Source organism: Phascolarctos cinereus, unplaced genomic scaffold (genome assembly GCF_003287225.1).
Source record: "Phascolarctos cinereus isolate Bilbo 61053 unplaced genomic scaffold, phaCin_HiC Scaffold_4;HRSCAF=312, whole genome shotgun sequence".
In the NCBI taxonomy this organism is placed as follows: domain Eukaryota; kingdom Metazoa; phylum Chordata; class Mammalia; order Diprotodontia; family Phascolarctidae; genus Phascolarctos; species Phascolarctos cinereus.
Window position 1 is genome coordinate 512,406,711 of NW_027555847.1, and position 465,424 is coordinate 512,872,134.

The 465,424-nt window shown below is 38.1% G+C and overlaps 2 protein-coding genes across 5 annotated transcripts; one reads left to right on the top strand and one right to left on the bottom strand.

Annotated features, from left to right (window-relative positions):
- Positions 1-14,081: 14,081 nt before the first annotated feature.
- On the top strand, positions 14,082-206,033 carry ARHGAP28 (Rho GTPase activating protein 28). 4 transcript variants are annotated; one of them, XM_020974995.2, is made up of 16 exons: positions 14,082-14,700; positions 133,808-134,010; positions 141,583-141,800; positions 159,322-159,409; positions 161,862-162,019; positions 164,850-165,015; positions 165,128-165,219; positions 170,100-170,177; positions 177,852-178,014; positions 183,329-183,411; positions 187,025-187,222; positions 189,690-189,713; positions 190,934-190,990; positions 195,307-195,431; positions 199,148-199,212; positions 202,365-206,033. In XM_020974995.2, the coding sequence occupies exons 1-16, from the start codon at positions 14,561-14,563 to the stop codon at positions 202,454-202,456; spliced, it is 1,950 nt and encodes a 649-aa protein (XP_020830654.1). In that variant the 5' UTR covers positions 14,082-14,560; the 3' UTR covers positions 202,457-206,033. The 4 variants fall into 4 exon arrangements, with proteins under 4 accessions (XP_020830654.1, XP_020830653.1, XP_078009636.1 ...); XM_020974994.2 differs by having other exon boundaries at positions 14,086-14,700; positions 189,690-189,833; XM_078153510.1 differs by lacking the exon at positions 14,082-14,700 and adding an exon at positions 89,722-89,822 and having other exon boundaries at positions 189,690-189,833.
- A 3,330-nt stretch (positions 206,034-209,363) lies between these two features.
- On the bottom strand, positions 209,364-407,606 carry LAMA1 (laminin subunit alpha 1). The gene is given in 65 exon segments (XM_020975006.2): positions 209,364-209,884; positions 216,496-216,718; positions 221,562-221,695; positions 224,646-224,799; positions 225,284-225,442; positions 227,854-228,043; positions 228,933-229,045; positions 230,744-230,882; positions 232,033-232,218; positions 233,230-233,381; positions 236,178-236,348; positions 237,671-237,785; positions 240,804-240,945; positions 241,695-241,839; positions 243,910-244,060; positions 253,351-253,475; positions 255,356-255,506; positions 256,360-256,493; positions 257,280-257,423; positions 259,972-260,090; positions 260,093-260,125; positions 260,411-260,593; positions 263,959-264,078; positions 266,882-266,975; positions 268,438-268,573; positions 274,947-275,110; positions 275,194-275,310; positions 275,737-275,947; positions 279,751-279,913; positions 280,387-280,498; positions 285,124-285,219; positions 289,609-289,751; positions 290,915-291,108; positions 291,974-292,060; positions 293,068-293,186; positions 296,213-296,350; positions 296,471-296,591; positions 298,069-298,196; positions 298,688-298,873; positions 300,255-300,434; positions 302,843-302,986; positions 305,040-305,276; positions 306,644-306,780; positions 308,968-309,148; positions 309,434-309,540; positions 310,393-310,604; positions 311,122-311,208; positions 312,884-313,011; positions 317,667-317,777; positions 324,158-324,175; positions 324,177-324,270; positions 325,035-325,246; positions 327,454-327,555; positions 328,910-329,083; positions 330,494-330,634; positions 331,692-331,852; positions 332,481-332,586; positions 334,923-335,101; positions 335,490-335,607; positions 336,925-337,014; positions 338,493-338,672; positions 339,843-340,085; positions 369,182-369,294; positions 369,486-369,656; positions 407,444-407,606. Coding segments are annotated over 65 exon segments (9,255 nt in total). The 5' UTR covers positions 407,520-407,606; the 3' UTR covers positions 209,364-209,723.
- Between the last annotated feature and the right edge of the window lie 57,818 nt (positions 407,607-465,424).

Genomic DNA, 465,424 nt, shown 5'->3' on the forward strand with positions numbered 1-465,424 from the left:
TTGATTTTATGAAGTTTAGTCAAAACCATAACTAGCACAAGGCTGATTGCTGAGAAGAAGTAGCATGTTCCCTTGGATATTAGCACCCTGGGACAAAGCCCTGTTAGCCTTGTACTAATTATGGTTTTGACTAAACATTATAAAGTCAAAATTCCAGATGGTTTTCAAACAGTTGTGCATAGCCCATAATCTTAAATGCTTAAACACCAGTGTAGCATTTATTCTACACTGAGGAAGAATAGGTCATTGCCTACACACTATCACTAGAGGGGTGTCAAAAAGTCTTATCTTCTGAAAAGTATCTCCTCTCTAGCTAACTATGGTGCCAACTCTCTGAATGAATCAACTACTGTATCAACAAAAAATGAAGTGTTGGGAAATGTTCTTGAATGCTCTCTCTTGACAGCTCTGGAGCTGTATATATCCTTTTGTAGTCCCCCATGGCACGCTGGTCCATTAGCAGTACTCTATCTACAATCAATGACAATTCAATTTGTTTACAGGAAGTCATTTAGGGGCTGCAGCAATGTCTGCTACATAAATAAAGCAAGTTCTCTTCCTTTGCAGGGGAGGAAGGGGCACCCACACACAGCCTAAAAGGATTTACTAAACTGAGCCAAGTAAAGAAGGGATGCTAAGGAAAAGTAGCTCCCACTTTCTCTTTAAAAAAAAATAAGAAAGTAGAAGGGAAAACCAGAACTGTCTGAAACTGCTATCTCATGATTACAGCACTCCAAAAACAAGGTTGGGTAATTTCAATTAGTGCCAACAAGTTTCAAGAAATGCTTCATTGCTGCCTTCAGGATTTATCATCTGATGTGATGATACAGCGTTTCAATGTGAGCAGCTGAAAAGCTCTTTCACTTATACATTTCTTCCCAAAATCCCCAATCTCCTCCATGGCTTTTAACACACACTGCCGCAGCTTGTTCATTCATCCCTGTAAATGTGCCTTCTATCAGAGTGTATTCCTTAACTTCTTTCAATTTAGTGAAAACTGGAGATGAGTAAATGAGAAGTAGCCAGGATGGATAGAAAGCTGGCCCCAAAGCCAGAAAAACTGAGGGTCAAGACCTGCCCCTGTCACATACTGACTATTTGACCCTGGGCATGTGACTGAAGGTCTCCTCAACCAGGCAACTCTCTGAGACTATAAATTGCAAGAGGATATGCCAACTTGCATTGATAGAGGGAGTGTCCTCACCTGGAAATTCCCTATACAAAGACATAACCTGTCCAGACTGAATTCTATAGATGTGTATACAGTTCATCTGGGCAAATTATAAGAAACTGCATTTCCTTGGGGCAGTTTGGTGGTGAAGTGGATTAAGCATTAGCCGTAGAGTCAGGAGGACCTGAGTTCAAATCTGGCCTCAGACACTTATTAGCTGTGTGACCCTGGGCAAGTCATTTAACCCTATTTGCCAAAAAAAAAAATTGCATTTCCATAGCATTTTTAATAATATTACTTTACAAAGTCCTTTAAGTACATAATTTGATTTGAGCTTTTCAACAAATACAACACAACAGTTATTGATATTCCAGCTCTTAGCACAGTGCCTGGCACACAATAGGAAAATACCTGTTTATTTTCAATACTCATTTTATTTTGTTTCATTTTCTCTACATTTTTTTAGCATTTTAAAAATAATTTTTGTGTTTCAAATTCTATCGTTCCCTTCTTCCCTCTTTCCCTCTCCCCCCTCTGAGACATAAGCAATCTGATATAGGTTATGCATGTGAAATCATATAAAACATTTCCATTCAATACTCATTTTAAAGATGCAAAAACTTGGTCTCTGAAAGTTTAAGTGACTTTAAATTTATTAATTTTTATTCCTCCCCACAACAATCCTGTAAGTTAGACAGTTCAAGTGTTATTATCTCATTTTAAAAATAAGGAAATGGGTTCAGACAGGTTGTGATTTACTAATGGTCACAGAGCTAATTAGCAGGAGAGCAGGAATTTGAATCCAAGCCACCTGACTACAATAAGCCTAGCATATTTTCCATTATAGTAGATGGTTGCAGTTAAGTGACACATTATAGTTTATAAAGTACATTGCCTACATTGCCTCATTTGATCCTCATTAATGATGCTGTGAGGTTGATAATGCAAGCATGATTACCCACCTCTCACAGATGAGGAAACTGGGGTCAAGTGACTTGCCTAAGGTCACATAGTCAGTAGGTCCCAGAAATCCAGATATCCTGACCCCAGATTCCATGCTCTCTTTATGACCTCACATCTGCACCTGCAGATAAGAATTGGCCTCTATTTCCTGCACTGAAGTGAGTAGAGTGACCTTATTTCAAGACTTCTTGCTAAGAAATAAAGAACCAGCAACTGCCAAGCTCCATGCAGCTGGGGTTGTTTTCCTGGACTGTGTTTAAGTGATCAAACCTAGCAACATTTCTGCTGGCTAAGCAACTGCAGGGATGAGAGGCCCTTTTCTCTTATCCATGTTTTCATTTTGTGCAATATGGCTTTGCTTTCCTGGTGGGTGGATTGCCGGTGTGTTAAGAAAAGTTCTATACAATACAGCTGCTGTCACTCTAGGCCCAGGTGTCTGCTCGATTCTGTTAGGTAAACTAAGGTCATCTCGCTGTCATCTCTATGTATCACATTGTCTCTACAGCGTTACCTGGGGCTGGGAAGTCCTAGATGGTTGGTCTCTGGTTGTTCAAAACTGAGTATGTGGGCTTCATCAAAACACTACTTTTGTGAACAACTCCGAAAGACTTAGGAGCTCTGATCAGTCAGGACTCCAGAAGACATGATAAAACATGCTACTCGTCTCCTGATAGAGAGAAAATGATTCAGTGCAGAATGAGTCATATATGTGTGAATAATATATATTATACATAATAATATATACTATACGCAGAGTATATATAATATTACACATATATGTCTAGATGGTCTATAATATTGCACAGTACAAAACATATGCACATATAAAAGAATATAGAATTATCATACATATATACATACACCGCTAGAATATATGCGATATTACAGACCTATCACACTGAACGTATACATATAGAATATATATTCGTTTAAAGATTACATACGTATCTATTACATATGTATAAGTAGCTATAACACATTACACACATAGATTGTATATAACATGGTATGCACACACTTGATCATTTTGTGCTTTGAGTCTTTTACCTTTTTACCAGGAGGTGGGTAGCATGTTTCACTATAAGTGTTTTGAAATCCTAGTCAGTCATTATGCTAATTAGATTTCTAAACCTTTCAAAGTGGTTTGAAAAGCAGTTTTTCCATATACCTAGTTTTTATATAATAGAATTTGATATTGTTGTCGTTGTTGTAAGGTCATTTCAATCATGTCCAAATCTTCATGATCCCTTTTGGGATTTTCTTGGGAAAAATATTGGAGTGGTTTGTATATTATATATAATTTTGTTGCCTGGTCATTTTCAGGTATGTCTGACTTTTTAAATCCTTTTTTTGGGAGGGTTTCTTGGCATGGTAGAGTGGTTTTCTTGGTCCATTTCTTGGAATGGTTTGCCATTTCCTTCTCCAGCTCATAGACAGATAGATAGACAGATAGATAGATCTTTTAGATATATCTAGTATTTTGCTTGTCTATACATGTATATAGCAAGGGTTTTATTTTTCTTTTGTTCTCAAGTGCAAAGGGAGGGTGAAAGGGTGGATTTTTTGCAGATTGAAAAAAAAATTAATTGAAAAAAGAAACACTAACTTTCCTCCTTCTGAGTTTCAGTTTATTTGGAAAATACAGTATTCTTTTTTCATCCATGACCACACCTTACTACATTTAAATATTATGTGTATATGCAGTTGTCCTTTGAGCTGAAGTGGTCTTCTGAGGACAGCTGATTGGTACAGAGGAAGGAATAAGCACCTCTTTTTGGAGTCAGAGCGCATGGGTTCACATCCCACCCCTGATGCTTAGTGACCAGTACCCTCTTGGGCAAATAATTTAGCCTCTCTCTTCCTCGGTTAACTCATTTGTAAAGTGACCTCAGACGTTCCTTCTACCTCTAGGTCTCTGAGTCTATAAAAACTTCCTCTCCATTCGTGCAAGTGCAAAAAATAATATTAACCCATATCACAGAAACAATAGATAATGAAGCTATTGACTATTCTGTAAGGTCTTTGTGTGATAGTTATTATCTTTATGGCCCTGATAACATGGCTGTTTCTCAATATATAGAATAGGCATTACTGAAACATCGGCCATAAACAGGGCCAGATGAAAACATGATAAGGCTGTAAGTTTGGACAACTGTCAGGTAGGCAGTGCTGAGAAGTGGAAAGAGTTCTGCACTTGGGTTTCAATCCTGGTTCTGTCAAGTCTAGGTTTCCTCAGCTATAACAGATAGTTAATAAAATAATATTGCACAGTTGGGTGGCCTGGAGTCAAGAAGATTCATCTTCCCGAGTTCAAATCCATGCTCAGACACTTACTAGCTGTGTGACCCTGGGCAAGTCACTTAACCCTCTTTTCCTCGGTTTCCTTATCTATATAATGAGCTGGAGAAGGAAATGGCAAAGCACTGCAGTATCTTTGCCAATAACACCCCAAATGGGGTCATGGAGAGTCAGACACAACTTCAGTTGTTCAGGTGCTTCCAGCTGAACAACACTTCACAGGATAGTGGTGAGAAAACTGATTTGTAAGTGGCAAAGTATTCTAGAATTGAAATCTGCATGCTGTCATTCTGAGCCAAAAACATACTGAATGTTAATTGAGGAAATGAATGAAGTTTAAGAAGCTTCACAGAAAACAGTGCTGATGAGTCCAGTGTGGTAGATTTTGGACCTAACAAGAACCAGACCTCACCAGGCACTGGTGCTGTTCCTGCCCCCCCAAGTGCTTTATTTTATTTTTCAACATTCCTTTTTATAAGATTCTGAGTTCCAATTTTTTCTCCATCTTTCCCTCCCCTCCCCAAGACAGCAAACAATCTGGTATAGGTAATGTATGTACCATCATGTTAAACATTTCCACATTAATCATGTTGTGAAGAAATTGGAACAAAAGGGAAAAACTACAAGAAAGAAACAACAAAAAAACAAAAAAGAGAGAAAATGGTGTGCTTCAATTTGCATTCAGATTCCATGGTTCTTTTTCTGGATGTGGATAGCATTTTCCAACATGAGTATTTTGGAATTGTCTTGCATGACTGTACTGCTGAGAAGAGCTAAATCTATCAAAGTTAGCCATCACACAATGTTGCTGTTACTGTGTACAATGTTCTCCTGGTTCTGCTCACTTCACTCAATATCAGTTCAAACTCATCATTTTTTATAGCAACATGGTATTTCATTACATTCATGTACTACAACTTATTCAGCTATTCCCCAATTGATGGGCATTCTCTCAATTTCCAATTCTTTGCCACTACAAAAAGAGCTACTATAAATATTTTTGAACGTGTGGGCCCTTTTCCCATTTTTATGATGTCTTTGGGATACAGATCTAGTAGTGGTATTGCTGGATCAAAGGGTGTGTGCACAGCTTGGGCATAGTTCCAAATTGCTCTCCAGAATGGTTAGGTCAGTTCACAACTCCACCAACAATGCATTAGTGTTCCAATTTTCCCTCATCTTCTCTAACATTTATCATTTTCCTTTTCTGTCACATTAGCCAGTCTGACAGGTGTGAGGTGGTACCTCAGAATTGTTTTAATTTGCATTTCTCTAATCAACAGTGATTTAGAGCATTTTTTCATATGATTATATAGACAGCTTTAATTTCTTCATCTGAAAATTGCCTATTCATATCCTTTGACCATTTATCAGGTAAACCGTGCCTTTCTCTCCTAATTTGCTTATGGTATCACCTTTTACATCTAAATAACATATCCATTTTGACCTTATCTTGGTGTACAGTGTGAGATGCTGGTCTATGCCTAGTTTCTGTAATACTGTTTTCCAGTTTTCCTAGCAGTTTTTGTCAAATAGTGAGTTCTCCCTGGTGGTCTTTGATTGGCTATGGATACCCGGTCTATTGAAATGTTTATGCTAAATGATTGTTTCTACCTAGATTTATAAAATAATGATAAAAACCATAACTGCAGAACTGTAAAATGCATTTTTTGTCATTTCAGAATGATAATATTTGTGTTATATTTACTTATCTAGATGTATCCTCTAGTTGAATGTAAGCTCTTTGAGGATAGGGATTATTTTGTTTATGTCTTAGTGTCCCCAATATCTTGTAAATAGCTTAGCATAAAATAGACACAATATGTATTTTTTAAAAAATGGACTGAGTTGAGAATTTCTCTTTTCCTATTGCCTTTCTTTTAATCAATGATATATACCTTGCAATTTAATCTCTTTTTTTTTGTATTTAGAAGCCCCTAATAATCAGAACTTCTAAATATTTTGTAGTTCAGTCATTTTTTCAGTCATGTCTGACTCTTCATGACCTTATTTGGGGTTTCTTGGTAAAGATACTGGAGTGGTTTGTCATTTCCTTTTCTGGTTCATTTTCCAGATGAAGAAACTGAGGCAGACAGGGTTAAGTGACTTGCTCAGGGTCACACAGTAGGAAGTGTCTGAGGCCAGATTTCAACTCAGGAAGCTGCGTCTTCCTGACTCCAGGCTAGACGCTACATCCACTCTTCCTAAATCCTAGCTTATTTATAACTTTTGTATAAATCTAGTACTGCCTATAAAGAGAATCATTGTAAATCTGTGTAGTATAATGGAAGGAGCACTGAATTTGGGGGCAGAGAAAGGAAACAAGCATTTATAAAGTACCTACTATGTTCCAGGAACTGTGCTAAGTGTTTTACAAATATTACCTCATTTGATCCTCACCACAACCTTGGGAGGCAGCTGCTACTATTAGGCCCCTGCTACAGTTGAGGAGACACAAGCGTCTGAGTCTGAGGCCAAACTTCATCTCAGGTGACTGGCCACTGTGCCACCTAGCTGCCTAGGTTTGGTTCCTTGCTTTTTCTGCTCACCTCTGTGTGACCATGGATAAACCATCTCTCTGGACCTCAGGGTCATTTGTGAAATGAGGAAGGTGGGCTGGCTGGTTGCTAAGGTCCCACCTGGTTCTAAAAACACAAAATGTTTTCTCATTAGTTTCTGTTAAAGAAAAACAGAGACATCCTAAGATTATCCACAAACTGTGAATCTTACCCATACTGATAAAAGGCTGTCATGAGAGTGCTTGTACATTTTTACAGACTCGAAGATACTCAGACTTGGAAGGGATGATATGGTACAACTCCATTTTACAGAGGAGGAGACTGAGGCCCAGGGAAGGTAAGCCACTTGCTGGTTACATAGACAAGCATTACTTGTCCTGGGAAGGGCCACTGGGTGGTCAAAGATATGAATGGGACCTAGGTATTCTTTCCACTATAGCAGCACATGGCCCTTGATCTCTAAACATCTCCATAACATACTATTTTGAGTACTGATACTTTTCTGTGTTCTTGTATTCTTTGGAAAATTACTGTATGACAAAAGCCTTGCCACTGCCCCAGTGGTGTGCAACCTGCAAAAATCTTCTGAGGGGAGCTGCACATGCCTGCTTCTACCCAGGTGACCATTTTTTAGCTTGGCATGGCCTTTACGGACTTGGGACAACAGAATGCTTATTATGATACCAGTGGAAATATAAAAATCCATAAGTGCAAAACTTCATTCAATTATAGATTGTTGTTGTTTAGGTGTTTTTCAGTCATGTCTGACCCTTCATGACCCCATTTAGGGTTTTCTTGGCAAAGATACTGAAGTGGTTTGCCCTTTCCTTCTCTAGCTCATTTTACAGATGAGGAAACTGAGGCAAGCAGGGATAAGTGACTTGCTCAGGGTCACACAGCTAGGAAGTGTCTGAGGCCAGATTTTAAGTCAGGAAGATGAGTCTTCTTGACTTGCCCAGAGTCACACAGCTATTAAGTATCTAAAACTGGATTTGAACTCACAAAGTTGCGTTGCTGATTTTTGGTCCACACTCTATCTACTGTGCCACTCACATGCCCCAGTTTGTAGAAGGCATGTTTATTTGCTAAGCATGTCACTTAGGATCACAGGGCCAGAAGGGACCTCAGAAGTCATCTAGACTTCTAAATCCCCTCAGGCTGCAGATAGGGGAATTGATTCCAGGCACTGACTGCTCCAAGGTCACACAAATAATAAAACATCACAGGAAGGATCTGAACCCAGGCCCTGTGACTACCAAGTCAGTGATTTTTTTCCCATTGTTCCATGCTGGTCATTGTTCTTTTCATAATCAAGAGAGAGACACTATAACAATAACTTAGCTTTACATATACTTTTCCTCAAGTCAAAATTACATAGTTAATATGACCTTTAAATTAGGGAGGAGAAAGAATTATTAAGTTCATTTTACAGTTAGGGAAACTTTGCTAGGACATAGCTGGTCATGAACAGAACCAGGTTTCCTGGCTATCTGCTGTAATTATGGAACCCCACTATTGCTCACTACCTGGAAGAAATGCTGTTACTCAGAAATTAATTATCTTTGTAGGAGAAGCCCCTTTGTTCAGATACGCTTGGATTCATTACAGCACAAGGTAAATGACAGAAACACCTTTCTTATCCATTAATGTGTTGGGTAAAAAGGAGTTTCCCAGATAAATAAATCTGACCCCTTTAAACTCTAAAACTTTTTATAATTTAAACATTTTGGATGAAAATCTTTGTAAAAAAACAAACAAACAACTAGATGGCACACTCCTTTACTTTCTAAGCCAGAATAATGCCGAATATGATTTAAGCTTTTCTTGACAGCTTAGGGTCATGATTATGAAAGTCTGATTTTTCTTCAAGGCTTTTTAAAAAAAATCCTTTATTTTTGGGCTGCTCTTAGAGTACCTGTTTTTATCAGTGTCATCTTCATTTTAATTCACGGCTTTGATTTTCTGTAGTCATAAAAATAATCATATCTGTTAGAGTCATATATAAAATAGGATTCAGCTCAATCTTTTTCAGTTGTTTCTGACTCTTGGTGAGTGCATTCAGGGTTTTTTTGGGAGAGATACTGAAGTGGTATCAATCCAGCTCATTTTACAGATGAGGAAACTGAGACAAACAGGGTTAAGTTACTTACCCAGGTCAAACAACTATTAAGTGTCTCAGGCAGGATTTGAACTCAGGAAGATGAGTCTTTCTGATTCCAGGGCCAGCCCTCTATCCACTGGGCCACAAGAATAACAAAATATAGCCTCTAAGTAAAAGATTTGGCTTCAATACCTCCCTTAACTCCTCAGTAGTCTGCTTCGTTTGCTTATTGACACTTGATTATGTTCAGGATAATCTAGATTTCAAGAAGAATGGCTCAGGGAGATTATTAAAAAAGTGTTACAGAAAACCAAATACAGGCAGTGAGTCCTACAAAACATTTTAATTTTCCTATGATTTAATTCTCCAGATGGAAAAATTAGTTACACATAATAATATCAAAGGGGCAGCTAGATAGGTCAGTGGATAGAGCGCTGGGCTTGGAATCAGGAAGACTCCTCTTCCCGAATTCAAATCTGGCCTCAGACACTTAATAGCTGTGTGACCCTAGGTAAGTCCCTGAACCTTGTTTGCCTCATTCCTCATCTGTAAAATGAGCTGGAGAAGAAAATGGCAAACCACTCCAGTATCTTTGCCAAGAAAACCCCTAAAAAGGGGTCATGAAGCATCCAAAATGACTCAATGACAACAAAAATAATGTTTAAAATGTGCAAGAAACTAGCAGGGAAGAAAAATACATATATATATTAAGGAGTCCTAAAGGAAGAAAAAAGGAAATCCTTTCTTTAAAATAACCCTTTTCTCATCAATCCCTCTTCCCTTAATCCTCCCCGCCACCCCCACATACATTCTCTAGTACATACAGGTAACTAGTTGGTGCAGTGGAAAGAGTGTTGGACCTAGAGTCAGAAAGTTGTTATTCAGTCATTTCAGTTATATCTGATTCTTTGTGGGGTTTTCTTGGCAAAGATACTGGTTTGCCATTTCCTTGTCCAGGTCATTTTAAAGATGGGAGAACTTGGGGCAGGCAAGATAGAGCATGGGTCCTGGAATCAGGAGGACCTGATTTCCAATCCAGCCTCAGACAATTGACACATACTAGCTGCATGACCCTGGGCAAGTCACTTAACCCCATTGCCTAGCAAAAAAAAAATCAAACCAAAAAAAGGGGGGTACTGAAGCAAACAGGGCGAAGTGACTTGCCCAGGGTCACATAGCTAGGAAGTGACTGAGGCCAGATTTAAATTCAGGAAGTTGAATCTTCTTGACTCCAGGCCAGGTACTCTATCCACTCCTCTACTTAGGTGCCCCACAAGCCTTGTCCTTATCCCAAATAGAACATGGATGGGACCTGATAGTCTTTATTCCTTCTAGAGTCCCAAAACTGAGGCTCAGAAAGGAATTCAAGCCCACTTTCTTCTCTTTCTACAATCTCAGTCCCTTTTTTAAAAAATACTACACTGCTTCAGTTATTAGAGATGAAGAAAAAAGATTCTTGTACAAGTTAGCCCCACCCAGCACAAACTGATCATCAGAAATCTTATCATGCAGATTGACTCAGTTTTTGGTAATCAACTTCTTCTCAGCTGCACAGTGGCCTCTTCCCTCAGATTAAAGGGCTGGAGGGCAGCATTCTAAACTCCTCCCCAAGCCTTCCTCTACAGAGGGCTCTGAACTTTCAGAATTTTCCAGGTAACTCTCCACCATCCATCGGCAAGCTCTATTTGTTTTGGACTCCATAGAACATCCTGATCTGTGGTGCCCCCTTCACCTTTCCAGCTTCCGTTTGTGCGTTTTCTTTCAATTATAAGCTCTGTAAGGGAAAGCACTGTTTTTAATAATAATCATTACTATAGCTAACATTTATATAGTACTTACTGTGTGCTAGGCACTGTGCTAAAATCACTTAATCATTTGATCCTCTCAACAACTCTGGGTAGAAGGTGTTATTAATCCCCATTTTATAGCCAAGGAAACTGAGGCAAACAGGTTAAGTGACTTGCCCTGGGTCACACAGCTAGCATCTGAGGTAGGATTTGAACTCAGATCTTCTGACCTCAGGCCTAGCACTATCTGCTGTTGTTCATCCTTCATTTTTGAAGAGGACATCATATCTTGATTTGTGGGTGAATTGGATTTAAATGAGGCAGAGTTGCACAAAGTCTTCAGCCTCACTGTCTCTTCCAGAACCACCAAAGTCCAGTGGCAGGACAAAAGTCAAGATGACTGGTAATGGCCCATGAGGCAGTGGATGACCTTGGTGTCTTCACTGTCTGATGACAAAGCTCTAAGCATTCCATAGTGTCTGCTTCACCTGCCTTCATGGCCGTTGGAACAAACTGTTCTCATTTGCCCATTCTGTCCAGAGCAACCTTCACGTGCTAGGGGTGGCTGAATTCACTAAAGTGTTTGAGGCCCACTGGTTACCCTCAACTTGGTCAGTTGTCTGCTGAGAAGGTTTTACCAGGGTCTGGCTGTTGCACATGCTTCAGCTTCTTGGTAAAGAAGGTAAGAGCTGAATGACAAGTGGGCACCAAAGGTGAATGAGGGAGCCCTGAAAAGGGCTTGGCAAGCCCTCACACCAGAGGTACTGGCTCCTTGAACACCCCCCCACATACCATCTATCCACTGTACCACCTAGCTGTAGCATATCATTTGTATCCCAGAACTTAGCACAATGCCTGAGTAGAGCAAGCACTCAATAAATTGAACTGAATTACCGGATAATGTTTTTTGGAGACTTGGTCCTTTAAATACAAATGAAAAACAAAATTTCAGCCCTCAAATACTAAGGTTAATGTGATTGGTGGTGTTTGAAGGCATCCAAAACTACAGTATGTTGGAAGGACACATAGTCATGATTCAGGTAACCTGGATATGAATCTTATCTCTACCACTTATTAGCCATGTGACTTTGGGCATCTCACATAACCTCTCTAAGTCTCAGTTTCTATAACTGTAAAATGAGGTTACTAATACCTGTCTTGCCAAACTCACAGGGTTGTTGTGAAAATCAAATATGATCATATCACATCAGGACACCTGAGTCCTAACTCTGTCACTTACAAGTTGTGTGAGCTTGGGAAAGTCACTTAATTTTTCTAGACCTCAGTGGCATCATTTGTCAAATGAGGCAGCTGGGCTGAAAGTTCTGTTTCAGCTCTAAGATTATATAATTCTCTGATTCTGCTCAAAAATGATTTTAAAAACTGCAAAACACTACAAATGCAATGTATTATCAATAACATCATCTTGAATTTATATGTTTTTGATTCTGAAGACTTAAAAGCATAAAGAAACCAGTCACAATAACAACACTGATAACAATGAAAATATGTCTCATTTAGCATTAATGGTAAATGCTTGATAAAAATATATTCTGTAATAACTTTTCTAAATAATTTCCCTTTCAGATAATAGCGATATAATATAACAATTACTTTTGTTTTTATAGTGCTTGAAGATTTAAATGTAAAGTGCTTTATAAGTATTATCTCATTTTTTCCCCTTCACAACAACCATGGGAGGCAGATGTTATCATAACCTTTTTGTCTGAGCAAAGGTTAGATTTTGCTCAGTGTCACACAGCTAGTAAGCATCTGAAGCAAGATTTGAACACATCTTCCTGATTTTGAGGCAGTTAGGTGGTGCAGTGGATTGAGTGCCAGGCCTGGAGTCAGGAAGACTCATCTTCCCGAGTTAAAATCTAGCCTCAGGCACTTACTAGCTACATGACCCTGGACAAATTCACTTAACCCTATTTGCCTCAGTTTCCTCATTTGGAAAATGAGCTGGAGAAGCAAATGGCAAACCACTCCAAGATCTTTGCCAACAAAACCCCAAATGGTGTCACCAAGAGTCGGACATGACTGAAAAACAACTGAATAACACAAGGCTTGTGATTTCACTGGTATTGCTGAGGAAATGCTCTCTGCTAAGGCAATCTACAACTTAAGTATTAAATTCTCCAGGTTTGCACAACCAATATGTTATTGGGACAAGACTTGAATCCAGATATTCATGGTTCCAAGGTTATCAACCTTTACATGATAACCATGCTGGGTTTTTTGCTTGGTATGAGGAGAGAAATACATTTTAAACTCACAGATTCCAATTCCTCCTCCCCAAATGTCCTCTTTCCGAACGTGATGATCAAACACGTGCTAGTTAAACATTGTTTATTGACTTCACTCTTAATTGACACTGAGAGGTAGTTGAGTGTATTGGATGGAGGACCAATCTTGAAGTCAGCAAAATTTGGTTTCTGCCTCTGACATTAATTAGCTGGGTGCTCATGATCAACTCAGGAAGGCCTGGGTTCCAGGGCTTCTACACTGACTAGTTGAGTGACAATGTCCCCAGGCAACTCTGTAAGACTAGGAAATTATAAATAACTTGCCAACCTAAGTCCAGTAAAGGAAGTTTCTATGGAGGGAGTTCCACCCCTCCCCCTTCCCACTTAAATCACAGATCTAAACTGATTTTTTTTTAAAAAAAATTAAACATTAGGATAATATGAGTTGAAACTCAGTTGTAAGCTTTGTACGTAGAACGAGGAGAGTAAACTAGAATCTCTCTTGGGTTCCCTTTAGCTCTAAAGCTATGGTATTATTTTATGACCTTAGTCCTAGGTCGGCTAATAACTTGCCTCGTGACCTTGGGGAAGTTCCCTAGGTCCATAGTAAGTGCTTCCCCGCCCCCGCACCAGACATTCATTCATTCATTCATTCATTCATTCATTCATTCATTCACTTGTAAAATAAGAAAGTTGCGCTCTTGCTGTCCTGAGATTCCCAGTACTACTACAGTGCTTCTTAAATCAGTATGGGTGAAGGGGTAAGTGTTTTTACCTGTGGGGAGAGGGAATTACCCGATCCTCAGGAAAATCAAGTTTACTGTAACTTGACTAAATAAACAGCGACATAATCTAGTTCTTCCATTTTTCACGGGGGGTGGGTGGGAGTAGGAGGGAGGGAAGGTAGAGAGGTAGAGATGGGGTCCCCTTTTTCTCGCTCTCTTCCCTAGACCACACATTGTCTTCCATTCTTGGGCAGGCCCCTCTTTTCTCCTCTGGGGCAAGAACTAAAGAATGATTTCATTGCTCTCCCTCCGGGCTGCCAGGCAGGAAACGCTCTCAGCGCTCGGATAAGCCTGCATTTGGAAAGGGGAAAAAAAAAAAGGAAAAGGAAAAGAGAAAAAAAAAAAGGAACAAAGCCAGAAAAACTTGACCAGAGGCGCTCGCTCTGAGCCCAGCAGGATTACTACAGGTTTCCAGTTTCCTAGAAACATGGATCCGACCCCCACATAGCTGGGCTTGTGGGCGGTGTTTTTAAATATATGCTAATACAGCTGACAGGAGGTGCAGCCCGGGCTCGCTCTTCCCTAGTCGTCCCTGACGGCGAACCGGGAGGTAGGCAAAGCTCGCGGAGACGGCGGCTCCGACGTGCATGGCCTTGGGCCGCCCCGGGCTCGGCCGAGCCGCTGAGTTCGTCCATGCCGGCCACTGCCTTTGTCGTCCGGCACTAAGGGAGACATGCGCCTCTGAGAATGGAGATCAAGGACTCCGGCAGCGTGGTGCTGACAGCCTACCACTCTTACGCACCGTCTAGGCTGCCCAGAGTCGAGCAGAGCTTCGTGCCAGAGCTCGCGGCCGCCTCGCCGCCGTCGGGCCACGCCGTCAGCAGCAGGTAAAGCGCCCGCGAGGCTGGGTTTGGGAGCCAGGGCGGGCGCGCTTTGGTTTCGGTTTGGAGCCGGCGCTCCGTAGCCCCGGCATGCTAATGATCCATTGGCAGCTGATTAGGTTGGCTGCACAGTCTCCTTATCATGCCTGGATTGTTGTTGCACATTCTTCCGCCCGCCTGCGTGATGGAAATTTGGTTAGACAGCTCTGCCTGAGAGTGTGTGTGTGTGGGGGGTGCGTGTGTGTGCGTGTGTGTGCCTGTGCGCGCGCGCGCTCGCGTCTTGGTGAGAAATGAATATTGGAACTGGAAATTGATTAGCAGCTGGTTACCCCCACATCTGGCTTGCGGAGAGCCAAACTCATTCATCAGAAGAACGAAGGGCATTTATTTTAAGACACAACCTTTCCGGAAAACAACAAAAAAAGTTCAAATACTAGTTTATTACAAATTTTTGGGGAAAAACCCCCCATTATTGAACATTTTCAGAAAACTTGGGAGAACTCTCTTTGGTAACTTAACAGTACATATAAAAAAAAGTGTAAAAAGTCTTTAAAAATTAAATCCCAATAGAAATGTTGGCCCTCTTCCCTCCGCCTTCCCCTCCTTTCCGTAGATCCCCCCCCCAACGATTCCATGTAGTAAATTCATTTGGTCTTATAACGCGTGTGAGGGCTAGGGCGCTAGTATATTGCCCTTAGATTCACTTTTTGCAGGGAGATTTCCCCCTGATTCCACGCAGTGAATTCGGTTGGTCTTTATAACGCGTGAGGATTTGGGCGCTGTTATGTTGCTTCTATACTCACGTTTTGCACGGCAAATGGAAATGTTCTTAATGCCTTTTGTTTTGAAAGGGGACGACAACAGAGAACATATCTCTAAGGGTCCTTTGGATGGAGTAAAGCTGGGATCTGTCTTAAACGATTGTATCATGTTTCAACTTTTTCTTCCTTTAAGAGGGCAGTGCCACCTCCATTTACCAAATTAAAGGAGGGACACTTAGGAAGGTGCAGCTAACTGGTAAAAGTTTGACATTGATGAGGAAGGGGGAAAGTGTTTATGGAAGATGACACTTGCATAAATGGGGAGGATTCACTAGTGAATGCTTTTGCTTAGGTGTAGGCAAGTAATTTAGGCTGTGTTTTCCTGAAGAAAGATAACAATCTTTAATTGTCTTCTTCCTATCCCTTGAACTTCTCTTGAGTTATGTGACTATGATTACCTCTGCTTCCTAATTTAATTGACTCTTGAGGGTTTCAGGCGATTATATCCTTTTATTTGAAGGAGTTAACTTTTGGCCTACACTCATAAGAATGCCTACACGAGAACCCTAGTGACTTATGGTGAACAAAGAAAATATTATTTCTTCCCCAAGAGCTAGCCCAGTGAAATATTTTTTTTTTATCTATGGAAATGAGAAAGTGACATTTTGCTTTCATTTCCCCCCTTCAGCAAATTATTTTAAAGTCAACTTGATGATGCAAGTTGATAGACTGCATTTCATGAGTCTTCAGAGCCCGCTCCATGTTCCACAAGGCTAGTGATAATTACCCAGATTATGAAGCACCCAAGTAGAAAGGATGTTAGTGATGTGAGAAGGCACAGCATACTTTGGAAGTCTGACCCCTTAGTCAAGACTTGTGCAATGTGAAAATGGCTCAGAGGTTGCTATCTTGTCTGTAAGGTCCAGCAGCTGTCTGGTTGTAATAGCCAGATTCTGCCATATGGGCTGTCAGAAACAACATCCATGTTTCCAAAGCAAGCTCTGGGGAGAGGGCTTATTAACACAGCATGTGGCTTTGTGGAATGCATAATAGATGGAGGCAAAAGAATTGGATATTTTCCTAGCATACAGTACAGTTGTCAATTTATTCTTGATTGTTTCCAAGCCTGTGGTATGACTCTCCACTCCCCACAAGAGTCTTTTGTTGCTATCTGCTTTCTGAGACATGGATTTGGGCCTCTATATGCCCTTCTGAATTATATTCCAGGACGGGTAATTCATTGGTTCCCAGCAGCTCCAACCAAAGAGAGAAGGCCCTGTATTTACTTAGCCAGAGGCCATCATTAATCCTATGTCTGATAACAGAAAATAACCGGGCCTAAGTTATTAACCTTTGACTTACTAACTGCTGATCAATATACTCCTTCAGGGCAAGCATTAGGATCTTTGTGTGCTAGTTGTAAAGAGAGCTCTCTCTGCTCTTTTCATTGCTTGCCTTTTCATAGGGCCACACTGTCAACGTGAGCCTCCTGAGCATCAAGTGGGATTCCCTGACTTTGCAAGAATCATCCTTCTCTAGCTCTGCCTAACTTAGATCCATTTCAAAGAAATCTATTCCTCTTCAGGTCTTCCATTTACCCGCTGCTATCTGCCAAATTTATGGAGGGCCCAAGAGAAAAAGTTGGGTTAAAACAACAACAGAAAACCCCATTAAAAATCCAATGAACATATCACAACATATCTTGGCATCTGTTAAAATGAAGTATAGGATATTCATAGAACTCAATGAATGAAACTTTTAGAGAAACCTTCATACAGTTACACAATTTCAGCTGCCCTTAGTAAGAGATAGGGGTACCCCCAAAATGCTAGATTAGGGTTGACAATAAATCACTCCAAGGTTAAATGGACTTTATGGGACTCTCATCAAACTGTGGGTTTGGTTTAAATGACTTCTGACATCCTTTCTAGCTCTAGAACTGGATTCCTATTCAGTCACCTAATACTGACATCCTTGGTCCATATGAACAACTTCTGTTGGGACAAAGAAGAATTTCAATCTGAGATATGTTCCGTTTGAGTTAACTAACTTCAGATAACAACAATGAAGAAGCATTGTTTTACTATGCAAAATTCTAGGTTATTGGGTAGCTTAACTTTGTTCCCAATTATTCTCATGGGCATCCTTGGTCCATATGAACGACTTCTGTTGAGTCAAATGGAAGTTCTACATGTTCTTTGGATTGTGGGGTCACAGTGTTGGAACAGGGGGCAGGAAACAAATGTTTATCAGGCATCTACTATGTGTCAGGTACTGTGCTAAGTGCTTTGCAAATATCATTTCATTCAATTCCCACAACCACCACAGGATGTAGGTGTTATTATTATCCCAACTTTACTGTCGAGGAAACTGAGGTTAAGTGACTTGGTCAGGGTCACACACAGCTTAAAAATGTCTTAGGCTGGGTTTGAGCTCAGGTCTTCTTGACTCCAGGCCTAGTTACCATCTAGGAACCTCTGAGGCCATCTAATCCACTACCCTCATTTCACAGATGAGGGCACTAAAACCCAGGAAGATTAAGTACTTTACTCAAGGTATTGGAAGAAGCCACTTGGTAGAGTAACAGCACTTAACTAGGAGTCAGAAGACTTGGCCTCTAGTTTGGTGACACAGTGGAGTCAGGAAGACCTGGGTTCAAATCTAGCCTCAGATACTTACCAGCTTTGTCACTTTGGGCAAACCACTTAACCTCTGATTACCTCATTTTCCTGCAAAAATGGGTATAATAACGGCATCTCTCTCACTGGTTGTTGTGAGGATTAAATGAGATAATATTTGTAAAGCATCTCACACACAGGAGACACTACATGAATTTTTATTTCCTTCCCCTCCCCTCCCCCTTCCAATTTTAGTGATTTCTCCACCCCTATGCCTTGACCCTGAGTAGAGAACTTTAATTCATTTAATGTTTCCTCATCTATAAGAGGGGATAATGTAAACAAGATTCTCTAGAAAGTCATCTCCTTGAAGGCAGGACCTACTTTTGCCTTTGTCTTTGTAGTCTCATTACCAAGCTGAGCTCCTGGCTGCTTGTATTTCTTTGTGTTGCTTTGTGCAGATGAGCTCAGTAAATGTTTTTCTGCTTTTTTACTTTTTCCTATTATGTATGAGGTCATCTACTGTGGGCCTTTATAAGACAGATTTACTTCCCTTTGGTTCCATGGGGTATCTTCTCCCTGTATTCAAGAATTATTTTTATTTGCAATACTCTATAGCATATAGTTTCATATATTTTTTAGAGAAAGACACAGACTTTCTTCCTCATCACAATCTAATCTAATTCATTCTGGAAAGGAATTTATTCTATAATCATCTTCTCCATAAATGCGAGTTTTCTTCCTTATTCTCTTTTCATTTCATTCATCCTCATTCTCTGTGACTTCAGATAGTGGCTAAAATGATTTCACTTTGACCTGCCAACCTAAACTCAGTTAATGAGAACCAACATACTTATTGATCCGCTTCATTAATTGAAGTAGGCTGTTAAGATAATTTTCATTGATCTTTTTTTTTTTTTCTGGAGCCAGAGGAAAACCTTTAAAATCAGGAAGTTGATTTCATACAAATTCAGTCATTTAAAGTGAGAGTATTAAATAACTGGGCAAGTTTTCCCTTGGAAAAGGAGAACTGCTTTTGTAAGTAAATAAGATTTGACCCAAACCAATTTCAAAGAAGAATTTCAATCTGAGATATTTTCCATTTGAGTTAACTAACTTCAGATAACGACATTGAAGATGCATTGTTTTGCTATGCAAAATTCTAGGTTATTGGGTAGCTTAACTTTGTTCTCCATTAGCAAAAATGGTCTTTTATTCTGAGCATTGCCCATTCATTTAGCTAATTTGACTCAAATAAAAGCAGTGGGTGTCCCATGTGTTCAATCCGTTGAGAAGATAGGGTGGGATAACTGATTGTTACTAAGCAAACAGCATTTGGTAGGTGAAGGAAATGTCATTTCCAGTTTTACAGACACTTTGTTATAGAAAAGGGACACGAGAGAATGAAAAAGGATGAATTTAGCTCCACTTAAAACACAAAAAAAGTTAAGAAGAGACTTAAGTATTGTTTCAGAGAAAGCTTCACACTAAATGGTCTCCCTGGTCTGGTTCTAACTTTCAGGGGAAGTACCATCACACACACACACACACACACACACACACACACACACACACTCTAAATAAACAAAATAAAAGTTCACCCCACCCACAAAATGAAAATTATCTGAAGATAACAAGCTAGCTGAAGGCTTCAAGAATTTTCCAAGTTATATACAAATGGTAGAAAGCATTTCTTCTGTGAAGGTGTAGTATAAACAGCTTGAAGTATTTCTGATGTTTATCTCATTATACCATAAACTTCCTGAGAAGGCAAAAATAGTAGAGGAAAAGAACCCACTCTTCCTTAAAAACAAGTATAAAAGCTGCCCAAGGTGATCATGGGAATTCAAAGGCTTCTCCATTATCATTTGACTTTCCTATGAAGCACTGCATTCTAACTCATCTCAAAATCATTTTAAAACAGGTCTGGAGAGAGTTAGTTGAAACAGCCAGTTAGAAAATGCATTTTTGATTTTAAAGAGAATATTACACATTTAGCAACTTCAGTTTGTCAACTGGCACTCATCTAGGATGGAGTTTCATTATTTAGTTAAGACATTTATTTTTAACTATAAATTCTTGCAAAGTCAGGCATTTGCACAAGAGTGTGCATGTGTGCAGGCGGCTGTATGTACACACATGTACACGTTCCAGGCAATAGTAGACACGTTTCTTCCTGTAGGCTTTAGAAATGCCCATGGAATGTCCTCTGGGATACTTACAAGGGAATATAATGTATTTATAGACCATTCTTCATGTTATGCTTGAAACTAGAGTTAGCTTCTCTGGTTTCCTTTTACTGTGGTACTCCTGCTGATCTCCTTGGTACCTCCACATGTAGAGCTGATGGAAAACATCTGGCGCTGTCCCTTAGAGATCCTTCTATTTGGCTAGCTGCCTGATCCACTTTCAACTAGGTCATTTCTCTCTGATTACAGGATGGTTGGACTTTTCCACAAAAATGTAGGAAGCTAAGGATACTATAGAGTCGCCATAACAGGGATCCTTACTTCATGCCTCATAGCAGCCATTTATGGCATTCTTGCAGAAAAGGGTTTTTCCACCTCCAAATTCTCCCTTTTAAAAAAGTCATCTTAATACTCCCAGGTTTCAGTTTTCATTTAGCACACTGCTTTCCTCCCAACAAGTTTTGTTTTCTCTATCCAAGTAAGTATTAGTTTTGCCACAGTGTACCAGAAAAGTCCTGGTATTCCTAATGATGAGAACACCAGTGCATAAATGGCAATATCTGAGTTCATGAAAAGTCTAAGGACTGTATTTCCTGAGTTTTGAAGGAGCTATTTGTTATTAAAGGTGGTGTTTTATTATAGTCTGAAAATGAAGATTGGTAGGGCAGTATGGCATACCTCATCAAAATCTGGCCTTGTCACTAGGAAGATCTTGGTTGAAGCCCCATGTCTGAGTCATATTGGTTATATGAAGCCAGGCAAGTCACTTAACCTCTGAGTTTGTTAGACCAGAGGTCAGGGACTCCTGGGGGTTGCTGAGACCTTTTTAGTGGGTCCTCAAAGTCAAAATTTTTTTATTATAATACTAAGATGATTTAATTTCTAATATATATATATATATATATATATATTTATGATATCTTTTTTAGATATAACCCACATTAACAAAAGGTCTTTGAAGGGCCCTCAATAATTTTTAAGAGTGTAGAGATCCCTGAGACCAAAAACTGTTTGAGAACATTCCTCTACTCACTCTCTAAAACCATGAATCCCAGGCAAAGTGCTTACCTGCTTTGGCAGATGGTGTCTTCACTTGAGAATACCCTATATCAGTGAAGTTATAGACCCAGCCCCTAAAAACAAAGCTCAGAAATGTTTACACACCTGTCACAGAGCATTCAGGTTATGTCTTTTTAATTCACTTTTATCTGTCAGATTGCTCTTTCTTCATCTCCTTTGCTCGTTCTTCTTCCATGTAACATTCATTAACTGTGGGATTTCCCCCAAGGATGGGTCCTTTGACTTTTATCTTCATTCTCATCCATCTTACTTGGGTGATCTCAGCTCCTATTGTTGTTTTAATTCAGTAGTTTTCCCTCGTGTCTGACTCTAAGGGACCCCATTTGGGGTTTTCTTGGCAGAGATCCTGGGGTGGTTTGCCATTTCCTTCTCTAGCTCATTTGACAGATGAGGAAACTGAGGCAAACAGGGTGAAATGACTTGCCCAGGGTCACACAGATAGATTTGAATTCAGGAAGATGGGTCTCCTGACTCCAGGCCTGGCAGTCTATCTACTGCACCATCTAGCTTGCCTTATGTGATTGCCCTATGTTTCTGTGGGTTTGATTATTATCTCAGTACAGATGGTAGCATATCCAGCCCTAGACTCTCTCCTGAGCTCCAGTCAGCGCATCACTCAATTGCCTTTTGGACATCTCAAGCTGATGCCTCGTAGGCATCTCAAACTGAACATATCCAAAACAGGCCTCGTTCATTATCTTTTCCCACCAAGCCCCCCACCTTTTTTTTTTTTCTAAATTTCCCTAAGAGAACACTACCATCCTCCCATTCACCCATGTTTGAAACCTTGGTGTCAGTCTTGACTCTTCATTAACCCCATCTACCTAATTGGTCCCTAAATCACATTGTTTCTAAATCTAACAATATCTCTAGCATATGTCTCCCCTTTTCTATCAACACAGCCATCATCCTGTAAAAGATCCTTGTCACCTCTCACTAGGACTATTGCAATAGCCTCCCAATTGATCTTCCTGTTTCAAGTGTTTTCCCACTGGAATCCATCCTCCACTCAGGTGCCAAAGTGGTTTTCCCAAAGACCAGTTTTGACCACGTCACCTCCCCCCACCAATAAACCCCATCGACTCTCAATTACATCCAGGATCGTTGATATAACTCCTCTATTTGAGGCTCACCACAACCTGTCCCTTCCTGCCTTTCCAGTCTTCTTACACTTCCCTTCCCTTCTTGCAAGCTGTAACACACCTACACTGGCATCATTGCTGTGTTCCTCACATGCGACACCCTATCTGCCATCCATGCCTTTGCGATACTTGTCTCCATTCCCATCCCTCCTCATCCAACCTTTTGGAATCCCTTGTTTACTTCAATCAGTACTCAGGTGGAATTTTACTTGTGCGAGGAGGCTTTTCCCAGTCCTTCCCTAATTGTTTAGATGTCATCTTCTTCACTAAAATATGAGCTACTTGAGGGCAGAGATTGTTTTTGCCTATTCCTAGCACTTAGCATTGTATCCAGACATTCATTTTTTTTCTGAAAATGCAAGAATGAGTTTCTAATTTCAAATGATTATGGTGATTAAATTGCATCCTCTCTGATCAGTACTCTGGTTGGCATTAATCTTCTTCACAACTTGCTCTCATTCGACTTTCTTGGCTTTATTGCCCATTCATTCCTTTAATTGCACCGTAGTGTCCCAGGAAACTGGACTTTCTTTCTGATCTTTACACAAAATACTCCCTCTCCCGTTTCCAGGCCTTTGCACTGGTTGTCTTCCATGGCTAGACTACATTTCCTGCTCCTCACTTCTGCCTTTTGGAATCACTGGTTTTCTTCAGTACTTAGTCCAAGCACCAACATTTGCATGAAGCCTTTTTCTTGGTCTGTTAGTGGTGACTTCCCTCCACTTCCTCTCCTCCCTTCCCCTCCCTTGTGTCTGCTTTGTGTTTTGTAGATGTGTCTCTTTGCCTATTCCCTCCTATTAGAATGTAAGGTCCTAGACCATTTCTCTTTTGCCTTTGTACACCCTCCCTCCTCTCCATTCCTATCTCAACATAATGCACTTAATAAATACTTGCTGATCATTCAACTCACTGATCAGTGAAAAGCAGTATTTTTTTTTCTTACCAGTTTTCCTGAAATGCTTTTTGGAATACTCCCATTTTTCCTCCCTGAACTTTGAGATAAACCATCTACTTTGTATGCAGTAAAAATTTCTATCGTTTCCCTTTCCTTTGTGAGGCCCCACATCTGGCACAATTCTTTTATACTAATTTTCTAATCCTGCCTTCTCCAGGAGTTTTGGAACCTAGGGAAATTTTTTTTTTTTGGTGGTAGTGTTGGGGGCAATGAAGGCAAGAGGAAAGGTCAAAGGAATTGGAAAGCCTGTTTACCTTAATCACATTCTATTTATGTCCATTAGAGTGTAAGCTTCATGAAGGCAAGTGCTGAAGGCATGAAAGCAAGATTGATAGTATGCAATGGTGATCTCAGATACTAATAAGAAGTGGGGCTATTTGTACACTTAATGGAACAGATCACAATTGTTTTTGAGTACTTACCTCTGCTTTTTGTAGTTTTCCTATCTTTTTTTTTTTTACTTCTTGCAGAGTTTAATTGGGTAGCAACCTGCTTTTCTGAATTTGTTCAAAAGATTATCGATTTAGATTTGGAAAGTCCAACCTCCTCATTCTTCAGATAAGAAGACCCAGAGAGACAAAGTCATTTGCCCAAGGTCAAACAGTAGCAAAATCAGGATTTGAATTCAGATTCTTGGACTCCACATTCAAGATTGTTTTCACCCATTTTGATGAAATTACAGGTTTTGTGTTGAAATTTTGTTTTGTTTTACTAAGTTGCAATGAAAAAGTAAGGATAATACTTTATTATTCTTACAACCAATCCTTAATTATTTAGGACCTAATTATCTTTTTATGAATAAATGTGACTTATTAGTAGTTTTCTTTTAGTCCCCTTTGTTTGCCTTTTCTGCATTTTGCTATTATTGAATGCACCTACCATTAGCTAATCAGGGTAAAGTTTATATGTCTTATGACATAAAAGTGGATTGTTTTGAAGCCTGAAGTCATCTGCAGGGGGAGGGGGGAGATAGAAAGTCATATAACTGAATTTAAGCTATGGGTAAAAGAATACTAAATTGACTGAATAAAGACTGGAGGAACCCTTCTATAAGTAATTAATAATAATAACAATAATAGCATTTATGTAGCACCTTAAGGGTTTGCAAAGTGCTTTACAAATATCTCATTTTGTCGTCATAACAACAACAACAAGAGGTAGGTACTATCGTTATGCCCATTTTACAGATGAGGAAACTAAGCTGGACACAGCTTAAGTGACTTGTACAGGATTACACAGCCAGGAAGTGACTGAGGCCAGATTTTGAATTTGGGTCTTCCTGATTCAAGGTCCAGCACTTTTTACTGTGCCACCTAGCTGCCATTTTTCACAGACCTAATTTGCCCATCTTTTGCTAGAATATGGTTCTTTCTTTCTTTCTTTCTTTCTTTCTTTCTTTCTTTCTTTCTTTCTTTCTTTCTTTCTTTCTTCTTCTTTCTTTCTTTCTTTCTTTCTTTCTTTCTTTCTTTCTTTCTTTCTTTCAAGGCAGTTGGGGTTAAGTGACTTGCCCAGGGTCACACAACTAGTAAGTGTCAAGTGTTTGGTCTGAGGTTGCATTTGAACTCAGGTCCTCCTGACTCCAGGGCCAGTGCTCTATCTGCTGCACCACCTAGCTGCCCCCACATGATTCTTTCTTATTTGTTTTCTGCTTTTTTTATTGAGTTCGGGATAGCTGAAGTTAGTGACTCCTCTATACAGGTATTGTTGCTATAATAGCTTTTTGTAAATATATAATATAAATATGTACACATTTCATTTTTCCCAATCTTTGAAAGATGTACAAAAATATGATTAATGATTTCTTTATATTTGAGGTAAATGAAAATTGATTGGTGGGATTAGAAGCAAAAAAAATGTAGGTTCAAGCCTTGGCTCTACCATATACTACTTTTGTGACTTTGGGTGAGTTAATAATTCTTTTTTCTCAGTTTCTTTGTAAAAGGAAGATGTTCCTCTGGTTGACAGTTCTGATCTCTAGAGTGGAAGGGAAGGGAAGAAAAGGAAAGTGAAGAGAGCAGTAGTCTTTTATTGCCAACTCATTCTCTTGTATATTTGGAAGTTATGACATACATACTTAAAATTTCAGATAGTGTATATATCTCTCTTCTCTTCCCAAATCAACAAAAGAAATAATTTATTTGAAAAGCTTCTTTTCTAATTACTAGGGTTACGAGAAGTGATATGGCATCCCTTAGAGAACCAGCTGGAGGATCTCATGATGTCCATCAGTAACATGTAAGCTAATTAGGGTCTCTACAGGATATTCTATCCAAGGCCTCTTGTCTAGACAGATTATGACTGCACACATGGAGGATGAAATCTAACAGTGAGAGTTAATCAACAATTCCCAAGGGGCGTTGAGCTAGGTACTCAGGAAGTACAAAATTTAGATTAGGTCCAGTTGTCTCCCTCATGGAATTGACAGTAGAATGCAAGAGAGGTGGTATATGCAACCTTTAAGATAGTCCAAGTGTAAGGCACTGTGCTAAGCAGTGGGGATACAGAGAAGGGCAAAAAACAGTCCGTGTTCTCAAGGAGTTCACAGTCTAATGGGGGGAAGACAAAATTCAAACAGCTATGTACAAAGAAGCCATATGTAAAATAAATTGGAAATACCAAATCTAAACAAAGCAATTCAACAAACATTTATGAAGAGCCTGCTATGCACTGAACACTGTGCTCTAGTATGAGGGGACGTAAAAAGTTTAGGTAAGACATGATCCCTGCCCACATGGAACTTCCTCTTAAAAGAGGGAAAATAACAAATAACTCCAGCATGAAACGAAAGTGCAAACATTAAAAAGCAAATGATCATGTGAAGATGGAATGGGAAAAGGGAACAGACTCATTAGGAATCAGAGAAGGCTTCATGGAGGAAGTAGTGCCCTAGCTGGGTTTTAAAAGACAGGTAAGAATTCAACAGGTAAGAGGTGGTGTGGGGGTAGGGAAAAGAAGGGTGTTCTAGACTAGAGAGCAGGAGATGGTAAAGTCCAGAAGAAGGGATAGCAAGTAGTTCAGTTTGACTAGAGTGTGGAGTATGCGGAAACGAAAAGTTTGAGATGAGACTAGAAAGACAGAGCAGCATAGACCTTAGAGGGTTTTTAATGACCTTTTAACTAGGTGAGCATTAGGGACCTTCTGCAGTGTCTGGAATGGCCTAAGGCAGATATATCTGTATGAACAATAAACTGGAGGGAGACTGAAGGCAGGAATTATGATAAAGAGACTGTTTGCTGGTAAGCTGTGCCAGAGATAAACAAATTCTGCAATTAAGTAATAATTACATAGAATTGTACCAATAACTGAATTTTGGTACTGATCACTTTTCATGCATGCAAGGGAGCTAGCACCATCTGCACACCTCTTGAAAATCCTGTGACTGATCTATAATCTTCTGTAAAATATTTGGGGAGAAGAGTCACAGAGTTCAAAGGGTCCTCAGAGGCCATCTCTTCCTACTTGTACCAAAGCAGGAACTGTGTCCTCCTTCCCCCCACCCAAGGTATGCAACAAATAGTCATTCAACATTCATTTGAATATCTCTATTACTTCAGAAAGCATTCCATTCCATTTTTGCACAGCTCTAAGATGTTTTTCTTTACCTTGAGCATAAATTTGCTTCTCTGCACATTCCATACATTGCTACTGATTCTGACCTCTGTAGCCAAACAGAACAGAGTGAATCCCTCTTGCACATACCAGACTTTCAAATACTTGAAGCACTACTAAATACAGAAGGCAACCAGGTGGGCAATGAATAGAGAGCTGGACCTGGAGTCAAGAAGACATGAGTTCAAATCCTGCCTCCAAAGACTCGCTGCTCATGTGACCCCTGGGCAAGTCACTTAATTTAAGTCTGCCTCAGTTTCCTCATCTACAAAATGGAGATAATAATGGCGTCTATTGCCTGGGATTGTTGGTGAAGATAAAATGAGATGATACTGGTAAAGTGCTTTGCAAATCTTAAAAACTGAAAAAACTCATGCCATATTCTGATTTTGCTTCTACCAAATCTTTTCCAGGCTAGGTTTCCCAAGTTCTTTCAATTTGAAAAACATTTACACAGCAAATTATGTATAAGGCACTGAGCTAGTTTCAAGGGATACAAAAATGATGCGACCATTCCTTTCCTCAAAAAGTTTGCATTACTGAGAGATAAAACAGATAGGAAAATGTAGAAGAAGGAGAGTACATTAACAACTGGGTGTATCCAGAAAACCTAGTCTTAGGAGGTAGCTGAGTATTAAAAGGTAAAGGTGAGAAGGGAAGGTGTTCCAGGCTTGCGGAACAGTCTGTACAAAGGAGATGGAATGTGTGGTTTGAGAAAAGGTTGGTAGACCAGTTTTGGTTGGAACAGGTAGTGTATGAAATATCTGGAAAGGTAGGAGGAGCCAGATTATGGAGGGCTTTAAATGACAGGCTGAGGAGATTGTATTTTATCCAAGACACGATAGGGAACCCCTGAAGATTTCTGAACCAAGGAGTGACATGGTCAGACTTGTGTTTTAGGAACATTCGTTTGCCAGCTGCATGGAGGATGGATGGATTGAGGATGAGAGAAACGGTAAACAGGGAGAACAGTTAAGAGGTGATGAGATCCTGTTCTACAGTTAATGGATGTGTGAGTGGGGAAAAAATGATCAGTTCTTTTGTAAGACATGTCCCTAATCCTTGAGCCAGCTTCCTGCCTATCTTCCTTACAAAGCATAATTCATTTATGAGAAGCCCAAAACTCATCATCATTCCATATAATTACATTTTAATGAAAACCATACCGGGGGAATGAGTGGGTGGGAGTATAGGGAAGACTAGTCAGAAGTGAAAAATTTTTGCATGAATTCTGAATCTTTCTTTTCCTTCCTTCCTTCCTTCCTTCCTTCCTTCCTTCCTTCCTTCCTTCCTTCCTTCCTTCCTTCCTTCCTTCCTTCCTTCCTTCCTTCCTTTCTTATTGGGGTTAAGTGACTTGCCCATGGTCCCACAACTAGTAAGAGTCTGAGGCTGGATTTGAACTCAGATCCTCCTAATTCCAGGTCTGATGCTCTATCCACTGTGTTACCTAGCTGCCCCCTGAGGCTATATTTCAATTTATATTAAAGCCTTTAAATTCTACCCTCCCTTCTCCAAAAAAATTTTATTTATTTATTTATTTTTAGTTTTCAAGATTCACTTTTGTAATATTTTGAATTTTAAATGCCCTCCCCTCTTTAAACCCATCCCTGATTTTCTCACCTCTCAACCTGTCTCCCCTCCAAAAAAAGAATTACACTGGATGCTGGCCATGGTTATCAAATCTACATTTCTAGGATGAAAAGAAGAAGATGCCCTAGTGAAAGAGACAGAAAAAGAGTGGTCAGAGAGGTAAGATCAAGTCTATTCCATATAACCTTCTGAAGCTTGCCTGAAAACTACTATATAATGGTCTGCATAATTCTCACAGCCTTGTGAGGTGTTTTCAGTTGTCTTGAACTGTTGCTTAAATAAGTTCTCAAGAATTTAACTTAATTAATGTGTTTATGTATTATCTCCCCACCTAGATCCTAAGTTCTTCGTGGGTAAGGATTCTATCTTATACTCAAATGAGATAGTATTTATAAAAACATAATAATAATTAAAGCACAATAAAGTAATATTTGTAAAAAGCACAGTGCCTGGCATATAGTAGGCACTAACTAAATGCTTATTCCTTTTCCCTCTTAGGTGGTGTATCCCCTGCTACACCCATCATAGGATCTTGAGCTTAATAGCCTCTGAATTACTGTTTGTTGGTTTGAGTTTGTGCTGTTTATTAATGGCCATTTCTCTGTCCTGTGATAAAGGGACAGATATTCAGGGATTCTTGGGATCACTTGGAGGATAAAAAAAAATGTCCCATTAGGACATTTTTAAGATTCAAGAGCCAATTAGTTAATTCCATTTCTTATTTACCCAAGTGGTAGTAGTATGTGAAAATAGAAATGTGCGAAAAGAGACATTCAAATTAGCCACATAATAGATTCAGGGAACTGGTAACAAGGACATCTTCCCCTCAGTTGGAGAAAATGTTTTTAGTCCCCTGGCACAGACTCTTCATAATTTGTTCTTGGATTTGGTTATCTTATGTTAATTGCTTGTTCTCTGGAACTATGAAGCAAAATAATGCCATATTACAAATTATCGTTCATGGGTTTAACAATGTTATTCAACGACTCCTTTTAATGTGATTTATAGTTGGAACTTTTTTGGGCGGGAGATGTGGATGCATGAAATCTTACTTTGAAGTAAATTCATGGTGCCATCTCCCCTCCCTTTTTTAAGTATAGTCCTGATTGGAAGATTCAGCCAGAATCATCTCTAGTTTGGAGGATTCCCCAAAGGGAAGATGAGGCCCAAGTCTTTTCCAAGAATTTGGGTCTGGTCTGTGGCACTTGGGGATTTGATGAGGTCAGAGTCTTCTGCTATAATTTGATATCCATGAATTTCATTAATGGGAGTACTTCTCCCCTCCTAATGTCAATCATGGCTTTAGCAGACTATCCTTGTAAGGTACTATGGAGAAAAACAAATCATCACTTTGTGGCTAACCTGGTAATGTCTTTTTTGATTTATGTAGAATAGCCTTTGGACAAAAGATATAGTCACATCCTAGACTCATACTCAGTACAGTTTTGTAGGATCTCCTTAAACTTATGCTCCATTGATACAGTGTCCAAAGAGCAAAGGGTTCCCTCCTTAACTAGAATTTTATTTCTATCTAGGATAGACTTCACAAAATGCTTCTGGAGGAAGTTTCACAAAGGCATACAACTTAACAAGCACCTTACTCCCCCAAACCTCTTTTTGAAAACAAATTCAGTTGGTGGAGGAGGGAGACAGGGCAGAGATCCCAGACAGGATGAGGCCCAGAGTGCTATGGGGAAGGTGCTCACTTAGAGCACAGGTCAAGGAAGGAAAAAAGGAAAGAAGGAAGGAATAAAAAGTATTTATTGAATGCTTATTACACGTCAGGCACTGGGGATATCAATAGAAAAAGCAAGTCAGTCCCAGCCCTCACAGGCTCACCCTCTAATGGAGGGAGACAGCACGTAAAAGAAAGTTCAGCCTCAAGGAAGATGGAAAGTCTTGGAAGTTCTAAGGGAACAGCTGCTGGGAGGCAAGGCCCAAGGGTCCTTAGGTTACATAAGTAAGTCATCTGAGAGTGCTGGGGGACTGTACAGCTTGGAGACAGGGCAGATGGTAAAGCCTGGAGGACACTGGGAAACAGTGGCAGGACAGATGGTAAGGCCTGGTGGTTCTCCTCCAGGGACAGAATAGATGTTGACCTCCATCTATGAAACAAACAACTCTGAAGGGAGAAGGCAAGGGGGAGGTGGGGCTGGGTAGGATGTGGTAGTGAATGAGAGTGAGTCTTTCTATTCCTCCCTCTAATCCATCCATCCCAGGTAGTTTCTGGGACTTCCTGAGGCTGAAGGAGGAGTGGGAGGAACAAGGGGGAGGAGGGAAAGGATCCTTCATGTGGCAGACCTGGATTGCTCCTGAGACCATCAGGGTTTGGGAAGGAAAAGAGGAAGACAAAGGCAGAAGGGCCACTGGGCTATTGAGTGGTCTTCCTTTGCTACCCCAATGTTCCCAGTAGGTTCTGGAAAGGAAATAAGCTAACTAGTAGCTTCCTATTGTAACTGTTTTTGCTACCTAGATGCTATACTGGTTCTGTGCTACTGAAGGAATTTTAGAATCAGAATTTTCACAAAATTTTAGAATTGGAAAAGACCTCAGTGGCCCTCTAGTTCAACCTCTACCCAAAAGGAATTCCTATTAAAACATAGCCATCAAGTGGTTATCCAGCTTTGTTCTTGAAATAACCTCCATTGAAGGGGACCTTACCGCTTCCTGAGGCTGCTCCTTCCCCTTTTGGAAGCTGTAAGCATTAGGAAGTTTTTCTTCACTTCAAGCCTAAACTTGCCTCTTTGCAACTTCTACCCTGGAGTACAAAGTGCTCAGCACCCTCCAGCAAAGTCCTGGTCATCCTGTCATAGCTGTAGCTTTAGGTGTCACTTCCATACCATTTGAGGTAGGCCCTCATCTGTTATATATTCTTGGACTCATCCTAATCTCTCGGAGGATCTCACCCACACTCACAGGTGACCCTGGGTTAGCTTGGCCCTTGAGGGGTCCAAACTGAAGCAAGGCTCCTCCTCAGTCAGCATCAGACTAGCCTCGAGGGGACACAGTGCTAAAATTGTATTTGTTTTCAAAGGAATTGATCCTGCACTCTTTGGTGCTGTTTGAGACACTAGAACCACACCAAGTTCTCAGAATCCGGGCAGAAACCCAACCCCTTTCCTACCATATATTTTACACTAGCTATCCTTCCCTCTCAGCTAATTGCTTTATCCTTAGCTCTTGTTCCATTCTCCATAAGCATCTGGGAATTCCAAAGCAAATTACAAACAGGAAAGGCCCTTTCATAACAACTTAGTAAGAAAGAACAGCATAATGTCATAATGAGGGGAAAGCAAGGTGAGAGTAAGTATCTTAGCTGAACTCCCCACAGCCAGTAACTGGTTGAGCAAGAATTAGAATTCACAACTGCCGACACCCGGGTACCTGGTGTAACCACTGTGGCACTGGCTTCCTCTGCCACAGAGTGGTGTAATATATGCAGAGAACAAGAAAGTAAAACACAGGAAAATTAGGAAGGGGGAAGAGAGGAATGATAGCAGATGTTTTCATATGTATGGTGTGTATATGTGTATTTATATACACATGTATACACACACACATATATCTCTTTAAGGTTTGAACTGCACTTTATAATTATCTCATTTGATCCCTGTAACCCTTTGAAGTCAGTGTTATTATTATCCTCATTTTACAAATGAGGAAACTGAGACTGAAATGTTAAGTAGCTTGCTCCTATAGCTATAAAGTACCTGATGTAGGATTTGAACTCATTTTCCTGAGTGCAGCATTCTATTAACTACATCGCCTTGTTGTTCAGTCATTTCAGTCACATCTGATTGTTTGCGACCCCATTTGGGGTTTTCTTGGCAAAGATACTAGAGTGCCATTTGAATTGCCCTTCCCTCTCCAGCTCATTTTACAGATGAGGAAACTGAGGCAAGCAGAGTTAAGTGACTTGCCCAGGGTCACATAGCTAACTCCAGGCCTGGTATTCTATCTACTGAGCCACCTAGTATTCTATCTACTGAGCCACCTAATATTGCCTTAACTGCTCAGAAAACACATTCCCTAACTGAGAAATAACCTACTGTATTTAACTGGAGGGAAAAAACCTTCAGATATTACAACTGCCTAATTTGTGTTAACCTTAATATCAGTAACTTGGAGAGCTTTGAAACAGTGACAGGGATTTTTCATAAGCAACTTGAGGAATAATATTTTATGACCTCAAAAGAGTAAGCAATTTTAAAAAAAGAAGCTGACTATAAGTTTCTTGAGGCTGCTTGGGCCTTGGTATTTCAAAATAACCACAAGTCAAAGTCTTTCTCCCTGTTTTTTTATAAAGTTCAGTGATTACAAGGTCAGCTTCCTAGATGGGCATGATGCTTCACTGTGGAAAGTTTTACCATAATGGACTCCCGACTCCCTCTAGTTGCTACAGCTCTATAATTTAGAAAAGAGGGCTCTGCCAGGCATGTCTGAAGTTAACCGTGTCATCTCTTAGGAGGCACTGAGTCAATACTGGCTAACCCACCATGATGATCCATTGTCTATGGGAAGCCTAAGTAACGCTTGAGTTCATTATGTCATCGCTCCTGAAGCAGACAGTACAATTCTACATAAATATAATCTTTCTCTAAACCAGACTCTGAAAAAACTCTAATAAGGGAGTTTTTCAGAAGACAGTTCCGCGATAATTTTCCTTACTGTCACCAGAAATGGATTGCTGCCCAATGAAACTGTTTCTAATCCCCCAAGGGGAAATACTTTCCAATCATTCACACCCCTCAGTCCTTCCTACCTCCAAATCTTTTCATACACACACGCGTGCGCGCACGCGCACACACACACACATACACACACACAATTTGGTAGCAAATTACTTTTTTTTAAAATTTGTTTTTAACTTATGGAATAAAACAAACATTTCCCTAACATAGTATAATAAAAAAGACGTTTGTACATGAAACTGCAAATCTGTTATGTACAACTTACTATTCCTTTTAAATATATAATAAAGTTATCATGTAAATTTCTTTTTTTTTTCTTTCCACCCTCTACTTTTTTTTTTTTCAATTTGATGCTGATTCTAGTGAGGATTGAGAGGTCTTACCACCATATTATCTAAAGGGGTCCCTATGGAGAGCATTGTTTGCTTGACCTTTACATGCCATAAAGTCCCTCTCATGTAATTTTCCATCCCCGTTCAGGGTATGATTACTTTTGCAAAGGAGATAAGGCAGATTCCCATGAGTTTAGAGCAGTGGTCTTCAAAAATGGGGGATGAGCCCAGGGGTCTATGGGCTGGCCTCAAGGAGTACATGATTAACCAATATGAAGTTGGGGAGATGTGTCCCTCCCCATGAGCTTGTTTCCAACACAACCCCATCTGTCCTTATCTCCCAGCATTTTATTATTCTGCCTCTTCCCATATTCTACAAGCTACCAATTTTCTACACCTGAGCTGGGCATTGGTCCCTCAGGAAAGTTATACTCTAAGGAGATGGCACCCACAGTAAAAACACCACTGGGAAACCTCTCCCCCACCCCATCTACCCTCCATATACATTCCTTGCCCCTCATATCCCCTTGGTTCTATGCTTTGGGTCAGTGACTCATGAGTTAGGGCCCTGCTGCCCTGTTTTCATTTTGGGTGGATTTGAGGTGGTTGTACAGAGTAACAAGTATAGATCAGTTGTAGTGGATTGTGGATCTTTGCATTATCTTTTTCTCCAAACGTACTCCTCTTCGAAACTTCCTTACTATTAAGGACACCAACATCTTTCTGATCACTCAGGTCTGAAAACTCAGTGTCATCTTTAACTCTTGTCTCTTATTTACCCCACATATCTAATCAGTAGCCTTTTTTTTAATCTCTGCATCTCTCTCATCTGTCTCCTTCTTTGTTCTTGTTGTTTGTCCTTTGTTCTCAAAGAGGACCAGTGACATCAGGAGAATTATGTTTTGACTCGCAAGTGAGTTGGATTTAAGTGAGGCAGGGCTGTGCAGAGTCATTGGCCTCATTCTCTCCTCCAGGGTCATTGGAGTCCAGTGACAAGACATAGGTTACGATGAGTGGCAATGGCCCCAGATGGGAACCTTGGCCTTTTTAAGCTAAGGTCTTTCTCGGGTCTCAGATTGTCTGAGGCAGCACCCATTCAGTGATTTAAGGCTAGGTAAGGATTGAGGCAGAAGATGGTCTAGTTTGTCTTCACAAAAGAATCAGTCTGGAAGGGGAAGACCCTCAGAGATTCTGGCCAGAGCAGAAACAATTGCTATTTACATGCACTCTGAGCCATCAAAACCCAAACATGATCTTTCCTCTTGATTATTTCCATAGTCTCCTAAAATTGGTCCCCTTGCCTCAGGTGTCTTTTCCCTCTCCACTCTATCCTCCACAGAGCTGCCAAAATGGTTTTCCTCTCATATCTTCCTCTTTCCTCTTTCTCTCTTAGCTGAGGACCTTTGTTTATTGTTTTACTGAGAAAACTGAGGTCATTCTAAGTGAGCTCTGGTGAGCTCCCTCTCCTCCTATTCTCTCCATCTGAAAACCCCCTAATATCATCTCCCACTCCTCTTTTCCCCTAAGATCTGGTACCTCAGGGACCCCCAGACCACTTCTTTATGATGTCCAACCTTTCTACATGTACACTTGATGCTATCCCCTCCCTTCTTCTCTAGTGGATCATATTCACAATAATCCTCTTTGTCTTTTGAATCTTCAACCTCTCCCTATCAACCGATTCTTTCCTTAGTGCCTTCAACATGTCCAATTTTTCTTCATTCCTAAAAAACCCCCAAACAACAACCCCCCCACCTTCCATTAGACCCTACCATCCCTTCAAGATATTGTTCTATCTTTCCTCAATTTCACATCCTAATTCCTTGAAAGAGTTGTCAACATTCCCCTCCTTCTAGAACTTCCACTCTTCTCACTACTCCTCAACCCCTTCTAATCTGGCTTCCCAGCTCATCACTTAACTGCTCTCTCCAAAGTAGCCAATGATCTCTTAATTGCCAAATTTGATGGTCTTTTGTCGATCCTAATTCTTCTGGACTTATCTTCTTCACTTGACATTGTTACTCATCCCCTCCTCCTGGAATCTCTCTCCTCCCTGAATTTTCATGGCACCACTCCTTTCTGGTTCATCCCCTACCTTTCCATTTTCTCTTTTTCAGCCTTCTTTGCTATTCAGCATCCATATCATGACCTCCAATTACTGGTGTACTTCAAGGTCCTGTAGTAGGTTCTCTTCTCTCTTTGCACTGTCTTAGTAACCTCAACAGTTCCCATGGGCTTAATGACTGAGGTCTATCCAGGCTCAGCACTAGCTTCTCCTTTGAGCTTTTGTCCTGCAGCACCAGTTTTTCCATTAGATAATTCAAACTAGATATCCCAGAGATATCTTAAATTCAGCATGTCTAGGACTAAACTCATTATCTTTTTCCTTAAACCCTCCTTTCTTCCAATCTTCTCTTTTTCTTTTCAAGGCTCCTTCTAGTCTATCAAATTCATAATCTTGGCATTGCTCTTGACTCCCCAGTCCCCTGAACCCAGTATATCTGATCAGTTGCCAGATCTTTCCCTTTCTCCCCCCATAACAAGCTCTCTTGCATTCGGTCCTTGAACAGCAGCCACCTTTATTGAGGCTCTTACCATTTTTCATTCTAGCCTACTGCAACAACCTCATAAATGGTCTTCCTTCCTCCAGTCTCTACCCACTCCAGTCCATCTTGCATACTGATGCCAAAATAACTTTCCTTAAACAGAGATCTGACCATGTGATTCTCCTATTCAATCAACTCTGGTGAATTCCTTTTGCCTTGAAGATAAAATATAAATTCCTCTGTTTAGCTTTCAAAGTTCTGTAGAATCTGGCCCCATGCTATATTTCAATGTTATTATATATGACTCCTCCTCCATTTTTGAATCCAGCCGAACTGGCTTTCTCTCTGTTCCTCATTCAAAATACTCCATATGTCTTTGTTTTTTGGCATGGTCTGGAATAGCTTTGTCTCTTTACCTCAACCTCAGAGACCTTCCTTCCTTTAAGATGCGGCTGCAGCACCTTCTTCTGTATGAAGACTGCTGATCTCCTAACTGTTAATACTCTCCCTACCTTGTATCTAACAACTTTGCATATATTTATATTTATTGACTTTATGCTGTATATATTTTTATATATACTTGTCTCCTCCAATCAGCATTTAAGCTCTTTGTGTGTAGGTATTGTTTCTTTCTTTCTTTTTTTTTTCTTGTGTCCCTAACACCTAACACAGTGCTTGGGCACATAGTAGGTTTTTAATAAATGCTCATTGATGGATTCCAAAACTCAGGTCTAATCATATCACTCTACTACTTAAACTCCAATGGCTCCCTGTTGACTCTAGGACCAAATATTATTCTATCTGTAATTTATTCTTAATTTCAGCTTTTGTCTAAGTTTCATAATATATATACTTATTAGCATAGTAATAACATATTATATATAATTTATAAATAGGTATTATTTGCTAATTGGTGTGCACAGCCAAAAAAGTTTTCAGACTGTTAGTTTAGAGCATTTTGTGAAACTTCCAGGGACAGTTTTTCCTTCCAGACTCATCTAAAAAAAGTTCAAGTTACCCATTCCTTCCTCTCACCCCAGTGGGCAACCAAACAGATCTCCATTTAGATAAAGCTCAACCCTGGTCCCACTGCTCATTAGTGATGCTGGGAAAAAGCAAAGGGAATAAAAGCAGGGAGCCGTAGGATATGAAAAAAGAGAAAAACATTTATCATGGCTTTGGCATTTTTCTAAGGCTATGAGAGAGTTCAGAAAATGAGTTGAAAATCTGTACTGCCAGCCATAATTCTTTGTGTGAATAACTCCAGGTGGCTGGTTTTCCTTTCAGCATGGGATTTCATATTAAAATTAGTATTAATAGAGTTTATTTATAAAGTGAGTTTCAGATCCTTTAGGACAGTAGCATTTTCAACATATGGTCCACTGTCTGAATAGGAGTCACAAAGTGCAGTCATTTGGCCCATGAGTACATATTTATCACGTTAAGAATGCAATACAAAATTACATCATTATTTAGTCCAATCACTTCTTTACCTTATGGGACTTGGAATCTTAAGCCAACAGTTTGAGGAGTAGTATTTGCAAGGACAGAAGCTCCCCAAGGTGAGGTGAAGGAGAAAACACACCCATCAGGTGAAGAGTTGAAGGTCTTTTTCCTCCTGAGAAACAAGGGAATGGTGGTGGAGCTATGAAGCTTGGGGCAAGTGTTTCCAAACTTCCCTGTGATGTTTGGCTCTCAAATGTCTGTTTTTTCTCTCTCTCCATATTGTCCACACATTTGAGAGAGTATTAGAGATAAGTTTGGGCAATACTGAATTGGCAGCCAAACAGGAGTGACTCATAGACAGCCAATCAGGGAATTATGTACAGAAAGCTTCTGTCAATAAAGCAGAGACAAACATTGAGAAAAGATTTTAATGGAACATTTTTTCCTGAGTTAAAAAAACGTGCCTGTGGTAAAAGACCAGAGAATACAACTGTATACACAGGCTAAATTCCTTCCTGAAATATTTTCCTTGCAAGTCTGTCAGCTCCAAATCCTTGATATTGACTCTATTCTTTTATCTCACATAATAACAGCTCATCTTTATGTAGGGTTTTATGCAGCATCTTTCTCACAGCAACCCAATGGAGGAAGAGAGTGCAAACTATGTAGCACAGAAGTGGGGAATCTGAGGCCTTGACGCCTCATATGACCTCTAGGTCCTGGGGCGCAGCCTTTTGGCTGAGTCCAAATTTTACAGAATAAGTCCTTTGATTAAGGGGACTTATTCTGTGAAGTTTGGATTCAGTCAAAGGACTGCGCTTGAGGGCCTAGAGGGCCTCATGTGGCCTTGTGGCCGCAGATTCCCCATCCCTGATAGCAGATGAGAAAACTAAGGTTCAGGGACAGCTGGGTGGCGCAGTAGGTAGAGCACCGGCCTTGGAGTCAGGAATATCTGAGTTCAAATCTGGCCTCAGACACATAATACTCACTAGCTGTGTGACTCTGGGCAAGTCACTTAACCCCAATCGCCTCACCAAAAATAAATAAATAATAATACAAAAAAATTAAGGTTCAGAGGATTTAAGTGTGATCACTTGCCAATAATCAGTGGCATCTGGAGGATTTAAATCCAGGTCCTTCAGATCCTAAGTCCAGTGTTCTTTTCACTCCGTCTTTACATATAGAAGAAGAGAAAAGGTAGCAAAGGACCCATCTGGTTAGGCATGCCTCTAGCCAATGCTTCAGTGACTGAAGAGGAGAAGGAGCAAGATTAGTAAACAAAAGTCATGGGAAATTCTGGAATTAAAATAACCCCAAACTATGCATTCCATAGGGTAGTAGATCATTTCCCCCCCAGAATTAAATTTCACATACACTTCTATAACCAGCTGGGGCATATCCAGGAAAGTTCCCTTGATGGGCCCTCGTGAAAAGAATTAAATGGTGGACATTATGAAGTGGTCCACATAAAGACAGCCTTAATTCAAAACCAATTACAGTGGAAGCTGTGATATTTTGTAAGAAACAAATCACCGAAAAGCTGAAAAGAAAGAATGGTGGTGAGCATGATCCAGGAATCGTAGGTCCTAAGCCACAGATGGAGTGCTTCTAACAAGGGCTAGAAAGCATATATCTGCCTGGAAAGATGCCTGTATGAGAAGGAAGGCTTTAAATTGAAAATGGAGAAAGACAACTACTTGTATTGTTGTATACGGTCACTAAGCCAGATACCACAGAGAGGAGCAGTTACAATGTAGGACCAGTAATACTGATGACAACCAATGATTCACAAGCCACAATATCCATGAAGAAGGTCGGTGGTAATAAATCCTCTTGGCCTCAGCTACCTGTAATTATATTCAGAGTATTGATATTCAACAAAGTGAAATGGAAATCTTTTTGCAAAGAGTTAAATATATATATATGTATATATATATATACACATATATATATACATATATATATTTCTTTAATATATTTGTATTATATTATATATATTATATATAATCTAAAAGTATGACAAGGCATGGTAGGATGTCATTCTTAATGGTAATGTAGTAATGGAAATCAATTAACAAGCATTTTTAAGGTACCTACTATGTGGCAGGCATTGTGCTAGGTAGGGGTAGGAGGGGGGACCAGAAAAAACAAAAAATATAGTCCCTACTCTTGAGGAGTTTATTCTGTTGGGGTTTATCTAATAAACATTCTATTTACACTATTGCATTCTAACACGTGCATATATAAATATAGACAGAGGAGGAAGAGTAATAGCAGTTGGAGGGGTGTGTGTGGGTGTGTGTGTAAAGCCACTTGTTAGAAGGTATAGTCCTTGAGCTGAGACTTGAAGGAAGTGAAGGATTCTGTGAAGTGGAGATGAATGGGAAGTACATTGTGAGAATGGGAGACAGCCCACAGACTTGGGAGATAGAGTAGCACGTGTGAAAAACAAAGAAAATGATGCCAGTTTGGTTGGACAAAGTGCCGTAAAGAGGGTAATTAGGCTAGAAAATGGTTCGAAGTCAGATTGTGAAGGGCTTTGAAGATCAAAGAGGAGACATGGTCAGATATGAACTTAAGTAAAAATCACTTTGTTAACTGTGGAGAATGGACTGGAGTAGGGAGAGCCTTGAGACAGGGAGAAAAAGCAGAAGACTATTGCAATAGTTCAAGTAAGACATAATCAGGGCTTGTTGTAAGATGGTTGTTGTGAGAGTAGACAGAAGGGGTTGGATGTATCAGATATAGAGGTAGAAGTGGTAAAATATGGCAACAGATTGGATATCTGAGGTGAGGGAGAATGGGACAATGATAATTAATGCTGAGGATACTGGAAGAATGGTGTGCTCTTGAGAGAAAGAGAAATATTTGGTTGAGAGGTATGTGTGTGTGTGATTTGGTGAGGGGAGGAGAAGATAAATTCAGTTTGGGATATATTGAGTTTCAGCTATCTCGGGGACAGCAGAAGCGTTCAGTAGGCGATTGGTGATGTGCGGCTGTAGCTCTGGAGAATCATAAAGAGGTGACAATTAATCCCACAGGAATTGATGGGATCACTAAGAGAGAGTATGAAGAAAGAAGAGAGTATACCTCATTAAAAAAAAAAAAGCAAATGAGAGAAGATATACTTTCATGTGAAGATGCATGAACTACTGGGGGAAAAGAAACAGTAATGTGGTGGGCACACCAGCTAGTCAGAAGGAGGAAATGGCTGATGGGTTTTAAAGCAGATCACGAAGCTGGTGCAAAATAAAGATGTAATTAGTTATGAGTGCATCAACTATCCAGGTATGTTCTAGAGGTCATTCTCTGCTAAAAGCAGAGGAGCTGAGACTCTGACTTGACTTTACCTTGTTGACAATTTAATCTTTTAGGAAGTAGAAGGTACTAAAAGAATGGTTACTCCAGAACTTATTTTTGATCAATAAAGAGAAATGCTGAAGTACAAATAATGGGGAGCTTTAAAAGGGAAGAATGAGCAAGAGCATCTTAAGAGTCTGTGCTAGATCACTGGCTGGGCATTGTCTAACCTGCAACCGAGATTTTGGGAGCATGGATTTTGAGGAGTTCACAGTAAGGATAGATATGATCTCATGACCTAAAAATATGTGATGGGAATGAGTTCAAGAGAGATAGGAAGCTCTCAAAAATAGCATTTTGATGACATAAACACAAATGATTCTTATGAGGAAGAAATTGGGGAGCTATGGAAAGAGTCAAAAAGGCCTGTACTGGAAACTGAACACCCCGATAAGATTGTAAAATAAATCAGCTATTCATCAACAAACATTTATTGAGGACTTACTATTGGACACTGTGCTAAGCACTGGGCCTACAAATACTAATAATGCAATAATCCTATTCACAAAAAAAGTCAGGAATCTAAAAAAGGGTAGGAATCTAAGGGTTAATGGTTTAAAAAAAGGGCATTCTTGTAAGAATGTCAGGAATGACAAGTTTAGAACACTATGAGATTTCTGATTGAATGCTAAGAATGACAAAATGACTTTTAAAAAATAGCTAGGGGGCAATAGGATTATTGCTTGGAGGTGATGGAACAATGATAATGGATGCCTGAGAGAAGGCAGAAATACTCAACTCCTATTTTCTGATTTCTCTGCCATGGAAATAATTTTCAGACTAGAAAAGATAGAATAAAAGTGGTTTACAGGACTTTGAAATCCAAAGCAAAGAGTTGTTAAGAGAGCACCTCGCTGTCTTTAACCAATCAATACGCATTTATTATGCACCGCTGATTTAAGCATTATGATAGGTCCCTGAAACAAACCTGAAACAAAGACAAAAATGAAATATTAGAAACATGAGAACATCCCTGTTCTCAAGGTGCTTACATTCAATAAATTGAGTCACTAGACTCAGGCAAGTGATATTGCAGGGTACAGAAGGAGAAATATAAACTGGTTGATGTGACTTCTTCAAAAAATCCTAGAAAATAGCAGATATGCTGTAGGATTAGGGGTGGGCAAATGTGATCCCAATTTTTTTCATTTTTTTTCTTTAAAGATTTTTATTCATCTCTTTTGTATTTCTATACCTTTATTCTCCAATACCCTCCCCTCTCCACCTCTTCTAGCTATAGAGTCAATCCTCATAACAAAGAATATTCAAAGAGGAAAAAGGTGGATTTTTTTTTTCAATGATAGGCCGGCAAACTTGACTTTAATTCTTAACAAAATTCTAGAATATATTATTAAAAAGATGATTTGTGGGCACTTAGAAAATAAGTCAGAATGGGTTCATCAAGAACAAATCATATCAATTTAACTTAATTTCCTTTTTTGATCAGTGTTTAAATGGGAAGATAAGGGAAATGGCATAGACATAGTACATTTAGATTTCATCAAGGCATTTAACAGAGTCATTCATAATATTCTTATGGACCAGATGAAGAGGTGTGGTCTCAATAATAATACAGTTAGGTAGATTTGAAATTGGTTGAATTGTTGGGCCCAGTGACTCCATAAATGATGATTAATGGCTCTTTGTCAGTCTGGATGAAGGTCACTGTTGGATCACCATATGGCTTAGTCCTTGGCTTGTTTTTGTTAATTTTATATATGTATACACACATACACATATATAATTAATAATAAATAAAAACATAATTTATATAATAAATATATAAATTACATAATTTATATTGTGAATATATTAATTATCTAATTTATATTATATATTGTATTTAAATATATATGTGTGAAAGACAGGCAGCTAGGAATGTAAGCTTTTTAAGAGCATGCATTTTGTTTCGGTCCTTGTGTTCTCAGTATTGAGCATGATGCTTTGCACATAGGTGTTTAATAAATGTTTGTTGAATGGAACTAATAGAATTTGGATCCGAAAAGAGGCTAGATGGTCACTTGTCCAGGTTTAGGAAGGGATTAGATTAGATTACCTCTCAAAACCCAAGTCTCACTCTGTGATTCTATGCTTTCATCACTCCTAGGAAGAGTTTTAGTTATAAAGAAAAATATATTGCTCTTTCTTCATCTGTTTGCATTCAGAGAACATTCTCTGTATTCTACTTTAGACCCACTGAAATGAGCTGAGATCTCAATGGAACTTATTTATTTAACCTTGTAAATAGAGTCAATGGTGATAATATCACATGAAATTCTTGGATGATATTATTTCATAGCACACTGAGGTCCCCTTGACCCCAGACATAGCTGAAATCTTGTGTTTGCTACTCTGTAAAGTAAGCAGTTTCTTATTCTCACACAGTACTTGATTTCTCAGGAGCCCCCTTGGAATTCATGCATACGAACAATGACTTGAACTATTGGCAATGTGACCCTGTGGAAATATGGCTGGAGTAGGAATTCAAAACCCATGTTTGAGGCCTGGATCTTGTATTTTCTAGCTTTGGCACCTTGGACAACTCATTTTATCTCTCTGAGACACAGTTTTCTTACCTGTAGAACTAGGATGATGATCTCTGGTTATACTATGGACCTCATAGGATTATATTGAGGAAAGTGCTTTGTTAAGCCTTAAAATGCTTTAGAAATGAGAAGTACTACTGCTTAAATTAAGAATAACAAGAAATGGGGCACCTAGGTGGTGCAGTGGATAGAGCACTGGCCTCAGATCAAACACTTGACACTTACTAGCTGTGTGACCCTGGGCAAGTCACTTAACCCCAATTGTGTTAAAAAAAAAAACGAAAAGCAATCAAACCCAGCTACAAATATAAAGAATGTGCTGGAGGCAACTTAGAACTGATATTTAGAAGATCAAAAAAAGATCACCCATAATGCACTGCTGATAAAAATTCACTTGAAAGGCATTGCGTAAAAATAGGCTAACAAGCTGTAACTGTAGAATTGAATCTCATGATTACAGTAAAATAATATTTTATGATTTTTGCCAGCTCTATACTAAGTAAAGTAGGAAACTGAGGCAATTAGAGAGTGCAGGGTTTTCAGGCAAAGCAGATATTTTTGGCTTAAGTAATACTGAGTTTCAGCGAAGCAACCACATCACAGCGCTTCAGCTAATTGCAGTGCAATGAGCAGTGGTCCAAGAATTGCAGACCAGGCTTAATGCACTTTATTACTTTAAGGATTTGTGATTCCTTTGGTGTGGATGGTGTGAGTATTCCCTCCGCTGCCATAGATTGCAACTCGGTCTCCTCTCTGTGATTTCGATGATCTTTGAGAGTTGCTGGGATTGAAAAGTTCCTCATCCCTTAGCTAGTCCTGAGACAAGAGGCACACATGAGCTATCGCCGGGCCCACACTTGAAAAGTCGCCAGCTCCTGAAGACCTTGCCCGAGCTTGCAGCCCACTGGAGAGCCTTGGAGATTGCAGGGCCTCCTCCCCGCCACAATGAGGTTGGGGGGAGGGGAGGGGAGGCTGCAAATGGATTCACTGATCAAGGCTCTTAATCAGGATGTTACAGGGTGAAATGTTCTCCGACCTGTCTGTGAACCCTGCAGGGTGTTCCGTAAGTAGACCTGCTTTCTTTTTCAGCCTTCTGCTAACTGGGTGTCCAATAGTTATGGAAGGGTCAGGGGCTGACTCTGAAATCACTTCCCTGTTTCTGCACCAGATAAGAAGAGGCTGCTTAGAGGCAGAGCAGGTCAGGAGGAGCTGGTCCGGCTTTTCATCTGTTGCACCTGGAGACGGATAGGGGTCATCAGAGTCACAAAAACTGTATTCTAAGTGGAGGGAGGAAAGGAGGGAGAGAGACAGAGACAGAGGCAGAGAGAGAAAAACAGAGAGAGACAGAGAAGGGGGAAGAGGGAAAGGGATAGAGAGATGGAGAGAGAAAAAGACAGAGATGGGGGAGAGAGGCAGAGTGAGGAGAGATAGAGAAAGAAGGGGGGAAGGAGAAAGAGGGGAGGAGAGAGTGAAACAGGCAGGAAGAGAGAGAGAGAAGGAGGAAAAAGAGACTGAGGGAGAGAGGAGGAGAGAAGGGTAAGAGAGAAAGGGGGGAAGGGAAGTGAGAGGGAAAGGGGAGAGAGACAGAGAAGGGGGAAGGAAGAGAAAGGGAGAGAGTGGGGGAGAGAGGAAGAAGAGAGAAAGGCAGAAAGAGAAGAGAAAAAAGGAGACAAAGAGAGGAGGGAAGAAGGAGAGAAAGTGGGGAGAAGAGAGGAGAGAGGGATGATAGAAATAGAGATAGATTAGAGAGACAGAAATAAATCAGATAATGTGCATTAGTATTTTCATGACTTATTGTTGTTGTTATTAGTTATTATTATTTGTAAGCAGGGATCAATAGTGATCTCAAAAGACTTCTCTCTCTTGGTAGAGAGATGATGGACCAGAGGTGTATAACTGGACATGCATTCTCAGATATAGTCAGTTTGTTGATTTGTTTTGCTTGACTTTGCATATTTGTTATAATTATTATATAATTACAATTATATAATAATAATTATAAAATTATTATATAATTTTTTACATGGAGAAGGAGGTTGAGGAGGAAGGTGAGTTGGTGTATAGTAATAGACATGGGAAAAAAAGCAAAAAATAAATTAAGATATCTTATTCATTGACATTAATTAACTATAAATGGTTTAGTTGGTTTTATTGGCATTCAATATTGAACTTTTAATAGAATATTTAATAAAAATTAGCATTTAGTAGCACTGTATAAGTATTGTCCAGAATAAAAATGTAAGTAAAATTTTTTGCATCACCTAATGGGAATATAATTAAATCATCCTAATCAAGAGAACAATGCCATTTTACACAGGTCATTTGTGGTTTCCTTTATTTCATCATCTGCCCTTCAGATGTCAGCCAGCTGTTTCAGGGGCCGTGTGTTGTTACCTACAAGCGGGACTGATGGGCAAGAATGTTGGTAGATTAAAACAAACTCATCGCTAGTCCTAGAAAGCTTAAGAGCTCATGCAAAGTAGTTTGTGTGATCTTTCTGAACAAAGAACAGTACTTGGGTAGCCGTGGGCAAAATGGTGAAGCAGGTCAGGATGTTCTCAGGTGGCTTTCTTCTACCCAGTTACCCAGTTGGCTCACAGCTAGCTGTCAATTAACAATTAAGGTGTTCACCGATAACTAATTGCTTATATAGTTGCCTCCCCCAGGAGTGCATCCATCCCTGGCTTTGTAAATAGCAGGATTATCCTTCCCAAATGTGCCTGTGGATTATAGATGCCCAACCTATGGAGCTCATATTAGTTTGATCAGCCACAGTCAGACACAATGCACACTGACCCCAACATTGTGATGTCATTTTGGTCCTTTTTGATTACAAAGGACAAACAGTAATGAGCAGAATTATGAATTCTCTCTCAAATTTTTAATTATCTTTTCGATGGCTGAAGACCATTTTCACTTGATGCAGAGATAACTGAGTGTACTAAATGCAAATGCATTGTGGAGCAATATATGACCTATAGTCCTGCAGGGGGAAATCTATGTCCCTTTCTTTTTTATTTTGTGCCCTTCCCACCCCCACCTCTAGTACCACAGTGCTTAGGGCAGGATTTTACCAGTCTCAGTCCCTACTTTACTCACTGCTCAGCTCACTCTCCAGATTGCTCCACCTACCCACAAGCTGCCTTGCCCACCTTGGGATGACCTTCTCTTTCAATTGGTGAGTCCAAAGTTGTTTGCCATTTTTTGAGGGGCCCTAGTTATGCTACTCATTTCACTCCCAGGCTAACTAACTCTCAGACCTGCTCCAAAGTAACTGCCCCATCAACTACCTTGTACCCATGGATGCTCTTCCCTCTTTCCTCCTCCCTCCAGTTAGGTTTTGTCTGATATTAGAATGCAAGTTCTTTGAGAGTAGGGATCATCTTGTTTTCTTGTATTTGTACCTCTAGTGCTTAGCACAGTTCTGGGCATATAGTAAATGCTTAATAATTACTCTGTCTCTGTTTTCTGTCTCTATCCCAGATATATCTATCTTTCAAAACATGGTATTTATAATCAGAATAACCTAACCCTTATTTAGAAGGATCCCTGTTAGAAACAGGTGAACGAAAACTTCTTCCCCCTGCTCCCCCATGCCTGTTCCTCAATTTTTCCACTGCTTTTTATGATATGAAGACCCTATGGAAATTTCCTTTGCATAATCTCTTCTGTAACCCAATTTCCAAAGGCCTCCCAGACAATTACCACCACTATGTTGTTCCAGACAGATAGAGTCTGGGACTTGGAGTGAGGAAGACTTGAGTTCAAATCTTGTTTCAGATACTTACCAGCCGTGTGGTCCTGGGCAGGTCAGCCTCAGTTTCCCCATCTGTAAAATGGCAATAGTAATAGCATTTACCTTACAGGGTTTTTGTAAGGATTAAATGGGATAATGTTTGTATAGCACTTTGCAAACCTTAAAGTGATATATAAATGCAAGCTATTGTTAGATAACTGGGAAGGCACAGGGAGGGGAGAGAAGGTCTAATTGCCATTATAGCTGCTGGTAATTCTTTATTAAAAACTTCTTTTATATCTCCTAAAGAAGTATTTCCTTTGCTGAATGTATTACTGCTTTTGTATTTAAAAATAAGAAATGGTTTATTATTTTGACATTTTCAGGCAGTCAGTAGTAAATGCTTGAGATTAATGGTATTTTAAGCTTTGACTGACAAATTTTCACCTAGCAAACTGTTTTCAATGCACTAAATGATCTTGTAATTTGAGTGATGGAATTTTAATTTATTTTAATGTGATCTTTAGAATGGACAAGCTCCCAAGTCCCAAAGGAATGAATATCTAATGGTGAAATTGCATTCATCAAAGGGTAGTGTGAAGGGAGATATTCTGGAGTCAGGAGAATTGTTTAAGGTTCCTCAATTCCTATCGCATCCATAACTTACTACTTTGCCTACTCATAAGAGCATCCCAGTTTAGCAAATTTGTCATAGACTAATTGGGATTCTTTCTTAACAAAATTCATATGTTATAGAAATAATTCTATTTAGAATTTTAGAGATGGAAGGAGACTTAGAAATCATCTAGTCCAATCTCTTTATTTTACTTACAGAAAAATTAAGTCCAGAGAAGTTAAATGTCCTGGCTGAAGTCACACAGTTAATAGCAGAGCTGGAGCTAGGTTGAAGGGCTACCATCTCCATCTATATTTTTATATGAATCAAAATAAGATTAAAAAGTAGGGACCTGGGTGGTAGCATCGAAGAATTAGGTCAGCTGATAACACATGATAATTACAAATTTGGCAGAATGATAAGACAGGATTTTCATATTAAGTGAGAAGAGGAGGGAGGAATAGGGAAACATCCAGACCAATGATTTTAGAGATGTAAGGAGCTGCTGGTGTGCTGTGGAAATTCCCTCCACCAGAATAGAAAGGCAACTCTCCTCTAACTTATACTTTTAAACAGTTTCCTGGGATATTGAGAGGTTAAGAAGTTTGTCTATGGTCATGCTGTTAGTATGGGTCAGAGGAGGTATTTGAAATAAGGCTTCCTGACTTCAAGGCCAGCCCTCTCTCTACTATGTCAAACCACCTCTATAATTATATTGAATTACCAGAAATTGTGTTACAGATATACTATGTACAAGGAATGAATTGATATAAGATTTTTTTTTCTAATTTGGGAAATAGAGGGACAGAGTCTTGTGTTTTTTAAAATAATATTTTTTCCCAATTACATGTAAAGATAATTTTTAACATTAATTTTAAAAAATGTTGAGTTCTAAATTTTTTCTCTCCCTCCTTAATCACTCCCCTCTCTGAGACAGTAAGCAATATGTTATAGGTTATACACATTCAATCATGCAAAACATATTACCATATGAGTCATGTTGTAAAAGAAGACACAGATCCAAAGGGGGAAAAAAATGTGCAAAAATGCAGAAAGTGAAAAATAGTATGTTTCAATCTGCATTCAGACTCCATTAGTCCTTTCTCTGGATGCAGATAGCATTTTTCATCATGAGTAAACTTTGTAATTATTTTGGATCATTGTATTGCTGAGAAGAACTAAGTCAGTCATAGTTGATCATTGCACAATGTTGCTGTTTACTGTGCGCAGTATTCTCCTGGTGCTGCTCACTTCACTTGCATCAGTTCGTATAATTCTTTCCAGGTTTTTCTGAAATTCACCTGCTTGTCATCTCTTATAGCACAGTTATATTCCATTATAATCATATACCACACCTTGTTCAGCTGTGGATGGGCCTCCCCTCACTTTCCAATTTTTTGCCATCACAGAAAGAGCTGCTATAAATACTTTTATACATATAGGGGAGTCTTCTCATTCATTCATTTTCATTCATTCATTCATTCATCAACATACATTTCTTATAGCAGAAAATCTATGTCTGTAAGAATAGAAATTAAAGAAAAGTTGCCAACCTGCACTAGTAGAGGGAGTTTTATCACTTAGAAGTTCCCTATTCTGGGGAAATCTATTTCTAGCTATCTCTAGCCCTGTCTCTCCCTTGTTAGACTGTGAGCTTCCTGAGAACAAAGACTGTCTTTTACCTTTCTTTGTATCCCCTGTGCATAGCACACATAGTAGGTGCTTAATAAGTGCTTATTGACTGACATAAGAAAAATTCTGTATAAGATTTGAAGGGGAAAAGGTTGTTGCTGACAGGGAGTACAAGAAGGTGAAGGATACATAAAGGAGGTGCATGGTAGCTGTATTCTAAAGAATGAATAGGATTTCAACAGGTAGAGAAGGGGGGAAAAGGAATTCTACCCAGAAGGAACCGCATGAGCAAAGTCACAGAGGCAGGAAATGATGGAACATATAAGAAAGGGAAGGGAACACACATTTATTAAGCACCTTCTTTGTGCCAGGCACTGTGCGAAGTGCTATACAATTATAGGTGTTATTATTATCCCCATTTTATAGATGAGGAAACTGAGGCAAACATAGATTAAGGTACTTGCATAGAGCTACACATAGCTACTGAGTGTCTAAGACAGAATTTGAACTCTGATCATCCAGACTGCAAGCCCAGCACGTTATCTGTTATACTATGGGACACCATCTCTCATGCCTATAACATATGTGATTTTATGTTATAGTTTTTATATATGTGTCATTTACCCTAACTACCCTGTATGATCTCTTAAGGGGGACAGTGAGTATTTCCTTTTAACTGGGAAATAAAGTATGTGGAGAACCATAGTATCATATCCAGATTTATATGAGGAAGATTGTTTTAGCAGCAGTTTGAAGAACAGATGAAAGGGAGAATGAATGAATGAAAAAAAGAATAAATGAAAGGGAGAGCCAGAAGTGACTAAAAATGGCTTAGTTGTGGAGAGGTTGTTAAATATATGATATATATTAAATATGTAAATATATTTATTATATATTGTATAACATTAAATTATTAATTAATAGAATTAATTAAAATTTATTTTATTATAGAATAATATTATATAATAAATATCATGTATTTATTATTAAATATATAATCAATCACAGTACTGCTTCAGTTCTGAAAGAGTTAATGTAAAAATTAAAACACTTTATGTTTCTGCCAGTGAAGAGCATACTCACTGGGAGTAGCCAGGTCACCCAATAATGATGTGTTGGAATACCATTCACTCAGCCTTAAGCCTCAATATTCAATTTAGAAATTTTGTAGCCTTGTAGTTTTTATTCCCGGTGAGTTAAGTCTTCTTTGGGTTTCACATGGTTGTGGCCAGATGCTGCTTATAGCTGAGCATCTTGGGGGTCCTCATGCAGCCTCTTAGAAGGACATAAGTTGCAAAGAGATGGAAAATCCACCCTCAGCAGAACAAAGTTTTGGCCTGTGCAGACGTTTTGGTAATTCTATGTAGTCAGGGACGTTACTAAGAACAGAACACATTTTGGAGACCATCTCAGACTCAGTCAGCTGTAGTTAAAAGCCTATGTTGGTACATGAAATGCTTCCCTATTTGTATGAGGAAAATAGTGAGAGAGATTGAATTACAGCTTTTCTGCCTTTCTGGAGTGGCCCCATCCCCAGTTTCCCGAAAAGGTTTCGGACTTCCAATTCAGGCAGATGTTATATGAAGAAGCTCAGTGCCTGGGAGGAGGGCTCTAAGCATTCATGTCACCTACGGCATGCCAGCCCTTTACAATTAGTATCTCATTTGATCCTCACAACCTGTGAGGTAGGTGCTGTTAATATCCCCCTTTTATAGTTGAGGAAACTGAGGCAAACCAAGGTTAAGGTACTTGTCCAGGGTCACACAGCTTGAAAGTGTCTGAGACCACATTTGAACTCAGGTCTTCCAGACTCCAGGCTCAGTGCTCAATCCACTGTGATACCAGCTGCTTGCCAAATTGAATTGCATTGTATACCAACATAGTTTGGGAAGCTAACTCAGCTCTGATCTTCACATTTTTTCATTTTAGTTTTAGCAACCATGACCACATTATGTATTTGGGAAAAGATGTTAAAATATTTAAAAAAAGGAAGCAGGCAAATAAATAAATAAAAGTGCCTTGAGACTAAGTTGACAAGAATTAGCCTGGAGCCCTTCATATAGAAAATAGTGTAATTAAATATGACAGTTTACTACAGAGTTTATTAACCTTTTTTTGTGTTATCGACCCTTTCTTTCTTTAAAAAAAAAATTTTTTTTAAGGCAATTGGGGTTAAATGACTTGCCCAGAGTCACACAGCTAGCAAGTGCCAAGTGTTTGATCTGAGGCCGGATTTGAACTCAGGTACTCCTGACTTCAGGGCTGGTACTCCATCCGCTGCGCCACCTAACTGCCCCTATCGACCCTTTCTTAAAATAATACTTTCAATTCATAAGATAAACTATATAGGAAATGCAAAGGAAAATACTTATATTGAAATACAATTGCCAATTTAAAAAAAAAACTTTATGCACCTCAGATTAATAACCCTAGTGTGAATGGGGCTCCATAGGTCTCCATTTGAAGTCAAGCATTCCAATCATCCAGTCTTCACCGGAAGGTTTCTCACCAGGTGGAGCTACTGTGATTGAGACATTTCTGGCTTAAGTGAAAAACTCTGACAGCAGAGCCTGGGCTGGGAGAGACCTGCGAAAGGATGGAGGGGGTGGATCTCACTACCCAGGGGGGAAGTATATTTTTAGACTCACCAGTGAAAAGTTGGCAAAAAAAAAAAAGGCAGTTGGAAGATCACCTTTTTTTTTTAAAAAATTTTTGTGTATTTCCTTGGGAAAATATAGAGAACAGTGTAAATCCTTGACAGTTTCTCATATGAGGTATTGAAAATATACATCAATTCTCTATCTTCAATTGTAGTTCATGTTTATATAGTTGTTGCTCCATCATTTCAGTTGTGCTCGACTCCTCCTGACCCCATTTTGGGGTTTTCTTAGCAAAGATACTGGAATGGTTTGTCATTTCCTTCTCCAGCTCATTTTACAGATGAGGAAACTGAGGCAAACAGGGTTAAGTGACTTGCCCAGGGTCACACACCTAGTGTCTGAGGCGAAATTTGAACCCAGGGCTTCTTGACTCTAGAACCAGCACTCTATCATCTCTGTGCCACCTACCTGCCCATACAGTAGATATTTAATAAATGTTTATTTTATAAAATGAAAGCCTACTATGTGCAGAGGTTTTAGGTGCCAGAAAAGATGTACTGATTATGTAAGACTCTATATTTGTTCTCAAGGACCTTACAGTATAATAGAATTCAAAATGCAATTAAACACAGTTAGAATCAAAATATATTTACAATAAAAATAAAAGTAAGTTGCATTTATATGGTGCTTTAAGGTTTGCAAAGTGCTTTACATCTCATTTGATCTTTGTAAAGGTAGATGCTATTATCATCCCCATTTTACATTTGGGGAAACCAAGGCTAAGAGAACACAGGTGACTTGCCCAGGATCAGACAGCTACATAAAGAGTTTGAAGCAAAGATTCAAACTTTGGATCTTTTTGACTCTGGGTCCAACTATCTCCTGTGCCACCTAGCTCCCTGTTCATTGTACTACAAAGACTATTGAGATTTCTTTTGCCAGTTTTTTTAATAAAAGGCAGCATTGTCTTTTTGTGCATGTCTCTTTGCTGTGTCACTTCATAGCTACACAGATAAAATATTTATTAAGTGCTTCCTCTATTCTAGGCATTGTGCAATTTCATAATTTCACTTTCCATTGCCTTTCCTATGTGGCATCACAATGTACCATGGCCACACCACAAATGGTAAGGTAGCCTGCACATCCTCCAAATCCGGTCATGCAGAAGCTCAATGCTGCACTCCTTTCCCTGACTTAGGGCATTTGTGGCATTCATTATGATGAAGCTATCCTTCCAAAAAACAGTGTTTTTATACTGGAAAAAAATGACTGTTTTGTGTTAAAAGATAATCTTCAAACCACTTCCTTTCAGAAACATTCTTAATAGGGTAGTGGAATTACAACATACCCACAGTATACCCTGATACAAAGTCATGTTGTTGCTGAGGCCCACAGGATAAACTTATTTCCTCAATGTCTCATCTTTGTTTTTCCTTTCCTTTTGATTTTCTCATTTTGCTTTCATCCATCTCACAAGAGTCCCATAATTCTCTTTTTCCAATGTGGACCTCATTTTGAAAGTCATTGGAGATATTATGACACTCTGTCAAGGACAGCATCATTCTTCTAGTCCCCCAGGTTCAAAACCTCAGTTCCGTCCTCAGCTCTCCTCTTCCATCCCCAGACCCATTGTGGGTGGCTAGGTGGTGTGGTGGATAGCATGTTGTGCCTGGAATCAGGAAGACCTGAACACAAATTCGGCTTCAGACAGTTAACTAATTTTGTGACCCTGGGCAAGTCACTTTAACCCTATTTGCCTCAGTTTCCTCATCTGGAAAATGAGCTGGTGAAGGAAATGGCAGACCATTCCAGTATCTTTGCCAAGAAAACTCCAAGTGGGGACCCCCAAAGAGTCAGACATGACTGAGTGATGATTGAGCAACAATAGACCCATTGCCAAGTTTTGTTGATGCTACCTCCTCCACATTTCTCATCCATTATCTTCTTTCAACTCATACCACAACTGACCATGTCTAGACCACTCATCCCTGACCATGTCACCCTATTTTATGGAGGCTGGAGACAAAGTGTCATGCCCTGAGAATATCTAGCAGGCCAATTTGAAGCATAGAATGAGTGAGGGAGAATGATTTCTAATTATTCTGTGAATGTAAGCCAAATCCAGAGTATGAAGGGATTTAAAGGCAAAACAGAGTAGTGTATGTTTTAACCTAAACGCAATCAGAAGATACTGAAGCTGGTTGAGAAGACAAAGAACATGTCAGACTTAGGAATATTAATTTCACTTCTGTAAGGATGGTGGATTTGAGAGAGGAGAGACTGGATTCAGGGAAACTAATTAGGAAGTAATTGCAAAAGTCCAGGCAAGAGTCAATCAATAAGAATTTATTAAGTGCTTACAGTGTGCCAAGCACTGTGCTAAGTAATGGGGGTGCAAAGAAAGGCAAAAGACAGTCCTTGCCCTCAAATGCATGATGAAGTCCTATATCTGAGTGGGAAATTATGAGGCTGCCCTGAGCCCTTTCTTTCAATAGAGGATCTGGGAGGAACTCCCTCATTCCCATCCTTCACCTTCTCCAGTCAGACGGAGGAGAGATGTAACGGTAGACTTAGGTATTTGTGGTATGAGTAAACAGAAGGGATTGTATGTGAGCGGTGTTGAGGAGGTAGAATCTGTAAGAAGTAGCCACTGATTAGATTAGAAAAATGGTGTCTCCCTCAACAGAAATGAGGAAACGAGGAGGAGGTTAGAGTTTGGGGGGGGAGTTGTTTTGGACATGTTAAATTTAAGCTGTCTATGGAATATCGATATATATGGGGCATAGGATATAGAATATATGGGGCTGCTAGGTGGTACAATGGATAGAGCAGTGAGCCTGGAGTTAGGAAGACTTATCTTCCTGAGTTCAAACCCAGCCTCAGACACTCACTGTGTGACCCTGGACGAGTCACTTACCTCTGTTTGCCTCAGTTCCTTATCTATAAAATGAGCTGGAGAAGGAAATGGCAAACCACTGCAGTATCTTTGCCAAGAAAACTCCAAATGAGGTCATGAAAAGTTGAACACAAGTGAAAAACAACTGAACAACAACAAAGACATGGAATATCCAGATGAAGGTGCCAAGCATGTGATTGCAAATGTAGGACGAGAGCTCAGAAGAGAGATGAGGGCTGGATATGAAGATCTGGGAGCTTTTTGATTATTGAACCCATGAGAACTGATGAGATCAACAAAAGAGAATGGAGAGAAAATAAATAGGGGAGAGCCCAGGACAGAACCCTGGGGCACGCCTGTGCATTGGAGACAGTGTATGGGCTTCCAGCTTGCAGAGAAGACCTGGATGGGTGAGAGCTTATGATCAAATAGAGAAATTTTGGTGTTGAGATTGTTGAAATGCATGTTTGTGTGAGTGATGACATGGTGAAAGGCAAAGCCATTCTTGTTTATGGCTTGAAAGTTGGAGTGAAGAGTACAGACTATAGGAGTTGAAGACTTGGATAAACTGCACAATAGGGTTATTAGAAGTGACATCCATCTGTAAGTTGAAGTCCCAAGTAAAATGGAAGACACTGGGGAGGAGAGACTGTTAATTAAGCTCTGAACTCTTTGATCTGGGGGCCATCGAGAACCTCTACTGGAATGGGAATGGGGTGATCTATCTGAATGGATTGAGTATCAAAGGAGGAGAGGTTACTGAGTAAAGATGGTAGAAGAAGGACCAGGAAGAAGTGTGGGTGCTGACAAGATATGACCTTGGGCATGAGAGAAAATATAGTCAGGTCTGGAAAGGTTGGCCAGGGATGGAGTGTCATCAGGAGAGAGCTGGGTTTATCTGATTGCAAGGAGACAGAATGTGGGACAGGAAGAGGTCTAGACTGGAGGGTGGGGGGTTGGGTGCATTTGTTAAAAATTGAATGAGAGTTCCACAGAGCACAAAGGAAGGGGAGGGTAGAGTTTAATAGGGGCTTAGGATAGATAGGGCTCATGTGGAAGGTTTAAGGGAAAGACACTGTTCATGGGCATTGTATGTGTAAATCATCTGGGTTCCATGTGCCTTTCTAAATGTCATTTCTGCTTTTTCACTTGAACATTTGGTGATCCTGATAGCTAGCTCATGGGTCAAGCTCTTACTAATGAGTAATGGTTAAGAAAAGCAGCTTTCTTTTGCCTCAGAAAAGCAGTAGTTCAATCTCCCCCCCTCCCCCATTCTGAAGTGATATGTAGGATACTTTAAAAGAAAGCTAAGGTAATGTTTTCTTCAGAAGATAGCTGGGAAACCTTTTTGTACCTACTGCCATGGAAATGGAAGAAAAGAGGTGCTGTATTTGTAGAGCAGACGATTTTATTGTGTATTAGCTATTACACTGATGAACAGTGAGTTTGGTTATTCTGTACCTTATGCATTTAATTGATATTAAGTCATATTAATCATTTAATTTAAGTTCCATTAGCAGATTTGCTAATGCCTAGTCATCCTTGTTAATGTCTCATAATATTTCTACTTTACTACACTCATTATTAATCCAGACTACTACTGTCGGGGTGAAAATTTGGTGGAGCCAGATGGAATTCTTTCCCTATTTGGTTCAACGTTCATGATTTCTGGAGCTGTTTCAAAGAAACGTGGACATTATCACAAGCTACCACAAGGCCCCCAAACCCAAATGAAAACAATGAAGTAACACAGACCTTCCTTCCTCTCCTGATTACATCACTGGAGTCACTAGTTAATAAAGGGATACTGTATTTGATTTTAAAACTTCCTTATAGGCTCTCTGTCTCCCTTTTTTTCCCCCTCCCAATTCACCTCCGATGCCTGCTTCCTCTCTCACCCACACACCTCTCATGTTTCCCGTCTTCATTCCTGGCCATTTGCCCAAGTGATTGATTAAGCCTCGAATACAAAGGAGGGACAATCCAGGCAGCGGCAAACATTGGAATGAATGGTCCCCTCCAAAGCCATCCAGAGCTGTCACTTCAGAAGCTTGCACGAGAATGTGGGCAGGCCAAGCCAAAGGTGTGCAGTGAAATGTGCTCTGGATACCTCTGCTGCCTTAGATCATTCCGTGAGTGCTCATCTCTGAACCTGGGACCGAGACGCCAAGTTTTGCTCCTTCCTTTTACTTAAAAAGGTACAAATAGGTAACAGTAGGGTGGCTGTTTTCAATTTCTCTTGGTCTCTGCCTCACTGCCCTCCCTAGTCACAACTGAAGGGATGAGTGATTAGATTTCTATGGAATTATGTGAGTATCATTTTGCTAAGTTATGGGTCTTTTTGCTGCCAGCTCCTACCCCCAACTCTCTTTGGTGGTTCTATTGGCTTTTGCCTTCCACTCACTGACTTGACTCTGAATGCTTTTCTCCCCCTTCAGTTGTTGTTATAAACCCTATACTTAGGCCTTCTAGATGAAGTAAAAATAGAGTTTTAGACCTTTCAGACTAAATCAATTGCTATTGTGTCTTACAGAGATGCTGCCATTCGAGTGGGTCTGATTGCAGGCAATAACTGAGGAGAGAACAGAGAAAAGGAGGGCTTGGTAATAGCTGGGTGCCTGATTTGAAATGGTATACTATGGATTTATTTTGGGAGCAGATTGTGGCAGGAGATGGCAAAGAGTGGCCCTGAAATTAGATCTTTCAGTCTTGTCTTGTTTACATCAAGTAAAATAATTAAGTTTTAGAAGGAATAAGTGACGTAAGGGAAACGAAGTTGAAATGAGAACCTTTGCTCTTGTTTAATTAAAAATGAATTCCTTCTAGCTCAGCTTTTAAAAACACTATCTTAGATGTGCTTACATTGACTGCTAATGGGGGTAGAGTTTGTACATTGTCTTCTCACTGAGACCAAATAAAGAGAAATCACATTTTTCTCTCTGCATAATCTCAGTTCCCTATTTTTAGGGACTCTTAGAGACAATTCAGTCATACACTAATGGAGGGCAGTAAAATTTCAATTGACCAAATTATGCAACCTGATGTTAATAAAATATAATATTAAAAAACTAGCTAGGAGTAAGGTTTGTTTCGCTTAACTTTTTAACATTTCCATTGGATTGTAATGGCCCTTTTCTTAAAACAAATGAACAAATGAGTTTCAAAGATCTGAAATTGGAATGTATGCGCATCTTGTTTGTGGCTAGAAATTCAAATAATCTTTTTTCAGGTTGACTTCTGGACATCCATGTAGAAAACAATGTGAAGTAGTTGGAGTCTTTTCAGATGGTTGCTTAATATAAACACAGAAAGGCAAAGTTTACGTGGTTCTATTCCAGCTTTTTATTGAAGAGTTTGGTGAGATCCCATTTCTTTCTTAGTAGTCTCACAGTTATTTTAGGTTTCTCTAAAAATGATAATGTTGCAATAGATTCTCTCTTTACCATGAATTCGCCATAATTCCTTATGTTTACTTAAATGAAATGAGAGCATTTGCATGAAGGAACAAGGCAGCAGGTAATTACTTGGGAAGAAATGACATGAGTGATTCAAACATTGTTATATGATTGAACATATAATTTATTCTTCCTTGATCTTTGATCATGTGATTCTGAAGTTATAATTAAATTCCTTAAAATTTTCTGCATAAACTGTTCCAGGTAATATAATCATCATTCTCTCTTTGTTTCTTCAAATAGGTGATCCACAAATTTATCTTTTACAGATTCAGTACACCACCCATTAAAAGTCAGTAAAGTTGTTGTTTAATGAGGCTGTAATATAATAGAAAGAGGTTAAAAAAAGAAAAAAAGAAAGAAAATAAGATAAATAAAGACAGGTAGCCTCTAACTTGACAGTGTTCCAAAAGTTTGGAACAGAAACTTCGTCAATTTGTAATTCCAAATGTATTTTCCTCATAGAAGCCATTTTGTCAATGATATTACATTTTTACCCCCAAATTACCTTTTTGACTCATGATGCAATTCAATTTCAATACTAATAATACTAATCTGGGCCCAGTAATGTATCCTAAGGACAAGGGGTACTCAGGTACAAGATGGGGACAAAGGAAGAAATGTGTTTTCTCCTCCTTTTCTTGGACATGGTATGATCCAGGTCTAGGTACCCTTCTACCTATCTTTTCTGTACCCTTCTAACATCTACTAATATTCCTCTCAAGTCATTTAATTCAAAACACATTAAGAGCCTAGATCCTCATTTTACAGTTGAGGAAACTGAAGTAGATAGAGCTTAAGTGACTTGCTCAGGGTCACCTAATCTCATTGGGTTGTCATGAGGAACAAATGAGATGTTTGTAAAGTGTGTTTGCTTCGCACAGTGACTGGCACACATTAGGTACTTAATAAATGTTTATTCCCTTTCCCCTCTGAAGTGCTTTGCAAACCTTGAAATGTCACATAAATGTTATTGTTACTCCATTCTACTTTGAGGGTCTAAAAATTTACGAAGAAAAGTGTAACCCAAAACAAGATGTAATAAGGATAAATAAGGAGATAAATAGGAAAATTTGTGGAAGGAGTGACCACTTTGTCTGTTGGTAATCAGGGAAGATCCATGGAGCAGTGGCCATTGAGTTGAACCTCAAAAGAAAGGATTCTTGAAAACTGAGGATGAGGAATGAATTTCAGGCATAGGGGACAGGTTGCTGAAATATAAAAAGGCAAGAGATTTCCCCCTACCCCACTCAGGTCCATCCTATTACCCCAACATAGTCCATGCTGCAAAATGACCCACTTTTCATCTCAGTCAAAACTCCCATTCCCTTAGTGAAGGGAATTTCAATGAACCGTTTACTACTAATGTGTGTATGAATAATTTCTCCTTTATTCCAAACGTATTTGTATTTTTAGAAGAAGATCCTTGTTAAGCCAAAGGAATCAATGCTAGTCACACTTTAGGTAGTATAATAAAGAGAAAAAAATAATTAGGTAGCAATAGCACCATAACCCAAATGGAATTTTAAAGTGTTGGATGCTATGAAAATGACTGAACACTAAGACCCATGACTGTATAACACCTAAAAGAAACCTAATGGTATTTGATTTTGGAGACTAAGAGTCGTCACATCTGACCTCTCCAGTATAGGGATGGGAGATTGCCTGAGAATACTGGGTGTAACGATGGGAAGCCATGATCACACTTCACCAAGATTGGGTCATAGCCGGCTAACCTCATTTCCTTTTCTGTCAGCGTTACTAGACTGCTAAATCTGGAGAATGCTGTAGATGTCATTTACTTAGGTTTTAGCAAAGCAGTGGATAGTTTCTGGTGCTATTCTTGTAGACAAGATGGAGAGATAGATATAAACCAGACCATGGGATAATTAGGCCAATTCAGAACTGGTTAAGTGTCAGAATCCCCAAATAGTCGTTAGTGGTTGACTGTCAGCAAGCAAGAAGTTTTCTGGGGGAGTACCCCAGGGATCTGTATGGTATGATTTATTATTTTTATCAATGACTTACAGATATAGATGACATACTTATCAAATTTGTCATTTGATCCAAACCTGACCTTCATGTATGCTTCAGAAATAAGCAAATCCTTTCAAATCAAGGTTCAATTTTTTGATTGGTTAATTGTCTAAATATAAGTGTTAACAATGCATATTCAGCTTAAAATTGTGTGTGCATACATTTCTCTTCCCCTCCCCCCACCCCCGTAAGCCTGGTTGTTGAACATTTACCAGCATACCCCTGTATTGCTCTATAAACATTGTTCACACTCAGCAGGAATTTAGATGGCTCAGGGAATGAAGTTATCACCAGACTGTAGAATAATAATAATATTTTTATTATTATTATGGAGAAGGAGGAGGAGGAGGAGGAGAAGCCATTTATATAGTGCTTTCAGGTTTGCAAAGTGCTTTGCATTTGAGGGTCACAAATAGCTAACCCATTGGATGACTGAATCAGGAGACCAAGAGAACTCATTAGGCAGGAATAGAAAACTAACCAGATGAATTTGATGGACATAAGTGTAAAGTCTTGCACTTGGGCTCAAGAAATCAATTTTGCAAGCACAAGATGGCAAAAAATAAAGCTGCAGAGCAGTTTGGCTGAAAGTGAAATGGGAGTTTTAGGGGACTGTTAGCCCAGTATCAATCAACAATGTGATATGACAGGAAAAAAAAGAAAAGAAAAAAACATGTGTGCTTAAGAAAAGCATAGCGTCCTGGACTACAGAAGTAATTGTCCCACTATGCTCTGCTTGGTCAGATCACCCCAGGAATAATTATGTTCAGTTTTGCAGACTGCGTTTTAGGAAGGATAATGATAAAGCTGTTTTGTATTCCAGAGGTTGGCAACCAGAATAGTAAAGGGCCTGGAGATCATGCCTATTGGGATCACTTAAAGAAACTGGAAAGGAGAGAAAACCTCAGTGCTCCAGTGAGGGAATGATTCGCCATGCTTGGCCCCAAAGGGCAGATCTGGGAGCAATGTCTGGGGGGTACAGAGATGTAGGCTTATTATAAACAACAAATTAGAGCCATCCAAGAATGTAATGGGCTGCCTTGGAATGCTAACAATTGTGGATTTCATAAGTATTCTCCATAGATATTGTCAATCTCCAAAGACAAAGATTTTATAAATTAGGACATGGAGGAAACTTTATTTACAAGAAGTATTTAAGCCTCAGTGGGTTCACCCTTCACTGGAAGACTTCAAGAAAAGGCAAGATGACCATTTGTCAGGGATTTTGTGTGTGTGTGTGTGTGTGTGTGTGTGTGTGTGTGTGTGTGTGTGTGTGTGATAGAAATCCCTGTTCAGATATGCTTGGAATACATGGCTTTCTAAAATGTCTTCCAACTCTGAGAATCTGTGATTATCTGGGGGAATTTTATTTTTGACTAGAGTGGTCACTTGATAAGGCTAGCATGGTGTACAGATGCCTCAGGACCATCTCCTTTAAGGGCTTCGGAGCTTTCTTCTCTTCTTAATTTTTCTTCAGCCAGAAGTTCTCTAAAAGCTACCCCCCCCCACTTTCTTAGTGATGACTCCAGAGGAAGCATTGTGTCTGGGTTGATGCTGCTCGCCCATTTATTCTGAGTGGGTTCTGCTCACCCATTCATATGGACGGTAAGAGTCATTTGTAAGTCCAGCTTTTGCAAGTTGGAGACTGCATAGATGTATAGTGTCTTCTTTCCAATTATGTTTAATAGTAAGTTTGGTGAGAGTCCATGATAGACAATTATGAATCAGCAAATATGGCATTATACAATTTCCTCCTTGTGATAGTCTCCTTTCACTGATATAGGGCTGTTTTCCAAAACTAGTACAATAGTGTTTTAACATCTGTAGCTGCATGAACCAAATCTGGGTAAAGGTAATTAAACCTCCTGCTTCAGTCTATACATGTAAGCTGATCTTCCACAGACTGTAAGAAAGGAATTTCCTTCCTTCAGATTGCACTGAATAATCTTCTAAGGTTCCTTGTAATCAATGAAGAAAAATTAAGCAGAATAGTAGTAGCTGGGGTCCTAATTTGCTTATTTTTCAGGAATGAGCTTCTTGTCTATGTCTCCTTTTGCCACCACTTTAGCACAGGCTCTCATCTCCTCTCCTGGACTATTTCAGTAGCCCTCTACTTAATCTCCCTTCTGTAAATCTCTGCCCACTCCAATCCATCCTCCACTTGGCTGCCAAAGTGATTTTTAAAAATTGTAGGTCTGACCATGTTACCTCCCTACTCAGTAAAATCCAATGGCTTCCTTCTACTTTCAGCATCAAATATAAATTGCCTGTCATTTAAAACCCTTCATAATCAGGCCTTTTCCTACCTTTCCAATCTCCTTACCCTTTATTCCTATCTTCATACTCTATGATTTAGCTACACTGGCATATTTGCTCTTTCTCATAGGCACTCCTTCTTTACCTCCCCCTCTTAGCTTCCCCAGCTTCCTTCAGGACTCCACTCAAATCCCACTTTGTACAGGAGGCCTTTGCCAATCCCCTTCTCTTCCCAACTGCCAGTTCAGTGCTTTCCATTGGAGATGATATTCCTTTTACTCTGTATATCCCTTCTATAGAATGTGAGCTCCTTGAGAGCAAGGTGGTTTTGCTTTTCTTTATTTTACGACATGTACATAGTGTCCAGCACAGTTACTGCTTAATGCTTGTTGACTGACTGATATGACATTATAGTAGAGGATAAAGCTGATTTGTGTTCAAGGACAAGCTCATCGCAGAGCTCTTGGAAAGAAATTGGTAATCTTTCCCAAAGCATCGTAAAAGAATAGAGGAATGATAATATACTTACTAAAGAGATTTTTTTGAGTCAGAGACACTAGGGAAAACTGTCTGGGACAAGGTAGAATGGGCTAGCAGATGGGAGCCAGACGATGAGCACACAACCCTCAAGGGTATGGCTATTAGAAAAGAAGGTGATTATAGGCCAGAGAGAGGCAAAAAAAGGAAAAGCGAGCAATTTGGCAAAAGGACTAGAGGGAATTGTGCTGTTTGAGATCAGGCAAGGAGGTGGAAAGACAGCTGAGTAATTAAAAACTCCCCACACTCCCAGAGGTCAGTGTGGAAAAGGGGACTGACTTTAGGTGAGGAAGCGACATTAAGAAGAAAAGTCTGTCACGTTCCTAGCACTTGTTCCATCCTAGGCTTGTTCATACCCTTCAAATGCCTTTCAATTTTTATAGGGACATTGATTGAATGATTTTCTTTTATTGGTCTGTTTATAACCTTTTCACATGTATGTTTTGCCAAACCCTGCAGAGGAACCTGCAAAAAGAGAACACGAAGTCCATTCTTATTAGTTTACAAGCTAGACAAAAGACAAGGCAAACTCAGTAAAATTTAGAGAGAGGTTGTTTTTATAGAAATGCACTATGAGAAATTTTCTTTTAAAGTTTGGCATTCTTTTTTTTTTTTTAAGACTTAATTATGCTATTAAACTGTCCCATTGAATTCTTGCGGGCTGGAGTGTCAGCATAATATTCTTGCTGAGGAATTTGTAGGAATTTTGCTGGGGAGGAGGTAGGAATCTCAGGGGGGAGTGAGTAGAAAGGGAGGAGGAAAGACAACACAACAGGAAACAGGTCTCCTGATAAGGGAAAGGAACACATTCTGGGTAGTAAGCAGACATCAGTCAGCTTGTCAGCTTTCTATTAGGCATGTGCCAGTGGCCTTGGGAGTTGCACAAGTCTTGGAAACCAGTATGACAAAGAGATCCTATCTGAAACCTTCGGTGAATTGACTGGAGCCGGTTCTATTGGATTGGCATAAAGTAGAGCACCATTGTATTCAGCCCATATCTTGTGGCCTGGCTATCAGGTCACTCCTCTACGTTCCAGTCACAGGAGCACTTTCATAAGCATTCATTGTTAGGAAGCAGCCCAAAGGCCATGGATTTTGGCAAACATACCAGAGACTAGGATTAATGTAGTAATCATGAAAGAATTTGAAAACGTACTTGAGAGTCCCAGAGAAGTTTCACTGTTACCTTCTTGAATGTTGAAATAATCAGGAGAGCTCACTCAGAGACTTGATTATGTGATCAAACTAATGGCCGATTCTCAAATGTTTAGCTTTTAACATAACTTGAATTCAAGAGGCTAGAAATTTTGTAATAGTAATATTAGAACTAATACTTTGCTGTGATTATATTGGGGAGAAATAGTCTCTGTAATCCCTCACCAAAACCCTGCTGAGGTCATGATCTGTACTGGTTACAGAAAAAAGGAATTCTTCCTAGAAACTTATGAGTCCATTAAAGGAAGCCTTTAACATGAAGAAGATTCTGGGATACTGTAGTTAGGAAGATCCCTTGCAGCAGGACTGGTATAATGCAGAGGTTCTTAACCTTTGGAGGGGGGGGCATGGATAGATTTCAAGGGGTCTGTGCATCGTAGCACAAATTTTTAAAAAAAATATTAAAAAATATTTTGTTAACTGAATTTCAGTGTAATTGATTTTCCTTATATTCCTGTGTATTTGATTTTACGCATTTAAAAACATTCTGAGAAGAGGTCCATAGGCCTCACTAGATTGCCAAAGGGTTCTGTAACACACACACACACACACACACACACACACACTCTCTCTCTCTCTCTCTCTCTCTCTCTCTCTCTCTCTCTCTCTCTCTCTCATTCCCCCTGGTATAGTAGATAGAAGCCTTGGAGTCAGGAATACCCAGGTTCAAGTATTGCCTCTGACATAGATTAGATGTATGGCCGTAGGCAAATCACTTAATTTTCAGTGTCTCAGGCAATTCTTGAAGATGAATTGCCAATCTCCATTAGTGAAGAAAGCTTCCTTCCTTTTTTTACCTTCCTTTTCTTTTTTCCTTCCTTCCTTCCTATTTTCCTTCCTAGTTCCTTCCTTTTTTCCTTCCTCCCTTGTTCCTTCCTTTTTCCTTCCTTTTTCCTTCCTTTCTTTTTTCCTTCCTTCCTTTCTTCCCTTCCTCTCTTCCTTCCTGTTTCTTTCACTCTTTCTTTTCTTTCTTCCTTCTTTCTCTTATTCATTTCACAGATAAGGAAACTGAGGCCCAGACAGTTTAAGTGATTTGCCCAAGCTCACACAGGTAATAAATAAACATCAGAGGGTGATTTTGAACCTAATTCCCGACTCCAGCATGCTTTGCTTGCTGCTACAATTGTGTTAATAAAGTTTTAACACTAAGTTTTAGAGTTATTCTTCCAGTATCAACTTCATAGCTCACGTGCATGCCCCCAAAACCATTCAACATGTACAGTTAAAGAAAGAGATCATTTAAATGGAGAATGCTATTTCTACTGTACTCATCTTATTTAGTCAAACATTCTTTGGCATATTCTTTCTAAAATGTCACTACCCTATCTCCCATACCCTGTTTTCTCATTTCCTTCTTTTCCTCTTTCCATCTTCATATTATAAACTGGGCCATTCATGAGAGTAGGCACCAGAAAAGGGTAAGTGTCCAATATTTTTAGCCACTTGCTTTAGTGTCCTTTAAAACTGCTAAAAAGGATTTTTCAAAACAAAGCACTGACCACTACTACTAAGAGTCAATCAATCAGCTGTAGCCCAGCTTGAAATAGGACTAGCTCCTTTACCAGGCTCTTGAAAACTAGCTCTTTGGAAGAAAATAAATAACCTGTATGTATTGACCTGACCCCTCAGTGAAAGCTTAGCTCAATGCTTTCTTGATGACTTTCCTCTGACCAGGCCTTGGCTTTTTATAGGCCATAGTTTTCAACTTTTGACTTTGGTTCTTCATTTTCCAAACATTATGACATTAACGTCCTGTTAGAAAAAGATTTTTTCCCCTTAAGTTTATCCACAACTGAGAAAGACGTGGTTCTTGTGAGAGGGGGCAACATATTAAACAGAGCTGGTCTCTTTCCTTATATTTCTCATTGCGGCTGCGTGTAATTTTCTTAGAAATATTTACCTGTGGAATCATGGTTGAGGATGAAGCAAGATATCCCTGTGGCAGATGTGATGAGATTAAAGCATAAGCTGAAAAAAGGTGTGAAAAATCAGCATTCTCAACAAAAAATAAGAGCAATTATTTCAGGCAGCTAGGTGGTACAGTAGATAAAGTGCTAGACCTGGAGTCAGGAAAACTGATCTTCCTGAATTCAAATCTGGCCTCAGACACTGCTGTATGACTCTGGGCAAGTCAATTCACCCTTTCTGCCTCAATTTCCTCATCTGTAAAATGAGCTGAAGGGTATAGCAAACCACTCTGGTATCTTGGCCAAGAAAACCCCAAATGGGGTCATAAAGAATCGGACATGAATGAAATGACTCAGCAACAATTTATTTTGTAATTGTTTGAAACCTGCTCAGTCTCATTGGTAATTAGTACTGGAAAAGACCTTAGAATCTCTTCCTCCCTCTTGACTGTCTTAATCCATCATTAAGCACTTATTAAGTGCCAGTTATAGTATTTGGTGCTGGGTATTCAGACAACCACTTTGTTCTACAGGAAGGAAACTGAGGCCTAGAAAGATGAAGTGCCCAAGGTCACATAACTGCTCAGTGGTGCAGCCAGCTCTAGAACCCAGGTCAGGGCCTAACCCAATGTTCTTTCCACAGTTTATGCAGACCATTTACTTGGAATTACAGAACCATAGAACTTCTGAGTTGGAAAGGGCTTCAGTGACCATTTATTTAATTCAGCTCTTGCCTGGAAAAAGATTCCTTCTGCATCATGGGTTCTAACCTTTTTGAGGTGGTAGACCTCTTTGACAGTCTGGTGAAACCTATGGACCCCTTAGAATAATGTTTTTAATTATATAAAATAAAGTGCATTGGATTACAAAGGAAACCAAATATAATGAAATGCAGCCATCAAAAAAATTTTTTTTTTCAAAACAAGTTCACAGACCCCAGGTTAAGAACTCCTATTCTACAACATAGTCAATGTGTGCTTAACCAGATTTTTCCTGAAGACTCCAAATGAGGCAACCCATCCCACTTTTGGATTACTCTAATCCTAAGGAAGTATTTCCTAATATTAAACCTAAAAAGTGCCCTCTCTTTCTCCCTTTGTGTTCTAGCCGGTACCTAGTTTTCAAAAGTAAAATAAGAGAGGAAGGGAAAGATGAATCACAAATAATTAAGTTGTCTTAGTAGTTAAAAGTTGCTGTAAATATTAGAACTAAAAGTTTGGGTTACTTGTGAATTTCATTAATTGGTGCTACCCAGGTTCCCCTCCTTCAACTCAGATAATCAAGAAATCATTGTATTTGGTAATGGCGATGACTCAATACCACTACTACTGCTGCTACTACTACTGCTGCAACTACTACTGCTACTGCTGATACTACTACTACAAACAGGCCACCTTGGTCATTTCACTGTGACTTACAACCTAGTGAGACACAAACATTGAATCTGTCTTCAAAGTGGTAAAAAATGCACTTTACCATTTTTTGCCTTACCAAATACTAAGATTTCCAATGCTTGGATGTCACTATACTCAGTTTCTTTTATGTGATCGTAAATTGTAAAGTAGAACAATCCTTCGGTTAAAACAAATTTGCATTTAAAATATTAATGAACAAGCTTGGATGGTTAAGAGTGTGTTGCTTCCAGGACCCCCTTTCCCCCAAAAAATAATTTGCATTTACTTTACTTTTAATTAATTCTTTAGCTCATCAGATCCCCACCACTGCCCTTTGAAAGTTATCTGGTAGGCTTCTCCTCCAGCCATTATCTCAGATTCTTTGTTATCATTTTCTCTTCTGGAGGCTGAGAAGGTTTTGAAGAAAAGAGTATGGACCTACTTTAGCTTAGTATCCTACCTAGTGACTCACCTAGTGACTTAATAAATGTTTGTTTAGCTTAGTATCCTACCTAGTGACTCACCTAGTGACTTAATAAATGTTTGTTAATGAATGAAAGAACATTTTAAAAAAAGATTTAGGTTTGAATCCCACCTCCCCCCTTTCTTGGCTCCATTGCCTTGCTTTGCTCATTCTGTAAAATGGGGATGAAAACCAGGGGTCTAGTCTTGGTTCTGCTGCTTATTTACCTGTGTGACTTTGGATGAGTCATTTATCCTTTGGGCCTTCAGCTATAAATCTATGATCCTGTGAACTTGGCTTTATGCTACCTGCCTTATAGAAGATCAAATTAGATCACCCATGTTCATGTAATACTTTATGGATCCAGTACCCTTATGTGCCTTTATTAAGGAGAATAATAAAGATACATACATATAAATATGCATACGTACATATATACATTAGATTGTAAGTTTCTTGAGGGCAGGGATTGTCTTTTGCCTCTTCTTGTATCCCTAGAACTTAGCACGGTGCCTGGCACATTGTAGGCACTTAATAAGTGTTGGTTGGTTGATACATGCACATACATACATGCATACGTGTTGTTGTTTAGTTGTGCTTAATTCTTCATGACCACATTTGGGGTTTTCTTGGCAAAAAATACTGGAGTGGTTTGCTATTTCCTTCTCCAGCTCGTTTTGTAGATGAGGAAAATGAGGCAAACAGGGTTATGTGACTTGTCAGGGTCTGTCTGAGGCCAGATTTGAACTCAGGTCGTCCTAACTCTGGGCCCAGCGTTTTGTCACTGCACCACCTAGATGCCTACTACTACTACTATGAATAAGATTACTACTACTATGATGATTACTACAACTACCACTACTGCCACCACCACCACCATTACCACCACTGCCACGGCCACTACCACGACTGCTACTGCTGCTGCTGCTGCTGCTACTACTACTACTACTACTACTACTACTACTACTACTACTACTACTACTACTGCTGCTACTACTACTACTACTACTACTACTACTACTACTGCTACTACTACTACTACTGCTACTACTACAGCAGTTAGGTGGTAAAGTACATAGGACATACAAGCCTGGAGTCATAAAGACCAGAGTTCAAATGTGACTTAGACACTTAGTAGACATGTGACCTCAGGCAAGTTGCTTAACCCCTGCCTAAAAGAAGAAAGTAACAAAACACTCCAGTATCTTTGCCAAGAAAACCCCGTGCACAGTTGATCCACAGAGTCATGAAGAGTCAGATATGACTGAATACTTACTGACTACTACATCTACTACACTAAAATTAAGAATGCTGGGACAAATTGGGAAATTAACAGTTGAGGTTTTTCAGAAGATCAGAACCCCCTTACTTTAAAATTTACGCAGAAATGCCCAGCTCTTCTGCCACAAATGGATCCAGGTTTCAAAAAATAGTTAAAATACAAGTGCTTGGTCTTCAGGACAGTCTGGCCATGACCAAGAGTGGCCTTTGTTTTATGGTCTGGTTTTTAGCAGCTTCCTGCCTGCCACATATATTGATGATGACGTGAATTTTCCTAATGTTGTTTCTGCAGCTTCAACAACAAAAAATACAACGATTTGCTCTTAGTAGGTATGTGGCTCTCAAATCTATTTTTAAATGAGATCTATTATTCATTTCCTACCTGGAGTTGTCTAGCCTTAGTCATGGTTAAATAAAAAAAAAATAGGCCTTGAACCCTTAACAGCTTCTCTATTTTTAAAATGTCAGTAATTCACAGAGGCTTGTGGAATATATTTTTTTTACATTTGTATTGGAACCAACCCCCCAACTTGTACATGACAGGGAATAAATCATGTCATGGAAAGGAAAGGAACCAAACCAGCTAGCAATGGCATAGTTCTAAAAAATGTGAACACGGTCACAGATTCCGGTCTTGGACTCAACATGTAGGAATGATAGCAAATTAGCTCTGTAGCTCATCAAGGCCAGCTGCAGCATCTTCTCCTTCCAAAATGACCTAACCTGACTAATGAGGCCCCAGGAGCTGGCAGGCATTGCCGTCGGTAAAGGCCAAGTGAGTATTAGCCCAAATTCTAGGTATAGGTAGGGATTCTCTTTCCAAAATGAGATTCATTAAAATGCCTCACTAGCTGCATCGAAGCTGCACCTTCTTACCCCAAAATGGGTAGAGATGGAATTGGTAATGAGTGATTTCATTAGTTTATACAGAGAAATTTAGGGTAAAAGGAGTGAGATTCTGTAGAATGCATTTGTGTTCAAATGATCTGACTTTCAATGAATTGGTCCCCCAAATGAGGGGAGGAGGCATATTGCTATATTCAAGCATAACCATGCCCTTTGACTGACCTATATTCTAAATACAGTTAAATAATACAATACAACTTCAGAGAAAAGATGATTTTTCTGTCTTTCTTTTAATTTAATAGTTTAACAATACCTCCCTTAAAGTCCAGTTGTGATGCCTAAGGTGAGGACGTGACCTGTTCTCTCTAAGTGTCATGTGAAGGGCAAACTCTGGCAAGTTTTACCAAGATGGGAAGAATTCTAAAATGGGCCTGTATCTGTTAGGATTAACCTAGGTAAATTTGGAGATCTTTGAAATATTTAAGCATTAAAGAATAATGGATCCTCAATATTTATTTAATATTTACAATCTCTGCTACTAAGGAGAGAGGAGGCACTGCTGCTTTCAACTCCAAGAGACCTCTGCCCCATTTCCAGCCTCAATCCTTTACAGAGATTTCCATCTATAACTGTCTCAGCCACCATTGCCATCTGCCTTGAGCTCTTTTTATCTTGTCTGTTCTTCACCCTAAAATCCATCTACTTCTTTTCTTGTCCTCTTTCTTCTTTGCTCCAGTCTTAGAGGATGAGGTGATGCCATCATTCCCTCCATCATTCTCCCAGCTGGTTAGATGGAGGCCATTGCTGCTGAGGAAAGAGGAGTCTCTTCCAGGGAGGACAGAGGAGGCACAGCTGCTGTTCTCAGCCTAAGATTCTAGCCCTCACTGATTGTGAGAGTGCTAGGTGTCACCATCTGGATGTCCTGCCAGCATCATGAACTCAAGCCATGTCATACTCTTTGTTACCCCATTTTGGCGTTTTCTTGGCAAAGATACTGGAGTGGTTTGCCATTTCCTTCTTTAGCTCATTTTACAGATAAGGAAACTGAGGCAGACAGGGTGAAGTGACTTGCCCATGGTTACACAGCTAATAAGTGTCTGAGGCTACATTTGAACTCAGGTTCTCCTGACTCCACGGCGGGTACTGTATCCACTGTGCTACGTAGCTGCCCTTCAGTATGTCTAAAGCCAAAATGTTCATATTATCTCCCTAAGTCTGCTCTTCTTCCAAATTTGCTTTTTCTTTTGGAGGGCCTGCCTTCCTCCCAGTCATCCAGAAATAACCTCGGGGTTATCGTTGACGCCTGGCACACAGTAGGTGCTTAATAAATGTTGATTGCTTGATTCTCTCTTCCTCTCCCTTGCGTATCTAATTAGTTGCCAAGTTTTGTCAGTTCCCCATCACTTCTCTGAAATCCGTCCCCTTCCCTCCTCTCCTAGGGCTGCTCTCTGAGTTCAGGCTCTTAGAACCTCTGGATTAGACTATTAGAATAGCCTCCTAATTGACCTCCTTGCTTCCTGTCTCTCTCTTCTATAATACTTTCTTCATATGGCTTCCAAAATAAATATAAATGAATGACATCAAGACCTTCTGTAATCTGACCCCATCCTGCCTTTCCAGCGTGATTTCATTGTACCCCTCTTCCCATACTCCACCATCCAGCCACAGGGGGCTGTTAAGTGTTCTCTGACCTCTACATTTCATCTGGCCTTCACCTATTTGAACACTTTTACCCTCATGCTTGGCATGGCCCGCTCCTCATCATCACCTTTCAGAATTCTTATCTTCCAGTCATAACTCAGGTCAGGTACCATCTCTGCAGTGAAGCCCTTCCCTGATTGCTACCCAGGAGTACTCTCTCCTTCCTCGGATTTCCCCAGAGCACTTTGATCTCTCACTTGCTTCCCACCCTCTCTGTCTTGTATACGCTTCTCTGTACATTTTATATCTTTGTGTAGAATGTAAGCTTCCTGAGGGCAGGGACTACTTCCTTCTCCTCTTCATGCTCCTATTGCCTAGAACAGTGTCTTATAGATAGTAAGCACTTACTACATAATATTATTAATAATAGCGGACATTGATACAGCACTTCAAACAAAGTGTTTTTCATATATCATTCCATTTGATACAACAATACTGGGAAGTGGGTGCAAAACCTTTGTTCAAGGAGTGGAATAATTAAACATCAAAGTAAGAAGTGCTTTTTTTTTTTTTACTTTCAAAGAAAATGCATTTTCCCCCCCTCTGGCTTCTAAACAGGTCTTGATAAGAAAAGAAACATAACCCACAGATGAAATGTAAAGGTCAAGTTTTACTGAAAAATTCCACCAGGAAACTGTGAGGCATGTTTAAGAAAAAAATCCATAGAAAACAGGAAGTCAATTTAAATGTATACAGTGTGCAGCTGTGTAATGTTGAAGTGGAGGGCATGGCTTCTTTAAGACACATTTGCTCCATCAAACTAGATAAAATCTACTGAAGTTTCCTATTTTTCAATGAAACTGATGGTTATTTTTACAACATGGTAAGAAGCTTTTGAAAAAAGTTAATTCAACTTCCAGCTTCTTTGCAAAGGGAGGCAGCTAGGTGGCACAATGGATGGAATGACTTAGGTTCAAGTCCAGTTACGAGTTGTGAAGCCTCTTAACTCTTTGTGCCTCAGTTTTCTCATATGCAAAATGGGGGTAGTAATATCATCTACCTCACAGAAGTGTAGGGATAAAATGAGATAAACATACTTTGCAAAACGTAAAGCTTCTTATAAATGCTAGCTATTATTATTGTTATTAATAAATAGGCATACAACTAGATTTGAGGTAAAACATGAAGGATTGATGAAGCAAAATGATGATCCCCTTTTTTATACCAAGCTAAAAATAGTACTAATTTTGAAGTTGTTTAAAATCAAAATTCATTCTTGTCTGTCTCTTTAACTGTCTACCCACCTGTCCGTCAGCCTGTCCATCCACCCATCTATCTATCAACATCCATCCATCCATAGAAAACATTTGTTGATTACTTGGAACATATAGTAAGTTGCATGCTGTTCAAATCTCATTTTTTAAGCTAATGATAATATTTTTCCTTTAGAACCTTTTTCACTAGTATTTTACTTTCTAAACTGTAATTCATATGAAGGGATTTGTGATAGCCTGGGTTAGAGATTCCATCATTTCAAAAGAAGATAGTTTCAAAAAAGGAAGATTTCAGAAGAATCCTGAAATAAGCCTCTTTTCCACCAAGCCCCAAGGGGATTAATTTAAGATAATTATTGTACCTGTATTTCAGGACATCAGATCTTCTGTACATGTTCACAAATATGACGTTTCTTCTTTTGTGACATGCCTTGGAAGTCAAGAGAAAAATAATTATAAGAATTATTCCAGAAAGTTAACTAGAGAAAAGCCCATGCTTTAGGTACAATTTTTAAAATCAAATATTGTATAAGCTTCTTGAGGGCAGTGCTAGACTGTGCTTGGTTTTGTCTTTGTATACCCAGAGAAGGCATGTAATGAATATTTATTAAATTGTACCCTGACGAACAGCATGATGCTTGCTCCATGTTTTCTGATCAAGCAGGGAAGCCCTTCTTGTGTCAGAATGGAGAAATATATAATTTCTGCCACATGGGTGGTGGAGAGCGATGGCCATTACCATGCTAGACTGGTGCTCTTTGGTCCTTACATTTTAAGCATTTCTGTCAGCGTGGAATTAGGGGGAGGAGAACAGATGTCAGAAAAAGCGAATGGTAGTTGAATAATGTGCTTTTAAAACTGCCTACCCTTGTCCCCTGCTCCGATATTGTCCTTATACTTGAGCTACAATTGGACTGAAGGTGGCAAAAATCCTTGAAAATAGAATATATGTACAATCCGCCCCCCCATGCAATTTAGTTTGCTTATGGAAGGATTTTAGGACACTTATGATTAATGAATGAGGCACCCTAATTTCCAAGAAGTGGATAGACATTTCCAATATTTGAAAATATTTTGAAATATGTTATTGAAAGTACATCTGTGTTCTAGAATATCCTAAGTTTAAAAACTTTCCTATGGATTCAGCATACGCTGAATTACAATGGCAGCTGTGCCCTCAGGGGCTCACAATTTAACTGAGAACAGGACCAGAACATGCCAGGGGTACAACTTAAAGGTACAATATGATTATGACCATGAAAAATGTGGGAGTTTGTACATAGTTATAGAAAATTGTGAAGGAATAATTATTTACAGTATAAGAAGCAGCAGGGCTGGTCTTGGAGTGAATAAGATCTGGATTTAATTCCTGCCTTTGACATAAACTACCTGGGTGGCCTTGAGCAAGTCACTTACCCTCTCAATGTCTGAGACAACTTTCATTAGCCTCCAACTTCTGGATGAGTTACCTCTCTGCCTTAGTGTAGTGAATATGGCATGAAATCACAAGCCCAGAGCAGCCCTGTCTTCCCTGTCCTCCCCTCTAAGGGGGAGGGGGGGGAGAGAACACAACAAACCAATAAAATATTTCTAATAATAACTTTTAAAAATTATGACACTCTGTAAAATTTATTTATTTATTTATTTATTTATTTGTATTTTCAGTTCTAAGTTCTCTCCTTCCCTCTATTCCCTTTCCCACCCATTGAGAAGGCAAGAAATATGATACCCATTATACATATGAAGTCATGCAAAACATATTTCCACATCAGTTATGTTGCCAGAAAAAAAAAAGGCAAGAAAAACAAAGAAAGTGAAAAAAAAATATGCTTCAATCTGCACTCAAAGTCCGTCAGTTCTCTCTTTAGAGGTAGATAGCATTTTTCATTTTCAATTCTCTGGAATTGTCTGGGATCCTTATGGTGGTTAGAGTAGTTGTCTTTCACAGTTAATCATCATTACAATATTGCTGTTACTGTGTACAATGTTCTCCTAGTTCTGCTTACTTCACTTTGCATCAGCTCATGTAAATCTTCCCAGGTTTTTCCGAAACTATCCTGCTTGTCATTTTTTACAGCACAATGGTATTCAATCATAGTCATATACCACAACTTTTTCAGCCATTCCACAGTTGATGGGCATCCCCTGAATTTCCAATTCTTTGCCACCACAAAAAGAGTTGCTATAAATATTTTTATATATATGGTTCCTTTTCCTTTACCTTTGATCTCTTTGGGATATGGACCTAATAGTAGTATTGCTGGGTCAAAGGGTATGCACAGTTTTACAGCCCTTTGGGCATAGTTTCAAATTGTTCTCCAGAGTAGTTGGATCAGTGCAGAACTCCACCAGCAGTGCGTTAGTGTCCTTATTTTTCCACATCCCCTCCAGCATTTGCCATTTTCCTTATCTGTCATGTTAGACAATCTGATAGGTGTGAGGCAATATCTCAGAGTTGTGTTTAATTGGATTTCTCTAATCAATAATGATTTAGAGCATTTTTTCATGTGACTATAGAGAGCTTTGATTTCTTCTGAAAACTGCCTGCTCATATCCTTTGAGCGTTTATCAATTAGGGAATCTGTAAATTTCAGAGACTTTGTCTAAGTATTACATTTATGAAATTTACGTTGATACTTTAAATTTTGCTTGTATATTTCTGCTTTAGATTATATTTACTAATTCTGCATTTATTTTGAATCAAATTTATAATATATTAACCCCTGGGTGCAAGTAAGTAGTGTTTCATTATTTTTACAATGTCTAGGACAGAGCCCAGCACATGGTAGGTAGTTAACAAATACATGCTTAATTAAATGGCATTTTTCATATTAGCCAGTACTTGCCACACAAGTGAGAAGGAGGAATAATCACCTACTTCCCTGGCATTACTACATGCTGGTGGAAAAAGAAGGTTTCTTATCCCTGCTCTGTACAAAATATAAAACAGAATTAATATATGTATGGACAGATACACAGTAATCATGTATCTCCATTATAACAAAGGAAAGGGAAGAAGTTTTTGCATAAATGATAGAACATCACTGATCATCCTTGATTATTCATGCACATGTGGGTGTATACATGTAATATTAGCACATAGGTTGATGTCATTTTGGTGAAGTAAAAATAAAGCCATCTTTGGATTTTATACTATGGCATATACTCAATACCAAGGGATTTTTTGGGAGGAAAAGCTCGAGTCAGTGTCATTTCTGTTTTTTCCATGAGCAGAAATTGTGCTCTTTTCCTTGTAAACTTTTAGGTGTGTTGACAGAATCCAGACTTCAATTTCAAATCCAACTTATGATGACTTTTAATAAATTGATGAATAATATTTTCGTATTGCCTATAGACACCAATCAATAAGAAAGAATGTGAGAAGCAGTACAGTAGAAAAACAACACTGGTCAGCTAAGTAGCATTTATTAAGTGCCTCCTGTGTGCCAAGAACTATGTTAAGCACTGAGCATTCTGCTAAGCACTGATCTGAAATGAGGAAAGTCTTGTGTTAGAATCCCATCTCCAATACCTATTAGTTATACTACCAAGAACAAGTCACATAACCATCCTGAGACTCAGTTTTTACTGTAAAATGGGTATTATAATAATACTTGTAATATTACTATAGCTTGTAGTATTGTTAGTAGTTCACTGGGTAGTTGCCAGAATCAAATGGAATAATGTATGAAAGCCATCATTATTCTTAACATGCTCATGAAATTACCCCAAAACAGGTCCTACTGTATCTGAGTTTTGTCTATTAGGACTTCTATTTATATACTTGAGCAAGTCTGAGCCTCGTTATCTTGGGAAACTTAATAATCATACTGGCCAACGTGCTATAAATAGACATGGCATCCTTTTCTTTTTCCAAGACTTAGAATCAGTTAACAGTTTGCTGTTGAGAGCCAAATGGATTCCTTTTCCTTTTTCCTCTTGTGCTTACAAGAACTGTGAACTCTGCACTAGACAGGTCCGTCCTTCTGTTTCAATATAACACTTTTTAATGTTTTGTTTCTCTCTCATTTGCAAATGCCATTTATAGAACTTGGGAGGACACTGCCATGACAGATTTTTCCTTTGACGAGTTGGTGTGCTTCTGAGAAGCTTACAAATTAATTCTTTTGTTAATTGCTTAGACTGTATTCTCGTTCTTTCCTGTGATAAATGTATCAGGAGATGAAACTAGATATAAAAATATCTGCTGAACTCATCTGTAGCTAGGTGGTTCAGTAGATTAAAAAAAAATCTTGGTGCAGCAGAAAAGTCGTTAAGGTAATTAAAGCAGATGACTAGTGCTCTAAAAAGCATCTCATCTACTTTATCATTCTGAAAACCAGAGGAGATGAAAAGCACTGGTACAATGTCCATCACTGATCATATCTTCTCAGTCCTAAATTTCTCTGTCCCAACCACTTTCATAGGCACAGTTGGTAAAGCCATGAACCTGGAATCTGAAAGGCTTCAGTTTAAATTCTGCCTCTGGCTCTTCCTAGCTGAATGACCTTGGTCAAGTCACTGGACCTCTGTCTGCCTCAGGTTCCTCATCTGTAAAATGAGAAGATCATGGCACCTATTGCACAGCCTTGTTGTGAGGATTCCACATTTGACAACATGTAAAGAGCTTTGCATAACCTCAAAGTGCTATGGAAATGATAGGTATTATTATTCCTGGGGCAGCTAGGTGGCACAGTGACTAGAGTGCTGGGCCCGGAGTTAGGAAGATTTATCTTGCTGAGTTGAAATCTGGCCTCAGACACTTACTAGATGTGTGACCCTGGGCAAGTCACTTAACCCCATTTGCCTCAGTTTCCTCATCTGTAAAATGAGCTGGAGAAGGACATGGCAAATCAGTCCAGTATCTTTGCCAAGAAAACCCCAAATGGGGTCACAAAGGGTAAGACACAACTGAACAACATTTATATTATTATCCGGTTGTGAAATCCTGGGAGTTTGTAGCAGAGAAGAATAATTAGCAAATGAATCCACCATCTTTCTGTTTATAGACTCCAAAACCAGAGGCTGTTTGTTTAATTCTGTTCCCTGTCATACCAGTTTTTCCATGTCAAAGTGTTGACTTGACTCCCTGGTGTGAAATGCTAGTACATGTGAAATATAAACATGACTTCATCCATTAGGGATCACTAGTGATTAGAAGGCATTAGTGATCCCTACTGAATGATTGGGATCAAGGCACAACTTATTAAGTAAAATGGAACAACTAGAAACATAAATTCACGATCATTAATGAATTTGCTTATTGTTTGAAGACACTAGTGATCAGATTCCATTAATGATCCCTAATGAATGAGTAAGATAAAAAACACAAGCAACTAGAAATCGTAAATTCATGATAATTAACAAATTTGCTTATTGTCTGAAGACACTAGCTGTCACTCTGCATATAGAACCACACAGGAGCCACAAAATACAGCAGTTTCTTTCTTGGGTCTGTTGAGTACTACCTATGGAATTAGTAAAGGCTGTTATGTACTGTCAAAATCCAATAGCTTTGAAGACAGGTACTGCAAGGTAGCGTTAGTACAATCACAGGGTAAATAGCAACAAATTATGATGTGCTTACTCACTTACATGTTATTCACTCGTAATCATTGGCCCTAAGTGCTCGGTGCTCAAAGCTAAGTGTTCACAGCTTCCCTAAATAAGAATTGGTTGCTAACCTAGCTTTAGATCACATTTCCCTTGTGACAGTGAAATTAATTCCTGGTATGCCCAGCAGTCTCTCTGGGCCGTTTCTTGGTGTCAAGGAAGCTACGGCCTCATTTCCAGGTTTTGTTACCCCAAAGCACAGACTGGCTAAGATGTTGACAATTACATTACAGTGTCTAAGAAAGAAAGAGAAAAAAAATGCTACCTATAATTATGGAGATTAGCTAATGATGCCTTTGTCCTAATTACACAAGTACTACTGGTGAGGCATATTCCTCCTTCTTTTTCCCTGCATCCCTCATTTTCCTCCTCTTCCGCTCTAAAGTGTTACTTTATCATGTCTTTGAGATTTTTTCATCCTTTGTTCCCATAAAACCTTTTGAAAATCGCAATCTTGTCATCCACATTTTTTCCCCTCACAGAGGCCAAGCTGTGCCAGGTATGGAGCCAGTTTTCTTCCATCCGCTGATAAAAGCTTGCCGGACGGAAATTTATCGTGCAGTTATCAATATTTAAAACGTGCTTGCTAATAGAAGAGGCATTTTAGGAAGAAAATCAAGTGGTGAGGCATAGACAGCTCCTACATCTTTCAGTTTTTTTGTGCCAGACATATTATAATACACTAGTACCAAGTCCACAAGTAGTTATTATGTGTTAGCTATGTGCCAGACTGTTATTTTATTTATATTTCAAGTGTTCTTGGTGATGCTGCTGCCAAAGCTTTTTATCTCAAAAAAAAAGGTCATGTTTGTATAGATAAAATCAAATTTTCCAACTAGATTAATAAATTAGTGTTTATTAAATACTCACTGGAAAAAAAATGGCATCTAATTTGAGAGTTGTGATTCCAGCCATATAGGGAACTTCTAATATGGAAAGTCACTCTACCAACACAGATCAGCCAGTTGAAGTTTGGAAGAGTTCCTTGAGGAGCCAAGAGGTGTATAAAAGGATTAATATCATATTAATGAGTTAACAATCAGATTGAGGCCATTGGGCCTAATGAATAGATACCTGGCCTTGGAGTCAGGAAGACCTGGGTTCAGGTGCTGCCTCAGATATGTGCTGGCCTTGTGGCCTAGACAAGTCATTTAACTTCTCAGTATTCTGGGCAACTTTCTAAGATTATACATTAGAAGAGAAAGTGCTGGGGCAGCTGGGTGGCACAGTGGATAGAGCATCCATCCTGGAGTCAGGAGCACCTGAGTGCAAATGTGATCTCAAACATCAGCTATGTGACCCTGGGCAAGTCACTTAACCCCAATTGCCTCCAAAAAAAGGAAGAGAAGGTGCCAATCTGCAAGCATTTAGCGTGTTGGTAGGAGTAGTTTCCTTGTTTGGGGAGTTTCGTGTATTGATGGAATCACAGGTGCAGAGCCTAAAATCAGATTACTTTAAGTTCTACAAATGAAGCCGGGTGATTGGGGTTGGAGGGCGCCATCTCCAGTCATCCTGATCTGTATCTTGCCACTGGACCCAGATAGCTCTGGAGGAGAAAGTGAGGCTGGTGACTTTGCACAGACCCCCCTCACTTAAATCCAATTCGCTTCGGAGTTGTGGCATCACCTTCCTGATGCCATGGTCATTTTCAAGAACCAAGGACAAACAGCAAACAGCCTGTTTGTACATGTTTATTTGCCTATTGTCTCCCCCAACAAATTGTGAGCTCCCTGAGGGCAGGGATTATTTTCTGCATCTTTTTGTATCCCCCACATTTAGCACAGTGCCTGGGACATAGTAGGCTCTTAATAAATGTTTACTGACTGATTATTCAGGGCCTACCTATGTTTTCAAACAGTGTTTGGGGTTCTTTATTCCATAAACTGAAAACATCATCTCTACATGGAACAATTTTCAGGCTTCACCAAACAGCGCTGTGAGGATTGTTGACCCCAGGACGACAGCTGTGTGTCCTTTGGTCTGGTTTTAAGCATTCCTGAAACAGTGATGAAGAGTGACTGGAAGTGGCTGCTCCCCAAAACAAGGCAGCCTCTGCAGATGTTGGGGACTGCAGCCACTAGCTCACCATGTTCTCTGTGGTGTCACAGAGTTCTAGGAGGTCCATGTGACCACCCGCCCAGGGAATTTCATGCACATAGCCAGCAAATTTTGCAGAAGAATGCATTTCCTTGGAGTTACAACACATTTTCTCCTCTTTGCAACTTCATGGAAAGAATTTAATTTCTTGCCAGTTTTAAAAAACTGTGATTATGTCAGCAAGCTGACAGTCAAAAAACCCCCAAAAAACAAAGATAAAGGTTCACAACAAACCCCATGTCATCAGGCTGTTATTCTCAAACCCTTTGAAGAAACTGATAATGTAGTTGCAAAATTCTGGAGTATGTTTTCTAAATCTCTCTCTTAGAAAAGAGCTTTCTCTTTTCTGAATGCTTACCATGTACTGACCTCTGTTTTTGATATTTGTGTACTTGTCTCTTCTCTGCTAGACTGTGAACTCCTCAGGGATAGACCATATCATATATTCTTATAGTGAAAAAAAAATTGTATGGAATCAATTTTAATCCAGTGGGTCCAGTGGCAAGATTTTGCAGTTTTAAAAATTACTTCTGTGTTTAGCTTAGTGTGTTATAAGCTGTTCAGTTAAAAAAAATTAAAAAAAAAGACTGGCTGAATTTGTCTAGCTAGCTAATCATTATAACTACATTCTATATGTAGCAGATGATAGATTACTTGACTGAAGTGTCTATGCCTTTAAATCTGTAATGGGGACATCCTCTCTCTCTCTCTCTCTCTCTCTCTCTCTCTCTCTCTCTCTCTCTCTCTCTCTCTCTCTCTCTCCTCTCCTTCCCTTCCCCTCATAGGCCGGGTCAGCTCTTCTGACCCCTTTGGGACAGACAACCTTTCTAAGTTTTCTATTTAGGGACCGACCTCTAGTCTTCAGTCCCCTAGGAGTCAGTTACGATGCCACGTGTCCCCAGTTAGGCAGATCTCTAGAAGGCTAACTGCTTTTCAGACAACCCTAGCTATCAGTCTACCGAAGACTGACTGTTCACACACTCTCTTGTTTTCCATCTATTAAGAAACAGATTCCTGGTTGACTCTTCACGTCTAGGCCATCTCCTGCCCTCCTGTCCACCGAGGAATAGCTTCCTAGCCGTCTTATCAATGATCTCTTTCAATTAGGGAAGCTGTCTCTGGATATTCCAGCTGGATTAATGACTGGGAGTTTGTGGAGCACCCGGGGGATAAAGCCTACTTATCTACCCAAGACTATTCATATTCTGGAGACCATCTCAATTTTTTTCTTTTGGGAAACAGATTCCTGGCTGCCTGTCTATGGTCAGGGGATGTACCTCCAACTCTGCTAGTCACTACACTCACAATTCTCCATGGGTCAGTCTTCTTCACGGCACCCCCTGATATTCTTCAGTTAGCTCGTTTGAATTTTCTGGTCCATTTTTATCACGTCTGTTAGGTGACACAATGATAGAGTGGGCCTGGAGTCAGAAAGACATGAGTTCAAATTTAGCCTCCTACACTCAAGCTGTATTGCTCTAGGCAACCATTTAGCCTGTTTATCTCGTTTTCTCAAGTGTCAATAAAGTCAAGATCAAAATAGCACTTACCTCAGTGGGCTTTGGTAAGGATCAAATGAGATTTTTGTAAAGTGCTTAGCACCATGACTGGCATATAGTTGGTGCTTAATAAATGCTTATTCTTTCCCTCCCCATTTTTGGTGACTTTCTTCTTGGACACAGACAGTATAATGAGTTTATGAACTGAGGCATATTATCAAAGATAAGAGAAAGGGATATCGCTTCCATGTTGTATCTCAGCTAGCACTACAAAGAGAAAGGCCTAGGAAAGATGGCGAAAGGGGAGAGAGATTGAGAGCAAGTGAGGGAGAAGGAGGAGAAGCAGAAAACAAGATGAAGACATATAGACATAGACAGAGCTGAGGGTTACAAAGCAGAAGAAAGAAAAAAGAAAGACAAAAGGGCAAAAGGCTTAACTATGTGTATTTATTACAATTGTTTTTTTTCCCCCAGTAGAATTGGGAGGAAAAAAATACTTGTTAATTGAAAAAATAGTAAAATAAAATAAAGCTTACATTAAAAAAATTTTTAAGGGACAAAGAATGGATTGCTGAGGGTTGTTTCCATATGTACTATCAATTTACTCCCAGCAACAGTCTCTTATTTGGCACCAGGCCGCCATATGATGCTATTTTCCAATGTTCTGGCTCACTGTCTGTCCCTGAAAGAAACATCTAGGCGAGAGGTTCAATTTAATTCCCCCTTCTACCAAACAACTTTCCGACTATTCCCACTAGGTTTCACCCAAACCAACAAGCCCGCATAATTCCCAGTGAGCCCTCTCCTTGTCTCCTAGACCCTGTATAGCCCATATAACTTCTCCCTGTCTTCCAAAGGCCCTAAATCAGTCCAGTCCCTCTATAATGGTTGTCTCTTTTGTCCTTGGAAAATGAGAAGCCCTGAACGCTTATAATTAATTTACTCCTCCCAAATGTTTTCTGAGCAAATTAATTTTTAATGGTCGCTTTCTATGTGAACATGTTATTCCTAATAAAGCCAGATGTAGTATTAACTAATAAGGAAACAGCATTCCCTTCTATAAAACTTAATGGATACCAGAAAGAAAAAAAAATCATTGCTATTATCTTGTGGAAATGTATGCTTTACTATCTAGCAGTCTGGATACTTTGGAATGACATGTTCTATAATATTTCCTCCCCTTGGTCATGCTCTGTAAATCTTCCCTTCCTACATGACTGGTTTTATGTTTTCAGTCGTATTAAGGTTAAAGGTTTATTAAAAGAAAACATGTTTTTGCTGCACTGTATAGTAGAAATAGCACAACATGCCACATGCCTCTTGAATCAGTAATGTGATGTCAGCTATCTATTTGCTAATCAGAGACAGTGCTCTCTGTAAAAGGTTAGGAGCCTAGTTCTCGGCAGTCTGTGGGATCAAACTAACCTATGGGAAAATGCCATTGACCATGACACCAGAGTGACATTAAGTGCATTTCACTGCAACCAGGCATTGTAGAAGAATTTGTTCATTTTTCACTGGGGGAAGAATATATCGGTCAAATGTTCACTAAGGGACAAGATTATATTCTTTACATGAGTCCAATCTGATATCTCAAGGAATAGTAAGAAATAGCTTCATACCACTTAAAACATATACATGTGTGTATGTGTATATATGTATGTATATGTGTTTACATGTATACACACATATGCAATGATATACACCCCATATAGGACCACCTATATTTTGTGTGTGTATATACATACATATATAAATGCAAATATTTGTGTGTATATATGTATATATACAAACCCATTTGTGTATATATGCATGTATTTATATGTGCAAATGTGTGTGTATATATACACAAACCTGTATTCAAATATGTATATATGTTTGCATATGTATGTGTTATCATTTAGTTGATTAAGTCATATCTCACTCTTTGTGACTCTATATGACCCCATTTGGGGTTTTCTTGGTAGACACTGGAGTGGTTTGCCATTTCCTTCTCCAGCTCATTTTACAGATGAGGAAACTGAGGCAAAGAGGTTTAAGTGACTTGCCCAGGGTCACATGGCTAGTAAGTATCTGAAGCCAGATTTGAACTTAGGAAGATGAGTCTTCCTGACTCCAGGGCTAGCGCTCTATCTACTGTGTCACCTAGTTGCTTGTATATAGTTATACGAATGTATATATACACAAACATAAACCATTGATGGTATAGTAAGGATTGCCAACCAGCTCCACTTTAACAATTTTCAGCTCTTTCTTGAGGTGACACAGAATAGAGCACTGAGACTAGAGTCAGGAAGACCTGAGTTCAAATGTAGCCTCAGACATTTACTAGTTATATGACCCTAAGCATACTATTTAACCTCTCTGAGTCACAATTCCTGCAGTGGATAGAGCACTGGTCCAGAAGTGAGGAAGACCCGAGTTCCAAATGTGACTTCAGACACTTACTAGCTGTGGGACCCTGGGCAAGTCACTTAATCCTGTTTGCCTCAGTTTCCTCTTCTGTAAAATGAGCTAGAGAAGGAAATGGCAAACCACTCTAGTATCTTTGCCAAGAAAACCCCAAATGGGTCACAAAGAGTCAGACACAATGGGATAACAATGGAACAACAAGACCAATGAAAATGGGGATAATAATATCGCCTACTTCCCAGGGTTGTTGTGAGGATTAAATGACCACAGTGCTTGGTACACAGCCGGTACTATATATAAATGGTAGGTGATGATGATGATGATGATAAATGTGGTGGTGGCGGCAGTGGTTATCTGAGCATGGCAAAACAATACATGCTATATACAAATCCAGGCAATTCTAACTTGGTTCAGAATATAGTCTGGGGCCACACAGCCCAGAGCTTTAGGGCAGCGCTATTATACACTGGACAAGCAGCTGGATTCTTTTTCAGATGCTCCAGCAGATAGGAGGGACTGTTGGAACATATAAACCATGAATACGTTAGATAAAGATATACAGGACTTGTTGGCAGAGTTTTTTATAGGATATGGTAGAGTGAGGGGAAGTGGAGGGGATGGATGGCTAGGTTTTGCCTGAGCTTATAGATCACCCATTCTAGTTACTTCAGTCTACTTGTCCCTCTCTTCCCTGTGGGTGAATGGACACCATCCAGCCAGAATGCTTCAGCTAGGTTCTTTTTCAGATGCCGCAATAGGCATCAGGGAGTTTTGGATTTTATAAATCTTGAATGTTAAATAAAGGTACACAAGACTTGTTGGCAGAGTTTTTAATGTATTTATTTGTGGGGGGGTGATGACAGTGGAGGTGCTGGATGGGTTAGGGTCTGTCTACACTCATGGATTATCCATTTTGGACATTTCTATTTGTCCCCCTCTTCCCATTGGGCAAGTGGCATCTGGCCAGTGGGTTTCACTCTTTCACCCTTTCACCGAAGTGCCCACGCCTCATCTTTTATGGCAGTGGCCTTGGAGGATGAAGGCTCTGCAACAAAGAACCAACCTCAGGGAGTGGTACCAAGCTTGAAAGACTTCAGCAGCAGGCTGGGTTTACCATCAGAATACTAACCTTTGCTGAGTTTGGCAAACTGGTGGTAAATTTTGGGGCCACAGAACTGAAGAAACTGTCTGTCAGGGAATGGAGGGGGTGTAACCAGCTGTCAGTGAAAAGAGAACTTGTAGGGTTTGTGAATTATTGAATGGTTTATTCATTCCAGGCCCAAATAGAGGCAAAGTATAAATCAATCATAAGGGCCCAAGCTACTCGAAGCAACCTATGACAGCTTTCTAGCATTTGAAAGCTGCAAGTGGAACATAATTCAATTAATTTCTGTTCAGAAAACATATATTAAGTAGCTGTTGTGCACAGGAACACCAAGCTAGGCATTAGGAAAAATACAAGTTTTGGATAAGATATGGTCCTAGCTATCATGAAACTTATAGTTTAATAGGGAGGTTTGGTGGTGCGGCGGATAGAGCTTTCAACCTGGAGACAGAAAGACCCAAGTTCAGATTCTGCCTCAGATCCTTGCTAGCTATTTGACTCCTGGGCAAATCACTTAACTTCAGTTTGCTTCGGTTTCCTCATCTGAAAAATGGGCATGATCACAGGGCCTACCTCACAAGGTTACTGTGAGAATCAAGTGGGATAAAATATGTAAAGTGCTTTGTAAATATGAAAATAGTAAATAATGTTGGAAGCTTTCAGAATGCTTAGGAAGAATTCTTCAAAGGCAGAAGAAAATAGCTCTGTTTTCATCTCGGAGTAGTATTGATTTTCCAATAATTTAAGCAAATATCATTTTAGCTTTCCATTGAAATTTGGTTAAAATGGATTCCATACAGTATTTTTTCACTATAGGAGAATAGATAATGAATTAATTTTCATATTTTTCTTTAATAATTCTTTTCTATAAGTGGTCAGCTTAAAATTATTTCTTGCTGGTGAATTATTTCTTTCTTAGTGAAACACAGTATTGTAATAATTAAAATAGCTAGCATTTATACAGCTGTTGTTGTTGTTTGTCCAACATTCTTGAAGAGGACCAATGACATCAGAGAGTGATATCTTGACTTGTGCATAAATTAGATTTAACTGAGGCATTTCTGCACAAAGTCATCAGCCTCATTCTGTCCTCCGGAGTCATCAAAGTCCTTTGGCAAGATAAAAGTCAAGATGACTGGTGATGGCCAGGACACACTTGAAGGGTCTTTAGATATCTCCCTTTATCCCTACAATAACACTGGTGGATAGGTGCTATTATTATCCTCATTTTTCAGATGGGGAAACTGAGGCAGACAGGTTAAGTGACTTGCCCAGAGTCACACAGCTAATAAGTATTTAAAGCATGATTTGAACTTGTCTTGCTGTCTTCCTGTTGAGAGTTCAGTCTACTGTGCCACCTTGCCCCTTCATTAGACTATAAATTTCGTGAGGCCTAAGACCACATCCCATCCAAACTTTGCATTTTTTCCAACGTGTAGCCTGGTTTCTATGCACAATAGCTATCTGATAAGTGTTTTCTGAACTGAAACTAATTGAATTATATCTCATTTTCAGCTTTGAAATTCTAGAAAGTTCTTATAGGTTGGTTCAGGTAGCTTGGGCCCTTGTGATTGATTTATAGCTTGTCTCTCTTGGAACTGGAATGAGTAAATACAAATTCTACAAATTCATCTGTTATCATTGAAACCTGAGGCTTCTAGGTCCTGGGTTCTCTTCAATGTGCCACATAGCTGCCTATATAAGTGGTGGGGGTAGGGAGGTCTGGACTGTAAGATCGGAACTTGACAAGTTCGGAAAAGGTATGGCCAACGACGGACATTGTCATGATGTTTTTCTGCTTATTAGGTTTTCAGAATGGTAAATTAGATGAGATACTTCTTAGAGCTCTAGTCATCTGCTTTAATGAGCAACTTTTCTGTTGTACTAAGATTTTCTCATGGGGCCCATAGCTAATTCAGTAATTAAATAGGAAATCTTTCCCTGTCTTATTGAACTTTCAGGGCTTCATTCATAACTTCACCTTTTAGATTTTTGAGTATACAGACTCTTAATCAAGATTTTTATCCGGAAAATTAGAAAAAAATGTTTTGAGGAATTAGCTCAAATCCAAGGTCAAGACAGAGGTGGTTCAAATTAATTCCTTCCTCCCTTCCTCTTGTTTTGACCTGATCATTTGAGCTTCAAGACACTCAAAGCATGGCATCCAGGGAGGTAGGTAGATTTTCAGTAGAGGTTTATGGGTGAAATATGGCCAGGGTATGAAGATGACAAGAAATGGGGAGAGTTAGATCTTCTTCAGGGGGATGAGCACCCACCTGTCCACCCTCATCTAATTATGGATCTTTCAAAGTCTCTGACAACTGGTACTCCCCATCCCTTTCCTCTCTGAGCAATTTTCTAATATGGACAATTGTCCACATGGCTCGCCTTCTCCCTTTATGTATAGTAGAATAATGAACAATCATGAGAAAATATGGATGTTTATAGCCTCTGGTGACCTAAGCTGAATTCAAGTTAGAATGAAGAGGTGAAGGTCCAGTTTGGATGCTGTTATGTCAAATACAAGTGGTTGGATCACATATACAGCCAGGAACCTGTGGTCATCCATATTTCATGTCTTCACAGTGCTTTTAACAAAATCAATATGTGTATTTTAAAATCAGATTTCATTGCCACCTATCTGGGACTCTAAAGAGAGTCTGCATTTCTAACAGAAAAAAAGCCAGAAGGACAGGCTGCAGTACTTTGGTGACTCAAGCTAATTTTTTTCTCCCAGCAAATCAATTCATATTAAATCTTGCTTATAAAACCCATGTGGCAGAAAGGACTTGTCTGTATTTAACCATCTGATTAGTCTATTTGAACAGGGTAATCTAACAAAACATAAAGTTGTTTATAGGCTTTGTTATTTTTGGGTACATTCTGTCATGTATTTCCAAAAACTCGATATCATGCCATGATATTTCTTTGCATCTTACCTTAGAAATTTCTCTTGCTGAAATAAAAACCCCAGTTCATTTACTCATTCATTCATTCCAGCAGGTATGTCTTCATTCATTTCATTTATTCATTCATTCAGTGCATTCATTCAACCTATGTTTACAGACAGCCCACTTAATGCTGTGCATATACTGTGCCGGGCCTATGGGCTTAAATTATTTGTAATTCTTTTCTTTGCACATTTCAGGTTCAAGTTCTGGACTTTTCAAGACCATAACAAATTAAGAGTTTGGTTGGGGGGTTTTTTGTTGTTGGTGTTTGGTTGTTTTTTTAAACATGGATTTTTTCATTTCATAGCTCCTCAGGCCTCCTTTGTGGGAAGAAATTTTTTTTTTTAAAAAATCACTGTATTTTTTTCTCCTTTCCGTTACACTGCATGAGTTTTCATAAATCTCAGGCCAGAAGAAACTGATTAGACATTTCATTCTCTTCTTAGGAAATGGATGAAAGGTTTAAGTCCTGACACAAACAGGAAAGTACTGTAGCAAGTCGCTTGTCCCGCAGGCACTGCCTCTTTAAATAGCTGCTCAGCTGTGTGAATGAGTTTTCCATTTAGACCAGAAACCCCATGGCTCTTTGTTCCTCTGGCCCCGTCTGGCTGGAGGCACCAAGTGTTATCCTATCAAGGAGTGTTTAGATAGCCTTCAGAATGTGCAGGTTGGGGAATGTGGGCTGGAGGATGACCTCTTGCCACCAGGGCCATGGGGAAACTTGGTTGTAAAGATGTTTTTGCCCTTCTCCCTTAAGGAAAGGATATCATCGGTGGGGCTTTTAAGCTTCTTGCTACAAGGTAAGACGCAGATCTTCCTAAACCAGGAAATTTTGAGCACTGATTTCATTTTGAGGCCTCATTCTCCCTCTTTCCCTTCAAAGACACATGGAAGAGAGCAAGTACTGGAGGATATTGGTTTTGGAATTTATTCGTTTAAGAATGGGAAGGTGACACTGTTTTGTAGGTGGTTAAAAAGCACAAAGCAGTAAAATAATATTCAACTTTCTTTTGGGTCTTTACAAGGAAGGATTTAATCTTACCAAAGGAGAAACAGGTAACTTCTGAAAGTGTCTAAAAGTTGTAGGTTGGTCAGATATATTTTCTGTTGCTTTAATACAACAGAAGAACCTAACACAAAAGTTAAGCATAGATGCCTGCTTCCCTCTTTTTAACTAGCAATAGTCACTGAAGTTAATACTTTTTCTAAATATTAAAAAAAATCCTTACCCAATTAGATTATGCCTTTGAGCCACTGAGTGTTGTTGGGAGAGTGTGAGGGGGTTGAGGGGAGCAGATACTAGATTTAATCTGGTAATAATCAAAAGAGACCAGTTAAACAGTATGTTAATGGAAGGCTAAAGAGGTGGGGGTGGGGGGGTGTTTGGAGGTGGAATCTACTTCCTGTCATAGTGTAGAAGCATTCCAGCTATCTAAACCAATCCTTCCAGGTAATCATTTACCTGTTTTTGTAAACCTCCACTGAGAGCCATTCTGCTGCCTGAGTTATCTGTTCTGAGCTCAGAGGGACTGGGCCAGCAGCTCAGTTTGGTGTCCAAGCCCCCCTCTCTGCTTTCTAGCAGAAGGTAATGGGGTGGAGGACACCAGGCAGGATTAGGTTGCAGTCGACTTTGCCCAGAAGAAATAGGTAGGTGAATAAGGAAAGTGTTCTTCCTCCTCATTCTTGTAGCTCCCATAGAAAATTTTCTCACTTCTGCACTTAAATGGAATGTTTTAGACCTCTGTTTATGTCTTAATTCTTTGCCCTCTCTTAAAATATGGGTGTCTAGATCGGAGTTTGGTACAAGAATATATTACTCTAATTCAGGTCTTTTCAGCAGGAAAATATAATTTGCAAGCATACTCTAGCAACTTGATTGTCGATTTCTTCTTTGTATGCTTATTTTGGGGTGCACTTTGATGCGATAGAATGCAGTTGTGGTGATTTGGAAAGAGCATTGCATAGAGCCCCTAAGATCTGAGTTTCACTCCCTGCCTTGCTTTACCTCTTAGATCCTTAGTTTCCACATCTATAAAATGGGGGTAATGATACCTGAACTCCTCCACTCAAGCCTTTGTGGGTAGGAGGTGGTGATCTTGGCTTCTCAAAATCTAAGAAAGTGGAAGAGCTCAAAGTATTATTTATTAAGCACTTACTATGGGCCAAGACACTGTGTTAAGCTCTGGGGATAAAAAGAAAGGCAACCACATGGTACTTTGCCTTCAAGGATCTCACATTGTAATGGAGAAAACAACAGGCAAACAACCATGCACATATATAAGATTTATAATGTAAATAGAAAGTAATCTCCTAGAGAAAGGGGAGGGGATTGGACTGGGGAAAGGTCTTAAGAAGAAGGTGGAATTTGAGCTGTCTCTTGTTGAAAAGTTGGGAAGTGGGAGTCTCATGTCATGTTCAAGAAATAGCAAGAACACCTGGATCCTGGAGTACCCTGAGCAGCGGAGTAAGGTGGGAGAAGACCTGAAAGGGAGGGAGGGGCCAGGGGTTAAATGCCAAGGGGAAGATTTTTCTATTTGATCCTGGAGGAAATAGAGACTATATAAAGATGGAATACTTAGAGTGAGGGAGCAATATGGTCCAGACCGCCTTTGGGAAGGAGAGCTCTTGGAGAAGCTTTGGGAAGAGCAGTTTGAAACCAAGTAGAAGATAGACTGGTCCAACCAAACCAGGAAGACTTTGAGTACAGCCCAGCCGTGGAACCAAGCCCTATCATGATAGGTCTGGCCAGCCAGTGATTTATGTATCTATGTATTTGCCACATTCCCTCACAGAGACAGTAAAGTGCGGAGGGAGTAGCAGTATTAAAGTAATGCCTGCCTGTTGTAAGGATTCATTGGAATCATGTATATGAAGTGCTTTGTTTAACCCCGAACATGTAAATACCAGCTATTGTTATTGTCTGTGCCATATATTACTTACTAATAATATTTTGCTTCCAGTTTCCTTGTTTTGCAGGGTGTAAGGGAGGGGGAGTGGAGGAAGGTTTTTGTTTTGTTTTGAGTGGGGCTGGGGAGGGAAGAAGAGGAGAAAGGTCTGGAATCTGACTTATTTGAATTTCCCTCTCTTTTATTTGGAGAGGTGGAGATCCTGTGAAGTTGTAATCTTGTTCCTCAGTCCTTGGTGTGCCTTTCCCTTTAAGTAGAATTGGGAGCGGACTTGTGATTTCATTGATATAAGTGAAATCCCAGGTGAGAAAACTCCACCAATGCAGGTCCACATCTTCTCTGCAATTTATAATCTTAGATACTTAACCTAGGTTAATTCAATTAAGGTCAGTAAGCATTTAGTTAGGACTTACTGTGTGCCAGGCATGTGCCAGGCCCGGGGGACAGACAGTTAGTGAAAACTCTCAGAGGGGCAGCTAGGTAGTTCGGTGAATAGAGCTCTGGCCTTTGAGTTAGGTGGACCTGAGTTCAACTCCAGCTTCAGACACTTGACATTTACTAGCTGTGTGACCCTGGGCAAGTCACTTAACCCTGATTGCCTCAGCAAAGAAGAAAGAAAGAAAGAAAAAAAGAAAGAAAAAGAAAGAAAGAAGAAGAAAGAAAGAAAGAAAGAAAGAAAGAAAAAGAAAGAAAGAAGAAAGAAAGAAAGAAAGAAGAAAGAAAGAAAGAAGGAAAGAAAGAAAGAAGGAAAGAAAGAAAGAAAGAAAGAAAGAAAGAAGAAAGAAAGAAAGAAAGAAAGAAAGAAAGAAAGAAAGAAAGAAAAGAAAAAAGAAAGAAAAAGAAAGAAACCCCTCAGAATTGGGAGACGGAGTGTCCCAGGCAAAGGACAGTGGGAACACTGTGTCACTGGATCACAGAGTACAAGGAAAGGGAGTAAAATAAAGAAGACTGGAAAGGTAGGAAGGAGTTTCGAAAAGCCAAACAGGATTTTACGTTTAATTAAAGTGATAGACCCCTGGAGTTCATTGAATTTTGGGGGTGGGAATGAGAAGGGTGGTGATCTGGTCAAACCTGAGCATTAGCAGGGTCAGTTTGATGGCTGAATGGAGGATGGAGTGGAGTAGGGAGAGACAAGACAGGGAGACCAACCAGCAGACTGTGACAGTCCAGGTATGAGGTGATGAGGACTTTTGCCAGGGTGATGGGGGTATCGGAGGAAAGAAGGCTACACATAGCAGAGGTATCTCCTGTACAAGAGTGAAAAAAGAAAAGCTTTCTTAGGCCCCATCACGTCTTCCTCGTGACTTTTTCCAGGTTAGTTTAGAGGGTGTTAAACAGACCTGGGTGAAGTACTTTATTTCTTGGAGTTTTAAAACAGAGATGTTAGTTTTTAAGTAATTAAGTTGTCCCAGCAAAGACAAGGTTCAGACTGGGAGAAATTTCCAGAGCTTCATAGTACATCCCTACCTTGACCTACTCATTTGTTTGTGAAAAGAATACTTTAATTTTTATGTGCCTTAATAGTTATTTCTTGTTAGGAAGCCTTTCTTTAACCTTAAGTAAACTTGTAAGGAGTCTAATTTCCCTGTGGCTGTTAGGAGGTTGTCTCTGATTCCTTCCACACCTTAATTTTCATGCTGCCTGTAGATGTGAATAAGATCATCATCCCCAGGTGGGTGTCTTGTCTTTTTAAGGCACATTTTACAAAGCCCTGGTTACAATCCTCTGTTCAGAGATCAAGTTAATAACAGCTATGCTAATCGAAAGTAAGTTTAATAAGATAAGATTTTATGTTTAGATTTGAAAAAGTCAACAAAGGGCTTTACTTTACTATTCTAAAGCAGAAAAAAAAATCCATGGAACATGGAGCCATTGCAAGTTTGGGGCCTCCCCAAGCCAGCGGAATTTCCACAGATAAGGAATTCCAAAGACAATGGGCACAGTGATCTAAGACTCTGTTAGCCAATGTCTTGGCAGAAATGCCAGGAATAGATAACAAAATAGCAGCAGCAACCCTCTCCGACCTCCTTCCCCCACTCCAAAGCATGTGAGAGAGAAAAAAAACCATAGATATTAAATGAACTAAAAAAGAACACACCATCTTAATGCAAACAGCAGAATTACGCATTGAAGCCTTGGAAGACAGCCTCTTGATCCACCTTCTGCAGAATACAGGAGTATGTTTTAATGTCTCTTAAAAGTCCCAGTGGTGGGTTTTTGAATCATTGGTGATTGAGGTAAGCACAGGGCCTGCCTGGAAATTTTCCAGAGGTAGAGAGTTGAAACAGTTCAGCCAAGATGCGCAGTATTATTATAACAAAGATATGGAGAAGCAATTCACTCCCCTCTGGAGAGAGATAGCATAACAACCTTGTAAGGGCTGTCTGTGGATATAGTTCTTACTTGTTGACTGGGCCTTGTGCTAGTGAAAAGACAGATGATCATACCAAGAGCCATCATCCCCAGGATATATACATACACATATATCCAAGCTCGGATCAGAAGAGAAAGATTGAGAGTTGTTTCTCAGCGATACTGAAGACCAAGTAAGACTAAATCTATGATTTAAAAAAAAAAGCAATTCAATTTAAGAGTGAATGTGTCGATAATACAAATTTTGATTCAGTGGACATTCATTCCTAAACAACTTGTTTTTAGTCATTTTTTTCAGTCGCATCTGACTTTTTGTGACCCCATTTGGGGTTTTCTTGATAAAGATACTAGAATAGTTTGCTATTTCCTTTTCCGCTCCTTTTATAGATAAGGAAACGGAGGCAAACAGGGTGAAGTGAGTTGCCCAGGGTCACACAGCTATTAAATATCTGAAGCCAGATTTGAACTCAGGGAGATGAGTCTTCCTGACTTCAGTCTTGGTGTCATCTAGCCACCCAGAGGGAGAATAAATAATAGATAAGAATGCCAGTCAGATTTAGGTATCACAAAGGCCTAAAAATAGTTATTAGGAATAAGTTGACTTTTGGTCATTCAGTCAGTATGCATTTATTAGGTGTCTACTATGTGCCAGGCATTGTGCTAAGTGCTAGGGATACAATTTGGGGGGGGGAGGGGTGAAGACAGCCCCTGCCCTCATGAAGCTTACAGTCTAATGGAGGAAGAGCTTACACAAAAAGAAATCAGAAAGCTAATAATCTCTTTGTATTGGAGTTATGGGTAGGTAGCATATATCATCACCTCCCCCATTTACTAATTGAATAGATATGAAGATTTGAACATTTGGTTTTTGTCGTGGCAGGTCTTATGACTGGAAATATTTTCTGTTGTTGGTACTAATGGGGGATTCAGGAAAAAAATGATGAAATAGTGCTGAAAGAAAGAACCCCTTTAATTTGGGCTGTTCAAGGTAAGGCCAGGTAGATTCACCAGAGACAACCTGAGAGTTTCCATTCTAATGGAGGAGACATATACATAAATACAAAAAGAGTAGATACACGGTAGCTTTCAAGAGGATAGCACTAGCCACTTGGAAGACTAGGAAAGGACTCTTGCTGAAGTTGACATTTGAGCTGAGTCCTGAAGGAAGCCAGGAATTCTAAGCAGTGGAGGTGAGGAGGAAGAGCATTCCAGGCATGAGCGACAGTCGGTGCTAAAGCATCTAACTTTATGCAGTATAAAATAAACAAAGATTAAGTAAAACTCACGATGCTTCATTTAATAAACACCCAACATCCTCACTTTTAAAGACTTAAACCCATTATATTTCAGGGATTTGTACTTTGGAGAAGCACTTGGCTGTAAAGAAACTAAACATGGGATGCCAGAGTTGTTTGAGCTGGTTCCAAATTTGTGCTTCCCTTGATTTCAAAGAAAGCTACAAGCAAAGATAGGCCCATGGGGATGAGCTGCAGGGCGGGCCCCTTGAAAATGCCAAGGATTCTGGGAAACCTGAAGTCGCCGTTGACCAAATGCCTATGCCATTTGGGTAGGATGCCCAAATAGCCTTGTGAGTATTCAATTCGGCATGCTTTGTTATGAACAAAACTAAAATGGAGGATAACAGATGAAGTCACTTCAAAAGAACCCTTTCAAATAACAGCACATCCTGTTAGGTTATTCATTGCCTTTCATTACATGCCTTGTCAACTTAGTATTATCAGATACCCTCACAGGGCATTTTAATTAATTTGTTATGGGATGCATGGTGGGACTCTTCCCCCCTTTGCAGACTTTTCACTAACAAATTGAGGCACAGTCTCCTCATGAAGCAGGTGACAGGGTGGGGATAGAATTTGGTAATAACAAAACATTCAAATGATTTGGAACTTATATAGCATGAAAGAGAAGAATGTGGTACTTACTGAAATTTTAGAAGAGCATAAGATTGTGATAATGTGTAGAGGATTCTGCAGATTAAAGGCCTGGACACAGGTGTGCTTAGCAGATGATTTCCCACTACCACGATGTCCTCTTGGCATGGATTCAAAGAGTATCAGTAAAACTGAGGTTTGGAATGATCCCAAACACTTCCCCATCCCTCACTAGAAAACTACTGATCCTATTAATGGTGGGAATGAATGGTGGGAAAAATCATTAGGTTAAGGTTTTTTTTTTTAATTTAAATTTTTATTGACTTTGTTTTTTATATCAGTTTTATCCCCAGGTAATCTCTCTCTCCTCTTCCTTTCCCATTATAATAAAAAAGAAAAAAAATGAAAAAAATTTTGATAAAATTAACTAACGCGTCAAATGAGTCTGATAGTAAGTGTGATTTTTCTTATCCATGTCCTGTCACCTCTGAGAAGAAGGGAATAGAAGGCAGATTTTTCAACACTTTCCCATTTCAACAACTTCTAATTTCATTGCTTCAGTCAATGACAACACTAGTCATCAGTCTCTCATGTATATAATCTGGGGGTTATCTTTGACTCTTCCTTCTCCTATACCTCTTTCTCTTTCTCCTCCCTTGTATAAATTTGTCTTTAAGTCCTTCATCTTTTATCTTCATATCTCCCATGGCCAGTATCCTAGTAGGTTTGTCCAATTCTTTGTTGACCCCTTTTGGGGTTGTCTTGGCAAAGATACTGGCATGGTTTGCCATTTTCTTCTGAGGCAAGTCACTTAACAGGTTTAAGTGACTGTCCCAAGGTTACACAGCTAGTAAGTGTCTGAGGCTAGATTTGAATTCACCAAGAGGAGTCTTCCTGACTCTAGACCCTGTGCCCTGTGCACTATGATGCCACCTAGCTGCCCCTCTAGTACAGGTAAGTCCTCATTATCATTCCACTGGACTATTTCAATAGGTTCCTGGTATTCCTTCCTCTTTAGGTTCTCTCTTCAGGTTACTGACCAAATAATCTTCCATATACATAGAGTCATTCGTATCACTCCTCTACTCAAGTTGTTTTTTGTTTGTTTTTTTGGTTAGGTGATGGGGTTAAGTGACTTGTCCAGAGTCACACAGCTAGTAAGTGTTATGTGTCTGAGGCAGCATTTGAACTCAGGTCCTCCTGAGTGCTCTGTGCACTATGATGCCACCTAGCTGCCCCTCTAATCAGGTTTTTACTGATTCACTTTCAACACCTGAGTAAAACTCAAACTCTTTCACCTGGCATTCAGGGCCCTCCACAGTCTGGTCCCACCCTTTGCAGCCTTCTGTCATATAATTCTACTGTAAGAACATAATAATACTAGCAAACTAGTGACTTTCTGTGTTCTGAACATGCCCCTCTCCCTGCTTTTTTCTCTCTTGTGCTTTTGTTCACACTGTACCCTCTCTCTGGAATACTTTCCTTCCTCCTTTTGCCTTTTGAGTCCCTAACCATCCTGAAATTTCAACTCATGTTATCTCTGCTACACAAAACCCTTTCTGATTCCCCTACCCAGTCAGGAACTTAGTTTCCTTCTTAGACTTCACATAGTATATTATTTTGCATTTTTCTAATGAACTTGACATTGTGTAGTCTGGTTTTATATTATATCCAAACGTGCATTAGACTGTAAGTTCCATGAGAGCAAGGGTCCTGTCTTAAATAAACTTTGTATTTCCCCCAGCACCTAAAACACTTGTAGAATACTAGCATTGAAATATGGACTTTTGTTTCTGTATGCGTGTGTGTGTGTGTGTGTGTTGTGTGTGTGTGTGTGTGTGTGTGTGTTTCCATTCTGATTCCTCTCTGATGCTGGAGGTTTTAAGAACCAATGAAGTTAGAAATCTTTTTCTTTATCTCTCTCTCTCTCTCTCTCTCTCTCTGTCTCTCTCTTTGTCTCTCTGTCTCTCTCCCTCTTAGATTGTAACCTCCTTGAGGGCAGGGACTGTCTTTATCTCCTTTTGTTATCTGTAGCACTTAGCTCACTGTCTGGCACATAGTAGGTGCTTAATAAATGCTGGTCAGTTGATTTATCTGCTAATTCACTGACCACTGCAACCAATCTGTTAGTTGATTATTACTGAGTATCTACTGTAGGACTAAGTGTTATGTTATGTGTGTATATCAGTGGTGGGGGTAATATGCAAAGAAATGTAAAATGAAATTTCTGTCCTTAATATTACTAGTTAATAATCCAGTTGGGGAGATAACACATGGACGTTTAAGTGACAATATGAGGGATGTTGTTGATGAGATCAGAGGAATTTCATGAGATTTCTGTGAGCTAGAGTGACACAGGAAGGCTTCATGGAAGGAGATTGGTTCAGAGCTGACCCTTTAAGTTGTAAGTTGATACATGGAGTCAGAATAGACTGGCCCAGATCCATGAACTATGAAGACTAACTGACTAGTAGCCATGTTAGGAATGGACTAAGTTTGCATCTGGACTTTATGTTTGAGCCCAGAACTGAAAACTGAGCCTTAGGGCAGATCTCAGGCAAGAAGAGTTACCGCTGGTCCTTCCAACTATGGGTTTCAAGAAACATGGGGTCATGCCTCATTCCAGCGCAGAGTTCAGGGAGATTAGATACAAAGCATTTGACTGTCAGTACATCATCTGGTTCTTCCTCCCCTCCATCTCCAGCTTTTGGACAGAATGTGGTCCTTTTGTTATATTTGCATGTGCAATCTAAGCTTCACAAAAAAAATGAATAAATATTTATCAAATACTGACTATATTTTTAATACTCTACTAGAAGCTATCAGGGAAGAAAAAAAGAGAAAGAAATGCTGGGCAGGGTAAATGTCCTTCTAGCAGATATATGACCTCTGCTCCTAGACAGTATATATTCTAGCTGAAAAACAGTATGAAAATAGATTAAATAGCAAACAGTACAGGAGGACATATAGTTAGGTATTAAACTTACTACAGCTAATGCTGTAGGAGTTGAGAAGAGGAAGCTTAAAACAGGCTGGGATCATTAGGCCAAGCAGGCTTAATGAAGAAGGTGGGACTCAAAGGATGGGCAGGATTTGGATCAGTGGAGAGGAGAAAGAAGGGCAGTCGTGGCAGGGGAACAGTGGTGTATTAGACAAAGCACTGCGCTTGGAATCAAAGGAGCTGGGTTCAGATTCTTGCTCTAGTACTGAATACCTGGGTAACCTTGGTCAAATCACTTCCTCTCCCTGTTACTGTGTCTATACAGTGGACTAGATGGGCTCTGAGACTCCTTCCAGCTCTAATTGTATAAACTATGAGAGGCAGTGTGGTCTGGTGAACAGAAAGATGGCCCTGGAGTCAGAAAGACCCAGGTCCAAGTGCCACTTCTGACACATACGTGGCTGTGTGACTCAGGTAAGTCACTTAACCTCTAAATGCTCTGGGCGTCTTACAGTGCTTCAGAAAGGAAGCTGGTTTAGAGCTGGCCCCGGCAACGTAGGTAGGAATTTGTACATGGAGTCAGGAGGATATGCTGGCCCAGATCCATGAACTATGATGACCAACCGACTAATAGCCTAATAGAAGGGAATGAGTTTGGGCAGCTAGGGGGTGCAGTGGATAAAGCACAGGCCCTGGAGTCAGGAGGACCTGAGTTCAAATCTCGCCTCAGACACATAACACTTACTAGCTGTGTGACCCTGGGCGAGTCACTTAACCCCATTGTCTAGCCCCCCCCCCAAAAAAAAAAGAGAGAGAGAGAGAGAACAAAAGAATGGAATGAGTTTGCATCTGGACTTTATGTTTAAATCCAGAACTGAGACAGACTGGTGTAACATAGGTAGATAGGTAAGTTTCCTTAGAGATAAGGAGACTGAGACTCACAAAGAGTCCAAAACCTTAAGGGGATCTTTGAAAACCAGGTAGAGGAATTTGGTTTTGATGTGGCTGGAAGTAGGGATGCATTGCAAGGGTTTCTTAAAATTGTTTTTGTTGTTGTTATTGAACAAGGGAGTAAGATGATGAAAAAGGATAAAAAAAATTCATAAGGATTTCATTTCTCAAGAATTTCTTCTAATTTAACAATCTTGAGGACTAATCTCTCTGATCATAAGCTTTTCCTCTAGCCAGATTCTAAGTGACAAGCTTAGGTAAATAACAGCATCTCCCCTAGGAACTTCAAACAATCTGGGAAATCAGAATTGTTTATGTTGGAGCAGCTGTTGAGAAGCAAATGGCTTTAAGCTATATGGGGCCCTAAAGAATTTCATGAACTGATTTGTAGCCCATCAAACAAACAAACAACAATGTGAAAAATAATAGCTTTATTGATATTTTTTTGAAGACTCATTCCAGTGCTCCTCATATAACCCAAATTACTATTGTAACTGGCATATTTATCAAATTTGCAGATGATAGAAACCCAGGAAGGATAGTTAACATGTTAGGTAATCCAAAAAGATCTTGAGAAGCTAGAGCATTGATTGGGCTGAACCTAATGAGATGAAATTGAATATGACTAAATGTATATTTTTCAAAAATCAACTTTAGAAATACAAAATGGGGACATATGGCTAGACAGTAGTTCAATTTGAAAAAGATTTGAGGTTCTTAGTAGACTGCAAGCTCAATATGATAGCCAAAAGAGCTATTGCAATTATAGGCAGCCTGAAAAAAGACAGAAAAAAAAGATAGATCTAGCAAAAGAATACACTTGAAAAACTCTGCTTTAGTCAGACCCTATCTAGGCTGTTGTGCAGTTCTGCACCCCACATTTTAGGAATGACATTAAGCTTGAAAGCTTTCAAGGAAAGGCCACCAGAATTATGAAAGGCCTTTAAATCATGATGTAAGTAGATCAGTTAAATGACCTGGGAATGTTTAGCCTGGAGAAGAATAGACTTAGAGGTTATGCAGATGGAGGATATAATACCTGTGGTTGAGTATTTTACAGACTGTTATATGAAGTAGGGTTAGATTTGTCTTGTTTGGGTTTGTATGACAGAAATAGGATAGAAATGATAGGAAAGCAATCTTAGTCTTGATGTCAGGAAAAACTTCCTTACAGAGTAATCCAAAAGTGAAATTGACTGCCTTAGAAAGTGGACCTCATTGGAAGTCTTTGACCCCTTGAGTTTGTTATAGTTGGGTTTCGTTTTGGGGGAAGGATACAAGCTAGGGTCCCTTCCAGCTCTGCGATTCTGGTAGTAGAGCTAATCCAGGGCATATTAAAATTAAAGTCTCTGTACTGTTGGACTGAATGGATAACTCATTGGAATGCTGTTGAATTGCTAACTGTTTTTGTCAAAACAAGTTATGCACATTTTAATACCATAGTAGAAAGATGTAGGGAGGGGGAAAAGAGGCAAAGAATGTATTTGGTCTGGTGAGTGTACTGTAATTAGATTCAGTGAATGAGAACATAAAGACCTGTTATGTAAAATTAGAATTTACCCCTGCCCCCCCCAAAAAAAAAGAAATCTCATTGGTTTTACCTATTTGTGACCTTCCTGGTCTTCCTTGGTCCCCTTGGTATCCCCTCATTTACCCAATTCCCATCTCTTTCTTTCTATAGAATCATTCTGAAGTATGCATAATTCATAGATGGATAAGCTTTTTGAGATAGACTTTTAATTATGCCATATTTAATTTGATAAGATTGAACCTGTATTCCTTAGCTGGGAACATCTTTCATTCATTTGTAATAAAGATTCAGTTGGGATAAAGTCTGAAAAAGCAGATTTCTTTTGTGGATGTTAAATCTTTTGTTGACCTGTCCATTCCTTTTCCAACTTTGTGAGGTCACCCTGGTATAGTAGCATAGGAGTAAGGAGACTTTGGCTTTGTTACTGATTTCCTCTGTGATCTTGGTCAAGCTGCTTTCCCTGCCTGATCTGAAATTTTCATGTAAAAGGAAAGGACTGCACTCAATAATCTCTATGGTATCTTATAGCTATAATTCTCAGTGAGGATCTGATTTGCTCTATAAAATATACTCAGCATTCCAACGTGGATTACTTTATATGATTTTGATGTTGTCCCTGGGCACAGGATTTGGAATGAGAAGATTTGGGTTAGAGTTCTGATTTTGCAACTTACTAACTTTATGACTTTGAACCACTCTAAACCTCAGTGTTTTCATCTATAAAATAGGTATGAGTATGTGTTCTTCCTTCTTAGTGTTATTGTAAGGAAAGCACTTTGGGTACTGTAAAGTGCCATATGCAAATGATCTATTATTATTATTATTATTATCTGAAAACTAATTTTGAGAAAAGGAAAAATCTACCCAAGCATACAAATAGTAATTTTCATCACTTTTTAAATGTAAATTTTTAACATAAATCCAACAACTTAAGGAAATATTAGGATTAGCCTAACGAAGGTTGTGCTAAGCGCAGGGATGCAAAAAGAGTTCTATCCTCAAGAAACTTATGATCTAATTGGGGAGACAACATAAAACAAATACAAAGCAAGCCAGAAATCATGATAAATAAGAGATAATTAATAGAGGGAAGACATTGGAATTAAGAAGGCTTGGGGAAGATTTCCTGTAGAAGGTAGAAAGGCCAAGGTCTCCCACTGCATCTAGGGCCGTCTCCAGGTGTCCTGATCTACATCTGGTCACTGGACCCAGATGGATTCGGAGGAGAAAATGAGGCCGGTGACTTTGCACAGCCTCCCTCACTTAAATCCAATTTACTCGCAAGCCCTGGCATCACCTTCCTGATGTCACCATCCTTGTTGAGAATGATGGACAAACAACAAAGGAAGCTAAGTAGGTCAGTAGGGAGAGTGTTCTGGGTATAGAGGTCAGCTAGAAAAAACGCCCAGAGCTGAGAGATGTTTGTGGGAACAGCCAGGAGGCCAGTGACACCAGATGAAAGTGTATGTTAAGGGAAGTGAGATGTAAGAAGACTGAAAACATAAAAAGAGGCAATTATGAAGGGTTTTAAATGCCAAACAGCATTTTGTATTTGCTCCTAGAAGCTATAGAAAGCCATTGGACATTGTGCTTTAGGAAGACCACTTGAGTGATTTAGTGACTTAGTAAAACGAAACAAAACAAAAATATACATACACACATGTGCACACACAGATACATATATACATCCATGCACCCATACACACACATACATTCTTATGTGCCAAACATTGTGCACGCCGTGCCTTCAAGGAGCTCACAGTCTAATTGCAGGAAACAGCATGCAAATAATTATGTACAAACAAGCTAGAGACAGGATAATTTAGAATTTATTTAAAGATTTTAAAAAAAAAGCAAACTCCTATGCAGTTAGGTATTTCTTTCTAACTAATTCTTAACCAAGCTAACCCACGTGTTCCCCAAAGCAAGGTCTGAAAAGAATGCATGTTTCAATTCATTCTGAATCTTCATACGTGTTTTCTAGTTCTACTTCTCAAGCCTTCAGGACAGCTAAGCATCAACAATGTTTAGCCATTTTTCAGTTTTGTCCAACTCTTTGTGACACCCCCCCCTTTTTTCTTTTGGCAAAATTTGAACTCAAGAAGAAGATAAGTCTTCCTGACTTTAGCCCTGGCACTCTATCCACTGTGCCACCCCGCTGAATAGACCCTATTTTTTCCTTCTAAGTTTCCTGCCCTCAGTGCCCTATACTTCTCTCTACTTATGGGCAGACAGAAAGAGAAAAGAAAAAAAATAGGATTAATAACAACGTGGTGCTTCTAGTCTGTAAAATGTTTGAAGTGTTATTTGCCCAGTCAGGAAGGACTAACTTTCCCCTCCCTACCTAACTTTTTTCACATTCCCCGTCTCCCTTCCCTCCCCTTTCTAAGATAAAGGAATGGCCCACCTTTGGAGGTAGCAGTCTGTTTCTCTCCTCTCCCTTCCCCACCCCTTACCCCATTATAAGTCTTCAATCAAATGCTGGATGACTCATTGGGGGTCATGGAGAGTAGATCTCACTTTAGGTATAGTTTGGGCTCTTTGACTCCAATATTGAGAATCTGTGATTCTTTGATTTCTGTATTTGTACAAATAGTTTCAGAAAGCCTCTCCTGCTTTTCTTTTTTTTTATTTCCCCCATTCCTTGCACTTTCCCCCTCTTCTTTTTCCCATCTTCTCTTTCCAAAAGCCCAAAGTGGACAGATTTCAAGAAGGAGAGAAGTTACCAGTGTACTGGTAAATGTTTAACAACCAGCTCTCTGAAGCCAACACACTTTTAAGTTTAATCTTAATGTTTTCTCCCTCACTTTCTGTAGTCCAGGGGGAAAGGATGTAGTAGATGCATTTCTGGTTGAAATTTCCTTTGTTTACTCCCTTCCTCCTGCACTCAATCCATTGAACACACCTGGCCAATCCTAGAACATGACTTGGCAGGGACATTTAGTGCGTCGTAGTATATGTTCTCATTAATTTGTTTACCTCAGCAATAAATAAATATTACCTTTCATTCTGCCGAGAATTTGATTCAGGCACATCGACGTGCCAGAGAAATTCTGTGAAGGATAATGGCAATTGATTAGAACTTTAGGAAATATAATTCAGTTTTAACATGGAGGTTTACACTGACAATCTCTGGGTGTGTACATAGATTAATTGCTGAATTCAGCATTAGATCATTTATCTAATTTGTATAAACGAGAGGGGAAAATTTATCCTTTGTACAATTTGTCACAGAGCATCTAAGTGGCCCAGTGGATAAAGCATTGGGCCTGGAGTCAGAAAGACTCATCTTTATAAGTTCAAATCTGGCCTCAGACGCTTACTAGCTGTGTGACCCTGTTTGCCTCAGTTTCATCATCTGTAAAATGAGCTGGAGAAGGAAATGGCAAACCACTCCAGTAGAAAAACTTAAATGGGGTCATGGAGAGTCAGACATGACTGAAAATGACTGAACAACTACTACTTGTCAGTTTGTCACTAGGTGGAGATAATCAGATTAATTATATAACTCAGTATTCATAATATATAGCAACTTAGATATAGAAAAATTTTTTTAAGACCTGCATTGTTATTTTCTTCCTTCCAAAGAAAACATGATTTATTTCAGAAACTATTTACCTCTCAGATATCATGGATTTTGTACTACTGCTTATTATGAGGTTGTTCATAAGTTAGCTAAATGTGCTTAAAAGTATTTGAAAAAAAAAAGCTGTCAGGTGATGTGTTCCAGAAGGTAACTCACTAAAATGACATCAGCTCTCCTATCACAATCATTCTCCTCACCCTACAACCCACACACTTAGCACTCTCAAAGAAATGTCATTAGGCCAGCATGCTCTCAAACTAGGATTTTCTTGTTCTTCATCAATTAATAGCATTTCTTAAGCACTTGCTATGTGCTAGAATTGTGCTAAAGATTGAGCATACTTACCTAAAGCAGAAAGAGCCAAAACAGAGAAAGAAAATTGTAGACCAATTTCCCTAATGAATATTGCTGCAAAAATTTTAAATAAAATATTAGCAAAGAGATTACAGCAATTTATCATGAGGATAGTATACTATGACCAGGTGGGATTTATACCAGGAATGCAGGTCTGGTTCAATATTAGGAAAACTTTCAGCATAATTGACCATATCAATAACAAAATGAACAGAAATCATATGATTATCTCAATAGATGCAGAAAAAGCTTTTTGACAAAATTACAGCACCCATTCCTACTAAAAACACTAGGAATAAATGAAGCTTTCCTTAAAATGATAAGTAGTACCTATCTAAAACTATCTGCAAGCATTATATGTAATGGGGTTAAGCTAGAAGCTTTCCCAATAAAATCAAGAATGAAACAAGGATGACCATTATCACCACTATTATTCAGTATTGTACTAGAAATGTTAACTTTAGCAATCAGAGAAGAAAAAAGAAATTGAAGGAATTAGAATAGGCAATGAGGAAACAAAACTATCCCTCTTTGAAGACAATATGATGGTATACTAGAGAATCAACTAAAAAATTACTTGAAATTGTTAACAACTTTAGCAAAGTTGTAAAATATAAAACAAACCTACATTAATCATAAGTATTTCTATATATTACCAACAAAGCCCAGCAGTAAGACACAGAGAAAGAAATTCCACTTAAAATAACTGTAGACAACATAAAATATTTGAGAGTCTACCCGTCAGGACAAACCTAAGAACTATATGAACATAATTACAAAATGCTTTTCACACAAATAAAGTCAGATCTAAATAATTGGAAAAAATATCAATTGTTCATGGGTAAGCTGAGCTAATATAGTAAAAATGACAATTTTACCTACATTAATTTACTTATTCAGTGTCATACCAATCAAACTACCAAAAATTATTTTATAGAGCTAGAAAAAATAAGAACAAAATCCTTCTGAAGAAAAAAAGGTCAAGAATATCAAGGAATTAATGAAAAAATTTGCAAAGGAAGGTGGCCTAGCCATACCAGACCTGAAACTATATTATAAAGTGACAATCATTAAAACTATTTGGTACTGGCTAAGAAATAGAGTAGTGGATTAATGGAATAGGTTAGGTACCCAAGACACAGTAATCAATGACTATAGTGATCTATGTTTGATAAACTCAGAGACTCTAGCTTCTGAGATAAGAACTCACTATTTGACAAAAACTGCAGGGAAAAGTGGAAGATGGTATGGCAGAACCTTGGCATAGACCAGCAGCTCACCAAGATAAGGTCAAAATGGATACATGATTTAGACGTAAAGGGTGGTACCATAAGCAAATTAGGAGAGCAAGGAATAGTTTACCTGTCAGATCTATGGAGAAGGAAAAAATTTATGACCAAACAAGAGATAGAGAACATTATGAAATGTAAAATGGATAATTTTGATTACATTAAATTAAAAAGGTTTTGCACAAGCAAGACCAGTGCAACCAAGATTAGAAGAAAAGCAGAAAGCTGGGAAGCAATTTTTATAGCCAGTGTTTGATAATGGCCTGATTTCTCAAATATGTAGAGAACTGAGTCAGGTTTATAAAAACACAAGCCATTCCACAACTGATAAATGGTCAAAGGATAAGAATGGGCAGTATTCAGATGAAGAAATTAAAGTTATCTATAGTCATATAAAAATGCTCTAAATCACTGTTGATTACAGAAATATGAATTAAAACAGTTTCTGAGATACCACCTCACACCCATCAGATTGGCTAATATGACAGAAAAAGAAAATGATAAATGTTGGAGAAGATGTGGGAAAATTGGATCAGTAATATGTTGTTGGTGGAGTTGTGAATTGATTCAACCACTCTGGAGAGCAATTTGGAACTATGCCCAAAGGGCTATAAAATTATGCACACTCTTTGCTCCAGCAATACCACTACTAGATCTGTATCCCAAAGAGACCATTAAAAATGGAAAAGGACCCACATGTATAAAAATATGTGTAGCAGCTCTTTTTGTGGTGGCAAAGAATTGGAAACAGAGGATGCTCATTAATTGGGGAATGGGTGAACAAGTTGTAGTATATGAATGTAATGGAATACTATTGTTGTATAAGAAATGATGAGAGGGTGGACTTCAGAAAAACCTAGAAAGACATACATGAACCGATGTTGAGTGAAGTGAGCAGAGCCAGCAGAACATTGTACACAGTAATAGCCACACTGTGCGATGACCACTGTGATAGACTTAGCTCTTCTCAGCAATGCGAAGATCTAAGATAACTCCAAAAGACTCTGATGGAAAATGCTAACCACATCCAGAGAAAGAACTATAGGGTCTGAATACAGATCGAAACGTACTATTTTCACTTTTTTTTTGGTTTTTGTTTTTTCTTTCTTGTGGTTTTTCTCTTTTGTTCTGATTCTTCTTTCACAACCTGATTAAAGTGGAAATGTTTAACATGACTGTACATGTGTAACCTAAAAAAAAAAAAGATTGGGCATACTAAGACCAAGAAAGAAACCATCCCAACCCTCAAGGAACTTACAAAGGAGATAAGACATACACACACACACACACACACACACACACACACGCACACACATACATACATGCATATATACACATGTGTGTTTATATTTATATGAGTGTGAATATATGCATAATATGCATACATACATATATACACATATATACATATATACACATACATGCATATGTACACATGTGTGTTTATATTTATATGAGTGTGGATATATGCATAATATGCATACATACATATATGCACACACACATATATATATACATATATATATATATGTATATATGTATATATGTATATATGCATGTACAGAATAAGTAGAAAGAAAATAAACGCAGGGTCCTTTGGAAGCAAAGGCCCTAGCAGTTGAGAGGGAGATCAGAAAAGGTGTCGTGTAAAAGGTTATTCTTGAATAGTGTTTTGAAGGAAAAGGATTTTATAAAACCAAGGGGAGGTGGGAGTGAATTCCAGCTCTGTAGAAAGGCACAGAAATAGGAGAAGGAATGTTGTACGAAGAACAGCGGGAAGGCCAGTTTGGCAGGATTACAGAAGGGGAGTAATTCATAATGAGGCAGGGAAGATAGATTGGGGATAGGTTATGAAGGGCTTTAACAGCTAAAGAGAAAAGTTTATATTTTCCCATGTAGACGATAGGGAGTCACTAGTTCATTAGCTGGGGAGGGATGTGGTCAGACCTGAGTTTACAGAAAACTGCTTTGGTAGCATTTATAATGGATCACTGAATCCCAGAATTCTGAGATCATTTATTCCAGCCCCTTCATTTTAAAGAAGAGGGGACTGAGATCAATAGATGTTAAATGACTTGACGCAGGCCACGTTTCTAGTAAAAGCTGGAATTGGGACTAGAATTCTGGTCACATGAGTGTGTTGTTCCAAGTCCAGTGCTCTGTCCATTTTACCACATATTGCTCCATTTTTCTGCCCAACTTCCTAAGCATGGTTGCCTGCCCATTAATGGGAGATGTTGTAAAAACTACTGGGAACTGCCTTTCCATCCCCCTACATCCCAGCTCTGTTGAACACATCTGGCCAATCACAGAACATGGCTTGTCAGTGAAATTTAGAACTCGGTAGTGTACATTGCTCCTACCTGGAGGTTGAGCATTCGTTTATGAGTTATTACAAATAATCAAAAGTCATCTTAATGTAGGGGCAGCTAGGTGGCTCTGTGGATAGAGTGCTGGGCCTAGAGTCAGGAAGACTAATCTTCTTGACTTCATATCCAGCCTCAGAAGCTTTCTAGCTGTGCGACCCTGGGCAAGTCACTTCACCCTGTTTGTCTCAGTTTCCTTATCTGTAAAGTGAGCTGGAGAAGGAAATGGCAAACCACTTCAGTGTCTTCGCCAAGAAAAACCCAAGTGGGATCAGGAAGAGTCGGACATGACTGAGCAAACATCTTAAAATTGCTGCCCTGATAGGTTCTTGGCCTTCCTCCTCCCCTGTTTGCAAACATGAATGTCGAAACTGTTGGGCCAAGTATCTTCACTGATTCTCAAGTGATGCATAAAGACTCTTGTCTTCCAAAACACAAAGCATAAATGAATGTAACTTAAAATAATAATAACAGCTAGCATTTACATAGCATTTTAAAGTCTATAAAGCACATCGCTTTCAGTTGATCCTTACACTAATTCTGAAAGATAGGTGCTCTTATTTTCTCCATTTTACAGATGAGCAACTGAGTTCAAAAGAAGTTAAATGAATTGTCCAGAGTCACACAGCCAGTAAATATCTGAGACAAGATTGGAATGCAGGTCTTTCATGACTTGGTCTAGAGCCCTGTCCACTATGCTACCTAAGGCAGTTCTATAATCGATCCTGTTTAGTTAGAGTAGAAAGATCAAAGAACCTGGAACCAAGTGATGAGCTGGAACGCTTCCTCTGCTACTTATTAGCGGTGATAATCACATTTCAGTTAGTTACCCACTCTAAGCCTCAGTTTCCTCATCTGTAAAAAAGGAATAAGAACACTTGATCTACCTCACAGGGTAGGTGGGAGTAAAGCATCCAGCAAACGTGAAAGTGTCACATAAATGTGCATTCATTTCATTGTAACCTAAAGAGCATCATTATGTCCATTCTAATGATAATTCAGAACCCAGTGTTTCCCCTTAATGTGGTAGGTGCTTAATAAATGTTTATTGAATTGAATTGAAGTGCTTTGTGGAGAAAAAAAATGAGGGTAATATAACTAAGTAGGTTTCTTCTTGGTAAGTTTTAATTAATCAGAAGATTAACCTTTTAAAAATTTTAGTTTTGCTTGTAAATATAACAGCTTAAGTTTAGACAACTTTAGAGTTTACAAAAACTCTCTTTGCTTCTTTCTTAAGAATTTGGTAGTACAGATAGTCTAGATATAAACATAGGTATGGAAATGAATAGATAAAAAGCTAAGGCTAAGCATGTTACCCAGGGTAAGTTAGTTTTCTAATGGGCATTAGAGTTAGATCTCACATTCAGATCTGCTGTCTCCAAGGCCAATTCTTTCCGTTCTACTACACTATGAGATTTTTATTTTTAGAATAAATCTATAAATTTATTTAGGGTGAATTCATTTATGGTATTGTTTTGATGGTTGGCCAGCAGTCACCCCATTTTGGCATCTAACAATAGGCTGATGATACTTAAACTCTCAGATTCCACATTTAAGAGGTTAGGAAGTCAAAAAGTCTTGAGGTTCATTTTTCCATTCACTCAAAATGCTTTTGGCCCAGTCTTTACATAGGGCATAGATCTGGAGCTATGCCCCTATGCAATTGGATGAGATGATCTGGAAAGTCCCTTCCAATGTTAAAATTCTCTGCTTCCATGAATCTCTTTGTCATTTGTTGGCAAATTAACCTACAGAGAATTGCTTGAAGTCAATTGAATTAACAGAGAAGAGGTTGCCGGATAGCCCTTCAATGTCTGAAGCTTTCCATTTAGTGCCTTTATGAATAAGGATGAATACCTTGAAGTACTGAGTAGAGGAGGAATGGCAATAAGTAATAGATTTCTTTGCCCGTGTTGGTCAAAGATCCCACCTATAGCCATACCCTTAGGAGAACATCTTTTTGGAGAATGGGGTAAATGTTTAATTCATGTGCCTATTATTACATTGAAACATTTTCTGGTGCATATTTTTGTAGTTCTAATACAGAGATTGTCATATATAAAAAATCAGCAATAGCCAATAATTTTGACTTGTTTTAAGCAGGTTTTTTTTTCCTTCTTCTTTGGAATGATTTAAAACATTTGAGATCTAGGCTTCCTAACTTGTCTGTGGTTGTAACAATATCCCATGTGCCTTGTAAATAACAAGAAGCAGCTTTTTGCCCAAGGTCCGTTAAGCCCCTGATGAATGGGAAAAAAACCAAACCAAACCAAACCAAAAAACAGTATGAAGACAAAGTTCTGGATCAGCCTAAAACTTATTACTGATTTTCCTTGTCCTGATTGGAAATATTCGGAAACAGCTTTATGGTTTCATAGTTAAAACAGAAAATAATTTAGGGAAATTGCTTGAATTTTGAAATAAAAAATATAGGGGAAGAAAACCTTGCAGTAGTTTGAATAGGTGATAAGTGCAATCATAGCACAAAGCTACACTCAAAATTAATGGCAGATTGTTATCTTCCATTAAAATACCAACCTTTGGGCACAGAAAGGTGTTTTATGTTTTGTTTTGTTTTTTAGATCTAGATTATGAATTTTAAAAGGAAACATGGTTAGAGGGAAAAATAACTGCATTAGAATTAAGAGGACTAAAGTTCACATCTTGGCTCAGCTACTTTATCTCTACCCCATAACTTCCTTTTTAAATGTCAGATACCTACCATCTTCAAGGAGCTTTTGTGAATCCCCCTTTGTACCGTTGCCTTCTCTCTGAAAGTACTTGCAATTTGCCTTCTGTATAACTGATTCGTATATAATTCTTTGCATGTATCCTCCAGTAGACTGGGAGCTCTTTGAGCTCAGAGACTTTTGGTTTTTTGGGGGTTTGGGGGTTTTTTGCCTGTTTTGTATCTTCAGAACTTAGCATGGTGCCTGGCACATAGTAGATGTATAATAAGTGTTTGTTCAATGAGGGAATGAATGAATAAGAACAACTCACTTCATTGCTTAGTATTCAGTTTCTCCATCTATAAAATTAGGAAGTTAGACTACACTATTTCTAACACGTGTTCATGCTTTGAATCTTATGATCCATATTGCAAAAAGAGATGGTATGTCACAGGACACACGATTCACCTGGAGCAGCAGTTCAAGAAGTATAATTTATTTTAAAACACTTCTTGGCAGTTGTGAAATTAGGTTCAAGGCTGTCTCTTAGTAGCAGGGTGATATTTTGGGAATTCCTCTGGTTTAGGATTGAGAGGATTGGAGCTGTAATGGTAGCATCCACACCAAGCCTTATTTTCTTTATTTGCAATGTGGGAATACCAATACTTGCACTCACCTACCTGAAAGGATCATTATGAAAAAAACCTTTGTAAAAGGGCAAAGCATTATATGAATATGAATGATTGTCTGGAATCATTTCACCCAAAACTCCTGTGATGTCTAGAAAAAGCAGGTCATGGAAAAGCCTGTTGGAGCTTTCAGTCTGTGCCATCTTCAGACTGGACAGCAAAAGATGGTAGGAGCTGTTGCAAAGGCCTGACTTGTTTTCCAAGTGTCTTTGTTGCTTAATCAGCCTTAGTTTTTCTTCAGGACATTATCTGGCCTCAGAGTCCTTCCCACAGTCACTTCTTGTGCAAAACAAGCAACTTAAGGACTCCCAGAGTTCTAAACAAATTTCTATGGTATTCCTTCCCCCACCTCCAAAAAAAAAAAGTGTAATTCCTTTTCTCTCCCACAATAACATAGTTTCCTTATCTCTTTGGAGTTGGCACTGCCTTGAACAGATTTCTACAGTTTAGAAGCGTTAATTCGATGAGAAACTAGAGAACAGTCCTCAAATACAGATAACATTTTTTTACAAAATCAAGTTTTCACAAAACCTAGTATTAACAAAGTTTTCAAAAGATCATAAACAATCATATTCCTTGTAAAGGGGGAAGAAAAAGAAACATTTATATTATTCTTGTTTCTTACCCACTGAAACCTGAATTGTGCTAGAACAGAGAACTAAAAAAGAGATGCTAACAATAAATAATGAAATTTAAAACAGCTGTTTTAAGTAACTTCTGGAATAAAAAGGAAAGTGATTTGTGAATTTAAAAAATTAAATTGATTATTTTTTTCAATTTAACAAGCATTTATTTTTTCTCCTTCCTATTTTCCGTCTCTTTGAAACCTCCCCCCTCCAAATTCTTTTTAACAAATATGCATTGTCAACCAAAGTATATTCTAATTGGCCTTGTCCAAAAAAACAAAAACAAAAACAAAAAACTGTGTCTCATCCTGCCTTTTTTTAGTCACCTAAATATTATGCGCCCTGTCAGGACATGGATAGCATTCTTCATCATCTGGAATCATAACTGATTATTGTATTGATCAGAGCTCTTAACCCTTTCAAAGTTGTTTGTTTTTTCTATGTTGTTATAGTATATATTGTTCTTCTGATTTTGTTCACTTCATTCTACATTAGCGCATACAAGTCTTCCTAAGTTTCTCTCTGCTTGCATTTATTAAGTGCCTACTATATGCCAGGCACTATGTTAAATGCTGGAGATACAAAGAAAGGCAAAAGACAGTCCCTTTTCTCAAGGAGTTCACAGTCAAATGGTGGAGACAGCATGCAAATAACTATGTACAAACTAGACATGGATAGGTAGATGGATAGATACACATACATATTTATATATACATGCACATATATAGTGTGTGTACTGTATGTAAATATTAATATATATATATAAGTAAAATAGAGATAATATGAGAAGGAAGACATTAAGATTAAGAAAGACTGAGAAAGTCTATAGGAAGCTTTTTCTAGCCTTCCTTAATCTTAGTGCCTTCCCTTTGACATACAAGATGGGACCTTACCAGAGACCTGAATTAAGCCAGGGAAGCTGCAAAGCGGAGATGAGAAGACAGGAATAGAATGGAAGACAGCCAGTGAAAAATGTTCAGAAGATGAGAATATTGTGTTCAAGGAATAAAAAGGAGGCTAGTGTTACTGAATCGCAGAGTACAGGGGAGTGACTCAGAAGACCAGAGAGATAGGAAGTGCCCATGAAGGACTTTAAAGGATTTTATATTTGATCCTTGAGGCAATGGAGGGCAGTTGGAGTTGATTGAATGGATGGGGTGGGGAAGGGTGACATGGTCAAGCATGTGCTTTAAAAAGATCAAATTGATTGCTAAACATTTTTCCATGTATGTAAATATAATTTACATCCATAGTTTAATAAATATTTATTAATTACCCATTATGTTCCAGGCGCTGTGCAATGTATTAGAGATGTAGAGATTAAAAGCCTTTGCCTTCCTAAGGAGTATAAGATATTTACTCAGATAGATTTGGTACAAAGTAGCATATAATGAAACCAAAGGGGAAATCTAGACAAAACATTTTAGGACAAAGGTTCTTAACCTGGAGTCTGGGAACTTTTTTTTTTTAGTATATTGATGAATGGGGAAAGATGCACAAAAATTTACTGAAGAAAGCAATTCCTTAGAAAGTAGAATTGGCCAAATGAAAAAGGAGGCAAAAAAGCTAGCTGAAGAAAATAACTCCTTCAAAAGTAGAATTGGACAAGTGAAAGCTAATGACTCCGGGAGACATCAAGAATCATCAGACAAAATCAAAATAATTAAATATATTGATAACTGTGTTTCAACATAATTTAGTTCCCTTTGTAATCCTATGATCTTTTTTTAATGCATTTAAAAACATTATTCTGAGTAAGGGTCCATAGGCTTTATCAGGCTGCCCAAGGGGTCCATGGAACAAAATAAAAGTTAAGAAAGGGTATAAGAACACATTTAATATTTCATGACATCTCAGCAAATTTGTATTACCTTGTATGTGTAGCAGGAGAACAGTGGAAGATTTGAAGTAGTATTGTCTCATTAAATAGTGAAAAACAGTGGGGGCAAAAGCAAGTCTGCAGAAAGCTTTGCATGAGACCCAACTAAGTCACATCACCATCCTCAGAGCACTCAGAGGGAACGTTGGCAGTTGGACAACAGACAGAACATGGAGCATATTTGTCGATGTTCTTACAATAAACAAACTCCCACGTTTGGTCTCTGATCCCTCAGTCACTCTGGTGTGCTCCCACAAGGAAGGAGAAATGGACCTGAAGAAAAGAAAGCTGAGAAAAAACAGGACTGGACTTGGGCCAGTACACACCTGTGCATGGCTGGACACAATGTCCAAAGCAATGAGGGATCATTTCACGACAGCTCAGGAAGGGAGGACACAAGCAGAATGAAAAAGAATCGTAGATGATATGACTGCCCAGAAAAGGCAATTAAAAGTATGATCATTCAAAGCTAATTACGGATATAGAGGCCACAGGCCTGCTAGCTGATTGTGATATGAAAAAGGAACTTTTGCAGATGACATTCTACCTTATCTCCAACATGTTACCAAAAAGAAGCAGAGAATAAATTTAAAAAATAAGCAGGGATCATATGGTGTTTGGTTAGCGTTGGTTGGATTACAATTTTTTTTTTACTTGGTAGTGATGTCACCACTTCCTCTTTGGATTCTGTGCCTCCTGTTCTGTACTGGTTTTTCTTCATAAGTTTCCAACTCATTCAGAATAGTCTCCATTCTGATTTTCCCTAAGTATAGGCATGGAAAGCTATCTCAGGCAGTGTCGTCTTTTCTAACTTCTCTCCTTTGGCGATTACATGAACTTCATCAGTTTCAATTATCTCCTCTATGTCTCCTCAACTAGGGAAATACTGTCTTAAGACCTTAGTATCTGACTTGTATTTCTCATGAAAATTCTTTAGTTCACGTCCTTGGGACGACTAGTATCTGGCTTCTTTTGTAGTCCCCAAAGGAACTCTCAGTTGGAGATATCATTTTGGGAGTCATCGATGTAGAGATGATAGTTGAACCCAGGGGAACTGATGACATCACTAAGAGAGGGAGAAGAAGATCCAGAACAGAATCTTGAGGTACACCAACAGTTATGGGATTGGAATTGGATGATGAATTAACAAAAGAGATGGAGAAAGAAAGACCAGATAAATTAAGAGGAGAATCAAAATTGAAGTGTCAGGAAAACCCGGGGAAGAGGGACTCTCCACGTGGAGGGGATGGTCAACTGTTCCAAATAGTGCAGGGGGGTCAAGAAGAATCAAAACCAAGAAAAGGCCAGAGGATTTGGCAACTAAGAGATCATTGGTAACCTTGGAGAGAGCAATTTCAATTGAATGGTTCAATTGAAAGCCAGATTGCAAAGGGCTGATAAGGGAGTGAGAGGAGAGGAAGTTGGGGCAGTGTTGTGGACAGCTTCTTCTAGGAGTTTGGCTATGAAAGGAAGATGATATAGAATGATAGCTCTTAGAAGATACAGATCCCTCAAGATATAGTGTTGATGGGAGATTTATAGTATCCTGAATGTCACCAGGGATCAGATAATGAATTAGTAAAACACATTTTCTCTAATAAAGTGATCATTACTGAGTAGTCAGATCACTCATAATAAAAATAGATCCCACATGATATATGTAATATAATATTTTATAATAGAATACAATAATATGTTAAATAATATACTTTGTAATATTAGCAATAATACTTTATAATACAAATGAAGTGTCAATGTGGAAGTCTTTTCTTGATACTTTATCTGTCTTTGGAAATTGAGTATTCATTTAGAGCACTTTTTCATGTGACTATAAATTGTTTTATTACATACTATGTTTTAGAAATACGTGTTTTATTCCATAAATTAAAAATGAAACAATTGAGTCTTGGTCTATGGTACTATTCCCAACACAAAATAGCTAGCATTTACATGACACTTATATGTTGTAACCAAACTGGCTTACTTGCCATTATCTATCATAAATATTTTTATTTATGTAAATTATCAATATTATTTACATTCCATCTTTCATCTCTAGAACTTTGTACAGGCTGATACCTACAATGGTGTCCCTCCTTCCTTGAACTTTAGAATCCCTTCAAGGCCCAGCTTAGGTGCTACCTCCTAACAGAAGTCTTTCCCACTCCCTGAGTGTCAGTGATTTCTTCTTTCTCAAATTAGCCCATATTTACTTTTCTGTTTTACATATTATATTTCCCAATAGCAAGTAAGGTCTTTGACAGAAGTGACTGCTTTTTGTCTCTTCTCTTTGTATATCCTAATGCCTTGCCTTTCATATAGAGAAGGCTGAAGAAGTATCTATTAAATTACATTAGACTGAACTAATTTTGTTTTAAGAATGATAATTTACATTCCTTATTCTTTCTCAGTTTTGTTGCCCATAAGGGTTCCATTTTCCCCCTTGCTGCCCAATCAACACCAAAATTTCTATTTCTGACATTGCTGTTACTCTTCAGTCTTTGCCCAAGTTCTAAACACTTGGGCAGTCATTGCACTGCCCCATGCCTGTCTCAGCTTTCCTATGTGTGTGATAGCAGTTTTGAAAAACCTTTGTAGTAACAGTTCTTCTATCAGACTCATATGAACTGATGCATTGTAAAGAACCACGGGAACAATTTGTTCTGTGAGCACAATAAGATAAAGGAAAACAGCCTTGAAAGACTTTAGAACTCTGATCAATATTGTGACCAGTCCTCACTTCAAAATGGTGAAGCAACCACCCTACCTCAGGAAAGACTATATAGTTGTGGAATGTGGCATGCATTTGTCTCTGCTTCTGAAATAAAATGTTTAAAGGCATGCTTAATTGCAAATTTGCTTTTAGGGGTTCCTCATATAATCATCCTGCATGATATATTTATGCTCATTTTATAGGACTTGGGACATAATGTTAGCCCTTGGACCATAATTTTACTCGTGGAATGTAACATCCTTGAGATCAGGAACTTTTTTTTTCTCCTGTCTTTGTATGGCTAGAGCCTGGTATGATGCTTGTACATTATAGATGCTTAATAAATGTTAGTTGATTTGATTGAATTTTAAATAATTCTAGAAATGTTTGGTCTTTCTGTTTTTGTTTTTATGATATAGTGTTGGTAACCTCAAGGAATTGATGCTAAGTCTTTGGACAAGAATTCAATTCCAGTTGCTCCTATCAGAAAACCTGTTCTTCCCTAAAATTTTACGATGCTGTTTTCAAGAATCTGGTGTTTTTGTGGTTTGACCAGTTAGTTTTTTGCGGGGTTGAGACAGGGGAGAAAGTACAAATCCAAAGCATAGATCAGAGTCACTATTCTGGGATAGTCCAGAGTACTAGATTAGAGTTAGGAGCCCATTGTAATTAGCTATGTGACTTAGGACATACACATAACCTCTCTGTATCCATTTCCTCATCTTTAAAATGAGAGGATTCCCTAAGATTATAGTCAGTGATTTTTAAGGTGTCTTCCAGCTTTGAACTTCTAAGATTCTATGACTCAGAGGAGCTCTGGGTCATGGTTTGCCAATAAATTATTTATAGGAAGGGCTGCCAACTGCCACCTTAAAGATCTGTAATGAATGGCTTAAGGAGGGAATAACATACACACTCAATTGGGTATGTAAATCTATCTTACCATACAGGAAAATGGGCCGGGGGGGGAAGGGGACGAGAGAGCAGGGGGGTGATAGAGGGGAGGGCAGAGAGGGGGAGGAGGTAATCAGAAGCAAACACTTCTAAGGAGGCACACGGTCAAAAAAGTGAATAGAATAAATGGGGGGTGGGATAGGAATAAGGGAAATATAGTTAGTTTTTCACAACATGACTACTGTGGAAGTGTTTTGCATGACTACACATGTATAACCTGTATCGAATTGCTTGCCTGATGTGGGTGGGTGGGGAGGGAGAAAGGGAGAAGATTTGGAACCCAAAGTTTTAAAAACAAATGTTAAAAAATTGTTTTCACATGTAACTGGGAAATAAGATATACAGACAATGGGGTATAGAAATCTATCCTGCCCTACAGGAAAATTGAAGGGGACCAGGATGAGAGAAGGGGTGGTGGTAGAGAGATAGAAGGGAGGGCAGATTAAGGGAAGGGGTATTCAGAATGCATGCCATCTTGGGGTGGGGGGAGGGTTGAGATGGGGAGAAAATTTGGAACTCAATCTTGTGGAAGTGAATGTTGAAAACTAAAAATAAATAAATTAATAAAAAAGATTTCTAATGGAAATGAATAGCATATAAGAATACATTATTCATACATCATTCATGAAGACATCCTGGTACATGGTATTCAGGTAAAAATCATTCTGGGGAGAGGACACCTGGAAGACTAGATAGAATTAGAATTGAAAGGAACTTTAGAAATCATCTAATCTAACCACCTCATTTTAAAGATGGGGAAACTGAGGTACAGAGCAGTAAAGTTGCACAGCTGGTGTAGTGGATAGAGTGCTAGGTCTGAAGTCAGGAAGACTCATCTTCATGAGTTCAAATCCAGCCTCAGACACTTACTAACTCTGTGATCCTGGACAAGTCACTTAACCCTGTTTGCCTCAGTTTCTTCATGTGTAAAATGAGCTGGAGAAGGAAATGGCAAACCACTCCAATATCTTTGCCAAGAAAACCCCAAATGGGGTCAGGAAGAATCAAATATGACTGAAATGATTGAACAACAACAACAATAAAAGTTAATTGACCAAGGTCCCTTATCTTCCAATTAAGTGGCAGACCTGGCATTGGAACCCAATAACCCAGACTTATACTCTTAAATTATTGATTGTTCCCTCCAGTTTCCCACAGTTTTCCCTTTATTTTAGCTTACTCTACCAGATCTAGCATTTTGTGCTAAAATTCCACTTCCTTCACATACAGCTGTTTAAATAAACCTAATCTGGTGTCTGAGTTGCAGGGATCAGATGTACTAGTCACGTTCGAAGAAGCCAATCAAACTTGGCTTTGAAGAAGGATGTCTCACGGTCAACACAGTCACATGAAGCACCAGTCCAGAAAAACTGTATGATGTCCCTTTTGGACTTGCACTTGGATGAAGCCTTCCTCTCCCTTGTCTGGTGTGCTAAAATGGGGCAAAGGGAATGTGAGGAGACACTTGAAAGGGTACTGTTGGCATAACCACTCACTCAGGACTAGGATGCAGCATCCCGACCACAGTGATACCTTACAGTAAAGATAGGCTCTCCCATGAGGGAGAGACAAAGTAATATAAATGAGCATAAACCTTAAGAGACTTGGGTCTGTTAAGGAGGAAAGAGACTCCATGTAGGGTACGTAGTAGAACACCAAACTTGGAGTCATAAATACTTAGCGTCAAACCCTACTTCAGACCCTTACTAGCTGTATGACCCTGGGACAGTCACTAAACCTCTGTAAACCTCAGTTTCCTCATTTGTAAAACGAGGGCATTTGGTCTCAGTCCCTTTCTGCTGGGTCACATCCAATCCACTGGTAGCAATGCCAAGTTTATGAACATCTTCACAGACACAAATGACAATACCGAGTGTGCTACTCAACACAAAATAACCCAGCCCTTTAGAAAATTGCAGAGAGCTAAGCTCCAGCCTTCAATCAACTTCTGAAATCTAGAAGCCATCTACTTTTACAGCATTTATCTGGATTAATTGGGGTGAAACAGTTTTCCAGGCACAAAAAAATTAAAATGACTAAGACCCCCTGGAGCAATGTACCTGCTCCCCCTCCTCATGGATGAAGCGAAGGATGCTGCTAAGGAAGCTTGTTGCTTCATTGCCCACACTTTGTCTTATAGATTCTACACTGGGTATCACTTAATTAGATTGAAAATAGGAGCGTTGAGCTATCATTACTCCAACACCCTCTCAGCAATGATTAGGTGTCTCGGAGCTCCCTTCTCTACTCATTTTAATCTGTCTTCTCAGGCGTTGTGATAAGAGTCACTTACAGGACTGACTGAGCTTGACTGAAATCAATATCTACACAAGGTTTCTAAATTAGCCAGGGGTTTGACATGGTCAGGAGAGAAAGCTCACAGATCCCTTATCTATTTGCTGCCCTTCTCTAAATCATGAATTTTACATATGTCATCATCAGTCTAGATGATTAGTAGATAAATAACAAAAACAAAAACCCCCATTTACTAAAGGACTCCAGGCATCAGCCTGATGTAGGAGGAAGAGGGCTGGGCCCCAGGTCCTGGGTTTGAATCCTGGCTTTGACTTAAAGGACAACTGAAAGGAAAGAAGGGAGGGAGGAAGGAAGGGAAGGAGGAAAGAAAAGGAAAAAAGGAAGGAATAAAGAAAGGAGTAAAGGAAGGGAGGGATACTTAAGGACTATTTCAACTACATCCCACTAGTGGTACCCTTTTCCTTTGGGATTCAAGATGCAGAATGAGACATATGGAGATGGATGATGTGGGAATTTGTTTTGACTATGCATATTTGTTAAAAGACTTTGACTTCTTTTTTTTTCCCAATTGGTAATGGAAAAGTGGGAGGGAGAGAAAAAATTCTTTTTAATTAAAAATAAAAAAGAAAAAAATACCGTGCCAAGTAACTGCAGAACATGTGTAATGTTTTAGCATCACTTTTCTCTACCAGAACATTTTTCTGAAGCCTTTAGTGCCAGACAGGAGGTTTGGAGCAGACATGTTTAACTTTTGGGAGAACTTTTCAATCAGTTAGTTTACTTTCTTCCTCCCCACCTCCTCCCCTTCCCATAGGAGAGGGTCCAGGAGGGCCAGGGGAGTGAGACACAGTGGAATAAGAATGGGAATGAGTATGTCAGGATGACAGATAAGAGTCAAGGAGCTGGGGAGAAACAGATTGGAAAGTGTCTAGCACGGAATGGGCACTAGATCTGGAGTTGAGAGGCCCCCAGAGGCCATCTAGCTCCTTCCCCTCATTTTACAGATCAGGAAACTGAGGGATAATGAGGGTAAAGTGACTTGCCCAAGCTTCAAAGGTAGGGTTTGAATCCACATTCTCTGATTCCAGAGCAAGTGTTTTTTCCTCACCATAGCAAGCTTATTAAATGCTTTTATTGACTTTTTTTTTTGAAGAAGATGGAGAAAGAAAAAAAGGGAGCTGAGGCAAGTTCTCAGTGGCATTATGTCCATTATTCTGAAACTACTTTTTATCATCAGAGCATTTCAAGTGCTTTCCTGCAAAACAACTAAATCAAGCTTACTTGTAAACATTTAAGAATGTATAGATGATTGAGAAGCCAAAAAGGAAAAAAAAAAAAAAAAAAACTCAAAATGCCAGGATTCTTTTTCTGTAGCCAGACAGCCAGGAAGGTGGGTTGGGCCTGTTGCCAAATGCCTTATCCCAGGAAGAGCTGTTTCTTGGGTAGCGTAATTTTTACTAAAGCTCAATATAGACAGTACTTGGGACCTTTTTTCCGTGATCCCAATCACATCAATGTGAGTGCCATTCTAGAGGGAATGAAAAATGCTGAGAGATTCATCGTGACTAGGGCTATTCATTTGTTAGGCCTCCTAAGCATGTTCAGGCAGAGAGGGAGGTGGCTGTATTCTCAGGATACTTTCCAGGTTCACCTATTTAGCATTTGAAGGGAGTGCAGAGTCCCTCTGAACCAACTTCCTCATTTTACAGGTGAGGAATTGGAGGCTCAGAAAGACCCCATGAGTTGTCCAAGGTCACACACGTGCTATTAAGTACCGGAGGTGGTATTTGTGCCCTTGTCCTTTGTGAAAAAAGGTGAGATTTGAACCCCCTCATCCTTCTCTGCCTGAGGTAGGATGTGACTCCTCGTTCTTAGACTCTAGAGAAGGATGTTCATTTCAACTCACCATGTTGTCTCTCTTTTCAGGTCCAAATACTCTCTACCTAGATGAAAAAAAACCAAAATCTCAGCAACTTCAACTAGCTCAGAATTAGCCAGGGACATACCAACAATAAAGGGCTAACTGCAGGGTTATCAGGAAGCATACCAAATAGGATGTTAAAATTACAATGATCTATATAAGAAAACTGTTATTCCAAAAAGGCCACAAGCAATGTGGCTGTTTCCCAGCCAAAAGCAAATCGCTTTTTAATATTCACCACCGCATGAACCTCACAAAGCCCAACAGAACCTGTGTTTAGCCAGTGTGTTTCCTGCCCATAAAACTGCTTCGATCTGACATGTTGAAAATGTCCTCTGTTTTCAGTGACTACATGATAATTAAGTCTCAGCATAATGGTAAATGCTGGGCAGTTTTTTTTTCCATGACAAAAGTTGCTGTGCCTCCTAATCACATTCTATTTTTTGTTTAGTTTCTGCCTGCTAGTGTTTCATAATAAAGAAACAAACAGGCAATGAAATCTCTGTTTTCTCCGTATATGGTGAGGTCTAAAGCTGTAGATTAAGGCTCTCAATGCAGATGGAAGGGCTAGAGATCATAATTATATGATGTTTAAGGAGGGAAAGGTCATGGTCAGTTCTCCACCCAACAGAAAATACTTGGATGTGACTTTAAAAAAGAAAAGTCATTCTCATGTTGCTGTCATAATGGAGCAAAAATGGTTCTTTTACTTGGGGCTTCTTTTGCTATAAAGGGCCTGTGGCCACCCCATAGAGATGATTTCACCTATGGGCACTTTTTCAGTTGAAGCTGACTGCTCGTTAGTCAGCTGTTAAAGGGCAATGTTCTGTGTACTTGGTTTTTAGAAAATCTTTAATAAAGCTGCTTTTCTTTGAAGTACTTTGAAAAAACCCTTTTGTGTAAACAGATAGACTGTTAATAGGACATTCTCATTTTAATTACAGAAACAAGGCCTGAATATCCCTGTGCCTCAATTAGCTTATACCATGAACAGAATCCTTTAGCAAAAGACTCCCGTTAACATTTTTACATTCCTGGGGATAGTGTATCATATCTACCTCTTTGCTAAAGTAGTTTGGCCATGATAGAAATACATTCTTTGTATGACTTGTGGTCTTGTTAGTACATAATATACATGCATAGCAAAGATGGCTATTCCTGCTAATCAGATGTCTTTCAGAGCCTGGGTTCTTGACTTGGGGTCCAGGGACTTGATAAACAACAACACACATTTAAAATTTTTTAAAAGATATTTTAAATATGCATACATATGTATTTCATTATAATTGGTTTCCATTGTATTTTATTTAATGTACTTAAAAACATTATTCTGAGAAGGAACCCATAGGATTACCTAAATTGCCAAAGGGGCCTGTGATCCAAAAAATTAAAAACTTCCCCCTGCTCTAGAGTTTGTGAACTGTTTGAAGAGCCACCAGATACCCTAAATAATTTCCTACATACAAATGAGGGAGGAGGTACAAATTTTACTAGATTTAGATATTCAAAGATTAGTAAGGTATAAACTCCTTGTGTGGCTCTTGGGGAGTGCACGGGGGAAGACATGAACTTTTGAAAAGAATAAAGAAAACAGTTTCTCCCTTGGAATCTGTAATGGTGTCTTTGAAGTCTCAGCCATCCAGAACATGGTAAAATAAAAAACAAAAAGGGCTTATCTGACGGAGCTAAAAGCAATGCTGTGATTAGCTCTAATCATGCTGCTGTTATAAATTTCATGTCTTACTGAAATTCTTTAATTTTGGAAAATTGAATAAAAATAAAAGTCACCATAAATGTCTGAAAGACAGAAATATGCATAATATCAGAGAAAAGATGAACAAAGGGGGAAATTTAAGACCTTTTTTTCCCTGTACAGTTGGAAACTTTCTGGGAACATATCTCTTCCTTATCCTCCCATTCCTTTTTTTCTTTTATACAGAATTCAGTGTGTCTTTCTAATCATCCATGTTGTGGCAAATGGGTAATTCTGTCAATAAACCACATATATTTTCATCTCTAAATGAAACCAAAGCACAGCTTTTTGTGAGCTGTATTTTATGAAGCAGCAAATGCCCACATCTGGCTTTCCTTCATTGTCCTTGTTACCACACTCCACCTGGGAGTCCAAACCGTTGGCTGAAACATAAAGGCGCTCAGACCACCCACTGGGTAAAGAAGAACTCTCAGCTGTTAGCCAAGCCATCACCTTAACCTTAGGTCTAGAAAACAAGTGTGAAGGATGATATTAAAAAACAGTTACGTTGACAGATTCTTAGATATTTTTTTCAAAGGAAAAAAGGGATGAAGGATGGAAGGGAAAATATTGCGAAAAGTATCCTCTCTTTTATCTAGGATGGTTGAGGAATGGAGTGTTCTGGTTAATAAAGTCATCTATTCAGCAGATAATTAGCCTCACAGAGCATCAACTTTGGCTATGCTTCCAATCCAGAAAGGCTCCAAGTGCAAACTAGAAAATAGGTTTTTTCCAATAATCAGCCTTAATAGGTTCTAGGAAGCTCATTCATCTTAAGACTGAATGATAGGATCACAATTTTAGAACTAGAATGCAGCTACAGATTATCTTTTCATTTTAGAGATGTGGGAACTAAAGCTCAGATAACTTAAAGTGACATACCTAAGCTCATATGTCATAAATGGTAGAGTCTGAATTCAGACCCAGTTTGTCTAGCTGCAAATCTGATACTCTTTCTACTGTATGCCTCTGCTTAGCTGTAAGTTGATTGAATTTTTTTTTGACCATAACAGCTCCAAAGACCATCTACAAAGTCACTGAGGGAGTGTCCCCCTCGAATGAAATGATAGTCCTATGAGGAAAAAAATTATAGCATATATCATATATTCACTGCCAATGAAGAACTGAAATAACTATTATAATAAAATATGCTTAATATTACATTTCTACTCAACATAATTCAGTCCTTTGGTTGAATTGACAGTAGGTACATTTGGTTTATTTCATACCTCAAGGTCATCATCATGGATATGTGGACATTCTACTTAACAGAGATTCCTCATTAATAGGATGCTAAATCACTGAGAGAATTAATAAGCACTGATAACTGTCATTAAGAGAAACTGTGTAACTCATTGTAGAAGGGCTTGGAAATTTAAAATAAAATAGGAGCCACAGATAGCTTATGAGATAACTAACAGTGAGTATCCCCCAAAGATCTGTACTAGCTCTATTTCTCTTTTCTTTCTATATTATCTGGCTTAGTGATCTCATCAATTCCCATGGCTTTGATGATCATCTCTATTCAGGTGACTCTCAGACCTAACCCCAACTCATGATATTTCTCCTCCCAATCTTCCCCTGCTCCATTTTGCTTTTCCTGTCAAGGGGGCACCCCCATATTCATAGTCACCAAAGCTCTCATTCTTGGGGTGATTCTTGATTCGTCCTTTTCACTCATCCCTACATGTCTGATATTGTAAATCTTATCATTTCTACCTCCCCACATTTCTCTTATACGCTCCCTCCTCTCCTCTTATACTGCCTCTGCCCCGTCTAAGCCTTCATCATGGAATGCTTGGACTACTGCAACAGTCTTCTACTTGGTATCCCTATTTCAAGTTTTTCCCCAAATCTAATCCATCCTGCACTCAACTGTCAAAAGCGTTTCTTCTAAAGGACTGGTCTCGCCATCTCATTACCCAAATACTCAGTTTGTTCCCTATTACCTCCAGGATCAAATATAAAATCCTGTTTCTCGGTTAAAGCCCTTTACAAGGGCCCCGTCCTACCTTTCCAGTTGTCCTACGCTTCAGTCTTTTCGTACTACAGTCAAGCAATACTGGCCTTCTTGCCGGTAGTCACACAGTACACACCATCTCTTTACTCCTTGCCTTTCCACTGGCTTTCCCCCTTCCTGGGAATTCTCTCCCTCTTTACCTCCCTCTACCTCTTATCTTCCCTGACTTCGTTTAACACTCAGATCAAATCCTACCTTCTGAAAGAGGCATTTTCTAATTTACCTCCCACTCCCAATCCCCAACACTGGTGCCTTTCCTCTGATATTACCTCTCATTTACCTTGAGTCTATCCTATGTGTACATAATTGTTTGCATATTGTCTCCCCGATAGAATATGAGCTCCTGAAGGGCAGGTTCTGCCTTTTTTGTATCCCCAGCATTTAGCACAGTGCCTGGCACATAATATGCACTTAATCAAAAACATCTAATTTGGGGCAGGTAGGTGGCACAGTGGATAGAGCTCCGGCCTTGGAGACAGGAGGACCTGAGTTCAAATGTGGCCTTAGATACTTGATACTTGGTAGCTGTGTGACCCTGGCAAGTCACTTAACCCTGATTGCCTCACCAAAAAGCAAAAACAAACAAACAAAAACAAACAACAAACATGTAATTCACTGATGAACAGCTATAGATTCATAACAAGTACAAATCCAAACATGTCTTGATAGGAATCAAACATCATTGATAAGCGCTGATCATTATTGACAAATGCAGCAAATACTCTTCAATGTTTGCCACGGCCCCTCTTGGGCTCAGCAGCAAGGCTAAGAAGAATCTTGGCAAGAGAACAGATTTAACCAACCTCTAATTCTTTGAATTAGAATTCCTTCTGAAACCACTTAAGGACAGGTAACATGAAAATTTAATTTGCAAAGGGTGGGTCTGTGCTTGTGAAATTGTTGAGGGCCGATCTTAAGAGTCTGATAAGGGTTTAAGATCCAAGTCAGAGTTTGACCTCTGCTCAGGCTTTCACCCCAAAGGGCTCAAGGATTAAGTGGTACGGCTCCCCAAATTCCTTCCTGATAAAGAGGTCTCTGAGATATCCCTTCTCTCTCTTTGAACCTTAGATTTACGTATTTACTCCTCTATGCAGGTGGCGCCTAGGCGCCTGGGAAAATCTTGGAATCTACAGCCCAATCTAGGAACCCTGATAAGGAGGAAATTCATGATTGTTACATCCTCAGCAGATGTTCTGGGGAGTATCTCACGGGGAGGACTCTTTGAAGTTAGGCTAGATCTTCCCTATATATTCTGTGCCCTCAGATGAATAAACTGAGTCAGTAATTCTACTCCGCCTGGCTCATGTCATAAGTTATTTCACGCCTCTCCGTTTGGTGTACAATCTGGTTGCGGGCAACATGAAATGACATCTCTGTAGAATGAGTATCTCATAGACAAATTTACCCTCAGCTACTCCTCCCCCACATAATCCCACTACTTCTTACTTGGCTGAGATATACCACACAATGTGTCTGTTGTAGTCATGGGCTCTCAAGACATGTTTAAAATGATGACTCCATTGTGGAAGAGTGTAATACATTTGTCAAGTTTCAACACTCAGTTGAGTATATTAATGCATGTGATTGAGTAAGTTAATTGTCTAGTAACTTTTCTCATCTCCTTCCTTTTGAATTGGAGAGTGGTAGAGACAGAAGACAGGAAGACCAGGTATGATGCTATTACAATAAATTGGGTTCAAGAGTTTCAGGGACTTTATTATGGTGTTAGCTGTGTGAATGAATAGAAGGATGCAAGAGCCAATATGAGGTCAAAATGGTAGAACTTGGCCACTGTTTGGTTGTGGTTGGTGAGGGAGAGAGAAAAGTCAGAGATGATGAGATTCTGAGTTTGAGAAATTCAGAAGTTGGTGGGATGTTGGGGATATTTGGTGAGGCAAGATGAGTTCGATTTAAATTTGCCGAGTTTGACATCTTGGTAGAGATGTCTAACATGCAACTGAAGATGTGGAACTAAAATCCATGTGAAGGTTGGAAGAGAGAATGTAGATTTAAGAGTCATTTGCCCAGAGTTTAAACTATGGTAGCAGAGAGATCTTCAAAAGTGATAGTGGAGAAAGGGAGAGAAAAGACCTGAAGGTAAAGCCTGGGGCAATTCAGGGACCGAAGGAAGAATAAATACCCAAAAGGAATATTCTAAACTAATTGAGAGGAGAAGCCATGGAAGGGGAAAGTATCCCAAAGAAGGGATTAACAGTGTCAGTATATAGCAAAGTCAAGTAAAATGAGGACAGAGAAAGGCCATTGAATCTGGTCATGGAAGAGTCTTGAACTTGGAAAGAATGGTTTTGGTCACGTTTTGCAGCCCTAAAAACTGTGTCACCCTGCTGCGTAGCAAGGAGATTATTTTTATTGGCGAAGTAAACTTCTGGGCTCTTTCATCCTCCTTATGGCAGGGCAGCTATTTTGAATTGGTTAAACTCTAGGAAATAGTAGAATCAATGTGCTCAGTTGTATCAATTTCCCTTTTCTTTTCTTTTCTTTTCTTTTCTTTTCTTTTCTTTTCTTTTCTTTTCTTTTCTTTTCTTTTTTTTTTTTTTAAAGAGTTGACAGCTTCTTTAAACAGACTGGATTGGAGTTGCAGCAATTTTTCACATTACCGTCTCATCTTTACCTTTTCTGATTTCATGTTTACTTTGACCTCACCAGCTGATGATGTGACAGCAGGCAGACAGCCGGCTCTCAAATGATTGCTGTCTTTGGAACCAGTTGCTGTTATGTTGGGTGTAGTCAACATCAGTTAAAAAATATTCTGTTTGACATTGATCGTAGCCAGAATCTGAGGCATTTTGGTATCACTGAACATAGGAGTTGGAGTGAAAAGGCCAAGGTTCAAATCTGAACTTTGCTAGATAATGTCTAAGGCCATAATGTCAAACTCAGATAGAAGGGGGGAACCACTAATTAATAATAAGGATCCATGCAGCTTCTATAATGACTTAGTTTTAAAATGTTATTCCTGTATCAAATTGTTTACCATCTTAGGGAGGGGGGAGGTGAGGAAGGGAGAGAGAAAATTTGGAACTCAACATTAAAAAAAATTTATGTTAAAATTTCTCTTTATATGTAATTGGAAAAAATAAAATAGTATTACAATATATATATAACAGTTTCTATATATTTATATATAATATGTACATTCATATAGAATATAACTTAAAATATATAATTGTATTATATATAATGTATATTTGTGATACATAAATATTTTGTTATATATAACTATGTTTATATATATGTGTGTGTATGTATGTGTGTGTATATGTGTGTGTATCCATACACACACATTTTTAAAATTATGTTAAAATTTGACTTTACATGTAATTGGAAAAAATAAAATACTACTAAAATATATAACAATATCTATATATTTATATATAATATATACATTCTTATATATAGCTTAAAATATATTATTTTATTATATATAATATATTCATAATATATAAATATATTTATGTTATATATATACACAGAAATATAGTTATATATAACATAAGTATATAAATATATAGCTATATTTCTGTGTATATATATATATCATATGTGTGTATGTGTTATGTGTGTATACACACACACACACACATACACATATATATATATATATGTTTTATTGTGTTTGAGGCAGCTAGGTGGGACAGTGGATAGAGTGCCAGGCCTGGAGTCAGGAAGATGAATCTTCCTGAGTTCCAACCTGGCTTCAGACATTTATTAGCTATGTGACCCTGGGCAAGTAACTTATTCCTATTCACCTCAGTTTCCTCTTCTGTAAAATGAGCTGGGGAAGGAAATGGCAAACCATTCCAGTATATCTGCCAAGAAAACCCCAAATGGGGTCACAGAGAGTCAGATACAACTGAAAAATGAGTGAACGCATGTTTTATTGTATTTTTATTTATTTTGTTAAATTTTTCCCAATTATGTCTTAATCTGGTTCCTAGAACAGAGGAATATTGTGAGCCTGAGACCCAGGCTATGTGTTTAGCATAAGATATCATCTAACGTATGACTCTTCTTAAAAAAATTATTCATAATGTAAAGGCATTAAGCTTGAGAAGTCTGCAAACTTTTAGCCTTAGCCATTCCTTGATCCTCCAAACTGTATGTTCCAACATAGTTTTCACCATCCTCTCTTATGCCTGCATTGAAGTTGATAGGGGTAGAAACTAATACTGTGATTTCATTAGTATAGAGAACTCTCTGGTGAGGAAATTCCTTTTCGAAAGTAAATTAGCATTTTCTCTTAATTTGTGGTCTCAGAGGGTTGTCTACCCTAGACAACTTGCCCAGAACCAAATAGCCATTATGTCATAGGCAGGACTGAAACCCTGGTTTTGAGGCTAGCTCTCTCCTAGAAGGAAGCTTCCCTAACACCTCTTAATTCCACTGCTTTCTCTCTTTTAATTATTTCCTATTTATTTTGTATATAACTTGCTTTGTCTGTGTTTGTTTGCATATTGCCTCCCCCATTAGATTGTAAGCTCCTTGAGGGCAGGGACTGTCTTTTGTCTTTTTTGTATCCCTAGTGCTTAGCATAGTGCCTGGCACATTAATAAATGTTATTATATATATATATATATATATATGTATGTATGTATATGCACATATGTATAATATATATATAAATAATATATATAATATATACACACATATATAATATATATGTTATTACAAATAAAAGCACTTAATAAATGTTTATTGATTGATAGTTCACATTGCTTCTCAGAGGATCTGAGAGCCAAAGTATAATATGACCTATGTTGTTCAGTTGTTTCAGTTGTATCCAACTCTTTGAACCCCATTTGGGGTTTTATTGGCAAAGAAACTGGAGTGGTTTGCCATTTCCTTCTCCAGTTCATTTTATAGATGAGGAAACTGAGGCAAGCAGAGTTAAGTGGCTTGCTGCAGTCCCACAGCTAGTGTGTTTGAGGTCAGATTTGAACTCAGAAAGATGAATCTTCCTGACTTCGGGCCTGGTACTCTGTCCACTCTGCCACCTAGCTACCCCTCTTATTTGATCCAGAATCATTTAAAATATGATCAGTTAAAGTATGAGAGTAGGCTCAAAGAATCATAGATTTAGATCTAGATGGGACCTTGTTAGTCACTGAGGCCAATCCATTTTATAGGTGAAGAAACTGAGGCACAGAGAGATTAAATGGATTGCACTGGGTCACTGAGTTAGTGCATGCGTGAGATGAAATGTGAATAGTTCAGTTTAGCTAGAGCATAGCTAAAGTACGTGGAGGAGAGTAGCATTGTATGAAATTCGTCCTAGATTGTGAAAGTCCCTGAATGTCAGGCATGAGAAGCTGAACTTTATATGGGAGACAACAAAGAGTACCTGAAGATTCTCAAAAAGAAGAGGGACATGACCAGATCTTTGCAGTAAAAACAACAAAAATAGTTTATTCTGGCAGCTGTATGAGATCACATTGGAGGGGTTACAGAGTGAGTGGGGAAAGACCTGTTAGGAGAGTGTGACTAGTGCAGGTAAGAGAGCCTATACCAGGATAGTGGCAATAGAATCCCAGAGGAGGGCAAGATGACTGCTGATGTTGGAGAAGTGGCATTACCAAGACATAGTGATGGATTGAATATGAGAGACCAGAGATGTAGAAGAGGCAAAGATAATCCCAGGGTTACAAGCACATGGGAGACAGGGTGAATGGTGATGCCGCAGACAAAAAGAGGAAGAGCAGGTTTAGAGAAAAGGTTTTAGATGTGTTCAGTTTGAGGGCTGATAGAATAGGTAGATGTCCTGTAGGCATTTTGAGATATGGCTGTGGAATTTGTGAGAGAGGTCAGGACTAGATTTATAGATTTGAGGATCCTCTCTATAAAGAAGTTGTTGAAGTTGATGGGTAAAAGAAAAGAGAAAGCCATGAACAGAACCTTGGATTTAGAGAGAAGAAACTCATCCATGGCCTTGGAGAGAATAGTTTCAGTAAAATGGAGATGTATGCCCAATTACAAGGGGTTAAGAAGAGAATGGGTATTAAGTAGAAGAATTTAGAATAAATAGAAGTACTTAGTACAGATAATCCTTGAAGCCTTTTCCAATCCCTCTTAATTCTAGTGCCTTCTCTCTGTTAATTATTTCCTGTTAATCCTAGGTATAGCTGTTTATTTATCCTGTATTTAGCTTATATCTACAGGGGCATATGTGTGTGTGTGTGTGTGTGTGTGTGTGTGTGTGTGGTGTGTATCTATCTATCCATCTATCAGTCTATCTATCTATCTATTGTATATATTTGCTTACTGTGTCTCCCATTAGAGGTGCCTTAGTGTCCCTAGCACTTAGCACAGACTCTGGCACACACTTGGTGCTTAATAAATGCTTATTGAATGACTGACAGACATAACTTTTTCAAAACATTTAGCAGTCAGAGGAGAGATGGAACAGTAGCTGGATGGGGTAAAAGTGTCAAGGGAAGACTTTTCTCAAACTGGGGTGACTTAAGTATGTCTGTAGGCAGAGGGGAGGGAGTTGTTAGAGGGAAAGAAATTGAAGATGTTTGAGGCAGAAGGTGACCTTGGAAGCCAGGTTCTGGAGGAGAAGGAAACATGGGATCAAGGACCTGAGTGAGGAGTAGGGGATGCTATACCTTCTTTTTGACAAGAGGGAAGGAGAAGAAAGTGAAACCGTCTAAAACATAAATGGCAATGTCTTTTATTTTTAAGCTGCTGAAAATTCTGATTTTCCCTACCAGGACAGGCACATGAAAGTTCTACCTGGAACTTTGTCTTCCAGTTGGATTCAGTTTCCTGTTAGAAATAATGCCATATACTATATTTAATAAATATGATAGAGCTTATACATGTTGGCTTAGGGTGACCCAAAGATCAGCACTTCATTGTTGCCCAGCTGCAGTGTGATACAGAGGGCACCCAATGAAATTGAAGATATACGTATGTACATTCAAATACAGAAACCTTCGCAGATTGATGGAAACGGTCACATTAATACTGCAGCTCCATTTCTATTTAAAACACAATGGCCTAAAGCATTGATTTTTTTTTAGCTCCATATTAATTTTGTGATTTCCCAAAATGCTTTAGACTTATTTTTAATTGAGTTTCTTTCTTTTCCCCCAGAAAATCTATCCCTCGCTGCCGAAGAATTAACAGAATGCTCTCCAATGAATCCCTCCATCCTCCCACATTTAGCCGGTCCAACTCCCAAGCCTCCGTAGACAGTACTTCGATGGAGGATTTCTGGTGTGAAGTTGAAAGTATTAAAGAAAACAGTGAGGGTGGACAGGAAGAACAGACAGTCACTGAGGTCAAGCCTGCTGATGGTGAGTAACATCCTATTTTGTTTCCCAGGTTATGAATTCTGTAGATATTTTTTATTGCCTCCCCTATTCCTTTGTTTCTCCCAAACAGAGATCGAAGTAAACATAGTGAGCCAAGAGACTTCCCTGTATTAATGACCTCAGGTTCATGTAAGTTCTTGCCAACTTCAGGGTAACTTGAACTGGATGAAGGTCACATTTTTCCCCACCCACAGAGCACCAGCTGAGCCCTGGTATGAGGATATTTAGGGAAGGAGGTCAGACTCATTCATTTGCGTTGACATGGGATGAGTTACTTTTCTTAGGTTAGAGGTCTTACTTAGGATTAAGAACCCTGGAGAAAAGGCTGACATCCTTGAAGGGAAGCCGCAGCCCTTACACAGCTAACCAGACTGAACCCCTGGGCTATAAAGAACTTAATGGAAATGGGCTGGAGAACCTCCAGTGAGTGAGTGTGACAGAAAGTGCATTGCCCATGGAGCATTTATTAAAGGCTTTCAATACAATGGAGTGAGTGTAAGGGAAGTAGGGCATCCTAGGGACAACCTTCAGAGACATTCTGAGTTAGGTTTGCCTTGGGTGCATGAGGAGAGCAAATCAGACTTCCCTCATTTCACTAGCTGATCCTGATGGAGAGACCCTAGCATTTGGGGCCAGTGGGGATGAGTGGTGTCAGATGCTGAGTTATCCAAATGTCACTTTTCCTGAATGTCTAGTGACCTCAGCAAGAGAAAAAAGAGTGCTTGGGGAGAAGGGAGGGGGCCTGTGAGTGTAATTAGTGGCAAGTGGCCAAGGGCTTGTTGAGCAGGTGTGAACAGGTTTGTGACAAGAGGCAGGTGAAGAGAGTGTTTTCCCTCCATGATTCCCCTCCCCCTCTCCTCCAGTTTCCATCTTGACCTTCTTAAGTCAGGAGTAACTTAGAGGAAACCTGGATTTATCCAGTAGTTTCTTGAATTCACATAGGTATGGGAGAGCAAGTTCATTACTCTCTTATAACTCAAATACAACTCTTTCCTTCTGGATATAGGTACAAATAAGGTACATCATGTTTGCCCCCAGTCTCATGTCTCCAGTCTCCATGAGGCTTCCAAGCATTCCTCTGCCCCACCCCCCAGCAAAGTTACTCAAACACCAGTCTTGTGTTGTCTTGTATCCTCATTATAATATAATTAGCATACATCAGCAGAGCCCTGCACTTACTCCATCTATAAAATCTCCAATGGTTTAGCATTTCTGTGGGCTGATTTTGACTATCTTAATGCTGTTAGCATCATTGTCTCAAAACTCCCATTCTTTCTGTGTCTTGTTTCTCCATAAATCCTTGAGATAACATGTTTAATATTTATCTATGTATAAGTATCTATGTATACATATGTGTGTATACATATATTGTGTGTGCATACATATATGTGTATCTACATTGTATATGGATGCACATATCCTTTATAATATATAGATATGTTCTCTATAGTTTATATACAAACTCTATATGTACATATTACATGTACATAATATATGACCTATATACACATGTGTATCTTAATATATTACCAGACCTATGATTTCATTGGTTTACAGAATTCTACCTTACTAAGGTAGATTGGCATCTGTTCCCGCTATTACAATCTTTGAGAGCTGTCTGGGGTCCTGAATTCTTAAATGATTTGCCAAAAGTCACACATTGAGTATGTGGCAGAACCAATACTTGTACCCAGGTATTCCTGACTCTGAGATTGTAAGCTCCTCGAGGACAGGGACTATCTTTTGCCTCTTTTTGTACACTTAGCACAGTGCCTGGCACATAGCGGTTGTTTAATAAATGATTGCCGATTTTTTTTGTGTGTCATGACAGAGTAAGCTAGCAAGCTAGCAAGATTATTGTGCATGCTATGGAGTTATATTTTTGGGGGAGCTTGAATAATAATAGCAGATAAATTTATGTGAGACTTTAGGGTTTGCAAAGTGCTTTCTCAGTTATATCATTTTCTCCTCACAATAGCCATGTGAAGTAGGTACTATCTTAACGCTGACTTAACAGAGGCAGAATCTGAGCCTCAGAGAGATTAAGTGATTTGCCTGTAGTCTCCAAGCTAATGAGTCTCAGAGCTAGGATTTGAACTGAACTGAAAGGGCTGAGTGAGAACTCAATGCTTTATTATACCTCATGGCATCTCACACTGAGCCAGCCTCTTCTCAGGCCTCTTTGACCCCAGCCTCAATATAGTTTAAGCCCTAAGTTAACCGGGAACTTATTTAGAAAGCATTTATTCCAGGCTATTATTTTGCAAATTAGATGTATTGACCTCTTTTGACGAACTACAGCCCGAGGGTAGGACCAGGGAAAGGAAAGGGTGGGGTGGGGTAAGGTGATTTGTCCAAGGTCACACAGATGTGAAGCTAAAAATCTGGTTCTAGTGTCATATTCTGCTTTACATTATTACAGTCATACACTCATGTCAGCCCAGAGAAGACTACAGAAAGGCAAAATGTTGGTTTGGACTCGTGTCCTATCTCAACAGTTTCACTGTATACTGCAAGGGAGAAGGAAAAGAAGGAGTGAAGAGAAGCCTGGAACAGGGAAATGAGCGTAATTGGCCTTAGTTCTCAGATGGAAAAATGACAGCTTTTGAGATGAATTATTAAGGGTCATGGTACTCAGTTTTAATGAATCACCCCTGCTTCCAAACAAAAAAGGAAAGCATACCAAAGCATTGGCCCTGGGTTCAAATCCTACCCTTGTTACTTACCACTTGTGTGACTGTGGTTGTCCGCCCACCTGTCTAGGTTTCAATTTCCTCCATTGGTTCAGAGCACCTATGTTTTAGGTTGGCTCTGACATTTGCTAGCTGTGTGACCTTGGGCATTTAACAGTATCTCTAAGCCTCAACTATCCTAGAGGTAAAATGGGAAAATAATAAGCAGCCATCTTATTTGCTTTCCTAGGTTGAGGTGCAGAAAATGCTTTGTGGGGGCAGCTAGGTGGCAGTGGATAGAACTCTGGCCTTGGAGTCAGGAGGACCTGAGTTCATATCTGGCCTCAGATACTTGACACTTTATTAGCTGTGTGACCCTGGGCAAGTCACTTAACCCCAATAGCCTCATCAAAAAAAAATGCTTTGTAAAGAACTAAATAAACATAAGGTTATTATTGTGAGGCTGCAACATATGTGACAGCACTTTAAAACAAAAAAAATTATCCTTTTAAAGCACAATGCCTCCGCATTTGTGTAGCTTCAGTATTCTATTGTCTCTTGTGTAGAATGGAATCTCTACAGGTTCAGTCGTATCTGATTCTCCATTACCCCATTTGGAGTTTTCTTGGCAAAGATACTGGACTGGTTTGCCATTTCTTCCTCCAGCTCATTTTAGAGGTGAGGAAACTGAGGCACACAGGGTTAAGTGACTTGCCCAGGGTCACATAGCTAGTAAGTGTCTGAGGCCAGATTTGAAGTTAGGTCTTCCTGACTCCAGGCCCAGCGCTCTATCCACTGTACTACGTAACTGCCCAAACAAGACATAGACAGGAAAAATTGCAGATAATCAATAAAGAAAGTGATTAATTAGCATGGAAGGCCAGCTGACTGGCACCAAGATGAATTCAAGAAAAACATGATACATTGGGAAGAATAACGTCTCTGAATTTGGATTCTATTCCTACCCTTGCCATTTACTATGTATGTGATTTTGGTCGTCACTTTCACCTTCAGGTTTCAGTTTCCTTATCTAATAAAATGGGGGGATGGAGGTGGTAAGTGGACTAGATGACTTTAACGTACCTTCCAGCACTAAATATATGATCCTTGGAATTCTTATGTAGCTCCTTCTTTCCTTGTGGGGACCCCCGATTTACCAGAGGTCATTTCAACAACCAATCAGATGATTTTAGAGTCTTCCTGGCTTCATTTTCCCCTTAGCTCAAGGAGGGTACGGACAATGGAATAAATGCCTTTCTCTTTTATTTCTTTCAAATGTTTCTTCCCTGAAATATACTTGTCTCTGATAGGAAGAGAAGCTAGAGGATCATACTTTTAAGCTATAGACAATTCTTCTCTTCATACCCTGTGCCCCTCACCTCTTCTGGTGAGCATCTGTGTCTAAGACAGGGCTTAATTGATCTTCCATCTTTAGACAGTCTTAAATATCCTTGTAACTGCATCTCAAAGACTGATTTGGCTAAGTCATCTACCTAAATTACTGCATGTGGAGAATAAAGTAATATGGCCATAAAATAATGTGATTCTTGAATATCTGCTTCCTTTACTGAAGGCCACAAAGAGAATGTATAACTAAGTGTGTATTTGGCTGGCCAATAGGAGACAGGGTATTTTTTTTTTTTTAGCAAGTCAGAGATGTGGCATAGTGGATAGAGAATTGGCCTTAGGGCCAGGAAGGTCTGAATTCAAATTCCACCTCTGACACATCCTGGCTGTGTAACCTTGGACAAATCTCTTAACCTCTCAGTAGTCTAGGAAACTTTAAGAGAGAGAAGGTTGTAGAGAAGATGGCCAGCCTGCTTTGGTAGAGTGAATTTCCTTACCTGGGAGTTCCCTAAACCACTGAAATCACAGGTGCAGTTTCTGTGCCTATTCTAATCAAGTCTTATACATAAAACCACATTTTGCAAAACCTTAAATTGAAATAAACAACCTGGAGTCTTCTTGGATGAAAACATTTCCCCAGTAGAGGAAGACACAAACACTTGCTTAAACTTTGTCTCCAGGGGTAAAATGCTGGATTGTCTTTAAAAAAAGTCATCAATTAAGGCTGACTTAGTTCAGATGTTTGTTAAGGTTTATCTTTGAATTATCTATGAGTTTATGAGAACTCCCAAAGCAGGTAGATATCACAAACCAAATTTCAAGTGAAATATTTACCTACTCAAGAAAATGCACTTTACCTGCCCTGGAGTCAGGAGAACTTGAGTTTAAATCCTACCTCAGACACATGATACTCACTAGCTGTATGACCCTGGGCAAGTTACTTAACCCCAATTGCCTTACCAAAAAAAAAAAATGCACTTTAGAAGTCTTTGCAATTACTGTGCAAGCAGAGGTCAGTGCTTCTAGGCTGATGCTAATTCCAAACCATTTTAAAATGTTCTTTATCTTTATGATGAATTTGATAAACATCAACAAATAGGAACATGTTCATATGCAATGGAAAGAAGAAGAGGATTGTATGTGACAGTGGGATCTCTGTTATATCCTGTTTTGTTTAAATATATGTGGTAAAAGTAACATGGTACTCCTACCACTGCTTTGTTTGTCTGGGTCCCCTTCTGAACTGCCTTCTGCTCTCTCCCATGCATATTAAAAAATATTCTGTTGTTTTTCTTTTTTCTGTTCTCTTTAAAATATTACCTTTATAAATAAAATATTAAGTTTATTAATAAATAAAATATTATATTTATAAAACATAATACTATCATTATACCTCACTTTCCCCCAATAAACCTCCTTTTATAGTATATAAGAGTTTAGTAAGCAAAATAAATCTTTACTTTCAGATGCTTTACTTCAGATGCCCACATCTGAAAAATATCTCTTGTTCTGCAGCCACCTCTGCCCAGAGGTGAGAAGTATGAATTATGGGCAGTTTTCTAGAGTAGCTAGCTGATGGTCATAGACACACACATATATACATACTTACATGTATGTGTATCTATCTATCTATCTATCTATCTATCATCTATTTGTGTATATATATATGTATATATATATATACATATATATATACATATATATATATACATATATATATATATATGTATATATATATATATATATCATAATTCTTAAGTCTATCGCCATCTTTTCCTTTGTAGTGCTGCAAAGGAATTGTGATACAGGAATGGTGGTATAAGTTGTTCTCTGGGTTCTATTCACTTCACTCTGGATCAGTTTATATAATTCTTCTCAGGTATCTCTGAATCCATCACTTCTGTTATTTCTTCTGGCACCATAATATCCCATTGCATTCACTTACCATAGTTCCTTCAGCCATTCTTCAGTTGATGGGCATCCACTCAATTTCCAGTTCTTTGATATAACAAAAAGTACTACATAGCATTTTTTTGCACATATATGGATCTTTTTCCCCTTTCTAAAATCTCTTTGGGATATGATATAAGCCTAGTAGGATTTCTAATCACTCTTACCTGTTCATGAAGCAGGATCTTTTTTAGGGAACACTCAGGACAGTTTCAGTTCTTGGATATATGGTACAATTTATATCATTTGACATTTAATTAATCAGAACTCTCCGTTACTGCCTGCTTATATCTACAGTACAGTGAATGAAAACTGATGTTCATTATGATGACCTTGAGGCACTGAATAATTTGGAACTGCCTCTTCATCATCAAATCATTAATCATCTAATCATCAAAGATTAACTAATGTTTAGTTAAATTTTAATTATAGTATGATGTCTATTTTGTTCTAATTCTTTGTAAAAAGTGTTCCCACCCCAAGAAGTGAGAGAGTGCCCCTCCCCCATTCTTGGCAGAGGTGGGAGATTGTAGGAATAGAACATTGAATATAGTGTCAGATTCAATTGATGTATTGCTTAATTTTGCTAATTTGCTTTTTTCCCCACTCTCTCTTTAAAAAAAAAATCTTGATTTCAACAGATTGCTTACTGGTTAGGAGAGGGAAATTGATATATTTGGAAGTAAAGAGAATGAAAAAAGATCAAAAAATTTTAAAGAGAAAAAATATCCTATGCAGTGTATTTAGAGAATAATATATACACATAGATAGATACATACCATCTCTGTCTGTCTACCTATGCATCCATCTTTCTAGAGAATATATTCCTGGGTTTAAGAGATAGCATAACATAGTGGATAACAGTGCTGGTTGATTTTGGGGTCAGGAAGACTTGGGTTCAAATCCTTTTCTTACCAAATACTGGCTTTGTGACCCTGGACAAGCCATTTTACCTCTGAGCCCTTCCAGGAAAATCTCTAAGATCACAAATAGCAGAATAGATCCCTGTCTGCATTGATAAAGGAACACTCCACACATATGGAATCACAAGTCTGGTACTTAAAAAAACAAACAAACATACAAAAGCCAATACCAAATCTCAGTTCAAATCCTACCTGCTACATATCCTAGTTATATGACCACAGGCAGGCTACTTCAATGCTTTGTGCCTCAGTTTCTTCATTAGTAAATGGTGACTGGATTATTGTGAGGCTCAAATGGAATAACGGAGGCAAAGTTCCCCCTAATATCTAACGTCCAACCTCATAACTTGTTCTTATGGTAACTCTAATTTAATCAGAATATTTGATAGGCCAGACTATGTACTAAATAACAGAGAACCTACTTAGAAGTATGGGTCCTTTAGTAAACATTTTGCAGCATAAATTTTAATAAATGAATTCTAACAAGTTCTTGAAACAGTTCATCAGAAATGGTAAGATTTCATGGTAAGATTTTTCATTTCGTTTTGTTCTTTGCCTTAGGTATTTTCTATTTAATCTCCCCCATCCCTGATACACGCAGAAACATGGCATCTCTTGGTCCAGAGAATGTTTGTAACCCCTCTCCGGTAATCCTTTTGCAGAAGGAGAGCTTGAAGCTGAGTGGTTGCAAGATGTGGGTTTATCAACACTAATCTCAGGAGCCGAAGAGGAAGATGGACAGGCCTTACTCTCCACCTTGACTCGAACCCAGGCAGCTGCAGTCCAAAAGAGATACAACACCTATACTCAGACCATGAGGAAGAAGAACAAACACTCTGTCAGAGATGTCCGAGACATCTTTGGAGTTGCCGAGTCTCCTGTGAGTAATGAATATGCTCTAAAAATGTTGTATTGTTTGTTTTAAATTGAAAGCAAAGGCTGGGTAAGGCTAAATCAATTCATTTTAATTGGAAAGAAAATGACAGGAGCACAGTACAAAGTTTTACAGACCATGACCTAAAAATGATAAAACTCTATCCTTCATCTGCAATGTCTCATCCAAACTCAAATTCACTCCCTCTGTTTCTGGAAGTTGGAGAGTTATTTTGGCAATGACGCAAGTTTTGGTTGGCGTGAAGCACTGAGGTATTTACTTATTAATCTAAGCACTGGGGTGAAACCCTGTGATCAAGCAGATCAATGGGGGTGTGCATGTGGCATTCTAAACCTGCAGGAATATTGGTTTAAAATGGTAGGTGTGCATTAATGGCTTTTATATTGCTGTTGAAAGCAAATCATGTCAAAGAAAGAGACTCAGGATTTTTAATCAAATATTATACAGGTACATGAATGTTCTGAAAAGATACTTATCAAAATTTAGTGAAAGACATGTGTCATATTTAGTGAAAAAACATAAGATTTAATTCCATTTTATTTATAGCTATTTTGTGGCCCCAATTTTCCAATGAGTTTGCCATTTTGTATGGCAACTTGCTTCTGTTTCTGTTTACGATTTTTCATTCATTCATCCCTTTAACAGTGTTCACATTTGTGTAGACTTTACATGTAATATCTTGTCCAGTCCTTAAAATATTCTCTTGAAATAGATAGTGCCAGTATTATTACTTCTGTTTTAAAAATGAGGAAGCTGAAGGTCAGAAGCTCAGTTAAATGACCTATCCAAGGTCACACATTTGGCAAGTAGGTCTCAGACACGGATCCTATCACTCCTCCTGTGTTCTTGCTTCCTAGCTCATGAATTGAGCTACTACTCTGTGTAAAGCACTGTATTGCGTATTGTCCCAGTTGAAAATCAAAGAGTAAAAGGCAGGGTGGAGGGAATGGGGAGGTGTTATAAAGAGCTCAGTAGGAAACAAAGCCTGGTGTAATGGATTCAGAAGATTTGGGTTCAGATCATATGCTTTAGTGGAAATGATCTGGGTCCAAAATCCTGGTGTGCTGCATTTCTAACCTTGGGGAAGTTACCTTGGATGTTGAATCTTTGGGAGGTTTCCAAATGGAATTAGACTAGACCAGGTGTTCTCACCCTTTTTGTGCCAGGGACCCCTTTGGCTTTAGGCCTGTTGGATCTCAGAACTCCTTTTCAGTGAGACAGAATGAGTTATGCTATCAAGGGAGTTTGAGATGTAGAGTAGAGAAGAAGAGGGAGGTCATGGTGAATAAAGTGTCTCCATTCTGTAATTTTGTCATAAATAAAGCAGGTCTTCCCTCCTCAAGAATGACAACAAAAGGATGTTTGTCATTTGGTGTCTATCGGAATTATTAGCATAGTTGCCTCAACCCTTTAATTCATTTTGTCCATATTAGTCTCACTTTCACAGAATTCTTTCAGTGGTAGAATTTTTGTTTATTTGACCTGAATATTATCTGGTATATTCAGGACAAAAACTCGTTAGGTACCACAGAAATATATGTTAAACACAAATATGCTTCTAGTTCTTCAGTGGAAGTAGTAGTAGTAGTAATAGCAGGAGCCATAGTAGTAGTAATCATGGTAGCTTTGTTGTTATTGTTGTTTAGTTGTTTTATTCACGGCCAACTCTCGGTGACCCCATTTGGAGTTTTCTTGGCAAAGATACTAGAGCGGTTGGCCATTTCCTTCTCCAGCTCATTTTACAGATGATCAACTGAGATAAATAGGGTTAAGTGACTTGCCCAAGGTCACACAATTAGTAAGTGTCTGAGGCCAGATTTGAACCTAACAAGGTGAATCTTCCTGACTTCAGGCCCCAGGTTCTGTCTACTGTGCCACATAGCTGCCCTACTCATGATAGCTCCCGTAGATAATAGCTGTTTTAAGGTTTGTGAAGCACTTTACATATATTATGTCATCTGATCTTCGCAATAAACTTTAAATAAAAGATAGATCTGTTGTTATCTCTATTTTACAAATGAGTAAGCTGAGGCTATGAAAGTTTATGTGACTTACCCAAGATCATTCAGGTAGTAAATGTATGAAGCAGGATTCAAATTCAAATCTTCCTGAACCCAAAGCTAACACTTTGTCTGCTTCTTAGGAAAACAATATATCTATCCACCCTTTTATTTTTGACATAAGATTCTTACAAGAAAGAGTATCTTAGTTATGATTTATTTCATTTGAGCCTTTTTGATCCATGTTACAAATATTACAGAATCTCTGGCATTAATTAAGCAATGAAGGACCAGTCCATAACAATAATGACACCAAATGACAAATATAGGTAAGAATCAGGTCTTGCCCCAAAATTTAGCTAGCAAGAATTTATGAGCTACTGAATGTCCTATTCTCTAACAGGGCAAAAAAAAAATCCACCTGATTTATTTTGAAAATTTAAAACGTTTTTTATAAATAATTAAGGTCTTGGATTCTTTCAGTTTGAACTAAGTTATAAACACTTGGCGAAAGGATAAATAATCACAATTTTGGCAAAACCAATTTTCAATCAATGCACAGATGGCCATTGCCATATGTTTATTTTTATGCATAACACACATCCAGTCCAGGTTGGGTGTAATGAAGGTCAATATTTTGGTGGCACCAATGGGAGAAGGGATGAGGGGATAGATTCCCAGAATGCTACAAAGAAGAATGGGTAGGATGATCTAGTAAGTGATTGCATAATAAGTCTTGAGGGAGAAAACAAAAAGAGTCCAAGATAACCCCAAGGTTGGAACACAGAAGATCCAAGTCTCTGTTTGTACCACAAATAGAAATAATGAAGTTGGAAGAATGATCTAATTTGGATGGTAAATTATGAACTTGGCTTTGGACATGTTAACAGATGGAACATCCAGGTAGAGATGTCTTAATGACAGCAATAGTAGTATCTGTTTTTGTTTGGAATAATAATATAGCCAATATCTATACTGTGTTTTAAGGTTTGAAAAATACTTTACATAGTGTCCATTTGAGATGCATAGAGTAAACCCTTCACTGAACCCTACCCACCCAGTACTTCTCTTCCTCCTTTCTTTTTCTCTTACTTTTTCTCTTTGTCTTACTCTCCTAATAAAAGATGGATGCTCCTGAGTTTTCTCCTTTTTTCCTTCAGTAGAGAGTATTCTATATCCCCTTCTCAATCCCTCCCCACTCCTCTCTCCCATGTAGAATCAGTAGATGCTAGTGGTGAACAATTGAGGCCACAGAACTTCAGGTGAGGTTAAATTTACATCTTATGGGAAACTCCAGATTAAACATCTTATTAAGTCAATTAGTTCATTTCCTCATAGTCGCTTTATTTAGACATTTATTTATTTGTTTATTCATTTCTTCATTTATTTATTCATTTATTCATTCATTTATTTATTCTTTCACTTATTTATTCATTCATTTATTCATTTATTTGTTCATTTACTTATTCATTCATTCATTCATTTACTCATTCATTTATTCATTCATTTATTCATTTGTTTGCTTATTTAGTTATTTATTTTTGTGAGGCAATGCCCAGGGTGCATTTGCAAGTGACTTTCCCAGGGTCACACAGCTAGTTAAGTGTCAAGTATCTGAGGCCAAATTTGAGCTCACGTCTTCCTGAATGCAGGACCGGTGCTCTGTCCACTGCGCCATCTGGCTGCCCCCCTTTATTTAGACTTAAAAAACCCTCAAACCTAAATAAAACAAGTATTTCCATATGCATATTAAAGAAGAAAAAGGGTTGGACTTGAAACTGGAATCTCTATTGTGTACAGCTTGCTTTAATTTTTACAGATATAATCAGTTCAACATACTGATAATCTTTAAGCATAATGACATAATATAATTAGTTGAATAAATAGAAATTATGCCACTTTACCCCTTTGGTAAAGGAAGTGAAAGTGTAAGAATTAAATGAATGAAAAAATATTATTAAAAGCTTATTATGTGCCAGTCTCTGTGCCAAGAATTACAAATTCTAAAAATGAGACAGTCCTTACTCTCAAGATGCTCTGCAATGCAGATGGAAAGTCCTGGAGGTCCTAAGGGTGCAACAGTGGTGTGATTGGCAAGGCTAAGGGGCCTTAAGTTGCATCAGTAGGTCAGATAACAGTGGTGGATCTGTAAGACATAGAGACAGGGAAAGTTGGTAAGGTCTGAAGAATGTTAGGAGGTAGTTAGTAACAAGAACATTTAGTGAATAGGGCTCATGGTTCTTCATCTCACAAGAGGGAATACAGTTGGTGAGTCCTATCCCCACCAAGCCTTGTGAGCAGTCCTTCAGCCCAGATGGGCAATGGAATGGCCCAGTGCTGAGGGAGGACCACAAGGGTGCCCCTCTTGGTCCTAGGTCTTCCTGCCTCCCAGCCATGAGAGGAAGGGGAGACTTTTGGGGAAAGAACATCAATTTTGGCCTAATCACATCATTTGGGACCTTAGGAAAAGTCCAGCTTGTTGAGTAGCACCTAGAACCCTTGGCTGATAATTTAAGCCTATCATAAATTCTATGGAATCTGTGACCATTGTTGATCAATGAAAATCAAAAAATGTTTGATGGAATTGATATTGTGTAGAGGTCTTGAATTGACTGCGTACTCCTGAGTCAATAGTATGATATGGAAGCTGAAAAAGTTAACGTGATGTTACGTGATGTGGTGAATGGCATAGCGGACAAAACTCGGTAGCTGATAGTTCTTCAGACTAAATCTGCCATATTGTGCTTATTTTTTGGTGCTATATTTTTGGGAAGACATTGACAAATTGCAGAATGTTCAGTGGCGGGTGACCAGGGTGGTAAAGGGGTGACAAGCTTTGAGAACATGTCATATGAGGACTTTTTTGAAGGAACTAGGGTGCTTAGCCCATTTAGAAGGCATATGACAGCTGTCTTCACGTATCTGAGGCCTTGTCGTATGGAAATGGGATTAGACTTGTTCTGTGTGGCCTCAGAGGGAAAAACAAGGAATTGAGTAAAAGTTGGAAAGCCAGATTTTGACTTATAATGGAAACCTTCTTGATAAGTAGAGCTCTTCAATTTTGAACTAAGCCCAAAGGGCTATAAAATTGTGCATATCCTTTGACCCAGCTGTATCATTTCTAGGTCTGCATCCCAAAGAGATCATGAAAATGGGAACAGGACCCACATGTACAGAATATTTATAGCAGCTCTTTCTGTGGTGGCCAAGGGTTGGAAATTGAGGGAATATCCATCAGTTGGGGAATGGCTGAACAAGTTGTGGTATATGAATGTAACAGAATACTGTTGTTCTATGAGAAATGATGAGCAGGCAGACTTCAGAAAAACCTGGAAAGACTTCGATGAACTGACGTTTAGTGAAGTGAGCAGAACCAGGAGAACATTGTACACAGTAACAGCAACATCACGCAATGACCCACTGTGATAAACTTAGTTCTTCTCAGCAATGCAGTGATAATTCCAAAAGACTCATGATGAAAAATGCTATCCTCATCCAGAGAAAGGACTATGGAGTCTGGATGGAGATCAAAGCATACTATTTTCTCTCTCTCTCTCTCTCTCTCTTTTTTGTTTGTTTTTGTTCTTGTTTGTTCTTTCTCTTGGTTTTTACCTTTGATTCTAGTTCTTCTTTACATCACTAATGTGGAAATATGTTTAATATGAATGTATATGTATAGCCTATATCAGATTGCACACCATCTTGGGGAGGGGAGAAGGGAAGAAGAGAGAGAAAATTTAGAACTCAAAATCTTATAGAAGTAAATGTTGAAAACTAAAACAATAATAAATTAATTTAAAAAATAATTAGAGCTCACTGAAAGTGAAATGAACTACCACAGGAGGGAATGGGTTTGTCCTCAATGAAGATTTTCAAGTCAAGGCAAATGGCTGCTTGTTGGGAATGCTGTGGAATGTATTGATTTGGAGTAGATGGCTTCTACAGTCAAGTCTTCTAACTCTGATATTCTTTGATACTTTGAGTCAGAATAGTATGAGATGAGGCTGGAAAGGTAGGATGATGACAGATTGTAAACTACCTTAAATGACCACACTAAGGAGTTTGAGCTTAACTCAGTAGACGAGATAAAGATATTTAAGAATTTTGAGTAGAAAAATAACATGACCAGATCTTTATATAAGGAAGATAAATATAGCAGTGGTGTATAGGATGGACCGAAAGAGAAATGGAATAGAAGTAGGAAAATGTATTAGGGGGAAAACTGGGGCAGCTAGGTGACACAGTGGGTAAAGCGCTGGGCTTGGAATCAGGAAGACTTATCCTTATAAGTTCAAATCCAGCCCCAGACACTTCCTAGCTATATCACCCTGGCCAAGTCACTTAACCCTGTTTGCCCCAATTCCTCATCTGTAAAATGAGCTGGAGAAGGAATTGGCTAACCATTCCAGTATCTTTGCCAAGAAAACCTCAAAATGGGATCACAGAATCAGACAGGACTGAAAAACTACTGAATAACAGTGGTAATCTAAGTAAGTGGTCATGAGGGCCTATTCTAAGGTAATGGCTATGGGAATAGAAAGACATTATCAGGTTAAATCAAGACCTGAATCCATTTATCAGCATTCTTTGAGTCTAGTCATTCTAGTTACAAATTTTCCAGACTGTACCATCATTCATCCCAGATCTCTCTATTTTGTACACAAACGTTGTAAAAGTCCTCCTTGAATGCCTTGCTGAATTCCTGATAAACTATGTCTACAGCATACCTGGGACCTGTCAGTCTAGTAAACTCATCAACAAGGTAAATGATGTCATATGCCTCAAACATTTACTATTGCAGTAATCTCTTAGCCAGTTTTCCTGCTAACAGTCTTTCCCTCCACAGTCTCTCCCATGCATTTTACTGCAGGGAAGAGCACTGTCTTTGAATTTACTGTGAATTGTTTGACTAAACCCTGCCCCCTCCCTAGGCTCAAATTCCTTCCTGGTTCTTTTAATCTTGACTTAATCTAGCATCTTGCAAAGATGCTGCCTGGAAATCTAACCAGAAAATAGCATTCTTAGCTGCAGGTATGGTTATTACAAAGAGCACAAATTGCCTTCTCTTCATAGATATGCAGCATTTCCCCCCTTTTATGTTTCTTTATTTCATTTCGTTGTGTTGTAACCCTTAAAGAAAACATACCAGAGGGGGGAAAAAAACCACAACACTTGATTAAAAAAGAAATTGGTACTCTCCACACAAAGAGACATCTTTTGAGTGCCTTGTCTAAAAGGAAAACCTGTTTTCTAAATACATTTGAGTCCTGCTGGCTCAGTCTCTCTTATAATAACTCCCAGCTGTTTACAGCAGTTTTATCTTCCAGGAACAATAGCAGGAACACATTCTGCTTAACCACCCTCAAACCTAATTTCTGCTGCCTGCAATTCATCCAGAGCATGTGTGTTGCTGGTGGGCGGGGGGGGGGGGACAGTGGGAAGAGAAGGGAGCTCTGAGAGCCTGGACATGTCTACACATTCCAACAACAGCTGAACCCTAGTCTCTTTTTCCTCGGGATTCTGTGGTGACTATTAAGATGTTGATGAACTGGTTCTCTCCACTGGCCCTGTGGTCCCTTGCTTGTCTTGTATGACTTGTCTAAATGGAGACATGACTGTCTCCTCTGCATCATCTTTCTGCTATTCATATTTCCTCTTCTAATGGGAATTCCTCAGTTTTGTGTGTCACCGAACACTACTGCTATTTTCATCTCTAACAGTGCTTAACTTGGACAGCAGAATCCCAGATGCAAATACATTTTCCAGGCACCCTGGTAAACATTTCTTAGCCATATTGTGAAAGATTTTGTCTTCTTCAAGGTAAAGGAAAAAAAGTTAATGTGAAAACAAAGCACCTTGTTGTGGTAGCAACCATGGGCTGTTTCGGTTCAACCAGAATCATTCTTTCCATGCTGCATAAAAAATGAAGCGTTAAATTGTCCACTCATAGATTTTCATAGCAGCATTATATTTAATTGGTGGAAAAACAGGAAATAAACTGAATTTCCAATAATAAGGAATCGGTTAAATAAATTGTGGTATATAATACTACACAAAAGGTAGCAGTGTGGTATAAACAGACTCAGTTGAGACCCTGGGCAAGTCACTCTAAGGTTCTAAGTTGCAAAGACATGTCAGTCTGTGTGTAAAGGGAGCTCTTTCACCAGGAGTTCCCTACCGAGGTTTAGCTAAAAGAAAATATATCAATTAATAATTAAGTATGTATTAAGGGACTAATATGTGCTAGGTGCTGGGGATACAGAGACAAAAGCAAAATAACCCTAGCCCCAAAAAGTGCCTATATTTTTGGGGAGTGAGACATCTATAAAACATAAATAAAGCAGATACAAGGTGATCCAGGTGGAGCAGGTGGAGGAGGCAGGAATGAGCCCGGAAAGGTAGAATGGGACTAGGTTGTGAAGAGCTTTAAATGCCAAATCCAAGAACTTCCATGTAATCCTCAAAGTAATAGGCAGCCATGGGAGTTTATTGAATAAGGGAGTGAACAAGATTGGACCTGCCTAAGGCAAACCACTTTGGTAGGTAACTGGAGGATGCATTGGAACAGGGAGAGTATGAAGACAGAGAAAGCAATTAGGAAGTAATGAGGCCCTGAAATAGGGTGTGTGAGAGGGGAGAAGCCAAGAGGGGCGTGTATGGCAAGAGATGATGTGGAAGTAGAAACAAGATTTGTCAATTGCCAAGCTATATGACATAATGGAATACTAATAATATAATTAAGATGGACCTAGTATGAGGAATGCTGTGTAAAGAAGTCTCAAAAGACCCTTGTAAAATAATTTTTAAAATCATAAAAGAAAAGCTCTTATAAGATAATAAGAAATAGAACCAAAAAATGGAGTATACACTGCTTTCATGTACGGATGAAGAATCTTGATGAGTACTTAGAGTGATAGAAAAATAATTATGATTCTTTAGGCATTGAATGAACTAATTTAAATGTAAATAGTTACATTACTTACAATAGTAAGTTTAGTTGATAATGATAAGCTTTAAGTAAAACATTTATAATTACAATTACTTCTTTTTTTTTACATATTTTAAATTAGTTCCTGACCTTTATGTCAAAGAAATCTTGAGAAGTTAATTCTCTTGGCTGCCTATTTTAGGGTTTGGCAACTGGATGTGGGCAGCTAAGTGAGGATAGAGTGCCAGGGTCTGGAGTCAGGAAGACTCATCTTCCTGAGTTCAAATCCAACCTCAGACACTTACTAGCTGTGTGGCCCTGGGTAAGTCACTTAACCCTGTTTGCCTCAGTTCCTCATCTGTAAAATGAGCTGGAGAAGGAAATGTCAAACCACTCTACTATCTTTGCCAAGAAAACTCCAAATGAGGTCACAGAGAGTCAGACATGCCTGAAATGACCAAAAAACAACAAACTGGATTAAATATATTTCAAATGCAGCCTCCTATACAGGGTCTTTCCTGATCTCTCCAGCTGTTAACACTTTTCTCCTGAAATTATTACATAATAAATATTTTACATATATTTTATAGATATTTATATGTGTACATATTATTTCCCCCATAGAATTTAAACTCCTTATGGGGAGGGATTTTTTTTTGTCTTTCCAGAGACTGGCACACTACCTGCTTAATAAATTTTTGTTGATTGCTTTGATTCTACCAGGAAATTAGACTTCATTTAAATATACATACACATTATATTATATTTTATATATATGTGAGTTTATATACATATATACTATATCTTCCATGTTGTATGGTATTTCAGTAGTGATGAGAATGATTGCTAACCCTAAAAAAACTTATGTACAGAGCATTTGGTTATTGGAAATAAACAAGTTCATCAACAGATCCAGTTGATTAAAAACAGAGTTGTTGTACTAGATAGTAAATTAAACTAATTGGTCATTGTCTAAGTCACTAAAACTCTCTAAACTTCGGTTTCTTTATCTTTGAAAGGAGGGGATTGAACTAGATGTATTTAAAGTAAAAATCTTTGTGATTCTGTATACTCATAAAAATTATGGTATCACAAAATTTCAGAGTTGGAAGTTCAGACTTTTTACTACAAATCCATCACTTTTTCCACTATACTAATGATTCTCAAAAATGTTGTGCCTCAAGTTTCAAATGTTGGATGTGACTACAGATTAAAAAAAAAGTGTGTGTGTATAAAATTTTGTTCAATGTTAATTCGATTTACCCAGCATGCATAGTATAATAAGAATAGTATTCACAAAAATAGATAGGAGTCATCTATTACACATATGCACTAACTTCACAATATCAGACCTTCAGCTCCCAAAGAACACACAAAAAAATTGTTGCTTATTGTACATCTGTGGATGTACCAGTCTCCAGACTGCCCTGGAGTATTGCCAAAGTGCTACAATCCTTCATGGAAATGTTGTATACTGTGCCATGAGGAAAAAAAGTTGAAGAACCACTGCCTCCATCATGCTGCCCTTGACTTCCTTTTCATGGCATACACTTGACCATATTCATCCTTCTCAGCTGGAAAAGCCATGATGCTGATGGGGCTTTGAAGAGAAAATATGGTGTCTGGCATGTGGTAGGCATTTAGTAAATATCATTTGTTCATTCATCGAATTCAAATCCAACAAGAAGAAGGAAGATCGTTTCAGATTCCCAAAAAAACATCCCATTCTCTAAGTAAAACCAATCACTTTCAGTAGGCTGCCTGTTTTCATCCCCTTGCATTTCAGCTGTTGCAGTGTTCCTTTTTTTTTTTTTTTTAAAGTGGTACCTAAAGGAGTGATTTGTCTCCACCCTTATGTCAAGTCTGTCTGAATGGTCTGTGCTCTCAGGCTCACACTCCTACTCACCCTTAGGCCCTAGTCAACATACCAAGGTGATCATAGTCAAATGCAATTTATGTTATTCCCTTTAGTCCTAACCTTTCTCTGTTAGATACAAATTGGAATTTTTTCCTCAGTGTGAAGCAATTTCAAGGTCACTGGAACTAAAGCAAACGGAGAGAAAATTAATTTCCATTTTCCTTTGCCTATTAACAACTGCAACATTTATAAGTCTATATTATCCCTTTGTTCAAAATGTGTCACAGGCATTATTAACTCATTACTTTTCAGAGCCTTACAGTTTTCTGTCACACAGTCCCAAGCCTCCCATCTTTGATTCCCCTCCTTTATCTCAGACACCAAGTCAGTTATCAAATGCTATCAAATTTTTGATGTTTCTCTCTTATCCCTCTTTCCTTTTCCATTCCCATTGCTGACACACTAGTTCAAGCCCTCATCACTCTGTGCCTATAATAATTTATACATGTGAATTACGATTACAGCTTCCCTGACTGTAGTCTCTTCCCTTTCCCTACTACTTACTTCCATTTCTTTGCCAGAGAATATTCTTTTAAAATTACTTCCACCCCTCTTCAGAAATCTACAATACTTCCTATTGCTGATTCTAGCTAATTTATTCTGCTTGGCTTTCAAAGCTCTCCATAATTGCTCCAACTCTATCTATCCAATTTAGTTTTCTACTATTTCCCCATGTACTACCTTCACTCCAATAGTCCATAACCTCCAAGGTCTCTTCCAATTCTTCTGTTTTTGTGTCTATGCCATTGTCCATGTTCTTACTTTTGACTGGAAGGCCCTCCTCCTGGTTATCCAAATTCTACTCCTGGCTTTAGGCCTAGCTCGAGTCCCATTTCATTTAGGAAGCCATGATTCCTTACTTTGTTTCTTATCAATCATCCTGTCCTCTGAATTTATCAAGCCGAATACTTATCAAGCTATAGTGCCTGTTAGTGCCTAATTACATAGTACCTTATACTCTTCTTCCACGAATGGTTGTTTTGTCTTCACAGTGAAATTTTAAGCCTCTTTCTATAATACACACAATGTTTACAACTGTAAAATAGAAGAAGACTGAACTCTCTATAATTATGATGACCAAAGTTGGCTACTTCTTTTCTTTTCAGAAGTGGGGGTCAAACAATATAAGGCTAAGTTGGTATGTTAGTGTCTCTCTCTCTCTCTCTCTCTCTCTCTCTCTCTCTCTCTCTCTCTCTCCTCTCTCTCTCTCTCTTTCTTTTCTGCACTTCCTTCCTTTCCTTTCCCCTCCTTCATATCTTGAGTGCTTGGTGCAAAGGATAACTGGCTAGGTAGAAGAGAATGGAGGGATGTATTCAGAAGTGATTGTGATATAAATAAGTGAATGAAATAAAAAGTGCTTTTATTAAGTGCTTACTCTATATCAAGTATTGTGTTAATTGCTGCATGTTTAAAAAAAAGAGAGAGAGACAAAAACAGGACCTCAGATTTCACTAGTACTCCCAAAGAGGGAACTCCCTCTACCTATGCAGATAAGCACATTTTCTGAATCAAAAGCTATACCTGCCCACAAGAGGCTTACATTCTGAGGGATGTAAAATGTGCACAGATAAGTAATAACAAAATAATGTAAAATAATTTCAAGAACCATATTGTACTAACATCTGGAGAAATCAGAAAAATCTTACAGGGGAAGTTGCACTTCAGCTATGCTTTGAAGGAAAACAGGGATTTTTGAAAAATTCAAAAGAAAAGGCAGAATGGGGGAGATTATATTCTAGACATTGGAGGAAAGCCTGTGCAAAACCTCAGAGGAAGTTGAAATGTCATATATGCAAAACAGCTAGTCAATTTGCCTAGAATGGGGAGTATGAGGAGGGCAGTAATATGAAATTAAAGAAGAAAAGTATTTCTGGGAACCAGATGTTGGAGGCTTTAAATTCCAGGCTGAAGAGTTTTAAAAATTTTATCTTCATAGCAACAGGGAATTACTGAAAATTTTTAAATTAGGGGAGTATCATCTGTCTTTAGGAATATAACTTTGGCAGTGATATGGAAGATAAGATTGGAAGACACCAGTGGGAGGCTGCTGGAGGCTACCAGCCAGGAGGTGATGGGAGACGTTTTATAGAGGTAGAGCTAACAAGACTTTTCAGTTGATTAGTTAGGGGCTGATGAGTGAGAAGAAAGACTCAAGAATGTCTCTGTGGTTTTGAGCCTTGTTAACTGGGAGAATGGTGGTATTCTTAACAGAAATAGAGAAGCTTGAGAGCAGGACAGGTTGGAGGGAGAATGTTATCCATTGTTTTTAGAAAGTAGGGTCTAATTTTCTTGTAAAAATCTCTCTTTATATCTAGGTCATGTATCCATTTTGACCTTATCTTGGTAAATGGTGTAAGATACTGGTCTGTGCCCAGTTTCTTCCATACTGCTTTCCTGTTTTCTCAACAATTTTTATGGATAAGTGAACAATATATAAATAAACAAGAGAGTAAAGTTAGGTGTAAAATGGATAATTTTGATTACATTAAATTTAAAAAGTTTTGCACAAATAAAACAAATGTAGCCAAGATCAGAAGGAAAGCGGAAAATTGGGGAAAAATTGTATAGACAATTTATCAGATAAAGGTCTCATATCTAAAATATATAAAGAACTTTGTCAAATCTGTAAGAATATGAGTCATTCCCCAATTAATAAGTGGACAAAGGATATGAACCGGCAGTTTTCCAAAGGAGAAATAAAAACAATGTATAGTTATGTGAAAAGATGTTCTAAATCATTATTGATTAGGGAAATGCAAATGAGAACAACCTTGAGATATCATTTTACACCTATCAGTTTGGCTCATGTGCAATCATCTTTTTTATTGTACTGTGTTATGGAAATGATTGTTTTAGTCTATAAATTAAAAATAAAATTTAAAAAAAAAACAAAGTAGGATCTACTTGGGGAATATATTCTGGGATCTTACCCCCTCTAGTAACTGAACTTGTGTGTAAAAGTTGAAGGTATGTATTTGTACAAAAAATACTTACAGCAGTTCTCTTTGTAGTGGCAAAGAATTTGGAATTGAAGAGATAGCCATCAATTGGGGAGTGGCTGAACGAATTGTGGTGTGTAATTGTGATGGAATACTATTGTTCCATAAGAAATAATGAACAGAGTAGTTTCAGAAAAACCTAAAACTACTTATAGTTTCTTACTTATAACAACTGATGCAAGAGAAATGAGCAGAACCAGGAGACCATTATACATAGTAACAGCAGTATTGTAAGGACAGTCAACGGTGGAAGACTTAGCTACTCTGATCAGTGCAATGATCCAAGACAGTTTCAAAGAAACCATGATGGAAAATGCTATCTACCTCCAGAGAAAGATCTGATGAACTCTGAGCACAGACTGAGGCATACTTTTGGACTTTATTTCTTTTTCTTGTGTGTGTGTGGCGGGGGGGAGGTGCTCATGTGTGTTTTCTTTTGCAACATAGCTAATATGGAAATGTTTTGTAAGACTTCACATGCATAATCAATATCATATTGCTTGCCTTCTCAAGGGGTGGAGGAGGGAGAGAATTTGGAACTCAAAATTTAAAACAATGAATGTTAAAAAAAATTTTACATGTAATTGGGAAATAAAAGTACCTTCAATTTGCTTTTGTGAAGCTTGCTTCAAGGGTTATAACTCTGCATATGATCAGTGCTACTTCAAAGTGTGGCACAATATCGATTTGTTGGAAAACTTAAAGAAGTCTTTGAATGGCAGTTGCCACGTGCTCCATATTGAGATGCAGGTGGCACTACCAGGACTTTATTTTTTAGTGCAACATGGACATTATTGGTTTAATAAAGGGATACATAGCCATGGATCAGATCATTTTTGCCTTTTCCACTCAATTGCCGAGCACACATTTCTTCACTGAAGTGCTTAGCTTAATAAAAGTTTCTGTAAGTTGCAACTTTTTTGCAATTGTTTGGGGGTATTTTTTTCTCTCCAAGTTTTGAACAAATGGTAAATAACATTGAATAAACAGCTGCATTGCACTAGCCAGAGATAAGGCTTAAAAAAAAAATTAAAACCATGGATAAGAGCTATCTTTGAGTACAATGAAGAAGAAAATGAGCTTCAGAGCCAGATATATAGGCAGAAAAAGCATCAGGCTCTAGTGGGAAATCAAAGAGTTGTAGCCTCACACTTTTGTTCTGTGTATAATGTGGGAAGGGCTGCTGGCTAAATAGATGTCTTCTCAGTCATATTTGTGTATGTCAATCATGAGCTCTTCCAGGAGGGTCATTTTAAAATATGAAGAACAATTTGTATTTGTGCTCTTATAGACTATATTTGTATGTGTACACTGTTTATTGGTATCTAACACAACCCAAAGATTAGGATACTGTGCCAAGATTGATCACACACACTTAACTTCCATATGTTATTTCAGTCTTATTTAGCTCCCCCTGAGATCTTAAAGACTAAAGCAATTCTGAAAATACAAGTGCTTAGCTCCTTCAGAGGCATCACCTTACTATAGTTTGCATGGAGTTCGGTGTTGAAATTGTAATTTAATATAATGTAATAATATATAATGTAACTAGTTGTCAATTCCAGTGGAAAAACTGGATCCCCATTTTGGCGGGAGTTTGTAGAGCAAGACGAAGTATCCAAGGGTCCAGAAAAAAAGATAACAAAAGTAGCTGTACCTGGAGTCAGGTAGATCTGGGTTGGAATCCTATCTCTGACATTTATAGCTGAGTGGCCCTAAACAATTCACTTAAACTTTCTGGGACTTGGTTTCCTCATCTGCAGAATGGGTGGGGTTGGGCTTAATGACCTCTGATGTCCCTTCCACCTTTAAATTTGTTAAGCTGTGTTTGGTGTGAAAGTGAGAAAGTGTAGAACCATCACTTAATAAATTATTAAATTGATTACTTTATGTGAAGGAGGCAAATGTATAAAAGTACATGTAAACACTCATTAATAGTTGAGACTGTCAGTGATTTTGATCAACACATGGTCCTCTTCTGGAAGCCATATGTGAACTGAACCAATGAAGGAAGTATTCATTAGAATTAACCATGTGCAAAGAGCACTCATTTGCTACATTAAAATAAGCAGGCAGAAATGGTGGATAGACCTTTAGTCTGTTTATATTTATAGAAATGTATTTGTGGTTGGGGGCGAGGGAAGCACTAGGATCTAAGGAGATGACTTAGATTGTCTCTTAAGACGACTGGGAGGAAGCCTAACAAATTGTGACATGTGCACGTGATAGAATGTTATTACACTATAAGGAATGATGAAGGAAGTGATTTCAGAGGATTCTGGGTAGTATAAAAGATGCAGAGTGGGGAACAGAGCCAGGAAAACAGTTTGTACAAGGACAGTGACATCATAAAGACAAACAGCTTTGAAACACAAGAACATTGATCAATGCAGTGACCAGCCATGATTCCAGAGGGCTTGTGAGGAAGCACATTACTCACCTTGTGACAGAGAGGGGAGGGACATAGGGTAGAAAAAGACGAGTTTTGGCATGCCTTTTGTGTGGATCCATTTTTATTGATTGTGTTAATTATTACACATCTTTTTTTCCTCTTTATTTTTCTCATTTTTAATTGAGGGGTACTGGGAGAGAGGAGGAAAGTTAAGCAATAAAAGTGCCCCCCAAAAGAGGGTCATTATAACATTTTTTAAATGAAGAGAAAGAAATTCAGGAGGAAGCACAGACTGGCAGCATAATTTTTAAAGTAACATGGATTATGATATATATTATTTATTATATATATGTGTGTGTATACATATGTCTGTATACAAACTGAAACAATATGAATGTGTATATGTATATATGTATATGTATATATATACATATATACACGCATATACATATTCATATTATTTCAGTCATACCTGACTCTTTGTGACCCCATTTGGGGTTTTCTTTGCAAAGATACTGGAGTGGCTTATCATTTCCTTCTCCGGTTCATTTTTACTGGTGAGGAAACTGAAATAAAAAGGGTTAAGTGACTTGCCCAGGGTCACATAGCTAATAAGTATCTAAGACCAGATTTGAACTCAGGTTCTCCTGACTCCAGAGCCTGTGTTCTCTCTAACCACTACACCACCTAGCTACTATACATACACACACACACACACACACACACACACGCACACACACACACACACGTGCACGTGCACACACACACACGTATTTATATGTATGTATGTATATGTGAATAGGTGCATCTGTGTGTATGTATATGTATACATAAGTATATGTGTGAATATGTGTATATCCATACATATATATTTTGTAAAGCAATCATTATTTAGATAATAATAATAATAATAATAACTAATATTTATGTAGAATTCTAAAATGTGCCAAGTGCTTTTAATTATTATCTCACCTGCCCTGGGAGGCAGGTGCTATGATTATCCTCCTTTTACAGAAGAGAAAACTGAGGCAGATACAGGTTAACTGACTTGCCCAGAGTCACATAGCTAGTAAGCATCTAAGGTGGGATACAGGTCTTCGTGATTCCAGGTGTATGATAGCACGCTATTAATTGCATCATGTGGAGAACATGATTTCATATAGAATCTTCTTGTTATGTTCTATTACATGCATGAAAATGCTCCTTTGTGTTTAAATTCAAAAATTTTAAAATTAAACAAAAAATATGTGTTTCCCCCATCTTTTATAGACTCCATTTGAGCCTGTTCCAGTATCTCTTGTTCCTGCAAATGGGGTACAGGTGCCAGGGAAGAAGCCAGTTTGGAAAGCAGTTAATTGTGAGTAAGCTACCATATAATCAAACTTCACTTTACCTGTCTCTTCATCTTTTTGGGGGGAGGGGGAAGGGTGAGAGGGTTACACTATGTGTATACAAAACCAGTAATGATTGCAGTAGTTCCTAAAAAAATCCACATATGAGTGTATTAAAAACACACTCTCTTTTTCTTTATTATTTGCCACATACTTGAGAAATAAAATAAATTGGGTCCAAAAGGCTTTGTTTCTTATCAAACGTATGACTAATTTCTTTGATTTAGGGACTGGTGTTCTGAATCTGCTTAAAAGTCAAAAGTAATCTGGGAAATAGGCATGAAATCCATTCATGGATTACTGATTCAATTATATGTCAAGTACTAAAGTTGACACAAGGATAGAATTTTGTTGTAGGTTTCCTCTGCAAGTAAGGTGGCCTCGTTGTTGAGGAGACGACTCCCATAAGGAATATGGTCCTTCTGGTCCTTGTTAGCAGCCCTAAACAAATTGCTATAGATAACCAACAGGGGCTCCCATTTTATGGGTAAGTTCTAGAAAATGGCAGAAAGGGGACCTTCCAGCAGTTATCATACTTTGCCCCTTTGTTACCACACTGTTATTAAATTTAGACTATGCTGCAAGAAAGGAGATGATCATGTGGCCACTAATGTGGGGCACCCATTTTATATGGGGCACCCTCTTCTAGTCAGTCCGCCTGATTCTTAGAAAGTTCACAGATTTCAGAGTTGGAAGAGACTTTGAAGTTCATGCCAATCCTTACCTTCACAAGAATCTATTCTGTCATGTGTTTGACAAATAGTCATCTAGCCACCAATGGAAGACCTTCTAGTAAGGAGGAGTCCCACTTTGGAATAACACCAACTCTTAAGGAGTTTCTTTTTATATGCCGCTTAAATCTAAATCTGTCTGTCTGCAGTTTCCACCCATTCACTGTTACTAGTTCTGCCCTCCGGTATCAAACAGAAGAAATATTAAACTATTTAATTTTAGTTAGCATATATAAAGCACTGCAAATCTTTAGATGCCTTGTAAATGCTAGCCATTATTATTACTAATAATAATAATAATAATAAATTTTTAAAAAATTAAAATCAACACTACACAACAAACTCAGCTTGCTTATTCCCTATTTATTTAGATGAATAAATTTTATGCATAGAGTATTGACCATTTTCAGTCACTTCCTCTGCATTTTCCTAAGTTTTCTTTGATCTTTCATTCTCATTCATATTTCCTCTTATGACCAAAGGTATTGTGTGCTCATAGACATGTATAGAACTCTGTAGGTGTGTTGCTTCATCTTGTAGTAACCATTATTATTGATCTTTCTTCCTCTACCCAGGAGAAAGACCAATGCTAATGTTTCCTACAGGGTTTGCCATATATTCTGTTCTTCGTATTCAAGTAGAACAGGACTAATAGATGGCCATAACCAGCCTACATCCAGGAATTCACTGACCCCTGCTTTGACCATCAGTGCAAGATCAGGGAAAGGACATCCATCTTGCCCCAGAGGGTATCTCTTTTCCTTTACTGAGATCCTGATAATCAGATAAATACTGCCTTTGCTATTCTTTGGTAGCAATCTGCTGACCTTTGGTGCCAGAAAGAATCCTTATGATTCTTAGCCAAGGTTTCCTCCTCTGACCACTACTCCATTCTCCTTCATAACCAACCATGTCATATCCATCCTTATGGTGTCTGTATCCCACTGTTCCCTACCCTAACTTTGTGCCCTCTGGACCTACCATTCTATTAACAAACTCCCCTTCCTTTTAGACCTGTGGCCTACCCCTACAAATTACTTGCATATATTTCATATTTGTTTCTATGTATGCATGTTGTTTTTCCCCAGTAGAATGAAGGATCCTTGAGGGCAGGGGCTGTACATACCCCTGGCACCTTGAATACTGCCTGGTACTTGGTAGTTATTTAATACATGAACATTGAATTGAATTCACTTCTTCCCCTAAGCCTTCCCTGATCCACTGCCTTCCTAAAATGTAGCTCTTGGAACTCAATACAGTCCTATAGATGTAGTCTTCCAGTGGCGTTATCAGCTTCATCTCTCAGTGCATGCAGCCCAAGATTCTGATGCTTGAGAGACACTGAGCCTAGCTATTAGATGTGACTGATTTTAACACTATTTTGGTGGCAAGTTGGAATATGTCCAAGAACACACAGCAAAATGTAAAAACTGAGAGGTGCAAGTGGAATGGAAATGGTCTGTTTGAGCAGTAGCAACAGGATTGACTTCATGCTCCATGTTGGGCAACACTGAATTATTGTTCAACTTAAATTCATTGGTTTGAGTCTGTCTGATGGCCCTTGCGTTCATATGAACTCTCTGACCACCTAGCCAGGTGGGTAGGTGGAATGCTTTTTATAGTGTTGGGGGCACCATTTGACAAATGGCTCATGATACGTCCTCATGTCCTTTGCTCACATTTTCAGCCAACAGTTGTCTTGACTGTGGATTAGATAAAGACACTCCATCAGTAGCAGAAGAGTTGTCCTTTGAAGTTTCTTTCTCAGAATCCATCACAGAGATTCCCAAAGAAAAAGAAGGTCTTAAATCACAAAGGTTTAAAAAAGAAGATTCTTCCTTAACTGTAAGTAGTACCCTTCATGTTTCTGCTATTATCTTTTCTCTATACAACTAACTGACTGTGACCTCTGACAAATCACCTCATCCCTCTTTGCCTCATTTTCCTCATCTGTAAAATGATGGGGTTAGTCTAGATGACTTTTCAAGTCCCTTCTTTCTATGATTCTAATTTCCTGCTGGATTCCCTGTAGGGCAAAGAGCAGGATATTTGATGTATGTGTGTGTTGGTGTGTGGGTGTTTAAGAATTTCTCATTCTGAAAAGGGCCATCCTGCTTAGCTTTTCCATTTTCTAGCCTTTTCCTGTAATATATGAACCATATTCTTCTTTGTAATGTAAACAGGAATAATGCTCTGAGTAGGTCAGTAAACAGTTCAGTGCTTCCATAGAAAAACAAGCTTGGCCTCCTTTGGGGACAGTTAAAACAAGAGGAAATAGAAATGGTGTATTACTGTAATACGGTTACTCTTACCCAGAATTCATCTATACTGTAACTTCACCTATATAGAACACTGTCAAGGTCCAGGAAGCAAACTAAATATAGGTATCTGAGCAACCAAAATAGATTTCCCAAAATCCATGTTCTAAAGCTTATGGATATCATATGTGAGAGAACCTCTCAAAACCCTCACTCAGAACTTAGTTACTTATATTTTACATGCAGTATTTTTTTCTCTTTTTCCAATTACATGCAAACTTCCTCTCCTCCCCACTACCTGAGATGGCAAGCAGTTTGACATAGGTCATACGTTATGTGTAGCTCTAATAAGCTTGTTTGATATGTCCTGGATAAAACAGATGACATCATTTATTCTTTCTAGGGTGGATGACTCAGGCTCTGCATGAGGGCATTGGAATTTAGAGGGCAGAAATTTTAAATAATCATTTTAAATGATTGTGCGACTTGAAAAACAGAACTTTCACTCTAGCAACAACAACAACAACAAAACCCTAGTCATCAAGAATGCTTAATTAAATTAGGAAAAGACCATTTAGGAAAGTTCTTCTCCTTAGCAACCACAAACCAAATGAGTTCATCCCTTGGCCAATCCCATCCTGTTCTTCCTTGGTTATCATTTCCCCCAGCAGTGGAATCACAGTATTAATTCCATTCCCACTTTCCTGCCAAAGGGCCAATGTCCTAGTGTCTCTCCCACTCTCTCCTATGAACCTGTTACTCATTATCTCATTGAAATAAGTGTACCCTTCCAGCTACGTATCACAACTTCTTCATATCTCATTCTGTACAATTTGTGTCCTGTCATTCCACAATTTCCAATAAAGGATATAGTGAACATATTGGAAGTCTCCATTGGTTCCATTCACATTTTATGTTTATCGGTGTCCATCCATTACCCCCTCATTCTTTCCCTATGACTAGTCTACCTCCATTTTCAATTATATGTGTGTTACCATTACTCACATTCAAGTCATTCCTGTTGATATGCTGTAGCTTACTTGCACCTATGGAGGCAGCCAGGTGTTGCAGGGAATGGAGTACAGGACTTGGAACCTAGAAGACCCGAGTTCAGATCCTACCTCAGATGCTTACTAGTTGTGACCTTGAGCAAGTTAACTTAACCTATGTCGGCCTGTTTCCTCATCCATAAAATGGTGTTAATGATAGCACTTATTTCCCTAGGTGGTTGTGAGAATCAAAGAGATAATATTTGAAAAGCAGTTTGCAAACCTCAAAGTGCTATATACATGCCAATTATTATTATTATTACCTGTTTGTTGTTGTTGAGTCATTTTTCAGTCATGTCTGGTTCTTTGTGACTCTATTTGAGGTTTTCTTGGCAAAGGTATTTAAGTGGTTTCTCATTTCCTTCTCCAGCTCATTTTGCAGGGGAGGAAACTGAGGCAGACAGGCTTAAGTGATTTGCCCAGGATCATACAGCTAGAAAGTGCCTGAGGCCAGATTTGAATTTGTGAAGATGAATCTTCTAACTCTAGGCCTGGCACTCTATCCAAAGTGCCACCTAGCTGCCCCTTTATTAACTATAGTGCAATGTAGAATGTTGCAATTAAATCCAAAAAACTTAATACTTCTAAATAAGCATAAAGATTATCTCCCAGAGGTCTTTAGAGCATGCCTGTTTATTATCTGTCTGTGGAATGATATGCCATCCAGAATTTTTATGAGCAAAATCCTCTTTGCTATTTAAATATCATTTCAGGAGATTGAGGGTCCGTGAAGTGGGAGACAGAGAAAAATCCAAATTTTTTATTTACAGTATGGAGAGAATGTGCCTTCTGTACCTCCTGTACTGTAGTTGTTATGCTAGCATTTCTGCCAGGGTATTCAGGGGGGTCAGGAGTCAGGGCTGCTGCTGGAGTATCAATATTTTGATGGATGTAGAAACTGGTTGTCATCTAGTGGGGCCTGGGTAGAGTGGGGAGACTCCTGTTCATCATGTGCTGATCAAAGTGGATGAGTTAGAAAAGTACTTTAAGGGAAGAGATGGATGAGATGTTGGAGTTATAAGCGAGTAACATATGGGGTGCTTGGTTTTGGAGCTTCATCCCTGGCCTCAGCTCATGAATGTGCTTAGGTGCCTCTATCAGTTCAAGCGGATGTGCTGCCGCCGCCGTACTATCATTCAGCACCCCTACAGGAATAAGGAACCAAATGAAGGTATCAAGTCAGATTCAGCCTGACCTTGTCTGTCAGAATTGTGGGAGCTGAATTAGCTTCTGGTGTTCTGCCCCTCGAAAAGCACTTTCAGGGGCCCTGGGCAAAATCAGGTCAGCCAGAGGGACACTTTGACAAAATCCCCACAATCTCGCCTTTCCTTTAAAGAAGCTTTCCATTTTTTCAACATGCATTGGCAGAAATTCATTGTTCGAAAAAGCAGATTTGGATTAACTGAAGTAGGAGACCTGTCGGTTGAAGACATGAAGAAGATTCGCTATCTCTCTCTCATCGAATTGACAGCCTTTTACGATGCTCTGGGGATTGAACTGAAGAGGAACCGAACAGACAAAGTAAAAGGACGAGGTAATCTGAGTGGTGGGTACCACTGATTCCAACACTGGGGAGCACTGCAATGAGGTATTGCTTAACTGGTTCCCTTTTCTTTCTTTCCTTCATTTTTTCTTTAACTTTGAAGAAAATGGACTTTTCGGTGTTCCACTTACTGTCCTGTTGGAAAACGATCAAAAGAAGTTACCTGGAATTAAAGTTCCTCTTATCTTCCAGAAAGTGAGTAGAATGCAAATCCATATCATTGGTGGGACTGAGACACTATACGTTTGGTGCTTTTTAAGCCCGTGATTGAATGATTACTTGGGTTTTTAGATAGTATATGTTTGATACTTATTAAATTCATTATTGAATTTTTACTTAGGTTTTTTGATATCGTATGTTCGGTACTTATTAAATCTATCATTAAATTATATTTAGGTTTTTAAATAGTATATGTTTGGTATTTATTAAACCCATTATTAAGTTATTACTCAGATTTTTAGAGAGCAGTTAGGTAGTACAATGGAGATAGAGCCCTGGGCTTGGAGTCAGGAAGACCTGAGTTTAAATCCAGCCTCCAACACTTACTAGCTGTGTGACCCTTTGCAAGTCCCTCTCTGTTTGTCTCTTGATCTGTAAAATAGGAATAATAATAATAGCACCTACCTCCCTGGGTTGTTGTGAGGATCAAATAAGCTGATAAATGTAAAGTGCTTAGCAGAGTGCCAGGCTCATAGAATAGAAATAGCCATATAAATATTAATTATTGTTATTTTTAGATATTTTAGAAGTTATTAGAACTGTTGTTAAATTATTACAAAGGGTTAAAAATGCAAACACTTCATTTACACATAGAGCCAAAATTGATATTTCTTAATCTTGTAGAACACCCTTCCTAAATTCCCACAAGAGCTCTCTTTGGCACCATTTAAATTATCTAATTTGGTTCAATAGTTCAATAAACGTTTGTTAAATGCTGGTGATGTTCAAGACACAGTGAGCCAGGTTGCTGGGGATATGAAGCTGCCATGAGTCTCTGCTTTCGAATGGCTTATCATTGAATGAGGGGAAGCATAGTACACAAATAACTGTGATACAAGAAGAATAAGATATGGATGAGAGAAAAAGAACCCCAGACAAAGTGTTATAGGAAATTTCAGAGGGGAGGGACAGTGGAGGGATGGTAAGGTGAATACATGGGGTATGGTATAAGCAAAGCGTGGAGGCCAGAGAAGGGCAGGACACGAATAAAGGCTAGAGAGTAAGTCTACTTTGTTTTTGGCTGGAATATAGAACACCTGAAAGGGGGTAAGATGTGGTAAGGCTGGGTTCAGATTGTAGAGGACTTTGAATGCCAGGTTTATAAACTTTGCCTTTGTTTAGTAGGCAGTGAGGAGACATAGAAAGTTGTTGAGAATAGGGGTGGCAGGAACTTTGCAGTATATTATGAAGATAACTTGAATAGTAGGGTGGAGGATGAATTAAGAAACACATGGAGTAGAAACAAGATGAACAGTTTGAAGCCTATGACTATGGTCTGGTTGAAAAGAGATAATGCCTTCAGATATAAGGCAGCTTGTTGCAATGGAAAGAGTGCTGGATTTGTAGTTAAAGGATATGGGTTTGAATCTCAGCTCTGGCACTTACTGCCTTTTCTGCCTCTTTGGGCCTCAGTTTTTCTCACCTGTCGAATGAAGGGATTGCATTGTTGTTGAGTCTTTTTTCAGTTGTGTCCCACTCTTTGTGACCGTATTTGGGGTTTTCTTGGCAAAGATACTGAAGTGGCTTGCCATTTCCTTCTCCGTCTTATTTTACAGATGAGGAACTGAGGCAAACAGGGGTAAGTGACTTGCCCAGGGTAACACAACTAGTAAGTATCTGAGGCTTGGATTTGAACTCATGAAGATGAGTCTTCCTATTCCAATCCTAGTGCTCTGTCTACTATGTCACCTATGTGTATCAAAGGTCCTTTCCAACTCGAAGTCTATGATCCCATGAAATATGGTGATGGTAGTGGGAGTAGAGAGTATGGCTGCAAGACACTTTATAGAAGTGGGAACAATAGGCTTAGAAAGTGAATGGATGTGTGGAGTGAGGTGTCACATGAGATGACGCCAATTCTACAAGCTTGGGGAGACTGGACAAATTATGTTGCAAACAGAGAGAGAAGAGGCTGAGGGAGGGCTAGATTTGGGTGGAGAAATTTGAGAGGTTGTAAAGACATCCAGGGGAATATCTAACAGGCAATTGGAGATATGGGTGTGGATCCCTGGCCGAAGCTGTGAGGGAAGATGTAGATTTGGGAATCACCTGCATCGAGGCTGCAATTGAAGCTGTGAGAGTGGATGAAGTCATTAAGGTAGAGAGTGTAGGAAGAGAAGATAAGAGGGTCTTAGACCAAATGTTAGGAAACCCTCACGTTGAAGTGGTAGGATGATGGAGAGCAGCCAGCCAAAAAGTCAGAGAAGAAATCATCAGAAAGGTAGGAGAATCTTGAAACTAGAGGGAGAGGGGATGGGCCAGTGTCATGTGACATAAAGAAGTTAAGGATGATAAAACCAAATTTTTTTAAAAATCATATCTGATAATAAGGAGATCAGTAGTGACACTGCAGAGAATTATTTCAGTAAGGTAGTAAAGATGGAAGTCAGATTGCAATGGGTCAAGGGAGGCAAGAATGTGGAGGGGGAGAAAGAAAGAGTTTGACTGTGAAGAGTTGGGAACCACGTGAGATGATGACTTGATGGCAGTGGCAAAATCATGGGAAGGGATTCATTTAGGGGAAAAAAAAGATACAGTAAAGATCTAGGCATATTTGCTGGTTGAGGGTAGGAAGCTATTAGTGAGAGAGAGAATTAAAATATATAAAGAGTGATAATTGATTGAAGAGGTGAGGTGAAGGGTATTGGTAGAAGGATTCAGTTTAGCAAGGAAGGGGACTGCCTCTTTCTTTTAGATTAGGGAGTAGAGAATGGGTGAGGATATGGAGAAGAGGAAAGAAGTACAGGAGGGAAGCTGAGGAGTTGAGGGAATTCATTTAGAGGCAGAATATTGTTGTGGAAAGAGAATTGGAACTGGAGTCTAAAGATCTGAGTTCAAATCCCATTTCTTACCTTAACTATGTTACCTTGACTAAGTGACTCCACCTGTCTTTCTTCATCTATAACATGAGGACCTCGGTTTCCTCATCTGTACGGTCAGATGATCTCTGAAGTTCCTCCCAGCTCCAAATCTATGCACTTGGTTCCAGTGACCATATGTTGACTGTTACAACTCAGTGATACCAGATTTTCTCTACACTTTGTTTTGCATGAAAGGAGATAGCAGGTATTTTCACAAGTTGCTTACTTTATTTTTCCCCCAATAGTTTCTCCAAATTTAATATATTTGTTGTACAGTTTGGAATGGAAGACGACATGTTTTTGTAAGCAAAGGCATTTAGCAAGTCGGTTGTTTCCATATACAATTGCATGTTAGATTAGCCATTAAAAATAGTTTTACATTTTGAGAGCTTATTTTCCAAACACTGATGAGCAAAACTAAACAATTGGTTACCTGGGACTCTTTTTTCTTAGTGTGACCCTAATAAAGAAATATTTTTAGGGAAGCATTTTGCAAAACATTTTTATGTTATATAAATTGTAGTTGCAGGTATCCTTATTGCTTTTTAAACAAGATTTTTTTTTTTATCACCCAAGAGATCTTCATTGATTTGCGTAACTGTGAATCTGTAGTGACATCCAGTGGCATAGTTAAAATGTCAAAGCAGAAATATATCCATAAATTCAAACCCTTCTAAATTTAAAATAGTACCTTTAAAATGCTGGATGAACTATTGTCATATACTAGTTAAGAACTAAAATCTTTGCAAGTTTCTTCTCCTTTGCATACTGGCTCACCAAATTGTGCCCCTCCACTGCTGATATCTAGCAACAGCTTGAGCTTTTCCTCCTGAGCCACTTTTCATGGTACCAAATACTGAATACTTCTATTCATACACTATATAAAAGACAGAGTTCAAAGAAACTTTATATAATTCAAGTCTAAGAAACCACAGTATAATACTTTCAGTTGATAACACATTCTTCCAGCTTTCAGTACTATTTTTTGTTGCCAGATCTAGAGATGATTGTATCTTTTATCTTCCTTCCTGCTGTGGACCTGTCTCCAGAAGGACTCTAGTTACTTAACCAAGGTTTACAAGACTGGCGATAGAATTCATGCCATGACGGATGTAGCATAGGACCCCTGAAGCTTTCTTGTTAGTTTATGCTCTCATTTGGAACAACTGAATTATACAGTTTTTTTTAAGACATCACCATGAAAGAATTTTAATGGATCAATGAGCACCATGAAGTTTGATGCAACAAAGAAAAATAACAGCAACAACAAAAAAAAGCACAGACTTTTAAATATCTGATAAAAGTTTAGTACATTAACTATTAGCTGGGCAGCTGGGTGGTACAGTGGATAGAGGTGGCCCGACAGTCAGGAAGACCTGAGTTCAAATTTGGCTTCAGAACTGTAACCCTGAGCAAGTCACTTCATGCTGTTTCCCTCAGTTTCCTCATCTGTAAAATGAGCTGCAGAAGGAAATGGCAAACCATTTCAGTATCTCTGCCAAGAAAACCCCAAATGAGGTCACAGAGAATCAGACATGACTGACTCAAAAACAACAACACATTAACTATTGAGTAGGCATGAGGAAGGAAACAAGCATGAATTATCACCTACTATGTTCCAGGCCCTGTACTAAGTACTTTACAGATTTTTTTCTCATTTGATGCTCACAAAAAACTGCTAGTGATAATGATAATAGGTGCTATCATTGTCCCACTGAGGAAATTGAGAAAGACTGAGGTTAAGCAACTTGCCTAGGTTCACCCAACTGTTAAGTGTCGATGAGGATGGATTTGAACTCAGGTTTTCTTGACTCCAAGCCCAGTACTCTATTGACTGTGTCCACCTAGTGGCTTGATTTCTCATGTATGAGAAATGTCTTAATGATTTTATTTGTATGTAATTTTTTAAAAATAATGTTAAATGACTGTTATTTGGGCAATTTTTTTTTCAAATCAGATGGAAGACATGTTTTTAAATGTACTATTGTGTTTTAGCTTTTGCAGAAACTTGAAGAAACAGGTTTGGAAACAGAAGGAATTCTTCGAGTCCCCGGATCTGCATCCAGAGTCAAGGTACCATGCATTTCCTCTGTCCCAGTTAGAGATTTAAGTTCAATTCATACTTGGGTCATTTCTAGAGTTACCTGTTTTATTTGAATTTGATGGGACATGGATAAAAACAATAATGCTAAGACTTGACATGACATTTAACCCTTATAGTTTATAAATCTATAATTGTATTACTTGAATTATCTCATCTTATTTGTCAAAACCACATCCAATCCAATCCAATTCAGCTATTGTTCAGTCGTTTCAATTGTTTCTCACTTCATGGCCCCGTTTTGGGTTTTTTTGGAGAGGGTATTGGAGTGGGTTACCGTTTCCTTCTCCAGCTCGTTTTACGGATGAGGAAACTGAGGCCAACAGGCTTAAGTGACTTGCCAAAGGTCACACAGCTAGTAAATGTCAAGCCAGATTTAAACTCAAGAAGATGAGTCTTTCTGACTTCATGCTGGGCGCTCTATCTGCTACAACACTTAGCTGCCCAATTTAACTATGAAATACCTTTTATATTATATGCAAGATATTATGGTAGGTTGTGTGTATGCAAATGCAAAACAATCTTTGCTTTCAAGAAGCCTATATCCAACTGGCAGGATGGGATGTACTCATGTAAGTGAATATAAAATCATTTCTATAAGCAAGAGAGAATTAAACTTAGAATCCATAGTATTAGATATTTGTTCTGCAGACATGGGGACCAGACTGTTGCCTTGGGTCCCTTATGTGCATTCAAAAACACATCCTACAACAAGCTCACTTGAGGATGAGTCTTAATTTTATAATCAGGGACCATAAGAATTATTTTATTCTTATAAGAACTGGAGTTTTCAGTTGTTGCTTTGTGTATAATATACTATCAAGTTAGATACATTTTTCTTTTCTATGAAGTTAGTAAATATTTTATAATGCCACTCTTTTTCTATCATTTGCTTTAATTTGGTTTCTTCATTATAAGATTTTGAGTTATAAATTTTTCTCCTTTCCTCCCCCACCCTCTCCCCAGGACAGCAAACAGTCTGATATAGGTTATACATGTGCAGTTGTGTTAAACACATTCCACATTAGTCATGTTGTGAACGAAGAAATAGAACAAAAGAGAAAAACCATGAAGAAAAAAAAGTGAAATTGCATGCTTCAGTCTGCATTCAGACTCCATAATTTTTTCTCCAGATGTGGATAGCATTTTCCATCATGAATCCTTTATAAATGTCTTAGATCATTGTGTTGCTGAGAAGAGCTAAGTCTATCATAGTTGATCATCACTCAATGTTGCTGTTACTATGTACAATGTTCTCTCCTGGTTCTCATGCAAGAGTTTTAAAACCCCTGTTCTCCATAGGAAAAATTTGGACCCTCTAGGGCATAGTTACTACTTTATTTTCCTTCGGTGCTGGTGAAGCTCTAATTAAAGGAAGATGTACCTATGAAGGAAAAGCCCCTCTCATTAAGTCTAGCTTTATGAAGATTCCCCTTTTATACATAGGATTCAAGATCCTGAGAAAGAAGGAGTGACTAGCAGCTGATAGAAGGTCACAGAAGACCAGTGGGAGGTGGGGAGTATATACTTATTTTGGTTCTCAAGCTAAGTACAGAGAATTTGTAGAACCGAAGGGATATCCCTTCATTAATTCTGCTATTATATACTTAGAAGAATTTCTATTTGTAGGGGAATTAATAGGGCAACTAGGTGGCATAGTGGATAGAGTGCCAGACCTGGAGTCAGGAAGCCTTGAGTTCAAATCTGGCTTCAGACACTCTGTGACCCTGGGCAAGTCACTTAACCCTGTTTGCCTCAGTTTCCTCATCTGTCAAATAAGCTGGAGAAGGAAATGGCAAACCACCTTAGTACTTTTGCCAAGAAAACCCCAAACAGGGTCATGAAGAGTCGAACAGGACAGAAATGATTCAAACAAAAACAAAGGGTTGAATTAATAGAATAATAAAGGATACCACATGGCACTTGAAGATTTGTAAAGCACTTTATGTAGATTATCTCATATGCACCTCACAACAATCTTGTGAGGTGCATATGAGATAATCTACATAAAGTGCTTTACAAAAACCTTGTGAGGTGGGTGCTATTATTATCCCCATTTTACAGATGAGGAAACTAAGTCTGAAATAGGTTAAATCAAGGGTTCTTCACTTTTTTGTGTTGTAGATCCCTTCTGTAGCCTGGTGAAGTGAAGCCTATGGAGAAGTCCTCCTCAGTATTTTGTTTCTTAATGCACAAAATAAAATACATAAGATTACTGAAGAAAATAATTATTTTGAAATAGTTTTCAAAGAATTTTTTAAGAGACCATAGATCCAAGGTTAAGAACCTTTGGCTTATATGATTTCCAAGAAAAGCAATTATATTGAAATAAACATAATCAATTTTTTAAAAGTTCATGGATCCCAGGTTAAGAACCCTTGGGTTGAATGATTTGTTTCAGGGTCTTACAGCTAGTAAGTACAAGAGGCAGGTTTTGAACTCAGGTCACTTTGACTCCAAATCCAGCTTTCCGTCCTCTATGTCATCTACCTGCCCCTAAAGAGTGACTAGATATTATTCTTCTTTGGGGCTTTTAAACCCAGGGGTACAAATTATAAGGCAAGATAAAGGAAGAAATGTTCCTGAAAGAAAAGCGCCCATAAATGTCAGCTTTGTGAGGCCTCCATTCTGAAGATATGCATACATGAAAAGTTTGCTGTTAGGCACAAGGTACTCTTGAAGATAGGAAAATGGACTAGCTTATGTCCTAAAGTCAAGTCAAGAAGTCTAGGTCTGTAGTCTCTGTAAAGCATATGCGTGAATCATGAATCTTGGCCCCATATGTTTTTTTATAAAAGTCTGAAGGAGAGCACTGGAAAAGGAGGAAGAAAGAGAGAGGGAGTCAGTCTGTAATAGGCACGTTCTAAATTTACAGATGAAAGATAACGCTTTTGAGTTCAGTCTTGGTTTGTTTAAGTCTGTCTAATCAGGCAACCAATCAGAAGTCAAGGAAACAAGTTTCCTAAGCAGAACCAGATCCTATCTTTCCAAGCCTTCATATATTATTGTGACATTTGGATTTGCAGACATTCCAGCTGGTTCAGGCTGTGTGTGTGTGTGTGTGTGTGTGTGTGTGTGTGTGTTAAAAAAAAACACAACATGTGGATGTGATTAAAAATCTCTTTCCTTTTTATAACTAAGTGCAGAAGACATAATACAAGACATCTTGTATATGTGCGTTATGGCACATTATAAACATTTCATGGACAATCACAACTTACTCCTAAGCTTTTGTTTGAAAATGCTTACAAACCTTACTTTTAAGTGGGGTTAATGATTCTCCAATGCCAGATTTCTTTGTGACTACTTTTACACAAGTATATTCCTGAGCTATGGTCAACATGAAAATGACCGTGTTTTAAAAGCAACCCTTCTCTACTGATGTATTTAATAATGTTCAAGTTCTTTATTTCACCCATCTTGTTTGAAAGAAGAATGTAATCCAGCTATTCTAATCATTTGGGCTCCAAGAAAGCAAATAGGAAGATGTTTGAGAGAACAATGTAGAGGAGCAAAAGGGAAAAAATGTTATTAGAAAGGAATTGTAACCTTATATCCTAAATATTGAATAACTCTGGATTGCTTTTCCTTAGCCAGACTTTTTATTCAATTATGTGTAACTGCATTTCTTAGGCAGTCTTCTAGGCATGAGTGGAGAACATAAGCAGTGTATTTTTAAATAAAATACATAAGATTTTAAGTCTCCATTTTTCTTGGTAGGTTCAAATTCAGCCAGCAAAAACACGGTTTCTAAAATGTACCACTGTAAGATTCTTGCCCAGTTTTTTATATATTAAAAACTTCATTAAAAAATTACTGGAAGGCTGGGGCAGAGGGGAAATCACTGGTTTCAGCCAGACAGGACATACAGATGCCAAGCTAGTCCTGATCTGTGAGGCCAGCACTAGTTGGAAGCAGTTAAAAGCTTTTTCTTTTTCAGTGACTTTCTTCTTAATAAAGGAAGGACACTTGAACCAAGCACTGGGGAAATATATTTTATGGAAGAGGGTCGAATGTATGATCTGTGAGATTTTCTTCATTCCAGGTTTCAGTATTTCTCAGGATGGACTGTTGTCTAATCATTTTAGCTGCTATATATATTGGTTCCCTTGTGATTGAATCTAAAGATGCAGGCTCTTGCAACATTTATTTAAAAAAAACAACAAACCAACAAACAACCTTTCTCACAAATGAAAGCGACATTTTTTTTTCTCTTAGGGGTGATTTAAGTTCATGAATTTCATGTTCTTCTATTCTCATTAACCTTGAACAGATAACATGATGTCCTTTACAGTTCCCCTCTGCGTTTTTTTTTTCTTCATTCTAATATGGCAAAATACAGTTTTTGCACCTGGATCAGCTGTCTCCAGACTTTAAGCTGGGCCAACATTCTACTATGGCAGAAACAAAAGAGGGTTGGTTTTCTTTCTGTTAATTAAAAAAAAAACCAGCCCCGTGGTATCATTGGTGATTCTGTTGTTGTTTGAATTCCCCAGACATCCATAGTTTATGTGCTATTTTTTTTAAAACTGCTTCCGCCCATTATTGCCCCATTTTACAGATTAGGAAACAGAGGCAGAGGTTTTGATTTGCCTATGGTCGCCTTGTTGGACCTTGAACCTAGGTCTTCTGATTCCAAATCAGGAGATGTTGCTACTGCACCACATTTCTCCTTTGTTCCATTCCCTTAGAACAGATGTACTAGATAATGGATGGCAGGAATGGAGCTCTTTTTAAAGCAATCTTTCTGCCTGTCATTCTTTTCAGTAGCTATGTAGTGGAGTTATAAAGACCCAGGCTGAGCTCCCACCTGAGAACATACTAGCTTCATGACCACAGACAACTCTCAGTGCCTCAAGCAACTAAGACTATAAGTTATAGATGATTTTTAAAAAATTATTTTTAACATTCATTTAAAAAAATGAGTTCCAAATTTTCTCTCTCCACTGAGAATAAAAGCAATATGATATCAATTATACACGTGAAGTCATGCAAAGCATATTTCCTATTAGCCATGTTGCAAAAAATCCCCAAAACAATCAAAGCAAGAAACATAAATAAAGTGGGAAAAAAAGTTTGCTTCAGTCTGCAGTCAGAGTTCATCATATCTCTCTCTGGAGGTGGATAGCATTTTTCATATTAATCATCTTGGGTCATTACAGATGATTTATTTATCCTGCATTGGTAGAATGAGTTTCTACTTAGAAGTTCCCTAAACCTATAAAATCACAGGTTTTGGCCCCATTTTGCCCTCCCCACAAGGATATCTGCTTTATAAAATATATTGATTGTTGTTTGAATACATAGTGATCTATCTTATCTCTGTTGGCTTGAAAGTTTGTCAGGGGCATAAATCAAATCTTCACAATTCTAAAGAGTCCAAGTAGTAAGCCATTTTTTTCTGCTGTACTTCAAACATTTCCTATTTTTGCTGATTTAAATTAGGATGTATGGCAAAAGATAGGGAGCTGTAGAGCAAATTGGTCACCATTTGGCCAATTGCCTAGCACATAGTAGGTGCTTAATAACTTAAAAAAAAATTTTTTTTCGTTAAAAGCAGATCAGATGTGGCCTAAAATTAAATACACCCCTGACTGAAACCTGGTTTAAATTGTCCATAAGCTAATTATTCTCGGCCTCTCTATTCTAATGCCCTTCTCATGGAGATCAGGATCTTCAGAGGGACCCTTCTTATGTTTGCTTCAGGCAAAGCCATGTACTCTATTAATCTCATGCTAACATAAGCAGTAAGGCACGAGATTGGCTTTGGGGGGGGAAAGTGTTGGAAAAAAGGTGACAAGTAAAAGTGGGTATCCTGAATGTAAACCAGCCAGGCTTGTTAGACTTTTTTGGAGGCCAAATAATCTTTGAAAACCATTTTTAAGATTTAAAAAGCCAGCAGAGGCTTTTTAAGTTATGAAAGCTCAGACACTCAAGAAAAAAAAAAAACCAGCACATGTGGAAGAGGCCTGTATGTCTTGGCTGAAAAAGCTGCCAGCACCACTCCTGGAATATGTCATTATTCTACGTGTGCAGAAAGAAGTAATATCATCTTTATTGGGCATGTTCCCATTCTGTATGTGAACCATCTGAGGGACATACTTTCTTGCTCAAGGCTAGAAAAGGAAGAGGGGAAAGGGAAAGGGAAGCTTTGTCAAAGCCCAGAGCGTTTGCTTTGTGGGAAGAGAAGGTATTTTGCCAAGACCACAGAAATGAAATTATGGTCAGAGTGAAAAAAGTATGTATTTATATAGAATTAGTCATGCTTTCAAGATTGTTTTTTTTCTCTAAGAAACTATTAGAACACCCATAAAAGACATTCATTTAGAAATTATTATTCAGATATTGTCATTTTCAAATACCAGTACACTAACCTGTAATATAGATGGGTTCATATTGCAGATGACAAGCCACTGGGGAGGCATCTGAGAGCGTAGAATAGGTACTGATAAACTGGAGGAAAACATGAGCCAGCTGTTGGAGCAGAGGATGCCAGGACCAGGGATACCATAATTCCTATGTATAGGAGCTATGCCTGTATTTAGGGATAGATATGATCTGTTTGAACTGAACAGTTAAGCACAGGATTGGAATCCAGAAGGACACAGGTAAATGAACCATAGAGGATACCAAAGTGGGGCTGGGGTGGCTGGGAATGAACATAACTAGGGAAGAGAAAAGTAGCTAAGAAGGAGACAGTTCAGGTTAGTTGGGAATGTTCACAAACGTAAGACAGAAAGTCTGAGCCTGGGAATCAATGTGCTTTGGGGGGAACTGGGGAGGGAAGAGAGGAGGCAAAGTCAGAATCAAGGAGGGGGTCAAGAATCTAAGTCTAAAGTCTGAATACTAGTGTCTTAGTGTCAGAGTTAGAGCTCAAGGATAGAAGGGAACTAGAAAGTTGTCAAGTTGCGTCAACAAAACAAGTCTGACTATTCCCTTTTTAAAGGAGCAGTGGTCTGACCATGGGCAATCAGGATTTTAAAAGCTCTTTACTCTAGGGGAGCCATGTGGGGCCTGACCCTAACCCCTATTGAAAATAGCAGTTCAGCATCCTTGTAGTCATTGGAAAGGGAAGGGGATAAGCATTTATATAGGACCTACTATGTGCAGTGGATAGAGCACTGGGCTTGGAATAAGAAAGGTTCATCTTCCTGAGTTCAAATTTGGCCTCAGACACTTACTATATGTGTGACCTTGGGCAAGTCACTTCACCCTGTTTGGCTCAGTTTCCTCATCTAGATAATGAGCTGGAGAAGGAAATGGCAAACCACTCCTGTGTCTTTGCCAAGAAAACCCCAAATGAGGTCAAGGTGAGTCTGAAACAACTGAACAATAACAGCATGTGCCAGGCACTGTGCTGAGCAGTTTACAAATGTTAACTCATGTGATCCTCACCACTAATCTGGGAGATTAGTGCTATTATTATCAACTTTACAGTTGAGGAAACCGAGGCAGACAAAAGTTGACTTGCCCAGGTTCACCCAACAAAGATCCAGTTTGAACTCAGGTCTTCCTAACCCCAGCCAGGCCCAGTGCTTGATCCAAAAAAAAAAATGACCTTTGTTAATGACATAGCACAGAGGGAGGGGGAAGGGGGAATGTCAAGGGGCAGTCACTGAACTTTTGAGTGTTTCCTTTGGCTGCAGAATCTCCGCCAAGAACTTGAAAGCAAATTTTATGATGATACATTTGATTGGGACCAAGTCCGCAACAACGATGCAGCAGGACTGCTAAAGATGTTTATCAGAGACCTGCCCAGCCCTCTCTTTACCGTGGAGTATCTGCCTGCCTTCATTGCTTTAGTGGAAAGTAAGTGAAAACAGCATCTCAGCATAAATAAACCACATGACACAGCGTGAAGCAGAAAGCAAGAGAAAGTTGACTGATGAGACATGACCTATGAAATTACATGGTGAAAAAATAACATTTGTGGGAAAACATCCCTTCCCCTCCCCTCCCCCCCCTTTTTTAATAAATTTCTAGTTACTTGGGGGTATTTGTTGTAATCATAATAATAACAACAACAGCTAGCATTTATGTAGCACTTTAAGGTTTGCAAAGTATTTTATCTGATTTGTTCCTTACAACAACCTTGTGATTTTTACAGATAAGGAAACTGAGTCAGACAGAGGTTGAGTGACTTGTCCAGAGTCACACAGCTAGTAAGTATGTGAGACAGGATTCAAACTCAGGTCAGACTCTAGATTCAGAATTGAAATGAAGTTGGTTTTCCCTCCAAAGTTGTCTTGTTTGCCCTCAATGTTTTACCACAAGAAACTGTTGAATCTGCCTAGTCGAGTTCCAAGAACCTCTATCATACAGCTCAGGTCTTGACAGTAACTTCATTTTGCCCAGATTTGCCCTTTATCTGCTGTTGAGCGCCATAGCCCAGAAATCAAGGTGTCTGTCTAAGAATGGGTATTTTACTTCTTCCCTGCTGCCATTATATTGCATTTTCCAGGTAATCTGGGTCAAGAGGTAGTGATAATAGCTGTTATGAGGAAAGGAATGAACAGAGGCTTTTCTTGACACTAAATTTGCTCAACAAATATCCCTTGAGTTAGCTAAAAATACAGCCTTCCTCCAGTGAACTCAGGATTTCCTGACTCCAGGTCCAGTGCTTTTTCTCCACTGTAATACCTAGCTACCCCTAATACAGGAAGGTACATGACTGGAAATTTCCCAACTTTCTATCTCCTTTGGTGGAGTCCTCAAACAGAAGCCATTCAGAAGGAAAACTGGACTTACCTCATGCCTCAGTTTTCTCATCCATAAAATAATAGATTGGACCGGATGTCTGAGGTTTCTTCTAGCTCTAAAATTTGCTGCAAAGTCCAATTTGCAGTACAGAGAACTGAAGTATTGTACATTGTTTTGACCAAGGTCACAGAATTGGTCAGTATTAGAGCAGGGAAGATTTTTCTGCTTCATTAATCTCTTGTAAGAATTCCAATTGGATTTTAATCATCAAAAGGCATGTTCATTTATAGACTATGATCTGTAAAGGCACTGATTGTTCAGGAGTTGCAAAATCATTAAAATTATTATAGGAGATGGTAATTAGTGAGCTCTTAAATTGATGGGAAAAAGCATTGTCCTGAAATTAGTATGTTTCCAGATCATTTCAGTTTTTAGCTATCAGTGGCAGGAGGAGAGATTTAAATTTGGGTTGCATTTATCAAAGTCCAGTATCATTTGTTCTGTGTAAGAGCTAGTGAGTGGCAGTATGGAATAGTGGATAGAGAGCTGACCCCAGAGCTAAAAAGACCTGGGGTCAAGTCTTGTTTTTGTCATATATGGGCTGTTTAACCCTGGGCAGCGAGTTCTCAGCATTTTCAGCATTCAGTGATAACGATAATAATAGCTAGCATGTGTCTAGCGCTTTAAGGTTTGCTAAGTACTTTACCAATTATTATCTCATTTTTATCCTCATAACAACCCTTGGAAGTAGGTGATGTTATTATGCCCGTTTTACTGTTGAGAAAACTGAGCTAGATGGAGAGTAAGTGATTTGCCCAGGGTTACACAACCAGGAAGTGTCTGAGGCTGGATTTGAACTCAGTTCTTTCTCACTCCAGGTCCAAAGCTCTTACCTTTTTTTGTGTCCTGGACCTCTTTGCCAATTGATTTGGCCCATGGACTCCTCTCAGAATCATGTCTTTAACATTCACAAAATAGGGGCAGCTAGGTGGCACAGAGAATAGAGCTCTGGCCTTGGAGTCAAGGGGACCTGAGTTCAAATCCAGCCTCAGACACTTGACACTTACTTAGCCAAGTGATCCTGGGCAAGTCACTTAACCCTGATTGCCTCACCAAAAAGCAAAAAAATATAAAATAAAATAAAATGCACAAAATAAAAGTGCTTAGTATTACAGTAGAAACCAATTATAATGAAACAAAGATAAAAAAATGTTTTTTTCCCATTCAAGTTTGCAAACTCCCTGAAATCTGTCCATAGGTTACAAAGCCCTCCTCTAAGCAGTCAAAATGCCTACCTGCCTTGGTAGAGGGATATTACTCATGCAGGAATTCCTTATCCCATTGAAATCACAAGTGCAGTGTCTGTCTGTATGCTAAGATAGGATACTTTCTGTGAGTAGAACTAGTGTAGAAAGGAGATCTGACCCCTTTTATTTTTAAATCATAAAGCATAGGGCTTTTCTACCAAGTCTGCTGTCCTAGAAAAGACGCGGCAGGCTTGTGTACCTCCCTGGGAGTCCGGCTCGGTGATTCAGCTGACAAATGGCTACCCTTCAATTCTGCAGGTGTTAAAGCATAACTCAAGGTCAATTTCAGTCGCTGAGGCCAGGCCTGTTCAGAGATGCACCTTTAAAGCAAAGCATAAAAATAAATTTGTTTTTTAGCCTCACAGTTCACTGCCTGATTGCTGTCCCTACAAATCATTGAATACAATGATCCTGGAAAAATATCTTAGAAAGAAATAGCTGTGTGACTTGTAAAAGTTTCCACATTTCTTTGTGTCACCTTGAAACTGAAAAATGCCACATTCCAGATGACTGATTTGCTATCAGGCAAGCCCACTATGACATCAAAGAGCTGGCTTGCCACCCAGGGTGAAGAATGGCCTTTTGGGTCCCACAGCGTACACCCTGAAGGAAACACGTTTTCCCAAAGGGTAGAGTCAGACTGTAGCACTGGGTTCTGTACACTCTTAAAGCTGTAGTTCTCAAGGATCCCAGAGTGGGTTGGGAGAGAAGGATCTTATCCATTACTATAATTACTTTTCTTTATCCAAAGTTTGCCACCAAAAAGTCTCATAAAATTAAAGGACTCATAGCCCATCAATCATAGCTTTAGACACATTTAGGAAAGTCTAATATCTTTCCCAGGAAATAAATGACCAACCAGAAAGAGAAGAATTACAGCTACTTTGCAACCAGTGCAATCAGGGATTCTATTAACTACAAAAGCAGTCATATGCCTAGGCTTCATCTGTAAAATGAAAGCTAGTCATTTCCCAATTTAGTCTTTAAACCTTAAAGGCTCTTTTGTAATTAACATATTATTGATTGAGATAAAGGCAAAGGTGACTTAGGACAGAGATGTCAAGCTCACAGCCCCTAAAACTCCCAAGTGTGTCATGAACCAGATTAAAGCGTAAGTGAGATATGTCTAACAAAGTAATAAAAATATAGTACAATGTAAATAATGTTAATTTGTGGTTTTCTAGGTCAGTATGCAGCCTGCAGGGACCTGTTTCTATTTGACTATAACATTACTAACTTAGCATATTAGAGAGGCATCATGGCATATTACTCAGTGGACTGGACGTAGGATTTTGAAACTTACTTCTGACATTTACTAGCTGTGTGACCTTAGGCAAATCATTTCACTTTGGCAAGCCTCAGTTTGCTCATCCACGAAATGGATATAATAATACTTGTACTCCTTACCTAACAGAGGTTTTGTGACATTTTGTAAATGTTAGATACTGCTATTAAGAAATAGAACTTAATTTTTGCAGACAAAGAAACTGAGGTCTCCAATGTAGATCGGCAACTGTTTTCTTCTAGAAGACTTTTCAAATTCACTTTGCTCAAGGTTATACAGAGGCAGGTCTCAGCCTGTGCCTTAGGTATTAAGATAAAAATCTTATTTGTTACTTTGCAGAGCCTGTCACAGACATTACCTTTCAAAGATGCCTGCCTAAACAAAGTGTAGTCAAATCCTTTATAGTATGACACTCTGTTTCATCTGCCTCTGATCAGGTTTGATTTACAAACTCTGAGCTTATCTGTAAAAATTCACATACAGATTTTCTTCAGACATGATGTCCCAATTCTAAATGATAACACCCCCCCTCCCCTGCACTGCCAAATTCTTATTTAGGGCCACACCATTCCTCTGTTCACACTATTCCCTCGCCCTCTCCAGTCTACACACGTGCATGAAAGGGTCAATTTAATCTCCTTGATGAGGTGGCATCATGTCATATAATCTAATACCTTGTCAGGAGAAAAAGTGTTGGGGCAGCTAGGTGGTTCAGTGGATAGAGCACCGGTCCTGAAGTCAGGAGGACCTGAGTTCAAATCTGGCCTCAGACCAAACACTTGACCCGTACTAGCTGTGTGACCCTGGGCAAGTCACTTAATCCCGATTGCCTCATCAAAAAAAAAAGAGAGAGAAAAAGTGTTGGCATTTCACTGAAACATGTAGGTCATGTTTGCATTTCTCTGACTTTCACCGATTACATAGAAGCAAATTTAGATGTTCCTTTTACTTCAGAGCTCTCCATTGATTCCTCAGCCATGATATGGTCTAGTTTTCCTCTCTAAGAAGAATATGGGGTGGCACAAGAAAGTCTGGGTTTTCTGGTGTGCTCTGAGTTTTGGCCATAACCCAGAAGATCTTCAATCTTGGAGCAGAATCGATAAAATTCCAGGGAAAGAGACAGACTTCTGTCCAACTGAGGCAGATGCCAAATCTCAGACATAAAAATTATAGAATCTGAGTTGGTTTTGTGCTTCTATTAGGAACACAGTGTTATTGAGTCCCCAGAGATTATCACTTTTATTTCTATATATCTGCAAGTTAAGCATTGGAATTAGGGGTCATCCAGTACATGAAAGCAAGCTTGTTATATTCTTTGTAAATCTGTTTACAGTATCACAGTCTCATAATATATGACAAAGCACTCTGAAAAAAATTTGCTCATTTAGAACTGGAAGAGAAATTAGAGACCAGTAAGTGCAACCTCCTCACTTTATAGTGAGGCTGAGGGTGGTAAAGTGACTCACCCATGGTCATGCAGTTAGTGAATAGCTAAGGCAGGATTTGAACTCAGCTCATTCTGGCTCCAAGCTCAACACTTTATCCACCACATCACTTAGATGCCTCATTTCAAAGTATATAATATATCCCTTCAAAATCATAGGGATTTTTAATTTGCTAATCTGTCCATCATATGTCATAAAAGTGATATATTATGGTGTCTAAACAGCCAGAAGCCCTACCCAGTTTGGGCAAACCTTGTGTCATTGTGCTGAAGACACTTTAAAAGCTGTCAGTAGACCTCTGGCACCTCGAAATACTAGCAAGAAGTGTTTTCAGGATGCATCCAAGGAGTTCACAGTGTGTGATGATGCTTCTGTTAAATTTTTAGGAATCTCCAAGATTAAATTGCAATTACAAGCTTTGCACCTTTTGATCATGCTTCTGCCTGATGCCAATAGAGATACTGCCAAGGTAGGTCATATCACTCCTACTGCCAGTCATTGATTCTCTCTGTTAGTCTGAATTTCTTACAGTGAAAGTCACAAAATCCAACGTCAACTATGAGTTACCCAAAGCTGCTGTTTTGTGAGCTCTCAGATGTGCAGGGGTCCCCAAACAGTCCTAGGATAGTTATAAGCCATGATAAACTTAAAACTGTTCTACAGCTTCTGGGAGCCCCTGTATAATTCTGGCTACTTAATTGTCTATTTCTAGTAATTCAGTAGATGCTACAGTACTGCTTAGATTTTACCATATTCTTGCAAAAAACAAAAACAAAACCTGAATTAATTAATAAATCCAGTCTCCTTAAGGAAATCCTTTCTGTAATTTCTTGTAGCAATGACCTAATCTTGTATGATTATCACAAACTCATTGATTTTTGTAAACAAGTCCTCATGACTCTTCTTTGTCAGCATTTCTAGCTGGGTACGTGTGGCTATATATTGCCCATGGAGGGCCATTAGGTTCCATGTTTGGATCTTACAAGTTTCATAGACTTCATTCAAAGGTGAATTTATTTAGAGAGATGAACCTATTTTCAGCCCGCTACTACTGCTCTGGGAAGTAGTTTCGGTGTCATGATTTTGATTATTACTACTACTACTACTACTCCTCCTCCTCCTCCTCCTCCTCCACCTCCTCCTCTTGTTCAGTCTTTAGTTGTATCCTATTCTTTGTGACCCCTTTTTGATATTTTCTTGGCAAAGATACTGGAGTGGCTTGTCATGTCCTTCTCCAGCTCATTTTACAGATGAGGACTGAGGCAAACAGGGTTAAGTGACATGTCCAGGATCACACAGCTAATATGTGTCTGAAGCTAGATTTGAACTCAGGTCTTTTTGACTCTAGGCCTGGCAGTCTATCCTAGTGGCTGCTGCTGCTGTTACTGCTACTATAATGCCTTGGCATATTTTTTCTTATTACGCTTTTATATTTATTGGGTCTGAATGACATTTTTTTTTCCTGAATGACATTTTTATATCATTCTGTGGGAAAAGATTCCATGAGACAAAGGATACAGTTTATGAATTTTCAAATAGCACAGGGGATAGAGAGCCAACCTTTAAGAGAAGAAGATTTGAATTCAAGTCTCTGAGATATCCTGGCTATTTGACCCCGGGCAAGTCATTCAGCCTCTTACTGTGTTAGGCAGGTCTGTAAAAGTCTGAGTTGCAGAGAAGGTACTGACTTGCATTGGTAAAAGGAATTTCTCCAATGGGGGAATTGAATAAAATCCTTCTCTCTTCAATGGAGTCACATAGCTTAAAGTCATCTGTGTGTCTCGAGTCAATTACCAATAATTATAGCTGTCAAAAAGTGGAAAGGGCCATCTTAATAGGTGGTGGGTTCCCTATTGCCAGAGGTGCTCAAACAAAATCTGAATGTTTATAGAAATGTTATAGGAAGGATTTCTGTTTAGGGACAGATGGACAGCTGAGGTCTCTTACAGATCTGGATTTCTATGATAAGAGTCATTGTCCATAGGCTTTTATCAAACACATTCCTTTCCTTCATATCCCCTTTCAATATCTGAAAGTTAATAAAAATTATGTCATTTATTTTGATGTCTTAATCCATAAGTCACTTGAAGGAATCCATAAGTCACTTGAGTACTTTAAGTTTCAGAACTGAGGTGAAAATATTAGTGACTGAGGGAAGAAAAAAATTCACTCCAACCTTTAGTATTTTAAACTAACATAATTGAATCTGGGACAGCTAGGTGAAACAGTGGGTAGGACGCCAGGCCTGGAATCAGGAAGACTCATCTTTCTGGCCTCAGGCACTTTCTAGCTATGGGACCCTGGGCAAGTCATTTAACCCTGTTTGTCTCAGTTTCCTCATCTGTAAAATGAACTGGAGAAGGAAATGACAAACCATTCCAGTATCTTTGCCAAGAAAACCCTAAATGGGGTCACAAAGAGTCAGACACAACTAAAAAACAACTGAACAGCAAAACAACAAAATACAAAGCTGGTGTAAAGGGATTTTTATCACTACTCAGTTATATATGACTGAGAATCAAAAATTTGCCAAACTAATTTAAGCTAAATAATAATCTCTCCTTCTACCTAGAACCCCAGAAGATCTTAGTCATGCTTTTGGGTTTCCTGAAACAGTTGATTATATTTTTTTTTCCACATTTCAATTGTGACTAAGATTGAGATGGAAAAGTACAGCAAGAGCCTCCATTTACCCACAATATCCCTTGTAACTAGAAAACAAAACCAAGAGTGCCCAAGTTTCCTGTTCTTGTGGGATTTCATCTCTCCTTTGAGGACTCCATGAGCTTGGGAAGGCTCAGCTGAATCGCAAGGCCCCTTGAACCTTTTCAAAGGTTTTTTTCCCCCCCAACAGAAGTTTGCCAAGGATTGCTTCTCAATGATCTCTCCAGTTTTTCTCTTTGCAGGGCTAAAGAAGGAGAAACTGAAAAAAAAAAACAACAGAGGAAATTTTATCAAAAAATAAAATCTTAAAAAACTCATTCAGTCTTTTAAAATTTTTCGATGAAAGATCGGGCTTTGGTGCCATCTGAACAAGTTGTCCCTCCTTAGTTTAGCTAAAGGAGACACTGCCTTGGGTAAATAATTTTCAAGTGTGAAGTCATAAAACAGCAGTAGGCATCTGGGGATCCCTGTTAGAATGACTTTTCCCCCACTGTGCTCCCCCTACCCTTGAGGGAAAAAAAAAAGACTTTCTACAGGAAGCCTTTCCCAATCCTTCTTAATTCTAATGCCTTCCCTCTGTCCAATATATCTGATTTATCCTTTATATAATTTGTTTGTGCATATTTGTTTACATGTTGTCTCCCTTAATAGGTAGTGAGCTCCTTGAGGGCAGGGACTGTCTTTTGCCTTTTTTTATATTCCCAGTGCCTGACACATAGTAGGTGCTTAATCTGTGCTTCGTGATTGACCACTGACTGATGTCTGTCTCGGATATCAGTATTTAGACATCCTTAAAAAACAATTTTTTTTAATCCTAACATCTGCCAGATTTTCAGGGGCTGAATATATTCAGACTTTGAGATCTTCAAAACACTGAGACAAAAGGTCACAGGGTCTCCAGTATCATAACTTCAACTATAAAATGGAGTTACTGTTGTGAAGCAGTCTATAGAAAAACTACTAACATTATTTATATTAACACCTTTAAACAAACAGTGGGACGACATGAAAAATTGAACAGCTTAGTTCTACTGGCAATGCCTGGAGGTGCTGGGGGTGAAGTAGAGAAGATGAGGGATAGAAATATACAGTCTTCATAAGGTCACTGGTGCACTTTAGTTACCCATTATATTAAATGTTATATGTTAAATTATTACAACATTTTATATATAAATAATATGAAATGATATAATTATGTTGTATATTATACTTTGTTATATTATATCATGTCATATATATCATATATAGTTATATCATGTTATATATTAAATATCATATATTTTGATATATTCTATCATGTCAGATTATATCATATCATACATTTTGTTAAGTTCTATTATGTCATATATCATATATATTTTGTTATGTCACGTCATGTTATATTATAATAGCATAATAGGAATAATGTTTCCTATTAGGCCTTCTTGATATTCCTCAAGAAAGTGGTTGCTAACGAAGGGAAAAACAAAATGAGTTTGTGGAATGTTTCCATGATCGTTGCACCAAATCTCTTCATCTACAAAGGCAAACGCTCCAATCAGGAAGAGATGCAGGCAGCTGCTACCACTGCACACATCGTCCGCCTCTTGATTAGGTACCAGGACATTCTGTGGACGGTGAGTGATGGTTCTCCTTGTCAGGGTTCCGTTTATAAAATGTTTAAAGTTTTTTGCTCTTCCTGGAGTATGAGTCCTGTGCACAAGGTGCAACCAAGAAAAGAAAAACAATGATCCCTGTTTTTCCCAGAGTCGGCAACCTCTCAGTCCCCATGGGCAGCGTGGGATTGGGCTCTTGGTGGCATTTTTATGTATAAGTTTCAGTGGCTGTTCTTCACCACTCCTCTTATTTCCTGCTTTTGGTACCGTAACTCTTCTCTGTTTCCACTTACGAGACACTGAGATGAGGTTTCTTCAGGATTTTATTGTGCCTGTTTGTTCTAGGATATTCTTCAGGCTGGGCCTGCCTGTGAGAAAAGAGTAAATAACTCCAAATATCGGACCACTACTGTCCCTATAGGAGGTTACTGATTTCAGGGCCCAGAAGAGCAGCCTGGGAATCTTTAAATTCCTTGTTTCTTTCAAAACTGAAGTTCAGGATTCTCCTTTTCTATGAAACCTGTCCTAATTTTCTCCCTCACCCCAACTGCTACTGTCCCCTCAAAGTTAACTTTGTATTTATATTTTAGATAGCATGCATATTGTCTCCCCTGATAGATTTTAAGGCCCTTGAGACAACATGATTCAGAAGTTAGAACCCAGAACCTAGAGTCAGGAAGACTTGAAATCGAATTCCACATGGGACATTTATTAGGCGTGACACCTGACAAGTCACTTCTCTCTGTGCCTTAGTTTCCTCATCTGTAAAATGAGAAGATTGGGCTTGAATTGGAAAAGGACAGTTTATGTCCCAATCCTAGAGAAGGGCAATGCCAAAGAACGTTTGAACTATTGAACAAATGCACTTACATCACATGTCAGCAAGGTTATACTTAAGATTCTACAGACTGGGCTTCAGGATTACATGAACCAAGAATTACCAGGCTGGCTTTCGAAGAAACAGTGGAGCTAGGGACCAAGTTGCCAACATTTGCTGGATTAAGTGACAGAGTTCCACAAAAACATCTACTTTTGCTTCATTGACTACACTAAAGCCTTTGACTGTGTGGATCTCAACAAATTGTGGCAAATCCTCAAAGAGATGGGAGTACCAGATCATCTTACTTACCTCCAGAGGTCAAGAAGCAACAGTTAGAACAGTGGAACAACTGATTGGTTCCAGATTGGAAAAGGAGTACAACAAGGCTGTATATTGTCACGTTATTTATTTAACTTATATGCAGAGTATATCAGGTGAAATGCCAGGCTGAGTGAATCAAACACTGTAATGAAGGTTGCCAGGAGAAATAGTAACAATCTCAAATATGCAGATGATACCACTCTGATGGCAGAAAGCGAAGAAGAATTAAGAAGCCTCTTGATGAAGGTGAAAGAGGAGAATGAAAAAGCTGCCTAGAAGCTTAACATTAAAAAAAAAAATCTAAGATCATGGCATCTGCTCTCATTACTTCCTGGCAAATAGAAGGAGAAGAAACGGAAGCAGTGTCAGATTTTATTTCTTGGGCTGAAAGATCACTGCAGATGATGACTGTAGCCATGAAATTAAAAGATACTTTTTCTTGGAAGGAAAGATATGGCAAATCTGGACAGAATACTAAAAAGCAGAGCTATCACCTTGCCCACAAAGGTCTGTCTAGTCAAAGCTATGGTTTTTCCACTGTGGTTTTTACTGTGCGAGTTGGACTACAAGGAAAACTGCCTCTATAGAACTGACACTTTCAAATTGTGGTGCTTAGGAAGACTTGAGAATTCCTTGGACAGCAAGGAGATGAAATCAATCAATACTTAAAGAAATTAATTCTAACTATTAATTGGAAGGCCAAATACTGAAGCTGAAGCTTAAATACTTTGGCCACACAATGAGAAGATGGGACTCATTGGAAAAGACTCTGAATCTGGGAAAGATTGAAGACAACAGAATAAAGGATTGGTAGAGGATGAAATGGATAGAAAATGCCATGGAAGCAACAAACATGAACTTGGACAGACTTCAGGGAATAGTGGAGAACAGAAGGGCCTGACCCGATATGGTCACAAAGAGTCGGTCATGGCTGAACAACAACATCAATACAAGGGCCCCCTTCCAGTTCTAAATCTATGATCTTTTATTGATCTTATGAATGTTTCATTTTTATCTTTGGATTTCCAGCACTTTGCCAAGTGCCAGATATACGGTGGCTAGTTAATAAGTGCTGATTGATTGATTGGGAGAATTACTGAACCATAAAAAAGTGAGCAGTCCACTGGTAGAGTCTGGCTTACCAATTTGACTTCTTGCCATTTCTTACGAGTATTTCATTTTTGTCTTTGTAGTCCCAATACGCAGCAGAGTGCCAGGCATATAGTAGGCAGTTAATGAGTGCTGATTGATGATTGGGAGAATTACTGAACCATTAAAAAGTGGGCAGTCCACTGGTAAAATTTAGTTCGACTCTGACTTCTTACCATTTCTGCCTCCTTACTCCAGGTCCCATCTTTCCTGATCACCCAGGTGAGGAAAATGAATGAGGCAGCGATTAACAATACGAAGAAGCAACCAATATTTGACAAAAGCATGAGAAAACTTCTCAGAAGGAAAACTTTGGAACGAGAAAGACCTGAAAAGATAGAGGTAGCTGGTGCATATAATTCAACAGCATGTTCTTTACTAGTCACGATCCCATTTCTCAGGAGAGACATAATGTGACTTGTGCTTTTGTAGCAAAAGACATTAAATTCCCAGAAGATATTTGCAGAGAAGCGTCAGCAATAAAATGTAGCCACAGAGCGGCAGGCTATGCAAGTTAGAGGGTATAGAGCAAGGGTGATGTTATGCCCTAATTTGGGTGGATATAGGGCTCCAATTCTGAAGAGGTTTTTATCCCTTTTATTAAAATGCTTGGACCATATACTGATTATTAGTATTTTTATTTAATACTAAGCACTTATAAACAAGGCTAAAATGACCTTGGCAAGCGTTGAAAGCTGATATTTTAATCCCTGTGAAATAGTGAAGAGGAATGTCAACACTAAGTCTGCCCAATAGCCAGGGGAACAGATGTCCTTGAATGAAAGAATTCTAAAATAATCAATCAAAATGATGCTTTCTGAGATGCAGCTTATCTTAGAATTCTGCTCAAATCCAGTGGTTAACACCAAGATTCAGTAAGGAAACCAAGTCTAGGAAGACGACAGTGGTTGCCTCCTTGAAGGGTCCTGGTAAAGCAAACTTTTCTCTTTGATTTATTCTTTCATTAGTCAGAGATGCTTGGGTAAATTTCCATATAGATCATCCAGGTGAGGTCACTTCAGACTAAGCTGAGTTGAACCAGAGATAGTCTACATGATGTGATGGAAACAGCGGTGAACTTTTGATCAGGAGATCAGGATTTGAATCTGCTTCCTCACATTTGCCAGCTGTGTGACCATCAACAAGGGATGCAACCTCTTTGAGCCTCAGTTTCCTCCTCTGTAAAATGGGCATGATGATATTTGCATTACGTCCCTCACCGAATTGTCATGAGGGAAGTGCTTGGTAAGACTCAGAGATCTATATAAATCTCAACAATTATTATGGCTATAAAGCATGAACCTATTTAGAGAGCTCGAGCTGGGAGAAAATGTAGAATTCTCAAACATTATAAAGCAAGACATTGAAAAAGGAAGACAGAGTCCCCATTTGCATTCGCTATGATACAAGATCATTCTTAAGGATCTGTGTTTGTTCTTTAGGCCACCAGCCCCAGGACTTCGAAGACTCTACCTACGTCACCATCTTCAAGAAGGAAGGTGAGATAACTCTCTCTGTTTTCTTTAACCAACATCTTCCTTGCCATTCCTCTAGCTGTACAAATCTGTCAAAAATGTACTCCTAGAGTTAGAAGGTGACTTTGAAAAGTGATGCATGCCATCATGGAACTTGGAAGTGTGACTGATGAGTGAGCAGTACAGGGAGTATCAACTTACCCATTGATCTAATAAAAATCATTCGACAGCATTGGCCAGGCGATTTCTAGAGCGAATACTGTGGGACAAGAGATACTGAGGCCATGCTGTCACTGATGATAGGGAGTTCTCATGATAAGCTAGGTTATGGTTGAGGGGATGATGTGAGACCCATTCCACCTTAGGAGGAAAGCAAGGTTATGTAAATAAGGTACATTTTATTTAATCTAGTAATGTGCTTGTGAGACCTAAACAAATGAACCTTAGAAACTGTCATTAGAATATTTTTTTCAATTGTTCTTAAAAATTTCAGTGGGCTGCCCAATTCCAACATCTAGGGGCGAGTTATACTGAATAGTTGTATATTGTATCTCATTTCTGAAAGTGCATTCAGGAAGGAATAGGAGAGGTCTTAGAAAATTTTGCCAGAATCTGGTGAGACTTAGACTGGATGGTGAACCTTGAGGATTAACCATCAAGGCCCCACACCAGCCTGCCGCAATGCAGATTCTACAGATGACTGCTTAGATCCTCTGCAGACTTTAAATGGAAGTGTATTCCCAGTATAATGCTCAATGAAGCCCCATCTTTTTTTTTTACAAAGAGTGAAGAGCACTGATTTCCCAGATAGCTCTTATGTTTATAGAGATATGCTGGTGTGGCCCATTTAGGGCCAGCAGAAGGAAAAGTATAAATATAAAATTTAAGAATGCCAAGCACTGAACCACAAATAGTAACTGCCTAAAACAGTAGACAGCCCACCCTCCTGCAGTCCAAGAGGGGTCAGCTAATTTTGAGCCAGAGGTATTTATTACACCACCTGTGGCTAAAAAGACACAGCTGTGAATAGTGAGAAAAGAGCTGACCATCACATAGAGTGCACATAAACAGTGCTAAGGATTGTGGGACATGACTTGTATTTCCTAGTCATAAAAAGAAATGTCATCAGTAGGAAAATCTTCTCCTGTTAAATGAAGTGACCACAATAGGCATATACATAGCTACTGTTGGCTAGAAAACAGTTCAACAAGACATCCCTACATTCCTATGGAAGCCCAGCAGTCTCCCATTTGTATCAACCAGCCAATGTTCTTGAAAACCTACTGTGCACAAGGTGCCATCCAAGGTAGCCATGGTCCTGACTCTCACATAGTTTACAACCTAGTTGAAGAAATAAAATATGAACATGTCAAAAATTGAATAATGGATTGCTAGCGGTAAACAGAATCACAAAAGCTGTCCCAAGACAGTACAGGATAAATCACCAGATTTATAGGAGAGTCAGTAAATGCTGTAGACATTGAGAGGAGGGCTGGAGGGGTCTTCAAAGTTTTCACAGAAGAAGAGAAATTTAATCTGGGTTTTGAAGGATGAATAAGAGTACAGTAAGAGAAAAAAGTAGAGGAATTTAAGACAGATGAATAATAGCAAGTAGAGCAATATGAAAATATAAATAGGATGTATTCATGAGACAGTGAGTAGACCTATTTGGCCAGACCGAAAGATAGGGATGGAAAAGTAGTTTGGGACCAGATTATGGAAGGTTTGGACTCTATCCTGTAGGCAGTAGGGCATCATCAATGGTTTCTGATCAGGATAGTGACATGGTCAAAATAGTGTTGTAGGAAGTTTAGCTTGTCAAGACTGGGTTGTATAGGACTTGGGGCAAGGCCGACCAAGAGGCTAGTGAAGCAGTCTAGAAGTGATAAGATGTGAACCGTATCCCTTTTCCCTCCTACTTTCCTGTATACCCAGCTGAGTGTGTACATTGTTCCGTCTTTGAGCTAATTCCAATTGATGGAAGGTTCACGTACTCTACCACCCCTACCCCTACCCCTCGCCACCTTACTCCCTTCCCCTTTAATGTAAAAGCTCTTTTATGCCTCTTTTATGTGAGATATTTTACCCCATTCTACCTCTCCCTTTTCCCTTCTTTCAGTGCATTCCTCTCTCTCACTGCTTAGTTTTATTTTTTTAGATAGTCATCCCAGATAAGATATGACTCTAAACCAGAAGAGTGGAAATTACAATGGAAAGGAAGGGCACTTCACTTAAAGAATTAATAGGATTTGGTGATAGATTGTATGTGATCAATTAGGGATAAGGAGATCTCAAGGATGATTTCAGTGTTTGTTTTTTTATTATTTTTCCTTTATTATTTTATTGATATATTTTGTTTTGATACAATATGTACCTTGTAACAAACACTTCAGTGGATAGAGTGGATAGGATGGGTAGTGCAGTGGATAGAGTGCTGGACTTGGAGTCAGGAAGACCTTAATCACATCTGGCCTCAGATACTAGCTGTGTGATCTTGGGCAAGTCACTTAACCTCTGTTCACCTCAGTTTCTTCAACTGTAAAATGGAAATAATCACAGCATGTACCTTACAGAGTTGTTATAAGGATAAAATGAGATAATATTTGTAAATGTCTTAGCATGTAGTAGATGCTATATAAATGCTTATTCCTTTTCCCTCCACCTTCCACCCCCTAAAAATGAATTTCCTTAAAACAGTTAGTCTAGATTGCTAAATAGAATGATTACAATCAGTGGTATTTTTGTGTATTTTTTTCTGCTCTTATCATTTTGAATTGTTAGCAGAAAGGAGGAATATATGACTGCCAGATTTTTAGCTGAAATGACTACCACTAACAGAAATAAGGCAACTAGAAGGTAAACTTGTTTTCCTCAGAAGAGAAATTAAGTAATAGAGAGACAAGCTGAGTTTGAGGTGATAATGGAACATCCAAGTGAAAGTATCAGATAAGCATTTAGACACATGGTATAGTTTTGGAAGTCATCAACATGGAGTAGCGGAAGCCATGGAAAGAAAGAGATGAAAGAGAAGAATGTAGTGAATGAAGGGCCTAATAATTGAAACTTGAGAAATACCACCATTAAAGGGACAGGAGAAGAGTATCTTTGATACCTGGCAGATGGAGAGCCTATAAAATGGAAATCATGGCCAAAGTAAAGAGAGCTGGAAGAATTCCATTAGCAGAGGCCTAAAAACCTGAAGGCATTTTTCAAATGATATCAGTGGTACAATAAAGCTTTGATTAATAAGAATCTCCAATTAATTATTTTTTCTTCAATCTGCTTTTAGGAGAGAAAGGGAAATAACAACAAAAAAAGTCTGAAATTAAGTATTTATTTAACAAAATTATCCAGGGTATAGGTATATTTTGGGGACAAGCTTCATTTAATTCAGTGTCCTCTGAGGAGAAGAAATGACGTTGGTCCTGCAAGATCCACATTACTTAAGGAAAGAATTAGTCTTGCCCACCATATTCACTAAGATGGGAAAGGAAGAAGATAGATAGATAGATAGATAGATAGATAGATAGATAGATAGATAGATAGATGATAGATATAGATAGATACCTATCTATCTATGTCCATGCATATATATTTAACATTTTTATCAAGAAAAATTGAAACAAAAAGTTGATTTCTAAGTTTAGCTGAAGTTAACTAGAAAATTCATTTTAACCACAATAGTCTAGTTCTCTTGGTATTTTGATAGTTCTGGATGTCCCGGATAAGTTACTGTTATAAGAGAAGAAAGGTGTGAACCTCCTGGACATCCACCCCACCCTCAGCTTTGCACATCTTATTCAGGAGCCATTCTCTGCAGCCATTTCTGTGTTATCATCTGTCTGGTTGCAGCTCAATCAATCAATTAATATTCATTAAGTATCTACTATGTGTCAGGTATTGTGCTAAGAGCTAAGGATACAAAAAGAGGAAAAAACCATCACAGTAGTGGTAGAATTTAAAGATTCAAGATCCCGGTGGATGGTCTGATGTTACAGGCTTTTTTTTCTGGTAAGATAGAAAATTTAGGAGATGTTCTTTGGAAGCCCTACCCTAACCCAACCAGTTATAGCCCTGAATTCTGCTTCAGGGAGGCCCATCTTGAATGCCATCCAAAGAGATTTTTATTGCAGGGTCCAGGCAAATTTGTCATAACATCATTTTGTCAATAACCCCATTGTATACAAGAGTGCCCAGGATGATGGTGTCGTAGTAAGAACTGAATGCGTGTTTAAAAAAAAAATCAAGATGAAAGTAAAAAGAATCAAAGAACTGATTCTAGCCCTAGCTAGAGTACAAGTAACTCTTATACAGAATTTCTTTTCTTCCCCTCTTTGTAGTCTGATATACCCGAAGGAGTCATTAGAGTACATGCACCTCTTCATTCCAAGGTGTCCATGGCCATTCAGCTTAATGGTCAGACCAAAGCCAAAGATATCCTGGCTCGATTTCACTGTGAGAACAGGTAGGTGATGGAGTGTGTGTGTGTGTGTGTGTGTGTGTGTGTGTGTGTGTGTGTGTAGGGGATGAGGGGTGGGAATGTCTTAATTAAAGGGAATTGTGGCCAAGTGTATTGTTTGCTTGAACCTTGATCTTTACTTTTCTCAATAAAGCTTTAGAGCCTCTTAGTTTGGGTGCTTTTGCCTGTACTCCTGTAATTTGGAGTAGAGAACTAAACTTATATCCTTTGAATCCTCTATTGTTTGCTTAAAAGCTATAATTAAAATAATGATGATAATAATAATACCTTGCAAAAAAAATGGCCTGTTTAATGTTTCATCTAAAGGAAAATCTAGACAGATATTTTTGATCAAGGTGGCTTTAGAAGTTTTTTAGGTTTTTGTTTTAATTCAATAATTCAATTCAACAAGTAGCATACAAGATCCCTTTCTTTTACATGCAGCCTTTCCTGATCTCTGCTTCTAGTTTACTTCCTCCCCAAACTTCCCTGAATTTATTTGATGTATGTTATGTGTATGCTAATACCTGTGCCTGTTGTCTTCCTCTTTAGAATGCAGTCATCCCTTCCACATCACCAAGGTTAGGGGGCACAGGGCTACCACGATCTGGAAAATCCACAAGAGAAGTCCGAACTTTTTCTTTTTCTTTCTTTTTTTTTTTAATGGGGTATTTACAGTACCTTATTGTAAAGTTTGAGTTAAGTATCTGATCATAGGCTCTGTGTCATCTGGTAGCCTTTGTGTGTTGTTTGTGGCTTCTGCAAAACTCCCCCAAAATTCTCCATTTAATTTCTTATACCTACCTACAATATGTCAAAACCATGATTGGGAAAGTCAGGATGTGGAAGGGATAACTGTGTAATTCCTTAAGAGCAGGAACAGTTTCACTTGTCTTTGTAACTCAATGTTTAGCACAGTCCCTAGCACATAGTAAGCACTTAATAAGTATATGTTAATTGGTTAATTGATTGATCACCCATTTATCATCAGCTTTGCTAGGCACAGGAAATATAAAGTCAAAATTAAAATGTGCCCTCTCCTTAGGTAACATACATTCTCATGGAATGTATGCATATGATATGTTAATGGTAAACAGCCAAGATAAAGGGGTCATTTATTGTATCTTTGGCACTACAGTTCCTTTCAAATACACCACAGGCAGTAATCATGGGGGTCAACCTGATGTCAGTGACTGTCTGCTTTGCTCTCTTACCGGATACTGGCTAATCACAGAGCAAGAACATTAAAAGAGAAGAATGAAAATCATTTTGTAACCAGGCACACTTACTCTGAGACGTGATTTTGTCCTGGGGTTTTATGAGAAGAGAAAAGAAGTCTAATGCCAAACCCTGCTATCTGAAGGCAGACATGATTTAATGGTCTCTTGTATACCTTTGACATGTATCCTAAAGAAGCCTTCCAATCATATTAAAAAGTAATAGCCTGAGGCCAACAGAAACACTCTGGACATTTAGTCATCTGTTGCTGCCTATCGTGGAAACCTAAATCACTATAATTGTTTCAACTTGACAGTCATATGGGGGCTTGGAGAGGCTTTTGAGGGATTTAGCAGACAAATGCCTGGCTACATGGATTGCATAACTGACTTGATGCTCATTATATTTAGACCTGTGTAAAAAAAAAATGTTCCTAATAAAAGAAATGTTGGATCAAAGAGCCTAGGTTGAATCAGCCCCCTTAGACCAACTTCTTCAGAAAGCTTTTTCCTGCTCATCTTCCTAATGAGACAGTGCCTGTGACATCTATTGCTTTAATTGCTGGAAACATGCCATATGTAATCCCTTTACACTGAAGAACTGGCTTTCTGAAAACTACAATTCTTCTGTCTGCTAAACCTGCCTCCAAACAGGCCTTTATCCCTACTTCCTCCCCACCAAAAACTGGGGCTTGGCCCTGGAGCACCCTGGGTTCTAAGGAATGGACTTTTGCTTTATCTTGTCAAGATTGAGGCCTTGATCTTACTCCCTGGCCATGCCATTGAGTGCTTTTGGACCCCCTCCAACTTTCTAGTGCTCCTTTACGTGTGGGTTTTCTCCTAGTAGATCACAAGCTCTTTGACTGCAATGACTTTCTTGCTTGTGTGGCCTTGTGTCCCCAACGTTTGTACGAAATAAGTGCTTAATAAATGCTGCTCTTTTTTTTTTTGGTGAGGCGATTGGGGTTAAGTGACTTACCCAGAGTCATGCAGCTAGTGAGTGTCACGTTCCTGAGGTCAGATTTGAACTGAGGTCCTCCAGACTCCAAGGCCAGTGCTCTATCCACTGCGCCACCTAGCTGCCCTATTAAATGCTCTATCAAATATCTATCTAGCTATCCATCCATCTATCTGTCTATCCATCTTTCTATATCTATGTATCCATCCATCTTTCTATCTATCCATCTTTCTATTTATCCTTCTATCCTGTGTGTCTTCTATCTATCCATCTATCTTTCTACCCTGTCTGTCTATCTATTTATCCATCTATCTATTTATCTTATCTAATCCAAATAAGAAAAAAAAATCTATTTCTCACCATGAAAAGAGGAGAATTTAGAGGTTAGGGGTCCAGAGGTGACCATCTGTTTTCTCCCATTACCAAAGAAAGGCTTTCCTTTGCTTCTTTCCTGTGGCATCTGAGCTGAAAGTTCATCCTGGCATTTTAATATGAGATGGACCATTCATTAAGTAATCCCTTTTGGTATATAGCCCCTATCCCAGCGCTATAGTTTGATCATAGAATCATAGATTTAGAGCCTACAAGGCACTGAAGAGTCATATAGCAATATTGAACAGATAAGGAAATTGAGGTTGAGAACAGTTAAGTGACTTGCCCAAAGTCACACAGATAGTAAATGGTGGAGTAAGAATCCCAAACCTGTATATCCTTTGACTCCAAATCCATTACATCCATTATTCTTTTCACTATACCAAAGGCCTCAACCTTTCAGGGTCTCACCTTCTGAACATGAACTGTTTCTCACAACCTTGTTTGTCCACTCCTTTACTAATGTGAGGAGTTAGGTCATTTTTAAAAATAAAGTCCTCATCAGAAAAGAAGAATGACTTTAGGAATGGGGGCCATGTCAATGTCTCTCTTTTCCACTTTACTAGGTACCATGATGCGGTGAGGTAAAATAACTCAACGCAGGCACAATGCTGCTATAGATGTAGCTCACAGTCTAGTTTAGGTAAACCAGAAGGAAGAACCGATGAGATGTTATATCTTCAGCAGTGGGCATGCAGAGGGCAGTGGAGCAGTTGAATTAATTTCGTTGGGTCAGTGACATTTTTAAAAAATGTTTTCTGAAGTAAACCTTCAGCTAGATTTTGAGGGGCATGGATAGCTCAGCAGGTATGAAATTTGTTGTGGTTCAGTCATTTTCCAGTCATTTCCAATTCTTCTGTGACCTCATTTGGGCTTTTCCTAGCACAGATACTTGAATGGCTTCCCATTTCTTTCTCCAGCTCATTTTGTAGATGAGGAAACTGAGGCAAACAGAGTTAAGTGACTTGCCCAGGGTCTCTCAGCCAGTAGTGTCTGAGGCCAGATTTGAACTCAGGAAGATGAGTCTTCCTGACCCCTGGCCCAGCACTCTGTGCACTATGGCGCCACCTAGCTGCCCATAGAATTTGTAGGGGCTTGTTACTCTGGGTGTCAAAAGAAATATTTTCATAGTAAGATCATAAGAACTAAAAATCAAAATGTTTTCTTTCTCTTAGCCATGATTCACCAGGTAGCCTTAAGATTCAGAACCAAAGCTTATATGAAATTGGAGGCAATATAGGTAAGTGTTATTTTAAAATTTTAATCCTAAATTTCCTGATTCCTTGAGAGTACTTGTTTTATTTTTTGTAAATACCTATTGCAAATATTATTTTATTCACTATAAAAGTACATTAGCATGAACTACTTTCCAAGTGAAAACAGCCTATACAAGTTGCTAATATTTTTAGCTCATGTCAAAATAGTTGCATGACTTTTCTGGAGTGCTGTTTAAATACATGTTATAATATTTAAATGTCATTATTTGGCATTTATTGAGTATATAATGTAATAGTCACATATTGGTAATTTCTTCTTACTAGTTGAGGAATGTGATGTTTATTTATGTCAATATTTACATAAATACAGAGTAGTTTGGTGCTAGAACTTTCTAAAGAGAAATTAAGCTCCTTAATACAACACAGTGCAATGTGATACAATACAATATACAGCACAACATAATTCAGTATTATGTAACACAATGCAATACTATATAATACAATGCAATGTACTACTCAGTACTACTGTGTATAGTACAGTACAACTCAATAATAATAATGATAAAATAATATATTATACAATACAGTACAGTACAATGTAACACAACATAGTTCAGTACAATGCAATACATAAAACATTTCCCAAGTGTCTCCTCTACACAGAGCCCTGTGTTTGGTGCCAGAGAGCTCCAAATAGAGATAAGATATAATACCCAACCTCAACATAAGATAGCAATAAAGATTGTTTCATAACTCTCTAATGAACTTATCAAGTAATAGTGTGCATCGTAGCAAAATGCTACGGGACATCTCAAGGGGAAGGCTGTTATGGAACTGGAAGATCAGGGCAAGTTCCTGGAAGAACTTGGCCTTTAAAAGAGATGGGTGGGAATTTAGCAACTGAAGAAGTAAAAAGAGCATTCCAGGTAGCGAGAAGGAATTTAGCAAAAGCACTTTACATCTCACCTGCTCATGTATTTAGAGAAATGTCAAAGCCTATGTAAATGGTATGAGCATAGTTTGCGTAAGGTTATCACATTGGAGCTGACAAGGGACCTTAGAGGTCATCTAGTCCAGCTCTTCTTAAACTGTGGGTTGTGACCCAGAAGTGCTGAAGGGGTCATGAGTGGAAAAAGTTTAAGAAGCCCCGATCCTAGTCTAGCCTCTTTCTATTATAAAAAGAAACCTGAAAGCCAGAGTGACTTGCCCCAGGTCACACATGGAGGATTAGAACCAAGGTCTCCTTCCCTTAATCCGATATTCTTTTTTACTACACCACGCTGTTGCTAGATAAAAGTATATTCTAAAAGTTTTCTTGAGTAAAATAAATCATGATCCCACCATGGATTTCTGAGTTTGACAAAAGGTCTTTTAATTAAGAAGAAAATTGGGTTTTGTGGCTCACAATTGATATCTGGAAAAATAATACCACATCCACCTCCTCAAACAAACAAAAAGATGTGAATTTCAGAATAGGGGACAACAGCAGAATGGAGAAGTTGAAGGGGACTGTCATAAATTTTGTTAATTTATGTAGGCAAGATAAAGAAAAATTTGAACAAATAATAATTCACTTCAGAGTAACTAACTCTAGGATAATTCAGCTTTCCATTGGCCTTTCAACCATAGCCACATCCAGGTAATTCTTTGTTAAGTGGCTATTTTCCACATACGTTAGTAGTCTCGAAGGAAATTAAGTATGTTCGGTAAAGTAAAGCCTGTACTTTAATGACATTTGCTTCTTTTCTTATTATGAAATAGTTTAAGGCTAAATCCAAGAGCTTTTGAAGTCTAACAATAATGTGCTCATTTGCATGGCATGGAAGTGTGCATCATTCTGGCAGCTGTCAGTCAGATTTGAAGATTGATGTTTAACTGATTCATGTCTTCCTGCCAGCCTATCATTTCTCCTGGCTGCAGAGGAGCAACCATTTAAGAAGAATAAGCTAAAGTTTTTAAGCATGGATGGAGAGTACAGTATACTCTCCATTTGTCCTTAGTGAAAGAGGTATTTGATGAGGTCAAGTGAAAACCAGTGACCTGAAGGTAGCCACCTCAAAAGGCATTCTTTCTCATTAAATAAATAGAAGGGAAGTTCATGTTGGCCCAAATGGACATCCTGACTCTTCATGATGTCAAAACTTTCTGGAAACATAAAAATTATTTCCTTTCAGCTACAGGATGAATTGCTTTCCCAGCACCATTTTCAATGAATAATTTTTGTGTAGCATTTAGATGATAGATCTGCTTGAGGAACTTTCTTTTGTATATTCTTTCTGGTAATTTTCATGACAAAGTGAGGAAAACAGGAAATCCTAACAAATTCAGAAATATGACATGGCAGATATAATTCAAGTAAAATCAGCAACACTGTCAGAAAGCTACTTTCTAACTATATATCTGGCATAAGTTTAAGTGCTAAATGTTATTAATCAACAATGCACATAAATCCTAAATGTAAAAAAAAATGTATTTCCTGGAGATCAGCGACTTTCTTTTTTTGTCTTTCATCTCCAGCACCTTAGCATAATCATAGGAGGTCCTTTTAATAAACACTTATTGATTGATTGGTAAGGATTTACTATCATTACTAATAATACTAGTTTATAATAGCTGACATCCATTTTACTATTATGATTATTATGATTGTAATTATTATTCTGCCTGCTGTGGGCATTTCTCAGAAAATCAAAGAAATCAAAGCAACATACCTTGAAATTTACTTAATGCTAATCTTTTGTAGTCTTAGATTACTGTCTTCAAGGTGTATTCTCAGATAAGAAGTGAAATTGTACGTTTTAAAAAAAGTTCTTGCCTTGTGTAATAAGACTTTGAGAACTGAGTGGCCAACTGGGATTTGTAGTTTAGAGGGGTAAGCACTCTTGCTCTTCTCAAGGCTGAATGAGAAGGCTTACCTGATGTGGTCAAGCTAGAAAATAATTCTATTGTAGATAATATATTTGTATAATCCTCAATCCAACTAAAAAATATCCTTAGGGATATTTTACCAGGCAATCAGAAAAGATGACTTTTGCGAAGAAGCCCAAGAATTGATCCACTTAGCCTCCAAATGAATGAGACAGTTAAAGAGCCCTGCTGAAGTCAGCTGGCCTTTTTTTTTAACCAGTACCATGTGAGCAAAGTAAACATGCTTCTCCCTTTCTTTTTGTCATAGGGCAGCACTGTTTAGATCCTGATGCCTACATGTTGGATTTGTATCATGCGAATCCTCATGCAGAGTGGGTGATAAAACCAAAGACAAGTTGAACCTTCAGGAAATGCCCTACTTCTGAGGGAAAGGACTCCACTTGTATTTTCTAGGCCAAGAAACTCCAGAATATGATGGAAAACCAAGTGGCTGCTTTTGACTCTCTCTGTCCTTCCCAGCCCTCTTAATCTTGAGATGCTTCTTCAAGCCAGAAGGTATTGATGTGTTCACTGGTTACCAACCTGCAAACCCTGAGATAACCCCCCTGTCGTAACCATGGAAGCAGGAGTTTTCTTATGCCAGTTACTTGACTACAAAGGAAGGATGATGGTACTTTCAAAGAGAGGCCAATCTGGACAATGGAAAGTTTCATCCTCTCCAGGATTTTGACTTAATAATTAAAGAAAACTGTGTCCTCTACTTGGACGCCTGTCCTACTCAGTCTTACAGCCTACCAAATGTAGCAAACACTACCGAATGCAAGACATGATGGAGGGTGCAGAGGAGCTGGCAGGGCAGTTTTGCTAGCATTCCAAAGCAAAATTCTCCTTCACCTTTATATATACACCTATATAGTAACAACACAGGGCTGCTTTTCAGAAAAAGAATGGAAATGCCCAGGGTAGTTGTGCTGCATAAATGCAATTCTTCTATTCAAACAAAACTTGTTCTGAAAGTAAAATATACACTATTTATGCTTCTGACTCACTCCTCATTATTTGGTTATTTTGAGGAGAAAGAACTACTGTTTAAAGCAACCTATACTGTTTATCTATGTTGTACTGTATTGTCATTCTCATCATTCTGATACCAGTATGTACTTCTGTGTGTCTGAACAAGTTGAATTTTTTTTAAGCTTTTCATCTTACATTATGGACATAGTCTCTGAGCAAAGTGCTGTCAGACTAAGGATGTGCCTGTTCTTTCATTTCTCTTTTCTTTGTAAACAGCGGTGGATTCTGTTCCCTAATCATTATCATATTATTTGGTGAATGTCTTTCCATGTGCCAGTCACTGAGTTTCTCTCTTCTCCCAAACATTTCCTTATCTATATTTTATGACCATGCTTAATTCTATAGCCACAGTTTTGAAGAGACAGTACAGCTTTTATCCAGGCCTGAAAAATACAGCTGCCTCTGGTTCTTACATGGTATTGAGACCATTTTTCACCTTTGATCATCATTCACAGGCACGGTTAAGCACAACTGTTGGACAATTAGACCGTACATATCTATGTATGTTGGGTATGTTTATTGTCATATATTTTCCAGATCTGGAATCTGTCAGATCAGTTATTCACCAATCATCCTCATTTAGGAAAGAGAGCCAGTACAATGTGTTAAGGAATGCTATGGTATTGGTTCCTCTTTAGATAATAAGGATAAAGCCCCTTCTAGGATCAGTGAAGGATGGCTATAGTTTCAAAATTGTGACAAGATATCTTGGGGTGCATTCTGGTTTTATATTGTCCCATCCATCCCTTCTCACATAAACAAATTCTATGTCATCTTTCAACCTTTGGCTTAGGAACGGCAGATAATGGATTTGGGGGATTATTTTGGAGCTATATGAACTATATCCTAGACCTAAATGCCTCTTTCAGTTGCAGCAAAGCATTGGTTAAAGCATCTGGTTAAAGTTTTACATTTTTTATGTAGTTTCTCCTATTAAGTCTCAGGTTCTAAAGCATTCATAATATCTGCCAGCATTTGTAATAAAACTTTAAAATACACCTCTGTCTTCCAAAAAAAAAAAAAGAATATCTTGTTTTCTCTATGTAAATACCTGTATTTCCTGACTGAAAAAAGTTAACTTTTTTTTTTATTTTCACAAAAAGGGATGACATTTTGAAGTAAAATGTCCCCAAATCAAATTCCAGACATTTTAGACACCAGAACAAGAAAGCTTCCTAAGGTTGTCATACATTTCTCTATTCTAATTTGTCATTAATCTATAGTTAAATATAGAGGATGGGGAGAAAAAAAATGATTTTTCTGTACTCATCTACTTCTGTGAAATTTTCCAACCCAAAGGCCTATCTGAATCAATTCTTTCATTCACTTCACTTCGTTCAAGGACAATATCTATTTGTTACCAAAGATTTCTAGCATCTGAGGGAGAAGGGGAAAGCCTTCCTTCTAAATTAGTCTCATTAGCCTTATTGCATCTGACTTGAATGTTTACTTAGAAGGCTCTTAACCTAATGTCAAGAGAGGATTTTTGTAGTGCATATGAGAGGTAGCAAGACAGTGGGGAGAGAGCTACAATCTAATCTGGACCATTAGACCTGGCTTCAAATACCACCTGCTTCTCAGACTGATTATGTGACCTTGGGTAGGTCATGAGTGCTAGTCATAAGTGATCTTAGTGCTAGTCTTAGCTACTGAAACTAAATTTCAGAGAGGATGCTGTCTTGCAATTAGTCGTTTCATCAGCTAGGAATTCTTTATGCCAATGAAATTGCAGGTCCAGTGCCCCTCTCCCTATATTTATATTTATTAGTTAGTCCTCTGAAAGAGGTAATTTACTCATTGGATTCTTGGTGACTAAATCCATCCTTAGAAACAGAAGTGGATCTTTTCACAGCTCAATTCTGGAACAGCAGGTGGATTGAAGATCCTTACTTTTGACTCTAAAGAGCCTGTCACCTATATTTTGGGAGCGCTGTCTTGTCAACATTTTACATTTGCCATACTTTGACAACCAAGCTGCAAAGCTGAAAGTTTACCTGCTAACAGAAGATGATGTTAGCTGAGGGGGAAACATGACGTTTCTATAATTCTGCCTGAATTTGCAATCTCCATTCCCCAGCCATCCCTAACACCCCCATTATCTGGGCTCTTGGGGGACTGCTAGATAGCCATGCAGTGAAATGTTAGAGGAAGGGAAAGGATTTTAAAGGAACTTGACCCAGAGACTCCATAGCTGCCTTAAGTGTTTTTCCTTTCTCATTCTGCAAAAAAATAAAAATTAAAACATGAAGGCTTATTTTGCACGCCGGCACACTTTGTTTGGCGTAATGGTTCTAGGAATCGATGACCTTTGAAGCATACTGGAACCGCTCATTGTCATTACAATGTACATACAAAATAAACTACCTCACTTGCCTTACTCAGACAAAAAGCATAGTGGATTATAATAGCTTTTGTTATGAAGTGTCCCTGAGTCTTATTATTTAATGTCAACCTTGTTTTGCTTTTGATATTCCTAGTTTAATGATGCACAAGAAATAAGCAAATGCTCTGAATAACAAAATAAAATATTCTGTGAATGTCGTGCTCTGAAAGAGTCGGTGCCGAAAACATATTCTCTCTGTCATTAATCATTTGTTTCTTTCTAGCCATGTTCAGACAACTGGGAGTGAATCCCAGGAGTTCAAATGAGGGATTAAAGGGGAAAAAAAGTTTATCTTTTCTTCCAGGCATTTTTCAACTATTTTCCACAATGTCTTACTGGATTGGAAAATAACATCATGCCTCTCGATAAAGCCAATCGTTTGTATATTTCTGACCCACACAAAAGGGAAACATGGATTGTTTGTTACAATAACTTCCATTGTAGTTATAATAGCATATTTGTAAAGTAGAATGTGTACGTTGTATTTTAACCATGAAAATAAAAAAACAAAACCCCAAATCTTTGTCACTGAGACTTCTTTCTTAGATGAATTTTTCTTACAATTACAACACAGTGTTGGTTACATTTTGTTAGTCCATAATATGTTCCTTATATAAAATTGTTTTTAAAATCCTGATTTGCTGTATACTTGAATAATACTTGAATAACTGGCTTGTCATATACTTTCTTATATACCAAAATAAACTAAAAATAGCAAAAGGAAGGCAGCATTGTGTAGTGGAAAGAACTAGATTTCTCCCCTTGCCCCTACCACTCACATTACATAGCTGATCTAGACCTTTTCTAATTATGTATTTCCTGTACAATATTTTTTTAAGGCATATCTTATATGCAAGTCATTGGTACCGTGCTGCAACGTATGCATACCTACCAGATCTATCTTTTAATTGCCATTTGGGTCACCGGCAATAATTCTTTGGACTTGTGTTGGCCTATGATTTGTTGCCATATAGCATCACCAGAAAGTATTAGCGTTTAAAAAAAAAAAAGATGACTTTTTATTTAAGATCAGTTTTGGATTATTAAACAAGGTACAATTTCCCAAATCCTAATCCAGAATGCTCTCTTACTGAAGTCAACCTAACTTCATCTGAAGTGTCTATCTAAAAGATATGCCTCGATGGAGCAACTCAGTGGATTTGCCATTCAACTTTATGTCAGTCTGGACACTCTTAATTCATTAATTATTTCTGTGTGGATTGTCAGGCTGAGCTCTTGGCCAATCCTGACCTTTCTCTGTCTGCTCCTTTTCATGCGTTCATCTTTTGGAAATGAGTCATTCCAAGACCCACTGGAACCTCTCCTTGATTTCATTGCTAATTTAACCCTCCCACTCTCATCCCTAGAAGCTCTGACTGTTTGACATGCCACTATGCATTTAGGTTGTCTTTTGTTGTTCCCTTGGGTCTGACCCTTCATGACCCCATTTGTAGTTTTCTTGGCAAAGATACTAGAGTGGTTTATCATTTCCTTTACCACTTCCTTCTCCAGCTCATTTTACAGATGAGGAACTTGGGCAAAGAGGATTAAGTGACTTGCCCAAGGTCACACAGCTTGTGTCGGAGGCCAGATTTGAAGTCATAAAAATGAGTCTTCTTGACTCTGCCTAGCACACTATCCACTCTGCCATCTTGCAGCACATGAGACTGCTACCAGGATTATAACTATAGAGGCAATTAAGTGGTATGTGGAAAGAGTGCTGGACCTAGAGTCAGGAAGACAGGAATTCAAATCCAGTCTCAGATGCTTTGTTACCTGTGTGACCCTGGGCAAATTTTTTAACCTCTGTCAGCATCAGTTTCTTCAACTGTAAAATGGGGATAATAACAGTGCCTACTTCCCAGTGATGTTTTGAGATTCAAATAAGATATTTGTAAAGTGTTTAGTATAGTGCCTGGCATATACTAGGTGCTTAATAAATACATACTTCCTACAGGGAAATTAGAAGACAAACTTGACATTGTTTCTAGGCAATGTGAATGGAGATCCAAGATAAGCTGCAGTTCAAATAGTGTTGTCCACAAGGTGTGGTTATAGAATCATGTTTCATATGCAGCTGTTTAGTCAGGCGGCATAGAAATACTGGAGAAATCTCTCACACTTTATTGTCAAAGGGCGTATGAAGACTCAGGACCCAACTCATTCTCTATCTTTTTGTGTACATGCAGAAAAAAAAACCACATATCTGTGCTATTAACTAGAGATATAATCAGCAAACATTGGTGGGAGGAGGAAGGGAATTCCAAGACGAAATTTTCAAAATAATGAAATGATTTAGATCCATGAATTGAAAGTAGAAGGAATAAAAGAAACAATGGAAGAAATGTAGAGCTAAGTCAGAATCCTTTTATGTATTTATGTGTGCCCTGTGTTTATAGCAATTCACTAATATAAACCCAAGATGAACTTTTCTGTTGGAGTAAACTGAAGGAAGAAGTGTTACCTTCAGCCCTCCAAGGCATAAGCAGTCTGTTCCTCCCCTGTGTTTAAAATGGCAAACTGGAAACTTGCCAAGCTATCAACAAGCTACAAAGAAAGAAATGGATTTTGACTTTCAGGGATGTGTTTTAAAGGAAACCATGTGAGCAGCTCCATTCCCGCATCAGCTTGACTAATAACAGAGTAATAAGTGAGACTCCATTCTCTTCTACAGGAAAAAACAATGGCCCCCTCAGCCCAGTATTAGTTCATCACCTGTGCTTTCTGTCACAGTTAGGATCTCTTTTTTGCCCAATATAGCAGACCGAGGGCCAGAATTTCCAGACCTCAATCTCCCCTCACTGCATGTTTCCATAGAAACATGAATAGAAAGGCCACCAACAGTGCAGAGTGAGAATTCACTTGTGTATTTCTGTTGAGGGTCCATCAGCTGAGAACTGCAAATGTCAGTTTCCTGGTTTAGTTGCTGAGGTTAGTCTCCTTTGGGTCACTCCAGGTGCCATGCCTCAAATGCAGGGCGCATCTCTCTAACCATAACTGGCCCTTACCATGACACTCTGACATGCAGGTTGAATAGAGTCTCAGTTACAAATTTCACCTTTGTCAACCAAGAGACTGACAGAGTAGGACAGTGTAGGCACCACCAGAGATTTCAGAAAACATGAAAGGGGGAACCAGAAGAGCCTTGTAGTACAATGACTTCTTTTACCATGTAATGGGATTAGTAGTGTCCAAATGAAATTGAAATTTAATCTAAAACCCTTCCCTCTTGAAAAGTGATTGATTACAAAGAGAGGTAGTACTTTCCTTCAACTAGGTAGTTGAAAAAAATTATTTTTCCCAGACTTGCAGTATATAAGGTTTTCAGCTAAGCTACAGCAGCACAGCTAGAGTTAACAGGTAACTACATGAGAAGGAACCAAATGAGGCTTTGGAAACTAAAATTTAAAGCTGCTTAGTTGGTTTAAAGGAATGTATTTATGTGGCTTTTTTTTTTCATTTTCCAGCTTTTCAAATTATACTTGCTTTCTATGAGAAAATGAGCTGATTAAGGAAAACAGCCCTATTTTGGGGGAGGGGGGGAGGAGGAAGTTGACAATTAAGGAACTTCTAATTTGTTGCTATTGCCAACTTTGTTGTCATGCAGTATATTCTGATTTTGCTGGCCAAAGAGAAAATTAGGTCAGGACTTGGAAGAATGATGCTGAACAAAAAGATACATAAAGAAAGATTTCAGCCCCTTTGTTCCCCTTGTAAGTAGCTTTGCTTGCAGGGGGGACTCTATTCAAGATTATGTTGCAACCATCTTCTGCCCTCTGCTGGAATTTCAATGATGCTGGTAATTTTTCCTTGACAGTTAAAACTTGGGATTTATGAAAAATGAAAGCATTCACATTTCACTTTGCCTTTATTATACATTGTGGTGTTCTATTTATTGTTTTTGAAACCCAATATACAAGAAAATGGAATACTGTCAAGTAATCAGTAGGAAAAAAAAAAACACCTTACTGTAAACAGTGATTAAGCAACATTGGTTTAGAGACCCAATTAATTCTATAAACATTTGAGACAGCTTAGTAGAGGTATTTGTTGTACAAGTGGTTTTAGTTTTAAACACCAATATGAAACTTCTCCCTAGAAACATCTGACCTGAGTTGGAAAGTACAAGTGAACCAAGAGTTCACAGTTACGTTTCCCTTCAATTGAAATATAATAAGATGCTCCCTGACCAGCTACTTCTCTTGGAATTTAGAGCTCAGTCCCGGGGCAGGAATGTGGGAAGACTCCACGGAGGTCAAAAGCTTTGCTGAAGTCAATGGATTCCACTTGCTGACCTTTAATCAACGTGAGCTTTCTCATACAGCCCCGGAAGGAGGTGCGACTGCTCAAGCAGTTTTGCTTTGTATCAGCTGTTTAGAAAAGGAGATTAAAAGCTTGTCAAATTTTACTGGAATGACGAATGCATAAAAGTGAAAATGATACAAAATAAAAATGATCACAAGACGAGTGATTTGCACATCCAGATCTTGACACCTTTCCCCCCTACCTCCCGCCATGTTCTTTGGCTCCTTTAGCAATAACATAAGGCTTTTGGAGTTCTGCAGATGAATGTTATGAAAACTTAAGCATGGTTGGATGCTATTATCTAAATCATATCTCTTCTTACCTTTAGATGTGTGTGTTAAATGAAATCATTTATGTAAAGCGCTTTGTAAATTTTAAGGCGTTACCTAATAAACATTAGTTATTATTATTGTTAATAATCTATACAGAAATGTATTCTTATTTAAAGAGCATGGCATAGGGGAGAAAGAGCTTCTCTTAGAACTCAAGATATAACCTGATGGAATCAGATTTGGCCAAGTTAACAAAGCCCCTAACGTGAAACACATAAGGAACATAAGAATGTTTTTGGTCTAACAACTAATTCATTTTATTCAATGAAGATTTATTTCCTTTGTGAAAGATACTGTGTTAGTGACAGAGGATAAAAAGACCAAAAAAAAAAAAAAGATTCCTCCCTCACCTTAAAAGGGCTTATTTCTACTGGGGAGAATCATAGGATTGAGGAGGACCTTCAAAGTCACCTAGTTCAACTCCCTCATTTAACACAAGAGGCACCTAAAGACCAGAGACTTATCCAAGGTCCTACAGGCAGTAGTGACAGGGCCAGAATTCCAACTCAGGTCCTGTGATTCTACTTGCAACATGCTGCCTTGAGAAACCACACATACACAGACAAGTAAATGCTATCAGAATCAAAATAATGGCGTCGTGTGTCAAAGTGATAGCAGAAGAGAGGATTTGTGTAGGAGCTGAGCTTTTATTCTAGACCTGGGGGAACCGTCTGTGTAATATTATGTCGAGGTGACAGCCAGCAGGCCAATTTGACCAGGTCAGAGACTATGTGAAGGGAATAATATGAAATAACTGAACCCAGGGGCGATGATGAAATCACGAGGGAGGACAAGTAGATAGAATGAGAGAACAAGGTCCAGGACAGAGTCCAGTAGTGAGTAATGATACTGTTTTATGTCTATCAGATGGCCATCTTTTGACAGGCATGACGCAAAATATACAGGTTGCCCAATCTCAGTGCTCAAGGAGTTAAATTCCAAGAGGAAAAGACATCTAGAATGCCACACGTAAACATTCGACATAAACACACACCTAATGCTTTATAATCATAGCTGCTGATTTAGTGCTTTAGCAATTTCTTTTTATCTTTCATGTTATGATTTGAATTTGGTAGAATTCAAGTTATTTCACTTCCCCCAAATGCCCAGTTTATACCTAGAATTATGTTTATTCACCCAAGAGAACCAGCTTGCTACTGTGCAAATGACACATGAGGTTTCAAAACACCTATCAACACAGCAGTTTATAGCATCAATTTTAACAGTTGCTTGGAACATTTTTAATGCAGTACAAATCAGCATGGGCAAAAATAGGCTACCTTGCTGTTGAGTTTCGAAATAGGTCTGGTAAAGGTGGTGGACTTGGGAGTTAACTCATATATGCTTCCTGTTCATTCTCAGAGGAGATCTGTGGAAACTGGCAGTGCTTATGTTGCCCAAGAAAAGTCCTGTCAAGGGGCAGATAGGTGGCATGGTGGATAGAGCACTGGCCCTAGAGTCAGGAGGACCTGAGTTCAAATCCGGCCTCAGACACTTAACATTTACTAGCTGTGTGACTTTGGGCAAGTGACTTAACCCCAATTGCCTCACCAAAATAAAAAAAAAAAAGTCCTGTCTATGCTTAGGAACAAAATTCCCAAAGGCCTAAGCCCATTACTAGGGTATACTTAGGAACATAATTACTAAGTTATCCCTGCCAACGACGTGTGTGTGCTGATAAATGTTTAACGACCGGCTCTGGACAAAATGTAGTCACAACATACTTTTAAGTATAATCTACATCATTAACATTTTCTCCATCACTTTAGATAATCTAAATTTGTGACATTCGCCAATTTCCAAGGAGTACATGCTCACACTAGAAATTTAACAATCAGGTCTTGAAAGCCTATACAAGCTGGCTCCAGCACATCCCACTTCCTCCTCAAGGGAAAAGATTTCCCAGATTCCCTCTGGGGAAATGCCCCCTTAGGAAATTGTAGACTGAGTGTGAGCAGTTATTCAGTCTCAAGGAATTCTCCAGGAGAGCTCTTTCAATGAGTGGGTACCTGATGTAGTAGTTATTTCTCTGGAACCAAAGGTTCCAGCCTCCCTTCCCTCCACTATCCTATCATGTCTCTCCCCAACTTAAAAAACCATTGCAACTAATAATGGAGGCAGAAGCATGCCTCTAGTGCAGGCATGCTCAACATATAGCCTGTGGGCCACTTATGTCCTGCCAAGGGATTTCAGGTAGCCAGTGAAAAATGTAGAGGATGTAAAACAGGCCTGCGCAACATACCATCTGCAGGCTGCATGTTGTGCAGGCCTGCTGTAGTGTGTGTGTCATAGTGCTCTAAAGTCTCTTATTGAGAGATTAATACACGCTCAGGACCAGGGCCATCTCCCTTAGGGAATCTCCATTCTTGGGGGTTGGAAGATGGGATGGGAGATAAGGGAGGAGAGAATATAGCCACCAAAGCTACACTTTTCCAAAGAGTGTGTGGTCCTGTGGGAACCGTTCTCTGAGCAACAGCAGGAAGGCCCTGCTAGGAAACATGAGCCCTACACATTTATCTACTTCCTCACTTTGGAAGTGGGGGGATTAGGTTGGAGGAGTATTTGCTTTGGTCCCCTAACTCTTACCACCTGAACTCCCAAAGTCCAACTTTGGTCACTTAAGAAAATTATAGTCACTGACTGAGGCAATTAACTTAAAATGACTAAGAATCTTAGAATTTTAAAGCTTTAAGGTTCCATAGAAGTCACATTCCTCAATTTACAGATGGAAAAATTGAGCCCCAAATTCAATTCAATTCAAACAGACATTAGGCACCTACTACATGGAAGATGTTGGGCATAGAAAGCCAGTATTCAAATGGTCTTTGCCTTCAAGCAGCCTTTTTTTAGAAAGAATGTTCTACCTTGATAACCATCCCCCCACCATATTTTTTTTCCTCAATTACATGTAAAAACAATTTTTAACTTTTGTTTTAAAAGTTTGAGTTCCAAATTCTTTTCCCTTCTTTTCTTTCCTCCCCCCACTGCCAACATTGAGAAGACAAAAAATTTGATATAGGTTATACATGAAGCAGCTTATTTTCTGCTGGTAGCTAGGTGGTGAAGTGGCTAGCATGCTGGACCCATAGTCAGGAAGACCAGAGTTCAAATCTCACCTCACATGTTTACTAACTGTGTGTTTGCCTCAGTTTCTTCATCTGTAAAACTGGGATAATAGTAAAACTTACATCCCAGGGTAATTGTGAGGGTCAAATGAGATCATAAAAATTATGAAGCACAGCACCTGACATTTAATAAATTTTAGCTATTTTTATTTTCTGTAAAATTGGGATAATAATAACACCTTCCTCCCAGAGTTGTGAGGATCAAATGGAATATTTGTAAAGCACTTTACAAACCTGAAAGGGCTACATAAAGGCTAGTTATTATTATCATCATCATTATTATTGAGGAGATAGAATGCATCCACTTATAAGCAAACTCGCGCTAATTTGAGGAAGAAGGAAGAGAGGGAAAGAAAAGGAGACAGAAAACAGCCAATAACTGGATCAGAAAAGGCTTAAGGAAGGAAGTACCTGACCTAAGCCCTAAAGGAAGAACAAAAGTAGCTTAATTACACAGCACTCTGAGGTTGGAAAAAAAAATAAAACAAACACTTTACATAGATTTTCTCATTTAAGCACCACCCCCCAACAACCCTATAAAGTATTGTATTATTATCCCCACTTTACAGAAAAAGGAAACTGAGGCTCAGAAAGGACTTCCCCTTGGTCTTATAACTATCGGGAGGTGGGATTGAACCAAGATCTCAGTGACTTCACGGGTAGCAGCCCATCCCTTGCACCAAGCTGCCTTAAAAAAAGATAGGGTTTTCAAACTATAAGGGGTGACATGGCTTGCCCAAGTCATACATCAAGCAAGTGTTATTGATAATTAATTGAAGACAAGAGATGACACGCTCATTAAATTTTTGAAATAATGGGAAGCTGGAAGAGCTAACACTGTGTAGGAATGAATGGGATCCAAAAAAGATCTCAACAGGCTAGAATGATGGGCCCAATCTAATAAGAAAAAAATCATAGCTGTCTTCAAGTGTTTGAAGAGCTGTCATGTGGAAGAGGAATTAGGAACTTGTTCTGCTTGGCCCCAGAAGACAGAATTAGGAGCAAAAAGTATAAGGTACAAAGGGGCAAATTTAGGCTTATTAGCAATAAAAACTTAACAATCAGAACCATCCAGGAGTGGAGTGGGCTAACTCAGGTGGTAATGGGTTCCCCACTCACTTGAAGTCCATAAACAAAAGCTGAATGACCACTTTATTGGTGACATTGTTAAGGAGATACCTTTAAAAAATTTTATGTATGTATGTATGAATTAATTCCTTTATTGGGAATGATTTGTGGCATTTTATTTTTTAATAGTTAAGTGATTTTTAAAATAATGTTTTCCCCAATATTTTCAGGGGAAGATTGGACTAGAACACCACCCTATGTAGGGTTGTGACCCACAGTTTAAGAAGTGCTGAAGAGGTCATGAGTGGGAAAAGTTTAAGAAGCCCTGGACTAGATGGTCTCTGAGTCCCCTTCATGCTTAGATTTTGTGATTCTGTGAAATGTATAGTCCTATATTTAGGAAAAAAAAATTCAACTGTGCAAGAAGAAAACGGGGGAGGCCTGGTTAGACAATAGTTTATACAAACGAGAAAGACCTGAGGATTTTGTGAACTACAAAATGAATGTGAAACTATAGTGTGAAGAACGACCAAAAAATTCTAATGTGATCTCTTAGAATCATGAATAGAAACATAGTGTCCAGTAAGAAAGAAGTCATAGTTCTACTGTATTCATCTATAGTTAGACTGTATTACAGCTTTGTAGCCAGCTGGGACTTCCATCTTTTAGGGAAAACATTGAAAAGCAAGATGGTGATTAAAGGAAGATAACTAAGATGGCAAAGGAGCTTGAAACTATGTCCTGTGAGAATGGGCTTGAGCAGACTTGGGCTAACAGTAGGGTGGCATGATAGTTGTCTTCAAATAACTGATGGAATAAAAAGGATCAGTGCTGTTCTTCTTGACCCTACAGTGTAGAACTAGGATTATTAGGCAGATATAGTTTAGATGTAATGAAGTACATCCTAATTGTCCAAAAATAGAATAGCCTATTTTAGAAAATAGTTTCTCATCCCTGGAAATCTTCAAGAAGATACCTTAATTGGAAAATTTGAGCAGATTCCTGTTCAAATATAGGTTGGACTAGAAAATCTCTCAGGTCCTTCCAACTCTGAGATTCAGTAATTTCCAGTGGCAGAGTTGGGACATGACTCCTATCTAATACCTTCTTTGACTGTCATGCCATGTAAGCTGAATTAACTGGTTCACTTAATGTCAAATAATACTTTCATAGCTACCTAATGGTTTATTTATTACCGCATACTATTTGAAATTCTTCCTAGAACACCTGTGTACTTTAAATAGTAATTTTTCAGAAATGAATCATAGAAAGAGTCAGGACTCTGTTGTGTAAGTAGAATTTATATTTGAATCTCCCAATTATACATTTTCAGGGGCAACCTCTTTGTATAGTTTAGCCTTGGAATTTAAAAAAAAAAGTTTTCAGCCTGGTAACATTAGTTAGTAGCACCTGGGTCAATTCAAAAGGCTTTTTCCATACAAAAAACTGGACAGAGCATTCTTTAAAAGGCAGTGAGCCAGAGTTGAAATATGGCTAAATAAATGGGCCATCAACAAGTTATCAACACTGTAGAGAGGCTGCTGGACCCCAGCAGGCTCAGTCTAGATGACTGAATTTATGTGAAAATTAGAAATAATTGAGAATTTCCAGGAAGATTACATACTTATGATCAGCATTTAAAGATGACTTTTGGAGATGTATGGAAAAGGCTGTTCCCTCTACAGAAATTGATGAAGACACTTAGGAAAAGATATCTAAATCACCATGTGAAATATTTCAGTGCTATCTGTCTCAGATGATGTTGTGCCATTAATAATCCCTCTGTTGAGAGATGGCTAAAACCAAAAATTTATACCATATGGAAAACTAGAGATTCTGGACAATAGCCTCTGCATATAAAGATGGTGTTCAAAAGAGGAACCTAAAATGCTTTTGTTTATTATAAAACAATCTAGGATCCTTTCTATCCCTAAAATGAGGCTTTTTTAAAAACACATAAGTCCCCAACATAACTGGTATAATATCCATTATTAAATTTCATCAAACCTAATAATTGATGTGGGCACCGTGATGTATGAGACTTTAATAATGAGTTAATTTCTATTGACTTCTCATGCAATAATATAAATGTATACATAGATATAGTCTTTTTTTTTTTAATAAAAGGAAGATAGAAAAGGCCATACATACCAGGATATCCCCCAACATAGATGGGATTGTTGGTGTCTGCAGATGTGGACTGAGTGTGTGGGCTTTCAGCAGGAGTGGCTTTTCCATCAACAATTAAAACAATCCGGTGTTTGCTTTTGTGGGCTTGAAGCTTATGCCATTTTCCATCACAAAGACTACTTGCAGATTTGGGTTCATAGGTGGCTGTAATCCTACCAGCCCCATTGTTGACATGGAATGAAACCTGAGAAAACAACCAAGAGATAAATAAAAATTGGCGCAAATCACTTTCTTTGTTGTTGTTCAGTCACTTCAATCATATCTGATTCTCTATGACCCCATGTAGGGTTTCCTGGGCAAAAATACTGGAGTGGTTTGGCATTTCCTTCTCCAGTTCATTTTACAGATGAGGAGCTAAGGCAAACATACTTGCCCTGGGTCCCACAGCTAATAAGTGTCTGAGGCCAGATTTGAACTTAGGAAGATTCCAAGATCCTTAGGAAGAATCCAAGCCCAGTACTCTATCCACTGTGCCACCTAGCTGCTGACAGTAGATAAAAGCAAAATCCTTTGCTGAAAAGGGAAACTGTGTTTGAAATAAAATATCCAGTCATGAAAAATTACTTGTAAAAAGATTCTGCTTCTGTGCCCTCTCCAAGTTAAAAAAAAATGGCAATGGTCATGCTATGAAAAAGATTTCTAACCGGAGTGTGTTACAGAAATCAGGTCCTACCAGTACGTTGCAATTAGAAGTTGCTTAAAGTTGCTCTGAAATGATTGAGATTGCCTGGCTGTGTGGATCTGGAGGGGAGGGGGCAGCTAATGCAGCTTTGTGCTGGCTCATCTCTTGCGTGAATTTTTTAGCCTGAAATGGGACCCTCAATTTTATGTATAAAGACTTTGTCTGAATTGATTCAGGGCTACTAGCAGCCAGCAAATATTGCTTTTCAAATCAAAGTCTTAGAAATAGGCTGTCCTTGGGGATGTGTGATTGGGAAATTCACAATATGTACACACAAAGGCTTAGAGTTTTACTTCCAACTTCATGAAGATCAGAACCTAGGCATCAGGAGCTGAAAAGCTTAAAGAAGGTGCAGGTAAGTTGATAAGGACTTCTGCTAATTGTTTATTCCTTTGGACCAGGTCAGTTAATTTTCTGAGTTCATTTCTGGCATCATTCTAATATCATACTACCATTAAAATGGTCATTTATCTTTTTTTTCTCTCTGTTCTCTCTGATCTTTCCCTTTTCTTCTTCCTCTTCCATCTCTCCTTCTGTCACCTCCATTCATATTCTCTTTCCCTCCACCTCTAAACCTTTCTTTCCTTTGTATTAGCTTATCTTTGCACATATTATATTCTCAAAAGCAGAATAAACAATGCAGTTTCTGATGTTATTCTAATACCTCCTTGATGGTAGAGATTTTATATCCATAGCACTTAGCAAGGTGCTTTGTTCAAAGGAGATGCTTATGGTGGATTACAGTGAATTTGCATTCTTCTTCTCCCCTCAGTACTCATAGACTTTGCTGACACCAAAGGCTTATGAACAGGTGACTAAAAACTCTTGCAATTATTGGGAGGTTTAGAAATATGATTTTTCTCTGGAAACAGGTCTTTGCTAGTTGTAAAACTTCAGATAAGCCTCTTAACCTCTCTAAGCTTCAGGTTCTTCATTTCTATAATGAGACTATTAATAATGCATATAGGGCAGTTGTGGAGATCAAATAAGCTCATGAATACAAAATATCTTTGTAATATAAAGTATTCTGTGTTGTTTCTATCCTATTGCTATTATTGAAACAGCATCATAACATGGAGCAACACTTGCCCCTTTCTTGATAATTATAACATAGAATGTGAAAAAACACATTGTTTATCCTATTTGTCAAGTTTATAGAGTAAATTATGGTTTTATGTAAGACTACATCCTTTCACTCCATAACAAAAACCATTTTAATTACCTTATTTTGCAGGTTTAAATATTTAACTTTATTCATTAAAAACAATAAAAATATTTGCTTTTTGAGTCTAAGATTAAATCAATTATCTTTATGCAGATTTGGTAGATATGCATTATTGTAATAAGGGCTCATAACTTATCACAAATAGAAGTAGAGATGTTACAGCTATAAATGGAAATTGTCCAAATTTTTATCCCTAATATTTATGTGAACTTACAAACTCAGCAAGAATCAGGAGATAGGAAGTAGTAAGTACCAGGCAAGTCAAACCAGCACCTCCACTTTGACCACCATCTTCCCTCATACCCCAATGGAGACAGTCCAGGACCATGAAAAAAAAAGAGCCTTGGGAATAATAATGCTTCCATCACAGTGCCCACAAAACTATCTTGGGAAGCAACCCCTGTGGAGATGCAGCTTGGATTGGTAGTGGTATTCCTCTGCTTATTAATCTTAGCTAACTTTATTTTATATATAAAATAAATTGTAGAATTTGTTTCAACAAAAGCAAGATATCAGTGAAATGGGACTTCTATTTAGAACAGAACGGAATGTGCAAGTTCTAACAACTAGAAACTCATAAAGCTCTAAAGTCTTTATTTCCAGTGTGAAAAGTCATTTCTAGGTCTGGAGGATCCATCTCTGTAATTCCCTATGATGTCTTGATAGTTACCATAAAAAGTTAAATGAATATACAACATTTATGTGTCACCAACTATATTATGTGCCTGGCACTGTGCTAGGTTCTGGGGACACAAATGCAAGGAATAAAACAATTCTTACTCTCAAGGAGCTTTCACTCTAATGAGAGAGGCAGAAACTTGTTTCCCTCCAACTAATATCATACAGCCTAAAATATACTATGGTAATTAATGAACGGCATTCCTCATCCATTTCCTTCTCAAGAATTTCATTTGTCAGGCAAGAAAAGATGCCACGCCTCCAGCTTGATCAAAAATAGTAAATTAGGGCAAAAAGTCTGAGCTTTACTAAAAGGAACCTAGAGGTGCCTAGAGCCTTGCAAATCTAATCAAAAGGGCTTTAGACTGTTAAAAAAAAAAAGGATAAAGGGAGAAATCAGCTACATCTGTCTAGCAGAGTGAATTCCAACTATAGGAAAAAGAAATAACAGTAGAGATTCCAGAAATGCACCAGAGACAAAGTCCAAAACTGGAAGCAACAATAAGATCCATAGTCTCAGATGTCCATACCCCAAAATACAAAGTATGGGTACTGAGCAAGGTCAGAGTTCAATAAAGAAGACAAGTTTGATTTCTATTCTACTAATATGAAATTTGTGAGGACTTGAATTTCATGACTTGTGGCCAGTGAGCATCATCAGAAGAATGCCAATTTTGAAAAAGATAGGCCTGTACAAATAAAACTAATGCATCTAACATAAGAAGGAAAGCTGTTGAATAAGAAAAAAAAATCATATTATTTTTCTCATATAAGGATTTGTTGTCCAAGAGCTATAAATAATTAACATATATTCACACACATTTATATGTGTGTATCTTATGCATGTCTGTCTGTCTGTATGTATCAATCAAAAAGCCATTCCCAAACAGACAAGTAGTCTGAGGGAACAATAAACAGTTCTTTTTTTTTTTTCTGGCGAGGCAATTGGGGTTAAGGAACTTGCTCATAGTCACACAGCTAGAAAGTGCTATATGTCTGAGGTTGGATCTGAACTCAGGTCCTGGGCTGGTGCTCTATTTACCACATTACCTAGCTGCCCCACGAACAAATAGTTCTTAAAAGAGTTGGAAACCATTAACACCTTCATGAAAGAATGTTCCAAATCACTAATAAGTGAAATGCAAATCAAAACTACCCAGAGATTTCACCTCATGATCAACAAATTGGTAAAAATGACAAAAGATGGGAACAGTCAATGTTGAAGGGATTGTGGTAAGGTTAGGTACACTAGTGTATTGTTGGTAGAGCTGTTAATTAGTACAACCATTTTAGAAAACAATCTGGAATTAAGCAACTAAAGTGACTACAATGTCCATACCCAAGGAGTTCATTGATAAGAAGTGCCTTACACCAAAATATTTATAGCAATACTTTTTGCGGTTGTCAAGAAGTGGAAATAAAGTAAATAGTTTATGAAAATCTCCCTCTTCTTTGTCATACCTACCTCAAGAATGTCCTTGAAATATATGTAGATTATTCTCATAAAGATTTTATAGAGACAGGAAGATAGGCATATAGATTAATAGTTATGGATATTCTACCACTTTTTTCCTATTTTTTGGTATCCTTAACTTTTCAAAATTTGAATATTTCAAATATTCCAAAATCAATCCCTCAAAACCCTCAAAATTGTCTCTTCTAGCACAGATATTCTCTCTTTGTACTTCTTCTATTCTAGATGCTCATACTATCTTCTTGGTTTTCCTTAGTGTTGTTTCTACTTCCCCATGTAATATTTCGGGAATTATGATGTTAGAGTCTAAACATTATCATTGATGGAGAAAATAACTTGTTATAGGAATCTGTGCAGATCTTTTCCTTTTTTCACCTGTTTGTTGTCCTCCCTCCCTCCAGTGTTATCCTTAAATGTTCTCCAGATGATATGATTTTATTGGCTCTCTCCCCAAGTTTTCAGGTAACTTGTTTTTCTTTACCTTGCTCTTTGCTGTTTTACCACCATAATCTTTCAACATCCTCTATAAGATTTTATAAATGATATTTTACATTAGTGTGGCTATTGACTGCCTTAATTTCTGTTTGGCAAGAATATCAAGTGATTGCTGGTAGAACTGGTTCCTAGGTTTTTTTGGTCTTCTTGTATTTAGAATGCTCTATTTTTTTTTCCATTATCATTAACTTTTTATTTGTCCTGGATCATCTGTAGTGAACTGTGATTCCCCCCACCCTCTACCACACAGCAAGTCTTGGGCTTCAAATAGTACCATTCAGTCAGAAACAAGGGAATATGTGGGTTTTTTTTTTCATTTGAAATGAAATGCAAAGAAGTTTTAGATTATCTATCATTTAGAATAAAATTTTTCTACTTCAGGAGTTAAGATGATCAAAATTGGCTGCTCTTGCACTCAACTACCCCGTTATTGTTATTAGAATAAAAACACCATAAAGAAAACAAATACTTACCTTGCCATTTACCATCTCTATGCCAATAGCATCCACTTTGGCACTACTGATTCCAAGGAGAACACCATTCATCGCAGTGGTACGAAACTCTAGTGTGATATTGACATCTGATCGAACTTTGTAACCTTCTTTGACTGGAAAACAAATGTAAAAGTTATCATGGAATAGGATGTGAGGAGTGCAGAATGTACAAGATAGTTCCATGAATAAAGAGGTGGCTTGGTTTATTTTGCTGAATGTCATGGTATTTTTATGCCTGCTATCATTTACACTATGACAACAGCAAAAATAGTAGCTAGCATTTATGCAGCACCTTAAGGTTTGTGCTTTACAAACATTCTCATTTTATCTTCATAACAACTCTGACAGATAGGTGCTATTATCATCATCCCCATTTTACAGATGAGGAAACTGAGGAGGACAGAGAGAGAGAGAGAGAGAGAGAGAGAGAGAGAGAGAGAGAGAGAGAGAAACAAGTTAAGTGACTTGCCCAGGGTCACACAGTTAGTTAAGTACCTGAGGCTGGATTTTAATTCAGGTCTCCCAGCCTCCAGGTCAGCAGTCTATGCACTATACCAACTTGTCTGCCTATGGAAACATCCCAGTATTTAATCTCATTACCTTACTGCTTCTAGATTTATTAATTGAATATTATCCTGGTTAAAAACATATAACAAGTACGGAAATGAGAGCTAGAGGAGGGAATCTTTCATCTTCACCCCTGGAAAAGTCTGGTGCCTCTTCTGAGTTCCTCAATTTGAATATCCAAATACCTGAGCACCCATTTGCTTAAAAAAAAAATTGATTCACATCACCCTTACATGATTTGAATAGAGTCAATTTGATTTTACTAAGATTTACATAATGCTAATTTCTATACTGAGATACAGAATGTGTAAGGCATTCTTCAAGATAATTACACAAGGGCAGCTAGGTGGCACAGCGGATAGATCACAGGACCCCAGCTTCTTTCCTTTTGCCCCCTAGTTTTTATTCAATGCCCCCCAATTTCACCTGAGGCTACCACCACCCCTGCTCTGGATCATTCCAGTGCCCCCCAGGGGGTGGTATCACCCACTTTGGGAACCTATGGACTAGATCAGCTCTCCTTGAACCTAAAAATGCCTTTAATCTCCCCTCCTGTCTTTCTTCTACTTTTCCTGACTAAACTCCCCTTCAGTTGGGCATAAATCCCTATCACCCTACAAAATCTTACCAGAGACATACTCATTGCCAGATCCAGTGACCTTTTCTAAATCTTCATTCTTTTTCAATGCCTCATTTGCCACTGCGCTTTTAAAACCAATTCCCCTTTCACAGTCTCCTACTTTAGTGTCTGTTACACTGCAATCTTCTGCTTTTCCTCTAACTCTGGGAATACATCTCTTCTTTTTTCCCTCCTTCTTTTGCTTCTTCAGTCTTGGCTCTCTGCTTCTTTCTACACATTTTCTTCTTGAGTGATTTTACCTACTCTCACAGAGTCAAGTATCATCTCTCTTCAGATAACTCCAGCCCTGACCTCTCTCCTGAGTTTACATTTACAAATGCAAAATCTCTTTCAACTTTCCTCCTGGCTATCCTGACAGCATTTCAAATTTAACACATCCAAAGATGATTTCACCATATTCTCAAGAGAAGGGTACACACAGAATATAAGTAGAACTCACTATGCTTCTAGCCTTACTTTGAAAGGAGGTATACATTTAATTTTGACTTTTAAAATCCTGATCCACAAAAAGTAGATGTACTTCCAAGCTGCTCAAGAATATAAATTCTTTAAATTTGGGCATCATTACATAACTGTTTTGAAGAATGCCTTGCACATTCTTTATGCTCAGAGTAAAAATTAGCATTATGTAAATCTTAGCAAGATCAAATTGACTCTGTTTAAATCACAGAGGGGTGATGTGAATGAATTTCAGCTATCCTTCCTTTGGGATTCCTTTTTCTTTCTTTCTTTCTTTTTTTTTTTTGGTGAGGCAATCAGGGTTAAGTGACTTGCTCAGGGTCACACAGCTAGTAAGTGTCAAGTGTCTGAGGCTGGTTTTGAACTCAGGTCCTCCTGACTCCAGGGCTGGTGCTCTATCCCTGGGGATTCTTTTTAATAGAAGATACCCATCATCCCCCCCTCGCCCACCCCCAGTTACACAACCTAGAGAATTTGGTGTCCTCTTTGACTCTTCCCATATTTAATCGACTACCAAAGTCCTGTCACTGACCTCCAGAATCCCTTTTGCTTCTATCCCCACTTTTCTATTCCTATTACCACCACCCTGCTTCAGGCCCCCATTTCCTCTCATCAAGACTGTTTCAATAGAATTCTACCTAGTCTCTTTAGAGACTCACCCTCAAATCCATTCTTCGTGCTATGGCCAGATTAACTTTTCTAATGCATGCATAGGTAAGCCCATATTATTCCACTGTTCAACATTCTTAAAGAGGGGCAGCTAGGTGATGCAGTGGATAGAGCTCCAGCCTTGCAGTCAGGAGGACCTGAGTTCAAATCCAGCCTTAGACATTTGATACTTACTAGCTATGTGACCCTGGGCAAGTCACTTAACCCTGAGTGCCTTGCCAAAAAAAAAAAATTCTTAAAGAGATGAATAAATGTTTTACTGACTGCTCCCTGAACATACGCATTACTTTCTTCTCTTAGTGCCTTTGCTTATATACCATCTCCCTACTGAAATCCTACCTACACATCCTTCAAGGCCCAACTCAAAATGCACCTCACTTTATGAAGCTTCTTCTGATTTTTTTTCCTCTAAACTTTCTTACCACTTTGTCATATCTGACGTGCTTATCACATTCTATTTTACTGTGGGGTGGTCACTCAACTTCTGTGGACCCCAGTTTTTTCATCTTTAAAATAAGAGGACTGGACTCTCAGAAGACTTAAGTCATGGTTTGTGTTATCTACATGCATAAACTTTAGATCTGGAAGGACTCAACCCATCTCATTTTACAGATTTTCCCTCTACTAGAACAAGCACTTTCTGTATCTTTGCGTCTTCCTCACTATTTGGAATAACACTTTGTACTCCGTAGATTAATAAATGATTAACTGAATAGAATATTACTTACCAAGTGCAACAAATCCACTCCCTTCAAAGAAAGTACCTTCCTGTGCCATAGTATAGCATTTATTTACAGAAGAGGCAGAGATCGGGTTGCTTTTGTCGAGCTGTTTACCATTAATCATCACCTCCCCAATGCAGGCAGGGATGCCATGGGTAATCTGGATCAAAAGAAACATGGCGGTATGTGAAGCAGATTAAAAGCTAAGCCCTTAAGAAACTGTTACATTAGTACGGAACCTAAAGATAACAGTTTGAGTATTTGTGATGCTAATATATTAGGAAAGGGTCTGTATTTATTCCAATTAATTATTGTGAAAGGACTATGGGGGCATGGGGCCATTACCAGTATAAATTCCAAAAGAACTTTATGTTTTCCAAGTTTTGGTCAAAGTGTTACTTTACCCTCAAAACAACCAATAGCTGAGTCTCAGTAACTAGTTAGAATTCAGGGTGTAGCTACAACATGAAATTTATAAACATCTTTTAGAAAGCTGGGCACCTTCTGAGACAATTTAGAGCAACTGAAAAATAAAATTTTCAAAAGAGCCCTCCAGATCTGGGCTATGGGGACTCATTTCCTATGCAAAGTGAATACATCTGCAACCAAGACACAACACTAACAGGATTAGAGAGGCTTCTTACATTTCCAATGTTCTTGGCTCTATAATTTAATGGAAGGCCTCCAAGGTAAAATTTTCCTTCCACATCTAAGGTGTTACCATCTCCTGTGGTGGTCACCATCGTGGACTCTTGTCCATCTATTGTGATGAAGCCCTTTCTTTTGATATATTCTGTTTTCACCTGAAATTTAAACAAAATTTATAATTTATACAAAATCTGAGCAAACAATAACAAACTCTTTCTTAGTGACAATGGCAATAATTCCTCACTGCATGCACAATACAGAAATAGCAAACTATGACGAATTAGGGAAAATGAACTCTACCTAATAATCAGAGATCTAGAAAACTAAGGATATAATACCACTTTTCATAATGTTCTGTTATGACCCAACCATAAGGGGAGGTTCTGAGTTGATTTGTCTACCTTTGCTTTCTCCCAGTGGGTTCATTGGGTGATGTGACTATGAACAAGTATTGTAGCCTGAGTTCCCCAGTTTATACCTTAAGGAAAGAGACCTCAAAGGGGTCAGGGTAAATAAGCCCACTTCTTTGTATACTCTCTGGGTAAGACCACGCTGGCAGCAAGTGAGGAGTAATGCATCAATAACACTTTAATAAGGCACAGAGAGTGCAGAAGCAGGGAGTGAGGGAAATGGGGTAGGAGGAGGGGGCAGACAGTGTGGGGAAAAGACAGGGAGAAGGGAGAGGGGTACACAGAGCCACCTAACTGTGGATCAGAAGTGGGGGCATCAGGCAGCATGGACCCATTACAAGTAGAGGAGTACTTGAGGGATGAGTTTTGGGGTCTCATTCTTGTAAGGTTGTGATAGGGGGTGTGGCCTAACTCTTCTTCCATCTTGGCCTTAGCACATCAGCATATTAATATCCTCTCAAAGTTATTAGTGCAAGATGAGGGTTACTAAATATGGACAATACTGTACATGTCTAGAGTTTATCTTCAGCTTACAGACCAAAGGGCTATTATTGCTATCAAGGGGCTGTTATTGGGACCAAGGGGCTGTTATACTGGGGCCTAGCTGGCTTCTCCAAATTTAGCACATAGCCTTTGAATATGGCTTTAAATAATTTAGGAGGCAGTTTTGAGAAAGTGACTGCTATGTTCCTATTTCTTAATTCCTATTTCCTATTTATTGTTACCTTATACTGGCTACTTCTATATTTTCTATACCAACTATTTAACTATACTAACCATACACTATACTAACTAGTTGGAGAGATCATAACAAGATACAATTTCAATATACCTTCACAAAGTGCTAACATATCTAATTTCTATTTCTTACCTAGCACATTAGCAACAACAACAGCAAATACAATAATAATTGTTATTAGCATGCATGTAGCACCTACTAGCCAGGCACTGTGCTAAGCACTCTATAAATACTATCTTATTTGGTCCTCGCAATAACCCTGGGAGGCAAGTGCTATTATGATCCCCATTTTACAGTTGAGAAAACTGTGGGAGATAGAACTTAAGGGACTTGCCCAAGGTCATACAGCTAGTAAATATTTTGAGGCTGAATTTGAACTCAGGTCTTCTGGATTCCAGGTCCAGGGCCCTATCTATTTCACCACCTAGTAGCCTCAATGTAATACATAAACTAACACAATCAGAAAAAAGTGATCCAGTGATGGTGGCAGCCTCTGAGTGAAGGTGGCACTTGATAATACTATTATTAATATCAAACTATGAGAACCTATATGTAGCAACCCCTCTCCCCAAATTCTCCTGATGATCTCTTCCATGGCCCAGTGAATACAGTCGGCAGCTAAATGTACGGATGGCATAAATCCTATTACATTCCAACATAGGAGTCCAACCTGATAGGTATCTTTGCACAACACTACCAGGAAAAAAAAGGCAAAAAACCAGAAAAATCCCCTAGCAAAAGGATTTTTTAAGCAGTCCTTAGACTGCGAGCCCCTTGAGGGCAGGGACTGTCTTTTGCTTTACTTTGTAATCCCAACACTTACCCTGAGGCCTGGAACGTAGTAGGTGCTTAGTAAATGCTTATTAACTGACTAGTCTCTTTCAGAATAATCATACTTTTCAATCAATATATCCTAAATTGATGTTTTCCTCATATTTTCCTTAATCCAAGGTTCTATTTTAACCAAGTTGCACAACTGCCAAAATGAAAAAGGGTTTTTTCTTTTTTCTATTCAGGCCATCATAAACATTCTATTTTTATTCAACTCATAAATCCTGTATCTTGAAAGAAAAAAGAGACACAGTTTCCAAGTCTACATTAATAGCAATAATTGAACAAAACGTACTCCTTTTAAAAAGTTGTATATTTATAAGCATCTTATCAATTCATTTTGATATAGCTTTGATAAAACTGAAAACCAGTTTAAAAAATGCTAAATTTAGATATCCATTTCAGAAAAGTTCCTTCTAAAAGTTTTGGCAAACCAATGTCACTTAAGTAGACATAATTCACTTCTTTTTAGCTTATTGATATAGCAAGTCAGGAACCTGTTTCTGTTTAAGTAAAATAGAGGAGTGGATATCTGATGAAGTGAATGGAACTTTGGAGAAGTGAATAGAGATGTCTTGGTGCTTACCGTGTGCCATTTTCCATCACTGAGGAAGGCAGGATGGGAGGCTTTTGTTCTCCCTTTCCCAAGATCAAACATGAAATAGAGCTGTCCTTCATGAAGCTGAAGAGTTGCATAATCAATCTGGTTCTGATGAGCCATGTAGTAAATCAGACCACTTGGGGCAAAGGTTCGGATAGCCAGCTGCACTGAAAGCCTTGTGGGGGAAAAACAGCTTAGTGTTTAAAGAAGAGTGAATTTGATCTCTTTGTAGGAAGAGTAAGTGGGTAAAGTGCTAGACTTATAACCAAGAAGAAAGATCTGAATTCAAATTCTGTCTCAGACACTGGCATTTGAAGAGAATTGAAATCAAGTCTTTCTAGGGACAACAAGGTGGTACAACAGATGAAACACTGGTCTTAGGGTCAGGAAGACCTGAAATCAAATCCAGCCATGGCTCTTTGTTAGTTGTGTGACCCTGGACACGTTTCTTGATCTGTTTGTTCAGTTTCCTCATCTGTACAGTGGGGATTATAATATCACTTACCTCCCAACATGATCGTGGGGATAAAATGAGATAATATTTGTAAAATGGTTAGCACATTGCCTACTACATATTAAGTGTTATATAAATGTTAGCTATCCATATTATTATTATTCCTGACTCCAAGTCCAACACATGATATTAATTTATCTCATTAGAGCACCCAATAAGGAAGAAAGGAAAGAAATAAGCATTTATTAGGTGCCTGCTATGTGCCAGGAACTTTACAAATATCTCATTTGATTCTTATAATAATCTTGGGAGGTAAATGTTCATTGTGATTTCCACTTTACAGTTGAAGAAACTGAGGTAGATAGAGGTATAGTGACTTGCCCAGGGTCACATAGCTAGTAAGTTTCTGAGGCTGCATTTGAACTCAGGTCTTCCTGTCTCCAGTCCCAATGCTCTGTCCACTGTACCACCTAGCTGCCTCTAAAGGCAATAATAAAGATGAATACCAGTTGCTTCTTTGAGAATGACTGAAATTCCATATCCTCAGAGTACTCCTTGTAAGTTAAACTAAAAAGTAATGGGCCATGTAACAGAATTGAAATACACATACTTCTTTCTGATAGCAGATTGGTTGAAAGGCAAAACCAAGTGACTGCCTACAGCTAGGCCAAACTGATGGGCATTGGGGGCATAGTCCGGCTCTCTATCCACTGCACACTGCTCCTGAAATGAAAAACAAAAACAAATACAAAAAACTTCAGAGGCCCATTTATCTACAACATGTGCATCTGGCTGACCAGTCCCTTGCTCTTCAGGGGTCAGTCACCTAGGGCTGGGTGAGCTAAGAATAGTTTGTATATTTAAAAGTTTTATTGTATTTAAAAATGCAAACACTATTATTACTCAAGGGTTGTTCAAAAAACAGGCAGCACAGATTTGGTCCTCAGGCTGTATCTTGGTGACTTCTGCTCTAGTTGTATAAATAAAATGTCTATTAATACTATTTCTTTCTTCATTATGAAATTAATCAGAATTTAAATATGTTTGGGCTAGAAAAAAAGCACATTCTTCAAAACATATTGATAAAATCTTAGCTTGATGGACAGTTCCTTCTTACATCAAGAAAGGAAATTTCCCTTTGTACTGATAAACCTTTATCCCTTTCTCCATATTCTCCCCATAAATCTCTGTTGGCTCCTAGAGTGTCTTATATAAATAAGTGTCATAGTAAGGGCATAGGGTCCACTGGTACATTCCCCAAAGACAAGTGATGTTGACTATTGTAGATTAACATAACTGTTGTCAATTTGGGAAAGTGCAGTGGTAACAACAATGGCATCAGAGTTCCAGACCTCCTATTGCAGATGTATGGTTTGAAATATGACTGGAGCTGAGAGGAAAGGGAGGAAGCCAGATAGGGAACATGGTTGAGAGTCCTTAAATGTATTAATGTATCCAGAAAGATTGGAGGGGTCCTGTAACCTCTTCACACTAGATAGAATGGGTCAATAGAGTCCCTGAAGATATAAAGGGTCATAGATCTAAAGTAAGAAGAGACTTTAAAGTTTCTAATCTATTCCAACTTCTTTTACAGATAAAGATATTGAGTCTCAGGTTAAGTGACTTGCCCAAGCTGACATAGGTATTAAATGGAAAAGCTGGTGGTCAGCCTCAGGTTTTCTGACTTCAAGCCTGGTATCCTTACCAATTCATTGCATTAATAACTGTCCCTACACTAATCATAGGAGTTGAATGATACTATGTAGTTATCTATTGCTTCTAGTTTTGGATAAAAGAGACATGAGGGGTCTCAAGGAGAATGATTTTGAACTCAAAGGCCTCAAGCATATTAACATGCTACTTATTAGCTAAGCATTATATTACTAGCATGATGTTAGTATTCATTTTTGTCCAGGAAAAAGTAAAAAAAGAAATGTTGTTGTTGTCCAGTTATGTCCAACTCTTTGTGACCTATGGACCATAGCATGTCAATACTGTCCGTGGGATTTTCTTGGCAAAGATACTGGAGTGATTTCCTGTTACCTTCTCCAGGAGATTAAGGCAAACAGAGGTTAAGTGCCTTGCCTAGGTCACACAGCTTTTAAGTATCTGAGGCCAAATTTGAACTCAGGTTTTCCAGTCTCCAGGCCCAGCACCCTATCCATTGATCCATCTAGCTGCCTCCAAAAAGAAATATTAACTAACAACAAAAATATCCTCACCATGAATTAGGTTACATGAATCTAATGCTTTTTTTAAAGACTCTTTTCCTGTATTAGCTATTGTGATATATTTAATTTTCATGTTAAAAAGCCACAGTGTACTCTTGCGCCAATATTTGTTAACTTGTCAGATTGCATTTGAATTATCATGGCTTATGGTTGTAACAATCAGGGTTTGATTACACAGAGCTGTGCTTACAGGACTTGATAAGGGGTGAGCCTCTGGCTGAAGCTCAATGTCCTCTCTGTGGATAACTGTTGGTTGAGGCTTTTCTGAAAGCAGGCAGCTGTCCATGTCCACTTGCTCATAACTAATTGCACTCGTGAAATCCAAAAGCCTAGGCAACAGAGAGAGTTCCAGAAATTAACCTACCATGCTACAAAAATATGCAGAAAGAGTAATTTCTGATACTGGATTATTTCACAAATATTTTAAAGAAAACAAAAAACTATGATAACATAATTGATGTGATTACTCTGATCAGTTTAGTCTTTTTTATAATGTAGGTGAGACATATTATGACATTATTACATAGATTCACATGTGTTATAGGCCAGGCCTGATTCAGGACATTTGGGTGCTTCAGGTTGAGAACTGAACTGAAATGAGATATTTGTAGACCATCTAATACTTTAAAAGAAAAGGAGGATTACAAAGCTATTGCTTGGAGAGGATATGAAACAAGGATGCAACATTAACTCAATTGAGCACAGTTTCCCAGCCTCCATGTTGGCCAGTCCTGCCTCCTTGTGGCCTTTGTACACAGACCTCCAAGAAGCTACATCAATGTCTTGAGCTTTGGTCTCCTGGGCCAATTAAGTTTCCGGGATGGTTTCAATCCCTTTTAAGGAAAAACTAGCCAAGCCATATAAGATAAGGATAGCATGAATCAAATCACAAACCCTCAACCCTAGCCCTAGATTTAGTAAAAGCTTAATAATAACTCATTTTTACCACTTTTAGGTACACAAAGCAGGAAGTCGCCTTTAGTTTAAACATGGTAGCCCATTTCTACAGCTGTGATTTTGGTGATGAACGCAATAGAGAAATAAGCCTGCTGCCCAAGTTCTTGACATTAGTTTCTTCTCAATGTTTATCAAAATTTTAATTTAACCTCTGTAGGCTTTTCTGTAATTATAAGGGATCAGTAATTTAAAAAACCCCCACTATTTCATTCTCTTCTAAATACAACCTGGGTGGCATAATCAGAAGTCAACTTTCCAGAGGTTCAAAACTTGAGGGAAGAGAAACACACTAGAATATCATACCAAAGTCTATTTGTGACTCGAGTACTTATAAAGACCTAGATGGTTCTCAGATACTAAAATTGGGCTATCCTGTAATTATGGAATATCAAAGTTCCATAGAACTTGAATTTCGGGATATCTATGCAATAAAAATGGTTCACAAATGACTAATGTTCATGTTAAAGTGAAAGTTAAAAGGACAAGTTATTCTTTTGAAAGCTTTGATTATATTAGACTTACTCCATATTGAAGATCAAGTTTTTAATACAGCCATGAAAAGATTTTCTCATTCTGAAGACAGAAATGCCCTCGCCTTCTGGGATTCCACCTATGTACAAGTTAGATACATTTATGATCCTGGCTTCTGCCAGTGGCCCAAATCTCATTTCTGTGTGATTAGCCTCATCTACTTGGACTGTGATGATTCTGAAAATTCAAAGAAAAAAGCAAAAAGTTGGGTTTTTTGTTTCTAAATGGACAAACCAATAATGAAGGATTGACCCATTCCAATACTTTACTAAAACAACAAATTTATTAAACAATGTATAAATCACTACCAAACAATGTATTAGTGAAATGATAATATGATTTCTTCTTGAGAATGCATGATAAGTTTTCACAACTGAACTTTGGTAGTTAAAATACTTTAGATATAAGTGAGATTATTTAAGCATTAAAAACAAAGACTTTTGTATATTTTCTTGCTGTTTATCCTTTAAACAGTTAAACACACACACTTGTGTAGGGACTAGATTAGGAAAACTGGTCATTCTGAGTATTCCTAGTACTCTTTTACAACCCTCTACTGCAGTATATACAAATATCCTGGCACCTTGATATAATTACACCTTGTGGCAGAGAGCAATTAAGCATAAAGACAATCTGATGTGGGTTCCAACCAAAAAGGGTTGGCTATTGCAATACCAAAAGGAGCTTATTATAAGGTAGTCACACTTTTCAAGGAGCCCTAGAATATGAGTTCCTAAGGATGATATTATATATATACTGAGACCTCAACATATCAAGAGAAAGTAAACTATCTGGACACTTCCATCTATGAAAATAACTATAAAGATTATTTCAATGCAAGAATCATTACGATTAACTATTTTTTTCTTTAAGGCAATTGGGGTTAAGTGACTTGCCCAGGGTCACACAGCTAGTAAATGCCAAGTGTTTGGTCTGAGGCCAGATTTGAACTCAGGTCCTCCTGACTTCAGGGCTGGTAATCTATCCACTGAGCCACCTAGCTGCCCCACTTTTAAAAGGAGGTGGCAGGGAGGGAAAGAGTGAAGGGTCATACAACTAGAAAGTGTCTGAGGCTAGATTTGAACTCAGGAACAATTAAGTCATTTCAGATGTGGACATTTTCATCTAGTGATGATATGGTTATTACACAAATGTGTGTGTGTGTTTCCTTATGTATGTTTTTAGTACCTTTTATTCCTAATCAAGACAATGGAATGTTCTTTCCCATCACTGTATGTTCCTGTGGTTGAGTGGAGGGTGGCTTTTCTGGTGCTCATTCCATCCCCAGGATTCACATGTACTTCAAGATGACCCTCAATCAGTACGATGGAGAAGAAGGGCTGTGAAGAAAGCACATTAAGCAAGGTTTTCCACAGGACATTGGTTTTCTAATTTTAATTCATAATGCTCTCTTTTATGTTTTCTGATTACTTATTTTTCAAGAAAATAACAGCTAGTATTCTTATAGAGAAGATATATAAAGTGTTTTACATGTTTCATTTGATAAAAAGAAAAATAAAAATAGCAAATGCTAAAGAAATATATTCTTTACAATTAAGATTAAAAACATTCAAATTTGAAAATGAATAGAGCTTTAAAATGGCAATTTCAAGAGATAGTATAAAGATATTTCTATAAGTAGAATTTTAAGAGATAGTAAAAAGATATTTCTATAAGTAGTCAAAAGATTAAGGAAAATTCTTGACATTTTGATTATTTATAGAAAAAAAGCTTTTGTAAAACTTGTTCTACATGGAAATAGATAGCATGCATATTTATGCAATGGTACAATTTTGGTTAAAAAGAATAGTTTTGTTTCAGAACACATGAAATTATTAGATAATCCCCTGAAGATGCGACACTCAAACTTTTAATACATGACCAAACCCTAATTATTTCTGTTTCCTGATTTTTTGGTGATCTAGAATGACATGGTTTAAGCAACTAGGAAAAAAAAATCAGGGAAAGTAAAGCTGCTAGAGAATCTTTCAGGTAGTTTCAGTAACGTAGGAATCTTAGGAACAAACTCTAACATATAGGGAGAGAAACGTGAAATAGCTCTAGAAAGGTAGGTTAGAACCAAATTATCAATAAGATAACATTTGTAAATGTTGGCAAAGTGCCTGGCGCATAGTGAGTGGGTGCCACATGAATGCTTATTCCCTTGCCCCTTTATATCCTGGCCCGCTGGAAAACACAGACTTCTAGAGAGGCCCAACAAAGTTCTTCATGCTCCAAAGAGCACACATTAACACTTCCATTCTGGGGACAAACTCAAATTCACACACCAGGAAAGAAGACCAGGATTCCTCAACTACAGCAGTAATCTCCCTTAGGACCTCAATCCTGCACGAGCATGGGTCAGCCAATCCATACGGCTGAGGTTTTTGATTAGTTCACCAGCCCTTTTATCATGATTCTATTGACTTCTGGGGGGCTGTGTTGATGGTCTTTATTGGAGTAAGACCTTAGCTAGGGTGGACAAGTCCCATTCACATATTACTGCTATTTTTCCTCAGCTACAAAGCTTGTAGCCTTTCTATTGTGGGTGTGGCTTCTCCTTACTTGGCTACGGGGCAATTGTTTCTCTAATGTTAATGAAGCAATTAACCTTAATTGTTTGCTCTTGTGCACCTGGCAGGTTTTCCTGGGGTGCTTGAGGATCTGTCTATAATTCTGTTAAGAAGGGACTTTCTTGTCCATTATGCTAATATAGTTGTTCATTAGTATATTTTCCCTTACTCAAACATTAATGCATAATAATGATTTTTTTGTTTTTAAATTATTTAAAATTATTTAATTTACTTTTATTTATTTTTATTCAAATTTATTAAATTTTTTTTTTCCGAGGCAATGGGGAATAAGGGACTTGCCCTGTGTCACACAGCTAGTAAGTGTCAAGTGTCTGAGGCCAGATGTGAATTCAGGTCCCCAAACTCCATGGTCAGTGCTCTATCCACTGCCCCTCACAATAATGATTTTACTGTGACTCCATTTTTGAGTTGTAGAACTTAACTCAGTTTAACTTAAATAACTGTAATTTCCCCCTGCTATTTTTACTAATTTTTTATGTGTCAGATGTACACTTTTTTTTTTCTGAGTCTTTCAGGCCCAGTGTGACAGATGAGGACAATAGATATTCGTGTTAACAGCCCTCTAATAAAAACTACTGAACTTCAATTGCTTGACATTTCAACATTACAAATGAATATTAAGAGTCATAAAACACAGGAAGAAAGAGGTATAGAAAAAAGGGGGGCAACAATCAAACCATTTTTTACCTTTTTCATTTTCAGCCATTTAAAGTAAGGATCATGCAATGTAAAGAAACCAATGCTATGGGCAAAAGCTTATTTCTGAATTAATGCAAATTATGACAGAAATGACAAGGAATAATACATTACATTTTTGTATCTTAAAGTAATCTTAAACCTCTTAGTTTTTCCAAAGGTCTTTAATCTTCCCTGTTTCTTTTAAGGAAGTCATTACCCTTCCAGTTACCCAGGTTGTCAACCAAGGGACCTAATCCTTCACTATCCCTTAACTTCACATCCAATTACCTACCAAGTTGACTCTCCATATCCCTTGCATTCATCTCCTCCTCTGCAATCACAGGGCTACCATCCTAGTTCAGACCCTCATGACCTTTCATCTGGACTGTTGTAATAGCTTATTAATTGGTCTTCTTGCTTCCTGTTCCCCTCTTCAATTCATCTGCCTCACAATTGTCTAAGATTAGAGCTGTGGAATAGTCTGATTCCAGCCTACCTTTCCAGAATCACCACACATCACTTAATACCATTCCACCTGCCTCTGTAGGCATGTCTGAAATACCTTCCCTTCTTACTACTACTACCTCTTAACATTCCTAACAACTGTTGAGGCTCAGCTCAGGTGCTACCTTTCTTGATCCCCTGAGTTGCTCTCCCCTGACCAAAACCACTTTGTATACATATATTTACGTGTTTATATACAGATCGCCCCCTTTTCCTGACCCCTAGTAGAATATAGTCCCTTGAGGTCAAAGACCCCTTTTGTTTTGCTCTTTGTATCTTACACATAGTAGGCACTCAAGAAATGCTTCTTAAATGGAATTTAATCAAATCTGTAGCTTCATAGTATTTAAGATAACTTACCACATGGGCCTGTCGACGACTTCTCTTATCCTTTCCCTTGCTAAGGCCAGCCAGGATGACACCACTACTGTTCTTAGTGGCAAATGTCGCCATCAACTCAGACTCTGTTGACAGTGGCTTTGGTGGCAATTCAATGTACCCATTATTGAAGATGGTAATGCTCCGGATAGGCTGTTTTTATAAAAGAGAACAATTTGCTAATTATAGCTCATATTTATATAGTTCTTTAAGGTTTTTGAAGCACTTCCCTCACAACGACTGTGTGAACTAGGGAGTGTATTATGATCTATTTTTTTTTACTTTTAAGCAATTGGGGTTACACAGCTAGTAAGTGTCAAGTGTTTGGTCTGAGGCCGGATTTGAACTCAGGTCCTCCTGACTTCAGGGCCGGTACTCTATCCACTGTGCCACCTACCTGCCCCTTATTATGATCTATTTTATAAGCACTGAGGTGGTAGATCCAGCACTAAGCCCGGAATCAGGAAGACCCAAGTTCAAAACTGACCTCTGACACTAGATAGACGTGGGACCATGGGCAAGACAGTTATCACTGCCTCAGTTTCCTCAACTGTAAAATGAAGATAATAACAGCACCTACCTCACAGGGTCATGGTGAGGATCAAATGAAATAATATTTGTAAAGCTCTTAGCACAGTGCCCTAGCATAGTAAGTGGTATATAAATGCTTATTAATAATAATTTAATTAATTATTAATAATAATGATAATGAAACACCTCAAAGTTATGAGAAGTTAAATGATCTGTCCATGGTCACACATCTGATGGGTGAGTTACCTACATTTACACCCCAAACCAGAACTCTTAGAAATCAAAAAGACACAGCCAGTATGTGAATTTGTTTTATGTGTCTGTATTTATTTGATAGGAAAGAGGGCTTTAATTTTTCTTTTTTTTGAGGAAGGGAGAAGGAGAGAGCAGTGGAAGTAAAGGAGTAGTGATAGTGGTACTAGAGAAAGAAGAAAAAACATTTTAAAGTGTCAATGAATCATTAAAAACAAAAGAGAGCAGAAGAAAGTCAGAAGGAGAAACAGACAAGCAGGGTAGTGTTAGAACTATTTAAATTTGAATTATAAAAAAAATAATTATTTAGTGGAAAAAAACAAATTCAGTTTCACATATAATTCCATTTTTCTATATATGTTGAAATGTTCGTGTTTAAAGATGTTTATTAAACTCATAAAGAAAAAAGAACGATTTTTTTAAAAGAAAAAAGTCAAGAGAGTTCAGGCTGAATACCCTGGAGTAGATCACCTGCAATGGATACAGAAATGTCAAGTTTTTTTCTTGTCATAAAAAATTGACTATTTGTTCCAAATGTCAGAAAAAAAATTCCCCCAAACAAAATCAGGTCTTCTGATTCCAAAACAGCCTTTCAGTTTCGTCCTGTCCCAGTACAGTCTCAATAAATTCCTCCTCAGCATAAATCAATAGTCTAATTACAGCAATATAATCTTAACAAAAATACTTCATACCTCCAGTAAACACCCTTTTCTCACTCCATAGGAATTTCTGAGTAAGTCAAATGTAGATCTGGATATTTCCAGGCTTTTAATACAGCCTACATATGATCTGCTAGTAAGTCCTTTCCTGGAGGGAAAAAAAGAAAATAAAAAAGTAATTATTTGGTTCACTTTCAAATTTCTAATTTTTGAAAGGAAGAATAAAAATAGATCTAATATGGAGAAACTACTTCCTAGTATAATAAAAACAGCTTATCCAGAAATGAACACATGATGCTAAGATGAATTTCAATTTATTACACCTTTAAATCAACGAAAAGATTTTACCCAGGGACTAAAAGAATGAAACTAAATTTGCTTGATGTAGTTATATAGATATCTAATGATATTTTTGACCCCCGTGAAACTCTATAACTCTAACAATTTTTTACCACCTATAATAAAATAGAGCCTAAGTATTTTAAACGCTACAATCTATATTATGAAAGATTTGTCACAAGAATTTTGTGTATTATAGATTTTCACATATGCCCAAAGGCCAAAACATGGCAGAATGAAACCTCTGTGAGGGCAAAGGCTGTTTTGTCTTTCCATCCCTAGCACCTAGCACAGTGCCTGGCACACAGTAGGTGCCTAATAGATGCTTGCTTAATGGAATTTAACCAGACTACAATTAATTTGATTTCCTTTGGACATTAACATGGCAGGAAGAACCAATGAACACCATCCATGTTGCTTCAGCCTTGAGGCCACACATAGCCTTCTACATCCTCAAGTGGAGCCCTTTGCCTGAATCCAAACTTCACAGAACAAATCCCCTTCATAAAAGGATTTGTTCTGTAAAACTTGGACTCAGTCAAAAGGCCGCACCCAAGAACCTAGAAGGCCACAGTTTTCCCACTCTTGACCTTGTCCTTCAGATAAGAATAATGACTTCATTCCATTTTATCTTCTCTCTCTCTCTCTCTCTCTAGCATGTCTATACATCTATGTGTGTATGTATATGTATATACACACATATACACATAAACATATGTGATTTATTCAAGTTCACATAGATATTGTCAGAGAGAGGAGAGAGAATCTGAATTCAGGTCTTCTCATTCCAAATCCAGCACTCTAACTGCTTTTTATGAAAGTGTTTGGGGGGGCAGCTAGGTGGTGCAGTGGATAAAGCGTCGGCCCTGAGTTCAAATGTGGCCTCAGACACATAACACTTAACTAGCTGTGTAACCCTGGGCAAGTCACTTAACCCCATTGCCTAGCCAAAAAAAAAAAAAAGTGTTTGGGATTTGTACTACATATTGCTCTATTTTAATAAACAAAATGTAGAGTACACTGAAAATGATTTACCCTTTTCTTGGAGAATGGCAATTACTGTTAGGTGATATGAGACAATGATATTCTCAGGGGCTGTTAAGGACTATTTGTCTTGGCTGCACTTTTCTAGATACTTTTTTTTTAGTAGTTAGTTCTAACTTCTTGCTTCTGTCATTTTACATGGCAAAGCAGATAATCGGATTTACTAAATCAATAATTTAAATTTTACATATAAAACAAAGTTCATAGGCTTCCGGTTCTGACAACTCCAGATATTTTTGGACAAGGATTTCCTCCACTATTCGTAAGTCTTTTTATTCACTCCTGGGTTTGCAATGGTTTTTCCAGTCAGCAAATTAGTATTTATTAAGAACCTACTATATGCCAGGCATTGTGCTAAACACTGAGGGTACAAAGAAAAGCATAAGGCAAATCCTCACCTTTGAGGAGTTTGCAGTCTAATGGGGAAGATGACATACAAATAACTTTGTACAAATAAGATATATATACAGGATACACTGGAAATAATCAATAGAGGGAAGGGAGATCAGGAAAGGCTTCTTATATTGGGTGAGATTTTAGGTGACCTATTTTATGATGATTTTGTTATACTATGAATCACCTCATACACTGGAAACTTAACCATTATACACATGGCTAGTACTTTGTGCCCTAACTGAATACTCTCACTTCCTGAGGATGCTCATGTTTTAGTACTTCCAGTCAAAAGAAGTAATTCTTTTGTAAGGATTACATGGTAAGATGTAAGGTCAATGGCATTCCGATAGACTAACATCAACCCTATAAAGAGATTCCATTGTTCCATTTGAAGAAATATGAGTCTGATACCCAAGGAAAGATAATATATCAGCATCTCTTGAATACGTTAGTTTCAGTTTACTAAAAAATTCTGGGCTCATAATAAATGAATACGTTCAATAATTCAAAAGACTTAAGCACTTACTGTGCTAGGTGTGTGCTAGATAAGACACGGTCCTTGTGATGGAGCTATCATCTCATGGGGAATTGAGACCCGTATACAGAAAACTATAATAAACAATAATGCATGATATGCATATCATAAAGGTATAGAAAAGGTGCTATGTGAGCTCCTGGGGGAAAAGGCAATTAGCTGCATCAGGGGTTGGGGGAAGAAGAAAGATTGGGTAATGCTTCATGGCAGAATGGCACTTGAGTCGGACAGATAAAGAGATGTTACAGCATTCCATACTTAAGGAATAGAATGAGAAAAATCCTAGAGGCAAGGGAGCTTGGAGCTTGCTCAGGAGACAGAAATCAGCCTAGTTTGGCTATCCTTCCCTATACGGTAAATGGCAGGAGTGTAGTGCTACATCAATCTTTACTTGGGGCTACCAAAGGATTGAGAGTAGAGAAATGACATGACCAGATCTTTATGTACAGTAGTACTAGTAGGATGTAGGATGTATTGGAAAAGGAAAACAGTGGCTGTGGGAAGACTCATGAGGGGTCTAGTGCAATCAAGCCTGGGGATGACTAGGGATTGGAGGGGAAGAGAAGAAAAAGTAACAGATGTGAGAAATGCTGAAAATGTATAATTGACTGTTATCTGGCAACTAATTGTTAATGAAAAATGAGGGATCAGGAGGAGTCAAAGTTAGAAATAAGGTGATGAATATGGGAGAGACTGGGAGAATTATGGTACTACTCACAAAATTATGAACTCTAATTATGATAAACACTATTTATTTTAACCACCAATTTCTTCACTACACAGCAAACCGGTTTGCTGGCTAAAATCAGGTAATCAGTAGTATAAAAAAAATTCTTTTTTCTAACATGATACCTTACAACTCTCGATCTGGGCAATCCACCAACATAAATTGGATCCTTATTCAAGCGATTTAGGTCAGATGACCCTCCAGGAGATTCGCCTTGCTTTGTTTCTTTAGAAGTGGTATTATATGCATCAAAAACTGCTAAGAGTCCTAAAAGGAGACACAGAGGTGGACAGGTAAGAAAATCAGGATTGCATTCTAAACCAACATTTTTATTGTCAAATTCTATCTTTATTCCTAGTCTAAGCAGAGAACTGTCAAGTCTCAAAGTGTAAAATCTTTTTTTAAAAAATCCTTTGATATGGACTTTGATAAGATTATGAGTTTCCAAACCTGACACTGCAGTACAAAATTTAATATTTTGAATATATCTCTATATTTGTCTAAAAAGGAAAGTTAGATATAATGTATACATTCAATATTCAATAAACTTTAGGATCATAGAAAATAGGGTCACAGAGTTAGAGCCGGAAGAAATTTTAGAGGTCCTCATTCTCATTTTCTAGATGAGATCCAGAAAGATTGGCCCAAATATTAAGTAGCAAACTCAGGATTTGAAATCAGGTCCTTTTGTCCAAATCCAGCACTTTTTCCACTGCCTCATGCTGTTTCCTCACTCATGCCCCTAATAAATGTAAACACTATATAGTTGATTGCTGATTTCCTTTCAACTTATAAAGCTAGAAAATACACTATTTTCTATGAACAAAGCACAGCATTCCATTTTATTAAACACCATTTTAATGTCACCATAATTTATAAGAACAAATACTACCGAAATAATTTTCATTACCATACTGCTCAGGAACACTCAAAATAAAAAAAAAGAGTTATTTTCCAGGGAACATAGTCTTTCATTACAACTACATTTATTCCAGTCCATTCATAGTATTTCTTACCTTGCTTTTTGTTACGTTGGAATGCAATCTTGTACCAGGTTCCATTATTATAACGTCTGTCTGTAGTAAGAGCAAGAGGCCCTGAACCCAGGTCAACAGTGAGTTTCACTTTACCATCCACCAGCTCAATAGAGAGGAAATCTCTCTGTTGAAGAAAAAAGAACAACAAAGGCAGTCATCTGCTGGTATATTTTGACAATGAGACTTTTCATTTATAGTAATATATTTTCAAAGGAAAAATCTGAGAAAACTAGATACAGTCAAATAACCAACCGCCATGTTACTTGTTGAATTCACAGCATTCAACAGAGAGTGCCCATCTAGAATCTTACAAAAAATCCAATAGGAACAATTGAAAGTTATGACACTATGGAAGGATTTCACTGCTCTTAATGGATTACACAGAATACTCTCATAGTGGATTGTGAAGTTAGTGTTCGCTTGACACTTGAGAGATAAGTATTTTTAGCACAGAAAATTCCCATAAAGTCATAGAATCTCAGACTTGTTAAAGCCTTCAGAAGATCATCTGGTGAAAACTGCATCAAAGATATGCTCCAAAACTGGTCATACAGAATTCTCTTGAAAACTTTCATTTATGAGCAACTCATTACTTTCCGGGGAAATCCATTCCTCTTTTAGATAGCTTTAATCATGACACAGTTTTTCCTTACCATGGGCTGACAGCTATTTCTTAGTATGCTATACTCAATGCTCTTAGTTTTGCCCTCTAGAGCAAAATAAAATAAATCTAATCTCTCTCCAGTATGTCAGTCTTTCAAATACCTAAACACCTAGAGAGTTCCCTCTCTAAGTTAAAAAATTCCTAGCTCCTACAAATCAATACTTCCATGGCATAGCTTCAAGTCCCCTCACCTTCCTGTTTGCCTTGCTTGACTCCTAGATCCAATGGGACATATTCTAGTTTTTTATTTATTTTTTATTCTTATTTTTTGCTTTTTGGTGAGGCAATTGGGGTTAAGTGACTTGTCCAGAGTCACACAGCTAGCAAGTGCCAAGTGTCTGAGGCTGGATTTGAACTCAGGTCCTTCTGATTCCAAAGCTGGAGCTCTATCTACTGTGCTACCTAGCTACTCCCCCATATTCCAGTTTTTAAATATGCTTCCTAAAATGTGCTTAGGCCTGAACATAATACTGCAGGATGGTGGGATTATCATAGGAGACAAGAGGATTATCACTTCCCTTAGTCTAGACTATTTTTCTTTTTTGGCTTAGGGTTTGGGGAGAAGCAGGGCTGGGATGGATCCAGACCTATGATTTCATAAATGGAGGAGAATTTCCATGTAGAACTTCCCTCCATGAATGCAGATTAACTATAACTTACAGTCTCATAACAGTGTTGGAACAAGTTTTTCAAAGAACATTAATAGGCTAAGAGTTTGACTAGGGCTATCGCAAAGTTTTGGATATTATGCTATTGGAGATAGCAGATCACTTAGAAATAATTTTATTTAATATATATTCTACACACCCAACATACTATAAGTATAGTATTTCCAAAACAAATACTACTTGCCTATTACATGTATTTCCAACATTCAAACACATCTGACCTTGAACTCACAGAGAACTCAACGAAGCAACCTGCTCTTACTGAAGAGAAACTGCGTATATTGCCAGACTATATAGGCTTATGAATTTTCTTAAGGTTCCCAAATCTCCCACAGTGTTGTCAAATGTTGAGTCTATTGTGTTGCCTCACGGCAAAAAAATGTAGTATTATGAGTTTTAAAGGTCTGAGAACCACTGTCCTACAGAATCTCCTGACTGACAGGTTAAGTGATTTCCGTAAGTAAGGAACCTAGCCAGTGGAATCAGCACTAGGACTTGACCCCAGCTCTCCCTAAATATAAATAAAGCTAGCCTTCTATCCAGAAAACCATACCGTGTCTGTAAATCCTCCTTCAATTAATGCAGCTGTAGATTACACTAGCCTTTTTGGCTTCCATGTTAAACTGTTTACTTGTACTGAGCTTGCAAACCCTTTTGATGAGATGTGACGGGTTAGATGAGAAACTGGAATGTCAGGTTCCAATGGCAAGAAATTCACAAAAAGCCATTCTAGGCAAACATTCATTAAAAAATTTGCAGCAAATGGATGCAAAATACACAAAGACACAGGGAGCCATTAAAATCCCAGGCATTAACATAATGATCTAAAAACACACAAATCACTATATAAAAAGTTTCTTACTGTGCCATTAGAAGCAAGGTAGAGGAGAAGCCCGTTTGGTGAAAACGTACTGAAAAGCATTATTATCTGAGTCACAGTAGACCGCAGTGTCTTTTCCACAATTGAATATCCACTGCCATCAAAATAAAACGAGGAATCTTCATTCTGTGAACTAAAAATTAAGAGAAGTGATAAAATACAATCTGTTTCTGGATAGGTAGCATGTGGTTTGTTATATTTAAAAAAAATTTTTTTTTAATCATTAATTCAATTGCTATTTTTCCCATACAGATTTTGGTATGGCAATTGTGTTCATCATTTGATAATGAATCCAAATAACAGGAATTTGATGTTTGACATGAATGGGAGAATCAATTTGAGATTTGAGAAAATTTGGAAATGAGAAGGAAGTTTATCTATGCAGGCTTCAACTAAAAGGAAAATTCTCAAATAGATAAATAACTACTGTGATTCTTTCTACCTGAAGACTGGAGCACTATTTTACATGTCTTTTCCCACCCCCCATACTACTTTTCTCCTTTTTGTATTGTCATCTATCGCCCTCTGCTGGTTCTAGGATATCCAACATCTAAGCACTGGTTCGAACACAAACATGTTTTCAAGTGCAGAAATTATTCACCAGTAATAAATAGATGTTGGAAAATTGTTGCATTGTGTTAAAGTCATGTATTTCAAGTAATTTCAAAGGTTTGGGAACTCTTTCCATCAATGCAATTTGCAAGAAACCTGTCTATATATTATTAGTTAAATCTTCAAGATTTGCCTGGGACTCAGTCACATATGATCACAAGTGTTCTTGTGTTCACATCTGGCATCCTTTCGACTATACTGCCTACCTCAAATAGCCCTATTTTAAGGCAATTTCTTAGACTCACAATAGAATATCAATGTTCATTTCAGCCAATTTGATCTTTTCAACAAAAAAGAAGCAGGAGAGGGGAGAGGGCAGGAAGATAGAATACATATTTCATTCTAATTGTTAGACAAATAAACAAGTCTCCCTACAAGTAAAAAAAAAAGTTGTTTGGAACATATTTTTAAATTGTTTACTGAAATGCTTTGAGCTTGAGAATTCATTCATGTCATATATTTCATATGGAATTAATTTTTTTTTAATTTAAAGTTACATTTTCAAGTATTTATATTAAACAAAACTCACAGTTAAAACAGAAACATCAGGGCATAATGGAGAGCAGGTGGGATCAGTGGTGTGGAAGATCTGAGTTCCAATCCTAATTCAGATACTGTGTGCTCCCTCCTCTACTCCAACTACTGACCTCCTAGGCTTCTTTTTAAGTCCCAATTAAAATACCACCTTCAACAAGAAATCTTCCTTAAGTGTCAATTTCAATGCTTTCTCCCTTTTACTTATTTCCTATTTATCCTGTATTAAGCTTGCTCTGTGTACATTTTTGTTTGCATGTTGTCTCCCTCCATTACATTGCAAGTTCCTTGAGGGCAGAGGCTGTCTTTTGCCTCTTTTTGTACTCCTAGTGCTTAGAACAGTGCCTAGCACGTAGTATGTGCTTAATAAATGTTTATTGATTAATTGATCCTAAGCAACTTCTGTATTTCAGTTTCCTCATTTGTAAAAAGAGGGGTCTGGACTCAATGGTCCTATCTAACCCTTGAGCTATAATCCTATGAAATATTGCCAGATTATATACTTTTCTGATTGTTTTTTAAAGGTTTGTGAAAGCCTCAAGAAGAGATGAGAATCCAGGGGAATTCAGACATACATCTGTAGGGATACTTATAAGTATGAAAAGGAATTAAGTGTATGTGTGTCATGTGTCTAAGGTCTCCCCAAGGTGGTCATGGAGCCAGCTTCTATTTGCTCAGGGTAATCACATCATATCTAGAGCGCCAAGCCTCACATTCTGGTTTTTCCTTGTGTCCTACTGCACACTATGCCCAGAACCTGTTATTTCAGCCCAAGACCAACATCCTCTCCCAATTCTCTGAGCCCTAGCTCATTCCCTAAGATGGTTTTAATGCTGACTATTAGTCTTCTATCTCCTTTCATTGGATTTCAGCTAGAACACATGTGGGCTGGGTGCCGATCTGTAGGCTTCAGTACCAGTGCCTTGGGAATGAAGTACTCCATCAGTAAGGCACATACAGATAGGTCCTAGACCCTGGTAATAAATAGGCTTAATTTTGTTGGAAAGAAATAGCTTTGGTTCTACCAATTAGTTAATGTCATCACCCTTGTTTGGTCCCTTACTCCTCTATTACTTCAGTTTAGGAGAGAATGAGCTTTTCTGGCTGCCAAAACCTTCCTTCTCAGTCTTCATAATGGATACTCAGGGACACTTTAAGAAATTTCCTAGAACATATTCTTAATAATCCCAATGAAGTTTTCCTGTATCCATTTAACTTCTATAAACTTTGCTCATGAGAGAGTGGCTTGTGTCTTTGCTTACATAAATTTGCAGCAAGATACATGGTTGGTGCACTTTTGTACTGTCTTCTCCCATATGTTGCTACCGGTAACGTGCTCAGTGCTATATATTTAGAAACAGCTCCACTCCAAATGTTCATATGGACTATTTGTGCCCAATCTGAGGCAGAGCATTTCAAGCTCAGTATAATGAGCCACAGTTAGACACACTACACCTTGACCCCAACATGGGGACATCATTTTGGTCCTCTTTGAGAATGAAGGGCAAGAACTAACCAACTATATCTCTCTAAATGTTAAAACTACCTTTGTAAAAACAAAAAAAAATTATCTTACAGCAGGGTTTTTTATTTTTATTTTTTTTAATCTTAGGCCCCTTTAGCAACCTGTTAAAGCCTATGTATGCCTTTCTCTGATTAAAAAAATCATGACAGAAGTGCTAAATTTTGATTTGAGGTTAATGAAAATAAATGAGTAATTTTTTCTTATCCAAGTATATGGACACTTTGAAATCTATTCATGAACTCCAGGTTAAGAGCCATAGCCTTAAATAGACTAAGATATGATTCAAATTTAATTAATTCAAATTGAATAATTTAAAATCAGAACCATTTCTTAAGTGCTTACTGTTCACAGAGTAGTTACAATGCCAAGTATTACAGAAGATATAATGTGAGATAACACCATTCATGAAAATAGATAACCATACTTTGGTAACGCTTTGCTTTATCAGTGTGACTGGGTACTAACTTTTCTGACAGCAACTCTTCCATGACCTAGCAGGAAGTCTTTGCAGGTTTTTGTTTTTCATTCATTTCAGTCACATCTGACTCTTAATGACTCCATTTGGGATTTTCTTGGCAAAGATACTGGAGTGGTTTGCTATTTCTTTCTCATTTTGTAGATAGGGAAACTGAGGCAAACAGAGTTAAGTGACTTGCCCAGGGTCACACACCTAATAAGCATCTGAGGCCAGTTTTGAATTCAGGAAGATGAATCTTCCTGACTCCAGGCCTAACACTCTATTCACTGGGCCACCTAGGTACCCTTCATAGGTAGCTGTGGGCAAAAAATTCATTACGTCGCAGTCACTTTGCTGCAGAGCTTTTCCAAGCTTGAGAAGGCCAGTCTATGGACATCAAACATGTAGTCTGTCACAAGGTTCATAAAATCCTATCTGCACAGTTCACTAAATCTGTGATCTCTTGATCTATTGGTCCTATATACTGTTCCCAATATTCCGTCTCTCACCTTTGCTGTCTTTATAGAGGTTACGCACCATGCCTTTAATAGATTCTTTATTTCTTAGCATCTCTTCCCTGAAGACAGAACACAAATGTCTCCCTGCCACAAGAACTTTCTACCTCTTCAAACTGCATTATATTATGCTTTACAAAACTTTGCATTTTTCTATCTATATATACTCTCCCTCCCCTCTTTCTCTCCCTCTTTCTCTCCCTCTCCCTCTCTCTTCTCTCTCTCTCTCTCTCTCTCCCCTCAATAGAATGTAAGCTCCTTGAAGGCAGGGACTATTTTGGGGGTTTTGTCTATATACCCTCACTGCCACATACATAGAATCTTGTAGATAAAAGACACCTAATAAATGCTTGTTGAATTGAACTGAGTGTTCATTTACCCAAATAAGGGAGGAAATTAGGGAAATGTTTTGCCCTGACCTTCAAAACCTTGAAACAATAAAACCATAATAAGAGCCAAATGAGAGATCAATGTTCTGATGAATTGCACAAGATGTAAAGAACATGATTGTATTTATTGCAGTTTATAAGAAAAAAACAACCAAACCAAGTATTGATCCAAGTCAATACCAAATTATCTGGGGACTGGAAAAAAAAAGATTCACTGTAACAGGAAGTTAATTACCTCATTACACTGAATACCTTTATCCTAACCTTTTGTCCAATGAGTAACCTAAGCCAATTAGAAATATCAGATTTAGATGAAAAGGACTCAATGAATTTAGCAGTATGGACAGAAATGGGCTTTAAATCTCCACAATTAAATCTCCAATAATATTAAAATAACTGAAATGAGCAGTCAGAAAGGTCTAATAATAGCCCCATGTGTGAAAAGCTTTCTATAAGCTTAATCCAGGGGTATCTGACCTGTTTAATTACAGGAACACAAAATCCTGGAAGGAAACTTTCAAGGTAATCTAGTACAATTCCCTCATTTTACAGATGAAGAAACTGAGGCCAACGGACTCCCTTATTGTTACATGGGTAGTAAGTGCCAAGGGCAGGATTTGAACCCAGATCCTCTGGACTCAGACTTATTCACTTTCCATTGTACCATGCTGCCTCATGAGGCCAGGGATGCTGAGATCTGATAAGGAGCATAGGATTCCTAATTTTGAAAAAAGGAGTTGGTAATAAAATGAAAATATGATTCATATTCCCCAAATGCAAGTGACAGCTAATTTCAATAAACTTACTAGAAAATGAGAGATCAAGACAGAAAAAAACATGGACTGTCCTAGCAAAGGAAGTTATTCTAAATGTTTTCTAACTTTAGAAATATCTTAGAAGCATATAATCACACGGCTTATTTCAGTCAGAAATTACAACCAAATCTGGCCCCATTGGACTATCTGATCATCATTACCAATTAACAAATTTTAGGTTATCATACTAATCTTTTAAAAATTATGTTAACTCTCTCCACATCATTGCTCAGAAATTTTCTCCCTACTGTGTACTAACTAGAATTCAAACCTAGCATGCTGGTCCCTTCAAAATATGTCACCCTGACCTCCCCAGTGAGCACTGATGGAGATGGCAGAGTGAAAAGGTCTGAGGGACACAGAATAGTCATCTCAGGTTATATCATCCCTTCCACTCACTGAACATTTCGTTCAAGAACTACTCTTTCTCCCAAACATATTTTGTGCTTTCCCACCTCCATGCTTTTGGTTACATTGTTCTCCATACTTTTTCTCCCTTCCCCTATTAAAATTACCATCCATCTTTCAAAGCCCAATGCCACCTCCTTCATGAAGCCTTCCACAAATGCCCCTATCAGTACAATTTCCCTCTTTGGACGTCCCCAAGAACTAAATGTTATAGCTTTCTGCTGCTCTTATCACATAGCACCAAGTACTGGAGAAAGAAATGGCAAGCCATTTTAATGGTTTTGATGAGAAAACTCCAAATCTATAAGTTCGCTGGAAGCAGATTATGACAATTCAACACAATTCAATTCTGCAAGCACTTATGAAGCTCCTAAAAATGGCACCATCTCTGCCATCAAGGGGCTTATCATTTAATAAGGAAGAGCTGATACATACACAAATAGTATGATAAAAGGTAGCATGAATTGAGGGTGAAGAAGAAGAGCAGACAAAATATTCTAGAGAAATAGGAGGTAGTTGGCCACTTTCATTTTGGGAACCACCTGCATGAACTAGAATCAGGGGAGTGGATTATATTCCTAAGAGTGAGAAGGTAGAAGGGGAACAGAAGAAAAGTGAGGAAAGAGCCTGACAGGAGATAGAAGAATGATAAATCAGCAAATAAGACTGAGGAGGAGCCATTAGATAGGTGGGAGGAGAAACGGGAAAGAGGGATGTCACAGAAGGGGAGAAAGTATACAGAAGGATTGAGTAGTCTGTGTCATACAGCAGACAATTAAAGAAGGATGAAGTTTGAGAAAAGAATATTGGATTTTTCCATTAAGGGACTGTTAAATGACCTTGGAGAATGGTAAGGACAAGTTACACAGAGTTGATGACAATGGGGGAGGAAATAGAGACAGTGCATGAAGACTCTTTCTAAAGAGCTAAAAAGACAGAATGATAATATTAAGACGCCCAGTATGTTTCAGATCACACACTCTCTCTCAAAAGGTGCAATGATCTCAACTGCTCAGAATTCAGATCCCTTCTTCTTACAATCTGTTCTTATGACTTTTCATAATGGGAAGGACTAGCAACCAGGTCACAAGTCCTATGACCCCATTACACATATGTACACACACTAACTTGTGTACATGTATATATACGCATATACATACATATCACACTGACTATACAGCAGTATTCTTGGCCTCTAACACTCGCTCACTTTTCACTCTGGTCTCATGTCACACCCTGATGCTAAGCATCACACCCGAATATCTCTTTCAGAACAAAATATATACCCCAAACATACACTCAGCAGACCCACTACTTCAGTCATCACCTTTCCAGTCATATTGTTATAGTCACAACACCCAGGATAGGATCCATCCACCCTAAATGCCACATTCACCAGCCCTTTGCTTTCTTTCAGACACCTCTAAACATCTCTGTGGAATTACAGTAATTAGCCCTCCTTTGCAACCATCCCCACAACAGCAAGAGCTAGGGAGAAAATATTCTTGTGAAAAGAACACCTGGGTCTGGTTTACGGTCTCAGGCCCATAGCATCCTGATCTCTTGATAAAACAAAACAAAACAAAACAACTTGAGGATTGCCATAATCAAGGACGAGGTTTGTTCAGTTTATTTTTTGTTTTAAGATTAGGGGGTGGGGTTTGTAGGCATGGGGAAGGAACCAGAAGATAGAGAGAGATGGCAGATGAGAGAGTGAGCTTGGGAGGGTTTTGTATCTTCCTCAAGCAGGGTTCTCAAGCAGGTAACTCTAGAGCAGAAAGGGAAAAGGGAAAGGGTGAAGGCAAAGCAGGCTGCATAGAATTCTAATATTTAGACAGTTGGAAGGGACCTTAGAGCTCATCTAGCCCAATCCTCTCATTTTACAAATGAAAAACCCAAGGCCCAGAGAAGATAAGTTATTTTCCCAAAGTCACCCAACTGTTAAATAACAGAGTTGGCATTTGAAAGAAGGTCCTCTGCCTCTGAATATGGTTGTCTTTCCACAGTACTCTAGTGTTGCATCCTGCAGGTTTAGAAAGACTGGGGTAATGAAGGAAAAAGAGAGCAGAGAGTTAAGGGTGGAGAATAATGCCTTGTTGAAATGGCTAATAACAGGGTCAAGGCTAAGAGAGGGAAATGAAGCTAGAACATGAGTGAGTGATTAAGAGATCAAGAAGGGTTTAATTCTGTATGTCCTTCAGGGCCTGGTTTAGACCTCTGTGCATGATAGGTTCTTAGCTAATGTTGGTTGAATTTAATTAAGATATATTACTGATACTTTGAAGAGTTAGCTATAAATACACAATCTCATGGCAGGAAAAATTTATTTTACATACAAGCACATAAATACAAAACCATTTGGCATTCCAACTTTTAAACAGTAATATAATAGGAAACAGTGACCACATAAAAAGCCTGGATTCAATAAACTCTAAACTCTAAATCACATAATACAAACGCAACCATAATAGTGAGTTAAAAAGTAAATGACATTCATAAAAATGACAAAAAGAGGGAGTTTCAAGATGCAATATTGGTCGCTCAATGACTTGTCTTTTTTGCTAGTTAATTATTATGTATCTGAACCAGAGCATATATTCAGGCTGAGTTCCATTAGGTTTTATAGAAACGGAACCATTAAATGGGTGAAATTATATCATGGGCTCATATTTCTTTAGTGGTTGAAGGCGCACTGCCACGGTGGCAAACTCTAGAAAATGCGCCCTGTATGGTTAAAGGGAATAAGGTTGCTTTTGATGGAAAAGAGAAGTACAAGAGAAAGTTAACTAAGTAAATAGTGAGATTACATAAGGTACCTTGAGGATACTGGACAGTTATTCAAAAGGAAGAAACTGATCTTTGGCTATAGTTAAATTGAGTTTGGTTAGATATTAGGAAGATCTTATACATAAATATGGTCGAATGAAAAATTAGGTTCTGTAATTATCTAAAATATTTATTATTTGTTTAGTCTAATTAATCAATTTAATACTTTAAAATTTGCCCAAAGATAGATTTTAGAATACCAACCATATAGACTTTCTTTCTTTCTTTCTTTCTTTCTTTCTTTCTTTCTTTCTTTCTTTCTTTCTTTCTTTCTTTCTTTCTTCCTTCCTTCCTTCCCTCCTTTTTCTTTCTTTCTTTCTTTCTTTCTTTCTTTCTTTCTTTCTTTCTTTCTTTCTTTCTTTCTTTCAGCTAGGCAATGGGATTAAGTGACTTGCCCAGGGTCGCACAGCTAGTAAGTGTCAAATGTCTGAGGCTGAATTTGAGCTCAGGTCCTCCTGAGTCCAGGGCCGGTATTCTATCCACTATATCACCTTGCTGCCCCTCATATAGACATTTTTATGCTAAGTGATCTAGGCATTTTATAGGGGGCAGCTAGGTGGCACAGTGGATAAAGAGCCAGGCCTAGAGTCAGGAAGATTCACCTTCCCAAGTTCAAATCTGGCCTCAGTTACTTGTTATCTGTGTGATCTTGGACAAGTTACTTAACCCTGTTTGCCTCAGTTTCCTCATCTGTAAAATGAACTGGGAAAGGAAATGACAAACCACTCCAGTATCTTTGCCATGAAAACCCCAAATGGGGTCACAGAGTCGGACACAACTGAAACTACTGAGCAACAAGTAGGTAGTTTATATTCAGAGACAAGAAGATTCTTACAAATGAAGTTTCAAGATACATTTATACATGTTAAAATTTCAAAATATCTTTTATGATTTATGTATAAATTATGCAACCCTACAATATTCCATGCTGCTACAGAGTACTACATATCTCAGAAAGATTTAAAAAAATGAAACATGCTTCCAAAGAAAAACAACATTGCTATAAATTTATCTGGCAATGGAGTAGCCAGCATCAAACATTTGTCAGACTTTTAAAAATACTGATATATGTACATGTAAATATTCAGAGATGTAGCATAGTGTATTGTCCTAGCTGTCACCGGGACATATCACTTAGACTCAATATCCCAGATATTTCTATAAGAATACCAGTTTGAGACAAGTTGCTTATCTATAACCATGGAGAGGGTTTCCATATTGGAAACAGTCCACACCACTGATTTGCAGGCCCAGACCAACACAAATCACTCAATCAATCAATTACATTGTTTTTGAATACTAAAATGACAACATTTTACATGTGAAAGAGGGAAAATAATACCTTCCGAAACAGCCATTGCATTTGCCTTCCCTTTCAATATAGTTCCATAGGCCAATAGATTTTCCATTCAAAGACGCCTCTCCCATGCATCCTTTAAAATGAGTAACTTTCACAGCAGGTGACTTCTAAAACAGAAAAAAAAAAAGAGACACACTATCTTGATGAAGCAAAATTTCTGTAGGCAATGAAATAATATCTCCAAAGAGTTTCAAATTCAGTTCTTCCAAATTCAGAAAAGTTATTAAAAAAAACCAAAAAACAAGCAAATGGCCCGAAGAGGAAAAATATGACCTGCATATATTCTTCGATTGCTTATTTTCTTAAAAATCTATGCAAAGGTCAAAAGGGGGTCAGCATTGGCTCATAACATTCCTCAGTGTCACCAGAACCAGTTTAAAATAGAATTGGGAAATATTAAACAGCATAAAGCTAAAAACACAACAAAACATAGATAATATTACATTTTAAGATTAAGTTACTATGCAGCCAGCAAAAATCCTCATGTACAGTTTTGTGGCCCCTATTTCTACTTGAATTTGACACCCCTGGCCTAGACAATTACCCCAGACTACTTAAAGTTACAGAGAAGATGCAAAATCCTAGATACATATATTAGGTAAGAAAACAGCTTAATTGTTCATTAAGTGTGAAAAAAATCTAAGCATCTCACTAGGTGCTAAAGAAAGTCTATTCTGATTAAATGAGCGACTTGGAAACAGAAACACCCTGTGTAATTCAAGGGAGCTACTTTAGAACCCAAAGAGTTGAAATTCTGAAAGCACCGAGGAGAAGACATTCCAGCTAATCTCCTGAGAAGGACTCTGTTTCGGCCCTGAGAAGGGGAGTGGAGAGAGTTGTACAGAGCTCTGTACCTTGTCCTCAGCCTTGGTCTCAGGCTCCTTCTCTCACTCCCTTGGCCACAGAAGGATGTACTTCCTGTTTTTCCATCTGCATCCTAGCAACATTGATAGTGTCTGCATCAGAAGCCTAGGACAGAGGATGTGGCTTCAAGGCCCTACCAAGACCCTGGCAGATAAGTTACATCACATCTAAGAGAAGCATCTTGAGGACTCCAGCAAAAAGATTTCCAAAGCCTGGGAACTTCTGCCATGTATGCCTAGCTTTAGCCCACTTTCTCTCATATATACGAGTAAGGGAATTTAGCACAGATTTTTTTTGTGGGGGATGTTTTGTACAAACCGTTCAATATCCCTTTCTAATATCTAAATTAATTCTAGATGATTAGTTGATATCAATTGATAATCATGGCAAGGAGCACCCCAATAGAGACTCGTGAGTTGTGGAACGGAAATACAATAGAACCAATAGAAAACAACTCCCCAGCTCTTCAGGGTTATCTGACTTTGAGAGGAGAGGAAGGAGCTACCTTTTAGGACAGTGTGGGTGGGACTGAGATGGTCACATCAAAGCAGGAGCTACATCAGTTTCCAAGTTTTATTTGGTGAGAAAGGTTTAAATTTCTCAGGTAAGTGGTACAGTGAAAGGAGTTAGTTCTGAAGTCAGGAAGCCCTGAATTCAGTCAACTTCAGACACTTACTAGCCATGAGATCCTGGGAAAGTCACTTAACCTCTGTCTGCTTCTGTTTCCTCATTTGTAAAAGGGAGATGATAATAGCACCTACTTCCCAGGGTTGTTGTGAGGAGGAAGTGAGGTGCTGTTTGTAGAATACATCTTAGCACAGTGCCTGGCACACAGCAGGTGCTTAATAAATGCTCCCTGATGAATTCAAGAGAAAAACCATCAGTCGAGGAAGAAGAGATCCTTATGGAAATATAAAATTCCAAAACCTTAAACTCTCTGCCCCCTTGAAAAGTGATTTCAACCAACAAAACAGGTCCTGGGTTCCTACTCCAGATGAAGAATTTATTCCTTACTCTTGTTTACCGATCTAGACTGAGCACGAAAGACAAGAGTCTTATTTGTTCAGGAAGTAATTCATTTGCAGGCAAAGTCAGCACTCTATATAGAACTTTATATTTTTACCTTTATTTGTCCTCCAAGTCCTCCAACAAACATTAACGTTGACTCGTTTACATCCAGCACATTAGCTGTCCCGGGGGATTTGGCAGTTTTGGTTAATGGCTTCTGAGTAGAGCTCATTTCCTTTATACTCAACGAGCCAGTGTTCCCAAATCTAATAATCACAGACAATTACACAATAAACACTTCCTGAAGTTCAAATGAGTTCAACTCAACAAGTATTAAATATCCGCTCAGGCCATAGACGTATTCTAGGTGCTGCAGAAAACCCGGTTCCCCCCTTCAAGGATCTTACAGTCTAGTTGGGGTGTGGGAAGAGAGCTCAATAAGACACGCAAAAAAGAAACAGATAAACAATAATACATAACAATATGTGGTTAAGTGCCAAAATATGCATCATGGGCAACACATGAGTGATGAGAAGAAAAAAATCATTGGAAGACCTGAGTTCAAATTCAGCCTCAGACACTAGCCAAGCAAATCACTTAACCTTTATTTGTCTCATTTTCCTCATCTGTAAAATGGGGATAAATAATCACCCCACCAAGGGTGGTACTGAGGATCAAATGGGATAATAACTGTAAAGCGCTTAGCACATAGTGTGCACTTTATAAATGTTAGCTTATTATTATTATTATTATTATTGTTATTATTATTATCATTATTATTGGCCAAAGGCATTAGAAAAGATTCCAAATGGAACATGAGCTGGACTTTGAAAGACAGGTAAATGTTTGATCTATAAAAGAATTTTGAGGACAGAAAGTTGATCTCAGTAAGTAAGGCAGATTACATTTCACTTTCTTCTCTTCTGGTTTAGCAATCTAGATACTTCAGACAATCCAAAATTCTAAAGATAACTGAAATAATGCATTCTTTGATCTATTTAAAAAAATCCCTTGCATTCCATATAGTAGAAAAAAACACATATGCTTTCCTACTGACAAAGTTGAAAGAAGAGTGTTAAAGCTCATTTTAGCATAATTACTTTGAAAGATCTCCATTACCTGGTTATGTATATTCGGTGCCATTTATTGTTATCTATCGGGAAGTCTGAAAATTCCAATCTTGCAGACCCTGAGCCTACATCCCAAAGGAAGGCCACTTTGCCATGCCGCATCTCAACAGCAAGAAAGTCAGACTAGGGGTGGGGAAGTAGGGTAGAGAAGGCATTGAAAATGAATGAGTTTTGCATAATGGTAGGTTTTGTTCAACTAATTTCATTTCAAAGCGAATGTTCTTTAATTCATATTTTAAAAACCATATACACAATTCTTTGTCTTTAGTATTCACATGCTCACTTCACTAGCAGCTACAGTAGCTCTTTACCTTGGAAATCCATCATCTTACTTCCCTCCTGCACACATACACACACACACACACACACAATACATTTTTGTTTCCTCAAGGCCACCTGCAGACTGAAAATGGTTTTCCCTGTTTTTAAATCGAGGAAGCATCAATTGAATCTGACTCTGTATTGTAGGAACAAAAAACAATAGTAAAACATATGAACATGGACCACAGACACATTTTTAAAGTTAATTCCTGAAGCTACATTTCACCGTGATCCAATTTGACACCAAGAAAAGGTGATATATACTTTCTCAAGAACATAATAAGAGCTTAGTTCCTTCAAAAATTGCAGAGGTGGCAAGAAGAATTCCCTTAATATGGCAGAAGGTTAAGGTAGAAATTAATGGCCCATTCAAAGGTAGCATGTTTATCCTCACAGGACTGTAGATACTTTTTGGCTAATGCCATTACTCTGGGGAAAAAAATGGTTTCATGGAAGCCTAGTAATACTACTCATGCTAATCTCACCAATCCCCTATTTCTGCTGCCCACAAAAAAATGAGTTGACTCTACAGAAAAATAAAGTTACAAGTCAATCCTTAATTTGTATTCCATAGGCCTGATTGCTTACACTGGCACTGCTACCCAGGTAGAACAGGAGGTTATCAGGTTCGCTGGTTCTAACATTTAACATTAAGGTGTTATAGTTGGTAGAGGATATCTGAGGTTGGTAGGCACGGATACAGTCTCGATCTGCAGACACAGCCACTTTAATCTGAAAAAAAAAAAGAATTAAATGGCAAACATACTTCAGTTATTTAACACCAAATGCTCTCAAATAGCCAAAAGTGAAAAGGAGAAAGGTGATTTAGTAATTGATTTTTCACTAGAAGTCATGGCAAATGGGTTTCCTCTCCTGACTATTAGATAATGCTATGGCTTTCACAAGTGTGTGAACAGACCAGATTTTTTAAAAATGTAAGAAAGATTAAAAATGGGAATTGAGTATTTGGATGTTAAAACACTATTTTTTATGGGATACAATTATTTTTAATGAGTGTTTTAAGCATTGATGATCAGGGAATCTATACAATTATCTTATTAGCTAAGTGGGAAAGGGCTTTAAATGCTAAGCTGAGAATTTTTTTTTTAATCAGGAAGTAATTAAGTGGCCATTGAAACTTCTTGAGTAGGGGAATGACATAGCTAGAACTGTGCTTAAAGGATATCGACTTGATGCTGTTATGTAAGACAGACTGGAGAGGTGAGAGGCTGTTACAGTGAGACTAGTGAGGAATCTATCACAATAATTCAATTTAGAGGTGATGAGAGATGGAATTAAGATGGAGGTCATATGAATGGAAGAAAGAAATGTCTTCACAGATTACTTTAGCTTAAAATAATCTCTCCCTCCTTTGAACTCCTATACTTTTTTTTTTTGGCAAGGCAATCAGGGTTAAGTGACTTGCCCAGGGTCACACAGCTAGTGAGTATCATGTATCTGAGTGTGGATTTGAACTCAGGTCCTCCTGACACCATGGCCGGAGCTCTATCTACTGTGTCACCTAGCTGCCCCCTACTTTCTTTTTTATAGCATTTATCATATACTTCCTTGGCTGTAGTTGAGTTTTCAGGCATGTTTGACTCTTTGGAATCCCCTCTGGGGTTTTCTTGACAAAGAGGCTGGAATATTTCCCATGTCCTTCTCCAGCTCATTTTACGGATGAGGAAACTAAGGCAAACAGGGTTAAGTGGCTTGCCCAGGATCACACAGCTAAGTGTCTGAGGCTGTATTTGAACTCAGGAGGATAAGTATTCCTGACTCCACATCTGGTACTCTATCTGCTGCACCACCTACCTGCCATATACTTCCCTTACACTCTAGTAACTTGTATGTACCTTATCATACCTACTAGATTGTAGACAATGGGCCTAATTCACCTCTGAATCTCCTACAGTACCTGATCTACTGCCTACATTTTAGTATTCTATGAACATTTATTGAATAAATGAATGTTTTAAGTGGTTCTTAAACAAATCATTACCAAAGAGGCAATATAGCACAGTGGGTAGAGAGCCAGCCTTTTAGCCAAGAAGACTTGGGGTCAAGTCTTGCTTTCTCTGACACAATGTGGCTGCATGAACCTGGGCAAGTCACTTAACTTTTCTGTGTCCTAGACAACTCTCTAAGCTGATAAGTTGCAGTGAAAGTGCCCATTTGCTTTGTTAGAAGGAATTTCTTCAGCCAGGAAGTTCCCTAAAGCCAATAAAATCACACCTCTAATCCCTATCTAGTATCAAAAAATATTTAAGTGCTTTTTGATGCTGTTGGTTTTTTTGTTTGTTTGCTTGTTTGTTTTTATGAACAGCATGGGTATTATTTCTCAAAACTGAGGAAATTGAGATAGTCCAACCCCGTTTCCTGGTGGTAAAGTATAAGGTTGGTAGATATAACAGTTGTTGATATTGCTACTCTGTCCATAGACATACTACAGCAGATGTCTTCAGAAATGCCACCATTTCATTGAAATATCAGTGCCACAGAACTATTATTAATTGCTTTTGTAGTAAAACCACATGGCCATGCTTCTCAAATATTGCACTTTCTTCCGAGAGAGGAGACACACTCCAACAAATTAGCTGGTGTACCCATGATGGTGAAGATATTCTCATTCGTAGACGTATTTACATGAGGCACAGGACTTTTTTGGAGTGCCTTTCATTCACTCCATTATGTACTCTTAAAACATTTCAGAATGCAGCATTTAGTGCCCATTGCCTTTGCCAGTTGTACCTGACTCTTTGTGACTCTGTCCGGGGTTTTCTTGATGGAGATACTGGAGTGGATTGCTGTTTCCTTCTTCAGCTCATTTTACAGATGAATAAACTAAAGCAAACAAGGTTAAGTGACTTGCCCAGGATCACATAGCTAGTAAATGTCAGAGGCCAGATTTGAACTCAGGAAGATGAGTCTTACTCACTCCATCCACTGTACTACCTACCTGTCCACTTAGAATATTATAAACAAGGGAAGAGACAGGAGTAAAGTCACATGGTAGCGTATGCAAAATAATGAAACTGGTAAATCATACTGATTCTCAGACCCACATAAACAGGTTACTGAATGAACTTTAAAAAAAAAACACAAGAACGAGGCTGCATTATAAGATTTCTGTGTGTTATAAGAGTTCTATAACCTAAAGCACAAAAGCAAGAATTCAAAGGCATGAAAGCTGAAAGTCTTAGCTTTAAATATCCTTCAAATGAAAAGGGCACAAGGCATTCTTTATCAATGAAAGCTGTTTCTGTATTTTTGTACTTACAGATGCTGCCTGCTTTCGGGCCTGACTGATCAACTCTTTAATTTCAGACAGGTTCCTGTTCAAGTTCTCCTCAAGCATTTTCAAAGGCTTCAAACGATCAAATAAAAGATTGGCTTGTGTTTCACTTCTTTTACTTTCCTTTCAACCAACACAGCTATGAAGGAAAAGAAAGGAGTGGAGAGAAATTAATTGCTCATTACTGGAATGCAAGGGACAAAATTCTGGGTAACTCTCTCAACAGCCCTTAATAAACGTGTGAAAAATTCACACAGAGTACAAAGAACTAAAGAAAGTTTATTTCCAAAGGTCTGCAGTCTACACATTCTTCTTTTCAGTATGCAGACATTTTGGATCATAGACGGAATCATGATTTTTGTGCTTGGCAACAGCAAAATTTTGCATTTGAGCACAGGTTTTCCAAAAGTGAAGCAAGACTTACTGGCCTGGGATGAGTCACTTAGAAGCTGATTGGCTTTTCTCAATGTTTCATTAACCCTGGACAATGCAGATGAAGTGTTCAGCAGCTTCTGACTGAAATCCACAATGTTGTTCATAGTGTTTGTGGCACTTTCATTAGCAGCTCTCGCCATCAATTTGATCTTTAGTCCTGTCCCCTGGGTACCTGAAATGCAAGCATACATGCACCCCCTTATAATCACACAAACTGACTGACATCTCTTGCAAGAGCAGTAAACTTAATTTCATACATGATCACAAGATGGTAATATTACTTACAAATTATGGGAGACAAGATTGGAAGTCCTGTAAGGCTTTCTTTTGCAGAAAGTTTAGGGTTTTGAAACATACTATGTTGATCTCTTTAGTAACAAATGTAATACTTTTAGTAAAAAATATCACAGAATGTGAACTTTCTTTATTGAAGGCAAATTAGTATCATTAAACTATTGAAAATAGGGTCAGCTATTTTTAATAAGTGGAGTCAGGAAGACCTGAATTCAAATCCAACCTGTGACACTTACTAGCTGTGTGACCTTGAGCAAGTCACTTAACCTCTATTTCACCTTAATCCCCTGGAGAAGGAAATAGGAAATCACTCCAGTATCTTTTGCCAAAAAAACCCCATGAACAAACATTGGCGTGCTGTAGTCCATAGGGTCACAAAGAGTTGGATATAACTGAACAATAATATTTCTCTTTGGTAATACTTTTTACTTTTTCCTGGACAAAAATGAATACTAACATCATGCTTGTAATGGAATGCTTAGCTAATAAGTAGTATGTTAGTTAATATGCTTGAGGCTTGGGTTCAAAATCATACTCTTTGGGACCCCTGGTGTCACTTTTATACAGAACTAGAAGCAATAACTATATATTATCATTCAACTCCTATTCATACTAGCTATGGGACCACAGGTAGTTCACTTCTCAGTACCCCCGACTAATTTTCTAAGAATCTAATTTGCAGGTGAGTTGCTCATCTGCATTGGTGGAGGTAGCTTCCACCATGGAGTTCTCCAATCCGAAGAATTCATGGGTCTGAATTTCCCCTGACCTATTCCAGAGGTAATAAAATTCACATTTACATAGATGATAAGATGTTAAGATCTACAAAGGACCATAACTCCATCGGTCATCATCAAAGTAACAATAAATAAGTGACATCCATATAGCACATTCTAATTTGTAACCATCTCTTTGGAGCTCTACAACAGTTCCTATGTGGTATGGAACTATGAATATTTGTTCAGTTGTTTCATCCTTGTCTAACTCTTTGTGAGCCTGTTTGGAGTTTTATTGGCAAAGATACTGAAATAGTTTGCCATTTCCTTCTCTAGCTCATTTTACAGGTAAGGAAAACTGAGGCAAACAGGGTTAAGTGACTTGCCCAGGGTCACACATCTAGTAGCTGTCTGAAGCCAGATTTGAACTCACAAAGATGAGTCTTCCTGACTCCAAGCCCAGCACTGTCCACTGTATCATCTAGCTGCCACTGTGGATATTACTGTACCCATTTTACAGATGATGAAACCAAGGCTGATTGATAAAGTGCCTAAGCACTTACCCACGGTCACAAGGCTATTAAGTGCAGGGACAAGAATAAAAACCCACCTTTCTCCTTACTCTAACTTCAGTGTCCTTTCTACTATATCAATGTGTAAATCTACTACTTCAGTCTAAATCAACCACTTCATTTTTCAGAAGAATAAACTGAAGTGTGAATAGGTCAAATGGCCTAATCATAATCACACAGCTAATATGAAACAAGAGTAGGATTCGAATCCAGGTCTGTTCTGACTTCAAATCCAGCACTAATTTCATCACTTGGATATATAACTTATCACCCTTATTTTCCACACTTTATTTTATGTTGAAAGGGATTTTTAGAGTTTCAGTTTGCTGACTGAATTATATTATACTGCAAAGACCGTGTGTTCCATACACCATATACCACTAAGACTATTGATAACAGAACAAAATAAGGAACTATTAATCATTGCAGAAAAATCAAATTCGGAGATAGTCTAAACAATCTTGACAATGAACTAGCCAATTAAAATACCATTTTACAAATAATCCTTTATCTCTTTATTATCATTTTGTCCTTTTCAAAAACCCCACTGGTTTGACAAAACTCTGTCAATTTAAAGACTTGAGTTTTACTGAGTTTCAAGCAGTAAGGCATTCTCTACCTAACGTAGGAGGTATCCAGTTAGATTAAATTGAGAAGAAAAGTTTGCATCTCAGTGGGGAAAGGGAAATTGCTAAATAAGAGAGAAAGATACAAATGGGCTCTGAATCACAGAATCATTTGCCTTACATTTTTAATGTTGTTAAAATTTTTAATTAATGTTACATTTCCAACCAACCAAGGCTAAATATGACTTAAGAACATGAAAAGTCTTTTTCAGAGTGTTTTACTGCCTCAATAAAGGTGATCATAAAACAGGAATTTTTGAAATTCACACATTTATGACAGACAACATTCTCAAGCAAACCTTTGCTAATTAAAGGAAAGAAAAAAGCATAATAGTGGGTTTTTTGTTTGTTATTGTTTGTTTGTTTTTTAACCTTTCTGATAATTTAACAAGTTTCTTATCCTTTGGGACACTTTCCTTTTGCAGCATAAAATGTTACCACATTTTAAAAACTTAATTCAACAAATGTTTATTGAGCATCTACATTGTACATATTAGAAATAAGTTCCTTGAGGGTAGTATCTGTTCCTTGTGTCCTCTGGGTTCAGCACAGTGCCCGATTATATATTATTGATTACTTGCATAAAGCAGGCTTTAGAGAAATAAACAAACAAACAAAAAAAAGAAACAAAACAAGATAGAGTGGCTGCCCTCAAGGAGCTTGCAGTCTAACATTAAAGGGAATGTCAATGGCAAATTTGGTTGTTAGAGAAAAACAGAATACCCCCACCTCCAGTCCTACTCTGACACTTCATTGAGGTACAGAATTGACCCTGAGCTCTCAAAGGCCGCGACATCATATCTTAATGTCTAGCACATCCCACTACACTGAAAAAGATTTGTGGATGGATCTTTTAATTATGGACTCCATGTCTTCCACGTGAAGACCAAGTTGGCTAAATTCAGGAGCCATGTCACCAGATAAGCCTGGCTTCCAGGTAACAATTTTTCTGGATCACAGCAGCTCACTGATTGTCTCCTAAAGTGTTGATGGATTATTAGTAGATAGAGCATAGATAGGGATGCAATCAGGAACTCCTGAAGTTTTGAAATAAGTAAAGAAACCTGAAAACTAAGCAATTTCAATGGTTACATAAAATCTATAACTTGGGTCTTTTGTATTTAAGAGTACAGATTTTAGCATCGCAGAAAATGAATGTCATCACTCCCAATTCAGATTCCTTTTACAGCAAGATACTAAATCAGTCTCTAGGCTCATTTACAACAAGGGTGCTTAATCAGGCTTCAGACAGGACTTCATTATGCTTGTCGGTAATGGCTTTGCAATGAGAAGGTTTTCATTAAATCAGGACAAATCCCTCTCACTTACCATCAGGCATCATCACTCCAAGCATCAACAGTGAATCATTAAGTTGCTTAGTAAGTTTATGAGCATGCTCCTGAAATCCGTTTATCTTTTTTTTCAGTTCACTCATTTTGGACATAACACCTATTAGGGCAACAAAAAGACATGGCTTTTATTTAAACTCTTTGCTAAACTTTCATCCAAAATTAAATGCAAGTAAAAGCTTTATTTAGTTGTTCCAAGACGGTTGTAATAAGGCTTACGACTTTTTCCCCACAAAGCTTACATATCCTGTGTTACTGGTTATGGAAATTAACCAGTGGCTCTTCTTACTGTAAATCTCTCTGACTTTGATGGCAATACCCTTCACTAGCATTGTCTCTTAAAGTCTCCTCAGAAATTTAATCAGGGCTCGATGCCTAGGTGCAAGATAGGTCATATGAGGGAGATGCAAATCACTCAGATGTTTTCCAGATTCACTAGTGTCTTCCCTGTCAAGAGAATGAGATGCTATGGATTCAGGAGCAGAGGTAAGTAAGTTCCCTCTAGTGTCGCAACTGCAGGAGCAGCTAAGGATGGAGCAAGTGAGCATAAATCTTTGGGGAAGTATTTGGACACCAAGAAGTAAGCAGATTTTTGATATAATGATAAAGTCTAGCCTGGGTGAAGAGAATATTCACGTCCCGCACTACCAGTAGTGATGGGGAAAACTACATTACTTGCCATGACAGCAAGAGAGTGTAACGTGAGAAAGGCTAGAAGGTGTGGTGCCTAGCACTTTGGTTCACTTTTCCCTGTGTTATCACTGTGGACTATGTGTTCACACATGTGTGCCTGTATGTGCATGTATGTGTCTATATAAACATATATGCACACTATGTGTCTTACGTCAGGCATTTGTCTTAAGAATCTGTGGCTTGGGTTTCTCATAGCCTTATACATGTAGAGCTAGAAGGAATTTCAGAGATCAAACTACCTCATTTTACAGATGGAGAAACTAAGGAAATGTCTCATCTGGTTACATAGCCAGTGTGTAAGGTTTCCTGATTTGGGTTCACACTCTGGATATCAGCATGAGAAGAAGGGATGATGGGAGATAGCTATGAATTCAGGTTCAGTCTAGCACAATATCTTAAATGTATCAGCTGAGCTCCCTTCTGGTTCCTGTCCCTGTAGAAGCTTCCCTTGAGGCCCAGAGGAAGGTATTACAAGGTAGATATACACTATCCTAAACCCAAATCTTATTTAAATTTCTTCTCTAATTTCCAAAAAGCTTGACTTGGGATTCTTCCTCCTGACTCATATAATCTGTTGTCCCCTCTTTCTGCTTTTGTTCCATTTTAGGATTTTTGTCATCCCTCATGCTAGCTAAAAATTGTTAATCTTGCTGGCCCTCTATCAGAAATCCTTTTTATTTCCTAGAAAAGTTTCTTAAATCCTTTCTGCTTTTCCCCCCATTTATAACAAACTATCACATTTGGATTTTAAGGGGCTGCTATAATACTAAATCACTGCCGAAATGCATTATCTTCAGATGATAGCTCTGAATTAAACATAAACAGCCATGACATTCTGTATTTCACAGGCTGTGAAATACTCTTCGTTTTTGTATAAACTGAGAGTATAGCTCCCCTCCGTTTTCTCCTTATATTCAATGCTTGCTTTATTTTTTCATGTGATGATACAAACAATTCTACATGTTTTGTCACTTTGAAAGAAAATAATTGTTATTTTCATTGTGCTGTTCGTCCACTCATAGAAGAAGACAGCAACCATGAGGTTCTATTTTGGAAAAGAGACTAGTTTAGGAGGCAGATTTGATCATGACTCATTGCCAACTTCTGGGGGAAAATGTTCTGATGGGGTTGACATTTAAAGAAGACAGGGTGATAAGTACAATCCAGGTCATGAGAATTGGTAAGCTTCTCCTGATATATGACTTGTTTTCAAATTATCTTTGAACACAAAGTAATTTTCACTTGTTAGATTTCTCAAACGAATAACACGTGAAACATATCAGCTTCCTGGATTTCATGTGACATGTATCTATCTAGGGGATCTGCTGCCCTGAGTAAAACTTTAGATATTAAAAACAATGAGAAAATGAACATTATACAATTCAGATAGGAGTGTATTGAGCATCCACTATGGGTCTAGGTTAGCATTGTGTCAGGCTCTACGGGAAATCCAAAAGAAATACCTGGAAAAGAAATACTGGAACACACATTTGTAACCTTTCTGAAGGGCTATTTTTTTTTCATCACAAACTAGTGACTTTTGTTGATTGAAAAATAACCAAATATAGTTATTGAACGTGATTAAATTTATCTAACATGTACGGAGAAATATCTTTTGGAAGTAGAATTAACAACAATAAATATTAACTGTTTCAGTTGATTTTTATAGAGTATATGGGAAAACAAATAATAACTGGGACCAATTTATTATAGTCAAAAGAGCAAGAAAACAAAGTCCCCACTTTCAATTATGATAGTCTTGGGGAGTCAATACTTATAGCCATGAAACAATAAGAGAACAGTGGAGGACAGTATACAATAAAGTACTAACCATGAATATGATTAAATGTCTAAAAGAATGACAGGTAATAAAGGCTCTAGGAGCTCAGGATGGGAAGAGCTCAATGTTTGCTATAATTATCAAGATGGATTACAGTGACTGGAAAGCAAGCTGTGAGTGCATAGTTTAACGGATACATGTGCTGTGATTTTATAAGCAGAGTTTACTTGATTTTGAACTGGAAAAAATGCGATGGAAAATGTTAGTGTTTTTCAGTTACATTTTGGAAATGGAAATGAGGGCCCTTTTAATCATCAAAAAGACATGGCCCCTTCTCTCATCAGAAGGAAGAGGAATAGCAACAGCACAGTTCTCATAGGACATCCATAGATTTGCTCATTTTTACAAGGGTCCATTTTAAGCGACTAACCTTTAGTTTTTCCATCCAGATTGTTGGCCTCCCTCAGAAGTTTGGCACCTCTCTGGAGAGCTTCTTTCCCATTAGAAACAAGGGGTTCCACGGACTGAAAACCAGAATGAAGCCAAAGTGGTTAATGCATGTGAGCAAATTCCTTGTTGGAGAAAGTAATTATATTATTAAAACAAACCTACTATTAGAAAAATGCTTTCTCTTCAGTGGCCCCATGAGGAACAAAGTACAGTATTGTTATCCTTATCTTACAATCAAGGAAACTGAGGCTCAAAAGAGGTGATATAAATGGCATGCCCAAGTTCACATAGCTTGTGAGGATAACTACCAGCCTTTTATACTAACTCAAATCTAGGTCTTGATTAGTGCAAACAATGAATCCCCTGAAGTGGTCACATTATTTGAAGTTGTATAGCATATTTCTATTGGAAGGAACTGATGATTATAGTTTACATAATATAATTCTAAATAGTTCAAATTTGAGGGGCAGCTAGGTAGCTCAGTGGATAGAGCTCCAGCCTTGGAGTCAGGAGGACCTGAGTTCAAATACAGCCTCAGACACTTGACACTAGCTGTGTGACCCTGGGCAAGTCACTTAACCCCATTGCCTAGCCAAAAAAAAAACCAGTTCAAATTTGAATAGATATGATCATTTGGAGGGGATTTGTCATTGTTGTTTAGTTGTGACCTACTCTTTGCGACCCCATTTGGGATTTTCTTGGCAAAGATACTGGAATGGTTGGCCATTACCTTCTCCAGTGCATTTTACAGATGAGGAAACTAAGGCAAACTGGATTAAGTGACTGGCCCAGGGCCACTAAGCTAGTAAGTGTGTGAGGCTGAATTTGAACTCAGGTTTCCCTGACTCCAAGGCTGGTGCTCCCTCTACTGTACCACCTACTCACACTAATTAGGACCTAGTTGTATGTCATGTTGTCAGTCTAGTTTGACAAAAGTAAGAACATAAAGGGAGGAGGTGTTTTAAAAACGCATGAAGAAAAATCAGTCATCAATAACAAAATCAGGCCATGAATAAAGCAAGATATTTGAATGTTACCTGGAGTAATAGTCATATTACAGGAAAGAAAACAGTAGATAGTATAAAAGGACTTCTTTTCTCTTTGTAGGCAGCTAGGTGGTGTAGTGGATAGAGTCTTGGATTTAAAGTCAGGATGACCTGATTTAGATATTTACTATCTCTGTGATTCTCTGCAAGTCACTTAACTGCTCACAGTCTCAATTTGCTCAATTGTAAAATGGGGATAATAATACTGCACAATAAAATGGTGTGCAAAATTTAAAGCCCTATATGAATGTTAGCTACATCATTTCTCTAATCGTTTTTTATTATTTTAATAAACATATTTTAACTATAACTAGTTAAAAATGTTTCCTAATGATATAAATGTATAGAATCTATAAGAGATAGAATGTTGCCAAGCACAAATCTGAGGTTCTCAGTCCAACCATTATGTATGTTGTGGAATGTTCCTAAAGAGAAGGTCCTAAACAGCAAAAGCTACTTGCAACCTTAAAGGCCTATGGTTCTTCCTTACCAGGTTTGTAATTTCTGCTTTCCTGAGAGCTTCTATTGCCAGTTTCTCTGCACCTTCAATCAAGCTTTGGGTGCTGGAATGGGCATGGACAGCATTTGTTGCATTGAGAGAAACATCTCTTACATCGGTAAGACCCCTGCAAAGACAACAAAATTAGAAAGTTCTTGCTACATATTAAGTAAATAAAATTAGCTCCCAAAATTTCCTCACAGAAATTATAAATAAGTGTTTCATAATTGCCAACTGGAGTAGCCTTTTCTCAATCCTCATCCTTCTTGAGCTCTCTGCAGCCTTCGCTGTCAATCACCCCCTTTTCCTAGATATTCCCTCTTCTCTAGATTTTTAAGACACAGTTCTTTCCTGGTTCTCTTACCTGTCTGACCATTCCTCAGTCTCCTTCGCTGGATCTTCATCCAGGACACTCCACTAATCATGGGTGTCCCCCAAGGCTCTGTCCTCAGCCCTCTTCTCCCTCTATGCTATTTCACTTGGTATTAAATTAGTTTCCATAGATTCAATTAGCACCTCTATGCAGATGATCCTTACGTCTCTATTTAGCTCTCACATTTCTCCAGACTTCCAGTCTCACATATTCAATCTCTTGTTGCATATCTTGAATTGGATGTCCTGTGGACATTTTAAACTCAATATCTCCCACACTTAATTATCTCATCCCTTCCAAATCCCTTCCTATTCCTAACTTCCTATTATTGTTGAGGGTACTACCATCATCCCAAACATCCAGGCTCACAAACTAAATGTCATCCTTAACTCCTCCTTTCTTTCCATATCTGATTCATTGCCATGTCCTGTAAATTGTACCTACACATCTCTTACATGTGCATGCCCCTTTCTCTCCTCTGACATTACCACCACCTTGGTGCATCCCCTGTCACGTCATTTGTGGTTCAGTCTTTTCAATCATATTCAACTTTTTGTGACCCCTTTGGGTTTTTGTTTTTGTGGCAAAGATACTGGAGTGGTTTGCCATTTCCAGCTCACTTTGCAGATGAGGAAACTGAGGCTAACAGGGTTAAGTGACTTGCCCAGGGCTCACACAGCTAATAAGTGTTAGAGGCCAGATTTGATTCTCAGGAAGATGAGTGTTCCTGACTCCAGGCTCAGCACTAACTACTGTGTCACCCAGCTACCCACCCCCCCATCACCTCATGCCTGGACTATTTTATTCTATGTGAGGCAGTTGGGGTTAAGTGACTTGCCCAGAGTCACACAGCTAGTGAATGTTATATGTTTGAGGATGAATTTGAACTCAGGTCCTCCTGACTCCAAGGCCCATGCTCTATCCACTGCGCCACCTAGCTGCTCCTACTTGGACCATTTTTAATAGTCTCCTGATTGGTCTCTGTGCTTCAAGTCTCTTTCCTCTCTAATCCGTGGTCCTTTCAGCTGCCAAAATGATTTTCCTAAATTGTAGGTCTGACCATGTCACTCCATTACTCAATAAAAAGCCAGGGCTACCTATCCTTCAGGAATAAACATAAAATCCTCTTTTTGGCTTTTAAAGTCAGTCCTTCACCACCTGGCCCCTTCCTTCCTTTCCATTCTTCTTGCACTTTACTCCCTTCCTTCACATACTCTACAATTCAATGATACTAACCTTCACCGCCTGACTCCATGCACTTACAATGGCAATCTCTTGTGCCTGGAATTCTCTCCCTCTTCATATTTTTACTTCCTGGCTTCCTTCAAGTCTCAGCTAAAATCTTACCTTCTATGAGAAATATTTTCTGACACTCCTTAATATCAGTGACTTCCCTCTGTAATTATCTCCAATTTATTCCATATATATCTTGTTCGTAGAGTCATTTACGTGCTCTCTCCTGCTCCTCTTCCCATTAAGACAATGAGTTTGAGGACAGAGACTGTTTTTGCTCTTCTGTTAGCATAATGCTTGGTAGGCTCTTAAAATTGCTTGTTGACTTGATTTTAAAGCTCCTAATATCACTTTTCAGGGCAGCTAAGTGGTGCAGTGGATAGCGCACCAGGTCCAGAGTCAGGAAGACCTGAGCTCAAATCTTGCCTCAGATACCTACAAAGTGTGTGACCCTGGCAAGTCACTTAACCCTATGTGCCTCAGTATCTTCATCTGGAAAAGGAAATGGCAAACCACTTTACCCAAAAAACCCCAAATGAAGTCATGAAGAGTCTGAAACAACTGAATAACAACATAGATTTTCAAAATAAGTTTGCTGTGTAACCGCTATCTCCTTTAAATTTTTTTTTTTTGGCTAGGCAGTGGGGTTAAGTGACTTGCCCAGGGTCACACAGCTAGTAAGCATTATATGTCTGAGGCAGGATTTGAACTCAGATCCTCCAGAATCCAGGGCTGGTGCTCTATCCACTGTACCACCTAGCTGCCTCTAAACTTTTTAAGAGTTGCCTGAGTTGTATTCCAAAGAGATCATACAAATGGGAAAAGGACTCACATGTACAAAAATATTTATAACAGCTCTTTTTGTGGTGGCAAAGAATAGGAAATTAAGGGAATGCCCATCAATCGAGGAATGGCTGAACAAGCTGTGGTATATGAATGTAATGGAATACTATTGTGCTATAAGAAATGATGAGCAGGCAGACTTCAGAAAAATCTGGAAAGACTTGTATGGACTGATGCTGAGTGAAGTGAGCAGAACCAGGAGAAGGTTGTACACAGTAACACCCATGTTGTGCAATGACTAACATTGATAGACTTTGCCCTTCTCAGCAATTCAAGGATCTAAGCCATCTCCAAAGTTCTCATGATGGCAAATGCTATCCACATCCAAAGAAAGAACTGTGGAGTGTGAATGCAGATCAAATCATACTATTTGCTATTTTTTTCTCTGGTTTTACTTTGTTTCCTCTTTCTGGTGGTTCCTCCTATTGGTTCTAATTCTTCCTTACAACATCACTAATGTGAAAATATGTTTAATATATAGCCTTTTGTGTGCCATCTTGGGGAAGGAGGGGAGAAGGAAAGGGGAGAAAAATTCAAAACTTATGGAAGTGATTGTTGATGAATCAAAATAAATTAATAAAAAGAGTTACCTGAGGGGGAAGGGCAGGAGCCTTAATTCTTATGACCCCAGCTGCTTAGCCATGACTTCTGTCTAACTTCATCCAAGGGAGTGGGGGCCTTCTGCTCTGCCACAACTCTCCCTTCTCCTGCCCAACTCTCTCGGCTCTATGAGCACCTATTTTTCATTATCTTGTTCTAGGCCTTCAGCCTACAAATGGGTAAGGAGTGAGGGGTGAGGAGAGATGCACCCTGCATAAGGTCACTGATTTTACTGTCCACTCTATGTTCTCTATCTAGCTCATACGTTTTCAAATAACTCTGCTAAGCACATGTAAAGTTGCTTCTCATTCTACAGACATGTCCTAGTTTGATAGGATTCACTTGAGATACTTTCTGCCTTATCAGTTGATATTTCAATCAGTTGGAGTTCATTTTCAGTAGGCAACATTTCATTTATGAACTTCCCGATGGGTGAATGGTACAATTTCATACCACTCTCTATCTAGAAAATGAAATCTGACAGTCGACACATCCCCTAGGCCTGCAGAGTAAATCACTTCATTTTCTTTCCAAGGTTATTGAGGCAAGTCATTCCCCCAAAATATATCAGCATTTATTACTAGCAACCACGTGGCTGGTACAGTTCAATGATTTATAGGTACAAGATGGTAATCATTTGTATTTTGAGTTCAATTTCCTTTACCATTCATACATTAAGTAATCAAGGCTATAACTTGGCTGTAAATGCAGTAAGATTACCTTTGCATTTTCCTCTTTTTTAGGGATGGATGAAAAGAGTGAGGAAATAACGTAGCACCAAATTCAAATTTTCTCCATCGATTCTGTGGTTCATATCACATAAGTAAATAAGTGATTTTATACTATCCATGATCATGTTGTTCTTTAACAATTTTATGCATGTAAGTCTTGTGTCAACAAAAAGACTGAATATTAAGCTGGCCCTATTCAAAACTGTCAAGTAAATGAGGTCTATTCTTGGGACCCAAGTATCTCCTTTATGTGCCCTTCCCTGGTTTGTTGGTACCTCTCCTTTCACTACAGAATCCTCTTCATCTCCTGTCTGTTATCAAGATAAGCTCTGGAGATTATAATGTGGCATAAATGATTAGTAAGATTCATGTTTCAGTGCTATTTTCATTTGTCTAGGGAACCAATGTGAATAAAAATTCATGAAGTACTTAACAAAAATAGTGGAATGTTAACTAAGTGAATTGGCTTAAAATTTTGGAGGACTGAGGGCTTTCCTAGTGGCCCAAAGACATACGGGTCTACAGCATGACTATAAGCTCTTTTAGGACAAGGGCAATGTATTTCATTTATTTCATATCCTCCCAAAGAACTTCCAAAAAAGTGCTGGGGATATAGGGGGTGTTCAATAAATATTTGTGGTAACTACATGGTGTAGTGGTCGAAGCACTAAATTTGGAATCAGGAAGATCAGAGTTCCAATCTGACCTTTGATAGTTAATAGCTATATGACCCTGGTCAAGTCACTTCACCTCTCTCAATCTCAGTTTCTTCCACAGTAAAATGAAGTTAATGACAGCACCGACCACATAAGATTGTTGGGAGGATAAACTGAGATAAGATGTATAAAATGTTGGGGCAGCTAGGTGGCGCAGTGGATAGAGCACCGGCCCTGGATTCAGGAGGACCTGAGTTCAAATCCGGCCTCAAACATATAACACTTACTAGCTGTGTGATCCTGGGCAAGTCACTTAACCCCGTTGCCTAGCCAAAAAAAAAAAAAGATTTATAAAATGTTTCACAACCCTTAAAGCAATAGATAAATGCCAGCTGTTATTGCTTGTGGACTTGATACAAGGTAATATCTTCAAGATTTTTATCAACTACTCGAAGAAATTTGCTATAAGTAATTTGTAATGATGTTAAGGATTAATAAGAATTAGTAGGAAATACCACATTCCTAATCTAAGGTGGGAGGTTGGCCTAGATAGTAATCCTGCCCCACTTAAAGTAAATGATGAGATGCTAAAACCCTAATACCTTGTCCAGGTGAGAGCACATCTTAGTTGTTCATTAGATATAAACAAGGCCTAGATCTCTGTTGAATTAGTTAGCCACAGGCTTCAGATTATGTGTAATAATAATTTTAAAATAGTCATAGCTGGCATTTATAATAACAATACATTTATAATAATAAAAATAGTAATAGTATTTATACAATGTCTATTATGTGTCAAGCATTATGCCAAATGGTTCACAAATATAGTTTTATTTGATTCTTACAACTTTGGGAGGTAGATGCTATTATTATTTCCATTTTACAGTTAAGTGTCACACAAGCCCAGTCACACAACTGGTAAGTGTTTGAGGTCACATTTGAACTCAGGTCTTCAAGGACTCTAGGCCAAGCACTCTATCTACTGCACCTACTATCTACTGCACTATCCATGTAGCCGCATGTGAAAAAGTCCTGGATCAATTTAAATGTCTTTGAAAGCCATTTGATGAGCTAGAGTGGTGTGGACTGGCAGGAAGTCTGATTAGATTGAATCACACCTTATGGAGCTTGCATAAACAAGCTGGTAATTTGGAATTGGGGGTGCAAGCATGGGCTAGGAGGAGAGCATTTCATCCTCTTCTCCCCCATTTGCTAGAAGACATTGTGAATCAGAGAGGGTCAAGGGTCTGAGGATTTGGATTTTTAAAACTGGAAACCTAGCAGAATTCCTGAGAGAGGACCGGCTTGAGTAGTGTCTACAGCAGGGAAGGAAGACAGACCAGACATGATGGGAAGAGGCAGAATCAAAGCTCCAGGAGGAGTCCAGCAGAGAATTTTTACCATCTCAAGGACTCCAGCAAAAAGACTTTCTGAAGCTACAATTTGCCCCCTTTTGCCAAATGTTCTTTCTAGGCTGGAACCCATTTCCCCTGACCTCCGCATATACTAGTTGGAAAATGTGTCACAGACTTTTGGGGACACCAATTGTTCTCACTTTATTACCTTAGAAAATATGCCTTTCTGGAATACCTAGGTGGTGCAGTAGATAAGAGTACAGGGCCTGGAATCAGGAGGATCCGAGTTCAAATTCAGCCTCACTAGCTGTGCGACTCTGGGCAAGTTACTTAACCCCTACTGCTTCCCAAAAAAGGAAAAAAGAAAAAAGAAAAAATATACCTTTCTAAAAGCTAATAAAGTTTGGCTGACTAATTTATAGCAATCAATAATCATTAGGGGATGGGAGGTGGGCAATAGCATCAGAAAGATACTTTCTAGACCCTTGGGGCCCACCAGTAACTTTAGCAGGACGAGAAATATCCTGGTGCTCTGGAGATCATACCTGTGCAGGTAAGGTTTGGGAGCATGAGCCCAGAACACGTGCCAGACTTAAATATTAAAGGGTTTCCCCAAATTTAATACAAATAAAAAAAAAGATAAACCTAGCATTTAAGAACTAACCAATCGTTTATAGTGTGTCCAGTCCTTATAATCCTATAGACTTACCTGTCTAGCACATCTGCCAGTCTCATCAGCTCAGCTGCATGATCCTCTGCCCTATAGACAAGGTCAAGGGCTCCTCTCTTAGACATCTGCATGACTAATTCATCCACATGGTGTCTGATTTTGGCGCTCCACAAGAGCAGCTCATCACGATGAAGTTCTAACTGCTATATAGATAAACGAATATTTTTAATGTGCACACATGCATATATATAAATATCTATATAAGTATATTCTCATATGCACTTACCTCTGTAGCATTTTTGGCATCCTTTGCAAGTGCAGCAACAGCTGCTATGAGTCCTTTTCCTTTCTCAATTAACGTAGATGACAAATTTTGGTTTTCCAAAACATGCAGTTTTTTATCCTTTAAAAGAAATCATCTGTTGACAGAAACTTCATAAAACCACCTTTTTTCCTAGATGTGTTTACTTAATGCTACTACTTTGCATTTATATTTAATTATATTTAGAATTTTAGTATATATGTGTGTGTGTGTGTGTGTGTGTGTGTGTGTGTGTGTGTGTGTGTGTGTGTATTCATTTAAATCTGAGGGGTTTGGGTAGCTTAGGTCCTTTTATTCCCAAGCTCATAACAAATTTTATTAATGGCATCTAACTTTTATAGGACATAAACAATAACTCTCACATTCTCTACTGGTGTACTAAACTCTAATTTTATATTTGAGCATAGTGAGAATACAAAGAGGTTTATTTTCAGATTCACTATGAACTTCTCAATGTAATTTTATAGTAGGCTTTCTCAGTTTTTAAAACAACTTGCTCATACTTACATTTAGTTCTTCTAAATTAGTAGTGATAATAAGCAACAGACGGTTGGTCTCTTTGGTTTTGGCATCTGCTTCATTAACCAAAGCTTGTGCTTCCTGGAGCTTGTTACTATACTCCAAAAAGTGGTTATTTGCTTTCTCTTTCAGTTCCTTCAGATCTCGCTGTGGTTTCTGATAATTCTTCTGAATTCGTGACAACAAATTCTTGGCAGCTCTAATAAATGAAAATGATACAAATGATCAGTGAATGGCTGCCTTGATAAGAAAATAGTAGGGGTCCCTCCACATGAACACATCAAGTCTAGAAATAAACCACAAAAATGTTATTGGAGGTTATCTTGATGTCAGGATGCAAAAGTAGTAGTTCTCTAAGAATGGGGAGGGTGATAACTTTGCTAATTATAATGACAGCTGATATTTATTTAGTTCTTTCAGGTTTTTAAAGACTTTTCAGATAGCTTACTGACTGAGAAGATAATAGCCTAGAACGTCATTCTTATTTGCATTTTAGTCTTGATAAGCAAAGTTGCCTTAAATTTAGTAAACAGTAATGAAGTTTGGGACTTCCATTCATTAACAATTTTTTAAAATAGAATCAGAAGAAATTATCCCAGTAAGTGTTTTTTAGGATACACACAAAAAATAAAAACTGCTCTAACTGTACTAAAATTATACTAATCCAATGGGGTGTAGAATCTGTAATTTTACATTTGAAAACAGAAATAACACGAACAAAGGAGAACATTTTTCAGATTCAATATGAAATTAGCTGTATGTTTACTCAATATGTCTTTCTGTAATCCACTGTGAATTTTATCCTATGAAACAAAATTTCAAGTTCCTTAAAATCACATAAAAATCATTTATATAATATGTCTGAACTATAGGAAAGCAAAAAAGTCTCTACTCACTGAAAACAATTAACTCTTTATTATAGTCACTTTGAACTTTCAGATATAAAACATGATGAACTCTCTACATAGCAATCTCTCACAGTGGTAGAATGTACTTTGTTAATAGTAAATTTATGTAAAGCTTTAACATTTTCAAAGCCAATATTATCTCAGTTAATCCTTATAGCAACCCTGTAAGGCAAGTGTTGTTATTATCCCCATTTTATAGATAAGGAAACTGAGGCTGAGATGTTACATGACTTGCTCAGGGACAGAGTTGTCTGAGGCAGAATTTGAATTCAGGTCTTTCTGACTCCAAATTCAGTACTCTATCCATAGTGCCTCTTAGCTAATATTTCAAACTATCGGGAGAGTCTTTAAAAAGTTTTAAAAGTTCTATTAAAAAGCTCCAAAACACGAGATTTTAATGGTGTCAGCTTACCTTGATCACATACAATGAAAACTTATTCTACCTCAGAGAGTTTGAAAAGAATTACTCCACTTATTGTACATTTTGATGACTTTTTTTTTTGGTGAGGCAATGGGGTTTAGTGACTTGCCCAGGGCTGCACAATGTCATGTGTCTGAGGCCAGATTTGAACTCAGGTCCTCCTGACTCTAAGGCTGGAGCTCTATCTACTGCGCCACCTAGCGGCCCCCATTTTGATGACTTTTAACCCTGACTGAAAAGATTAATTAGAAAATATAACAACCAAAAAACGTTTGAAAAATTGTATAGGAAACAAGCATATTTCTTGCATCTGGCCTCAATACATCATCATTAGCCTTATCCTGATGATCAATAGAATTCCCAGCTTTGTTATTTGCCATTTGTGTTACCTTGGGCAAGTCCCTGAGTCTCTCTGCCTACACTAGACAACTTCAAAGGTGTTTTTGAGCTGTCACTCTAGGATTTTATGCAATGCAGCAAGTGAGGACATACAGTTTTAGATAAGCTTTGTCAAACCCATAGTGTAATCATGTTATGTAATGCAGGTCATTAGCATGTGGCACTGATCTTGATCTTCTTTTCTAAATTTCAGTTTGTTATCACCATACTAACAGCTCACATTTCTGTGAAGTTTACAAGTCATTTTACTTATATTACCTTATTCTCCCCCATAAAACTCCATGTGGTATTATTATCCCCATTTTGCAGATGGCTCAGAAAAGTTAAGTGACTTCTCATTGGTCACATAGCCAATAAATGAATAAATGCTGGAGGCAGGATCTATAGAATATTAAAATCAAAAGGGAGTATGCATGCCATCAGGTCCAAACCCACCTGTGCAGCTTTCCCTGACATGGTCTGAATTTGCCCCTTTGCCACACCTATCCACCACTTTTTGTTCAAAAACTTGGAGATAACTGTCATTGTCCTCTCCATCCAACTAAAGTCAAGTCTTCTCTAAGCTAAACACCTCAAATTCTTTCAAGTAATCCTCATCTGGTAAGATTTCTAAGTCCTACACCATCCTAGTTTTACTCCTCTGGAAGCTCTCTAATTTACCAATGTCCTTCCTAAAATGCCTTTTCTGCACGGTTCAGTAGGTCTAGTTATAAGGAGGATTATGTGTAGGGAGGGAGTAAAACACAGGAGTTGGACAGCAGGACCATGAAAAAGCAGCTGAAGTTTCTAGGGAACAGAAGAGGAAAGGGCAAGACTGCTTCTTTCTCTGACTCTCCACTGTTTTCACTCACCCTGCTCTAAAATAGACTAGGTATAAAGAGAGAATCGGTTGGCATTTCCAGCCAGTAAGAAGTCAACTGAGGCTGGTAAAAGCACTGACCTTCAGGAGTTCCATGCCCTCTTCTGAGAGATTTAAATCCAGAGTTCATGAATCTTCAATTAGGGACCAGTCTTATTGGATATTTGAGATGGACAACATTTGGGAACTGACCAATATTGTCTGCATTCTTTTGCCCAGTAGAGGAAGAGTACCCTAAGGAGTTAAACTGTCTTCCTTAGTATTCCTGTGTTCAGAACAGTTTATATGCTATCTATGGAGTGACACGGTGTAGGAGAGGTTGTGTGGCTCTAATATTTTATTATGCATTGTTATGACAAATAAATTGTGTATTTTTATTGATTCTATGCCTAAAACAAAGTGTCATCTGTGGTAAAAACATGTTTGTTGGCTTTGCGGGCACCTACTTCCATTATACTGAGGTCACATGATTGGGGCTCTATGAAATATTAGAAATTTATGGAGAAAGTGGGGCCCCAGAGCAATTTTTATTCATCAAAAAAAAAAATGAAATAACATCAGTACTAATCCCAGACAGGGAAGTAGAACTGAGGAATTGAAGGTCATTCATTCTTTGCAAATCATAGAAGGCACCATACTTTTCCAGCATATCTAAATATTTGAGAATGGAAGCATATAACCACCAGGGTTACCATGAGAATCTCTACTCCAGAGTTTTCCTGCCAAATAGGATGAAGACAGTGTCTAGTCCCTCCAGCTGTTAAACTTAGCTCTGATAGAACTCAACATTCCATCTTTTGCCTCCATACCTTTTAGAAGTTCCCACTCAGAATGTATTCTTTCCTCACCTTTGGCTTCAAAAAAATTCTTATCTTCCCTCAAGCTGCTACCTCTTCCTGAAGCCTACCTGATCTCCTTTCCCAGTTGTTAACATTCTCTGCTGTAGTATAAATATGAGCCAGTGAAGGCAGCATCCTGTCAGACTAGTTTTCCTGACTCTGCACACTACATTTCCTTTAATTCCACTGTAGTGGGTTTTTTTTTACTCCCAATAAACAAATTTTTACAGTCCACTAAACCCCCACATGATTTTCACATAAAAAAAAATCACATAATTCTTTGTCAATGTGGCTCAGTGACACATAACTGAGCTATGTGTTATCAATATGCATATTACCTTGTACTAAACTTTTAGCCTTAAATGGCATTTCTTCTAATTTGCATGTTTCTCTAACTGAAATCCTCTCTGACCTTTATTTCATTCCTAAACAAGGACTTGTTACAATTAATCCATTTCTTGTGAAAATTCCTTACCCCTCTTTCTTCGTTTGCCATTTCTCTTCCTCCTACCCAGAGAAAGAGAGTTCATGTTGATATGTGATTACTTGGATTCTAAACTACACTTTGAGACTTACTTGAGCTCAGTAGTAGCATTTTGGTGTAATTGCATGAGATTCCTTTTATGTAAGACTTCCAGCATGGATGCAATGTCCTCTTGCATATTTTGCAAATTAGCATTGGACAGCTGCTGATTGATACTCCAAGTCTCATTTAGGGCAGCTGCTTCTTCAACAATGACTATAAAGGAAATGAATCGAACTGTTAATAAGTGATTGACAACAGTGTGGGAAGATCACTTAGAACTACCTGTATTTCTGATGACATTATTTCTTGTAACCATATTCCTCATTCAAATATGTTTAGCTTACTTTTGCCCCCTAATGCCTCATTTTGGTATAACACAACTCCTTGTATCTTTATCCTGTACTAATTAATATACAGAATTAAAATATTCCCAGAAGGGCAAAAAATACCATGATAGGTTAGATTTCTAAATTGGGAAGTGACTCAGGAAGTTTTAATATTTTGGCTAAATCACGGTACCAAGTTTAAACAAAACAAAAAGTGGTTTTCTTAGTTGGATGTTATCAAAAACATGAATGAAGTTGGGAGTACAGTGAAATTTTTGGTTCTCACAGCTACTCTGAGATACAATAAAATACGTTTTCAAACCAGGTGTACTCTCTAAAATTAAATATTATGCATACTACCTTTTATATTAGTCCTCAGTTTCTCAATAAACATAGCTAAATCTTGACTTTTCTTCAGCATTCTTTCCGTGATGACATTCAAATGCTGGCTACTCTCTAATACCTGAGTGAGCTGTTAAAAAAAATAAAATTATGGTAAAAAAATAATTTGCAAACTTTCATTAAAAAAACAAATGAAAACAGGACTTCCACTTCCAGGAGCCCAGATGGCAGAGTAAAAAGGTAGTCACTCTCACCCTCTCATATCAACCTCTGAAAACCTAGAAAATATCACCCCAGAAAAAAATACCCTGGAACAGCTGAGCTAGAAGAAAGACAGCAAACAGCAGTGCAGCAGCCCAACAAATGAGTCTCCCAGTGCCTCAGCAAAAATAAGGGAAGCAGCACTACAAAGGGCCCCAGGCAGATAAGCACCCTGCAGCATTCATCTGAAAGGAGCTGAAGAAAGCAACTTAGAGTCTTCCTAAAGTCCCAGCCTTGCTGATTCCAACCCAACACCAGGTAAGCTGTCAGAACCCTACAGCCTCCAACTGTCAACCAGGAGGAGATACTGAAGCCCAAGTGGTAGAGGAGGCAAACACCAACACCTGGACCTCCGAGTGCCTCAGTGAGGGTGGGGGAACTGGTAGAAACCAGCTCAGAAAACCACCAGGTGCCTCAGCACTCTACCACAAAGGAATCTCCCAGTGCATTAGCAGAAACATGGGAGGCAGCATTGCAAGGGGCCCCAGGCAGATAAACACCCTGCAGCACCCATCTAAAAGGAGCTGAAGAAAGCTAAAGGAAAGGAAAAGCAGGCAACCTAGAATTGCCTGAAAGTTCCAGCCTTGCTGATTCCAGCCCAACACAGGTAAGCTGCCAAAACCTACAGCCTCCAATTGCCAACATAAGAGGCCCCAGCACACAAAGCCAGTGACCAAGACCTAGGCTCCAACACAAGAAGCTTGGGTCAGTGCCCTCTGTTCCCCAGCAGGAGAGCTCAATCTCTTTAAAGGCCAGGGAATAAAGAAACCATGAGTAAAATGAAACGTACTACAGATTCATATTATGAGAAGAGAGAAGATCAAGACAGAAATTCTGAAGAGGACAACATTGTCAACAAACCCACATCTGCAACATCAAAAGGGAATATGAACTGGTCTGAAGCCCAAAAAGCCTTCTTAGAAGAGCTCAAGAAGGATTTTAAAAGTCTAATGAGAGAGGTAGAAGAGTCCTTAAAAAATACAATTGGCCAATTGGAAAAAAAGTACACTGAAGAAAACAAGTCCCTAAAAAACACAATTGGCAAACTGGAAAAAAAGTACACTGAAGAAAACAAATCCCTTAAAAATACAATTGGCCAATTGAAGAAGGAAGTACAAAAACTAACAGAAGAAAACAATCTGTTAAAAACTAGAATTGGACAAATGGAAACTAATGACTCTATGAGAGAGCAAGAATCAGTCAAACAGAAACAAAAAATGAAAAAAAAATAGATGAAAACATAAAATACCTCATTGGTAAAACAACCGACCTGGAAAATCGATCCAGGAGAGACAATTTAAAAATCATTGGACTACCTGAAAATCATGATGAAAAAAAAGCCTGGACAGTATCTTTCAGGAAATCATAAAGGAAAACTGCCCAGAAGTCCTAGAACCAGAAGGTAAAATAACCATAGAAAGAATACACCTCTCACCACCTGAAAGAGATCCCAAATTGACAATGCCAAGGAATATAATAGCAAAATTCCAAAATTACCAGATGAAAGAGAAGGTGCTGCAAGCAGCCAGAAAGAAACAATTTAAATATCATGGAACCACAGTCAGGATTACACAGGACCTTGCAGCTTCTACATTAAAAGACGCAGGGTGTGGAACATGATATTCCATAAGGCAAAGGAGCTTGGATTGCAGCCAAGGATCAACTACCCTGCAAAAATGAGCATGATTTTTCAAGGGAGGAGATGGATATTCAACAAATAGGGGACTTCCAAACCTTCCTCATAAAAAGACCAGAGCTCAACAAAAAATTTGATCTTCAAGTACAAGATTCAAGAAAGACATAAAAAGGTAAATGGGACAGAAAGATACAAAATGTTGTTAATAAGGGCAGGCTGTTTACATCCCTACAAGGGAAGATGACACTTGCAACTCTTGAGAACTGTATTGTTATTACACCATGTTAAAGGAGTATACATAAAGGGGGTGGATATTAGTTGACTTTGATGTAATGATAAAAAAAAATCTAATCAAGTGGGTTAAATGGATCCAAGTAAGTGGATTAGTCTGATCTTAGAAAATGTACTGAGAAAGGAGGAGGCAGACAAGGGTAAATTACATTACAGGAAAAGACAGAAAATCCTATTACAGCAGAGGGAAAGAAGGGAGGGGGTGAGCATTGTTTGAACCTTACTCTCATCAGATTTGGCTCAAGAAGGGAATAACATAATCAGTTAGGTATAGAAATCTAACTTGCCCTATAGGCAGTAGGAAGGAAAAGGGGAAAGAAAAGGGAGGGGGGATAGAAGGGAGGAAAGAAGCAGTAAGGGCAAAGGGGAAGAAAAGGGAAAGGGATAATAGAAGGGAGGAGAGACTGAAGGAGGTCAGTGGTCAAAAGCAAAACACTAGTGAGGGGGAAAGGAGAAAGAAAAACATAAACGGGGAAAAAAGGATGGAGAAAAAGACAGATAGTAATCATAACTGTGAAAGTTGAATTGCTATCTTTTTTTTCTCTTCTGTTGAATTTTGTTTCCTCTTTCTGATGGTTCCTCCTGTTGGTTTTAATTTTTACTTACAACTTCACTAATGTGAAAATATGTTTGATAGGAATGTGAACATATAGCCTATATCAGATTGTACGCCATCTTGGGGAGGATGGTGCGGAGGAAGGGGGAGAAAAATTTTAAACTCAGAAGCATATGGAAGTGATTATTGATAAGTCAAAATAAATTAATAATTTTTTTTAAAAAATGAAAACAGCAACTTACATGTCTCACCCTACCAAATCCCACTATTTCTATTCAAGGCATTATCATCCTTCTCCCAGGTTTGTAACCTTGACATCATCCTCAAACCCTCAATTCTCCCTCACCCCACAATCCACTCAGTTGCCAAATCTTGCTATTTCAACCTCCACAATATCTCTTGCATTTGACCAATTTTTTTTCTCTTCTTAAATAGTTACTATACTAGTTTGGCCACTCATCATCTCTCAACTAAATTATTATAACAGCTTCACTAAGTCCATCCCATACAATGCTGTCAAAATATTTTTCCTTAAACACAGATATAATTATGTCATTCCTCTACTCAGTCATGTTCACTGGCTGCCTATTGCCTCTAGGATAAAATTTGAACTCCTCTGTTTAACCTGTAATGCCCTTCATAATTACTCTCCCTCCTACACTCTGTAATACAACAAAATTGGCCTTGTTTTTTGCCTCATACATCCCCTTTCTGTGCCTTTCCACTTCTTGTATGAAATCTTTCCTGATCCACCTAGCTGCTGGTATGCTTCCTTCCAAATAACTTAATTTTAACTATTTAACTAATTAATTAACTGACTCAAACTATTTAACTAACTAATTTGACTGGCTGATTAATTATTTAACTAATTTTAACTACATGACATTTATTCACTTTTTATTTATTCTGTATACACCTCTATATGTACCTGCTGACTTCCCCATTAGAGAATAAGCCCCTTTTGAAAAGGAATTATTTTATTCTTCATATTTGTATCCCTGGTGCCTAGCATAGCACCTGCCACAGAATAAGCATTTGAAGTGCTAGGTAAAATGTTAAGAGTCCTTTTCATACATTATCTAATTTGATCCTCACCATAGCCCTGTGAGGTCAATAAGCAATGCAAAAATTATATTATCTTTATTTACAGAGAATGGAAATCGAAGTTTAGAGTAAGTAAAATACCTTCCCCAGGCAAACAAGAACTACAGTTCTATAGTTGGAATGAACTTTAGAGAACCCATTTTATAAATAAGTATACTGATACTGGAGAAGCTAGATAGCTGTAGGACCTCAGGTAGATTGATGAACATTTCTGGTCATAAATTTTGTCATATCTAAAATGAACGCATTTGACTGTAATAGCTAGCATAAATAGTGCTTCAAGGTTTGCAAAGTACTTTACAAAATAGATTAACTCATTTGATTCTCACAACAACTCTAGGAAGGCCAGAATCCATTTTACAGATGAGGAAACTGAAGCACAGAGACAGTCACACAACTAGTAAGTGTCTAAGGTGGAATTTGAATTCAGGTTTCCCTCATAACAAGTCTTTTAAGCACTATATCCCCAAGCTGCCTAAATAACTTCTTAGGACCATTCCAATGAAAAATTCTAGGACTCTTTATAGGTGACTTACCCAATGTTATCCATGTAGTCTAACATGGTGTGAATAGCAAAACAAATCTTCTGAATCCTAGTTCAGTACTATTTCTATTACAAGAAAACTGCTTTACAAATTTTAAAATTAGTTTCTTTAACACAGAGTTGAGAGAAACTTCCTCTAGAACAGAGGTGTCAAAACCCAAGCAGACAGAAAAACTTGCATACCAGATAAAATGTAATTTGGAAATATTTCACAAAATAAATAAAAATACAACATAAATAAAATGCTAATATATAGTTTTCTAAGTATATACGTGGCCCACTGGGATCCATTTCTATTTGAGTTTGACACCACTGGTCAAGAAATGCTTCTCACATGGAGGAACAAAAGATTTCATGACTCACCTCTTTCTGCAAATTATCTGTGTCTTCTGAAATGCCTTCAAGTTGTTTTCTTGCCCTTTCCAGCGAAACTGCCATTTTATTATTTGCTAATGACTCCTATAAGGGGCAAAGGAAACAAATTACAATTTTTCTATTAAAAGTTTCTAGTTCTCCAACAGATTTTAATTGCAGTCTTTTTTTAAATTACTGATTTCCTTTCGTTACAGACACTCTTTTCCTAGAATTACATTAATGAAAGATTAGTTGAAGTCCTTTTTCTTTTAAAGCTATACCAATTCCATTTTGTTAGTTTTAAATCATGATAACATAAGTCCACACTAATAGGTCCTTTCATCATAATTCATATATCAACGTGGGCAAAAGAAAACAATTGCATGGTGCTGAGAATAGATTTTCTTGCTTTGCCCATGCTTGGATCTGGGTCCAGTCCTGGGTGGAAGTCCTGAAGTGAGGAGGAGAACTGGCATGGTAGAGCTTGTAGTGGTGGTGAGGAGGGAATCTTCCTCTCATTTCCAGGGCAGAAAATCGTGCTTATGGTCACTCACAGAACAAAGCACAAGTCAGAAAAGGTGTCAACACCTCTCCTTAGATCATATCACACCTTGGAAGGACTGAAAACTTACAGGTCCCCAGGTGCACAAAACCCCTGATGCTTGGAACAGTGCACCCTCCACACTGGAAGCAGAGCCTACCTTAACAAAGAGTTTATAACTCAAGTAATTGGCTGGGATCATGAGCAAACAGAGGAAAAAATTCCAACTGCAGATTTTTACTTTGGTGACAAGGAAGATCAAGACATACAACCAGAAGAAGACAACAAAGTGAAAGCTCCTACATCCAGAGCCCTCAAGAAAAATATGAATTGGTCTCAGGCCATGAAAGAGCCCAAAAAGGATTTTGAAAATCAAATAAGAGAGGCAGAGGAAAAACTAGGAAGAGAAATGAGAGTGATGCAAGAAAATCATGAAAAATGAGTCAACAGCTTGCTAAAGGAGATCCTAAAAAATACTGAAGAAAATAACACCTTAAAAAACAGACCAACCCAATTGGCAAAAGAGGTCCAAAAAGCCAATGAGGAGAAGAATGCCTTAAAAAGCAGAATGGGCAAATGGAAAAGGGGGTCCAAAAGCTCACTGAGGAAATTAATTCTTTAAAAATTAAATTGGAGCAAATGGAAGCTAATGACTCTATAAGAAATCAAGATATTATTAAACAAAGCCAAAAGAATGAAAAAATAGAAGACAATATGAAATATCTCATTGGAAAAACAACTGACCTGGAAAATAGATCTAGGAGAGATCATTTTTAAATTAGTGGACTACCTGAAAGCCATGATCAAAAAAAGAGCTTAGACATCATCTTTCAAGAAATTACCAAGGAAAACTGCACTGATATTCTAGAACCAGAGGGTAAAATAGAAATCGAAAGAATCCACTGGTCACCTCCTGAAAGAGATCCCCAAAGGAAAACTCCTAGGATTATAACCAAATTTCAGAGTTCCCAGGTCAAGAAGAAAATATTGCAAGTAGCCAGAAAGAAACAATTCAAGTATTATGAAAATACAATCAGGATAATACAAGATTTAGCAGCTTCTACATTAAGGGACTGGAGGGCTTGGAATATAATATTCTGGAGGTCAAAGGAGCTAGGATTAAAACTAAGAATCACCTACCCAGCAAAACTGAGCATAGTCAATAAGTGGGGAAAATGATATTCGATGCAGAGGAATTTAATACATTCTTGAGAAGCAGAGCTAAATAGAAAAATTGACTTTCCAAAACAAGTCTCAAGAGAAGCACGAAAAGGTAAACAGGAAAGAGAAATATAAGGAACTTATTAAAATTGAATTATTTACATTCCTACATGAAAAGATGATATTTGTAACTCATGAGACCTTTCTTATTATTAGAGTAGTTGGAGGGAATATATATTGACAGAGATCACAGGGTGAATTGAATATGAAGGGATGATATCTAAAAAATAAAATTAAGGGGTGAGAGAGGAATACTGGGAGAAGGACAAAGGGAGAGGTAGAATGGGGTAAATTATCTCACATAAAAGAGGCAAGAAAAAGCTTTTATAGTGGAGGGGAAGAGGCGGGAGGTGAGAAAGAATGAGTGAACTGTACTCTCATCAGATTTGGCTTAAGAAGGAGTAACATACACACCCAATTAGGTATGGAAATCTGTCTTACCCTAAAGGAAATTAGGGGGTAAGGAGATAAGAAATGGAGGGGTGATAGAAGGGAAGGAAGGTTGGGGGAGGGAGTAATCAGAAGTAAACACTTTTGATGGGGGACAGGGGCAAAGGAGAGAATAGAATAAATGGGGACCAAGATAGGATGGAAGGAAATATAGTCTTTCACAACATGACTATTACAGAAGTATTTTGCATGACTACACATGTACGGCCTATGTTGAATTGCTTGCCTTCTCAATGAGGGTGGGTGGAGAGGGAGGAGAGGAGACAATTTGGAATATAAAGTTTTAGAAATGAATTTTAGAAATTGTTTCTGCATGCAACTGTGAAATAAAATATACAGGCAAAGGGATATAGAAATCTATCTTACCCTACAGGAAAAGAGAAGGGGAAGGAGGCAGGGGGGGAGGGAATAGAAGGGAGAACAGATTGGGTGAAGGGGGAATCAGAATGCATTGTCTGTCATGGGGTGTCATGGGGTGGGGGGAGGGGAGGGATGGGGAGAAAATTTGAAACTCAAAATCTTGTGGAAGTGAATGCTGAAAACTAAAAATAAATAAATAAATGGGGGAGGAAGAGGGGGAAAAAAAGAAAACAATTCTATGAAAATGGACTTTCACAATTAATTGTTTGATTACACAGAAATTTTTTAAAAAACAAAATTTAAGTGAAAAAACTCATTAAACTGATAAGATACTAGTCAAACATTTCTATATTTAATATTCAGCAAATTTTGGGTGAATCAAATAGATGAAAGTACTTCAAATTATTGTGCTGAAGTGGAATCTGCTCTGTCTTTCTTACAGATAATTCATCATCACTCCCATACCTTTAGTTAGATGTGTTCAAACTAAGATTCTTGAAATTTAAAAAAAAATTTAACTTAAAGCAAAAAAAATTATCATGTAACTCAGACATAAATATGTCATATCTTATACAAATACAAATATATACATATGCATATATCTATATGATATATCTCTACAGATATATAGATGTGTGTATAAATATATCTACCTAAACATGTAGATATATCTGCACACACATATGTATGTATATATGTATTAGTGTGCATATATAATTCTCAGTATATCTGCTACACAAAACGCTGAAAAATAATTCAAAGAAGAAAAATGATCCCAACTTAGTACTAATCATAATTCAATCCAAATATTTATCTGATGCACTAAACATTGAAGATTAAATTACATCAACCCTGTCCAATCAGAATGATATTTATGACACAAGAAGCTATGCTTTGAACTAAAGGAAAATCTATTTAGAATGGAAAGCCTAAGAATTATCTGTCCTGTGTATGTCAGTGTGACAGGTTTTTGGACATTTCTGAAGGTTTTCATTTACTTAGAATTTCTGGGTTTATTTGGATATTTCTGAACATTGGCTCGATTTTCATTCTTAAGTAATACTAGGCTTTTTAAGCTAGATATATCACAAAAAGGCATGTTCCACAGTTGCTGTGAAGAGATAACTACATTCTTAGCCATGAGCTGGGTTTCTTATGTAAGTTTATAGTTAAAATAAAAGAATAGGATCATATATTTTGAGACCAAAGGATCTGAGAGGCAATCTAGTTCAGACCTTTTATTTTATAGATAAGGAAACTGAGGCTTGGATAGATTAAATGTCTTGCCCCAGACCTCACAGAGGCATAATCAAGATTCAAACTCAGAATCTCTGACTCAAGATCCTTTTATTACTACTTCCCAAAATGTAATCTTTAGCCTCTGGAGAAAACTTCAGTATAAAAAATAAATTTAAAAAGACACGTCTTTCTTCTTTCATATTGTAAAACCCTAGAAAACATGAAATCTGTCTAATGTAGTTACTTTATAAAATACCAAACAAGCATCATGGGCCAGTGGACAATTTGTTCTTGAGTCATTTTCAATCATGTCTGACTCTTCATGACCTTATTTGGGGTTTTCTTGGCAAAGATACTAGAGTAATTTGCCATTTTCTTCTCCTGCTCATTTTTACAGGTGATGAAATTAAGGCAAACAGGGTTAAATGACTTGCCCAGGGTGACAAAGCTAGTAAGCGTCTGAGGCCAGATTTGAACTCAGGAAGATGAGCCTTCCTGACTCCAGGCTCAACACTCCATCCACTGTGCCATCTAGCTGCCCAGTGGACAATTAATTATTTTTTAATTTCATGGATCTGGTCTCCCATGGTATTCACCAACCAATGGAAATGTAATTGATGTATCAATATGTCTGTATTTCTTGTCCAACTATTCTCATTAGTATTCATAACTATAGTACCTACCCTGAGATTTTTAGTTGCGTTTTCCAGGTTGGATAAAATTCCATGTGGAACGGGAATGATGCCAGTGAGATTCACAGAGGAAATGGCATCAGTGATATTATCCAAGTCATTTAACAATACACCCACACATTCATCATCACAAGCTAAAGAAAAAAGATGTTTAAGTTAGTTCAAATATGTTTGTGAGGGACAAAGAACTTTAAATGCACTCAAAAAACAAAAGATTGAAGTGAACATCATAGTTAAAATCATTGAGGGAAGAAAAGCTGTTATGATTTTCTTTGCCACAATACATCAGTACAATTCAGCAACTTTCTCTTTTTTTATGACTAGACTTTAGATTTCAAGGTCTTCTGGAGATTTTGCAGCACGATTTGATTTAAATATATATGTGTGTGTGTGTGTGTGTGTGTGTGTGTACATATATACATATATATATATATATATAATCATAGAAAATTCCTTATTATAATGGCCTGAACTTAGACCCATATATTCATGTGTTATTCCTACTTTATCCAAAGACTTTGTTAGTATCATGAAGAAAATCTCTCACATTTTCTACCAGATTTTTTTGGTTGTTGTTGTAAATCGTGCCTACCAAAAAAATCTGTAATATTAAGTTGAAGAACCTGTAGGGAATTTGGATGGCAAAGATGGTCATAAAAAAATTGTTTTTCCTCCACCAAACTGACTGAACTTTTGTTCCATGCAGATTACATTTGACAGGTTTGCAGTATAAATTATAAAAAGAACCCACTTACAATTCACTAGATTTAAGGGGACTGAATGAGGCATAGAGCAAGCGCTTTACTTGCCCAAGAGACACAGGCAGGATTTGAACCCAGATCTTCTTGACTGCAAGTCCAAAACTATTCTGTCCTTCCTTCTTTCCTTCCTTCCTTCCTTCCTTCCTTCCTTCCTTCCTTCCTTCCTTCCTTCCTTCCTTCCTTCCTTTATTTGTTTGTTTTCTTCCTTCCCACTGTAGTTAAGTGACTTGACCAAAGTCACACAGCTAGTAAGTATCTGAGGCCAGATTGGAACCCAGGTCCTCCTGACTCCCAGGTTGGTGCTCTGTCCATTATGTCACCTAGCTGCCCCTTAGAACCCCTCTTCTTTACTCAAAAATATCCCACTGAAAGTTGAACCTATTCTAATTTAAGACTAGCTTTAAAAAAATATCACTTTCTAGATCTTGGAGATACATCATGCCATCAAATCTGTTCCATTCTTCACAAATTACCCAACTGAATTGATCATAAGAAGAATTTTTTAAAAATTTAAACATCAAAGGAAAAACACATACAAACACATTTGCTTTCCACCAGGATATGCCTTGGTTCGCATTCATCACAGGCACGGCCAGTCACACCTGGCTTACAGATACACTGCCCAGATACAGCGTTACAAAAACTGTGAACAGAGCCTTTTGGATCGCAGTTACATGGCTGGCAACTACCGTCCACCTTTGAAGGATTTCCATAAAAGCCAGAGGAGCACCTAGAGAAAGAGAAAAAAAAAAGACTAAATACACAATTCAAATTATTAATTTTTTACAGCTTTCTTCCACTAAGCACCTCTTTAATTTTTTTTTTTTAGTGAAAATAATTAGTCAACATTCTTCACAATATCATGGCACAGTCCCTGGGTTCTTAAAAGTTAAGTCAATTGGGGCAGCTAGGTGACACAGTGGATAGAGCTCCAGCCTTGGAGTCAGGAGGACCTGAGTTCAAATATGGCCTCAGACACTTGAAACTTACTAGCTGTGTGACCCTGGGCAAGTCACTTAACCCCACTGCCTAGCCACCCCCCCAAAAAAAACAGTTAAATCAATGGAGTGCATGCCTTGCCAAGACTACCATCTGTGGGACAGCAGAACTAAGGCATGAAAGGAATGAGGCCTACTTTGATGACCGACACAGACGAAAACATAGATCTCAAAATAATGAGGCACGTAAGGTATAGTCTTGCTGATTATCTGACCACCAAGTTAAGCAATCCAAAGAATGGGGGTCTTTTATTTTCTTTAATATTTATTTTCTAAGGGAAGGGATTATGTATTTATTTTAAACTATAGAGGGTATTTATTTGTCAAGCCGAAAAATGAAGGACTTCGCTTTATACTTTTAACATTCATAATTAGTAATGCATGTGTCAAATTTAAACTGCCTCTTAGGCTATTTCAGTAATGACATCTCTATTTATTATACTTGAATACATTAGACTTATCACAATAATTATAATTAAGTTATATTAATGCATGGTTAATTTCTATAAATTAACATATTTTCCCACAGTCATGTATTTATTGCAGAATTAAAGATACAAACATATATGAAAATTACAGGATGATGTCTCAACTCACTTTTCACAGTATTGTCCTTCATATCCCAGAGAGCAGGCATTACACCGGAAATCATCGTCACCTTCCAAGACACAAGTTGGACTAAAACTGGAGGAAGAAGAGCTGGTCATTGTTCTTGAGCTGTCAAAGACCCAGTTTCAGAACGCTAAATATTTCTCTTAAAATTCACATTTTGTGATCTTAAAAGTAAATACTGAGGGAAAGTTGGTAACTTGCATTACAATTATAAGAACTTCCATTTGTAAAACACTTTAAAAGTATTTTCATTTATATTATCTGATCTGAGAAGTAGGTAAGTAAAAGTTATTATTCTCCCCATTTTACAGATGAGGAAATTGAAATTCGAAAATATCAAGTTCACAAAAACTAGGAAATAGAGGCATCCAAGACTCAAACAAAAATCCACAAATCCATGTTGTCTTCAACTTCTATTACATACTATATGTTGTAGGGATCATATTAGACAGACACTTAAGCATTTGGTTTAATAATTTTTTTTAAAAAGTAGATGGGCATGTAATCAATGTAAATAGAGACATTTACAATCTACCAAGTTATTATGTACATAAGGACACTCAATAAATACTTAAATGAATATATAGCAAATATATGAATCTAGAAAAAATGTGAATTTAGAAAAATATGTGAACTTAGAAAAAAAAGGATGTTAACAGATTAGTGACTGATCTATATCAATTAGAAAACCTTTCCAGAAGAACAGTTGAACCTTGAGCTTTGATGAGTAAATTTCTCAAATAAATTATCATAGTTACAGACACTTTCAGATTTGTAAATGTAGAACTGTCAATGCCCTTTAAGAAATAAAATTTTACTTTGGTGGACTAACTTCTTGTATTTAGATGATGCTAAACATATCTATCTATCTATCTATCTATTATATATATCTGATTCAATCTTTAATAAATGCAAGTGAACATATTAAACTATAGAAATGACAACCAGTTTATGCTAATTCTTTAATCAGTAATAAAACAAATCATTCATCCCTATATGAATAGCTACTATGAACACAAGTGAAGGTGTCATTCATTTACCTTTAGTATACAGAGAAATCTGATCCATCCCATACTTACCTGGCATTGGTTCTGGGACAGGCACAAAGAGAGCAGTCATCAGCAAAGCCACGGACTTTCCCATAGTGTCCTGAAGCGCACACATCACAATGATCACCGGCTGTGTTATCTCTGCAATTCTGTTATCCAAAAATGAAATAATGATAACAAAAACATACAGACTTGATGAGCAAGTCTTTTAATGGATTTTTTTCTTCTCTAAAGTCTTTTTCTGCCACTTTTTTGTTTTCCAGTAATGGAAAAGGGTATTATGGAAGTGTGTGTGTGTGTGTGTGTGTGTGTGTGTGCACGTGCATGCACATACATGTGTGTGTACATATATATATATATACATACATACACAGACACATATACATACATACATTCACACACACACACACACACACACACACACATACAAAAATAATTTAACAAAGTGGTGGCTTCCTCTAACTGGATACATTTCCAATGCAAATACAGAATGTGGTATTAGTGTTTATCTGTAATGATCCCCTAAAGCCCTCCCTCATAAAAGTTATAAGCTATGTAAGAGATTCCATTTTACTAATTCCAAGACCTAAACAGTGCAACCTTATTACTTAGGAAGCCCATTCTCGTAATCACCCCTTTGTCAAGGCAAAGAGGAGTCTGGTGTTGAGGAGAGAAAAGCAAGCAGGGTTTGAAAAATGTACAGAACAAAGTGTAAAAAGAAAACAGGGTTAAGGAAAGTTGCTTGAGGTTGAAACTCCAGGCCTGATTCAGGTGACCTTGACCTTACAATGTCTATGCCAGTAGCCTCTGATGGGTGGTATCAAGCTGGAAGGGCCTCAAGCCAAGACTGATGACAGATTCTATTGTCTAAGGATAAGCTCAGATAAGTCCAACCCTAGATGGTTAGCTCTGAGACAATGAAGGTTGTTTTTCCCTCTTCAAATAGTCTAGTAAGAGAAAGATGGACTGAAATGTGGTGAGTACAGAAAGTACCAATGAAATCATAGATCCTTAAAAGATATGATCTTTGTCAATCATAGGCAGCCATGCGTATAATGGGTAGGGCACTGTATGTGGAGGTAGGAAGACCCTCATTCAAATTCTGCCTCACATATTTCCTAGATCTATGACTCTGAGCGAATCACTTAAATGCTAGCTGCCTCAGTTTTCCCATCTGTAAAATGGAGTAATAATAGCTATTACCTCCCAAGGTTGCAAGGCTCAAATGAGATAATTATTGTGAAGCACTTCGCTGACCTTAAAATGCAATACAAATGTTAGCTGTTGCAATTATTGCTATATTCAGTATCAGCATATTTTGTTGTTCCTGACACATAATAAAGGAAGAGAAATCTTATGCTCTATATGTTTCATTCTCTTTTCCTCTTTATATACATTTTTTGGTATGTTCACTTCATTTCTATTCTGATCTATATAAGTTTTTATTAAAGATTTTTCAATAATCCAAAAGGAACTAAAAATCAGATTGGGAAATTGAGAAAACTTAAAAATTTTACAGCTGTTCCCTATAAACTATGTATTATTAAGAGCTTATGAGTGCATTTTACTCTGAAAAGGCAGGCATGCAAAAAATGGGCAAAGCGGGTGCTTTATATCTATGCCTTTATTAAGCAATTAATTTAAGGACTCCATGAATAGAATACATGACCTGAATATAGTAGGCTCAAAGTAACTAGTTCATCATTTTTACCCTTAAAAAGTTTAAAAATAATATGACACAATCACAATATTATTGATGGAAAGATTTGTCATTAATATCGGCAACTAAAAATAAGACGCGGTTATCATCATGAAGGCTGCAAAATCATGAGCTTTTAGCCAACATAATGCCTTAGAAACATCCTTTTAAGTTATAGGGGAATTACACTGAGACAAGAGACAGAGAATGAAAATACTTTTGTATGATAAGAAGAACTAAAGAATCTAATAGGATAAGGACTGTGGTTTCATTGCTATGGGCAATTCCCAACTACAGAAATCTCTCTACCAATGCAAGTTATTAGCATCTTCTCTTCAACTTCGTAGAGGTGCCCAGAGCAATGGAAGATTAAAAAACCCGCCCAGTCAGGGCAGGACATCCAGTGGAAGGACATCTTGAGGCTGAGGCCTGCTCTCTATCCACTATTCCATGTTGACTCTCTACCAAACAGAGAAAAGAAGATTAAAGGCCAGTAGCCCCAGGTTAATTTGCTTTGAAATATCGATTTTTAAAAATAATTTATGAGAATGACAATGTCTTGTTATCTTTTTACATATTTCGTACACATTGTGAACCTTTCATTGTGATTGTTTATGATGCCATGTTACCACATTATCGTACAAATTAATGCCAAAAAGGAGATTTCAGGAGTGCAGAAGAATGCAGGATTAGAAATAATGTGGTCAAGCCTGAGTCTAAAAGGATGCTTTGTTTTCATCATCCAGTTCCAGTGTATGTACTTCTTTCCACCATTTGAGAGAGTGAGGACTCTCACATTACCTGGCATTTATCCAATTCTGAAGGAAAATTATCTCGTAGAAATTCAACTAAATTCAACATAGAAACTCAAACTAAATTCAAACTACTTATGTAATCTCCTCCTAGAAATACTTGTATTTTACAAGGCAATTTCAAGGAAAGGGCTATGTTTTACATGAAAGAAGCTGATCTCTAAAGGTAGAATTTTGATATTACAAGGCTTGAATGAAGTAGTCACTTTTGAGAGGGGTCACCATATCAAATAAGATCACTTAGGCTGATTCTGGATATTAATAATCAGTGAGACTAAGTATGAAAAACCAAATGACTCATATTATCAAAGTCTGCCATTTTGAAATCTGTGAGCAAAAATTCCATAAAAAATTTAAATTCATAAGATATCTCCATTTTGGTTTTTGGTCCAAGAGAAATGGCCAAATGACCATTTTTTAAATTAATAACCTGCCAGTCTTATTAATAAAATGATTAAATTACTCAGAAAAAAAAGATGCCTCCATTCCACTAATAGCACAAGCATATCCATAAATCTTTTCTGTTAGAAATGACCATCAGATTTGAAGTTTAGGCAAAGGAAGCTCAGTACATAGGGATGCGTATGGATAGAGAAGAAGAATAGCCAAGGAATAAAGACCTTTAAATCTAGCCAAGTGAGAACATCTAGAATAAGCCACATACCAGGCACTTTCCAGTCTCCGGATGACAGGTTTCAGTGTGGTTGTTGCAATGGCATGGCACGCACGGTGCTATCAGAGGGCGGGATTCTCTGACACCAGCTTCTGGAAGTTTTGCCCTGTGGTACCCAGGTGCACAATCCTGTGGAGAGACAGAAAAGAGGGATTTGAGCCTTGATTAGACTGGGCAGTGACAGTAAAGAAAAGTAGTTTTATTCAAAATAAGGAAATGTTAAAACCATTTTCAACAGTTATTTGGTACCTGACAAGAAAGTCCAGCAAATCCAGGAGGGCAGTCACAATTCTCTAAAAAGTATGCTACCTCTCTATTAGAGTGCATCTCTTCAGCCTTTACTCCAATTTCCATTGAGATGTTTGCAATTCTAGGAAACAGTTCATTAAGAAGTCAGAAAAAAACTAAGACTTAGATGCAAGTATCATGGAAGCAGCTAAGAGGCACAGTGCCAGACCTAGAGGCAGGAAGACTCCTCTTTCTGAATTCAAATATGGCTTCAGACATTTATTAGTTGTGTGACGCTGGGCAAGTCATTTAACCCTTTACCTCAGTTTCCTCATCTGTAAAATGAACTGAAGAAGGAAATGGAAAACCACTCCAGTATCTTTACCAAGAAAACCCCAAATAGGGTCATGAAGAGTCAGATATGACTGAAACAACTGAACATCATCACATCACAAGTATAACGTGAGGTCCTTAATTAAATCTATAAAAAGAGAACATTAGCCAAAGAAACTCCAAAACTTTATAGGAGGCAATGGAGCAATCATAAGTATTATCGAAGCAACAATGTTATAGCAAAACTTCACAGCACTGGGTGAAGTTTAGTGATATTGTATTAGAGCATCATTGTGATGTAGTGTTAGTCAGTGCAAAATTATGTGGTTTGTAAATACTATTACGTTAGAAATTTAGCATGCAGCAAAATGATATTTTGCAAATTGTAGAAAACCGCAGTTTTTCCTCGTTATGTGGGAAGAGTTTCCTTCCTAGGAATGCAAATGAAGTGTGCCAAAGTACATTGTTACTACCAGCAGGGTAAAGGTAGTGATTTAGAAATTTTAAAAAACCCAACAATTTAAGGGAAGTGGAATTAAAGCTCTCTAGGGATGTTAACTGGCTGGGAAAAAATTAAGCAAATTGGACATTAAAAAGATGAATGTATTAATGAAGAAGTAGTAATGCTCATTGTATACTTCTCTGAAAGAATTTTTCTCATTGTGTCCCTCTTTGCCCCCAAAATAGAAGGAAAAAATACCAGGAGATGGTTATTATTATTGTTGTCATTGTAATGGTGTTGCTGTTAAGAGTAGATGGCGCAGTGCATAGAGTACTGGCCCTAGAGTCAGGAGGACCTGAGTTCAAATCTGGCCTCAGACACTTATGAGTTATGTGACCCAGGGCAGGTCACTTAACCCCAACTGCCTCTGCCCCTCTCCTGCAGAAGTATTTCCCACAGGAATACTTTAGAGTCATATGGTTTGAGTTCCATTTCTAGACTTACTTTTTAGGTGATTTTCACATACATTACTATATTACTTCACGTGAAAAAGGGGTTAATGTTCTACATTGTTTTTATGATAGAAAAGAATCATGGAAATTTAGAGCTAGAGAGTATTTGATAGTTTAAACCATATACTTCCTCTACTCTTCCCCCTTCAAATACTTTATTGGTGAGGAAGCTAAGATCTCTAAAAATTAAATGATTTTCTCAAGGTCACATAGCTAATTAACAGAAGAACCAGGAAGAGATAACACACATAAAGAAAAACACTAAGTAAATATAGAAGCAGGGCAGGGGATAGAGAGATATTTGAAAGTCTGTAAGTTTAAGAATGCCCTACCTGCTCTGTATTAATCCTTGACCGTATGAGGCCTTGATGAGAATATAGTCAATGTTGCTAAGAACTGACATAAAATCTGAACGTGTTACAGACTTTTCAGACACAGAGTTAAAATATTTCCAAATATTCTGTGGATGAGAAACATATTTGATCAAAGAATAATTCGCAAAAAAAAAAAATTCCCAGTGGCATATTCACAAATAAAGGAAGTATTCTTCTCATAATAATTCCCCCAAATACCCATCTGTACGTATTTCTGTGCCCAATGCCAGCCAAGTTTCCCCAACACAGAGTATATTAAACAATCCTCACATTCAAGCTAGACTTGGAGACCTTCCTCTTGCCCATGTTCATGCCCTAATGACCATCATACCATGAAAAGAATGCAAGAATCCTTTATTACTGAACCTAATCAAAGTGAACTTAGATTCCTTTGAGGCTATAAAATTTAGACCACTTTCCAAACACCTCCCCAGTCCCATAGTGTTCACAGTTCATGGAAGATACTCTTGGTCTTTTTTCATATCTCTTGTACTACACATTTTCCCAATTCACTAAAGTGATAATAGATAGTTCTACATTTCTCAAAGAATCTAAGGAAAATGATACTTTTATTCACCTCCTTCATGTCTACTTCTTGTTCCTTTCTCACTCCATTCTCTGGAGCAGGGATATTCAGGTAAATGACAAGCTTAGTGGTGCGGCCACCCTTTATCAGAATCTGTGGCTCTAAGTTGTAAGTCCCAATGCCATCTGATGAATAAAAAGCCACTGTGTACTTCAGTTTTCCACCGTAGGCCATGAGCTGTTAAAAGATAAATTGTTATATTTATTTCTGTAGAAGAGAATTGACTTAAAAATATTTCACTTTAAAGTTCCTGCCATTATTTTTTAAACTTACAATAAAATTTTAAGAATTTAATTTTAAAAGGCCTTTCATCAAGGTTATGCAGCTATTCTTAAAATGCATAAAATTTTTTCTCCATGTCTTTCAGTTGTCAGATGTTAAAAGGCATGCAATATCTGTTCCCCAATATTTCCTACTGTTTAGACGTTTGTCTTCTTTCTTTTAAACTTTCCTCTCCAAATTTTCTTTTTCTTATCATGAACTTGACAAATACCATTAAAAAAAACATTTCCATACAAAAGAAAAACAGAAAAATAAGATTGAATAAGAAACCATGAATCTCTATTACAAACTAAGTTTTTTTTTTCTTAGAGTGCTCCATACTAAATATTACACAACTGTAGAGGAAAATAAATTTTTTTGAAAAAGTTCTAATGAACATTTAGTTATAGTTTATGACTACATTTTCATCATAAGATTGAGAACAAACATTTTTAGGACACAAACTTAAGTGCATAAAAGAATTTCCCCTTTTATTTCTAGCTAATCATAAATGGCAAGGCTGGAAAGATTCTTCTGGTGATAGCTCAAAAGACAGACAATACAATTGTCTCAAAATGAAGGTTACTAAGTAATCATTTTCCAAGTTCCTTTGACTTAGAAAAGTATTTTCTTAGAAGAATTTTATTTGTATTTACTCCAAATGTTTTATGTTTTGAGCAAATACATGTACTTGTGATCTCAGTATAATCTAAATGTGAATGCCACTTTTGAAGAATAATTCAAAGAATAAAAGAAAAATTTAATAATAATAAATAAGGAAACAAGCATTTATTAAGTGCCTACTATATGCCAGGCACTGTTGCTACTTACTTTGCAAATATTATATCATTAGATCCTCAAAACAATCCTGGGAGATCGATACTATTATTATCGTCATTTTACAGTTTTGGACACTATGACAAGACAGAGAGACTTGCCCAATGTCACACAGCTGGTAAGTGTCTGGGGCTAGATTAGAATTCAGATCTTCCTGACTCCAACCCTAGCACTTTATCCATTGTACATCTAGTTGCTTCTAGATAGAAATTACTATCATGTAGTTTCATCCTAAAGACACTAAAAATAAAAATCAATTACTTTGGTGAGGTTTTCAAATTTTAATTCAGGACTCTTGATGTGTATTACATGTTAAAAAAAAAACTTCCACCAGTCTACAAAGGAAAAAATGTATTTTTCTTAATTTATAAGGCAGCTAATTATATCTATCCATTTCAATTTTAAATTATCTTCTCTGCCCTCAAGAAAATCTATGTTGCTTCTAAATGTCATCTCTTACCTGGTCTCCCAAAAATTGATTGGGTAGCCTCCAATAAAAAGGTTCTGCATTCACATGCTGTCTGACAGTGGCAGCATCCAATAAAACCTCAGGGTGCTGATAATATACCCCCTCTATTGTTCCCTCAAGATTGCTTTGGGAAACCACACGCAGAATGGACTGATCTGGGGTGAGGGTTATCTATATATCAAAGGGAAAAAAAAAGTCACTTGATTACAAGTGAATAATGAATGTGAATTTCAAGGACAGAAAAGAGTTTTACAAATAAATAAATGAACAGTAAGGTGGAAGACAGCTAATTTGTCAGATTAGTATGTGAAGCAATTGTGTGTTTAACATAAACACAAGGATTAAAATTCTTGAAAGTACTTCAAGCTGTTGCACCCTATGAATTGTTGTATCAATAACTACCAGTTATATGACCTAAGGGGACAGAACTAAAAAGTGAAATCATGCTTTAACTTGTGTTTCAAGCCTTCTATACCATTATACTTTATCTCACTTGCTAACAAACAGAAAAATGAAATGGCGTTTATTAATCCAGACTTTGGTACTGCAGGTACAAAGGAAAAATTGTTTCTACCCCCAAGAAGCTTACATTCTACTGGGGAAACCACTCTATACATAGATTTTAAAAATACAAAATACATATGAGATGGATAAAAAAGTGATTTGAGAAGTGCTCTCAACAGAAAGGAGGAGGTGAGATTTCTTGGAAAAGGTAGCATCAAATGGACCCTTGAAGAGGAGAGATGAGAAGGGAGAACATTCTGGGCATAGAAGACAGAAGGTGTTAAAGCATAGAGGGAGGAGATAAAATGCTGCAGTTGGAAAAAAGCAAACAGGCTACGGGAATGTAGAGAGTATGGAAGGAAGTAAGATCCAATAAACTTGGAAAAGTAGTTTAGAATCAGACTGTGAAGAGCTTCAAATGCCAGATTGTGAAGTTTGCATTTTATCATCAAGATAATGGGGGCACTGAAGCTTCTTGATCACATGATGTGGTCAGATATGTGTTTTTAAGGATATCAAACTGAGAACTAGATGGAGGATGGATTGGAGAGGGGAAAGGCTTGAGGCAAGGAGGCCAATCAAGAGGTTAGTAGAATAGTCTACTTGAGGTGTGATGCTTGCCTGTGAATAGAGGGAAAGGGTTAGATGTGAGAGATGCTGGGAACATAGACAAAATGTGGAAACTTTTTAGATGGATTAGTGCAAGTGAATGGTCCAGGGTTGTAAACCTAGGTGACTGGAAGATGTCTTCCTCAACAGAGAGAGGGAAGTAAGGAGGCTGCAGTGGGAAAGATAATTCATTTTGGATATAGTTAGAATGTGATGCCTATGAGACAGTCAGGTGGGGATGTTCAGAAGGCAGCTGGTGTTACAGGACTGGAGCTCAGAGGAGAAATTAACTGTGGGAGTTATCTACATAGAAATGATTGTAAAGACATCATGAAAAGACAGTATACAGGGACAAAGAGAAGGTTTAGGGCAGATCCCTGGGATGCACCTTCAGTGAGGGGCAGGACAAAAGAGAATGAGACCAATGGAAGTCATTGAAACCTATGGAAGCAGAAGTATCCAGAATGAGGGGGTGGTCAATGATGTCAAATGCAGCAGAGAAATCAAGAAGTAGTAGGACTGAGGGGAAAAAAATCTAATGTTTTTAACCAGCAAAGGACCTCTGAGATCATCTATTCCATATGATTCTCATCCAGTTCCCTCGCATTATAGATGAGGAAACAAACTTAGAGATTAAATAACTTGCTTAAAGTCAGGCAGTGAGTTGGTAGCTAAAATCTTATCCTCCAAATTTCCAGTTCAAGGTTTTTCTAACATACTGTGTTGTCTCTTTTCTGTTTCCTTTTATTTCCACTGCCTGTTATGAAAGGAACAAAAACTCTAATGATTCCAACACCAAAAGCCAAGTCTCTGAGAGTTGGGTTTTTTTTTTTAGGACAATACCAGCAAACATTTATTTATTGCCTACTGTGTGCAAAACATTGTAAACTACGACAAATATTTATCAGGCACCTATTATGTACACACTACTGTTTAGAAGTCTCATAGGAAGATGGTCTATGATGCTAAGAAAAGCTTAGTTAATGTCAAGCTTACAAAATAAAAATATGAACTTTTATAACCGTCATTGTTATTATGGACTCATGAATGATAGAAATTTAATAGTGTAAAAGCCCTAACTTGAATCCATATTGCAGAAAACTCAGAATTATCTTCTGGAACACATCTGTTGCTATAGTATAATGCTCCTTCCCATCTCTTTGGAAATGATTCAGTCTCAGAAATCACTTCAGCTGGCCACACCTAGTTTGCAGGGCTAGAATAATGGTCATGCCTGACTTGCCCTGCTCTCCCATCATGCCAAATGCCAACAAAAATTGCTCATGTCAATAGGTACATGATAGTAAATTCTGAGAGTTGTCTTGATAAAATAATAAGATTTAATTTACTAGCTTTGATGTCTGAGCACAACCCTCAATCCTGCTATGAAAAATGCTGAAAAAGGTGGAAAATAGTTACCTTACATATGAAATTGCAAAATTCAAAAATAAAGTTATATTACTTACGGGGATTCTAACATATCCTTCTAATTCTGAACAGAAGTGTGTCATCCTAAAACAGAAACAAGGAGAGCAGCCCAAAGGATTGTCAGCATGAAGAGCGAAAGTTCCCATCTTACATTCACTGCAGTGAAGACCAAACACATTTTCCTAAAGGAGAAAAAAAAATATCCAAACTCTTTTACTTTGAGAATTGAAAAATGTTTCCAAAGACAGTATATGCATCAGGGGTATAAACTACAAGATATTAACATTAAGCAAGTGAACTTTTCAAAAGTCAGACCTAAGACTGTTTCCAAGAGTTTTTATAGATACAGTTTCACAAGTATAAGCCAATATGCTAGATTAACTCAAAAACCAAAACAAACAAACAAAAAACAACCATGAATGTTTCTGATCCTTTAAGACATGCCAAAAACATACATAGTGCTTTAAGTTTTACAAAGTGTTTTACAAATACTATCTCATTTGATCCTTAGAATGATCCTGGAATGTAGATGTTATTATGATCCCTACTTTACAGATGAGGAAATTGAGGCAGAAAGTTAAGGTTTGCCCCAAATTAGAGAAATTAAGTTTCTGAGGCTGGATTTGAACTCAGTTCTCCCTGACTCCAACTCCAGAACTCTATCCATTGTGACGTCATGCTGCCTAAAAATGTTCTTCCAAACTCCAAATAAACATTAGGTCATCCTTATCACACACTATTTTTACATTGAATTTATAGTACTCTGTTAAATATAAGGAATCAAAGTGGAGATAAAGGATAAAGAAAAATCAAACAGTAAGACTTACAAACAAGAACAGATCAGATGTTGAGATATTCACTAATAGGATCAACTAAGGAAAATATAAAGAAGAAAAAAATTTTCCCTTTTCTGAATTTTGCTAAGTATACTCTGTGTGTGTGTGTGTGTGTGTGTGTGTGTGTGTGTGTAAGAGACAGAGAGAGACAGAGTGACAGACAGACAGACAGACAGAGAGAGGAGAGAGAGAGAGAACTGAGTGAAAGAATATATGTAAATATCTTCTAAATAATTCATCTTGGAAAAGATAAAGGAAGCTCTATCTCTAAAAAAAAAAAGTAGTTTGTTCCTACTGTCATTTCCTGGTTTTTCTTTCCTCTAGGTATTCACTGTGAAATTCTTTTCTTTTTTCACTTTTCTTCCAAAGTATTTGATTCAATGTCCCCTCCATACAAGGTTCTTGTAGAACGTGCTAGGTATACTAAAACAAACAAGAGGTGTGTAGTCCACTCCCTCAAGTTGCTGATAGACTTCATAGGGGATAGCAAGAAAATCTAAAGCAGGAGAGATCCCTAACATCTAGGAGAATCTAGACATTTGGTGGCATCAAAACTGAACCATGAAGGAAGCCAAGCTGTGAGAGTCAGAGACAGGAGACAGTGCATTCAAGACATAGGGAATGATTTCAATGAAGGAACAAAGACAGCAGACGAAATATAGAGGTTGGGAGACAGATAATGGGCCAGTATGGCTTGAATTTTGAGTGCATTTTTAAAAATGATGAGAAATACATGTATTTTAGAAATTAAGAACTCCTACTTAATTTTCTTTTTTTTTAAAAAAAAAAGCTTTGGCATTTTAACTACCTAGGAAAAAAGTAGAATTTTATCACAAACAATATAATTTCAAACTGAATTTAAAAAAAAAGGCATCCCTAATGCACAAAACAGGTAGAAATAGTTAGCTAAATATGATACTGCTTTTCTCCTTTTCTAATGAAATACAAAATATCCACTAATTTTCTTCAGTTCTAGGCCAACACATGTAATGTAATGTAATCACATAAGCATTATTCAACCACAAATCTTCTTGGCATTCTGGGTAATCTGTTTTATTCTTTTATACTCACAATAGATTAGCTACTCGGCCAAATGGAACAAATGAAAAGTCAGTTTGTGTTGTTCAGACTGGTACTGTCACTTTGGCTATTGTTATAAACCATCACAAGAGCATTTAAAGAAGACAGCCATTGTTCTGTTAAAGTGCCCACTGAGTTTAAGGTTATAGAGGACTCAACATTTCGATTAAATAGGACCCACGAGTTACTGCTGACTCTTCTAACATGAGTTGCCCCTGAGGGAAAAGCTTCAAAGTATGTGGTTGATTTGAAAGGGAGAAGGGAGAAGAAGAAATATAAAAATGAAATAAGGGAAAAGAAATTTGTTTACGGAGGATACCTTGCAAAAACAGGTGCCCGTTTCTTCTTCACAACTACAAACACCTCGTTTCTCATCACACGTGTCTCTTTTGGTACCACTCACTTCACAGTCACAGGATACACAATCTGGATAGTCTCGGAAACCTACGGCACACTCATTGCAGCTTTGGCCTCCATGTTCCTGTCTACAGGGGCATTGGCCAGTTAACGAATCACACCGACGACTAGTTGATCCTATGCTACTGCAGTTGCAAGCCTAAAGGAAACAAAATTAATCATTTTGTGGAGCTTATTTTGTTTTTGTTGTTTGTTTTTGAGTCCTCATAATGTATTGTTGGCATTAAAGAAAAATCTCAAAAGAGGGGAAAAACCTTATTCCACTATTCTGCCATAGCATCACTTTGCATTCTATGTAGAGAATCCTGGGACTGTTTCTGGACATTTGTGACTCTTCTGGACATAGTCTCATTTTCCTAACATTGTGATTAATCCACAGCAGAGGCATTTTTAGAGATAAAATGAGACAAGTAGAATTGTTGATTGACTGACTGATTGATTAAAGAATTACCTTAGAGCTTATGTAACTGACCTTCACTTTTCTTTCCTTTGTTTTCAAAACAGAGTAAGCTTAACTGTCAGAATTTTAAGGATAATCATATCCTACAAATATACAGACCTCAGTAAGATGCCATTTCACTAATCTCTGGGAAGCACATATATTTTAACTGTAGCAAATTAGGTAAGAATCTAGTATCATGAAGGAGCAAATGTCTTTAAAATGAAGCAATTTACTTCCCTTTTCACTCAAAACACTCAAAAGAATAGGTTTATTGCATAATGACATCTAAAAGGGTATGAAAATGTGTAGTCTTCACATTGTGAACTCAAATTCCTTAGTACTATCTCTAAAAGAAATTGAATTACCCATTTTATAATATTAATCATGATTTGTTGTCGTTCATTGTTTCAGCCATGTCTGACTCTTCATGACTCCATTTAGGGTCTTTTTGGCAAAGATGCTGGAGTATTTCCTTCTCCAGATCATTTTATAGATGAGGAAACTGAGGCAAACAGGATTAAGTGATTTTCCCAGAGTCACATAGCTAGTAACTGTCTGAGGCCATATTTGAACTCAGGTCTTCCCAACTCCAGACCCAACATGTTATTCCCTGAGTCATTATGATGATGACATGATTATGAACATCATGATAGATGTTCATAAATATTAGGAGATACATAGAATCAATTATAAGCAAAACTGGAAGTAGGGGAGCATGATAGTCCCAATGTCCACAATGAGATCTTGCCAAAATACAAAGACAAAATGAATTGGTTGTGGAAGATTAATTTGCTTTCTTTCTTCTGATTTGGTTCCTGAAAGCTAAATTGATTTAAAAATAAACATACCTTAAAAATATTTTAATACCTTATTAGATTAGATGAATAAGCAAATAAAGTATAAAAAATGTTAAAGGCTCCAATAGTAAACACGTTTTGAGATTAAGTAAGGGCAGGCTTTAATTGTATATAATCATCATGATAACAGTTGGGATGCACAATTTTGAAATGTACATTTATTAATTTTTCCTTGTAATTTCAATGGCTTTAACCATCACTAGATACCTTGCATCCTAGCTCAGGATCATGTCCCCAGTACTCATCCTCGCAGTTTTCACACTTTAAACCTTGAGTATGAGGAGGGCAGATACATTCTCCAGACTCTGGGTCACAGGTATTATGAGTATGAGCACAGTTACAAGCTGCAATAAGAAAAAATTTATTTTTTCCCTAAGTGAAGATTTGGAGAGGTAGCCATTTAACAAAAATGAAAAAAATAAAAACCAAAGTTAAAAGCAATTTTACTTAATTGAATAATCTGAACAATTTAGCCATTGTATGGTGGTTTCCTAAAATGGAACCATATGACAGGCTTTCTCTCCTCTCAAAGGACTCTCTGTAAGACATGATTGGGTCAGTCCTCAAGGCCAGAGAGATGCTCATTGGGAAGGATGTAATGAGGACAAGACAAGAAAGAAAGAAGATAGGAAAGTAGAAACAAATTAAAGAGAGTTTTATTTGGCAAATGATTCATATGATTTATATGACAATGATTCATTAGAGACTTGAGGAAGAAAGGAAAAAGAACCAAAGAAAGTTGTGATGTTTGATGGCACTAGTTCAAACACAAGTGTAAAACCCGAATGAAGGAAGAAAGATAATGTAAAATTGGAAATGAAATCAGCAGAACTTGGTGAGATGTCAAAGACTAGAATGAGGCATGCTTGTCTTTTTAGGACAAGTTTAGAAACCATTATTCTATTAAATTACCTTTTATTCATTATATCAATTACCTTTTTAAAGTTATATGTTACACGGCTAAAATCAATGTCTTTCATTTTCACTAAACAAAGAATATACTGCCAAATATTATTCTAAAGCTTGAGTTATAGAATATTTAAAAATTTATGAAATTCATCAGTTATGTCTTCTGAGGTCCCTTCCATCTCTAACTCTGTGATCCTATGATCTACTCAGCAGAAATCACTATCATAATTTTCAAATTATAGAATAACTGCAAATTTCTAGTTTAAAATGACTCCTCCTATGTAACACGTTGGGAAATTTCAGTGCTTACAAGATTTCAAACTGCTCTATACAATAAAAGCCCAATTCTTTTACACTACCATTTTCCTAGTCATACTATATGACATTGAATCATGCAACACCAATATCTTAGAAGAAGTAAATTTAGAGAAAACTGAAAGGACAAGGGAAAAATGTATGGTGGTTGTGAGAAAGAAGAATTTTACCAATGATTACTTCTATGTAAGAAGCAGCAATAACAAATATTATCGGTAATAATTTTTGGAAAAGGTCATGTAGTGAGAATGAGAGACAACTACAGGAAATTTTAAAAGGCTACACTGGTGCTCAAATTAAAAGAGTATGAAAAGAATAAGGAAGGACTCTAGCTCATTGAGTGGATTCTCTATAGAGGAGTTAGGGAAATACATGAATAAGAATCACAGAAGATGAAAAGGGAATGCAGGGGTCATTTCTACACTGGTGGAGCCGTGAACTCGCTGACGATCACAACTCCAACAAAATATAAATATGAAGGAAATATTATGATGAATAAGGGGAAAGAGACTCAATTCCACTGTATTTTTTATCTGAATAACCTTTGGTTCATTAATTTTATACACAAAAAGTCAGATGGTATATGTAAACAGGAAAGGCTAATATTTTTGTAACATTAATTCTGTAGGTATTTATTAGTACTCACTGTGTGAAAGACCTAATAAAATTATTTCAAACATAATTGAAAATATGTAGGAAAAATGAATTATTTCCTTTATGCCCTTAATTTAATAGTATTCTTAAAAATTAATTTGCTTTTGATGCCAACTGAATAGGCCATTCATTGTCTCTGACTTCCTTAAACCCTTATGTTAACACTCTTTATGTGATACATAAAACGTCAGTAAATCATCACACATTCTTAAAAATGTTTAGAACAGGTATCCGAGTAATTTTCCATTGTCGTTTTCAACATAATTTTGTTCCCTCACAAGATGCATTTTAGAAGGGGCAAAAGATGCTGAGTTACCAAGAAGTAGACATTAATTCTGAAGATTTACAAAATCTGTAATTTTGCGATCGTTAATGCAATTGTGTTTGGATTGTAAAATTAAAAGTATGAAATAAAAAACAAGCCAAAGCTGCTGGATAAACTGATAGAATTGCTTAATCTTAATAAGTTATTATGATTGCTTAATCTTAATGGGTTATTAAGATTGCTTAATCTTAATAACCTTTTCTTTCTACTTTTCCTAATTCCTCACAAGCAATTTTTCCTTGGCTCCTAAAGAAACTTAAAAACCTTTTGTTGGAAAGTATGCCCGGAGCTAAAATACATAAAAGGGAGAATAGAATAGAGTACTTACGTGTGCAGCTGCCATCTTGATATCCATAAAAGCCATGAGCACACCGGTCACATCTTTGCCCAGCAACTCCTGGCACACAGTGACACTGCCCTTCATCACTACAATTTTCAGACAGTGAACCTAACTGGCTACAGTTACAGGGCAGGCAACCAAGTCCTGTATTCAAACCATAATAGCCATTCTATTCAAGAAAGTAAAGGAAAAAAATCATGAGAGCAAAAACATTATTAAGGAAATTTGTACAGGGTGTTCCAAAAGTCTTAGTGCAATTTCAAATAATCTTTAATATAAAAAAGTCTTAACTTTTGGAACACCATATGTGCACATGCACGTACACACACACACACACACACACACACACACACACGAACACACGGAATTTAGAATTTAATAACAGAATGAGTTGGCTGGAAACATAAAATTCAAATATTTTAAGTCTAATTCCCATTTTGTGCACATTTCTTACCAAGCATTGATCACAATGTTGTCCAATAACATTTGGTTTGCAATCACAGAGACCAGTCTCATGATGGCAGATCCTGGAAAGAGAACTGCTTCCATGGCATGAACAAGCTAAGGTGTCCCCCAAAAAAGAAAAAAAAATACTTCTTTACAAGGACTCAAGAAGATAATTTCATCCTTCTCCATGACAAAAATTTTTTACATTTTAAGTACACACAGCATATTTCATTGGAGTGTATACCCAATGAATTTATACCTTCAATAATTTGAATTATAAGAAAACATATTTCTCCCATGACAGATATAGTATCATTATTTTTTCTCCTTTTGGACAAAATTTGGATTATAGTGTCTCTATAATTCAGAAGTGCTTCACTACACCCTTCCCTGCCCTGGCCACCATAGTTTCACTCCAAAATTGCACATAAAAATACGACTTTCGCATTATAAGTTTGCCATCCTGATATACCAATAATATGCTTTTTTTTACTGAATTTTCCTAGATCATCTACCTGCAACAATTTTAAGAGAACGTTGCATATTCATTAACAAAGACTTTGTAAATGTGCTGCTAACATGAATGGCTTCTCAGTTTAACGAGATTTATTACTCTCTTTATGCAGCATAAAATCCCATCCACTTAATTAGTCTAGTTAACATCTCCATTACCAACAGGTTGGGTTTTTTTTAGCATCCATCCTCCACCATGTTAAGTCAGCTTCACAACATACAGAACCTCCCCTCTCCTAAGATATAATTAACTTTTTTCTATGTATTTTAATTTCATTAGGAAGCAGGTGGAAAGGAGAAATTAACCTGCTTGAATTAACTCATTTGAAATCTAGGCAGGAATATCAATGACAGTGGCAACCCAAATACAATTATTCTATAGTGTGAAAGTTGTTTGCCACTTGAAAATAGTGGGATAATTAACAAAGGCTATTTCACTCACTATCCACTCACCATGACAACTTTTAGCAACAAGAGCATCCCCATAGAACCCATCAGCACATCTCTCACAGTGAGGGCCCTCTGTGTTCCCAATACACTTCAAACATTCTCCTGTGACTGTATCACAGTGACCAACTTCTAGGGGATCCACATTGCCACTGCAATCACATGGGATGCAAGATTCCCCAGGGACCGTTGGATTTCCATAGTAACCGTCTGCACATCTGTATAAAGGATGAAGAGCAAGGTCAAATTAAGTACAATTGTCCAAGAAGTTTCCCCAACATACAGGATTCTCCGACTGGTTTTTCAATTAAGCTTACTATTTTCCAAAAGATTTATAGAGACAGAAATACAGCTGTTTTGGTTGGTCACTCAGAGTCTTCATTCACTCTTTGTTCATGATTTAACATGTTAAAAGAAAAGTGTAACAAAGCGCATCCTTGATGTGACAAACATACATTCCAATTTACTCAAACAGCCTTGCTATGTCAAATGACCTGTAATCTGAGAATTCCATACAATGGTCTTTTAAATATATATGTGTAAATACAACAATGACTTCTAAGTCTGGTTTTGCAATAGATTAAAGAGGCCCTTGAATTTTTTTTTAATCCTCTTGAATTATTTTAAAGGACTATCACGAAGATCTCAAAAAATATCAAAAATAAAAAAATATTAAAGAATAACCACTATGGAGAATTACAAACTTTCAAAAAGTAAAAAACACAGAGTACCAACCTCTCACACCATGTTCCTGTATATCCCAGTTGACACTGATCACAGATAACTTCATCTCCGTCATCCAAATGGCAAGTAGGGCTGAAACTAACAAGAAGTATTGGAGAAAAGATGTTTTTCTGCCTCAGGATAATATCGCATTTCTACGCATTTTAAAGACCAGTTTCTTCCTCCATCTTCATGTGATTATTACTTGCTCAATAGCAGAGCTGGCAAGAATGCGGGGAGGGAAAGTGTGTGTGTGCAGGTTTCATGCAAAGGTTTGATGCCATGACCTCTCAAGATCTGCATAACCACCTCTCAGTGTAGTTTTCTGAAAATTAGTTTCATTTTTGACTATGTAAGTATCAACATTTATTATATGTGTGTGTGCAAACCTATATCTATCTTGTGCGCATGCACACATCTGAACGTATACATATATACAGAGTATTCCAAAATACTTAAGTGTAGTTTTAGGCTATTAAAGCTTAATTAAATTAAATTATGCTGTTAATGTAATTAAATTAAGCTATAAAAGCTTAAAACTGAATTAAGACTTTTGGGACACCCTGTATATAAACATATTTTCCTTCTTGTTGTTCAGTTGTTTTCAATGATGTCCCACTCTTCCAATTCTTCATGACCCCATTTGGAGTTTTCTTGGCAAAGATATTGGAATGGTTTGCCCTTTCCTTCTCCAACTCATTTTACAGATGAGGAAACTGAGACAAATAGGGTGGAGTGACTTGCCCAGGATCACACAGCTAGAGAAGGTTTGAGGCCAGATTTACTCAGTAAGATGAGTCTTCTGAATTCAGGCCTGGTACTCCAAATCGCTGTACAACCTAGCTGTCCCATATATAAACACAAACACAAATATATACACGAACACACACACACACACACACACACACATATATATATATATATATATATATACACCCCCACACACATATATGGATGTTGTGATAAATATATATATACACATATTTATATGCATATGTACAACAACACCCATAGACTTCCATTCTGATTCCTCTTTGTAGTATGGGAATATGCCAGGGTTCTCAAAGACTATTCCAATGGAGTGTAAGCCCTGGTCATTCTAAACAAGCTAGAAAGGCTTGAAGTACAGACATAGCATAGCTGAATGTTCATCTTCTGCCAAGACTCGGCTGGATAAGTTCAGAAAGACTCATCATCAATGGCCTGATCAGGATATCATGATGTAATTAATTTCTGTGCCTTTGCACTGGCTCTCCCCAGGGTCTGGAATGCACTTCCACCTCATCATTACCTCTAGGAATCCCTAGCTTTATATGAAGAATGGCTCTATCCTCTCCTATATGAGGTCTTTCCTGATTTTTCCTTTCGCCAAATTATCTTGAAGATATTTATTTTGAATATATTTGTATATATTGATTGCGTACCTGTTATTCTCCTTATAGCTCCTTAAAGACAGAGACTCTTATTTTTGTCTTTATATACCCCGTCCTTGGCACATAGTAGACACTAATCAATGCTTGTTGATTCACCTGTTGCTCAGAGCAACGAAATCACAAATTTTTGAAATATTTAAATATAAAACATCATTTTTCTCTAAAGATTTCAGCATATATTTAGATAGCAAGGCCAATAAAACCAGAGAGTTCTTTCTTGGGGATAAGTAAAAAGTTGTCAATGGCAAGTCATTTTTTTAAATAAATAGGAATAAATATTTGGTTGCACGGGAAAAGAACCATACAAAGCCTTCGTGGCTCTTCAATATGTAGCCACTTACTTGTTGGAAGCAGTTGTAAGAGGACACGCGCAGGGCTGGCAGTTTTCTGATGTCCCACTGGAAGGATTCCCATAGAAACCTGGTAAACACTGGTCACAGTGAGCCCCCGTAGTGTTGTGTTTGCAAGCCTATTGCACAAGTAAAGAGGAAGAGAATTAGAGGAGCATAGAACTGGTTGGAAGAGACTGCAGAGGCCATCCGGTCAAGCCTTCACATTTTAAAGAGGAAGAAACGAGGAGGCCCAGGGGAGGTAAGTGACTGGATCCAAACCAATAAGACAGTAAACCTCAGGAACAGGATTGCAATTGCAATTGTAATTGTCTTTGATTCCAGAGACAGTGAGCAATACTGCACTTTCCACTTTACAATACTGCTTCCTTTATTTTCCCCAGAGGATTTTAAGGTTATTATGGGTGTCAAGAGCCAAGAGAAAAACACAACTAACTCTCAATATCTCTCTCTCTCTCTCTCTCTCTCTCTCCCCACACACACACACACTTTTCCTCCTGTCTGTGTCTCTTCCTTTCTCTTCTGTGCCCTTCCCCCTTGGTCGCCCCCCATGTATGGTATGTTCTCCTGCTTTGTCTTGGCCTTCTGGCTTTCTTAAGACTCAGCTCAAATATACCTTCTGCAGGAGTCATTCCAGGTCCCCTCCACTTACTTCTAATGCCTTCCCACTGAGATTACTTTTTATCTACTCTGTATATCTTTTGTATGTACATAATTCATTGGGGCAGCTAGGTAGAGCAGTGGATAGAGTGCCAGGCCGGGAGTATGGAAGACCTGAGTTCAAATCTGTCTCAGACTTACTAGCTGTGTGCTTCTAGGTCAGTCACTTAATCTCTGTTAGCCTCAGTTTCCTCCACCTTAAAATGGGGATAATAATTGCATCTACCTCCCACATTTGTTTTAAGGATAAAAATGGGATAATTACAAAGTGCCTACTGCCAGGCGTATAGTAAGCACTATAGAAATTCTAAGTATTATTATTGTAGTTGCTTGCAAGCTTTCTCCCCCATTAGACTGTAAGTTCCTTGAGGGCAAGGACTATGTTTTTGTATTCTTTTGTATCTTTAGTGCAGTGCCTGGCACACACATTTAATAAATGCTTTTGTAACTAACTACATCTTAACGCAAGGAGCAGCAATGAATTACATTTTCTTTGCAACAACTCCCAATACAATTGACTTTGTGAACTAAAAGTCTGTTATGTAAAATAGACACACTTTCATAAAAAAATTTTGTTCACTTTGTGATTATCTGTGGCTTTTTGCTTTTCAACTAAAGGGTCATTTTACGTTGTGGAGAAACAACTGTACATCTTCTGTTTCAAAATCTAGCCATGTCCTATTTATGTGCTTTGAAATGTAGATTTTGAGCCAAATAGCTGTCTATGGTCACTGGACAGAGTGGATATGCAATAGAAGCTACATGAGAAACAATGTATGACAATTAAAAATAAGGGAGGGAGGAAGGGTTAGAATTTGGAACTCAAAACTTCAAAAAAATGTAAAAAATATTGTCTTATTATGTAATTAGAAAAAAATAAAATATTATTTTTTTAAAAAAGGGAAGAGTCAGGCTATTTTCTTTGAGAAGGAGAAAATACAGCTTGAAAAAGATAGTTATGGGGCCATGAATGCATACATGGGAAGGCCACACATGCTTGCTGGTCTTCAGTCAGCCAACTGACATGGAGCAGAAGACTGTGGGAAAAAATGTCTCCTTCCTCTAAGAGTGCAGAGGAGTAAGAAGAGCTCATGGAACAATTAGCCGACACTATTATATGTAAGTATTTAAAGGCTTATGACTCTTAAGAAGTGGTTCACCTACCACCTTTGCATCCCACCCCCCCTTAACATTTCAGCTCCTTTTGTGTATTGTCTTCCCACATTAGATTATAAGTTCCAGGGATCATCTTTCTTTTTCATATTTATATCATATTTATATATTTTTCATATTTATATATTATATGCACTTAGCAGAGCATCTGGCACATTGCAGATGTTTAATAAATGTTAATTGATTGATTGACACAGTGCCAGTGACTGGAGTTTTTATACACAAGGACAGAACTACACTCAAAGTTATACTCAAAGCCATATAAATGACTGTATAGCTTCTCTTTTTAAGTAGAACAACAGTTTTGGATTAAGCAGTAATAAATATCAAACTAAACCCAGTTCTTTATATTGTTCTAAATAATGAATCATTTGGATTGAAAGAACTTAAAGATTGGCTAATACTTATGATTGTTATTTTATATATAAAAAAACCTTTTTTTAAATTTCTTCCCCCATTACGTGTTAAAACAATTTTTTAAATTTTTTTTAAAAAGTTTTGAGTTCCAAATTCTATCCCTTCCTCCTTCCCTCCCCTCTCCCTGAGAGGGTAAGCAATCCGATATAGGTTATACATGTGCAATCATGTAAAACATTTCCATATTAGTCATTTTATACAAGAAGACTTGAATAAAAAAAGAGTGAAAGTGAAAAACAGCATGCTTCAGTCTGTATTCAGACAGTATCAGTTCTTTCTCTGGAGGTGGATAACATGTTGCATCATGAGTCCTTTGGAACTGTCTGGCTGTATGTATGGCTGAGAATAGCTGCCATTCACAGTACAATATGGCTATTACTGCGTACAAGGTTATACTGGCTCTGCTCACTTCATTTTGCATTGGTTTATACAAGTCTTTCCAGGTTTTTCTGAAATCATCCTGCTTGTCATTTCTTATAACACAATAATACTCCATCACAATCATATACTACAGCTTGTTTAGCCATTCACCAATTGATGGGCATCCCCTCAATTTCCTATTCTTGGCCACCACAAGAAGAGCTGCTCTAAATGTATTCGCACATAAAGTTGCTTTTCCCTTTTTCTGATTCTTTTGGATATAGAGCTATCAGTGGAGTTGCTGGATCATAGGGTATTATGACTATTATTTTCAAAATTAGAAAGACAGCTTGAGAGTGTGTCTAGAGTGATAAATAGAATCAGAAAGTTTAAGCCCAAGCTCTGACACTTACTAGCTGTGTGATTGTGAGCCTCTCAGCACCTCAGACAACTCTCTAAGATTTCTCTACTAAGTCATAAACAGGTTATAAACTGCATTGATTAAAGGAATTCACAGATTTTGGATATATTTTCATAAAGAGTGTATATGCATATATATATATATACATATATATGTATATATATGTATATATATGTATATATATATGTATATATATATATATTATATATGTATACATTATCTCTCTTCCTCCCCCCCCACATAATACATACATGTATATATGTATAAATATAAGATTTAGTAAAATCCCAATAGAATAAGATCATTGAGGTCAGGACTTGGTAAAAGTCTGACTAAGAAAGGTGGGAAAGAGGTGTAAAACATACAACGTTTTCCCACAAAGGTGGGAGACTAGATGAATGTTAGTGCTCTATACAGAAAAGGTGAGTTGGAAGAGCAGGTTTTAGAGAAATGATAACAGGCTCAGTTTTAGGCACATTCTGTTTGAGGTAGTAGGGGGACATTCAGGTAGAAATGTCCTTCGGGCAGTTGGAGGTGCAAGTCTGGATCTGAAGAGAGAGATTAGGACTGTAGATTCAGATTTGAATAATGGTGATAGTTAAAAGCCAAGAGAATTAGTGAGATTGCAAAGGGTTAAGAGGAGAGAGAGAAAAGAGGACAAAACCCTGGAAATAGTCTAAGAAAAGAATAAAAAACTAGCAGAGAAGAAAAAGAGTAGTTAGAGAAATAGGAGGGCTGGGAAATCACTGAATCACTGAAGACAATGAAGAAGAAAATACCCAGGATCAAATGGTAAAATGAAGTCAACAAGGATAAGGCCTAAAATAAAATGCCGTTGGATTTGGTGAACATAATTGATGGGCAATCTTAAAGAGAACAGTTTCAACAGAACGGTGGAGGTAGGAGCCAGAATACAAAGGCTCAAGGGAAAGATAGACAATGTAAAAATGGAGACATCAGTGCTATGGGAAGGGAAAAAATTACTTCTAAAGGGTTAAGCTTACAAACCCAAAAAATGAATCACAGAAATCCTTTATTGTATTTTTGGCAGCCATATGGATAAAAAGAGTCCTACAAGTCAAGGACCCCCACAGACATTTAAGGCGCAGAACTGGGTAGTATGGGCACGGTGACAGAAAAAGTGTTAGGAGTACACCTGACTGAAGGAGTAGCAAATCTCAGGGCAATAGGCACTTATTGTAATGAGATTGTCTGAAACTAATATAATTACTAAGATAAGTAAAATACTTAATAAAGAATGATTATACCATAAATACTTAACTTCATGAAAGTCATTTGATCCAATCTCTATAACACACCTTATTAAAGACACCAGCAATTTATTTCTAAATGAATTCCATTTATTTGCTAGGGTAGCTGTAAAACTTCAAAGGAATGAGTGGCTTCAGGCTAGTCAATATTTACCAAACTTAACAGAAAATTTGTTTGAATGTAAAAATCCTAGAGCAACAAATATAAGGCAAAGATAGTAATAAAAACAATCTTCAACCAAGGAATAATGCTCTAAGGTCAGTGAACACATTTAACAAAGCTTGGGGAGAAAAAAGTCTTTCAATCCGGTCATTGTTATAATCAGAGAACTTCAATGGGTTTCACATGTTCCTTTCCAAATTACAAGTTCAGGAGTATCAGATCATATGCAGTATAAGCCCTCCTATCACTTCTGCATCTTAACGGCTCTAGGGAGCCAGACAAAATGTCAGTAATTGAAAGGAGACTTACCAAGCAAGCTCCATGAATATCACATTCAGTGGCATGGCCATGGCACTCACAGGGTTGACAGATTCCTCCAAAGAGTATTCCACCTACGCGGTAATACCCTGGGAGACAAGACTATAAGAAAAACACAGGATAAATGTGAACATGAATGCAACTTGGAGAATTATGCAAATCATCTGCTTTCTAAAAACAAAAACAATCTTTCTATTTTCCTGTAAGTAGTACGACCTTATTACTTTGAAAGAGGCAGAATTATGTAAGAGAAATTTAATGAGCACCATGTACACCTTAAGTACTCTAAATTGTGTTTCCAATGCAATATTCTTTCTTTCTTTCTTTTTAGTTTTCAGCATTATCTTTTATAAGATTCTGAGTTCTAAATTTTTCTCCCTCCATCCTTTCATCCCTCCCCAAGACGGCATGCAATTTGATATGAGCTATACATGTACAATCATAGTAAGCATATTTCCACATTAGTCATTAAAACACAAAATTATTTTTTCTACAACATTCTTAAATTAGACATCTCTTAACATTATCTTAACAAGTATTTTAGACTTCCCATTTACCTTATCTTGTCTTAACATTGTAAAGAATTTCTGCCAGTACAAGTTATAGTGATTTTTTTTTTTTTACAAATGTAGTTGTCCTATTCTTAGATGGGCCATCCAGGAAGCCACAGGGATTGTACATTAGAATTTGAGGAACATTTTCCCCTTACATTTCATTTTCTGGTAAGGAATCGGCCTATAGCATAACCTGTATTCCTATATGTTTCCAGTGTTAAGAGGGTGTAACAGCAGCCTCCCAACAACCCTGCCTAAACTCTAGAAAATTTTGGCAAGACTATTTTATAGATGTCATCCAAACCAGCTAGGGGGCACAATGGATAGAATGCTGGTCCTAGAATCAATAGGACCTGAGTTCAAATCCAGCCTCACACATTTTACTAGTTGTATCAACTGTGGGCAAGTCACTTAAACTGTTTTGCCTCAGTCTCTCATCTATAAAATAAGCTGGAGAAAGAAATGGCAAACCATTCCAGTACACTTGCTGAGAAAACTCCAAATGGAGTCACAAAAAATTGGATATAACTGAAAATACTCAACAACAACAACAAAAAAAATCCAAACCTTCCCTTAGAACACCGCTATCACTAAATCAGACCTATCATTTATCATGATAAATAAGTGAATAGTTTTATTAGCAATCAAATCATTTTGTCCTGTTTTGATGCAATACATAGTGTCGTAGATCTGGAGTTGGGTGGAACTTAAGTTCCATTTGTCCAAACCCCTCATTTTAACAGAGAAAAAAATTGAGACCTTGTAAAGTTAAATGATTTGCCCAAGGTCATATATGTAGTAAGGATCAGAAGCAGGATTTCTTCCATATTCTCTGATTTTAGAACCAATGCTCTATATAACCACCAATTTAAATAAGGAGTAAATAAGGGGAAATTTCTTCATTCATCTAGCCATTCATTAAACTGTTGTTATATGTTTATAAAAATAGTATTAATTACAACATGACTAATGTGAAAATGTTTAATATGAATAAAATATGTTTAATAGGTATAGCCTATATCAGATTGCACACCATATTGGAGAGGAGGAAGGTGAAGGAGGGGGGAGAAAATTTGAACTCAAAATCTTATGGAAGTGAATGCTGAAAACTAAAACTAAATTAATTAACTTTAAAAGAAAGAAAGAAAAACAGTATTCATCAAGAATACGCAGGATTAGGTGGGATATTTTGTTGTGGGAGTCCCTTACAACTATGTGAGAGAATGTATATTATATAGTGTTGAAAATCTTGGTCGTAGCAGCAGTATAGATGGTAGGAGAGGTCAAGGCTAAGCAGGTATAAATAGAGTAATTCTCAAGAGCATCTTTTATCAACCAGTAGTAAGATGATCAGTCTAGAACAAAAGCAGTTTCCAGGGGTTGGTGTATCCCGTCTGATTGCCATAATGCTGCACAAAGCAAGGATGGGCCCAGAAGAGAGGGGAAGATGGATGCCCTCCAGGTAATTGATTAGTATCAACAGGACAAGAGTGGTTGGGTAAAGTCCAGACTGGAAACCTTATCAAAGACAGGAAAAAACAACAAGCACAGTGAGTAGCCCTAGAGGCATATTGAAGACTGCAAGCAGAGATCAAAAAACTCAAGTAAACAAACTGAAAGAGGAGTGGGTCAAGCAGAGGAGATCCTGTCCCAGAGTAAAGGCTGCCAAGGGGCAATCTGCTTTACTTGTAGTCCAGAGTCTGATTTGATCTTTTCTGCTGCGGAAGAAGTCTGGCCACATCTGCCTATTCTGCCTAATGCAAGGCAGCTGCTGGCCCCCTGTGATGTGGGCCGAGTGCCACTAAGCCCAGCAGTTTAACTCAAGACCTATGAAGCAGAAAAACAAAAGGAGTTGGATACCAGATTAGTCCTCAGGACCAGCTTATGGCTTATCTGGTATGTATGACTTCCTGACAACAGGTCATTGCCAATTATAAATAACTGGTTTCTCTCCCAGAGAAGAAAGTAAAAGGACTTCAGGAGCAGTTTTCTCCTCTTCTTCCAGATAACTAGAGTGGATAACTGTTCCTTGACTGTATAGAAAGAATAATTTGGCAAAGGATCCAGGAAAATAAACACACACAAAAAAAAACGTTCTGAAGAAATGATGGGAAACAAAGCCATATCAAGAGGCTGATGACTGAAAGAGTATAAGGCAGAGAAACCAATCTAAGGAAAAGAACCTCCACATCATTAGTGCTATAGAACAGAGATGGAGACCTGCCCACAAAAAAAAATAAAGAAGGATTCTGAATTTTAGGAAGAAATAACAGAAACTCATACTCAGTATCACAGAATCTCTGAGATAGAAGAAATCTTAGAGAATATTTAGTTCAATCTTGACCTGCGAGGAAAACCCTCCTACCTTAGATCCAATAAATTGGTCATCCTGCCTTTATTTGAAGAAGTCATCTATGTGAGAGGTGTCAAACTCTAGCCACTGCTCTCAAATTAAAAAAATACAATACAACATAGATAATGTTAATTTGTGGTCTTCTATGTCAACACGAAGACCACAGGGATCCACTATTTGAGTTTGACACCACTAATTTATGTTAGCCCTCTCATTTTATGGATTCCCCAGAAAGAGGAAAATTACTTACTCAATATCAAATAGGCAATAATTGATAAAGTAATGGAATGATAGGTACTAGGCAGTGAGAGGAATCATATCACTGCCCCTGGGGATGTGTAGTAGTGTCTAAAGAAAAAAAACCCTAGAAAAAACCAAAAACTGGGTGGCACGAAGGGAAAAAAACATACAAGAAGTAATCAGAAGTTCTCAGGGAAGAGAGTTAGGAATGATGCTTATGGTCTACATGTTTATATTTTATTATATGGGTTACAATTAACAAAGTGAAACAAAATGAAATTTTAACAGGTATAGGTATCACAGAGACTTATTGAAATGGGACTTAAGAGAAAACGATGTCAACAGAATGGTATATCATGTTCAAAAGAAATATCTCTAATAGAAGGGGAGGAGTAGTACAGTACTTTTTAAAATATACACCTACATAGAAAGGGGTAGAGGAAAATGTATTTGAATGTGGATAACAAGAGAAGCAGGAGTGCCATCAGGAAAACAATCTACAGATCAGTCAGCCAGAAAGAAGGTAAGAGTGATGCTCTCCTAAAATATATTACAAAATTCAAACAGAGTGCAAAACTAATGGGCTTCCACTACCTAAATATCTCTTGGAAGTCTCAATTTGCTATAAGCTGCAAGTGTTATCTTCTTAACTTCCCTTACTGACAGCTAAATCCCAAAAGCTATAGAAAATAATAAACAGCACTGGTACAGATTGTTTTGACCAAAAAATAACAGGTTGGTAAAGCAGAAATGAGGACAACATTGAGAGAAAGTGGCCATGCCATCTTTTAGTTTGCAAGAGTGAAGGAAAGCAATAATAAAGCATTGAGATACTCAGAAATACAACCTAGTCCTAGACTTTAGGAAAGGAGGTTTAGAAAAAGACATTAGAAGCAAAGAGAAGATCACGTGGAGAGAAATTCTAAAAGCGAATATGGTTCAAGAGGTTAGATGGCTTTGAAAATGTCATTCTGACAGCACTACTGCAAAACATTAAAGTGAAGGAGAAAAGGTTTCTAACAAGATTATATTTTTAAATTCAAGGTAGAAAAAGATAAAAAGTAGGACTCATAAACAGGAATGAATAGAGAATGGCTTAAAATATAAAAAGAGAGTGTCAGGAAGACTAAAAGCCCAGTATAAATTAAAGATTATGAAAAATGCTAAAGGCAACAAAGTTTCCTTAGCTTGGCTAAAAGCAAGAAATTGGATGAGGGAGGTATAATGTTAACAGATCCTGGAGAGACTGCAGAACTATCCAACTCCTATTTAGTGTCTGTCTTCTACACAAAAGAGAACAATCTTTAAAATGGGAAGTATAGGACAAATATCTTTAAAAGGAAAAACTAAACCCAAACAGGTAAGAAGAAAATGAGAACATAGGAATTTACATTAAGCTGAAATCTCCAAACTCAGAAAAAAAGGACCCCTAAAGATCCTTAAAAACATTGCAGGTATGATTACAGAGTCATTGAATGATGGAGTGCATCCACCAGAGACTGGATACCAAAGAGCATCTTTGAGAAATCATGGAGAAGAGAAAAGAGTGTCAGGGTCTCTCAGTATATCCTTGAAGGGAAGATAAAGAAATGTGACCTGAATGATTTTACAGTAGTCTATTGTAGTCATAGTCTGTTGAACAACCGTGCCCAATCAGTGTCAACTACTGGAGTAATACTAACTCTTAATTTGAAAGTGTAAAATTAAACTTTGCCCTTGGTCCTGTACAATATTTTGATCTAAGACCTAGAAGACTATGGGGTTTGGGAATGGTACAAAGATGGGATGGGTGCAATCACTGGATATCAAAAGCTGAATTCAAAATTATCTCAATAGCCTGGATCTATGGGCTAATATCAACAAGATGAAATTGTGCTACACAGTTGCCAAGTCTTGAACTTAAGTTCAAAGAATCATTCAGATAAAGAACCAATTGGAGGGAAGGGCATCAGGGGATTGGTTGCTTTAACAGTAACTCACACTAAAATAACGTGACAGTTTTAGCTAACTACAAGCTAACAGTGAACCATCAGTATGAAGAAGATGCTTTCAAAAAAGCTAATAAAATTTAGCAAGGTAATAGTCTTATTACACACAATTATCTGCATTGGTCAAGACATACCTAGAATACTGGGTTCAGTTTTCTGGGATTACATTTTACCAGATCATTAGCAAACTGGAGTTTATCCAGATAAGAATGATAATGTTAGTGAGAGATCTTGAGTCATATGAGAAACAATTATCTTTCAGGATCTGTTTCTTCATCAAAAAAATTGGGGTATTGGACTTGGACTAGATGATCTCTAACCTATCTTAGAAGTACATAATTGTATAGTAAGAAGGTTCTAGGTTGAAGAAACTGAATGTAGTTAGCCTGGGGAAGAGAATTAAGACAGGATATAATATCTACTTTCAAACAGTGGAAGAGCTTTCACATGGGAAACATGAGGACATTATTCCAGAAGGCAAAACTAGAACAAGGATAAAAGTTAGAGGGAGGTAAATTTTGATCAATGTAGAGAAGAAGTTTCTGGTAATTATAGCTGCATAGCACCCAAACATGCTACCTTGAGCCTATTAGAGCAAAAGAAGTATTAACTGAAGAGCTCACTAGAAGTTTTTTAGTAGAAGCTCAAAAGTTACCTGCCAGTGATATTATAAAAAAGGATTCTTGAATTAAAAAAGAAGTTGAATTGGAAGACCTGTAAAGTCCCACCAAAAGCTGAAATTCCTTAACTCTAGTTCTGTAATGTTATGTTTTGTAAATCTCTCGTCTCTTATCTCTATATTTCCAATATTTGACTAGTGTAACATTTCATTAGGAGGTGTTCTGCTATTCCATAAATTGTCTTAATTGAGCAGGACAGTCAATCCTCTTCAATAAAACAGACTCTTGTAGAGTTAATTCAAATAACCACATCCCCATTGGCAAAGAGAATATTAAATCAGAGAACTGTAACTCATACCTCTGTACTCCACTTACAACCCAGAAGTCAGCTCTCTCTCTCTTTGGTAAGAAATAAGATTAAAGGCCCGAACGAATTATAGATTGGTTGGAAAAATGCTAACAATGATAAAAACTATTTCCTTATTATGTTCAGTGCAATAAGGTAAACACAGAAGGGATAAGAACAGTGCTTAAGAAAAGTGTATCCATCTAGCTATCAACCAAGTTAAAAATAATGCCAATGGACTGATGTTGGGGATGGGGTAAGAAAGCTAAACCTTTGATCAATATACCATATACATGGAATATATAGCTTATTTATATTCAGCTTTCATAGCTAAGGGCATGAAAGAAGATGAAAAAGAAGGAAGTGAAGGCCATTACCTACCTCACAGGAGATCCCAGTAATACCCTTGAGGACATTCACAATATTCTGCATCAGTAGCCAGCACCAGATCTATAACATTTGGGTTTGCTATGTCCAAAGTCACAGCGTCTAATCTGTAAACAAACAGGAAGATATGAACAGATGCTGATTTTTTAAAAACTTTACTGGGACTACTAGTCTAAAGAAATAGCCTAATTTCAATTTAAATGTGATGTCAATCACAGATGAAAGTTTTCTGACCATAAGCACCAACTCCCTAGAACTCATCACCATCCCCTCCAAATAAATTCTTCTCATGGAAGTTGTAAGAAGGTACCACAAAGCACTGAAGAAAAATCACCTGCTGTATCACCTCTCTATACTACCTCCACAAAAGAAGCAATCATTAAATACTGGTTTCTTTTAAATGGCTAAGCTATACTCAACTTCTCTTTTAGATTTGGCCAGGCTTTATAGGAAATTGTGCTCTCTCAAAATTCCAGCTGGGTGGCTAAGAGAAAATATAGCAAGGGCAAAACTACAAGATTAGTGACCCAGTATGAATTTTGGCATAGGCAATTGTTAATGTTCTTATTTCCTAAACAGTTATATTCAAGGTCTTCTATGTTATATCAAACCTATTTATATCTTAAAGTATTTTCTAATGATTATTCTTTAATTCTCTCCTTGGGAATAATTTCCATTTCTGATAGAAATTGTCTACACTGGTATCGTTCTGACTACTAGGGCAGTCCTGGTACCATTGTGCCTATGTCAGAATTATGGAGAAAAATTTTTCATGAACTTTTAAGATACATGACCACTAGCGAAGGCATATTTATTAATTTATAAGCAAAGCACACAAATTGGAAGGCTTTACTTCTTTCTCAATACGTACCTATAAAGTGCCTTTTCTGCAGTATTATAATTGGTCCTGATCAAAAGATGAGTCACATTAGCTAAGACAGTCATCAGCTGGTCCCGATCTATTTCTCTTTTGGTATTATAATCTCTGAAGTTTTCAGGCAAAAGCTTCACTACATGAAAATACTCTTCATAAGGTTGTAAGGACAAGCCCTCAGCCCTCGTGCTTAAAGTGAGTCCATTTCCCTGCAACATACAAATAAGAAAAAGAATGTATTTGGTATTTAAAAATAGGATCAAATTTTATACTAAAAAATAAAGTTAAATTTAGGTTCAATCTGAAGTAACGATGCCTATGACCCTTGGCCCAAAAACTTTTAGAAAATAGTAATCCTTGTCTGTCTTTATCAGGCACTTGTTACATGCCAAGAACTGCGCTAAACTTTGTTGCGGGGAGTACAAAGTCAGACATGCTTTAGACAGACCACGTAACATGGTCCCTACCCTCAAGGATTGGACTGAGGATGCAAACAAACAAATACAAGCCCATAACGACCTTTAAAAATCTGAGGAAAAATATGGCCTGTATGCAAGCAAGTACAATAAAAAGTAGAATGTGATAGGGGCAAAAGGGAGATAAGTCCTATCCTGAATCAGTAGTGGTAATTAGAGACAAAGAGATGGCTATGAAAGAGATTGTGGAGGTAAAATCAATAGGAATTAGCTAGTGATTGGATGTGAGCAGTAAGGAACAGGACAGGATACAAATTGATTCTAAAGTTTAGGGTCTAGGGGACACGATACATCCATTAATTAAGCACCTACTATTAGGGAAGCACAGTGCTAATGGGCAGGGAAAATACAAGGAAAAATAAATGTAGCATCTAAACTTGGGAGCTTTCAGTCTAGTAAGAGAGATTTTAGAGATGGCGAGATTGATATCTAGAGAAACTTGATAGATCTCTCTCTTTCTCTCTATCTATCTAAAATCATTTACTAGGCTGAAAGCTCCCAAGGTCAGGTCCTTTGTTTATTTTTCCTTGTGTTTATGCATACATACATGCATAATATATGTATACATATACATACACAAACATATATGTACATGTACATATTTTACTACTGTTTATCTTACTAGATTGACTATATATTCAATCTCTGTGTGTGTGTATATATATAGCTTGCTAGCTAAAATATATATATTTGATCCGCACAAATATATATCTTACTCGATTGAATATGCATATATTCTATGTGTTTATATGTATATGTTTTATGTAGACATAACATAATACTCTGTTGTTTGGTTGTGTCCAATTCTGTGGCCCCATTTGGGGTTTTCTTCACAAAGAAACTAGAGTGGCTTGCCATTTCCTTCTCCAACTCATTTTAAATATGAGGAAACTGAGGCAGAGTTGAGCAACTTACTTAGGGTCACACAGCTACTAGGTGTCTGAGACCAGATTTGAACTAAAGAGATGAGTCTTCCTGACTCCAGGCCTGGCACTCTATCCACTGTGCCACCAAGCAGCTAGATAAAAAGGAGCACCACAATTTCTAGGAAGAGGAGATCACTGTGGACTTGGGAAAAGTAAGGAGGGTTTTGGGAATAGGTTCATGGTGAAGGTGACATTCCAACTGGGTCTTAAAGAGCGAGTATGATAAAGTAATAGCAGCTCACATTTATATAGTGCTTTAAGGTTTACAAACCACTGTACATACATTATTTCCTTTGATACAACAATCTTTTGAGTAGGTGTTTGCTATTATTGTTATTTGCATTTTATAGATGAGGAAAATGAGTCTGAGAGAGTTTAAGCGGCTTGCCTTGCTTCACTCAGCTGGTGATTATTAGAAGCAGGATTTGAAACCAGATCTTCCTAACTACAAGTGCAGCTACTATACCATGCTTGCTTCATGATTGCAATAGGTGGGGATGAGCAGAAAAGGATTGTAGACGTAAGCATGACCAAGGCCGCAGGAGTGAAGTACTGTTTTTTTTTTTCATGGAACTATGAGTGAATGGTCCGCCTGCTTTGACTGGAGCAGATTACATGAAGGGAAGTGGTGTGAGGGATGTAAAAAGGAATAATTAATGGCTGCCAAAGATATACAATTATTTCCTTTAAGTAGAGATAATATACACAGGAAAAAGAGAAAAACAAGGACTCACAATCACCAAAAGACTGATAGGACCCTCCCCCTTTCTAGTAACAAGAAAGTACCCCATATCCCTCTTTGATCAGGACTTAATTCTGAGGAATAAATTCCCTGGTCTAAAGGACAAAGAAAATATCCCCAGAGTGACCTCATGACCCACAAGAGTTAATAGAGGGAAAGCCCTCCATAGTGACTACTTGCCTCTCCCTACCTTGTAGAGCGCAATTGGGCCATTTTTGATCTGAAAAACATCTCCCACAAAATTCCCAAAAAGGAAATCTGAAAAAGGTTACCTTAATAATAACATCTGCATGAGACATCAAGTCACTGTCCACAGTCTCCATTGGAATATCATAAGACACAGTATATTTTAGGTTTCCACCAAAGGCAGTCAACTGAAACAGCAATATTCAAAATATAATGAAAAATCTATTCATTCACTCGTTTATTTTTTGTAAATTCAGTAATAGTGATAGTAATCCTTGCCACAATGATACTTTGAAAACCCAAGCTGAAAACTAATCAGAAAGCCTGTACTATTCAAATTACAACTCTACACATTAGGAACCACAATGAACACAATAATAATGACTCATGTTTCCATAATGCTATGAGGTGTCCAGAATATGTCTCAAGCATAATCTCATTCTACTTTCACAATTCTGTGAGAGGTAAATAATATGTGTATGATTATACTTATTTTACTGATGGGGAAACTGAGGCTCCCCAGAGGAATTAAGTGACTTATCCTGGTCACAAAGCTAGAGAGACAGTGATAGCAGAATAGAGAGAGAGAGAGAGAGAGGTGGCCTCAAAGCCAAGAAGACATGGGTTCAAGCCTTACCTCTGCTACATGCTGGCTAGGCAAGTCACTGAACCTATCTGTGCTCTAGGTAACATTTAATACCATCAGTTGTAGAGAAGTTGCTTGCCTGAATTGGTAGCAAGGGCTTGCTCATCTGTGAGTTCCTTATACCAACGGAATCACAGATACAGTCCCTATTCTATCACATGGCTAGATGTGTTAGAGACAGGATTTGAACTCATATTTCTTCAGACCCCAAGACCAGGACCTTTTCTATGTATCATACTGACTGTCATATAAGTATACATCAAATTATTAGATATAGTAGCACTGACAGATTTTTACCTGTGATACACTGCTTAAATATGTAAACTCAGAAATATTAAATTAAATTTACATCTCACAGAGTGAATTCCACAGATACTTCAACTAACAACATTAATAAACCCTTAACTCAAGCCCTAAAAAAATTCAATATTTTGACCCTCTTTCTCAATTCTTACTAAAAATTGTGTGTAAAGTAATAAAGGCAATCTTGAAGAGTCCTTTTACCTTTCAAACCCTGTGCAGAGTGTTCCCTCCCTGCCCCCCCCCAAAAAACTAAACCACATTGCCTCTGGGTAACCAGGAAAATTACATATAAAAGCCTATATTTTAGTAACAATGAAAAACGCGGAGTAGAATAAATAGATTCTATACAGCAAACCTAAGGTAAAACTGTGAGAGATTTTCAGTGAGCAAAATAAAAATATTCCATTTTCTTTCTTCATGTACTGGCATAGCTTTGTTCAGATACTAGTCATTATGCTAATAGACACCATACATATGAATGGGAGGAAACAAAGCACTGTTTAAAGTTGTGGCTAGTATTTAATTCCAAACATGCAAAATTATACCTGCAAAAAGAAGAGGTTCTTTTAGCTTCTTTCCATCTACAAACTTACTTTATTTCCAAGATATGCTGTAGGAGCTGACCAGTAATACTTGGATTTTAGCATTTGCATGGCCACACTGTTGTTGATAGTTATTTGATGAGGTCCATCCACCTGGTTTTGCTGAGACTGGATATTACTTGAACTGGACAAGTCAGTGACCTGCCACCCAGACATATCAGTCACCTTAAAACAAAAAGATCATAGATTGTTAGAATTGGAAATGACCTTAGATGTTTTCTTAGTTCCTAAATTGAAAGTTTGAAGTGATCTTAGTCAACATCTGGTCCGGGGGCGGAACCTTTGACTGTCAAAGGGCTGTACTTGAAGACCTAGAGGGCCGCATGTGGCCTCGAGGCCACAGGTTCCCCACCCCCGACAATCCATCTTCCTCATTTCAGAGATGAGAAGAGTGAGACTCAAGGAGGTTTAGTAACTTGCCCAAGTTTCTAAACTACTAAGTGACTGAATTAGCGTTAGAACCCAGATGTTGCCTTTCCCAACTCAATACCCTTCACCTCTTAGGCAGTTGGCAAATCTAGTAGGCCCAAATTATCTCTAAGTAAAGCAAAAGCCAATTGCAAATAAAAACAAACAAACAAAAACCTGTGCAACCCATAGTAATGTATTTTAGAGTTAAAAAGAGATCAGGAAAAATTAAGAGAATTCAGTTAGAAACTTGAATAAAATGCTGCTTTTTTCCCTTCTAGTCCACCTTCCCATAGCTAACACAACAAAAAGCCAACGTTCTCAACACATGTGTTACTGAACTTAAATAAATCCTTTAACCAAAAACCACTCCAAGTGTGTGATTATAGGAAGTTTTCTTTGCTCTCTGATGCTACTGAGAGACAGGTCCCTCTCCTTTTCCCTTGGTGCTTCAGTAAAGGCCCTCCATAACTTAGCAGACGAGCCTTAAGAGCAGTGATGTCCTATGTGCTCCAGGCAGGTGATGAACCTCTCTGAGTTAGCTAGGCTGGATCCATTTCATCTACCATACTCAGGAGGGAGGAAAAGGAAAACCCTTTCATGATACCCCTCTTCCCTTGTGCTCCTCAACTCCCATCTCTATTTCTCATCACCTCTCTACAATAGTGCTCAAAAGAAAAATGTGGGAAGAGGATGAGAAAAAGAAAGAGAAAGGAAAATCTTCACACACCCTCTCTTCACAAATCCCAGTCAGCCCTAGAACTGTCCCTTTTTGGAGCTCTACTGCAGAAGGAGAATATGAATAGGAGTAAAGATGGAGGATCAAGCCTGCTTTTACTCTTCACTAGATGAGAAACCCATACTTCTATCTTCATCCTTCCCAAACCCTCCATTTCACTCCTTGCCCCAGATTCTGTGCGACACAATTCTTTGAAGCTGCTACCATCGTCTTTTATTTACCATACGCAACCCTGCCCAAGTACACAGGAACTAACAATGGTGATGAAAATTCTCTAGGCAGGAGGGGAGTAACATTCTTCAGCATCAATCCCCTAGCATGGTTGATCACTGCACTGATGAGAGTTCTTAACTATTTCAAAGCCTACCTCCTATTCTATTTAATGTAGTTACTTTGGTAACCCTTGGGACATAGTCATAGGATCATACCTGAGTGACAGGCCAGGAAAGGCTATCACAGACGTCAGAAACACCAAAGCAGAAACATTCCGTGCAACCCTCAGGGTTCCTTTCCTTCAGATTATAAAATCCTGGTTTACAACGATCACATTCTTCCCCTTCAACATTTTCCTGCAAGACAGCATAAAAGTCTTCTTTAGCAAAAACAGGTAAGATGGGCAGATAAGTTGGTGCTTCGGTAGACGCCCTCCATAGCTTAGTAAATGATCTTTAAGACTTGTGATGAAAAAAAAATCAAAAAAAAAAGACTTGTGATGTCCTACATGCTCTAGGCAGGAGCAACTTGGTGATGAAACTCTCTGAGTTAGCTAGGCTGGATCCAAGGGCAATACGTATCCAGTCCATCCTCAAGGTCATACTCTAGGCCTTTCCTATTTAGCAGTGCCTGTCAGAATTTGTGTTTCACTGGCATAGCCATTATTAACCCAGGGACTCTTGACAGCTCTTTTGTGCCTTTCTTTGTATCTCTAGTAATAAGTACTTGGAACATAATAATTACTTAATAAATGCTAGTTGACTATATATCTTAAATATACATAATCATTTGCATGCTGTCTCCTCCACTAGAATGTGAACTACTCGAAGGCAGGAACCATGTTTCATCTTTCTTTGTATCTCCAATGCTTAGCAGGGACCGTCTCCAGTTGTCCTGATCTAGATTTTGCCGGTGAACCCAGATGGCTCTGGAGGAGAAAGTGAGGCTAGTAACTTTGCACAGCCCTCCGTCCCTTAAATGTAGTTCAGTTGCAAGTCATGGCATCACCTTCCTGGTGTCACAGTCCTCTTCAAGAACGAAGGACAAACCACAAGTGCTTAGCGCAGTGCCTGGCACACAGTGTCTACTTAGTACACATGGGCTGGCTGCGTGGTTCCAGAAAGACTGGCCACAAGATGCTTAAAAACTAGAGTTTCTACAGGTAAGTTGACTGATTTCTCATCAGACTGTATTGAGGTCCATAGATTCATAATCTAGAACTTACTAAAACAATTTTGTCTAGCACGTTTATGTGCCAATTGTATATAACATAATGTCACACTTCATACAGGAGGCTTCTGCTCTACCTTCAGTAATTCATTCAATTACTTACACCAGAAAAAAGAATCTTCTTTTCCCAGGGAACCCAAATGAAAAATCTGTGCTTATTTCTTACCTCAGGTCTGCTCTTACCTTACAAAGACAAGGCTCACTGCATGGGTCATCATTTATACTACCCGCCAGACTGCAATTGCAGCGAAAGCAATTTGGGAAACCCTTGTAGCCAAACTGGCAACGATCACATTTTTCTCCTGTGTAACCCTCTTTACATTGGCACTGACCTGGCCAGTTCCCTTCAAAGATAAAAATGGCAATGCTCAATAGAAGCATCAAGTGGTTAAAGAAAAAAAAAAACAAAATGGAATGGTAAAACACAGGGAGAAAACCACCTCCAACACAGCAAATTGTTTGATTGATAGGATTCTCTACGGCCACACCTTTCTGCGTGAGTTAGCACAAAATCCTGATTTTTATTTCAAATGTCCATGAGAAGACAGAGAAATTAATTGGTCACAGGAGACTGTTGACTGTCTCTTCATCCAAATACTGCCTCATTATACACACTTACTTAAGTAACTGGGCCTGCATGTGGTGGTTCAGTTTCTCCTTGCTTGAAGAATGGGAATGATGAGTATTTGTCATTTTAATAGGAATGCTTGGGGGCTTTGTTAAGATAATGTTTTCCAAGCATTTTGACCTTCTTGGATAATATTAAATGAACATGTTATGAATCTTATGTTCCTATATAGTTTTATGGCATTTTCCTTCCCCTTAAAAATGCTTTCTGTACGTCAACATAGGTATGTCATAAAACCATCACATTGATAACTTGCATAGTATACAAACATTTGGGGGGAAAATCAGATCTAAATAAGCAAAAGAAAAAAAAAGGATGAACACATACAAAACCCAAACACTTACCATTCAACCGGTCAGACTGTAGATCGTCCTTAACACACACTGAACTGAGTGAACCAAAAGGATCACAATTACACGGAAGACATGGATTGTTCTCATAAGGAGAAACCTGAAACAAGGACAAATGTTAGCTTTGATACTCCCAGATGAGTCACTGAAATGAATAACAGTAGAATTGATAATAAACATCACGAAAGCCATACTCAGTCCTGATTCTAGCATTTACTGAATGACCATAAAAAGACTTTCAGAGCCTCATTTTTCTGATTTGCAAATTGGCAGTAATTATAAGCTAGTAAATGTGTGAGGCAGAATTTAGTTTAGATCTTCTTGACTCTGAGTCTAACACTCTTCATTGTACCACCTAACTGCCTCATAATAATCATATGATAATATGATTATAACAACAATAATTACAGCATGATACTATGATTATCAGAATAATCATAATATTTTATGACAATAGTATGATAGCCCATATTCATATTGTCTCATGATCCTCTGAATTCCACACTTTTAATGTCACACTGTGGCTAGAGGTGAGTGACCTTGGGTTTTGGAAGGCCAAGCTGGTGGGATGCAATCTCTTACCAATCCTACATCAACTGAAGAAGCTTGGCCATACGCCCAGTGACAGACTATCTGTCACTGAGAACTGGACTAATTAAGTTTAAAAGGCTCATTATCAGAGTTACCACAAGGTGATTCATTTTTCAGGGATAACATCACCTGAAGACTGCCTATTAAATCATGAGGGATTAAAGATCTGCACCGGTGGTACAGAATAGTGAAACTAAAGAAATTAGGGCTCCTTAAAGTACAGTTTTCCTAGCACCTTCTGTCACAAACCCCGCCAAGAGCTAGGCTGTCTGAGTATTCCTATCTTCTTTTTCCAAATGAAGAAACTCAGGCTTAAAAAGTACTAGGTTATTGGAAAGACCTATATGGTCTGATGCTGAGTGAATTGAGCAGAACCAGGAGAACATTGTACACAGTAACAGCCACATTGTGCAATGACTAAATTTGATAGACTTAACTTTTCTCAGCAGTACAAGGATCTAAGACATCTCCAAAAGTCTCATGATGGAAAATGCTATCCATATCCAAAGAAAGAACTATGGAGTTTGAATGCATATTAAAGCATACTTATTTGTTCTTTTTTTTTTTTGCTTTTGTTTTGTTTTGTTTCTTCTTTCTTGTGGTTCTTCCTATTAGTTCTAATTTTTCTTTATAACATGACTAATGTAAAAATACATTTAATAGGAATGTATATGTAGAGCCTATATCAGAATGCACACCATCTTGAGGAGGGAGGTTGGGAGGGAGGGGGAGAAAATTTAAAACTCAAAAGCTTATGGAAGTGAATGTTGAAAACTAAAAATAATTAATAATTTTTAAAAAAAATTTAAAAAGTACCAGGTTGCTTGTCTCTGACTGAGCAGTTAAGAGTTAGAGATAGAACCTAAACCCTGACTTTATGAGACCAAATCCTTTTCCCTTCCAGAGAAAAGTTATAGTAACAATAATTTTTTAAAAAATCTTTTTCTGCCCATTACGAGGAGGCAATTACTGAAGACAGAGTATATTCAATAGCAAGGGAGATGTATAAGCTCCTTTTTGAGAGTGACAGCAATGAAGTTCACTAGCGACATATGACCCCTTTACATTGCTACTGGTCTTCTCTTTCTTCAGCCCCAGTGAGCTCCATTCTGCTCCTAATCACAGATCCGAAGCTAAAAGGAACTTAGGTAACCATCTAACCAATGCCCTCATTGTACAAATGAGTCTAGGAAGGTTAATTGATTTGCTCAAAGTCACATAAGTAATAAGCTTAATCAGGATTTGAACCAAGGTCCATTATCTCTATTATAGTATTCTTTCAGTAATATTACCTGCTTCTCTGTGGCATTCATTAAGAATACAGAGCTATAGGAAGCATGGTAAGGAAACTTAGGTTTCTCAACTTAAAAGCTTGGTGCTACTTGATATTACCAGTTGAATCTGTTCTTTCATACTTATTAAAAAAGAGTTAGCCAGAATAATTCGGGTGTTCTCCATATGTTATTGTTCAGTTGTTTTAGTCATGTCTGACTTTTCATGACTCCATTTGGGGTTTTCTTGGCAAAGATAGTGTAGTGGTTTGCCATTTCCTTCTCTAGCTCATTTTACTGAATGAAACTGAGGAAACTGAGGCAAACAAGATTAAGCAATTTGCCCAGGGTCACAGTTCACATATATGAATTTTCCCTTCAGATCCTGAATGTCTAGATTATCTATTTCAGTCCTCAATGAAAAGTTTGAAACACAGCTAAAGTGAAAAAAGTAGATTGCAGTTTCATATGCAATCATCTTCCCCCCCCATTCTACTATGTTATATAAATGCTTGTAGTGTTTCTTAAGTTCAGAATAAAATTTTAAAAATAAAGTGAAATATCATAGTCTTACTTTATGTGGTCTGTAGTATCCATCAATGCACGTTTCACAGTTGATTCCTGCTGTATTTTGTAGACAATTAACACAGACTCCTCCACCTTTGAAATGTCCAGCAATATTCATACTTTTCTTCTGATTGGCAACACTCTGATCATAGTAACAGTCTTTGGTTTTATTATGACAGTTGCACTCTAGAAAGAGGATGGCGCAATTAAAAAAAACAACTTTTCTGTCTTGCATTTAAAATGCCTCCTCTCCCCCTCCTCAATTAACTGCAATTACTTATAGTTATTTAATTTCTAGACTGAAAAATATCTTAACATCTGGAGTTTCTCAGTTGACCAAAGTTTAAAAATATAATTTGATTATCAAATTGTGTCATATTTAAGTTTCAAGGTTATAAATGTATCATTTGAGCCTTGGTAATTCTAAAGACAACTTTAAATTCTAGGAACTATTTGTATTATAAGATAAATAGAAGTTCTAAAACCACTAGGTAGAAACTAATTAAGTAATCAAAAACTTAAAACAGATTTACAAATGAGGCAAGCACCTTCACTTTTCTGTTTACTTATTTACCTTCACATGTGTTCCCAGAAGAAATGGTTCCAGGTCGCCAAGGTTGCTGATGAAAACCAGGGCAGCATTCATTGCAGCTCTCTCCACATGTGTTATGTTCACACTGACATTGCAGTTTCTAAATAAGTGAAAAATCAATTTTTAATATAAAAATAAAGAATTGTATGTTATTCTTTTCTCAGGGAAGAATGAGATCAATAATAATAATAATAATAATAATAATAATAATAATAATAATAGCAACTATAATTTGTATAGTATTTTAAGTTTTTGCCAAGTGTTGAAAATTGTTTTCCAGAAATATGGAACAAATTCACAACCATTCCAATTTGTCTTATGATATTAAAATCACTAAGTTATATAAAATCATTTGACCTAGTGACCCCACTAGAGAAAACAGCAAAGATGGAGAGAAAAGTCATGTATACCAAAATATTAATGTTGCATATTAATCTACAATAGTAATATAATATATAATTATAATACATGAATGTATCAATATTTATATATTGTCATATATTATATGATTATTATATATTATATATTAATAGTGGCAAAAAATAAGAAAAGTGGATGCCCATTAATTGATGAATGGCTAGATGAAGAGTGGTCTTATTTAGCATTATGAATTAGCATAATTAGCATTAGCATAATAAAGTATTGTGCCATAGGAAATGAGGAACAAGGAATCCAGAAAAATGAATTAAGAATTGCATGAACCAATATAGAGTAAAGAAAGTAGAACCAGGAAAATAACACATACCATGACTACAGGACTGTAAATGTGAACACCACCACCATCATGGCATAGTGGATAGAACGGTGAAAAAAATGGATTTGAATCTCTCTTCAGACACTTACTATCTATATGACCCTGGGCAAATTATTGAATCTCTCAGACACTGTTTCTTCATTTATGAAATGAGGATAATAATAGCATCTTATCAGCAGAGTTGATGTAAAAATCATATGAGACAATACAAGTAACAGAGTACATATATATTAATTCTCTCAATACGGATATAGATGATAGAGATATAATTACTAATCATTTACACAAGATCAACTTTGAGTCCAGGAAAACAGATGATGAAATACACTTTCCTCCTCTCAAAAGAGAAGTTGAGGCTATGGGGGTAAAATGTTTTATATGCCGCAGATAAGGTCACAAGTTGGGTCAGTTTTCTTAACTGCTTTTCTATGTTACAAGGAAGTGTTCATCCTGGAAATGGAGGGGAATGGCATGTCAGGAAATGACTGGCTAAAACATCAAAAGAGCAATAAAACTTAAAAAAATAAACTAATAGAACTCAATGCACCTCTCGTTCTTAAGTTAAATGGGGTCACCTTTTTATATTAACAGGAATAGTTCTTTACAGAGAAAAAATGAGTATTTCTCTGTTGTCTCATTCAAATGTTAGCTATTCCATCTTACCTTTGTAGTTTCATCCCATGGGCAGCTACTAGCATGACCATAGCATATACACATTCCTCCAATTGAAATGTCTTTTATGGAATAGTAATACTAAGGAAAAATAAAGTTAGAAAACATATCACCATTCCATCTTTTTTCATCCAAAAAATGAAGAAAATCTTAAAGCTTCTTTCATTAAAATCATAAGGTGCTTGACAATTCTTATTTGTACTAATTTAAAGATAGTTTTTGAATAATGATATTCATTATTTTATAAATTGTGCCCCTCCAAAAACTGCTATTGATACTGATTTAAATTAAGTAAAAGTCACCAATCTACATTGTTCATCAGAAAATAAAACAGTATAAACAAAATGACCCAGTTTGGTGAGATTCTTATTCTATGAATAATTATGTGTAATGAATCTTCATCTAATTCACCATATAGTAGATCCCATTTGTGCCTGATTAATAGAGTGCATGATACTGATAAGACTAAGATAATGGGATTAAATCCTTTCTTATGATGACATTCATTTAAAACTAATGATTCAGTAGCAGCATCTTGTACTCAAAAGGTGCTGCTTTATTACAGGATTCACTTAGAACTGGATGTCCCACAGACATCTTAAACTCAATATGTCAGAAACGGAACTCATCTCTCCCCTAAATCCTCTCCTGTTCCTAACTTCTTTATTTCTGGCCTGAGTACCAACCACGTCCTCCCAGACACCTAGACTTTAAACCTAAGGGTCATTCTCTCTCACCTCTCACATCCATTCAGTTATCTAGTACTGTCATTTTTACCTTGTTAACATCTCTACCACAAGCCCCATTCTCTCCTCTCACACTGCCACCTCTCTGGTACAGGACCTCATCCCCTCAAGCCTGGACTGTTATAAGAGCCTGCTGGTGGATCGGCCAGCCTCAAATCTCTTCCCACTCAGTTCATCCTCTATTCAGCTGCCAGAGTAATCTTCCTAAGCACGGGTTTGATCATATCACCCCCTTATTCAGTAAATTCCAGTGGCACCCTGTTGTGTCCAGGATCAAATATAAAATCCTCCATTTGACTTTTAAGGCTCTCCACAACGTGTTCCCTAACCCTTTCCAGCCTTCTTACATCTCACTTCCTTCGCTGCAGTTGGTGATACGGTGACATTGGCCTTCCTCACACACTCCTCTCCATTTTCTCACTAAGCATTTTCATGGGCTCTGTCCCATGCCTGGAACTCCTTCCCTCCTCATCTTTGCCTCCCAGTTTCCCTGGCTTCCTTCATGTCTCAGCTAAAGTCCTACCCTCTGCAAGAAGCATTTTCCAGCCCTGCTGAATTTTATTGCCTTCCCTTTGGGCTTGATTGTAACAGCTGTTTGCACTTTGATTGGACTGTAAGCTCCTTGAGGGCAGGGACTATCTTTTGCCTTTCTGTATATCCTCAGCACTTAACACAGTGCCTGGGCACATGGGAGGTCCATAATAGATGCTAGTACTGACTGAAATAAATTTGAAATAGGAAAATCAAATTTAAAAAGTAAACTCATACTAAAAAAAGGCACTTCACGGAACAAAAAAAGTCTTTAGTACTTACTCTTCTTGTGACTATGGGGTCAAGATCTTTAGGATCACGATGGCTGAGAGTCATAAGGTCAGCATTAAGGGTTCTAATCCTTTGCAAGCGGAGACGAATATATCGTGCTGAAGTAAATTCCAACAACTTGGGTGAGAGATCATCAGCGCTAGGTCTGCCATTAATCAGTGATGTGTGAATCTAAAGAGAGAGACGTACCATTCCTTACATAATGTATTTACCTAGGAACCCTAGATACCCTGTCACAAAGACTAGGTAAGACATTTCAAGATGACCTCTAGAAAGAGCTAGTCCCCTACTTTATGCATACAAAAATCCATTACATCATAAGTTTCTTAATTTCAACATCATATCTTTTCAAATTCATTGATGTATAAGAAACCAACTATTTAATCCACTAGACAAAATTGGTTTTAGAGTAGTGTTACTACCTCAACTACCAGGACCACCCCAGTTTATACCTCTAAAGAGGAATAGAAATAGAAAACGACATTTGGAGAGAAAACAATCAAGCACATGGAAGGAAAGCCAATGTGTCTTTAATACATTGCAGTTATTCATTCCAGCTTGGCAAAGCATTGTTAATGACTCCCAGGCCCTCCACCCCATATGCTTTCTTAACATATCTCTGTCTTCTCTTCTATGAGACACAAGAGAAACCACAGGGTTTTTGCTGATTTCTATCATGTTACGGCTCTTCTAAAATAAATTAGTAAATGCCATGAATAGATGGGAAGGGGGAGGACAGAGAAAACAATTGCCTTTAAGCCTATATAATGCTGTACTCTTTTAATTAGGCTCATTCTTGAAATAGTGCCAGGGCTTGTTATGGAATTCCAGCTGTGATATGCACTTCAGACAGTTTTCTATAGCTTAACTCACCAGACCAGGTGCTTCTAAAGAATAAATTGTTTTTAATTAAAACCTGACTTTAGCAAAGAGTGTGCACACTGGGTCCTTCCAGTGCCAAAACGCCACGTACTTCAGAAGCTATCTTACATCTCTGAACATGCAATGACACAGAGATAACTTTTTGCGCACGCGTGTGTGTGTAATTAGGATTTATCTTTCTTCTTTTTTAAATATTTCAGTAAGTCACCTGTGGAAGTAATTTATGAGTGGCAGTCCTAAGGGAAAGCACTGTACCAATGGAACCATGGCATGGTGATAACCAAGCTACCATTCTAAAGAGTAGTATCAAAAAGTCTGAAATCAATTTTTTTCTTTTTTAAATCAATAATCCAGGAAACATAATAATTGGATCTATTTTGAGTATTTAAAAATGTTAGCTTTTAGGATGGCTGTTTCTAAGATTTTATTTGTATATCTCTGAGAAAATATGTAACATACCTCTCCGTGTTCCAGCGGGACCAATCTGGAATAATAGGAGGTGCAGATAACTTCATCATCTCGCTTATAAGTAGGAGGCCCTAATCTTGGAGTGACATTATACCGAGTCAGACATTCCGTGTCACTAATGGCATAGTACTGCCAGGGTGTGAACTCTGTGCCATCCAGGGAGCGTTCCAAAATCCAATTTCCAGGTCTAGGAGCATTAGCAGCTTTGATGATAATATATGCCACTTGAAAAACCTAAAAGAAAGAGATTGGAAAAATGAGAATCAGAAACTAGTAGAGGTGGTTCAAAAATGAATGATCTTCATGAGAAAATGGTTACATACTAATATAAAAGTTCCATCATTCTTTGAACCAGAACTTTGGTGAAAATTGGTACGAAATCTGATTTAAATTTTTTTTTCTTAGCAGCATTAATTTTATTAGAGAATTCTAAAATTCCCCCAATGACATCTATGGTATTGATTCCCATGGCAAATAAGAAGGCTTCCTTTTATTTGTTTTATTTTCCTATATTTCTAGTTTTTTAATAGTAGTGTTAAGTAACAACTAATATTAAACTTAATGTTCAGATTGTGATGAGGGGGCAAAATCACTCCTAAATGTGAGGCTGACAAAAGAATTAAGAGTAGAGATGATCTCAGAGCTACATCAAAATAAGGATAAAAAAGTAAAGAGTGAAGTAAAGAAGCAAAAATGAGCTTTGTGTGCCCATACATAAAAGACATAAATTCTGGCTAGAACAAAGATTTTTGTTTATTATCCAGAAATAAAAGTATTAATCCTGGACAGCAGGATGAGTCATTTCTGAGTAGCATATGGTGATACAATAATCATAGTTACTGTTGACTAAGTTTCTGGTTGATGATATAAATTTTTCAGCCTTATATATAGATTTCTCTTGGTGCTAAAAGCTACATAGATCACATTTTACACCAATGTTACATTTAGTCCAATTGATGTGGTTTAGCTTTTAAATTTGGAAAATAGTGGGGAGTATTAAATTATGAAAGGACAAAGATGCCAATTAATGATCCTGAGAAAATGCACAAGAAATACAACATAAATTTAACCGTAGCAGAAGGTAGATGGGTTAGGGATCGGGTCATTCATTCATCCAGTATAAAGTTACATGCAAAACAACATGCTGAGAAGATGATAGGAGAAGCCAAACTCATGGCTCCTTGTAATCCAGAAGCTTATAATTTAGTTGGAAAGAAATGTATACAGAGTGTGTGTGTGTGTGTGTGTGTGTGTGTGTGTGTGTGTGTGTGTGTAACACATACATACATATATACACATACAACAATAATAAAGATGATGATAATAGCTAGCATTTATATAATGCTTTAAGGTTTGCAAAGTACTTTATAGATATTGCCTCACAACCACTCTGAGAGATTAAGTGCTATTATCACCCCCATCTTATGAATGAGGAAACTGGGGCAAGGAGAACTGAACTCATATTTCCTCAGGCTCAGTACCTTATCCAATGCTTCACCCAGCTCCCAAATAATAATGATGATGATGATAATAATAGCTAGCATTTTTATAGCATCTCTATGCATATATATGCATACATTATATATGTTATATACAATATGTAAAACTTTGAATATTTAAATGCTAGTCTTTAGGTTGTTTCTAACATTTTAGTTTACAGATATCTGAGGAAATATCTATTGTATCTCTATATTTGGAATTATTCTAGAATAATAAGAGGTACAGAATATTTCACTATTTTTTTATAAGTAGCATAAATACAAGTATGTATGCATGTTTATGACATTCATGTGAGATGTGTCACATGTGTATATGACATCTGGGCAGCAAGGTGGCACGGTGGATAGAGTGCCAGACCTGGAATCAGGAAGACTCATCTTTCTGAGTTCAAATTTGGTCTCAGACACTTACTAGCGGTGTGACTGTGGGCAAGTCACTTAACAGAGTCACTTAACTCTCTTTGCCTCAGTTTCTTCATCTGTAAAATGAGCTGGAGAAGGAAATGGCAAACTATAGCAGTAGCTTTGCCAAGAAAACCCAAAATGGGGTCATGAAGAGTTGCACACAACTGAAAAATACATATCACATATATGTTGTGTATGTATCACAAACATAACATTGGTAAGTATAGGATTTCAGAAGTGCTCCTAGTACTTTCACTGAAGTCCCACTCTGATGCCTCATCCTAGTATGGAAGTAGCAGCCCTGGGTTCTCAGGGGCTATAGACCATCAGCGTATAAGCTCTGGCAGTTCCTATTAAGATAGGCTTCAAGTTATGGGCTTGGGGATGGACTGTATTTGCACTGTCAAAGGACCAGCAGCCTAGGTGCAGAGAGGCTCATCACCACTTTGGTCAAAGGATAATGACTTTTTTTTTTTTGGACACAGATGCTATTAAAGATCCTCTACTAAGACACAGAGGGGCATCAATGGAGAGCATATCCACACTAATGACATTGTAGATCTTTGAAGCATTAAAATATTGAAGGTGTTCAGATGACAAGAGATTATTAGGTCCTAGAAAGGCTGGAATAGGTCTCTTAGGGTAGGTGGGATTTAACCTAGGCCTTGAAGAATGAGTGATGTATACATGCTTAAAGGGAAAGGAAAAGGCTGATTCAGGCTAGGTTGGGAATATGCATGAACAGCATGAGAACAAAAGGCTTTAAAGTCAAGAACGAACGTGGCAGGTTCCTACTAGGGACTACTGGCTGATTATGTTGGATGGGAAGGTTCTGCCAGATTTCAAGGGCCTCGAATGCCTGGCTGAAGTATTCAAGCACCCTTGCCTCCACACCTCTTACTGTCACTGTTGTTTGTTTTTCCTTGGTGTCCAACTCTTCATGACCCCATTTGGAGTTTTCTTGGCAGACGTATGAAAGTGCTTTGCCATTTCCTTCTCTAGCTCATTTTACAGATGAGGAAACTGAGGCAAAAAGGATTAAATGACTTGCCCACAGTCACACAGCTAATAAGTATCTGAGGGTAGACTTGAACTCAGGTCTTCCTGACTACAGACCTGGGGTTCTATCCATTGTGCCACCTGGATGCCGTAAGATTACTTTCCATCTTCTAAACACATAGTTGTTAACATGTAGTTTCTTCCATTAGAATGTGAGCTCCTTGAGGACAGGGGCTGTTTTTGCATTTCTTTGTAACCCCAGCACTTAACACAGTACTTGGCACATAGCAATCACTTAATACATGCTTTTTCACTGACTGAGAAAGAGGGTCTAGACTAGATCAAGTATATGCCAGGGAAATTCATTCTAGAGATGAGTTTTGAAAGTATTACAGGGCTGCTTCATAAGATATCTAAAAAACGGGAAAATAACAAAAGGATGGAAAAAAAGTATGGATGATATTAAAAGCTCCCAGAAGCAATTAAGAGAACATAGATAATTTTATATTAAAATCTGACAACAACCTACATATGTATTGGGGTATTATCAATGAAAATATGGAAGAAGAGTAGGCAGATTGCCACAAACATTTCTAACACAAATAATGTCATTTCTCTCTTCTGTTTCACCTTCTACATTCTAGGAAAGGTTCAAGAGATTGATTTATTCATTCTTTCATGTAACTTTGACCTGAACCTTCATAATAATGTAGAAATTCCCTCGATTGATGCAAATCTTCATTCACTAATGACTTAAGAGTCTTAGAGAGAATTTCCTGGGACAGTGAAGTTAAGTGCCTTGTCTTGGATCACAGAGGCAATACATTTAAGAGAAAAAACATGTACCCAGGTTTTCCTATCTCCTAGACTGGCCTTCTATATGCTATTCCACACTGTCTCTAAGGGATGTCATAGAAGAAATGTAAGGGATATCAAAGGGATATGATCAGAAAAGGAGATGGAACAGTTATTTCACAACATGCCTGAATACTCCAGGGGTACCCACAAAATACACCAAGTCCTAAAGGAAGGCCTCCAGCATAATGTGTGTATCAGCTATGAGGGATCTATAGAAGAACATGGAAAGAATCACACAGCATGAGAAAAGGCTCAATGGGCTGCAATTTGCCCAGACTGAGGCAATCCCTCCATTGATTAGATCACAGATTCTTTGAAGTATGGCAGCAACAAGGCAGTATTTTATAGAATGACTTATAGTAAGGCATGACTAGAAATCATTGCAATTGTCCAGATGTGGTGGTGATGAAAAGCTGATTCAGGATGCAGAAAGAACTGAAGGGATGAACTTTTTTTTAATATAAATTTATTTATTTTTAGTTTTCAACATTTACTTCCACAAGATTTTGAACTCCAAATTTTCACCCCATCTTGCCCCTCCCCCCACCCCAAGATGGCATGCATTCTGAATACCCCTTTCCCTAGTCTGCCCTCCCTTCTATCTACCCCACCCCCTTCTCTTATCCCCTTCCCCTTCTATTTTCCTGTAGGGCAGGATAGATTTCTGTACCTCCTGTATTTCTTATTTCCCACTTGCATGTGGAAACACTTTTTTTTAAACATGTGTTTTTAAAACTTTGGGTTCCAAATTTTCTCCCTTCCTCCCACCCCACCCACCCTCATTGAAAAGGCAAGCAAGTCAATACAGGCCATACATGTGCAATTATGCAAAACACTTCCATAGTAGACATGTTGTGAAAAACTAACTCTATTTCCCTTGGTCCTATCCTGCCCCCCCCATTTATTCTGTTCTTTCTTTTGACCCTGTCCCTCCTCAGAAGTACTTCCTTCTGATTACCCCTTTCCCAATCTGCCCTTCTCTCTATCCTCCCCCTGCTTTCTTGAGGGATAAACATTTTGAAGAGTAAATAAAACCTAATGAGTGAATGAGTATTGCAGCAAAAGTGAGAAGATTCAGATTCATTTTTTGAGACTCAGTCATTTAAAAAAAGACTAGTGCTGCTGACAGATAAGGATAAGGAAGGGAAAATCTTGGGGGAAGATAGTACTGAATTCAGTTTGGCGTATGCCAGGGTTTGAGACCGACACTGTGATGGGACCTCCAAGTGGACATCTCTTGTATATAGAACACAGAACTACATACAGAGGGGCTAGGACTAAGAAGGAGGGAATTGTAGTAGAAGGAGTACAAAAATACATGGGTTTAAAATCCTGCTTTTAATACTTAATTAGCTATATGATTATGGCCAAGTCACTGAACTCTTATTTCTTTATTATAAAATTCGGAAAACAATACTTATAGTATTTACCCCATTTGAGTAAAGCTCAAAAGAGAGGATGATTACAAAGTGCTTTCACAAATCCTTTAAGTATTACAAACACATCCATCCTTAAGTACTACAAACATCATTATTTTTACTTTTGTAAGTCTACTGAATGAGACAACTAGGTGGGGCAGTAGACAGAGCGTGGAGTCAGGAAGACTTGAATTCAAATTCTGTTTCAGGTACTTTTTATGTGTGTGACCTTGGGCAAGTCACGTAACCTCTTTCTCAGTCTATAGATTCCTCAATATATCTACAGTGGGGAACAGACATATATTTATATCTATGGGAATATTTATAGATATCCCCACTAAAAGTGGAGATAGGGGCAGCTAGGTGGTGCAGTGGAAAGAGCACCAGCCCAGGAGTCAGGAGGACCTGAGTTCAAATGTGGCTTCAGACACATACCACTCATTAGCTGTGTGACTCTGGGCAGGTCACCTAACCTCAATTGTCTTGCCAAAAAAAAAAGAAAAAGAACAGTGGGGATAAAAATACCATCTACCTCCCAGGTTGTTCAAAGCTCTAGATAAAGGCTAGTTATTATTATCATTATCATCATCATTATTATTATCATTGATATTACAGAAGGATAAAAGATCCACACTGTAAAGGGGATTCTTTTCTAGTTATAACTTGAGTCAGATAGCCATTGGGTTGCCTGCAAAATGAGATTCTGTGATTTGGAGTATGAAGACTAGGTGAAGTGGGAGGGATTGAGAAAAAAAATATTTTGCTGTTGCTGAGTCATTTCAGTTGTGTCCAACTCTTCATGACCTCATTTCTTGGCAAAAGTACTAGAGTGGTTTGCCATTTCTTTCTCCAGCTCATTTTACAGATAAGGAAACAGGGGTAAGTGACTTGCCCAGGGTCACACAGCTGGTGTCCAAGGCAAGATTTGAACTCAAGAAGATGTCTTTTTGATTCCATGCCCAGCATTCTATCCACTGTACCACCTGGTGTGACAGGTGGAAATACTCATCACTATCCTAAGAGTGACGCATAATAAGTATAGTGACTACTGAAAGCAGGGAGCAAATTCAGTGGATTGTAGGTAAGGGAGAAATCCTGTCGATTCTGATGAATTGTTTCACTCTTGAAAGCAGCCCACTAGTTTTTAACACACAATGTCACTGCTAGAAATAGAATCTGATCTTTAAATCAAGCCCACTAGTCCTAGCATTTATTAAGCACTGACGAGGCTTCTAACTCGGTGTTAAGTGCTGAGGATACAAAGAAAGGCAAAAAAACAGTGCCTGACCTCAAGGAGCTCACAGTCTGATGGGGGGACAACATACAAGCAACTATATAGAGATAAGGTAAATTGAAAATGATCTCAGAGGGGAGGGACTAATACCAAGGAGAATCGAGAAAGGTTTCTTGCAGAAGGTAAGAGGTTAGCTGAGACTTGAAGGAAGCCAGGAGGCAGAGATGGGGAGGCATGGGGGACAGGTAGTCTTGGAGTCATGAGATGGAGTGTTGTATTCAAGGAAGAGCAAGGAGGTCAGTGACCCTTTATCACTTGAGTACATGGAGGTAAGAAAGGAGTAAGAAGCCTAGAAGGGCAGGAGGGGCCAGGTTTTATCTTCAAAACTTTTGAACTTGGAGGTAACAGGGTCACTGGAGTTTACTGAACATTAGGGGGCAGGGGTGTGATATGGTCCCTCTTGCACTTTCAGAAGATCAATCTGACACTTGAATGAATGGAGGAGAGATTGGAGATTAACTTTCTAAGATGAAGACTCCTAGGAAACTCTCAAGTCCCAGGTCAATATACTATTAATTTACCTCCAGGCACTGTGTCCAGGAAATGAAACAGATTGCCAGATGTTCTGAAAACTCGAGGTTGCAAACGACTTGGCTATATTACAGTACTCTCAGATTGTCCTTAGGATTGGAGGATTCATGGATCTCTGAGCTGAGGAAGATCTAAATACAATTCTGCCCTAAATACAATTCTCTGGTTGGAATTCCTTAAAAAAATAACGACAACAAAAGCAAAACCACTTGTGCCACCCTTTAAAAAGGGAGTATTTCAGGGGGAATTTCTGTTCACATGATTCACCTGGAAGAGATCCTAGTCTTTGCTTCCAGACTGCTTCATCACTCTCTTGACTTCTCCAATTCTGATCCAACTCACTGATCTCACATCAACTTCTCCTATCACCCAACCTTGACTCTCACCTGTAACCTTTCTGCCAAGGTGGCTGGTTCCAGTCTTTGTACCTGCCCTGCATCATCTTCTCCACTTCACCTGACTAAGCAGTGGGCCAGACATGATCTAGTGAATCAGCCAAAATTCTGATGTCTTTCTTAGACTTCCATTGCTGCTGCATACTCCTTACCTATGTCCACACCTCCATGCCATCTCGGACCTTTACCAATGTAGCAAAGTCCTAAAACCAACCATAGCCAAAGCTGACTGGACTCAGCACCACTCAGGCAGGAACAAGCTTCCTAATTCTTTGGTCTATAATGTTCCAGCTTTTTTTTGAAAGCCTAAAGCAAATTTTCTGATTAAAAGAGCTTATAAGCTAAAATGGTGAATTCATAACACGGCTAGGTCAGTACCTGGAATTATAAATGTCCTCACCTTTAGTCTTCCTGAACTCAACAAGACTGTATATTCTTTTTATGGAAATTATAGCAAAACCCCTAACTTTTTTGTAATTTATATTTGCTCTGCAATATGCAGCTTTGTGATTCCCTGAATTATTAAATTTTATGTTTTCTGTCAACTTCTTACCATTTCTTCACATTTCTCAGAAATGGTGGATATCCTTCTTTCTGATCTGGTACAAGGACCCAACAGTTTCCCAAACAAGCCATTAGTGAATGGTTAAGTAATGTAAGAAATATGGAGCCCTGGGATCAAGTTGGAAGGGACTTCAGAAGCTATAAAGTTCAATCTTCTTCTTTTACAGATGTGGAAACTGAAGCCCAGAGAAATTAAATGACTTCTACAGGTCATACAGGTAGTCATGTCAGAGGTAGGATTTGAACCCAGATCCTCTGACTCTAGAATCAGTCATTTTTCCACTCTTATCAAATACTATAGCAACCCTCCCTCTCCCAACAATGCTTAAGCCATTTATACTTAGATCTCTATGCTGATGCCCAAACTAATACTGAGGAAAGGACCTTTAGTGCCCAATTTATTCAGATAGTTGTCCATTTTATTTTCCCAAATGTATTTACTTGCTAACCTGCCATCCTTGGCCGAGAGTAAAAACATGCAAAGGAAAGATTTGTAAAACAAATGTCAAAGAGGAGGTCTTGGAGTGTACATATTGCATGTTGATGAAAGAAGGGAAAAATTATTTGCAAAATTATTGAGTTGGGGTTTATAGCTATGATTTCCTTTACTTTCAAACTTTACATTTAGGACTGAAATTCCTTTCAGTCAAGGAAAGAAGGAAGAGATAATTGTCACAAAAACCTCCTCACTGCTGCACTGTCTGCTCCCCAAGTTCAACAATAAAATAGACAAGTATTTAATCAATGGCTGCCCCTTTGCAGAGCAGCATGCCAGGTACTGGGAGAAAAATTCAATCATGGTTCCTTGCCCCCAGAGAGTTTATGGTTTTGTAGGATGATAAGTTGAATCATCGGAAAGTATATTATCCATTAATTCTTCAAAAGAAATTAATAAAAGCACATTAAAATTGTACCTGACAAAGGGCTGATTTCTGAGAGGAAAATATTTATTATTAACAAGGAGAAATCAGGGAAGTCTTCATGGAGATGGTATTTAAGTTGGGCAACAGATGACAGAGGGAAGGAGGGATGTTTCCGGCATAGGAAACAAAGAGATCAAAGGTCCAGAGTCAGGACAAGGCAGGGTGTGTTGAGAGGACAGAGAGTAGTCCAGTTTGCCTGGAGCATAGAGCACATGGCATGGAATAATAGCCGCAAGGCTGACATTGGAGATATCCATTGAATACAAATGCCCAAAGACTCCATTCACCTTCACACCTGGATGATACCAGAGGGAGTTCAGTAGCAATTATCAGAGTTAATCATTGAGCAAATTCTGTGCTCACAGCCCAGGGAGGAAAGTAAGTTAATGGAAAGTATAAAGTACCTACCCCATACTTCAGCCTATGACAAGCACCTTAGTTAACTTACTGCTGTAACTTCTTTAATCAATTTCTCCATTCTAGTTTTATGCAAAATGTTCCCTAATTAAAGAACTGAGGTATAGGGAAAAATACTAGGGAAACATTTTAAGCTAAGATTTCAGTGCCTTTATCTAGGATGACTCTACTTCCAGCTTTGAAGTTGGCTAACATTTTTATGGGCTCTTCACAAACCAAGGAATAAACACCCAGGATAAACACCCTGGGCCCCTTATGCAGACAAAGAATCTGACTGTTGAGAAGGCTATGCTGGTTATGAAAGACGAAAAGTCCATAAAGATCGATTTAGCATAAACTTTACTAAATAAATTTAATTTACATGGTATGAAATGTTTTGTGGAGAGCAAAGTATGACAAGCAATAACTTACTCTTCTTCTTAGATTCAATTTACACTTTCCTGTTATGTGCAGCATCTTCTCAGACGTGCTATTTTTCCAAAAAATTAAAATCATCCTATTTTTGTATAGGAAGAGAAGAATTAAGCAATAGTTTCTCTCATCTCTTGAAGATTTTTCTGAAACAGCCTTTTGAACTCAAGTAGCACAAAACATGAAAAATCCAAATCCAATCCACTTAATTTTTTTTAGAAAGTAGGAATAATAATAGCACCTGGCTCCCAGGGTTGTTGTGAAGAAATGAGACAATATTTGTAAAATCCTAACTATAATTGTTATTGTTGTTCATCCTTCATTTTCAAAGAGGACCAATGACACCACAGGGGTGATGTCTTGACTTAATCACACCTGTGATGTCTTCAGTGTAGGGATGAAAAAAGAGACTCCTGCCCCAGCAAGTTAACACCTGCCTACAACTGATAGTCTTAAAATGCTCCCTTGGGCCCTGAATAGTTAAGTATCTTGAACCCAGGTCTTCCTGATTCTGTTTTTTTGTTTGGCTAGGCAATGGGGTTAAGTGACTTGCCCAGGGTCACACAGCTAGTAAGTGTCAAGTGTCTGAGGCCAGATTTGAACTCAGGTCCTCCTGACTCCAAGGCCAGAGCGCTATCCACGGCACCACCTAGCTGCCCCAAGGTCTTCCTGATTCTGAGGCTCCTCTCTAATCCATTGTCCCATGCTGCTTGTCAAATTTTACTTAACATTTCCTAGATCAATGAATCAATGGGTATTCATTAATCATCCACTATATGCTAGGCAATGGGGATACAAATAAAGAGAATGAAACAATAGTCTCAGAGAATTTAAATTATCATAAGGACATCAGCATTTACAAACAATTTACAGTGTTTCAGATATTTTTTCAGGTAATAGAAAAAAAAGCCCTCTTTCTAACTCTGCCTTCTCCTCACAGAATTCATGATCCCTCTTCCCCTCTTTTCCATGGTTGACTAAACTGCTTCTTCACTTATTACACCGTAGGCTGAACAACAAACGAACTATTTTTGATTACACAGGGGTTTTTCATCAGTTTTAAAGTCACTACTTTTTGCTAGAAATACAGCTGATGTAGCTAATGTTAAATCTGCTTTCAAAGTGGAGGGCCACTCCCTCCCTTCAAGTTAGCCTGTGTTACATGACAACCACAGTGATGAACAAAAGTAAAGCAGAATATAGCCAACAGGAATTTTCAAATAGGCCTTGTTCTTTAACTGTAATAGATTAAACATTTATTTCAAAGAGGTATGAGAGGTAGGGGTGTGTGTGTGTGTGTGTGTGTGTGTGTGTGTGTGTGTGTGTGTGTGTGTGTGTGTGTGTGTGTGTGTGTGTACAGCCGGATTCTCCCATTTAAAGGTCAGAAGTTAGGGTGCCACGATCCTACAGAGGTTAGCCATTTACATGTAGATGGAAAAGTGGCTTTTCTCTCCATGCAAGTCTAATGATCTACCACATTATTACATGAACTATAAAGCAACCAGGAATCATACGTACATCACTCTCCTCCTGAAAATTCTACACATTTGTGTAGTTTTTTGTTTTGTGTGTGTTTTGTTTCATTTTAGTAACCTCTGAACCTAGAACAATGTATTTTGTGTTTGTTTTTGTTCTATACCTGTGATTTCATTGGTCTAGGGAACTCCTGTGAAGAAATTCCTTCTACTAAAGCAAACCAGTACCTTCTCTGGAACTGATAAGGCAATTGCCTGGAGCTCTGAGGTTAGTGACTCCCCTAAGGTATCAACAAGGAGAATTATACTCAGCTCTTCCATATTCCAAGACTAGCTCTCAATCCATTTCACCCCTTTTAGATTGTATGCCCTCAGTGAGGGGGGATGAATTCAGTTCACAGCAATTCTCCCCCAAATAGGGATAGCTCACTCTAATTCAGCATGATGGGGTGGAAAGAGAGTGCTTGGATTTGGATTCAAACAAACAATTCTGCCTCTGATTACTCAGTTTGGCAAATCACTCCCTTTCTGTGTCTCTGTTTTCTCATCAGTAAAATGAGAAGGCTGCACTAAGAATCTCTAAAATTCCTTCCAGTTTCTTATATTCCCTTTGGCAATAGATAAAAAGTTGGAGAAGCAGCAATCTATCTGAAAACTGATGGGACTCGTTCTTTGATGAGAAATGTTCCTTAGCACAAAGGAGAGAGTCAGGACAATACTTACATAAAATAAATCTAACTAAGATTGCTAGTTTACATTTCTGACTCTATTTCTTCCTATCTCATATCCTGACTAATACAAAATTACTAAAAAATAAAATTTAAAGAACAAATCTGAAATACTATTCACAGCTCCTAGATGAACAATTACTTAACTATTATAGAATGACAGTCACTAAAAGAGTATCTATAAACATGCCACTAACAACAGAAAACCAAAGCAAATTGGGCTGATGGGTATAGTTTATTTCATAGTATCAATGCAGTCAAACTATTTTTTCAAGATTTTCTTAACAATCTCCTTTAATGTTAATGTCTTCTTTCTTGGATGACATTCCATTTACACTGTCTATATCTTGTATGTATATACATGTTGTCTCTCCCCTTAAAACATAAGCTCCTTGCTGGCAGGAGCTGTGTATTTTGCCTTTCTTTGTAACTCTAGAGCTCAGCACAGTGCCTGGCACATAGGAGGCACTTAATAAATGACTGCTGATTGATTAACTAAGGAATATGCTTTATAACTAAAGAACAAGGTGTGGGTGATGAACCTGGTGCTTTATATTATGGTTACCATACTAAGAAAACTACTGTTGTTCAGTTGTGTCCAACTCTTCAAGACCCCATTGGGGATTTTCTTGTCAAAAATTCTGGAGCAGTTTGCCATTTCCTTCTCCAGCTCATTTTACAGATGAGGATACTGAGGCAAATAGGGTGAAGTGACTTGCCGGGGGTCACACAGCTAGTGAGTGTCTAAGGTCAGAAGATGACTCTTTCTGACTCCAAGCCCGTGCTATCCACTTCCACAAGTAGCTGCCAAATCTAGGGAAACTAAGGCAGGGGAATGATCAGCTAAGGACAATGTCCTTGAAGACAACAGGAGGCTGCCTGAAAGCAAAGGCTAAAAATGGGGAAAAGTAGAGCTTCTGGACTGGTGCTTGTCAGGCTGGGCCATTCTACAAAGTTGAACCTTTTAGAAGGAGACGTGGATGATCCAAGTGGGATCGCTGTGACATAGCAGTGTGGCTTGGAAGTGAGGGGGAATAGCATTTTGCTGCATGTATTTTGGCATCTATCCATGATATATGTGTTACTGAAGCAGTTTGGACAACAAGCTACCTAAAGTCTTAAGAACAGAGAACACAGAAGAGTTAAGCATCAAAGAACCAGTATCACAAGGTCAACAACAACCCTAGCCTTGAAAATTCTCTCTGAGGTATTATTTCCTGTTCCCCGAGTTGAACATGGGTCAGGGGTCATAACATTGTGGCAGTCAAAGGTTTACTGGACCCTAATCCTATGATTGCCATTTTTTCATTATACAAAATGAATTAAGGAGCAGAAACGTCTCATTAACAAGGAGACTGTATTTTGAAGGAGCAGAAAGAAAACAATTAGAGTTCATTATTTTATGTGCCTGAATTTAGGATCTTATAACCCCAAATGATTATTGGTACTAGTGATAATGGTGGAAGTCTAAATTAAAGATTTAGGTTCCATCATCCTAATGATAGTGCTTATATTGGAATATCAAAGATGGTTAAACTACTTTGAGAATATCATCTATCTTATTAAATGCTACTGGCCTATATAGCAAAATTTTTAAATATATTCCCTCTCGCGACCCAAAAAACAAGGGGCGTTACTTCAGAACATCATTCTTAACAGCTGCTGAGGTACTAAAGCTAGATGACTGAAGGAAAGCCCAATTTGGCTAGACAATCACAGCAAAGCAATATAAAGATATAAGTTATGTATTTTGTTTTGAGTTGAATGGAAATCATGAAATAATCTAAAGCAGAAAAAGGAATGGGGAGAAAATCTTACCAGAAGTTATGGCATTTTTTTATTCAAGTAGTCCAAGAAAATCAACATAGTGTACCATTTGTCATTTTCAATATATCATTAATATTTGCAGATGCCTGCTAATACATAGCAGAGTGCCTTCACTACATCTGCATGTATGTCCCCTTTTCCTGCTCATATAGGCACCATCCTGGTATATGCCCTCCCTCCCTCATCACCACTTACCTAGACCACTGTAATAGACTCCTAAAGAGTTTCACTGACTCAAGCCTCTCCCCACTGCAATCCATCCTTCCCTCCAATATCAAAGTGATTTTCCTAAAGCAAAAGTCTGACCATGTCATAACACATGCACACACACACACACACACACACACACACACACACACACACACACCCTAACAACTCCCTATTACCTCCAACATCCAATATCAGAAAGTCCTCTGTTTGGCTTTTAACGCCCTCCACACCCTGTCCCTTTCTCTCTTTCCAGAGTTCTTACATGTTACACCTCTCCACACACTCTACCATCCAAGTCCACTGGCATACTTTCAATTCCCCACATGCAACATTCCATTTCCAAGGTCTCTGGTTATCCCTCTTTGGAAATCTTTAAGCAAAGATAACTCCTTATCAGTGAGAGTCTAGAGGGAATTCTTTTTCAAGTATAAGTTTGATTAGAGACTAAAGGATCAGCCATTTAGGTTCTCTCCCAAAGATGAAATTCTCTGCTTCTGATTCAGTGCTGTTAGAATAGAAAATTAGTAACCTTTTTTTTTTTGGAAAGTAATCTGGAAGCTCTCATTAATGACAATCATACCCTTTGTCTCAGTAAATTGATTGTAGGGAGTATATTCTGAGAACATCATATCAAGATCAGGGGAAAAAAAACATTCTATCCATTCAGAGTGTTAGAGCTGTGTTTTTTGCAATTACAAGGAGAGCGGAGGTAAGGGTGAAAAGAAGCAACTTAAAATGTCCAACAATAGAGGGTGAGTTAAATAAATTGCAATGTATTAATGCTATCTATCAATTAATACAATTAAATTTTTTTCCAAAGCATGAGGGATACATATATATACATTATGTATGCATATATAATATATATATACATTTGCATATCTATATATCTTTATAAAATGTTTAAAGTTAAAAAAATCAGAGCCTGAAGAAGAGAGTTCGTACTATGACCATAGCAAGAGTAAATAAGAAAGAATGGACAAAAATAGAATCCTGATGGGAGGTAACACAGGGAATGACTAAAAAGTTAGGGCATTTAATGTTTTGGAATTTGTTTCTTTAGAAGTAAATATTTGCCAAACATAAAACGCTATTGATTTCTCCATTTTTGACTTTCAAACAATACTTGTGATAGTTTATAGCTCCTTATCAGCCACTGTCCTGGTGATGTTAGAGGCGAGATAGTATAGTGGCAGAAACTTGGAACTGGGAGTGGGCTCGTCAGATTCTGCCACTAGCTCTCTGTGTGACCCTTTGACAAATCCTTACTGCTCAGAGACTCAGAGCCTCAGAACCAAGATTTGAGGCCATGTCCTCTGACTTCAAAGAAAGCATTCTTGCTACAGCACAATCACTGTTGCCTCTCCATCTGTAAAATGAGGAAGCCACTAGGTTCTGGGAGTTCTAAGGTCCCCAGGAATTCTAACGATCTGAAACCATCGCAATGTTTTGTAGCCAGAAGCATTCCTTATCAGTTAGCCCTACAGGATAAATTGGTGGTCCAGACACACTTTAAAAAGAGTTGTTTGCACTTAAGCCTACCAATTAAATATTAACTTACTGGTTGTAAACCAGCATAACCTAAAAACAAAAGTTATATAGGGGTTTCTTACCTTTAGCTAATGGTTGTCTTGAGTTGGTAAGCTTTTAATGGATGTAGGGAATCCAAAGCATGCTTTATACCGGGGGTCCCTAAAGAGAGGCCACAGCCTCAGCTTCTTAACAGGAATGGGGGGAGGGAGTCCATGCAGGATAAGGAACCCTGGACCTCTCTATTTTAGCATATTGGGTTCTTGGAGGAGACTACACCACAAATAGACCACTTCTACAAAAAGTGTAGGATTGGATTAAATGCTCAAGATATTGACACTCATGATTTTTAAATCACTTGAGGCAGGATATATGTGTTTTCCACCATTCTAGTTGACAAATCTGCACGTGCCAAATTGGAGCTTCTGAACCTCCACCCAGTTTCTCAGGAGGTCTTTAGTTTGCAAAGCTGTGTTCCCAAGCTAATCATTTGCTCATTTTAATTTGAATCAACAGTTTTTCCTAAACCTAATTTCCTTACCTTAACTGAAAGGGTAAAGAGCAGAACAAAGCAAATCACTGCTTCATGAGTTTCTGTACATTTCCAAGAGTCCCAGAATAGATCATAGTGGAGGGGTGCTATGGAACCCCTAAGTGGGCAGCTGTCAGAGCATCCTATACAAAACTAGTTAAACTACTACTAAATATTTTAAATTAATTAATTTTATTTTTAATTTGTGAGATAAAACAAGAATTTCCTTAACAGTATAATAAAAAAATTGCACATGAAACTGAAAATCTATCACGTACAACTTACCATCCCATTTACCTACATAATAAATGTATATATATAAAATTTATATGTAATAAATTTCTTTTTTTTTCTCCTTTTTTTTCTACCCCCTCCATGGCTACTGATCATTAAAAAGAAACATCCGTCTTGCTACTGTATGTAGCAAGACATACAGTAAACAGCAATACTTCTAAATGTAAATGTATAGTGTACTACTTAATTTAACCTGCTGATTTTAATAATAAGATTTCGCCTGAGAAGGGACCATGGACTCTAGTACAACTCTTCATTTCATAGATGAGATGAGAAAACTTGGGTCACAGAGAAGGTAAGTGATTTGCCCAAGGTCATACAAGTAACAATGCCAGAATGTGAACCCAAATCCTCTCATTCCAGACTCAGTGCTCTTCTCTACCTCAAGCTGCTTCTGATCAATGATAGTTCCCTTGCAGTCATATATTTATAGTTAGCCTTCCTCCATCAGTATTCTGCTTTCCACTTGCACTCAGTAGGTGTCCATTCTCTCTCACCCCTTTGTTGGTATCACATCAAGGCTTGGTTGGCATGCCTACCTAGAGGAGAAATAATCATCTTCTCCCTGATAACTAGATATTGAAGTAGATAGAGTACTGGGCCTGGAGTCAGGTGGATCTGAGTACAAATCTGGCCTCAGACACTTATTAGCTGTGTGACCCTGGGCAAGTCACTGAATCCTGTTTGCTTTAGTTTCTTCCTCTGTAAAATGAGCTGGAGAAGGAAATGGAACTCCAAACTGGGTTATGAAAAGAGTCAAACATAAATGAAAAATGACTGAAAAAACAGCAACAATAACAATATTAAGAAATTGAACAAGATTACTTCTGAGGTACTTCTAGCCTCTTAGATGAATGATCCTATGATCTCATAATCCTATGCCCTGACATGCCTCTTTTCATGTCTGTATCTAAGATCTCAGGGATTTCAAATCCTAACACCACATCTTTAAGATGCATATAAAAGTTTTCTTAGACACCTATAAAGCACTTTGAACTCCTGAACAGAGTACCTAATCACTGTGTAATTGGAACAACTCACCAGTTAATCTATTTACATACATTAAGCACCTGCAGCATGAAAGGCACTGGGAAAGAGAAAAGGTTTAGACTCCTGTCTTGTCCCTGCTTTCAGGGTGTTTACAATCCAGGAAGTACCACAGTCAAAAGTCTAAACCTATTTCAATAAGGTTATGTCAACTTAACATGGCACATAATCCTATTCCAGTTTTGCTTCCAAATAAAAGTATATTGGCATAAATCACTAACTTATTCCCAAATCTAAAAGTCAATGGAAGACACAAAAGGATATGACAGTGACATGGACTGAGAGTGAATTGAAGTTTTCACTAAGTGGCTTTTTTTTCAAAGAGGCAGATTTTTCTGCATGGGGGAGGGGAAGAGGGAAAAAGCAGCAGTTTGCAGAAGTACTTACAAAATAAATGACAGTGCTGGAGGGGATTCCAAATTGTATCCTGTGTTTTTCAAAGAAGTGTTTCTCCAGAAATAGAGACACCTCTAGGCCTCTTTCCAGCCCAAGGAAAACAGAAGACATACTTACTGGTCTTTTAACAACAGGGTTTTTTTTTCCTTTATTCAATATGTGAAAACAACTTCTGTTTAAATACCTAGAGTTCTATGATTAAAATAGAATAAAGTTATTTTTGTGATACAGATCAGCAATTAATAATTTTTGTCAGTTTTGTCTGTTTTATTATGATTATTGTTCTTTTGCTATGTCCTGTCCAACTCATCATGACCTGGTGTAGGGTTTTCTTGCAAAGATCCTGGAATAGTTTGCCATTTCCTTCTCTAGCTTGTTTTATAGATGAGGAAACTGAGAAAAACAAGATGAAGTGACTTGCCCAGGGTCACACAGCTAGTAAATGTCTGAGGCTGGATTTGAACTCGGGATGATGAGTCTTCCTGATTCCAAGCCCAGTTACCTATCCACTGTGCCACCTAGCTGCCCCCTAATAAAAACTTTAAAAAAAATTGATTGCCCATTAAATATGACTCCAAAGATACAAAGAGGTATAAGATATAGTTCCTGCCTTCTTGGAGCATATGATCCAGTTGAAGAGACAGATAAATAAACAGAAGAAAAACAAAGACAAAAAGAAAAACAAGCATTTTGGCATCATTCTTAAATGAAAGGATTGGTCTAGGTTGCTTCCAACTTTGCTGTTTTAAAATTCTATAACAGATATGAAGTAAATACTTGATAAGAACAGCAAATGTTCAGATCAGTGTAGACTGTGTAGACAGTATAGACAGATCAGTGTGGACTGGACTGGTTGGACAAAGTTCCATAATGGAGGTACAATTTTAGCTGAACTCTGAAAGAATTACTCTTCAGGAAATCCCAATACCATGAAGGAATTTCCCCCAAAAAAACAAAGATTTAAAATAAGCAAGACTATAAGTTCACTTAAAATGAGCAATTATTCAGTGTTAATATTGAACAATTCTCCTATTCCACATATTCCTACCAAACCTTACTTACCATATAATGAACCCACTAAGAATTCGTGTATTGCTCCCTATTATACTAGTACTACACTTGTAGCCAGTTTTTTAAGACTAAGAAATGGATTACAATTCCTCCAGAAATATAAAGGCTAGGTATGATGGGGGGAAAGAGGGACTGTATTGAAGTGGATTGTAAAGCCAACAAGTCAGGATAACAATCATTTACCAAGCACCTACTATGTGCCAGGCACTGAGCTAAGTACTGGGGACATAATGAAGGGTAAAAGGCAATCACTGCTTTCAAGGAGATCTCAGTCTAATGGGAAGATAACGCACAAGCAATCATGCAGCAAAAAAGATAGATAGATAGATAGATAGATAGATAGATAGATAGATAGGCAGAGAATAAATTGGAGGTAATCAACAGAAGGAAGACTAGCATTAAGGGCAATCAGGAAAGACTTCTTAAAGAAGGTAGAATTTTAGCTGGGATTTGAAGGAGGTCGGGGAAGTCAGGAGGCAGAGAGGAAGAAAAACACTCCAGGGATAGGGATGACAGCCAGTGAAAAGGCAGAAAGTCAAGTGATGGAGTAGAAAGAGAGAAGGGAGAGAAAACATAAGACAAACAAAGAGAACAGTTAGCCCAAAATAAGTCAATTTGTTAAGCCACTCCTGGTCACGAACATCTTAGTGTAAATTCAGTGATAAGTTCACTTTTCTCAAGATTCATCACTTACCTGCGTGGGGACACAGGGCAACTTTACAGCGAGAAGAATGGGTGTTCAAAGAACAAACCAGAGTAGATAGGAGGAGAAGGAAGCAGAAGGCATACCAAACCTTTCTGACAGTACTACTTCACAACTTTGCCTTGGTTTGTCCCTAAAAGTAATAGAATGACATCATCTTCAGCTACAAAAAAGCTTTTTTCTCCCTTCTCTTCACAAAACTCTTAGGGGAAAAAAAAATCAATACCACCTAAAAGGTACCGTATCAAACCATCAAACAGAAAGAACTAAATGGTCAAGACTAGGCCCTATTCCACACTTGCCTTCTAAAAAGACAGACTTCTGGGAATGCAACATTACCATGTCAGGAAAACACAAAACTAATCCATAATTCCACATAACTTGGGGAGGGGATACATGCGTAAATTCAGAGGAAAATGTCTTCTAAGATAGTGCACTCCCCTAGCATTACAAGGACATTTCCAATGACAATCATTTGGGAAAGGGTGCAGGGCCCTTATCAAAGCATCATAAAATCTCAAAGGACCTCAGAGAATGTCTCCAAACTGTAACAAGTATTCCCTCTGCAATATCACTGAAAAAAATGGTCATCCTGTTTCCACCTGAACACCTTTGGGGTGGGGTGGGGGGGAAGTCTACCAAGGCATTCCACTTTTGGACAGTTCTAATGCTTATGAAATCTCTCATTATGAATCCAAATCTGCTCCTCGTACAACTTCTACATTGCTCCTTATTCTGCTTTCTGGAGTAAGGTAAAACAAGCCCAGTCTAGCTGTCAACACACTTGCAGACAGCTATCACATCCACCATTTTAGTCTTATCTTCATCTGACTTCCCATCTCCAGTTTCTTCACCTGATCTTCCTGGGTCCTGACTCCATTCTTTGTCACTGTTCCAGGTGTCCTCCTCAAGATATGCTCCAGGCTTATCAATGTCCTTCCTAAAATATGCTTCCCAGAGCAGATACAATCCGAGCAGAGCAAAGGTACAAAAGGCCTATCGCTTTCCTCATTCTAACACTATTCATGCCTATCGATGCAGGTTAGGATAGCATTAGCTATTTGGGCTGCTACCGTGCCATACTTGACTTATATTTGGCCGGTACTACACTAAAAACCCTCACATCTTCTTAACAGAGGAGAGGGTTGTCTAGCCATGCTGGTCAAATCCTGCACTTCTGAAACAGAGTATTTGAAAGCACAGAACTTTATATTTATCATTATCAAATTTTATCTTGTTTAATTTGGTCCATCATTCCAGCATGCTGAAGCTTTCTGTATTCCATGGAAAGAGTTCTTCTGGCTTTGCAGTGAGAATGCCTTGTTCAATCTCATCTCTAACACTTAGTATGACCCTAGGCAAGTCACACTCTCCCTGGGCCTCAGTTTCCTTATCAGCATAATTAAGGATTTGAACTGGGTAGTCCTCTGAAGATGTTTTCCACTCTAGATCTACTATCCTGTGATCTAACATGTTAGCTGTCCCTTCTAGTTTCCTGTCTTCCTCAAATTTGACAACCATTACCATTTAGGCCTTTATCCAAGTCATTAATAAAAATGTTGACTAACACAAAGTCAAGGACACATCCCTGGGGCACCCTATTAAAAAAGTTTCCCCCAGGCTGACACTGACAATGATGGTTTTGGTCACTCAAATAGTTCCAAAGCCACCCAACTACACCATCATCTAGTTCACATTTCCATCTGTACAAAAATTCAGGATTCAAAACTCAGTCAAAGTCATTACTGAAACCTTGATATGTTACATCCACACCATTCTGATATAATGTAATTCTGATCTACCTCTCACATTTTTGTTGTTTAATTGATTAGTTGGGTCCAACTCTTCCTGACCCCATTTGGGGTTTTCTTGGCAAAGATACTAGAGTGGTTTGCTATTTCTTTTTCTAGATCATTTTACAGATGAGGAAACTGAGGCAAACAGGGTTAAATGACTTGCCCAAGGCCACATGGTTAGTAAATGTCTGAAGACAGATTTGAACTCAGATTGTCCTGACTCCAGGCCTGGTACTCTATACACTGTACCACCTAGCTGACCTATCTCTCAAATTAACCTGTCCAAAAAAAAAAAAAGGAAATAATATCAGTTTGCCATAACCTCATTGATGAAGTCATGCTAACTTTCAGGGATCACTCCTTTTTCTAAATGTTTACAAAGTGTCCCTTTAATAATGTTCTGGAAGATTGCAAGGAATAGAAGTCATGCTTATTGGTGCCTAGTTTGCAGAGTCCCCTCTCTACATTTTTTTGAAAATTGGGCCATTTGCTATTTTCCAGTTTATAATTCTTTTATTTTCCATAATTAATCCAAGGCTTCCATATACTTTTAAAGTTATACTTTTCCCAACAGAGCCTTACTTTCTTAATATTACCTTATGATAGATAACAGAATATTAATCCCAAATGCCAACCACACAGCCCCAAAGTCATGCTATTATTTTTTAACGTGAAAACAAGTCAAGTATCTTGTCCTATGACAATGTAAATTTAGTAAAAAAAAAAGTTTTTAAAAAAGGACTCTTCTAAATTCTCAGATTGCATCCATTTTACTTATGCTCAATTCAATTAAACAGACGAAGTAGTTGCCACATTTTAGGAGCTGTAAGGGCAGAGATTACAAAGCCAAAAGCAAAATATTCCCTAGATAAAAGAAGCCTACTTTTTACTAGACAGGGAGAGCAGAGTGATGGTAGTGCTGATGGGTGTGCAATGTGTACACAGAGAAATAAATACAAAATAATTTGAGGTGGGAAAAAGACCATCCATAATTTGGGGGAATTGGGGAAGGTTTCCAGCAGGAAATGGCACCTCACTTATGCCTTGAAGGAAAAAATTATTCTGAGAGTTGATGACGAGGAGAAAGTATGAGGGAGGAAAGGGGGAATAAATAAAGAAGAGGGAGAAGGAAACAGAGCTAATAAAAAATTTTCTATGCTTCAAGACTTTGTTATGTTATGACTAGAAAATAGCATATAAAACTGGTATTTTATGATTTTGGTGCTATAATGATAAAAATAGTATAAAGTAAGTTTGTGAATAGTTGTGATTTACACAGAATCTTGGAGTCTGAAAAGAGCTCCATATATATTATCTCATTTGATCTTCACAATAACACTGGGAGCTAGACACTATAAGCCCAATTTTACAGATGAAAAACCTGAGGTTTGGGGATGTTAATGGAGTTCTTGCATGATCACACTGCTAGTTAAGTAGTACAGGAGAAGTTTGACTTCATCATACCCAGCCCCCTCCCCCTTTCCATTACTGAACTTTGCCTTGCCTTTATGATTAATGGACTATACATTATTTTAAGACAAATATGATTATTCACATGAAATCGATTTAACATAGTTGAAAGATCAAATTCTAAATATTTCCAAATGATGGCCAAAATGCTCATAATGAACTTAAAGTTAAAAAAAAAACTTCTTAAGGTTAGGGGGAGGGAGCCCACCTAAATCTTTTGGGCTGGCTTCAATTATGTCCACTTGTTCATACTTGTTAAGTGTAAACATTGAGCAATTCAAGAGCTACAATTTTGACTCTGCGTTTGCATTTTATAGCCTTAACAGTTGTTAGTTTCATAAAAACTTGGAAAATAAAGCAAAATTTTATCAAGAGAAGATCTTTTTAAGTCTCTGTGCCCAAACATAGAGAAACCATGGAAAAGAGGTTTCTGTGAAAACTAAAGACAACAAAGAAAAACATTTGGAAGTCAGAAGATAGCCTCTCTAGTTTACTTTTGAAGGTCAAGGATTAGATATAATAAACCGCACTTCTAAATCATTATTTAAATACCAAAAGTTAAAGGCTTCTTCTAATTTGTTCATTTTACCAAGCAAATTAAACATACTCTCAGTGCATGAAACTGATCAAGGAAATTCTAAATTAAAGAAAAGACTGAATGGAACGTTTAAGAAATTCAAGCTTATTATGTTCGCATTTATATATTTACTTCAACTAATTCCTAACAGTTTCTGAAAGATTCTGCCAAATCCCTTTAATGAGCTCATTTGTAATTAGAAGCATCTCTTTGCATGTAATTAATGGCTTACCATCCTTAAAGTTTGCACCCAAGTTAAACCTGGCCAATTGCTTTCTTTCCATTTTAATTTAGGAAATAAACCCTTCTACATAGAGAATGTAGATATGAACTTTAATCTATCACTTTGGATAATCACATTCTGAACTAGAAGTCCGAATTAAGGAGGCTTTACAATCCATACTGCAAAACTTTGCGAACAAGCAACTCTTGTCTCAAGGTTCACATGGAACAAAGAACCTTCTATGATTATGCTCCCATAACAAAATGCTACTTCCTAATTAAACCTGCATAGAGCACAAAGCATAGATTCAAACTGCAGCTTTGTTTTAGATAACATTGGAAATAATTACAATTTTACAGAAAATACTTTATCTTCTAAAATACCAGTACTAACTCTGATTCACACCTCTAACTACAGGCAATAAAGTTCTGAGTCAGATTTAACATTTTAGAAGGTTAAGACAAAACATTGATTCAATTTTCAGTTTCTTGGCAAAGGACCATGTATTGGACAGCACCCAATTCTACTAACTATAGCAAAAGCAACAAGAAAACCTGAAAGTTGTGCCCAGGCTTTATGAGAAAGTAGTCAGTTTGGAGGCACCCTTGACAACAAAAGGATGAAGATGGAGGATTAAATGAGTAAAAAAAGTACATCACATCAGCAACAGATAAACCAGAAATGACAGACAGAAGGGAACGATATGAGATCATGAGTTCTGAATGTAAGTCAAGAAATACTCCTTTTCTACGAAATGCTCAAAATAAAGCCATCTGTCAAGACTGATAGCTATTTATGGTATTTAATCAATAACCTACACATGAAGAGATTGATAATTTTTTAAAAAGAGAAGCAGTGTAAAAACCTAGACACTTCCATCAGTTTCAGGTGACTGCTTTTTGTTAAAATCTGTGGAAATTTTTATCAGATTCCTCTAAAGATCATGATTAGCGTTTCCTTCAATGGGTCTTAGGGTCCTAAGAGGTGCCTGGGATAGTTCATAGGTCATGCACTCTCCCCACCTCTATTCAAAGAGAGAGAGAGAGAGAGAAAAGAGAGAAAGAGAGAGAGAGAGAGAGAGAGAGAGAGAGAGAGAGAGAGAGAGACACACACACACACACACACACACACACACAGAGACAGAGACAGAGAAAGCATTGATTAGGAACTAGGGTGCAAGGGAGAGGGGAATAAAAAATAAGAATTAAGTATGAAAAACAACCTCACCACTTCTGAGACAAAAGAGGCCAGCTGGCCATATAATGTTAGAGGAAAAGTGGGGGAGGGGGGAGAGGAGGTGAACAACAATGGAAGAATGAACATTTATTAAAATGAAGAAAGGACTGAGATTGGTTACCAAATAGTAAATGTGAATGTTGGGGATGGGGGGGGGACAAAAGAGGAATAAATACAACGGCCAGCCATCTAACTATAATTTCCCTATTCTTTCAGGACTAACTAACCCAATTTAGGAATATAAAATTCCTAGAGAAATCTTGTCTCTATTGTTAAATGTCGGAGAATTCTAGCTCAGTTCTCTAACTCACTCAATTTTACCACCACAGGCTCACAGACTTAGCATTAGAAGAGCTCTCAGGTCATTCAGCTGAATCCTCTAATTTTAAAAGATAAAAAAAAATTGAGGTTCATAAAGGTAGTCATTTCATTTAACACAGGTAGTAATTGTTAGAGGTAAGATTTGAACACCAGATCTCTCACTCCTGATCCAGTGTTCCTCCCAATATATTGCTCTGCCCTCCCCTCTTTTAACTCCCATTCTCCCATTTACAATCCAACTCTAACATGGTTAAATTAGGTTTTTTTGTACTGCATTCCCTCTTCAAGAGACATTGCCATAGTAGAAGTATCTTAGGGAACTCCGGAAGGAGTTCCATAGCCAATAAATGAAAGGCACTGCTTGAAAATACAAGACAATAAAAACTCTCTCCTCTCTCTCTCTCTCTCTCTCTCTTCTCTCTCTCTCTCTCTCTCTCTCTCGTATTCATTTGAAATTTCAGGTTGTCACCAAGGGCCAACAAGGATGAGAATGAGGGCTAGCAGTTCTTGAAAAATATCAGATACATGTCATTTTTTCTATGGACCACCCACAATGACATTTTCCTGTTTGTTCAAATTGACCCGTAAATTAAGCCACAGCCTCAGTTCTTAAGAGTGCATAACCATGCTAACTCCCAGGCACATTGGACGTGCTGAATAAATATTTACTCAATTTCATAATAGTCAGAATCAGCAGAAATTTGTAATTTGTTGTTTGTCCCACCAAGCAATATTTTGAAGAAGAAAAAATGAAAATATCTCTACCACGGGTCTTTCTTCAGATATTCCTGACATAAGGGATAATCAAAGGAAAGAACTGTCCCTAAACCTTATATATCTCATAATTTATCATCTGATAATCAGGTAATGCAGTCATTATTAGTATCACTGTCTATTAGTTCCAAATAACATAAAATAATGCAGAGACATGAGTTTTAAGCCAGTATTAAAACATTGGATTAAATTACATTGAACGAGTTTTAACTACATAATATAGTAAGCATTTGAATGTCCATCTACATATAGAACACTGTGCTAGGTGCTGAAAGTTTAAAGTGTGAGAAATGAAAGTGTTAAGTTTCCACATAAGTAGATAAGAAATCAGCAGCAGACAGGCTAACTTCTCCATAGGGGTGGGGGGTGGGGGGTAGTGATAACATAATTCCAGGCACATAATATATGTTGGGGTGGGGCATCTAAGGAAGATTTTAACCCAGAAGGATTAGGACCAATCCTGATCCAGAAGGGAGGAGTTAGGCAATTCCTAACTATAAAGCTTGCCCTGGCTTCTTTTACTATGCACATTTTCTCCCCTCCCAAGGAGGTGTGCCCTCTTCTCACCAGAATCGAAATGGCCCACTTCAACCTCTTTAATAAAAAGTCTTTGAGACACCAGTCTTCAGAACTGAGTCTGAGGTCATCTTTATAACAAAAGCAACTATAGTACTTGCCCTCAAAGAACTTACATTCCAGTACAAAGTGGGTGTGTCAGGGGACACATGATATATATCATGAGGTGCATTCGAGTTGTAAAACAAAATACCATGTGAGCCAAGAAGAAGCTAGATGGTAAGGATAGAATGATGTTGGACCTGCAGTCAGGAAGACTGAATTCAAATCCTATCTCAGGATAATAAATCTATGATTCTATCATTATTGAGAAGGGAGGAGGAATGTCAAAAGTGGTAACATATGTGTTAATGTTTACTTTTTAAATTTTAATTAAACAAATTATTTTTTGTTGTTTCTGATGTCTTAAAACCAGATTTTCTTTCTAGGATTACCCAGACTGAGTCAAAACCTGTTATGATGTTACAGAGCAATGAAAATTTTAATCTCTAAAGTTTTTTTATTTCAAATATAAGAATGACTTAAAACTTCTTAGGAGAGACTGAATTTAAAATACCTAATTGTTTACATAGACCAATTCAGATAATATCAAGCTACTGATGGATGAAGCTGGTTAAAAATGAGAGGGTCATGGAAAAAAAAATAAATTCTACTGGAGAAGCATTCTTCTAGGCTCTTTTGAGTGAGATAAGAACAAAGCCCAGGGCAAAGAAACAGAAATTTTCTCTCCTTCTAAAAAGGGTTTGAAAACACTGAGTCTAACATATTAACTCAAAGATTTATTACTAAGAATAAATGATATTTTAGCTACATAATACTCTGAGAACCCAAATTTGCAAACAGATCCCTGTAGTTAATACACTTTACTACATTATTCAAAATAATTATTAGAGATCAAAGGAATCTCATTTGTGGATATATACAACAGGCTATTATCTGCCTTCTACTCAAGCCTCTATGCATGTTTAAGCTACTACTTATGCAAAGAATTTCAACTATTCTTCATTAAAGCCATTATAGTTTTCAAAGACACTTTTTTGTTTTTGTGATAAAGATCCCCATTTTAATCCCATGGGGAGATTTTAACTGTATGAAGAACCATTATGGTTTGCTCAATGGATTTAAATGTATTTTAAGACTGGACATTTTGAGGAGTTTTTAACATACATGAGATCTGCAGGTCCAGCTGATTAAGGTGGAATGGTATTCCAACACTTTTTCATTTTACATCTTCTAAAAAAATAAAATTAGTTCTAGAATGCCATCTGCAGCTCTTCCTACTCTCCCTTCCCTTCTGATTCCATCTCTCTTCTTTTTTCCACCTCAATGGATTGTCAAGTTTCTGTGGTTTGATTATGCGGTCAGAGGACCTAGGTTTAAATCCCAGTTCTGTCCCTGGGATTTAATGCAGTCATTATTAGTACACTGTCTATTAGTTCCAAATAACATAAATTAATGCAGAAACATGAATTTGAAACTAGTATTAAAACATTGGATTAAATTATATTGTTACCAATCGAGTCTAAACTACATAATATAGTGAGCATTTAAATGACCTAATGGGTCCCTGGGACCCTGAAGTCCCTTCTGGTTCAAAATTCTATGCTTCATGCTACTCTCCATTGCTACTTTACATGATTTATATCTTTTGGGGGAAAATAGGATAAAGGCATGAGATCCTGATGGTCTTTGACATGGTCCCTGTCCTGGTAGAGCTGACATTCTAGGAGGAAATTATAACATGAATATAATTACCTTAAAATTACACATGATAGTTGCATTAAGACACAGCATCATGTGAGGTACAGAAGAGAAGGGGAAGCTAGGACTACATTATCATCATCAACCTCATCACCATTGAGATAATGCTTTAAAGTTTGCAAAGCTCTTTATAAAGATCTCATTTAATCTTCCCAACCCTGAAATGTAGGTCCAATTATTACCCCATTTTACAGATGAAGAAACCAAGGCAGACAGAGGTTAAATGACTTGCCCACAGTCACACAGCTAGTAAAAGTCTAAGGTGGGATTTGAACTCAGGTCTTCCTGAATCCAGGTCCAGCACTTTATCCACTATGCACTTAGCACAAGGAGAATTAGGGAAGGTTTTATGTAGGAGGTAGACTCTGAGTTGGATTTTAAAAGTTAAGAGGAATTTAACAGGTGAAGAAACTTAAGGGATGGTATGAGCAAAGATAAAGAAGTAGAAAAATATGTAACACAGGGTGTGCTATATGACTATTGCTATAGTAGCAAAATTTAGAGCTCAGAGGTACTTTAGAGGTTATCTAGTCCAGAGATGTCAAAACAACTCCCTAGTACCTCCAAAAACAGATTAAAACATAACTGGGACATGTTTAACAAAACAAAAATACAATACAATGCAGATAATGTTAATTTGTGGTTTTCTAAGTAAACAGGAAGGATCCTTGGGTTTGACACTACTGAATGAGTCCAACCCCTCATATTACAGATGAAGAAACTGAGGCAAAGGATTCTTTGTCAAACATTGTGTGGCTTGTCTAAGGTCACAAAGGTAAAAAAGTAACAATCAAATTTAGAACCCAAGTCTTTTTAACCCAACACTTTTTAACAAATGGTTCTTTGAAGAATCTCAAAATACATAATCTTTATTCTTCTCCAGAAATAATTCTGTGGTTCCAAAGAGATTGGAAATTGATATTATTTTCATGTACTAAGTGACTAATGGCAAAGCAATGGTATCAGAATGTAAAAATAAGACAAAGTGAGCAGTTTTCCTTCAAAAGCAGTAGAAAGAACAGAGACCTGAGACAGGGGTATATTCATTAATGCCTCTTGCTTTACTTACCTGTCTTAGGTCCAGAGTGATTGTCACCCAGTGGTATTCTCTCCCATTTTGAATGCTTGGACTCTGCCACCAATTATTAGTACCATCTATGGCATTTGAGATTGGATGACGTTCTGTTAAAAAAAAATAAAGCATGCATGTGACTATTAAATTCTTCATATAAATTCCTCTAATAATTACAACTTTTAAAAAATGGCAGACAATGCTATTAGAAATTAACATTAGGGAAAGTGAAGACAATAATTAAAACCTCCTAATAAAAAGTTATTGGGAATTCAATAAACATCAGAAGACACACACTTGCCTTTTGGACTAGCACTGTTACGGTCACAGATTCTGCACTGGGCATTTTTGACTGGTCGTCCTGGTACATGCTCCACCAGTTTGCAGAACATCTCTGGACCCTTCTCACCACAGGTGGCATTGGTGCTGATGTGAGCATTGCTGGCAAGATTCAGGATGGCAGGAAATAAACCTGAAAGTCAGGAGACGTAAGATAACTAAGACATGGCATTTGAAACCAATAGGTGGATCAATCAAAATTACATTTTGTCTGTTTCAAATGACCCAAAATATATCTTCACTTTCAAAATTCAAACACCACAATCATCAACAAAGTATCCATTCTGTGTTCTTCATGTTCTCCCTAGTGTTTCTCATCATGAACTACTGATACTCTCTCTCTGTCTCTCTCTCTCTCTCTGTCTCTCTCTCTGTCTCTCTGTCTCTCTCTCTCTGTCTCTCTCTGTCTCTCTCTCTCTCTCTCTCTCTCTCTCTTCTCTCTCTCTCTGTCTCTCTCTCTCTCTCTCTCTGTCTCTCTCTCTCTCTCTCTCTCTCTCTCTCTCTCTCTCTCTCTCTCTCTCTCTCTCTCTCTCTTTCTCTCCTCTCTTTCCCTCGTTCCCTCTCCTCTAAACAAATGATTGTTGAATGGAACTAGATCTAGAGTAAAAAAAATTCAAAATGCAACAATCAAAATGTAAAATATTCTTAAACTCAATATTAAACATTTATTTTTCATAGTTCTTTTGTTATAATTGATTTTATCCTTAATCAGCTGTGATTAATACATCTCCAGCTATTTGGAAAACAAGGTTCAACCTTCTCTACTATTTTGAGAATAGTAACTCCTTCTGTGGGCTTTAGAATTTCTTAGTAAAACAGGATGGAATATGAAAGATTCCATTCAGAGCTAAAAACAATTGAGCATGTGATGAGATTTTTTATCTGGATATGATTAGGAGGTAGTTTTAATTTAATTGTTTGGTTTTTCTTTTCTTGGAAATAAATCTCTGCAGAAGCTCTAGGAAAGAATGGATAGTATTTTATTTCACAGAGAAGAAACTTTGGGGAGGGAAAACTTAAACTTAAACCATACTGATTCTTTTAAATATTTCTAATCAAATAAAATTTATAACATTAAAACAACAAATTCAATAACTTAGAAGGAATTAATGATCTTGATTTTTAAAAAAATATGCAAGATCTGTTATATTTATATTTTCACATAACACAATTATGTAATATTATTCATTATCCATTCAGCATTTTCAACCTCACAAAATTATTACTTGAAAATTTTCCCATTAAACTAAGATTCTGCTCTAAAATATAATATAACATAACACACACACACACACACACACACACACACACACACACATACACACACACATCTCCATCCAGTTTACATGCTTAGGAAATACAACTTAAGCACTTATTTATTCAATAAACATTTATTTACCCTAGGCAAACTCCTTTGTAAAAAAAACATTTTATTCATTTTAAACTTAAACAAAAAACAAACGAAAAAAAGAACATTACCATGTACACAGCAGAACAGAAGATTCAATATAAAACCATGAATTTCCATTACAGACTGTTTACTTTTTTTAACTATGTAATAAATATTACACTATTTTCTGTGCTTCCTTTTAAGTTTTTCTTTGCTCTCTGATTTGTCCTTTTCCCCCCTCCCTCTCTTCCCACTCCACCCTAGAGAAGGCTACAAAAAATTCCTTTTTAAAAAAAATTTTTTTTAGCACTTTAAGTTTAAAAAGTGGTTTTCTTACACTTGAAGGCAAGTTGCACAAGTTTTATTATCTTGATTTTACAGATAAGCAAACAGAGGCTTTCCTTAGATCACACAGGAATTAAGCAGCAGAGACAGGATGGAACTCAGATTCTTGAATGACAAAATCCTGCCCTGAGTTTACTGTTACCACATTATTATCTGTTCCATCCAAAGCATTTGTTAAGTGCATGAATTATGAGATACCTAGCACAGCAGATGCCTATTAAATATTAGCTGACTTGAATTCTATTTGTTGAATGAATAATCTGCAAATTAGGATTATACTCTAGAAATCTTGGTCAGCTTTTACATCTGAAACATGAATCAAAGATCTGTTCTAACACGATAGCTTATGACTGCCAAATTTCACTGGGTTAGAATCCTTGGCCCTGTCACTTATTTATTGCCTGTGTGATATTGGACAAGTCACAAGTTCTCTGGGGCTCAGTTTCCTCATGTAAAATCAGGCTAAGATCCCCTCCAACTCTGTAATCCTATGAAAGCATATGAATAATGGCAAAGAATGTGAAAGCGCAGAATGGGCTAAAGTTGTTGAGGAAGACTAAAGTAAGGCCTCATGCGTACATAGGTGTTGACGTGCTCAATTTGGAGCCAGGAATACCTGTTTTCAAACCCCTTCTCCCAACATTTAATAGCTGTGTGACCGTGGGCAAGTCATTTAACTTCTCTGAAACTCAGAAAACCAGAAGCCATAGATGGGTTATAATCCATAATTATGAAAAAGGTTTCCATACCAACTAAATCATAGGTCCATGATCATTTCCCAACCGTTATGATTTTAATTTAGCTCAACTACACACGAATTTTCACATCAAATTTCTTTAAAAGGACAATTATTTTTCTTTTTAAAATGGAGGAAGAGTAATAATTTAGTAAATGTGATTTTTGAAGAGTCACTCAAATCATTGAAAGCTATAATAATAATGCTTTAAAACTTGACCATTTTTAATGTTACTTTTCACCATGTTCTTCCTTATGTCATCAACTTCTATGAAGATTCTTGGCCTGTGATCTAGTAAAACCACAAAAGCATGGCCTCTGTGATTATTAATTATTCAGTTTGTCAGTTATATATATATATATATATATATATATATATATATATATATATATATATATATATATACAATTAATTTGTACCAACCTAACTCTGACAACTTTCTGCTAATGTTGTTGTATAAAACAAAAAAGACAACCTAGAGTATTTACAATTTTGAAACTTAGCTGGCTAATGTAGATTTCTATAAAACATTTACATTTATAGCATAACCAACTATGTATTATATATGAGATCATTTAAGCTTGGGATAATAATAATAATAATAATGATAGCTAACATTTACAGAGCACTTTAAAATTTGCCAAGTGCTTTATAAATATTATATTATTTAATCCTTACAATTATCCTGGGAGGTAGGTGCCTTTATTATATCCATTATACAGATAAGGAAATTGAGGCAGAGTGACTTGCCCTGGGTTACAAAGCTATTAAGTATCTGAGGATGGGTTTCACTTATTCATTAATTTAAGGATTCCTACTTAATTCTTCCTACCGGAACAGTTTTGAATCTCAGATTTAGTTCTTAGTGCCACTTTAAAAGTTTTAATGACAACATTTTTCAAAAAGTTAAAATGCACTTTATTACGAGTGTTGCCCTATAGACCTTAAAATGCGTGTTTTGGGGATGAGGCTGCAGGCAGTATGAAATCAGGGATGAAAATGACTGTGGTATTCAGTAGTAGCAAGGCTAAGTAATAGGCAAGCTCCTGAGGCAGAAGAAAAACCTAGCAATTTGAATAATTGAGTTCACTCTGAATTACTGTGTCAACAAAAAAGTGCTTTACTGATTAACTTGCAAACGCTTCCCGTTTTCTTTGTTCTCCAACTCTAGAGAACTGTCACCTCGGAAAAATTCTTGGCAGGGCTAGCTAGGCATATCCACTCCCACTGTGGCCAGGTAGAATTCCAGAATTTGAGGGAGTTTCAAAGATTTACCTATAGGTGTTGCCTCTTAATTTCCAAATCCCTTTATGGGTCCCTCAGAAAATATGGATCATACATTTATTGTTATTGAGTCGTGTCCAACTGTTTGTAACCCCATCATAGGATTTTCTTGGCAAAAATACTGGAGAGGTTTGCCATTTCTTTCTCCAGTGGATTAAGGCAAACAGAGGTTAAATGACTTGCTCAGGGTCCCACGGCTAGCAAGTGTCCGAGACTGAATTCAAACTCGGCTCTTCTTGACTCTAGACCCAGCACTCTTCACTGAGCCGTACATTTACTCCTTACTAAAGGAAGTAGTTTTGTTATCCTAGTCTATGTTTCAGATTTCTCTTGGAACCTGAAGATCATAGTTTAGAGCTAGAAAGGACCTCAGAGTCCAAATAATTACCTTCACTTTATAGATGAAGAAACTGAAGGTCCTAGTGGATAAATGATTCACCCAAAGTCACCGCCTGTTGAGGTTTAGGGGTTCAGGGGTGTTGGGACCCCAAAATCACAATCCATGGGTCCTGTCCGAAAGAATTAGACCCAAAGCCTTCTTTCAGCCAAAGACAAGGTTTATTAGAACATCCGTCATATTGGCCAGACTCTTAAGGAGTCTGAACATAAGTGAGCTATTGGCTAGATTATAAGAATCTGAGCCTGTGACTAGATTTTAAGAATCTGAGCACCTTAATGGAGACAAGAAGGACCTTATATGCACAAAGGAGGGATCTTGGAGTGGCCAAGTAGTTTGCTGGCACAGTGAGGCAACAGAATGCCAGGGACCTGGACCACTTGGCCAAGAGAGAATGGAGCCTACCTAGGATTAAGGGTGGGAAGGCAATAGGAAGGTAAGACAATGGAGGGCTAGGCTAGGCTGGGCTAGGTTAAGGGTAACAGAGAATTGGGAGATTGGATATAGCCACAATGAAAGGCTAGTTAATGGGATTATAGCCTCAGGGGAACGCCAGAGATTTGGCCAAGTGGGAAAAATCAAGGGTTTTTCCTTTCTGGGGTCCAGATCCAAACCACATCACGCCCATAGTAATAAATGACAGAACCTAGATTTAAACCTGGGTCCTCCAACACCAAACCCAGTATTCTATCCTTTCCTGGATGATCTCAATACACTTTTCATAATATGCTAAACATGCTTAAAGAAGTTTTAAATAAATTCAGAAAATAGATTCAACAAAATTTATGGCAGTCCTACTATGTGCTGGTACTAAGATCAGGAAGTGGTTCTTAACCTTTTGTGTTATGGACCCTTTTGACAGTCTGGTGAATCTTATGGAATCCTCAGAAGCATCTTTTCAAATGCTTAAAAAAATACATAGAATTACAAAAGAAACTATTGAAATATTATTATATATTGAAACATAGTTATTAACATAGTTTTTTTTTCTTTTTAGGTTCATGGACAGCAGTTTCCAAACTACTGAACTGATACAAAAATAAACAAAAAATAGAAGAAGAAAAAGTTCTCTGCCATGGAAGAGCTTAGGTTTTCCGGGAGGATACAACTTGTATACACATTGATAATAATTGCAAGCAGGAGAGGGCAGGAAAGGGGAATCAGGGAAGGCTTCTTGTAGGAGAAGAGCCTTAGGCTGACCTTGAAGGAAGCTAGGATTGTAAGAGGTACTAATGAGAAAGGCATATATTTCCAAAGTAAGGAGGAACCTTGACAAAGGTACAGAGTTTGGGGAACAGCAACTGAGTTTCAATTTAGTTGAACCATTAACTTTATAAAAGTTTCCAGGAAATTTTTTTCCTAATAAAGATGAATCCTCAAATTAAGTAATAATTGAAAAACACTTTTTAAAACAAATTATTTCAATATCATGTCCAATATATTTTTCAGAAAATATCTTCTATCTTTCCTTGTATCTGGCCAGAACTTGAAGTGACTGTCATATTCAGGAGATAATGAAGAGGAGTTTGAAAAAGAGTATGGAATAATTTTAAAAGAGGAGAAAAAAGTAAGCTCTCTGTGTTGCATAGTAATTTCAAGGAGTATTAAAATATTTCAATAGAAGGCAGTTGTCTATGAGAACCACGTAGGAGGAAAGGGAAAAAAACAAGGAGGAGGAGGGGCAGATAGAAAGAGACCTTACCAAGGGCAAAAGTTTGAATTCACAAGCAAAAATCAAAGGATAGAGGGAGATATGGGAATCAGTTGCACAGGCATAACTACGTTATTAGATAAAAATGCACTTTTCATCATGCAGCTGTGCATTTAACACATGAGATATTTAGAATACATGTCAGAATTCCTTAGTCATCTGCCTGTGTTCTAATCTGTGCCTTACTCCCCTGCTCAGGAATTACCATGGGATAGTTTCTCTGTCATGGTATTTAACCTTGCAAGTTGGTAGAATGGCAAGTTGCCAGGGTTACCAACCTGATCGAGCATGAAATAAATTTTTTCTCATTCAGCAATATTTTTTTTTCACACCCTGAGTAGGTCAGCATTCTCAGATTCACTTTTAATACCCTATTAACTCTGCTTCTGAAAGTATTTTTAACATCATCCTAACAAATTAGCACCAAGCAGATGATAAACGATAATACTATATGTTGCTGCCAAATTTGAGATAAAAGGTATTTTTTTTTAAAAACCACACTAGTGAACATTTCTTGAGAGATTTTTTTCATCAAAAATATAGATTTCTCTTATACTTACAAATACACACTATACTGACTGAACCATACTAACTAAAAAATTATAATTTCTTTTATTAGCAACCATTGAATCACCATTGTCAGGGAAATCCAGTAAGTTTATAATCTCAGGCATTTTTGCTTATGAGAGAAAAGCTGCTTTGGAAGTCTTTTTTTTTTCTTTTCCAAGCAAAGTTTTTGACGTCTTACTTTTAAAATGTTATACTTGTCCATTGCAATCAGTATAAAACTTTCTAGTTTGTTTAACTTTGGCCACATGGATTTTCCGTTTTAACATAATGAATGTAAGGGATAATGTAAAGAATCTCTGGAATAGCAAACTGACATAATGTCAAAAGTTGTTTTGTAAAGAAGCATCTTGGAAAAATATAAAGAAAAATCAACTGTAGGAAGAATTTCCTTTTACAGGTTTGGTTTTTTTTAATAGCAAATTCAATTCCCTTTTTTCAGCCCACTTCTATCCTCTTATCCCTCCCCCTATTCCTCACTCATAATTCCCTAACAATAGTTTAGAGAATTCAGGTATTATACACATCAGACATCACAAAATCTGCCTCTTCCATTTATTTTGCTAAATTAAGAAGCAGCCTCTCAGGAATACTTTGAAAGCAAAGAATAATGTTCAGGAGGTCCCAGGACTTAGTATCATCCCAGACAAATATTGCTCCACAAACATAATGAAAGGAATATAAAAAAGACATGAGTTAATGCTTATTTATTTATTGTCCTTCCATTAACAATATGATAGGTTAAAGGGAAGACATGACCAGTGTTCAATGCTTTGGGGGTAAATTTTCCAGGAAAAATGGAACATGACAGATATGTATATTCATTGTAATGTTTAAAACACCAATTCTATGATGTAAACATTTTAAAAATCATAATGAACTTCTTTGACTTTAATAATACCTTAATTGCATATAGTACTTTAAGGTTTGTAAATGACTTAATGTAATTTTGTCCACAACCTCCACCCCCACAAGTATTACAAGTTATCATCTCAATATTACAAATGAGAAAACTTAGGCTTAGAGAAACTAAATGTTTTGCTCATCATCATACAGATCATATGTGTCATAAAGGGGCCCAAAGTCACTCTTGACTCTTTCCGCTGCCCTATACTAAGTGGATCAAATGTTGTATACATTCTCAGAAACTGCTTAAGTGTTTTTCTTTATTACTAAGGAAGTTCACTGAGGGAGAAGGAAGTCATAACCAGAAATGACTGATGTAAAAAAGCAGAATGTTCAATAGTTTGCCCTTCTATTATCCTGCCCATTTTGCTTTGTGTCCACTGTACACTGCCCATAGACATTTACTCTAGGAATGTTGAAAGGTGTCCTAGGATATGAGGAGGAGGAGGAGGAGGAGGAGGAGGAGTACTAGTAGTAGTGATGGGGTCATGGGATCTGAACCTCTAAAAGGAAAAGAACATGTCTTTGACAACAACCCAGTTCCTGAATTTTCCCATACATTTTAGTAGCCCAGATCACTGATGCCTCTACCCAAGGCATCTGGCCCACCCTTGACTGCTTAATTAGCTTACTTGACCTCCTTAATGCTATCTAGACCACTTCTCTGTTACCTCCTGACCACCTCAGGCTATTTACTGCTTTTTAATCCCATCCAAATTTTCTCACAGTCTTTTCCAGTATAAAAGTACCAATCTTACCCCCATTAAATTGCGCAGATTCTTAGAATATGGCCTGCCTCTATTGGCAACACAATAAACCTCAATACTCTGACTGAAAGAAGGCTTGGATGGTTGAATTCTTTTGAGGCAGATTCGCCCTGTACACTTGCATTTCAGGGTTCCTAGCATTCCAAACAGCAGCAGCAGCAGCAGCAGCAGTAGTAGTAGTAGTAGTAATAGTAGTACTAACTTTTTATATCCCCAGTGCTTTAGCAGAATGTCTGGTAGGCACTTAATAAATTGTTTGTTGATTGATAGTAATAATATTAGTAACATTTAATGTTTATAAAGTGCTTTACAAATATTATATCATTATAATAATCATAATAGCTAGGTAGCTATTACCATTATAAGAAGATTTGTTCCAAGGAAGGCTTAAACTTTATCTTGTGAAACATAGTACTTCTCTCTTTTATAATGTCAATTCATAATCTGGCACAGATGTTTATCCAACCTCTTCCCAAAGGAGTACTCAAAAGTTTACATCACACATCTAAGAAAAGAAAGCAAATAATACTAAGATAAATGCAATTCACAGTCATAATCAATAAACAGTTACTCAAGCACCTACTATGTACTGTGCTAAGTGCTGGGGATACAAAGAAAAGCAAAAGTCAATCCTTGCTCTCAATGAGATCATAGTCCCCCACCCAAGGGGAAGAAAACATGCAAACTACATACAAACAATCTATATACTGGACAGATTTAAAAAGCCAGGAGGTAGAGATGAAATACCATCTGGAATGGACCAAATGGCATGTGAGGTCCCCTCCAACTTGGAGATTCTGTGATGTGATGCTCTCCTAGGGTTTTGAGTTCTCAGGATGAAGGAACAAAGTAGAAATAAAGTGGCATTATTCTACCCTTCACATATACTTTACAGTTGAAGTTCATCTTCCTTGACTCTCTCCACTCCCCGCTCCCCAATTCTTCCTGTCAACACAATGCTTAGCATTCACTTCAGTAAGATGGCAAACATTCCATGCAAAGTGGGCGTTTTAGTAGGAGTAACAATCAAAGTTTTTAACTTCTTTGGTTAGCAGGGTCAGGTAAGATATAAGTGTTTAAATCTTTTGCTATGTCTGTTCTAACTTCCAAATCTGGAATAGCAGGTTTTCTAACTCATTTAAGCAAAGAAAAGACCTTAGAAGCTCTTAGTCAAAAGTTTATTCTATGTTAACACTAACAAAAAAAAAAACCAACCAAACCAAATCCAAAAAGATACATTGAAGTAATTTAATTCCAATCAATGCATTTGGTAATAATGCATTGTGGTATTCTGAACAAATATACTTTAAATAAGTATACTTTATTTGAAATAATCCAAACTTCTATGTTAAGGGCAAATAGGAAATTAAGAAGCAAGAAAGGATCCTGGGAAGACTGGATATTAACTGAAGCTATTTGTTGGAACTAAAATCTTCTAACTTCATTACAATTCTAAGTGTTTTTCATTGAATAAGCATGTTTCCACAAGTATATTAGAATTTTACAATAATATTTCATAGGTTGTCCATCTTTTCACATACTCGTAATAACTGAAACATAGGACTTTCCATGCTAATTCATTAATTGGCTAATAATTAGGCAATGGTATTTGGTCAAAACATAATGGTACAAACTTAATTAACATTGTACAATTAACTGGATTTTTAAATTCACAGATAACCAAATGGATTATTTTAGGTGATACCTTTCCTACACTACATCCCTCACCAGAACAGGAAATAAATCACACTACAAACTGATAGGAAGTTTCATGCTTATGCCTTACTCAGATAGAAGTGAATTGTCCTAAGGCATAAAGTGGAAAGGAGGGTGATTCGAAGAGACCAAGATAGGCGTGTACTAGAAAAGGCATCCCTGAAAAGCAGAGACTTAATATAAAGCCATGGAACTTTAGAGAGATTAAGAGACCTGCTAGACTATCTAGCTTTACCCCTTCTTTTCACAGTTGAGGAAAATGAGGTCCAGAGACATCTCATTTAAGAACTGTCCACCTCATTTGTGGCTGCCAATATTAATTTCAACAAATAGTTCACCCAAATACCAAGCTAGAGAATGAAGGCTATGTCTTGTACATAGTCAATCGTCAATGTCTGTATGTTTATCTTTGGTGACTTCAGGCATTCCTGTGATTTTGTTAGTAACCTCATTTTCACTTTCTGTTGGAAACCTCACATATTTGTGGCTATGCACAGAAGAGGAAAAAAATGAGAGGCAGATGTGTGCAAGTTTGGGGAGCAGCTGGCATCCTACTAGTGTTGTTCACAGGCTCTTGCTCGCCCTACTGTAAAGAGCTCCCCATGCATTTATGGTATATTTCCATTGTCTGCCTTTAAAACCCAAGTTTTGTGTTGTAATTAAGCCCCCCAAGTACAGTGTGGCTCTAAGGCAATGTTGAGAGCTCTCCAGTCTCTGTGTTTTCTGACAACCATGACTTAAGACCCTTGGTTTTCAGATGGTAGCTGAGGAAAAGATGTTTACAGCAGTATGGTATGCAGCAGAGCACCCTCGCACTGCTATTTGACACAGGGGAAGGTAAGATTCCGATTTTTAAGATGTTTTAGTTTTAAGAAATGTATTTGCTATATAGTATTTATGGTACTGTAGATTTCACGTATTATAAAAAATGAATATTGTCTGAAATCAAGGTTTCATTTTTTTTATTGAGATGGTGGCACAGAAGGTCATAGAATTCTAGAGAACTACTAGCGAAAAAATGTTTGCATGTCACCAGTTTTATTTTGTGTACTGCATTTTATGGGTTATTTCATGGTTATTGTTTTAGGAAAAGTATGCATTATCAGAATTGACATTTCATTATAAAATATTATATGCAGGAAAGGGTGTTTTTGGCGATCTTTAGGGAATAATTACTGCTTTTGCTCGTCACAGAAACCTAATCCCCTATTTCCCATAGGTTCAATGTATCAATATTCACATTTTTTAAACTTTCCTGCATTTTTTAAGGAATGTTACCCCTGCAAAACTTGAGAAGTGTATAAGCAGATGAACTCAGTCTAACATCTAATAGCATTTAAAAGAAAACTAGAAATGAGTATGTTTGCATAATGAGGGAAATCCCCCTCTCTCCCTAATCTGCCGTGGCTACAGCACACCCCATTGGGGCTGTTACCACCTGGCTTTTTTTCTAGTAATTCAACTGGCTCACTGCAGAAGGAAGTGTGCTTTAGGATGATGAAGCAATTCCCTTTGAGCCTATAGTCCATGTCTATAGCAAGCAAAGTTTGTGTCAAATAGGATTGATCAGAAAAATGACCCAGTGAGTAGAATTTAAAAAGGCAACTTCTGACTTCTCTCTTCTATTCTTTCTAAAACGTGCAATATGAGACTCTTTCTCTAGTACTTAGGGGGTGGGGAGAAGGGCCCCTCCTCCCATCCCCTGGCATCTGTGGTGAACTGTTTAAATGTGGCAATGAGCACATGTGCTGCCCAGGCAAGTCTGAGCCTGGGCTTCTGGCCCTAAGCCCCTGGCACTCTCTTTCCCTGAGCATAGATGATGCCTGAGTGACAGGAATGAGCAGTGATCCTGAAAGATGGGCTTTTTGAAAGTAGAGAAAGTAGGAATATGGGAGTTCCTAGGTTCTTCATTTGGTGTCAGGTGCACTGTGGAAGATGCCCCATCTCAAGGGAGATGACCACCAGCAAAAAGACGAGCCCAATCCTTGGCCTGGTTTTCCAGAAAAAAACAAAACTTGATGGAGTTTTTCAGACAACGCAGAGTTGAGGTAAAGATGAAATGTCTACTGAGCAATTCCACTAAGTGTTTCATGCTTTAATGTTTTAAACATCAAATTCCCAAGAGGGCATAATAGGAATTATAAGTTACTGTCCCATGTTTTAAGTTTCTGACAGTGCATGATTCCAAGTCTTTTGCATTTGAAGTATTGAGCTTAAACCTGTCTAGAATCTCCAAAAGGGCTGTAGAAAGCTGCAATGTTGCATGTAGATCAGGCTGCTATTTATTTTCTCCAAACAACAGAAAAAGGACAAAAGGAACAGTCAGTATTGTGAAAAGATGAGGGAGGACTTTAATGAACTGCTGATGGATCTGAGCAATGGTACAACTGTTCTGAAAATCAATATGGAATCAATCAAAGAAAGTAGCTCAGATGTCTGATGAAGAGAATATGCTGTTAACTATATATCTCAAATGAGGTCAACAATAGGAAAAAAGTCCCATACACACCGAAATATTTTGATCAGCACTTTTTTTTCCATTGTAGGAAAAAAAATGGAAAGAAAGTAAACAACCATCAGAAGGGGAATGACTGAAGAAATTATAACAATCAATGTATGGGCTCGGTGGCAAGTCACTTAACTTCTTAAGTTACAGGCAACTCTCTGAGATTGTAAATTGGAAGAAGGCGCTACACCTGTATCGATCAAGATATCAATCTAGGAGCTCCCTGTGGCAGTGAAGTCACAATTTCCATCCCTTTCCCCACAATCAGGGGCTACCTACAACAATGCCTGGCATATGGTAAGTGATGAATTTAAATTTTTTTTTAGAACAAACAAAAAACACCTTATTGAATGGACAAATGACTCCAAAGCCATTTGGATAACTTCAAATGGAAAAAATTTCTGAAGAGGAAGTAGCTATATATCATTGATACTTAAAAGCAAGCATTACATTCTAGAAGTGGACAGAAGGCTGCCAAATTTAGTTAAGTTTTTGCCACACAAAAAATTCACCTGCACACATATTCTCTGTAACAATGCACTGGTATACTTTATACCTCACTTAATAAAACCCATGTACTCAGAAAAAGCAAGTTGTCCAAAAATCAGAGGTAGATTAAAAAAAAAAAGAATGATAGACTGCCAAGCTTGGAGTCTAGAAGACCTGAATTCAATATAGCCTCAGGCAGTCACCGGCTGTGTGACCCTGGACAAATCACTTAACTCCTGTTTGCCTCAGTTTCCTCATCTGTAAAATGGGGATAATAATAACCTACTTCTCAGGGTTTTTGTGAGGATCAAAGGAGACAATAATTACAAAGCCCTTAGCACAGTGCCTGGCACATAGTAAGCATTATATAAATGCTAGCTATTCAGCTCTTTTTGTGGTGGCAAAGAATTGGAAAATGAGAGGATTCCCATCAATTGGGGAATGACTGAACAAGTTATGGTATATGAATGTAATGGAATACTATTGTGCTATAAGAAACGATAAGCAGGCAGACTTCAGAAAAACGTGAAAAGACTTGTGTAGACTGATACTGAGTGAAGTGAGCAGAGCCAGGAGAATGTTGTACACAGTAACAGCCATGTAGTGCAATGACTGAAGTTGATAGACTTAGCCCTTCTCAGCAATACAAGAATCTAAGACATCTCCAGATGGAAAATGCTGGAAAATACTATCCACATCCAAAGAAAGAACTATGGAGTTTGAATGCAGATCGAAGCATACTATTTGCTATTTTTTTCTTCAGTTATGTTGTTTCCTCTTTCTGGTGGTTCCTCCTATTGGTTCTAATTCTTTCTTACAACATCACTAATGTGAAAATATGTTTAATAGGAATGTATATGTATAGGCTTTATCAGATTGCATGCTGTCTTGTGGAGGGTGGTGAAGAGGGAGGGGGAGAAAAATTTAAAACTCAAAAACTTATGGAAGTGATTGTTGATAAAGCAAAATAAACTAACAAAAAATAAATATTAGCTTTTTTTTGAAATTTTTTTCTTCAATTGAATGTTCGTAGCTCACAATTTTCTAGTTATATTTATCCAACCTCCATCTGACTTAAAGATCTGTGAACAAACAGTTGGTTGCACCTGAAAGCTTGAACTCTGCTTTCCTGAACTCCTTTGGTAAATCAAGAATCCTAAAATCACCAATAATTAACTTGTTTTGTAATTACCAGACACTTTTTTCTCCTAGCTATTAAACAGCATGATTTCAGTAGCTTTCAAAACAATAGCAAGATAGGCAAATGCCTAAAAGTTTCTAAACAAATACATACATGTTATAAGAAACTGTAACCAGATGACTCAATGGATCGACTGTCAGGCTTGGGGTCAGGAGGATCTGAGTTCAAATCCAGCCTCAGACACTTACTAGCTCTGTGTGACCTTGGGGGAGTCACTGAACCCTGTTTGCTTCAGTTTCCTCATCTATGAGGAGCTGGAGAAGGAAATGGCAAGCTACTCCAGTATCTTTGCCAAGCAAGCCCTGAATGGGGTCACAAAGAGTAACTGACTAAACAGTAACAACAAAAATTCAGATGAGAACCACATAAAAGTCAACAGGGAGCGATTTGGCTGCTCAAAGTAAAAGAACAAATAGATGATAACTACACATTGTGGAGTCTTTTAAAATAAAAGTAATCTCCTCTAGATTTCAGCCCAGAAGATAAAACCCAGACAAGGGAATGCCTCCCCTTCCCCCACACATACATAGGGTGCTTTATTACTTTAAGCCCAATAATCATCTATGGTTGTCAGGAAAAAAAAGGTTTAAAAATATGCTTAAGATTACACTAGATAAGTATGTACCAAAAGCTCTTTACAATAAAAACACAGACAGGGTGAGAGGAGAGTCTAGTCTAAACTGGAAAGTTTGGTACTTAATAAAACTAACTTTAAAAAAATTCCTTTGGGAAGCTCTGAAACATGAACCTCATTTAGGGGGAAAAAAAGTTACGCAAAGATTTATCTGCTGTGCTAGTAACAATACTGTCTTGAAATAGTTAATAACAATGTATTCAAAGTGTCCTTGAACAAGACGTGCCCTTTACTATTAGATAAATACGCAAGTATTAACAAGTTAAATTCTGAAATTGCCTGGGAGAAAAAAAAATTGTTATCTGTATTTGCTTACTTTTTTTTAAAATTTGTTTAAGGCTTATGTTTGATTAGTTTATATATGTTGATTCAACAAGATAATCTAGGCTTTGTGTCCCTGAATGATTTGTACAAACAGAGCATTTTTTATATACATATATATTTATGTGTGTGTGTGTATATATATATATATACATATATATATACATATTTCATATATGTCTGTTAAGACTAGGGCCATTATTTTCTTATACACATATATAATACACATGCACACACACACACACACATATATATATATATATATATATATATATACATAATATACATGTGCATACATACATACATATATATTCTTTTTATCAAGTGAACAAGCATTTTATATCGAGCACCTTGGTCAGACAAAGGTATACCAAAAAAAAGGTAATAATAGTCACTGTTCTCCAAGAGCTTAATAATGAAAATTAATGAATTAATTATGGTCTTCTTCTCAATTCCGTTGTTATAGATAAATTATATTTAAGACCTCTTGCCTGATTAAAGTCATTAATGCCTAAAATTTAACATAATTCTTAAACTTTACAAATCTTCCCAATGCCCTGGGTAAGACATCCATCCCATCCTCCACATGTTTAGATAGGAATCTGTTTATAAAGAAAGTAGAGGAGGAATATGGTGCAGCATTGGCCTGAAGGTATAATATCAATAGTGCTTAACAATAAACAAAAATTATACTGGTTAGACTTCTTAGGTATCATTTTAACAAAATCCACTAAATTTTTGTAAACTCACAAATCAGGATCAAGACCCACTAATTTGGTATTTTCCTCACCAACTCCAACACTTGGAGAAAACATAAGCTTTTCAAGCCTCTTCTTTTGTCTGCCCTTTTTTCCCCCGCACCACAGTTACATTTTATGTACTTATCTCCATCTCTGCATTGCATATCAATCAACAGTACGGTTAAGCTTAAGCCAAGACCTTCAGGCTAAACCAAAAACTTTCCCTTCAAACTTGCACACACTGATTCCCTTAGAGAGCTAAAGAGTTCAGTTTCACAAGATCCACAGAATTCTTTGGTTCCTAGCCCGTTGCTTTCTTGGGAAGTCCCTTCAGATCGAGCTGGTGGGAGCAGGGAGACTCCATGCAATGCTCCAATTCAGAAAGGAATTACGACTCTTTGAAGAGGTTGGTGACTTTATCACTTCTTTGCAGAGGGACAATGTGATACACTGGAAACAACACCGATCTTGGGGGCAAAAGACATATTACTGTGTCATTGTGAGCAAGTGACCTCTGCTTTGGGGGCCCGAGTTTCCTCATTTATACAATTATACTACTATTAACACTCTGTCACAGAGTTGCTGTGAGGAAGGCTCTTTGCTGAGTGCCCAAAAGTGTATAAGCACTCTCACGTAGTAAGCGCTTTAAAAATGTCTGGCTGAATGAATGAATGATAGTAGCCAGCATCTATATAGCACTTTAAGGTCTGCAAAGCACTTCACAAATATCACTTCATCTGATGCTCTCAATAACCCTGAGAGGTAGGTGCTGTTGTCACCCCCATTTGACTGATGAGGAAACTGAGGTTCATAAAGGTTAAATGACTTGTTTATTGGTCACAAAGCTAGTAATTGTCTGAAACAGGATTTGAACTGAGGTCTTTCTGACTTGAGGCCCAGCACTCTACCCACTGTACCACCTAGGTACATCCACTGAGATGAGATTATTACAGTTTGGTCCCAGAGAGGGATATGCATTAATCTTGACAAGTTATAACAATGGGCTAAATATTGTAAGATGAAATCTAATTGAGATTAATGTAAAAGCCTTATACTTTGACCCAGAATATCAATTATACAAATATATAGTATTTACTATAATTTGGTCCTGGAGAGATAGGCACCAATCTTGACAAGTTATAACAATGGGCTAAATATCATAAGATAAAATGTAATAAGGATAAATATAAAAGCTTTACACTTTGATTCAGAAAATCAGCTATATGAGTATGTAGTGCAGTGGTGGGGAACATGTGGTCTTCTAGGTCCTTGGGTGCACCCTTTTGACTAAGTCCAAGTTTTACATAACAAATCCCTTTATTAAGGGGATTTGTTCTACAAAATTTGGATTCAGTCAAAGGGCCACACTTGAGGATGACCTAAAGGGTCTGTGTGGCCTCGAGGCTATAGGTTCCCCACCCCTGATATAGTATAAGAGAAATAGTAGATGTGACAAAGTTCCTGGAGGGGTTTTCATTAACTGAAAGTTGAATGAGTCAGCAATACATCATGGCAGTCAAAAAAAGCTGGGGTAGTCTTGGGTTGTACTAATGGAAGCACAGTATACTGAACTAGAGAGGAGATTGTACCACTGCAATGTACCTGGTAAAACCAAACCTGCAGGATATTACTCAGTGAGGGCTTTCCATACCAGGAAGGATGACTACAGTGAGTCCAGAGGAAAGTTATCAGTATGATAAGATACTATGTCATATCAAGACTGGACAAAGGATGTTTAGTCAAAAGAAAAGAAGAACTGATAGCTATCTTTAAGCATTTGAAAGGTTGTCTCTAGGAAGAGGGATTAGATTTGTTTGACTTGGCTCCAGAGGGTAGAAATGGAAGTCATGGGAGACAACTGCAGAGAGGCAGACTTGGGCTTAATGTAAGTTGTCAACAAGTATTTACCGAGCACTTACTGTGTGTCAGGCTAGTGCGGTTTAAAAAAAAAAATCCTAATAATTAGAGCTATCTCAATGTAGGACAGGCTGCCTGAGCAGCCCAGGGTGGAGGCTAGGGTGAGGAGTGGGGCTTCTCCATCAATGGAGATAATCAAAGCAAAAATGGTGACAATTATTTGCTGGGAATGTAGCTGGAAGAGCTTTTTCAAGTGTAAGTGGAAGGAAATGACCCCTAAAGCCTTGACCAACTCTGGAACTCTGTGTTTGTAATGACTATTCTCGTTGCTGGAGAAGGAAGCACAATGACTGCCAACATTAATATTCCTGCTCAAACCTTAGGCTTAGAAGGGTGTCGCTGCACAAAATCCAAATCTGAGCATTTACCAAAAACTTCCTTGCAGAACAGGATGTGAATCAGGGGGATGTTGCTGCTGGCTGGCACTTCACACAGTTCCCCTAAAATATCTCCCCATGTGGTGCAAACAGTGGGATCCCTTCCAGTCAGGCTAAGCTCTCACCTTATTTGAAAACCAGCAGTCAAATAAATGCATAAGCAATGACTGCAGATGCTTTTCCTGTAGGACATGGAGAAAAAACCTTCAAGCCATAGAATTGACCTCTAACCCATCTTCTATTTCTCTGCCCCATCATGGACGCTCTTAGTTTGCCAAGCTTCAGAGGACCACCTCCAGTAACAAATGGCCAGGTTTTACAGGATTACAGGATCCCAAAATCTCAGAGTCGAGGGGAGCTCCAAGGCCAGGTAGTCTGGACCACACCTGCAAAAGAAGCCCCTTTTACAAAATCCCACTCAGCCTTTGCCGGAACAGCTCTAGTGAGAGGAAACCCACAACCCACCAAGACAACTGTCATTACAGCTTTTTCGAAAGCTCTAATTACTAAGAAGTTTTTCCTTACAAGAAGCCTACAAATTTGCTTCCTTCCAGTTTCCATACATTTCTCCCCTAGTTCTGCCCATACGGAGTTTTCTGTCTGCTGAAAACTCCAGATGTTTTTCAGATGTAACTGCTATTTAGCCATATCTACCCCATCTTGTGCTTGGGAAGTTAATTTTTCAAACCCAGATGTAAGACTTTATATTTATGTCTATTTGATTCCATAATATGAGATTCAGTACAATGTTGTAGTGACTAGAATCTGTCAGAATCTTATTGGATCCCAATTCTGTCATTCTACACATTAAATAACTTTTCCAGCTTTGTGTCATCTGGAAGCTTGATAAGAAGGAATTTATCCAAGTCATTGATAAAAATGCAAAACAGTACAGAACCACAAACCCTGAATTACTCTACTGGCAACCTCTTTTTAAATTGACATCAGATAATTAATGACTATTCTTTGGGTCAGGCAGTACAACCTTTCCTAAATCTACCTATCATCTTGCCCAAATCTCTTCATCTTTTTCACAAGAATAATATGACCTATTTGTCAAATGCTTTGCTAATATCTAGATAAACTATACCTACAGCATTCTACTGATCTCTTACTCGAATCACCTGTCAAAAAAGAAACGAGGTTTGTCTAGCATGACTTGTTCTTGATAAAGTCATTAACGCTTTCGGTTTTCCCCCCCTTTCTCTAGATGTTAACTAACCATCCCTTTCTGATTCTTCTGTATCATAAATTATGACAGATTGCTTTCCCTCAAGGTTCCCATCAGAATACTGTTTCCTCTCATTAGATCCTCCAGTTCTTTTTTTTTTTGAAGAGGAAATTATTATTACAGGATTTTAAGAAGCTTCTAGATGCTGCTGCACTTTTGGTGAGGAAGCACTCCAATAGGTGTCCATGTACCTGAAGTCTCTCATCACTACTATACCATGCTGCTGGGCAGGCTTGTGAGCTGTTTCCCAGACCTTTCATCAACTCCCTTTTTCCCCTTTCATATTGTCTGGAGTATATTCTGATGACACTATTATTCATGGTTCTCACTCCATTGAACTTCAAAGAATGCTCTTTGCCATATTTATCCCTTATGGTGCCTAGATTTTCTTCTTTCAGCATATCTTTTTAATATCTAATGCCATTCCATTCATATTTTTAACAATCTCCTGTTCCTTTTGAGAAAGGTACATCATTCCAGAGCCACATCCTGATTATGAGCCTCATCCCACAAAGTCTCAAGGATTCTTAGAGAATCAAATTTACCTCCTTCCAACAGGCAGGACTTTTGGTGTACCTTCCTTGTTTCCATTACTTAGTAGATTCATATATAGAGAGACATCTGAAGCTATTGGCTTTAATTGTTGGCTCCATTCTTGAATTCTATTCTCTCCTATGAGTTTCTAGATGTCTCTATTACTGGAAGGGACTTTGGAGGTCATCTAGTCTCACCTCATTTTTATAGACATACTATCTATGCTACAGCGGATCTCAAAGGACAGTCTGGAGCGGGATGGGTAGTGGTAGTTCTTGAGAGGTCAAAACAATTTCCATGATATTCTATGTTTTAGACGACTGAACAGGCAGCTGGGGGGGGGGCGGTGGATAGAATGCCAGGTCTAGAGTCAGGCAGACTCATCTTCCTGATGACCTCAGACACTTACTAGCTATGTGACCTTGGGAAAATCACTTCACCGTTTGCCTCAGTTTCCTCATCTGTAAAATGAGCTGAAGAAGGAAATGGCAAGCCGCTCCAGTATCTTTGCCAAGAAAACTCCAAATGGGGTCACAAAGAGTTGGATACAACCGAACAACAACAACAAAGAGACAGTTAGGTGGTGCAGTAAATAGAGCACTCCATCTGGAGTCAGGAAGACCTGAGTTCAAATCTTGTCTCAGACACTCACCAGCAGTATGACCCTGGGCAAGTCACTTAGCTTCCATCTGCCTCAGTTTCTTCATATGCAAAATAAGAATAATAATAACACCAACTTTCTAGGGCCGTGGTGAGGATATAATGAGAGAATATTAGGGAAGCATTTTGCAAACCTTAAACCATATACAAAAGCTAATATTATTTTTATTACTACTGCTAGTAATAGTAATTTCCAATATGGTTAATACTGAAGGAAATAACAAATGCAAGCAAAAGATTTTTAGAGAGAGTTCAATCATTTTTAAGAGTACAAAAAAGATCCTGAGAACAGAAAGCTTGAGAACTACTGGAGTATGACATATCTTAATTCCCCTTTTCTTTTCATCTTAAATCTCTTTTGATGTCCTTGACCATCTACCCTCTCTTGAAACCCACTCTCTGTGATTTCATCAATCCACATGTGTTCAATGAACATCTCCATACCGATGAATTCCAAAGCTATACATCACAGTCTATTTTATGTATCCCTGAAAAATTCTCTCTGTTTTCTTAGTTTCAGGAGATCCTCAGTCTTTGGTCACTCTTCTGAGTAGCTTCCTTCCACAACTGCTGTGGCACAATGCTTTCATGGGTCAAACCAGAGTACTCATTTCCTTGCCTTGTTAACTTCTCACTTTCTAGCCCCTGGACAACCTCATCCAACTTCATTATAATGACTTCTTGCTTAGTCTCATTAACTGTCTCACTTCTTTAGTCTTTTCAATCATCTTCAAAAGTCCTTTCCCCCTTCTTTCAGTTGTAGTCCTTCCATTTGGGCTCCTCCTTTCACTTCAGTCCTTCTCTTAAAACACCTTCCCTTCATTTCTAATTCTCCTTCCTCCATCAGCTCTAGCCCATTCTTCAAGGCAAATCATCATTCTGGTCTTCCATTTAGCTTCAAGTCATTCCACCCAAACTCAGTTTCAAGGTTTCATGATTCCTAAACCCTCCAAATCACCATAATTCTTTCTCCTTACTCATTTTAAGCCCTGTGACTCTTATCCCACAATGACAGGGTACCGACCCTGGAAACTCCCCCTGAACTTTCCAAAATGTCGAGGTTTAGGAGGGCTGGTACCTTGAAATTCAAGGGCAAGCAACACAGATCCTGCCTCGAATGAATTTGATCCAAGCCTTCTTTCAGCCAAAGACAAGGTTTAGTAGAACACTGGTCAGGGTGGGTGAGATTTTAAGAATCTGAGCTTTTGTAATGACAATACAATTTTTTGTAATGAGAATACAGACTCTTAATGAATATGAGCAATTTAATGGGGGCAAGAAGGACACTCATACACAGTGGTCAAGGAGTGGCCATCAATAGCTTGGGTAACTGGGAGGTAATAGAGAAGCACCTGGAAAGGCTGGGTGCCCTTAGCGAACACTAGGGACCTGAGCCACTCGAAGTGGAGGGGGGAGGGGTTAAAGTGGAGGGGGGGGTGATCTGGAGGTAATAGACCATGAAGGGCTGTGCTAGGTTAGAGGTAACAGAGAATTGGAGGTTTGGGCATGGGACCACAATGAAAGGCCTATTGAAAGGATTATAGCCTCAGGCGAACTCCAGAGACTTGGCCATGTGGGAAAGTTCAAGGAAAGTTGTTGTCCGTGATGGTGGTGGGGGTTTTCAAGGCCCATAACCTGGCACTCCATCAACACAACCTTTATCTAAAGAGGCCAGAAGTATAACTATTTCTAGTTATTTAGCCTTAATTCCAGAGAGATTATTCTTGGAGCCACTGAAAATACTCACTGAAAGCTAAGGATTTCAAGGATTTCTAGCAATTAAATGATAAGCATTTGTCATAACAAAAAACAAACCAAAATACATCCATCACCACCAATAGAAACAAAAACCCTTGTATAGAAAATACAGCTAACTTAAGTCTCCTGTTTTAATTTCATTCCAAGCTGGCACTTGATAAGAAAACCAAGAAAAATCTGGAGAATTAGAACAGAGAGAGATTGTGTCCAAAACAGAACTCATGACTCTGGTCTGGAAACACATCTGCTCCTTCCCATTTTTGTTGATGATATCACCATCCTTCTAAACACCCACTTTTGCAAACTTGTAGTCATTCTTAATTCCTCTTTTTCCTTCAATCCTTACATTAAATCACTTGGCAGGTCTTTATCAATTCTGCTTTCACACAATCTCTCTTTTTCTTTGTTTCTTTCTTTGTTTCTTTTCTTCCTTCCTTCCTTCCTTTCTTTCTTTCTTTCTTTCTTTCTTTCTTTCTTTCTTTCTTTCTTTCTTTCCTTCTTTCTTTCTTTCTTTCTTTCTTGGCAATGGGGCAAAGTGACTTGCCCAGGGTCACACAGCTAGTAAGTAAGTGTCAAGTGTCTGAGGCCAGATTTGAACTCTGCTCTTCCTGAATCCAGGGCACCATCTAGCTGCCCTTTTTTTTTTCTTTTTCTTTCTTTTCTAAAACAATTTTTTTTCATACAATCTCTCACATCTTTGCCCTGTTCACTATCCACCCAGACTCTATGCTGGTACAGGCCCTAATCACCTCTCACAAGAACTACTACAGAGGCCTCCTAAAGTGGTCTCTTTGCCTCCCATCTCTCTTCTCTCCAATTCATTCTCCACACATCATTCAAATTGATAATCCTAAAACACAGTTCTTTCCAAGTCATTTCCCCTACACAAGCATTTTCATTAGCTATTTATTACCTACAGGGCCAGATACAAAATCCTTAGCTGAGGATTTAAAACTCTTCGTAATTTAGTGTCTATTTTTTAAAAATAGCTTTTTATTTATTTCATTAAATATTTTCATTTATTTCATTAAATATTTCCCAATTACATTTAAAAATTTTTTTGACATTCATTTAAAACATTTTTGAGTTCCAAATTCTCTCCTTCCCTTTTGCCCCTCCCCTCCTCTTGTGAAGGCAAGCAATATGTATTGATTATATATGTGAAATCATGCAAAACATAGTTCCATATTAGCCATGTTGCAAAAGAAAACACAAACACACACAAACAAAGAAAATAAAGAAAATGAAAAAAGTATGCTTCAGTCTGTACTCAGTGCTCATCAGTTCTCTCTCTGTAGGTGGATAGCATTTTTCAACAAGGCTTCTTTGGAATTGTCTTGGATCGTTATCTTGATCAAAGTAATCTGGCTCTTTTCTTTTTCCTTTGCTCATCCTTATGTTCTGGTCAAACTGATCTATTACTTGTTCCACATAGAAACATTTTCCATTTCTTTTTTTTTTTGGACCTTTGCATAAGTCCAGAACATACTCCTTTTTTTACCTCCATCTCATAGAATCCTTCACTTCTTTGAAAGCACCACAGCAATGCTATTCTTCCAAGTTATCTTTCCTGATCCCCTCCATTTTATTAGCACTCTCTTCTTCTTGAAATTACTTTGCATTTACTTATGTATGTTGTATACACTCACCCAATAGACCATAATTTAATAAATATAGTTAATAAGATACTGATTACATAATATTACAATTTTGTATTGATACATTTTGTTTGAACCCATCATTCAAAAGCCCCAGGGTGAATCCAGTTGAATCTCCTATCACCAACAATCCCAGAAATAGGTAACTAACTCAATAAAGGTAAGGTATTGTTCTGTCAAAATCTGGGGGTGGGAAGTTTGGCAGGAAGAGAAAGAGACAGTAGAGGGAGAAGAGGACAGAAAAGGAAAAAGGCTACCTATACCCCGAGGGACAAACCATCATCTACTCTTTCACAATAAAGGCCAACAAAGGCCAAGATTGAGTAAATATTTTACAGTCAAGAAATGACAAGTTGTAGCATCTAGAGAATTTTAGTACCTATCTACATTTTTTTAGTGGTAAAAGGGAGTTCCAGACTTGTGATTTCATAAGTCGGAAACTCCTGGTGTGGAAACTCCTTCCATGGATTCTGATAAGCAAATGATATGCAACTTATAACCCTAAAAAGTTGCCTGGAACACTGAGAAGCAAAGTAACCAACCAAGGTCACATGTTACATATGTGTCACACAGTTCATATTGTGTTAGAAGCAGCAGGACTTAGAAGTGTCTTCCTGAACCAAAAGACAGTACTCCATCTATCATGTCATGCTGCCTCTACTAACATAATATAAAATAATGTAAGACCATTGAGAGGAGGCAAGGAGATGAGAATGAAGAGTTTATTTCTCCAGAATAAGAAAGCATGAGAATCTGGAAATAGTAGATTCCATATCTGAGATGATACAAATGATTTTTCTTCATTTTCATACACTGAATCTTCATAAACTCTTTTGTTAAACAAAGATTACATACTTTATACATTAGTGTATTTTATGCAGAGCAAGCCTTTCTCAGGCCAAAACTGTTCCTTCAGTATAAATTAGACACGTTTTAAAAATGTCTTAATTTTTTCAGTTCATCAAATGACTAGATGATAAATTATTACACTGCTATGCCGAACAGGAAAAACAGAAGCCCCCTTTATACTCACTGATGCAATTTCACATCTTATCTCAGAAACATAGAATGTATGAGCTGTCCAAGACCTTAGAAACAATCTAGACCAAACATTTGTCACTGCATAGATAAGAAAAATGAAATCGGAAAAGATCAAGTGATTTGTCCAAAGTTAAACAGCTAATACCTGAGACAAAAGTATCAGACAAGCTGAACCAATTGTTACGAAAGCTGTGAAGAGACAAAAGCTAATTCTTAATTATCTATGCCTATGGAAAACAGAGTGGATAGAGTGCAGGGGTCTGGATCCAGGAAGACTCATCTTCCTGAGTTCAAATCTGACCTCTGGCACTTACTAGCTGTGTGACCCTGGGCAAGTCACTTAACCCCAATTGACTAAAAATAAAAAAAATAATGATTTTTACATTTTTAATGTATTTTAAGATGTAAAAAAAAATCATTCTTAGCTTGCTACAAAAAAAAAAAACAACTCAGCAGGTATAAGACTCCTGGACCAAGGAATCTCTAAGGTTCCTTTCAGGTCTAAATTAAGTTTGTCATACTTTCCCCCTTGCTTCTATCCTCATTCCACTTTTATCACCTCCATCACTTCTATCTCTTGTCTCTTTTCCATTCTCATCAATAAATCTTTTCTTCTTTTTACGTCAGGTTTTTTTCTTTGCAACATTCTAGCAGCCAAGAGACTGGGCTTCTAGACTCACCTGGTTTATCAATTAGTCATTGCTCTCACTCCACTCTGTGGACTTTGAGTCTATCATTCACACCAAAGCAACCAATACCAATCACAGTTGTGACATTGACATATTAAGCTATTGAAGGGTGGGGGTGGAAAGGAGGAGAAGAAGAGGAAGCAAAGGCTTCCTCTGATTTCTTTGAGTGAACTTTGGATCTTCTTTTATCCGACAACCAGATAACTTAGTATTTATTACACAATTTTTTTTTACCCCAAATATAAATTAGTAAATTGTTGCTCTTTTTCAAAATTATTTTAAATACTTATTAAAATATGACAGTATACATTTTTATTGCTCATTCATTTCAGTTGTGTCTGACTCTTTGTGACTCCATTTGAGGTTTTCTTGGCAAAGGTACTGGTGTGGTTTGCCATTTCCTCCTCTAGCAATATACATATATATGTATATATTATTTATACACATATATATATATGTATGTATGTATTTATTAATTCACTTGAAGTGATTTTGTTAACATCTGCATACAAAAATCAACTTCACAAGTACAAGATGGGGAGATCTGACCAGACAAACATTTGTTGTGAAAATTATCTGGACCTTGGGGGTGGGATTGGTGGATAACCATGTGGATAAGTAGAGTGATAGATTTGAAGTCGGACTTAGAGTCCCTGGACTCAAACCCTAGCACCATCACTTATGAACACTGTAACAATAGGCAAGTCACAGCCTATCTGGAACTCAGGTCCCTTACAGATAAAAGGAGGACATCAAACTGGAGAACCGGAGAACCTGGAGAACCTCAGCTCTAAATATATGATCTTATGAACACATTTATCACCTACAAAAAAACAAAGTTAAAATTCAGTAGAAATATACACTTAATGAGTCAACCTCTGTGAAATGGCATTAAAAAATGACCTTTAGCCTGCATTAAGAAAGTCTGGGCCAGGCTGGTGGGATATGCCTGGAATGTTGGGGAGGGGAGGAAGAGAAAGGAGAAGACAAAAGGAGGGGGGCTAGAGGGAGAGGGAGAAAGGGAGAGAGAGAGAGAGAGAGAGAGAGAGAGAGAGAGAGAGAGAGAGAGAGAGAGAGAGAGAGAGAAGAGGATGAGGAACAAATAATGCTAACACATATTTTTAAGCAAGCTATACATAGGATCAATAGGAAATAACAGAGAGAAGGCACTAGAATTGAGATTGGGAAAGACTGCCAGTAAAAGATACAATTTTAGTTGAGACTTAAAGGAAGCCAGAAAGTCAAGTAGGTGGGGCAGAGGAAGGAGGGCATTGAAGGCATGGGGGACAGAGAGAGAAAATGTCCAAAACCAAGAGATGGGAGTGCCAGAAGAGCCAGGATGCTAGTGTTACTGGATCAAAAAGTACATGTTAGGGAGTAAGGTGTAAGAAGACTGGAAAGGTAGGAGGTGGCTAGGTTATGAAGGGCTTTGAATGCCAAACAGCAGGTTGTATTTCATCCTGAAGTCAACAGGGAGTCACTGGAGTTTATTGAGGAGGGGGATGACGTGACCAAACCTGTGCTTTAGGAAATGTCTTCAGTGGATGAATGGAAGAGGGGTTAGCATAGGGAGAGACTTGAGGAAAGCAGACCCAGAAGACTCTTGTAAGTAATCAAGGCATCAGGTGATAAGGGTCTGTACTAGAGAGGTGTCTGTGTAGGGGAGAGAAGGGGAATATTCAAGAGATGTGGTGGAGGTGAAACTGATAGGCTGTGGCACCAGATCAGATATGGGGTGAGGGGAGATAAGGAATCCAGGATGACCTAGATTGTGAGCCTGAGGGACTGGGAGGATGGTGCTGCTCTCTACAGTAATAGGGAAGGTGTGGTGGGAGTAGGGTTTAGGAAGAAAGATAATGAGGTCAGTTGGTACATATTGAGCTTAAGATATGTCCTGGACCTCTAGTTTGAAATGTCTGAAAGGCAGTTGGAGATGCTAGATAACACAACTGCTATCTTCAGTATTTTACATGGAAGAAGGATTGGATTACTGCTAGTTTTCAGAAGGTAGAGCTAGAATCAATGAATGAAAATTGTAAAGAGGTAATTTTAGATTTGATATCAGGAGAAATCTTCCTAACAAGATCTGTATAAAAATATAAGGGAGTCAGGGGCAGCTAGGTAGTGCAGTGGATAGAGCACCAGCCCTGGAGTCAGGTGGACATGAGTTCAAATCTGGCCTCAGACTCTTACTAGCTAGCTGTGTGACCATAGGCAAGTCACTTAACCCCCATTGTCTCCAAAATAAAAAAAAATAGGTGAAGTCCTGAGGCTTCTTCCCGCTGGAGGTCTTCAAATAAAGAAAGGTAGGATGGCCACTCATCAGATAGGTTATAGAGGAGGACCTTTTGTCAAGTTAAGAATTGGACTAGTTGTCTCCCTTCCAACTTTTGTGAACAACAAACCTGCACACAATTTTTCTAGGATACTCCTCCTACATAAAGTCAGACGACATAGAACTCATGAAAATTATTCAACAAATAAGAGATTCTTTGGAGTATAAACTCCTTGGAAATCTGGATTATTTCATTCTATGTGTTTGAATCCCCAATATCTAGTACAGAGTAGGCAATTTATAAATCCTTGCTGACTGATTGCTTGGAGAAAAATCTACTGTAGCCCCTGGTACATATATGTCATTCAGAAAAGAATTTTTAGGTTTGTGCTTCCAAAAAAAAAAAGACCAATCTTTTGATTGATTATCAAGTAAGGGATTTTTAATAGAACAAAAATTCAACTGAAACATAAATTCTGTACTACTGTCACTAAGAGCGTGAGTATTCCTCAAGATGAAATGCCTAAAGGAGAGCACCTGTTCCACCTGAAACAAACAGTGTGTGTGTGTGTGTGTGTGTTTTTTTTTAATAGCTTTATTTTAGGTGGAAATGTTATTCATAACAATTTATGAAAAAGTAGTTATGTTTTTTGAAGATGTTGGATTTCTCTGTATTATAGAAGTAAATTAATAACAGGGCTCATCTAAGTCCCTTGGAAGTAGGTATTCCCAAATATCTGCAATAAATTAATATAATGATAATCCTGTGTGAATTTCTCACACTTGCTAGAAAATTATTCACTTTTGCTCTTAGAAGAGCAAAATCTAAAGTGGACTTCAAAGCTAGAAATTAATTTCTGAGTAATATAATTAGAGTTTTAGGACTGCGGCAAAACACACCCAGTTCAAAGATCAATTCAGTTAAATTGCCAGTCAATCAAGGGAGGAGGAGCTAAGAGGATCCCTTAATCCAGTAGTTCCACCCAGTGGATCAGTGGTTTGATCTAATTTATAGATTGTCACAGGATCATACATTTTGAGCAAAGTGTTTTATAAATAATATCCAAATTCACTCTCACAATAACCCTGGGAAGTAGGTGTTCTTATTATTCTCATTTTACAGATGAGGAAACTGAGAGAGAGGTTAAGTGACTTGCCCGGGGTCACACAATAAGTTTCTGAGGACAAATTTTAACTCAATAGACAAGATGTAAGGGGCATGAAACACTGAAAGGATAATTAAAATATATTTATAGATTTATCAAAACATTAAGACCATATAGTACTGACTCCAAGTATTTGGTAAAACATCACCTTTCCCTAGTACTAATTAGAGGTTGAAAGGATTAATTGAAAGTAAAGTTTTATGTGTTAAATTGTTAATGTAGGTTCAAGAATATTTTAAATGTTTTCATGGAAAACGTGAAAGATTTCCCAGGGTAGATAGTGATTGCCTTCTGAACACATGCAAATATCTCTCAAATAGGATATAGTAAGTTAATCCATGGGAGAAGGGGTAGTGCAGTAGGAAGAATATTGTATTTAAAATCAAAAGTCCTAGGATCAAATCTCTGTTCTGACATTTACTACTTATGTAATCTAAAAGTTACTTAATTTTTCTATGTCTCATTTTCCTCATCTTTCTAAGGAAGGATGTGGACCAGGTGACCTCTCAGGTCTGTCTAGCTCTGAATCTATGATTCTATAAACCCAAATGGGTCGATAATGCCATGATGTAGAAGTGTGAAGATCATAAGACAGTAGAATTTAGAGCTAACAAGATCTTAGGCTTCTAACAGAAGTATAGGATACAGAGCAAAAGATGTGGCTGTTCTGTCATACTCTGCTCTGGTTAGAGTGCATAGGGAATACGATGTTCAATGCTGAACATCACATTTTAGATGGGACACTGACAAGCTGGAAAGAGTATTTCAGAATGGTGAGGGCCTTCAAAATTATGGCATTCCCACATGCATAAAAATATTTACAGCAAATCTTTTGAAAGTGGCAAAGACCTAGAAGCTAAGGGGGTGCCCATCAAATGGGGTTATGGTACATATGAATGTAATAGAATATTGTTGTGAGATAGAAATGATGAAAGGGACAGATTCAGAGAAACCTAAGATGACTTGTATTCCTGTTGCAGAATAGAACCAGGAGAATAATTTCTGCAACAACAACATTGTAAAAACAAAGAGCTTTCAGATTTAAGAATTCTGATCAATGCAATTACCAAACAAGATGCCAGAGCACCCATGATGCAATGGGATACTCAGTTCCTAACAGAAGTAGGTTATGGACTTAAGGTACAGATTGAGATGTCTTTTTTTTTCCTTTGGAGATGGTCAAGGTAGGAATTCATTTTGTTTCACTATGCATATTTGTTTGGTTGTTTGTTTGGCTAGGCAATGGGGTTAAGTGACTTGCCCAGGATCACACAGCTAGTAAGTGTTATGTGTCTGAGGCTGAATTTGAACTCAGGTCCTCCTGAATCCAGGGCCAGTGCTCTATCCTGCGCCACCTAGCTGCCCCTAACTATGCATATTTGTTACAGGGCCTTTCTTTCTTTCCAAAGAGAGAAGTAAAAGGGGGAGAAAATAGATTTTTGTCCATTAAAAGTTTTTAATGTAATTTAATTTTAATTAAAATTGCTACCTGAGGATCTGTTCAAGGACATTAGGATGTTCAACTTGGAAAAGAAAAGACAGTGTAGGATACAATAGTTGTCTTTAAATATTTGAAGAGTTGTCTTGTGGAGGACATTAGAGTTGTTCTCCTTGGTCCTACAGGAAAAGATTAGCATCAGTGGTGGTCCTAATGTGTGGGAGTTACAGTGAAGGAAATTTTGAAATACATAAGGAAAAATTCCCTAACAATTAAAGTTGCTCTAAAATGTAAAGGTAAGTCTCAGAGGTGGTTGTGGATGTGGGTAGTGAGCCCTCCATCACTAGAATTCTTCAAGCAAAAGCAGGATAAACCATATTTGGAATGCTTTATGGGAGGGGTTCATGCTTTGAGACTTGGGCTAGTACTGGATGATTTTGAAGTCTTTTTTTCAACCCCATGATTCTGAGATTCTAGGATTGGAGTTTGAGCTCTGCTTCTATCTCCTATCAGGAAAAAGTCAACACCCAAAGAACAATCCTAATGAATCCTAATGTAGAGAAAGAGATTCACACAGATCTCTCTCTCTCTCTCTCTCTCTCTCTCTCTCTCTCTCTCTCTCTCTCTCTCTCTCTGTGTGTCTCTCTGTCTGTCTGTCTCTCTCTCTCTCACACATACACACACAGAGGTCAGAATCTAGATATACTACCTTTAGATACTTTCCCATTTCTAACCTTACAGGTTTGCAGACAAAAAAGGGAGTATTAACATGTAGAAACAAACAAAAAACTCCTGCCCTACCCCTATTCCCTCTTTCAGAAATATTAAGAAAGCATTTAAAAATAATTTTAGTCTTAACCTTTGGACTAATCTGGAAGTAAAGCCTTATCAGTGTTTATCTATTCTTTAAAAATACCCTATTCTTCTCTCTCTGATCAGACCAGGAAGGACTACTTCCACAAAGTAATTAGAGAAGGTGGCCCAGACATGGCACCCCAGATATATATATACCTAAGAGTAGTAAGTGGCCTCTTTCCTGAAATGCTGAAGGAATTAGATAGAGTAATGATTCACTTAAAAAGTGGAAGTTTCTTTGATTACTTCGACTTAATGGAAGCCAGGATGGTATCAACCAGATGGAAAGAAGAAGCCTTATAGGTAGTGGTCAAAGAGGGATGGCATGATTTTAAGAAAATGGTTGTCCAAGGGTATGCCAAAAGTTGTGTGACTATTATGCTATTTGATGAAACAAACTGTTAACTGAACTTTTATCCTGAACTCTAGTTGTTTCATCTTGTTCTGAAGCTCATTCAAGAATTCTATAAAAATATGACTTCAAAACAACTTGTGTTAGAGAGATGTCTGAGGGTATGAGGGTACTGTCAGCTCTGTAAGCAGATAAATGCTTAAATTTAGAGTAATCACAAATTAACAAAATGTTTCTTGCAAAGTTGTGCCTACAAAAAAGAGCACAAAATTTTCTTTTACAAACAATTGTCACCTAGAAGGAATAGTCTAAAACTTAAAAGTAGGACCAGTTAACAGTAGCATGAAATTGTATTTGTTTCAGTTGGGCTATATATTTTTAAAGTTTTTTTTAAAGAGTATTATGCATTGTATGACTAAGTCATGATATTCTGTGTGGTGGCTTGAATAATTTTCATCTCAAGCTTGGTCATTTGAAACAATGATGTAAACTGGACTATAGTGAGTACAGGGGAAGAAAAGATCAAATGGGAAAAGACCTAAACCCAGATCTGTGAGTAATCTTTCTGATTTTTGTCCTTAGGGAGCCTTTGGGTACAATGACCATAATGTCCTCTTCTAATGTCTTATTGTGGCATGGAGGCAATCCTGGTTTCTGAAAGGTTATGCCTGAGGTACAAAAGCTCTAGCTTTTGTCTAGCTATGGAAACCAACTATACAAGGATGTATGTTTGTCATTTAAAGACAGTTTGGAGGCTCATCAACAAGGCAATTAATTTTGTGGCTACTGCAACTCTATAAAATCGTCTCTTTTCCTAACTCATAGATACATTGGGATCTACAGTGGGGGAATAATAATAATGCTACATTTATGTATCACTTTAAGACTTGCAAAGTGCTTTACACATACATCTCATTTGATTATCTCATTTGAAGAAGTACTCACAGGAACAAAAATCACAGAATCATAAAGTGGCAACCTAAGAGCCAGCCAAAGGCAGAAAAAAAAGAAAGAACTTGGCTAGATGAAAGACCCGACTTCATCAAAAGTACAAAAGGAATTTAACAATGAAATGGGGGTCATTATAGATGGGAGTACTAAAGCAAAGCTTGATCATGAACCTTGAAGCCTGCACAGGAAAGAGTAGATAAGAAGAGAGAACATTTCATGTAGAATGAATAGCTGGAACAATGGAATAGAGGCAGAAATGAACATCTATTTCCAGGGCTCATATTAAGGTATCATTGAAAATAAGGTGAGATAGTTATGGTAGTATCAGAGTGGTGACATGGAACCATTAGAGGCTCTAAACTAGGCATCTGCCATTTTGAAATGGGAGTTTCTTTTTAGCAAGATTAGTGCAGCAGCTTTATGCAAGGTGGATCAAAGTAGACAAAGAAGGTTGGGAGAATGCCTTTGTACTGGCGCAATCATTTGATTGAAAAGGAATTGTGTGCAAAGGATCCTATGGAAAGACAATCATTTTTCTATTTTAAAAAAGAGAGAAACAAACTGTTAAGTTGAAGCATCTTCAACATTTACTATTGTTTTAGAGAACTTCTGAACTGTTGGCAGGAAACATGGAGTAACAGATAGAAATGCAGGAAATACTTTGGAAAGTAAAAAAGTCACTTCCCATCAGTACTCATCGATTAAGTTTGACATGTCTACCAGTAATACAGAAGCAAAATGATCTTGTCCAAGAATTTAAGTAATATTACCTGCTGGAACAGCAGGTCAGAATTCAACAATAATTTAAAAAGTGAAGTGATTCACAACCTCAAACAATTTTCCCAAAAAAAAAATGAAGATGAAGAGGCAAGAGGAGAAAAGAAACTCATATGAAAGAAACCTTGTGCATTTTTAGTTCTCTTCCATCCCTTGGATGCTTTCTGGATTAACTCTTGGAGATAGAGGAATGCTTACCTTGACAAGAATGTTATCCAGTAGACAGATTGGAAATCTCACTGACCCCATTGTATGTCCCCAGGCTCCAAACAAAGGACCAGGTCAAAACTCATCTAAAGAAAGGTCTCCTGACCTAGCTTTTATCAAAACAAAGAGCAGATTTGAAGGCTTTAGTGCCTTTAAATCGTTACCTAGAGACTATCACTTTCCATACAAATGAGATACAAATTAGATGAACCCAAATGCACCAAGGAATTTTCAGTAGAAATAATTCCCAGCCAGGCCTGTTCCAACAGAACCCAAATTTATGAATTTAAATGAATTACCTTTCACTTCATTTTTGTCTTCCTTATTACATATTATATATTTTTTTTACAAATATGTGTATTTGCTAGGCTGTCTTCAGATGAATATTATATTAAACAAGAAATAATGAATATTTACAAGCATAAAAGTAATTTGCACCTGTCCCTTATGAAAGCATATTAGAATAAAGTACATGTGTTTACAGATTACCTAATTCATTTAACAACATCTCTGGGCAATGCAGATAAAGCTGAGTGGGCTAAATAAAGAATCAAACATAAATGAATGTAATCATCTGTCCCTACTTTACTTCTATACTCTAGGGGATTCATTATCCCTTTGATTTATCAAATAGATCTAGAGTATTTTAAGTATCCTGTGGTTCAAGAGTCAAACAAACTTGGTTGGTGGATATTTTTTTTAAAAGGCACTGACCTGTCCTGTTGAAATTAATGCCCAACTCTGACCTTTTTCTTTTTTATATAAAAGGGATGTTCCTGTAAATTTCATCTTGCTTTAAAAATGATAGCGTCTGACATATTGAGTTGTTATGAGGATCAAATGAGACAATGTATATAGAGCAAAGCTAGCTATTATTATTATTACAGAACTTGTAGGAAGACATAGATATTACAAAATCAAACAATGACTGGTTGTTCCCCATTTCAAAGGAATTAGGAAAACAGCATTAGAAAACAGAAACATCAGATGCCAAGACCTGCCCTCATTTAAACAGATAAGTAAGATAATTTAACATCTTTAAAAGTACAAATACTGAATGAATATGATATTAATATCCCACACAAATAAATGGGAAGTGCTTAAAGGGGGAATCACATGTTTGGACAGCATGAGGTAATCTTGCAATATGAGGGATGGTTCTATATAAAAGAGATAGGATGTTGAGTTACTTCAATGAAGAGTCAGAAAGGATTCTCAAGATAAAAAGATTTTCGGGCAGATGGTTTAACCTGGAAGAAGACATTCTTAAGTACAGTCATAGAAATCCCCTATTTATGCCTAGAGTTTTGAAGATAGATTCTGAGGATATAACATATGGTAAAAATGGATAATGATCAGCATAGAATATTGAAGATGAACAAATGATAGCAGCATTATTAGGTTGGTTTCAACTGTACTATAAGCATTTTACTATATGCTTCCTAATTCAACTCAACACTAAAAGTAGCAAATGATCTTTTGTTAGAAAATATTTCATGCCTTACTATATTTAAATTCTCAAACATGCAACATTAAGTTGTTATAGATGTAGCCTTTGCATTTAATTTCTGGAAAAGAGGAAAAGAAAGGAGGAAGAGGTAAAAGTCTGGAATATGAGCTGTGATGTTACTACAACACATTCTTGTTTCCAGCTGCTAAGATAACTATTTTCTACGGGCATTTACTTTGGGAGTAAAGTTACAGAAGAAGAAAAAAAGTACATCTTTTCAAAATAAAGCAAAGCACACATCTTTCATGTTTATCACATTTTAATACCATTTATGTTACTAAAATTGTAATGGTCTTTTAGTGCTCACACAACCAGAATTTAAAGAGTTTCTTTGGATATCTGCAAATCTGTCTTGCCTCGGACTCATGCTCTAGTAGGAAAAAAATGGTTGTGCTAACAACCTAACCTTTGAATTGACTTGAACGTTTACTTTAATGATTGCCATAATTGTGGATATAATACTGTTTTTTTTATTAGAAAGGTAAGTCCCTCTTAGCATTTAATCAGATACACTTCATACACTCATTCACAATTATAGTGGGAATGAATGAAATCATATACCATAGTTACAAGTTTCCTTTTGGTATATTACCCAAAGAAAGAGTAGAAACTAGCAATCCCTATCTTGTTACACAATGACCATTTTCAAAAATTGGATTGTGTGTGGAGATAGGTAAACCAAGTGAAAATCTGTATGAGCAGTAGTTCAAAAGTCATCTATTTCTATCCGTGTATTTTTCATCTGCATATTTTACTAACTACGGGTAAGACACGGGGATTTAAATACTGACCCGCATGCTTAGTAAAGGATGCAGGAGGGAAGGTAGACCTTTGACAGGAATATGCCAAATATGATTTGATAGCACGGTTACCCAGAGATCCAAAAGCTGCTATTCATTCTTCTATCTCTACCAGATCTCAGAAATCAGGGAATCTCCAAGCTTTCCCAAGTTATCCACTGGTAAATTGGTAGGGGTTGAGGTAGAGTCGATGCATGTATAACATTGTGCACACCAGAAAACTGCTACATACTGTTTATTGTGTGGGATTTTTAAAAACTCATCTTTTTGCACACATTATTATGGAAGTAATGACACCTGGAAATTACAGATCTTCAAAAGACTAAACATTTATTTTCTTAGTGACTATAGTCAGTGATTGCTACTTAATTGCTACTAGGCAATGAGGCTAGTTCCAAGGTCCCAAAGTGAGACGAACATTATTGCCGTTAAATATTGACATCCCTTACTCCGATATATGAAATTAAATGTAACAGAAACAATACAATATAGTCTCAGTCCGTGCCTGTTGGAATTAGCTAAATTCAATGAATTCTTTTCCTCTATTCGACTTTATTAGGTTTTCCAAAGGAATTTGTGTTTGCGGAGAAAGTCCAATTGTATATATGGTTGACCGTCCATTTATTAATTTATTCAACAAATATTTACTGCAGCGAGGCGCTGTGCCTGATACTTTACCCAATGGTGCGCCCGGGCAACGAGAAACTGTTGATTTAAGGAAGATGGGGCAGAATGGTCTCTATTAAGGATGGGTAGAACACTACAGATAAACACTACAGGGTTGTCCAGTTCTTGAACAGCCTTGCAACCACGAGGCATCCTATCTGAGAGGTAAAAATGTGAGTCAAGGAATTCACAGCCCAGATTCCTCGTTCCCCAGAGTGACCACTCTCTCCCGCGCGCTCCCTCTCAAAGTACTCGAGGGGGAAAGCCGGTTTGGCCACTTCCAGGATTGCACAAAGAGCAAAGGGGAGCATCTGTCCGCTCGTTCGCCATATGCCCAGGGCAGTGCTAGCCAGATTCTCCTCCAGATAACAAGCTCAGGGGCAGGAGATTCCGCGGACTTCCTCCGCTCCACCCATTCATCCAGTCAGAGCAGAGACGCAGACCGGGCGGCAGAGGACAGAGTACCTCCCGGACTGCCAAGCTGAGCGAAGCCCTCCAGAGCTGAAGGCGGGAGAGGGAAAGAGGGGAGAGGGGACATGGTTTGACTTCCTGAAGCCAGACAATGAGAAGCTTGCAGGAGAATTCCTGTCCCATTCATTCCCGGGCGCAGAGGCGGGGGCGGGGGGCATCATTACCCGAGGGTTAGCAACCAAGCCCACCCCCCACCTTCAGCCCAACAATTACACAACAAAAACCTTCCAAGCAGGATCCCTGGGAACTGTAAAGTCGGCGGATGCCAGCTGAGATGTCTCCCCCCTTTTTCTATCTCCCCTTACCTCTACACCTCCCCCTTTCAGCACTCACACGCCCGCCACCCCACCCCACTCTACTCCTACCCAAGGAAAATAAATAACATTGCTTCCAATGCTCCCCGTAGACGTCTCCAGTCCATCAAAAGAAAGTCGGGCTAACTCCAAAGTTGGACAGTGCAAAACTTTTCTAAGAAATCTCCAAGCAAGGAAGGCGGGCTCCGGGAAAGGTGGCTGCAGCCAGCCCCCAGGGAACAGGCGTCAGCAGACATTCCCGCTCCCAATCCCAACCGCCCAAGAGCCAGAAGATCTTTCTGGGGCTTCCTTCTTAGACACCGGTGGGATTTCCCTTTACGCTGACAACCTGGAACTTACTAGCCCAGGATCACCAGCTATCCCAAGAGAATTGCTTTTCCAAGCATACTATCTTTAGCCTTGCAGCCAGCGAAGCCAAAGACCTGAGCCGTGATCTGCAAGAGGGACAGACCTCTTCAAGCTCCCGCCAGCCCAGACCTCTTCAAGCTCCCGCCTGCCTCCTCCCCGGAGCAGCCCCCCGGAGTAGGGACGATAGCGGGGCGCAGCGGCTTCTACAGGCTCACCTCTCTGCTGGCACTGCCCGGCGGTCCACAGCAGCAGCGCTGCCGCAATCAGTCCTCGGCCGCAGCAGCGGGGCATTTTTCCCCTACTTCCAGCAGCAAAACAGCCACCAGAGCTTCTCCCGGGAAGAAAAGCTGCCGCCTCTCTACTTCGCTGGAGTGCGAAACTCTTCTGGCTTTCCCACTCTTCAGAGCCCGGAAAACCACTCCCCCCTCCGTCCCCACCCCCACCTTATCGGGACTCTGTCCCCTCCTCTTGCTTCACTGAAATGCTCTTAACCATCCTACCCCTCAGTCCCCCAGACACTTAGAGGCCGAGGTTTGCCATCAGCCCTTCTCCCCCCAGGGCCTGTCCATTTGGGACTTCAATTTTATTCGCCTTCCTTGTGCTGGATTTATGGGGACAGCCCAGCAGAGGTACTGAGCATCTTCTTAGTCTTCGTGCAGTCGCAGCCTCCAGACAGTATGTGTAGACTTTCAGTTTGGGTCTTACTATCCCAGGTATGAGACTGCTGGAAAACTTCCTCCACCTTTCCACACCACAATCTATTTCCCTTTACTCTGGGCTATCTGGCTTGTCCTAAGCCTGCATGGAGCCAAGGTGATGGAAATGAAGGGGGGAAGAAGAGTTAACAATGACTTGGAGAAAATAGAAAGGCAGGCTCATGTTGATGGAGTTAAGCAGTTTCTGCAGGCTGAGCAAAGTAGCCCCTGGGAGAGGATTCCAAGAAAATATTTGACCTATTGGCCGCTCCCTCCTCCCCATTGTGGGGCCCTGCCATCAGGGCTCCCTCTGGGCTACTCACAAACACCCCTGCCCACAGTCAGACGGTAGCCACGGAATTGAAATGACCAGTCTTCTTAGTCTCTGCTCTTTCAGTTTTAGACCGGGGAGGCCACAGGAAAACAAGGCTTTAGCAACAGCGGATAGAAAAGGGGGGAGGGGAGAGAAAGACATCATGGACTTAATTATTATGAACTTAAATCTGCACGGATATTTACCCACATTTATATTTGTGGAAAGAAGGCTAATTTTATCACAAACTCCCAGGGATTTAGTCATATTGTGAGATCATACCCGTTATTTGCTAGGAATTTTAACTTCAATTTTCTCTTCTGTTAAAGAAATCATAACAGTACTTTTAAAGAGCTAAGAGTAGGGTACAAGGGATCAGGAGACCTGGGTTTGATACTTACTGGCTATATTTGACTATAATCAAGTAAGTCTGTCTGAGCCTTGTTTTTCTCAACTGTAAAATGGAGAATGGAGATAATATCTGCACTAAATAAATACCTTAAACATAAATGCCTTACAGAGGTACATAAACTCCAATGTTAAAGCCCAATGTAAATGTGAATTAGCATTTTTTTTTATTATTTTAGCCCTTGTCCACAAAAGTTTTTTTATAACTTTCCTGACAAACCAAATTCTCACAAGATAAACACATAGGTTGAATAAAAGTCCATATGGGATTTTCATTTAATTCTATTTTTATTCTCATATAGATATAATTTTATCTAATCATGTGAATATCTGTTCAACAGGACCATCATTTTATATTTTTTTTAACTGCTACAAAACATTTTATCGGAAAGATTCAATTGGAACAATTGGGAAATGTGAAAGAAAATCTAAGCAACAGAATATAGAATTTGTCCTTTTAAAAAATGGGAATTATAAATGCATGCAGAATAAATGGGAAAGGTCAGGCCATGGTTTCCAAGTTCAAAATTCAGTATCAGAAGTGTTTTCATACTGTAAACATTCAGAATCTTGGGAGGTAGGGGAAAGGAGAGAAGACAAAATAGAGAACACAAGAGAAGAAAATTATGACAGAGAAAAAGAGTTCTAAGAATAGCTATAGTTCCAGCTCCCTACTCTCCTTGAAACTACCCATCTCTCCTAGGTACCTAAAAATTCAGTTTAGATTTCGGACAGCTCATTTTAACCCTTTAATAAACTCATAATTGTGAGCTCATGGGTTTTGTTAGGGAAGCAAAGGGTTAGGACATTTGGTGAATGAATAGGAAAACTTAAAAAGTACATTCTAGGTAAGTTCAAAATGAATAAAAAATTTTTTAAAAACCGTCCCACATGTGATGGTTCTCATGGGTAATAGGGTTCAGATGTAAAATGGGCCAGGGGAGTACACTACAGGGAGAATTACCACTAATTGAAATTAAGTGAGCTCTTCTGACTCTTTTTCATCCTGTAAGGCTTATGAATGTCTAAGTGAGAACAACAATAAGGAACTTTGATTTAATACTTTATGGTCACAAAGCACTTTACATGTGTTTCCTCTTAGGTTCTTCACAACCCTGTGAAATGAGCATCATATTTAGCATCAACTACATTTGACAAATTCCAATCACCGTAACAGATTGACCACTATTATTGATTGTTTTCTGCCTATGAATGTTGACTTCATCATCATCATCATCATCATCATCATCATCATCATAACTAGCATTTGTATAACTCTTTGAGGTTTTCCGAGTACTTTACATATATCATCTCATTTAAATAACACTTTAAAGAATATGCCTTATCTCATTTGACTTGACTCCCAAGTGGATATCTGCCAAGAGGAGTCCATTAAGTCCCACCCTCTTTCTGTTTCTGAAGGGTACCTGAATTTCCTAGACAAGATATTCACTCTAGTTGGCCCCTACCAAGGGGAGCCTTGTTCTGGTGCTCAGTAGTTTGATGGCTACCAGGATTGTATACACTTGAGCTGGCTCTTAGGCTTGGAATTTTAAAGGAAAGAGAAGACAGAGAAAAGTAGATATCCTCTTAAAGGAAAGAAAACTGGAAGCTATAAGGAGATCTTTATGAGGGAAAGGGCCAGACATCAAGAGACACATGAAGACAAGAGGCACACAAATGTGCAGAGATAAACTGGTCTGTATCTACTTTAACAAAACTCATTGAAAAATCTGTCTACTTCAGAGGTATCAAACGTGCAACTTAGTATGGCATGAACCATATTAAAATGTAATTGGGGAATATTTAACAAAATAAATAAAAATACAATAGAACATTCCAATTCCTTCTCCATCCTCTTCCTACTTCTGTCCCACGACTCCCATCCTCTCACCACTTCTTGACTTCCTCCCCTATACCTAGAAACAGCTCTGTGCCAAGCTCTGAGGATACAATGACAAAACTAAAGCAAACTCTTGACCTCCAGATCTTTACTTTGTATTCAGGGAAAATATGTAGGTAGATAAGAAATAAATGCAAAATATATACAGTTAGGTCCTGCTTAGTGCCAGCAATGAATCTTGTGAAGTTATTGCCTTATTGGAATTTGAATTGTGTGTTTCTGTTTTACTGGATCCAATTACCACATTTTACATAATTATAACTCAATACATGTCAATTTGAGGTACTATTTCTTCTTCTTCTTGTTTTTGTTCATCTTTTTGTTCTTTTTTTGTTCTTGTTCTTCTTGTTGTTTTCCTCCTCTTCCTCTTCCTCCTCCTCCTCTTCCTTCTCTTCTTCTTCTTGTTCTCCTCCTCCTCCTCCTTCTTCTTCTCCTCCTCCTCCTCCTTTTCGTCCTCCTCCTCCTCCCCCTCTTTCTCCTCCTCCTCCTCCCTTTTAACTAATAGCCATAGTCAAGCAAAACAAATTTATATACTGGCTATATCTAAAAATGTACATCTCATTCTGGATGTGTATTATACCAGCACTTTTCTTCCATCACCTCTGTTCACTGTAGACACTCAACTGACATTAACCATGCTTAAGATTTCATTAGCTTTCTTGGCTATCACATTACATTGCTGATTCTTTTTTTTATATATGAAACAACATAAGCATTTCCAGAACATAGTAGAAAAAAAGATGATTACTCATGAAACTGCAAATCCATTATGTACAACTTCCTATTCCTTTTAAATATATAATAAAGTTATTATGTAACTTTCTTTTTTCCTTTTTTCTTTCCTCCTATTTAAAAATCTAACATGCCACTTCCTAATCATTTGTCTACCATTCTGTATTTGTCCACTCGATTTTTTATACTAGTGTAGGATTTTACATTTCTCCCTATTAAACTTTTTGTTAAGTACAATCCATTTTTTCAACCTGTCAAGGTTTTTTTGGACACTAGTTCTGCCAATCAATGCATTAATGTATTCCTTATCATGTGCAAAGTGCAGATGCCTTTGTAACACTAAATGTCATTGTAGAGTAAGAGGGTCTGTACTCTCACTTTATTCTCCCAGTCAGAAAAGTGCAGAGTTTAAATCCTCACAGACTATACCTACTAGATCTGCTTGGAGGTAGGACTTTCTCCTCTAATACCTCATAGCTCACCCTCCCCCGCCCTTCCTTATGGTAAAAGGGGCAGAGTTTAGACTCTGAAATCTGTGCTCAGACTTTCCAACTGGGTTTCTACAGTCTCTGGCTGCCCCAGGAGTAAAAAGGACCTGCTCCGACCTTCCGTTCCTCAGACCCTTGAAATCTGACATAACTTTGCAGCTTTACTCAAATTATTTTCTCCAGGGCAGCTGGTAGCCTTTTAATTGCTAAATGCAATTAAATCTTTACTCACCTTGACATTTATGAAACATTTAGGATAATTGAGTAACCCCTTTTTCTGGATACTCTCTTGTCCCTTGGACTTTTTGAATTGGTGAAACTGCACCCCCTGGTTCTTTTACATGGCAAATTGTATCTCCCCATTCTTCTCATTCATCATCCTCTTCTCATCCTCAAAGAGCAAGGGTCTTTCAAGGTCCTATCCCTGCTTCTATTCTCTTCTCTTTCCATCACCTCTGAAATTCCCTTATCTGATCATAATCTCTTGGCATTCCATCTCTCCCTCTGCCTTCCAAAACAAAACCTTGTTCTTCATCCACACTCTGACCTTCAATGCCTTGAACTCTCAATTGTCTCCCAGGCTATACCCTTACACTAGCTTTACTCTCCTTTTCCTCCCATTTTGATCTCTTGGTAAACCAGTTCAACTCCACAGTGTCTTCTCTAATCCCTTGCCTTCTTATCATATTTACAATTGCACTTTGACAAGACAGCCTTCAATCACTCTCACCATCCACTGCCTTCTCTCCTATACATATGTTGCTGAAGGAATCTAGAGAAAATAAATTGTGTAATCATGATGATGGGACCTACTACTAATTTGGTACACAACCTCACTGCTGCAAAGTATTTCCCTAATTAACTAACTATCCCACTTACCACAATAGCTCTTCCAAATCTTTTCATCTCTCTTCAGACTTCCCATGTCTCCCCTGTTCCTACTGCCCCAGCTGAAAACTTTTCCTCATATTTTACTGAGAAAAATTGAGGCCATTTTCCAAGAGTTCCCTCTTCTCCCCTCCTTCTTCACCCTATTTCACATAATGAGGTAGTCCTTACCAAGACAAACTTCTCTACATGCACAATTGATGCCAATTCATCATGGTTTTGATAGTAGATTGCTCCTTCTATCATCCCCACTCTCTCACTTATCTGCAATGCCTCTCTATTGGCTGCTTCCCTATTGCTGACAAACATGCCCATGTCTTACCTATCCCCAGAAAATCCTCAGTTGATCCATCCATGCCTGATAACTATTATCTTATATTTATCTCTCCTGCCTACTGACTACACTCTTTGAGAAGGTCATCTAAAATAGGCATCTCCATTTCCCCTTTAGCTTTCTTCTTAACTCTGACAGTCTGGCTTCTGACCTCACCTTTCAACAGAAATTGCTCCCTCCAAAGTCACCAATAATCTAGTTTCAAAATCTAATGAGATTTGCTCAATCCTCATTCTTCTTGATGTCTCTTAGGCCTTTGATAGGATTGATCATTTGCTACTCTCTTCTTTCTAGAGTTTCAGAACACTACTCTCTGCTAGTTCTCCTAGCTATCTGAGTACTCCTTCTTGGTCTTCTAAGAAGGATCTGAGGATCTAAGAAGTCTTCCAAAAAGATCACCTAGATCTTCATCCAGTTTATTCCTGCTAACAGTGGGCTCTTTCCTCTGTCCTCTTCTCTTCTCTCCCTCTCTTCTCTTCCTCTCTGTACTATTTCACTTGGTGATCTTGTCATCTCCCATGGATTAGTTATCATCTCTATGATAATAATTCTCCAAGACACTTACACAGTTTTAACTTCTCTGCTGACCTCCAGGCTCAAATCTCCAACTACTGAACATCTCAGATTAGCTTGTAGACATCTTAAATTCAACATGTCTAAAACGAAACTCATCCTTCCTCTCAAATTCCCTTCTTCTAAATTTCCCTATTATTGTCAATGACACTACCATCCTCCTAGTACCCCAGGTTTGAAACCCAGGTGTTATTCCTGACTCCTCACTCTCTCGAATTCCCTATATCCAATTTGTTATTTAGGCTGGTACATGTCCCCTTCTCTCCTCTAACACCACCACCACCACCTTGTTACAGGCCCTCATTTCCTGACCTCAATCACCCTCACTTCATCCTCTTAATTGCCTGGACAATTTCAATAGTCTCCTACTAGTTGGTCAGTCTGCCATAAGTCTTCCGTACTCCAGTCTATCCTCCACTCAGCTTTCAAAGTGATTTCTTTAAAGCACAGGTCAGACCATATTACCCTCCTACTCAATAAATTCCTGTGGTTTCCTATCACTTCCAGGATCAAATATAAAATCTGTTTGGCATTCAAAGCCCTTCATAATCTAGTCCACTCTCCACCCCATCCTCACCTTTCCAGCCTTCTTATACTTTACACCTCACTTTTTGATCCAGGGACACTGTCCTCCTTGCTGTTTTGTGCACAGATATGAAAAATATTGTAAAGGTACCTGTCTGACCATTGCCATCATGAGTTACTAATATGCTCTGGAGAATGACCTGTCTCAGTCCATGAAACTCTACTACTGCAGTGTCCTCGTATGGCTGAAATTGCATAAAAGAGAATACATACAAGCTGGTCAAGAAGGACCTGCCTCCCTCAAAGTAGGGAGTCTTGTTCCTTGCACAAGAAAGACATTCCATCTCTAGACCCTGGACATTTTCACTGGTTTTTCTCATATATGAAATGCTCTCCCGCCCCCTCATTTCTGTCTCCTTGCTTCACTAGCTTCCTTTAAATCTCAGCTAAAATACACCTTTTACAGGATGCCTTTCCTAATCCCTCTTAATTCTAATGCCTTCCCTCTGTTGCTTATTTCCAGCTAGTATATTGCTTGTCTATATATAGGGGTTTTTTTATGTTGTCTCCCCCATTAGATCATGAGCTTTTAAGAACAGAGATTGTCTTTTGCTTTTCTTTGTATACTCAGCTCTTAGCATGGTGCTATCACATCATCGTGCTTAATGAAGGTTTATTGACTGATTCTGTCCCTCAATGATCTTGTCCACTGCCATAGCTGCAACAATTATCTTTCTACAAATGCCTATGAAATCTATATGGCTAATCCCACATCTACAGCTGCCTTCCTTATTTCTTCACATAGATATGCTGCTGACATCTGAAGCTCAAACCTGTCCAGTGCTTCTGAACTCATTATCTCTCCTCCTAAACCCTTTCCTTCTTCCACCTTCTCTATTTCCTCTACTATCTTCCTGGGCTCAAAAGTATGAGTCATCTTTTAACTGTTCTCTTTCCCTCACCTACACATCCAAGTAGTTATTATATCCCATGGATCCTACTTTCTAATATTTCTTTATTTTCCCCAGTTGAATTTGATTTTTTTATTTTAATAAATGTCAAAATATGCAACTAGGGCAGAGCCTTGGGTGATGCTTCCTTCCACCTGGGTGGGAGGACTCTTTTGGTCTTGTGCTACTGAGCCAGCCTATGGATTTTGCTTTCATTTAGAAACAGAAACAGACCATACAATCCTTATCCTTTCTGTTTCTCTCAAGATTCTTGGGAAGAGCCATAGTTTTTTAGGTAAAGTGATAAAGATACTCCAGAAGATTAGGGACAAGTCTCTTGGTTTTCAGCATTGTCAAAATTTGTTTTTCAATTACAAAGTGTGCTTGTGCCATGCCATGGGAATCTTTCAGAATCACACCAGTGATTCTAAAATTCAGTCTATGAGTGATTCAGTCTACGAGGGAGTTAGGTCCTTCTTGGCCAACTTGCATATTTTCTCCTTTATGTAATTTCAGCCATGTGGTAACATTGCAGTAGTAAAGTGACAAGCCATTCTCAGGAGCATGCTAGTATCTCTTGACGGCAATAGTCAGGTCGCCACCTTTGCAATATTTCTCATATCTGTCTTTTTCTCTCCACTCATACTACCAGCCTCCAGCTCTAACCCAAACTTGTTCCCTAGACCTTTGTAGTAGCATTCTAATTAGTGCTTCTTTCTCCCAAATCTATCCTTCATGTAGTCACCAAAATAATCTTTTTTTTTCCTCCGAGGCAATTGGGGTTAAGTGACTTGTCCAGGGTCACACAGCTAGTAAGTGTCAAATGTCTGGTCTGAGACCAGATTTGAACTTAGGTCCTCCTGACTCCAAGGATGGTGCTCAATCCACTGCAACGCCTAGCTGCCCCCAAAATAATCATCTTAATGGACAAAGCTGTTCACACCACTTCTCAACAAACTTGATGTCTCCTTGCTGCTTATACAACAAAATATAAATTCCTTTGCCTATCACAGCGGTTCTCAAACTTTTTTCCCCCTCTGGACCCCTTTGTATTCTTAAAAATTATTGAGAACCCTTCCAAAGAGTTTTTGTATATGTGGGTTATGTCTATCAATATTCACTGAACTATAAATTAAAACATCATAGTATTATCCTGAAAATAGTTTTTACCTCACTGGCCCCTTAAAAGGGTCTAATGAACCGCCAGGGGTATATGGACCACTCTTTAAGAACCACTGCTTTAGACAATGCAATCAAAGAAGTTCGGAATCAGGATGCCCAGGAGTCCCTGGACCCCCACTTCAAGAACTGATGTTCCAACAGGATTTCAGGCAGTTTCTGAGACTGAATAAACAAGGTAAATATGGAACAATTAGGGACAAAAATAGAACAGAGACCACTGAACAGAAATAAAATGGGTAGATATTAGCAGGCATCAGAGAGGAACAGATTTCTACAATTAGGTGCTGAAGTTTTGGCTCCAAGTTTTCTGCAACTTTGCTGAGGCAAAATGGAAAACACTTTAGGTTAGTTTACATTTTCTAACTAAAGAAAGACTATGAATTCATCTCTACAGACAATTCTTTTTCCTGGAACTAAATACAAGCAGTAATTTATCATGAGTCCTGTGTAGGGACATTGGGTGATTGAGGGCATAATACCTAATACAGTTTTCCAGAAGTCAGCAAAATGCCATTCAAATGAACTGTTTTTGTGACAACCCTCTTTATGCGCAGGAAGGGAATAACACTAAATAAAAATTCATGAAAGCATTTCTTCAGGCAGGGCTGAAGTGCTTTGCTTTCTAACTTGATGCAGGGTTAGAGACTCATGATACAATGGAAAGAACATTGAACCTGGAGTCATGGGACCTGAGTTTAAATCCTGACTCTGCCACATTACTATATGACTTTCAGCAAATCATTTAACCTCTGTGGGATTAGTTTCCTCCTCCGTAAAATGGGTGTGTGTGACTTCTGAGATCCCCTCCAACACCAAGTCTATGCTCTTATGACTAAAAAAGTTGTTCATGATGTTTTTTGTGTGTCGGAGACCCCTTTGACATTCTGTTGAAACCTATGGCCTCAGAATATTTTTAAATGCATAGCATAAAATTCATAGGATTACAAAGGAAACAAATTATATTAAAATGTATTTATTAAATTTTTAGAAAGTTCACAAAACCCAGGTTAAGAACCCCCTGTTCTAGAAGATAGACTAGTGATAATATCCATTAGATTGTCTCTCAAGTATCAGGCACCTCATGCCTTTGGTAAGTGCTGAAGAATGATCAATTCATGAATGCCTTCTCTAAGAAGTGCCTGTCATGCAGCTATTTTGTGTTGGTGGTTAAAATGGGAACCATATGTTTTAGATAAGGAGAGAAGGGTGGGTGCTAAAGAGGGACAGATTATGTTCCAAAAGAAATAATAATAGATCATGTTTCTGTAGCACTTTAAGGTTTGCAAAATGTTTTACATGAAAATAGTCAACATTTTATAAAACACTTTAAGTATTGCAAAGTATTTTACATGTATCATTGGAATCTCACAACAATCTGTGAGGTAAGTACTATTACTATTCCCATTTTGCAGATGAGGATTTAAGTTATTTAAATGGGTTAAGTGGTTTGCCTGAGATTACTCAGCTAGTGTCTTAGGCAAGATTTGAACTTAGACCTTCCTTACTCCCAAGTCTACTATCTATCCACTATGACACTTAGCTGCCCCTCTAGATTATCTCATTTGCTACTCACACCAAATTTATGAGGAAGGTATTATCATCATTTTATAGAAAAAGGAACTGAGGCACAGAAAAGTTAAATTACTTGTCTGTGTTCACACAGCTTGTAAATTTCTGAGGCAAGATTTGAGCTCAGGTCTTCCTTGACTCCAGGTCATCATCGGAGCCACTATATCAGGCTACCACATAGAGATATGTGCATACATATAAAACATACATACATATTCAACACAAGCAAAACCAGACTCCCATCATTTGAAATGGAATGTCTTTGTGCAGGGTTCTGGCAACCTTCCCCAGTGAGGAGTGTGAAAATATCTGCTGTTCCATTCTCAGACAGGGGAAGGTCTCTGTGAAACCTAGTGGCCAAGCTGGCTCCATGGGAATCAGTTTGGATTATTGGGTGAAGCTTGTCTGACTATCCCTATAGGAGTAGCATGACAAAAGTCAGAATCAGGTCAGGGATAGGAAAATACACAGCTAAATAGCTCAGCCATAAAAGGGTAATTGGAATGCTAGCTAGGGTTCTGAAGTCCAGATATAAGCAGAGCACAACATGTGTCTATTTAAACATGAGAGTCAATGGTTCATGGCAGGCATCTTAAATTTCAGTGCAGATATTAGAGGAGCAAGCAAAACATATGTAGAGGGGAAAAACAAACAGATTCTGAGGGCAAAGTGTCACATGCCTTGTTCTTTGAAAGGTTTGGCAAAAAATGTTCTTCCAGCAGGGCCATAAGGGCAAGCTATAGGTCCAAGGAGTGGAAACAAAAAAAGCCGATGGGAAGAGAAAGAGGGGTATGTGAAAGGTTGCATCCTGGCCAGCCATTGTCCCACAACATGCTCCAAAGGATCTTCTCTTCTCTCTTCCCCTCCCTTCCCCTCCCTTCCCCTCCCTTCCCCTCCCTTCTCCTCCCTTCCCCTCCCTTCTCTTCTCTTCTCTTCTCTTCTCTTCTCTTCTCTTCTCTTCTCTTCTCTTCTCTTCTCTTCTCTTCTCGTCTCGTCTCGTCTCGTCTCGTCTCGTCTCGTCTCGTCTCGTCTCGTCTCTTCTCGTCTCGTCTCGTCTCGTCTCGTCTCGTCTCGTCTCGTCTCGTCTCGTCTCTCTCTCTCTCTCTCTCTTCTCTTCTCTTCTCTTCTCTTCTCTTCTCTTCTCTTCTCTTCTCTTCTCTTCTCTTCTCTTCTCTTCTCTTCCTTGCATTTCCAGCAAACTGAGCAGTAGGTTTCATTGCATGGTACCCTAATGTATAGCATTTAGTCCAGTGACTCCTGAGGAGAAAACTGAGATCTATAACCCTCTCAATTATCACCATTCTGTGTGTCTATCAAGACAAATAGTTGAGCAAGGAAGGAGGATATACAGAAGGCTAAAATTTAGCTAAAATTTAGGGTCAGGTAAGTGATATAGTGGGTAGAGCACTGGGTTTGGAATCAAGAAGACTCATCTTCATGAGTTCAAACCTGGTCTCAGACACATACTTGCTGTGTGACTCTGGACAAGTCACTCAACCTTGTTTGCCTCAGTCTCCTCATCTGTAAAATGAGCTAGAGACAAAAATGGCAAACCACTCCTGTATCTTTGCCAGGAAAACAACAACAAAAATTTAATTAAGTCATCTGGGTAAGGATTATATTTGATTCTTTTTAATAAGGTCTCTAAATGTTATCCAAAGCCTATAACAACTAACCTACCTAGGAGATATAAAGTTGTTACCTATCCAGTCCTGATCACTTTACAAAATAGTTTCCAAAAAGATAGTATGAGAAGCAGGGTAATATAATGGAATGACCAGAGGCATGTGTCCCTGGGTGAGGCACTTAACCTGTGTAGATCCTAGTTTTTTTATTGACAAAATGGGAGGACTTGTATTATAGTACTACCTACTTCACAGGGTAGTTGTGAGAAAAGGGATTCATGGACTGTTAAGTGTTATATGATGTCAATTTTTCTAAATAATTCTCCACCAAATTTAGCCCTCTGAGGGGAGCAGCCATTTTTGGCAGTTCTGCTCTCAGTTTTCTAGATCATTTTGGTCAGTTTACCAACTCAATGATCCCCAAGCTTCTCTTTGAAGCAAAGGTCCATCTTTGTGTAGCAGATATTCTTCAGATGAGGTTGTATGGTACACTGTCATAGAACACTAACAGCCTCTAAAGACCTGGAGATAAGCATCACCCAGAGATCAATAGAGAGGGCCATGCTGGCAGTAGGCTGGCTACAACATGTTACAAAGAAGGAAAAATGCAGGACACATGGCATAAATGATTCCATCAAAGAAATGTAAAACCAAAACAAAGTTAGGGATGATCCTGTGGTGAGAGCAAGACACCCAATGGACAGACTGCATGCTCTGTTGGTATCTGTGCAATGTCAGATGACATACAAGGAGGATCCTTGTTCAATGGACCCTTAGTGGTTAATTTATGGAGGGGACACAGATGATTGTCACATAGGATGGGCAGGCATGAATGAATTGCTATTTGCATCAGTGGAAGGAATACATAAATTTATGAGATCGTACTTCCATTAGAGGTAGAGTTCTTAACTTGTTTGTATCATAACCCCTTTTGGCAATATGGTAAAGCTTGTGGATTCATTCTCAGAATGATATTTTAAAATATGTATAATATATAAGATTGCAAAGGAAACCAAAGGTTAGTAAAAATAAAGATGTAATTCCATTCTCACCCCTTAGGATCAGGAGACTCAGGGTTATAAACCCCTGAATTAGGGTAATGTAGCATTACTTGATATATTTGGTGCATCAACGATTGGCACTGAATGAACTGACCCAAAGGCACCCTCTAGTGGGACTTTATGGTTGCCACTTTTTCTTATGCCAAATATCAGTTGTTTAACTCCTTAACATGGTGCCATGTCATTGTTCCCTACTCAGTCCCCCAGGAAACAGCAATGGATCTGGTTACTCTCAGAATGGGGGCCAGAGGAATTTATCAGAAAAGTACTATCTTAAAAGTTAGAAGACCTGGATTTTAGTGCAAGTGTTACTCCGGCTTGGCTGTATGACTTGGAACAAGTCACAACCTCTTTGGGCCTTTGTCATTTGTAAAACAAGGATTATCTATTTCATGGTCTCTGAAGTCCTTTCCAGCTCAAACATTCTTTGACGACTGGATTCACTTCTAGCCCATCAATACTCAAGGAAGTCTACTTAAACCCAGGAGACCCTGCAGAGAAATATTAGAAGTAGAGAAGTATGTGGAGTTCTAGTGTCTGTCTTGTGAATTTTGGTCCATTCAAAAAAGATGCAGGGGAAGATAGGGGTCTGAGCCAATTTGAGAAGTTTGTCTTTGGGATCATACTCTTCAGTGCTTGGTGCTTGACCTTATACAATAAGATCTGAGAGGAGGGAGAGGCGAGGTCATTGATTGGATCATAAGATCATCATCTAACAAGGGCCAACCTATGACCTATTTTCTGAGTTTCCTTTCTTGGTTCTGAATGATAGCATGGGTTAGCTCAGCACCGAGGAGGACTTGGTGCCTTGAGGTGACAAGGCAGTTCCTTTATTATTGTCTAAGCAGAAAGAAATAATGACTCAAGGGATATTTAAAAAGAGGTACCCCCACTGTCAGTGATTTCATCTTTTCAGACTTTCAATTGTGCCAGCACTGTTTCAAGACACTTCTAGGGAGGAATGGAAGGGGACGTTGTCGTTGTTGAGTCATTTCAGTTCTGTCCAATTCTTTGTAACCCATTCCAAGTTTTTTTTGGCAAGGATACTGGAGTGGTTTGCGGTTTCCTTCTCCAGCTCATTTTCCAGATGAGAAAACTGAGGCATACAGGGTGAAGTGACTTGCCTGGGGGTCACGCAGCTACTAAGAAGCTGAGGCTGGATTTGAACCAGCTCTTTCTGATTGCAGGCCCAGCACTCTATCCAATGTGCCATCTATTCTCCCTGGTGAAGGAATAGTTTGACCTTTTCCTCCGCTAGGGCCCTCATGCATGCATGAGCATATGCTATCTAAGCACATCACATTCCTCTGCAAGCCTGAGCCTGGTTTGGGGGTTTGCTCTTGTTCTTTCTTGTGAATGAGTCTTTATTCTGATATGATGTGTCCAGGCTTGGAGGCAAACTTGTTAGTTCAAGAGGCCCAGAGGGTCTGGGTTCTTTTGAGTTACAGTTAACTCGCTAAGGGAAGCATCCTGGGCAGCAGCTACTCAGGTATTCTTATATAAGACGATGCCTTATAAAAGGATTGGCTCAAGCCAGAGGGGACCTCAGAGCTCCTCTTGGCAAGCATTTCATGTTACAGATGAAGAAACTGAGGCCCAGAGAGTTAAAGTGACTTGATCAAGGTGACGCATGGCAGAATCAGAACTCAAATCCAGGTTTGCTGGTTCTATGGCCAGAGCTCTTCACACTGTGCCATGTTGCTATGGAGGGGCAAAACCTGTTAGTTCTTGGAGCTGACTGTGGCTGTGGAGGTTGGAGGAATGGGAGAAAAAAGGAAAGATGAGAACCAGATCCCACTTTCAATTTTTGCGTGGTCTCCACCACAATTAACATGCTACATCTGTTTGTCAGATGGGTAAGACATTATAATTCCATATGGGATAGTTTAGGAAAAAAATACTCTTGCTACAAATGTAACATTGTAAAATGTTACCACGGCATACATGAAGTGAATAGCACAGCCCTAAGTGTAGGTGTCTTTTGCCCTCTTTAGAAATATCTGATTGCAAAAGGTACTTAAAATGAAATTATAGTTGTAAGAGATATTGCTTCATCAGTGATACTCCAATAAATTTAATCTGTGCTCTTGGTAGTTTTCTATCATCTTTAAAAGTAAAACTTGATTTAGTAAGCATTCCACTGGGTAACCATATAATCTATAATACTATATGATATGCCCTATTTATTACCTGTTATTCTCATGACCTAACTGGACAGGAAAACTGTTACTGAAAAGTGGACTTCATTACATCACTTGCAAAAATAGAGGTGTTTCATATCTACTTTTTATTGATTCTCTCCTCTGTAAGAATGACTTGCTTTTGACTCTTTTCATAAGATACTTTTAATCCCCTGAATAAAAAATAAACAATAACAATTCATATTTACATAGCTCTAACATTCTGTGACAATTGGATTCACTTCTAGCCCACAGATACTCAAAGGATTCCACTTATGCCCAGGAGACCGTGTAGAAAATTGTTGGGATCGTAGAGAAGCATGTGGAGTTCTGGTACTTGTTTTATGAATTTTGGTCCACTCACAAAAGATTCAGGGGGTCTAAGCACATTTGTGAAGCTTTTCTTTGGGATTATACTATTCCTCTCTGGTGCTTGACCTGACATAATAAGATCTGAGAAGGGATTAGGTAGTGGGGCAGATAGGTAGCTGGAAGTCTGGAAGACTCATTTTCCTGAGTTCAAATTTGACCTCAGACACTTCCTAGCTGTGTGACCCTACACAAGTCACTGAACTCTGTTTGCCTCAGTTCCCTCATGTATAAAATGAGCTGGAGAAGGAAATAGCAAACCACTCCAGTATCTTTGCCAAGAAAACCGCAAATAGGGTCCTGAAGAGTTTGACAAGATTGAACAACAATAAAAATTTATATACCACTTCATCATTGAAAATATATACTTTTTTCACTCCAGCCCTGTGAGATAAGTACTACTGCTTTTCTTATTCACATTTTATATGTGAGAAAACTGAAGCTGAGACTGGTGAAAGGTATGAATACAATCAGTGAGAGATGCGTAATAGAAATCTCAAATGTGTTTTACAAGTATAAGGATGTACCTCTTTCAGACTTCAGTAAATTTGTAGAACAGGCAGCAGAGACTTTAAGTCCCTCATTGGAATAAAAAAAAAAGTAGGAAAGCTTTTAAGCTGCCAGCAGAGACAATGAAGAGTCCTCATGACAGCCTCTTTTTTTTTTAACCACTCATTTGCATGGACAAACTGGAAAGACAGTATAAAAACAAATAAACTGGGAAACCCAGAATTTCAGAACTTTTTTGTTTGGGAGAGAAAATGGCAATTGCCTTGTAATGGCTTAGCCTGAAGCCATGGACATTCAGGAAAGATGCTAGTCACCATATGCTAAGAGGACATCTCTCACCAATTGGGCATCTGTTATCAGGAAGAATCCTTGAAAAGAAAGGTTTAGTATAAGAGTGTTAATTTGCCAGGATATCACTGTTCTCTGATTTCCTGTTTGGAAGGCAGCAAATATCAGAGCCAAAGCTCTGAGAGGAAAAAAAAATCAAAAGAAGCTTCAGCTAGTCCTTGGCCAAGAGTCCTTGCTCTTTCTGAAAAAGTATAGGGATTTTCCAGCTGATTGTGCATTGAAAAGCCAGCTCAGGGAGTGCAGCAGAGATTCCTACTTAACTCAGATGTCAAATTCAGCTGGGAGTAAGCCTGAGAACATCACAAAAGTCCAAAGACCACAGAACCTGCAGCATCACAGATGACACGTGAATTCCTTTGAAAACACTTCCCCAAGTATGTGCTTCCTCACTCTACCTATATGACTGGCTTTTCCACTGTCACTGCACGCATTTGTGGGAGTGTGAACCAGGTTTATAGAGGAGCTATTGGTAGCTAGCTACTGTTCTCACCATGCGTTTACTTTCAGCTAATCATGTTCCCCTGACGATCATTGAATATGGGGGCTTTTGATCAATAGTTTTAGGAATACAAACCCACAGAGGGCCTTGAACCTAAGCTAGTCATTTTCCTAAGGGATTGAATTAGTGAGAGTGAATTGGGAGGGTCTTACATAAGAATGACTACACAGGGGGCCTTACTAAGAATGACTAGATCTTAACTATGATCATAAGTGTTTTGTTTTTTCATAAAAAACATTCTTCTTTGCAAAATGATGAGATAAGGCCAAATGATAATTTTGTAGCTCTTATATTCCATTATTCTGTGTAATAGAGTAATTATTATATTTTTGGGAGAAGATTCCAGTTCTCAGATTCTACTTTCAAAGTGAACAGCCCTTGCTTCCAAATTTTCTTCTTTTCTTTGACCTTTCTTCTGTCTCTGTATGTCATTTCTTACTGCTGAGGTCAGATTCGGGAGAGTGGTTCAGGTGTGAAAGAATTCATTTAGACCTTCTCTGTAGTCATTGGTCATGAGTTCAGGGTGGACCCCAAGTATGTTGAGGTGCTACCTGAAATGATGAGGAATAGATGTGTGAGTCCTAGTGTCCTGAAAGAATTCACTAGGATAGTCTCCAAGTTAAAGAAAGGCATTTATTGGGGTGATGTACCCAAGTGGGCCTGGTCCCCATGAGGCAGAGCCCTGATGAGCTCTACTCCATGTGGGAGGCCCTGTTCCTTAAGGGAGTATAGTGGCCCATGCTTCTCCTAGGAGGCAAAGGCAGTGAGTTAGCAAGGTTGAAGTTATGGTTTAAATACAATTTTATGGAATAGGGGAAGGGGACAAGAGGATGGGAGGAGCAAGCAGGGCTCCAAAATACCTGGCATATCAAGTAGTCCAGAGGTGATAAGCAAAGAGAACAGGAAAGGGGAGGGGAAGGGTTGTTCTGGAATTGAGGGTGCTTTGTGAAAGCACACAGATAAGTACACTATGACAGCTTCAATGCATAGTCTTCTTTGATCACCTTTCTGGCTGGTCACATTCTGCACCTTATCTCCCATCTCACTCCTGCTTGCTCCATCTGCCTCAAGCTCTCTTTTCTACCTCATCATTATTTGGCCTTAATAACTGAATGGGCATTGCCTTAGTCAAAATGAGACCTGAGACAGACCTTAGCCCTTTTAAGCCCCATTGTATCTGGGGTCATCTCCAGTTCTGATCTATATGTGTCTACTGGACCCAGATGACTTTGGAGGAGAAAGTGAGGCTGGTGACTTTGCACAGTCCTGCCTCATTTCAATCCAATTTATTTGCAAGTCATGGCATCACCTTCCTGATGCCATGGTCCTCTTCTAGAATTAAGGACAAACACCAACAAGAACATGTTTACACCCTCTTATTGTAAGCATGTGAGTGGGTGAAAAAGAATGTCTAATTTGAAAATTTCCTGTTAAAACTGTATAGTTGGTATAGGCACATTGAAATTAAATATAAGTAATCCATAAATATTATAGACTTTATTTCATATATTTGAATGGGACTGCTAGGAAAAATCCCAAAATGAATTTATCTTTCTTGAGAAGCAAGTCCACACAAATGCATTTGTCAGAGGAAGGGGATTTCAGAAGACATTGTCACCCTCCTCTGAGTCAGATCACAGATGGGTAAATAAGATAATTAAAATGCTCTTTCTAAAACAAAACTTCTCTTCGAGACAAAAATTAAAAATAAAAAAAAAACTACTCAAAGTAAAGTGATTGGAGGGGAGAGGAGGCTCTACACCCCTAGGGTAAGACTTCCCTCTCTAAAATTCTATGAATTTAAACCTACTAATTCTGTTTGTTGGTCTACTTTTCTCCACTTCATTATACATTGCAACACTTTTGAACATATCTGCAGATAATATTTATTAGATAATTATTACCAATGAGTTTGATGATTTGGAAAATGTCCAAGATAGAAATGTCCAAGAAGTCATGATCTAAATGTGGCCATCTGTATCTAACACAGAGAAGAAAGAGTTACTAACTCAAACAGTAGTACGTACCTAGGGCACTTTTGGATTAAAATGCAAGCAGCCCTGGTAACTGTGGGAAATGGGTACTTTGTCAGCTGTGCCAAGGGGACAGAGAGAAGTGGAAGAAATGAACAATCATTTCTGACAAGCAGCCATTAAAAGACAGAAGCCAGCAAATAGCCTGTACTTTGCCTTCTGCCCTAACCTCAGAGAAAAGATCATAAACAAATCATTTGAGAATAAAACACTTTGCTAAGAAGTTGGTTGTTCATCTCAAAGTGTTTCTCACTCTGTGAAGTGGCACGATTCCTCAAATACCTACAAGAGTGTTCACTTTCCCTTTGGAAAAATCAAGCCGAGGCTAAAGCAGGAGCGTCAAAGCCGAGAGCTTTAGTGGAGAGAGCTTTTTAAAGTAGAGAGCTTTAGTTATGCCAAGCTTGGTTTGGTTTAACTTTATAATGGGAACTAAGCTGAAACAGCTGAAACTCCACTCCTGGTAACCCCCAAAATTCAGATTCTGTCATGCAGATTTCTTGAAGAAAATCATAAAACTGACAGAGTCCACCAGAGATTCTTGTTGTTTTGCCTCAGCTAAATCCTTGCTGCTACTTGGCATTCCTTTAATTCATCTCTTATTGACTCCGTAACAAATTCCCCCTGTAGCTGTTCCAAATCTTTTCTGCACTCTTCAACCTCCCAATTCCATCCCCTGTAATCAGTCAATATCACTTATTAAATACCTACTATGTGCCAGGTATTGTGCCAGTTGTTGGAGATACAAAGACAAGAAAAAAAATGCAAGTCTGAAGTATATATAAGACTCAGCAGGTACAAAGTAGTCTCAGATGGGTAGGTATTTAATGTAACTTGTCCTCTGGCCTCAGACACTTACTAGCTATGTGACCTTGGGCAAGTCACTTAACCCTGTTTGCCTCAGTTTCCTCTTCTGTAAGATGAGCTGGAGAAGGAAATGACAAATCACTCCAGTATCTCTGCCAAGAGAATCCCAAAGGAGTCATGAAGAGATGGACGTAACTGAAAAATGACTAAATAGTAACAAACAGCAACCTCTCTCAGACTCTCTCTTCTCTACCACACAAGTTCTCTACTGAAATTACTGTCAGCAGTCTCCTAAATATATCACCATTGATTTGGAAAATGTCCAAGATAGAAATGTCCAAGAAGTCATGATCTAAATGTGGCCATCTGTATCTAACACAGAGAAGAAAGAGTTACTAACTCAAACAGTAGTACGTACCTAGGGCACTTTTGGATTAAAATGCAAGCAGCCCTGGTAACTGTGGAAAATGGGTACTTTGTCCATTGTATTGGAGACCAGTCCTTCTCCCTCTGCTTTTAATCTCTTCCTTTTCAGGCAACTCCAGACATTCTAAGATTTAAATCAATCGTATAATTGATGAATCAATTATTCTTGCTCTTCCTCTCTGCTGACCTCCAATCTCACATCTCCACTTGTCTTTCAAATATCTCAAACTGGATGTCCAGTAGACATCTTAAAATTAGCATATCTAAGACCAAACTCATTTATCTTTTACCTTAAACCTTACCCTCCTCCTAACTTCCCTAATACTGTTGAGCACAACACCATCCTCCCAGTCCCTCAGGCTCATAACCTAGGTGTTATCTAGATTCCTTATTGTTTTTCACCACCAATATCCAAGACCTGTCAACTTCATCTTTGCAACATCTCTAGAAAATGCTTCCTTCTCTCCTCCAACATTGCCACCACTCTGGTGTAGGCTCTCATTATCTCACTCATGGACAATTGCAATAGCCTGTTGGTTGTCTGCATGCCACAAGTGTCTCCCCATTCCAATCCATCCTCCATTCAGCCACTGACGTGATTTTTCTAAAGTACAGGTCTGATCATGTCAACCCCCCCCCCTTTCCCCACTTAATAAATTCTAGTGGCTCCCTATTGCTTTCATGATTAAATACAAAATCCTCTGTTTGGTGTTCAAAGCTTTTTATAACCTAGCCCTCACCTCCCTTTCCAGTCTTCTTATACCTTACTCTTTATATTGGTCATTCCAGGCACTCTGGTTTCCTTGCTTTTCCTCAAACAAGGCACTCTATCTCTTGGCTCTGGGCTGTTCCTTTAAGTCCCAACTAAAAGCTTATCTTCTACAGGAAGCCTTTCCCAACCCCTCCTAATTCTAGTGCTTCCCTCCCTTAATTATCCCCTATTAATCCTGCATATAGCTTATTTGTACATATTTGTCTGCTTGTTGTCTCTTCTGTTAGATTGTAAGCTCTTTAAGGGTCTTTTGCCTTTTTGTATCCCAAGAATTTAGCACAGTGCCTGACACTGAGTTGTTACTAAAATAAATGTTTATTGATTAACTCACTGACTCTTATGTCTTTAAACTCTCCCTTTCCATCTGCTTTCTCCCATTCCAGATGAAGAAGAAAATGAGAGTGGCAATCCCTAGGCAAAATTTTGAAGGAAGCAAAACTCATCTTTGAAGTTCTCCCACTGTTCTCTCTCCTTAATTCCCACTGCAAGTACCTGTTACTCCTCTGCTATCTTGTGCCTGCCCAGAGTCCACTGTGTTGCCAACTTAGACCTCATGGACTCGTAGACCTGAAAGGAATCTTAGAAACTGCCTGGTGTACTGCTACAATGTTCCAGCTCCCATATTATCTTTCCTTCCTTCTTTTCCTTCTTTTCTCCCATCCATCTAAATTACTATTACTTATATGTTCTGACCTCTGCTAGGGGATGGTAAAATCTAATTAAACCAACTCAAATGTGAGAATGATTTCTACAACCCCCACCTAACAATTACTAAGGTACGTGCTTGTTGACACAAATGCAGTTCTAACTGGTAGAAGCTGAGGCAGTATATAGGAATATTTGGGGGGCATTGAGAGATTCTGAAGGCTCCTCTGCACACTCCATGTATTCACAAGACTAGCCCTGGCAGAAAAGAAGAGAAAGGATAGTTATGTTTTTCTGGACCTCTGTTACCTCCATTCTCTCATCTGGCTTTCTGTCCAGAACCTGATACCTGAGCTGTTCCATCTCATCTTCACTCTCCATTTTAGGGGGTGTGACATCATTAAGAAACGACGTCATGGAAAGAGCGCGGGAATAGACCAGAGAACCTGGATTAGGATTAGCTTTACCATTTTCTAGCCAGGTGACTTTAGGGATGTCACTTCTCTTAAGGGCCAGTTTTCTCATTTGCTAAATGAGTCTAAGACAAGGCCTTATGGGTGACAAAGGGAATGAAGTGGCTTCTCTGGTGAGATCTGAGTATCCTTGAGCAGGATTGTTTGGCAATCACAAATCAGGTAGCTCCATGATTTCATATCCATCCTGGGCTTCCTAGGTTTCTTCTTTTACACATGGTACTTAACTACAGGGGCTACTGATTTAACTGCAACCCAACTGTTTCCCTGAGGAAGAATGACCTTGATACTTCACCCAACATTCGAATATAATAAGTAGGCTAATCCTTTTACTGGATGCAGAAAGAGAAAATAGATTAATTAGGATGAAGAAAACAAAAAGGAAGCATTCTTGGTTCTTGGCAGAAAGCTAGCAAAAAACTAGGGCAAGAGAACTGTTTTAATACCCTTTTGATTCTGAGAGCTCTCCTGTCTAAAAGTTGAAAAATCTTTGCATACTATTGTAAGCATTGGGGAAATGAGGTTCTTAACCAGCAGGAAGAATTGTAGATAAAGCTATTTGTGGTCATTTCTTTAATGATAATAATAAACATTTATGTAGCACCTACTATATGCCAGGTACCGTGCTAAATGATTTAAAATTATTATTTCATTTGAACCTCACAACAACCTTGGGAAGTAGGTGCTATTATTATCCCCATTTTACAGAAACTTAGGCAAACAGAGGTTAAATGACTTGCCCAGGATCAAATTGCTGATAAATATCTGACTCCAGGCCCAGTACTCTATCCACTATGTTCTCTAGCTGACTCTATTGCGATTCTCAGGATTCCTAGGTGTTAGTTCAAAATTATTTCATTAAAGTTGAAATTATAAAATTTGTATCTTCAGCAAATGCCCTTTGTTGGCTATCTGATCATTTAAAGTGAAATAAAAGAAGCAAGCTTCTTCTCTAGTTCTTTACTATCCATATTCTACAAATTCTTCAGGAGTCTTTTCTTGACCACACCATTTCACATTAATATCTATTTTCTCTGAAAAAAACAATCAAATCATTAGCATTCTTGTATATTAAAAAAAAAGCTAAAAAAGTTCAGCAAGAAGAGATAGAAAAAAGAAATTTCATTTAAAATATATGCAGATGTATAAAACATCTGTGAATTTATCTACCAAAACACAACAAGGAACTTCATGAGTTCAACCATAAAACCATGCGGAAATTTAGTTTACTGCATTATGTATATTTTCATAAAGATTTCTTTTTATTTTATTCCATTTCATCGTTGTTATTCAATTGAGGGGAATGGGAGGGACAGATAATAAGCATGTATAAAAATAAAAATTTAAATATATGTAATGGAAAGAATATAACTATTAAATTTTCCTGAAGTATTCTCTCTGCTTTTTTAGGTTAAACATTAGCAGTTCCTTTAACTGATCAGGTTAGGTTTCACAGAGGAGGTGGCACTTGGCCTGAATCTTGAGGGCTAAGAAATAGAATTGAAGAATTAGTGCATTACAGCAATAGGGCATAGCCTTTGTGAATACCCAGAACTGAACACATCTGGTGCAACAGGTGTGAAAATCTGCCCACATACAGTGAATCTGTACCTTCTGAAAATGCAGTAGTATCCTATAATCCACCACCAAAAAGGATCCTTGCTGATACTAACAGCTGTAAGAACTTCTGTTACCAGCACTCAAAGTAGAGGTTAGTGATCTGCTCCTAAGAAGTGGTCATATGTAGACCTAATTTAGATAAGTGGGTGGTACACTATCATTCACCTAAAATGGATGTGTAAAAGAGTGTTCCAAGACTCACCGAACCTACTGAGCACTACTTGTTCAGGCTGATTCACGTGGAATGAATGATGAAAAAAAAGAAAAAGAAAGAAAGAAAGAAAGAAAGAAAGAAAGAAAGAAAGAAAGAAAGAAAGAAAGAAAGAAAGAAAGAAAGAAAGGAAGGAAGGAAGGAAGGAAGGAAGGAAGGAAGAAAGAAAAGAAAGACAAAGGAAGAAAGAAAGGAAGGAAGAAAGAAAGAAAGAGAAAGAGAGAAAGGAAGGAAGGAAAGAAGACAAAGAAAGAAAGGAAGGAAGAAAGAAAGGAAGGAGGGAAGGAAGGAAGGAAAGAAAGAAAGAAAGGAAGGAAGAAAGGAAGGAAGGAAGAAAGAAAGAAAGATTTTTATATACAGAAAGAAAGACAAAGGAAGAAAGAAAGGAAGGAAGGAAAGAAGAAAGGAAGGAAGGAAAGAAAGAAAAGAAGGAAGCAAGGAAAGGAGAAAGAAAGACAAAGTAAAGAAGGAAGGAAGGAAGGAAGAAAGAAGGAAGAAAGGAAGAGAAAAAAGAGAGAAAGAAAGAAAAGAAAGGAAAAGAGAAAGAATGAGAGAGAGAGAAAAGAGAAAGAGAGAAGAAAGAGGGAAAGAAAGAAAGAAAAGAAAGGAAAGCCTTTCTAGTGACTTTGAAATCTTGGATATGTCCCCGGACACTGAGGACAACTCTCTGTCACTGAGGACACTGCTTGCTTCTCTATATTGCCTTACAGTTCATAAAATATTTTCCTCAAAACAATCCAGAAAAAGGGGCAGCCAGGTGGCAGGTAGGTGGCACAGTGGATAGAGTCTGGCCCTAGAGTCAGAGGACTTGAGTTCAAATCCAGCCTCAGACATATAACACTGACTAGCTGTGTGACTTTGGGCAAGTCACTTAATCCCAATTGCTTCACCAAAAAAAGAAAAACAAACAAAAAACAATCCAGGGAAGGATTTTATTATTTATTTTACAGGGGAGGAAACTGAGGTTTAAATAAAATACTTGACAAAATCACCTGGCAAGCAAACAGAGGGTACATGTGGTACTGTTTTATTGTTTCTTCTATTTGAATATTGTGACTTTAGAAGAGAAAGGGTGTTATGGGAAACGTATAGCTGGCTACCAAGATGGTATCAAAGGGCAGGATTTGGCAACGACTTCTCCCATATCTTATAAAAGCAGGATGAATTTGCTTGGTTCAGATATACTGACCTGATTAAGATCTCTTTAAACTGAAATTTGAGATTGAGAAGGGGAGGGAAGAAAAAGCATAAACTGTATATATGGAGAAAAACAGGTGTGATATAGAAAGAAGTACAGAGGTGGAAAAGATACCTAGTGATTCTAGAAGGAAGAAATAGAATAGAATTACAAATGACAATCAATAACCAAATTAACAGGTATTTATTAAATTTATTAAATTATACTGTGTACCAGTTACTGTACTAGGTGGGGGTACAAAGACAAAACTGAAACAATCCTTGACCTCAAGGAGTTTTATGTTCTATCAGGGCAAACAACATGTACACTTATAAATAAGTAAACGAAATATTTACAAAGTAATTGGGGGAGAGGGCTAGGAACTAGAGGGTTATCAGGAAAAAGTCTCGTAATGCTTGTGAATAATGTGTGTGTGTGTGTGTGTGTGTGTGTGAGAATATACAATGTTTGGAATAAACAAAGTAAAGTTCACATTTTGATGCTATAATACCAATGACCTCTGAGGTGTCAGTAAGATTTTTTTTCCCAATAGTACTTACTAGAGTACAAAAATTGAATGAAGGATATAACTGAATAAAAAGAAATGGTTTATAATAGAAGGGGTGGGTGAATGACATAGTTTGTCAAAAAAGAAGACCCTTGTATAGAAATACACAAATCTCAGGAGCATTAGGTAGGGCATTTAGGTGAAGAGAAAACAGGAAGGAGCAGATGTAATTATAGATGTATACCAAAGATTTCTTGGCCAGATAGAGGATATGAACAATAGTTTATTAATATAGATTATATAACACCACCAACTATTAAATATTTCAAACTGCATGACTCATAAACATGCAAACTCAATATGCCCAAAACATCATCTTTTCCCCCAAAACCATCTTTTCTGCAAACTTTCATACTTTTTTTTTTTAAGCAATTGGGGTTAAGTGACTTGCCCAGGGTAACACAGCTAGTGTCAAGTGTTTGGTCTCAGGCCATATTTGAACTCAGGTCCTCCTGACTTCAGGGCCAGTGCTCTATTCACTGCGCCACCTCTTTGCCCCCAACTTTCATATTTCCGCCAAGTGCACCATAACCCTTCCTGTTACCCAGACAACCTTGAATCATCCTTTCCTCCTCAGTCTTCCTCAGCCCACACATCCAGTCAGTTGCTCAGTCTCCTCATTTCACAATGCGCCGTCTCTGGTCTCCATGCCTTTTCATTGGATGTTCCCCATATCTGGATGCACACCCTCCACACCTCCACTTCATACAGCTTCTTTGCAAATAAGAATTGTTTCATTCTTTGTACTTGTATTTCCAATGCCTGGTACAGTACCTGGAACACAGTACATCCTTAATAAATACTTGTTGGTTGACTTTACCTCCACAACATCTCTTGCATCTGCCACGTCTCTCCTTTCTACTCACATAGATATGTCCCTAGTTCATGCTTCCCTTATCTCTTGGCTAGAATAAAGCAACAGCCTCCTAACTGGTCTCCCTATTTCAAGTTTTTCCTCTTCCATTTAATCTCTACAGAGCTGGCATAGTGACATTTCAAAAGCATAAGTTTAATCATGTCACTCCAGCATTTAATAAACTCATGTTCTTTATATAATCTCTGGGAGCAGACACAAACTTCTCTGTTTGACATTTAAAGCCCTTCACGGTCTAGCTCCAATAAACATTTCCAGACTTATTATACATTACTTCCTTTTATTTCATTTCATTCTTTCCAATCAAACTGGCCTTCTTAGTCTTCCTCACGTATGACATTCAACTTCTCATTGCCATACTTTTGCATAGGCTTGACTTGGTATTTGGCACTTCCTTCCGACTGCCACTTCCCAAAATCCTTTTAGTACTCAGATCAAGCATCACCTTCTACATGAGGCTTTTCCTGATCTCCCTAGCTGCTAGTCTCCCTCCTCAAATTATTCTATATTTATTGATTTTTTATATTTATATTTATATTTACCTGTTCCCATATTTATATCTATATCCATATTCATATTATCTATATCTATGTCTATATCTATATATCAGTATCTATATCAATACCTACCTCTTTCTTTATATCTATATTCATTGTTGTCTCTCTTGATAGAATTTAAGCTTTCTCTGGACATGGGCTGTTTCTTTTTGATCTTTGCATCATCAGTACCTTGGACCTTGCACAGTGCCTGATAAATACTTCTTTTTTTGATTAGGGAAAAAACAACCTGGGAATCTGTTAGAAGTCTCATTTTGCTAACAGAGTATGCAATACATTCTTGGCACCTGGGTGAAGTAGTGCATGGAGTGTTGGATTGGAGTCAGGAGGACATGAACTTAGCTACTGTCTCAGACTTGTAGTACCTGTTGCCTTGGGAAAGTCACAGCCTCTCTCAATCTCAGTTTTGTATAAAGGCATCTAGCTCATGGGGTTGTTGTGAGAATCGAATGAGATTTTATATATACAAAAAGTCCTGCAATCCTTAAAGTACCATACAGAAGACAGTTGTTCTTCTTCTCGACTGGTCTTGCCATTTTCTTCTTTTAGAAGGTGGAGGAACCAGAGCAGAACTACCACTTTAGACTGTTTTGCCAATTAAGCCAGGAACCTTTCTAGAATGTGTGCCTTCTTAGAGTCCATAACTGGCAGGAAGGGAAATGCTGGGCATAGCAATGTAGTTTCACAGAAATGATGACTATGACTCCATGGCCCAAAAGACTGAAAAGAAAGATGGTTGGAAAGGAATGCTGAGCTTCCAAAAACAAAATTTTGATGATACTATCTCAGTGGATCCTGATCAATCAACAGGTAATAAGTTTTTACTACGTTCTAGGCACTAAAGCTGGGAGAAATAAAAGAAAGCATTTAAATTTTGTACGGGGTTGACCACTGAGGACCCAGTCCCGGGACCACTGCAGAGGACCCGAACCTGCTGCCAGAGATCGGCAATGGTGTGGAAGGAATGGACTGGCTCTCTACTTTAGAGTGAGCCCCTAGAACTGAGCCCTCATTGGCTCTTTATGTGCCCTTTTCACTCCCTCACAAAAGAAACCAAAGTCACAGGGAGCTTTCTGATGAGCTCAGTAAGTTTTAAATGGTTTTAAAATGTTGAGTGGGAAAGATGGGAAGAATGATATATGACCAAGGGCAAATATGAAAGAATGATCTGGAAACTTAGGAAGGCTGTCTGGAAGGTCAAAATCCAGAAAGGCGTGGAAAGAAATCTAAGCACAATAAAAAAAGAGAGAACTTTGTTAGCCATGTTCCAGGAAAGCTGTCCTAAAGAAAGTGATAGTGACCTTTGCTTGAAGGCAGGTAGTATGAATTCCTTAAAAAAAAAAATGACAGTGAGAAAACAGAACTGTTAGGCTTTTACCTCACTTGATCCCTCTCTTTCAACAAGAATGATCTTTTAACTACAAAGTGTAGAACAAACCTCTAAAAGGAAATTGAAGCCTAAGATTGATAACCTCCCTCCCAAACAACAACAATAAAGCCCCTAGGTTGTTTAAATGAGTTCAAATTTCCTAGTACATATGCATGGCATCTCAGGGCATTGACAGAATTTGCAATGTGTGCATAATATCACTCTCAGCAAGTAATCTTTGAGAAATAATGGAGAATGGGAGAGGTGCCAAGAGGATAAGGATGAGCTAATGTCCTGGTTTTCCGAGAGGGAAAAGGGTGTAGCCTGGAAAATAAAGGCTGGCGTTCTTGATGTGGCACATGCAGACCCTCCACAAGGTTATTCCCAAATATTTCACTAACCCCTTCCTGCCTCTTTTTGCCATGCCTTGTCTGGTTCCCCAGGGAGCCTTCTTATCTCTTTTGTACCTAGTTTAGGTTTCTTTTCACTCTGTGGTCTGAGTGATGCCTAGGTGGATAGAGCACCAAGCCTAGAGTCAGATACTTACTAGCTGTGTGACCCTAGGGAAGTCACTTCACTTCTATTTGCCTTAGTTTCCCCCTTGTAAAATGGAGATCATAGCACCTACTTCCCTGGATTGTTATGAGGATCCAATGAGATAATAATTATGAAGCACTTAGTATGGCTGGTACCTGGCACATAGTAAGCACTATATAAATGGTGATGATCATGATGACAATGATTTGCTGGGTCTGGAGTCAGGAAGATCTGCAAATCCAGCCTTAGATACTTACTAGCTATGCAACCCTGGACAAGTCATTTAACCTCTGCCTCATTTTCCTCAACTGTATGAAAGTAATGATAAACCATGAGTCCAAAGGACTGAAGATGAAACATACCACCCACCTAGTGCTAAAAATGTGATGGGCTTAAAACACAGAATGAGACGTGTGTTTTTGGAGATGGCCAATGTGGAAATGTGTTTTGCTGAACTACATGCATCTATTATGAAGGTTTTATTATTGTTTTAATTGTTCATTTGGGCAGAGGAGAGAGAGAAAGCAAGAGACAGGAGAGAGACATAGAGACAGAGACAGAGAGAAAATGTCTATAAAATATTCTAAATACATGTTTAAAAAGAAAGAAAGAAGACAAGAATTCTGAAAGGTGGAAATGAGGAGGAAATGGATTCAAGGTATGGGTTAACCTTTGTGAATTCATGTAAGCAAAAGATGGAATGTCAAATCTGGGGATCATATGGTAGTGCTATTTAGTTAGGACATAGGGAATATGGAGAGAATAATATGAGATGAAGTTGGAAGTTGGAAAGGTAGGTTAAAGTTAGGCTGTGGAGGGCCTCAAATGTCAGAGTAACAAGTTTGAATTCTGTTCTGTTAATAGTGGGGAACCATTGAAGGCTTTTGAGCAAAGCAGTGACATAGTCAGGCCTGTGCTTTATGTATATTTTGGGTCTGTATAGGATGATTGGAGAAGAAAGAGCATAGAAATAAGGAAATAACAGATGATTACAATGTTCCAGGCAAAAGATAATGAAGGTTTGAACTAGGGTGAGAGTCATGTGAGCGGAAAGAAGGAATCTGATGCAAAAGATGTTATGGAGGCAGAATTAACAAAATATGGTAACTGATTTTGCGGAGGTTAAGGAGAGGAAAGAACCAAGAATGGCTGAGGTTATGAATCTGTTTGATTAGAAAGTTGGTAAAAAAAAAAACCCTCTTGATCAAAATAGAGAAGTCTAAAGGAGGGACAGATTTAGGGGGAAGGATGACAATAGCCATTTTGGACATATTGGACAGCCAGGAAGAGATGTTCAGTTGGACAGTTGGTGATATGGGACTAGAACTTAGGAGATTAGGACCAGGGATAAAAATTTGGTAGTCATTTGCATAGAAGAAGGCAAATACTTGACCCCACGGGAATTGATGAGATTACCAAAAGAGACAGTGTTGAGAAAGAGAACTGGGCCAAGGATAGAGTTCTGGGGGACTAAGGTTAAGGGGTAGGGGATTATAATAATCTCTCAAATGTGATTAAGAAGAAACATTTGGATAAGAAGGACAATCAAGGGGGAAAAAAAAAGAAAGAACCAAGGAAGGAGAAAATAACCCAGAGAAGGAGGTGGTCAATTGTGTCCAAAACTGCAGAAAGATCAAGGATGATGAGGATGGTGAAAATGCCTTTGGAAGTTAAGGGCTTGTTGGTAACTTCGGAAGAACCAGTTTCAGTTAGCATGTGCAAAGAAGTGATGGGTGTCTGAGTGCTGAGAAAACAAAGACATTGAATGTAGAAAATTCTAGGAATTTGGCAGTGAAAGACAAAAAATATCCTACTATAGCAGGATAGCTTGAGAAGTCATCAGGATCAAGGGAGGGTCCTTTTTGAATGGAGTAAATCTGCAAATGTTTGCAAGAACTGGGGAAAAAGATATAGACAGAAAAAACAGTTGAGGATGAGAAAGAGAATGATGGCTAAGGCAAAGTTGCAGTGGAGAGACAAAGGGGAGGGAATTGAGAGGGTGAATATAAGGGTTTGGTTTGGATAGTCATAGAATCATAGACCAGCTAGAGCTAGAAGGCACTTCAGATAATTGAGGAAATGACTAACCAAGTTGTGGTTCATGAATGTAATGGAAGATTATTACCCTAAAAGAAATGGCAAATAGGAAGAATTCAATGAAACATGGGAAGATATATAAACTGATACAGAATGGAATAAGCAGAACTAGAAAAACACACAATGCCTCGACAAAGTAAATGCAAGGAACAAAAAATTGAAACTGAATTGTTTGTAATTATAATGACTAAACTTGGCTCTGGAGAGGAGTGGCAAAAATGTCCCCCCCTACCTTCACTGAAGAAATAGGAGACTGGGTGTGGAATATTTCAAATACTGTCAGACCCTGTTGATGCGCTAGTTAGCTTTACTAGACTATTTCCCCTTTTTCTTCTGAACTCTTTGTTACAAAATAGCTCATTGGGTAGGGGAGGACAAAAGAATATTTTCAGAAAAGTTATCTACAATTCTTAGCTGACAGGTAAGTGTTGTTCTGGCCCAGGCTGTTATTAGGTATTATCTCTACTTACTGCAGAAGGGAATGCCTCCAGAGTGTTTCCAGACTGCTAGGAGCAAGAGTCCTATTTCTAGTGACGTAGAACCAGACCACCAGCCTTGGCAACTCTGGTCTCATTAAAACTTGTCCAAGGAAGATTATTTTCCACATTTTCAAAAGGTTCTCAGTCACCAATCCCAAATTGTTATGATTTCAGATCTCAATACTTTTCTTCTTCAGACTTTCTTATTTGTTCCAGAGCTGACAAAGTATCACCAAAGCACAAATACAATTGTTTTTCTAATGTCAAACCCACCCTTGCACCTCTGATATAAACCCAACTTGGTTATCATGAATGATTTTTGACTAAATAATTGGACTCCAATGGGATTTTACTTAATATTTTAAAATCTATATTCATTAGTTATATCACTTCAGAGTTTTTCTTTAATTTATTTTTCTCTGGTTTAGATATTGGGAACATATTTGTCTCATAAAAGGAGTTTGGCAGAGTACTTTCTCAATTTTTGAGAATAATATGTGTAGTATTACTATTAATTGTTTTATCAAAGTTTGATAAAATTCTTCTGTAAATCCATCAAGACCAGAATTTTTTTCCTTTGGTAGTTCCTTTACAGATAGCTCTATTTACTTTTCTGAGATTGGTTTATTTAAGATTCTTATGCATTCATCTTTTAGATTGGGCACTGCATATTTTTGAAGTTAATTTTCTATTTCCTTTGTGTTCCCAGTTAAGTTCTGATTAATTCTTTTAATTTCTTGTTCTGTTATGACTTCACACTGTTCATTTGCTATTTGATTTGATTTTTTACCTTCATTAAGTTAGATTGGCTAAAGGTCTATCAATTTTGTTAATTCTTTTTTTTTTTTTGGGTGAAGCAATCAGGGTTAAATAACTTGCCCAGGGTCACACAGCTAGTAAGTGTCAGGTGTCTGAGGCTGAATTTGAACTCAGGTCTTCCTGACTCCAAGGCCAGAGCTCTATCCACTGCACCACCTACCTGCCTCTAATTCTTTTTTTAAAATATTTTTATTGATTTTGTTAAATATTTCCCAGTTACATGTAAAATTTTTTTAAACAATCATTTTTTAAAATTTTGAGTTTCAAATTATCTCTTACCCTCCCACCATTCTTCATATTGATTACACATGTAACATCATGCAAAACATATTTCCATGTTAACCATGTTGTAAAACAAGATACGAACAAAATAAAATAGTAAAAATAAAGAAAGTAAAAAAAGAGTATGTTTCAATCTGCATTCAGAGTTCATCAACTCTCTTTCTGTTGGTGGATAGCATTTTTCATCATGGGTTCTTTGCAATTATCTTGGGTCATTGTCTTGATCAGAACAGCTAAGTCTTTCACAGATGACCATCCTTACACTACTGCTGCTATTGTGAACAATGTTCTCCTGGTTCTGTTCATTTCACTTCAGATGAATTCATATATGGCTTCCCAGATTTTTCTGAAACCATCCCCTTCATCATTTCTCATAGCACAATAGTATTCTATCACTATCATATACCACAACTTGTTCAGCTATTCCCCAATCAATGGACATCACCTCAGTTTCCATTCTTTGCCATCACAAAAAGAGCTGCCATGGATATTTTTGTACAAATAGGTACTTTTCCTTTTTCTTTGATCTTTTTGGGATACAGACCTAGTAGTGGTATTGCTGTGTCAAAAGATATGCATAGTTTTATAGCCCTATGTACATAATTTCAAATTGTTCTTGAGAATGATTTGACTAGTTTACAACTCCACTAACAGTGCATTAGTGTACCTATTTTTCTACACTCCCTCCAATATTTGTCATTTTCCTTTTCAGTCATGTTAGCCAATTTGACAAATGTGAGATAGTATCTCAAAATTGTCTTAATCTGCATTTTTCTAAGCAGTAGTGATTTAGAGCATTTTCTCATGCGACTATTGATAGCTTTGATTTATTCTTCTGAAAACTGCCTGTTCATATCCTTTGACTATTTATCAACTGAGCAATGGCTCTTTTTTTAAAAAAATGACTCAGTGTTCTATATATTTGAAAAATGAGACCTTTATCAGCGAAACCTGCTATACAACTTTTTACTCATTTTCCCATTTTCCTTCTAATTTTAAGGCTGCATTAGTTTTGTCATACAAAAGCTTTATAATTTCATGTAATCAAAAATATTTATTTTACTTCCCATAATCTCTTCTATTTCTTGTTTGGTCATAAAAGGTGTACACTTTGCTATTTCCATTCAGTTTTCTCCAGAGGTCTATCATACCTAACTTTTCTAAGATTCTTTTCATCTCTTTGTTTTTTGATGTCTCATAGAGTCATTAGTTTCCACTTGCCCGGTTCTAATTCTTAATTATTTGCTTCTAATTATTTGCTTCAGTCAACTTTCATACCTCTTTTTCCAGTTGGCCAGGTGTACTTTTTAAGGAGTTATTTTCTTCAGCATTTTTGTACTTCTTTTATCAAGTTGTTAATTGTCTTTTCATAATTTTATTTTACTTTCATTTCTTTACCTAATTTTTTTCTCTACCACTCTTATTTGATTTTGAAAATAATTTTTATCTCTTTCAAGAATTCTTGTTGGTTTGTGTTCAATTCAAATTTTTTTTTCTTTGAGGCTCTGCTTGTAGCTGTTTTGACTTCATTGTCTTCTTCTAAGTTTCTGTCTTGATCTTCTCAGCCACCATGGTCGTTTTTTATGGTCAAGTATTTTTTTTGTTGTTGTTTGCTCATTTTCCACCCTATTTCTTGATTTTGAACTGTATTTTAATGTTGGGCACTATTTCCATTGTGTGTTTGGGGAGGAGTAGGAGTGGGGGAGGGAGGCACTGTCTCAAGCTTTAGACCTTTTGCACTGCTATTTTCAGAGCTAATTCTGGGAGTTTGGAAGTTTTGGTTGCTTTCAAGGTCGAGTGATCTGGGGCTGTCTTGGTCTGCTTTACTGCTACTCAAGGCTTCCACTCTCTCAACTGAAAGTACTCCTCTCTGCCCTTGAACTATGACCCAGAAGTGGGTTTTGGCAGTGGAGCTGCCACACAGCATCTGGTCCTATGTGCAGTGCCAGCACAGGGATACCCTATAATCCCTTTCTGAAAATTTGCCAGGTTCCCTTAATGTCTCTGGCTTTCAAGTTTCCGAAGCTTCTGCTGCTTCTCTCCTACCTCTGGTATTTCCTTGTGGGCTCTGGGTCAGTCTTCACCCCTGTGTCACAGGGGTCTTTCCGATGTCCTGTGTTGTCTTGAGCCAGAAGAATGTCTCACTCTGACCTTTTGTCAGCTCTGACACTTCATAACACAATTTGAAGCATTAAGGTTATTTAGAAGGGAATGTTGGGAGAACTCAACTGAGTGCTTTCTACTTCACCATCTTGGCTCTGCACCTGGAAGTCCTGTTAACCTTTTCAATGAACTAGCCTTTGGTTTTGTTTATCAGCTATATAGCTTGTTTATAGATTATAGATTACCTATTTCTTCTCTAATTTTTGAGATTTCCTCTTCGTGCTTATTTTGATTTTGTTGATTTGTTGGCTTTCTCATTAAATAATATATATTCAATTCATTAATGCTTTCTTTTTCTATTTTTTAAGCATGTGTTTTAATGATATAATATTCTGATTTAGTTGAATCCTAGAAATTTTGGTGTGTTGTTTCATCATCATCATTTTCTTTCACATAATTATTAATTGTTTTTATTTCTTCTTTGACCCATTTATTATTTACAATTTCATTATTAAGTGTCCATTTAAGACAATGTCTTTTGTTTGTATTCCTTAAGCAATTCTTATTGTATTATGTTCTATAAAGAATATTTTTAGTGTTGCTGCCTTCTTGTATTTATTTTAAATTTCTCTATGCCATAAAACATCATCAATTTTCCTAAAAGTTCAACTTAAAAATAAGAAAATTCAGAAAGTACCGTGTGTTTTATTGTTAATTTCTCCAGCAATTTGTTCAATTCTTTATTTTCCCTTTTGTTTTTCTTTCTGTTAGATTTATCCATATCCATATCCATGTCATATCCATATCCATCTGACAATGAAATGGCTGATTGTTAATGGGAAAGCGTATCAGTAGGGGCTCCTGAGTTACAGTGTTAGGAGTAGGCACTCACAAGATACTTCCCTCAGTAGTTGCCTTAAGGATCACAGCCTATGAATACAAGTTGGAGGAGTAGCCCAGAAAGGGTACTGCACAAATCTCAAAGGATCTGCTTCAGGACAATTGCATGGGATTATTTAAAACTTTTATCTGTTACCACTTTAGGAGCTAAAGTAGAGGGAGTAGGAAAGGAAAAGCAATTTTCAGAATCCACTAAAATGCATATTGCCAGACTAGAATATTCGGGTTGATGGATAGCCTGTTGAGTTAGTCTACCAATAAATATACATGTACTTGCTAGAGATGAACAATGATCTGGGGCAACAACTGGGTAGGAGAAGATTGGGTTAGATTACTCCAAGAAACTGTAATACCTTTAATATAAATCCCAAGCTGCTTGAGTCTCCCAAAGAACATGTTCTAAACAGTATTCTCTTAGTGATTCTATGCTGATAACATAAAACTTTTCTGTAACCCAAAGGGTTATAATAATAATAATTATTATGATAATGAAAATAATTGATGACATGCATATATAGCAACTTAGCATGTATTTAAAATGTATACACGTATATATATATATATATATATATACATATATATATATATGTGTAGTCTATTTGATATTCATAATGACCCTGTGAGGTAAAGCCTACAATCATCATTCTGATTTTATAGATAAAGAAATTAAGGATGACAAGCCCCAAATCATACAGGTACAGATCATACATAAATATCAGAAGCAGAATTTGAACCTAGTGTCTCCTTACTCCAAATTCAGCAGTATTTATACTCTGTCAACATGGAAAGGCCTATCCCGGGCTTTGGTGTGTTACAAATTGCGCATTTCTCAAGAAGCAGTGCAAAAGAATTCAGAGGATACGTATAGGAAAAGAAGACAGTTATGTATCGAGAACGTGAATCCACAGATGGACAGATGGACCACCCCAGTGGCACATAAATACCTGTGAGGCATTAGAAGAACCAGAATTAAACCTCTAGCATATCCTCCGAGGAGATTTTATGTACAGGCATAGGTACGAAATATAGAAGGTGAGCAAGAATTGTGTTGTCGGGGAGAATTTGGGGAATATAATTACAGAAAACAATGCGTCAGGAGGAAGAAAGGGAGAAAAGAATAGGAACACAGCATGAAGTCCCCTCTCCACAGTCTCACTAGGCAAAGACAGTAGAAGAGACACAAGTGACAGTTTTCTCTGAGAGAGGTAGGAGTACAGGGCTGCCAGAGAGGCAGAGAGGAAGCAGGTGGTAGGTTGGGGGAATCAGTGGTAGGGTGGGAGAGGGTTGTGCAATATACCAAGTAATCCTAGAGAGCAGGCAAAGAGGCTACAAGAATTACATACAGGACAATCTGCCCTGGTTAACTCCAGTCATCTTGAGCGTTCTCCCCTCGTAAAAGTTCAAGAAGGGAAGCAGTGGGCAAGAGGAAAGCAGAGGGGCAGGATCCTGGTGGTAAAATGTGGGCTCCAGGAAAGACGCAGCACCGTTGTGGTGCAATCATGGTGGGCAGTCTCATCTCAAGAAGCAGTACCGAAGAGTGACAAAAAGCCAGGTAAAGGAGAGGGGGTGGCGACGAGATCAGAGACAGGCAGCATGGTACCTCAGGGTGCAGGTCCTGTAAGACACCAGGAAGAACTAGGGTGGGGGTTGAGGAGGAAAGACATCCTCTTTCTCACCTCTAAATATGTGCCCTGAGGAAAAGCTCTGTCCTAGTCACTGTCCTGATAATGAGGTGTGGTATGGCAGTAATTTATTTCTATGCAACACCAATGAAACCACTCCTCTAGCAAATGAATCGGGCTTTTAATTACCATGATTTCTTAGGTTTCTCAGACTAGACATTGTGAGAAACACATCTCTCTTATGGGACTGGACAAGAATAATAGGCATCCAAATGCCATTTATTTTGCCTGAGGCGAACAGTCAATGTTTCCTGCTTTCACAACTCTCAGAAATCTGGCCCGCTCCACTGTAGCTCAGGACAGTCTTTCCTGGGGAAGCTTGTGGCTCATCCAGAAATGAAAGAACAAGGTGCATTAATCATTATAATTTTTGATAATAATGATCATTTTCCTCATCTGTAAAGGGAAGAGTTAGACCTGGGGTGGGGAATCTGAGGCCTCAAGACCACATGTGGCCCTCTAGGTCCTCGAGTGCAGCCCTTTCTCTGAATCCAAACTTCACAGAACAAATCCCCTTAATAAAAGGATTTGTTCTGTAAAACTTGTACTCGGTCAAAAGGCCACACTCAAGGACTTAGAAGGCCACATGTGGCCTTGAGGCCGCAGGTTCCCCACCCCTGGGTTAGACTATATGACCTCTAGAGCCCTCTGAAACTCCAGATCTCAGATCCTATGACCTATGCCTTAAGAGCCATTGAATTCTAAACGATAAACAATTGGCTTGAGACGACACTAGGTGGCACTATTGAGCTGTATGACAGAGGGAAAACTACCACCAGATCGACAGGCAAGTTTCATTTCATAATCAGCAGCTTATATTAAGAAAAACTGTTTTTTTTAAAGTTAATATAACAAATATCACATAATTTGTCTTCGGTTAAATCTGATTGCTACTCACAAAAAGCCGTTATTTGCTATAAAAATAATTCCTTAGTGTGAATTGCTGGAAGTGTGGTTTGATTAAAATCATAACTTTGATGTTCACTGCTTGTGTAACCTTAGACAAATCATTTAAGCTCCTTGGACCCCAGTCTCTTCATCTGTAAAATGAAGAGGTTGAATTAGATGACCTTTGAAGGCCCTTCCAGCACCAGATGTATGAACTTATTTTGAATGGTCCTCTTTTAAACTTGATGTTATTAGCATTCTATGAAAGCTGGAACTTCTTTGCATTAATTTTTAAAATTTTATATATATTGACCATTTTAAGACAACAGAGAAAACAACCTAGGGGGAAAGTAATCTTATAAAGTCTTGGCAAAAAAAAAATCAAGTTGTGATTTCAAGTTAAAAGGTTGACCATTTTTTTGCTTTTTATGATTAAGTAAATATGCTAATAGTTGGCAGTACACACATTTTAAGCAAACGTTGACCTTGAAAGTTATTACCCAGAGATTTGTCATTTTTAAGGAATTCAAAGAAAATTAGAGGTTTGGGGGTAATAAGTGGATTGTATGGTTAAAAAATACACCATTTTATCATGCAGAATTGGTTTTCTAATGCATGACAAGACTGTGGGATCATCATTACTTTGCTTTAAGCTGACTCCTTTGAAGGGTGGATAGCTTTTCTATCAAAGACTCTCGTGACATAGAGGACCTGAGAATGCTTTATGGTACTTTTTCATTTCTTTGATTCATAGCCCCAACAAAATCAACCAGAAAAGTGATACGACATAGAATATGGACGCCAGGTGGCGCTATGCTCGAGAGCTATCCCATTTTGAACATTCAGCAATAGAAGGCAAACACCTACAAAGTCAGGGTTGCTTTCAATTTCTTTTCCTTTCTTTTTTTAAAAATTAATTTATCAACAATAACTTCCATATGTTTTTGAGTTTAAAATTTTTCTCCCCTTTTCTCCCTACCACTCTCCCCAAGATGGTGCACAGTCTGATATAGGCTATATGTATACATTCCTATTAAACATATTTTCACATTAGTGATGTTGTAAGAAAGAATTAGAACCAATGGAGGAACCACCAGAAAGGAAACGAAGCTCAACAGAAGAAAAAAAATAGCAAATAGTGTGCTTCAATCTGCATTCAAACTCCATAGATGTTCTTTCTTTGGATATGGATAGCATTTTCCATCAAAAAGCCTTTTTAACTCCTTATTTTTCTTTCTAAGTCCTGATCTGGGGGCAATATTGCTAAAATATTAAAAATAGGATATGTACTACAATTATATTTTCATTTTAGCCTCCTTCCATTCAAGGTAATTCACTCTTTCTTTGTTCTCTCACTTCTATACCTATAATGATCCACACACATAATATGTGATCATGGTAGTTTATTATACATAGAATAAAATGAAAAGGAAAATAGGCGAAGAACTCCTACACCAGAGCCCAGATGGTCGTGAGTAAATCTCTTTACTTAATATGCCATCTGAATCTTTGGTACAGATAGAAAATACATAGTTTTCTTCTACCTTATGTCCCTGAAAAATTCTAGGGAGAATTCTTGCAAATCAAAATCCTAATTACCATTAATTTCAATGGGAATAATTTGTATGCATTCCTGAGACCCCAAGTAATACCTAGTAATGTTCGAGCAACATCATAGCTCACAAAAATGAATAACAACTAATTCGATAGTAATGGGAGATGGGGAATTTGTGACACAGATCATTGGACTCACATCTACTTTTAAGCCAGGGTTAGTTGGTTTTTGCCTCTATCCATCCAGGCTTTTATTTTTCCTTTCTTTGGATCTGTCTTGGCTCAGCTCCAATCACCCAATGGCAGTCTGGGTCTTGAAGTAGGCCATGAAAAGCAAAGGAATGTCAAGTTATTCTTACCACAATTCCACAAGGTGACACAGTGATGTCCTGATGTGCAGAGTAATTACTTCCCATCCCTAAGGCTGCTGTCCTTGTCATCAAATCTGCCTGAACACACTCAGACTCACCCTCACTCTTCAATGCTGCCCTGTGTACTTACTGTCAGTAGCACTGGGGAGGTCTGTGTGTGCGGCCAATGTGATGAGCAAAGATATCATAACGTCTCTGAGCCTATGAAGCATACAAAAATCAAAGACATGCCTCATAACTTGAAATAAAAGGTATTAAATGAAATTCCTCTGTAAGTTGAATTGTTGTAAACCAAATGGGCATATGTTGGGACATGACTGTATATAGACATGGTCTATAAGTTATCCTTCCAACAGCATACTTCCCTAGAGACATAGGTATATTGTTCAAGATAGATGGATGATGGGCTAGGGCCAGAATTGACCAGGGGGAAAAGAGAATTGAAATGCCTTTGGAATATTATGCAATACTTTGAATGGCCCCAAGCTTCATCCTGAAATAATGTCTCACCTTTTTAATACTAATATTCTTCTGATGATGCTATATAGACATGAATCATTGCACCCCATAATCAGAAAGTGTTAGGTCAATCAATAAGGCAATAGAGAAACACATGAGTGGTAGAAATTAGTTGGGTACTTCAAGTTTAAGAAAAAGAGATCATCAAGAAGTGGATCTCTGCCAAAAAAAAATATGAGCTGGTTGTTTGATGAGAAACTGACTACATCTGGTGCCCCTATAATACCAAGAGATCTAAAGGAAAATGACCAGTAAAATATAAATACCCTCTGTAGAGGATTTAGGCAAGTACATGGAAAAAGACTGTGCAGGACAAGAAGGCATGTTTAGGCCATGATTCTATGAGATCACAGGTCTATCTATTGCTATTAAAATAACAGTTCTGACTGAGGTGAAAGATTACCCTTCTTCCAGGTCTTAAGTCTGCCTGCCCTTTGCACACATCACTGGAGGGTTGGAGAGAGGGAAAGAAGAAAACAAGCATTCATTAAGTACCTGCTATGTGCCAACCACTGTGCTAAGAGCTATACAAAGTGAAGATCTCAGATATAAGGGCCACAGACTATACACCTTGTTTGTTCTCCATTAATGATTGGGAAGGAACCTTACCTCTACTTGTACAGCCCTTTAAAAGAGCTGGCTAATTCATATCTTTTCTCCTATGTCTTTTCACCTTCTTCTGCCCTCTATGCTTTATCCTAAAATGTTGGCTAAGCTGCTATTCTTTGCACAGACAACGGTGAGAGCCTTAGGAGTCTGCCTGGTTCCTGGTGGTCCTAGCACCAGAATTATAGGTATGTACACCAAAAAAGTTACTTTTGCTCTGTTCCTCTTTTTTATTTAATAACACATCTTTCTTTGCATTTTTCATTCAAGCTACTTATACTATGGTACTTTCTCTCTCTTTACATTTATATATTTATAAATATGACATTTTGAATTATTGAGCCATCCCTTTTTCTCCAGACTTAGCTATCATGTCCCTTCCTGAATGGCTCCTTTTTTTGTCCGCCTACCCCCTTTTCAGCTCTTCTTTTTCATGTTTTCCTCCAATAGAATGTAAGTTCCCTAAGGGCAAAGACTATCTTACTTTTTGTTCATATTTTATTTCCAGTGCTTAGCATAGTAAATGCTCATTAACTGGTTGACTGACTTTACACTTTGATATTTTTCATCCCAAATCCTGTTGGTTATCTGGAGAGTTATCTGGTTTTACAGTGATGAGAGGCTCAAGTTCACAGTTCCCTGGGTTCTAGATAGCCTAGATTTCTTCATACTGATCAAGAACTCTAAAGCTCAGTGGCTCTTGTTCATGTAAGTTCCCCTATTAATCCTCAGGAAAATTCATACAGCAAATCCAATTCTTAGCTGCAATCCACACAGGAGTACTAAATCTAACAATATTAATTTCTTTTCTTGTGTATTGCTACTTTCATGGAAGATAGTAAAAGAGATTTCCAATAACTATAGTCTCACCAGGATTCAGGTAGACCCTCTCGGTCCCTCCACACAAGTCTTGCACTCTATTCAGGTGAATCTTTCCTCTGTCCCCTGCACAGATTATACTCATTCTCACCTCCTTACATTTTCTCATACTAAATCCAGAGAGGAGAGGAGAGGAGAGGAGGCAAGGAGCTGAGTTGCCTTAGGGCGGGGGTGGGGTAGGGAGGAAAAAAGGGAAAAATTTATTTGATAATCGTATATTTGGAGAGGGTAGCAAGTTGTACATGGTAGATTTGCAGCTTCATGTGCAATCATCTCTTTTTTTTGTATTGTACTGTTATGGAAATGCTTGTTTTGTTTCATGAATTGAAAATAAAATAATTTTTTTTTGGTTAGGCCATGGGGTTAAGTGACTTGCCCAGGGTCACACAGCTAGTAAGTGTTATGTGTCTGAGGCCGGATTTGAACTCAGGTCCTCCTGAATCCAAGGCCGGTGCTCTATCCACTGTGCCACCTAGCTGCCCCGAAAATAAAATAATTTAAAAAATTTATACTGCCTGCTGGATTTGGCATCATAAAGTCTGGATTTAAATTCTGGCTCTGCCATTTCGTAGCTTGGCCAAGTACCTTCAACTCTCTGAATTTTGGATTGCTTATCTATAAAATAAGGTAGCTGGATCAGACGACCTTTGTTCAAAATATATGATCCTATGGTCTCTTAATGTAGACATTAGCCATCTCCCTTGTAAGTTCCTTCTCTAGACGCACCACATTTTGTACAATGGTTCTCACTCAGAACCAAGTAGATGCAGGGCTTGGCACAAAATAGGTGCTCAGTAGACACCAGGGGGTGCTGTGATGCCTGTTTTGTGTTCTCACTTCTCTTGAGTTCCCATAGTTGTACACTATAATAAGTGTTAGACTGGAGTTAGCCTTTAGCAGTTTTTGCAGTGAGAAAGAACCACCATTTTAAAGGGCTTATACATTGCTTTATTTACTGATAAACAACACCATATTGGTCAAACTGATTTGCCAAGCAGGTAGCTAGGCAGCTCGGTAGATGGAGTGCTGGACTTGGAGCCTGGAAGATAAGGTCAAATCTGAATTCAGACACTATGTGACCTCAGGCAAGTTGCTTTACCTCTGTTTGCCTCAGTTTACTCAAATGGGGATACTAATAGCACCTACCCCTCAGAGTTGTGAGGATCAAATGAAATAACATTTGTAAAGTTCTTAGCACAGTGCCTGGAACGTGGTGGGTATTAAATAAATTAAAGTTAATATTATTTTCATTTTATTTTTAAATTTTCATTTTTTTATTTTTCATTTAATGTATACAGCCCCAAGAAAATAATTTTCATATGAATAATAGAATAAGAAAATATTATTATATATGAATGAATGAATCTCTATTATTTATAGCTTTGGTTTTTAAAAGTATATAAAAATTTGTTATGTTACCTTTAAAGTTGTCCTGTTGGTTTGTATTTCCTTTTAAACTCCCTTCTTTTCCCTTCTGTGAATTTCTTTTTAAATGCCTCAGTGGCCCTCTTTTTCTTTTTGGCCATATTATTGATAGCCACACTCTCCCTCCAATTCCTCTTCCCACTCAATCAAAGAGAAGTAAGACCCTTATAACAAATAGTTACAAACAGTAGTCACATATTGGCTATGTCCTAAAATGTATGTCTTCTTCTACGTCTTGAATCCATCACTTCTTTGTGAGGAACTGGGTAGCTTGCTTCATTAGCAGTTCTCTGGAATCATGTTTGGTCATTTTGTTGATTCAACTTCTTAAGTTTTTCAAAATTGTTTTTCTTTATCATGTTGTTGCCATCATATACTTTTATACTCTTCTCTTGCCTCCGCTTTCTCTATTCTGCAGAACTGATTGATTGGTAAGTGACATATTAAAGAAGGGCACATTGGTGAGTAGACCGGACTAGGCTAGGTTTTCCAGCAGCTGCCATTAGTGGGTGTTTCTGGATCAGCTTCCATATCCACAAGTCACATGATGGGGCAGCCGGCTGGTGCAAATGTGGGCTAGAGGTCCCAGGAGAGAGAAGCAACAAGGTTAAGACTTAGTAACAAGAGAAATTGGAAATCAGAGGAAAAAGAAAGAATAAAGGGGCCCTGTGAATCACGCCTGAACTTGCTGCAGTTGTACTTACTGATACTTTCCCCATTCCTGTGCATATCATACTGGAGGACTTGATATAGCCATGACACACTTCAGATCTCATACTTTGTGGGAGCTGTTGTGGCTGAAGGACCCAAAGAAGACTCATCTGTCTAATGACGAGACACCATTGCACAAACATAAGAAAACAACACCTTTTGGGTTTATCACATACACAGGTCATATACCCTGTCAGTGGCTAGAGAAAAAGATAGGTACTATGACTACTCTTCCGGAGACACAGGACTTGTGGCCCTAGTTACTTGAGGACCAGGAACTGGGAGGAGGTGCTTCAGGAAGGTGATAGTATTTGTTGTGTTTTATGGTACTCATTGATTGATATTTTCTTGACATTATGGTGTTTTTCATCTTAAACTGTTTTTGTTCTCAATATAAGATAACGTTATGTGAAAAATCCTGATTGGACTGAAAAAAAGAAGAGATTCAGATTGTGAGTACTCTGGAGCATTATTGTGTGGTAGATTTTCCAATTTAAGAATCAGGTATATTCTTAAATTAGCAATTTGGGGTTATCTAACAATTCTGTCACAGATTTATTAGATAAATAGATGATTGATTAGAGGTTCCCAAACTTAAGTGGCCTACCAACTCCTTTTCAAAAAAAATTACTTAACTTTGCCTGGAAATCTACTTTCTTTAACACTTTAATGGTATTTTTGAAGTTTGTGTAATTTCAAAAAAAATATGAAATATTTTTTAAACGACACATCTTAAATTTAATGATTTATTGTAAATTTCTGGGTTTTTTTCTGCATTGAAATTTTGATGACACAATATTGCATCACGAAACTCTACGGTATCGTATTGTAAACAAGTCAGTGCATGTGCATATTCCTGCCAACGCATGCTGCACTTTCCAACAATGAGACATGCTTGCCTGCCAACCCTTGTTTATTGAGACCTTCTGGTGGATTTGACCACTGATCGGTTATAACCTGCATTTTGTGTGTTTATTTGGAAAACAAGGTAATTGCTAAAACTTTAACTCTGTTACACAACAGATGAAACATATAAGAACAGTTTTTCAAAATTTTCTTCTCTTCTTTCCTCATGTTTCCACTGCCCTTTTATTTTTATTCAACGCGCCCCCCCCCCCCCGGCACCTGAGGCTACCCAGTGCTCTCTAGGGGGCAGTATCGCCCTCTTGGGGACTTCATATTATTTATGAAATTATTATGTGCCAGGAACTGTGCTAAGCCCTGGCTTCAAGAGTCCTGCCCTCAAGGAACTTACATTCTAATGAGGAAATATAATGAATTGGATCTGGAATGTAGTGGGGGAGGGGGAGATGATAGAATGGGAAAGTGTGGAAGAAAGGCAGCTATCAATAAAATGGAGAACTTAGGTGAATGAGTCGAAGTAGGAGCGAAGTGAGCATGCCTCTCTTCTGTTAAGACATTGCCAGTGAGGAGATTGGGGTTAAGATCAGAGATGGGAAGGCAGCTATGGAGAAAGTAGAGAAGGTCCAACAGTGAGTGTCCAACAGTGAGTTAGGAGTGAAGTGAGCATCCCAAGGAACAAGGTAAAAAAGAATAGGTAGCAGAGGCAGCACAAGGCTCAGGAATGGACACGACTGAAGCCTCTCTGGGGGTTTAGATGCCTTTCTGTAATCCAGAACGCCATGCAATAAGAATGGGAAGGGGGGGGGAGAGGGAGAGAAAGAGGGAGAAGAAGAGAGAAAGGGAGATCCTCAGCAAAAAGAGAAACAGACTCTAGGCTAAATGACTATTTATGGCTATATACTGCAAAGATTTCCTATTTAAGGCTTAGAGTGATGGACCTTTTTGTGATATAAACCAAGTATCAAGCTTTTCCCTCTGGCCTATATTGAGTTTGGGAGTGGTTTGGTTTTTATTGAAGAGCTGGCATTCTGAATGATCATACTGACACTGATTTCATCTTAATTATAACTTTCCTCTCAGGGCACAAAGTTGTCTATGAAAGACTTTTCAAAATTTCTTAATTAACCTGCAATGACTTTATTATTCACAGGATCATACACTAGGGCTATTACCATATAGTCTCCACACAGCCCACAGAACAAATCCTTAAAGAACAAATGACACCATAAAGCAAGAAAAAAGCTGTCAGCAATAGACTATTCAACTATGAAAGGTCAAGAGACCAAATGAAAAGGGCAGCTACTAGATTAAGAATTGAAAGTTTTAAATTCCCAGAAAGTAAAATTCCCTCCTCAGACACAACCATGTTTAAAGAGTCCAACCAAGCAGGCAGGTCAGAAAGCATGTTTATGGGTGGATGTTGTGATGCTATAATCTTTCTTTCTTTCTTTCTTTCTTTCTTTCTTTCTTTCTTTCTTTCTTTCTTTCTTTCTTTCTTTCTTTCTTTCTTTCTTTCTTTCTTTCTTTCTTTCTTTCCTTCTTCCTTCCTTCCTTTCCTTCTTTCTTTCTTTCTTCCTTTCTTTCTTTCTTTCTTTCTTTCTTTCTTTCTTTCTTTCTTTCTTTCTTTCTTTCTTTCTTTCTTTCTTTCTTTCTTTCTTCCTTTCCTTTTTCCTTCCCTTCCTTCCTTTCCTTTTTCCCTTCCTTCCTTCCTTCCTTCCTTCCTTCCTTCCTTCCTTTCTTTCTTTCTTTCTTTCTTTCTTTCTTTCTTTCTTTCTTTCTTTCTTTCTTTCTTTCTTTCCTTTCTTTCTTCTTTCTTTCTTTCTTCCTTCCTTCCTTCCTTCCTTCCTTCCTTCCTTCCTTCCTTCCTTTCTTTCGGCAATAGGATTAAGTGACTTGCCCAAGGTCACACAGCTAGTGCGTGTTAGGTGTCTGAGGTTGGATTTGAACTCAGGTCCTCCTGACTCCAGGGCCAGTGCTCTATCCACTGCACCCCCTAGCTGCCCCAATGCTATAATTGCTAAAAGTGATCCCTCATCTCATTTTAGATAAAGGTCTTATAAGTATGCTCTAATTCATTAACATATTTCCAGCTTAGTATTCACCTTTTACTTTTTGCTTTATCTTTTAAGAAAAGTAGCAAATCCTTCATTTGCATAGGAATCATGCTCAAAGAGTTTAATAAAATAAAAAATGGAACTCTCATGTATTGGAGAGGAAGACTGTCATTTCAGGAATTGCCCTTCGGTTTTGGGTCTTTGGCCTACACAGTAATCACATCACTCATGTGGATTAACTGATTTAAAGTGATTTTAAAAGTCAAAACACAAAAGGCTTTTGGGGATGTGGACGTGGAGAAACAACTTACGTCTGTGTGCTAGGAATGCCAGTGTTCGCTGTTCTAGCAGGGTCAGCAGCTGAGTCTGCAGTCTTGCCTCTTCTCCTTTGGTGTTTCTAGTGAGTTCTGAGTCTTGAGAGTCATTGGCATGTTCTGGGAAGGATGGGAAATGATGAAAGCCAGAAAAGATTATCAGAAAATAGTGTCATTGTTTTCCTTCAGCCTCAAAAAGGTTCAGTGGGTGGTACTAGCCTTGTCATGGCAGGGGAGCTTGGATAAATCAATGAAGCTATGAGCTATGGCATGTAGGGTTACCTAATACAGACAGTGGAGAATTCTGACAAAAGGTGATTCACTGGAGAAGGAAATGGCAAACCACTCCAGTATCTTTGCCAAGAAAACCCCATTGACGATACTAAAATGATAAAAGAGATGACTTTGGAAGATGAGCCCCTCAGGTCGGAAGGTATCCAATATACTGCTGGGGAATAGCAGAGGAACAGCATAAGTGGTTCCAATATTATGAGGCTGGGCCGAAGCTAAAAGAAAGCTCAGATTCAGATGGGTCTGGTGACAAAAGGAAAGCCCAATGCTGTAAAGACCAATATTGTGCAGGAACCTCCAATGTAAGATCTACGAACCAGGGTAAGCTGGTGGTGGTCAAACAGGACATGAAAAGATTAAACATTGACATCTTGGGTGTCAGTGAACTTAAATGGATGGGAATGGGTGGGTTTAATTCAGATGATCACTACATGCACTACTGTGGGCGAAAATCCCTTAGAAGAAATGTAGTAGTCCTTGTAGTCAATAAAAGAGTGAGAAAATCAATACTGAGGTACAATCTCAAAAATGACAGAATGATATTTATTCGAATCCAAAGCAAACCATTCAACATCACAGTAATGGAAGTTTATGCTCCAACCACTGATGCCAAAGAGGCCAAAGTTAATCAGTTCTGTGAAGGTCTACAACATCTTACAGAAATAATACCAAGAAAGATGTCACATTCATCATAGGGGACTGGAATGCTGAAGTAGAAAATCAAAAGATAATTGTAATAACAGGCAAGTTTGGCGTTGGAGTATAAAATGAAGCAGGACAGAGACTAACAGAGTTTTGTCAAGCTAACTTGCTGGTCATAACAAACACTCTTTTTCTTTTTTTTTTCTTTTTTTTTCTTTTTTTTCCATATGCTTTTGAGTTGAAAATTTTTCTCCCTTTTCCTCCCCCCACCCTCCCCAAGACAGCACACAATCTGACATAGGCTTTACATTTACATACCACAAACACTCTTTTTCAACAACCGAAAAGGACACTGTATACATGAACATCACCGGATGGTCAATTTAGAAATTAGATTGATTATATTCTTTGTAGCCAAAGATGGAGAAACTTTTTTTTAATTATTAATTTATTTATTTTTAGTTTTCAACATTCACTTCCACAAGATTTTAAGCTCCAAATTTTCTCCCCATCTCTCCCCTTCTGCCACCCCAAGATGGCATGTATTCTGAATACCCCTTCTCCTAATCTGCCCTCCCTTCTGTCACCTCTGTCTTCTCTTATTCCCTTCCCCTTCAATTTTTCTCTAGGGGCAAGATAGATTTCTATACTCCATTGCCTATATATTTTATTTCCCAGTTGCATGTGAAAAAAAATTTTAACATTTGTTTTTAAAATTTTGGGTTCCAAATTTTCTCCTTTCCTCCCTTCCCACCCACCCTCATTGAGAAGGCAAGCAACTCAATACAGGTTAAACATGTGTAGTCATGCAAAACACGTCCATAGTAGTCACGTTATGAAAAACTAATTATATTTCCCTTCATCCTATCTTGCCCCTCCCATTTATTTTATTCTCTCTTTTTACCCTGTCCCTCCTCAGAATGCTTGCTTCTGATTGCCCCCTTCCCCAATCTGCCTTCCCTTCTATCATCCCCCTGTTCTCTTATCCCCTTGCCCCCCTATTTTCCTGTAGGGTAAGATAGATTTCCATATCCAATTGAGTGTGTATGTTATTCACTCCTTAAACGAAATCCAATGAGAATAAGATTCACTCATTCCTTCTCACCTTCCCCCATTTCCCCTCCACTGTGAAAGCCTTTTCTTGTCTGTTTTGAGTGACATAATTTACCCCCATTCTACCTCTCCCTTTCTCCTTCTCTCCCAGTATAATCCTCTCTCACCCCTTAATTTTATTTTCTAGATATCACCCTATGGCATCTATCTATCTATCTGTCTATCTATCTGTCTCCGTCTATTTATCTACATAAAATTTTTTTCCTTCCAACTACCCTAATGCTAACAAAGGTCTCATCTTTCCATGTAGGAATGTAAACAGTTCAACTTTAATAAGTCCCTTATGATTTCTCTCTCCTGTTTTCTTCTTCTTGCTTCTCTTGAGTCTTGTATTTGAAAGTCAAATTTTCAGTTGAGCTCTGGTCTTTTCATCAAGAAAGCTTGAAAATCCTTTATTTCATTGAATGTCCATTTTTCCCCCTAAAGGATTATACTCAGTTTTGCTGGGCAGGTGATTCTTGGTTGTAATCCTATCTCCTTTGACCTCCAAAATATCATATTTCAGGCCCCCTGGTCCCTTGCTGTTAAATCTTGTGTTATCCTGATTGTGTTTCCACAATACTTGAATTGTTTCTTTCTGGCTGCTTGCAATATTTTCTCCTTGACCTGAGAACTATGGAATTTGGCTATAATATTCCTAGTAGTTTTCCTTTGGGGATCTCTTTCAGGAGGTGATCAGTGGATTCTTTCAATTTTTACTTTGCCTCTGGTTCTAGAATATCAGGGCAGTTTTCCTTGATAATTTCTTGAAAGATGATGTCTAGGCCCTTCTTTTGATCATGGCTTTCAGATAGTCCAATAATTTTTAAATTCTCTCTCCTGGATCTATTTTCCAGGTCAGTTGTTTTTCCAATGAGATATTTCAATTGTTTTCTAATTTTTTATTCTTTTGGATTTGTTTTACAATGTCTTAATTTCTCATAAAGTCACTAGCTTCCAATTGCTCTATTCTAATTTTTAAGAAAGTATTTTCTTCAGTAAGTTTTTGGACTTCCTTTTCCATTTGGCCAATTCTGCTTTTGAAAGCATTCTTCTCCTCATTGGCTTTTTGGACCTCTTTTGCCATTTGGGTTAGGCTATTTTTTTATGGTGTTACTTTCTTCAGTATTTTTTGTGTCTTCTTTAGCAAGCTGTTGACTTGTTTTTCATGATTTTCTTGCACCACTCTCATCTCTCTTCCCAATTTTTCCTCTACTTCTCTTACTTGCTTCTCAAGATCCTTTTTAAGCTCTTCCATGGCCTGGGACTGATTCATATTTTTTCTTGGAGACTTTGGATGTAGGAGCTTTGACTCTGTTGTCTTCTTCTGGTCATATGTTTTGATCTTCTTTGTCACCAAAGTTTTTTTGCACAGTTTGCTCATGCTCCCAGATAATTTCTTGGGTTTTACACTCTTTGTTATGGTAGGGGTCTGCTTCCAGTGTGGAGAACGTACTGTCCCAAGTTTCTGGGGTTTTGTGTAGCTGTTTTCAGAGATACTTCTGGAGACCTGTAAATTTTTAGTTCTTCCAAGATGGTACAATCAAGGGTGAGGTGTGTTTACTCCTTTCCTGGCCTGGGCTTTGGTCTATGAGTGACCACAAGCACCCTTTTCTTCCTTGGAACTGTGAAGAGGATTTGCTCTTCACCACCACTACAAAGTTCACCACACCAGAGCTCCTCCTCACCCCAGAACTGTGACCCAGATCCAAGCACAGGCAAAGCAAAAGAATCTGTCTTAGTGCCAGCAAAAAGATCCCTGCAATCCCTCTCTTATCAGCCACTGGAGTCCCCATCTGTCTGTGGGCTGAGAGATCTGGAAGTAGCCACCACCCCAGGTCTGTACCAGGAGTGAGACTGGGAACCAGCTTCTCTCCCACCGAGGTCCAACAGACATTTCTTACTGACCTTCTAAATTGTCTTTGGCTTTGTGGGTTAGGAAGTCTAGAAACTGCCACAGCTCCTCATGATTCTGTTTCCTAAGGCCTGCTCCAGGTGTGCTGAGGCTTGATCTTTGCCTGTGCACTCACACTGCACTGCACTCCTCTTCTAGCCTGGTGCAATAGACCTTTCCAATCAACCATTCACATTGTCTTGGGCTGGAAATTTGTTTCACTCTGTCTTCTTGTGGGCTCTGCTGCTCTAGAATTTGTTTAGAACCATTTTTACAGGTATTTGGAGAGGGTTGGGGGAGAGCTCAAGCAAGTCACTGCTTTTATTCTGCCATCTTGGCTCCGCCCCAAGAAACCTTATACAGTCAGTTAACAGAACTAACTGTGGCTCAGATCACGAGCTTCTTATTGTAGGTTTTAGTAGGTAAAATGATCAGAACACATTGGTATCACCTAAGTGACATTCCTTATGAATATGAAGTGGAAGTGATAACTATTTGAAGGATTATCTAGTAGAGTGCCTGAAGAACTATGGATAGCAGTTCACAATATTGTAGAGGAGGCCGCAACAAAAACATTCCTAAGAAAAGGAAGAGCAAGAAAGCAAAATCATCATGTGATGAAGCTTTGCAAATAGCTGAGAAATGAAGGAAAGGGAAAGGGAAAGGAGAAAAGGAAAAATGTGCCCAACTTAATGATACACCCAATCTGGAGAACAGCATGGAGAGATAAGTTTTTTTTTTAAATGAGCAGTGCAAAGAAATAGAAGAAAACAATAGGATGGGAAAGACAAGAGATTTCTTTAAGAAAGTCAGAGATACAAAGGGAAAGTTTCATACAAAAATGGGTATGACAAAGGACAAAAATGATAGAGATTTAACAGAAGCAGAAGAGATAAAGAAGAGCTGGCAAGATTACACAATATAACTATACAAGAAAGATCTTAATGTCATCAATAACCATGATGGCATAGTTACTGACCTAGAGCCAGACATCCTAGAAAATGAAATTAAGTGAGCCTTAAGCATTGTTAGCATTGCTAACAATGAAGCTAGGGGAAGTGATGGAATTCCAGCTATTTAAAACTGTAAAAGATGATGCTGTTAAAATGCTACACTCAATATGCCCGCAAATTTGGAAGCACAACGGAGTCCACCAGACTGGAAAAGATCAGCTTACATACCAAACCTAGAGAAGGACAATGCCAAGGAAGGTTCAAATTACCAAACAATTTCATTCATTTCACACACTGGCAAGATTATGCTTAAGATTTTTCTAGCTAGAAGCAATATGTGAACTGAGAATTGCCAGAAAAATGAACTGGTTTTCAGAGTCAGAGGAACTAGAAACCAAATTGCCAACATTTGTTGGATTATGGAGTTCCAGAAAAACATCTACTTCATCTTCACTGACTACACTAAAGCCTTTGACTGTTGCGGAGCACAACAAAATATGGCAAGTCCCCAAGGAGATGGAAGTACCAGATCATTTTATTGGTCTCCTGAGGAACCTATATGTGGGCCAAGAAGCAACAGTTAGAATTGAACATGAAACAACTGATTGGTTTAAGGTTGGGAAAGGAGTACAACAAAGCTGTATATTGTCATCTTATTTACTTAACCTAATGCAGAGCACATCATGTGAAACGTCAGGCTGGATGAATCCAAAGCTGGAATGAAGATTGCCAGGAGAAATATCAACAATCTCAGATATGCAGATGATACCACTCTGAAGTCTGAAAGGGAAGAGGAACGAAGAAGTCTATTGATGAGGGTGAAAAAGGAGAATGTAAAAGCTGTCTTGAAGTGTAACACCAAAAAAAACCCAACTAAGTTTGGGGCAGGTAGGTGGTGCAGCGGATAGAGCTCCAGCCCGACACTTAACCCCAATTGCCTCAACAAAAACAAAACAAAAAACTAAGATCTTGGCAATAGGTCCCATCACTTTCTGGAAAACATAAGGAGAAGAAAGGGAAGTCATGGCAGATTTTATATTCTTAGGCTCAAAGGTCACTGCAGATGGTGACTGCAACCATGAAATTAGAAGATGCTTGTTCCTTGAAAGGAAAGCTATGGAAAATCTGGACAGCATACTAAAAAGCAGAGACATCACCTTGCCAACAAAAGTCCATATAGTGAAAGCTATGTTTTTTTTCCAGTAGCAATGTATGGCTGTGAGAGTTGGATTATAAGGAAAGCTGAGCATCACAGAATCCACACTTTTGAATTGCGGTGCTGGAGAAAACTTTTGAGAATGCCTTGACCAGCAAGGATATGAGATCAGTTAATAATTAGAGAATCAATTTGGGTTATTCACTGAAAGGTCAAATACTGAAGCTGAAGCTTAAATACTTTGGCCACATAATGAGAAGGCAGGCCTCATTGGAAGAGATTATGATGTTGGAAAAGATTGAAGGCAAAAGGAAAAGGGGATGGCAGAGGATGAGGTGAATGGATAGTCTCATGGAAACAATGACCATGAACTTGAACAGACTTTGAGAGATAATGGAGAATAGAACATGGAAAGAGAAAAATATGCAAGATGGACCTAAACTTAGTAACATCAGAGTGCCAAAATGCCAAAAGGGGAAAAGGTATCAATTTGAGAAGGAACACCAGACCTCAGAGATAGATAAAGGGCTGGAACCAAAGAGCATGTACAGAGACATGATGGACAAACAAACCTAAGCCTTGTCCTTTATTAGTGGTGGGGAACCTGTCACTTTGAGGCCACATACAGCCTTCTAGGTCCTCAAGTGTGGCACTTTGACTGAATCCAAGCTTCACAGAACAAATCCCCTTAATAAAAGGATTTATTCTGTAAAACCTGCACTCAGTCAAAAGGCTGTACCCAAGGACCTAGAAGGTGACATGTGGCTTTGAGGCTGCAGGTTCCCCCCCTCCAAGAAGAGGTTCAACTTTTTAGTGACTTCACATTCTTTCTTTACATGGGAGGGCCTCAATCATAGGAAGGTGCTATAAGTCTGGAGCAGTCATGTGGGGCCCTGGAGAAGACGAGATTAATGAAAAGAAAAAAGTTTTCTAGATTGCCTGAGTCAGGCAGGAGTTCTTTCTTTGTTGTTTCTTCCATTAAATGAGCTTAATTTTTGTTAGCTTTGTGATTGCAATGGAACTGAGCATATCTTTATAACAAGTCCATGAAGTAATTCTACTCACAATGTCATTCCTTGCTCCTCTCACAAAGAGAGTGTGGACAACTACTTACTCCCTTAGCTGCCCAACCAACTCTCATATTGCATGTCTGAGCTCCCAGAGAAGGACTGTCACCATGAAGCTATATTCAAACTCTTTCAGGATCCTATTGTCAGGGCATTGCATTCCCAAGGGAATCATAATTCTTGTTGTCAGAGAATACACTTTTCATACTCACCATTGTGTGATTCTCATTTACACAAGCCCAGACACTAAAAATGATAGTGCATTAGATCTTAAACATAGCCATTTACTTGATAACAATGTGAAAGCAATAATAACCTTATGTATTCACATAAGGCAAATGCAGGAATAATAAATCCATACCATTCCATGCATATGCCTGGGTCGTACTCTCCCACCAATGCACCATCAGGGGAGAAGAATGGGCACAGATTGACAGGACTCTTCCATGGGAGCACAGGTGAGGAACACCCATGTTCGCCACGTAAGTCCCAACCCTAGAATTGTAAACACAGATGTCGTCTTCTGGTCTCAGAAACTGTCCGTATACATTTTTTTTTAATGAACAACACTTCCAACTGTTCTACAGATGCTTCTACTGAAGAGATGAATTGATTCATGCTGTGTTTGACTGACACCTCAGCTAAACTATTTGAACTGCTGGACAAATTATCTGATTCTCTGATTCCAGACTGTTCCTCTGCTCAGCTAAATTCACTCCTGTCAGGAACAAATGACAGTATAGGGAGAGAATTATATTGTCTCTAACATGGTTCTGGAATTTGTTCTTTTACTTTCCACTTAGAATTATGAGTTCAGACTCTCAGCCCTCTCTGCAAACGACTGAAACTTAGCTTATGGGTAGTAACCATGTTTTCTTGTATGATAAGGTAAATTACATTTGTCCATTAATCACTGAACAGCTCTTATCATATCTCCCCAGTAAGGAACCTAAAAGTTTGCCATTTCTTCAATTCTTCACATACACATGACCAAAGCATTCACACTGTATTCTCCATTTCCTCCAGTATTCAATAGTTTGTCACATTCAAAATGAGCAACTGCTGTCTCAGAACTCTGATTCGGAGTGATGACTTCTCTCAGGACTCTGAGCAGACATATGCCCAGGATAAGCAAGCTATTGAAGAAGACTTACCTCAGCAACTAAGTTATTATTTTTTTCCCCAGAAACAGGCTTACATCTCCGGGAAAGTGAATTATCACTACATTACATCTAAATGAGCTCAAAAAACAAACTTGATCTTGGTGTTCTGAGGGAAGACTATTCCATAGTTGAGGGAGATGTCAGCTTGGGGTCATGTGATTTTAGATCTTTTTTGTTCAGGCTTATGAGTTACATTTGCATAGCGTTTCATTATTTTCAAAATGCAATGTCAACTTCTAAGCAACCTCCTAGGTAAGGATTATTTAAATTCTCATAGCCAATTAGCATGCTGTCATTTTTAAAGGGGAAGAGATAACAATATTTTCTGCACCAATTACCAAGACCGATTGAAGGACTCCATTGCTTATAAATTTGAACTTGATACAATCTATTTTCTGACATGACTTATTTTACTTCTTATATATGGTTATTGATGATTCTAGTATCTGTTTCTTTGCTCCTTCCCCCTACTGCATCCTTTCCTTGAATTAATAGAACTGTGACTTTATCCCAGTTAGCCTTCCTGCTTCATTCCTAAAAGTGTTAACTTTCTCAGCCTCTTCTAGGCATTGGTTCTAAACAGAACTTCACAGTGCTAGGTTTTCTATTCCAAGCAGACAGCTGGTAGAATCCACAACTAATACTTAAGTAGCAGCTATCTTTTGGCTTCCTTAAATCTACTGAAAGGCAGTGAATCATTATATTAATTATGCAAAAGGGAGAATAATACCTAAGTTGTCCATCAGATGGAGTTATACTTAAGTCCTCAGCAAAAGGGTATTCTTATCAGAATTGTTTGAGGTCCAAGAGTGTGCAGTTCCCCTATTGACCACTAATAGCTGTTCATGCTACTCTTCCCACCATCACATATTCATACAGTTTTTTGTGGACACATTGGTTCCCTTCTGAGTTAATACTAGGACATATGAAGAAAGATACTATCTGCATCCAGAGGAAGAACTGATAAATAGAAGTGTGTGTATTGAGTAATTTTACATGCACATACATATACATAAGTACATACATACACTATATACAAACCTATTTGCATCTAATGGTAGCCAACTCTAAAGCAGGTGGAGGCGGGAAAAGAAAAAAAGGAAAGAAAGATAAAAAGAAATTTGTATGATAACTTTATTATGTATTTAAAAGGACGAGCAAGTTGTACATAATAGATTTGCAGTTTCATGCGCAATCGTCTTTTTTTAAACTATACTATGTTATATAAACTCTTGTTTTATTTCATAAATTAGAAATAAAATAAATTTTTAAAAGGAGAATTTATCCTAGGGGACAAAAATGAAATATTTCTTTAAAATATGAACATGAAATTTATGACTTGCTTCTACCCCTCATTTAGAATTTCCTTTCTCTATCTGAACAACTTCCTACGTGGAGTATAGTCCCTTAATTTACTGTGGTCACATAATTTATTAAGTATTGAAGAGTGTGGAAAAGAAATAGAACAAACACTCCTGTCTAGACCATTGGCCTAATCATTTCTTGAAAGTCCCTAATAAAAAAAATAGTCCTCCAAAGTCTTGGAAATTGACAAGGATAGAAAAGCATGCAGATCACTGCCTAGGATGCAGATCCTGGTATGGAATGTACAAATCAAAATCAGGGGAAACTTGAAGGAGAGAGAAAACTGCTTCTGGAATCAACTGGATTTTCAAAAACTGCTGATTCTCAACCATTGATCTGTTCTCCCTTTCTCAAGCCAGTCTTAATTATCTAGCTACCTGGACCTGCCTTGCCTACCCACACTTGAATCAGCAATGGTCCATATCACCACAGATAAAGGAGCAGGCCACTCCTGCAAGCAGCCCAGGAGTCCAGACTCCCAAATCCTTCTGCATCTCCCCCATATGTCAAGCAGAGAGCTCCAGTTCAAGTGCTACATGTCTCCCTGTTTTCAGTTTGTTTGTTTGCTTTTGCCCCCAAATGGCAGACAAGATTATCTCTCAAGGACAAAGGGAAAAGAAATAAGACTTTGAAATCTGTATGCCCCCACACAGATCTTGTCATTTCTCTGTGTCACACCAATCTCCTTCTGCCTCGTAAGGATTTCTGGTACCCCTCTCCATTTCTCCACAAGAGTTAAACTCCATTGTAGAAACATCTGCTATAACTCACTCCATCATTAACAACAATGATGGGGTTTTTTTCTCAC

What these genes read in the sequence shown, in the direction of transcription:
- ARHGAP28 (XM_020974994.2), top strand. Translation starts at nt 14,561, where the DNA reads ATGGAGATCAAGGACTCCGGCAGCGTGGTGCTGACAGCCTACCACTCT. An exon ending in TTGGAGTTGCCGAGTCTCCT is followed by an intron (nt 141,801 to 159,321) that starts GTGAGTAATGAA and finishes CATCTTTTATAG; the next exon opens with ACTCCATTTGAGCCTGTTCC. An exon ending in GATCTGCATCCAGAGTCAAG is followed by an intron (nt 170,178 to 177,851) that starts GTACCATGCATT and finishes CTTTGGCTGCAG; the next exon opens with AATCTCCGCCAAGAACTTGA.